At 45.0% G+C, this 576716-nt stretch overlaps 1 protein-coding gene and 1 long non-coding RNA gene across 2 annotated transcripts; one reads left to right on the top strand and one right to left on the bottom strand.

The window, feature by feature from the left end:
- Nucleotides 1-219721: 219721 nt before the first annotated feature.
- Nucleotides 219722-220244, bottom strand: LOC138581919 (uncharacterized). The gene is made up of 3 exons (XR_011304872.1): nucleotides 220185-220244; nucleotides 219970-220068; nucleotides 219722-219831 (listed from the first exon to the last, which is right to left on the bottom strand). It is a non-coding gene; the product is annotated as an uncharacterized lncRNA (long non-coding RNA).
- A 36208-nt stretch (nucleotides 220245-256452) lies between these two features.
- On the top strand, nucleotides 256453-517908 carry LOC138582970 (melanin-concentrating hormone receptor 1-like). Its single transcript, XM_069654796.1, has 2 exons — nucleotides 256453-257631; nucleotides 515655-517908. Exons 1-2 carry the CDS (start codon nucleotides 257520-257522, stop codon nucleotides 516686-516688), a joined length of 1146 nt encoding a protein of 381 aa, XP_069510897.1. The 5' UTR covers nucleotides 256453-257519; the 3' UTR covers nucleotides 516689-517908.
- Nucleotides 517909-576716: the final 58808 nt, after the last annotated feature.

The raw sequence follows: 576716 nt of genomic DNA, 5'->3' as shown, positions 1-576716 counted from the left end.
TCCCCTATGGCTAGAGTGACGCCGCTGTCGTTTTCTCTAGCTCATGTATCCACTTTCCGGCTCCCGACGTCAGCATTGGAAGCTTATTTTAAGATTCTCTCTGACCATGTGTGGCCATGGAATATATTGCGGTCTTGCTCCCCCCTTTTCTAACAGTGGGAATTGGAATGCGCAATCCTCCTTTTCCTTCTCTATCCCTCCTCGGTCTCTTGCCTGGGCGGCGTTCCCGCCTTGCCTTCTACCTGGCAATGCCATTAGCCTATCTGAATAGGCAGGTACCGACGCCCCCCTCCAACCGTGGGGTGTCTCTTCATGTCGGCTGGACTGTCCAGCGGACTTTGGTGTCCTATCTATGGACCTGCTTGCATCTGACCATCGTATCTCTCGGTTCCCTGGGTGCTGCTTTTCGCACTGCCTTCCTTCGTCATACGCCACTTCCTCCGCTTCGCCATCGGAGTCTGATTCTGAATACTCCCAGTTTACACAGCTTCTTGCATCAACTTCATTCTGCCCAACTTCTAGTCTATCTAGGGAACGTCCCCTACTCCCACTACTTTGGGTGACTTCCTCAGTGTCATATAGCTGAGTGCTCTCTAAGCGCTCATCTTCTCTTCCCTCTTGGGAGATTCGTTCCAGTCCCATCCCATCATATATTTTATCAATCGCTTCCCCGATGCTTCTGGTGCCGAAGTCATCATCAATAATTGTCCCGCTTGTACCTGGTACCGCATCGCTTGCAGGGAAGAACTCTTCTATGTCTTCCCAGTCTAAAACAGGATTGGGTTTTTTCACTTCGATTTGCAAATATTCTAAATCTCGCGCCTTTTGCCTGCGTTTACCTTCTGCTTCCTCATCTACTTCTCTTCACTTCTTCGCTTCCTTTCTAGCCTTATCAAGTTCCCTCATCCGTTCATCTCTACGTTCCTTTGTCCTTCTACTTTCCTCGTCTTCTCGCTTTTTTACCTTTCTTTCGTGCACTCTCTTCTCTTCCTCTAACCTAAGCATGTTCTGCCTGTACTTTTCATAGGCTGCATATTGCGTGCGACTGAGCGGTATACCTTGCTCTTCGCGATATAGTTGTTCTTGCCGCAACCTATCCTTCTTTCTTGCCCTTTCGTTTCTTATGTCCACTTCTTTTTCCCTTTCCTTTCTTTGCGCCTCATCAGACCGTTCACTCGGCCTTGCATCCATCTAACTTCAACAGTATCTGCCATCCCATCCATTCATCCTTTGTACATGTTAACTCATTGGTTCCTTTGCGCTTCTTTCCCTCTCTCTCTCTATCTAGAGGTGCACTCGTTTGTGCCTGGTCTTTCCTTTCCTCACCTCGCCTCTCTTTTCCCCATGGGACTGTGGAGGTTGAGTCAATTTCCTGTTCCTTCTCTTTCGTCTCATTACTGCTACACGCAAGTGACTCATATGCAGGGTTGCTATAACCTGTGGCTGCCTTAAGCTCTCTTATTGGGTAAAGACCCTCCGACTTACTTCCCTCAACAACTGGTTCCGGCGGGGCAGGTGGCGCGGTAGGCATCTCACCCCCCCTCCGTACATACATTTAATATCCAGTCTGCAGGGGGTTCTTCTTCTTTTGCTGGTTCAAACATTTTCCAAAGCTCGAGAACAGCAAGGCATTTTTTGAGCTTCTTCCCGCTATATGTGGCATGTAGGAAGGTGGTTGTGTGCTGTAAAACAGCCTTTGACAATGACCCATTCTGGGGCCACGCCATAAACATCTTATTTGCGGTGCCATTAACCCACTCCTGGCTATATTTCTTCTGTTTTGTTGCATGTTTTGGCAACTGCTTGCATAAGTGTGCAAACAGGGTAACTTCCTCCATTCTTAGTTTTGTCTCCAACAATATTCACATAGTTTTTAACTTTTTAATACTATGAGCGAGCACCACATACGCTAGCTCCAATCCAACTTTTCCGCCAAGCTGTACACCAGCAGTTTCGCTCAACACTTCTCAATTCAGTGGCGATTCCCTCTCAATTACGGAATCGCATAAAACCAAAATGCATTACAATTAATCAACAGTACAACAATTTCACATTTGACATATAAAGGACATAAGAGGACATATAGGACAGACGCTTGACAGACTAGACAGCCGCCAGCTGGTCATACGTATACCGGCCTTCTAATTGTTACCCCGTCATGGGATTTGAACTAACCCCTTTATGACGTCTTTAAACATCATCATAGCCTAAAGTCCCCCCTCTGTGGGCTCTGGGTTCAAGTTCCTTCTGACCACTCTTTAAAGCGCAGGAACAAGGCACATTTTACAGTTTTCTCTCGGGTGCCCCCCCGGTATTCCTTACAGTTTTTTTCTCGGGTGCCCCCCGGTATTCCTCACAGTTTTTTTCTCGGCTGCCCCCCCCCCCGGTATTCCTTACAGTTTGTTTCTCGGGTGCCCCCCCGGTATTCCTTATAGTTTTTTTCTCGGGTGCCCCCTGGTATTTTTCCCAATTACTTCAGGTGCCTGGGTTTTTACCCTCTATATCTCTACAGTCTTTTCTAATTTTAACTGTATTAATCTTCTCCACCACCCTCCATTACCTTTCCCTTTCTTACTCTAAGGCCTATAAAACATTTGCCAAGGTAACGAGTTTCGTTGTTTTCACTCACCGATCGCCTCTTTTCCTCTCTGGAACTTCAGGATCACCGCCCCTTCCTCAACCTGCTTTTATGGTTTTCGTCCGATCCGCTGCCCGTGGGAATGAGAAAGGTTATGCTTGGAAAGGCGGGTTCCTTCAGACCCACTGCAGAATTTTTGGGAATGATTACACCATCATTGTCCACGGGGAGCTTCTCAGCCTACTCAGCCGGAATAGCGAAAGGACTAGTGATGTAACCGAAGGCCCAGAGTTACTTCGTGCCGTCGGTCTAAAGGTGTCTTTTACTATATTAATCGATGATCTATAATCGATGGCCGAAACCATCCTCACACTACCAAGTGTTGATGAGAAGAGGAAATTATTGACGGGCCCATTGGTCAGTACTCACCCTCGAAAACTAGTAATACAAGATAGCTGCACCATGCGAGGACAGAGTGCAGGATTCACATTCGCAAGGTTCAATAATCAGGACTCAGTAAATTGGCAAAGGGAAGTCCATTTAATGATACCCTGACTTCCTCGAACATTAGTCAAACAGCCTCTTTTATGGGCAAAATCCGTCATCATTGACGTCTAATTCTACAAAAAATCATCATGCAATACAATTGGTTGGGAAAGGTAACTTAAGTATAGGTGCTATATCTGTATATGGAAATAACGCAAGTAGATTGGATAACTATTATCAGGTGGGCGTCTACACCCTTCCCTCTACAACACACGTGATTGACATCACTACAAGTATGACATCTCATTGGTTACAGTGTCTATAGGACCCTAGATTACATGGTCCCTTGTGATTGGGCAAGTTACACCCCTAAACATAAATCTCCATTTTAATTAGCAGCATGCAGAGTAGACACCCAGGTGCCTAGTGTCCCAAGATTCACCCTTCCTCTCTTCCATCGATCAGTGTTTTAGGGCTATGTGTCAATTAGTTGGCTGGGTATGGCCTCAGATCTGTAGTCTCTTATCAGGAAAAGTTATGGCACCCTCTGGTTCTGGATGACATCAGGCGGTGGTACATCTTCGTGCCTGTCTGGTCACGTGTTGGTTCACTGTGAATCTGCTTCAGTTTCCAACCTTTTGTGCATTTAATTCTGTGTGCGCGTGGCCACCTGCATGGGCCTCTCTTATCTTGACCTTCACGGGCGGGCTGTTATTCTCTGTAGTTGGAGTCTCGTGAGCTTTATGCTCACCTCCCCTTCTCTGGTTGACCTCCATCTCCCCGGCATAAGCCTCTCATTGTTGAGTTTCGATTCCGCTCTTTCTCTGGTCTTTGCTGGGTTTCTAAACTCGGCCTGTCAGGCCTTTGGCCGCATGGGTACATTTCTGCTTTCAGAAAATGGCGTCGCACGTGTACATTGTGCAGTATTGAGGTAGATATATGGTTGGCGCTTGCCGCTCTACTCTTCTACTAGGCATTGCAAGCAGTATTGATTTCTTAGCCTCATGCATTTCAAGCTTATTTACACACATTCAGCAGGGTGGTTGCTTCCATCTTGTCTTATGGCACCATTCTCTTACGTTTTAACAGTGTCTCTCCCCTGCATCCATTATCATTATCCTTGCAGTTACTAGTACTGGCATTCGTGCTTTCAGTATAGCCAAGTCTGTTTGTTCTCGGGGCTGCTCGGGCCCTTGGTTTCTTTTCATTGGCCTTCCAGTAAGGCTTTAGGGGTCTCCACGTGTACCGTGTGCAGGTATTCCTCATTTCGTACCAGTGGCTGTTATGGCTGTCTGAAAAGGTATCGTGCTGCCCAGGGTTGTCGCGTTATGGCTGCTTCAACCGGTATTGATCTCCTTACGTATAAGGGGCAGAGTCCCAGTGCGGCTCTCTGTTGGTTCAATTGCTCCTCATACGTCACGTACCACAGCGAGTACCTTACTGGCAACTCACAATGGGGGGCAGGGGTGCAGGTCATATCTGGGACCTCCTCTACACTCCTTTTCAGAAGGCACGGACAAAACAAGGACGACATCAGAGGTCTATTAAAAAATTGTATTTTAAATACACCAGAGCTCGAATTTGTGGTCTTTGGTCACATGGAAGGATGAAGTTGGACAAATATAACAGACCACACCTACGCATGCTTTCACACCCCTGAATTCTCCACAGCAAGGAACATTTCCAAGGACAAGTTCAAAGCCTTAATTTACAGCAGACCACTGAAGTGATGATAGATGATATGCTAATTGGTGGGAAGCTGTGGTTATGACCTGCTCACCAGCAACTGGAATTCTACCCTGCATGCTGCTAACGTAGGTGGAAAAGTACTGACGAATGTAAGAGTGCCAACCAATCATAGGGGGCTGCATGATTAAGAGCCCTATAATTTGTGTAACCAATGGGATGTTGTCTATTTAGTGATATTCACAGTGACTTGTTTGAGGGGAGGTCTTGGTTGCCCACCTGATGTTAAGAAGCCTATCATTTTCATAGACTAGTATGGAACGTATAACTAGATGTTCCCTTTAAGCCTATCACATTTGCCAGGTTTTAGTAGTTTGCCACGTGGGATGACGTTAGTAAATATGTAGGTTCATGTCATCCATAACAAGTTTGTGTTATATAATGTTTGTTTTTTCTGAAGCAAATTGAGAGATTGCTGTGCGACGTTGGATGATGTCCGTTGTAACTCCCTGTTTTGGATAATTGATATTAAAACAGTTAACCTTTTGGCCAACTACCTGAGTCGGTTTGATTATTGATGTTTGAGTAACTTCTCACTGTAAATGGCTGAAGCGACTCCTGCAGTTGAAAAGGTTAAAAAGGAAGAGCAAGAAATAAAGAGACGGGTTACAGATCAGAGTGATCACGCTTAAGAAGAGAAAATAATCTGACGGTTTCAAAAGTCTCTGATTGTACCCCACACGTGTAGTATGTGTGAAAGAACTGTATATAGCAGCAAAGGTACATCCTGACAAATTGAACAGGTGTTTGGAACTGAAAGGGGCATAAGCTTGGGAAATGGGACCCTGAGGCTGAACACAGTTGAACATTTATTGGTTTTGATGCTGAAGGAGATAATGCTCTGGGAAGGGAACCCCCGAGCAGCTCGAAGAGAAACTGTTTATATTTCTTTTGATTATGTTTTGAACTGGGAAGAGTTAAAGCTTGGGGGAGGGAATCCCAAGGAACTTGAGACACTGAAAGTGTTTGAGACTACTACAATAACTGTGGAGAAGGCCAAATGAACAGTCCTATTTGATTGAACTAATTTTTGTGAAACTGACCAACCCACACCCGGTGAGAAGACGACCTGAAACAAACCTTGGTTTCCTTTTTTTTGTTGAACAACTATATTTTTCTTTTAAAAGACTTCCTAACACATTTTCTGAACGAGTGCAAGCATAGGTTTAGACATAGACAAATTTTCACTTTGAACTTTCAGACTTCAACGGCCCTTAGAAACATTAGTTAAGTTAATCATCCCTTTAGTGTCAGGGCCACTCAGTCATTACATCAACCCAGGAACCTTAGTAAATAAAGGTTTTGAAACTAAAATCTTTGAGTCTGTGTCTGTCTTGACACTGCCTGTCTCACATAATATATATATATATATATATATATATATATATATATATATATATATATATATATATATATATATATATATATATATATATATCACACAGCCACGGTAGTGGCTATGTAGTTATGGTTAATTTGCTGTTTCCATAGGAATAGCACTTTTTGGGCGGCTTATAACTCTGCTGCACTTGGACAAATCCTCACCACTTCCCTGTTCGCTCCGTGGAGAAGATTGCAATTGGCTATTTCGTGGCGTGCTGGCCACGACCATGTTGCACTTTCACCGATTGGTTGTGGCACAGCGTGAAGTGCGTCTTAATCTTTCGATACGTCCGCCATGTTTACTTCATTTTCTGTTGAACGCAGACATCGCCGCTAACATACCTAAATGAAGAAGGCACCAATGCACTTGTTACACTTATGGAACACTGTTTCGAAAGGTGAGCGTTAATGAGACTTGGTAGTAGAAAGTGAAACATTGAAGTATTCTTGTTAGCACTGTTGTACGGTACAGTGTAACTTGCAACTCATTGTACGAAATGAACTTACTGCGTCCATTTTACAATACATAAACAACATTACTGCGGTCTGACTGGCGGGAATCTGAGGCAGCCATCTGCACTATTTCGTACACACAGCAGTTACGCACATGTACGGGAGTAGCGTTTCTTATGAATAGCCGCTGATATGTTGTTGCAAAATGAGAATTTATTTGCATTCGAAGAGAAGGCCACTTCATTTTCTGTTATAAATACGATCTCAGTACAGCCGCATATTTGTCGACAGCCATAAGGGTCAGTTGTTTTTTAACCTTTAGGTACAGGGAAAGAGCAGAAAGAATGCAGGGAGTAACAGTTAGAAAAACATATCATTTTATAAGGTTATGCTTCAAAAACATTTGCACCGACCATGAACTATTAGTTCCCGAAGAGGCACTATTGCAAATACACTACTGTCTGACTGCAGCCACCGCACTGGAGCCGGTCCACATTATGTAAGCGTATTTTTCCCACCTATATACCGAATTGACATTAAATGTTTACTTTGGGGGAAGAAAAAAATATTTTTTCCTAATGAATTACAAGGTTTATGTGCCGTTGAATTTTTTTTCCCCATTATGGACATTGCACATTGTCACCGTTTGTAGGGTGCCAGTACATTTGCCCAAATTAAATTAATATTTAGTAATAAAAGTATGTGTAGAGGTTGCATATTGATACACGTTTTATTTCCCCTTTTCCCCTCAGATACTTCCTTCCCTATTGTGATTGTCATGGATTACAGCTGCCAAGTGACAGCTTTTTTAACCGTCAAATGAAACTGTTCATTACCGGTTGTCTGTGCGTCATAATTCAGTGGGATGACCGTGTCGGAGCTCTATGTCCTTACGCTGCTGTCGCCATAAGAAGTAACATTCCATCCTTTCTGGTGGTGTAGATCACAGCGGTTGACGTCGTCTTGCACATCAATGTGGGAGGAAAACGAAAACTGTGGTGGCAACGCTTACTTTCTGTGTGTGAAAGAAACCAATGTGGCCATTACCATTTTCATTGTCGACCAAAGACAGAAACGTACTCTTGTATGAAAATGTGAATAGGGCAATCATTTCACACAGTTCATTGTGAAACACAACTACTTTACTAATTGCTTAGGGCGATGATTTCTCTCAGTTTATTGTGAAATAAAACTACTGTACTAATTCTTAAATGTTAGTGTTTTTTTGAACAAATTTACTCTCTGTTTTCACAATGTGGCATGCTACGTGGCAGGTCGTAATGTGTTCTTTTGTAGGTGCTACATCACGGCACGTACGTCAATATGGACGCATTTGTTTAAGCTGCCAAGGAACGTTATGGAGAAAGGTACTGCATACAACTTGCTTTGGCTACGGGAGGGTCAGGCCCATCTCATATGCTTTAGTGCCGTCAGGCCAATTTCTGTCACCGTCAGGCCAATTTCTTTCACCCATATGCCCTATTAACCAACATTAGTTCAGAATGATTAGTATCTTCTTAAAAGCGGGAAAATTAGGTAAGGTGCACTGAAAGTGTTTGCTGCACAGAAATGTTTGTAAAATAATACATGGTTGCACCCTCACAATACACATATCTTCACACCTTTCGACCTGTGCTACTTACGAAAATATGGGCCTCATTATAACTCAGGCGGTCCGGAAATAACGGTGGCGGTAAACCCGCCGCCACCGTTGTTTCCGGACTGCTTGATCCCGACTCCTGCAGGTGGGAGGTGATGTTTCGCCAGGTCTGACCTGGCGGGTTTAACACCGCCCGCCTACAGGCGGACGAGGAAACACCGGCAGCATTACGAGATGCTGCCGGTGTTTCCATGATCCCCATGGGATGGGAATGGGGATTAACACCATTCCGCCTCCGTGATTCCCGGAAAACCAGGGTTGTAATGCCCCGGTAATTCCAGGAATCACGGAGGCGGAATGGTAAGATGAGTCCGGCGGTAACCAGGTGGTTTTATGAAGCCCTATGCGTCGAAAGGTGAGTGATAATGGTGTTGCATTGTGAAGTGGGTATGTCCCTTTACAGTAGTATGCTTATGTGTTACTATTAGAACCCTGATAAATGTAGTACAACATTTTTGTTAAAGTACTGTTATGATGTATTTACACTACTAAAAGCCTATGGCATTCAGTTAAAAAAACTTTGTTAAAGGGACGTTATGGTTACGTTGCTCTCCCATAAACCTGTAAAATTCACTACAAAAAAAACTTTGTTGAGGGGATGTTATGGTTAAGTTACCCTACGAAAAACCTGTGCACTTCACTAAAAAAAATGTTTGCCCCCCCCATTATGGTTCAAATTAAAACCGAAAACCCCCTGAAATTCGCAAGTTATGGCAGACTGAGCCCCCATACTTGCCATCACCACTGTGCACTGCTAACACTAACACCCAGAACATGAAAGATGTCATCTCAAATGTAACTGATGGCATCACTGACGACATCACATGTTTAGCTCCTTTGTTTTCGTTCCCTGCCCTATATATATATATATATATATATATATATATATATATATATATATATATATATATATATATGTACATTCAGTAAAAAAACTTTGTTAAAGGGATGTTATACTTCACAGTGAAACCAAAAAACACTGGTCATTCCCCCATTATGATAAGCTCAGCAACCATAACTCGCAGCATCTACGTGCATTGCTAAAACTAACACCCAGGACATCAAAGATGACATCACAAATATCATTGATGACATCACTGATGACATCACATGTCTGCCTCACTTATTTTGGTGCATTGAAAAATCTAGGCCAGGTGGTTTTATTCATTGACAATCACAATATAAAAATTGAAAATCCCCTATTCCAACCGGGGGGAAAAATAAAAGCCTTTCATGATTTAGTGATCCATGATCTTCAAAAAGCAAGACTACAAAAAACTAAAATTAAATCTAATTTTTCATTAAAAGAAAGACAAATCCTAAAAGATCTAGAAAGTGTCAAAAGCATTGTCATAAAAGCCTCTGACAAAGGCACGAATGTGGTTATCCAAAACCGCACAGAGTACATTAAGGAAGCATACCGACAACTGTGGGATGTAAATTGCTATGAGCAACTGGAAAGCAATCCAACAGAGGAAATAAAACTGAAAGTGGATGCTTTTCTCAAGAAATGGTCCGATATGGATATTCTTAATGAAGACGACTGCAGGTTCCTTTTCAATAAATTCCCAAGTATACCTACCATATCCTTTCTCCCTAAATTCCACAAACATCTAACTCGCCCCCCAGGCCGACCCATCGTCACTTTGAATGGAGCTTCCCTCGAAAATATCTCTAAATATGTGGATCAGACCTTATTACCGCTTGTATTCACGCTACCATCATACCTGCGGGACACTAAAGATTTCCTCAGCAAGATCGAAGGTATATTGTGGGAGGAAGATTATATGTTTGCCACATTGGTTGTTGTTTCATTGTACACCTCTATTCAACACAATGATGGCAAAAAAGTGTGCAAGTATTTTCTTGACAGCAGGTGTCTTAACTATCTCGCACATGGAGAAATGATAATAGAAATGATAGAAATGTGTCTCACCAACAATGTCTTTCTATTTGACAACGTATTCTATAATCAACTTAGAGGGACTGCTATGGGCACAAGCTTTGCCCCACCTTATGCCAACTTGACTATGGGGTGGTGGGAGAAGTTCCATGTATGGACAGAAGGTAACCATCGGTACAGTGACCAAGTGGTTTTATGGCTTAGGTTTATCGATGACCTTTTTATCCTTTGTAAAGGTGAAGAAAAAGATTGGCTTGAGTTTGTAAGTATACTAAATGTGAACAATCTAAACCTACAATTTACTGAAACTCATAGTCGACAAGAAATAATTTTTCTGGGTGTCTTGGTGAAGACCAACCAACAAGAAACCATGACTGAACTATATCGGGAGCCAACAAACTCAAATATGCCACTGGTCGCCACAAGTAATGACCCGACATCTCTAAAGTGGAGTATTCCACACGGCGAATTTGTAAGAATAAGACGTAATTGCAGTACAATTGAAAGCTTTGATAAAGAATGCAAATTTACAGCGGTGAAATTCTTAAAACAAAGATGCCCGAAAGCAGTCTTAGAGAGAGCATACACTAAAGCCGTAACTTAAACTGAAGGACTTTACTCTCAACTAATAAATCAATAGAAGACAAAGAACAAGACGATGCAATAAGACTTATCCTTACATTTGGAACACATCCTAATGTCATAAGAAAGATACTACATCGACATTGGCATGTTTTGCAGTCTGATGAAGCTCTAGCACCGATTCTAAAGGCAAAAGTTAATATAACTTTCAGAAAATCCACATCCATTAAAGACTCGCTGGTTAGCAGTTTTCTGTTGCCCATAAATGAAAGTCAAAATACCACCACGTGTTTACACAAAAACACCAATGGGTTTTTCAAATGCTCGAAATGTAAGGCATGTAAATTTGCTCAGAACAAAACAAACTATATACATCCAATAACAAAGCATCTTGTAGAATTGGGTAGTCACATTACATGTAATACTGAATTTGTGGTTCATGCCCTTCTATGCTCTTGTAACCGCTAGCACATTGGCAGTAGCATCAGTAAATTGAAACTTAGAATTCTACAGCATATGAGAGCGATAAAAAACTGTGACCCTTCTTACCCAATGCAGTCCACTTTAAAGACATACATGAGAGCAAGTTGGACAGCTTGAGATTCTTTGGATTACATCATGTTCGAGCTAACCCTCGTGGGGGCAACAGAGAACTAGCACTATGCCAAATGGAGACTAGATTTATTTTGGACCTTGAATCGAAAAAAACCTAAAGGCCATAACCTTGATGAAGAGTTATACACATACCTAGGAACCTGAGAAAATGGTCTATTAAGAACTAATGATCCTTTTTAATTGTTCTTATTGCCTTGTGGAAATAATCTGGGTTACTAGTGTATATTATATTCAGTTAATCTTTTAACTGTCAATTTAAAATGACCAAAAAGTAAGTCTCATAAAATGAGTGCTATCTATGTCCGCTCAGTTGGCACATTTCCCTGTTCACTCCACGGACAGGACACCGATTGGCTAATCGGCTTGCGTCATGTCCGCGGATATAGGGCGTGTTCGCTGATTGGCTGGGTTGAAGCGCGAGGTGCATCGTATTGTCTTGATGCGTCTGCCATCTTGGATCCGCGCGGTGATGAACGGGGGAAAATACAACTTTGGGGAGTGTGTTGGTGTGTAAGAGTGCTTGGGGAGGGTGGGGGAGTAAGAGATGGGTCAAATGCTGTATTTGTTTAGGTGGCAGGCGCCCCTGATGTGTTCATCATGTCCGCAGCCACTGTGGCTGTCCGTGAACATAACAAATATACTTCTGGCTATTTTACTTTAGTATGATATTGGTTTTGGGTTGTTAGTACATTGTTGATTGTAATTAATATCCTGTATAAGTAGCCCATATAGCACAGTTAAAATGTTTGATTCTATCGGTGTGTTATGCTGTAGTGGTTGTGGCCAGGGCCGAGAGTCTTGGGTGCATGGCCGAAGGCCGTAGGCCGTAGAGTTTGGTAACAAGCACTGCAGTATAACATATCCATGGAAGTAAACAGTGGTGTATGTTAGATGTTTGCTTCAATGGATGTGTTACGGAGCAGAATTTGTGAGTTGAATTATTATATTGTTCTGGTTTGATTTTTTGTGATTGCATATATTTTTTTCATGACTTGGGGAACTGGAGCACATATTCTTTTTCAATTTCTGTGATAAAGGAAAAGATCATGTTAGTGTAGGTAGTTCATAATGAGTTATTGCACTGCATAATAGACATTTCTGCATTATTCCGACCCTGATGTTTATTAGTTTACAAGCCAGTGTACTGTACAATTTGCTCAGTTTCTGTGTTTGTTTAATAAATCATTGGGTCTGTGGGGAAAAAAATCCATGCTAGATTAAAAAACCTTTTTTTGTTATGGTACAATATATTTCTTTCTTTGTTTTCAGTGTTTATTGTTTCTTGCTAATGTTCTATCTGTTGGCTTGTTGAAGATTTTTTGGGGCAGTTAGATACCTGTTGGTGTATTCTAACTGTTTATTTCTTCTTATATTTTAGTGGTATTGATTTATCTGTTTGATTGTTGCAGAATCTTGGGGCTGTTAGATACCTGTTGGCGTATTCTAACTGGTTATAGTTTTTTATTTAATATTTTCAAGTTACTCATCTATCTGTTGGGTTGTTGCAGATTTTTGGGGCAGTTAGATACCTGTTGGCGTATTCTAACTGGTTTTTTTTCTTATATTTTAGTGGTATTGATTTATCTGTTTGGTTGTTGCAAAATCCTGGGGCTGTTAGATACCTGTTGGCGTATTCTAACTGTTAATTTCTTCCTATAATTTAGTGGTATTGATTGATCTGTTTGGTTGTTGCAGAATCTTGGGGCAGTTAGATACCTGTTGGCATATTCTAACTGTTTATAGTTTTCTAATTGAAGTTTCATTAATGTTTATGCACAGATTATTTATTTAATTTTGGTTTTAAGAATATTAAATAAGCGTTTATAAAATTTGCTGGTAATCTCTGCTTTAGAGTAATGATACTATCATGGAACTACATTCGAACCATACACAATTCTTTTTTATAAATGCAGTGTAGTGACCTGCATTGGTTGTGGCTCCTGTGTGGTAGATTATACCTATTGTTGTGAAGGTTTTCTTACCAAGTGATACTTGACCATGTGTGAATCCAGTCAGCGTGCAGCTGTTTTTGGTACCATCTGCATTGTAACATAAAAGCATTAGTATTACGTATTTACTATGTGTTTGTATTTGTAAGGTGGAGCGATAATCTGAATTGCAGGTAGTACATAATCTGCCATGGTTTGCATTTTGTACAAGTTGCTGAAATGGAATATATTCACAGTTAGGTACATACACAAAGCGTTAATTAGGGATTTGTTCCTGTGCCACATGGTTGCAGAGTGCATTTATGTTTCCACATGTATGAAATCTGCAAGATTTCATTTATAGGTATGTTTTTGTTTTCCAGTACCTGTAGTAAGTACATTAGAAATTTGTCTGGATCTTCTTGTGAGTTTATAGTAAATTTTACCATTCCAGCATAGTAGTCCAATTCTTGCCATGAACACTGTATTTTGTCAGGATTGCTGGTTGCATTTCTATGAAGGACTAACATTTGCAAACACAATTGGTCTGTATTGTGTAAGTAAATGTTGTCAATAATTGGTGGCAATTTGAATAGAATATTTATAGGATATTATTTGCTACGTTTTCCGTAGCAATTTACACCAGTTATCTTTGAACATTTGAATGGACCTGATAGTTCTGTGTCCAAGTCATTTCTTCGGAGTGTGTGCTGCTTCTTTGAAGAAGTACCTGAGTTACTTTGAGTAGTAGATTCTTCTTTAGTTGTAATAATTGATGAAGTATTAGCTTCTTTTACTCTCTTTGGAGGATTTGCAGTGAGATCCTGCTGTATTTCTGTTTGAAGTAGTTTTCTTTTACAACGTTTTGCTTTTTGTGGAACAGGATAGGTTTTTATATGGGGTGTACAGTGAACGTAGTCTATTGTATTCTAAAATGCAAGGAATATCAGCATTTACTTTACTTGCATCAAAGTTGATTAGAAATAGACTATCAATTGTGTGTAAGCATGATAGTGCTACGTAGTTCATGCCTTCTTTAAAGACTGTGTTCCCAATATCTATCAATGCTTTAGCTAGGGTAAGACCTTGTGATATGTGAATGGTGACGGCGTATGCCAGAGTTGGATAAAATTGTTCTCTGTGTACATACATGTCTTTGAAAAGAAGGAAATGAACTGTTGAGCGTCCTATCCTTTTAACTTCTGATAGTTTGTCAAAGAGAATATTGACAAACTGAATGTTGTTGTCACGTGGGTACGTTTGAAAGCCAATAACTGTACCAAGTGCTTCATTAACTAGTCCTTGCTCCACGTCAAGGTTACGTTTAAGCATCACTCTACAGTTTAAAGATAATTTTAATATTTTCTCCAAACCAGTTGTGTTGGAGACAGAGTTTTCTAAGGTATGTAGTCTTGTTGTGGCTTGTTGACACATGGGTAGTGTTATACCATGTACATCCAGTTTGTCTGTAGAGCAAATTTCAATTATTGGTTGCATTTCTTTTTTCAACATTGCTTCATTGAATTTTGAACAGCTTGCAAGAGTTGGCATCAAGGACATTCAATTGACATTTTTGTGTGCTAATTTTGCCATCAGTAGCACATGAGATATGGCCATACAGTGCATGGATGTGCCAGGTTTTTAATATTGATTGTGCTTCTTGAGCTAGTACACCAACTCTAATACTTTTTATAATGTTGGCATATGTGAGGTCTGCAGACTGACGCATATTTTCTGTTAATTCTCTGTATTGGAAATGTTGCCAAAGGTTGACATTTCCTATGCTGCCAATAGTTTTACGGCAGAATTTGTGCCCTAAGGTTTTAAAAATAGGTTCACCTTTCACTGGTGTCAATTGAAGAAGATCTCGGAAAACAATAATGTGTTTTCCTCCAAAGAGCTCTTCGTAGTTTGTTTTGAGTACTTCTTCTAATCTGAGGCAAATCAAAGCCAATATTAGGTTGGAGACAATGCTCACTTCATCTATTAGCAGCATTTTCATTTGTTTTAAAACTCTGCGTAGCTCCATTGCAGCTTCTGTAGAAAGTTTGTAATATTCTAATTTGTTTTGGTGTTCTACTGGAAGGAGTAGTAATCAGTGTAAAGTAATACCGCCTATGTTGTAGGCAGCTAAACCTGTGGGGGCAGTTACAACAGCTGACAGTTTGTTGTTTGTCAATTGTTGAAGGAACTTGCTGATGATTTTGATTAAGAATGTTTTTCCTGAACCAGCTTGACCACTGACGTATAGTAGTATAGGTTTGTAATTTTGGCAGGTACATTCTTTATTTTCATGTTGTACACCATGTGCAACTTCTTTTGTTACTTCTTGAAAAATGCTACGCTGCTCATTGTTCAGTTTTGATTTCAGTACAGTTAAGTCTTCTGTATCTTCTTCATAGTGAGACGTGGTGTTTTCTACTTCTGTCATAGCTAATTCTGCCGCATTTGCTATTAGTGGCTGTCCCAGTGGTTCTTGGCTTCCTATTACAGAAGGTTGACTACTGTTGGGAGTGTCCTTATCTAGTTGGGCCTGGCGTTCTTCTTCATGTTGCTGTTCATTGTGCAACATTGTTTTGTACTGTGTAAAGTTTACATCTGTTATAGTGCTTTCATTTGCTTTGAAAGCGTCTTCATAGGAGTCATAGATATCTAGTAACTCTTCTTCTTTTCTCCATGGTTTAAACAGTTGTAGCAGGGACATGTAATATAGTTCTTCATGTTGAGGAGTTTTTAATGACAATTTGATATGATCAATTAAGCTAGGTTTGGTAAGTTTCACTAAGCCTTCACAATTTGTCACTTTGTATCTACCTTTGTTTTCATCTGGTTTTATATTATTTTTGCACGTGAAGTTTTGGGCTCTGTGGTATAGACACATGGTTTCCAAAGTGGTACTCCTGTTTCGGTAGTATGTGTCCAGTAAATTGTTTTTCAAAATGTCTTGGCTGTTGGGATCATGTTTGGCTATTGTTTCAATGTCCTCATATGATTTCAGATCTCTTTTTCTAGATTTAGCAGGACCAGGATTTAGCCATACTATATATTCAGATTTCCCATACAAAGCAGTACCGGGTAAACAGTCTGCAGCTTCATAGCAGCCACATTCTCTATAAGAGAGCATTTTTATGCCTAAGCTGTACAATTTCTGATATAGTGTTTTGTCCGATGATAGGTCATCCCAGAGGTCTTGAAGCTCTGTTCTTTTCTGCTTTGGTTAGGTAGGCTGTAACATATCATGCAACTGCAGTGGAATTGTCTGCAATGTACTGAACACCTATGTTTGCATTCCATAAGAGGGCAATGATTGCATTGTAATCATTGATATATTTTGCTTCTTCTGTTTTTTTTATGTAATATGTGTTCTTAGGTGATTTACCTTTAACACTATGTCTAACTGAAGACATGAAGTTGTTTACTTGACCTGTTGCTGTAACTAGTCTAGGGAAACCAAAGCGGCATTTGGTGTAGTATTTCCCTTTGTTTTTGTATTTGCGATGACAATGTTTCCCACATTTGTTTCTTTGAAATTGTACACTTTTTTGCATGAAGATCACTATTTGTTGTTTGTGAAGAATTTTCACAACTGCTAAATTTTTCGATAAGCTGTAAAACAGTGGCATCACTGTCTTGACCAGATCTAGGAGCATCTTTAATCCATAAAAGCATGTGGATATGTGGTGCTCCTCTGGCTTGGTATTCTTTTCTTCAAAAGAAGTGTTGGACTACTTTGAGGGGAGGAACAGTTTTATTACAAATAAAGTGTAGCATAGCAATGAAGCGATGATGGAAATATCTTAAAACATTAACAGGATCTGGAGAGCAAAGTTCTCCAGGTGTTAGTATATCTATGTTTGTTTTGTTTTTGTTTGATATGCATAGGAAATCATGTAAATCTTCCCAATCATATTCTGTACAACTTAATGTAACAAACCAAGTGGGTGGGTCAAGGTTTCTTATCACACAACGTACATCTCTGTGAAGTCAGAACCAGTACTCTTAGTACCACGCATGTTTGCTAACAGATTTGTAATGCTTGATTGCAGAACCTCATCTTTTTCTTGCACTTTTGTAGTAATTGCATAGCTGATTTCAATGTGTGTGTAACTCCATAGCATAGAGTTGCTAGTTCACTTTCAAAGAGTAGATGGAATATGTATTCCACATTTTTTCTAAATCTGGGATCTTCAGAATACATTCATAACAAGCAGTATTCTGATGCTGTTATCTGAGTGGGTCTATCATCGCACCTTCCTCCTTTCCCAGTAGGAAAGAGTAGAGGAAAAGCACATGCTTCTATACTTTTTTCCCATATGCTGATTGGTGATCCTTCGGTTTGTCGCATTTGGTATGTTTCTAGTGCATCATCTATGGGGTCTTTAGATTGTATGGATGAATTGTATAATGGTCTAAAATATTGGATACTGTAGCAGGATCTAGAAGTTCAAATTGACCAGGTTCTGGTGACACTTGAATTATTTCAGTGGTTTCCCTCAAGTTTTCTTCAATATTAATTTCTTTGTAGTATTCATTATTGTCATTTAGATATTGCAAGTCTTGTCTAACGTTATGTAAGTCTACTAGTTGTTGGCAATTTTTTCTGTCTTTTGTAGGTATGCCATTTACTAAGACAATTAAAGATTGATCTATTGGATGTTGCACTCCCAGAGTGTGTACATTTTCTTTCAGATCTAATGGTAAATAAACAACTTTTCCACAAATGCCTTTCACTAATTCTTGCACTTTTTGTAGTAACTGCGTAGCTGACATATTTTGCAAATGGGTACCTGATTTCAATGTGTTTGCAACTCCGTAGCATAGAGTTGCTAGTTCACTTTCAAAGAGTAGGTGGAATATGTATTCCACATTTTTTCTAAATCTGGAATCTTCAGAATACATTCATAACAAGCGGTATTCTGATGCTGTTATCTGAGTGGGTCTATCATCATACCTTCCTCCTTTCCCAGTAGGAAAGAGTAGAGGAAAAGCACGTGCTTCTATACTTTTTTCCATATGCTGATTGGTGATCCTTCGGTTTGTCGCATTTGGGATGTTTCTAGTGCATCAGCTATGGTGTCTTTAGAGTGTAATGGATGAATTGTATCATGGTCTAAAATATTGGATACTGAAGCAGGATCTAGAAGTTCAAATTGACCAGTTTCTGGTGACTCTTGAATTACTTCAGTGGTTTCCCTCAGGTTTTCTTCAATATTAATTTCTTTGTAGCATTCATTATTGTCATTTAGATATTGCAAGGCTTGTCTAACTTGATGTAAGTCTACTAGTTGTTGGCAATTTTTTTTTGTCTTTTGTAGGTATGCCATTTACTAAGACGATTAAAGATTGATCTATTGGACGTTGCACTCCCAGAGTATGTACATTTTCTTTCAGATCTAATGGTAAATAAACTATTTTGCTACGAATGCCTTTCACTAATTCTGAGAGAGGTACTTTTGCTGTTTTTGGTTGAAGGCATATTATTGCTTTAAAATGGATGCACTGTTTGAATTACGATGCTCTATAAATTGAGTTGTTGCAAGGGTTTTGGTAGTGGGAATAATTCCTTGTTATTTGCGATAGCATGTGAAGGAGTTTGGTTGTTGTCAAGTTTTGCAGTGCAGTAACTGCAAAGTATTAAGGTGTGATTTATTTCGTATTTGTTTTCTGCTATAAGGGAGAGAGCTAATTCAAACCATTTGGAATCTTCATTGTCTTCTATTTTGTATATTATGTCTACAGTTTTTGTGCTACTTTTCTAAAAAGTTTTGTGGCAACACACAAACCCATGGATTGGTATTTCAGCAGATGTACTTTTAAATTTTAGTATTTCTTTTTTGTATGTGTGTAGTAGAAGGTTGCCATTTGTAGAATTGTTCCTAGACTGTTGTAAAGCTATTGCATTTTGTAAGGGGCTTTCACTTCCAAAATATTTTCTCTGGATATGCTCTATTTCCTCGAGTAGGTCTTTGGCTGTACCATGTAGAAGATTGTTATTTAAGTTGCCTAATGCTAAAGCTGGACTTTTGGCATAGTACAGTTTATGGACTAGATTTCTTATAGCTGAATGATGTGTTGATATCATTTTGATATGATGGAAGGTGTTTTTGCAATTAGGTCCTGGAATGCAGGCTAATGAATGTCCTTGTAGTGCTGTGTATTTGCGCACTGGGCAGGTATCCATATTTTGTAGTAGTTTCATTGTGAATTTGTCTTTGCCTTTTACATACTGATTGAGGAACTGGCGTAAAGATTTGAAAGATTTTTTTCAATGTTACAAACTGACATGCACGGCCATTTGTACACTGGATGTTTTGATTCAGTCGGATGGAGAGGTGATACTGAGTTTTCTGGGGATATTTTTGTAAGCAGTGTTTCTTGTTCCATTATGGTATAATTAAGGTTTTCATACCCTCGTCCACTGCTATGTATGGCAATTGTGTTTATTTGCTTTTGTTTGTATACTTCTTCATTGAAATATGGTTCTGTGCTCATGGTGTACTCCATTCACCTCCACAGATATTTAAGAAGTTATTTTTGTTGACATTCCGTTTATTGAGAAGTCTTTTTTGTAGTTTAGTAGTTAGTTCTGTTAGTGGTTTCATTCTGTTTAACACTAAAATAAATAACTTCCTTTTGAGAAGGATTGCACTGTCTATGAGAGCTTCTAAGATTAATTTTCTACGGTAGGTTTTAAGGGTTGTGCATGATTTCTCTCCTGTTTTATAAGATTCTGAAGGACTCTGTGGTGAAAAATTTTTTGTAAAACACTTTTTTTGGTATGGTTACTTGCCACTACATCAAGATTTATAGGAGCAGTGTTAGCAGTAGTGGTAGCTGAATTCTTGTTAATCACTTTCTGTTTCATTTCACATTTTGAAAGAGGGGGCAACGTTTTTGTACTGGAAGCTTGTTTTGTTTCGCTTAATGACTCTATTAGATCTTTTGTTTGAACTTTTTGTACAAATTACAAATTCTGCTAGAGACGGATGCTTATTTTGGACACTTTTATTTTCATTTGCTCTACTTCTGCATTGCTTTCTATGGACTTGCTTTTTGGTAGGCTTTCTTTTGGATCTGTTGGAAAAAAAGAAAGCATGGGTTGGGCTGTTCTGCAGTGTGTGTGTGCTGTGTGCATGAGTGTCTGAGTATGATGATAAGGATGTATGTGGAGGTGTGTGAGTGTGCAATGGACAGCTATAACTAGTTGGGAAGGCTATTCTTGTATTTGTGTGTTACTATACTCGGGTTCAGATGACAATACAAAGTAAGCTAGTGGTGAGGAGAAGCACTAATACTAAATCGAATGGTATAGAATTAAAACAGTTCTTTGTTCTGCAATACTAATATTCTAGGAGCTGATTTATGGAATTTGTGCACCAAAAAATGGGGATTTGTTTGCCCTTCTGCCTGCAAATCCCTGTTTAACAAATGGGGGTTTGTGGCCAGAATAGCGCACAAATCCCTGTTTTTTGGTGCACAAATTCCATGAATCAACCCCACAGTGTGTTTGAGTAACAGAACATTATGGTAGTATTGTACTTCCTTTTTCTGTTTGGAAGGAGCAGGTTTCTTCTGAGTTATTGTTTGTACTTCAGATGCTGCTGCTTTACAGGAGAGTGGTCTTCACTGAAATTGTAAAAGAAAGAAGTTAGTAATTTTGTGTGTTTATAGCACTGTTGTTAATTTAGACATTTATTTTTATGTTTTTGTAGTAGTATTGTTGTTTGATAACTGAACATAGTGTGTGCATGCAGTTTCCTTTGACTATGTACAGCCTTTATATTTTACCTACAATCTGTTAGTCGAACATGCTTTGCAAATGAGTATAATACTAAGCGCATGAAACTCACTTGGTTTCTTAAGGCTGTGTTATTGGATGTTAGGAGATAGAAGAAATAATCATATACTTATTTTGCTATTTTTATAGGGCAAATGACAGAAACTGTGTAGAAAAGCATAGAATGTATGCATTTGTGAAGGTGTGGGTAAAAAAGCAGAAGGATGTGATGTACAGGCAGTGGTGTTATTTCAGCTGGGAGATTTTTAATGATTTTTAATGATTTTTAATGATAGTGTCCATCTGTGTGAGTGTATAAAGATGCATGAACCTATCCTGGCTGTGTGTAATTTTATAATACACTACTATATGTTTTTCTACAATTATACTGTTATTTCTCCCATCTTTTAATATTAAATTATACTTTTTTATATAGCTGTGTGTGTAAAAAAAGAATTTAGATAGCAGACAGGTTTGGAAGTGACAGTTGATTATAGCAGATGGGAAAAATAACAGTAAGTTCATTTTATAGGTTATACAGGTTAAGTGGCAGTTACTCTGTTTATATGCATTTATAAGAGTTGTACATGTACTGTGGGTAAAATATGCATACCTGTAGTTTGTATTCATGCATGTGGATATGCATGCAGCTGCAAGTAGAAATCCTGGAGCCTTGTACAGTAGTTTTTGTAGTAGGTGCTTTCCAATGATGTGAGACTTGTACACAGGGTGCTCAACAGTACATTTGAAGTGCTGAACTATGATTATGGAGTTAGATGTAGAGGCCTTGGTTGTGATTGGTGGATGGCTGTGTGACTGCTTAGCTGTATCCAATGAGGGAATGGCACAGAAGGGCTGTCTAAGAGTTACGTGCTGCGCGGACACCGCGGCTGTCCGTGGACAAGGCGTGCTACATCCAGGGTTGACCAGCAAATCCAGCATGGAAAGGGGACTGTAGGGATTAGCCAATCAGGTGTTGAGGTTGTGGATTTGTGTTGAAAGAGGCTGTGTGTAGTGAAGATGGCAGGGTGGAGAAAGTCAGGGTTTTGGTGGTTGGAGATATGTTTGTGCATGCTTTACAGCAATATGCTCAATTCAGGAATGTGGCAAACAATTTTGATGTTAATGGAGTGGAGGTGGTGGGGAGCACTGTGCCTGATTGCAATGTACATGGATTTGTACAAGTCTGTGAAGATATGGGTAGGATGAACAGTCCCCATGTGGTAGTTTTGCACTGTGGTGCTTTGCATTTGGGCTATGTCAGTGCCCCTACTTTGTTGGCAGATTTGGAACACTTGGTTCAAGCAGTAATGAACGTCCTTCCAAATGCCAAAGTTATTCTTTCTGGTTTAATACCTAGGGCAATATGGGACAATAGTTATTTTTTTTGTCCTCAGCAAAACATTGCTAGGTGTACAATCAACCGAGGCATGTTTGCTTTCATGCTTAGAGCTGGTATGTTCTTCTGTAATAATGAGAATATTGATTCCAGTAATGCTGTTTATTTTAAAGAAGATGGCATTCCTTTATCTTTTATGGGAAATGCCATGCTGTTTTGGAACATAAGGGAGGCTTTGGAGAAGCTTATGTGAAGATTTTAGGAGTAACGTAAGAAAAGAAAATACAAAATTACAGGTTTCTGTCAAGCATCTGCAGAAAAAACAAAATAAATGACTCAGCCAACCTCAAAGGGGAAATGGGGCACACTATTTAAATTTAAATTCATCACGCTCAGATTTTCAATATGTCAGCGGACATGGCGGAAGTCCGCGGACACCGCATATTACATACAGTGATTTTGGGGTGGAAAGGCATGCAAATGAGAAAGAGTAGAGCAAGGGATTGGTCAATAAAGTTTACTGGGTGTGTTGTGTAAGGAGAGAGTTTGTCAGAAAGTCTTTTTCCTGATAGAAGAACAGATAGCTATGGCTGTGTGTTTCAGAAAACAGATAATCTGGATTTTGGTAGACTCATGGATACATTGGTTGGAGGTGCATGCAGAACGCTGTGGAGTAGCTGCACATCTTGGATTCCCTCCTGTGGAAGGGCACTGGCATGGAGTGCGTGGAATGAAGTGGCTGGACTTGATACCTGTCTGTGCTACTTTGGAGACACAGCATCATCCAGACATAATTATAATTCATTGTGGAGGGAACAGTTTAGGACATGTGTCTGGAATTTCTTTGCAATTTTCAATGAAAGAAGGACTTGGGAAGGTCATGGACATGTTTCCAAATTCCTAAGTAATTATTTACCGTATTGCGCAGAGACAAATGTGGATTCGTTCTTCTTCATTTGGTCCACAAATGGAGAAAGCGAAGCGCAATGTAAATAAGGCTGTTTGTGCCTTTTTAAGAGATGTTGGCATATCCTCTTTAAAACATTATGTTTCGTAGCACATACATTTTTCACAGAGATGGAGTCCATCTTACTTATGCTGGAAATCAGATTTTTCTGAGAAATGTACAAAATGCATTGTGACCTTTTTTTGGAATTACAGCAATCCATTTTGCAGTAGGTGTTGACCATTTTAAGTTTTTCAAACACAAAAAACACCACAAAAGGCTCTTTTCAGAGCCACCACTTCCTCCCATAGAAAAGTGCAATGGTTATGATAGGGCAGCACCCCCAAAAATTAAATGTCCGCGGACTTCTAAAAAATGCACAGGGCCCAGCACATTTTATTTGTCACTTCTATTTTTAAACTGAAAGGCGGCTCTGAAAAGAGCCTTTTTTTGGTTTTTGTTGTTTTATATGTTTTTTTTTAAACACGGCACACAAGGAAAGGAGGGGAAAGGAGGGTAAGGAAGGGACACCAACCACGGGGATAAGAAAGGGGAGGTGGAGAGAGGAAGATGTAGGGTGGGCCTTAATCAGCTAGTGGCAGATCTTCTCATGCTCCTTGACTGCAGTCTCAAAAGCACACCAAAGATTCTCCCCCCTGCAGAGTACTGTGTCGCAGTACATACACAATATTGTGACCCTCGAAAGGTAAGGGTCAACAGCATCATGAATGGCCTGTGAGGCAGCTGGAGGGATGCGCTGTCCCACAGGAGTGTCTCTTGTGGTGACAGGAGCAGAAACAGAGGATGTTGTAGAGGAACTCAACCTACTACATTTATCACAAGGTACAACCTTGCGAATAGCCCTACCGTGGAACGACTTTAGGTGTCGCTTCATTGATGTCGTTAAAAGCTGTACGAACCAGGCCTCCCACGACTCAGCACCATGTGGCACTGATTGCAGGTGACCTTATTCGAACATGCTTTTGGCAATCCAACAAGAGTGTGTAAGAGCCCTCCCCGTCTTACCACGTGCAATAAGAATAAATGAGACACAACCCAGACGGAGAATGAGGCTAAGAGGACAGGTTGCGAGAGTTCAAAATGTTTTATATAGAATTGGCATCCAGAGAACTCTGCTGTCCGAGAGCGCTCTGGCAAACATTTCATTTACACGACATTATAAAGTGAAAAATCACCATAGATGACGTAACTAACATAGGGTACTAAATCAGTGCAGGATTGAATAGAGATTATAGGAATATATGTTCTTGGAGGCACTGTCTCGTCCGGATTGGTTCCTCCTTTGGCGGGAGGGTGAAAATCACGTGGTCCGGCTGTCAGCGTCCAGGAGAGGTGAAGGTCAGGTCGCTGCGAAGCGAGGTGGTCACTAACTAAGCTAACATAATACATCTTAGTGAAGCATGCACTAAATAATAATCATTGCAAGTCCTTTGAGCAAATCATTATATACCTATAACCTTCATTCATGTATTCACATCATTACTCATTGGGACGTACATGGGGTATTAGGTTAAGGGTCTTGACCAATACGGTAACATTGATTGAAGCGAGGGTCTGGTCTCGTAAAGAATCTGAGGCAGGTTGGCGTTTGTTAGTAGTGGGGGACAATATACTGCGACTGAGGTCTAATGTTAGCTGGGGGCCCACTAGGTGGGCATCATGGTGAGGTTGTGCATCTGGTACATCAAGAGAATACCTTGCAGGGACACAGGGTTATGCTGGTAGTAATTTTCCAATAGCGAGGGTGAGGGGGCATGAACAGATTTGTGGAGATGAATGAGCTACAAGGCCTGGCTCAGGCCGGTTCACACGCGGGACAGTGATCTCAGAGGAAGAGTGAGATGTTACATTTGTTCTTTGTTGCAATTACCTCTGGCTCGAGCGTGGGAATGGAGCTGCAAAGTTTTCTAGACACAGTGAGAGAAAAGGTGGGGGCCATGCGCGTGGTGTGTGCGGTGCTGCAGAGGGGAGAGAAGCCTTTTCGTATTATTGCAGTGAGGCCTAGTTACCAAGATGGAGTCAAGGGGGCACAAAATGGATGCCACATGTCCTGCACAACAGCCCCATCTACGCAAATGGCAGCAGATGCTGGTATTACATAAGGGCGGCGGGGGCACTCCCCACCATCGAAGGCACATGGTCCAAGTTTGTACCAAGGAAAGGAGGGACAGGGGGGCCTACTGGCCCCTCACCCCCAAACAAGTGGTAAACAACCGCCACACCCAAGACTCACGGCGAGTGCTGGTAGTAGGGAGTTCCACTACCTCATCCTCTTCATCCATCTCCCCTACATCCTCATGCCTGTTCCCCTCTGTAGGCCCTTGGGGAGGTGGTGGTGGTGGAGGGAGTGGGGGTGGTGCTAAGGCAGAAGTAGCACCAACAGGAGCAGCAGCAGCCATGGATGCCATGAGGTTTCATGAAGCAAGAGCAGCAAAGGCAGCAAAAGCAGGTCAATCTGCAATAGTAGAAAGACAGAATGAGGATGAGCTCTAGGGTGTGACCTTGCAGGTGCACGCTCCGCAGACACCCGTCCTGTCCGCGGAAAGATTGAAAAAAAAAGGCTCAAAAAGTTCCCAAAAGTATGTAGATCGCCAGGGACATTGTGAACTTTTACTTTAAAATACTTTGGATTGTCCAGACAAGTACTTTTAAAATGTTCGGGCACCCAGACAGTGTCCACAAATCAGGACACACACTCAGCATGGGTGCGGTCACATGATGACGTCGTGGACACGTTCACGAATGGGACAGTTGTCCGCAGGACACCAAATGTGCAGGGATGGTTGTGCGCATGCGTGCGGGTGTTCTACGGACAGTGTTCCGGCCCTCAAACTAATTAAAAGTGCGACACACGTGCGACGAACAGTTGCGGACAGGCGCGATGTTCTTAGGACCTATGGGTGTGGTGCGTATGTGTGAAGATGTTCTACGGACAGAACGGACACACTCCCATTTTAATTTACGAACAGTACAAACAGGTATTGTGTCCTTAGGACACCTCCATTTTGGTTAATTATGGATATCCTGGACATTGAGTGTGTTCTAAGAACAGTTCCATCTTGATTGTGGACAGTACGGACAGGTATAGTGTCCTTACAACACCTCCATTTTTGTTAATTGCGGACATCCCGGACACCGAGTGTGTTCTAAGAACAGTTCCATCTTGATTGCGGACAGTACGGACAGGTATAGTGTCCTTGGGACACCTCCATTTTGGTTAATTGCGGACATTCCCACACGGAGTGTGTTCTAAGAACAGTTCCATTTTGCTTGCGGACAGTACGGACAGGTATAGTGTCCTTAGGACACCTCAATTATGGTTACTTACAGACTTCCGGACACCGAGTGTGTTCTAAGAACAGTTTCATCTTGATTGCGGACAGTACGGAAAGGTATAGTATCCTTAGGACACCTCTATTTTGGTTACTTGCGGACATTCCGACACCGAGTGTGTTCTAAGAACAGTTTCATCTTGATTGCGGACAGTACGGACACCCGCGCTGCCGCGGACACCCCAACAGCCTTTTCAAAAAAAGAAAGATACAGGGGACTGAATTAAAACACACATAATACTTTTTTTATTATATTCAAATATAACATTTATGAAAGAGGGGGGAAGCAGAAACTGACACAAATACAGGGGATTTAGGGGTTTGGAGAGGATGGATGGGAGGGGATGAAGGGATGGAAGTTTCATCATAACGTTTTTCTTGGTACTGAGGGTTTGGTGATAGTTGACTGGGACATGGAGAGGGGGAACAGGTACATGTGGGACAATGATATTTATTTTTTTCTTTTATGTGATCCTCCACAAAATGTTTCAAAAGAATGAAATTTTCCATAAGCATATCCATGTTTTGTCCCATGCGCTGCAGAGCATTTTCTAATGTCTCTTTTGCTATATTATTTTCACTGTTTGTATGGTCTGTTAAAAAAAATGTGTTAAGTACACGGAAAGTAATGATTATTAATTTGCTTATATATAGAAGTGTCTACCATTAGTATCATTGTCTTCACTCATTTCATCATGTGGGAAATGTTCTTCAAGCCATTCGAAAGTACTGGACATTTCTGTGTAAAAAGAAATGTATTATTTAGTGTACCTAATACAGAAAGTTTAGAAATATATAAGAAAAATGAAGTTTACTTACAGGTTTCTGGTAAGTTTTGTTGTTACTGTTGTCTAGGTCTGCTTTTGCTTCTTGCTGTGCAGTTTCTGTGAGGTAATTATGTTGGAGGCATATCTTTTTTGTTTTGGTATATTCCATTTTAGTACATATGCTATTTAAATGGACGGTTGATGTGTTACATATATAGGTTCCACTTCTTATTTATTATTACATATAATGTGTTCATGCTCTACTTTTTGAACTTGTTCAGTGTTTATATGACATGATAGAACAATCTAAAATACCTCCTGAGTTTTGGGTAGTGTTGATGTTGTCTGCGTCCGTCGGTGGACATACGCACAGTCCGTGGACATCAAAATCACTAGCAGGGGGTTCAGTATATTCTATGTTACATGTATATAAAGTAAGGGAATCCTAGTAAGCATCTATGAAATTCACATTATGTATATGTATATTCAGTAAAAAAAACTTTGATAAAGGGAGGTTATGGTTAAGTTGTGCTTTTAAAAACCTATGAAATTCAGTAAAAAAACTTTGTTAAAGGGACGTTATGGTTAAGTTGTGCTAATAAAAACCTCTGAAATTCAGTAAAAAAACTTTGTTAAAGGGACGTTATGGTTCCAAGTAAAACCGAAAGACCCCTAAAATTCACTAGTTATGGTAAGCTAAGCAACCGTAACTCGTGCCACCACTGTGCATTGCTAAGACTAACACCCAGGGCATCAAAGATGACATCACAAATGTCATTGATGACATCATTGATGACATCACATATGCATTTACTTTTCATGAAAAGCTGTACAAGGGATTCTTATTATAATGTTGACAAACAAGTGTCAAGGATCATTGGAATAGATGTCATGAGCTATGTAGTGCATTAAGCAATGCATTGATATAAAAGCCATTCTATTATGAAGTTCTTTATAGTATAATAAGCTACTCATGTATAAACATAAGCATTGTGTGCAGCATACATGATGGAGGTGCAATATTCATAATCTTCCCATGTTGAATAGTGAAATGATAAATGCTTTCTTATTAGTGTTTTGTGTACTGTGCAACATGTAATAAGTAGCTAATGAAACCCACTTACTATATAATTTCATTATTACATACAAAACACAAAGACACAACAACACATACAAATATGAGTATATACAGGGAAAATGAAGTATGGATAAAATCAGCAGTAGAACCAGAAAGTGTTCATAACCTACCTGATTATCTTTATGCACAGATTGTTTTGCTTCAAACCTACTACTTCCGTATGTATAACTATCACATGATGTGACTGCACCCTAAAGAAAGTAATGTGAATACAAATATGAGCATATCCAGAGAAAGTACAGTAATAAAAAAAACAGCAGAACAATAAGAAAGTGTTCATAACTTACTGATTGTCTTCATACACAGAAAGCATTGCTATCTTTCAAGTGTGTATTCTCTCTATATATATGTTTCATATGATGTGAGTGAACCCAAATGAATTACTGTAAGAACACATTTGAAGTATAAGTCTACAAATAAAGTACTTTTTGATTTTTTTGTTCCTAAGTATTACTGGCTAAGATATATCAATAACGGAAAAAGAGAGAGCGAGACATGTGATGTCATCAGTGATGTCATCAATGACATTTGTGATGTCATCTATGATGTCCTGGGTGTTAGTCTTAGCAATGCACAGTGGTGGCACAAGTTATGGTTGCTTAGCTTACCATAACTAGCGAATTTCAGAGGTTTTTCGGTTTTACTTGGAACCATAACGTCCCTTTAACAAAGTTTTTTTTACTGAATATATATATATATATGTGTGTGTGTGTGTGTGTGTGTATAAGCAACAAGTATTTCCAGCCAGTCTACCATGTCCACTAAATGTACAAATGGTAATTCAAAAAATGCCCAATCACTCAAGACCGTGCTTTATGTAAAAATATCTTTATTTGAATAAAAAAGTGCATCACACCAATTAGGTCAAAACAATGAGTTACCAATCTGGGCAGACCAGATGGCTTGCAAACTCATCCATCTGGGTGGCAAATGCCACGCACTCCACTCATCACTCAAGCTTCTTCAGGCAGGGTAAATCTCCATTTGTTTTTTCTTCTGCATGTTTTAAAAGAACAGGTCGAGTGGGAAGCTCCGCCTATTAAATCCTGTGTATCACGTGATAATGTGGCTGATCCAAAAATAATTTCCATCCCCAGCGTGTGCTGCTGATTTTTTTTTAAAGTATTTTATTGGCATTTATATAAGTACATAATAACCATCAAACGGTAACATAACAAACAAACAACAACTAATTAACTACCACAGTCTTCATGGCTCAACATATTGTTCTTAATTGTGGTGGGGGGGAGAGGGGCCGGTAGTCGGAGTACAGAAGGCCATGGGGGATGGGTTTCCGGGTTGTCCATTCTTGGGGGTAAACCTCAGGCAAGTCTCTGGCAGGGGTGAGAGCTCAGCAGGGTTTGTGATCCGAAGCGTATTGGATGTCGCGCAACAGGGCCTTCCATGATTCTAGGGTGCCATTGGAGTCATCATCGTTTGAGTGGATTCCATCCTGCCAGGCTCTGGTCTCTGCCTCTGTCCACTTTTCCAGGTCCTTAAGCCAACGTCCGTGCCTCGGGCCCCCTGGTGATTTCCATGCCATAGCTATGGACCTTTTTGCGAGGATGCAGGCTAGGTCCATTAGTTTGACCAGGTGTTTGTATTTGCTGAGTCTGGGATGGGCTCCCAGTAAGCATTCCTTTGGGTTCCACTCATATCTTGTGAGTCCCGCTTTGGTGTAAGTGCTTTCCACCATGGACCAGAATTTTGCCATTTTGGTGCAGGTCTAGAACATGTGGATCATGTCCGCTTTATCATTTCCGCACCAGGGGCAGTTCTGTGATGCTTGTTTGTTAAAGGTAGCAACTCTTAGTGGGGTCATGTATGTTCTGTACAGCACATTCAGTTGAACTTGTTCCCAGCGTGTGCTGCTGATAACAACAGACATAAGTATGTGTTGCAAAAAATATGGAAGCTTGATATGGTCACAGGGTTATAGTACAGTTTTTGGAAGTGATTGGTGGATGGATGTGTGACTGTTTGAAAGCAGGCATCGAGGGAGTGTTACAAATATAAAATTAAAAAGGGTAGAAGGGCTGCCCTGTGTGATGGTGTGCACATCAGGTCTTTTAATGAGCTATGTACTGGAAAGGGGAATCTGGAGTCCATGGATAGTTATAGAGGTCCATCGATTATTGTCCTTATTGTATTCTAGACAAAGGTATTTGGGATAGAAAATTGTTTCTGCCCTTTTATATTTTTCTCTAGTTTAAAATTGTCCATTAGCACCCTCGCGGGGGAGCTAGCCAATCAGGTGGCTAGGAGCGTGGGCCTGGACTGCCGATACAAGCCTGCGTTCCAAGCCGCCTGATGACCGGCTCTCCCCGCCATCAGCTTCCCCTCACCAACCGTCACATTTCTTTTCTTTTTCACTCCCCGCCCCCCCTACTTACCTTATTTCGGTGGTGGCGGTGTGCCGCCGCCACATTCACTCCTTCTCTTCACCTCCCACAGGCTGCCATGGAAAGGGAAGATGGGCTCAGCATGGAGCCCCGCTTCCCTTACCATGGTGGTCATCTTGGAAAAGGATTGTCCTTCCTACTGCGGGACCCCAAGTACGTTTCACTGTTGGAAGGAAAATCCTTTTTTTTGCACCCCGGATTACCGGTTTGGCAACATGGGATGTTGCAGGGGCTAGAACGCGGGATAATGGCCCAGAGACCTTGTTATCTTGGGCTGCCGGGCTGTTATCCCCCTGTTCCATCCTCTGGAATGGGGGATGAATGCCACATTATTTCCATTAGCATGACACAATATGCTAATGGAAATGTTGGAGAATCTTACTGAGTCTACTTTATTGAGAAATGTAAAGTAGATGGAGTATATAAGATTATTTCTTTTGGTTCTATGTGAAAGGTGGTTCCTGAAGGAACCTTTTTTTTCAGGAGATGTCAGAAAGTAAGGTGGGGAGGGAAATGAGGGCAGAGGCCCCGACCACTTATATGGAGGGGCAGGTGGACAGGGGAAGATGTTGCACGTCTGTTACATCTAAGGTAGGGGGCAGTGTTACTCATGCTCCTTGATTACAGCTTCAAAAGCACTTTGAAATTGCTCCACCCTTGCAGAGTGGTGTGTTGCAGTATATACAGAGTACTGTTGTCTTTGAACGATATGGATCAACAGCCTCTTTTATCGCTTGCATGGTAGCTGGTGGGATGTTGTGCCACAGAAGTAGGCTGTGTGGTTATAGTACTGATTGAGGAAGATGAGGTGTTGGAAGACAGCCTTTTACTTGCTAAGAAAGGAACAACCTGTCACCTGAAAATATGGTAAGTGATTTGAGACCGAATGATGAACACTTTTAGTTGACCAGTCTCTCAGAGTGTCTGTATCCATGAGATGTGTGATTTCTTTGTGGATGTCGTCTAAGGTTAGAGACGTTGTCACTCCTAATATTTTTTCTCCGGGAATGGTGGGCACTGGGTCTGGGTTGGTGGATTCCTCGTCTACCCCAATGCGAGATAGGGCGTCAGCCTTGCCATTTCCACAACCAGGTCGGTAAGTGATCACAAAGTCAAATTCGGCAAAATATTATGCCCATCAGAGTTGGTGGGATGATTGGGCCTTTGTCACCTTCAAATACTGTACATTGCGATGGTCAGTGATTACTGTAATTGTATGTCTTGCTCCCAGAAGGTAATGCCGCCAAGCTTTGAAGGCCGCCTTAATGGCCAGATGTTCCTTGTCTGTAATGGCGTAATTCAATTCAGGTGCCGTGAATTTTCGTGATCAGAAGGCCACTGGATGGAGTTGACCCATTTCAGGATCTTTTTGTGAGAGGACCGCTCCCATTGCTGAACTGGAAGCATCGCTCTCAACCACGTGCGGTAGGTCTGGACGTGGGTGTTTCAAGATCGGGGCTGAGATGAATTTTTGCTTCAACTCTTGAAAAGGCGTTCTCGGCTTCCTCTGACCATTGGAAACGTTTGTTCTTTCGTAGTAGAGAGGTAATGGGATGCACTAGCCGTGAGAAGCCTGGAATGAAACAGTGATAGAAGTTCGCAAAACCAAGCATACTTTGAACTCCTTTAATCGAGGTTGGGGAAGGCCAGTTGAGTATGGTGTCGACCTTCCGGGAATCCATGCGTACACCATGTGGGGTTTGGACAAACCCAAGGAATTCGACCTCCGTAACATGGAAGAAGCATTTTTCCAGTTTTGCGAACAGTTTATGTTGCCGAAGTTTATCCAAAACTGCACGGACGTGTTTCACATGTTCCAGTTCAGACGATGAATATACCAGGATGTCGTCTATGTATACTACGACACACACACCAATCAATTCACGCAGGACGTCATTCATGAAGTACTGGAACGCCACTGGGGCGTTGCAAAGACCAAAGGGCATCACCTGGTATTTGAATAATCCATATTTGGTGCGTAAGGCGGTCTTCCATTCGTCCCCTTTTTTTATTTGTACCAGATGATATGCCCCTCTAAGATCGAGCTTGGTATAGATTTGGGCATCTTTAACTTGGTCCAAAAGTTCAGGAATTAGCGGCAAGGGGTAACGGTTTTTAACTGTGACTTGGTTTAATGCGTGGTAATCGATGCAAGTCCTAAGATCTCCTTCCTTTTTAGGCACGAAGAACAAAGGCGAGGCTGCAGGGGACTTGGATGGGCGGATAAAGCCGTTAGCCAGGTATTGGTCCAAATACTTTTTAAAATGCAGATTTTCAGGCTCCGTAAGTGCGTAGATTCGGCCACATGGAATCTGAGCGCCAGGTATAAGGTCGATTTGACAATCGTACGATCTATGGGGGGGAAGGGTATTCGCTTGATCTTTCTGGAAAACGTCCTGATAGTCTTGGTATTCTGGAGGTAGCGGATTTGGCTGATTCGAAACAGTTGCTTCCTTAACCAAAGGTTCTTTTGTTTGGTTACAGGTACGAGCACATTCGACTGAGAAGGTCAGCCTCTTAGCACACCAGTCGATGCAAGGATTGTGAGATTCTAACCCTGGCATTCCCAGAATTATTTGAAATTGTGGAGCTTTGATTAGATCGAATACGATGTCTTCCCGATGTCCGTCTTGGCACAAAAGTGTAATTTCTGTTGTCGAGTGCATTACTGGCCCTGACGCGATCTCAGTTCCATCGACAGTGGTGACTAAATCTGTAGTTGCCTTTTCGCACAGAGGAAGATTCATCCTTGTAGCCAAATTGTGATCCATATAATTTCCAATGGCTCCGCTATCAATATATGCTCTGAATGCATGCATTTGAGAAGGCTGTTGGTGATTTATGAGGACCATTGGCAAGACGAGGTGCGAGGTCTGAGAGTCCTTCTTTTTGCTCGACAAGCGGACCTCTACACTTGTCGGGCAAGGAGGTTTTCTGACCCCGGATCCGTTTCCACTTTGCCAGCAACTCCGACTGCTTTCTTGGGTGGCTTTACAGGACAGTCTCGAAGAAAGTAGCCAGCAGAGCCACAGTACAAACATAGCTGTTGTTGTCTTCTTCTGTCTCTTTCTGCTTTGGTTAATGGCCCTCGCACCCCCCCCCCAATTTGCATGGGTTCGGCCACGTCGGAAGTCTTTGATGCATTCTCCTTTGGGCGCACAAACACCTGAGTGTCCATCCTAGCTCGATCCGCCTTACGGTTCTGTAGTCTATGATCAAGCTGAACCACCAGATCTATGTATTCCGCACAAGCACTAGGGGGGTTGACCACTTGGGCTAAAACATCCTTCAGCTCCCCTCTTAAACCCCGGTGAAACAGAGTTGTTCTCTTATCGTTTGGCCAATCGGTTTCTACTATCAGTCTATTAAAGGTTGCAATGTACGACAACAGATCCCGGTTGCCTTGGCGCAGTGACAAGAGTTCATTATCCAATGCCTGACCCTGAGAGTGGCGGGCAAACAACTTCTCCATGTTCCTTTGGAACCCCTGGAAGTCTCGCAAGATGGGATCGTCCCGATTCACTAGAGGAACCGACCAGTCCGCAGCACTGCCACTGAGGCAAAACAATACAAAGGCTACCCTTGATTGGTCATATGGAAAGGCCGCTGGCCTACATAGGAAATGAAGTCGGCATTGGTTCATAAAAACCGCATACCTTTTTGGGTCTCCTGCAAAGCGTTCTGGAGGTGCAAAAGGTACGGCCCCTGGAAGGACCACTTGAACTGGATTGCTGGGTGTAGTCGGAACCGTTGACCCCAATCCAGGCAATGGTGTTTGCCCCGCCTGGGATTGAAGCAATTGTTTAGCAAGCTCATCGGTACGGTCTTTAGCCACGATCAATTCCCTCCTTATAGCATTGGTCTCCTGCCAGGCCGAATGTACCTCAGCCCTGAGTTCCCCCAAAAGTTGGGCCAGTTGGTCAGTCTCTGAGGTTTCCATGATGCCCAGGTAGAGAATTTGTAGAAGTCTTCGCGTTCTGTCACACTCACCTGGTCTCCACGGGGGCGTAGCACGTAGTCGTATGACCGGGAACTGCACTGGTGTAGTTTTGATGGTATAGCGGTGTCCCCTCCCTTGTTATCTCCCCAGAAGGCGTAAGACTGTAATGTTGAAACAAGAAGTTAGCTATGAGTGGGTTGGATTGGCCCCACTACCTGCCACCTCCTGGTGCCCGACTCCTCTCCTGCTCACCTATGAGTTTGGTAAGGAAGGCGCTCCGTCCTGCTTGACCTTCAGCAGGGGCGCGGTAGGCTCAGTCTTTTTCTGGGCGCAGTTACTTCACTGTTACAGAGTGCTGTTGCTGCTTTTTCGGAATGCTTGGAAAATCAGGTGAGTCTCAATAACAGCTTGGTATAGATGCTCATATTGTCCCAAGGCTTTAAACGTGTTAGTCTTTCTTGCAGATGCAGTTTCGTGCATCGTCCGGGAGAAGATTCGGCCCTCCTCGGATGCTGAACTGGTTGCCTCCAGGTGAGTATAGGTGCGAATGAGTGGCGATGGATGACAGAGTAAATGTTTGTTTGTATGGTGCGCGACTAACCTGCTGTTTTCTGTTCCCTTTTGCAGGCGCAGCGCGGCCCCAAGATGAAGAATGGAAGAGCCGCTCCGAAGAAACCCAGAGGAGGCAGAATCCCAGGTGAGTATCGGGAATCCGCGTGGGAGTCCTTTTCCAACAAGGGCGGCGATCAGAGAACCAGCCGGGGATGAGACCGATGGCCGGGATTGCAGGTAAGGGCTTGTCGCTGTAGTAACTCCTGTTCTTCTCCTTATCTTGTTCCAGGCACCGATGGATGGATGGATGGAAAGCACCAACGGGTGTGGCTGAAGAAGCTCGAGGGCAGAGCAGACACGGTGAGCGTTACGCTGCAGATGTGCAGAATAACGCGAAGCGTGTTCTGTTTGCAGGGTGTGGCTTTTATAGCCTTGTAAGTAGTTCCAGGTAAAGTAGTCCCTTTACCACACCCTGTCTCTCAGGAAAAAAATTGTCCCTCTGCCACACCCTGGATTAAACAGAAGGCTCAGCCTCACAGGCAGATTAAGTAGTTCCATAAATTCAGCCCATTTCATGAGCCTGGCACCAACGGCACCAGGACTCTGGGGCACTTTTTTTGGGGCCTGCCAAGTACTTCTGGTTGGCGGGGACTGGGCCGGGCCCAACAGCTCCAGGGGTTTTGGAGCACGCACCATGACACAACCATTCTGAGAGCACTGCGGTTGTTGGATTTGGTGTGGTGGCACAAGGAGCTGGTCCCGTAGGAGTACTGACAGGTAGTCTGTGACTGAGTGCATTTCACTTTCGTAGCTTTAGCCTTTGGAACATTCTCAACAGTGGTAAAGAACTGCCACACCCATGATTCTCTCTGGGTGCTAGAGGTAGGCACTTACTCTACCTCATCTTCTTGGTCCTCTTCATTGTCTTTGGAAGTAGTGCACTTTTTTTGTTGTGCAGGTCCTCCAGCTGATGGTGGTGGTGGCTCTTGGGAAGGAGGGATGGCAATAGCGGATGCCATTTTTAAGATAAATAGCAGTTTTGCTAATATTCTTCCAAGTATGTGCTCTGTGCTAGATTGTTAATGGATAATGAGTAAGAATAGGTGTAGGAGCTGTGCAAGGGTAGATTTTGAGTTTGAAAGTTCCTAGATCAGCAGAAAATGCAGTTCCAAACCTTTCGCAAAGCATGGACCCGTTTGCGAAGTGCAGATGCATTCGCTGACATGTCATTGTGCCGTGCAGGAAGTCTGCGAAGACGCCAGACGTTTGCAAACGTTGATGAACATTAAAACAGTGGAAAAAGTTGCAAAAGTGTATGGAAGTGTTGAAAATGATGCTAGAAGGTGGGGAATGGCAGAGTTTTTAATTGGACACAAATGTTGCTACATTGGGGTAAGTATGATATTAGTAAGTTGTAGGAAAGTAGCGTGCACTGGTAAAAACCCAATAACCCATGAAATTCAGTGAAAAATATTTGTTAAAGGGACGTTATGGTTAAGTTGCACTAATAAAAACCTGGGAAATTCAGTGAAAAAACTTTGTTAAAGGGATGTTGTGGTTAATTTACACTAATAAAAACCTATGCAATTGAATGAAAAAACATTGTTAAAGGGATGTTATGGTAACAAGTAAAACCAAAAATCCCCAGAAATTCTCCAGTTATGGTAAGCTAAGCAACAATAACTCACGCCACCACTGTGCACTGCTAAGACTAACACCCAGGACATGAAAGATGACATCAAATATTAAATTAATTTTAATAAACAGTACGTACAAGGGGTTGAGTTTATAATGTTGGAAACAAGATGTTAGGGGTGATTGGGAGAGCTACCATGAACTGCTTAATGTATTAAAGAATGTTCTCATCTAAACAAATCATTATGTTCTAGTGTTGTTGTTAGTAGAGGAACGTAATCAGACATAGATATAGGCAATGGTTGCAGTATGCACAATAGATGTAAAATATGTTTAAGCTGGTAATTTGCGATAGTAAAATAATGAATGCTACCTTATGAGAGTTTTGAATAATGATCGACATGGAATAAATAGGTAACAAATAAAAATGTTCCACACACTTGTGTTAGTAGAAAAAATACATATAAAAATGTACAGTGCATACAAATTAGAGGCACATACAGGGAAACTAAAGTAAGGAAGAAAGAAACAACAGCACTACAACATGACAATAACATTATATTTAATTATCATGTAAACAAATTGTTTGTTTGAGACGTGTTTATTGCCCCATGTGTGCATTATAAGGTCAGATTAAACTGGGAGGAAAGCACTTTAAGAACATATAACAAGGTTAATGTGTAGATATATAGCACCTTTTACATGTTGGAAATTCTCATTGTCAGTAAAAACAAAAAACTAGCCTAATCATGTCAGTTAACAAAAACAAGTGGCCCAGATATGTGATGCCATCATTGATGTCATCAATGACATTTGTGATGTCATCTTTCATGTCCTGGGTGTTTGTCTTAGCAGTGCACAGTGGTGGCATGAGTTATGGTTGCTTAGTTTACCATAACTGGAACATTTCTGGGGTTTTTCGGTTTTACTAGTAACCATACTGTACCCTTAACAATGTTTTTCCATAGAATTTCATAGGTTTTTATTAGTGCAATTTCACCATAATGTCCCTTTAACAAAGTTATTTCACTATATATATATATATATATATATATATATATATATATATATATATATATATATATATATATACCAGGAGTGCACTGCGAGTGCTGTCTGCTGTCCTACTGGACCCCCTACTCGCTGCTCCATTCAACGTGCCAAATCAACATTTGTGTAATTTAGTCATTGCCTATGCTGATCTATGCCCACTGTGCCTTTGTGTAATTTAGTCATTGCCTATGCTGATCTATGCCCACTGTGCCTTTGTGCAACTCAGTCATTACCTATGCTGATCTATGCCTACTGTGCCTTGTGCAACTTAGTCATTACCTATGCTGATCTATGCCCACTGTGCCTTTGTGTAATTTAGTCATTGCCTATGCTGATCTATGCCCACTGTGCCCCTGTGCAACTTAGTCATTGCCAATGCTGTTCTATGCCCACTGTGCCTTTGTGTAATTCAGTTAATGCAGCTTACTGTGCTCATGCTATTTGAACCTCAGTCATTATAGCTCACTGAGCCTATGCTACCTCTGCCCATCTGAAGCTGCCTACCTAGCCCACTGTGTTTACTGGAATTTAGTTCCACATCATGAGTAGCACAGCTTGCAGCATGCTATTGTACTTACTTCTAATTATCTTTCCCCATAGAGAGGACAGTAGCTTCCCTACAGTGCTCATGAGACCCCTAAATAATTCTACCATGACCATCATCTCTACCGACACCAGTATGAAACACCCGGATCTGAGTCCCTCAACTGAGTTTCCTAGCAACCCATGTAGTCTACTCCATAGAAATTCCAGTCTTAGAGCTAGACTTTCGAAAATCCATGAACATCTGACTAGAACCATATCACCTACTAACAAAAGCCAGAAGGCTAATATCGTCCATCTCAATAATAGGAGATTTCCTCCTACCCATACTAAAATTGAACCGTCTCATCCGATAGCCCCCCCTCAAAGGGGGATTAATAAATGCCAGATTGCTGACAGCACATGCCACAGACATCTGCGATTCGATAGCGCTTGATAACTTGGACTTCATCGCTATTACAGAGTCTTGGCTGCACGACACAGCAGGACCACTACTCTCCTTAGCTATCCCAGAAGACTTTACCATACTCGGGCAAGACAGAACCAATATGCGTGGTGGCGATATTGCTATCATCGCTTAGACTAGCTTAGGTATGAGAATCTCACCGACAATAGCAGCCGATTCATGTGAATTGCTTACCATTAAACTACCACTAGCTAGCTCCCAAACATTGACAATCCACCTCATCTACAGACCACCTGGTCCCCTAGGGACTTTCGAGGAGGATCTCCATAACTTACTCTCCAACAACCTTAAAACCTCCTCCCAACTACTTGTCCTAGGGGACTTCAATTTGGGCTTCAGACAAAAATGCCACCATCATTGCCAATTCCCTCTCCAATCTAGGTATGACGCAAAAAACTCTAGAACCCACTCACAATAAAGGAAGAATCCCCGATTGGCTAGTAGACTACAACTGTACTGCCAATATCAAAGCTATTATCCCTCAACCTTGGACAGACCATTTCTTCCTGTCATTTGAATTATCTACCTCCAGACCACCTCCACCAGCTTCCATCATGGCCGCAACCTGCCTAACAAGAAATAAAAAGAGCATCACCAGAGATAAAGTGATCCCGGCCATTCTACCTACCCTCAACGGATTAGAGGATCATTTAGACCCAGAAACATTAGTCAATGAGTATAACAAAATTTTGTTAACCACCCTTGACAACATCGCACCTCTGAAACTCAGACAAAGTAAACCCAAATCTCACCTAAACAAATGGTTTACCCCTGAACTAAAGGATCTTCAACTACTTAAGAGGAGTTGCGAAACAGCATGGAGGCTTACCCCTTCAGTAGATCATAAAATGAAACTAACAGAAATCTCCTCCCAATATAAAAAAGAAATCCACTTGGCCAAACAGAACTCTTTCAATAAGCGTGTTTCAAGCATGAGGGAACTGTTCACCATCCTCAAGGAACTAGAGTCACCCATCGCCATTCCAGATATGTGCACCAAAGACAAAACTTGGTGCTCCGACATTCAGCAAGCCTTATCAAATAAAATGTCCTTACTCCAAACGAAAATAGCCAAAAAGAAAGCCTCCCTTACACAACCATCTAAGACCAACAACTCCATTATAGACCCTGCCCCAAAGCCTCAGGATGCAGCTATACGGTTCATGTTCTCCAAAACCTCTATTCTTGAGGTGGAGAAAGTCATCCTCTCTCTTAAGCCTTCAAACTGCCAGGGCGATTCCTGCCCTACCCAGCTTATAAAAGATGCTGCTAGGGATCTCTCCCCGTTTATCGCCAAACCAAACTTGTCAACTCCTCATTCACATCCGGCATGGTGCCCACCAATCTAAAACAATCCTGGGTACTACCACTGCTCAAAAAGCAAACGTTAGACCCACTTATACCCACAAACTACCGGCCCATTACGACAGTCCCGTTCTTGCTTAAAATCTTGGATAACATTGCCTATAATCAAATCCAAAGTTTTCTGGAACAACATAAACTCTTAGGAGAGCGCCAATCAGGATTCTGTCCCCAACACGGCACAGAGACCGCCCTCATTGACCTAAAGGCACAAACAGATGAACTAAGAGATGAAGGATGAATGGCTCTCCTCTTGCTGCTGGACCTCTCGGCGGCATTCGCCTCGTGGACCATGGGATACTTTGCAGCCACTTAGACTCTGCCAAAACATTTCTCTAGAGAGGCCATAACCTGGATTGAATCCTTTCTTAGTAACAGGACCATGAGGGTGTTCTCCCCATCGGCAGCGGCTGACCCAATTCCCATCTGGTGCGGAGTTCCTCAGGGCACGTGTGTCTCCCTGACTCTCTACAACATATTCACTAAGCCCCTTTTTGATGATCTGGACCATCTTGGTATCACCTACACTAACTATGCAGATGATACCCAGATTTTCCTCCCACTTTCCAGGGATTACAACAAGGATTTGGCCTTGTTGAATAGGGTGTATATCATCATCCAGGCATGGATGGCAACCCACGGTCTATGCCTGAACGATGACAAAACAAAGTTGATCATCCTAGGGACACATTCTAACATTAAAAAACTCAGCCAGTACTATATCTCATTTGAAATTGATGGGAATATCATCAAGGTTATCTAAAGACGTGAAGACACTTGGCTTCTATCTGGATGCCACCCTCTCTTTCGACAAGCAGGTGAAGTCATTAGCGTCGGCCACCGCCTACACTTGCAAGCACATTAGAGCAGGCAAGCTCTTTCTCTCTGACAACAACTGCCTTATCCTAGCGAGAGCATTAATCCTCTCGAGGCTCGACTACTGCAATGCCCTCTACATTGGAGCAAATAAATCCATCACCCACCAAATTCAAATTCTACAAAACAATGCCCTATGAGCCGCCCTCGGTGTGTCTAAAAGATCGCATATTTCAAAGATCAGGCGTCAAAATAATTGGCTGCCCACCCAAAACAAAATCCACTTAAAAGTAGCGTCCCTGGTTCACAAAGCCCTGAACAATGCCGCACCGAGCTATCTCTGTAACAAACTTACAAAAAGAAACCACACGCGCCCCGCCAGAACTTCAAATGCCAATAGCCTCATCATTCCAAGGTTCAGGCTATCTAAGGTGGGGGGTAGCAGCTTCCAGGTTCAAGTGGCCCAATTATGGAACTCACTGCCAAACCCTCTACGTGAGGAGCAGCCCTTTCCAAATTCAGAACTAACTACATTAATCTGCTGAGGTCTGCCAATGATTAGCCTATTGGCGCCCACTTATCCTCACACAACCCTAGCATATACACATCATTATCCTATTCTCCTTTGATCCTATGGACCTCCTCACTCTGCCCACCTGGCCGATGAGCCAACGCCCACCAAGTGCCTGTATATATACTGTCTTTATTGTATTTTGTATGTATTTTGTGTGTAAATTGCAATTGCGGCCTACCTGTGATATATTGTATTTTGTTTTTGTACACTGTATTCAAACCATGACCTTACCCTGTAACTTAAGCTTCGCATTTTCTGTACTGTTGCGCCCGGCTACCTTCGGGTCTGGTGCTCATTATAAGTGAAAAAAACAAACAAACAAACAAACAAACAAACAAACAAACAAACCTTTCATTCAAACTTCATTGGAAGAAGAAATCCACAGACTAACTCACTGGTTAATGGATTTGAAATACTAGAAAGACTCATAAGACTCATCATATTTGTTATTTAACTGCTCAGACATTCAAAATCTCCTATTTTGTTTTGTAGTTCAAGCCACGCCCACCTCATTCTCCGTGACCGTTGTGCATGCGCAACCGGAAGTGCACCGCGAGTGCTGCATGAGGTGCGCTGAGCACCTGCACCGTGCATTGCCTCCCTATTCTATTTTTACATTTTATTTTTTCAACTTGTATTCCTTGCATTCCATTGACGCTGAGAATCTCTGACCAGCTATAACGCTGTCACTTGCTGACAACTTCATTATCCAATTTCCAGTGTATACACTCAGTAACCCTCCGACACACCTATTCTAACTTGCGAGCGTAAACCTCCCGTTCAAACTCATCCATGACATGCACCTCGAGCTGGAAAAACTTCATTAAGCTTACACTCATGCCTGCTACCTCATTCCGAACATTCGTCTCATTCAGGCCATTCACACGTGCTTTGAAACTCTGCCACCCCCAGAGTGGCTGCATTGCTTGTTCTTTTCTTTCACTCGCTAGTTCTACAATTGGCACCTGATATGTAACCGGCCTATTGTGCAGCACTTGACCCAAAACTGCAAGTATATAACAAAATTGTGCCCTCATCCATTGCACGGCATCAATTCCTCTTGGCATCGAGGCACGCCATCAATTGATTTGAAATCCCTCAACTCTAGCTTGCTATTTACATGCCTTTGACAACGCATGTGACCTCCTTCTTTCTCCAAATCTATTTTGTTCTGCTGACTTCACAAGACACTATCTGCATTGTTTCCTCATGGCGGCTTACCGTCTGACATCTGCGACGCCAAAGCAAGCAGCCTCATTAATTGAAGAAAACGCACGCTCCCAACCCTTGTTGCCTGTCTCCTCACTTAATCCTCCTCCTACTCGTGTGCACAATCCGAAACGACTTCAGCCTGGAAGCACAAATATCTGGCAATTCTGCCTTTCAAACGTGAGCACAAAAATTACTTCAAAACCTGATTGAGACCCACATGAACGAAACTCTGTGCCAACCACAGCAATTCACAACTGTTCTATACTGCTATATAATGTGCTTGCAGGGTCTGTACCGCCGAATACAGATGTTTCAGACGAAACTATACAAGCCTGCCTAACTTCCGTCAGCACTGATCAAGAATTTGATGTATTCTCAATGCCTGTTGCCCTCCCCTTACCTGAGACCCGACAAGGCACAACAGCTACAATACACACTGTTGACTCTAGTGCCTTTCCACTTCTATACTCACAAATAGTCCAAAACAATATACCCCAAAAACTACCTCACATGCTTTCAATATCTCTTAAACCAAAGATTAATGTGATCGTCTCGCCTTCTTCACTTTATCCCCCCAGAATTTTGCCAGTTTCCCCACCTAGGCACCCTTCCTTGCTCCGTTGACATCCCTGAACAATTTCCATATACAAGATCTACAAGACTTTCTAATTAACCTAATCTCTGCCCTACTGAAGAAGTCCCTGAGACGATGTATCTGTCAACCTCCAAAAGTTCCTCCATTGCGTCCTTTGCCAAACCTACCCCACAACCATCCTTTGGCTTCCTGTATCCAACTTCACTAACAATTGATACAACATTGACAGCGCTTAACACCAGCATTATGTCACTTGCAAAGCTATGTGAAGCAATGGACTGCAAAATGAATACTCACAATCTTGCTACGCATTCCCTATTGTTAAAAATGGATTGGATTGCTGGCATATTGATGCGCCTATCAAATATAATGCAATCTGTCAAATCAGCAATGCATGGTTCCTCACTGTCTCCATATCATGTCCCCTCAGAACATCCTACCACCCAAACGGAGAGCAATCCTACCCCAGTAGCCACCTTGGTTGATTGCCACCCCTTCCCCAACCTCTTCCCTTATTCAAGTTAAGAACATATCTGACATGGAAAATCCAAACCTAGAAATCACAAATGAAAACGGAGATGAGGCTCCGATCTTCGAATTATTCCATCTGCATATGCGCAAAAGGAAAAAAAAATAACATAATCAATCAGCTCCTTCTCAACCACAAAAAAAACCTAAGTCACTCGAATGTGAATCCGAAAAATTCCAAACTTAAAGCAAAAAGATTCCTGGGTGGAATAAGCCTTCCCCCCTAAAAACTGTCAAGCGGATGCAATTATCAATATCGAACCAACCCTGCAAACCCTACATGAAGTGGAAGGCGCTGAAGGGGCTGCTCTCCGGTCGGGTGTTCCCTCGATGGACTTACAAGGTACTTTGCCTATTTCTAATGTTCGTCATGCGAATTCTATGATTGAAAATAATGATAACGATGATATTAAATTGATTGATGAATCACTCCTGAACTTGTCTGTATACCCAAGTTCTCCTTCTCCACAACTTGATATCATCCATCAGAGACTACACTACTCAAAATCACAATCATTTAACAATCGTCTTATTATCTGTGTCAATCTTGACGTGTATTATCCACATTTTCAAACTCTAGAACAGAAAAGAACACATATAGCCAGTGCACAGACCACATTGCCAAAGGTTCTCATACAACAACTCTTATTCAACCATAGCTTCCCCAAATGACGACAGAATGTGTGCAGCCTGATGTTAATAGCACTGTTCTACTAGACTCAGATAGATTAGCTTGATAGATTTCAATCTGATCTCTACCCACACAGAACAACCTTACTGACCATATTTCAATCAATTCCAGACCTTGAAGCTATCTGTTCTGAGGATATTAAATATATTAGCTTCATTGATTCTCCTAACATGGACATTGTAGACCTTGACGTGCCTTCAAACATTGTCAAAAACCTACTATGGCAAATGAGTGCAAAAGTGCAATCTTGTGAATTTCTAATGCAAGTACTGCCTTATTCCTCATCTGAAAAGACCAACTCAGATGTGGCTCCAGCACCCTCTCTTGCACACACAGGCTGCAAATGTACTTGCAATCAAAATCCCAATGAAAAACAAGAGTTAGTTAAGCCAATACCACCCCCTTCCGTTATTTCACAGTGGACATGGCTTTCTAAAGTCTAGACTTAAAAAATGTTAGATTCACACTAACCAGAATCTACGTTCATGTATGCTTGCAACATGGAATACCAGAGGTTTCTCTCACCTCCTCACCCCCAAAGCTAACTGTGTAAGACATTCTCGTCCGTCAAGAGACCTGGATCACTGAACAACCAGTTTGGCCCAATTTCCTAATTTCACATGTTCAGGCTAAAAAATCTTCCAAAGGACACCCAACAGTTGTCAATTAGTCGCAGTTAAAATAGCCTGCAATATCCACTTACAAGTGTGGGCAACCCGTTGCACTGGCATGCAACTTATTAAGCTCTCAACGATGAATCGATTCCATCCTCTGTATCCATCCACAGCATTGTATAACCTCTATTGGAATCCCTCAGCTATTAACGATTAACTATTTCTATTCCTTGCAAGCTGTCCCCAGCTACGCGTTGCTGTGGCTCAGTCTGGTTAAATGGAAAATAAAGAAAAGAGAAAGCACACGTTTCTAATATGTTTAATTTCACAATGCTCGTGGGTATACAATATTTTGTGTTGTTCCATTGTCTGTGCAGATATAGAGATTGTCTGGTTTACCGACTGTAGAACACACACATATAATTGTCCATCTGAGAAGAAATCCGTGTCTAGATCTAAACCGCACAATTCTAAAGATTGGCCTTGAGCTTTGTTGATGGTGATTGCAAACGCAAGTTGGCATGAGTTGAGCTGTTGCGATTTCTGCGCCGAACGACGTCATTTGGAAGCATGAGTTGTATTTCCTGATCTTAGATAGGAAATGCTTTGATTTGGCGGTATATCCGGCAAGCAAAGTTTTTAATGGCTCTGGCGGTTCTCCAAGTGGAGGCAGTTTAATCTTCCCAGCAGCGCAACACATTCCTTTTATTTCTTCAATAAATTTCAGAGCCTTGTAATAAGGACACACTTCAGTCATAGTGCCGATGAGAACATGCCGGCTCAAACTATAATCATCATCTGGGTTGTATTGGAATGCAGGGCGATTGTAATCGCGTTATTACTGAGCACTGAGTCGTGTTTGACTCTGATCTTCTGTTTCTCGTTGACGTCTTTAAGCCACTCTCAGCCTGTCTCGTTCATTCTGTTGAGAACAAAGCAGATAGTATAGCGTGTGTTGCTTTTACGTCCAACAGATGGCGCTGTTTTTCAGAAAAAGCATGTTTTTACCTGTCACAGGTGTGACATCTATGTATAGTAGGTATATAAAAACACGTGCCTATTCAAATGCAACGTTGTGTCAAAATTTCAAATCAACCGGTGAAGAACATTCAGAGATTTAAGATTTTGAACAAACAAACATTTACATTTTTATTTTATAGATAAAAGCAATGCTATATCTAATCTTACTTAATCCATCAGTCCAAACAACTATCATAGCAGGCGACTTAAAAACCAAATGTTTTAAAATAAACACAAAGAGCGTTCCAACCAGAGCTGATAAGTGGATGTCCCTCATGTCCATGCCTAATTTAATTATACTTAATGGCAATTTGACAGGAGATGTCCCAGCCGTTTCGACCCGGTAAAGGCGAACGGCCTATTCAATAATATATTATCTTTGTCTCCCTGAATGCCGTTAAACGAGAACAATCCTTTCAGATTATACCAAATGTAGCCAGTGATCATGATATATTACAATTAGAATGGGCTCCATACATATTACCCCAAAGGAGTTCATGAACATTCCAGGCAAACTTAGCCAAGGTAGAAATCGACTTTTGTGGACAATGCAAAAATTAAAAATGCTAAAAACCCAATTATCTGCTCACCTCATGAGACTTTATCCTCCCCTCCCGTATATACTGATTGCCTAAAATTGATTCTGATCAGTTCTAATGGAAGGCAGCCTGGTATTTAAACACAGCCAGAGATTTGATGAAGAAATCCAAACATTAAAAAGAAAATTACGCCATAACATGAGAAAACTTGCCACGCTCACTGACACACAACAAAGATGCAGGCTCAAAACTCTGTATAGAAATCAAATTAAACAAATTAATTCCAAGAAAAAAGCAAGATAATGTGGAATAAATGCTAGTAGCCATGACAAGCAAATCCACTGGACAAAGTTGGAAACTCTTAATTGCTCATGATAAGTGTGCTTCTGACTCCCTACATTTGAATGCCATAAGCAATGAGACTTGGACTGCACATTTTTGGTCCCTCCTAAACACAGGGTCCGTAAATCATACTCTTTGGCACTTACGCATACCGGATTGCAAACAGTTAATCTTTGATGAACTTGACCAAACTATCCTAATCAAAAACTTAAGTTCATCAAGAGCCCCTGGACCTGATACCTTATCTAATTCCATCCTTAAATCTCATCCAACTGAGTGGGCAAAAGTCCTGATGTTAATATTCTCTAATTATATTCGAACAGGGTTAATTCCCCGGTCGTGGACTAAATTAATAGTAATCCCAATATTTAAAAAAGGGGATCATAACACACTAACCAATTATAGACCATTTGAACTTTTAGATATACCAGGTAAAATATTTGACCAACTGGTTCTTAAAGATTGTTCATTCTGGATTAATACCCATGGCCTTTTAGATTCTCATCAGTCTGGTTTCATCAAAGGAATCGGGACCTTTTTAAATTTGACTATCCTTACTGCAATCAAGAAACAACCTATTTTAACCAAACAACCAGTTTTTTCACATTTATTGATTTTAAGCAGGCTTTTTATTCGGTGTCATGAGAGATTTTAAGGGAGAAACATTTTAATGCCAAATGTTCTCTATACATTTTATTCTTGATTCAACAATTTTACATCAATACCTCTATAAAAGTCAAGCTCACTGCTTTCAGATAAAATCCTAACAGACAGAGGTCGCAAACAAGGTTGCATATTGGCTTCCATTTTATTTAATTTTTATATGAATGATATAACCAGCGCCTTTCACACTGTCCTCTCATTCCCGCCAAAATTGGGCTCAACAGAAGTCTTCTGTCTCCTTTAAGCCAACGAACATTTGATCCTAGACAGGACCCCTATTGTTTTACAAAGGAAATTAGCCCCCTTGGGCGCATACGCATCAAATAACCATTTTACCATCAACACAGACAAATCAAATGAAATGGTTTTGTGCACTATATACATCAATAAAACAAACAAACAAACGAACAAACCATAATACGTCCCAAAACAAATACAGATTTAATTGGACCCTCTCCAAGTTCTGCCAAGCACAAGTTCATCAGTACAAATATCTAGGCATGAATGTAAACACACTTCAGAGCTTCCGTATGAACTAGAACTTAGAGCAAGGATGAAGCTACTAGCAGCCCAAGGGCAAGTAATTCAAAATGAATACAGAGAATTTTCATATATGCCAGCGAGATTATTCTATAGACAAAAAGTAGCGTTGCATGTGGAGCTCATACTAAACCACCACTTAATCGTCCTAATTGGAACTTACTAGAGAGGGTTTATTGGAAATAAATCGTATGTCTCCCCAATGGCAATGATCAGGTTTGAGATGGGGTTAACCTCTCTATCGGCAATTGTGGCATGGCAAATGCTATCTGTCTATAGAAAATGTCTCTGTACTGAGTGTGATCATCCCAGTCTCCTGCCGACTGTGAAAGCAATTCTCACCCTTCATAACAAACCATCTCTTCTAACATGGGAAGCTCAGTGCAAAAGTACAGTAGAAGAGGCTGACATTTCAATTAATGTATTACTTCTTACCCCAGATAAAGTGAAACTAAAGCTCTGGCGTTGGGAATGGCATGTAACATGGCAAACATGTACCTTATACTCAACGTTTAAAGCAGGAGCCTTTATAGCTAAACCATTAAATGCAGTACCTTGTATAAGTGAAAATATTTCCAGACCCTAATATGCACAAGCGATTCTAAGAATGAGAGTTAATTTATGGCCTACCAAAATCCAAGTAGCTAAATATAACACAACTTTAGCTTTAAACACAACCTGCAGATTGTGTGATCTAATACAACATGTAGAGTCTCTCCAGCACTTACTGACAGAATGCATAGCGTTGACAGATGTACGGTCCAAACAATTCTGTAAACATCTCAAAGATTTTAGAACAATGACCAAAGAAGACATGTGGTCATATATATTCAATTCCACAAAAGTGTCACTAAATATTACAACCATTGGATTTTTATTAGCTCTTAATTTAGAGTCTCAACCCATTACTTAATCGAGGTCCCATGCTTGTTCATTGATTTTAATATATGTATTCCTGGTCATTATCATTGGAATCTTGCGTTGTCCCTTTTTTTCCTTCTTTTACATCTCTTATAGCTAATATGTATTCAGTAATCTATAGTTGATTTTAAGTACCACTCGGAATGTTATCACTTATGAATGTAACCAATAACAATGTTGAATCCATTTTCTGCTTGTTTCTCAAGCCTTACAGTGATCTACTGCCGGTATGATTTCACAGACTAATTCTTTGCTGACTGAATGTTATCTTCACGTTTCCTTATTTTATCGATGGCAATTTTCGAATATAAGGCTGCCAGCATGACACCAATATATCTATTTACTGTATTTATCTTAGGGAATAATTATGTTATCGTGACACCAACCTATGTACTAATGCGCTTAAAGAATCCATGTAATGACAAATCCTGCTTACAATCATGTATATTAAAATAGTTGCATTATAACTAAAACAATCAATAGTTATATATATAGAACCAAGTTGATTTTACAGACACACTGCGCACACACACAAGATAAATTACAGTTGGTATGTGTTTATTTCCCAAGAAGGTAGCCTGACACGTGTTTCGAGCACTTGCTCTTCTACTGAGGCTGAGTAGTGGGAAGTCTTTAATAATATCACAATAGATGTGGTAAGCAACAAAAGATAGAAGGATCGTGGGCTCCACTTAAGATGCAGTTGCAAGGTCAATTGAAAGCGTAATCGCGTGAAACAGCGTCTCGACTGTAACAGTGAACAGTGGTTCTGTCTTATTGGTGGAGGACTTGGCAAGTCCCCACATCCACACTCACCCGCAGTGCTCCTCACACCACTCTTTATAATTCAGGTCCTTGCGCTGAATCTCGCTGTCCTTGTTTGCCAACCTCGTTTACATATATATATATATATATATTTCTCTGGCCTATCTTCCCTGAACCTCTATCAGTGTCTCCTCTGCACTCATGTATCCACTCCACCCGTGTCCTTTTGCGTCCCCACACCATACACCTCTCTCATGTCCCCAGCAAACTATTCTTCTGTCTGCACCTGTCTCGACTGCCAATATACAGTCTGTTTGTACCTTAACATTGTTATTCACGCTCTTTGAATACTTTACTTTTTGTTAGATGAACTTTAACTCTTTTTTTGAAAAGTAAAATAAAATAATATCAATACCAATGTCAATATACATACAGGCTAGGGGTACAATGGGATGGATAGTGTGTAGATAGAGGGATCCAGGAGGGGAAGCAGTGCAATGTAGAGAGAGGGAGAGGTATGGGAAACAGAGTGAATCAGAGCACATATTTACAGTGTGCAGGTAGAGAGAGAGAGATGCGGCCAGAAAGTGGTTCATGAGTATAGAGGCGTGCAGTATAACGAGAATGGGGTGCAGCAGAGAGTGAAAGGCTGCAGGAGAATAAAGAGGTGCAGAAAAGACATAGGGCCTCATCCCGGGTTTGCCATTAAATTGGTTTCAATTCTGACGAATTACCACCAAATCGGTACCATTACCACTACTTGGTCCCATGGGTTTACCACAGGACTACAAGTGTTGAATATCCGGCGTTTAGTCCCAATTCTGGAGTCTATAGGACTCCATGGGGTTTTTGCCAGGATTACTGCAAGCTGTAAATCTGCTTTGGTAATGCCACCAATTTTTGGCTTTAAAGCGTAGGATGTTCCTCCAGCATATTGCTGGAGGGAAATCCTTGACTTCAATGCCAAACTCGTGATTTATTGGAGCGATAAAAATAACAGCAATTCAGTTACCACCCTAGGAATTGGCAGTAATGGAATTACCATCACTTTTTTATCCCTCTGCCAAACTCCAAATGAAGCACATAGTGCCCACAGGCACACGCTGTAACAAACCCATTGAGGTGTTCTGGGACTGGCAGACCAGAAGAGGGGGCATAGAGTGAAGCGGTGAGGGACGTACACAGGAAGAGACAAAGAAGATAAAGAACAACAGTGAAAAATGTGACCCAGAGTAGTGCAGGTGAGAGATTGGTGGGCGCGATTTTGGGGGTTAGTAGGTTTGTGGGAGTAGGGAGAGAGAGAGGAGATGGGAACGAGAGCATGGTAGGGGGAGACTTGAGGGCTAAGTGGTGAAGCAAGGATGGGGTGCATGGGTAAAGAGGTTTGCAGAAGAAAAGGCTGGTACATCGAAGAGGCAGAGAGGAGATTACAAGTGTGACAGGTCCAAGGAGAAAGGAGAGCAGAGAAGAGGGGTGCAAATGAGGAAGGAGAGGGGAGCAAAGAGACCCACAGGAGGAGACGGGTGGAGGGGCAGCCACGCCAGGGAGCCAAAAACAAATCTAGTACCATTAACCTGGAACTCTTCAACTGCGGTCTTCAGCCTTTGGCACTCCAGATAATGTGTATTCGAACTCCTACCATCCCCAGCCAGCACAGTCAATGATGAGGGATCATGGTAGTCGTAGTCCAACAGATCTGGAAAGTTGCCAGCTGCAGTCACCTACCCTACAACCACTAATCTAAAACAGCCCCAGGTAACTGGTAATGGGCGAGTCTCTCTCCTATCAGTGGTCTATGAGTAGGCATTATGGGTTTACCAGTGGCACATACTGTCTACCTCCATGTACACATGTCCCTCTACATCTAGCCTGCAATTCCTGCATTACCTGACCCACATGTTATTGGTAGGTTCTAGGTTTGGCATCACTAGACACCTAGATCAAGAACATGACATCAATATATGTGATAAAGTACCTCCTACCGAACATTACACGGTTATTGCATGCCTCCGAAGTGTTCTGTGAGCACACAGAGGGACGGTGGAAGGCCAGGTTTCTTTATAAGATCAGGGTACTCTGAGGTACCCTGCAATAGTCTTACATATGTATGGCACATACATGGTAACTCCATCTGCTTTAATCCTTGGTCTCTTCATTGGACCAAGGCAAGGCTTATCCAAGCTGTTGATATGATGAATTCGTGGATAATCTGATGAGCTGGAAAGACACACCAGTATGCAATTTGTAGAGCATAGGTTTTTGTATGGTTGTGTTGTCTGTAAGGAAGGGAAATGGCGTCTGCTTCTCCTGGCCGCCCGTGCACGCTAGCGGAATGTTGATGCATGAGTATGACTGACAGCTCAGGAGAATGTTGCAGAGTGTTGTTTACCTGATTGTTCTGGATGTGTCAGGGCGTGCTGCAGTGGCTGGGGATGGCTAGTGGGTGGTCTCTTTAACTGAAGAGCAACTGGAACCCAGACGAACTGTACATATGTATGAGGATCTACCTGGCCTTTGATATATAGGGTTTTATGGCTGGCCTGTGTGTGTGTGTAACAGCAGTTTCATACGAAATGCAATACAGAAGCCCACCTTGTGGTTTGGAATAAATAGATTCCTGCTCTCCTGTGGTAAAGCCCAGCAGTACACCAAATAATGTACAACCTTACACGTCTCCACCTTTATCAAATATTGAATGAGGCGGCAGAAAAGAACGTCACAGAAATCGATCTGGAAACCTTGTCATGGTTTTAATTGGGTGTTTTCGTAGCAGTTGCAGCTCTGCCGACAACTGCCTCTCGCGGCGCGCAAGGCCACCACTCAAGAGCAGTGAGTTCATGCTTTTTGGAGGCCTGATCCTGTAACAAGAACATTATGTGCAGGCTGTAATACAGATATTGCTGCCTTCTATGTATTATTGCTTTTTACAGCCGAGGTGTGATGTCTTAACGCATTACTGGCCTCATAATGGCAGCACAAAGCGTGCAAACGGCCCCTTGAGCTGAATGCCAGCACACAATGTAGGGGATGATAACCTCTTCAGATTGCTGCCCCTGGAGCTGCTGCCGCCTCTCCAGGTTTCCATGAAGACTCAATATTATTAGCTGGAAAGGAGATAGATTTACTGAAGGATGTTTAATTAAAGGCATGGCATGCGTTGGGTACAGGAGAAGACTCATTGATCTGTATGCTGCTGTGTAAAGTGCATATTGGTGTGTTTACTGTTACAGTACACTTTCCATGTCTATTCTGCATATTGGCTCCTGAAAGATTTCTTGCATTACTGGGAGAAAGAGCATCCATTTTGGCAGGGGTTGGGTGATGGTGTGGTCATGTGTTCTACGGAAGGAGTTAACTGTGCCATACTGTCTCCTGCATCGTATCTTATGATAGTTATCTTATTCGTTTTTCTAGCACAAATCTAGTTTTGGGAAGGAACTGAGCACTTTACAAGTCATGGAGGAAGTACACATCACGGGAAGCTGAGATACAAGGGGAGGGGAGCCCTCAACAGGGGACGGGGAGGGCGGGCAATTTAACAGCAAGGGGCATACAAGCAACCAGGGGATTAAACAGGGGGAAGCAGATCGTCCAGTGTCAGGCTAGGTGGAGGGTCTGAGGACCCAAGGACCTACGTGCTCGAACCAGTCGGGGTGGGCGGGAAGCAGTAAATGCCCATGCCGCATAGGGAAAGCAGATTGGGTCACATAAGGCCACCCAGCCCAGACTGCATGAGTAGGGTGTCCTGGGACCAAGCAGTGCAGCCGTAGGCACGGACGACCCACCCCAGGGCCAGTTGGGGTGGGCCCAGAATATTTATGCTAGCAAGCCTTGTGGAAGGGATGCCATGGGAGCTGGAGGAGTGGTTGGATTGGCAAAAAAAAAAATAATCCTGGGCCACGTGCTTGCAGCAGTGTTAGGAAAGATTCCCATTTATGTGTAATTGATTCCCATTTATGTGTAATTTTCCCTCAATTTGTGTACCCCCCCCAACTTTTTGCTGATGTCTGAACACCCTAGTATGACTTTACCAGAGGAGCACAGCCTTCCGCTGCACTCCCCTGGGCTTTTCGCTCACTTTTTATGGGGAAACTGACATGCTCTTAAAGACAGTCAGTGCTGGGAGAATGTGTTTCCCTTAATCTTTTCCAATGTTGCAACTTTTCTGCAATATTTAACAAGTGTACAATGTACCTTACAGTACACTTGGGTCTAGTCATTCCAAAGGCCCTAGATACTCTCAAAGGATTTTTTAGAAGTGCCTTGGACAGGGCTGGTGGCAGATTATCATTTTGCAGATTTGTATACCTTTCTTGCCAGGTAAACCGCGATTACCGCATTTGGCAAGGTTAGATGGCCTGGATCCAAAATGGCCACGCCACAAGGTTCTTTTTCCTGTCCTTTGGCCATCTTGCCCCTTCACCTTCCCCAGGTCGAGCTGACCTGGGTCAGTCCTTATTTGGACATGCATTTTCTTGTGAAGTGCCAAGCTTTCGCAGGCTTCTGCATGCCTTGTGTGTGTGCCTCCAGAATGTGGGCTGGAACATCTGGTTCCAATAAGCATCCTGGGTGCCAGAGAGTCTGGAGTGCTATGAATGCCTGGGACCACTGTGGTCCTTGATTGGTCCACATGTGGTATGCCTGTATGTGAGCAGATCTCCCATTGGGTCCTCTTCGTTTTGGCATGAAGGAGATTCTGGATAAGAGAAGGCCCCAAACACCCATACCATGTTGATCTCTGGAGTTCTCACTGAACGAAGGATAGGATCCAAGTATCCTGAAACTAAGCTGCATTAGCTACCTTGATTGGTCTAGCTTGTCCAGAAGGTTACCCAGTTCCAAGAAACTAGGCTGGCCTTCTGAACCTCTGCCTACCAGGTCAGACTTCAGAAATCGATCTTAACAGGTAGCTCACATGAAGAGGGCAAGTAAGTAATTAGTATTTGCAGAGGATGTGGCAAGAGAGGTTGCGATCATGGGTACTGGTGCAGTTATTTTGTCCTGATTGTGGCTGCTTTTGACAGCATAACTTTTTGTCAGAGGGCAGACGCAACCCCTTGAGTTTCTTTGAGGTTGGCAAGTTTGCTCAAGTATTTGGCTACCAGGATCTTACTCTGGGTGACATGTTACCAGTGCAGACGCTTACCCACAAGACCACAATGACTTGTTTTGTATTGGTATTTTGTTTTCCAGGGAATATTCCACTACAGATTTATGGGTTTAAAAGGTGGACACCTTTTATCATTTGCACGCATATTAATTGGAACATTTCCTAACTTGATTGATTGATTGATTGATTGATATTTTATTTCTATCGTGCTTGTACACAAGTGTTTCAGAGTCCGACAAGGCAAGGGAGGGGAACAGGGGAGAACAAAACAGCGATCTTACTAGGTCCAGTGACATTGAGAACGCGCAAGTGCATGGGAGAGGGGGGAGGGGAAAAGTGCATGGAATGGGGGAGGGGTAGAAAGTGCGAAGCAGAGGAGAAACAGATAAATAACAATAAATAATAAAGGCAACAAAAAGTGGTAATGCAGCCAGCAATTTGCAAGTGCTAAGTTTAAGGCAGCAGACAGGGTAGGTCCGATAAGTGCAGGAAGAAAAAGGGGGGCTGTATGAGTACAGATACAGACCCCAGTGCAAGGGGTGGCCCGGAGGCAGTGCGGGAGGGTGACAGGGTGAGCTGGTACCTGGGCCCAAAAGACAGAGGGTGGCCATGTGCACAGTGCCAAGAGAGAACAGATCAGCAGGGGAGAGGGGGAGCGAAGGCAGAAGGAAAGAGGAAGGTCTTGAGGTGCTTCCTGAACCAGAGATGGTTCTCCTCAAGTTTTAGAGTGGCAGGGAGGCTGTTCCAGAGGGAGGCCCCAGCCGAAGACAGGTATCTACCCCCACTCGTTTCTTAGAAAAACGACTGACCCTGTGTGAGGCGGAGGTAGAGGAGCGAAGAGCTCGAGAGGGGAGGTATTTGCAGAGGGATAGCTGAAGGTATTTTGGACCCAGGCCCCAGAAAGCCTTGTGGACAATGCAGAGGGTTTTGAATTTAATCCTTGCATCCACTGGGAACCAGTGAAGAGATTTCATAGCTGGAGAGATACGATCCCAGGGTTTAAGGCCAAGGACAAGTCTTGCAGTCCCGTTCTGGATTAGTTGCAGAGGGCGGACAGTAAAGGCAGGTAGATTTAGAAAGAGGCTGTTACAATAGTCCAAGCTAGAGAGAACCAAAGCTTGAGATACCACGAGCTTCTGGGGGAAGGAGAGGAAAGGCAGAGTACCTCTGAGGAGGTGCAGTCGGAAATTTGACTTTTTAGAGACCTCAGAGATGTGGGCGGAGAAGGAAAGGGTGGAGTCTAAGATGACCCGAGGTTCTTAGCCTCGCAGGTGGGGGTAGGAAAAGGGCCAAGGGAGGCCAGCCAGACAGTGAGGGGAAAGGATGGTGAAGGTGTGCTGATGAGGCGGATCTTCGTCTTGCTGGCAGTCAGACAAAGATCATTGGCGGCACACCAATCTTGAATGGCAGTTAGGCAATCAGAGATGAGAGAGGGAGAGGAGGTGGCAGAGGGCAGCCTGAAAATGAGTTGAGTGTCGTCAGCGTAGCACTGGAAATTTGAGCAGAAAATGGCAATGCAGTGGACGAGAGTTGCCAGGTATTAGTTGAAAAGCCAGGACGAGAGGTTAGACCCCTGGGGAACACCACAGGCAGAGAGGAAGATAGATGAAAGGAAGGACCCAAGTTGGACCTGGGAGGGTCGATCTGAGAGGAAAGAGGTCAGCCATGCCAGAGCCTGATCAGTGATACCCAGGTTTTCACAGAGACGGTTGAGCAGGATGGCATGGTTGACCGTGTCGAAGGCAGAAGAGAGATCGAGGAGGATAAGGACAGAGGGAATGTTAGAGTCAAGGTTGGTGAGCAGATCTTCACGGATGTTTAGAAGAGCAGTTTCCGTGCTTCTGGCAGCTCGGAAGCCAGACTGGTGGTCATGGGGACAGCCAATCGAATTGGAATGAAGGTTAAGCTGAGAGATGGCCAACTTTTCCAGGAGTTTGCCAAGAAAGGGAGTAATGGAAATTGGGCAATAGTTCGCTGGACAAGAAGGATCACCTGTGGGTTTCTTGAGAAGAGGATGCACAACGGAGTGCTTCAGAGGGGAGGGGAAGGATTCAGAGGCAAAGGAGTGGTTGCAAAAATCAGCAAGGGCCGGAGCGAGGGTGTCATTGTGGTCCTTGGTTATTTTTCTGGGGTACATTACTTTTCTTAAAAGTCCAATTCTATTTTGCCTTGTGCAAGTTCTTCTAAGGGGAGGGTCAATTGAACTAATGTGTATATTTCACTTTAAGATATATGTTCACTTATTGTGTGTATATTCATTTCTTTCACTCGCTAGTTCTACAATTGGCACCTGATATGTAACCGGCCTATTGTGCAGCACTTGACCCAAAACTGCAAGTATATAACAAAATTGTGCCCTCATCCATTGCACGGCATCAATTCCTCTTGGCATCGAGGCACGCCATCAATTGATTTGAAATCCCTCAACTCTAGCTTGCTATTTACATGCCTTTGACAACGCATGTGACCTCCTTCTTTCTCCAAATCTATTTTGTTCTGCTGACTTCACAAGACACTATCTGCATTGTTTCCTCATGGCGGCTTACCGTCTGACATCTGCGACGCCAAAGCAAGCAGCCTCATTAATTGAAGAAAACGCACGCTCCCAACCCTTGTTGCCTGTCTCCTCACTTAATCCTCCTCCTACTCGTGTGCACAATCCGAAACGACTTCAGCCTGGAAGCACAAATATCTGGCAATTCTGCCTTTCAAACGTGAGCACAAAAATTACTTCAAAACCTGATTGAGACCCACATGAACGAAACTCTGTGCCAACCACAGCAATTCACAACTGTTCTATACTGCTATATAATGTGCTTGCAGGGTCTGTACCGCCGAATACAGATGTTTCAGACGAAACTATACAAGCCTGCCTAACTTCCGTCAGCACTGATCAAGAATTTGATGTATTCTCAATGCCTGTTGCCCTCCCCTTACCTGAGACCCGACAAGGCACAACAGCTACAATACACACTGTTGACTCTAGTGCCTTTCCACTTCTATACTCACAAATAGTCCAAAACAATATACCCCAAAAACTACCTCACATGCTTTCAATATCTCTTAAACCAAAGATTAATGTGATCGTCTCGCCTTCTTCACTTTATCCCCCCAGAATTTTGCCAGTTTCCCCACCTAGGCACCCTTCCTTGCTCCGTTGACATCCCTGAACAATTTCCATATACAAGATCTACAAGACTTTCTAATTAACCTAATCTCTGCCCTACTGAAGAAGTCCCTGAGACGATGTATCTGTCAACCTCCAAAAGTTCCTCCATTGCGTCCTTTGCCAAACCTACCCCACAACCATCCTTTGGCTTCCTGTATCCAACTTCACTAACAATTGATACAACATTGACAGCGCTTAACACCAGCATTATGTCACTTGCAAAGCTATGTGAAGCAATGGACTGCAAAATGAATACTCACAATCTTGCTACGCATTCCCTATTGTTAAAAATGGATTGGATTGCTGGCATATTGATGCGCCTATCAAATATAATGCAATCTGTCAAATCAGCAATGCATGGTTCCTCACTGTCTCCATATCATGTCCCCTCAGAACATCCTACCACCCAAACGGAGAGCAATCCTACCCCAGTAGCCACCTTGGTTGATTGCCACCCCTTCCCCAACCTCTTCCCTTATTCAAGTTAAGAACATATCTGACATGGAAAATCCAAACCTAGAAATCACAAATGAAAACGGAGATGAGGCTCCGATCTTCGAATTATTCCATCTGCATATGCGCAAAAGGAAAAAAAAATAACATAATCAATCAGCTCCTTCTCAACCACAAAAAAAACCTAAGTCACTCGAATGTGAATCCGAAAAATTCCAAACTTAAAGCAAAAAGATTCCTGGGTGGAATAAGCCTTCCCCCCTAAAAACTGTCAAGCGGATGCAATTATCAATATCGAACCAACCCTGCAAACCCTACATGAAGTGGAAGGCGCTGAAGGGGCTGCTCTCCGGTCGGGTGTTCCCTCGATGGACTTACAAGGTACTTTGCCTATTTCTAATGTTCGTCATGCGAATTCTATGATTGAAAATAATGATAACGATGATATTAAATTGATTGATGAATCACTCCTGAACTTGTCTGTATACCCAAGTTCTCCTTCTCCACAACTTGATATCATCCATCAGAGACTACACTACTCAAAATCACAATCATTTAACAATCGTCTTATTATCTGTGTCAATCTTGACGTGTATTATCCACATTTTCAAACTCTAGAACAGAAAAGAACACATATAGCCAGTGCACAGACCACATTGCCAAAGGTTCTCATACAACAACTCTTATTCAACCATAGCTTCCCCAAATGACGACAGAATGTGTGCAGCCTGATGTTAATAGCACTGTTCTACTAGACTCAGATAGATTAGCTTGATAGATTTCAATCTGATCTCTACCCACACAGAACAACCTTACTGACCATATTTCAATCAATTCCAGACCTTGAAGCTATCTGTTCTGAGGATATTAAATATATTAGCTTCATTGATTCTCCTAACATGGACATTGTAGACCTTGACGTGCCTTCAAACATTGTCAAAAACCTACTATGGCAAATGAGTGCAAAAGTGCAATCTTGTGAATTTCTAATGCAAGTACTGCCTTATTCCTCATCTGAAAAGACCAACTCAGATGTGGCTCCAGCACCCTCTCTTGCACACACAGGCTGCAAATGTACTTGCAATCAAAATCCCAATGAAAAACAAGAGTTAGTTAAGCCAATACCACCCCCTTCCGTTATTTCACAGTGGACATGGCTTTCTAAAGTCTAGACTTAAAAAATGTTAGATTCACACTAACCAGAATCTACGTTCATGTATGCTTGCAACATGGAATACCAGAGGTTTCTCTCACCTCCTCACCCCCAAAGCTAACTGTGTAAGACATTCTCGTCCGTCAAGAGACCTGGATCACTGAACAACCAGTTTGGCCCAATTTCCTAATTTCACATGTTCAGGCTAAAAAATCTTCCAAAGGACACCCAACAGTTGTCAATTAGTCGCAGTTAAAATAGCCTGCAATATCCACTTACAAGTGTGGGCAACCCGTTGCACTGGCATGCAACTTATTAAGCTCTCAACGATGAATCGATTCCATCCTCTGTATCCATCCACAGCATTGTATAACCTCTATTGGAATCCCTCAGCTATTAACGATTAACTATTTCTATTCCTTGCAAGCTGTCCCCAGCTACGCGTTGCTGTGGCTCAGTCTGGTTAAATGGAAAATAAAGAAAAGAGAAAGCACACGTTTCTAATATGTTTAATTTCACAATGCTCGTGGGTATACAATATTTTGTGTTGTTCCATTGTCTGTGCAGATATAGAGATTGTCTGGTTTACCGACTGTAGAACACACACATATAATTGTCCATCTGAGAAGAAATCCGTGTCTAGATCTAAACCGCACAATTCTAAAGATTGGCCTTGAGCTTTGTTGATGGTGATTGCAAACGCAAGTTGGCATGAGTTGAGCTGTTGCGATTTCTGCGCCGAACGACGTCATTTGGAAGCATGAGTTGTATTTCCTGATCTTAGATAGGAAATGCTTTGATTTGGCGGTATATCCGGCAAGCAAAGTTTTTAATGGCTCTGGCGGTTCTCCAAGTGGAGGCAGTTTAATCTTCCCAGCAGCGCAACACATTCCTTTTATTTCTTCAATAAATTTCAGAGCCTTGTAATAAGGACACACTTCAGTCATAGTGCCGATGAGAACATGCCGGCTCAAACTATAATCATCATCTGGGTTGTATTGGAATGCAGGGCGATTGTAATCGCGTTATTACTGAGCACTGAGTCGTGTTTGACTCTGATCTTCTGTTTCTCGTTGACGTCTTTAAGCCACTCTCAGCCTGTCTCGTTCATTCTGTTGAGAACAAAGCAGATAGTATAGCGTGTGTTGCTTTTACGTCCAACAGATGGCGCTGTTTTTCAGAAAAAGCATGTTTTTACCTGTCACAGGTGTGACATCTATGTATAGTAGGTATATAAAAACACGTGCCTATTCAAATGCAACGTTGTGTCAAAATTTCAAATCAACCGGTGAAGAACATTCAGAGATTTAAGATTTTGAACAAACAAACATTTACATTTTTATTTTATAGATAAAAGCAATGCTATATCTAATCTTACTTAATCCATCAGTCCAAACAACTATCATAGCAGGCGACTTAAAAACCAAATGTTTTAAAATAAACACAAAGAGCGTTCCAACCAGAGCTGATAAGTGGATGTCCCTCATGTCCATGCCTAATTTAATTATACTTAATGGCAATTTGACAGGAGATGTCCCAGCCGTTTCGACCCGGTAAAGGCGAACGGCCTATTCAATAATATATTATCTTTGTCTCCCTGAATGCCGTTAAACGAGAACAATCCTTTCAGATTATACCAAATGTAGCCAGTGATCATGATATATTACAATTAGAATGGGCTCCATACATATTACCCCAAAGGAGTTCATGAACATTCCAGGCAAACTTAGCCAAGGTAGAAATCGACTTTTGTGGACAATGCAAAAATTAAAAATGCTAAAAACCCAATTATCTGCTCACCTCATGAGACTTTATCCTCCCCTCCCGTATATACTGATTGCCTAAAATTGATTCTGATCAGTTCTAATGGAAGGCAGCCTGGTATTTAAACACAGCCAGAGATTTGATGAAGAAATCCAAACATTAAAAAGAAAATTACGCCATAACATGAGAAAACTTGCCACGCTCACTGACACACAACAAAGATGCAGGCTCAAAACTCTGTATAGAAATCAAATTAAACAAATTAATTCCAAGAAAAAAGCAAGATAATGTGGAATAAATGCTAGTAGCCATGACAAGCAAATCCACTGGACAAAGTTGGAAACTCTTAATTGCTCATGATAAGTGTGCTTCTGACTCCCTACATTTGAATGCCATAAGCAATGAGACTTGGACTGCACATTTTTGGTCCCTCCTAAACACAGGGTCCGTAAATCATACTCTTTGGCACTTACGCATACCGGATTGCAAACAGTTAATCTTTGATGAACTTGACCAAACTATCCTAATCAAAAACTTAAGTTCATCAAGAGCCCCTGGACCTGATACCTTATCTAATTCCATCCTTAAATCTCATCCAACTGAGTGGGCAAAAGTCCTGATGTTAATATTCTCTAATTATATTCGAACAGGGTTAATTCCCCGGTCGTGGACTAAATTAATAGTAATCCCAATATTTAAAAAAGGGAATCATAACACACTAACCAATTATAGACCATTTGAACTTTTAGATATACCAGGTAAAATATTTGACCAACTGGTTCTTAAAGATTGTTCATTCTGGATTAATACCCATGGCCTTTTAGATTCTCATCAGTCTGGTTTCATCAAAGGAATCGGGACCTTTTTAAATTTGACTATCCTTACTGCAATCAAGAAACAACCTATTTTAACCAAACAACCAGTTTTTTCACATTTATTGATTTTAAGCAGGCTTTTTATTCGGTGTCATGAGAGATTTTAAGGGAGAAACATTTTAATGCCAAATGTTCTCTATACATTTTATTCTTGATTCAACAATTTTACATCAATACCTCTATAAAAGTCAAGCTCACTGCTTTCAGATAAAATCCTAACAGACAGAGGTCGCAAACAAGGTTGCATATTGGCTTCCATTTTATTTAATTTTTATATGAATGATATAACCAGCGCCTTTCACACTGTCCTCTCATTCCCGCCAAAATTGGGCTCAACAGAAGTCTTCTGTCTCCTTTAAGCCAACGAACATTTGATCCTAGACAGGACCCCTATTGTTTTACAAAGGAAATTAGCCCCCTTGGGCGCATACGCATCAAATAACCATTTTACCATCAACACAGACAAATCAAATGAAATGGTTTTGTGCACTATATACATCAATAAAACAAACAAACAAACGAACAAACCATAATACGTCCCAAAACAAATACAGATTTAATTGGACCCTCTCCAAGTTCTGCCAAGCACAAGTTCATCAGTACAAATATCTAGGCATGAATGTAAACACACTTCAGAGCTTCCGTATGAACTAGAACTTAGAGCAAGGATGAAGCTACTAGCAGCCCAAGGGCAAGTAATTCAAAATGAATACAGAGAATTTTCATATATGCCAGCGAGATTATTCTATAGACAAAAAGTAGCGTTGCATGTGGAGCTCATACTAAACCACCACTTAATCGTCCTAATTGGAACTTACTAGAGAGGGTTTATTGGAAATAAATCGTATGTCTCCCCAATGGCAATGATCAGGTTTGAGATGGGGTTAACCTCTCTATCGGCAATTGTGGCATGGCAAATGCTATCTGTCTATAGAAAATGTCTCTGTACTGAGTGTGATCATCCCAGTCTCCTGCCGACTGTGAAAGCAATTCTCACCCTTCATAACAAACCATCTCTTCTAACATGGGAAGCTCAGTGCAAAAGTACAGTAGAAGAGGCTGACATTTCAATTAATGTATTACTTCTTACCCCAGATAAAGTGAAACTAAAGCTCTGGCGTTGGGAATGGCATGTAACATGGCAAACATGTACCTTATACTCAACGTTTAAAGCAGGAGCCTTTATAGCTAAACCATTAAATGCAGTACCTTGTATAAGTGAAAATATTTCCAGACCCTAATATGCACAAGCGATTCTAAGAATGAGAGTTAATTTATGGCCTACCAAAATCCAAGTAGCTAAATATAACACAACTTTAGCTTTAAACACAACCTGCAGATTGTGTGATCTAATACAACATGTAGAGTCTCTCCAGCACTTACTGACAGAATGCATAGCGTTGACAGATGTACGGTCCAAACAATTCTGTAAACATCTCAAAGATTTTAGAACAATGACCAAAGAAGACATGTGGTCATATATATTCAATTCCACAAAAGTGTCACTAAATATTACAACCATTGGATTTTTATTAGCTCTTAATTTAGAGTCTCAACCCATTACTTAATCGAGGTCCCATGCTTGTTCATTGATTTTAATATATGTATTCCTGGTCATTATCATTGGAATCTTGCGTTGTCCCTTTTTTTCCTTCTTTTACATCTCTTATAGCTAATATGTATTCAGTAATCTATAGTTGATTTTAAGTACCACTCGGAATGTTATCACTTATGAATGTAACCAATAACAATGTTGAATCCATTTTCTGCTTGTTTCTCAAGCCTTACAGTGATCTACTGCCGGTATGATTTCACAGACTAATTCTTTGCTGACTGAATGTTATCTTCACGTTTCCTTATTTTATCGATGGCAATTTTCGAATATAAGGCTGCCAGCATGACACCAATATATCTATTTACTGTATTTATCTTAGGGAATAATTATGTTATCGTGACACCAACCTATGTACTAATGCGCTTAAAGAATCCATGTAATGACAAATCCTGCTTACAATCATGTATATTAAAATAGTTGCATTATAACTAAAACAATCAATAGTTATATATATAGAACCAAGTTGATTTTACAGACACACTGCGCACACACACAAGATAAATTACAGTTGGTATGTGTTTATTTCCCAAGAAGGTAGCCTGACACGTGTTTCGAGCACTTGCTCTTCTACTGAGGCTGAGTAGTGGGAAGTCTTTAATAATATCACAATAGATGTGGTAAGCAACAAAAGATAGAAGGATCGTGGGCTCCACTTAAGATGCAGTTGCAAGGTCAATTGAAAGCGTAATCGCGTGAAACAGCGTCTCGACTGTAACAGTGAACAGTGGTTCTGTCTTATTGGTGGAGGACTTGGCAAGTCCCCACATCCACACTCACCCGCAGTGCTCCTCACACCACTCTTTATAATTCAGGTCCTTGCGCTGAATCTCGCTGTCCTTGTTTGCCAACCTCGTTTACATATATATATATATATATATTTCTCTGGCCTATCTTCCCTGAACCTCTATCAGTGTCTCCTCTGCACTCATGTATCCACTCCACCCGTGTCCTTTTGCGTCCCCACACCATACACCTCTCTCATGTCCCCAGCAAACTATTCTTCTGTCTGCACCTGTCTCGACTGCCAATATACAGTCTGTTTGTACCTTAACATTGTTATTCACGCTCTTTGAATACTTTACTTTTTGTTAGATGAACTTTAACTCTTTTTTTGAAAAGTAAAATAAAATAATATCAATACCAATGTCAATATACATACAGGCTAGGGGTACAATGGGATGGATAGTGTGTAGATAGAGGGATCCAGGAGGGGAAGCAGTGCAATGTAGAGAGAGGGAGAGGTATGGGAAACAGAGTGAATCAGAGCACATATTTACAGTGTGCAGGTAGAGAGAGAGAGATGCGGCCAGAAAGTGGTTCATGAGTATAGAGGCGTGCAGTATAACGAGAATGGGGTGCAGCAGAGAGTGAAAGGCTGCAGGAGAATAAAGAGGTGCAGAAAAGACATAGGGCCTCATCCCGGGTTTGCCATTAAATTGGTTTCAATTCTGACGAATTACCACCAAATCGGTACCATTACCACTACTTGGTCCCATGGGTTTACCACAGGACTACAAGTGTTGAATATCCGGCGTTTAGTCCCAATTCTGGAGTCTATAGGACTCCATGGGGTTTTTGCCAGGATTACTGCAAGCTGTAAATCTGCTTTGGTAATGCCACCAATTTTTGGCTTTAAAGCGTAGGATGTTCCTCCAGCATATTGCTGGAGGGAAATCCTTGACTTCAATGCCAAACTCGTGATTTATTGGAGCGATAAAAATAACAGCAATTCAGTTACCACCCTAGGAATTGGCAGTAATGGAATTACCATCACTTTTTTATCCCTCTGCCAAACTCCAAATGAAGCACATAGTGCCCACAGGCACACGCTGTAACAAACCCATTGAGGTGTTCTGGGACTGGCAGACCAGAAGAGGGGGCATAGAGTGAAGCGGTGAGGGACGTACACAGGAAGAGACAAAGAAGATAAAGAACAACAGTGAAAAATGTGACCCAGAGTAGTGCAGGTGAGAGATTGGTGGGCGCGATTTTGGGGGTTAGTAGGTTTGTGGGAGTAGGGAGAGAGAGAGGAGATGGGAACGAGAGCATGGTAGGGGGAGACTTGAGGGCTAAGTGGTGAAGCAAGGATGGGGTGCATGGGTAAAGAGGTTTGCAGAAGAAAAGGCTGGTACATCGAAGAGGCAGAGAGGAGATTACAAGTGTGACAGGTCCAAGGAGAAAGGAGAGCAGAGAAGAGGGGTGCAAATGAGGAAGGAGAGGGGAGCAAAGAGACCCACAGGAGGAGACGGGTGGAGGGGCAGCCACGCCAGGGAGCCAAAAACAAATCTAGTACCATTAACCTGGAACTCTTCAACTGCGGTCTTCAGCCTTTGGCACTCCAGATAATGTGTATTCGAACTCCTACCATCCCCAGCCAGCACAGTCAATGATGAGGGATCATGGTAGTCGTAGTCCAACAGATCTGGAAAGTTGCCAGCTGCAGTCACCTACCCTACAACCACTAATCTAAAACAGCCCCAGGTAACTGGTAATGGGCGAGTCTCTCTCCTATCAGTGGTCTATGAGTAGGCATTATGGGTTTACCAGTGGCACATACTGTCTACCTCCATGTACACATGTCCCTCTACATCTAGCCTGCAATTCCTGCATTACCTGACCCACATGTTATTGGTAGGTTCTAGGTTTGGCATCACTAGACACCTAGATCAAGAACATGACATCAATATATGTGATAAAGTACCTCCTACCGAACATTACACGGTTATTGCATGCCTCCGAAGTGTTCTGTGAGCACACAGAGGGACGGTGGAAGGCCAGGTTTCTTTATAAGATCAGGGTACTCTGAGGTACCCTGCAATAGTCTTACATATGTATGGCACATACATGGTAACTCCATCTGCTTTAATCCTTGGTCTCTTCATTGGACCAAGGCAAGGCTTATCCAAGCTGTTGATATGATGAATTCGTGGATAATCTGATGAGCTGGAAAGACACACCAGTATGCAATTTGTAGAGCATAGGTTTTTGTATGGTTGTGTTGTCTGTAAGGAAGGGAAATGGCGTCTGCTTCTCCTGGCCGCCCGTGCACGCTAGCGGAATGTTGATGCATGAGTATGACTGACAGCTCAGGAGAATGTTGCAGAGTGTTGTTTACCTGATTGTTCTGGATGTGTCAGGGCGTGCTGCAGTGGCTGGGGATGGCTAGTGGGTGGTCTCTTTAACTGAAGAGCAACTGGAACCCAGACGAACTGTACATATGTATGAGGATCTACCTGGCCTTTGATATATAGGGTTTTATGGCTGGCCTGTGTGTGTGTGTAACAGCAGTTTCATACGAAATGCAATACAGAAGCCCACCTTGTGGTTTGGAATAAATAGATTCCTGCTCTCCTGTGGTAAAGCCCAGCAGTACACCAAATAATGTACAACCTTACACGTCTCCACCTTTATCAAATATTGAATGAGGCGGCAGAAAAGAACGTCACAGAAATCGATCTGGAAACCTTGTCATGGTTTTAATTGGGTGTTTTCGTAGCAGTTGCAGCTCTGCCGACAACTGCCTCTCGCGGCGCGCAAGGCCACCACTCAAGAGCAGTGAGTTCATGCTTTTTGGAGGCCTGATCCTGTAACAAGAACATTATGTGCAGGCTGTAATACAGATATTGCTGCCTTCTATGTATTATTGCTTTTTACAGCCGAGGTGTGATGTCTTAACGCATTACTGGCCTCATAATGGCAGCACAAAGCGTGCAAACGGCCCCTTGAGCTGAATGCCAGCACACAATGTAGGGGATGATAACCTCTTCAGATTGCTGCCCCTGGAGCTGCTGCCGCCTCTCCAGGTTTCCATGAAGACTCAATATTATTAGCTGTAAAGGAGATAGATTTACTGAAGGATGTTTAATTAAAGGCATGGCATGCGTTGGGTACAGGAGAAGACTCATTGATCTGTATGCTGCTGTGTAAAGTGCATATTGGTGTGTTTACTGTTACAGTACACTTTCCATGTCTATTCTGCATATTGGCTCCTGAAAGATTTCTTGCATTACTGGGAGAAAGAGCATCCATTTTGGCAGGGGTTGGGTGATGGTGTGGTCATGTGTTCTACGGAAGGAGTTAACTGTGCCATACTGTCTCCTGCATCGTATCTTATGATAGTTATCTTATTCGTTTTTCTAGCACAAATCTAGTTTTGGGAAGGAACTGAGCACTTTACAAGTCATGGAGGAAGTACACATCACGGGAAGCTGAGATACAAGGGGAGGGGAGCCCTCAACAGGGGACGGGGAGGGCGGGCAATTTAACAGCAAGGGGCATACAAGCAACCAGGGGATTAAACAGGGGGAAGCAGATCGTCCAGTGTCAGGCTAGGTGGAGGGTCTGAGGACCCAAGGACCTACGTGCTCGAACCAGTCGGGGTGGGCGGGAAGCAGTAAATGCCCATGCCGCATAGGGAAAGCAGATTGGGTCACATAAGGCCACCCAGCCCAGACTGCATGAGTAGGGTGTCCTGGGACCAAGCAGTGCAGCCGTAGGCACGGACGACCCACCCCAGGGCCAGTTGGGGTGGGCCCAGAATATTTATGCTAGCAAGCCTTGTGGAAGGGATGCCATGGGAGCTGGAGGAGTGGTTGGATTGGCAAAAAAAAAAATAATCCTGGGCCACGTGCTTGCAGCAGTGTTAGGAAAGATTCCCATTTATGTGTAATTGATTCCCATTTATGTGTAATTTTCCCTCAATTTGTGTACCCCCCCCAACTTTTTGCTGATGTCTGAACACCCTAGTATGACTTTACCAGAGGAGCACAGCCTTCCGCTGCACTCCCCTGGGCTTTTCGCTCACTTTTTATGGGGAAACTGACATGCTCTTAAAGACAGTCAGTGCTGGGAGAATGTGTTTCCCTTAATCTTTTCCAATGTTGCAACTTTTCTGCAATATTTAACAAGTGTACAATGTACCTTACAGTACACTTGGGTCTAGTCATTCCAAAGGCCCTAGATACTCTCAAAGGATTTTTTAGAAGTGCCTTGGACAGGGCTGGTGGCAGATTATCATTTTGCAGATTTGTATACCTTTCTTGCCAGGTAAACCGCGATTACCGCATTTGGCAAGGTTAGATGGCCTGGATCCAAAATGGCCACGCCACAAGGTTCTTTTTCCTGTCCTTTGGCCATCTTGCCCCTTCACCTTCCCCAGGTCGAGCTGACCTGGGTCAGTCCTTATTTGGACATGCATTTTCTTGTGAAGTGCCAAGCTTTCGCAGGCTTCTGCATGCCTTGTGTGTGTGCCTCCAGAATGTGGGCTGGAACATCTGGTTCCAATAAGCATCCTGGGTGCCAGAGAGTCTGGAGTGCTATGAATGCCTGGGACCACTGTGGTCCTTGATTGGTCCACATGTGGTATGCCTGTATGTGAGCAGATCTCCCATTGGGTCCTCTTCGTTTTGGCATGAAGGAGATTCTGGATAAGAGAAGGCCCCAAACACCCATACCATGTTGATCTCTGGAGTTCTCACTGAACGAAGGATAGGATCCAAGTATCCTGAAACTAAGCTGCATTAGCTACCTTGATTGGTCTAGCTTGTCCAGAAGGTTACCCAGTTCCAAGAAACTAGGCTGGCCTTCTGAACCTCTGCCTACCAGGTCAGACTTCAGAAATCGATCTTAACAGGTAGCTCACATGAAGAGGGCAAGTAAGTAATTAGTATTTGCAGAGGATGTGGCAAGAGAGGTTGCGATCATGGGTACTGGTGCAGTTATTTTGTCCTGATTGTGGCTGCTTTTGACAGCATAACTTTTTGTCAGAGGGCAGACGCAACCCCTTGAGTTTCTTTGAGGTTGGCAAGTTTGCTCAAGTATTTGGCTACCAGGATCTTACTCTGGGTGACATGTTACCAGTGCAGACGCTTACCCACAAGACCACAATGACTTGTTTTGTATTGGTATTTTGTTTTCCAGGGAATATTCCACTACAGATTTATGGGTTTAAAAGGTGGACACCTTTTATCATTTGCACGCATATTAATTGGAACATTTCCTAACTTGATTGATTGATTGATTGATTGATTGATATTTTATTTCTATCGCGCTTGTACACAAGTGTTTCAGAGTCCGACAAGGCAAGGGAGGGGAACAGGGGAGAACAAAACAGCGATCTTACTAGGTCCAGTGACATTGAGAACGCGCAAGTGCATGGGAGAGGGGGGAGGGGAAAAGTGCATGGAATGGGGGAGGGGTAGAAAGTGCGAAGCAGAGGAGAAACAGATAAATAACAATAAATAATAAAGGCAACAAAAAGTGGTAATGCAGCCAGCAATTTGCAAGTGCTAAGTTTAAGGCAGCAGACAGGGTAGGTCCGATAAGTGCAGGAAGAAAAAGGGGGGCTGTATGAGTACAGATACAGACCCCAGTGCAAGGGGTGGCCCGGAGGCAGTGCGGGAGGGTGACAGGATGAGCTGGTACCTGGGCCCAAAAGACAGAGGGTGGCCATGTGCACAGTGCCAAGAGAGAACAGATCAGCAGGGGAGAGGGGGAGCGAAGGCAGAAGGAAAGAGGAAGGTCTTGAGGTGCTTCCTGAACCAGAGATGGTTCTCCTCAAGTTTTAGAGTGGCAGGGAGGCTGTTCCAGAGGGAGGCCCCAGCCGAAGACAGGTATCTACCCCCACTCGTTTCTTAGAAAAACGACTGACCCTGTGTGAGGCGGAGGTAGAGGAGCGAAGAGCTCGAGAGGGGAGGTATTTGCAGAGGGATAGCTGAAGGTATTTTGGACCCAGGCCCCAGAAAGCCTTGTGGACAATGCAGAGGGTTTTGAATTTAATCCTTGCATCCACTGGGAACCAGTGAAGAGATTTCATAGCTGGAGAGATACGATCCCAGGGTTTAAGGCCAAGGACAAGTCTTGCAGTCCCGTTCTGGATTAGTTGCAGAGGGCGGACAGTAAAGGCAGGTAGATTTAGAAAGAGGCTGTTACAATAGTCCAAGCTAGAGAGAACCAAAGCTTGAGATACCACGAGCTTCTGGGGGAAGGAGAGGAAAGGCAGAGTACCTCTGAGGAGGTGCAGTCGGAAATTTGACTTTTTAGAGACCTCAGAGATGTGGGCGGAGAAGGAAAGGGTGGAGTCTAAGATGACCCGAGGTTCTTAGCCTCGCAGGTGGGGGTAGGAAAAGGGCCAAGGGAGGCCAGCCAGACAGTGAGGGGAAAGGATGGTGAAGGTGTGCTGATGAGGCGGATCTTCGTCTTGCTGGCAGTCAGACAAAGATCATTGGCGGCACACCAATCTTGAATGGCAGTTAGGCAATCAGAGATGAGAGAGGGAGAGGAGGTGGCAGAGGGCAGCCTGAAAATGAGTTGAGTGTCGTCAGCGTAGCACTGGAAATTTGAGCAGAAAATGGCAATGCAGTGGACGAGAGTTGCCAGGTATTAGTTGAAAAGCCAGGACGAGAGGTTAGACCCCTGGGGAACACCACAGGCAGAGAGGAAGATAGATGAAAGGAAGGACCCAAGTTGGACCTGGGAGGGTCGATCTGAGAGGAAAGAGGTCAGCCATGCCAGAGCCTGATCAGTGATACCCAGGTTTTCACAGAGACGGTTGAGCAGGATGGCATGGTTGACCGTGTCGAAGGCAGAAGAGAGATCGAGGAGGATAAGGACAGAGGGAATGTTAGAGTCAAGGTTGGTGAGCAGATCTTCACGGATGTTTAGAAGAGCAGTTTCCGTGCTTCTGGCAGCTCGGAAGCCAGACTGGTGGTCATGGGGACAGCCAATCGAATTGGAATGAAGGTTAAGCTGAGAGATGGCCAACTTTTCCAGGAGTTTGCCAAGAAAGGGAGTAATGGAAATTGGGCAATAGTTCGCTGGACAAGAAGGATCACCTGTGGGTTTCTTGAGAAGAGGATGCACAACGGAGTGCTTCAGAGGGGAGGGGAAGGATTCAGAGGCAAAGGAGTGGTTGCAAAAATCAGCAAGGGCCGGAGCGAGGGTGTCATTGTGGTCCTTGGTTATTTTTCTGGGGTACATTACTTTTCTTAAAAGTCCAATTCTATTTTGCCTTGTGCAAGTTCTTCTAAGGGGAGGGTCAATTGAACTAATGTGTATATTTCACTTTAAGATATATGTTCACTTATTGTGTGTATATTCATTTCTTTCACTCGCTAGTTCTACAATTGGCACCTGATATGTAACCGGCCTATTGTGCAGCACTTGACCCAAAACTGCAAGTATATAACAAAATTGTGCCCTCATCCATTGCACGGCATCAATTCCTCTTGGCATCGAGGCACGCCATCAATTGATTTGAAATCCCTCAACTCTAGCTTGCTATTTACATGCCTTTGACAACGCATGTGACCTCCTTCTTTCTCCAAATCTATTTTGTTCTGCTGACTTCACAAGACACTATCTGCATTGTTTCCTCATGGCGGCTTACCGTCTGACATCTGCGACGCCAAAGCAAGCAGCCTCATTAATTGAAGAAAACGCACGCTCCCAACCCTTGTTGCCTGTCTCCTCACTTAATCCTCCTCCTACTCGTGTGCACAATCCGAAACGACTTCAGCCTGGAAGCACAAATATCTGGCAATTCTGCCTTTCAAACGTGAGCACAAAAATTACTTCAAAACCTGATTGAGACCCACATGAACGAAACTCTGTGCCAACCACAGCAATTCACAACTGTTCTATACTGCTATATAATGTGCTTGCAGGGTCTGTACCGCCGAATACAGATGTTTCAGACGAAACTATACAAGCCTGCCTAACTTCCGTCAGCACTGATCAAGAATTTGATGTATTCTCAATGCCTGTTGCCCTCCCCTTACCTGAGACCCGACAAGGCACAACAGCTACAATACACACTGTTGACTCTAGTGCCTTTCCACTTCTATACTCACAAATAGTCCAAAACAATATACCCCAAAAACTACCTCACATGCTTTCAATATCTCTTAAACCAAAGATTAATGTGATCGTCTCGCCTTCTTCACTTTATCCCCCCAGAATTTTGCCAGTTTCCCCACCTAGGCACCCTTCCTTGCTCCGTTGACATCCCTGAACAATTTCCATATACAAGATCTACAAGACTTTCAAATTAACCTAATCTCTGCCCTACTGAAGAAGTCCCTGAGACGATGTATCTGTCAACCTCCAAAAGTTCCTCCATTGCGTCCTTTGCCAAACCTACCCCACAACCATCCTTTGGCTTCCTGTATCCAACTTCACTAACAATTGATACAACATTGACAGCGCTTAACACCAGCATTATGTCACTTGCAAAGCTATGTGAAGCAATGGACTGCAAAATGAATACTCACAATCTTGCTACGCATTCCCTATTGTTAAAAATGGATTGGATTGCTGGCATATTGATGCGCCTATCAAATATAATGCAATCTGTCAAATCAGCAATGCATGGTTCCTCACTGTCTCCATATCATGTCCCCTCAGAACATCCTACCACCCAAACGGAGAGCAATCCTACCCCAGTAGCCACCTTGGTTGATTGCCACCCCTTCCCCAACCTCTTCCCTTATTCAAGTTAAGAACATATCTGACATGGAAAATCCAAACCTAGAAATCACAAATGAAAACGGAGATGAGGCTCCGATCTTCGAATTATTCCATCTGCATATGCGCAAAAGGAAAAAAAAATAACATAATCAATCAGCTCCTTCTCAACCACAAAAAAAACCTAAGTCACTCGAATGTGAATCCGAAAAATTCCAAACTTAAAGCAAAAAGATTCCTGGGTGGAATAAGCCTTCCCCCCTAAAAACTGTCAAGCGGATGCAATTATCAATATCGAACCAACCCTGCAAACCCTACATGAAGTGGAAGGCGCTGAAGGGGCTGCTCTCCGGTCGGGTGTTCCCTCGATGGACTTACAAGGTACTTTGCCTATTTCTAATGTTCGTCATGCGAATTCTATGATTGAAAATAATGATAACGATGATATTAAATTGATTGATGAATCACTCCTGAACTTGTCTGTATACCCAAGTTCTCCTTCTCCACAACTTGATATCATCCATCAGAGACTACACTACTCAAAATCACAATCATTTAACAATCGTCTTATTATCTGTGTCAATCTTGACGTGTATTATCCACATTTTCAAACTCTAGAACAGAAAAGAACACATATAGCCAGTGCACAGACCACATTGCCAAAGGTTCTCATACAACAACTCTTATTCAACCATAGCTTCCCCAAATGACGACAGAATGTGTGCAGCCTGATGTTAATAGCACTGTTCTACTAGACTCAGATAGATTAGCTTGATAGATTTCAATCTGATCTCTACCCACACAGAACAACCTTACTGACCATATTTCAATCAATTCCAGACCTTGAAGCTATCTGTTCTGAGGATATTAAATATATTAGCTTCATTGATTCTCCTAACATGGACATTGTAGACCTTGACGTGCCTTCAAACATTGTCAAAAACCTACTATGGCAAATGAGTGCAAAAGTGCAATCTTGTGAATTTCTAATGCAAGTACTGCCTTATTCCTCATCTGAAAAGACCAACTCAGATGTGGCTCCAGCACCCTCTCTTGCACACACAGGCTGCAAATGTACTTGCAATCAAAATCCCAATGAAAAACAAGAGTTAGTTAAGCCAATACCACCCCCTTCCGTTATTTCACAGTGGACATGGCTTTCTAAAGTCTAGACTTAAAAAATGTTAGATTCACACTAACCAGAATCTACGTTCATGTATGCTTGCAACATGGAATACCAGAGGTTTCTCTCACCTCCTCACCCCCAAAGCTAACTGTGTAAGACATTCTCGTCCGTCAAGAGACCTGGATCACTGAACAACCAGTTTGGCCCAATTTCCTAATTTCACATGTTCAGGCTAAAAAATCTTCCAAAGGACACCCAACAGTTGTCAATTAGTCGCAGTTAAAATAGCCTGCAATATCCACTTACAAGTGTGGGCAACCCGTTGCACTGGCATGCAACTTATTAAGCTCTCAACGATGAATCGATTCCATCCTCTGTATCCATCCACAGCATTGTATAACCTCTATTGGAATCCCTCAGCTATTAACGATTAACTATTTCTATTCCTTGCAAGCTGTCCCCAGCTACGCGTTGCTGTGGCTCAGTCTGGTTAAATGGAAAATAAAGAAAAGAGAAAGCACACGTTTCTAATATGTTTAATTTCACAATGCTCGTGGGTATACAATATTTTGTGTTGTTCCATTGTCTGTGCAGATATAGAGATTGTCTGGTTTACCGACTGTAGAACACACACATATAATTGTCCATCTGAGAAGAAATCCGTGTCTAGATCTAAACCGCACAATTCTAAAGATTGGCCTTGAGCTTTGTTGATGGTGATTGCAAACGCAAGTTGGCATGAGTTGAGCTGTTGCGATTTCTGCGCCGAACGACGTCATTTGGAAGCATGAGTTGTATTTCCTGATCTTAGATAGGAAATGCTTTGATTTGGCGGTATATCCGGCAAGCAAAGTTTTTAATGGCTCTGGCGGTTCTCCAAGTGGAGGCAGTTTAATCTTCCCAGCAGCGCAACACATTCCTTTTATTTCTTCAATAAATTTCAGAGCCTTGTAATAAGGACACACTTCAGTCATAGTGCCGATGAGAACATGCCGGCTCAAACTATAATCATCATCTGGGTTGTATTGGAATGCAGGGCGATTGTAATCGCGTTATTACTGAGCACTGAGTCGTGTTTGACTCTGATCTTCTGTTTCTCGTTGACGTCTTTAAGCCACTCTCAGCCTGTCTCGTTCATTCTGTTGAGAACAAAGCAGATAGTATAGCGTGTGTTGCTTTTACGTCCAACAGATGGCGCTGTTTTTCAGAAAAAGCATGTTTTTACCTGTCACAGGTGTGACATCTATGTATAGTAGGTATATAAAAACACGTGCCTATTCAAATGCAACGTTGTGTCAAAATTTCAAATCAACCGGTGAAGAACATTCAGAGATTTAAGATTTTGAACAAACAAACATTTACATTTTTATTTTATAGATAAAAGCAATGCTATATCTAATCTTACTTAATCCATCAGTCCAAACAACTATCATAGCAGGCGACTTAAAAACCAAATGTTTTAAAATAAACACAAAGAGCGTTCCAACCAGAGCTGATAAGTGGATGTCCCTCATGTCCATGCCTAATTTAATTATACTTAATGGCAATTTGACAGGAGATGTCCCAGCCGTTTCGACCCGGTAAAGGCGAACGGCCTATTCAATAATATATTATCTTTGTCTCCCTGAATGCCGTTAAACGAGAACAATCCTTTCAGATTATACCAAATGTAGCCAGTGATCATGATATATTACAATTAGAATGGGCTCCATACATATTACCCCAAAGGAGTTCATGAACATTCCAGGCAAACTTAGCCAAGGTAGAAATCGACTTTTGTGGACAATGCAAAAATTAAAAATGCTAAAAACCCAATTATCTGCTCACCTCATGAGACTTTATCCTCCCCTCCCGTATATACTGATTGCCTAAAATTGATTCTGATCAGTTCTAATGGAAGGCAGCCTGGTATTTAAACACAGCCAGAGATTTGATGAAGAAATCCAAACATTAAAAAGAAAATTACGCCATAACATGAGAAAACTTGCCACGCTCACTGACACACAACAAAGATGCAGGCTCAAAACTCTGTATAGAAATCAAATTAAACAAATTAATTCCAAGAAAAAAGCAAGATAATGTGGAATAAATGCTAGTAGCCATGACAAGCAAATCCACTGGACAAAGTTGGAAACTCTTAATTGCTCATGATAAGTGTGCTTCTGACTCCCTACATTTGAATGCCATAAGCAATGAGACTTGGACTGCACATTTTTGGTCCCTCCTAAACACAGGGTCCGTAAATCATACTCTTTGGCACTTACGCATACCGGATTGCAAACAGTTAATCTTTGATGAACTTGACCAAACTATCCTAATCAAAAACTTAAGTTCATCAAGAGCCCCTGGACCTGATACCTTATCTAATTCCATCCTTAAATCTCATCCAACTGAGTGGGCAAAAGTCCTGATGTTAATATTCTCTAATTATATTCGAACAGGGTTAATTCCCCGGTCGTGGACTAAATTAATAGTAATCCCAATATTTAAAAAAGGGAATCATAACACACTAACCAATTATAGACCATTTGAACTTTTAGATATACCAGGTAAAATATTTGACCAACTGGTTCTTAAAGATTGTTCATTCTGGATTAATACCCATGGCCTTTTAGATTCTCATCAGTCTGGTTTCATCAAAGGAATCGGGACCTTTTTAAATTTGACTATCCTTACTGCAATCAAGAAACAACCTATTTTAACCAAACAACCAGTTTTTTCACATTTATTGATTTTAAGCAGGCTTTTTATTCGGTGTCATGAGAGATTTTAAGGGAGAAACATTTTAATGCCAAATGTTCTCTATACATTTTATTCTTGATTCAACAATTTTACATCAATACCTCTATAAAAGTCAAGCTCACTGCTTTCAGATAAAATCCTAACAGACAGAGGTCGCAAACAAGGTTGCATATTGGCTTCCATTTTATTTAATTTTTATATGAATGATATAACCAGCGCCTTTCACACTGTCCTCTCATTCCCGCCAAAATTGGGCTCAACAGAAGTCTTCTGTCTCCTTTAAGCCAACGAACATTTGATCCTAGACAGGACCCCTATTGTTTTACAAAGGAAATTAGCCCCCTTGGGCGCATACGCATCAAATAACCATTTTACCATCAACACAGACAAATCAAATGAAATGGTTTTGTGCACTATATACATCAATAAAACAAACAAACAAACGAACAAACCATAATACGTCCCAAAACAAATACAGATTTAATTGGACCCTCTCCAAGTTCTGCCAAGCACAAGTTCATCAGTACAAATATCTAGGCATGAATGTAAACACACTTCAGAGCTTCCGTATGAACTAGAACTTAGAGCAAGGATGAAGCTACTAGCAGCCCAAGGGCAAGTAATTCAAAATGAATACAGAGAATTTTCATATATGCCAGCGAGATTATTCTATAGACAAAAAGTAGCGTTGCATGTGGAGCTCATACTAAACCACCACTTAATCGTCCTAATTGGAACTTACTAGAGAGGGTTTATTGGAAATAAATCGTATGTCTCCCCAATGGCAATGATCAGGTTTGAGATGGGGTTAACCTCTCTATCGGCAATTGTGGCATGGCAAATGCTATCTGTCTATAGAAAATGTCTCTGTACTGAGTGTGATCATCCCAGTCTCCTGCCGACTGTGAAAGCAATTCTCACCCTTCATAACAAACCATCTCTTCTAACATGGGAAGCTCAGTGCAAAAGTACAGTAGAAGAGGCTGACATTTCAATTAATGTATTACTTCTTACCCCAGATAAAGTGAAACTAAAGCTCTGGCGTTGGGAATGGCATGTAACATGGCAAACATGTACCTTATACTCAACGTTTAAAGCAGGAGCCTTTATAGCTAAACCATTAAATGCAGTACCTTGTATAAGTGAAAATATTTCCAGACCCTAATATGCACAAGCGATTCTAAGAATGAGAGTTAATTTATGGCCTACCAAAATCCAAGTAGCTAAATATAACACAACTTTAGCTTTAAACACAACCTGCAGATTGTGTGATCTAATACAACATGTAGAGTCTCTCCAGCACTTACTGACAGAATGCATAGCGTTGACAGATGTACGGTCCAAACAATTCTGTAAACATCTCAAAGATTTTAGAACAATGACCAAAGAAGACATGTGGTCATATATATTCAATTCCACAAAAGTGTCACTAAATATTACAACCATTGGATTTTTATTAGCTCTTAATTTAGAGTCTCAACCCATTACTTAATCGAGGTCCCATGCTTGTTCATTGATTTTAATATATGTATTCCTGGTCATTATCATTGGAATCTTGCGTTGTCCCTTTTTTTCCTTCTTTTACATCTCTTATAGCTAATATGTATTCAGTAATCTATAGTTGATTTTAAGTACCACTCGGAATGTTATCACTTATGAATGTAACCAATAACAATGTTGAATCCATTTTCTGCTTGTTTCTCAAGCCTTACAGTGATCTACTGCCGGTATGATTTCACAGACTAATTCTTTGCTGACTGAATGTTATCTTCACGTTTCCTTATTTTATCGATGGCAATTTTCGAATATAAGGCTGCCAGCATGACACCAATATATCTATTTACTGTATTTATCTTAGGGAATAATTATGTTATCGTGACACCAACCTATGTACTAATGCGCTTAAAGAATCCATGTAATGACAAATCCTGCTTACAATCATGTATATTAAAATAGTTGCATTATAACTAAAACAATCAATAGTTATATATATAGAACCAAGTTGATTTTACAGACACACTGCGCACACACACAAGATAAATTACAGTTGGTATGTGTTTATTTCCCAAGAAGGTAGCCTGACACGTGTTTCGAGCACTTGCTCTTCTACTGAGGCTGAGTAGTGGGAAGTCTTTAATAATATCACAATAGATGTGGTAAGCAACAAAAGATAGAAGGATCGTGGGCTCCACTTAAGATGCAGTTGCAAGGTCAATTGAAAGCGTAATCGCGTGAAACAGCGTCTCGACTGTAACAGTGAACAGTGGTTCTGTCTTATTGGTGGAGGACTTGGCAAGTCCCCACATCCACACTCACCCGCAGTGCTCCTCACACCACTCTTTATAATTCAGGTCCTTGCGCTGAATCTCGCTGTCCTTGTTTGCCAACCTCGTTTACATATATATATATATATATATTTCTCTGGCCTATCTTCCCTGAACCTCTATCAGTGTCTCCTCTGCACTCATGTATCCACTCCACCCGTGTCCTTTTGCGTCCCCACACCATACACCTCTCTCATGTCCCCAGCAAACTATTCTTCTGTCTGCACCTGTCTCGACTGCCAATATACAGTCTGTTTGTACCTTAACATTGTTATTCACGCTCTTTGAATACTTTACTTTTTGTTAGATGAACTTTAACTCTTTTTTTGAAAAGTAAAATAAAATAATATCAATACCAATGTCAATATACATACAGGCTAGGGGTACAATGGGATGGATAGTGTGTAGATAGAGGGATCCAGGAGGGGAAGCAGTGCAATGTAGAGAGAGGGAGAGGTATGGGAAACAGAGTGAATCAGAGCACATATTTACAGTGTGCAGGTAGAGAGAGAGAGATGCGGCCAGAAAGTGGTTCATGAGTATAGAGGCGTGCAGTATAACGAGAATGGGGTGCAGCAGAGAGTGAAAGGCTGCAGGAGAATAAAGAGGTGCAGAAAAGACATAGGGCCTCATCCCGGGTTTGCCATTAAATTGGTTTCAATTCTGACGAATTACCACCAAATCGGTACCATTACCACTACTTGGTCCCATGGGTTTACCACAGGACTACAAGTGTTGAATATCCGGCGTTTAGTCCCAATTCTGGAGTCTATAGGACTCCATGGGGTTTTTGCCAGGATTACTGCAAGCTGTAAATCTGCTTTGGTAATGCCACCAATTTTTGGCTTTAAAGCGTAGGATGTTCCTCCAGCATATTGCTGGAGGGAAATCCTTGACTTCAATGCCAAACTCGTGATTTATTGGAGCGATAAAAATAACAGCAATTCAGTTACCACCCTAGGAATTGGCAGTAATGGAATTACCATCACTTTTTTATCCCTCTGCCAAACTCCAAATGAAGCACATAGTGCCCACAGGCACACGCTGTAACAAACCCATTGAGGTGTTCTGGGACTGGCAGACCAGAAGAGGGGGCATAGAGTGAAGCGGTGAGGGACGTACACAGGAAGAGACAAAGAAGATAAAGAACAACAGTGAAAAATGTGACCCAGAGTAGTGCAGGTGAGAGATTGGTGGGCGCGATTTTGGGGGTTAGTAGGTTTGTGGGAGTAGGGAGAGAGAGAGGAGATGGGAACGAGAGCATGGTAGGGGGAGACTTGAGGGCTAAGTGGTGAAGCAAGGATGGGGTGCATGGGTAAAGAGGTTTGCAGAAGAAAAGGCTGGTACATCGAAGAGGCAGAGAGGAGATTACAAGTGTGACAGGTCCAAGGAGAAAGGAGAGCAGAGAAGAGGGGTGCAAATGAGGAAGGAGAGGGGAGCAAAGAGACCCACAGGAGGAGACGGGTGGAGGGGCAGCCACGCCAGGGAGCCAAAAACAAATCTAGTACCATTAACCTGGAACTCTTCAACTGCGGTCTTCAGCCTTTGACACTCCAGATAATGTGTATTCGAACTCCTACCATCCCCAGCCAGCACAGTCAATGATGAGGGATCATGGTAGTCGTAGTCCAACAGATCTGGAAAGTTGCCAGCTGCAGTCACCTACCCTACAACCACTAATCTAAAACAGCCCCAGGTAACTGGTAATGGGCGAGTCTCTCTCCTATCAGTGGTCTATGAGTAGGCATTATGGGTTTACCAGTGGCACATACTGTCTACCTCCATGTACACATGTCCCTCTACATCTAGCCTGCAATTCCTGCATTACCTGACCCACATGTTATTGGTAGGTTCTAGGTTTGGCATCACTAGACACCTAGATCAAGAACATGACATCAATATATGTGATAAAGTACCTCCTACCGAACATTACACGGTTATTGCATGCCTCCGAAGTGTTCTGTGAGCACACAGAGGGACGGTGGAAGGCCAGGTTTCTTTATAAGATCAGGGTACTCTGAGGTACCCTGCAATAGTCTTACATATGTATGGCACATACATGGTAACTCCATCTGCTTTAATCCTTGGTCTCTTCATTGGACCAAGGCAAGGCTTATCCAAGCTGTTGATATGATGAATTCGTGGATAATCTGATGAGCTGGAAAGACACACCAGTATGCAATTTGTAGAGCATAGGTTTTTGTATGGTTGTGTTGTCTGTAAGGAAGGGAAATGGCGTCTGCTTCTCCTGGCCGCCCGTGCACGCTAGCGGAATGTTGATGCATGAGTATGACTGACAGCTCAGGAGAATGTTGCAGAGTGTTGTTTACCTGATTGTTCTGGATGTGTCAGGGCGTGCTGCAGTGGCTGGGGATGGCTAGTGGGTGGTCTCTTTAACTGAAGAGCAACTGGAACCCAGACGAACTGTACATATGTATGAGGATCTACCTGGCCTTTGATATATAGGGTTTTATGGCTGGCCTGTGTGTGTGTGTAACAGCAGTTTCATACGAAATGCAATACAGAAGCCCACCTTGTGGTTTGGAATAAATAGATTCCTGCTCTCCTGTGGTAAAGCCCAGCAGTACACCAAATAATGTACAACCTTACACGTCTCCACCTTTATCAAATATTGAATGAGGCGGCAGAAAAGAACGTCACAGAAATCGATCTGGAAACCTTGTCATGGTTTTAATTGGGTGTTTTCGTAGCAGTTGCAGCTCTGCCGACAACTGCCTCTCGCGGCGCGCAAGGCCACCACTCAAGAGCAGTGAGTTCATGCTTTTTGGAGGCCTGATCCTGTAACAAGAACATTATGTGCAGGCTGTAATACAGATATTGCTGCCTTCTATGTATTATTGCTTTTTACAGCCGAGGTGTGATGTCTTAACGCATTACTGGCCTCATAATGGCAGCACAAAGCGTGCAAACGGCCCCTTGAGCTGAATGCCAGCACACAATGTAGGGGATGATAACCTCTTCAGATTGCTGCCCCTGGAGCTGCTGCCGCCTCTCCAGGTTTCCATGAAGACTCAATATTATTAGCTGTAAAGGAGATAGATTTACTGAAGGATGTTTAATTAAAGGCATGGCATGCGTTGGGTACAGGAGAAGACTCATTGATCTGTATGCTGCTGTGTAAAGTGCATATTGGTGTGTTTACTGTTACAGTACACTTTCCATGTCTATTCTGCATATTGGCTCCTGAAAGATTTCTTGCATTACTGGGAGAAAGAGCATCCATTTTGGCAGGGGTTGGGTGATGGTGTGGTCATGTGTTCTACGGAAGGAGTTAACTGTGCCATACTGTCTCCTGCATCGTATCTTATGATAGTTATCTTATTCGTTTTTCTAGCACAAATCTAGTTTTGGGAAGGAACTGAGCACTTTACAAGTCATGGAGGAAGTACACATCACGGGAAGCTGAGATACAAGGGGAGGGGAGCCCTCAACAGGGGACGGGGAGGGCGGGCAATTTAACAGCAAGGGGCATACAAGCAACCAGGGGATTAAACAGGGGGAAGCAGATCGTCCAGTGTCAGGCTAGGTGGAGGGTCTGAGGACCCAAGGACCTACGTGCTCGAACCAGTCGGGGTGGGCGGGAAGCAGTAAATGCCCATGCCGCATAGGGAAAGCAGATTGGGTCACATAAGGCCACCCAGCCCAGACTGCATGAGTAGGGTGTCCTGGGACCAAGCAGTGCAGCCGTAGGCACGGACGACCCACCCCAGGGCCAGTTGGGGTGGGCCCAGAATATTTATGCTAGCAAGCCTTGTGGAAGGGATGCCATGGGAGCTGGAGGAGTGGTTGGATTGGCAAAAAAAAAAATAATCCTGGGCCACGTGCTTGCAGCAGTGTTAGGAAAGATTCCCATTTATGTGTAATTGATTCCCATTTATGTGTAATTTTCCCTCAATTTGTGTACCCCCCCCAACTTTTTGCTGATGTCTGAACACCCTAGTATGACTTTACCAGAGGAGCACAGCCTTCCGCTGCACTCCCCTGGGCTTTTCGCTCACTTTTTATGGGGAAACTGACATGCTCTTAAAGACAGTCAGTGCTGGGAGAATGTGTTTCCCTTAATCTTTTCCAATGTTGCAACTTTTCTGCAATATTTAACAAGTGTACAATGTACCTTACAGTACACTTGGGTCTAGTCATTCCAAAGGCCCTAGATACTCTCAAAGGATTTTTTAGAAGTGCCTTGGACAGGGCTGGTGGCAGATTATCATTTTGCAGATTTGTATACCTTTCTTGCCAGGTAAACCGCGATTACCGCATTTGGCAAGGTTAGATGGCCTGGATCCAAAATGGCCACGCCACAAGGTTCTTTTTCCTGTCCTTTGGCCATCTTGCCCCTTCACCTTCCCCAGGTCGAGCTGACCTGGGTCAGTCCTTATTTGGACATGCATTTTCTTGTGAAGTGCCAAGCTTTCGCAGGCTTCTGCATGCCTTGTGTGTGTGCCTCCAGAATGTGGGCTGGAACATCTGGTTCCAATAAGCATCCTGGGTGCCAGAGAGTCTGGAGTGCTATGAATGCCTGGGACCACTGTGGTCCTTGATTGGTCCACATGTGGTATGCCTGTATGTGAGCAGATCTCCCATTGGGTCCTCTTCGTTTTGGCATGAAGGAGATTCTGGATAAGAGAAGGCCCCAAACACCCATACCATGTTGATCTCTGGAGTTCTCACTGAACGAAGGATAGGATCCAAGTATCCTGAAACTAAGCTGCATTAGCTACCTTGATTGGTCTAGCTTGTCCAGAAGGTTACCCAGTTCCAAGAAACTAGGCTGGCCTTCTGAACCTCTGCCTACCAGGTCAGACTTCAGAAATCGATCTTAACAGGTAGCTCACATGAAGAGGGCAAGTAAGTAATTAGTATTTGCAGAGGATGTGGCAAGAGAGGTTGCGATCATGGGTACTGGTGCAGTTATTTTGTCCTGATTGTGGCTGCTTTTGACAGCATAACTTTTTGTCAGAGGGCAGACGCAACCCCTTGAGTTTCTTTGAGGTTGGCAAGTTTGCTCAAGTATTTGGCTACCAGGATCTTACTCTGGGTGACATGTTACCAGTGCAGACGCTTACCCACAAGACCACAATGACTTGTTTTGTATTGGTATTTTGTTTTCCAGGGAATATTCCACTACAGATTTATGGGTTTAAAAGGTGGACACCTTTTATCATTTGCACGCATATTAATTGGAACATTTCCTAACTTGATTGATTGATTGATTGATTGATTGATTGATATTTTATTTCTATCGCGCTTGTACACAAGTGTTTCAGAGTCCGACAAGGCAAGGGAGGGGAACAGGGGAGAACAAAACAGCGATCTTACTAGGTCCAGTGACATTGAGAACGCGCAAGTGCATGGGAGAGGGGGGAGGGGAAAAGTGCATGGAATGGGGGAGGGGTAGAAAGTGCGAAGCAGAGGAGAAACAGATAAATAACAATAAATAATAAAGGCAACAAAAAGTGGTAATGCAGCCAGCAATTTGCAAGTGCTAAGTTTAAGGCAGCAGACAGGGTAGGTCCGATAAGTGCAGGAAGAAAAAGGGGGGCTGTATGAGTACAGATACAGACCCCAGTGCAAGGGGTGGCCCGGAGGCAGTGCGGGAGGGTGACAGGATGAGCTGGTACCTGGGCCCAAAAGACAGAGGGTGGCCATGTGCACAGTGCCAAGAGAGAACAGATCAGCAGGGGAGAGGGGGAGCGAAGGCAGAAGGAAAGAGGAAGGTCTTGAGGTGCTTCCTGAACCAGAGATGGTTCTCCTCAAGTTTTAGAGTGGCAGGGAGGCTGTTCCAGAGGGAGGCCCCAGCCGAAGACAGGTATCTACCCCCACTCGTTTCTTAGAAAAACGACTGACCCTGTGTGAGGCGGAGGTAGAGGAGCGAAGAGCTCGAGAGGGGAGGTATTTGCAGAGGGATAGCTGAAGGTATTTTGGACCCAGGCCCCAGAAAGCCTTGTGGACAATGCAGAGGGTTTTGAATTTAATCCTTGCATCCACTGGGAACCAGTGAAGAGATTTCATAGCTGGAGAGATACGATCCCAGGGTTTAAGGCCAAGGACAAGTCTTGCAGTCCCGTTCTGGATTAGTTGCAGAGGGCGGACAGTAAAGGCAGGTAGATTTAGAAAGAGGCTGTTACAATAGTCCAAGCTAGAGAGAACCAAAGCTTGAGATACCACGAGCTTCTGGGGGAAGGAGAGGAAAGGCAGAGTACCTCTGAGGAGGTGCAGTCGGAAATTTGACTTTTTAGAGACCTCAGAGATGTGGGCGGAGAAGGAAAGGGTGGAGTCTAAGATGACCCGAGGTTCTTAGCCTCGCAGGTGGGGGTAGGAAAAGGGCCAAGGGAGGCCAGCCAGACAGTGAGGGGAAAGGATGGTGAAGGTGTGCTGATGAGGCGGATCTTCGTCTTGCTGGCAGTCAGACAAAGATCATTGGCGGCACACCAATCTTGAATGGCAGTTAGGCAATCAGAGATGAGAGAGGGAGAGGAGGTGGCAGAGGGCAGCCTGAAAATGAGTTGAGTGTCGTCAGCGTAGCACTGGAAATTTGAGCAGAAAATGGCAATGCAGTGGACGAGAGTTGCCAGGTATTAGTTGAAAAGCCAGGACGAGAGGTTAGACCCCTGGGGAACACCACAGGCAGAGAGGAAGATAGATGAAAGGAAGGACCCAAGTTGGACCTGGGAGGGTCGATCTGAGAGGAAAGAGGTCAGCCATGCCAGAGCCTGATCAGTGATACCCAGGTTTTCACAGAGACGGTTGAGCAGGATGGCATGGTTGACCGTGTCGAAGGCAGAAGAGAGATCGAGGAGGATAAGGACAGAGGGAATGTTAGAGTCAAGGTTGGTGAGCAGATCTTCACGGATGTTTAGAAGAGCAGTTTCCGTGCTTCTGGCAGCTCGGAAGCCAGACTGGTGGTCATGGGGACAGCCAATCGAATTGGAATGAAGGTTAAGCTGAGAGATGGCCAACTTTTCCAGGAGTTTGCCAAGAAAGGGAGTAATGGAAATTGGGCAATAGTTCGCTGGACAAGAAGGATCACCTGTGGGTTTCTTGAGAAGAGGATGCACAACGGAGTGCTTCAGAGGGGAGGGGAAGGATTCAGAGGCAAAGGAGTGGTTGCAAAAATCAGCAAGGGCCGGAGCGAGGGTGTCATTGTGGTCCTTGGTTATTTTTCTGGGGTACATTACTTTTCTTAAAAGTCCAATTCTATTTTGCCTTGTGCAAGTTCTTCTAAGGGGAGGGTCAATTGAACTAATGTGTATATTTCACTTTAAGATATATGTTCACTTATTGTGTGTATATTCATGGGCGGCAGCTTTTGATTTTCGCTATGGGGCAAATTTACCTGGGCATACGTCAGTCTTGCAGCTCGTCATTTGTTTCCCTTTTCTGGGCTGTTTAAATGCAGTTAGTTGGGATCATGCGATGTATCACAAAAGCCACCAAGAGACCAGCCATAAAACAAGAGCCTTGTAGCACGCTGCTTAACTAAAGTGTGTGATCCTTGCAAATAATGTAATCTCACGGTGCATTGCCTAAAGAAATTGCGAGATCTCAAAGCCTGCCATCTTTTATACATAACAATGCCACTGTCAAAACATGACAAAATCAGTCTGTGATTGATGAACGTCTTTGAGCAATGGTTGCATTAGGGTGGATCTGAAGGTTAACCTCTTAAACCTCGGTATATGTTATTCTTGCAGTCGGTCATGAGAGATATTACCCTACTTATGCACACAATGAACAATAAAAGAATATTTTTGTGTTTACACTGGAAAATACAGTTATCCGTGATTGTTTAAAGTGGGCTGTGAGGAATTTGACCATCCGCACAGGGAGCGTGCACTCGCCTGGGATTTTTTTTTTTTTAAAGAAATGGGATGATGGGAGATCAACCTCGGAAAATGTGTGGGGCTAATCTGCACACATTTCTCTATGCTCACTGCACGACAAACCCATAGACCTGTGTACTCTGGGCGGGGACACACCCTACAGGCGCAGTCTTCTCTGTCACATTTAGCTGGAACATGACAGCCAGGAGTACATGAAAGCATCTCAGGAAGGGGCAAGGCAACACCTTCCTCCTGACATGGCCAGCCTAATTAAAAATCAAAGGTCCATGGACCGCCCTGCCCATTGTAGCTCTATATGGTGGCAGCGCATACTGATAAGAGTTAATTTAAAGCAGGCCTGCAAAGAGGCCTGGCCACAGAACTAACAAAGGGCAGGAAACCCCAACACCGGTTTTGATGCGCAATATGTCAGTTTGAAGCTAGTTCCCACTCCTCTGTATGAAGGGATGTGAATGTCATGTCTGGGACAACTGTTTACTGTAGGCAACCCCTTCCGAGGGACAGAAAGTCTGTTTTCACCACAAACTTCAAGGGAGACCTGTGCTTTGATTAGAGAGCTCAATTAACCAGAGACATACTTTGGCCCACAACAGACAGGAAGATGGGTGGGACTTAGTAGTACATGTTGTCAGCCCTTAGCTTTCCTTTTGCAAGGCACTCTGGTTAGGACCTCACACATAACAGAAGATTGTTGGTGGGGACCCAGGATTGGTTCATTAAGGTAAGCTTAGCCTGCAACGATCACTGGGACTCATTTGGCTTTAAAAGAGGCTTGAGCCTGTCTTTTGGCAGATCATCCGACAACTTCGAAAGGAGTAAGAAGAAGGACTCATTTAGATCCCGGCTGAAGGTACAGTCTGCCTTACCGCTTCCACCAGTTAAGGAAGGCCAGGATTTCCAAAGCAAGATCCCTCCCCTAGACATCTGCCAGGGAACAGAGGGAGATACCAAACACAAAGTGCCCGTCCAGCAGCTCCAGAACTGGTACCCAGCCAGAACACAGTGTACCATGCAAGGTTCTGCCAGCAGGCTCCCTAGGTGGGAAGTGCCAGAGAGTCTCTGACAAAGGACAAGGCTGTTGCCTGCAAACACTCTCCTCAGTTTTGGGGCATCTGCCTTAAAGGTCGACCCATGCCCAGTGAAGAAGCTATGAGGAGTCCCACAACAAGCATCAACCAGTGTCCATCTTTTAAGGATATTTTTGCGAGGCAGTCGAGCCCTTGAACTGCGACTGGCTGCACCACTGACTGTTGTTATGCTGCGGTCACTAAAGCCACCTGAAATGCCTTCACCAGTGTTCCAGATCCGCCAACCAGCACAGCAACAACGATTCTTGACCCTGAGCTGCAGTGTATGCCAGCCTGCAACCGTCCGTCGAGCCTCGCTTGCCCAACTGCCTGTGGCCTGATACCTGCAGCTGTCTCCCATCTTGAACTCGTTCGCAGGAGCTGCAAAGCATCCTGGAACCAACTTCTTGCTGTCGAGTATCAAGATCATCTCAAGCACCAGGGACATTGTGGTTCTGTCCCCCTGGTTCTACTTTGAAGGCCGCTTGTGACATTTATGACCCCTTGCTACCTTGGTGCTGAAACCAAATAACCTTGAACAGTTAAGACTGATTGCTTTACCGACTACCGTAATGTCAGTATCCAGAGTGCATCCCTTTCCTTCGTTAAACTGTCTGTCCCCTGTGTTCCTTTACAGGGTGGGTTGTATTTTGTATTGTGCTAGAACTGTCTGATGTAATAATAATAAAGTAGATATTTTTATACAACCTTGACTGGACAGTGCCTTTTATCATTGAGTAAGAATTGTATTTTTGCTATGTTGCAACTAACCAACGATCCAGAACCTTGTGGAGATAAGCCTGCCTTCCACGTTACCAGAATTGGACAAGAAAGCTTATCATTTATATGTGTTTCCAATCTGTTTGGATCTCTTCAGGTGTGAGGCTGATTGATGGTTTAGAAACCATTATTTATCCCTGAACCACTGGTGCCCTGAAAATTGATTCGTCACTAGGGCACACGGGAACACAGACAGAATCCCATGGCTCGTGCTCTCATAGTGTTCTAAAATATACAGTGGGCATGGCCGATGGTCAGTGGTACAGAAGAAATTCTATAGAATAACTAAACCTTGAAATTCAATGAAAACCTTTAAATAATTATCAGTTAAGGTAAGAAACGTATTGCATCAAACCCCCTGAAATTCAACACATTGGGGAACTCAGCACAGGCTTAACTCAGTGGGTTCAATTTGCAAAGCCCAAGAGGACATATTTATTAAAAGGCCATGGCAAGTGGTCTGGTAGTGTTCTAAAATATAGTGTCGGCTGTGTCCATTGGCCATGGCCAAAGGCCATGGCGAGTGACCAAGTAGTGAGTTAAAAAATACAGTGTGCACGGCTGGAGGCCGTGCCTACTGGCCATGGCCTTAGTGGTCTGGTAGTGGACAGTGGGCATGGCTGAAGGCTATGACCAGTGGTGCAGAAATGATCAATAGAATAACAAAGCTTTCAATGAAAAAACCTTAGTTAATGATCAGTTAATGTAAGAAACCTATTGCAACAAAACCCCTGAAAATCAAGATGTTGGAGAGCTCAGGACAGGCTTAACTCAGCGCATTCCCATTGCAAAGCCCAAGAGGACATATTTATTAGAGGAGAAGGAATTCACAATGCCAAAGAAAATGGCATTATGGGGGATATAGTATTATAGGGGAGATCAACAGGAATGTGCAGAGTTAAGCCGGTACTGAGTTCCCCAATGCATAGAATTTAAGGGGTTTTGTTGCGATGCGTTTCTTACCTTAACTGATCATTAACTAAAGATTTTTCATTGAATAAATAGATATATAAATCACGCAGACTAAATGGCGTAATGCTGATCCGCACTCCCGGAGTGGAATTCTGCTTCAGGGTTCCAAACTTGATATGCATACCACAGATTGCACTGCAGTCCAAATCGGTTAAAATTTAAAATTCACATGGAAACTTCCAACCCTCGCCCAGCCTGACGAAAGTCCTCCACAGATGATTCATTTCGCTACAGCTTGTAGCTTGGTCACATGATCTTGCTAACATCTTGGGCACACCTTTATTCCCTTTCCCCCGCCAACCGTTGTCATTCCATCGTAATCGAGATGGAAGTAGAGAGAGGACTGGATTTGTTTTGCGACAGTCCTGCCAGATGTTATAATATCGCCATTACGGAATATATTCCGCAGCAGTTCGACCTATTTATCTACATATATGCTCCATCGTGCAATAATGTTGGTGACCCTGTTTGCTGCCAGTCTCATGTTTTTATACCTAATGAGTTGGCTACTGCTTCGGTGCTCTAGTGCCATTGAGGTGTCAGATGTGTTATAACAGGTACCATACCATCATTAAGTTCATGTCATTTATCAATGTATGTCGAAACCTCTAACAATGGCTTACCATATTATATTGTTTAATCTGTATGTGCAGATGTCATAAAGTGTGTAATGTAGATTCTTATTACGGGCAGTTTCTCTGCCTCGTCTCATGATTTCCTTAAAGTGTGTAGTGCAATTCCATACGTAGGATGGGGATAAAAATGGTATAGTATATTATAAATCCATATATCTAATGAGCCGTGTCAGTATGGTGATGACTAATCTGGTACCTCAATACTGAAGTGCAAAGTGCACTCTGTCGAGTGACAGATCTCATATGTGGGCCGCTAGAATGAACAGGCTCAATCCAACCATAGTTCTTCATGTATGTTTAGTATAAAGTGCATGGTACATCCCATAGTAATCCTATGGTACTCATATTCATAAGTGAGCCTCTAGAATGAACAGGCTCAATACAACCATTGATCTTCATGTAAGCTTAGCATAAAGTGCACAGTGCATCCCATATTCATTATACGCTACTCTATCTAAAATGCCTTTGCATTTTCATATAATGTGTGGCAGTGTGCCTATCTCAAAGGTACAAACACATGGTAGATGATTTTGGGAAGAGCAAACAACAAGGGGGTGTACGGATTAATCAGGGTGTCTAATGATGCTTCTAAAAGGCTCTCCACCATCCAAAAATTGGTGGGAGTGATTAAAATGTTACAAGAACAATAATATTAAACAACAATATGAGGCAATTAGCAATCGATTCTCAAAAGATTATGCAAAAGTGTCACCAGTACAGTACTTATTTCATTAATCATTCACCCAGGAATGTATAAAGTTCCTCATCAATGTTGTGTCCTAACGGGGTCTTACACTCAAAGTCAATAATGTATCGTGTTTCCCGTTGCCTCAACAGTTTTTCTCTGTTTCCTCCCCTTAGTCCAATGTTAATTTGTTGTAACCCCATAAATGAAAAGTCACATAGCTTCCCTTCATGTTTCTCCTAAAAATGTTTAGCTGTCGGGTATGCAAAATCATGATTTTTAATTAGTCTGATATGCTGTTGGATACATATTTTCAGCTTGCACTTGGTGCTTCCAATGTACCATTTCTTGCATGTGCACTTAAGTGCGTACACAATGTACTCCGATTCACAGGTCATTTATTCCGTGATGGTAATATGTTTTTTGAGTACTGGATATAGATAGGTAGAGAACTCATCCGCAAATTTGCATATCTTGCATTTTGTGCATTTGTAGAAACCCTTTTTCCTGCGGTTTAACCACATGGATTGATGGGGAGTTATTTCAGGTGCCATGAAGCTGCTGACTAACCTGCCTTTGATAGAATGACATTTCTGAAATGAGAAATTAGGGTAGCTATCCAATGATTGTTTCAGATGTATGTCCACCACCAATGTGGTCCAGTGCTTCCGAATGATGGTTTTGATAGCCTTCACTTATTGTCCATATGTTAGTATAAGGCGAGTTGCTTCTTCTTTATCTGTACTCTGTGTTTTATCTGTACGATCCAGTAACAGCTGCGATCTATCACACTGACGTGCTTTCAAATACGCTTGTTGGATGATTTGTTTGGGGTAGCACTGTTTCTTAAAACCCCATGCTGTCATTTTGCTCTCCTTGTCATAGCTACCCACTTCGGAGCAATTCCTCCGTAAGCAGATAAACTCGCCATAAGGGATACTCCAAATCAGATTTTGGCTATGTGCACTTTTTGCATGTAATGGAGCGTTGACTCCATTGGGTTTCCAAAACAATTTCGTTTGAATTTTCCCATCTTCTATAAGGACTGTCACATCCAGGAAGACCACCTCTTTGGGACTGTGTGTCTCAGTGAATTGTAAGTTGTAACTATTGATGTTCAAATGTTTCACAAAGTCCATCCATTCTCCAGGAGTGCCCTTCCAAATGATAAAAGGGTTGTCAATATGGCGATGCCACATGACCACATTGCTTGTGAACTTTTCATGTTCTTCTTTCCAGGCCTCATACCTTTCCCAGTACCCCATAATGAGGTTTGCGTAGGGCGGGGCAAACGTCGTGCCATCGCAGTTCCCTGTTTTTGTCTGTAGTATTTTTGATTAAATAAAAATACAATATTCGTCAAACACAGATGGATCATGGCCATGATCATTTCTGAATGTCGAGTGTAATTTAGTGACCTGGTGGTCAAAAAGTATGCACAGGCCTTCATTCCATGTTCATGTGTGATTGATGTATGTAGGGAGACGACGTCCATCATTGCTAAAAGGAAATCCGGGTCACACGGTTGATTTTCAGCAAGAAATCCTTCGTGTCCCTCAAGTACGAAGGTAATGTCAAAACAAAGGGGAAAAGAGATTCATCAATATATTTTGACATATTCTCTAACAATGACCCTGTAAGTGTGACAATGGGTCTACCCTGGGGCTTAAAGGCACATTTATGGATTTTGGGAAGGAAGTATATCGTCAGTGTGGTGGAGTGAGATTTATAGAGGAACCTCACATCTTGGTCTTCCAACATCCCTTTGTCTGACCATTCACTGAGAAAGTTCTGGACTTTCAATTCCAAATTTCCCATCGGACTTTTGGTTAACTTCTCATAACAGGTTCTATCATTTAGTTGCCTGTTGGCCTTATGTATATACTGATCTCTGTCCATAAGTACGATATTCCGGCCTTTATCCGATGCCTTGATGATGCAGTTGGGCAAGAGGTTCAATTCCTTGAGAGCTTTGGAGTATTCCTTCCCTATGTTTGGTTTGAATTTTCTCACCTCTCTGAGTCTTATTTTCTTGAGATCTTCTATAACCAGTCTTTGGAATCTCTCTATGGAGCTTCCTGTGATGATAGGTGGGTTGAATTTTGATTTATTTCTGAGTTTACTCGTTTTATACCATTCCATATTGATCTCCAGTTCTTCCAGATCGATCTCAATCTCATCAGAGGTGGCTTCTCCACCCTCTTGAAGGAACATGAGAGTGGATAGAGTGTCCAGATCTCATTTGGCCATTTCTGTTCATCGTTCCTTGAATTATTTTTTGTTTTTCTTTTGGGGGATTCATTGCAATAAAAATGTCTTTAATCTGATTTTACAAATATATTGGTCAAGATCTATCCTTGTTTGAGAATAGTCAAATTCTGGTTCTGGACAGAAATTGAGTCCTAAGCTGAGTACTTTACGTTGTGAATCTGATAGAACATGTTTGGATAGATTAACAATTGACATTTTCACACTCGCTTCTATGGTCATCTCATTTACTTCCCAGAGCGCAGTGATCTCCCTGAGGTATTCTTTGTCGACATGTTTGCCCCTTTGCCCCCTCTTCGTTTTTGTTTTCCTCCTTGTCCTGATCCCTGTGTTTTGCCTGTCTGCTTGCTCGTCCTCCCATCGTGACAGAGCAAGCGCATCCCTTCTAAAAAATGTAACCGGACTGGGGGTTCCTCACTTTTTTTTCGGTGACATCAGATTCCAAGGCTGTAGATTCTTCATTAGAGGTTTCAACTGTATTGCCGGTGGTGGGCATTTTATTGACTTTAGTCTGAATCCTCACTTGATCAAAGCGTCTGGTGAACGTGTGCACTCTACCATTCTCATAGTCCTCTTTATCCCGTAGAAATTTACGCAGTTTTCTTTGTTGTATTTCTTCTTCAAAGGTTATGAGATTTTTGGCAACGTTTGTTTTTAGTTTCACACCATCTTCACTTAGTTTCACTTTCTCCAATTTGTTTTCAATTTCAGCAATTTTAGTTAGAATCTTTTTTCTGTAGTTTCCTGCATACTTCACCAGTATTTCAAATAGGTTTTTTGAACAATAATTAGTAGCTGCACCCCACTCCTCTAACATTTCCGGATCTTGTTCATCAAAGGAGGGTGTGGTCAGTATTCTTAACCCTCTCGGAATCCTTTTAACATCTATATAGTTTTGGAGTGAATGTTCCTCCCACCATTTACTGATTTCTTTTTTGGAAAGTTTTTCATGTTCCTTTAGTTAGCTTCTACGGAAGGTAAAGTTCTGCTCTTTGCTGTACCCGTTGTGATTCTCAATGTTTCATTAAACAGACTGGATGCTAATTCCCTTCTTGTGGCCTCCTTTGTGGCTAGGGCATGCAACGTCATGGGAGGAAGTTGATCTGCTGGTTAATTACCCAGCTACTGACCCAACTAAATAAAAATATATGGCTGGGTATACTGGAGCAAATTGGTTATGCAACGGTATATATATATACGCATATACGCATACACGCACCTGCACACAAACTTCTTATATATTCTACAAAAACATTCTTAAGGGATGTTATAATTAAGTTATACAAAATAATAGATTTTGAATACACTCACAAAATATACTAAAAAATAATACACTTAAAAATGCACTAAAAACAACATACTCAGAGCAATATTCTCAAAATAATAAACTCTGAATAATAAATGCGGAATAATAGACTCAGAATAATACACTAAGAATAATACTCTTGTAGCAGTATGGACACAATCCATATTGAACAAGAGATGGCACAATGGCCACATATAACAAACACTAACAACATGAAAGTCCATACCATATGCACCAAATGCATATATGCCTAATGTCAATAGACTGTTTAGCCCAATACGCCAAAAAAAACACACATGACCAATACACACCCACAACATGACCTTCAGAATCATGTTCAGAATGAAAGGATAAAACACTAACATAAAAAACAGCACATTAGTGGGGAAAAACAGAGTTAACATCACTACTGTGGCAAAATCACGCTCCAGGCTCGTTATCCCTTGGACTTGGAAATCCTGAGCGGCCGGGAAAACAGCACCAAGAGAGGGACGAGCCAATACGCCATGGTCACCTCATCCTCCTCAGTGTTGTTGAATTGGTGACGCTGGCCCCCACTTGCCAACTGGGCAACGTGACAGAAATAATAGCTACTGTGAGGATCATGGCAGTCAGTGCGGAAAGTGTTTCAGTTGCTTGGGAGCTAGAGACATATTGGAAGGGAAACCGATAGTACTGCAGCCCTTGATACAGTTGATAGAAGAGCAACATATCAGCCAGGTTCAAACATGCTTTATGTGATAGGAGAGTAAACCTAACTGCCTTAGAAAAGGGCCTATATATATGATATGAGAATATCGACCGGGAACCTCAATGTGAATGAATGTTTCTCAAGAGCATTCCGGTATGCAAGGGTCAGAGCCAAATGAAAGACAAATGTGCCACAGGCAGTGAGAACACAGTATGAGTGTGCAGCCAGGAAAGGAAGCTCACAAGAGCACAGGAAATCCAAGCTGCCAGGTCCGGGGACACCAATGATGGCACCACCTGACACCCACGGTTGAGCAGGCTTTTAAAGCCTCTAGCCACAGCGAGGCAGGGTGCGGGACAAATACCGTAAGAAACAATGGACAGCACCTGCAGACAAAGGAAACCACTAGATACACACGATTGGGGAACCATTAATGAGCGAGATCTATCGTGAAGCAAAGCCTTAATAGGAACACAAACCCATGAGTTAGGTTGCTCTTTGACAGAATCCCTCCGGATCTTTACCAAAAGAGGCATACGCTGCTTGACTTGATGCATGTTAGGACTGTGCTTCAGAGGAAGGGTGGTGTTGTAGGGAGTAGAGAGAGAATCCGGAGAGCAGATCCTGTGTTGGCCCAGCCATGAAAGCCACTTAGTAACAGGGAGATAGGGAAGGAACTGAAGTAAGGCCAGGTTGAAGGGAGAAGCTATAGGACGAAGCCTACTGAGAACAGGCACAATTCAGAGTAAAGCACATTCTCTGGGGGCGTTTGTGAGACCACCAGCCCAAATGCTGAAGTCTGAACGACCTTTGAGAACCCAGTAGGGTGAGAGGGGAATCCTACCAATGTGTTTCATTGCACTACCCACCTTTAACAAGGGTGCCTTTGAGTCTGAGCATGTCAGCAAAGAGGTGTTTTATAGCACCTATCAAACAAAAGCCACTTAACTCTATGTCCTCATATACATAGTCACACTTAAGAGCAGCCTGCTGAAATATGGCTTAGTGTATCAAGGTGGGTTTGTCTGTTGTTCCTGTCATTCATCATTCCTCCATCCATGAATCCTACTGACACATTTCTGTACAACACATTTCTGTACCAATGTCCTGCTTTCCTGTTTTCGCTGTTTTTAGATTATTATTATATTACTATACGACTTGTAAGCAACTTTCAATCCTGCAAAAATCAAGCCCTTCATCCCAGAAAATAACTTCAGATCTTCTTCCAAGAATGTGTCCTCTGCCTGATGGTGGTAGTGCCCTTATGAAATGGAAGGCCTAATGGGGACTATCCTGCCACCCCTTAGATGTGTCCGACAAGCTGCAGCATGACTCCACAAATGGCTCAGCAAATTTCACCACATCACCTCAACCCTCATCAAACTGCACTGGCTCCCACTGCATTTTCATATCTTGTAGCATCATCTACGAAGCTGTTACCCTGAAGTCTCCAAGTCCTATCACTCAGAAACTCATCATCTCCTGAGGCCTATGATCCACCAGAAGGACATGCACAGACTTGAACTCCGTTGGTTCAGGAAGGAAAAAACAAGAAAACATACATTTTCTGTCTACGCCCCCAAATCGGGAACATCCCCTTGTCAACATTAGCCTCATCCCCTTGCGTCTACATTTCAGAAAGCATCTCAAAACCCCCTCTTCAAAATATTTCTCTTCCCTTTGACCGAAGTCCACACATCCTCCTCTCTCCTCCTACTATTAGACTGGATAATCTGCTACCCCACGTATCCTCCCCTGGTTGCTTGTAGAGCCCTTGCTGCTAAAGTGCCCAACATAACCCTCCCCGTTGTCAGCCCCCCGATCCTTTGGATCTCTGCTTCTTTCACCGGTTCCATCCTCCTTTGACTTGTAAAGCAATCTGTTACTTCCTGAAGCTAGGTCCAAGCTGAATACATACTTTAATCAAATAAATTCATAAAGCATAGCGTTAACCCCCTACGTGATCTCTTGGCATGAAGCTTGTGTGCAACCTGATGGCGAACAATTAGTCCTTAAAGAGCCAGGGCTTGAGAGCCTTGTGGAAGGCCAGGTGATCCTGGATGATATGATATGATATGATATGATATGATATGATATGATATGGCATTTGTAACGCGTCTATACACAAGTGTTTCAAGGCGCGAAAATAATTTCATGAGGGAGGCGGCTCCAATGTTGAGGGGTGACGACTGAGAATTTCCATACTATCGTGCAGCTTCTGATGAAGCAGGGAATGGAGACAATAAGATTAGAAGAGGAGTCAAGGGTCCTGGGTAAGGAGTATTGCCAGAGCTTTTCATAAATAAGTAGTTGATAGAAGTCTTGGTGAGCCATACATGATTTAAAAATATGCACTTGGTAACAGAGAGGCAGTGTAAGGATGAGATGGTGGGAAGAATGTGATCTGTCTTCTTAAGGACCAGGAGAAGACAGGCGGCTGCATTCTGGATGTGATGAAGCCTCTGGGTAAGGGAACAGGGAGACCACGGTAAACACTGTTTTCATAATGAAGTCTAGAGGAGATGAGGGCATTAAAGATGGACAACTTGTGTAGGAAGTGGAAGAAATGGAGGATGTTCCTCTCTTTGAGGAAAGAGTGGAGCCCCGGAGAACTCTGCATGAGAAGGGTTACAGTTTTGGATTGAAAATGGGGGCGAGTAGTGGTAAGGGTCTTTTTCAGAGGAAGGATTTGATTGATGAGAGAGTGGAACCCTGGATTTCTGTAGAGTCTGGGTAGAAAAATATGGTCAACAGTGTTGAAAGTTGCAGGTAAGCCGAGCAGAATGAGGGCGCTGACACAATTACAATTCACAATGCGATGCTTGGTGTCCATTACAGAGGTCATCCTGGACTCTGGTCTTTGGTGGTGAAAAATATCAGCTTTCTTATCATTGAGGAGGATCTTGTTTTCAAGGAAGGAATGGAGCTGGGGGGAGGAAGGGGGGTTGGTAATTTGGTGGTACTTCTTTGGAGAGGAAAGGCAAGAGAGGTTTTTTCAAGGAGTGGAGTGACAATGACCTGTTTAAAGAAGGGTGTTTAACCCCATTAGCAGGGGAAGAGTTTGGGAAAAATAGAGTAGCCAATTTAAAATGGGAGCGAGGGGCAGGAGTCGAGGGGTGAGCCAGAAATGATAGCAGAGGAAAGATGGTTTTGGAGTATGACTACGGAAATGACAATTAAAGGAAAGAGTATGGAGGACTGAGCTACAGATGAAGGGCATGTGGATGGGAAGGAGAGCAATGAGAAACCGCTTTTTGTTATTTATTTATTTATTTATTTTTTATTTGTATAGTGCACTTAACCAGGAGATATGATATAAATAATTTATAACGTGCCTGTACATAAGTGTTTCTAGTCACGACAAGACAAGGGAGGGAAGACATGGGGAGGACAAAACAAACAATCATACTAGCCCTTGTGTCATTCAGATTGTGAAAGTGCGATATGCAAAGTGCAGGGGGGTGGGGGAGGGGAAAGTGCCAGGGGGAGGGAAGTGGGAAGTGCAATCAGGGCAGCATTGCTCTGAATAAGTTCAGCCAGGGCAGAGCGGCTCTGTGGAAGTGCGAGTAGGCAGGGGACAATAGGGTTCTAAATACAGCCCCAAAGTGTGCGGTAGGCCCAGAGGCAGTGCAGGGGCTTCTGGATGTGGAGGAGCCTGTTACCCAGTGAGTCTCTGAGGGTAGCCAGACAACGAGGCAGCACAGCAGACAGGTAGGTCATCAGTGGAGAGAGAGAGAGAAAACAGAAGCGATAGGGAACGTCTTGAGTTGCATCCGGAACTTCAGGTGGTCCTGCTCAAGTTTGAGAGGGACAGGGATACCATTCCGAGGGAGGCACCTGCAGAGGAGAGAGATCTACCTCCATTCTGCCTGGAGAAATGTCTGACCCTCAGAGAGTTGGCGGTGGCTGAGCGAAGGGCTCTAGAAGGAAGGTGTTTAGGAAGGGAGAGTTGGATGTAGCACGGCCCCGGCCCCAGAAAGCTTTGTGGACGATGCACAGGGTCTTAACCTTGATCCTTGTACACCCCTGGAGACCCCCGGAGCCATTGGAGAGATTTCCGGGCTTGAGAGACATGGCACCAGGGCTTGAGGGTTGAGGCCAAAGACAAGTCTTGCAGTCCTGTTCTGGATTAGTTGCAGAGGGCGGAGAGTAGAGGAAGCAAATCAAGAATGAAGCTGTTGCAGTAGTCCAGCCTTGAGAGGACCAGGGCACTGGAGACAGTGAGCTTCTGGGGGAAAGTTGAAAAGGAAGAATACCTCTGAGGGGGTGTAGCTGGAAGTGGGCCTTATTGTCAAAATCTGTGATTAGAGGAGAGAATGAGAGCGTGGAGTCAAAGAGGACACCAATGTTTTTTACCACACAGGAAGGCGAAGGAAGAGGGTCCAAGGAGGATGGCCAGAGTGAGACAGAGAAAGCGGGAGCACAGGTCCCAATGAGAAGTATCTCAGTCTTATTGGCATTAAGGCAGACATAGTTGGAAGTGTACTACTCCTGAATCGCGGATAGACAGTCAGGAATGGGCGAGAGAGGAGAAGAGGCTGAGGGGAGCCTGAAGGAGAGCTAGGTGTCATCCGCATAACACTGAAAGTTAGAGGAGAAGGTATAGAGACGGTGGCCTAAAGGGGCCAATTAGACATTGAAGATCCAGGGTGAGAGGTTAGAGCCCTGAGGAACACATGTGGAGAGAGAGGTTGTGGAGAGAAAGGACCCCAATTGGTCCTGGGAGGGTTGGTCCAGGAGGATGGAAGACTGCCAAGCCAGTGCCTGATCTGTGATGCCCAGGTTCTCACAGAGATGATAGATCAGGATGGCGTCACTGACTGTGTCAAAAGCAGAGGAGTGATCAAGGAGGATGAGGACAAAAGGAAGGCTAGAATCGAGATTAGTGAGCAGATCTTTACAGGCGTTCAGGACAGCAGTTTCTGTGCCTCTGGCTGCTCGAAGCCAGACTGATGGTCATGGAGACAACCAACAGATTCAGTGTGAAGAGTATGCTGGGAAATGGACAGCTTTTCCAGGAGTTTGCCCAGGAAAGGAGTGATAGAGATCAGAGGCATTGAGGCGCTGGTTACAGGCATTTCAACAACAGGTGAAACAGTTAACAACAATGTCTTAGGTGAGTCTGTCTCACAGTGAAATGATCTTAGGCAGTCACCGCGTGAGTGAAAAGGAGAGTCTTGAGATGCTTGCGGCAGTCCCAATATGAATGTTCAGCTCTTAGCGACACTGGTAAAGCATTCCAGTTCTTAGTGACAATGACCAGAAAACTCGATCCCCAAGAACTCTGACGTCCAAATCTTGGGGTGATGAGACGGTGAGTGTTAGACTTATGGGTGGGTCTTGCGGCTGCTCTTTCCTAAAATTCTACAAAAGATATTGTGGTGTGGAGTTTGAAAGACATTTGCGCGTAATTGCTAGTGTTTTGAAAAGAATGTGCTCGCGAATAACTTGCCAGTGCGCGTTTGTGTTAGCGGCGAAGATATGCTCGCATTTTGAGATGTTCAGAGCTGTCCTGAGTGCATTGTTCTGTATCACCTGCAACTTGCTAATGTTTCGAGTGCAAGTGCCTGCAAACAGGTCATCAACAGTAATCCAGTTTAGAGCCAATGAGTGCCTGAGCAATGGTGAGACGACTGTCAGTGGAAAGAAAGGGCCTGCAAGCATTAATTAGTTTGATGGTGTACGCTGCAAAAACTAATTAAAAGTCAATTGAAATAGAGGACAATTTGTTAATGAAAGAGGAGAAATGTTTCTCACAAAGTGAGGAAGTCCGAAGGAAAGAGAGGAGGAGGAAGGTGAGGAGAGCTGGAACGACATTTTAGAAGTGTTAGTGGGGCTACATACAATGTATTATTATTAATAGGATCTCATGTGGATGCGGTGTGCACAATCAGCATAAGGCTGTAAGAATGAGGCTAGGAGCATTCAAGGGGTGAGAGTTTATGTTATTTATTTATTGGGCATTTGTATGGCGCCTATACACAAGTTCTTGGGCTTTAGGGATGTCATCAGAAAATTACGCCCTTTGTATGGGTGTATGGTCATCATGGAGAGGCACCATGGTCAAACTCAGAAGGGGTTAAGTGAGTAGCAGCCGGACACTGCAGAGTGGCTGGGGGTCAGGGGGCTCTAAACATATAGGAAAGGGCCCTGGGAAGAGGAAGGGATTTTCTTCAAAGGTCGGGAAGGTGTAGCACAGTGGTGGACAGGCAATAATGAGTCAGAGGCGAGACAAGACAGACCTACAAAATCAGGGGGAGGGGTTGCCATAATTTATAAAGACATCCACCATATCAGACCCACACCCCACACTTGGGAAGGGAATGCAGACATACTATCGGCCAAACTACCCCTCTCTCACAACAACACCATTAACATTCATGTCATCTACCGGCCCCCAGGACTCCCAGCCAATTTTCAAGGGCAAATCACGCATATTCTCAGCGAAAACCTAAAAAAATCCACCAAAACCTTACTCCTAGGTGATCTTAATCTAGGCTATAATGACCCAAAGGACAAAACAGCAACCTCCTTCCTCAAGGACCTCTCCAACCTAGACTTCATACAAAAAATCGTGTCACCCACCCACACCAAAGGCAGAACTCTTGATTGGCTGGCCGACCATAACTGCAGCTCCTCTATCACATCAAATACATTCCTCCCTTGGACAGATCACAGCTGCATACAATTCTCTATCCCTACGATACCTACCAAAAAAACTCCAGTACATAAATCCGCCACCTTAGCCAGAAGCTCCAAAAAATTAACTGCAGACAATCTACGCCCCCTTCTCAAAACCCCATGCCTCGCCCCTCCTTTCCCACAAGATCCTAACATCCTAGCTGGCATACTCAAGGATACGCTCACCAATGCTATAAATTCCATTGCTCCTCTAGAAGAGAAAAAAGAAGAAAAATCTTTCCATTCAAACGCATGGTTCACAGAGGACCTCCAAGCTCTGCGTAACAAAAAGCGCCAAGCACTTAAAAACTGGCAGGCCAACCCATGCGACACCACCAAAGACTTATTCAAAGACACCGCAAAAAAATACAAAACCGCCATCTTCAATGCCAAATCTGAATCATACAACCGTCGAATATTAGACTCAAAGTGCCACTCAAGAGAACTCTTCTCTATCTTTAAAGAGCTCACAGTGCCTCCCACTTCCTCTGACGAGATCATTAAGGATGAAGGCTGGTGCAACAGTATCCAAGCCGCCATGCTCAACAAAATAGACCTCTTACAAAACAAAATCCGTGACCACTACAATACCTTGCCGAAACAGAGTCGGCACTTAGATTCCCAATCGCCTAGCAAAACCACTAACATCCCCAAATTTGCCTTTAAAGAAGTTTCAGAACTAGAAGTCCTGGACATACTGAAACATTTGAAACCATCGACTTGCAAAGCCGATACATGCCCCCCTAAGTTAATCAAGGACTGCGCTGAACCACTTGCCCCAATCATTACCGCATTCATTAATGCCTCATTCAAGACTTGTTCTGTCCCAGACAGTCTTAAAGAAGCTTGGGTGCGCCCACTTCTAAAAAAGCCCACTCTCGACCCCACGGTGCCTAACAACTACAGACCTATAACAACAGTCCCCTTCCTTCTCAAGATTCTAGATAAAGTGGCACACAGCCAAATCCAACTATACCTCGAATCTAACTCCATCCTAGGTACCAGGCAGTCAGGCTTCCGCAAAGGTCATGGAACAGAGACTGCTCTGCTGGACCTTAAAAACCAAATAACCAAGATATTGGACTTAGGTAAACCCGCCCTTTTACTTCTCCTCGACCTCTCTGCGGCATTCGACCTAGTGGACCACAAGACCCTCACCTCACACCTCTCCCACTCCGCACATTTCTCTGACCAAGCCACCTCCTGGATAACATCATTTCTTGAAGGGAGGGCCATGAAAGTCTTTTCAAACACTTCTAGCGCAACACCATCCATAATACACTGCGGTGTCCCTCAAGGCTCTTGTACAGCACCTACGCTTTACAATTTATTCACTAAGCCCCTATTCGAGAAACTTGATGCACTTGGGATTGCCTACACCAATTACGCTGACGACACCCAAGTGCTCCTCCCTCTAACAGGCTCATACCACAAAGACGCCCTAGCTCTAAAACTCATATACGCCACCATTCAAGCCTGGATGGCCACTAACGGCCTATGTCTTAACGGGGATAAGACTGAAATCCTTATCCTCGGCCAAAAATCCACACTGGCCAGGCTAGATAGTTGCTATGCCAATTTCAACATCGACAACTGCACTATCCCAGTCCTATCTTCTGTGAAAACGCTAGGGGTCTACATTGGATCAACCCTGTCCATGGACAAACAAGTTAGTGCCATTGTCTCCGCATCTGCACTAAGCACTAAACTCATCAACGCCATCAAACCATTCCTCTCCAAAGAAAACTGCCTTTCAATAGCAAGAGCTACCATAGGCGCTAAACTTGACTATTGCAAGGCACTCTTAGCCGGCACCTCTGAAAAAAACCTAAACAAACTTCAGGTCACCCAAAATAAAGCTCTAAGAGCAGCCTTAAACATCTCCAAAAGGGACCACATCACACTGGCAAGACAATCAGTTCACTGGCTCCCTGTCAAAGAACGCATCACCTTCAAGGTACTGACTACTACCCACAAATGTATCCACCACACTGCACCATCATATCTCTCAGACACCATTCTCAGACCGACCTCATCCAGACCTACCAGACTGTGCTACACTAACCAACTCACTGTACCACGCATCAACAAGATTACAGCAGGAGGGCAGGGTTTCCCCTACATAGCACCAAAACTTTGGAACAATCTCCGCCACGCTCTAAGAGCAGAAGGCTCCCTCACAGCGTTTAGAAAAAAACTCAAAACCTCTCTCTTTAACTAAATTTCCTCTACCTACAGCCAATCAGGCACACATTGCTAAATATTGCTACTGCCCAAACTTGTATGCCTGTATGCCTCTATGCTGTAACTAAGACGCGCTTTTCCTGTAACCAGCGCTATTCTGTAACCAGCGCCACGATGCCTCAGGGCTGATTCTGTGCGCTTAACAAATACGAATAAATAAATAAATAAATAAGAGGGCCAAGTACAATTTAGCGACCCATGATTCAGCTGCCCCAGGGCACAGTATTGTGGCTCCAACCCACCTTTCACATTTTATAGATAGACTCGCAATTCCGGACAAGTGGAGGAGCGGCTCCTACTACAACATAACATAAAAATGCATTTCCAGAGAAATTAAACGGGTTCTAAACCCTCCACCCAATAGCTTCAACAATATAATGCGTACTGGGTAGAATTGAATTGATAGTTTATTTCTATCGCGTTCATACACAAGTGTTTCAGGGTGCGGCAAGGCAAGGGAAGGGAACAGGGGAGAACAAAACAACGATCTTACTAGGCCCAGTGACATTGAGAACACGCAAGTGCATGGAGGAGGAGAAAAAAAATAGAAGGGGGGGAGAAGTGGAAAGTGCAGAGAAGAAGAACAAAATAAATAATACTAAATAAATAAATAATAAAAGCAACAAAAGTGGTAGTGCAGCCGGCAAGTGTCAAGTGCTGAGTTTAAGGCAGCAGACAGGGTAGGTCTGATAAGTGCAGGAAGAAAAAAGGAGGGGGGGACTGTATGGGTACAGATACAGACCCCAGTGCAAGGGGTGGCCCCGAGGCAGTGCGGGAGGGTGGCAGGGTGAGCAGGTACCTGGATCCGGAGGACAGAGGGTGGCCAGGTGCACACTGCCAAGAGAGAACAGATCAGCAGGGGAGAGTGGGAGCGTAGGCTGAAGCAAAACGGAAGGTCTTGTGTTGCTTCCGGAACCGGAGATGGTCCTCCACATTGACATTACTTTCGTTATTTAATCCGTGAAAGGATGCAACATAGCTTTCAGCTATTTTATTGTATCTTGGAGGTCTAGATTTAAAGGAACCTCCCCACCCATCATTTGATTTGATCACAGATTTACTACAGCTTTCAATTTGGCAGCAAAACACGTGTAGGTGGCAATATGTCAAACAGAATGACTTTTACCGCGTGCAGTAAACATGCAGTAATTGGAAGGGTTCGCATGAACCAGAGTCTAGCAGACGCTTCCGGTATTCCCGATTTTAGAGTCCCATAGGAGTCCCTTCGGGAAATGTTATGTTACCGCACGAAACCAGAGCGATCTTCCCGAGTATCAGAACAGAAAACATATCTGGTCGTGCACTAAAAGTGGCCATAATCCCACCGTCAGCCAATTAATGGGGCCCACAGTAATTCAACCTGGCACCTTACAGGAAGTCTTTATGGAAAGATGTTGTCAAAACAAATATGGCGTTCTCTGGCAGGAGGAGAATGCCTGCGCGCAAAATATTTAGAAGGGAATTATTCAGTGAACTATGTGGATGAACATGTATCTATGTTCATCACCGTGCAGTATCACATATAAGGAAGGGAAAACTTCCACTGATATACCATAGTCAAGCAGGGTCTATGTGATCATTCTGGGATGAACACCCATTAAGCTTCGACCTTTGTGCAATGGAAGTTCTCCCACTCCCTGGCCCCCCTGCCCACCTCCCCTGCCATCCCTCTCTGGGGACATTCCCAGAACCTCTGTCACACCCACCTAGCCCTAGGTCCCTGCTGTCCTTATCCAGCGGGACTGCACCAGAGGTCCTGCCACTCCCACTCGCCCAGCTCCCCTTTTCTGGAGCTAATCCTGGAGAGGGGAGAATATCAGCCGGAACAAGGTGGCCTATAGGGAATCCCCGGGCCTGCCCAGGTGAGTGGTGATTGCGTATTGACCCTCCTGCTCCTTCTTAATCTGGTGGCCTACTATTATACTTAGAGCCCACCCAGGCCCTGTGCAGCGTTGTTGTTTCTGTTCCTTTCTTCCTTCTCCTCCACTCCCCTTCCTCCTCCCTCCTCCCAGCCCGCACTCCACCAGTGATTGGTTGTGCCTGCCTCCTTACCTGGCCTAGTCGTCGGCTTTCGCTGGTATGCGGCTCTTTTCCCTGGGCCTGCCCAGGTGAGTGGTGATTGTGTTTTGAACCTCCTGGTCCTTCTTAATCTGGTGGCCTAATATACTTTGAGCACCCCCAGGCCCCATGTGTGCAGTGTTGTTGTTTCCGTTCCCTCCTTCCTTCTCCTTCCACTCCCCTCCCTCCCCCGCATTTCAGCCAGCCCTCCACCCATCATTGGCTGGATCACTGCTCCAAACTGACCTCCCTGGGCAGACCCCTGCCCGGCAGCCCCTGCGGGTAAAGGCCTCTAGGCAAAGGGCGGCTCCCACTGTAGCGGCTCCAGCTAGTTTCTGCAGGTGTCAGTAGGGGAAGCCAGCGGCCAGCCGTCAACCAGCAACGACTAAGTAAGGTAGGAGTGGCCCGGTTTAGGAATGATATGATATGATATGTTATGGCATTTGTAACGCGCCTATACACAAGTGTTTAAGGCACGACGAGGCAGGGAGGGGGGAACAAAGGGAAGACAGACACCGATCCTACTAGGCCAGGTGTCATTCAGATCGCACAAGTGCATGGGAGTGGGAAGGGCAAAGTGCAAGGGGAAAGGGAGGGGGGAAAGTGCAGTGCAGGGTAGTGGAACAACAGATAAATAATAGAGCCAGACTGGTGGCAAGTGCAAGGTAAGTGCAGACAAGTGCTGGTAAAAGGGGGCTGTAGGGATACAGAGACAGTCCCACAGTGCAGGGGTTGCCAGGGAGGAAGTGCAAGTGGAGAGTGGCCCAGTTGCAGGTTGAGTGCAGTTTCGGTCAAGAATTTAGCAGGGTAGAGGGGGGGAGAAGGCAGAAGCAAAGAGGAAGGTTTTGAGGTGCTTCCAGAACCGGAGATGGTTCTGCTCCAGTTTCAGGGAGGTAGGAAGGCTGTTCCAGAGGGAGGCCCCTGCCGCGGAGAGAGATCTACCCCCAACTCGTTTCTTGGAGAAGCGGCTGACCCTGAGGGAGTTGGAGATGGATGACCGAAGAGCTCGAGAAGGAAGATATTTAGGAAGAGAGAGTTGAAGGTATTTAGGCCCCAGGCCCCAGAAGGCCTTGTGGACAATGCAGAGGGTTTTGAACTTAATCCTCGCAGCCATTGAGAGCCAGTGTAGAGATTTCAGTCCTGGAGAGATACGATCCATGGGCTTGAGGCCAAGGACAAATCTCGCAGTCCTGTTCTGGATAGGTTGCATAGGGCGGAGAGTAGAGACAGGCAGATTTAGATAGAGGCTGTTACAGTAGTCCAGCTTTGAGAGAACCAGGGTTCGGGAGACAGTGAGTTTCTGGGGGAAGGAGAGGAAAGGAAGAATACCTCTGAGGAGGTGCAGCTGGTAGTGTGACTTCTTAGAGATGTCAGATATGTGAGGAGAGAAGGAGAGTGTGGAATCGAAGATGACCCCGAAGTTTTTGCCTAACAGGTAGGAGCAGGAGGAGGGCCAAGAGAGGCCGGCCAGAGAGTTGCAGGGAAGGAGGGAGTGGGTGTGCCGATGAGTAGAATCTCAGTCTTACTGGCATTAAGGCAGAGGTAATTGGCGGCACACTATTCTTGGATAGCAGACAGACAGTCAGAGATGAGGGAAGGAAGGGAGGAGGCCGATGGAAGGCTGAAAATGAGCTGGGTATCATCCGCATAGCACTGAAAGTTGGGGCAGAGAGCGGCGATGCGGTAGGCAAGGAGTGACAGATATTGGTTGAAGTTGCAGGGAAGGAGAGAAATAGAGCCTTCACTCTACCCTGTGGAATCTAGGCCTTTTCCCGACTATACAGGACTCTCAGATTTAGGTGTGTTTTTCCTCCGTTCTTTAAATTGCATTGCGAAAGTATTTAAATTTGCACTGTGGAACCTAGATCTTTTTTCCCACTATACAGGAATCTCAGACTTATGTGTGTTTATCTCCATTCTTTAAATTACATTGTGAAGTAGTGCCGTTCTTTGGTATTGCCTCCTAGCAAAGCATTCATCTAGTGAACTTTCTACCATTATCTAAGCTCCTGTCGTCCTGTCCAAATGTCTACTATTGTCTTATCTCTCTCTGTCTGGTATGATTCGCCCCTCCTGGTGTCCTTCCCTAGTGTTCTACCTGCTCCCACCTCTCCCACACCCTTCCTCTTCTCTCCTCTCCCAACCTACTATATGTTGCTTTCTATTTCTCCTATCTTTTCATACTGCTTCTCTCTCGACTATGCTGCTCTCCTCACTAAATCTGGTAGGAAGAAGTCTCCAACCCAGGCCTCCCTATCGCTGAAACCTATAACAGTGCTTCCTCCAGGAAAACCCTCAACGACATCCTCTTTGTCGTTCCCTCGCCAGACCTATGGACTCTAAATATGGTCTCTGTGCTCTCTCCTTTCTCTTCTTCTCCATTAATGGTGGAATCTGGCCTCCTTCCACTCCTCTAAGGTCATCATTAATGTTTAACTGAATGGCACCATCTTGGTCTAAGGCCCTCAGGCCAACCATCTCCTCTTTGATAGACGCTTCCCGTGCCTCATCTATTTCCTTTCTTCTCCGGCTGTACCTTCTCTCCCTTCTTCTGATTCCTATCGTCCCCCTGCTCTCTCTTCCTTGGCTACCTTGCCCTCTTCTCCCCCCCCCTCGGGCTTCTTCTATACCTCCACAGGGTGTACCTCTAATTTGTACCCCCCCGGAAGTCTTTCAAGGATGGCAAACTTCTCCATATTGCCACTCTAACACTCCTCTGACATCTGCCGCCTCCTGGAGGAACTTGACCTTAATGTCCTCTGTCTCACCGAGACATGGTTCACGGCCAGCTCTGTCACAAGCTTTGACACTCTGCTTCCGGGTGGCTACAAGATCCTCTCTGAACTGTTCCGGAGGTGGTGTAGCCCTGACATTCCCTGAGTGGATTCCTGCCTCTGTCATTCCTACGCAGGCCTAATCATCTTTCAAATGCCTCGTCTGTAGGCTCTCTCTCTCTCCTGGCTATTCCCGTACTGTGGTCACCATCTATCGGCCACCTGGTCAGATCTCCTCCTTCCTCTCTGAGTGGGCGGGCTTTTCCTTTTCCCTCCTGGTCTCGACCACTCAACTCCTCCTACTTGGAGACTTTAACATCCACCTGGTTGCTTCCTGTCCTCCCTCTGAACTGTTTTGTGTTCTCTGCGACTCTCTCTCGCTCTCTATTCCCCCCTCTGGCCCTACTCACTCTGCAGGGCACACTCTGGATGTTCTGATCCCTTAACCTTCCCCTTTCAATCCCTCTCACCACTCCTCTCTCCTGGAGTGATTACTTTTTACTTTCCTCCCAGCTCACCCTCTCTAACCCTCAGGCCAAGCTAACTCCAGCACTGCCACCTACCTTCTTGAAGTGTGTGTCAGCTGAGGCTTTTGCCACCAATTTCTCACTCCCCTCTACCCTGGCTGACTCACACCCTGACACAGCCCTTTCGATGCTCCACTCTGCTATATGTGATACTCTTGCTGTTCTTGCCCCTGTCATGAGGATCCGCTTGAAGCCCAAAGCCAAGTGCAACTCTTGGTTCGACCCTTAAACGCAAGTGCAGGGTGGCTGAGAGGAAATGGCGTGCATCCGGTACGTCCTCTGACAAACTGGCCTGCCGCCTGCTCCAAAGGCAATACCGGCTCTCTGTCTGCAACAAGAAGAGAGCGCACATCCAAGACTGCATCTCTGCGGTATCTAAAAACTAGGACGAACTCTTTAAAATCTGCAAGGAGCTGGACAATCCTGCTGCCGTCTCTACCTCTCCTGTCCCCTACAAGGCCCGTTGCACAGCCCTGGCTTCTCATTTCATCTCTAAAGCTCAGGACATCCTGTCCCCTCTCTCTTCCTCTCTCCCTCCTCCCTCTACTCCCTGCTCTTCCTCTGGCCCTTCTTCTGCCACCGCTCCTTCCTCCTTCTCTGCCTTTCCCCTGTTCTCCACAGACGAGGTTGCTAGACAAGTCCGATCTATGAAAGTCTCATCAAAACAGGTTCACCCCTGTTCCTCCAAAACCATCAAGGACCTCATTGACACCCTGGCTCCTGCTCTGGCTGACTTCTGCAACCACTCATTCACCACTGGAGTCTTCCCTTCCCCCCAGAAGCACTCCATTGTGCACTCTCTTCTAAAGGAACCCTCTGCCGATCCTTCCTGACTGGCTAACTCCATCACTCCTTTCCTGGGCAAACTCCTAGAAGAGCTGGCCGTCTCCCAGCTTAATCTTCACACTGAATCTGTTGGTTGTTTCCATGACCATCATTCTAGCTTCAGAGCTGCCAGAAGCACGGAAACTGCTCTCCTGAACATCCATGACGATCTGCTCTCAAACCTTGAATCCAGCACCCCCTGTGTGTCTCATCTTACTTGATCTCTCTTCTTCCTTCAACACTGTCAACCATGACATTCTGCTTAACTGTCTCTTTGATAACCTGGGTATCACCGATCAGGCCCTGGATTTGCTGATTTATATCCTCGCCGATCGACCCTCCCAGGTCCAACTTGGGTCCTTGCTCTCCTCTATCTCTATCCCTACCTGTGTTTTCTCTAGGGGTCTAACCTCTCTCCCTGGCTGTTCAACCAATAACTGGCACTTCTTCCCCACTGCATTGCCACTCTCTACCCCAACTTTCAGTGCGGATGACACTCAACTCATTTTCAGGCTCCCGCCACCTCTTCTCCTTCTCTCATCTCTCACTGTCTGTCTGCTATCCAGGATTGGTGTGCCACCAATGATCTCTGCATTAATGCCAGTAGGACAGAGATTCTCCTCATAGGCACACCTGCTCCCTCCTTTCCTGTTACTCTTTGGCCGGCCTCTCGTGGCCCTCTTCCTGACTCCACATTCTCAATCTCTCCTCATATCTCTGACATCTCTAAGAAGTCACACTACCAGCTGTACCTCCTCAGAGGTATTCTTCCTTTCCTCACCTTCCCCCAGAAGCTCACTGTCTCCACAGCTCTGGTTCTCTCTAGGCTGGACTACTGCAATAGCCTCTTTCTAAATCTGCCTGCCTCTACTCTCCGCCCTCTGCAACTCATCCAAAACAGGATTCCGAGACTTGCCCTTGGCCTCAAGCCCAAGGATCGTATCCCTCCAGGACTGAAATCTCTGCACTGGCTCCCAGTGGCGGCGAGGATTAAGTTCAAAACCCTCTGAATTGTCCACACTGCCTTCTGGGGCCTCAATACCTTCAACTCTCTCTTCCTAAATATCTTCCTTCTCAAGCTCTTCACTCATCCGCCTCCAACTCCCTCGGGGTCAGTCGCTTCTCCAAGCAGCGAGTTGGTGGTAGATCCCTTTCATCTGCTGGGGCCTCCCTCTGGAACAGCCTCCCTGCCTCTCCGAAACTTGAGGAAAACAATCTCCGGTTCCAGAAGTACCTCAAGACCTTCCTCTTTGCTTCTGCTTTCCCTCCTCCTCTCCCCTGCTGAACTCCTGGCAGAAACTGAAACTGCACTGGTCACCTGGTTACCCTCTGAACTTGGGCCCAGGTCCCCTCCCTGCCAGTTGCAGTCCCCTCTGACAGCCCTTGCACTCGGGGACTGTTTCTGTATCCATATAGCCTCTATCAGCACTTGACACCTTGATGTCTGCCCTTACCCCTGCACTTGCCACCAGCTGGCTGTACTTTTTATTTATCGTCTTTATTTATTTTACTGTTATCCTATGTACTGCACTGCCCCGCCACCTTTTCCCCCCTGCACGTTTCCCCTTGCCCCCTCCCATGCACTTGGCCGATCTCAATGTCACCTGGGCTAGTAAAATCGTTGTCTCTTTCTTCCCTCTGTCCCCCCTCCCTTGCCTTGTTGTGCCTTGAAACACTTGTGTATAGGCGAGTTATAAATGCCATATCATATCATATCTTATCATATCATGCCGCCATCTCCCCTAACCCTCTGCAACACCAGTTCCCTTCACTTGCATGTATGAGAGCCGGCGCCACACGGTCCACTTTAAATCTTTTTAAAAGAAATTGATTGAGAAGGGAGCAGGGGACACCACGGCATCCCCCGTCTACATTACAGTGAAGAAGAGTGCAGGGTACACCCTTTCAGCCCCCGCTGCCTATGTTCACTGTAATGGTTTGTATGGCATATTTGTTTGAATTCTTTTTTTTCGTGCAGCCTAAAATCAGTGAAATATGCCATACGATTTTTTTTTCTTCTGTCTTTTTTGGTGTTTCTGCCTTTTCCACTACTTTCCCTGCTCCTCCCACACCTGCGGCTGACTTACACTCTGACACAGCCTTCTCTGACCTACATCTTTCTATATCCAACACTCTGGACGTCCTTACCCCTGTCAGGAGAATCCATCTGAAGCCTACCTCCAAGTGCAACTTTTGGTTTGACTGCGACCCCCTTCCCTGAAAGAGAAGTGTAGGGTGGCTATGGGGAAGTGGAGGGCATCTGGTGCATCCTCTGACAAACTGGCCTGTCGCCGTCTCCAAAGGCAATACAGACTCTCTGTCCTGTCCAAGAAGAGAGCCCAAATCCACACCCACGTTTCTGCGGCCTCTAACAACACAGCCAAACTACTTAGAATCTGCAAGGAGCTGGCCAATCCTTCTGCATTCTCCACCTTCTCACTTCACCACTAAAACTCTCCTCTTCCTCTCCCTCTACCTCCTGGTGGCCCACCACCGTCTGGCCGCCTCTACCTCTCCTCCTCTCTTTTCCTCTTTCTCTCCGATTACACCTGACGAGGTTTATAGATAAGTCTGATCTATGAAAGTGTTGTCCAAATAGGCGCTCCCCTGCTCCTCCAGAACCATCAAGGACCACATTGATACCCTCGCTCCAGCCTGGGCTGATTCCTGAATACACTCTTTTGCCACTGGAACCTTCCCCTCACTCCTCAAGCACTCCCTTGTGCACCCCTCCTTAAAAATCCTTCTGCCAATCCTACCTGTCCAGCAAACTATCGCCAATCTCTATGACTCTTTTTCTGGGCAAACTGCTGTAAAAGCTGGCTATCTCTCATACTCTTCACACTGAATCTGTTGGTTGTCTGGCTTCAGTGCAGCCTGAGGCACGGAAACTGCTCTCCTGGACACCAATGAATATCTGCTCACTAATCTCGATTCAAGGCTTCCTTCTGTCCTCATCCTCCTTGACCTTTCATCTGCTTTTGACATTTTCTATCACGCCATCCTGATCAATAGACTCTGTGAGAACCTGAGCATCACGGATCAGGCCCTGTAGTGGTTGTCCTCCTTCCTCGTGGACCGATCCTCCCAGGTCAACTTGGGTCTTTTCGCTCCACCATCTCTGTCTCCACATGTGGAGTTCCCCAGGGCTCTAACATCTCACCCTTGCATTTCAATGTCTACTTGGCCCTTTGGCCCACTTTATCTCTACCTTCTCCTCTAACTTTAGACTGTACAATCAGCTCTCCTTCAGGCTCCCCTCAGCCTCCTCTCCTCTTTTGCTCATTCCTTTTTTTTTATATAACAATTTTTTATTTTTTGTTAACATAAAGAAGACATACATCCCCGTCCAACGGGGTAACCAATACTTCCCTTTCCCGCCCAATCGTAATTCCACACCTTGCATCACATATACAGGAGTTCAGCGTAACTGGACATTTAACCACATTAGTATTAGGCAAACTGGTTCCCTTTCGAGTTTTTGGGTTTTAGCCCTGTTGGACCATACAACTCACTGTTCAATGTGCGTCTTCCCATTTTTGCCATATTTTCTGAGCTTTCTCAGGGCATCCCCGGGCTGTATATACTCTTTTTCCATTGCAATACAAATGTCCACATCTGTGATCCATTGCTCATAAGTTGGTGCTGTTGCAGAGCCCCAAAGTTGCGCTATATTTCTTTTGAGTATTGCAGAGGTGGTAGATAAAAACGCTTTTTCATAACATGTTAGCTCGGTGTCCTCTTCTATCCCCAGCAGTAATAGTTTGGGACTCATGCAAATTCTTTTGCCCATTACCCTTGACAGTTCACTGCAGCACTGCTGCCAGTATTGTTGGATGGGGGTACATTCCCACATTATGTGATAAAAGGAGCCCTCCTCCCTTTCACATCTCAAGCAGAGCGGGTCAGTGGTTTTCCCCCACTTGAATAGTGTTACCCTTGGGTAATAAATTCTATGCAGTATCTTCAGTTGTATTAGTCTGAACCTGGAGGAGATAGCCACCTCTCTGGGGAACATTAATGCAGTCACCCAGTCCCCTGGAAGTATAGCGCCCACATCCCTTTCCCATTTGGCCTGCAAGCCTGACAGTTTCTTCGTGGCAAAAGAGGTTATAGCACCATATAAGGTGGATGTGACTTTATGTTTAACCATTTCTGGGAATAGGTTGCGTTCCAACGGGGAGTAGTCTGGCATGTCTATCAGATTGGGGAGATGAGCCTGTAGTGCGTGTTTAAGTTGCATATAGTGGCATTGTTCATTAGGAGGAAGTGTAAAAGTGGTAGCTAAATCTTCGAACGGTATTATTTCGCTTTCACTCACTACGTCCCCAATTTTTGTGATGCCTAGTTGGGACCAGGAGTACCACTTAGAGAGTTTGTTCACTTCCGGGAGATGTTTGTTATTCCACAGTGGTTGTGCTGGGGTTAGCTTCCCAGCCTAAGTATTTGTGAGCATCTGACCATATCAGGGTTATATGTGTCTGCATGGATGGGGTTGCAGCCCGGTCTTTCTGGCAGTATAGGTACTTTATGATGTGACTTTCTTGTGGGTTGGAATCTGGCATTCTATTGTACGGAAGTGTGGTGTCTCCATGTAGTTTATCATTTATTACTGCTATTTGACTGGCCCAGTAATAGGTCTGTAGCCGGGGGAGTCCGATTCCCCCTTCCCATATGGATCTTTGTAAAGTCGTGAGTGCCAGGCGTGGGTGTCCCCCCTTCCATAGTAATTTCCTGACGTTTGATCTATTCTATGAAATTCGCTGGGTGCTATGGGTAGTGGGGCATTTTGTAATATATAAAGAAAGCGCGGGAGAGCCATCATTTTGAAAAGTGCAGCGCGTCCTAATAGTGTAAGTGGTAAGGACATCCAATGTCGGACATCTTCTTTGAACCTCAACGTTATAGGGAGTAAGTTCTTAGACACATAGGCCCTCATTACAACTCAGGCGTTAAGGGTTAACGCCACCGTTAACCCTTAACGCCTGATTCCCACCTTAACGCCTGCTTTTTGCAGGCGTTAAGTTCCATGGTGCTAAGGCACCTTGGTGCTAATTACGGCACCGTAATTTACGGTGCCGTAATTAGCGCCTTCCCCACTCCCATTATGCCCTATGGGGCAAAAATGGGAATGGGGAAGGGAAAATGGGAAATGGGGATTTACCGCCCCACTCACCTTGTAATGGGGCGGTAAATCCGCCATCCACCATGGTGTAAACATAGTTTACACCATGGTGGTAAAGTTGGTGCACTTAGCACCTCAGTTGTAATGAGGGCCATAGTCTGTCAATTTATGTGTAATTTATATGCATAAGTATCTAAATTGTTCCTTTTCAATGTGGTATGGGCATTCATCTGGTACTGCGTTGTCTATCTGCCTCACGGGTAACAGTATGGATTTAGACCAGTTGACTCGAAGGCCGCTGAACATGCCATATCTTTTTAACAATTGCGTCACGATAGGGCAAGAGTCCCGTGGGTTCTGTAGATATATCAGGAGGCCGTCTGCATATAAGGACACTTTGTCCTCCCATTCTTCTGTCCATCTGAATCCACTCCATGTTTGTGTGGATCTTAGTAGAATTGCTAAAGGTTCAATCGCTAGTGCGAATATCAGAACTGATAGGGGGCAGCCCTGTCTTGTGCCCTTACCCAGCTGGAAAGGACTTGAAACATGCCCATTTACTTTGGTTACAGCTTCGGGAAGGTAATATAGCAGCTTAACCCAGCTCATGAGGTACGGTCCTATACCCATTTGTTGCATAATTGCCCATATTGCTTCCCAATATACAGAATCAAAAGCTTTTTCAAAGTCTATGACCAGCAAGGCTATGGGGCCCTGCAGCCCGGGTAGTTTTTCCAGTGTGTATAACTTGCTGTAGTCGGTTGGCCAGTACCTTGGCGAGTATCTTGGCTTCGCAGTTTATTAGGGAGATGGGTCTGTAGGAGCTGCACCTGTCAGGTGGTTTATCTGCTTTTGGCAAGACTATTATTGTGGCCTACCTAAGGTCTGGGGGGAGGCAACCCTGTGAACGTGAATGTTGTAACAGGCGTAGTAGGTGTGGGGAGATTACATTTCCGCAAATTTTCTTCCATATTTCGACTGGGAAGCCGTTTGGGCCTGGGGTTTTCCCTGATTGGAGCTCTGACATCGCCTGAGTTATATCTTCCTCAGTGATTTCTTGTTCCAATATAGGTCGAGTTGTTGCACGCTTAGGGTAGGGAGAGTGATTTCGTCCAGTATGTCAGTCGATATTGGAGAGGATGGCGCACTGTACAGTTTTGTATAGTACTCTGCAAACCCTTCCGCTATGTCTTGGTCTGTTACCAGTGGAGCTGGTCCTTCCGTTGTCAGCATCCTGACTTGGGTAAGGCCCAGCTCCCTACGTTCTAGCCATGCTAGTATTTTCCCAGCTTTGTCCCCTGTCTCGTATATCTTCGCTCGCATCGCTCCGTGTGCTTGTTTAGCGTTGTCTAAAGTTATGTGTTGCAGCTGTTTTTGTGCTAACTGTAGTGTACGGTGCGTTGCGGGTTGGTCATCGGTTATATGCTCAATCTCTGCGTTCTGCACCTTTGTTTCGGCTTCGCGTATTGCTTCTAGATGTTTTTTTTTATGGGCTGATGTCCAGGCTATGATCTCACCCCTTAGTACTGTCTTTAGTGCCTCCCATAGCGTTATCGGACTGTCTACAGAGTCAGTATTCATATCAAAGTACGATTCGGTGACCTTTTGGATATGTTCTACCAGCTCTGGGAATCCTAGGTAGTAGCTATTCAATCTCCAGCTGGGTGGGGGGATTGATCTGTTGGTCTTAATCGTTATTGTGAGTGGGGAGTGATCCGATATGCCTCTGGGGATTAGGTGTGTTTCACATGCTTCATGTAAATTGCTTAGTGGTAGAAAGAAATAATCAAGCCTGGACAGTGAGGCATGTGCTCCAGAATGATACGAGTATTCCCTTGTGTTGGGATGTAATGATCTCCATACGTCTTGCAGCCCCAGAGCATTAGTGAATGTAGCGAGTTTAGTGCGTGTTTACGTTTTCCTAGACCTCACATGCATGTCTACACTCATCACTTCATTGAAGTATCATCCAATTAGTGTAAGATCGGCAGAGTTAGTAGCAAGTAGGGGCGTCATGTCATTGGTCAGGGGGGTTAGTAAATTGGGTGGTGCATATACAGCGGTCATGGATATGGTGCGTTCCCAGAGGGTACCTGTTGTGTGTACGAATCTGCCTCCCGTGTCCTCTATAACAGTATTGAGTATATATGGGAGTCTTTTGTATACTAGGATTAATACCCCTCTTGACCCCATTGTGAAACCGGCATGTAATGCCAGTCTGTAATTTGAACATTTAAATAATGTGCACTTTGTACCAGCGAGATGTGTTTCCATTAGGAAAGCTACGTCTGGGGAGTTCCGGTTCAGTGCCTGCAGGACTAGTCGTCTCTTGATGCTATTACCAAGCCCGTTTACATTCCACGTCAGCACCCGGATGGTTCTATTTTTATTCATATTGGAAGTCCCTGCCGTTTGAGCTGTTTGACCATGGTGATGCTGCGTTGGGTATCTAGAGATGCTGCGTGATACATCGGCTTGTACAGGGACCGGTTATGGACACACGTAAGGTGGCTTTCTGTCGGGACATATGTACTCCTGTGTTTTGCGTGGCTTGTTAGCAAGGAAGAGACTACCATGCGTGTGTTGGAATTGGTGCAGTGCCTAACATTACAACTGTGAAATCGTGAAAAATCATAAAAACATTCCCTTCCCTCCCCCTCCCCATACTCCACCCCAACTCGAAGTACCTGTCGCCCGAACATCGCTGATCCTCAAAACCGTAGGGGGTCAGCTCCCACGTACACTACTATTAGGAACAAGTAAAGAGAAAAAAAGAAAAAGAAAACAGTCTCCGGGGTGGGGGAGACGACTTGACTTAGAGCTCCGACTCTTTCGCCGTTAATTCGGGTCGTTCCAGTTGAGTCGACTCGCGTGGCCATCTGCCAAGGCTCCAGGTTAATGTGATCTTGCGCCATCTCATCCCTCGGCTGTCCTTTGAACCGGGTTCATGTCTTGATCCTCACCTTTCATCATGGTGTGCCGCCGGATCTGGGGCATTCGGCCCGCGAACCTCTGGATTTCTCCCAGAGGCGGTCGCTCCGGTCTGGCCTGGGGTCCCCTTTCGCGTCTCTTTGGCCTCGCAATCCAGTCGCCTTCAATGTTTGTTTCCGCCCATTTCCAGGCCTCTTGTGGATCAGTAAAGTGGACCGTAGATCCTTTATGGTATATCTTCAGTTGGGCCAGGAACAGCAGCCCCGTACTTCACTTTCATGAGGGCCAGTTGCTTCTTCAGTGGCTCGAATGACTGTCTTGCTCGCTGTACCTCCCTGGTGTAATCGGGAAAGAATGCTATTCGGGAACCATTATGGGTAATTGTTTCTTTCGAGCGGGACATTTGGAGCAGTGCATCCCTGTCTCGATAATTAAGCAATTTAGCAATTATCGTGCGTGGTGGTGCGCCAGGGGGTGGTTTACCCGAGGGCATCCTGTGCGCTCTTTCCACTGAAAAGAACTTGGAGAAGAAGTGAGGTGCATAAATGTCAGTCAACCATTGTTCGAGGAATATTTCCATACATTGTCCCTCCTCGCCCTCCGGCAGTCCGAGAATCCGTACGTTGTTCCGGTGCAATCTGCTCTCTCCTTCATCAACCTGGGACTCCAGTGTCTTAAGGTGGTTCAGGGCTTGCGACAGTTGTTGGTTGATGCCCCTAATGTTGTCCTCTGCTCCCGAGATTCGTTGTTCCGCCTCTCCCGTGCGGGAGGTAAGCTTCTGGAGGTCATGTCGTAGGAAGGAGACATCCGTTGCTATGCTGTCCATTTTAATTTCCATGGATGAGCGTGAGCTGGCTATCGCTTATATCTCGTAGTGATAGGTTTTCTTTGCCCCCGGGGGAATTTGGGCGCAGCGTTTGAACTGCCGCCATCGGGGTGTTGGCGGTCGCGAATTGGTCCATGCTACTTTGTGTAGTGGTTTTCCGTTGCTGCTTATCCTTACCCATTGCTGTGTCAGGCCAGTTGCTATCTGCTCCCTTAGCTGTTGCCCAGTTGTGCCAGAGCCAACGCTCTGTTCTCGTGTGTGGTGCGCTTCACCAGCTCTGCTACTTCGGGGAGGGGGGATGATTTTTGTGCTTTTCGCCTGTGCCGAGAGGGCCCTTTCCCTCTCTCCTAGGCAGTCTGTTGGGTGCTTACGGTTCCACTGGCCCCAATTAGATAGCGTTGCTTCTCCCTGGTCTACTTGTGTGGCTTTGCCTTGGGCGTTTACCAGTTTCCCGCCTGTGCCGTGGATCCCAGGCAGCGGGGTTATTGTGGTCTAGGGACCTCCCCACCATGCCCTGGGGGTCTTGCTTCCTGTTGCTGTGGGTCACTGGCCTTGAGACTTGTTTCACGACACTGTGTTACCCTCACATCTGTATACAATAGTCGCCAGTTTAGGCGCAGGCGGGTTGTCGGTGGATAGGCGTCCGCCGTTATCCTGGGTACAAACCGCCTCCGGGGGGGGAAGGCTCCCACCCCAGAGTTCGTTGCTCCCCCACTCCGCACCACCTCCAGTACTGGCCACTTCAAGTGAAGGCCTTGGCAACAGGATCCAGTCCTCAACCGCTCTGTGGGGGGATTGCATTTGCAGCATTATCTCCCTTTCCCGCCTGTCCACTCGGGCCGGTGCTGTGCAGTGCGTCGGCGCTCTTGTCACTAAACGTGCCCCAATTACGGCGGGAGAGGTGGTGCCGGACGGGCTCCGGGCAGGTCAGGCCACTGGGCAGCCGGGTGAACCGGGATTGGTCTTATACAGGCCCAGAAATGGGGTCCGGGTTCCAATATAGGGGTGCAGCCCCCCTCTTCAAGCGTCCCCCAGGCGGGCGAGCCCGCAGATGTTGCCGGCGCAGCCCTCCTTACCTGCTTTCCATGTCGGCTTCCAACCTCTTCCCTCGGTAGACTGCGTCCGTGTTCCAAGTGACGCCGAACAGGGCACCGGCGGGGCTGCAGGTCTTCCCGCGTAGGGGCCGCTCCTCCACCCACACCAGCGGGCCCAGTGCTGATTCCCCACGTGGATGGCCATTCGAGGCTCACATTTGTCCCGTGTGGCGCTGTGTTCTGCAGCGCACCACCTCTTCGTCCGTTGGCTCGTTCGAAGATGCCTGGTCCAGGGAGCCTAGGTGAGCATGCGCACTGCTCGTATGTAACCGTATCGGGGCACAACCTTTTGGCTGCTGTTTCCTTTTCAGGCAAGGCTCAGGCGCAGCGGGCCGTATTTTATTGTATTCCCTGCAAGGGGCCGTGTCACAAAGCCGGCAGAGTCTCCGCTGTTTACGGCACTAGCTGCTGTCAGCCATCTTGAATCCCTCGAGCGGGAGCTCGCCGAGTTGTAGCAAACGCCGTACCTCAGTCGATTTACAGAGCTGCGTAGGGAGATTCGGTTTGCCGCTTCTCCATATGTTATAGAGTCGGACGGTGCCCACCATTCCACTCTCCGACCCGAAAAGACCAGGATATTATCAGGATAGAGCCGCCGCTCTGCGGGAGCTGCCGGAGCTCACGTCTTCATCGTTCGCGCTGTCTCTTTTGCTCATTCCTGTAGTGTACCTACAACAATCTCTGCCTTAATGCCAGTAAAACAGAGATCCTTCTCACTGGGACCCCTGCTCCCACTTTCCCTCTCTCACTCTGGCCACCCGCCTTGGGTCCTCTTCCTTCGCCTGCATGTCAGGCAAAAAACATTGTGGTCATCTTTGACCCCACTCTCTCCTTCGCTCCTCACATCACAGACCTTGCCAAGAGGTCTCACTACCAGCTGCACCTCCTCAGAGGTATTCTTCCCTTTCACACTTTCCCCAGAAGCTCACTGTCTCCAGAGCCCTGGTTCTCTCTAGGCTGCACTACTGCAACAGCCTCTTTCTCATTCTGCCTTCCTCTACTCTCCGCCCTCTGCAAGTAATCTAAAACAGGACTGTGAGACATGTCCTTGGCTTCTAGCTCCGGGACTATATCTCTCCAGCCCTGAAATCTCTCCACTGGCTCCCGGTGGCTGCAATGATCAAGTTCAAGACCCTATGCATCGTCCACAAGGCTTTCTGGGGCTGAGGCACGCACTACATCCGACTCTCTCTTCCAAAATACCTTGCTTCTCGGGCCCTTCGCTCAGCTACCTCAAACTCTCTGAGGGTCAGATGATTCTCCAGGCAGAGAGTGGGGGGTAGATATCTCTCCTCTGCAGATGCCTCCCTCTGGAATGGTCTCCCTGCACCTCTCAGATTTGATCCAGACCACCTGAAGTTCCGGAAGCAGCTCGAGACCTTCCTCTTCTACTCTGCTATCTCTCTTTCTCTCCCCTGCTGACCTACCTGCTGCTATAGCGTTTGGTTGCTTGGCTACCCTGAGAGACTTACTGGATACCAGGCTCCTCCATAATCAGCCTCTCCTGCAGTGCCTCCAGGCATTCCGCACACTTAGGGGCTGTAACTGTTGCCCAACAGTCCCCTGCCTCCTTGCACTATCCTGAGCCACACAGCCCTGGCTGCACTTACTTAGAGCAATGGTGACCTGATTGCACTTCTCCTTTCCCTCTCCCTGGCACTTCCCCCTCCTCCCTTTCCCGGCATCTTACGTTGTCACACTTACATGATCTGAATGACACAAGGCCTAGTAAAATCGTTTGTCTTGTCCTCCCTCTGTCTTCCCTCCCTTGTCTTGTCACGCCTAGAAACACTTGTGTACAGGTGCATTATAAATGACATATCATATCATACCATAAGAAAGGGGTGCTCACGTGATTGGTCCCCTAGTGGCCAGGAGAGACCCTTGATCAGGTGTGGGAGGTGTCTTTTCTTGCAGGCCTGGCTGATTGGGCACAGTGGGTATCCTGGGGAGGGACTTCCGACCGTCTCCCACAGCTACTGGCGGATACTAAATCAGGGAGCAGCTGCATTGTGGTTGGTTTCTAGCAGAGTCCCTCGGTAGCGCACTCACATGGTATTGATACCTTTGTTGATGTGGTTTGCTTCCCCACACCTCCCGAGCTCAGGAAAGGAATCCTCACGCACAAACACTGTTGTTGCCAGCACAGTTTATTAGTGTTAGTGCACCCACAAGATATCACTGATGTTTTGGTAGAGGGCACAGGAGTCAGAAGCGTGATGGAGAACAGAGGGGTAAGGATATTCTGTGTGTCCACGTATCACGGGGCTGAACAGGAATACAGAGTGGGGCAGCAGAGTCTAGATCAGCAGCATGCTTCACTACAGCCGGGGGTAGGAGGGTTGGCCAATGAAGACCTAGAGCCTTGTTGTAGTCACCTTCTTTGACTGTAAGAAGCACCTCCCTCCCCCAGCATCTCAGGCAGAAAGGCTTCCCAGGCTGGAAAGCAGAGGCAGGGAGAGGCAGGAAGTTGAGAGGACCCTATCATATCTTCTGATCAGGGGTCGTAAACTATCTAAAGAAATAGCTTGGTGGAGAAAGGATACACGGGATTGTTCTCCAAAGGCGGGAGGTGAAATGAACAAACAGGTCCCTTCCCCTTCGGAGGTCAGCAGACAAGGAGCTTGGTGAATAAAGAACAACAGGCATTCTACTCCAAGGGCGAGTGAACAATGAACAAACAGGTCCCTTCCCCTTCTGGGGAGGGGAGAAGGCCATCCTGGCAGCTGTTCGGGAGCAATAAACAGTGACCCAAGGGTCTTGAATTTGGCCAGGTGGGGTGCAGGGGTGATGTAAGGTTACACATGGCCACTGTGAGAGGCCATCTTGGAAAATGCCAGGGCTGCCTGTGTTAGTGGTGACAGCAGTGACCATAGTGGTACAGGGGCAGTTATTGGCAGTTCCAATAGCAGATTATGGGAGAGGCAGACCAAGGCAGGTCAAAGTTATTGTATGTACTTGTCTTCTGGGGTGCACAGAGGAAGCTTTGGGCAGCCCGGTCAAGCCATAGCACAAGGGGCAGTGTGGGTGTGGGCTGGCATGGGGACAGGAGAGCCGGGAATACATGGCACATAAGTGCTCATAGTGTAATATCACAGTACACAGTTACATGTTTATAGGGACACAGCAAACCAGTGGCACAGGATTACTGTTTAGTGCCTTACAGTGAGTGGTACAGTGTGCGGGTTTAGGGAGGCATGCATGATACAGTAGTGCAGCATTGTCTGGCACACAGTTCGTAGTTGGTGTTCCTGTGGTGTGGTGCCGAAAAGCATGGAACCATGGTGACATTTGCGCAGTGCAGTTGTGATTTCTGCCCATTACAGTTTGTTGTGGCGCTTGCACAGTGCTGCAGTCCCAGTTTGTGCAGTGCTGGAGGGGGCAGGTCAGTGATTCCAACAGGTGTAGGAGTGTGAATTCCATGACCACACAGGTCAGGAGGTTACTTGGAGTGAAAAGATAAGATCTAGCTTGTGGCATTTGGGGTAAGTGGGACTGGAGATTTTTTTTGTTTAAGCAGAGTGCTTCCATATTTTGGTTGAAGGAGTGGGCTGGGGGCAGGGGATTGTTTAGTGGAGTCAATCCAAATGTTAAAGTCTCTTGAGGATGAGTAGTTTAGAGTAGGAGACAAGACGTTGGGCAATGCTGTCGACACATATATCATTGCTGGATGCATGGGAGCATGGGGGGCAGTTAACAAGATGCAAATGGTGAAAGAATGAGAAGGGAAGCAGTGAATGAGTAGTCATTTTGAGAGGACAGGGAGTGAAATTCGATGGTCATGGCAGAGAGAAAGACCCAGTTAATGAAGGCGACCCAACACATCTGCTTATGATTGGTGTATGCTTGTTATTTTCTGGGCAGTTTCATTGCAGGTTTGGCCTATCTCTAACACATACTCTGGGGCTGCTCTTACCATAGTCCAGTCTCGAGGTATTAGAGGTTGCCTTATTGATATGATATGATATGATATGATATGGTATTTGTAACGCGCCTATACACAGGTGTTTCAAGGCGCGACGAGGCAGGGAGGGGAGGAACAAGGGGAGACAAAACAAACGATCCTACTAGGCCAGGTGTCAATCAGATCGCGCAAGTGCAGGGGTGGGGGAGGGGGGAAAAGTGCAAGGGGAAGGGGAGGGGGGGAAGTGCAGTAAAGGTAAGTGGCGTAAGTAATAAATAAAAAAGGGCCAGCTAGTGGCAAGTGCAAGGTAAGTGCAGAACAAGTGCTGGGGAAGGGGGGGGTTGTAGGGATACAGAGACAGTCCCGTAGTGCAGAGGGGTTCCAGGGGATCAGTGACTGGGACCAGGACCGAAGGCAGTTTAGAGTGGTCCAGTTGCAGGATCAGTGCAGTTTAGTGAAGAGTTAATTAGCTGTTCAGCAGGGGAAAGGGAGAGAGAAAGCAGAAGCAAAGAGGAAGGTTTTGAGGTGCTTCCGGAACCGGAGGTGGTTCTCCTCAAGTTTCAGGGAGGCAGGAAGGCTGTTCCAGAGGGAGGCCCCTGCCGCGGAGAGAGATCTACCCCCAGCTCGTTGCTTCGAGAAGCGGCTGACCATGAGGGAGTTGGAGGCGGATGAGCGAAGGGCTCGGGGAGGAAGATATTTGGGAAGAGAGAGTTGAAGGTATTTAGGACCCAGGCCCCAGAAGGCCTTGTGGACAATGCAGAGGGTTTTGAACTTTATCCTCGCAGCCACTGGGAGCCAGTGTAGAGATTTCAGTCCTGGAGCGGCGATGCGGTGGGCAAGGAGAGCCAGATACTGGTTGAACAGCCAGGGAGAGAGATTAGATCCCTGGGGGACACCACAGGTGGAGAAAAAGATGTCGGAGAGGAAGGACCCCAATTGGACCTGGGAGGGTCGATTAGAAAGGAAAGAGGTCAGCCACGCCAGAGCCTGACCAGTGATACCCAGGTTTTCCCGGAGACGGGTGAGCAGGATGGCATGGTTGACAGTGTCAAAGGCAGAGGAGAGATCGAGCAGAATGAGAACACATGGAGTGTTGGAATCGAGGTTCAGGAGCAGGTCTTCACGGATGTTCAGAAGAGCAGTTTCCGTGCTTCTGGCAGCTCTGAAGCCAGATTGATGGTCATGAAGACTACCAACAGATTCAGCATGGAGGTTAAGCTGGGAGATGGCCAGTTTCTCCAGGAGCTTGCCCAGGAAGGGAGTGATGGAGATAGGGCGATAGTTAGGAGGAAGCAGGAGGGGTCGGAAGAGGGTTTCTTGAGAAGAGGGTGCACAAGGGAGTGCTTGAGGGGGGAAGGGAAGACTCCAGAGGCGAAGGAGTGGTTGCAAAAGTCAGCCAGGGCAGGAGCCAGGGAGTCGATGTGGTCCTTGATAGTTTTGGAGGAACAGGGGTGAACCTGTTTAGACGAGACTTTCATTGATCGGACTTGTCTGGAAACCTCGTCAGCAGAGAAGGGTGGAAAGGCAGAGAAAGAGGGAGGAGGGTTGACCGCAGAAGGGCCAGAGGAAGAGCCGGGTAGGGAGGGAGGGAGGTGAGAGGAGGAGAGCGAGGACAGGATGTCCTGAGTTTTAGAGATGAAGTGAGAGACCAGTGCAGTGCAGAGGGCCTGGGAGGGGACAGGAGAGGTAGAGACTGCAACAGGGTTGGCCAGCTCCTTGCAGATTTTAAAGAGTTCGGCGGAGTTGTTTGATGCCGCAGAGATGCGGGCTTGGATAAGGGCTCTCTTCTTGGTGAGAACGGAGAGCCGGTACTGCCTTTGAAGCAGGCGGCAGGCCAGTTTGTCAGAGGATGAACATGAAGCACGCCATTTCCTCTCAGCAACCCTGCACTTGCGTTTTAGGGTGACGAGATCCGAGTCATACCAGGAGTTACATTTGGCTTTGGGCTTCAGGCGGATTCTCATGACGGGGGCAAGGATATCAAGAGTAGCAGATATAGCAGAGTGGAGCATGGAGAGGGCTGTGTCAGGGTGGGAGTCAGCCGAAGGGGCAGGGGGGGGAGAGAAGGTAGCAGCAAAAGCCTCAACTGACACACGCTTCATGGGTCGGATGACCGAGAAGGTGGGTGGCAGTGAAGAGGGTGGCTTTGCCTGAGGGGTAGGGAGGGTGAGGTGGGAGGATAGGAGAAAGTGATCGCTCCAGGAGAGAGGAGTGGAGAGAGGGACGGAGAGGGGAAGGTCAGAAGAGATCAGAGCATCAAGAGTGTGCCCAGCAGAGTGAGTAGGCCCAGACGGGAGAATAGAGAGTGAGAGAGAGTCGCAGAGGTCACGAAAGAGACAAGTGGGGGGACTGGAGGCATCAAGGTGGATCTTGAAGTCGCCAAGAAGGAGGAGTTGAGTGGTTGAGGACAGGAGTGAGGAGGAGAGGTCAGCCCACTCAGAGAGGAAGGAGGAAATTTGACCAGGTGGCCGATAGATAGTAGCCACGGTAAGGGAATGGCTAGGAGAGAGAGAGAGTCGGCAGACAAGACATTCAAAAGAGGAGTAGGTCTGAGTGGGAGTGACAGTGGCAGGAATCCACTCAGGGAAGATAAGGGCAACACCACCCCCTGCACGGTTAGGCCTGGGCATGGAGAGGATCTTGTAACCGTCAGGTAGGAGTGTGTCAAAGCTGGTGGCAGAGCAGGCTGTGAACCAAGTCTCAGTGAGACAGAGGACGTCGAGGTCCAGTTCCTCAAGAAGGTGACAGATATCGGAGGAGTGCTTGATGGCAGAGCAAGTGTTTAGAGTGGCAATGTGGAGAAGGCTGCCATCCTTGAAGAACTTCCGGGGAGGGGTACAGATCAGAGGTACCCCCTGCGGAGGTATTGAGGAAGGAGGTGAAGAAGGAGCACAAGAGGAGGCAGGGAGGGAGGGTAGAGGCAAGGTAGCCAAGGATAGAGGAGGGGGGACAGCAGGAGAGGGGAGGAAGTTGATGAGGTGTGGGAAGCGTCTATCGAAGAGGTGAAGGTTGGCCTGGGGGCCTTGGACCAAGATGGTCCCATTAGCGTAGACATTAATGATGGCCTTAGAGGAGCGGAAGGGGGCCAATAGGACATCCCAACGGGTGCCACCATTAATGGGAGAGGAGGAGAAAGGAGAGAGAACAGAGACCATATGAAGGGTCCATAGGTTGGGCGAAGGCACGAAAAAGAGGATGTCAGTGAGAGTTTCCTTAGAGCAGGCATTAGTGTAGGTGTCAGCGATAGGGAGGCCTGGGTTGGAGACCAGGATGTCCTTTTTAAACTTTTTCCTACCAGATTTAGTGAGGAGAGCAGGATAGTCGATGGAGAAGCAGTTAGAGAAGATAGGTGAGACAGAGAGCACCATGGAGTAGGAGGGAGGGGGGGGAGACAGACGAAATGAGAGCACGCAGACAGGAAGTGAGCGGCAAGCACACGTTACCACAATTAGAGCAAACAAACAGTAAAGCGTATTAGGTACCGGGCCACCTAAATTTGAGAATCCTGCGAGGGGAGAAAAAGCACCCTAGTATGCCACAGTTCAGAGCAAACAGTAAAGCGTATTAGGTACCGGGCCACCTAAATTTGAGAATCCTGCGAGGGGAGAAAAAGCACCCTAGTATGCCACAGTTCAGAGCAAACAGTAAAGCGTATTAGGTACCGGGCCACCTAAATTTGAGAATCCTGCGAGGGGAGAAAAAGCACCCTAGTATGCCACAGTTCAGAGCAGACAGTAAAGCGTATTAGGTACCGGGCCACCTAAGTTTGAGAATCCTGCGAGGGGAGAAAAAGCACCCTAGTATCCTGCGAGGGGAGAAAAAGCACCCTAGTATCCCTCAGTTTCTTACTTCCCTTTACATGTTAGTTCTTGTATGTGTCCTACATTTGCTGCCGCTGCAACTCACTGTGTTCCAACTGTACAATGTGTTCCAAATATCTGTGAATGGCGGAGAGCAGGAGCAAGGAGTAAGGACAAAGTGCCTCTATGGTGATTATGATACTCTTAGTATAACCATTTCCTCATGAGCAATTGCTGCTAGTAAAGGCCATGCTTCCTTCATAGTCTTAAACATCATACAAGAGAGAGGACAGGAGCTAAGTACGCCAGGGATATAAGTGGGCATGGCCTGGCACAAAGACGCAATACACCCGTAAGAGCAGTTTCCCTTCCGGCCTATGACAATGAAGGTTTTAAAAAGTTTTATGAAGGAGGGAGATCAAGGACTAAGGGTATTAGATGTTCCATGAAGATAATTGTAGCATTCTGTATATGTCATATTTGGAATGTAGGGTATAGAATGTAAAAGAAGGGCAGTTGAGTTAGAAGTTAGCAGATGGAAGGTGTGTGATCTGATGGGTCATTTAGTTTAGTTAGTTTATTTTGTTTATTTATTTGGCACTCTTAACCCAGAGGTATCTAGGCACACATTTTCAGGTTACAATTGAAGTGTAGTTCGTTTGGAGTACATGTTTAGCAATGGCATACAGAGGGCGCATGAAGGTAACAGTACAGTTAATGATATACATACAGGATAGAGGAGTAGGTACATGAAAGGCGGTAGATTAATAGTGCATAGCATCACAGTCAGCTACATACAGAGGGCGCATGAAGGTAACAGTACAGTTAATGATTTACATACAGGATAGGGGAGTAGGTACATGAAAGGCGGTAGATTAATAGTGCATAGCATCACTGTCAGTTACATACAGAGGGTGCATGATGATAACAGTACAGTTAATGATATACATACAGGATAGGGGAGTAGGTACATGAAAGGCGGTAGATTAATAGTGCATAGCATCACTGTCAGTTGCATACACAGGGTGCATGATGATAACAGTACAGTTAATGATATACATACAGGATAGGGGAGTAGGTACATGAAAGGCGGTAGATTAATAGTGCATAGCATCACTGTCAGTTGCATACACAGGGTGCATGAGGATAACAGTACAGTTAATGATATACATACAGGATAGGGGAGTAGGTACATGAAAGGCGGTAGATTAATAGTGCATAGCATCACTGTCAGTTGCATACACAGGGTGCATGATGATAACAGTACAGTTAATGATATACATACAGGATATGGGAGTAAGTACATGAAAGGCGGTAGATTAATAGTACATGGCATCACTGTCAGTTACATACAGAGGGTGTATGATGAAACCTCTGCGTGTCAATAATCTGGTGCTGGAATCATCCTAGTTCTAGAGAGACTAACCAAACTTTCAGTTTTTTTCGGAAGGCCCAGTACGCAGGCTCAGTTCTGAGTTCTGTAGGCAGGGCATTTCAGCGATTAGCAGCGAGGACAGGAAAACTCTTACCCCCCGTTTTTTCAAGTTTGTACCTGTGAATCATGATCTCGTTGACCTGGGAGGTTCTAGTTGGTCTGCTGTATTGGTTCATGGTGAACTTGCAATTTAGGTATAAGGGGGATTTATTTGATGTTTCGGAACATGCCGAGTCAACATTACTTCACTGGCGACGAACAGAAAACACCCAGCAGCCCCACTGAGTAGCTGGTGTTCAGGTCCTATGTGCAATTCCTCGTCTGCATATCATTGGCAAAAGCCACCACCTCGACGTGACAGGACATGACTGTGGAAGCATCCTCAAAGCAAGTAAGGAAGCGCTAGTGCCGGATGAGTAGCATGTTTAAACACAGAACATGTTTAACTTTGAATGCACGGTTGCTGGACTTTGTGCTTGCCGCGCTCCATGTCCGAGCTGTACGCTTTCTTCCACCGATGTCGCACTAGAGAAAAGGACCCACACCATGTAGGCCGCGCAGCCTGCGATCTCTGTGCCAAAGCAGCATCCCTTACATGCCTACCGGCAGGAAAAAAAATAATGAAAGGAGCTCCTGATCCCTGGCTGCCTAACAATAAAAGGACAGTTCCATAAGCAGAAAGCATATGAGAAAGTCATGTCTCTGTGCAGGTTGCACCAGCTCCAAGTTTTTACTGCTGTGTAAAAAAAAAACGAGAAAAGGGGATGAATAGTGACAAAAAAAAAAGTCAAAGACAGAGAGTAAAGATTCTGCCTTCACGTTAAAGAGATAAAATGCAGGGCTTACCACCTCTGAACTATTTCCCAGAGCTGCAAGGGGAGCCACAAATTCCATGGAAAAGGTGGAAAAAGAGATTTGATCATAAGGCGCAGGCTGTGCACGGTCCAAACTATTTAAGTGAAAGGAAGAAATGTCTCCTAATACACCACCCCGGAAACTATGGGCCAAACCAATTTGAAAACCTACCAGGTTTGTCGGAGGGGTAGTGTGGCAATATAAAAGAACATGAGAAGTGCATCAGAATGTTGGAGAAACAGTACAAGAAAAAAATAAGCATCATTCTAGAAAGGTACCATTTTGGCAAGAGGAAGAAAGAAGTAAATGGATTGGTGGAATAATATGCAATGGCTCTCGGGGGCTTAGCTTCCTGATGTGAATACAGAAACAATCAGGAAGAAAGATTACTTGATCAGTTCATGTTGGAATGTCATGATAGCAAAGTGGGAGAGGCGTTGTGGTCAAAAAGCAATCCCCTGTTAGAAGAAGTGATTAGGGTTGTGAGGGAAGTAGAGCACAGGCAGAAGTGTGTTAAAGAGTTAGAAAAGAGGTCTGATTTAGAGGTGAAGAAAGTAGAGACAGCTACCCTGCTGGAGGTTTCAGCTGTACAAGGGATGAAGTTGGAAAAAAGAAGTCATTCATAGAGAAACAGCAATCACACAAGGACAAGGCGAAAGGAGGTGAGCGGAGGAAATGTTGCAGATGTGATCGCTACTTCCATTTTGCTAACAGTGAGAAGTGTCCAGGACTGAAGGCGATGTGCAAAAAGTGTAATAAGAAGGGACATTTCACGAATTGCTGTAAAAGCAAAGCAGATAAGGAGGAAAGCTCACTCATAATTTTCCCTGTCACCAAGATGTCATCCTGAAAATATACCACCCCATCCATGCCTTTCAACATTTGGTGCATCACTCTCTGAAAAAATGCTCTGCTAACATCAGTCCAAATGGCAGTGTGTCAGATTGCCATTTCATTTAGTTTCTGCAGCAGCAGTATTTCAACGCATCATGTATCAATTGTTCCACGATGAGAAAGGTATTCTGTGTTTCCAATACGATGTGGGAAACTTATGGGAAAAATGTGGAGAACATAATAGCAGATTGAATAGAGTATTAAACATATTGAAATCTGCTGACTTTACGTAAGGAAAAGTGTACATTTCACAGAGAAAATATACAATATTTAGGACATGAGATTTAAAGAGAGGGAGTCAGACCTAAGAAAAATTTGATAAACGGTAGTGCTAGTTTTCCGAGTCACAGCAGTAAGGAGCAAGAAGTTATTTTTTGGGAATGGCAGAGTATTACACAAAATGTGTTCAGAGTTTTTCCAGTAAAACACATAACATGAGAAAGTTGATAAAGAAAGGAGAGTGTTTTCACTGGGTTTCACAATGTGAGGTGGAGTTCCAAGAAGTGAAGATAGAATTAATTAATCACACAGGCCCCGCCCCCTCTCTCAGGAAGGCTCTTGTGGACATGTCTTCTGGCTCCTCTGCTGACTCCTGGAGAAACCTCGGATCTCTAATAGAGTCCTGCCAGGCAAGTAACTTTCAAGAGTAACTTTCGGAAGTGGAAGCTGAGGTGGAAGCAGTCTGGTGCAGTCCCCCTGTGCTGAGCAGTCTGTTGTCCATTGCTACTGGAGGAGGAGCCCACCCTTGAAAAACCACCACGCACCCAGAGCGGACGCAGAGTTGGAAGCTGAGGTGGAAGCAGTCTGGTGCAGTCCGGGGCTGCAGGGGGGCGGCCTGCCCGTTTGTCTGTATCCAAAAATGGAGGACACAGGACGAAGCATGCGGAGCAAACAATCTGGTCGTGAGGACTTTGGGTTGGACAAGAGAAGCCCGCTGAAGCAGTTACCCCGACTGCACCAACTACGACTGGTCTCGCTGTCACCTATAAACATACAGGTGGAGACAGGTATGCAACAGAACATTTTTCTTTTTCCAAAATCGGCTCTTCACAACACAGGCCTTTTTGCTTCCCCACCACTCTTGGATGAAACATCCGAAACAATTAATACATTTCAAAATTCCACGATCGAAAACGAGGAGGAAAGGGAGAATATGGACAACGCTCATGAGTTAGTCTCTCCCTCCTCCCCTGCCTCCCCCTCCTTCCTCCTTGTTGGCAAAAACATAAACACCATCTTAAACACCCCCAAACACCCACAAACACCCCCTCAACCCTCCCGCCCAACCCTGGAGTTCCCCCTACCTGGTGGTGGGTCTGGAGAGGGGACGAGGGGCGCGGGAGTCGGGGGGTCGGCGTGCTCCTAGTTGGAGCGGGAGGAAGCCCTCTGGTGCTCCCCGGCATGGACGAGCAGCCGTCTTCACCCTCTCTGCGGGAGCCGCTGCCGGAGCTGCGGTTTTCGTCGGGAGGGGGTGTGGAGGGAAAGAGGAGCCCCGACCAAACAGTGGGCGATGCGGAACCGCTCGACGAGGCGGGAGGGGCGGAGCTCCAGGGTCCGTCGTCGCCGGGAGTCGGGGGGGCGTGGCCCAAGAGATGCTCTCGCCAGACCAGCCCGTGGAGGGGGCGGCACAGACCCCAGGCACGGCAACATCTAAGAGAGTTGCAAGCGTCGCGTGGTTAAAGTGAACCCGAATAACTTGTCGAACGTTATTATCCAGATTCAACACCAAATGACAGGACCAGACCTAATTAGTCCAAGTGAAGAACCCAGAAAAGAAAATCAATTATTGCCATTCAAGTCAGGGGTCATTCAAGTACTAAAGTTCACTGATGGAAAGGGAACAAACATAGACAAAGAAGATGGATTAGTAGATCGCAATGGAGATGTAATTGAAGAAGCAGAACAAAGCAACAACTCTCCTCTATCAGAGGATAAACCAATGACTTTAAACCCTAAAGGAAAACACATTAGGGAAAATTCTGCAAGAAAAGGCAGCACAAAAAGAACAGCTAAATTGACGTACAAAACGTCCTTTTTTGAATCCTCTAAGCTAAGCAATAGGAGAGCAACCTGCAAAACCACTCTGAGAGGGAGAGCAAAGACTGCAGCTTCAAATTCAACGACAAGAATTTTCCAAAACACGCTAGGGAAGGATCTAACGATGCTGGAGGAAGTGTCTGAGGCGGAATTACTAGACAGGACCAGCATGTCTACAAATGAAACCCCACTTAGGGGGGAGTGTGTTTGGCCAGGAACTAAAACGTACCCTTCCGGTCCACTTCTAAAAACAGGAATTCGGTACTTCAAAGACCCCGAATTACAACTGGAAGGAAACCAACACTCTAAATGGTCAATAACCAAGGAATCACACGAGGATTCAATGAAGCCCCGGACTGACAGTTCGGGGACGAGCAAAAATCACACGACAAACGGACGTGTTCTGGCCCTGAGTGAAACTATTAAGGCAAATATAGGCAAGAGCTTTGAATCAACCCCTAGACAAGAAGCATTCCATACAACGACATCTGATAAAGATTTCCCTTCAAGAGAAACAAACTCGAGGCCCAGCCCGAAGGAAACGCCAAGGACTGGCGTGGACCGAAGGAAGGAACCATCGGGAGTCCCATGGGACGTGATCAGTGATGCTGAGAAACACACAAAGAACACAGAACAGGTGTCGAACACCTTGCACAATACCCATCTACAATCCCCATCGAGGAATAGGGGATCTTCAACCATGGACTCGAACAATGATAAAGAAACCTCCACAAAACAAGTTGACATCTTGACAGTAATGTTGGCAATAACTATTGCTTTGACACCATACTGCAAATTGTACGAATCCATCCATGAGGCATTAAAGGACCAGACAACTTTGGTGGCAATGCTCTATACAAAAATGACATTTATTGAAGGGTATATCACAGCATTAGAAATGAGAAATGGGAGAACTATGCCATCTAATAAACCACAGGGTGATGCCACAGGAAACTCGGACAATCTAGCCGTGGTAGTGGAGAATGAGACGATATTAGGGAAAGTCACGCTGGCTGGACAAACGAAGACACCTACAAAAGTAGCCTCAGACACAATCGTGATAGAAGACGTGCAGCGACTGAGGGAACAACAGAATGAAGTAGTCAAATCAAAACCCTTAGAGGAAGTTAAGGAAACCTTGGAAAAAGCACAGCCAACAAAAACACGCAAAGAAGAGAGGCTCACCACCCCGCCTATATCCAAGAAGCATCCATCAAATGGCTGTGTAACTACGTTTGCAGAAAACGATTCATTCACTATAGAGGAGATTGTGGAGGAACCGGAAACAGAGCCACAAAGTAAATCTCAGAGATCAAATAATCCCGGACCCAGGGATCAAAAAGAACTCGACAATCGAGGGATGACCACGAAACTATACCCGCTCTTTGCAAAGGGAAGAAGACCACCGAACAAGAGAGGGGAAAACGCAACAACTGAGGACCTCCAACCCTCTAAGGTAGTAGCAGGAAAGGACCAACGAGAAAACCAGAAAACAAAAGTCAGGGAAAACAAAGAACTAAAAAACAGAGTAGTGGTATTCCAGGATACGGAACCTTCAAATACAGAAGAAACAAGCTTGGCCGACAACCCAGCCAAGAACTATCAGATCATAGATGAGTCTGCAGAAAGTATCGATTTACTGGATTTGTCGGTATACTCGGTTGAAAACTCGGAAATAGAATCCCTATCAGAGAGGCAAAAAACTAGTGCTCCAAGAAAGGACTGCGGAATTGAAGCAAATGAAGATGCCCAATACTTGAGCCCTTTCCTTACTTTGGCAGAAAGACGGGAAAAAGTAGCTAAGGCATTCGGCGGAAAACAACTTTCGAATCGATATCCTCTGGAATCGGCGAACTCAGAGAAAGACCACAAAAGGAGGACTAGGACAGCCGTAGCAATAAATCCAAAGTCTATAGCCCCACACACTAAGGGAGAAACGAACTCCCGTATAGAGGAGAAGTCGCGATCTGCAACTCATAACAACAAAGAGGAAAAGAGCAGATTCACATTGGATCAAATCAAGGAGCGCAATACAAAGGCTGATAGAAAACAAGCTCGAGTCAAAGAACAAGACACCCACACCCCGTACAGTAAAAAGCTAGGCAGCGAAAGAACTTTTAAACTGGAACGGGTAGGGGAGAACAGAGATAACTGGATCCTGAATCGGAAAAACATCATGGCCCTATTGAATTGCATTCCAAAACTAAGGCAGATCAACACTGATGACATCAAGATCGTGGAGTTCAGTACCACGGGTAAAAGAGATTGTGTTTATTTACATATTCCCTCCCCGGTAATCAGACAAATGCTGACTTCAGAACAAGAAAGCTTTCAAATGTTGGGCTATGACTTATCGGACTGTCGAACAACTGGTGCGAAACTACAACAGTCACAAAACGCAAATCTGAGATTAAGTCAAAAGGATTCATTTAACAATCAGGACGAGACCACTTTTGGTTCAACCAAAGAGCGGACACATAGAAAGGAAGGAACAAAGATAGAGAAGCAGACAAGCATCCTAGACAGATATGATCAAAGAGTAAAATCAAACAACATGAATGAACACATAAGTACTGATCATGATGCTGTGAACAACGATAGATACCCAAAAGGTCCCCTATGGAAGATAAAAATCACATTCGTTCAAGAAGTTAGTGAAACGGTCAACGATGAACCAGCAGCAAGTACTAACCCTGGAGACGGAGAAGATCTGAATCTCAAGACGGCTGCCGCTAAAGCATCAGGAAAAAGATGGTAGCCATGCAAGACACGGAAGGATATCAAGGCAGGACCCGGGACCGACATCGGGAGGCCTTTGGAAGAGGATAACATCGTCATGGCATGTTGGAATACTCGGGGATTTAGTCACCTCCTGACAGAGAGTGACGTCAACTTGGGAGAGTTTGACGTCATCTGCCTGCAGGAGACGTGGCTAACTAAGAAGCCATTTTTGGAGGGGTATGAAACCTGTCTAGCCCCCGCAGACTGTTCAAACAAAGGACGCCCCTCTTCAGGACTGCTGACCGCCATTAGATCTGGATCGGTACTACATTACGTCGAATCGCTGATCTCAAACAGCCATTTCCAGGGGTCCCTTTTGAACTGGTCCAATCAGCTGTCAGAAAACAGTAAAAACACTGCAAAGGACGAAGTAATAATTGTGTTGAACACATATTGGAATCCCGCAGTGATTAAAAACGAGGACTACCTGGAAATGGCAGACAACATTCTGGAAAGAATACACCTTGAATGGACACCGAAATTTGTCATTTTATGTGGAGACCTTAACGCGATCTGCCCAAAACCCAACTCGAAATACGGGACTGGTAAGAAGGTGCCATTGAACATGGTACGTGAGCATCTCTGGATTAAGGCAATGACTGCCTGGGGTCTGCAGAGCTTACAAACATCAGTGCACAGAGACAATCCGAGAATACCGACATGGGAGAGAGATAAGTCTGCAGCAAACTTAGACCACATCTTTGTTTCCGATGAGCTACTTAAAATTATAACAGAGTACAAGGTTGTGAGAACGGCCAATAGTGATCACAACCTACTAAAGGTAAAATGGGCGTGCACAAGAAGAATAAAATCAACCATGGAAGCAAAAATTGAGACCGACAGTAGCGGTACAAAATTAAGACTGTCGGCTAGTGCAGTAACAGACTCATACAAAAATACCAGCAGAGTAAACAACCGAGCAAACACGGAAAATAATATTGATTATCAACCTTTGCTAAAAGTATATGATGTCAAAAGAAAGTTCCGGCCAAACGATAAATCAAAAATCCACCAACACGAATTTAACAAAAGAATTGTGGAAGAACGGAAAAAAATGAGGAAACTAAAGCAACAAGTTAAGAAATCACCTACTGCTGAATTAGTTAATGAAATGAAAATAGCAACAAGGACCTATAAAAACTGGCTAAGACAACACAGAGAAAGCATGAACCAAGCCGATGCAGCAGGTATGCTGAAGACAATATGCAGTAGGAAAACTAGAGATTTCTGGACCCTAATCAGGAATACGTCAGACCTACAAAAAGATCTGATAAATAATTATGTGGGAGAAGAAGCATGGTCAACCCACTTCACAAAAGTATTCCGGAAAGAGGGCTATGTCGATCTTCCCAACAACGAACATGGATTTTTGCGTTATAACCAAGAACTGCCAAATTCAACTTGGGAAAATGCATGGGATTGGGAGGACATAAGAAGAAAACTTGTCCGACTGAACAACTCAAGAGCCCCTGGGCCCGACGGTATCACTAACGCAGACCTGAAGGAACATGCTGAAGAATGGTCAAACTTTATATATGAGGTACTTAAAAAATGCAACAAAACAAGATCGATACCCGTGTCATGGACTACACCAACAATTGTCCCAATTTATAAGTCGGGGCCAAGAGACCAACCTAAGAACTACCGACCGATTGCATTGTTAGACGTTGTTGGGAAGGTGTTCGGCTCACTGTTGTTAGAAAACTTTCAAAAATGGTCTAGAGAATCAGGACACGAGGACCCCCTACAATCAGGGTTCGTGAAAGATGGGGAACGGCACCAAACATTCTCCTACTAACCACCCTAAAAAGCAAGACACAAGAAGGAGACCAAAAGATCTACCTTGCTTTTATTGACCTGGTCCAGGCTTTTGACCAGGTCAATCGTGAAATACTTTGGGGAAAACTAACAGCGAGAAATTGTCCGGAAAACATCTTGGGGCCCATTAGAGCATTGCACCAGAACACCTCTATAAGAGTGCGTTTAAACCAAGGAGGGATGCTAACTGAGTTAATTCCCACAGCAAGAGGAGTAAAGCAAGGATGCCCTCTTGCACCAACACTGTTCAACTCCTATCTCTGGGATATTGAAGAAAGCGGCCAGGAGATACGGTCCTTTCCACCTACAGTAGGGAAGGTGAAGATCCCAAGATTACTCTACGTGGACAACCTTATTTTAATGGACTACACCCCGATTGGTCTCCAGCACCAACTAAACGCTTTGGCACTATATATAGAGAAGAACAACTTGGAGATCAACAGGGCCAAAACCAAAATTATGATCATGGAGAAACAAACTACCCGCACAGAGAATTTTAGCTGGACCCTAGAAGGTGAGAAAATAGAACACGTGGTGCAATTTAAATATCTGGGGGTAATCCTCAGCAACAACAAACAAGAGCACCCAATGCAACTGCACCTATTAGAGAAGGCAAAAAAATTGGCATGTCAAGCAAAAATAATTGACAGAAGATTTGGCCGATTTACAGCAATTCCACTTATTCAATTTTACAAAGGGAAGGTGGTCCCGTCCTTGATCTACGGTGCAGACGCACTACTGGCGGATCCCTCAGACTTTTGGAAACGACTAGAAGGTTTGTTTTGGAAACATACTTTGAACCTACCGCAATCCACACCGGCAAAGACCATACGCCAGGAACTTTGTCTGCAATCATTGGAATCGATGGTTGCTAGAAACTCGTTAATGCTATACAGGAAATCACTGACTAGCACCTGCTCAAATGTAATGTCTATTATTCACACAGAAATTGAAGCACAGAAAAGCAAAATTCTGATGTGTTGGATGAAAGAACACGAAAAAAAACTGGTGGAAATAAATAGCTCTGAGGAAGAACTTATCTCAAATCCGAATAAAGTAAAACGAAAACTGCAGGAACATGACTGGATACAGACAACATCCGTGGACCAAAGAAGTAAACTGATAAGCCACTTGCCACCAATAACGAGAGGCTTAAATGACCTACCGAACTACTTAAAAAAATTTCCAAGTAAAACTCTACGTGAAACTTTTCCAAGAGTGCGAATGAACCTCTTGCCAACAAACAAGATCAATGCGATCAGGAAATTAACATCTGACAACAGTTGCCGATTCTGTAAAAACAAGATGCAACCAGAGACGCTGCGCCACTTCCTCTTAGTGTGTGGCGCTTTAACAAGGCTGAGAATGGCACACTTGGGCCATTTATTCAAGGAGTCAAGAACGTGCAACGAGGAGGAATGGTGGAACCGCTTAATCGAGGGAGATGACATCAGTTACGTAATAGCGGTTTCCCAGTTCTTCATGAATTTGAAACTCTAAAAACACAAGGTGGAATCATCCGGGGGATGTGACCTGAAAAAGATCCGTCTATAGACTACTTGAAACCACTGATGTCATTCGCCAGATGAAGCGATGAGACAATTGGAGTTGAGAATTGTACTATATTCTCTTTTTCTTTTCTTGTAAAAATCTTTTGTAAATTATAACAAGTAAAAAAAAAAAAAAAAAAAATTAAGACCCTGGCCTTAAATAACTTTGATGCTACCAAGAGAAACTTAGTTACCACAGATGCCAGTAACCATGGGTTAGGAGCTGTATTGTCACAGCTGGATGATAATGGAAAGGAATTCACCATAGCTTTTGCTTCTAGAGTTCTCAAGGAAGTGGAGCATTATTATCCCAACATAGAAAAAGATTTGTAAGCGGTAAAGTGGGGAGTTGACAAGTTCAGGCCATTTGTGTGGCGAACAAGATTTGTGATCGGTCAGATCACAAACCACTCAAAGAGATATTAATGATGAAATGATTGGATAAAGTGTCTTTCAGGATAAGGAAGTGGGTTACTGCTCTGCAGAAACATACGTGGGATGCAGGGTATGTACCCGGTATCAGAAATAGAGCAGCTGACTGTCTGTCGCGCATGACTCGGTTAATTCATGAATGGAGTAAGGAGGATGAACAAGTGTTGAGTTTCTGTCAGGGTGTAGTGTCAAAGGAGTGACATTATCAGACACCATATCACTAGGATTGAAAGAAAGTTTGGAGAGTGGAATGAGTGGTATGGACCTTACGAGGGAAGTTATATCTGAAGGGTTCAAGAAGGTAGATCTCTCTGCACACTCCCTGAGCAAAAGAGCATGGGGGCTAGCTTTTGTTTTACTGCTCGTACGCTCTGGAACTCACTGCCGCCGGCCATCTGGAATAAACCCTCTTACTCTGCCTTTAAAAAACAGGTAAAAACAATACTCTTCGACAAATATGATGAAACGCTGATGCTACCACTCTATCACTCTCTAGAAGCTGATAACTTCTATCTCTGACTATTGGACCACACGCTGTGATACCGCAGGGTCAGTGCATTTCAAAAATGTTATAAGTAAATAAACTGTGTGTGATAACCTTCGCATGGGCGATGGATTAGTATTGAGAGGTGATATGAGTGTGATAAGATTATCCTGCCGAGGGTCTGAGGTGTAAGAATTTGGAGGTGGTACATAAAGGGCATCAATGGATGTCTAAGACAAAGCAATTGGTCGGAGAGGACTATTGGTGGACAGGGATGGATGTGCATGTGGAGAGGAAGATCAGAGAATGTAAAATGTGTGAGAATTCAGGCATAGCATGTGTGAGTAGAACTAATGCTATGACGTTGATGATCATTCCCACCATACTGTTGGAACTTGTTGGGTTAGATATCGTGGGCTCAGTGAGAAGTCAAGGGACTGGGGGGTATATTGTCTAGGTGGGTGGAGACAGCATGGATGCAGAATGTGTGCACCAAAGACATAATTGAGTTTTTAGAAGCAATTTTTAAGAGGGAAGTATATCCCTCCTTGATACTGACAGATAATGGAGTGCAGTTGGTTTCTGAATAGATGGGAACATTTCTAAAAACCAATGGTATAGAGCACTGCACTAGTTACTTATATCATCCTGAAACAAATGGTATTGTCGAGAGGTTCAATCATGTAATTAAAGACAGCATACGTGGAGCGAGATATCGGAAGGGAGAGATTGAAAGAAGTCTGTTGAGGAAATGGTAGTGGCACATAGGTTTACACCTCATTCCACCACTGGAGTATCAACCTTTGAGATGCTTAAGGGGAGGAGACTTAAGGCTAGGTTGTGTCCACCGTAGTTTGGTAGAGCTGGTATGAGTAGATTAACATGGAATGGAGGCAGTACGTGAAAGAATCAGATAAAAGACATGAAGGTAACAAAGTCAGGTGTGACTCATGTAAGGCTACGCTAGAAAACAAGTTTAAGGAAGGAAGAGTTAGTGCATGTTAAACTACCTAATAAGGAAGCTGGAGAGATTTGGTCCAAACCTGTTAGGGTGATTAAAAGGCTACATGGAGCAGTTATAACACCTGATGGGAGAGTCTCGGTAGAATGGGCAATGGTCAGGAGGGAATGGTGAAACCTCAAGGAGTGCACAAGAAATGTCCAGAGGTAGGAGACAGACTAAAGAGGAAATGTAGCTAACTACGTTATCTGAGTATGTAAAGTGAGCAAGTGGAGAAAACATGTATTGTGAGGTAAACTGTACATCGTTTTCACTTTTGAGGCTATAGTGTCCACGTTTCAAATTGAATCCTTTTGATGTGTGTAACGTAAATCTTTAGTGAAAAGAAAGTGTAGTTTTCAAAAGACATAATTGAGAAGTGTAAGTTTTCTGTATAAGGAAGGGAGGTGTGGAGCATTCTGTATATGTCATATATGGCATGTAGAATATAGCATGGAAAGGAAGAGCAGTTGAGTAAGACGTTATGAGGCAATAATGGTTGTAAGGTGCCATTCCCGAATTTCTGTTGCATTTGGCATATGATAGCATTGCTTGGACAAGTGGGCTATATCAGGCTTATGAGTCAATTACAGGGAAAACATGGTACTGCTGGAGAATTTGGGGGTGAATTTGCCATGTTAATGGAGAAGCAGGAAATGTGAGTCTTTATCTTACCTACAACAGACATACCTAGCATGTGGAATTATAATCTACCAAATACTGCAATAAAACGGACTCTGATTGCTTTATTCTGTTTTTTTATTTATTTGTTCTGTCATTTTATTGATTCTATGCTTATTGTGTTTTTGCTTTACATTAGGGATTTATGGCAAAGCCCCATCTTTATGTCTAGAGGATGGGACTGGAGATGCCATGGGGAGCAGGACCACCACTCGCTACATGATCCAGGATCCCCAGGGCTTCCCAGTTTATCCTTACCCTCCTGTGCCAATCTCTCCCAGTCACACCAAAAAAAACCTTACCCAGAGATTTCGATATGCCATCATGCTTCTCTCAAAGAATCTACGTCTTCCCTGACGCTGGGAGTGCCCTAATATGTCACCAGAGAATATAGTTATACTGTATATGGCAAAGATGAACGTTTGAATGCGTTTCCAGACAAAGGGTATTCATGGAGATCCAAGTTCTCAAATATCAAGTTGGTTTCATCAGAGATGCTCAGGAGTGCCGACCAAGCTTCCGCTTGTCTGTAAACCCGGAAAGCCGGCGTTTGTGAGTCATCAGACCAACAAAGAAAATTGTCACCTAGAAATAGCCATAGCTAAGGAGCTCCGCAATCTGAAGCATTGTGGCAGCAATGGCAAACAAGCAGAAACAGAAACAAAGATAGCCCTTCTGCTTCAATTAAGCACGGTCCACAGCGCAGCCTACAGGCCACCCACCATTGAAAGTCTGCAAGGGAAATTGTAGTTCCCTGGGGACTAGTGCAAATGAACACCCACTGCTCAGTCCAAGCCAGCTGGAACCACTTTCAGTTGCCTGCACCAGGTCCCTTGGGAATAAGAATTGTGGGAACCAGAGATGTTTGGGGTTTAAAAACACAAAATGTGAAAAACTCTCAATCAAGAACAACCTAAAATGTAATGATCTTGTTCTATGGCCTGAGGGACTGTGGCTGACTTGGGGGAGATGCAATCACGTTTTAATCCATTTGCAAATCAGTCTGCTCTCACCTTCAAGGGCAGTTCAGCACCTTTGCAGTGCTGTACTGCCCTAGAGCGTGATATGTAAACACCAGACTGATATGTCAATAATAGTCTCCTTTGTGAAAGGTACTGAGAGCAAAAAAACGTGATTGATTCTCTCTAGAGAGGGCCAAAGTCCATAGTACAGGTCTTATAGGTTGTGTGTGTTCTCGTTTCAGATTGAATGTGTATTACCTGGGTGTTCACCACAGGGACGTCATTTCACCAAAATTCCAAGGTAGTGGAACTGACATCACATGACTCGGCCTCTCATTTGACCCCGCCCCTAAGTGACATCATGGGAAGGGATGGCACGCAATCTTTCACCCCTTGACAAAACAGGAAGTGACATCACATAGCATTGTTTCAGTACACTAAGAAAAATATGGTTACAATATTACTGTCATATGATATACATTTCATACAAGAATGGATCACCATACATCGCATTAATATCAGTGTGCATGGTCCCATTTCACCAAATTACTGTGGCTGTAAGCAGATGTCCGAGGCCAAATGATGCCATGCAATTGGAAGAAAATACATGTGGCTGTTGCATGAAATGCACGAAGGTGTGTCAACAAATTCAACCCTTAGAAACTGAGCCAGAACTAAGAAACTCGACAGTCATCCCTTGTCGGATATATACAAAAAAACCATAGCATCTGCTTAGGATTCACCAACTGAGTACCTTGCAGTAGCCGGCGTATGCATGAAAGTGATCTTAGCCCTATGCCCCTGCTTGAAGACTGTGATACGGGGGCATGGGTGATGTGGGTATAAACACTGTTAAGGAATGAAAGACAACCTTTACAAGTGGTTCTTGCAGTCTATACATACACATGCACACATCTGAGCAGCAAGAGCGTGAACCAACGGAGATATCTCACAGACCTCAGCTTCTGCTCTTGCAGTCTTGTTTTGTGTGTGTGGAAAGGTGTGTGTGTGCTCACTGAACGCACTCGCTGTCCCACATCGCCTAGAAGACCAGCAAACTGAAACAAACAGCGCTTGGAAAAGGCATTCCCTTGTTCTAAAATGACCAAATTTGCAAATAAGTTCTATTAAAATTACATTGCTATTTCTGAAATTGTAAATACACGCTGATGAAGTGGGGAGTGGTGGAGGGGCGTGATGGAAATTGTGGTTGCCTAACAATCCAGCACACACACCAAGAACAAAGCAATAGGAAGCGCATTGTATTTCAGCATCAGTTGTGATAGCACTCCAACCCAGCAGCAATATGCATTTTGCTAGCACTGTCTGCATACACGCAGAGACAAACAGAAGTGCATGCTTCGTGGAGTGCACTGCCTGGCTGATTCACCGACCCCTGGATGCTGTGCCCCTCACTCTGCCCCCCCCTTCCCTGAGGAATCACAGGATACTTCAGCACAGCAGCCCCCGCCCCATAGCATTGCCAGCAAGCCATGGTCCTGTTTACTCGCTCTGTCTGTGCATGCAAATGTGCACTCAATTGCTTTCTTTTGAGGGCGGTCGGTTTCATTGGGTCAGGATCAGGTGTTGCCACTCTGTGCACTTCTGTGCACTACTGCAAGCAATTTGCTATTTTCCATCTCTGTATGATTCTTTTTGATAGCATATTGTTAGATGTAGTGGAGACATGTATGAAACATGTAGTGCTTTATTAAACCTTTTGCATGAATAAAGTGACTGTGTAGCTGGTTGTTTGCGAGGGCCTGAGCAACACATTTGTTTGTGTTAAATATGTATGAGAGAGTGCGGTGCCCCACCATTTATAATGTCTGTCACCACCCGCAAAGACAGACCATTGCTGGGCCAAGCGCCTGCCGGTCCAATGCAAGCCCTGTTATATATGTATGGCGCCCTTACAAATGAAACTCGGGAATGCGTGGCTGTTTGCATACTCGATTGGCCATTAATCACATAAACTGATTTCACAAATGCAAATATTCATTTCTTCTCAGTTACTGGAAAATGAAGAAAGTGCAATTCTAGGAGCGTCCATTTTTAAAAAAATGATACCACATTCATCCAACCATACTGTTACATATAGAACACAATAAGTGCTTCCAGAATGGAATCCCAACAACTGGAGAAACACAAAAATATGCAGCTATACTCACATATTTATTACAGTAGTGTAGACCCTACACACGAGCACTAGTGTATCAACACGGGAAAAGCAGTCCAATATAAAGCAATCCTGTCCCACTAATATGACTGTCAATCATATATGCCATGCTCCATGGAGAAAGATGTATATACGACTAGATGTGCATGTGAAATCAACAAATACTCACTCCTAGCAGCAGTTACGTAATTACCACACTAGTAAAAACGTGTGCGCGGGAGTGGCTTCAATCATGGAATTACAAACTGCAACAAAGCAAACCAACAAACTCCCCGTAGCTCCGTTACTGGGTATACAAACTCAGCGGAATGTATCTTGGAGCACAAACAGTGGCCCTCATTACGACCCTGGCGGAATGGGGAATTACCGCCCCATTCCGAGGTTGGCGGGGTGGTAATTCCCCATGCTGCCATGGCCCTTCCCCATTCCCATTTTTGCCCCATAGGAATGGGGAAGGCGCTAAGTATGGTGCCGCAAATTGCGGCACCGTACTTAGCACCAAGGTCCCTTTGCGGGTTGGTTTTTAACGCCTGCAAAAAGCAGGTGTTAAAATCTCCAACCCGCAAACGGACCTCGTAATCAGGCATTAAGGGGTTAACGGCGCCGCCACCTTTTACGGTGCCGTTAACCCCTTAAAGCCAGGGTTGTAATGAGGGCCAGTGTCAGTTACTTACTCTATATGAAACACCAGCTCGGGACCTCTCCAACAAGTATGGAAGTCTCCCCTGGGGGGTACTCTCGGGTCGGCTTTACAGTCCAGTGTGTATGTGTGTATATATATATATATATATATATATATATATATATATATATATATATATATATATATATATATATATATATATAATGGCCACGGTAGTGGCCATGTAGTTATGGTTAAGTTGGTGTTTCCGTAGGAAGAGCACTTTTTGGGCGGCTTAAAACTTCGCTCTCCCTGGATGAATCCTCACTAAATTTTGGAAATAAAGTATTTGGGTCACTCTGAATATTTTTGCAAAGTTTGGTGAGGATTCGTCCAGGGGGGGCAAAGTTATAGGGGGGTCCCAAAACTTATTTTTTTCCCATAGACTGAATGGGAAACAATTTTTGCTCGAGTCTACAGCCCAAACCGCTGGACGGATTTTCACCAAATTTGGACCAGGAGCAGCGGCTTGGTCCCGAAAGCGTGCTTTTGCAAATTTGGTGAAAATCCGTCCAGTAGTTTTTTGAAAATGACCAAAAAGTAGGTAAAAAAAAAATAGTGATATCTGTGTTTGGTCCGCGGACACACTTCCCTGTTCGCTCCGCGGACAGTGTCCTGATTGGCCAATCGGCTTGCGTGATGTCCGCGGACATGCAACGTGTTCGCTGATTGGACGGCGTGGAGCGTGAAGCACGTCAGATTTTTGGTAGCGCCTGCCATCTTGGATTCGCGGACGTCCGCCGACAGCGCAGTGAAACTTTGTTCAAAATGTGTATTTAGTAGAGTGTGTTGGTGTGTAGGAGTGTTTGGGGTGGGTGGGAGTGTATGAGATAGGGTGAAAGTTGTGTTTTTTTATGTGTTAGACGTTCTTTTTGTGTTCGATTTGTCTGCGGACATCACGGGTGTCCTGAAATGTTCGCAAATAAACAAAATGAGGTGTCCTGAGGACGCTGTCCGTATTGTTCGTTGTCAAGTTGAATGTGTTCTAAGAACAATCGCGGTGTCCTGAAATGTTCGCAAATACACAAAATGGGGGTGTTCTGAAGACGTTGTCGAACACTCGCTGTGTCCTGAAATGTTTGCAAATATGAATGGGGGGTTGTGGCTGGCAAGTTGAATGTGTTCTAAGAACACTCGCGGTGTCCTGAAATGTTCGCAAATAAACAAAATGGGGGTGTCCTGTGGACGCTGTCCGTATTGTTCTCTGTCAAGTTGAATGTGTTCTAAGAACACTCGCAGTGTCCTGAAATGTTCGCAAATAAACAAGATGGTGGTGTTCTGAAGACGCTTCTAAGAACACTTGCGGTGTCCGGGGAATGTTCGTAGGGGGTGTCCTGAGGACGATGTCCGTATTGTTCTCTGTCAAGTTGAATGTGTTCTAAGAACACTCGCGGTTTCCTGAAATGTTCGCAAATACACAAAATGGGGGTGTTCTGAAGACGTTGTCGAACACTCGCTGTGTCCTGAAACGTTCGCAAATATGAATGGGGGTTGTGGCTGGCAAGTTGAATGTGTTCTAAGAACACTCGCGGTGTCCTGAAATGTTCGCAAATAAACAAATTGGGGGTGTTCTGAAGATGTTTCTAAGAACACTCGCGGTGTCCGGGGAATGTTCGTAGGGGGTGTCCTGAGGACGCTGTCCGTATTGTTCCCTGTCAAGTTGAATGTGTTCTAAGAACACTCGCGGTGTCCTGAAATGTTCGCAAATACACAAAATGGGGGTGTTCTGAAGACGTTGTCGAACACTCGCTGTGTCCTGAAATGTTCGCAAATATGAATGGGGGGTTGTGGCTGGCAAGTTGAATGTGTTCTAAGAACTCTCGCGGTGTCCTGAAATGTTCGCAAATAAACAAAATGGGGGTGTCCTGAGGACGCTGTCCGTATTGTTCTCTGTCAAGTTGAATGTGTTCTAAGAACACTCGCTGTGTCCTGAAATGTTCGCAAATATGAATGGGGGTTGTGGCTGGCAAGTTGAATGTGTTCTAAGAACTCTCGCGGTGTCCTGAAATGTTCGCAAATAAACAAAATGGGGGTGTCCTGAGGACGCTGTCCGTATTGTTCTCTGTCAAGTTGAATGTGTTCTAAGAACACTCGCGGTGTCCTGAAATGTTTGCAAATAAACAAGATGGTGGTGTTCTGAAGACGGTTCTAAGAACACTCGCGGTGTCCTGAAATGTTCGCAAATAAACAAAATGGGGGTGTCCTGAGGATGCTGTCCGTATTGTTCTCTGTCAAGTTGAATGTGTTCTAAGAACACCCGCGGTGTCCTGAAATGTTCGCAAATAAACAAAATGTGGGTGTTCTGAAGACGTTTCTAAGAACACTCGCGGTGTCCTGGAATGTTCGTAGGAGGTGTCCTGAAGGCGTAGTCCATATTGTTCGCTGGCAAGTTGAATGTGTTCTAAGAACACTTGCGGTGTCCTGAAATGTTCGCAAATAAACAAAATGGGGGTGTCCTGAGGACGCTATCCATATTGTTCTTTGTCAAGTTGAATGTGTTCTAAGAACTCTCGCGTTGTTCTGAAATGTTCGTAGGGGGTGTCCTGAAGATGCTGTTCGTATTGTTCGATGGCAAGTTGAATGTTTTCTTAGAACACTCATGGTGTCCTGAAATGTTCGCAAATAAACGAAATGGGGGTGTTCTGAGGACACTGTCCGTATTGTTCGTTGTCGAGTTGAAAGTGTTCTAAGAACTATCGCGTTGTTCTGAAATTTTCGTACGGGGTGTCCTGAAAACGCTGTCCGTATTGTTCGCTGGCAAGTTGAAAGTGTTCTAAGAACACTCATAATGTCCGCGGACATTAAAAGTTTCCATAGACCATAGTTGAAATGTTTGACTCTATGGATGTGATATGCTGCAGTGGTTGTTGCCAGGGCATAGAGTCTTGGGTGCATGGCCATTTGGCCATAAGCCATTTGGCCATGCACCCAAGACTCTATGCCCTGGCAACAACCACCGCAGCATATCACATTCATATTTGCTTATAACTTTGGGTGAAAAACAAATGTATAAGGAACAAAGGTATTAGATTCTATGGATGTGATATGCTGCTATGGTTCTCCTTATTATTGTATACTTACTGTTTGGTCTAGTAACCGGAGTAAATGCATTTCTTGTTAATTTCTGTAATAAAAGAAAATAGCATGTTAGTATTAGCATTTTGTAATAACTTATTACATTGTACAATCAACATTCTTTTTTTTTTTGGACCCTCATATTTAGTAGATTACAAATCAGAGTACTGTGCAATTTGCTCAGTTTCTGTATTTGTTGCTAAAATCATTGGGTATGTGGGAGAAAAAAAAATCCATGTTGGATTAAAAAAAAACTTTTTCTGTTATGCTACAGTTTATTTGTTTGTTTGTTTTCAGTGTTCACTTCTTGTTTCTGGCTAATGCTTTATACTTTGGCTTGTTGCATTTTTTTTGGAGCAGTAACATATTATTTATTTGTTTGGATATTATAAAATTTTGGAGCAGTTAGATACCAATTGGCGTATTCTAACTGTCTATTTTTTTTATATATTTTAGTGGTATTGATTTATCTATTTGGATATTGTTAAATTTTAGGACAGTTAGATACCAATTGGCGTATTCCAACTGTGTATTTTTTGGTCTAGTTTAGTAGTATTCATTTATCTGATTAGTTGTAGAATCTTTGAGCAGTTAGATAGCTTTTGGAGTATTCTAACAGTTTATATTTTTTTAACACAAGTTTACTCAGTGTTTAAATACAGTTTAGTTATCAAATTCTGGTTTTAAGAACATCAAATAAGCGTTTGTAAGATTTGCTGGTAATCTCTGCTTTAGAGTAATGGTACTATCATTACATTCAAACCATCCACATTTCTTTTTTATATATGCAGTGTAGAGCGCTGAATTGGTTGTGGCTCCTGCCTGGTAGAATGTACCTATTGTTGTGAAGGTTTTCTTACCAAGTGATATTTGACCATGTGTGAATCCATTCAGCTTGCAGTTGTTTTTCGTACCATCTGCATTGTAACGTAGAAGCATTAGTATTATGTATTTACTATGTGTTTGTATTACTAACGTGGAGCGATTATCTGAATTGCAGGTAGAGCATAATCTACCATGGTTTGCATTTTGTACAAGTCGCTGAAATGGAATGGATTCACAATTTGGTATTGATATATATATATGAAGCGTTCATTGGGGATTTCTTCTTCCGTCACATTGTTGCAGAGAGTGCATGTATGTTTCCACATGTATGAAATCTGAAAGATTTCATTTATAGGTATGTTTTTGTTTTCCAGTACTTGTAGTAAGTACATTAGAAATTCTTGTGGATCTTCCTGTGAGTTTATAGTGAATTTCACCATTCCAGCACTGTAGTCCAATTGTTGTCTTATTCCATAAACACTATACGTGTTGTCGGGATTATTTGTTGCATTTCTGTGAAGTACTAACATTTGCAAACACAATGGGTCTGTACTGTGTAAGTAAATGTCAACAATTGGTGGTAATTGAAATAGAATATTCATTGCTACATTTGCGTAGCAACTTACACCAACTATATTTGAGAATTTAAATGGTCCAGGTAGCTCTGTATCTAACTGCTTTTTTTGGAGTTTGTCTTCCTTCTTTAAAGAAGTACCTGGTTTACTGTCCCTAATTGATTATTTTTTGCTTGTGGTACTTGATGAAGTATTAGTTTCTTTTACTCTCTTTGGAGGATTTGCAGTGACATCCTGTTGCATTTCTGTTTGATTTATTTTTCTTTTATAATGTTTTACTTTTTGTGGAACAGAATATGTGTTTGGGTGGGGGGTGTATAGTGAGCGAAGTCTATTGTATTCTAAAATGCAAGGAATATCAGCGTTTATTTTACTTGCATCAAAGTTGATTAGCAATAGACCGTCAAGTGTAGACGTAGCTCATGCCTTCTTTAAAGACTGTGTTACCAATATCTATCATTGCTTTGTCTAGAGTAAGACCTTGTGATTTATGAATCATGACTGCGTATGCAAGAGTTAGAGAAAATTGTTCTCTGCGGACATACATATCTTTGAAGAGAAGGAATCTAGCTGTTGAGCGTCCTATCCTTTTTACTTCTGAAAGTTTGTCAAAGAGTATATTGACAAACTGAATTTTGTTGTTGCGTGGGTATGTTTGAAAGCCAACAACTGTAGCCAGTGCTCCATTAACTAGTCCTTGGTTCACGTCAAGGTTACGTTTAAGCATTACTCTGTAATTTAAGGATAATTTTAATATCTTTTCTAAGCCTGCTGTGTTTGAGATTGATTTTTCTAAACTATTTAGTCTTGTTGTGGCTTGGTCACACATGGGTAGTGTCATACCATGTACATCTAGTTTGTCTGTGGCGCTAATTTCCATGATTGGTTGCATTTCTTTACTTAGCATGATTTCATTGAATTTGAAACAGCTTGCAAGAGTTGGCATTAAGGCCATACAATTGACATTTTTGTGGGCTAATTGTTCCATAACATCTGTTGCACATGCATTATCGCAATAAAGTGCATTAATGTGCCGGGTTTTCAATATTACTTCTGCTTCTTTAGAAAGTATACCAACTCTGATACTTTTTAAAATGTTGGCATAAGTGAGATCTGCAGATTGCCACATGTTTTCTGTTAATTCTCTGTATTGGAAATGTTGCCAAAGGTTGACATTTCCAAAGCTGCCAACAGTTTTACGGCAGAGTTTGTGTCCTAATGTTTTAAAAATAGGCTCACCTTTTACTGGTGTTAATTGAAGCAGATCTCCAAAAACAATAATGTGTTTTCCTGCAAAGAGCTCTTCATAGTCTGTTTTGAGTACTTCTTGTAATCTGAGGTGAATCAAAGCTAACATCAGGTTGGAGACCATGCTCACTTCATCTATTAGTAGCATTTTCATTTGTTTCAATACTCTGCGTAATTCCATTGCAGCTTCTACGGAAAGTTTGTAATATTCTAATTTGTTCTGGTGTTCTACTGGTAATAGTAGTAATCGGTGTAATGTAACACCACCTATGTTGTAGGCAGCTAAACCTGTGGGGGCAGTGACAACAGCTGACAGTTTGTTGTTTGTCAATTGTTGAAGGAACTTACTAATGATTTTGATTAGGAATGTTTTGCCAGAACCAGCTTGACCACTGACGTACAGTAGTATAGGTTTATAATTATGACAGGAACATTCTTTATTTTCATGTATTACACCATGTGCAATTTGTTTTGTTACTTCTTGAAAAATGCTACTTTGTTCATTGTTTAGATTTGATTGTAGTATAGTTAAGTCTTCTTTATCTTCATACTGACACATGGTGTTTTCTACTTCTATCATAGCTAATTCTGCCTCATTTATTATTAGTGGTTCTCCCAGTGGTTCTTGGCTTCCTGTTACAGAAGGGTGACTACTGTCAGGAGTGTCCTTATCTAGTTGGTCTTGGAGTTCTTCTTCGTGTTGCTGTTCATTGTGCAACATTGTTTTGTACTGTGTAAAGTTTATATCAGTTATAGTGCTTTCATTTGCTTTGAAAGCATCCTCATATGAGTAATAGTTATCTAGTATTTGTTCTTCTTTTCTCCATGGTTTGAAGAGTTGTAGCAGGGACATGTAATATACTTCTTTATGTTGAAGAGTCTTTAATGACAATTTGATATGATTAATTAAATTTGGTTTAGAGAGTTTAACTAAGCTGCCTTCACAGTTTGTCACTCTATATTTACCTTATTTTCATCAGGTTTCATATTATTTTTTTATGTGTAGTTTTGGGCTATGTGGTATAGACACATGTTTTCCAAAGTATTACTTCTGTTTGGGTAGTATGTGTCCAATAAATTGTTTTTTAAAATGTCTTGGCTGTTGGGATCATGTTTGGCTATTGTTTCTATATCTTCATATGATTTTAGAACTCTTTTTCGAGATTTAGCTGGACAAAGACTTAGCCATACTATATTTTCAAATTTACCATACAATGCAGTACCAGTTCAACGATCAGCTGCTTCATATGATCCACATTCTCTATGGATGAGCATTTTTATGCCCAAGCTGTATAATTTCTGAGACACTGTTTTATCTGATGACAGGTCATTCCAGAGGTCTTGGAGCTCTGTCTTTTCTGCTTTAGTTATGTATGCTGTGATATATCGTGCAACTGCAGTAGAATTGTCTGCAATATACTGCACATCTATGTTTGCATTCCATAAGTGGGAAATGATTGCATTATAATCATTGATATATTTTTCTTCTTCTGTTAGACATAGTGTGACTTACCTTCAACACTATGGGCCTCATTACGACCCTGGCGGAAATCGAAAAACGATGGCGGAAATGCAATACCGCCATCGAATAGCGCTCGGTGCGATTATGACCCGTCACCGCAAAGTACGATGCCATTAGCGACACCGTAGTGAACGCCAACGCTAACTGCACCAAGTACGCGCACGCGCGCCATGCCAAACCGTAATTACCACCATGGCGCAACGGTACGCGAATTCTGACCCTAGCGGACATGCACCTAACGCCATCAAGCACGGCGGAAAGTACCATTCCGCCATGGTGAGAAGTACGGCATCGCGAACCAACCGTAAACGGCCCCACTGAGTGCCTGTACACTGCTCCCTGGCCACATTGTACAACTCCCCGTAGGTGCAATGAAGTCACACAATGCAACCAGTGAAATGTACTAGTCATCCATGCCTGCCAACGAACAAATGAATCTCAAGAGGGGCCAATGGGAGCTGCAGGGCACAGATGGCACGAATACAGAAGCCATACAAATGGACATGACCTCAGTCTCCCACCAAGAAACGCACGCAAACACAGGCACCTGTGACCAGCAATATTCCGATAATCACATCATTCCACCAATCCAACTGGCTGACCGGCATCTGTTACACAAAAGCTAATCCCCCGCCCCTGAGCATGACATCATCAAAACAGTCATATTGGCAGCCCTTATCCCAGACCTCACTGGGCTTCGTAGTCAAACGCGCCCAGCACAGTACCACGCAACTATACTCCGAAGCTGGAACCCAATGCAGATCTCCTCACAATACATCGCTCCCCAAATAGGAATATGCCACATCACTTGCAAAGAAGAACGCTACACGGTTCATATCAGAATAGAAATTTAATGCACAACAAATTCACCAAGCCCATACAGCCATTAGGCCATGAACTCCAAAACACATTTCACCATTGTGGGCTGCATCTGCAATAAATGACCAGCTACTTCTTGTGTGACGCCCTGTTCCTTCATGGTACACAGGGGCTACATTCTCGTACGAAAAGGCAACATGGAAGCGCCTAGAACCGCAGGGCCGTCCCAATAGGGAGGCACTAGTCCAGCTGAAAGGCCGAAATGTTGCTCCTAGCCACTAGTACTGCGTAAGGGCATGTGGCCCATTGGCGATCGTCCCATAAGATCTTAATGCTGCTCCACTGATTAACACGAAGCTGCAGGTGTCGGGAGTAAAATCCATCTGCAGGAGTGGCATACAGATGGCAGTGGCAAAAGGGGAGGAGATACCTGTCAACCAAATGAAATGAAAAAGAATAGTATGGCCATCAGAACTACATTTGAATTACTCACTTCAATGATCACACCAAATCCACAGCCATATGCATGCTAGCCCACTCCAAAGGATCATCACCACCCAAAAACCACTTGCGAATCATAACTATCTATATCGAGGTGAAAACACCATCACAAACGAGTGTACCTGTGCATGCGTCTGTTAAAACAGAATCCATCAGATGGGATTGGTAACGTGCATAGACACAAGTGTCTGAAGGCGCGTCGAGACAGGGAGGGCTCAACAAGGCCAGATAGACGATGGTCCCACTATGGCAGCCCTGCATCACATAGCGCAGGGGAGGCGGATAGATACCAAGAAGCCCTGTACATGGCAAACTCTGTATCAAATCATCTGTCCATGCATCCATACATCATTCCCTCATCCCGTAATGAAAACGCCTGTTTCCATACTCACATAACATGTGAAATTTCCATTGAGTCTGTGCGTTATGCAGCCTGCAAAATCCACTGTGCCCCAGCCCGTAATTCCAGTGTTGTGAAGTAACATGTATTTGGGAACGTCCGGCCTCATCGCCCACTTCGCTATTGCGCATCCCAAACTATTCATATCAATCATTGCATCCTCGCCATGGCCCCTGTCCCAAGGACATTGAACAATAGAACGTTATATTTGCAGTCAGACCTGTGGGCATCTCCTCGCCGCTAGCTGAAAACCGAAAGCGCCGCCCTTCGAATTCCTCATTTGCAACATCACGTCGAAAAGGCATCTGTGGCCGCTTGAAATCACAAATTAATCCATCTAGTGCGGCTGTGTGTGAAAATGGCAACTGCCTTCACTCACAAATGGGACGCCCCGGCCGTCGGTGAACCTCGGTACAGTGTTGCATGAGGGTCCACCGTTACTCGAGTACTACGTTCCACTGAACCTTCACAAGTCTGTTCGCGACTGCAAAGATAGTATGTGAAACAATGGGACCATAGCCGAATGAACATATCAACCAATGTTACACTGCCATCGGGTACAAATACATGATTGTAATAGCAAGATGCCATTCGTCGAATTGCAGCGTTGTGTGTGGGACGTGCTCGCCCAAAGGGGAGAGCAGCTTGCACAGGTGGAATGAATCACCACAGGTGGAGGCCATACAGCCTGAAAACACATAAATTGCACACCCAGTCTCCTCCCACAACCACACCCACTCCGAAATGCTACCGGCAGGACTAGCTATGTTGGCCCTGGGGGACCTGATAGCACTGCAAGTACTCCAACTTCAAGAAGAAGACGAACACCAACTACAACCGGCCGCACGGAGGAGACGCAGGAGGAGGAGGAGGGCAAGGCAGGGCCAGCAAGGGCTGCCAGCACAGCCACTACCACCACGCAGGCAGCCCGCAATCCCACGCCTCCGAGCACATCCGTTCAACCTCACTGATGAGCAGATCCACACCCTCTACCGTTTGGACCGGGACACCATAACCGCCATTGTGGACATGACACAGGCTGACCTTGTCAGCATGATAGATAGCCCAACCGCCATCCCACCCCTACTGAAGGTGGTGTCTGTACTCCACTTCCTGGCCACAGGCACCTACCAGCACACAGTCGGACAGTTGCATGGCATATCACAGCCACTGTTCTCACGGACACTATTGCAAGTGCTCGATGCCCTCCTGCAGCACGCAGACGACTACATCTCTCTACCACCCTCGGAGCAGGAAATTACCAACACAAAAGTGGGATTCCATGCACTTGCCGGCATACCGGGTTGCATTGGTGCCATCGACTGCACCCATGTGGAATTGGTCGTCCCACATGCCATGGAGGCCCAGTACCGCAACCGAAAACAATTTCATTCTCTGAATGTACAAATGGTGTGTGACTCCAACAGGATCATTACACATTGTTGTGCCCGATTCCCTGGATCAACCCATGATTCTATGGTCTTGAGGAACTCTACAATACCACGCTACATGGAGCGACACGCAGGGAACAGATCCTGGCTACTCGGTGAGTCTCATTTAATGCATGATGATGTGGGGTATGTGATGCGGCAATGACCTGGCAGGAAGGGGGGGGGTGCGTACGTAGCAATGGCATTCCTCAAAATTCCTTTATTGTCCACATACAGGTGATGCCGGGTATCCACTGAAGAGATGGCTCCTCACACCAGTCCGGAACCCACGGGACCAGCATGAGGAGGACTACAACCATGCCCACTCACGTACCCGTGTAGTCATAGAACAGGCATTCGGCCTACTGAAGACTCGTTTCCGATGCCTCAGCAGGTCTGGCGGGGCACTCCTGTACCGCCATGTGAAGGTTGCAAAGATGGTGATGGCATGTGTCATGCTACACAACATGTGCGTACGTAGAAATGTGCCCATGCCCCCTGACGCAGAACTGCAAGCACCTGAAGATGGTCATGATGAGGGTGGGGATGTGGCAGCACCTCAAGGAGTCTGCGAGGCACAGGAGGGCCGTGACATTCGTCAGCATCTCATAGATGCATGCTTCTAGCACTCACGCCTGGTGGCTGATACATGGACACGGGACTCGTGGCACTGTGTGTGTCTGGAACATGCACAATATGGACTGTACGCCTATAATGGCCTTGTACACAAAGATCAATGTCCACACATCTCATTGGATGATCGTGCATTGTTTATGGCATATGTGATATCATGTTAAACACCCTATCGACCCGCCACCCAAGTGAGCCCAACACACCCCCTCCACCCTCCTACCTCCCCCCGAACACCAGTGTCCAAAGATGCTCATTGTCAGTGGGCAGTCGCTATTGCAAGCCCCCTCTGCGGGTATCAGGGGCACCCCTGCCTGTGGAGCGCAGGTTCCTCCCAGATCTACGTTGGGGGCTGCCCTGGACGGAACTTGCAACGGATGATGTCTCTGCCTGCTCACGTCCATGCATGTCCCTAAGGGTTTGTGAGAGCTCAGTGAGCACACGGCGCACTGCGGCAAGTTCGGCACATACGTCTTTGGACGTCGCATGCAGTTCCCCCCTCAGGCTCTCGGTGCTTCTCTCCATTTGTACTCTCAGGCTCTCGGTGCTACTCTCCATTTGTGCCCTTAGTGTCTCTGTACTTCTCTCCATTTCTGCCCTAAGTGTCTCAGTTGATGTTTCTATGTCTGCCTTAGTGCCCCCACATTCATCGGCATGGTCCTTGAGGAGCGTGGCCAGTTGCTGCTGTTGCACGATTAACTGGTCGAGGGACTGTTGCCTCTGCTGGGCCATGGCCATTTGCGGTGGTGTCACAGAGTGGCTGTTCACCTCATGTTGCCTTGCCACAGGGCTTGTGGGGGATGGCCAGTCGTCGTCTTGTGGGTGCCCCTGCGTGGTATCCTCATGGTGTACGGGATGGAACAGACAGGGGGATTGGGACAGGTCATGGATGGATCTGACTTCGACATCCCCGTTTTCTGTGTCGGAGCATGCTGCCATTAATGCAGTGTCACCTATGGTGCTGCTGCCACCAGAAGCAGTGCCTACTGTGGCATCCATTGGGGGGACCTGTGGTGGTGGTGTTGTGGGCATGCTGGCTGCTGGGGTGCCTGTTGATGTTCCCTCCTCTGTGCTGCCACCTGATTTGTGCTGCTGCCGTGTCTTGATGCGTGCAGCTGAGGTGGAGGGTCTTTGGCCGTTGGTCTTGGCCCTCTTTGCAGGTGTGCTGGTAGGGGTGTCCTGGAGCTCGTCGTTTGGATCGGACCCTGTGGTGGAGTAAAGGAGGGCGAGCGTTATTAATGTGTCTGTGGGAATTGGAATGGCAATGTATCACATGCATTGGGGTGGTACCTGAGGGTGATTTGGGTCGGGGCCTTGGAGGTGGTTTCATTTGTGTGTGGAGTGAGGGTGCAGTTGTTTGGCAGCCTGCAGTTAGGGTGTGCCTGCTGCACGTGTAGAGGGTGTTTTTAGGATTTTTAATTATTTATGTATTTGATGTGAGTTTTAAAGTGTGCTATCAGGCCTATGTATGTGGACGTTCTCCTGGACATGTGTTACTGTTGCACTATGTGGGCACGTGGTACTTCACATGATTGGACATTGTGGTTTTGGCATTGTTTTATTTGGGACACCTACCTGATTCTTCGGATGTCTGCACTCCTTTCTCCATCCCTCCGACTCCCTCTATGCTCTCCATTCCAATGGTGGAGGCACAGATTTCTTCCCAGGGGGTCAACTTGATGGGTGATTCCGATCCTCCCCCGGTGGCTGTGGCAATGTTGCGGTTGGCAGAAAGTATGCTACGGACGCGTATCCGCAGGTCGTCCCATCGCTTTCTGCATTGCTGTGGGTTGCGGGGTGCGGTCCCCACCGCACTTACCCGCTGTGCCACCAGGGCCCATATGGCCTTCTTGTTCGCAAGTGCCGTCCTGGTCATTTGCGTGGAGAAGACGGCGGCAGCATTCTCCTGGAGGGTCTCTGTGAGCACGGTGAGTTCCTCACGGGAGAAGTGGACCTGCCGCTTGCGGTCGCACGCTTTCTTCGCTACTTTTCCCATTTTTCTTGGTTCCACTAGGGTGGATGACGGGTTGGGATGTGTCTCAGGGTAGTATTTTTAATGGTTGTGTGGAATTTGTGGTTTTATAGGTGTACGGCGTGATGTTTCCCGTTCCGGGACCATGCTTTTACTTCCGTTTCCGTATATTTACGGTCACCGTACTTTCCGGTTGGCGCTCACTGCGGTGTCCGCTGAGATGGGTGGCGGTATTGCACCTAGGGCGCCGTACGGCGGCGGTGTGGGCCGTTTTGGGGTCATTTCCGCCATCGCGGACTTTGCACTTCCGCCATGGCGTGGTGCTCGTGCCCGATGGGTCGGAATGAGCCGCACTTTGCTCCATCGTGCAATGGCGGTAATGCTATTTACGCTATGGCGGTCCGGTCGGTTGATTTCCGCCAGGGTCGTAATGAGGGCCAATGTCTAACTGAAGACATGAGGTTGTTCACTTGACCTGTATTTGTAACTGGTGTAGGGAAACCAAATCGGCATTTGGTGTAGTATTTCCCTTTGTTTTTGTATTTGCGACGACAATTTTTTTCCACATTTGTGTCTTTGAAATTGTAAAATCTGTGCATGAAGATCACTATTTGTGGCTTCTGATGGAATTTCACAAGTGACATATTTTCAATAAACTGTAAAACAGTGGCATCACTGTCTTGACCAAATTTAGGAGCATCTTTAATCCATAAAAGCATGTGGATATGTGGTGCTCCTCTGGCTTGGTATTCTTTTCTCCAAAAGAAGTGTTGCACTTCTCCAAGGGGAGGAACAGTTTTATTACAAATAAAATGTAGCATAGCAATGAAGCGATGGTGAACATATCTTGAAACATTAACAGGATCCAAAGAACAAAGTTCTCCAGGTGTTAGTATATCTATGTTTGTTTTGTTTTTATTTGATATGCGTAGGAAATCATGCATATTCTGCACAACTTAATGTAACAAACCAAGTGGGTGGGCCAAGGTTTCTGATCATACAACGTACATCTCCATGACGTTGAAACCAGTACTCTTTAGTACCACGCATATTTGCTAATAGATTTGTAATATTTGATTGTAAAACCTCATCCTTTTGTTGCACTTTTTCTAATAATTGTGTAGCTGTCATATTTTGAAAGTGTGATCCTGATTTTAATATGTGTGGAACTCCGTAACATAAAGTTGCTTGTTCACTTTCAAAGAGTAGGTGGAATATGTATTCCACATTTTGTCTAAATCTGGGATCTTCAGAATACATCCGTAATGAGCGGTATTCTGAAGCTGATATTTGAATAGGTCTATCATCATAACTCCCTCCTTTGCCAGTAGGAAAGAGTAGAGGAAAAGCACGTGCTTCTATACTTTTTTCCCATATGCTGATTGGCGATCCTTTTGTATGACGCATTTAGTAAGTTTCCAGTACATCTTCTACGGTGTCATTAGAGTGCAAAGGATGAATTGTATAATGTTCTAAAGTATTTGATATTGTAGCAGGATATAGTAGCTCAAATTGACCAGCTTCTTGTGTTTCTTGAATTATTTCAGTTGTATCTTTCAAGTTTTCTTCAATAATAATTTCTTTGTAATATTCATTATTCTCTTTAAGATATTGCAGGGCTTCTCTAACTTTATGTAAATCTACCAGTTGTTGCCAATTTTTTTTGTCTTTTGTAGGTACTCCATTTACCAAGATAATTAAAGATTGCTGCATTGGACGTTGTACTCCTAGAGTGTGCACATTTTCTTTTAGATCTAATGGTAAATACACTACTTTTCCACGAATACCTTTTACTAATTCAGAGGGTGGTAATTTTGCAGTTTTTGGTTGAAGGCGTATTATTGCTTGAAATGGGTGCACTGTTTGAATTATGATGCTCTCATATAAATTAAGTTGTTGAAGGGGTTTTGGTAGTGGATATAATTCCAAGTTATTTATGATAGCACGTGAAGGAGTTTGGTTGTTGTCAAGTTTTGTAGTGCAGTAACTGCAAAGTATTGTGGGGCCAGTTATTTCGTATTTGTTTTCTGCTATAAGGTAGAGAGCTAATTCAAACCATTTAGAATCTTCATTGTCTTCTATTTTGTATGATAGGTCTACAGTTTTTGTGTTACTTTTATAAAAAGTTCTGTGGCAACATACACACATGTGGTTTGGTACTTCAGCTGAAGTACTTTCAAATTTTAGTATTTCTTTTTTGTATGTGTGTAGTGAAAGGTTGCCATGTGCAGATTTGTTTCGAAGTTGGTTTACAGCTAATTCATCTTGTAAGTGGGTTTCACTTCCAAAATATTTTTTCTGGATATAGTGAATTTCTTCAAGTAGGTCTTTGGCTGTACCATGTAGAAGGATGTTATTTAACTTTGCTAGTGCTAAAGCAGGACTTTTAGCATAGTACAGCATATAGACTAGATTTCTTATAGTTGAATGATGTGTTGATATCCTTTTGATATCATGGAAGGAGGTTTTACAAGTAGGTCCTGCAATGCAGGCCAATGAATGTCCTTGTAGTCCTGTGTACTTGCGCACGGGACAGATATCCATATTTTGCAGTAATTTAGTTTTGATTTTGTCTTTGCTTTTTACATATTTATTGAGGAATTGGCGTAAAGATTTGAAACATTGTTTGGGAATGTTACACATTGACGTGCATGGCCATTTGTACACTAGACGTTCTGATTCAGTTGAATGGAGGGGTAATTCTAAGCTTTCAGGGCATATTTTTGTAAGGAGTACTTCTTGTTCCATTATGGTATTATTCACTTTCTTTTTCATAACCTCGACCACTGCTATGTATGGCAATTGTATTTGTTTGCTTTTGTTTGTACGCTTCTTCATTAAAATATGGTTCTGTGCTCGTAGTGTGATTCCATTCACCTCCGCAGATACTTAAGAAGTTCTTTCTGTAGTTTCGCTTATTGAGAAGTCTTTTTGTAATTTAGTTATTAGTTTTGTTAGTGGTTTCATTTTGTTTAACAGTAAAATAAATAACTTTCTTTTGAGAAGGATTGCACTGTCCATTAACGCTTCTAAGATTAATTTCCTACGATAGGTTTTAAGGGTTGAACCTGATTTCTCTCCTGTTTTTATAAGATTTTGAAGGACTTTGTGACGGTACATTTTGGCTAAAATACTTTTCTTGGTATGCTTACTTTGCACTATATTAAAATTTAAAGAAGTAGTTTTATCTGTAGTGATAGCTGATTTTCTGTTAATTGTTTTTTGGTTTGTTTTACATTTTGATAAAGGAGGCAAAGTGTTTGTACTTGAAACTTCTTGTGTTTCACTAAATGACTGTATTAGCTGTTTTGTTTCAACTTATTTAACAAATTCTGCTAGAGATGGATGCTTATGTTGGACACTTTTATTTTCATTTGCTCTACTTTTGCGTTGCTTTCTACAGACTTCACTTTTGGTAGGCATTCTTTAGGGTCTGTTGAAAAAAATAAAGAAGGTATGGGTTGGGGTGTTCTGCAATGTATGTGTGCTGTGTGCATGAGTGTTTGAGTAAGATGATAAAGATGTATGTAATGGTGTGTGATTGTGCATTGGGAACTACAACTAGTAGGGATAGGTATTTTTGAATTTATGTGTTACTAAACTGGGGTTCAGATGACAAAAAAAAAGTAAGCTAGTGGTGTGGAAAAGTACAAATAGTAAATCTAATGTATACAATTAAAACAGTTGTTTGTTCTATAATATGAACATTGTAGCGGTTCAGTTGGGTAATTTGTGTGTCCAAAAATAGGAATTTGTGGGCCATTCTGGCTGTAAATCGCTGTTTAAGACATGGAGATTTTTGTACAAAATGGTACACAATCTCTATTTTTAGGCACAGAAATAGCTTGTATTAACTTTATAGTATGTTTGAGTAATAATACAAATATTATGGTGATATTCTACTTATTTTTTTTCTTAAATTAACAAGTAACTTCTTAGTTCTTCTTTGTTCTTCGAATTCGGCTGCTTCTTTTCAGGAGACTGGTCTTCACTGCAATTGTAAATGCTTCAAATTAGTAACTTTGTTTGTATATAGCGCTGTTTTTAATTTAGATATTGATTTTTTTAATTGAAATCCTCAGTGCCTTCTTTAAAACCATTAAACTAATTTATTTACATAAGATACATTGCATCAGTTCAGTACATATGATATGTTCTTAATGAACAAATTGTATTGAATGACTGACTGTAGCAAAAAAATATCTTTACTATGTCTTGTGAAATTTATAATATACCAGTGAATACCACTATTTCTGTAACTAAGCTGTTCTAGGTAATAGCGCCTCAATGTCATATCTAAATTAAAGTAATTAAGTAAATAAATAAATAAAAACAAAAAAATATGAAATTGTATAAGTATTTTTCTTTAAGATTTAAACATAGATTGTGCTTGCATGCAATTTTGTTTGAATATATGTAGTCTATATATTTCATTTAAAAAATGTTAGTTTAACATGATTTGAGTGTGTGTGTATAAAGAAAGTAAATAGTATAAAGGTTTATAAGTGATAGTTGATTTTAGGAAATTGAAAAAAATACAGTAAATTCATCTTACAGATTACACAAGCTAAAAGTCTGTTTGAAAATGTGTTCATCTACTGTACAGAAAATATGCATACCTGAAGTTTGTGTTCATGCCTATGGATATGCATGGAGCTGCAAGTAGAAATCTTGGAGACTTGTACAGTATTTTTGGTAGATGGTGCTTGCCAATGATATGACACTTGTACTCAGAGAGATTTACAGTACATTTGCAGTGCTGATCTATGGTGATGCAGTTAGATGTAGAGGTATTGAATGTGATTGGTGCATGGTCATGTGACTTCTTAGCTACATCCAATGAGGGAATGGCAGAGAGAGTGAAGTGGAAATGGTAGGAGGGCTGTTCATGTTACGATATGTCCGCGGACATGGCGGTAGTTCGCGGACATTGGGAGTTACATCCGGGATTTTTGGGTTTAGAAGTCATGCAAATGAGAATGAGTACTGAAAGGGATTGGTCAGGAAAGTTTAGTGGGTGTGTTGTGCCAGAAGAGAGTTTCTCATATACTGTTTATGCTGAGAGAACAACAGATAGCTATGTCTGTGTATTTTAGGAAAAAGATTGTATGGATTTTGGGAGATTCATGGATATATTGGTTGAAGGTGCATGCAGAAAGCTGTGGAGTAGCTGTAGATCTTGGATTGCCACATGTGGAAGTACACTGGCATGGAGTACGTGGAATGAAGTGGTTGGACTTGCTACCTCTCTGTGCTACTTTGGAGACAGAGCAACATCCAGACATAATTGTAATTCATTGTGGAGGGAACAGTTTAGGACATGTGACTGGAATTTTTTTGCAATTTGCTATGAAAGAAGGACTTGGGAAGGTTATGGACATGTTTCCTAATTCTCAAGTGATATTTTCACGTATTGTGCAGAGACAAATGTGGCTTCGTTCTTCTTCATTTGGTCCACAAATGGAAAAAGCAAGGTGCAATGTTAATAAAGCTGTTTGTGCCTTTCTAAAAGATTTTGGCATGTCTTCTTTTCACAATGAAAATATTCTGTTTCGTAGTACAAACATTTTTTGCAAAGATGGAGTCCATCTTACTTATGGTGGCAATCAGATTTTTCTGAGAAATGTACAAAATGCATTGCGACCTTTTTTGGAATTACAACATCCATTTTGAAGTAGGTGTTAAGTATTTATAATTTTTGACTTACAAACACCTCCAAAAGGCTCTTTTCAGAGCCACCACTTCCTCCCAGAGAAAATTGCAATGTTTGTGATAGGGTAGCAACCCAATTTTTTAAATGTTCGCGAACTGTCCACGGACTTCTAAAAAATACAAAGGGCCCTGCTTCATTTATTTTCACTTCTATTTTTTAACTGTGAAAGGCGGCTCTGAAAAGAGCCTTATTTTTATTTTTAATTTTGATATTTTGTATTATTTTTGTTTTTTTATACACGACACACTAGGAGAGGAGGGGAAAGGAAGGTAAAGGGGGGGACACCAACCACAGGGATAAGAAAGGGCGAGCTGAGAGAGGAAGATGTAGAGTGGGTTTTATTTGGGTAGTGAGCAGATCTTCTCGTGCTCTGAGACGATAGTCTCAAAAGCACTACGAAGACGCTCCCCCCTGCAGAGTACTGTGTCACAGTACATACATAAAACTGTGACCCTCGAAAGGTAAGGGTCATCAGCATTCTGTATGGCCTGTGAGGCAGCTTGAGGAAGACGCTGTCCTACAGAGGTGGTCCTTGTGGTGACAGGATCAGAAACAGAGGATGAAGTAGAGGAAATCAACCTTCTACGTTCTTCGCAAGGTACAACCCTGCAAATAGTCCCAGAGTGAAATGACCTCAGGTGTCGCTTCATAGTAGTGGTCCCAAACCTGTACTTACTGTGCTTCCCGCGACTGAGTATCATTTTGCACTCCTTGCAGGTAACACGGTTTGCACGAGCCTTAGGAACATTCCCATGAATGGTAAATAACCGCCACAACCAAGACTCACGCCTAGTGCGGGTAGTAGGGATTTCCTCTACCTCATTCTCATCATCCTCTTCTTCCTCCTCTGCATCCTCACTTCTGTTCCCCTCTTCAGGCCCTTGGGGAGGTGGTGGTGGTGGAGGGGGCGGGGGTGGTGCTGAAGCAGGTGCAGCACCAGGTGGCAGTTCAGCAGCCAGGGATGCCATCTCGATGATGGTGTAATCTGCAGGTGGCAGCAAAAATCACTCTGACAGACAGATCGAACACAAAAAAAAGTTCTAAAAGTTTCAAAAGGTATGTAGAAACTCAGGATTACTATGTGGGACTTATGCCATGGTGAGCTTTTATTGAAAAATATTATGGATTAATTGAAAATGCACTTTTAATTTGTTCGGGGACACGAACAGTGTCCGCATTCAGAACACGCGATCAGCGTGGGCGCGGTCATATGATCCATTCGCGAACAAGTCCGCGTAGGAAGCGCATGTCCGCAGGACACCAAACGCACAGAGATTGGCTAGCGCATGTGCGTTGATGTTCTACGAACACTGTTCGGGTCCTGAACTAATTAAAATTGCGTCACATGTGAAACGAACATTTCAGGACACTGCGTGTGTTCTTAGAACAGTTTAAACTTGCTAACGAACAGTAAGGACAGATATAGTGTTCTTCAGGACACGTCCAATTTCGTTTATGTACAAACATTTCAGGACACCAATTGTGTTCTTAGAACAGTTTCAACTTGCTAGCGAACAGTACGGACAGGTATAGTGTTCTTTAAGACACCTCCATTTTCGTTTAATTACGAACATTTCAGGACACTGCGTGTGTTCTTAGAACAGTTTGAACTTGCTAGCGAACACTACGATCAGGTATAGTGTTCTTCAGGACACCTCCATTTTCGTTTACGTACGAACATTTCAGGACACCGCGTGTGTTCTTAGAATAGTTTCATCTTGCTAGCGAACAGTACGAACAGGTATAGTGTTCTTCAGGACACCTCCATTTTCGTTTATTTACGAACATTTCAGAACACCTGCACTGTCCGCCGACACCTACATTGTTTTTTAAATAAATAAAATGAAACTATTTACAACACAATATAAAAAATTTACTTTATTTAACATATATTAATAATTTATGACAAGGAAGGTGAGGCAGAAACAGAAACAAAAACAGGAGAATTAGGGGTTATTCGGTGAAGAAGGGATGGAAGTCTCATCAAAACGTTTTGGGTTATGGAGAGGGTTTGGGGATAATTGACTGGGATATGGTGAGGAGGGACAAGTACATGTGGGGCAGTGGTACAAGGTTTTTGGTTTAAAATGATCTTCCACAAAAGTTTTCAAATTATTAAAATTAAAAAATTCATTTTTTCTTCTATACTGTGAAAAGTGTTATCCATAACAGGTTTTTCTGAAGTATTTTCTATTTTGGTAAGCTCTGTACAAAAAAAAATATATATGTTAAATGTATACAACATAATAATAATTAAATGGTTTATATTATAAAGTGTTGGCCATTAGTTTCACTATCTTGTGACATTTCTTCATGTGGGAAATGCTCCTCTAGCCATTTCAGAGTACTAGACATTTCTGTGAGAGAAAAAAAAAAGATAATATATTTTTTTATCTAATACAGAAAGTTTATAAATATATGAATAAAATTAAGTACACTTACTATTTCAGGTAAGATATGTCCTATGTACTCAGTGGGTCTGCTCTTGTTCTCAGTTCTGTCGTGTTTGTGAGGTAATTATGTTGGAAGCCAATTTATCTTCTTGTGGTATATTCCATTTTAGAAAATAGTGCATTTAAATGAATGGTTAGTGTGTTGTATATATGGGTACATTTCTTATGTATTAGTACATATAATGTGTTTGTGTGCTCCTTTTTGAATTTGTTAAATGTTCCTATGTTATGATATAACAATCAAACATACCCCCCCAGAGTTTTTAGGTAGTGGTACTGTTCTTCGAACATGTCCGCGAACATTAAATGAGTTCGCGGACATCAAGTACAGTAGAAGAGATTCAGTCAGTTCCATATGACATGTATATAAAGTCACAGTCATTATTGTTAAGTTGCACTACTAAAAACCTATGAAATTCAGTGAAAAAACTTTGTTAAATGGACGTTATGGTTAAGTTGCACTACTAAAAACCTAAGAAATTCAGTGAAAAAACTTTGTTAAAGGGACGTTATGGTTAAGCTGCGCTGTTAAAAACCTATGAAATTCAGTGAAAAAACTTTGTTAAAGGGACTTTATGGTTAAGTTGCACTACTAAAAACCTAAGAAATTCAGTGAAAAAACTTTGTTAAAGGGATGTTATGGTTAAGTTGCGCTGTTAAAAACCTATGAAATTCAGTGAAAAAACTTCGTTAAAGGGACGTTATGGTTAAGTTGCGCTGCTAAAAACCAATGAAATTCAGTGTAAAAACTTTGTTAAAGGGACGTTATGGTTCCAAGTAAAACCGAAAAACCCTTGAAATTCGCCAGTTATGGTAAGCTAAGCAACCATAACTCGCGCCACCACCGTGCACTGCTAAGACTAACACCCAGGACATCAAAGATGACATCACAAATGTCATTGATGACATCACTGATGACATCACATGTGTATGTACTTTTCATGAAATATGTGTACAAGGGTATCTTATTATAATGTTGCGAAACAAGTGTCAAGGATCATTGCAATAAATATCATACCCTAATTAGTGCATTGAACGATGCATTGATATAAATAGCATTCTATTATGGGGTTCTATCTAGTATACTAAGCAACTCATACAGAAACATAACATTGTGTGCAGTGTACAAGATGAAGGTATAATATTCGTAATGTTAATATGTTGAATAATGATATGATAATTGTTTTCTTAATAGATTTTAGTGTACTGTGAAATATGTAATAAGTAGCTAATAAAACACATGTATTACATAATTGCATTACTATAGACAAAACACAAAGACACAAGAACACATACCAATATGGGTATATACAGGGAAAGTGAAGTTAGCAAAAAAGCACAAGTAGTAGCAGAAACAATTCATAATTTAACTGATTATTTTCATGCAAATAAATGATTGCTCTGTTTCAAAGCTGCTATTTACCCTAGGTATATGTATCACTTGATGTGATTGGACCCTAAGGAAAGTAGTGTGAGTACAATGTATACAAATATGACCATATACAGGGAAAGTACAGCCACAAAAAAAAAACAGAACTATCAGAAAGTGCTCATAAGTCTATTGATTATCTTTATGCACAAAAAGGATTGCTGTCTTTCAAGCTTGTGTCTTCCCGTATGTAAATATGTTTCATATGATGTGACTGGACTCTAAGGGAATTACTGTAAGAACCTACTTGAAGGATACGTCTACAAATAAAATAACATTTTTATTTTCTGATTGTTACTGAAGAAATCCATGTGGCCTAGATATGTCAGCAAAAGAAAAAAGAGTGAGCCAGACATGTGATGTCATCAGTGGTTTCATGGTGGGACCCCCGAAACATGGGGGCTGCGGACGCCCACTACGCCAGTGCTGGGTGAAAGCACAGACTTGTGGTTTAAGAGTTCTGTAACTTCCTACCACTTAAGAGTTACAGAACTCTTGAAAGCACAAGTCCCAGTTGCACCCACCGCCCAGGAGGCAGCCATTAAGCTTCAGTTTTTTTTTCTTCCATTTCCATTAAAAAAAAAATGTTTTCATTGCCAGGGGTCACAAGGGAGACAGCAGGGGTTGCAACTGAGACACCAAGGGATTGCAGCTGTGACCCCTAGCAACCCCCAAATGATGTCCCTGGGTGTTCACCCTGTGTGCATTTGGATAATCCATATGTGGACCCCCTGCTTTTAGTTGCACCTCACTGATTGTACCCACCAGTCGGAAAGACGTGGCTGGAGTTGCTGGTGGTGCTCCTGTTCAGAGGAGGTTGCCTAGCATTTCGGTGGTGGACTGCCCTGGTGGGTGAAACCAGACTGATATGCAAATGGATATTTTCGGCGCTGTGAAAGGTACTAAGAGCTCAAATGTACTCTCACAAGTGGGCAACAATAGATTAGAAGAAACAGGCTATTATAGCTTTTGTTCATTCTGGGAGTTTCACAATTTTTATGTTTGAACATTTTAGGCGAGTCAGTCGGAGGGAGGTTATGAGTAGTGCACTTTGGAGTGGTGGCAAGGAGGTTGGAGAAAATTATAGATGAGAGAGTTCAGGAGGAGGAATGGAGAGGAGCAGAGAAGGAGGAGGGTGGGAGGGAATATGGCAAAGAAGGAGAAAAGGATAAGAATGGAGGAGGAAAGAGGTGGAGGAGCATGGAGGGGAAGGAGAATAGGCTGCCAGCGCAGAGTAACAAAGGCAGGGTGGAGCACAGGTGCTAAAAGCAGTGGAATGGACATTCAGAAGATCAAGATGGAGAAAGATAAAACTGGGGAGGTTGAAGAGAGGAGATCAGCAAGAGAGGAGGTGTCAGAATTGTCTCCTCTGTAACAGGGATGGATTCTATCCTCCTCAGGAACACTCCTGTGCCCAAGGTCTCTCTCACATGTTGTGGAAAACTAGGAAAGTCTCAGTTCAACCAGTTTCAGAATGGTTGCCTCACCATCTTTCATCTTGCGGACTCTAAATTGACTGGACTTCTTCATCTTCTTCTTGGTCTAATCTAGATGCAGACTTCCCATGGAACCGTACCCGTAGCTCACTCCATCATCTTTTCTTGTCAGCAAGCAGACTAGGGGGACATTGCTGGAAGGGATAGCTATAAAGGGGTCTCTGTGGTCTGGTTTTTCCTTTCCCACCTGTCTAAACTCACCATAAATCCCTGAGCCCACCTCATACTTCCTACCTCCATTTGGTCCATTTTAGAGCAAGCGGGGACCAAACAGATCTTGTCTGATCTAAACAGGTATGTTCTTGCTCTTCTGATGGTCTCTTTACTGACTGTCTGATGTTCAAGTCTTGGCTTTTCTTTTCTCCTTCAACATTATTTCCCCAATCTCCTATAAACGTTGTTCAAAACTTCTGGTACCTGAGCCTCATGGCACCGCGTTATGGTCCGACCCTGCCACCTCAGTGTTGCTACCCAGTTCTACCTCCTCCTTCGCCTTCCTGTTTGGTTTCATTAGTTCCTGCTACATCCTCTGTGGTCTTCCACTCTCCTGGCTTGATGTTCATTCCTCCTCATTCCACTTTTCTTTTGCTGAAGTTGGCATCTCCTGCCCCACCTCTTTAGTTCTGGACACCTCCTCTGTTTCTTCTTCACCCTGAAATGTTATTTCCCCCTCCGGTCTGTTCTCCACATTTGATGTTACCACCTCCTCCTTCAGCACAATCTCCACTGCCTCATTGCTCTCTCCCTCCTTTGTTATCACCTCCTTCAACTGCTTAACTCCCACCACATCCCTCTGTTGGCTATCCTTCAATATGTTCCTCTCCTCCTTGCCTGTCTTTGCAATCACCACCTCTTGTTGTTCTCCACCGATGCCACTTCTCTACTCTCCTCCATCTTGCTAGTCTCCACTTCTTCCACTGCTCTCCAGTATTTGCTCTTATAACTGCATTCAACTGCTTAACTCCCCAGACCTCCCTCTGTTCACTATCCTCCTCTAATGTTACCATCTTCTGTGTGGGTGTGATTGGCTATCCCCTCCATGTGTACCTGGGTGAGCTTTTGGTTCAAGGGCATGGGATCCTCTGCCATCATGGATCTCACTTTCTCTTTCCAGACTGCCTTGTGTGTTGCTGGGGTTGGGCTGCATTCTGTTGGTTTCTAGGAGATGTTATACTGGTAGCACAAAGATTAGGGAAGCTTCCGAGACACTCCATTTTACTGGCCATGTGAGAAATTAGGTATATTGTATACTTGATGGGAGTGACTTTCGCTGGGGGGCATTATTGCTACAGGTTTCTTTCTCATGCTAAGGTTTCATCTTTTGGGAAGTCACAAACCCTCAGCACCATATCCGTAGTGTTGCAGAGCTCAGTTCGGGTACCGCAAGCCCTGAGGAAATTGTTCTTTGGGGTATTGAACGAATTTGTAATCCCCTCCAGACACAACTATATGGAAAACGTTTTACTTAAAGTGAAAACTTCCTCTTTGTGAAGGCATCATGAAGCAAGACACAGACAACAGATTCAAAGTTCAAACAAAAGATTTTTATTGACTCAAATGTCAGGATGGTCTAAGTCCTAACTTGCCCTATACTAAGGTGGGATTCCCTTACCTAAAACAACTAAGTTCAACTTAAAAGTCTGTCTGTATCCAAAACCTATACTTGCCCTCACAACTAAAGCTAAACAATGTGTAGGGATGTCAACAACCAAAGAAAAAGTGTTCAAACTAAAGTTCTGAGCTTCTTCTAGCTCGTATTGCTCTTAGCTCGCTTCCCCAGGTTCGAGGCCGTTCCAACAAAATGGCCTCAGGTATCCCTTCCCCAAGTTCAATAGAGTTCCACAGAATGGTTTTGGAGTTCCCTTCCCCATGTTCAACACAGTTTCACAAAATGATCTCGGAGGTCACTTTCCCAAGTTCAACATAGTTCTCGGGTTTCAAATTCAGTCACATTCACTTGTTTAGTTTGCCTTCTCATTTTGTCACTTGACCAATATTAGGCTGACCAGACTCAACCTCTGGACTTCTCTTGGTTTACTCCAGGTAGTGGTCACTCGGTCTAGGCGCAGTTGTCAGACCACACGGTCCATCCAGCACAGGTCGCGCAACTGATAGCCTTGGCACTTTACACCAGTTCTTTCTAATAGGACTTCCTTGACATCACAGGGTTCCTTTCTGTGCCTATGTCATAGGTACCAATGTGCTTCTAGTTTACTTTAGCGGCTTCTTGCCTTTGCCAACATGTGATTCTCACACATCTTCCTTTGTGGTATTTCTCCTGGTTACCACTAAGCTTCAACACTATCCAATAGTGTTTTGCTTTTTACTTGTTTCATTTTGTTCACAAATGCTGTCTATTTAAATTCACTTTGTTTGCATATGCACATCACTTTCTGTCTCATTTGAGTGATATTCTCATATCTTTTTCTTTTATTCAGCATTCAAATCTCATTACGTTCTTGACAACTTGTTGGTATTCAGTACTTCATATTGGGTCTCCAGGGCCCTTTGCCATATCATTCAAAACTTCTTTCACGCTTAACAACTTGTTCGGTATTCAATAGTTCAGATTGGGTCCCAGCCCCTATTTTCCATAGACTTTTGCTTGACCGGCATCTTCTGTTACACACACCATGCCCCTGGAGAGCCCCAGCCTGAGTGATGCTTCCCTGTCACTCACTGCTGTGTGGCGGCTCTTCCGGGTGCTCTGGTTTCACTCTCGGGTTCACACTGGCTCTGCACTCTCTAGTGCAGAGCTCTGGCAAGCAGCGCTCGCTCCCTCCAGACCTTCCGGCAGTATTTGGCAGTTTCTCTGTGTTCCCCACTCCCAACAGGGAACACACAACAGTGGGCTCTGCTCATATCCAGACCCTCTCGCGGTACGCTCCTGCCTCAGTGTCTTTCTGGCTTCTCTGCGCTCAGCGTCCTTTTCACTGGCCCATCCTCTGCCTGCTCCAACTCGGCTTGCTGCACTCTCCTGCCCAGCTGGTTCCCTGCTCTGCTGTTTTCTTCCTCTTTTATACACCTGCAACCAGGTTGCAGGTGAGAGATCTTATTTCTCATTGCCTGACCATAGTTATTGTGACATGCCGGTCTTACACAACAGTCCTCAGGCACCCTCCTCGTCACAGTACCAGAGTGGTGTTAACATGTTAGTGTGCACTAATCCTAGTCACCTCTTCCTCATCCCAGTACTAAGATGGTCTGAATGGGGGAAAATGAGGAAAGATGATTTGCAACAGCCTATAAAGGCAGGGGGAGGGTATGTTTGGTTCTCACCAGAAAAGTGGGGTGCCATGTCGCGCCTGTGGATATCCTCTCCCCAAATCCCCAAGCACCCTCCACCCAGGTGATCCTCCCTCACATCTCCACTCCCAGGGTCAGGATGCAAAAGCAATGGCCTTTCCCAGGAATCCAAGGGGAGTAAGTGTGAGGATACCCTCAGGTTTCTCACATCTTTCTGTATGATGAATTTGGGTCTGTTCAGGAGGGATTTTGGGCTCTGTCAGTTAGAGAGTGAGTGCCTCTGAATGGCTTTGTAACGGCCCTCAATGGATTTGGGAAGTGTAGGGCTATACGACTTCGCTGCCTTATTGATCCAGAGGTTTGGTGTTGGTCTGGAATCATAGAACTGGTCTGAGGTTCGACACTGTGATTGCCCCCTGCCATGTGACAGCGACCAGGGTGAGGAGATGGAGGAATCCTCCCCATAACACCCCAGGGCCCAACATCAACTAGCTCAGGGTGATACCGAGCCCCTTGAGTCCTCATTGTGCCAGTTTGTAGAAACAGGCAGGGGCTACGTCAGACTACTGAGGATTGTTTTTCCATAGGGGTGAGTTCCACATGTGGCAGGGTGGAATGGTGAAATTGGTATTTCAATTTTCTAAATAATCATTCGTCGGATATTGGGTTTCCATAGGAACAGGGTGATGAGTGTGTGGTGTTGATGGCTGGGAGAGTGGCATGAGGTTATAAGGTCAGATTTGGCAGATTATGATTTTATGGTTCCCTAGGTGGGAATTGTCCATAGGATGTGATATGATATTAGGTTTCCCTACACCTTAGATCTGCTAGTTATCTGTGAGGGTTTAAGTGTGTATGACCTTTTATTGACTGATTAAGATGTATGTATGTATGTAATTGACATTTATAGAGCGCATCTCCCCAAAAGAGCCATGCAAGAAAAGATCATTTTGGTGCAGGTGGAATAACAGTAAAGAACCAGAAAGCCAACATTCTCTAAACATTTAGTCGAAAAGATATGTTTTCAGTTTTTTCCTGAATTCCAATAGGGACTCAATTTTCCAGAGATCAAAGGGTAGACCATTCCAGTCCCTTGGCCCTGCACAGGAGAAACATCTGTCGCCCCATGTCACAGAACTTGAGGAAGGAACCAGCCAATAACTGTTGTCGTGATGACCGAAGACAGCGTTCCAGGTGAAAAACCGAGATTATTGACACAAAGTCCCTTGGATGCACTTAAAAATCAAACAAATGGTCTCAAACAACACCCTCTGTTGTATGCGCAATCAATGAAGGTTCCTCCGAAACTGAGAAATGTGTGAGCGAAGTGGTAGCGAGAAAATCAGCCTAACGGCTGAATTCTGCGCAACCTGGAGACGCTGGATTTGCTTCTTTGGGATTCCCATTAAAAGAGCATTACAATAGTCGAGCCTGGAATTAACCAGGGCACCGACAACCAAAGGACGATCTTTAAGTGAAATCAATGGTAGCAAGGGTTTTACCAGTCTTAGGCCCTGATTCACAGAGCGTTATTTACAATGGGGTTTTGCCATTATAAACGCTGCTGTGAATTAGGGCCTAAATTGGTAATCTACTGATTTTACTTTGTCGTTGACTTGCAGATTGCAGCTTAGGTTTTCCTGCCAAATACATCCGAGGTTCTTTACTTTTGTAGCAAATGATGTAGAAACCTCAAATAGCTCTGGACAGAGCAAATACATTAAAGATTTAGCCAGTTTTTTCTTAGGATCAAACAAAATGACCTCTATTTTTTTTGGGTTGAGCTGGAGCTTGTTGGCCAGCATCCAGCTCTTAATTTTGTTACACATGCAAGCATTCTTTGTGTAGCTTCCATAGGTTCATTTAGCCACACATAAATCTGCGTGTCATTGGCATAGGAATGATAGAGTAATCGAATTTCCGAGGAAAAGTCCAGCAGAGGGCGAATGTAAATGTTAAAAAGCAGCAGCGACAATGACGACCCCTGGGGTACTCCATATTTAACTGATACAAAATCAGAAATAAAAGTACCCAATTTGACTTGCTGAGGTTGGTTATTTAGAAAGGAGATAAACCACTGTAATGATGCATTAGAGCCCTGGGCCACTGCAGAGAGTCTTGAGATAAGAATCTCAAATCTACTGTATCAAAGGCAGCCGAGAGGTCCAGCATGACTAGCATGTGATATGATTTGGTTTCCTATGGATGAATTAGCCATGGGGGAGTTGGTTTTGCAAGATTTCCTAACACCAATATATTTATTTCGGTACTTTAGGGAAGGGTCTTGCCATTTTGCTGTCACTCTTATAGTTTTTCTAGGTTTGATGTATGGCATGTTTGTGTGCTAGGTGTGCATGGAGGTGCCCTTAAGTCATTCATTGTTTTGTAGCAGTTAGTGCTTTTGGGGCTTACTCCAACCCCTCACTGAGTATTGTCAGTTCGGATGAGTGGTATGTCCAAGTACTTATAGCTGTCTGTCTATCAAAGGTCCAGGAGTGAGGCCTGCTTTGAATGCGAGAAGCCCAGGCCTATGAAATAGGCTTGTCGTGAATCCTGATGTCAAGGTCTACGAGACTGCCCTGCAATGAATGCTGGAAGCCTAGGTCTATCAGGGAGGCCTGGTGTGAATCATGTATCCCCAGGCCTAGCAGAATAGCCTTCCATGAATGCTGTAACCCAAGGCCTTTGAGACAGCCATGCTTTCAATCCTGAAACCCAGGGCCTAGGAGAGTGGCCATCTGTGAATCCTGTAACCCAAGGCCTTTGAGAGAGCCATGCAGGCTCGGACTGGCCTATAGGGCCATATCCCAATATACCAAAATTGCAAAATGCTGGTGTGGGCCCATTTTTTGGGTTAAAGTGGGCCAATTTTATGGCCAATGCGGGCCAGTTTGATGAGTTACTTCACTATTTGGCTAATAGTTTTGACCAGTGTTGGTGAATACATATTCTTTAAAATGCACAATTGGCATCACATTTTAGCAAAAATAAACCCCTTGGGTGCTATTCAAACAGTGTTACAAACGGAATGAAAAGGCATTTGCAACTGGGCCACTTTTTCATGCATACCCCTGACAATTTTCATGGTCCACTCCGACCCTGGAGCCACGCTTTCAATCCTGAAATCCAGGGCCTAGGAGAGTAGCCTTCTGTGAATCCTGTAACCAAAGGCCTTTGAGACAGCCATGCTTTCAATCCTGAAATACAGGGCCTAGGAGAGTGGCCTTCTGTGAATCCTTTAACTTAAGGCCTTTGAGACCGCCATGCTTTCAATCCTGAAATCCAGGGCCTAGGAGAGTGGCCTTCTGTGAATTCTGAAACCCAAGTCCTTTGAGACAGCCATGCTTTCAATCCTGAAATCCAGGGCCTAGGAGAGTGGCCTTCTGTGAATCCTATAACTCAAGGACTTTGAGACAGCCATGCTTTCAATCCTGAAATCCAGTGCCTAGAGAGTGGCCTTCTGTGAATCCTGTAACCCAAGGCCTTTGAGACAGCCATGCTTTTAATCCTGCAGTCCTCGGCCTAGTAGAGTGGCCTTGGGTGAATCCTGAAACCCAAAGCCTTTGAGACAGCCATGCTTTCAATCCTGAAATCCAGGGCCTAGGAGAGTGGCCTTCTGTGAATCCTGTAACCCAAGTCCTTTGAGAGAGGCCTACCGTGAATCCTAATACCTACAACCAAGCTTTGGGAAGAGACCTGCTATGAAACCTGAAATCCATTCCCAAGAGGAACCTGTGGCAAATCTGGACCAAGACAGTTTTTGTAATTTAATACGGATGGACTTTAAGAATCAGATTTAAGAACAGTTTGCTTTGGCTAATCCTTTGAGATTTTATTAGCTTAAGGCAGCGAGGCTACGGACTCAAGACATGGTTTGAAGACTTTCTGTTGGCCACAGTGAACATTTCCATATAGCGTAGGCTGTCTCAGGAGGGATAGAGACATTGAAAGATTAGTCATATCTTTTAGTTAAGGGAGTTACGGAGTCAGAATGTAGTCCAGGCAGTAATGCTTTCCAGTATCAGAGTGACTTTTCTTTCCCTCACAGTTCAGCTTTCTTAGTTGCCCATGTCTATGAGAGTTATCGGTTACTGTGTGTATACACTGAGTTGATCTCATATCTATCTCCTGCGGTAAGTAATTCATAGTTGCTAGAACATGCCAGATAGGATCCGGGAAGCACCAAAACAAATTTTGGTGATGTCCATAATCCTAACATTCTAAGAGTTCTGTCTTTGTTTTGTTCTGTGAAAATGTAGGTCCTCAATGTTGTAGTTTTCCACTTCCATTCAAAGATTCCTTGAAGCTAGCCACAAGGTTGCAGTACCCAGTGTACCTCGACAGTGTCGATGGTGGTACGGATTGCAGTTGCAAGGAAACCCTGAGGATGCTACACCACAGAGGAACCATGCAGAGTGAGATGACTCCTTTGCCGGTACCAATGGGTCTTCTTGACCAGCAGCAGTGGTGACTCCTTGTCTTGCAGGTTCAGCACCATTTGCTGGATGTCTTTTGTGGAAATGGGCAGGTGTGTTGTCAGTCCTATAAATATGGAGCTGGCAATGTTTATGTTGGTCTTCGGATTGTAGCTGTGGACCTCTCAGCACAGGTTCCTATTGTGGATGTGATATGATCATGACCTAAAGTGCCCGGCTGGCAAATGTCACAGATGGCCAGTAACCAATCCAGTTGCTTCACAGTAGGTTCCTTCTTCCGTGCATGGTCACTTCTTTGGTTTGTATGCAGACACAGAAATGGTTCAGTGGGTACTTAGGTTGTGTCGCAGGCTGTCCCTGATGGGGAGGAACTGGGCATTTCAGCAATGCCCTACTTTAGCACAAGGCTATTTTGAGGTTCTCCAGTGAATTTCAAAATATTGGTGCAGAGCCACCAGCACTCATGGTGGATTTAGGTTTGGGGATGTGGCAACGATCCAATCAAATCTAAATGAGTAATTCCTTCATCTTTTAAGGCATTGAACTCTTGGGACCAAGGGCATTTCATTCTAACCATGCAGATAAACACGACAGCTTCCTGGCATGGACTAGTACATGTATGGGACCAGAGAAGCCAGGCTAATGAAAATAACTCCTTATGTGGTTTTCACGCATTTTTCATAACTGTTGAGGCTAGATGGATTTTAGTGGGGTGGTCGGTAGACATCTCCCCAGGTATAACTGTATCCTCAGACTTAGTAGAACTGTCCCCAATCACGCAGCCCATACACAGCTTGTGGGCTGAGGGTATACTTGCATGCAGAAACTTAGGGGCACTTTGGTAAACTACTTCCCACATAAGACATGGGCTTCTGGGCACACACTTCATAATAGTCACCTTGAAGGTCTCTGAAGCTCAGAGCATCCAGGTGGAGGGTCCGAAATGGGAACATTACGAGGGGCCAATTGCAAATATGCCAGTGACACTGGGCTACTTACAGTCTAGACATTGCAGTTCAACAGGAAGCCGTACCCCTGTAGTGTGCACCCCTATCATCTTCATGTGGGGCCAGGGGGAGAGATGGAATCATGGGTAGCAGGAGAAGCATTGGGGTCCTGTCTGTGAGTGTGGGCTTCTTGGTCTCTCAATACGTTTATTGTATGGTCATTAGGGAAGAGTGCCATCTTTAAGGCCTTTGTGAAGTTGAGGTTATCTTGCCTGCTTCTAGTGGGTTTGGAATTCCAGAGTGCTGCCTCCTGAAACGAGAAGCATGTGCAGCCCACATGCTGTTCCTTTAGGATGGAATCTTAAGTCTGTTGACCTATTCCGATCTTAATTGGTGCTTTCAATATTTGAAAATCTTGCAGGGATCGCGGTCCCTTCCTGGGCAACGATTGTATGTGTAATAGAGACAGTGTGATTTTTTTATTTCGATATATTTAAACCAGACTCACCTAATCGTATTTAGGCGCTAATGGAACAGCAAATAGCCATAAAGAAACAGGAATACTGAAAATGCAGAATAGACAACAGAGTCCACAAAATTCAGATAACTCCCCGACTCAAAGATGGATTCATTTGAACAAATGGGTTTTCACTGCTTTTCTGAATTGACCCAACGATTTCACTGCCCGAATTTCCAAAGGTAGTCTTTTCCATCTTTTGGGTCCGTGTACTGCAGATCTCTGATGGCTCCTAGAGACACAGGAAGATGGTGGGATTGTCATTAGCAATTTATCCTCTGACCTGAGCCAACGGGTCGGGAGGTATCTCTGGATTTTATCTGCCAGATATGTCGGGCCACATTGTTTAAACTTTTAAATATAAGGCAGAGAACTTTAAAATCGATTCTGTCCCTCACAGATAACCAATGCAGGGAGCGATGAAATCCTGCAATAGTGTAATGCAATCTTGATTCATCCAGGTGCTCAATGGCCAGCCAGTGCAATGTCTTAACTGCGCGAGTGGGCGGAGCCTACAATGATTCCTTACGGGAATTCAGGCTGAACATAGATGCCCTGAGCACTTAAGTGGTTGAGGCTGGTGAGATGTGATCTCTAGGAGTTTGACACCAACATTTTGGGACCAATGAAACCAAATTAGACAGGCCAGAACACTTCAATATAGTCAGTTGGCAAAGACCAGGTAGAAGAAGACTACTGATCTGATTGTGTACAGTCAGTGACCAATTAGAAAATTCCATTGAGAAGCCAGAAATTCCACCCCCCTATTGAAAAGATTATTGGCAAAGGGAATACATGTGGAAGTCATGGAAGTCAGGTTGGAGCATAAAAAAGTGAAAAACGGGTGGCAAAAGGAGCGCGGTTTTTGAAAAACATAGAGGGGCGCTAAACAGGAGGGGTATGGGGTAAAACTCCCCATTTCTTTTTTAAAAAGGTCAAATTAATTCTCAAAAAAGAATAAAGGAGATGGAGGGCAAATACAGCCTATTCTCATTAAAGGGTCATTTTAATGTATGACCTAAAAGCAAAATGATGGCCAATAGCCTTTGAGGGGAGGATGGGTAGGACGTGATGTGACACGCGTAGTTACAAGCAGCTTGATTGGCTTACTTTCTTTATGTGCTGCTTATGGTTAAGATGGCTGCCTCTATAGTAAGGTGATTTTTATTATCTTGACAGGGGTGCAGGAGGGGCTTGCTCAGGTGCAGTCATCGCTGTGCTAATATTCAGGAAAGCTGAAAGCTGTACACTAGGATCGTGTTTTTATTTGCCTGGACTTGTACTGTTGCATTTTTAATGAGTAAAGAAAAACTACAAGTCCTATTATGTAAAGAATATAAAGCACGACTGCATGAGCTACTCACTCAAGACAAGGGACAACTCAAAAGCGCTGCCTTACTTTGTTATCTGTGAGCGCGCTTCTGAATGGTAGGAGGTGGCTTGCACAAACAGGCCTGGGATTCTTAGGCTGAGGCTGAGCAAAGAGGTCCTGGACAGCCATAGCGGCTACAACCAAGTCAAGGGGCGGGGAAACAGGGCCACTGCCCTATGCTGTTGGTGGAAGGGGCTCTAGTGCAGGTGGAATATATATTCATGCAATCCTTTTCAAGAGGACTTGGGACAATAATGCTATGGTGATATTTAACCCCTTTCAAGCAGTAGTTACTTTTTAGCTCCAAGTTATTTTGCTTGTGCAAAAGGTAATTGTGGGGAAGGAGCTGACACCAATGTGGCCATCTGCTTGGCCTCCCGTCACATTTCCATCCTCAAATGCTTGACTACAGTAGGGTGACCAGACGTTCAGGATTTGCCAAGACTGTCCTAGTTTTTGGTGCTATGTCCCCGTTTCTCAAGATGATGTTTCCATTGGAAATTCCAGTGTTCCCAGCTTTTGGTAGTCAGTGTTTATAGCTGACAGGCATGGATGCACAATCTGACACAGAAGAAATTCTGCATTTTACAATTTAAGATAGTGTTAGTTTGTGATAAATTAATTATAATATGTGTTTATTTGAACAGTAACACTTAAACTGCCTTCTCCTCTAACCTCTACTGAAGGATAGTGCCTTGACAGCTACTTTCAAGAGTTAGCCCTACTTTTATGTTAGTTGCCCTGTCCCGGTTTTTTACTTTTTAAACGTGGTCGCCCTAGAATACAGTGCAACGCACAGTGGCAGCTCATTCATAACGGAAGATGGATTGGTGCCTCACCCCCCATTTGTGGAGGAAGCAAGAGGGACAGAGGTCAAGTAGGAGGGCAAGCGCAGGAGCATCTGCTGAAACAATCACCTGCCACGATGAGTGGAGCACTCTGGTACTCTGCAGATCCTGTGCAGCACTGGCAACTGATCTGTGTCTGCAGGAACAGATCAGTCACACATGGTCAATGCAGCTCCTCTGGTCACACAGGGGCATTTTCAGGCTGCTGTCCCTGAAGTTACACCGCAGTGATTTGCAGGCCAGTCCATAGAAAGCCTTGGTGGAAGCACAGCTTCACAGCCCCGAACATGTGCAGTAGAAGGTTTGTCAGGAGCTATGACTCTGGGACACTCCCCTCAGGCCTCCCATAGTGTGTGGAATTCCACCATCCACACGGTGGGTGTGCACTCGCCAGGTTTAAAAAACATAAGTGTATTTAAATGGAATGATGGTAGACCAGCCTCAGGAAAATGTGTGGGGCTAATCCACACATGTTTCCCTATTTTCACACCATGAAAGACTCATAGACCTGTGCACTCTGGGTGGACACAGCGTACAGGGACAGTCCACCCTGTCATATTTAGTTGGGATGTGACAGCCAGGAGTACACTATGTAATTTCCAGAAAGGGGGAGGACCAACCTTCCCCCTGCCATGGCCAGCCTAATTAACTAACAAAGGCTTCATGGATCTGCCCTGCTCTTTTGTAGGGCACTGCAGCTGGTGGAAGTGGTTTGCATACCAAATAGAGGGTACTTCAAACAGGCCCACATGGCGCCTGGCTGCAGAGGTTATTAAAGGAGACAAGAAACCCCCAACAACCTTTCATATGTAACTGTGTTAACCTGAAGTCAGCTCCCACCCTCAATATCATTGACAGTGAGCTGTCTTCTCTGGTACTGCACATTTACAGTAGGCCACCCCGGTAGCGGGGACCCCATTCATAAGGTATGAGAATGTGTTTTGCAGGAGCCACAGAGACTGGTCTTGCTGAAACTTCAAGGAAGACCCGCTGCTTTAATCAGGAACCACAGAGAGATCCGTTAACCAAAGAGACTCTTTGATCGACAACAGACAGGAAGATGGGTGGGACTTAGTATCACAAGTATCACCCCTTTATCTTTCATGTTGCAAAGCACTCTGGTTATGACCTCACGCACACAGGGGATTCTTGGTGGGGACCCCGGGATTGGTTCATTAAGGTAGGCTGAGCATACACCAATCACTGTGGCCCATTTGACTTTAAATGAGGGCTGGGCCCCTCTTTTGGCAGTTCATCTGAAGACTTTGCAAGGAGTAGCAAGAAGAACTCATCATTGGACCCTGGCTGAAGGTACAGTCTGCCTTACATCTTCCACCAGTGAAGGAAGGCCAGGACCTCCAAAGAGGTAAGCATGATCCCTCCCCTAAACATCTCTGAGGGAACAGAGGGAGATACTGAATCCAGAGAACCCGCTAGCCACTCCAGAATCAGTACACAGCCAGCACACAGTGTGCCCTGCTAGGCTCTGCAGCAAGCTTCCTTGGTATGAAGTGCCAGAAAGGTCTCTAAACCTGAAACCAAGGACAAGGCAGCTGCCTGCAACACTCTTCTCAACATTGGGCCTGCTGCCTTAAAGAACGAGACAACCCTATTGAAGAATCTGGGAAAAGTTCCTCAACGAGAATCAACCAACGTCCACCTTAAAGGACATTTTCACACCAGCCGAGTTCCTTGATCAGCAACCGACTGCAATGCTGACCGTGGTCAAGCCGCAGTCACTTAAAGACATCCGAGACGTCTTGACCAGTGCTTCAGAACCGCTGATTAGCACTGAAACAACAATGCCTGACCCTGAGCCATTGTGTAGGCCAGCCTGCAGCTGCTCTTCCAGCTTCTCTTGCCGAACTGTCTTGCCACCTGATACACGCAGCTGACTTCCGTCTCAAACTCTGTCACAGAAGCCTGCAAAGTACCCTGAAGCTGACCCAACCTTGTCGAGACCCAAGAACATCTACAGCACAAGGTACATTGTGGTTCTGTTGCCCTGGTCCTTCCCAGAAGGCCCCTAGAGACATATTAAGACCCATTGCTCCCTCTGTGCTGAAGCCAAGAAACATTAAACTGCTGTGGTCATTAACCATACCAACTACCCTCCTGTTAATATCCAGAGTGCATCCCTTTTCCTTTTTTGAAACTGTCTGTCCTCTACATTCCTTTACAGGGTGGGTTATATTTCGTAGTGTTGATAGAACTGTCTGATGTGATATAAATAAAGTAGATATTTTTGATACAACCTTAACTGAACAGTCCCTTTTATCATTGGGTAAAAATAGTTTTTCGCTGTGTTGCAACTAAGCAATGGTCCACAACCTTTTGTAGATAAGCCTACCGTTCCGTCCACGTTACCAAAATTGGATAAGGAGGTTTATAATTTGTATGTTATTCCAATCTGTTTGAAGCCCTTCTGGTGTACTAGAGGTGTGGGGCTGATTGATGGTTTAGAAACCGATATTCATCCCTGGACCACTGGTGCCTGGGAAGTTGATTCGTCACACATGGCAAACGGAGAAGGCAGGATTCAGGGAGACACGTGATTGTTCTCCATGAATTCTGCTCTCCTCTCTGTGCCTCCTCTTTTCTCTGATTGCCAACACAGTAAGCCAGAAGCTCAGGCTAAAAAGCTACAGGCAGAGAAAAGGGAAGAAGCGCCCAGCGCAGAAGGGCCCAGCAAAATGGCCTGGCTGCACAGATCGCAGACGGTTGCATGGGTCCCCTGCTTCACTGTAAGTACGCCACATCACTGTGATCCCACTCTCCACAGATGCTACGTGGGGTTCAAACCCTTACATAAGTGAATACCACAGTAGATATTGCTGCATGTCTTTTGCCACCACACATGCATAACTCTGGCTGCCTCAGGCCTGCATGCTTCAGCACAACGGTGCCCGCAGCACTCACCTCCGACTGCTTTCTACAAACTCTTATGAATGCCTGCTTCACTACCTGCTCCTATGTACACATGCCATCCCAACCTGCCTAACGGAATGAACACCAATGCATGTTGCATTTCATTGCCACATTATGTTTCCTAATATTTTGCATCTAGCATACCCTGACATACTGTGATCTTGTTAACATACTGTTCTTAACATACCGTGATGTTGCTGGCATACTGTTCTTAACACTCATTACCATGCTGCATTACTGGTAGCATACTGTCCCAAACCTACCATGCCATCTTATGTCACTGACTGGCAACATACTGCATTCAGTCCAATGCACTTTTCTGTGTTATTGAGAACACATTGCGTTTAGCAAACCCAGCCATTTGGATTTATTGTCTGTACTCTGCATTTAGCCTACTGTGCCTTTTTGTGGTATTGACAGTATCCCATCCAACTTGTAGTATTGGCAACATTTTGCATTTAGCCCACTGTGCTCTTTGTGTTATTGAGAGCTCATTGCGTATAGCACACCCAGCCATTTGGATTGTCAGTACTCTGCATTTAACCTACTGTGCCTTTTTGTGGTATTGATAGTATCCCACCCAGTCTTGTATTATTGGCAGCATTTTCCATCCAGGTTACGGTGCTTTTATGTGTTATTGAAAGCATACTGCGCCTAGCACACCCAGCCATTTTGACCTATTGTTAGCACTCTGCATTCAGCCTACTGTGCCTTCTTGTGCTATTGATAGTACATTGCATATAGTACCCTGCTTTACTGCACCCACAGTATAGAACTGCGCACCCAGCCCATTGCCTGTTTAACAGTGTATCAATTTATCTATGCCAATCCTATGCCCGCCCCACCAAACTTCACACTGCATATCAAGCCTATGACTGCCCAACCTAACCGTGTACACACTTCTATCCAGTCTCATTCTACACTGAACTTAGCTATGTTAAGTTGGGTACTTATTACCATGTTCCCATACTGCTTTGTCCCAGACAGCACACCTTGCACAGGCAATCACCTATTGAAATTCAGAAATGGTCTCTCAAGACTAGCATGCCCTAGACACCATCTTATACCTTGCCCGACACCCTTCCTTCCACCCACGTCATCCTTTCCAACTAGACCACACTATACCCACAACCTTAGCTTGACTACCAGGTTCCCCACTAGAGAGCCTGAATCTTTGAATCATACAGTAGACCACCCGTTAACCCCCAAGATCTCAGCAGACATCAAAACCAACTCCATTGTTGGCATCGAAAGGACACTGCGCCTAACTTCATGCACTAAACTACTCCATGTGCACCACACCCCCTCCTCCAGGACACTTAAAACATCTAACCCCAATGACCCCTGGCAAAATAAAAAACACAGGCCACTCACCTCATTGACCACTAACAGAACTACTAATGCCCCTCAACCTCTGACACCCAAGACTGCTACTGCATCCGAACTAAAGCCACCTTCTAGCTTCAAAGTGCCCTCATCAACGCCCAGTCTCTCGGAGCTCATGCTATTGAAATTCACAACCTAATCACTCAACAAAATTTGGACCTACTGATAATCACAGAATCTTGGCTTCACCAAGCCTTGGGACCTCTACTAGCCTTGGCCATACCGCAGGACTATAGCATTTTTAGAACTGATAGAAATCATACCACAGGAGCTGGTGAAGCCATCATAGTGAGGAGTAACCTACAACTCAGATCAAGTCCCATTGAAGACATCTCAGGTTACGAACTTCTGCTAGTCAAACTCGCCATGAATGAGAAAACCACGATTAATATTGTAGTGATATATAGAACTCCCAGCTCGAATAGTCACCTTGGAACAGATATCTCACTACTTCTTTCATCTCTCATCAAACCCAAGACTAAATGCATTATCCTTGGAGATCTGAATCTAGGGTTCAATGATGACCAAGATCACAAAGCTGCAATCCTACACTCAGCACTCAAGGACATGAACTTTACCCAGCTAGTGAATGCTCTCACACATGTCAAGGGCAGAATGGATATTGTCACTTAACACCAATCTAACCATAGATTCTATCACCCCCCTTGGCTGGACGGACCATTTCTGCATAAAGTTCACCCTCATGAGGGATGAACCCCGTCCTCCCAAGACTAAATCAATGGACACCTTCGAAGCCAAAAGTCCCTGTAAGCTTACGGTAGAGAAATTCACCCCCACCCTTAACAAATTTCTCGAAACTAACATAGTCACCAGCAATGACCCAAGTATCATTGCCGACTACTACCATAAATGAATCACACTTACTATTGCGCACCTATCTCAACCAAAACCATTTTTGGTTTGATGAAGAAGTAGTGTCCCTGAGAAGAATAAAACGCTCCTTTGAACATGCCCTTAGTAAACACCCCACCCTTGACTCTGCTAAAGCCATCAATGACGCTAACAAAATCTATAAAACAGCCATCATCTCCCACAAAGCTAACGCATGCAACACATGTATCAGCAATGCCTCATCAGATTCTAAAGAACTCTTTGCTATTATTAGAGAATTAGAAAATCCCATTCCAATCACGACCCCTGCTAATTCCAACAAGGAATGGTGCACCACCATTCAAGACGCACTCTCTGCTAAAATTGCTCTGCTACAAAACAAAGTTTCTACCAAAAGACGGTTACTAGCAGATAAAAACGTCTCTATCACCAACCCCCTTCCACCCCCGCTGAAAATACTAACTCCCTATTCCACTTCGCCCTGGTTACCCAAGAATTGGTGCTCGACACGATTTCCAAATTAAAAGCCTCCAACTGTAAAGGAGATAGCGTCCCAGCTAAACTAGTGAAAGAGTGTGCACTCACCCTCGCCCCCACCATTACCAACTTTGTCAATTCTTTCTTCAACACAAACTCAGTCCGAGCCAGCATTAAAGAAGCTTGGGTCACCCCACTGCTAAAAAAAACAACACTGGACCCCACAGTACCCACCAATTATCGACAAGTAACAACTGTCCCTTTTTTACTTAAACTCATAGACAAAATAGCATACACACAAATCCGATCACATCGCGAACAGAACCAACTCCTAGGATCTAGACAATCAGGCTTCAGGCCCAATCACAGCACGGAAACAGCTCTCCTAGATCTCAAAATCCACATGGATACTATCAGAGATTCAGGGAAACTGTATTCTCCTGCTGTTAAACCTATCAACAGCATTTGACCTTGTGGATCACGATAAACTTTGCACATCACTAGCCAATGATTTCAACTTCTCTAATGATGCCACTATGTGGGTGAAATCCTTTCTTGCTGAACGTACCTCTAGAGTGGCTATAGGTAAGGAAGCTGCTGATCTCATACCAGTACCCCAGGGCTCATGCTTATCCCCAACACTCTATAATGCCTACACAAAGCTCCTTTTCTCTGCTCTAGATGATATGGGTGTCATCTACACCAACTTTGCAGATGACACTCAGATCCTCATACCCATTTCAGGGGACTACGACCAGGACACTTTAACCATTAACAAAATATACTCCATCGTCCAAAACTGGATGGCGCTAAACAGCCTCTGTCTCAACGATGAGAAGACAGAAGTTCTCATCGTGGGTTCACCAACTAAAATAGCGTCCCTTCATTCGGATTATACCTCTATCAACATTGACGACACCCTGATCCCTGTTCTCAAACAAGTTAAAACATTAGGCATATACCTAGACGCTAACCTCACGGTGACTAAACATATCAGTACACTCTCATTTTCCACGGTTTACACATCCAAACTTATAGCACTAAGTTGACAATTCCTGACCCGACCAACTGTCTCACCTTGGCTAGAGCCTTGGTATTATCCAAGTTGGACTATTGCAATGCCTTGCTACTAGGGATTTCCAACACTAACATCAGCAAACTGCAACTTATGCAAAATAAAGCCTTAAGGGCAGCATTAGGGATAAAAAAAAGTGTGATCACATCGTTAAGATCAGGAAGGATGCCCATTGGCTAACCATGAAAGCTAGAATTATCTTTAAAACTCTCTGCATCACGCATAAATGTCTTGCCAAAAAAATCCCCAATCCATTTTAACGACGCCCTACAGAAAAAAGAAAACGTTAGAACACTGAGATCTTTTGATAGTCGATATTTAGTGACAACACGCTACAATAATACCAGAGCAGGGAGCAGTAGCTTTCATGTCTTAGCCCCCAAACATTGGAACTCCCACCCAATCAACATCAAAAAGGAGACCTCCTTAACCAGCTTTAAAAAGCAGCTGAAAACATGGTTGTTCAACCAATACTAGTACATTGCTGAATCTATTCTATTTCAACATATATCTGCTTAACCTGTAATTATTGTTTATTAGTTCTTGTATAATTTTCTGATTGTAAACAATTTCTGTACGCTCTTTTTTCTCGAATGTAAATAATATCTGTAAATAAGCTTTTCTTCTCTCAAATGTATGACCAATCACCAAGATGCCTGTAACCACGCCATGATACCCAGGGGTGGGCGTGTAACAAATGTAAAAATAAAATAAATAATAAAATAAAGGGGCCTGCTACCAAGTAAATTGAGCAAAGAAACTGTGTGCGTGGGCGGGTCTTTGAGTGACTGTACCTGTGTGTGCACTTGTTGAGTCTGCATGCATTACATAAGATGTTTTTTGTAGGTATGTAACTTTCAGGGACTCACTCCCCAACACATACAATGTAATGGTGGAGTGGGTACTCTGGGGGCAATGTGAGGCAAATCAGAAGGCGATGTGAAATGGCATTCGTAGTTCTGTGTTTATATCATGTAGCATGCAGCAGGTCTGAGGCAAAGTGACATGGTAGCGGCCAGGTTAGGTTTAATGTGAGTTATATGAGGAACATGAGGTTGTAATGTGAAGCTGAAGTTCTGAATAAATGTCAGAGGGCATGAAGCACTTCCATTACATTGTGGTGTGGCATAGGGCAAGACAGTGGGCGAGGTGTAGTGGAATGTGCAACAATTCTGGGACAATGTGATGCAGTGTGGGCAGTTCTGCACCAATGTGCATAGAACGGGGCCATTCTGAAGGCAATCTGATTCACATGGGGCAAAATTGGGTGTTTAAAGTGGGATGGGCGGCTCTGGCACAACGTGATCTGCCAATGGAAAGTTCTGGGGAGGTTAGAGTAACGTGGGGGTAAATCAAGCTGGGAAAGGTGAAGTGGAATGGGCAGTAGTACTGGGCAATATTAGTGACAGCGGGCAAAGCAGTGGGTGACGTCAAATGGCAGCTCAGGTGCAACGTGGCACGGTATGGGGTATTCCTGGGGCAATGTGAGTAACAGGGAAACTTAAATTGCATTTTGAAGTGGCAAGTGCAATTCTGGGGCATTTAAATGAGGATTGGTGAAGTTTTGGGGACAATGTTGGCCACATGCTGATAATCTGGTGGCCAATTTGAATGTACATGGATAGTTCAAGGCAATGTCAGTGGCATAACACAGATCAGTGTGCAATCTGAAGTAGCATTGGCAGTTCTAAGGGCAATGTCAAGCGGCATTAGCAGTTCCTATGGTGCTCCATAGGGTAATTCAAGGGGAATAAAAGGTGGCATGGCTAGCTCTGGAGCAAAATGTGTGAAATGTGGTAAATCTGCGAATAGCGAAAACCAGTAGTGATGTAAAGAGGCATAGACAGTTCTGAGAGCAATGGGACATATTTGTGGTCACAGCTGTGGGGAATTGCGGGAACAATGGGAAAATCTGGGCACAATGTAAAGTGGCACAGACATTTCTGTGGACAATGTGATGTGGCATTGGGCAGTTTTGGGGCAATACGACTGATATCGAGAAAAAGAAGGCTAATGCAAAGTGGCCTGGGCAATTCTATGGGCAATGCGACATAACATTGAGGTAGTTCTGGGGAAAAGGACACTGACATTGGGCAAACCAGGGCACAATCTAAAGTGGCATAGACAATTCCGTGGGCAATGTGATGTAGCTTGAGGCAGTCATGAGAGCAATATGAGTAACTTTCTCCAAATCATCAGCGGAGTGAAGTAGCGTGGGCGGTGCTTGGCCTATGATGGCACGGGGCAGTTCTGGGCAATGTAATTGATGTCAAGAAAAAGGAGGTAATAAAAAAAAACGCATGGGCAGTTTTATGGGCAATATGACTTGGCATTGGGGAAGTTCTTGAGAAAATGAGACTGACATGGGCTAAATAACATACACTGTGAAGTGGCATGTGAAGTTCTTTGGGCATTTCTGGGAGTAATGGAAGTGACATTTTATCAACTCATGGACAATGTGAAGTGTCAGGAAAATGGCCGTGGCAACATGGTGTGATGAGGCTGTTCAAGAGAAAGATGGGGGACACACGTCAAATATGGAGCAATGTGACATCACATTGGGCTGTCCCAGGGGAAATATAGATGTCAGCTTAACAATGTGCTTATTTTGGGCAACACTGGCATGGTAATGTTGGAGCAGATATCACTCTTTTCTGTTGCCAATGTAGGAACCAGCACAAGGGTGTTCTTCTGATGTGCAAAAATGTCCTGGCATCTTTCCGAGAGGTATTATAATTTTCCGATGGCAATGTAGAAGCGAGCAGAAGAATGTTTTTTACTGTCGCGTCTGGATGTAGAAGCAAGCAGGAGAATGTTTTTACGGTCGCGACTCTGGCATGCAGTGTCATTTCTTTAAGGGGACAACATAGAAACTAGCATGATCATTTATTTTGCTGGGGTTACACTGCAATGCCAATTTATAAACCAGAATCATGATTTTCTAGGGGCAACGCAAAGGTTTTGTTATGTTGATTTATACAGGAAGTAACCGCAAGTAAACTGTTTACTGGCCGGACCCGCTTTGACTTGCATGGATTTTGGACTTCGATTTGAAAAACAAAGAAACAGAGACCATCCCGTGTGCGAGTGAATCTACACGGCGCTCCAGCAGGAGGAAGTCTTTTCAGGCTGCACTCAATCTGCCTGATTTACAACTCCACTGTGATTGGAGCTTCTAAAGGAGACTCCCTCCTGGTCCCACCCCCCTTCTGTTACTTAACCCGAGTGAACAGCGCACTGCGCGCGCACCCACTGCGCGCGCACTGCTCAAGCGCAGTGAACTGTGCTTGAGCAGCTTTTGTGTCCAAAACTATATCTATACAAAGAGGTTTTTGTGAGAGCTTGTCACTATGCAACAGACCAAAATGGTCAAACTGTATTCACTTCGGACTAATATGCCGAATATTGAACCGCTTGCTGAACAAATCTATGACTTTCATACTACCCCTAAGCGGAATTCATTTGGGCTGCCAAGTCGTGGATCAACAAAGAGTCGATCTATGTCATATACGAGTGATATAAGAAAATTTTATGTTGACAGTACATCAGGTCAGGCTGATGTTAGTAACAAAGAGAGTACAGCGACCAATGTCAACTCAACGGAGGGTATACTTGAGAAAAGGGTGAGTCCAAAAACAATACCACATGTCAATCCTATAACTATAGATCTGTGCAAAGACATGATGCTACACGCAACTCCCACAGCTGCAAAATTGTGCACAGGCAATGATAATGATGTAGTAGTGCCCGTTATTCTGATAGATGCAGATATCTGCAAAAGTAATAATACAACAACGCAGGTCCCTCCTGTATCAATAGATTTATGTACTCCATCTGACTCATTGCTAGCAGCATTCTCTGAACGAAGCCTGCTAGGCGACTTAGCCCTCCCTATAAACAACAAAGTAGTGACCGAAATTCAATTTCATGCTGAGATAGACCAACCATGTAACAATGTGGCTATTAAAGACACGACTGCCATTGATGTCAATGGAAAAAATGCACAAATAACGCAAGTTGAATTAGAATCTGCTAACACTGAGCCGCCAGAGAATCTATCTGGTGATGATGAAAATGTAGATCACTTGTCCCAGTCCCCCGTTCTTTTTCCGGAATGTACTAATGACTCCTCTATTTTGTCAATTTCCTTTACCCAACATTCTCCCAAACGATGTGGACGTAATAAATCTGCACCACAACCACCACAAGCAGCTATTACTTTGGCACCAACAAAATTAACTCTACAAGCTATGAACACTGCTTTGTTTTCTCTAGCTAAACTTTATGAAACACTGGATGCCAGATTACTGGACCAAAACTTTTTACTTAGAGAAATTTTGGAAAAGAAAAGTGACAAATGCCAGCATACTGAAAGTGTAATTCTGAAAAGCCCGGACCCATATAAAATGCACTCTATGTTGTCTGGCATAGTGGAACAGATGTTTTTTAATATGAATGATAGTAAAAAAGCACATCATAGAGTAACGGTAAATACTTCAGCTGAGGATATAGAAAAGGTCAATTGTAGAACTAATAGTAGTGACATGATCAATAACATACCGAACAGTGACCTAAACCAACATGAAACCAAAGATAACTCCATGGTGATGAGTGAAAAAAAGAAAAACATCGGATGTGTTAATCATGATGTGACCATAATAGAAACTCTTGAGCACCAAAATAAAAAAGACACTGATTCAACTGTTACAGGAGTTGAAACGGTTGCGACATCCAAAACATTTTCTATTGAGTCGCCTTTGGAGACTGGAACATATAATATATGCAGTGTGACAAAAAAAAGGGAAAAAACAACTGTCCAACATGCAATCTGAGTCAAAAAAATCCAAAAATCAGAAATTGACTAAAATGCAGAGGAATACGAACACGCAACAATTTATTAAAGCCCTAAGTACTCCTGATAAAAGAACACAAGGGAAAAGGGCAGAAATTGTGAGGAAATACATCGCTATTAGTAAAAGCAAAACCAATTTACCGCCTATACAACTGGCTCCAAAAGTAACTAAAAATATAGTGGCCAACGATGTGAGCTACGAGCCGCTTGATGAGTTGGTAAATGAGGTTTCCAAACAAGAGTGTCTGGAAAATGCACTAAAGACTTTTCCTCCCTCTCAAATACTAAAAGTAAATGAGCAAATCAGTGAAAATGAAGAAAATTGCCAAAAAATCACATTTAGAACACTAGAAGAAAGGCGAGAAGAAATTATGAAATCTATGGGCATATTTGCCTCAAGAGAGATTCACAATGCTGATGACAGGTACTCAAAAAGGAAGGAAAATGATAACAATTTGATGGGAGAAGACAGGATAAGAAACTATGAAGTATCTGAACAGCTAAAGCAATTGCCGTTGAAGAAACAGCAAGAAAATAGAACACCCTTCAGGAATAGTCACAAGAAATGCAATGACACGACCCATGTAAGTCTCATCCTGAAATGTCGTGGTGGTGAATTTGGCCTATATGACCTAAATCGATCCTCCGTATTAAACATCTTGCGCAGTGTTCAGGCACTACAGCAAATAAAGTCCAAAGATTTTGAACAGATAGAATTTGTCGATGATCACGACAGATCTGTAGTAAAAATCTGGATGACATCTGCTATTGTAAAGTATACTATTTGGCAAGCACGTAGTGAAGTATATCCTTTAGGCTTCTTGCTTGAAAATCCTATGGCAGAAAAAAAAATGAATAGTACTTTACCATCTAATGTTGCCAACATTTATCCCTTACTTCACAATAGCGCCAATACAAACAACATAAAACCCAAGGTACACCCTGCTGGAACCCTCATTGAACCTATGACGATTCAATTTTCTACAATAGGCGCAAATAAGATGAAAACTATCACAACTTACCCTCAGAACAAAATGTATAGTAAACGCTAGCTTCCAACATTGAGAAATTAAACAACTTTTAAACTGGCATCCTGGAATACTAGGGGCCACCTGCACCTTGCAAATTCCTCAGAATCTGTATTGAGTGCTTATGACATAGTCCTGTTACAAGAGACTTGGCTTACCTTTCCCCCCGTATGGGAAAATTATTACATTATCTTTGAACCTGCTATTAAGTCGGCCAGAGGCCGCCCCAAGGCTGGACTTCTTACTGCTGTTAAATCAACCAATGGACTTTTTGCTGAATCATGGGCCTCCTTTAATAGCTATATGCAATTGGTTCGTATTTCAGCAGAAAGCTATATCATAGCGTGTATAAACATCTACTGGAATCACTTAGACATCGCAGAAAAAAGATTTTTCAAGGATTTGATACAGTGTTTAGATAAAATTGATAAAGACCCCTTGATCAACTTTACAGTCATTGCAGGTGACCTGAATATGGACTGTATGAATGACAGGGGAGGGAAGAAGAGAGAAATTAAAGAAAAGTGGACTCATTTGATGCATGAGAGAGGCTTTGTTATGGTAAATGGTGCGGACCAGGGTGGTATTCCAGCTAGAATTACTTGGCAACAGGGTTCTTTAACCTCCACCATTGATTATGTGTACACCAATAGCGAATTCTTCTCTATCATATCTTCTTTTGAGATATCTAAACAAATAAAAAGTGATCATAGTCTTCTCTGTATGACATGGCCCAGAGTGAGCAAACTGGCCATGAGATCTAGACCAAATCATATAACCAACATAGAAGTTTCCACCAAAGGTCACAAGTTCAAATGGACTCCTGAAAATTTGAACAAACTACTCGTGGCAATATCATATCCAAATGATATTCTGAAACCCAATTTACAATTTATGAATGGAGATTATGTTAGCACCCTTCAGCTATTTAAAAAACCATATGGCGTGTGTAGCAAGACTCAGAAACAGCATTGTCATTCCTATGATGAAGAAATTAGTTTAAGGAAATCTGAACTCAGGAGGGATATTCGACACATCACCCTATTAAACAACAGTGATAAGATCCTCATCATTTCCAAATATAAAAATCGCTATAGGAACTGGATAAAGCAACGAAGAGCTGCAATGATGCTAAAAGATGCTCAAACCATGCTTCATTCCATCACCTCTAAGAACTCTGCTTTAGTTTGGGGCCTAATTAAAACTGTGTACACCACTAATCAATCTATAAGACAAGTAAATGCAGTATCGGAAGAAATTTGGGTCCAATACTATAACTCTCTGTATGCTGAAACCCACTACCCTGATACAGTAAACGAGCAGAGATATGGTGAAATACAGGACATTGTATATGATAATCTGGACATAGAAATTTACATTAAAAAATTAAGCAAATCTAAAGCGCCTGGTCCAGATGGCCTATCCAATGCAATGCTAAAATCTAACCCGGAGACATGGGCCATGATCCTAGGAGTGATATTCAAACAAGTAATAGCTAGCAAAAGAATACCTGCATCATGGCGAAAATCCATTATTGTCCCCATTCATAAAAAAGGAGATAGATTGAACCCAAAAAACTACAGACCTATTGCGCTCTTAGATGCGCCTGGGAACATTTTTGCTCGTCTGGTGTTGCGAGATTTCAATAAATGGACCAGAGAAGCGGATCTTAATGACCCCTACCAAACAGTTTTTATTGTGGGTGTAGGGACATCAGTAAACTTGTGTACGCTTGAAGCCATAAGACAGCACGAAATACAAGCAAATCAACCTCTTTATATGGCTTTTGTAGATTTTGAAACTGCTTTCGACTCTGTATCAAGAACCCTTTTGAATAACAAACTAAAAAAAAATGCATGCCCAAGGCATTTATTACATTGGATCATGCAGTTTCACACGGGGACCTCTATCCAAATCCGTCTGTCGATGGATGGTACATTATCTAGATCAATTGAAACATATAGGGGTCTGAAGCAAGGTTGTTTGCTGGCATCAACCTTATTTAATTACTTCATTTCAGATGTAGTAAAGACATTTCGCACAATTCAGTCTGATGCTCCACGCCTTGGAATGTATCCCATACCGTGGATGTTCTATGCAGACGATTTAGTCCTTCTAGCTAAAACTACAAACAAGCTGCAAAAGCTATTGGACCAATTAGAAACATTTGTATATGAAAATGAACTGATAATTAATGTTTCGAAAACAAAAATTCTCAAGATTGTGCCCAATAAGAAAACCAGGGTATCTCGTCTATCACTATCTATAGGCATGAATAAATTGGGAAATGTCACACAATATAAGTACTTGGGATTAAATATAAACGACTCTAGAGCAGATGCTCCGTACATTGATGAGCTGAAAATTAAAATTGGCACGTCTGTCTCACAGGCTTCTATTATAAATCACAGATTTTGTACCTTTTCTCTGAAACCGATAATTACCTTTTATTGTCAAAGAGTAGTTGCAATTGTACTCTATGGTGCAGAAACCAAAATCTGGAGAGACGAGATGTTCTGGCAAAAATTGGAAGGCCATTTTTGGAAAAAGGTTCTACATACACCCATGGCTGCTCAGATGTGTCTATTGAGATATGAATTGGGTATTTCATCATTAAACAGCATGTATATGTGGAAATTATGTAGCTTGTATAGGAAATGCATTATGGCAAAACAAGATAATTCTTTAATGCAGATCCTGTCTAGCTACATAAAAACTAGTAACCACAAAGCAATGAGTGCATGGCGGCAACAGGTTGACATTTTTTTGCTGAAAACTGAGGTTTCAGTAGACCTGCTAGTTACGAACCCTGAACAAGCGAAGGAAAAAATCATCATATGGGATTGGATAAAGACATATGAGGATTGTCAAAAGACCAAGCATGCTGTCCTCCATAGAATCATTCAAAAAAAAATTCGAACTAGTGAAAGCTATCTGCTAAAATTCCCTGGTGCCGAGGCAAGAAATGCATTCTTGAGATTTAGAATGAACTGGTGGTACACCAGGAGCAATTTAGCCAAGTGGAATGCCATTGATAAATCTGAAAGCTATTGCAGATTTTGTAAGAAACCTGGAAATGCAGAGACTATGTATCATCTGATAGCAGAATGCCAGGCATTATTATCCATGAGAATTGATTATTTCAAAAAATACTTTGAGACATGCACATTTCTTACAGTTGAAGACTTTTGGCATCGAATTTATAACACACAGATAACCACGATAAGATTAGCGGTTGTGAATTTTCTCATAGCTTTAAACCTAAGGGAAATGTTGCCAATACCGTGGCAGACTATTGTCTGAATTACGTACAGCCTAACATATCGTTTTTGTTTTATCTGTTTTTATATGTTTTAATTTTAAATATTTTAGACTTAATTTAGTGGTCGTTATACAAAGGAAGTGAAATTTTAGTTGTGTTATACTTTGATGACCTACTATGAGGGCATGTCGATTTGTGTTGATTATTTTGTGCGGCCCAACTTATGTAATGAATTAACTCCTAATTGTTATACAACTTTGAAATTTTCTTTTTCTGTAAATTTATAAATGTAAATATATATTGAAAAGTTGATTCATCAACTAAACCAATAAAAAAAAAAAAAAAAAAGATTTATACAGTGCACCACTGACATTTTAATGGTCTCTGGGCGCTCTTGTGGCTTTGTAAGAAAAGGGTGTGGGGTTGGCTAGGGAGGGATAGTGGGAGAGGGTATAGGGTGTGCTCTTCTGTTGATGCTTGTAGAACCAGGATAAACTGGCATCCGGGCATATGGGGTTTTTCAGGAGTGCTTTGTTGTGTGCACTGGGCTTGCTGTGTCCGAAAAGGGAGGCGTCCCGTGTCTAAGTTGTTTGTTATGTGCAAGTGTTTTGTTTTGTAGCATGATTAGTGAAGAGTGTGTGGTTTGTGGGTTTTTGGTGTGCTGTTTCACTAGCCCTTTGGGCGTGTGTAGTACGTGAGAGGTATGATTGTGTGAGAAAGAGGAGGGTGTGGTTAGTTGGTTTTTGGTGGGCTCTGGGTGTGAAGTCATTTAATTATTAGTTCTTCGTTCTGCATTGTCTCCCATTTGCTGTGGTCCCATAGTATGGTTTGTGGAGGTGTGCGTCTATGTTTGCGGAGGTGAATTGAATAGTCAGGTTTTTAGTAGTTTCCTGAAAGTTAGATGGTCTTCCGTCGTTCTTATTTCCTTCGGTATTAATTTAATTTGTAATGCGCTTATAAATCAAGTAAATTGTGTTTCAAAGCACCCACAGGGCAACAGGGAGGGGACATGGGAATGAAAAACAATACAACAATGAAAGATAGAGGTGGTCCTACGAGGCATTGTGAGCATTCAGAACATGCAAGTGCAGAGAGAAGAGAGGAGGGATGAGGGAGTGGGGAGGTAAGTGCTAGGTGTCTCAAGAGCTAGGGAGTGAGCAGCTTTAAGTGCTTAGGTGGAGTGGCCAGCCACCAATAAATAAGTGGGAGGCCTGCGGTGACATAAGCCATTGGGTGCTAAGGCAAAGTACTGGGGGGTGGAGGCTGTAGGTGATTGGGTGTGGGAGCCCAGGACCCGGGAGTACACATAAGGGCCCTGGTCACCAATCTCAGCAACTATGGGATTTAACAGAGGAGGGAGGAAGGGAAGGAGGAGGTGAAAAGGAAAGTGTTGAGGAGCTTCTAGAATATGAGGAGATCCGGCTCAAGTCAAAGAGGAAGGGGGAGGCTATTCGGGGAGGCTATAAGGGGGAGGTGTGTCGCGCCTCGAAACACTTGTGTATAGGCACGTTATAAATGGCATATCATATCATATCATATCATATCATATCATTCCATAGGAGGGAGCTTGCTGAGGAGAGAGATTGGCCACTAGCTTGCTATTTAGCAAAGCGCTTAACACACAGAGAGTTGGGGCCGGTGAAACGTAAAGATCTGCAGAGAGAATATTTAGTGAGAGCAAGTTGTAGATAGTGTGGTTCCCGGCCCCAGACAGCCTTGTGGATGATGGAGAGGGATTTTAATTTGATCCTTGTAGCAGCGGGGATCCAGTGGAGAGTTTTATGGGCTGGAGAGATGCAGTCCCTGTGCTTGAGGCCAAGGATAAGACTTGCATCCCTATTGTGGATTAGCTGGCTGGGTCGTAGAGAAGAAAAGGGTAGATTAAAGAAAAAGCTATTGCGCTAGTCAGGCCTAGAGAGAACCAGAGCTCTAGAGACATTGGGCTTCATTACAAATGAGGTGGTAAAGGTCCCAGTGCTGTTAACCCCGTACTGCCTCATTACGAAGTTCACTCGTGGGACCCGCTCTGGACGCCTGATGAGACCAGACGTCCTTTGCGGGTCCCGCGAGGGGACCAGCCTGATAACAACGGGCCCGTCATTAACGGGCCTGTTGTTAGCATGCTCCCCATTCCCATTGAGCCCTATGGGGGCTCAAATGTAAATGGGGATGGTCCGGGTCTGGGTTCCAAAGTCAGAATGGCACGTTATTTCCCCATTCAGGGAACACGGACCCGGACCTGAGTTTGGAGGCAGCCATGCCCTTTTTAACACACAGAGAGTTGGTGCCGGAGAAACGTAAAGATCTGGAGAGAGAGTATTTAGTGAGAGCAAGTTGTAGATAGTGTGGTTAAGGGCATGGCTGCCTCCAAACTTGTAATGAGGCCCATTGAGTTTCTGGGGGAAAGTGAATAAAAGAAGAATTCCTTTGAGGAGGTGGAGTTGAAGGTAAGACTTCTTGGCAAGGTCCTGAATGTGAGGGATGAAGGAAAGACAGGATTCAAAGATAACTCCAAGGTTTTTGACTTCATTAGAGGGAGAAGGGGAAGCCCATTGAAGATGGCCAGAGGGAGGGGCAGAAAGAGGGAGCAGGAGTCCCAATAAGAAGGATCTCAGTCAACTTTGCCGTGGTTGAGGCAGAGATCATTGGAAGTACACCAGAACTGGATGGCAGATAGGCAGTCAGATAGGCAGTCAGGAATGATGGAGGAAGTAAGAAAGGAATCAGAGGGAAGTTTGAAGAAGAGTTGTGTGTCATCTGCATAACACTGGAAGTTTGGAGAGAAGGTGGAAATGGACTGTGCAAGCGGAGCAAGGTAATTGTTAAAGAGCCTGGGAGAAAGGTTGGAGCCCTGGGGATGCTGCAGGTGGAGCTAGAGGTGGGAATGGAGAAGGAGCACATAATATTAACCTAGGAGGGACGCCAGTGAGGTAGGAGCTTAGCCAGTACAGTTCCCGCTCCAAGATACCTAGGCTATCGTGGAGTCATTTTATGAGGATAGAGATTCGAGCAGTTCCTCATAGGTGTTCAGAAGAGCAGTTTCCATGCCTCTGGATGCTCGGAAGACAGATTGATGGTCGTGGAGGCAACTAACAAGTTCAGTGTGCTGGATCAGTTGGGGGAGGATCAGCTTCTCCAGGAGTTTCCCAAGGAAGGGGTTGAAGGATATGGGATGGTAGTTGGCTGGACAAGACTGGTCTGCAGAAGGTTTTTCTCGAAGGGCCGCACAAGGGAGTGCTTGAGGGAGGAGGGGAAAGATCAAGTAGCAAAGGAGTGGTTGCATAAATCAGCGAGTGCAGGGGAAAGGGAGGCAATATTGTCCTTAATGGTTCTGGAGGAGCAGGGGGAAACCTGTTTGGAGGAGACCTTCATGGAGCGGGCAACTCTTGTAACCTCATCAGGGGTGATAGAAGAGAAGGAGGAGAGAAAGGCAGAGGGAGGATTGGAGCCCATAGGAGTCAGGGGGTGGGTGACGGGGAGGGGGAGAGTGACGCAATGGTGCTCAGGATGTCCTGAATTTCTGCAGTGAAGTGTGTGGCCAGTGTGTTACAGAGGGTCTGGGAGAGAAGAGATGAGGAGGAGACTGCAGAGGGGTAGGCTAGTTCCCAGCAGATTTTACAAAGTTCAGTTATGGTTTTGGATGCACTAGAAACGCAGACCTGGATGTGGGCCCTTTTCTTTCTGTATTGGCTTTGGAGTAGGCGACAGGCCATTTTGTCAGAAGGTGAGCCTGAGGTCTGCCGCTTCTGTGCCGCAGCTCTGCACTTGCATTTCTTTTTTTTTTCTTTTTTTTTAAATTTGTTTTGGCTCAAATGTGCCTTTACAAAAGATCCGATAAAATCAAACAAATTACAAAATTTCTTTGCAAGTGGACACATTTTTATCTAAATAAAAAGGGAGAAAGGGAAAAAGGCAGAGAGAAACGTTTTTTTCTCCCTTTTGCCAACCCTGCCACTTTTCAAGGCGTTCGTGCTTTTTGGTTTTATGTTTTCACATGTCGGATATATACTTAATGTTGTAGTGGACTATTTTCCTGGGCTATACAGGTTAAATGATTATTTCACAATTTGTTAACACCTGGATGGCTGCTGATGTCAATGCGGCGTTGGTGCCAGAAATAAGTCTGTCCCACAAAAAGTATGATACAATGTCCTCCTCTCAGAGTACAAAGTTCCTGAATAGTCTTAACCGGTGTGTCCATGAGCCTTCACAGTCCATAAGTAAATGCTTTAATGTTTGTTTGGCAGGGTTTATGCAAATCGAACACAGTTTTTTTGCCTTATCCCCTTGGTTTCGCTTTTCTAAAACTGCCCCGCAGTGCCCAAATTTAATCTCATTCTGAGGACGTTTGAACGCAGCTTTCTATTTGGAAATTTCATTAGATAGCACGAAAGACACCCAAGTTCCCTTTCCCCCCTCAAGAACATATTTTGAGCTGGATCTGATCTAACCTTCTCTATGGTTTCAATCTAGTCTGAGAGTTCCAGTGGCACTTGCACTTGCATTTCAGGGCGGCAAGTTCAGAGTCATACCAAGTGTTACGCTTAGAGGAAAGTTTCAGGCGGATGCTCATGACTGGGGCAATAATGTCTAGGGTATTGGTAATGACAAGATGGAGGTTGCTGAGAGCGGAGTCAGAGGTAGAGTCTGTCGTGGGGAGACAGGGAGGTGAAGGTAGATGCAAAGGCAGCAATTGACACTTGTTTCATCGGACAGATGTTCATAAATGAGGTTGGTATTGCTGAGAGACGATCCAGGTAAGAGGAGAGAAGAGAGTGGTCTGACCAGGAGAGTAGGGTGGTCAGTGGGGGGGGCAGAGTGAAAGATCAGTGTGGATGAAGGCATCAAGAGTGTGTCCAGCTGTGTTTGTAGGACCAGAAGGGAAAATGGAAAGGGAGAGAGGTGCAGAGATCATGTAAGAGAGTGGAAGCCATGATTGAGGAGTCAAGGTGGATGTTGAAATCGTCCATGAGAAGGAGTTTAGTGATGGTAGTGAGGAGAGAGGAGGGGAAATCAGCCCATTCAGAGAGGAACAGGGTGGCAGAGCTAAATGGTCTATAGATGGTGGCAATGGTAAGTGAGGAGGTGGGGGAGATGACCAACTTGCACACCAGGCTCTCGGAGGATGAGTAAGTCTGGGTGGGTATGAGGTAAGAAGGGACCCACTCAATGAAGATAAGAGCAACCCCACCGCCTCCACGGTTAGGGCGAGGCTTGGAGATGATTTTATAGCCATCAGGGAGAAGGGATTCAAAATCAGTGACTGAGCTGGCCTTGAACCACGTCTCAGTGAGAGCAAGGACATTGAGGTCAAGGTCTTCAAGAAGGAGGCAGATGTCAGCAGAGTGTTTGATGGCAGAACGAGCATTAAGTGTGGCTAGATGCGAGAGATCTCCACCTTTGAAGGTTTTTTTAGGAGGATGCAGGGGCGTGGTACACCAGTCCGAGTGGGAGGGGACGGAGAGAGAGGAAGAAGGAGTGATAGGAGTGGGGAGGAAGTTAATGAGGGATGACAGGTACCGGTCAAAGTAGAGTAGGTTGGTTTGAGGATCCTGAACCAAGTTAGTGCCAGTGTGATAGACATTAATGAAACACCTGGATGAAGCGAAGCCCACCAACAGGACTTACCATTTAGTGCCACCATTAATGGGTGAGGATGTAAGAGGAGAGAGACTAGAGATAAAGAGTCCAAAAATCTGGAGAGAGGACAGAGAAGAGGATATCAGTAAAGATCTGTTTGGAAGTTGCGCTGCCAAAGGTGTCTGTGATAGGTAGGCCAGGGTTAGTGGTCAGGATATTTTTTTAAACTTTTTTCTTCAAGACTTTGTGAGAGTGGGAGAGTTGGTGATAGTATAGCAGTTAGAATATAAAGGGGAAATGGTGAATGCCATATGGGTGGCAGGGAGTTAAAGATGGGCAATAGAGGAGAGAGACTGCACAGCACAATCACAAACTCACCAGGCAGCCTAGTAGCCAAGGGAAAGCAAGAAACAGATGCACTGAAGTAGCAGTCAAAGCACATAAAACATATGGACACAGAAATTCGATTTTTGATGCAAGGCACTCTAAATACATAATATGAAATTGGCAGCACAGATGGATGGTTTACCTAAATTCTATTTTCGATGCAAGGCACTCTAAACACATAAAACAAAATTGGCAGTACAGGTGCAGGATGCATTTGAAGAAAACGTTTGGGTAGGCATGACACACACACCAGGCTTCGAAGTTTCAAAAGGAAAAATGTGATGTAGTAATGAATAAGTGAGATTAAGTATGACAAGGAAATCAGAGTGGTGTAGGCACACCTTGGTTCAGCAGTTGTTAGGGATTAGTGGAGAGGCAGTTCCGATGCTTAGTCATCACTAACTGGTATATTGTTTTTCTCTTTTTTTGTTTTTCTAGGCGCATTGAGTTACAGGGGCCCAGCTTCGTGTGGTAATGGGCTAATCACTTGTGGGCTGCTCCATGCTTAGCAGGGGGTAAATAAGGATGGGGGCCTCTGAGCCCTCCTGGCCCAGATAGGCTCAGACAGTGGCCTTAGTGGTGGGCCTTTGTCAGGGGCCAGCTAAGCCTGCCAGCTCCCAGATTGGCCTAAAGCAAAATGAGATGGCCAATCAGCGTTAAGGCCAGGTGGGCTGGGGAGGGAAGCCATCGGCAGAAATGGTGACCGCCATGATGGAACATACTAGTGGTCTTAGTGATTTCACCGCCTCACTAGGCTGCGCAGGACAAAAGGAGAGTTTGAGTGCACATGAGCGGCAAAAAATCTGGTGCCCACATGCAATGTAGGGAAATTATGCAGTAATTCTTTGATGTTGTCCCGTAGCGTACCATTTTCTTCAGAAAGCCCTACTGGGCTTACCTTTGTGTCCGATTCTGCTGGGCCAGTGGTTGAAGCCTCGTGGTCCACAGAGACTGCAGCACATGTTTTCTGTGTGCCATAGCTGCATGTTCCAGAAAAAGTGAAGAGCGCAACAACAAAGGCCAAGTGGTGGGCCTTTGTCCGGGGCCGGGTTATGTATTGAGTTCCATAGTTTGGCTATCAGATAGGAAAAGGTGGTTTTTTTTTTTGGGCTGTTTTTGCTTGATCATAGGTTTGTACCTGGTTGGTACCAGGAAAGTTAAGCTTGGAGGAATTTGGCTCCTTATCTGTACAGTGATTTGTGGGCAATGCAGAGAGCTTTGAAATTAATGCATTTCTTTATTGGTAGTGAGTGCAAGCTTCCAAGGGCCGGTTTGATGTGGTGATGATTGTGAGGGTTCCGGTTTGATGTGGTGATAATTGTGAGGGTTCTGTGTGAGAAGCTGAGGTAAGGGAGGATCCCTATTATTAGTAAAAAGAGGTAGAACATTCATTTTGCTATTGGGTTGACTTGTGGTTCTAGAGAGAGGCCGTTGTCCATGAGGATTCCCAGGTTTTTTATCACTGCTGATGTCTCTGGTTTGGTTCCAATGAACGGTGGCCAGCTCAGGCATGCCTACGTTGTATTGATCATAGGCCCGCCCTCCCACCATACCAAACTGGACACAGCCTACCTTTCTTTCACAATTGATGACTGCAACATTGTTGTCTACACAGCTGGTGTCTAGCTTGGCTCTACCATCTACATGAGCAGTCATGTAAATTCATGCAGAAGGTAGAGTCAAGCTAGACACCTAATGTTTCTACAGCTGTTCAGACAGCAATGGTGCAGTCATCAATCGTGAAAGAACAGTAGTTTGGTGAGGTGGGAGGGCGGGCCTATGATCAACATCTCGGTCTTATCATCATTGAGATAATGCTGGTGCATGGTCATCCAGGTTTGGATAATGTCATATGTTTTGAAGATCTGGCGGAAGTCATGATCAGTTGCTTGAGAGGGTGATACGGATCTGAGTATCATCAGCATAAATTGTGAATGAGATACCAGGAGAAACATGGTGGTCAAAGAGAGGTTTGTATAAATATTATACAAGGTGGTGGAGACACAGGAGCCTTGTGGGATGCCACAAGAAACTTCTGTAGGGTGAAGGGCTGCATATCCTGTGTAAACTGGGCAGTCCTTTCAGCAAGGAATGAAGCAATCCACTTAGTGGCAGCAGGGAAGAAATTGGCGGCAGTAGTATAGTGGCGGCAAAGGGTCTCGTGGTTGACCAAGACTAAGGCTGTTTACAGATCTAGCAGTAGTAGGAGTGCGAGGTTGCTTCCATCTCATATATCGTGCCATGGGCGTAAACCTGATTGGCACGGACCTAGGATCTTGTGCAGCACCAAGTGAGCTTATATTTGAATGTGAACTGCATGGTTCAGGATTTTCAACAAAAAGGGGACTGTGGTGATAGGTCTGTAGTTAGTGGGAATGTTAGAGTCAAGGGAAGGTTTCTTTATGAGAGATGAAATCCATGCTTCCTTGAGGGTGGGTGGAATGAAACTGATGGCAAATGAGGAGTTAATAAAATGTGGTGATAATAGGGATGAGAGCTGAGGTGCAATCCTTGATAAGGGGGCAGGGCAGGTGTCACCCTGGCAACGGGAGGGTTTCAGGGTGGCTATGATGAAGGAGACTTTGGTTTCTGTGACTGATGTGAAGCTAAAGGTAGTGATTGAGGTAGGTGGTGGAATAGAGGGAGTGGGTTTGAGCAGGTTGGATTTGGAAAGGATGTACGTTCTTTTGGACTCCATTTTGTAATGGAGTATGTCAATGTTGTTTGTGAGGACATCTCGGTTACTTTGGCACCAGTCTTTTGCAAAATTGGTCATGGGAGTAATTGGAGATTCCAGTTCACGTAAAATGGAGACGAGTTCATGTGAGGTGGATTGAGCCTTGGAGATCCTGTCTGAGAGGGGGGAGGCTCTTGCTAGGAGAATGGCTTGTTTGTTTTCCTTTGACAGTTGAAGGAAGTTGGATTTGTTATCCGGAGTGGGGGTTTGATCCATATGGTTTTGAGGGAGCGTTTGTTGGCTCTCATGGATTGGAGATCGGGTGAGAACCAGGAAATGATGTGGGGGGATGGTTTGTCTTTCACTATTTGTTTGAAATGGAAGGGTTCTAGTAGGGTGCTGATCGAGTTTGTTGTAAATTCATTTTCTCTTTTTAAACCAGATTTGAAAGTCTCCCAGTACAACTATGTTGTTATGTTTTTTGTAGAGACTGGCTATGGTATTAGTGAGATTTGTGGCAACATTTGGGTTGTAAGAGGGTGGTCTGGGGATCATCAAGAACAGTAGGTTGGATTGGTCCTTGAGATTGATGTTGATTATCAGTGATTCGCAATCTTCTATGTTGGTTGAGGGGAGAGGTGTGGAGCTGATATCGTTTTTGTGCGCTAGTGTGATTCCTCCTCCTCTTCGTTTTTCTCTGTTTTAATGCATTAGTTTGTAGTTGTCAGGTAGGGCTTCATGGGCGATTACTCTGTAGTTGTTGGACAGACATGTTTCTGTGACAAAGAGTGTATCTCTGCCGCCCCCCTTAAGAAGTCGTATATTTCTGTATTGTGCTTTGCCATAGATCGTATATTGAGTAGGCTGCAGTGTAGTGGCTTGTTCTTTGTTAAGTATGGATTCTCTCATCTCGGATGGGGTGGTGATAGTTGTTTTTTGGGTTCTCTCTTGGGTGAGTGTGTTATTTGCTGGGCGTGCAGTTGGAGCATCTATATCTTTGTTGAGGGGTTCCATTATGTTGCACAATTAGTTTCTTTGTTCTGAATTTTAGTAACGGGATGCTTGGTTGTCCGTGTGGTCCCTTTTTCAATCTCTGGTTATGTAAGCAGTGTGAATGGTTAGGGATTCTAGCTTGGCTCTAGTTCTTGTGGGCATCTTTCCGGAAGTATATTAACGCTGCTGGGTTTTGTGTGTTCTGGTGGTAGGTTTGGTATTCTGGTTGGATCCACTCTAGGATTCATTGGGTCCTTAGTTGTGTGTTGTTTGTTTTCTGGGGTAGAGGGATTGTAGGTTAAGAGGTAGCGTAAGATTTGTGATGTTTTTGTTCTTGTCTTAGCCCATATCTTTAGTTCGTTTAGGGGTGGTTGATGGTGATTTAGAGGTGTTGCCAAATCTGATAGGTAATTCCTGTTGTTCGACAGGGTGTGGTTTCATTCCTATGTCTTCGCTCCTAGTTCTGAAACCTCCCTGTGGAACTCGTCTTGTGGTTGGGTTGTTGCTTTGGTTGGGGCCTCTGTATTTCTTTGCGGGTGGGGTTTGGCAGAGGAAATTCTGATAGTTAGAGTTCAGACACAAGAGGCTGTGAAAGAGATATAGGAAGAGGGAATAAAGAGACTGAGAAGGCAAAAACAGGAAGGGCTGGAGGGAGACACAGAAGGAGAGATCAAGTGACAGAGACATCGATGGAGCGAGCTAGAGGTAGGGCAGAAGGAAAAAGCAAAGGCCACTCTGAGAAGCGGAACTCAAGAGTGGCAAAACAATAAATAGTACCAACGTTCTCATTGTCAGAATAGCAAATTGGAACACACAAAGCAAAAATATGTAGTTGTGGCAAAATACAACAGTGGGGAGTTTCCGAGTGGCAAATCTACCTTTGGGTTATTCTTAGGAGATAAATGCATGTGTAGCAAAATATGCAACAGATTCACAGTAGCAGGCCTACAATTGGAACACTCTGAGAGGCAGAACAGCAGGTTGACAAAGTTATAAGCAGTGGTGAGATTCAGAGTGGCAGAACCACAACCTGGAACACCCTGGGAGGCACTCTGTAGTGATGGCAAACACAGCAGGGGGGACATTCACAGTGACAGACATACTTTTTGGAATATTGTGGGTTTGGCAAAATGTAAACAGCGTGGTCTTCAAAGTAGCAAGTAAAATGACAAATACTAGTGAAGAAAAATGCAAGTTTGGCAAGTGCAAACAGTTGTGAGCTTCAAGGTAATACTCTTAATTGGGAGCCCTAATCAAGCAAAATGCGAGTGTGGCAAAACCTAAACAGTGGCAGACTTCAAGATAGCAATCTAGATTGAGAAACATAGTGAGGCAAATGCAGGTGTGGCTAATACAAACAGTGACGAGCTTCACAGTAGTAATCTAAATTAGGAGTCCTAGTCAGGCAAAATGCAGATGTGGCAAGGTATTTAAAGCAATGGTCTAAAATTGAGAAACCTAGTCAGGTGAAAAGGTAGTGTGGCAAAATACAAAAGGTGGCGAGATTTAGTGTTGCAGTCTAAGTTGGGAGGCCTAGTCAGCTGAAATGATAGTTAGAGAAGGAAGCCTTTGCCTGTGCCCTTCGCATGCTTCCTGGGCAAGGCTGCCCTGGGAGCAGTGCTTATGTAATGGTGAGTGGGATGGCTTAAGGAAAAAGGCCAGAAACAATCAAAGGACTAGCCCACTAAGACCGTGCACTTTGGGAGCAATCACGCTAAAAAACGGATTGGAAATTACAGTAAAAACACAGATATCCCCCTCCAAAAAGGCACCAAACAGATCCTAAACGCCGTACCAAGTGGTTGTTGTGCAGTATGGCTACAGATTAACTACATTCTACATCTGAGTCTACATTCTCCCTAGAGAATTGTGACGCTATATTCAAAATATCCATCTAGTGTTGGCTTGGTAGAACACATTACTATGTCAGTGGGAAAGATTGTTTTAGTGTTGAAATACTTGCATGTGCTTCTTGAGGCTGGCATGACATTTTCTAGGGAGGAATGTAGTTACATGCATGACAATATGATAAATTGGGTCAATACTGACATGGCATTGCTGATACTGTCATCAGCATTTCTGGGGAAAATATAGATGACAACATGCTAATGTAGTTCACTAAGGCAGCATGGCCAGTGCCTTTTTGTGCCTGGGATCACCATTTAAAGGGGTTTTGTAGATGCCAGCATGAATATATTTTATTGTGGCAACAAAAGCAAGCATTTCATTTTTGGAACTGACATGACATTGTGGAGGAAAGTCTGGAATCGAAAATGTGATGTACTCCCCTGCCTACTGCTGCATTATAATATTGCAAAGTTTAAACACTCTGGCCTGTGAGAGGTGAGGCTTTAGGCTTTATTGCACATGTCCTTGCAATGAAGACTCTTCGCCTAATGTGTAGCTATGCTTGCTTCAACATCTCTTGCTTCTGACTCGTTTCACTTCTGGAATATTTAAGCATGTTTAAGATCCCGCTTTCTTAGGAAAAGCAGCTGTAGAAGACAAAGTCATCATTCTGTAAGCATGCTCGTCTGACTTTGACTGTGTGTGAATATTTGAGGAGTATTTATAGCTCCACTAAAAGTATCACTTTATGCCCGCCTTCTTGTATAGAGGGCCTTTGTTCCCTGCATGTAATATTATTTCAGTATGATTCCTTGCCCTGTCTGGAACTCCCCTTCCATTGAAATGCATGTTTTCCTTTGGGTACTAGACAAAGGTGCATGCAGGGATGGAGTTCTCAATTGCATCGAAGTCTCATTTTGCCATTGGTTTGTTTTTGTTCTGTTGCTTGCCTTTTACTAATAAATTGCACCAATCCACCAGAATAGTCAGTGGTAATTTTTCCATGAAAGGTTTGGTGCTGTGACTCGAATTCCGGCTGTTCTGTGGCGAATTACAAGGGTCGCCGAGTGCACCACCCAGAGATCCCTTTGGGCCCAGAAGAGGAAATTTTGTCGGAGGGGAGTACTGGCTAGCGTGCCTGGGGACTCGCAGAAGTTTTGTTTTTTTAAACTTTATGTATTGTGCTTGACATGACCATAGAAGAGCGAGCACTAAGTACTAATCAGCAGTTACAGTTATGACATGAACAATTGGTATGCGGTATCGACAATCTGCTCAAGGGGCCCCTGCACAAGCAACCATATAAAACACATTTGTAACACTGCATTTAGCGTCATAGTTCAGGTGGAAACATTAACAGGGGAAGAAGGTGCAGTTGAACTGCCATCAACATTATTCGAGACGCAGGAGACTTAGCAGCAAAACAGGGATCAGATATTTCCAAGTTTGGACATTGGAGGTTGCTGGATCACCCATGCCTCCTCACTATCGGAGGCCCAGGTCACAGCGGAGAGCCACTGTGAGTGCGTAGGTGCTCGGGGGCGAAGCCAACATAACAGAATACAGCATGCTGCAAGGAGCATGCATAGCCCCGCCAACTTTTTGTAATCCCGACCAAGACCGGGAAATTCATGAAAGAGACATTTCAATGGGGATGGGGAGACTTTGTGGTCCAGGATAGCAGAAAGCGTGGAGCAGATTTCTTCCCAGAAATGGGCAAAGCAGGGCAGGATCAGATCATATGAATATAAGTTGCATCCTCTGATCCACACCTGGGGAACTTGGGGGAATGATCCGGTGACATACGGTGTAACCTAAATGGAGTGTAATGGAATCTGTGTAAAATTTTGAATTTGAGTTTGAAGCAGGAATTAAATGATACATTCTGAGTGCGAGCACACATATGCTTCCAGCGTTGATCAGTCATATCGATTTCCAGGTCTCCCGCCCAAGAGTGTTTAAGCTTATCAAATGGAGGAGGGGTTCTGGACTGCAATAAGGTGTACAATCTGGAAACCTTCCCTCTGGTGGCTGTAGCATTCAGGATTTCAGCTAGGATAGGATCATCAGGGGGGCATATTGGGAAAAGCTTGGATAACTTCTCTTAAGGAATAAGGCGGAGGCCTGAGTACTGGAGCCAGATGGACGACGTTCGTTGTAGGGCTTCTGGCAGGTCCACCCATTCCAGGAAGCTACCTTGATCGAAGACATCCCGAATTGTCTCAAATCCCACATCCGCCCAGTGCCGTGCTACGGTCGGGGGAATCGAGGGGGCTCCCGAGAGGAAATTCCAGAGAGGTAGACAGCCATGAAAGGGACGAGAACCACTGGACAGCGTCCACATCCTAGATAGAGCAAGGAACGTGGTGCCTACCGGATCCAAAGGGCTACATTTGAGGTTAGGGGGAGAAAGGACTAAAGATTGAATATCTTGTCCTTCAACAGCACTCCGCTCGAGCCTTATATGTGGGGGGGATTTGTGAAAGTGAACCAGTGTGATGCAGATTGCACCTGAGCGACCAGCCAATATTTTTCGAAGTTGGGAGCTCCGAAGCCGCCGCCGTCCATAGGAGCAGCCAGTTTGTTAAATTAGAGGCGGACTGCACCGGAGTGCCATAAGAATGTATTGATCATGCGGTTTAGAGATTAGAAACATTCTCTGCCGGGCCACAGGGGGGGGTTAATGAAGCAATAAAGAAGTTGGGGAAGTACAACCATTTTTAAGATACCAATCTTACCAGCGAGGGAGATTGGAAGTTTGGCCCAGCCCAGACATTTCTTGGTGATTGTGGTTAAATATTTCTGATAATTAGCCTCAGACACCAAGTCGGGTTGGCAGGCGACCACTGCCCCGAGGTATGTGAGTACAGATTGTGAATGTACCTGCCGTATCCTGTCTGCTAAAGGTTCAATAGCTATGGCACAAATCAAGAGGGAAAAGGGGCAGCCCTGTCTCGTGTCTCTGGCTATATGAAAGGGGGGCGAGCATCTGTCCTCAGTTCGGACCCTGGCTACCGGATCTGAATATAACAGCTTGACCCAGGAGAGAAAACGGTGCCCAAAGTTGCATTTCTCAAGCACCCGCCAAAGGTAGTTCCATGAGACAGAGTCAAAAGCCTTCGGCATGTCAAGCGACGTTGCAACTGCCTGAGTGTTGGGGTCGATTCAGCTAATAATATTAAACGGGCGACGCAGGTTGAGAGATGTGGATCTGCCTGGGATAAATCCTGACTGGTCTGGGTGAATAATGTGGAGCATATAAGGGGTCAATCGTAGGGCAAGAATCTTAGCATGAATCTTAACATCGCAGTTGATGAGGGAGAGAGGCCAGAAATGGCCCGCATTGAGTAGGGGGTTTGAGTAGAACAGTTATGATGGCTTTGCGGAGGGAGAGGGGAAGTGTACCCACCTTGCAGGAATCTTCCCACAGTGCCAGGAGTTGGGGACCAGTCGGGATTTATATTGTTTATAAAATTCAATCGGGAGGCCATCGGACCCAGGGGCTTTACCTGAGGCTAGGGAGTCAATGGCATTTGATATTTCTTTGGCTGTAATTGGTATGTCAAGACGAGTGCTAGTTTCTGCGGAGAGAATAGAAAGGGGCAGGATGTCCAAGTATGCGTCGACCTCTGACCCAGGAACGGTGTCAGTGTTTGTATATAAAGATTCGTAGAAAGAGTGGAACTCAGCGTCAACATCCTGTGGATGAAGAGCCAAGGAGCTGTCAGGCTTTTCTATGGTTGGGGTATGCGGAGAACACGTCTCCTGGCGGAGGTGTCTGGCTAACACTCGTCCTGGCCGCTCACCCTATCCATATCGCCGAGCAAGAGCGGGATTATCAATTAATTATCTTTCACGTTCAGCATGAGCACGAAATGTGTCTAATTCCATACCGATATTGGAAAGGGTATCTGAAGACTGAAACTGGACGTATAGTGCCTCAAGGGAGGAGAGTGCTGTTTCGCTCTTCGATATATCCCTACGAATCACTTTGAGGATCCCTGATACCTTGGAAATGGCTATGCCCCTAATGTAGGCTTTGAACGATTCCCGTAGAATAGCTTGTGCGCGGACCGAGCCGGTATTCAGTGCAAAATAGTCATCAATGGCAGATTCTAGGTCTGCATTGAAGGCTATATCCAATAGAGATTGCGGCTTCATTTTCCACAAACGGGTTTTATCATGGTCAGTGTCCCATCTAATGGAAATAGTTACTGGGGAATGGTCGGAGTGTGTGCTGGGGAGGATTGACATCTGAGTGATGTTCCTAATGAGTATGTCAGACGTAAGCCATCTCTCTATCCTGGAATGTGAATCTAGCACTGAAGAGTAGAAGGAATACAGTCGGGAATCGGGATGCACTATTCTCCATGTGTCTGAGACCGCCAACTGTGACAGAGCATCCAGAATCACTTTGACAGCTCTGGAAAGTTGTCGGGGTCTGGTGCTAGACCTGTCCCAGTCGACGTCAAGGATTGTGTTGAAATCCCCTCCCCAGAGGATCGGTACAAGGAGGAATCCGGCAAGTAGATTAGCAAGTTGCGGGATCGTCAATGTTGGGCCTGTAGACATTGAGTAGTACAACCTCTTTATTGTGTAGTCTGCCGTAGAGGAAAACATAACAACCCAACGGGTCTATGTGGGACACGATGTGCTGAAACCTAACACCCTTATAAATCAAGATGATGACACGCCTGTTTTGAGTGGAGTAATCTGTGTAGTATCTTTGGGGGCCCCATATTTTAGCGAATCTTATGCAGCCCTCAGATCGAGCATGTGTTTCTTGTAGAAAAAGGATTTTAACCACATGTCGCTCAACATATAATTGTATATTCTGCATCTTTCTGCAATTACCGAGTCCCCTCACATTCCAACTCATGCAGACCAGGTTATGATCAGCCATCAGAATAAGTAAGAATCAAGGGCAGTACTAGATGTTGGAGCAGTAGTCGGGGGACCAAGCCCAGGAAACCATAGATTTGTCTATTATCAGGGTACATCCTCCATAGTATAATCTCATACTCCTCTCCCACTTTGCATGTCAAGCATTTTTTTCATAACTCCCCACCCCATCCACTGCCCCCCACAGCCCTCTCCCAATCAGAGGAGTGAAAACCCAACATCCATCTGACAAAAACAAAAACAGTGGCATCATCGCCTGGGGGCTTGTGCGCCGAATGAGCGGCGTCACTTACTAGCTGGGGACATGTTAAGGATTGACGTAGTACTAATGCAAGTAGTGATCAAGACTGGTGGGTAAAGTACAACAAAAAGATTAAACTATGAATGGGTAAAAAGACACATTCGATATAAAAAATTAGAACGTGGAACTCTCAAAAGGAAAAATTCCAGGGGCTTCACGGACCGGGATGTACCAGGATAGGTATGTTCAGCCGGGGAAATGTTCATCTATAAATCTGGAAACCTCTTCTGGGATAGTGAAGAAAAAAACTTGATTTGAGTGTTCGACCCGGAGCTTGGCCATGTACAGCATAGCGTATTTGACCCCCAGTTCTCGCAATCTTCTCTTGGCTGCCAGAAAGTTTTTGCGTTCCTGCTGAACGGAGACTGAGGAATCAGGATATAAATGGACCCTGGCGGATCCCAGAAAGAGTTCCCCCTTGGCCCTCGCAGCTCTGAGTAATGTATCTCAATCACAGTAGTTCAGAACCCTTGCTATGATGGAACGCGGGGCACACCTGGTTTAGGTTTTGCGGTAAAGGCGCGATGGGCTCGCTCTATAGCGAATTGTGGGGACAGTTTCGGAGAGTCAAGCAGTTGGTAGGTGTGTTCAATATAGTCCTCCATGGCGCCTTCTAATCTATCATCAGGGATCCCGATGATGCAGAGGTTGTTGTGCCTTGAGCGTGATTGGAGATCCTCATTCTTCTTGGCAACCTCCGACACCTGTCTGGACAATGTGGTGACTTCCGTTTGAAGGGCCGCTATGTCATCCTCTGAGGTGCTCACCCTGGACTTGACCTCCATGACCCAGCCATCAGTTTTCTCCATGTGGGCTTGATCAATGAGATGGTCCCATTTATGTCATCGAGCTTAGAATGGAGGGTGGTAAACCCTTACCATCATGAATTCCATCATCTCCATCATCTTCTGGGACTCCGTGGGGTCAGGAGGAACAGATGTGGTGGGCTCAGGTTCCAAACTGGGATTATTTGACTTAGATTAGTTTTCGTAAACATATTGATGGAGCTTTGCTTTTGCCGGCCAATTTGGTCATGGTTCCAGGTGGGTCCCCGGTCAATGAACGATCCGTGATGGGGGAGCCGGGGTAATCCCACAAAGCATGTTTCAGACTCAGGTTATAGGACTGTCCATGAGTACGTGGTCCGGGGAGAGCAGACAGAGGGTCCCGAGGGTCTTGGCGGAGTACTGATCCACAGGTTGGTCTTGGAGAGTGGGCCTGGGTCTGGATTTGCAGTATGGATCAGGCCCCTGGCAGGAAGTCAAGGGGTACGACAGACTAGAACGTGGCTCCTATGTATGGGTCCAGAAAAATGAGGCCCCATCGGGGGGGGGCAGGTGCTGCGGGACACAGCACATGTAGGTGTAGTCAGGGACAGAGCTAGTGTGACCGTAGTCCCCTGAAGTGGTAGAGATGAGGCAATCTGGCTTATATGTAGTCGTCAGAGCTCTAAAGTAAAGGTAGTGTGTTCCACTCAGAAGCAGGTCTGGATGGGGTTTGCAGCCTCCTATACCCAGATTCAAAGGAGAGATGATGGCGTGGCATCCAACCTAGCCGGGGGGCTCCAGGTAGCAAAGCTTAAGATATGCAGGTGTAGCCCCATTCCAGAGCCCCACCCCAAAACGGGAGTAGGGTGTACATGGAAAAAGCCACAAGATTTAGACCAAACCATAAGATATCCTATGCAGATTTCAGGTATGTATCCACCACTGAGGAACTAGGGCCAGCCAGCAGGCAGCATTGTTGATAATAGCAGAGCTGGCATTGTTGATAAGTTAATTTGGGCTCTACTGAGTCTGAATGTACTGTGTCCTCCCACGTATCATAGGAATAATGAAGATCCCCTGCTCCAAGGGTGCTGGGCAGCCGTTAGGTGTTGGAAACATGCCACGTTACGTTCCTGTGGAAAGCACAGGTTATATGGAACAGTTGCAATTTGGGGGGAAGAGTGGAGGTCTAGCAGTAATGGTGCTGCAGATAGAAGCAAGAAAGTACTGCTGCGTGAACATGCCAGTAGTTGTAGGAAGAAGGGGGTTGAGGTCCACAAGGAGCACAGAGTAGCCGGCAGTGGAGAGGCGCTTCAAGTGTTAGGTCGGTGGCCTAAGGAGGCTCCCAGCCGCTGTCAGCAACGATTGAAATAGGACTCACCTCGTGTCCAGGAAGCCGGAATCCTCCGTGTGTGGGCCCGGCGGGGCTTCCTCACTCCTCGCAGGCACAAGCGGGAGCGGGCTCTTCGCTCTCGTCGGGGGAGAGAGGGCGGCCTCTGGGGACCCACCCGCTGAATTGTAGGAGGGGGGACGGTATCCCCGGGGTCACCAAGCCGACCAGGAAGCCCAGGCTCCAGCCTAGGTCGAGACCACATGGGGCCGCCGTGTGGGCAGTGGGCAGGGAAGGGGGTGGCAGCCACATAGGATGGTGTGTCCAAGGCAGAGCGCTTGCTGCCCGCTGGAGCGGGTGCCGGATGTCTTCCTATCACGCAGTGGGCGATTGAAGGGCTGCAGCTGGTCACCCCTCCCCCACAGTAGGCCTCGCAGCCTCAGTGACTCTGAGTGTAGGAGGCAGACCCCGTTGGATGCAATAGGTGGATCGGGGCAGTGTTGCCTCCCGGACACCTAGCAATGTCGATATCTGCAGAACGGGATCAAATCTCGGTCCGATATGCAGGTGGCAGATGGAGGAGGTTTAATAGAAGGAGCCATCAGTCTTTCTTTCTGCAAAATATCATCGTACTGCAGTAGATATAAGGAAGGATGTGGTCGCCCAGCACGGAGCTCCTAATCAGGCGGCCATACTCCGTCAAGCACAACAGGGCCCCCCAGACTCGTGGAAGGTTAACAGAGACTATGTGGAAGAAGCGCCGACCAAGAATTGTGGGTTGGTGAACACAGGTAATGTCATTAATGTATTGTCATGTCTTGTATGGTTTTGTTTGCAACGGGTTGGGGTAAATGTTTTTCTCTGGTTAAAGAAATCTGAAATTCGAAAATGATTGTGATAATCCAAGGATATAGGATGGAAGGTACACTGGGCCTCATTGCAAGGTTGGTGGTATCTTGCGGGTAAATCTGCCGGGATACCACCAAAACGGTAATACTGTTACTAGCATTTGGAATCACTGTAATTACCTGCATATTCCAAATGCCAGCAACAGTGATACTTCCCAATTTCATGGAGAATTGCTGGCATTACTGGCACCGGTAATACTGGTTCCAGCAATACCAGCATTTCCTGGAGGTGAGGTGCCAGAATTACCAGCAGCTCAGAGCGCCAGGTATTTCCAGGCACCCCACTTGTAGTTTGGTGGTGCAGGAAAAGTGGCGGTAATAGAATTACCGCCACTTTTTCCTGCATCGCCAAACTTGTGTAATAAGGCCCACTGCCTACAGAACGGTTTATCTGAATAAGAAAAAAAGTAAAAGCGGTTGGCCACTGCAGTTCAGAATAAAAAGTAAAAGCAGCGCATCCATGTTCCCAACTGACTTAATAGGACATGCAATCACTGTGCCCGTCAGAGTAGTGTAGTATGGATCAGGGAACACAATGGATGTGTTTTGTATGAGAGTGAAGAAAATATTTTGAATGAGACCCATATGATTGGCCTGTCTCAACCCGTACCTTTACACTTGAAACCCTAAACGGTTAACGCAGTTGGGACCCTGCTTTATATTTCACACTCTCCTCTATCCTAGTACGGGAAATGTAACAGGCTTTGTTACTACCGATTATGTGTCTAGTTTTTGATCTAGGGAAGAGGTGCACTCAATTCTTACAATGATTCAAATATTTGGGTAAATAATATATACAAACTCTGTTGGCCTTTCAAGGGGAAGACAATTTAGGTGCTGCCTACTGAGATCTTGGCTACAAGATCGAAAATTATTGAAAAAGAAACGGGCCTCTGTGGGCATCGGAGGGCAAACAACAGGGCATACTTTAAACAATATAATTGTTGATGAATTCGTATCTACATATAAATTGTTCAAATTCCAAAATTGGAAAAAACATCAAAGACATTTATTTGACTTTTTTATACGAAAATCACGTTAAATACATCAGGAAAATAAGTCACAATATGTCATACATCTAATTGTCTTAAGGTAGTATCAATTACAAGCATAAGAGCTTTTTAGGCATAGAAAACAAACTTTAAAACATGTGGTCACAATAATTTCTCTTCTCTTTAACAATTGAATTAGTTGGTTCTTCTGGAAATCAGATATCACAATAGGCTCAGGTCCTAACAGTTTTTGAGGAGAGCAATGCTCTCGGGCAAAAACACTGCCTATATGTTGTACTATGCGTTTCGGGACTAATGTTCCCTTCTTCAGGTATGGATATCTGGGGCAGTGGTTGAGTTTCTACAAATAAGGATGGATATGTGTAAGAAATCATCTTTTCCATATTTTATCAAAATGTAACTATAACATACTTCATAATGGCCTCAAGGTGTAACCATAATCAATTCTGTCCTGCGTGTTTTTTCGGCAGTCCAAATGTCGTGTCTGCTGGTTAAAAGTACATGAGTGTTTCGTAGTAAAATGTCTAAAATGCTCTCGTGTGAGATCAGTCGCTAAATCAGCGCTGGGTCGCACATCGAGGCGTCAGCTAACTCATATAGCTTATTATTTTCACGTTCAGAAATTATTAACTCACCTATCCTGTAGCATCCTTGTTTTAATGGATGGATTTGAAAGCCCTCTTTGACTTGTGAGCATCCAATTTGTTTGATATTTGGCTTTTTCTGGCAGCATTCAAGTGTGTCTGTGGACAAAAACATGAATAATGGTATTCTGTATCATCTGTATCATCTTAAGAATTCTTACTCTGCAATCTCTCACTATGGAGAATGCAGCAAATGTTGAAAACATAATTTATGGATAGTTTGTTGACCGTACTCACCAATGTCTGGTGGTTGTTATGGACGCCGCATCAGGCGGCTTGCAGATTACAAATGCTACTTAATGGCATCTGACAGTGTACGATCGGAGACAGTAATGCCTGAAAATCAAGTCGTTCATATGTCAGTTCAATATACTATTTGACAGTATGCATATGTACGTTTGTTGTTGCTCACAATCAATCTATTTACTCTTTGTTTAATGGTTTTAACTTACCTGCAATGACAGAGTTCCTCACAGACTCCGGCGTGCAGGGGCTCTCTCTCCTCCCTTTCCAGCACGGCTGTCATTACTAAGCAACGCGGCTGTCTGGGTCTAACTTAATATGGCTGACTCAACTGATGAATCAGGGCACCATCTTGGACTATGTTTATCAGCATTGAAACACACTGAGTTGTCCCATATGGGGTCTATAATTGTAATTATGGATGACATTAGTTATTGATCATTTAACACCGATGGCATCCTTATAATATTAATATAATATTAATTCTGTTTCCTATATTAGTATTTAGTATCGGGAAATCAAAATGTTAATGTTAACATGCCGCAGTTTTATGGATATCAAATATCGATAATCACCAAGATGATTCGACAAGTAGTCGACTTTAAATAATTAAATTATTCAGTCATAAGCAAATCAACTGATGGGTGTCTAGGCAATGCTTGTAATTATTAAGTCTCTGCAATGCCAGGAGGCAGTATGACTCTTACCTTCCCAAGTCTCTGAAACAAGCTGAAATATTGTTCTGCATTGTGGGTAGCATAACATGTGTAGGGTGTGAACCAGCAGTCATCTGAATCTGTCCAACAACTGCAGGTGCCACTGACATTTCTGTATAGGAAGGAACAGAGGTCAGGTTGTGATAACTGAGCCTCTAGGTAGATGTGGCAGAGCGGTCAGCTAGGAGCCGTACCCACTCTGCCAGCCACAAGACAAGATAGCGTCCTGAGGCAGATGAAGTTAGGAAAGGTCCTGGATCTGTAATAGGTCATACCTTTTCTTACCCCTGTGAGAATGGATTCAAGTCAGTCCAGAAAAGTGGTAATTCCTCTTAAAGGAAGTCCGGCACACTACATCTTTACTCACTACTTGCCCAAAGCATGTACGTACCTGGATAAATGGCACGAATCTACAGAGAATGAGTCACCTATACATTTTTCCCAGGAAGGCACATTTAACTTAGATAAGATAACAAATGTATGTAAGGCGTTAGAAAGGGAAGGTGCATGTGGACACCAACATCAATGGAACAGCTATCTAGATTGTTATGCTGAAGCTACTAAGAGACATACTGAGTTCAAGACACAGGCACTGAAAGACACTCAATAAAATCCCTGAAAACCTGAGAACTCTGACCTGCAGGTACTGCCCCATAAAGCTGGGTACAAACATTTATATCCTGTAATTCAAGGCGAGCCCACACTAAAGGAAAGTCCTGAAAATATTTTGGACAATTCCAACGGTGCTAATTTAAATGATGCACCCAACCATCAACGGGCTAACCCACACTATACCCAACTGCCAACCTATCATCAGCCCACCCCAATAAACTCCATGGTTGGCCCGTTCACCCCTAAAATATAAGCCCAGATTTCCAAACTTTTTTCACTCATCTACATTTGAATGGTTCCCAGGTTTTACAGCTAATACCTCAGAATTGGCACCAGACTTAGCACCAGATTCCAGACAGTGAGGGACACACATCGGTCTAATCTGCTGCCTAATATCACTAATAACAATGGACCTAGGAAAGTATCATCCAAAATCATAACCAACAAGAATAAGCTACCCAAACAGAATACACAAAACATCTCAATTAACACAGTCTGTACACATACTATTAAGGGTGCGCTAATAAACGCCAGATCGCTAGTTGTGCACACAACGGACGTCGCTGATCTTATCACGGCCGACAACCTAGATTTCCTGGCTATTACAGAGTCATGGCTGCATGCGGCAGCAGTACCATCACTCCTGCTTGCTGTACCAGACAACTATTCTATTGTAAGAGCTGACAGAGCTGATGCCAGAGGTGGCGGCATCACCATCATAGCTAACTCCAAACTTGATCTCAGATTAGCCATGTTGCTCAAACTCTCATCCTGCGAATTACTGACAGCTAAAATACTGATTGACAACTCCCATACTATTACCATCCAATTAGAATATAGACCCACTGGGCCCATTGGCACCTATGAGTAAAATCTGCTGATGCTAATGAAGTCTCAAATGTTACTATTAGGTGATTTCAATCTTGGACTGAATGGCCCAAATGACCAACAAGCACTATCAATTGCTAATACTATCAAAGAACAAGGCTTCAACCTACAGGCCTCCCAAACTACCCATAGCAAAGGCATAACCCTTGACTGGGTTGCCGACATTAACTGTGACACTAAAATTACATCCATCACACCCCAATCTTGGACAAACAATCATCAAGTGTCTTTCATACTCTCAATAAATACCCAAAAAATTAAACAAAATCCAATAGCACCACCTTGTCATACCGGGAATAAAGGTAGCATCACAGTGGACGCTATCCTGCCACTTGTGATCCCCATACTGAACTCCCTTGAGGTAATCAAAGACCACTACAAGTTAACTGAGACATACAATTCTTCCATGACTAAAGCTCTCGATACCATCGCTCCTATCAAACTGCACAAAAGTGAACCAAAAGCTCACTTGAACTCGTGGTTCACCCCAGAATTAAAAAACCTATGTGCCGAAAAAAGAAAATTAGAATCTATAGGGAAGCACCTCCCCTCTACAGAGAACAAAACTAATCTAATTAACCTATCAGCGAAATACATGGAAGAAATAATCCGCTCAAAACGTGACTCTTATAATCACAGAATAAATCAAGCTAGCTCCAGCACTAAAGAGTTATTAGTCATCCTCAAAGAGATGGAGACGCCTGTCACCCCTACTGATCCATGTGTAAGGACGAACTCTGGTGTACCAACATTGAGAATGCTCTCACTAATAAAATTGCCACTTTACAAGCTAAAATCGAGGAAAAACGCCTAAACCTTCAAAAGGCAGACACGCGCCACAATAAGCCAAAGCCTACTACCAAACCTCCCCAAGTAGACTTTACATTTTCCAAAGTCTCTGCTCTACAGGTAAAAAAATCATGGCCTCCCTGAAACCTTCAAACTGCCAAGCACAAATAATTAAAGATGCTGCTAGAGACCTGGCCCCATTCATCTCGAAATTAATCAACGCATCATTACAACTGGTATAGTACCTAACAATCTAAAGGAATTGTGAGTTTTACCCCTCCTTAAAAAGCGAACCCTAGATCCCACCAACCCCACAAACTAGAGGCCAATTACCACAGTCCCTTTTTTACTAAATATACTGGACAGGGTAGTCTACCTACAAATCCAGGACTATCATGAGACTAACCATCTCTTAGGAACACGAGAATCTGGATTTAGACACCTACATGGAACCGAAACCGCATTAATTGACCTTAAAGTGCAGATAGACAAACTTAAGGACAAAGGGAAAATGGCCCTCCTACTACTCTTAGACCTATCGGCAGCCTTTGACTTGGTTGACCATAAAGTATTATGCAATCATCTTGCCTCAGCAGCCCATTTCTCCCAGAACGCCACTACCTGGATACAATTTTTCATCAACAACAGGACAATGTGGGTCTTCTCTCCATCAGCAGCTGCTGATACTATTCCCATTACATGCAGAGTCCCTCAAGGATTCTGTGTATCACACACTATGTACAACATTTTCACAAAGCCTTTATTCGATGATTTGGACCATCTGGGTGTCACCTATACTAACTATGCAGATGACATTCAGATCCTCCTTCCATTGACGGGTGTTTATGATGATGATGTATTATTAGTGAACACAATGTATATAATCATTCAGGCATGGATGGCCACTCATGGCCTATGCCTGAACGACGATAGGACTGAGCTTCTGATTGTGGGCTCGACAGCCAACCTGAAGAAATTAAACACATACTATGCCTCCTTCAATATCGATGGAAACAAAATGACTGTAGCCAAAGAGTTAAAAGTCTAGGTTTCTACCTCAACGCTTCATTAAACCTGCACAAAAAAGTGAATGCCACAGCCTAGGCAACTGCCTATACAGGAAAATTGATCAGGGCCTGTAAACCGCTGCTCTCCAAGGAAAGTTGTATTACCCTTGCCAGAGCACTTATACTGTCCAGGCTGGACTATTGCAACGGAATTTACCTGGGAGCAAGCAAATATGTTACCAATAAACTACAAACCTTGCAAAATAACGCCCTGAGATCTGCTCTAAGTATCTCATGAAGAGCTCACATATCAGAAATGAGAAGACAGCACAAATGGCTGTCAATCAATGATAAGATACAACTTAAAACCATGTCTCTCACACACAAATCTCTGAACCATGAAGCTCCTTCGTACTTTAACAGAAAGGTTTAACCTCAGACCCTCAACTAGAGTCACCAGATCCTCCAACACCCTTAGCTTGCTAGTACCTGGATGCAAACTACAAAAATCAGGGGGGAGCAGCTTCCCAGTCATGGCTGCTCAGTTTTTGGAACTCACTCCCCCCACTCCTTAAAAACCACAAACTCATTTGAAATCTTCAAAATGAAGTCTCTTAAATGGCTTGTTGAGAAACGCTAACTTTAGGCTGTTACCGCATCTTGAATCCTTTAGTTGACATGCTCCGTATACTGCATTGTACTTATCTTTCACCTGTATGATATATGTATGTGTAATCTGACTTCCGTAATATATGTAATTTTGTACGATTTCTGTAACATACCAAAATGTGCACGACATCTGTAATACGTGTAATCCTGCATGCCATGTATGCCATGACCCTGTACTCTTGTAACGCTTGCAAATGCCTAATGCGCCCAGATACCTCCGGATTAAGGTGTGCTGTAGAAATAATAAAACAAACAAACAATACCAGTAATGGTGCATTCCTGATCAGACAGCTCCCTGGAGGAGGCAATACTTTATTTGCTGTACCTGCCCCATGGAGCGCTACTGATTGGTTCAGTATCATTCAGAGATTCCGAAAGATGAGAAGATCCCTTTATGTTCCAAGAGAAGCTTCAGGCTTTTATAGACTGTTATCACCCGATGTGTATAGACTTGAATCAATTGTTGGGAGCAGTGTTGCCCACAGATACATTTACCTTGCTGAAAGTGCATGCCAACGGGCCAGCTGAAAAACCCACAACTGCCAGGGACCTGAAAACCTGACTGATAGGTTGGAACAAACTATCACTGAAATTTGCCCTCGAAAGACTGATTGGTCTAAAATGAATGCATGCAAGCAATACAAGGGTGAGAATCCTGCATAATATCTTGAACATTTGAAACAATGCTTTGAACAATACTCTGGGATCATTTACACAGCCATTGTAGTGGCTAAAGCTGCACTGGCTCAGTTTAACATGGGTTTGCAACCCAAGGTATTGAAGGTAATTAAGGCAGTGCTAATAGGTTGTGGAGGAAAAGGTTTGATACCGTTTTTATCAACTGCACAACACTTCCATGAAGGTCAAAAGACAGAAAGAAACGAATGAAGCCAAATTAAGCCAAATGTTGCTGATACAGGGTTAACAACCTTCCCAGGGAATGGAAGGGTTTTGTCCCACCACAGGAGGGCGAGGGCAAGGACGGGAAGAGAGAAAGGAGCACTCCAATCATATGAACTAGGGAAACCTATTGAAAGATATTACACAAAAACGTACAGCGATCTGTGCAACTACTGCCAAGAGTTTGGACACTGGGAAGGTGAGTATCCACATCGGCCTCAGTTTGACAGTCAAGGCGGGCAGCCAACCATGCATGCCAAGTGGAATAACTAGGCCCCAGGCTCCATCACCACCTCTTCAGACCAATGATTAGGATTACCAAGTGTCTACAAACATGTTGCACCACTAATATCGATTGATCCTACAGCTCTGCTTGTTGATTGTGTTATTGCTGGTCAAAAGAGCAAATGTTTGGTTGATACTGGAGCATCACATTGCACATTAAAAGCTTCTGAGTTTTCATATATTATGCATTCTGATGAAATTATTAATGCTGTAGGTATACATGGTATGCCAATGCCTAATCTTGTGTCTACTCTGTGTATGGTCATGATAGGTCCAATTTCTGACCAACATGCATTCTCGCTAAGTCCCTGTTCACGTGTACATTTTTTTGGGATTAGGTTTATTGTGTAAGCTAAATTGCTCTATTTACTGTTCCCCTGATGGTGTATGTCTTGACATCACAGCTCACAGAGCACACAAGGTTCTGCCAGTTTTACAGGAAATTATCCATTTCAACTCTGGGGACCGGGTCAATACTCCCTGCTCATGACAAGAACTGCTGGAGCGAGTCCCAGTAAAATTATGGTCAACGCATGCAAATGACGCTGGATATATGGTTAATGCTGAGTCAGTCAAAATTACTCTAAATCCTGCCAAGCCACTGACATATGTAACTCAGTATCTGATTCTCCGACAGACTGAAGAAGGCATTCGGCCTGAAATTGAATCATTTCTCAAACAAGGTATTACTGTACTAACTGGTAGCCCCTGCAATACTCCAATTTTGCTCGCAAAGTAGCCTGGTAAAGAGATTTAAAAAATTTTCAGGACCTCCATGCAGTTAACGCAGCCGTGCTACCGGGTTTTCCTGTTTTACCTTACCCAGCTACCATCCTGTGGTGCATTCCCGGCTCCGACAAGTACTTTACTGTTATAGATCTTTGTTCAGCATTTTTCTTCATACCTATACATCCTGACAGCCAGTATCTGTTTACATTTAACCATAAATCCAAGCAATATATGTTCACTCATCTACCAATGGGATACGTAGAAGGCCCTTCCCTGTTCTCACAAATTTTAAAGACATATCTTGACTCAGTTTGGTTCCCAGGAAGATTGGCGCTGACGCGGTATGTAGACAATCTGCTCTTGTCCTCCCCCTCCCTAGAAGCATGTGAGGAATAATCTCTCATTCTGTTGAAAGGGTCACAAAGCATCTAAAGACAAGTTACAGTTGTGTCTGCCCTGTGTGCAGTACCTGGGTGCTCAAATTTCAGCTGCAAAAAGACAGCTGTTCCAAGATTGGATTACAGTGATCCAGAACGTCCCCAAGCCCCAGACTAGAAAGCAGATGAGAGGGTTCCTAGGAATGGTCAGTTACTGCCAGTGGTGAGTCCCTGGATATGTATCCATAGATAAGCCCCTTCAGAACCTCATGCATGATTCAACCCCTGAGCCTTTGCCATGGCCTCAGAAAGCCGAGGATGCCTTTGTCACCAATAAGCAAGCACTTGAAAAGGCTCCGGCTTTTGGCTTGCTGGATTATAGTAAAACCTTTGTGCTGTTCTGCGATGAGTACAATGGGTTTGGTCTGGGTGTGTTGACTCAGTTACACGTGACAAGCACCAACGCGCATCCTCCCACAAAGTGGCTTTTCAACCAGTACCCACAGGACTTCCAGCTTGTCTGTGAGCTGTCGCTGTTGCCACACTGTTGATGGAAAAGATTTACTCACTAGTACATGGTCATCCTGTTATGACTGCAGTTTCCATGCAGTGTTGGCATTACTGCTTAAACAAAGACACACCATGTGTCTAATTCACATCTCACCCGTTATGAAAAAACTGCTACTTTTGTACGCTAATGTAACTTAGAATCGATGTTCAGCCTTGAATCCTGCTTCTTTATTGTCAACTGTCAGGTTGCTGTAGAGATGCTTAAGTCTCCCAGTGTTGATTTATCAGATGTGCCCGGGTCAAATCCCAACCTGATCCTCTTCATGGAAGGCTCTTGCAACCATGTCGCAGAAACTGTGGAATTGGTCTCTGGATATTCTGTATGTACCTAGATACTGTCTTAGAAGCATATTGATTACCTATGGCAAAATCAGCACAGGTTACTTAACTCATGGCTCTCACCCGTGCCTGTGTCTTGGCCAAGGATAGATCGGTTATGATCTATACTGACTCTAGGTACGGCCATGGGGTGGTCCATGACTTCGGAGTTCTTTGGAACCAGAGTGGGTATTTAAAATCCACAGGCACCCAAATATTGAATGGAAAAAAATGTGTCAGTCTAAATGAATGCATTGTTACTTCCCGCAGCTGTAGCTATCGTTAAATGTAAAGGACATGATCCGTTTCTGTCATTTACAGCCCAAGGAAATACACTAGCTCAGTGCAGCTCATTCAGTGGTCTTAAGTGGGCCCCTGGCTCCTAATAATTACTTGTTTGTGTTGCAGTGCCACGGTCCCCGATCGCTTCCTTTTCCGGTCTGGCAATCTTCCAAGATCAAGCCTCTGAAGCCGAAAAGGTGATCTGGACCCTATGGTACTGTAAATTGGGAGTAGATTCCCTGTGGCATTCCACAGACGAGTGCCTGGTTGCACCCAAGGTACTGTCATGGCCACAGGCCCCAGAACACAAAAACCACACCATCTAGTGATGTGGGCAATGGGTCACTTGACTCACTTATGTCCCTTTGGGACCTATAAACACAGGGGCCCTGGCTGGACTCAGGCGCCAGGCTCATATAGAGATGTGAGCAGGAACACTTTATTTCAGTGCAGGAGTGATTTTACTTTATTTCAGTGCAGGAGTGCTTTTACAAGAACTGTCCAGGAGCTGAAAGCCTTTATTCCAGAGAACATCCTTGTGTGCTGACTCATCGGGTGTGGCTCCCTAGGCCTGGTCTTCATGTGCTGACTCGTCGGGTGTGACAGAGTGTGGCATGCAGGCTAAACCTGGTGGGCGACCCTTCATAAGCTCAGCTATCTAAGCTGCCCCATCCTTAAGGACGGTGCTTTGCGTTACTGTGCACTCTCTTGCAACATTACGCTTACCGCCGATTGGACCAGTTTACTTACCTTTGAAACCAGGCGTTCTCCTGCATACTCACCTCCAGGAAACCGGTGATTCATCGCTTCATCTGCAGACTCATCTCCTGACATCCAGTGATCTTGATCCCGACGCAGCAGCACTGCACTCCGCATCCACGAACTCAGACCCTGTGAAGAAGAAGAAAGACAAGGTTAGAACATCTGTCCTTGGGCCGCGCCGCATTTGAACCCTGCACACCCCGTAGTTAATAACTTACCAGCTACTGTACCACTGCAGCTTCGTTCTTCATTCCCTCCGGCTGTCGCCTCGAGCTCCGCAGCTTCTGCCGGGCCAGCAACATCACCGGCAAGGGAAGAAAGCAAAAGAGCAAACATCAAAAGTGGAACGGACAGCAAGACAAGACAACAAACTTTACAATACAACAAAAACAGATGAGGAAAGAAAAAGGCAAACAGGAACACTTACCTGAAGTATAGTGGCTTAGTCGCAGCAGGACTGGACTACCACGTGAAGAAGAGTATTGAGCAATAGGGGGTTCCTCTTTTTTGTATGGGGACTGTGGTATTGGAGGAGTCAATATAAAAACAATAGCAGGGTATACCACTAGCTACCCACCTCTACCACACACCAGTACTGGGCAAAACCTACTCACAAAGAATGGTACAAATCATTAAATTCAACAGAAGGGCGTCATATCAAAACAGACATATTTTAATATTTATACATCGGGCAATGTGCTCACATAAAACATATAAAACACTACTATATGCAGATGTAGCTTGAAGAGCGACACAATAACACCATGGGAATTCACCCACAGGGAGAGCTGTTTTTAAGTGAACTGTAAAGATTATTCATTTGAAGTAACTTGATGTTAGCAATAGTGACTTCAACTGGGTAACAATATTTATCCCACATGAATTAGAGCAGTATCAAATACAGATATTCATCCAACATGGATTAAGACAGCGTCTACACATAAATGTGTTTCTGGGACAGGGAACGACACTTCCGTGGTCTAACTTTGGTTAGTGTAGTTCCGAGACCCGTCTTCAGGATGCAGAAAAATAGTGGCAGTGTTCAACTATGGTGCCTGGAGCCTGAGCATCACAGTTAGAACCTACAAAGCAGATAAAAATGAATTTGATTTAAAAAGAGGCCTATGGAGAAACACAACATGCTGTATGCGTTATGCTGGAAGAGAGTAGGGATACCACTGACCTGGTAAACAATTTATTTTTAGGTGTGGCGGCCAACTTATTTAAACTTTTAGGTTAACCGTTATGTAAATTCGGCATCTAGAAAAGTCCATGATTCTAAAAATAGAATAAAGTGGATACAGCCATCAGGCATGTCCTTATCCGTGAAAACAATCATATAATTTGTATTGCTAGTAGGGAAAGGTTTATTAGTTACCATATTCAATTTGGTGATTTCTTGTATTGAATCGCGTTCCTTTAACAGGAAGATGCAGACAGCATTAACCATAATGCATCATATATCCTGTAGGGGCACAATAACAAGACACGGGACAACCATTAGTCACCCGTGTAATTTTTACAATTGTACAAATATGTGCACCACGGTAGAAGCCACTTATTTGCTAGTCGCGTACCATGATGTAAGGCAGGGAATGATTTAACTTGTGTAGCCACACAGAGTTCAACACAGGGCAAAGAGGCTATCAGCCCATGTTGTAAACGCTCGCCCCGCTGTGATCCATGGATCTGTAATTCCTTTACAGTAGCCTGCGTGATAAAATAACAGGCATTGCCCCTTTAGTTTTAGTGGTATTAATTGTAATCAGCTTTAAAAGAAAAAGATATTTCTGTCACCGGGAGGCGCTTACCTTTCTGTGCCTCCTCGGCGTCTATGAATCCAGCGTAGCATATGGAAATAGACAAGGGACTATTTGTTTACGTGTGGCTTCCTAATAAAGAGCCCGCTTTCCTGTGATTGGGCATTCGTAATGCTCAACACAGTGCCTAATGGTGTTTGCTGCAGAGCGAGACGCCATCATACAATGGTTAGGAAATCCCCAGCGACTTGTCGATTCCTATGACACCAGTGATTCCAAGTGATCACTCGGTCTGCTAATGCATGCCGAAGCCGGTAATGCTGCCCAATTTGTTAGGAAATATTGGTCATATTGATCGAGTATTAGATACTAAAGCAACATATGTTAAAAAACATATGTTAAAAAACATACATGTTAAAAAGGGGTACAAGAAAGCTTGAAAATAATTCCGCTCAATTGATCATCTCTGAATGTCAAAATAATTATATGCAGAGAGTGCCCTACCCCAATGCCTCAAAATCCATGCGCTGCCCAATCTCCCACAATAGTGCATGGGAGGTTGGGGGTGGTTTACACATTGCAGTCCATAACAATTGAATAACTGATCGATGTCACTTCTCGACACATCAGTGGGCAAATAGATTCCATTCCACGGCTATGTTTAGGCCGACTTGAGCTGTTTTGAGGTTGTATATCCACTTTTGCTCAAGTTTTTTAAGGGACAAATCCCTGTCTCCGCCCCGTGGATGCACCTTAGTTGTTTGTATAACAAACCAGAAAATATCTTCGCTTGTGTGCTTGGCTTCTTTAAAGTGGACCACAAGAGGTTTATCTGGTATTTCATTTCTGATTGCCGATCGATGCTCTCCAATTCGCTGTTTAACGGGTCTTATAGTTTTACCCACATATAGGAGCCCACAAGGACATTTTATTCCATAGACTACCCATTTCGTCAGGCAATTCAGAAAAGGACTTCTATTTCCAGATGCGACCATTCAAATCAATTTGTTTGATGTTGTTGGTCAGATGGCATACCGAACATTGTCCACACTTGAAGTGACCAAGTACAGGTGGTAAATCCCATAATGGCGGTTGAGTAGGTCTAACTGGTTTGTTCACAGGATAGGTATGGACCAATTTATCTCAGAGGTTGGGCATCCTCTTAAATGCAAACCTAGGGCTGTTGGGCCTGAAGTCGTCAGTTTGGACGATCTTCCAATTTTTTAGTATTATCCTTCTCAGGTCATTGCTCAGTGGTGAAAAAGAAGAGATGGATGTTATTTTCTCTTCGTATGGTCTTTTTCGTTGGATCAAAGTCATGTCCCGGTTAGTGTTCCGAGCACGTTTCATTGATCTTTTTATGATCCTTGCTGGATATTGCCATTTTAGCAGTTTCGTGCTCAATTCACTGCTGTTTTTTTTTAAATCATTAATCTCGCTGCAGTTGCGACGAATCCTAAGCAATGAATTGCTGGTCATTCATTTTGTAATAATGACCCTCATATGCACGTGGCTTCGGATACCTTTAGTTTGAGCTCTTAGCTGGAGCTCTTGATTATGTAATATGCACTAACAAATTCTTTGCTCAGTTTCTCATTTGTGTTGGAACTTTTGTATAGTGACATTTATTTTGCTGCAAATTCACAAAGACTATAAAACTGAGAGCTCTGATTTGGTGAGCTTTTATTATGTGTGCCCACACACAACACGCACCCTGATGAACTGAACTTTGTCCTCTAGCCACAAACGTTTTTATGCTGGTGTTACTATCTGATTCTTGATCATGGATATTGGAGAATTGTCCTGTATGGGTATATTTCTGTTATTATCGTTATTGTCAGTATACTGATATATTATCATTTCACTGTGACTCCTGCTTTTCGCACAACCTGTCATGAAAACGATGGTCCCTCTGCACATCCCTGGGTTCACTGTGAAAACACTTACCTGCACCTCCCCTGGCAGTATGTCTGTATTTTTAATCTTACTGAATGATGGGTGATGTCTGCTTGGATCTCAAGTTGGTCACCCAGTCCCAAGGCCCAAGGCCCTGTAGGGATACTCATGCCCACTTGGGTTTTACCAGTCCTCCAAATTTCCCCACCCCAGATGAAGCACGCACCAAGCCAGCAGCACTCCACCTTTCCTCCGCGGCAAGTGATCTTGTATTCTGCACCAATCCAGGTACTCTGTTTATGGGAACCAGGAAATGTCATTATTACTTGAACAGCAATTCTAGTGTAGTGATCAATAAGGTCATATTTGTCTTCAACCCTAGTTTTTAATTTTCCCAGTCCGAGTATGTAACATACTGTGGAATTTATTTCATTTGCTGGGCCAAAGCTTCCCTGGCTGCCCATTAATTGGGGAGGGAGTTGTTATATGGGATATGTTCTGCCGGCACTTTGTCATACTCCCACCATTCCCACTCAGCCCCACCCCAGGAGAAGTACTGCCTGTGAAAACTGTTCAGCCTTGAATCCTGCTTCTTTTTTGTCAACTCTGCAGGATGGGGAACCGCATTACTGTCAGGTTGTTGTAGAGACGCTTAAGTCCCCCAGTGTTGATTTATCAGATCTGCCTCTGTCGAATCCCAACCTGATCCTCTTCATGGTTGGCTCTTGCAACCATGTCGCAGAAACTGTAGAATTGGTCTCTGGATATTCTGTATGTATCAAGATACCGTCTTAGAAGCATATTGATTAACTATGGTGGCAAACTCAGCACAAGTTGCTGAACTCGTGGCTCTCACCCGCGCCGTGTCTTGGCCCAGGATAGATTAGCTATGATCTATACTGTCTCTAGGTATGCCGATGGGGTGGTCCATGACTTTGGAGTTCTTTGGAACCAGAGTGGGTATTTAAAATCCACGGGCACCCAAATATTGAATGGAAAATATGTGTCAGCCTTATTGAATGCATTGTTACTTCCCGCAGCTGAAGCTATTGTTAAATGTAAAGGACATGATCCGTCTCTGTCATTTACAGCCCAAGGAAATACACTAGCTCAGTGCAGCTCGTTCAGCGGTCTTAAATGGGCCCCTGACTCCTAATGATTTCTTGTTTGTGTTGCAGTGCCACGGTCCCCAATCGCTTCCTTTTCCACTCTGGCAATCTTCCAAGATCAAGCCTCTGAATCCGAAAAGGTGACCTGGACCCAATGGTATTGTAAATTGGGAGTAGATTCCCTGTGGAATTCCACAGACGGGTGCCTGGTTGCACCCAAGGTACTCCTCTCTTACCTGGTCCATGATGCTCAAGGCTTAGCTCATTAAGGTAGAAATGCTATGATTACCCTATTAAATCGATATTGGATTGCCTTTGGGTTTGCCTATGTTCCTCAAGGTTATTGTAAGAATTGTGTTAATGTTGAGAGAGCGGTACCCACAAGGCTGTCTGCACGTCCTGCACTGAAAGGTCCCTTCCTGCACATACAGACAGTCTTCATGCAGCTCCCTACTTGCATGGACTTTAATTATTGTTTAATGATAGTGGGTGTGTTATCTGGTGGGTAGAGGCATACCCATGTAGAAAGGCAGATGTTGTCACAGTGGTGGAATAGTTGTTGGCAGAGTTCATACGCCGATTTGGATTTCCCCTCAGTATAGATAGCGACCGAGGCACCCATTTTACTGGTCAAGTCATTAAAGAAGTGTGCAAAGCTTTAGGAATGGAATTAGCCAATTTGATTGAAAAAAAACAATCAAATGGTATATTTGACAGATTTTGGCCAGTACCATTCAATCCATTTTATAAAATACTGAACATGAAGAGAAGGAGTTGCGGGGGTGTTCCCCACTCCCCAATGTTCTGTATTTTTGGGCTTCAGGGTGCGGAAGTGACTGCTGCTTCCTCAATATTGGAGGCGGGGGACAGAAAAAAAAGATAAAGTGTCACTTTGCGTCAGATCCCGCCATGTTAGAGGGACGGAACAGATGCCGCAGGGAACAGGAGAGATGTTAGACTGAGAAAGGTAAGTAGTGGGGGTTGTTGGTGTACTGCCAGATTGGAGGGACATGGGTTTGGTTTGTTTAACTGTGGTAAAAAAGTATTTGCAGCGAAAATGGCTACGGTCAATTCTGATGCAAATATTTCTACCACGGCCAAACAACCCAAATCTTGAGGAATAGCTCAACAGTTTCAGTGAGTTTATCACCTGCAGTCCGGGGTGCATGTAGAACACTATAAAAGAGATCTTAAGTTGAGACTGTCTGAAGTGTGTAAAGAGGCAGGTGTGAAATGGCCCCAAGTCTTGCCCGTTGCCCCGTTTTCCATGTGCAGTAATCCCCAGTGTAAACACAAACTGTCTGCCCACGAAATCCTCACTGGTCATCCGATGAGAATGTTTCAAAGAAGGTAGCAGGCGCTCCTCTCCAGAAAGAACATGGCATGATAACCTGTTCTGAGATGAGAGTTTGCAGCACACGCTTTTTGCTCACTGTACCTTTCACAGATGGGAAATATCCATTTGCATATCAGTCTTTGTCCCGCCCACATGGGCAGTCCAGCACCAAAATGCTATGGCAATTCCTCTCTGAACAAGAGTACCAAAAGCAACCCCGTACACGTGTTTCAGCCTTGTTGGGCCTCATCAGTGAGGTGAAGCTTTGTCTCTCTGAGCACAGTGAGCATGGAGTCCACGTCTGGTTGCCCCCAGGTAACTCAGGGTGACCAACCCCAAGTTCCTTGCAAACATTTCAAATAAGGTAGCAGGCGCTCCTGTCCAGAAAGAACATGGCATGATAACATGTTCTGAGATAAGAGTTTGCAGCACACGCTTTTTGCTCACTGTACCTTTCACAGACGGGAAATATCCATTTGCATATCAGTCTTTGTCCAACCCACATGGGCAGTCCAGCACCGAAATGTTATGGCAATTCCTCTCTGAACAAGAGTACGTAACGCAACCCCATACACGTGTTTCAGACTTGTTGGGCCTCATCAGTGAGGTGAAGCTTTGTCTCTCTGAGCACAGTGAACAGGGAGTCCACGTCTGGTTACCCCCAGGTAACTCAGGGTGACCAACCCCAAGTTCCTTGCAAACATTTCAAAGAACCGATGGAATGGGTGGATAGCCCAGGGGCAACATGCTCGCCTTCGAAGCAAGACGACGCGGAACACCACAGGTTTGATACCAGGTCCGCACTTAGAATCCTCTGGGTATTAAGCGCGTTATAAATAAGCTATCATATCAATGGAACTGTACCGCATGCAGTTCCCCACATCCAAGGTTTGCCTTTAGATAATGATACATTACTCCAATACTGTCGCATGTTGATTATAACTTTTGGAACTCTCCATGCTCAGGTCTGTGAAGCCCTGCCTGAACCAGCTACTGATCCCTGTCATCCTGTACAGCCAGCAGACTGGATACTGGCGAAGGTCCATCACTGGAAATCTGCACTGCAGCCCAGGTAGCGCAGCCTCTTACAGGTCCTTCTAACTATGAACACTGCAGTCAAATGTGCTTGGACCTCAGCCTGGATTCATGCAGCACATTGCTGCAAGATCACCACAGCAGCCGATGAGACTACCTCCTCTTTGAACGATCTTCCTCGGTTTGGCTTCATTTCCACCATGACCGCTGACTCCTCCACCAATGGCACTACCTGTTGTTTGCCAATGTCAGACTCTTCCAGTGCTGCTAGAATGGAATGGCCAGATGAGGGAATGGCCCTTGATTACCAAGTATGCTCACATGCTGAACAAGGACCCAGAGCTTCTGAACCTCCTCCACACAGTGAGGTCCCTGCAGGAGCTATTGCTAAGCCTTCTGCGTTAGGAGGTCAGCGCACTGGAGGAACGTACCCTTATTCAGGCATCACTCTTGGCATGCCACCTTCCGCGCCTGACCCCTGTGGATCCTACAAGGCAGCCTTCAAAATGTATTATTTGCAATCCCATGGGAGAGATCCTGAGAATCAATAGTTTTGAGTAAAGTGGCAACTAGCCAGGTCACTCACCCCTGGATTTGTCCTCTCAGTGACGATGAATCCCCCTGAGGTGGTGGTGCACTGGCAAAGAGTAGAAACCACCACTGTTGATTCACCGATACATGCAGGTTATGGCCCCTGCTGGTATCACCTGCTGGTCATTCATTTTGTAATAATGACCCTCATATGCACATGGCTTTGGATACCTTTAGTTTGATCTCTTACCTGGAACTCTTGATTATGTAATATACACTAACGAATTCTTCGCTCAGTTTCTCATTTGTGTTGGAACTTGTATAGTGACATTTATTTAGCTGCAACTTCACAGAGACTATAAAACTGAGAGCTCTGATTTGGTGAGCTTTTATTATTTGTTCCCATGCACATCACGCACCCTGATGAACTGAACTGAACTTTGTCCTCTAGCCACAAACGTTTTTGTGCTGGTGTTACTATCTGATTCTTGAACATGGATATTGGAGAATTGTCCTGGATTTACACTATGTCTGGATATATTTCTGTTACTATCATTATTGTCAGTATACTGATATATTATCATTTCACTGTGACTGCTGCTTTTTACACAACCTGTCATGAAAACGATGGTCACTCTGCACATCCTTGGGTTCACTGTGAAAACACTTACCTGCACTTCTCCTGGCAGTATGCCTGTATTTTTAATCTTACTGACTGCTGTGTGATGTCTGCTTGGATTTCAAGTTGGTCACCCTGTCCCAAGGCCCAGGGCCCTGTAGGGATACTCATGCCCACTTGGGTTTTTCCAGTCCTCCAAATTTCCCTACCCCAGATGAAGTACGCACCAAGCCAGCAGCACTCCACCTTTCCTCCCCGGCAAGTGGTCGTGTATTCTGCACCAATCCAGGTACTCTGTTTATGGGAACCAGCAAATGTCATTATTACTTGTCCAGCAATTCTAGTGTAATGACCAATAAGGTCATATTTGTCTTCAACTCTAGTTTATCATTTTCCCAGTCTGGATATGCCACATACTCTGGAATGTATTTCATTTGTGGGGCCAAAGCTTATCCCTGGCTGCCCATTAATTGGGGAGGGAGTTCTTATATGGGGTATGTCCTGCCTGCAGTGTGTCATACTCCCACGATTCCCACTCAGCCCCACCCCAGGAAAAGTACTGCCTGTGAAAACTGTTGCTTAGATAGGATATCTCATACCAGCCCTTGTGATCAAGATAAACAGACAGTGTCTGACCCAATTTTTACAGTAAGTAGAGGATATCACAAATGCTATTGCATCCTCCTTGACTTTATTAGCTCGAGAGCAAGTAGCCATCCAAACCATGGTGCTTCATCACCGTGTGGCTTTCACACCCAGTTACTCAAGTAATATTACTGACATCATGTTAAGATGATTTCTAAACTCTGACCTGGTGGGCAGGGGTTTAGGAGGCCACCCTAGTTTAGTGGAACAGGGGCACCATCTGGACAAACCAGACTAATCTATGGTGAAGGCAGCGGTCAAGACTAAATCTCAGGAAGGGTGAGAGTGATCGGAAGGCCACAATGAGCACACACAGAATATTCTTAGACAAGTGTATATATTATTTCAAAAAAATACATTTATTATAGGCCTTATAACTAAACACGAATAAACCACAGTAATAATATACAGTTACCACCCACACTTTACACTATTTATCATATATACAAATGTGTTTCACCTAATGCGGATAAAGGGGAGAACACAACCACAACCTGCAACAGAAGGGGTAAGTTAACACAAATATAGCATTAGACAGTTCTTCAGGTTTGATCCCTAACTTTAGCAGTCCATCCCTACGAAGTAGGGAACCTTGTGCTCAGACGTACAGCAGTGCGTTAACAAAGCACAGTTGTGGGTAAAAGCAAAAGCAGGTAATTTTCAGGGAGCTGTAGCAGTTCAGGAACGTGGTTGAGGTCATGAAGAAGTGTCCAATCATTCGAGGAGGGTCTACCCTTGCTGGTAGAGTTACTTTCGAGTTTCGAGAATAGCTAGGGAGCGCAGACTAGCCCAGCTAAGGTGAGTATCTTTTCAGGGATTCTCGTGTGTAGAGAACAATGGCTGTGCCAGAGGGCCACCAGTAAGTGAAGCCAGTACTCACCAACCCTCGACACAGTCCGGGCCAAACTTTGCCAGTCTAGTCCAGGCTGCTTGTAGGTTTAACCTCTACAGTTGCACGTCACTACAGCTCTCAGCGGCTGTGGAACGGGACGATTGTTCGTGGTGGGACAGAACCCTTTTCTCAGCTCTCGGTGAAGGAAAGAGGACAGTTCCAGTGCAGCATGTCTCAGGGCTCAGGGGGACAGGGAGGCAGGACTCCTACAACAATGTCACCACGGAAGGGTGACACAGGGACTGCAAATGCTCGTGGCATGGTACACTCTCATAAATCGCGACCCAGAGGAGCTAGGACAATGAGTTGTGGCGGGAGAGGGCCCAGGACCACACGTTAGCAATGTCCCAAGTCTCGAGTGTCAACTCGGGACAGCAGTGCTCCTATACGATGCACCGGGTGTGAGGTGGTCAGTTTGCTGGATGGCCCAGTAACACTTCTGAAGAGGCTCTAATGGAGGGTAAGCAAGAGGTGCCGAGAGTAGTTGGTCCCACTACTCCAAAGGGTCGAGGTGCCCTTACAGGCCTTCTGTGATCGATACAAAAGCAGGGGTCCGATAGGACAACAGCAGGGTCAGGGTGCCAAACCTTCCAGCACGTCTTCAGCGGTTACACGGGTCTGCTCTTTCATTACAGGATACTTGGCTCCTTCTGTAGTTCGGTGTGAACTTCAGGTGATTGACCTGGAATGGATGCAGAGCCCCTTCTCTTATCCAAGATTCGTTTCGCTCTCAAATCTGGGATAGCCAATGGAAGATCTGTTCTCTTGCATTCACGGGAGGCGTCGGAAAAACATGGCCCACAGTGGTTCCAGTCATTCAGGCATACCAGACACACTGGCACCAGTAGTGTGTATTGGGACCAGACAATTCCAACCCTCTTCCTGGGCACTAGCACACGTGACATGCAGGAGCCTGCGAAAGTTGCGGTTTTTGCGGGAGGCTGCATGCCCAAATAAGGAATACCCGGGTCTCTCGACATAGGGGAAGGCAAAGGGACAAAATGGCCAAAGGACAGAACAAAAGACTTTGTGGCATGGCCATTTTCGGCACTGGCCACAGTCTTGAGCCTGACGCGGTAATCACTTTTTGGTTCATTAAAAAGAAGTAAAAATATTTTTAAAGTAAACTGCTGCCACCACAGCAGTTCTTCCTAGGCACACTTGTACAATCACCAAAAAATCCTTAGAGGGTGGCTATGGCCATAAAACAAAAGGACTCCGATGCGCGGTACTGTAAGGTACTTGCACATAGATAAAAAGTTACCAATAAATTGCAACATAGTCAAAGACTAAGGGAAACATAGTTTCCCAGTACTGACATCCTGAAGGACATGCCAGTTTCCCCATAACAGATGAGCAAACGCCCAGAGTAGTGCTCCACTGGAAAAGGTCAGGTTAGGTAAGCCAAACAAAGTCAAACGTTTTGGGGGGTCCATAAATGGTGGGAAAATTGCACTTAAGGGAAATCTTTCCTAACACATCATCACCCACATTTGCCACACTGTAAGCCTATTTTACACCAGTCTGGGGGCTCCCTGGAGATTTGATTCCTGTAATGTGGGTCTTTTGTGACCCCTGGGTGTGTCTATTGGTCAGGCCTTACACATAACGCTGGGCATCATTCTAAGACTGACCTTTCTATTGATGGTATTTATGTGGATCTATTATCGAGCATGTGCCACCTGCTCTGAAGTTTCTCATACTGCCGAAGTGCTTTACTGTCATGTGTGGGGGCAGACCCCTAATTGCCTCATCCCATACCGGGTCCACCACCTGAGTAACGAGTGCCGGCTTTGTACATAAAGAACATTTTATTGTACAAATATCCGGGGAGAAGTTAGATGGTGATGTAGGACCAAACTAACCCAAGTCTCAACAAACTACGGTAATTCACAGAATTTCGCGCACAAGTGGCGCACGCGGCTGGCGCACAGTGTGCGCGTGCGAATGTCTGCGCCAGTCGCGTGCACTAAAATCCATTTCCGCGCAGAGTATTCATGGATTTTAGCCTCCCAAACCAGCCATGGTGCAGAGTGGCGCAGCAACCCTGCAGCAGCGCCAGTTACACCCCCAAGAACGCCCCTAGAGCAAGGAAAAGCCATCAAAATCCCAATCCAGCGCAAAGGGCTGCGCTAACCCTGGACCAGTTTACAGGGCTGCCAAACAGCAAACACCAAGCGGGGAACGGGTATTACTGGGGTTCGCGTGAAGTTTCACACGTGATAGGCCCTGTGCGAGTGGGGTACGTGGATAACTGGGTTTCGCGTGAAGTCCCACACGCGATTTGAGCAGGGTACGTGTATTTCAGGGGTGCGTGGGAAGTTTCACACGCGATTGGCCCTGTGCGAGTGGGGTACGTGGATAACTGGGTGCGTGGGAAGTCTCACGCGATTTGAGCAGGGTACGTGTATTTCGGGGGTGCGTGGGAAGTTTCACACGTGATTGGCCCTGTGCGAGTGGGGTATGTGTATTCCTGGGGTGCGCGGGAAGTTTCACACGCGACTTGAGCAGGGTACGTGTATTTCGGGGGTGCGTGGGAAGTTTCACACGTGATTGGCCCTGTGCGAGTGGGGTACGTGGATAAATGGGGTGCACGGGAAGTCTCGCATGCAATTTGAGCAGGGTACGTGTATTTCGGGGGTGCGCGGGAAGTTTCACACGCGATTGGCCCTGTGCGAGGGAGGTACATGGATAACTGGGGTGCGTGGGAAGTCTCACACGTGATTTGAGCAGGGTACGTGTATTTCGGGGGTGCGCGGGAAGTTTCACACACGATTGGCCCTGTGCGAGTGGGGTACGTGTATTCCTGGGGTGCACGGGAAGTTTCATACGCGACTTGAGCAGGGTACGTGTATTTCGCAGGTGCGCGGGAAGTTTCACACGCGATTGTCCCTGTGCGAGTGGGGTACGTGGATAACTGGGGTGCGCGGGAAGTCTCACACGCGATTTGAGCAGGGTAAGTGTATTTCGGGGGTACGCGGGAAGTTTCACACGCGATTGGACCTGTGCGAGTGGGGTACGTGTATCCCTGGGGTGCGCGGGAAGTTTCATACGCAATTTTGCTGTCAGAGTGGTGTACTGAATTTCGGGGTGCGCGGGGACTCCTACACGTGAATTGGCAGTGTGGGTCCTCCCAGGTGTTAATGCAGACACAATTCTGTTCAGCTATTGACTATACTGGCTGAGAAAGGATATAAGGTTGAGAAGGAAAAGATACAATATTGTCAACAAGAAGTTGGCCAGTTGATCTCACATGAGGGAAAAAGAGTGACCCCAGAAAGGGCTGAAGCCATACTGAACACGGCTCAGCCACACACGACAAAACAGATCCAGAGCTTTTTAGGCCTGTGCAACTATGTCAGGGCATGGGTCTTCGACTATAGCTCTTACACCAAGCCTTTACTTCAGGCCCTAAAGAAGGTCCAAGTGACGAAAGAAAAGATTGAATGATCTGAGACCATGGAGGAATGATTTGTTGAACTTAAAAAAGCTATTTGCACAGCACCAGTTTTAGGAATTCCCAATTATGCAGAGGAATTTTACCTGTTTTCACACACGAATGGCAGCGTTATGATGGCAGTGCTCACACAGAGAACCACATTGGGGTACAAGCCCCTGGCATATTACAGTGGGAATTTGGACCCAGTGATGAAAGGCCATTTCCTGTGTTAACAAAGTTTAGCTGCTGCAGCTTTCGCCATAGAGAAGGCTACAACCATTGTAATGGGATGCTCAATGACATTGTGCGTCGAGCACTCACTATTTGCTATCCTAGAGAAACCTAAGGGTACATTGACATCTCAGAGAGCTTCTGCTTATGAAGTGATCATATTGAATCCTTCGATTAAAGTATTCCGATGTAAGATAGTGAACCCAGGTATGTTTATAGCAGAGCCAGTCACTGAAGGAGAACCGATCCATGACTGTGCAAACTATGAAGAATTCTATGATGAGATCCCCAGAGTGAAAGAAAATGCTTTGGCAGAAGGATAAAGTCTCTTTATTGACGGTTCTTCAAGAATCGATCAAAATGATGGGCAAAGTTATACAGGTGTCGCGGTAATGAAACACACCGCAAATGGAGAATTTCGAGTACTCCTTAGTGCACGAATACCATCTCACTATTCAGCACAGGCTGCAGAATTATTGGCGTTGATACTCGCCATTGAGAATCACGCAGACCAGGAAGTAATGGTGTACAGTGACTCCGCCTATGTGACGTCAACAGTGCACGCAGACTTAGCGTGCTGGAAAAGAAGGGGCTACCTCCGAGCGGACGGTACGCCAGTGCAGCACGCAGCCTTATTAGACAGGCTGATCAAGGCACTACAGCTCCCAGTGGGCATAGCGGTTGTGAAATGCGCCGCCCACACAAAAGGGACAGATTTTATCTCACGCGGAAATCAGGCAGCAGACACGGAAGCCAAACAGGTGGCATCCAAAAGTGAGACGATTATGGAAGTAGAAGTCACCCATACCAATGACAGAATGATGGTTGCACGAACTACACCTGAAAACTATAACAATCTAGGGCAAACACAGTTGATGGAATTTCAAGGGGAGGCACCACAGGAAGAGAAAAATCTTTGGAAACGGCGAGGGTTTTCTTTAAACCCCTCTGACAGTTTGTGGCGACAAGACAGCACTGGTAAACCGGTGATGCCTATAACCCTGTTAAAATTAGTGCTGGAGCAGTTACATTACCCAGCACACAAGACAGAATCTTCCAGCAACGCCCGCTGAAGACTGGTTCATACCGAATTTAACCGAGCATGTTGCATTTTTTATAGTGAACTGTATAATATGCCAACAATTCACAGCTGGGCACACATTAAAAGTAATGAGAGGAGTCATCTCCAGGCCAAATGGGCCTTTTCAGCACTTGCACGTCGATTACGGCGACATGATTCAAGTATGTAACGGGTACAGATACTTAATTGTTGTGGTTTGTCCATTCTCTAGATGGATAGAGGCAGCTCCATGTACACACCCAGACTCTACCTGTGCAGCCAAATTTTTAGTGAGAGAAGTGTTCCCAAGGTGGGGGTGTGTGAAGTCATGAGATCAGATAATGGACCTCACTTTGTAAATGAGACATTCAAACAGATTAGCTTGCTGCTTGGTTTAAAGCCCAAGCTCTCATTGGTGTATCATCTGCAAGGTAACAGGATCTGTGAGAAGCTCAATGGCTTATTAAAGAAAAGGATAGCCAAGTTGAAGCTTTTTCTAAGAAAGGGATGGTAGCACTGCCTTCCTTTGGCACTGTATGCACTCAGGAACCAACTCAGTTCTGATGATCATCTTACGCCACACAGGATAGCCACAGGGAGAAGAATGCGTACTCCCCTGACACCCCGAGATAGAGCTAGGTGTGATGCCCAGTCCACAGGAGAAATCTTAGGGTCTGAAATGCAAAATTACCTGAATTACATGACATCTTGCCTTACTGTGATTTCAGACCAGCTGCAGCAACGACGGAAAGGGTGCAGGGCAGCACAGAACACAGAAGGAGATACTACTACAGACACAGCTCAAGGACTTTGTGTACCATCCGTTTTCCCTGGAGATACCATCTTGTAAGGAACCATACGATGAAAAGGTGGGACGAGCCAAGATTTAACGGTCCTTTTACAGTGGAGGACTGCACTCCTTCCGCAGTGAAACTACAAGGCAGGGGAGCTTGGATTTTCCTGGGCAATATCAAACCCTACATCGGAGAAGGCCCACTGACTGCACCCCAACGTGAGGAGGCTATGAGTGATGGGGAAGAACCACAGCACGTGCAGACGAGATCCATGACGAAGAAAAAGGACGCATGACCACCCAGACAAAGACTAGGAACTTTTTGCAAATTGTGGCTTAAAATTGGACACTTCCTCTGGGCAAAAAAGGGGATAAAGACATAAACAAAGGGCTCTCTGTGCATCCTAGTTGCAGGGTGAAGAAGAGAATTGCACATATAAGCCACAACATAGTCTGTTGAACTTGAACTTTAAATAGAGGCGCAATACAACTGTGACGAGGAAAGAACATGCCAAATTTCGATCGAGGACACATAAATTGGAAGACTCATTTCACACCGAGACCATATTCGGAATCGCTTATGGTGTCCTGCAGTAGCAGCATCACCCAGGATGTGGTGACATACTTCGATCTAGTGCTAAGATCATACCCATCATTGGTGGGGAGAATCACTTTCTTCAAGATCCCGAAAATGAAAAGGCAATAAGAAGACTGATTACTGTAATTGCCGAACAATTTCTTCTACTTCCTGAGTACAGCGAGGAGAAGCCAAATGTCCCAAGCAGAGAAGGAAGTAAATAAGCTTGTCAATACATTATTCTTTCGAATAATCGAAGACTCTCCCAATCTTGTCGGAAGAACGACAGACACACTCACGTTTCTCCGAGACACAGCAATTACAGAACATCTAAGCCAACTCCTAAATAAAATGGTGATCTTAGTTGCACTCCACGCAAACGGACAGTGCAGACATTGTCTACATTGAAGTGAAAGCATACAGTCATGAACGCCAGCAAAACAGGACAGATGTCCCTGTCTCCAGAAGACAGTAGATTGGCACACAATGTTCTCTTTTGTTTAGTCACTGATTTCCAGAGCTAGTGGGGAGACCGATCGATGTTGGCATCTCACGTTCATCAGAAACCCAGCCAATATTGCACAAATGGGCATGCTGTTACATGGAATAGTACTACAAGTGGAACTCTCTAACCATCAGCAGAACTATCTGATGAGATTCTAAAGGTTTTTCTGCCGGGAGACAGATCGAGAGAGCATTGCCAGAGATTTCCCCTCTTATTGTGTATTGACAAAGACAACATGTCTTCAGGACTAAAGCAGATCAGGGGCACGGACTGGGAGCTGACATACTTGAACATGCACAGTAAAGAGATTTGCTGGATTAGCACTTAATTTTGACACTTCCCATATTTTAGTAAAGGAGCTGTATCCTGAGATAATAGACAATTCAGTAGTAACAAGAGGGGGAATAATTGTGTTACACATGAAACTCACAACAAAGAATCCGAAAAGACAATATTGTTCAAAGGAGTATCGTAAGAATTAACATTTTGGCAAATGATCGAGATGGGAATCCAGAGCAGCAACCTCGCCCTCCCGCAGGAGGAACGACGTCCCTATTCCACTGGAAGTAAATACTGCCGCCTGACATATATGGGCATAATGTATTTGTGTATTATATTCATCATTGTTTTACTGTCATTAACGATCAGAACTGCATTTTTCATTGGTGCACAAAGCGTTCCAATTCCAGTGCACCCACCTTATGATGTACGCATGAAGCCTACAAAGGCACCCAGACCTTACATAGACATTCTCATCCTTAGAAGATCTGATGGTGGGATGAATGAACTTGAAATGGATGTGATTAGCAATAACACACACAAACTTGTGGTAACAAATGAAAAGGAAAGCCGGAGACAGGGTCTGCAAAGCATGAATGTGACAAGATTACAAACAACTACACACATGCAAACACGAAATGCACATGCACCAGGCCTCGGGTCAATGACTGCAGAACCACAATCCAAGGCATAGGAGAAGAAAAGACTGCCTATTATGAGAAATCCCACTACAAGCAAAGTGAAAAGACGAATGAAAGAAGTTGAACCCCTGAAGAGACAAGAGGAGTTAGAAAATCGACCAGCAGAGACAGCCTGGACAAACCCATATGTTCCAGTGAAAGGGGCATAATGTATTTGTGTATTATATTCATCATTGTTTTACTGTCATTAATGACCAGAACTGCATTTTTCATTGGTGCACAAAGCGTTCCAATTCCAGTGCACCCACCTAATGATGTACGCATGAAGCCTACAAAGGCACCCAGACCTTACATAGTCATTCCCGTCCCTAGAAGATCTGATGGTGGGATGAATGAACATGAAATGGATGTGATTAGCAATAACACACACAAACTTGTGGTAACAAATGAAAAGGAAAGCCGGAGACAGGGTCGGCAAAGCATGAATGTGACAAGATTACAGACAACTACACACATGCAAACACGAAATGCACATACACCAGGCCTCGTGTCAATGACTGCAGAACCACAATCCAAGGCATAGGAGGAAAAAAGACTGCCTATTATGAGAAATCCCACTACAATCAAAGTGAAAAGACAAATGAAAGAAGTTGAACCCCTGAAGAGACAAGAGGAGTTAGAAAATCGACCAGCAGAGCCAGCATGGACAAACCCATATGTTCCAGTGAAAGGGACAAGTACAAGTTCTACAATACAGCCATATACTGAACCAATGCCAGCGTGGATATGGGCACTTCTAACCAAAAGGAGGCAAAAGATATACGAGGACAAGGAAAGAGCTTCCAGACTTTCCTCAACTCAAATGGCGCAGATGAGAAGGCCTGCACCATGGACCGGGATACCTGAGAATCCTCCAGCAAGAAAGAGCCATACAGATGCATTCACGGATGTAGTAATAGCAAAATACATGAAAACCTTGAGAACTAAGAGAAGCATGCATGGAGATGACAGTAAACTAAACGATTACCTGGACAGCACAGCAAATTTAGGAAACAACATTTGGTACCAGCACATGAAAGAAGTTGGAAGACGAAGTTCAGAAGGGGAATGCTTTGTTTGCGCACTTGTACCGTACAGCATGGGAAAGTCCAAGATCTTCATAGCTGTAGAAATTGATGTTCAGACAGCACACTGTCTTTCACACGTAGCCATGTGCAAAACAAGAGACCAGTTCATGGGTAGTGATGCTTCACTGAAATGGGCAACTGAAGCAACCGATCCAAATGAAGATGATTATGTCCAGGACATAAAGACAAGAAACAATGGAAAGACGAAACATATTGTGATCAGATATGAGAAGCCTGAAGTTAAAGGAGAAGAAATCAGAAGAGAAGCAAACCAGAAGCTAAACCTTCAAGGAAAATCTCCAGAAGAATCTCGGAGATGAAGAACAGAGGCCAAATGCAGATTTGGGGAACAGTGCTTTCACCAGATGGATGGGAGAAAGGAGTAGTGATATACAGATCATGGATGGTCTTCGGTCACTACGAGCCTACCATCAACATAGTGCGAAATGGATGCAAGCCATTATGGCCAAAGCTTGCAAAACTGCTGACATGGGTCAAAGACAGAGGAGGACCCTTGCAGATTGTGCCACTGGAAAACCCAAAATTCTGCTTCAGGAATAATGGCACAAGAAAGATAGGAGGGAACCAGAACTGTGGACGAGTTTTTGAAGCTCCAGGAATGGTGCACAGAACTTCAGTAATTATGGATCATTATTGGGCATGTGGATCAGACTGCCGAAAAGCGGGGAGGTATATGCACAATAGTGAACGTCCACGTTCCAGCATTAGGGATCCCGAAAAGTGACCGGAACATTTACAGTTTCCCGAAAGCAGATGCTCACCTGAGGAAAAGGAGATCTATGGAACTGCTAACTCAGATGAAGAGAGAGAATTACTTCTCTGCCAAATCAGAAGAAGCCTTTCATGCAATCCCATATGAACATAGGCTGTTTAGCCCTACTTCATCAGTGTTCACAACGATTTTCATGCCAAGATTTCAAGTTGGAGCAAATACTAAATGGTTGCAGATAACCAGATGGGAGTTACTGCAGACCATTAACACGACAATAAAAGGATTCAATGACATCAAGGAACAGTTAAGAGCCATCCGACTTATGACTCTCCAGAACAGATATGTGTTTGACATGATCACAGCTATGGATGGAGGAGTTTGTGCAAAAATTGGAGAATCATGTTGCACATGTATACCTTCTCACGATGAGGAAAATGGAACATTAACAGAAGCCATAGGTATGCTGACAAAACTGCAGAACCAGATGATTGATGAAACTGACGAAGTGGATGATGACAGCTGGTTTGGATCACTATTCTCATGGGTCCCGCAATGGATGGCAGATGCATTCAAGTTCATGGGAGCCCTGCTAGTAATGATATTACTAGGCTTCTGTGTGATTAAGATAATAATTTCCCAATGCCAGGAAACTGCGGAGAAAGCCATAGGGACGAAGATCATGATTGACGTCAAGCCAGGATGGAAGCCCAAAGACCTGACTGATGAGGAAATAAGAGACTTTGTGAAGGCTAGCATTCAGGCACCAGAGGGAACAAAGTTTCTCTACCCCAGGAAGCATCAAAACTATGTGGGAAGATCGGTTTACTGTAGCCCAAATGGACAATTTCAACTAATGACATGGAATAAAGACGAACATGTAAGGACTGAAGGAAGTCTGAAAGGAGTAATAAAGATATGGACTCCAAAGAGACACTTCTTCAATCCATCATGTATAGATCCAGAAGATGAAGAAGGAATGAACCCAGGCAATGGAGTGAAGATGAATATAGAAGAACCAAGTAAGATGAATCCAAAGACGAAAGTGAAAGTTGTCGATGAATTGCCCATAGGGGGGAGTGTAGAGGAGGTCCCAAATAAAGCCTGTACTCCAATTGTCCATTTTGAAGTACCAGGCACGTTCACACCGAGATATGTGACGTAGGATGAGCAAATAAACCAGCAGAGTGCCACAGTAGGGCTCTGCCCCGTGCCTATCAGAAGAACAGCACCTAGTGAAGTACCAATACCAAGAAAACCATGGACAGTAAGGTATCCATTGAGGAAACCCTACCAACAAATGAGACAAAATGAAGATTGCCTAAGTACAGTCCCGGAAGAAACCAAAAAGGTCTTAATGGAAGACGAATGGTGACATCACAAGTACCCGGACTGACTTACAGATAGAGGAAATGACGACCAGAGAATGACACAAAGAGACGAAACGCCATGAAAAAGTATATCGTGAACCTAAAGTGAAAGAAAAATGTCGAAATGCAAAGAAGTTTAAGCTGTAAGCAAGATGAAGATAGTGACCAGTTTACACCTCTAAATATGCTTGGAACCACAAGAAAGCTAAGAAAACAGTGTGGCTTGCTATGCTTAGTAGAAGAATAGTGTGGCAAGCGCCATTATACATAATTTACCTCAAAATAAAGCACAGTATTATAAGTGTATTTCTACGTTGCACAAGAAACAGAATCAGCCCAGGTTACTAAAGGCCAAACGAGAACATATTCATATTTAGCAAAACGAGAAGAGATGGCTGAATCGAAACTCGGCAGAGGTGACTTGTGCCAGGAAAGCCAAGGTCATACGAATAAAAGAAGCGAACAGTAGCTACATCTAATTGAAACTAAGCACAGAACATCCTGCCTCTTAAAGGTTGAGATAAGAAGATGTAGGCAGGTGGCGGGCTAAATAAGAATCAAATACACACATTGGCCCTCATTACGACCCTGGCGGATTTTTTCCGCCATCGACGGACTTTCCGGCCATGGCGCAAAGTCCCTTTACGCCATGGCGGATGGCGGACTTACCGCCCCATTCCGAGGTCGGCGGGGCGGTAAGTCCCCATTGACCCATTTACCCTTCCCCATTCCCATTTCGGCCCCATAGGGCTCAATGGGAGTGGGGAAGGAGTTAATTACGCCACCGTAAAATACGGTGGCGTAATTAACACCAAGGTCCCAGAGCGCCATGGATTTTTCCGCCCGCAAAAAGCGGGCGGAAAAATGACCATGGCGCTCCAGGAACTCGTAGTTGGCGGTAAGGGGTCCGCGCAGCTAACGCTGGCGCAGACCCCTTAGCGCCAGGGTCGTAATGAGGCCCATTGAGAGAAAAAAGACAAATTCACGGTGTGGGAATTACGTGATCAGCCAAGCAAGAAGAAGCAAGGATTCACACTTATGCTTGGTACCAGACCAAAAGGAGATATCAGAACTTTTACAGACAGAAGATGCAGTCTCGAGGCCAACCACAGTGAACTAATTGAAACAAGGACACTAAAGTGATGATTGATTGTAACCTTAATCGGAGGAAGGCCGGGTAACTAAGGGGCACCCCGCACCTGGTCAACCAACCATTCTGCATGCTGCTAAGCAAAGTGGAAAAGTATGCATGGGGTTGGTGCCAACCCAATCACAGTGGACTAAATAATCTAGGGTCTTATAGTTAGTAGAACCAATGAGACGTCATACTTTTAGTGACATCTACAGTAGTCATTTATGAAGGAAGGGCTTAGATGCCCACCCGACAGAGTTTACCCAATCGCCTTACTCCGTTACCATATACAGATATAGTACCTATAGTAAAGTTACCTTTTCCTAACCAATAGAATTGCATGTTAACTTTTGAGTGTTACACGTCAGTGATGATGAGTTTTGAGTATAAATGTTACAACTTGTATGAAGTTCGTTGGAGTTTTAAGCGAGAAGGACGATCGCATCACTGGTGATATCCATGACACCCGGTTTTCTGTACTTGTCTTTAAACGGACTCCCTTTGCCAAACCATTTAGTTGTCCTTATTGATTGGTGTTGGAGTAATGAATCTGCACCCCCATTCATCTCAAGGGTGCAGCTATCTCGTCTTAAAGTACTTCTGAGCAAGCCTCGGCTCTATGGGCCGGCCGGGGATCTTGGAGTACAGTTGCTCTTAGTGCTGTCCGCTCACCAATTCAGAGAAGTATCATTGCTATGATTCATCTTAATGTTTTGGCTTTAAGGGCATGCATGAATTGTCTTTTAAACTCTAAATTTTGTACATGTGGTAGTGGTTCTGAGGAAGATCTAATCCACTTTTTATTCTCTTGCCCAAAATTGCAGGATTTAAAGCACCTATGGCTGAAAAAACATTTCAAGCTAAAAATAATAGACATGTTGTAGCGGCTATGAATTTTATTTTGTCATGCACAGCTGCACATTTCACAAATTACCTATTTAAATATGTTGTTGAAGCTTTTAAACGTTTTATGGGAGTATTCTAATTGCTTTTTTATAAATATGCTGATTTTATGTGATATTGTATTTATTGTTAGTGGTGAAATACAGAATAAAGTATTGCTTGCTTGCTACATCAGTTGACATTGTTTCTACATTTTTGCAACAGTTAAAACACTCCCAGCTACTTCATTACAACCCACCCCCCTTCCAATTCCTACGTTTTCATTGGCCAGTTGTATCTTAATTGTCATCTTCAAATCATATGTAGAACACACCTCTTCTTAGGATTCATCCGTGGTAGGTCATGACATCAACACATGGTTAAGCATTGGTATTGAAACATAATTAATTAGTAGCAATAACTGGCATAAGCTCTTTAGCCTTAACTTTTAATTTGCACATGGTTCGCGTAAATGTTTCAAGCGATATGAGGAAGGCTAGGTGAAGAATTTCTCTTCGAGTTAGGGAAACTATTTCATTCCCCAGGTCACTGTTCCATTGAAACTTTCCAATCTACAAAACTGCCACTTTATCGCAGAATTGAAACTTCTCGGTAACCTTGGGCATTGACTTACCCTGCACTTTACTGCTCAACAAAAACAAATAACAAAATCCCTTCTGTCACGCTCTCAGGCATCAGAAGATTACATCTATGATACTTATCAGACCATAAACCTCAAGGCTAGTTTCTACAGCTATGACCACCAAGATTGAGAAGTTACTAATTCACCCATCCCCTGGCTTCTAAAACCTCACAGAACCAATTTCAAAGTTCACTTTGCAAAACATCCCCCGACTACCATTTTTTTATTCATTTGTGAAAAGCCCACTATATCGAAAATTCATGAATTCCCCACGTATTTGTATTAATGTGCATGTATATTTTTACATTTGGTGGATTTAACATTTTATCTTTCTGCACGTGTGCAAGTTTATATGTATAAATTCTAAACAAACAGTAACACTAAAGTGACATATCCCATGCATAATTAACTACACTTTGATGCATATGAAATTGCAACATTGCGCCAGTTCACTGTCACCCCATGTCATCAATATGGTGCATGAAACATGAACCCCTCGTAATTATGGGGACCCTTCCTGACCACCCCAACAAATGCTATGAAAGAAATAATATGTTATGAAATGCCTGGATGTGATGTTTGTTCCCCCAAAGATGTATTTAATGTAACTGGAGTGAAGGTCTCATAGGAGGGGATTGTGGGGGAAAGTCTGAAATCGAAAATGTTATGTACTCCTGTGCATACTGCTTGAGTGGGTACTGCAAACTGCCATGTTTAAACAACTGCCTGTGCAGATGAGACTTTAGGCTTTTCTGCACATGTCCTCGCAATGAAGACTCTTCAAACGTGTGTGAACCTTTGAGGAGTATATTCAGCTCCACTAAATGTATTACTTCATGCTGTCCTTCCTGATAACGTCTTACATCTAAGAATACAGCTTGTATCAAAGACTTGGATAGAGGGGCTTTGTTCCTGGCTTGTAATATTGTTTCTGTATGATTCCTTGCCCTGTCTGCACCTCCCCTTCCATTGAAATTCATATGTTCCTTTGGGTATAAGAAAACGGTGCACGGGGAGGCTGGGGCTTCTCACTTGTGTTTAAGTCTCATAATGTCATTGGTTTATTTTTGTTCAGTTGCTTGCTTTTTACTAATAATTGCTCACCAATCCACCGGAATAGTCAGTGGTAATTGTTTCTCAGATAAGGCCAACAACTGAGACTTTTTGGGCTCTGGGGAAGTTCTACATATGCCTCACAATCCACACAGTCTCTCCAACAATAACATGACACCTACATTTGAATTTGAGCAGTGTACCGATCCTGAAAAATACAAGATAATCTCAGATCTGAAACCTATGTCTTGTATGGGAGAAATCTGTCCTGCCAATATCCTTAAAGGATTGCTGGATGTTCTGGTTCCATGGATTACCAGATTAGTTAACCTCTCATTCATGGAAGGCTTGGTCCCACATTCACTGAAGGAGGCCTGGATCACTCCACTCCTGAAAAAGAGTAACGTTGATCCAGCTGTGGCAAACAAAACGTGGCCCATAACAAATGGGCCATTTCTGCTTACAATCCTGGAAAGAGCGGCATACTTACAACTTCAGGAATTCAAAGAGAACAATAACATCTTGGGCTCCTGACAATCGGGTTTCAGAGCCCGGCATTGAACTGAAACTGCTATGCTGGATCTCAAGTCCAACCTGACAAGCATAATGGACAAAGGTCCTCCATCCGTCTTGATGCTGTTGGATCTCTCAGCTGCCTTTGATCTGGTCAGACACACTCTTTTGGTGGACAGATTAAAGGACCTGGCATGTTGTTCCAACGCTGCCGCTCAATAGATCACCTCCTTCCTGGGAACCCGTAACGCCAGAGTGGCAGCAGAAGGTGCTAAAACTATACCAAATATTATGACCTGCAGAGTCCCACAGGGATCTTGTATCACCCCTACTCTGTTTAACATTTATATTAAGCCATTGCTCAGTCTCTTGCACCACATGGCTGTTCAATACACCACCTTCGCAGATGACTCCCAGGTTGTCATTGAGTTGTCTGGCAATTACATACAGGACTCTGAAACCCTCAATGTAGTCTATAACGCTACCCAAGTATGGATGGCCTCAAATTATCTGGCACTCAAAAGGTATAAAACTGAACTCCTTTTTGTGGCCGCAGAACCTCGAGTAAAGAAACTGAACTCTGACTATGAAAGCGTTATCATCGCTGGCAGCAGGATCACGGTAGCTAACTGTGTAAATACACTGGGTGTAATTTGGACGCGTAAGTATCTATGAGATCCCAAGTTACTTGCACGCTATCAACCTGTGGCTATGTCATTAAGCTATTAATCCACGTAAGGCCTTACAATTCCACCAGCAGCAGATCACTTCTGGCCGCTGCTTTAGTTACCACCAGGCTAGATTATTGTAACAGTGTGGTGGTTGGAACTTGCAAGCTAACATTCAACCCCGCCAAATCACCCAAAATTCAGCTTGTGGTTGCAAAGCCCCTAATTCTGATTATGTTTTATGCTGCGGTAATTTTGAATGTTTGTTATTATCTTCAGTTCTCCCGGAATGCGGCAAATATGGTGACAATCTGATATGTATTATTCCGGCGTCTGGGTGCGAATTAAGGAAGAAAGGCCTGTTTTCTGATGCTTTGCTTCTTGCGTCTATTAGATTCTCTGGTTTCGGGGCTATAGAGGTCTCCAGAGATGGTAGCTTTATCATCCAGGTGGGAAGGAACCTGCCATTAAATGGCAAACCCCTTCAACAATGTTTACAACATGTGTCATATCTACTGCTCTCTGATGTGTGGTCGCCATGTTCCCCAGTCTGGCCTCGCACACTGTCAGGAAACACGCAGGTGGACGGCGTGCGTCTGCTTTTTGGAGAGGTCGAACACCAACCAAGATGTGTTGAAGGATTTTTTTCCCACCTTGTTTTGGGGCGGTGAGGCAAGATACTTAACTACAAGACCACACAAATCGCATATCACAGTGCAGTTAAATGTCTCATCTTGACAACTTGCTACATAGGACATGTTTTGTTGCAGTTTTTTTTTAGAGTTTTAGATCTAAAAGGTGGGCACATTTTAGACTTAGCCAACAATTAAATATTAAATTCTGGTCTCCTGGCAAATGCTTATTTGTGCTGTGCACTTTCTTCAACTGTGAAAGACAAGCTGAATTAAATGTGCATGTTTCACTTAAGAATATGTTCACTTCATGTGACGTCACTTCCCCATCCTTGCTTCAGAGACCCCACTTTCGTTTCAAGCCCTGCACTGTGCAGGGGGCTGCTTCGTGTTGTGGTGCAGACATTCATTTTTTGTGTACATCCCGGGCGTTGCTATTGGGCGGGCAATTGTTTGATGCACACACATGGTTTTCTGGGCGAAATATTCCTGAGTACTGCTGGTGACGTGGCGATATGATGGATCTAAATATTTGGAGTGGGCTCGCATAGAACTGCCTGTAAACCCTGCGACTTTCATCAAATTATTTATTCCCCAAAAAATCCCGCTGTAAAATGCACAATTTCAACTATTTTTTCCCAAAAAATGGTCGACGGGACTTGCTCGTTGTTTCTTCAAATTCCGTTGCATGGGTTTGGCTTGCTCTCGTCAGGTCAAATATTTGTGAGGCACTGCTGTACAAACGCACCAGCTGCCCTGCCCTCATGGTTTACCCGCAATGAACAGCGGGAAATGGTCACCCTCCCGTCGCCCCCACACCCTCCCACAACGCGCCGCCCACACCTCGGAGTGAAGCATCCGCCTAAACGTATTCACACGTTCACACGTGCTCAGTCTCACCGGGGTGGGGGCGCACGGGATGGTCTCAGTCGCTCAGGGTGGCGCATTTTCTTGCATGGATAGAATGCTGCACTATCCAACTATTCAATGGCACACATCTTCAGCCTAAATGCACGTGTGCCCGCCATTGCTTGATAACCTGCTTAAGTGGTGAGCCTGGTTGCAATAGCACAGCTTTTGGCAGGTGGGGGACTTGAGGCCGAATGTGATAAGGAATGTGCCCAGGACCACAACATTTAATCAAGCAGAGAAGCCGGGATTGCTCGAGACTATAGGCGAAACAGCCTGCAGTTTAATATTGGGGTGCACACACACCGCCCCAGGATTGCTTTACCCTTGCACGGATGACATTGTCTGATGATGCTTCTGCAGAAAGGACAATACGTTTCCAACCCAAACCTCCCCCCTCAAACCCCTACCCCAGTACTCATCAACCCATTAACTTGAGGGACCACCGCTAACCAAATTGATGTCATCACTCCCTCGTCTCTATGGCAACCACGCGTGATGTCACGGCCGAGGGAAGGGGTGGGGGAGCGGCGGGTTGTTAGAATTTCTCAGCCGCTGTCCTGGTGCTGACTATTGGGAATCTGATGATGGCGCAGGACTGTGCGTCGACCAATCAGCGCCGGACCGTGGCGCGCAGGCTGCGCCAATAGGGGGAGAAGGAGGGTACACTGGAGCTCCCGAGCCAACTTTATACCGTGCGCTGGGCATCGGTGCCCGCCGCCAGGAGGCGCAACTCTCGCCTCTCCGGCGCGTGAGCGGGAAGAGGCGCACCGTCCCGCCGCAGGAAAGGCAGGTGCGTAGACGTTTCATACCCACAGCATCTACACGTCCGCGGAAGTACTCCAAGTGCAGGGACACTTGCTCCTCCGGGATCCCACGGGCCCGCCTGCTGACGATATTCAATTGAATGCAACCTGGACCTGCCCACCAGCAGGATGCCGGCCAACTTCAGGTGGAGACGGGCCAACTATGAGTGAACTCAAACCTTAAGGAGTTGATGAGCTGAAGCGAACTTTGAGAAAGCGATGAAGCCGAGCCATGAGCCAGGCGATGGGCCAATTAGGAAGACAGGGGAGTTGAAAGCAATGGGAAGCTAGATCCAGATATGAGCTGGGCTGAAATGCGAGCCACGGGGAACTGGAGCGCTAAATAATGAGCCGAAGTGACTGGCGAGGCTAGCATGAACAGTAATGAGCTCTCTGTGAACGGCCGATTGCAATGAACCTCGTGCAATCTATGAGACGGAAACGAAGTTCATGCAAATAACACATCAGTGCAAACAGCAGGCAAAGCGCGAGCCACCGCGGAGTTAAGGAAAAAGGCCCGCCCAAGCAAACTTTACACGAACGATGAGCTGAAGCAACCCTTGTGCTACATGAAACGATGAGCCAGACTGAATGAAAGTCACGGCGCATGATGCGCCCAGCCGAGCCTTGATGGAATGAATGGTGACCTGCGACGGAGCCCGAATCCTGCTCCAGGAAGGTCCACGCAGCAGAGAAGCCGATGCCAGCATCGCGGGGGGTAGATGACCTGCCCTCTCTTGTATACCACCCTGGCTTTCATGCCCCCTAGACGTGGCCCTGCCAGCCTGAAGGAGTAGATCTGCATTCAGGAGATTGCAGGGAAACCAATGGCTGCTTCCCAAACCACGCTGGACCCCGGGATCATGGGGAGCCCAGAAAACGGCACCCTGGGCCCCTTTCAGAGAAACTCCTCTGCCTTTGTCCCCAGGAACGCCTCGGGTGAGTTTGGACCCTATCCTGCCACCCGTCACCACCTGCATGGAAGGAGACGCTGCTCCGATCTCCATACTGGCTTATTTTGCACTTTTATTCTGTAATCACGCATGATTAATCTATCCAGAGGCCCACGGGCCAATATTACATGTTTGCTTAGCTCTGTAGCGCCGCATGCCTCTCTATAGCGCTTCATGCCTAGAAGCTGCTCCCGTCGTGCCGTTGTGTGAATAAATGTAAGCGTGGATACAATGTCAACGCTTGTACTTCACGAAATATGCGCCCTAAAGACTCCCCTCCACACATGCCACCCGGAGTGGGCTGTGCGTCTGCATGTAGCGCCTCTACGCCACTGTGAACCCCGTTCCCGGGATCTGTGGGTGTCGGCCTTTATGCTATTCCGAATTATAAAGCCCAGCTGTTGTTCTTTTGGGGGTCTCTTGGTGCTTTAGGACCTTCATGAGAAAGGGTTGGCATGGGTAGTAGGAACAGAGGGGCCAGTGCCAGCCTGACCTGCTGTTGTGTTGATGCAAATGGGCTCTGTGTGTGGGGGTTCAGCTTCGAGGTGTTTCATCGCCTCGTTGGAACCTGGAACATCGACATTTGTAGCCTAATGTTGTACACATGTAGTGTGTCTGTTCCAGGCTTGTTATGACATGCTTGAGTGTAAATGTTGTGTGGGGTGCTGTGCTCGCTGGAATCTACTTCAAGCATGGGCTTGTTTGGAAATGTGCATGAGTTCACGCACGTCCGTCGGGTCTGTGCTTTGTGGTACTTCTTGTCATTTCGTTTGGGGTATTGTGTAAGCAACTCGTGAGATGTGTTGTGTGTTATTGTGGGAGACTGAAACGGGCTGCAGGTTGGGTACCTGCCATCAGATGGACTATTAACGGGGGTAGTATTAATGGGGCACATAATGGCACAGGGTGCAGTCGCGCGGCGTAGCAGTATCTCACTCCTGACTTAGTAACTTTGCCGGAGTCTTCTTTTATCCATGCTAGTTTCGTGCGTGAGTGTGAGAAACCTGAGGCGTTTCGCCCATGCTATTCCTGGGGATCCCTGACTCAGGTGGCCAGGGGAGGGCCATCGCTCTTGGATCCCAACCCTGGGGGTGTAAGTGACGGAAGATCACCTGGGAAGGGGGTCCGTGGGGCCTGCGGGAGGAGCAACCTTGGGAGAGACACGGTATCCTTTTTTTCTGCATACACCTTTACCCGACAACCCCTTTGTCTTTTGGGGATATTGTCATCAGGGTCCCATCCTATTCCAACCTTTTCCCTTACGGAATACGGAAAAAAAAAGACGGTAGTGTTGTATAGTGCTGGGTGTGAATGCAGGTGCTTGGTGATGTAAGAGAGAATGTTGGTGTGTCAGAGAGAATGTTGTGGTGTGAGTGAAGGAATGCTTGCAGTGGAAGGTTCCTGAGAGAGTCAGTTTGAGAGCTCCTGCCTGGGTGATGGGAGCCAGTGGTTCAGACTCTGTCATCTTATAGCAACCTAATGTAACAGGAATAAAGTTAACTGATGGAACCTACCCGATGTGTCCAAGGATCATACTTTATTACACAGGCGACAAGCTGGTCTCGGTTTAGAGTTGAGTATGGGTACGTTCAGTATCTTTAGAGAAAGTTCAGGTTAAAAGTTGTTTTTAGCTGTTTTGGTGAATGTGTGCTAGCTTAACCCGATTGAGGAATTGTAGGTATAGAGCTGGTACACAGCTATGGACTTTTAGGACATTGCCAAATATTAAAATGTCAGTGTGTGAGTGTTTCAAGAGTTGGCAGTGTTCGCCATTGAAAAGTGTTTGAGTGAGGTATGCATGTTGTGGCGTGGGACTCCACCTGTGTGAGGGGTGGTTACTGGTTTGTGGCGACACCGCACCAACATATATTGTGTGTGTATGGTATGAAGTGGGACCTCTCCTCCGGTGTGAGGCATGGTCACTGGTACATTGGGACATGGGAGAGTTTAATAGATGTGAGGCATGGGTGAGATGCTGCTGGGTGAAGAAGGGGGACGCCTTCCTATTCATGTGAGAGAGGTGATGTATGTGAGCAGAGTATGGGCAGAAAGGGGGGACACCTTCCACCAAGTGTGAGTGGCTGATGTGTGGAGACACAGCCAGAGCAGTCAGAGAGGGACGCCCCACCTTATCTTTGAGTTGCACCTCTTACTAAAAAGGTGCCCTGTGTGAGTGTTCCCTGTATGTTTCCTCTTGTGGACCTGTATAAGTGAAGGTTGTTTTTGTTCTGTGAGAATGGGAGATCTGTTTATCTGATGATGTGCCTTCTGTGATGTGCTCGGTTGTGATGTGTGATTTGGAAGAAGGGAGATGTGTTGTACAGTGCAGGGTGTGAATGCAGGTGCTTGGTGATGCAAGAGAGAATGTTGGTGTGTCAGAGAGAATCTTGTGGTGTGAGTGAAGGAATGCTTGGAGTATAATGTTCCAGAGAGAGTCCGTTAGTGAGCTCCTGCCTGGGGGATGGGAGCCAGTGGTTCAGACTCTGTCATCTTATAGCAACCTAATGTAACAGGAATAAAGTTAACTGATGGAACCTACCCGATGTGTCCAAGGATCATACTTTATTACAGGTACCATCCGAGGAAACCAAGACCATTCTAAAACCACAATGCAAATTTTACCTCTCCTTCCATGAAACCCATTTCTCAGCAAACCCCCTTTTCTCACAAAAATCGACCCTATTTTTCTTTCCCTTTCAAAGGACACTACAACTCCCATAATCCAATTCTTCTACAGAATACCAAAAGACTGAGACGAGGAAGAGAGGGACTAAGAGTATGAAGATTACAAAAGGAAAACACACTAAGACACAGAGATCAGTGTCACGCTTCATCCCTGGAAGCGTTGGCATCAGTGGAGACTGGGAGGTATTGTTCGCTCTAACCGGTGGCAGCGGTCTAGTTTACCCTTAAAATGGCCACTGCGAGGATATAGGCGTTACTTCCGCATACGCTTCGCGTTGCATCCGTCTAGGACCCTTGCTGCTTGTGCGTTTTCTGCATACTAGCGTCTTGCTCCGGCTTTACCTGTGTTGCCTTTTTGCTTGCTCTCTCTTCGTTCCACTTTTCGTCTACTTCTGATTGTGTTCTTTCTGATCTGTTTCTGTCTGTTTCCTACTAGTTTCTATGTTGTGTTCCATACACTTTTGATTTGATTGTTTACTGACTCTGCGGTACTCTCTGTTTCTGTCTTAAGCCTTATCTGACTCTTACTTACTCTTTGCTTCCTTCCGATATCCAACCGTCTCTATTAATCCTTTTCTGTTTGTTATCACGGTGCCTTTCTCCACTCTTAATCTTCCTATATTTCTCTTACCTGGTTTAATCTTTCTTACGTTTTCTATGCTTTCTGTCATCTCCTCTGCGGTGGTTAGGGATCACGTACATTAGCGCTTCCTCATCTTACCTAATTGTCCTGTCTTTCGGTTTTTCCCTTCGTTGGGGAGACCCTCTTCAAGCACACCTTCGTGCTCCCGGTCATATTTCCCAGGTATCAGTTTTTTGACCTTCCCGTGTCTAACTTCCTGTTTCCAGTCTATTGCCGGACCTCCTATCTACTGCAGGATTCTGTAAGGGAGTTTCTGGTACCGCTGTGCCCGCTTCTGTTAAGAAACAGGAGGACATTCCCCTTGCCACTCAGTGCCAGTGGTGGTACCTTTTGGTTGAATCACAGCCGCAGTTGGAAGGAAGCCTAACCTACCATTTCAATTACCAAATGGATTTTACATCAAGATATCATTTCTTCCGACAAACCAGAACTGTCATCACACCCAGGGTATTTTCTGCCACATCAGGGTTTTCCGTGGACATATTTGGGAGCTTGCTCCTTGGGGTCCACCCTGATTCTGTTTTCCTGCAGGTCACGGTGGGCTCCAAGGGAGCTCGCCCTTATTTGCATGAGAAAAAGGAAAGAAAACTAAAAGGAACCGAAAGAAGAAGGCATCTGACAACTCTATAGAAGACTCAGGTGAGGAGAGGGAACGGGGAGGTAACACAGACTTTGACAATCAGACTCTTCGATGCTGGCAGCAGGTTGTGCTGTTAACGAGGACAGGCAAGGTCAGTCAGACCCAACCCTGACCAAACACCTTCAGACAATTAACATCTCAGAGGTGCATAAAATGAGCCTGCAGAGGAAGAGAAGGGAGTTGCTCTTGGGTAGCCACAAGGGAGGCTGCAAGGCTGAGTCCAGCATAGGATCCCTACCTAAGTACCAAGCACTCAGAGAGCAAGCTGGTGACCTTGGATGGTGCCTGCATGCCAGAGCAGAGAGAGCTGGTCATAGTGGGACATGTAAAGGCCAGTGCCCATTCCTCTGGGCATTGATAAACAGAGGAAGACGTGTATTCTGAGAAAAGTAGTGCACTGCCTCCCAGGTGAACGACAGAGTTGGGGAGGAAAGACCCACAAAGAAGTATCCGCTTCCCTCCTTGGTGAACAAAGGAGTTGGGGAAGAAAGACGGGCAGGTGGTGAGATCCTGACCTCAGCCCAAGAAAGCACCAGACCGTGGCTGTCAGCGCTGTGTCACCTGGGTGCGTCTAACAGAGAAATTAACCCTATGCGTGGCTGAAGCATAATCCATAAATCCAAGTGCATTATGGGACTGGTAGTTTTTCCAGCAAAAGATTAAAACCCTGAAAATAAGTAGCAGAGTGGTCCAACTGAATTGAGAGTGCCTTTCTGAAAGTCTATGCAAACTGAATAGGTCAAAGTGGTCATGTCGAGTTTCATGTCATATCCTCGCACATTCGAAAGTCTTTGACAGGGAAACCAAAGCAAGGAAGACGTCTTGAGCCCGGCTGAGGGTAGTCTACCGTGAACATTTACGATTATGTTGTAGAACTACTCAGACCAAGAGACACTGGGGCAAATACCATAAGGGAGAGCTGAAGTGAAAGTCGAAATGGTCCTTCAGAGGTTTATGGAAAAGCCTTGCACATTCAAAAGTATTCGACATCAGTGAAAGGTCCTAGCCCGAATGAGGAGACATGGAAACTGAAATAAGTTAGTGGAAGGGAAACCCTAATAAATGTGAGTAAAGCTTGGGGAAGGGAGCCCCTGAAAGTGCTGCGATTACGAGGTCTGATCCCCCGTGAGCGAGATTTATTTTAAATCAGTTACTTTTTTTGAGAGGTCTGAGCCTGATTGAGGGAGACCTATGTGCACTGTTGATGCCTTGAGAGGTTTGAACCTGACATAGGGAAACCTACGTGAATTTTGTTGAACCATGAAATAACTTTTTGGTGAACTTAAGGGACTTTAACATGGAAGGTCAAGCGGGCCTCGACCCACGTTTTGAACTGCTTTTTTTGATAACCTGAGCCAGAGTGTGTCATCCTGTCTACGGGGGCCGCCTTACTCCGTGCTGTCCAACGTGGGGACGAGTGCTGACTCGGCCATCTTGATCCTTTGTTATAACACTGACTTCCTTTGCCTACATGTTTCCCCTTTACACACTTTTTGTATAAGAGATAGGGCAGGCATTAGGTTTTTTTTTAGTATAGGCCATCTTGATTTGACATAGACTGACTAGGACTGTTTCTTTCCTTATTCCAGTGGTTGAGATTACTCCCATTCTAGCATTAGGGCAAGTTAGGTTTTTTTCAAACCCCTTGAAAACTGTTCAATAAACACCCTTGAACTTGCTCTTTGTGTTGCATTCGTACTTTTGATACCATGCCTCTCTTACAAGTGACACAAGAAACTTTGCTTGGTTTTTCAATTGATGCTCCATTCACGCAGTAACACGAGAAACTTTGTGCAGGCCTTTTTTCGATCAATACTGGTTTTGTGTAGGGACACGAGAAACTTTGGGCAGGTCTTTTTTTTCAATACGTGGCAGTTTTGTGTGGCGCACGAGAAACATTGCATGCTTTTTAACAATCTGGGCTAGTTTCACGGAGCAGTGAGAGAAAAGTTGCACATTTTTAAAAAATCGTGCTACCTTCACACAGCGGCATGCATCGCACAGTTTTTTTGTCCGATTTGTGGTAAGTTTACACAGTGGCACGAGAAACTTTATTCACTCTTTTTTAATTTGCACTAGGTGCGAGCATCAGCATGAAGAGTTCGTGCAGGTTTTTGCTCGATTCGTAATTGGTTCACGCAGCAGCACGAGAAATGTCATGACGCTCTTTGCGATTCATTATAGGTTCGCGCAGTGGCACAAGAAACTTTGCATGGCTCGTTTTGGGTTGCGGGACAGCATGAGAAAATTTGCACTGCTCTTTTCGATATGCAGTGATTGCGGAACAATGGATTTTGGTGAAATGGATTGCAATCTTTCAGATTTTGCTTCCACGGCTGGCAGAACAGAATTTTACAATTGCGCCAGCCCTAGTGATTTCCTGTTTGGAGTGAGTTAACAAACACTGCGACCATGTTGGTAAAAGTGAAGCCTCTGTGTTGCTTTCTGATGTAGCGTTGAACAGTTAGCAGTATGTCACTGCTCGCTCTTAGGCCTCCTCTTGGGTGACAGGTGGTATTTTTCTTTGTATGAATTCGGTTCTGTGGCATTAAAGGGCATGGTAGGTGATATGAAGAGCTTTTACTTGTATTGTTGTGCTGATTGGCAGCGAGTGGAGTGTCCCAAGTGGCGGCATGATGTGGTCCCATCTGTTGCTGCTTTGTTCTCCAGATCTCTACAGTTCCTTCAGCATGTGTCCTAGGACACCAAGATATATGCCGTTATAGTGCTTTTCAGCCTTCTTAGAAAAGCTATCTGACCGTGAGTGCCCTGTGTGGGAAGGTGAAAGTCTGACCGAGTTCAGGTGAAGGAAACGTTCCTTTGCCAAGTAATTCGTCTGAGTTTCTGGTGGTGGTTCTATGTCCATCAAGGTTCCCAGACTCTTCATCACTCTGGATGTTTCTGGACAAGTACCCATCTCTGTGAGCCAAGGGGAGGGTGCCAGTTTTGTCATCATATTGTCATCATATTGGGATATCTGTTTGTTTGGATAGAGTTTCAGGTTGTCCCTGGTCCTCCACAAGTTCACTGAAGTGATGTGTGATGAGTGGTTAGAGTTTCTGCTGTTGTTGCTTGACAGTTTGAAGATGATGTTGTTGGTGTAATTGTACCATACAAGGACATGACCCTGGGTGAGTCGCATAAGTGGTGCCATGTAGATGTGAAACAAGAGAGGTGATAGGGCATTTGATGTTGCGTGAATGAGATCTGAAAGGTTGTGAACAGGTGGTTTCTGTTCTAGCCTGTTGACGAATGACATCCATATTATCATCCGGGTTCTGAAGTGGGGACTTAGAAGGAAAGGTTTACCTCAGGGTATCAGCCTGACCTTATAGCACATTGATCTGCCATCCGCTGCCCCCATGTTTCTACCTGTGCTCCTTCCACCTTCACCACTCCAAGCATCGCTGAAAATGCTTTGCTTCTTGCATCCTCTGAAACCCCATCACAGCCTGCCATTCTGACCCTTCCACCGACCACAGGCCCTAATTGGGCCTCATGCCAAGCCTTGCCTCCTCTCAGCCACTCCCCTGTCTGTCATTGAAAGGGAAAAGGAACTAGAAGTAGTTCCTGGCTCCTTTTATTCCACAGCGGCCATTTTCTTTTGTTGTTTTTATAAACTTGTGGAATGCTCGCTACGCCATTTCACAACTTCAAAAATGCTATTGGCAACCTTAAAATACGCAGAATGCTAATAGCCATAACCCCTGGGTGGGGGGCATTATCACAGGAAGAAATGCCCCACCTATGATATGATCTGATAGGTCATTTATAACGCGCTTAATACCCAGAGGTTTCTAAGCGCGGACCCGGGGATGGAAGCACTCATGTCGTCTTGCTTCCAAGGCGAGCACGTTGCCCCTGAGCTACCTACTGAGTTATAGCTAAGATGTTTACAAGCCCTGCTAGTCTTTTGTTCAACGAGGCATGGGAAAGTAGCACGAGCTGTAGAGATTTCCAGAGAATGCGTGGTGCGTGTATATTTGGATCTACACTTGATCTACAGCTCGTCCCATGTAAATAGGAGCGCTGATGCAGGAAGGGGCCCACCCGGCTGGCTGCTCTCTATTGACTTGTAGATGCATGCGATGCGTTCAGAATATGCAAACAAAGGAATGCATATTCCAAACGCAGCGTGTGAGATGCTCTGAAGCCCCACATTCTTTGTGTTGACAGCCTTTCAAGTGGGGCAATTTATAAGTGATGGCTCATTTAACAAGACATTGTTTTCATACAGTATGCGCTTAACATTTCAGTGTTAAGAACTGAACATGGGGCATTGTTATTCAGAAGGCCAGAACAAGTATGTTAGCTGACCAAACCTATGCATTTTGAAAAGAGAATTCACGTGCCGCACAGAAAAAGTTTTAAACTATTGTCTTTATTTTCATGTCTCTTTATCTCACACACGAACATTTTTGTTTTTGTATATGACTTTTTATTTACATATGGCACATCCCTGGGGTGGTTAACTGTAATTTTTTGCTTAAGTATTGTAGTGGCTACTTTGGGACATGGACTACATGCATCTGCTCAGCATCAAAGGTCTTTTCATTTTTTTAATAAGCCAACCACTGCCTATAGTACACCCCAGATGGCACCTCAATGTGACTTGGCACCATGATTAGGAAAGCAGGGTTCCTTTTGTTTCACCTTGCACACAGTATTCCTTTTGCAAATCAATGCAGTGATGTGTGTAGCGATGATTTGTGCATTGCACAAGTCACCACCCGGTTGGTTAATGGCATCTATGTGGCGCTCCTGTATGTAACAGCACACATGCCTGGAACGTTTTGTGTATGTGGCTCTGGCAAGTATGCCATACTGTGCCCACACTTAAACACATAAAGCAATCAAACAAGTTGCCTCAAATTGTACATCCACCAGGCAAAAATGCCCTTTCTACACTGACACACCATGACTTTCACTAGCTGCAGGCCAGAACTAATAAAAGATACTAATACCAGCTCTGTTAGATAAAGCATAGGCCTGCTCTTTTGTGCAGAAATAATGCCTGAGGCCTGCGTAGTCATGAAGAGGTAGTGGCCGAGGAACTGTGGACCCTTTCCCCTTGTATTAAAAGCTGGTTTTGTTTAAAACGCTTCATTAGCTTAACACTGTCAGGCTAAAGTTTGTAAGAGGTACAATCCTTTCTGTGTATCCTTTCTGCGCATTATTTATCGAGTGTCTCTTGTAGGGTATCCTTTCCTGTCTATAGATATAATTCCCTGAAGATGTTTCTGTATTATTAGTTGCACATGCTCAGACTGAGACCCAGGCCTTCTTCATCTAAAATTCTCAGAAACAAGAAGCAAAAGAGCCTGTATACCCCATTTCAGTGGCTGATGTTCCAGAAATGTTATACTCATATCCAAAAACGTAAGCTGCTTGAATACATATGTATGGTTACAAACATTTTAATGTTAGGGTGAGTGTTGTGAACCATGATGTAAGCACCAAGCCATGCATCTGTTATGAATTTAGGGATTCACAAATACAATCCTTTTATCACAGACTTGTTTATCAAATATAAATTTCTCTGATCGCTGTTATATTCCTGAAATGCTCTGTGATTTAATGCAAAGCATACAGGAACCCTCATTTGTGCTATTTGTCCCCTTTCTCACTCTCGTAGAGGTATTTGGAAAGAGTGCAATAAGAGTGTACCAGACTGTCCATCTTGGAATGATAACCTTCTATCAGAAAATAATTCATACAGTTAGTCTAGTATTGCCCCTTGTGAAATACAAGTGAGGTGGTACGTACAGGACACCTGCAACGCAGGGCCAGTTGTCAGTTGCCCCTCAGACACTGGCAGGCTAATCACACCGCAGTGTGCCAGTACGAACAGTTTGAAACTTAATTCAGGCAAGGCCTTCCCTAAGAGAAGATGACAGAAAAACCATTTACTTGAGCTGCAGTAGCTGTGTTTTCACATTAGATTTCTTTTGTAAAGTACTTGAATTACAATGTAATGAAGCCAGCTTCATTTATATAGCAATAATTTATTGATATTGAGGAGTTTTGTCGCACAAAACAGAGTTGTAGCTTGGGAGTTGAGGGCACATTCTCTTGTTTCGCCCTGGGCACCAAGTTGGCTAGAAACTGCACTGGGGACTGCTGTGGAATCCTGTTCTTGGATACTGGTTCACGCTTTCGGGCTGCTAGTGTCACATCTATACTTCTCTGAATTATCTTTATGTGGTTTCTGAAGGGACTGCTGAGGTTGTAAGATAGCTCATGCAGTGGTGTTGTGTTGTTGTCGCAGACGGTTGGGTTTGTCATTTCATTGATGATTTTGAACATCTCTTTCTGTGGGTGTGCCGCCAATCTGATGCAGTGTGGTTTCTAGGATAGCTGCTTCATAGTGTGGCATCATTCAGTGGGGGGCTGCTTTGCCTATCTTGTTTAAGTTTTCCACCATGTTACTGCTGATTATCTTCAATGTTAGCAGTTCGAGTATGTTCCATCTGCTAGTGTGATTTTTGTTAGAGGGTAGAGGCTGTTTCGGGGACCGGTTTGCCCAAGGCTTCAGTGATCCATTAGTGAAGGATCCATGCTTCTTTCTTCAGTTGTAGGTGGTTTTGGGGTGCTTGGTTTTGCTTAGTGCCATTCAGTGTGTTCTTAGTTTCCTAAGGTTGAGCGTATGCTTCCTGTTGATTGGTGCGTTTTTTTCTTGTGAATTGTGACGTGTGCATTGGAGTCCAGATCATGGAAGGGGTGGCGAGAGTGATCGCTTAATGGTAAGGGAAGAGGGGGGGGTGTATTAGTCACGCCCTCCTTTCAGAAGATCACATTTAGGGTGTGGTTTGCATTATGTGTTGCTCCTTTAACCAATTGTTATGGTGGAGGCTCCCATGTCGGAGCAGTCTCATTGGTGAATCAGTCTGTCTTTTGGACCAGATATTGAAGTTCCAAGGTGCTGTAAGATGCTTTGCTTGGCCACGAGATTGATCCGTCTGTGAAACCTTTAACAAATATGGGGGTGTAAGAAGGTGCTCAGTTTATTAGGAAATACGATAGACTTATTTGATGCGGCCAAGGAGAGATTCACAGTCCAGGATCATCGTTGAGGGTGCTTGTGTGGTGTTGCAGTGCTCTTTGTGTATGACAGCAATTCCTCTGCCTCATTTTCCTTCCTGGTTGGCCTGGATGAGCTTTCTGTTTATATTTAGATTTTTTCGGGTATTTATAATGCGCCTGTACACAATGTGTTTTGAGGCACAACAAAACAAGAGGGTGGGGGAACAGGGAGGACACAACAAAAACGATCCTACTAGGCCTTGTGACATTCTGGCAGTGCAAGTGCAGTAAGAGAAGTGCAGGGGAGAGGGGAGGGCGGTGGAGTGCCAGTCAAGGTGGAAGGGCCCATGAGAAACCCGAGTGCCAGGGGAGGGGCCAGGTGGACAGAGCCAGGGGAAAGCAGAGAGTGCAGGGGAAGGAAGGTCTGCGAGCTAAGTTTGAGGTAAGGAGTTGGAAGGGCTGCAAAGGTGCAGGTCCAGTAAGGCTAATGCAAGGGAAGGGTCCCGAAGGGCAAGTGCAGGTTGAGGGGGGTTCCGGGGAGACCAAGTGCAGGAGTAGACTGAATTAGGGGTTGCCTAGTGCCCTGTAAGACTCTGAAGGAACCATGCAGTCAAGAGGCAGATGGGGACATTAGCATGGGAGGGGGCGAGGTACATGGGAGGGGGGAGGGAAGGAAGTAGAGAAAAGGAAGGTCTTGAGGGGAGCCTGCGGCCACCCTGGCGGCCATATTCTGCAGCCTCTGCAACCTCTGGATCAGGCCCTTCCACTGGGCTAGATAGAGAGCATTGCAGTCGTCGATGCAGCTCGTGATCAGGGACGCCACTACCTGAGGGCAGAAATTTGCCAGCAGAAAAATAAGTATCTTCCGGAGTACCCTCAGGGGGTAGAAGCCCATCTTACAGACCACACTCACCTCGGGATAAGTCTCGCTGTCCTGTTCTGGATTGGGTAAAGCGGGCGAAGGGAGGAGCTAGGCAGATTGAGGAAGAGGTTGTTACAGTAGGCCGACCTGGAGAGGACCAGAGCTCTGGAGACATTAAGTTTCTGGTGGAAAGTTAGAAAAGGGAGGATGTCTCTGACAAGATGCAGCTGAGATGGGCCTTCTTGGCAAGATCTGTGATATGAGGAGAGAAGGAGAGAGGGTAGTCGAAGATAACCCCAAGGTTTTTTGCCTCGCAAGAAAGTGAGGAGAGGGGGCCCATGGAGGGTGGCCAAAGTGTGGGAGGGAAAGAGGGAGCAGGGGTCCCAATTAGAAGGATCTGTCTTACTGGCATTAAGGCAGAGATCGTTAGCAGTGCACCATGCCTGAATAGCAGATAGGCAGTCAGGAATGTGAGAGGAAGAGGAGGAGGCAGAGGAGGGAAGCTTGAAGGAGAGCTGCAGGCCATCAACATAACACTGGAAGTTAGGAGAGAAGGTGGAGATCAAATGGGCTAGAGGGGCCAGGTAGATGTTGAAAAGCTGAGGCAAGAGAATAGAGCCCCGAGAGATGGTGCAGAGAAAAGGGCCCAGTTGGACCTGGGAAGGTCAGCCTGAGAGGAAGGAGGTCTAGCCAGCGGCATCACAGAGCCGATTTATCAGGGTGGCATGATTGACCATATCAATGGCAGAGGAAAGGTCAAGAAGGATGAGAATGGAAGGAGAGCTGGAATCATGATTAGAGAGCATATCCTCACAGGTGTTCAGGAGAGCAGTTGCCCTGCCTCTGTCAGCTCGGAAGCCAGACTGGTCGTTGTGGAGTCAGCCAACAGATTCAGTGTGGTGGATAAGCTGGGAGATGGCCTTCTTCTCCAAGAAGTTGTCCAGGAAGGGGGTAATGGATACAGGGTGGTAGTTTGCCAGACAGGAATGATCGTAGAAGGATTTTTGAGTAGAGGGTGTACAGGGGAGTGCTTGAGGAGTGTTGGGAAGGATCCAATGGCAAAGTAGTGATTGCAGAAATGGACCAAGGCTGGAGCAAGGGAGACAATGTTGTCCTTGATGTTCTGGAGGAGCAGAGGAGCACCTGTTTGGATGAGACTTTCATAGAGCTGACTTGTCTAGAAACCTCATCAGATGTTATGGGAGAAAAAGAGTAGAGTAGGAGGTGATGGGGCCAAGAGAGGCCTGAGAGCGGGTGAGGGAGAAGGGTAAGGAGTAGAGGAGAGTGAGGACAAGATGTCCTGAGTTTTAGAGATGAGGTGAGAGGCCAGAGAAGTGCAGAAGGCCATGGAAGGCAGATGAGAAGTGGAGACTGCAGCAAGGTTGGTGAGTTCCTTACAAATTTGGAAAAGTTCAGCTGTGTTGTTGGTGGTTGCAGAGCTGCCGGATTGGATATAGGTACTCTTCTTCGAGCAGATGGAGAGTCTGTATTGCCTTTCAAGCAGGCGGCAGGCCAGTTTGTCAGAGAATGAGCTCAAAGCCTCCCACTTCCACTCAACTGCTCTGCACTTGAGTTTCAGACTGCCAGGTAGGAGTCAAACCAGGTGTTGCGCTTGGAGGCAGGTTTCATGGGGATCCTAATGACCGGGGCAAGGATGTCCGGAGTATTGGGGAGTTGAAGGTTAGTAAGGGCTGTGTCAGAGTGAGAGTCAGTGGCAGGAGTAGGAGGGGGAGTGAAGGTGGCAGCAAAAATGGCAACTGGCACTCGCTTCAAAGGTCAAATGACGGAGAAGTAGGCTGGCAGTGCGGGTGGGGGCTTAGTCGGAGGTCCAGGTGAGAAGACAGGAGAGCATGATCAGACCAGGAGAGAGGAGTAATGAGAAGGTTGGAGATGGGTATGCCTTAAGAGATGAGAGCATCCAAGGTGTATCCAGCTGAGTGCGTCAGACTGGAGGAATGAATAGAGAGGGAATGAGAGTCACAGAATTTGCAGAAGAGCCTAGAGGCCGCATCAGGGGAGTCGGGGTGAATATTGAAGTCTCTGAGGAGGAGGAGGAGTGTCATGACCACTGTGAGGGGGCACAAGTTGTGCCACAAGCAGGCTCCCACCAGAACCATGGGGCCTTAAAACCACTGCAAAAGGGCTTCTGGAGCTTCCACCATATGAGCCTTTAGCAGCAGGCTCATATGTAGGAAGGAAGGGATGTTTTAACTAGGTCCCATTTATGTACATGGCCCTTTAAATCCAACATGGAAGCACCCACACTGTCTAGTTCTAAGAACCAAGCCATGCAGTCTAGTGTTTTGGGTGTGGCAGGCCTGGAACTACTTTCCCTGGTACTAATTTACCTGGGCTATATAAACCACACCCTGACTGCAGAACACGCTTCGAGTTATTCTGCAACCCGCAGCGTGACGCTCACTGTGTCCAGCTCCTGGTCTTCAGCATCTTTCTGTAATCCTGTAAGAACAAGAACGAGATTATTCTGTTTTACCTGAGAAAACACCATCCAGCACTCAGCATCTCAACTGGGCTGTGATCTGTGGAAACCGAGAGAAGAAGAAACATCACTCACCTGTGAGTACTAGCTTAAGGACTTCCGGCGAACCGCTACCACAGCTGCTGTTCGAACATTGCGACGTGCAATAACGAGAAAGGGAAAAACAATATTAGAACGCACACTTCCCAAACATCGAATTCCAAGAGTCTTACCTGAATTCCATCGCGCTACGCCACGCTTCCATCCGGAGCACCACAGCAACATCTGCAAAGGACAAGAGACATATTCAGGTTCGCTTTCAATATTAAACAACCCCACAGCGCTGTACTTACCTTAATGGATTCTGGGGGCGGGTTTTTCATCACGCTCTCATCCACTTGCAGCATCACAGCGGCCTGTGAGGAGAAGAAGAAAACACAGGTTAGCTTTAAAAGACAATAAAGGTGCTGCGCTTCGTGCCTTCTCTTACCTAGAAAACGTGCCTCTCCATCTGGCACGCCAGCATCAAGACCTTCGCACCTGAAGAGAAGGAGATAAAGACGGATTCCCGCCATAAACAGAACAAAGACTTACAATTAACAAACCTACCTGCCTACCAGTAGATTCAGGGTCACAGCAGGCCTGGGCCCAAGGAAAGTGAACTGCACCAGTGAAGCAACTCGGGCAGCTCGCCGACAAATGTCAACCGCCCCTGCACAAGAAATGCAGGATGGATAGCTCACCCTAAAAATAACTAAGATTCATTATTCAGCACTGGGCAACTACGCATCCAGGGTTCCAGATCTCAGAGCCTTCCATAAGCCGCCGGGGATATCAGATGAGCATAAAAAGGAGCGTGGAGGAGGAGGCCAGGAGAGAAGGTGAGGTCAACCCAATCTGAGAGGAAGTGAGGGACCTGGCCAGGGGGCCTGTAGATGGTGGCCAGAGTCAGAGAGAGGCCAGCAGAGGCACCAAGCCTGTAGACAAGGCATTCGAAAGAGGAGTAGGCCTGAGTGGGTATGATAGTAGCAGGAACTCCCTCATGGAAGATCAGGGCAACTGCACCCCGGGTCGGTTATGCTTCGACTTGGAGAGGATGTTGTACCCCTCAGGAAAGAGAGTGTCAAAACTTGTGATAGAGCTGGCAATGAAAACCAACACAGGTAAGTACACTTGCACACCAATTTGAATGTAATTTAGTTAGGTTTAAACAGAATGGTAATCTTTAGTAAATAATTCGAGGTGCGGGGGAGAAAGACGCAGCCTTGGTACCTAGGCTGGCTATATACAAAAAACAAAGAAGAAATCCAATGTGGATAGCCACGTCCCCTGCACACTTTCTAGACGGCCAAGATAGGCCTTTTGAACATTTTTTGTAAATTTTTTGAAATACAATATTGATAACTTTCAATCAATTCTGTAGAAAATGTCCATAAATGATTCAGTTGAAACGTTCTGTTTTATAAAAAAACAATTTTTGCTTTTTATTTGTCTTTTGGTGAGCCCAACGCGTTTTGAGTATAAAAAACTCTTCATCAGGGGCGTCATTTTTCAACTAATTAAAGTCTACAAAAGAAAATACATACATACTTCAACTAGTTTGAACTTAAAGCACTTTTTACACAATTTTGAAAAACATCATATCAAACTTTTAGATCAATTTTAAAAAATACATTGTTTACAAGGCAGTCAGCCTAGTCTATAGGGCAACATCCCATTTTTCAGTAATCATTTTAAATCCATCTCCCACAGGGCTACAAGCTATAGGATTTTGTCAAAAACCAACAATTAAGGTTGATATGCAAATGTCCTAAGTCTAGTATGGGCGTATAGTTTCTTATTAAATTTCGAATGTGGGGTAATGTGCCTTATGTATCCATAGTTGTGGTACACAGATTTGGAGAACGTGGTATAATATCTTAAGCAACTGTGAGTATACGGAGGAAGTGATGAGAGAAACAGGCTAGGAGAGGTGGGTCAAATAGTAGCATTCGGAATGTGAAAAAATGGGCAACCATCTTACCCAGGAACATATATTAGGCTCATGGAATGATCCAATATTAGCAGAGCTGATCCAGGTGTCAAGCGGACACTATTTAGTGCATCTCATGGAAAGAAGACTTTGGTGAAGCCTTGATGGATATGGATATCTAAATGGGATAATGGTATAACCAAGCGGTTATTAAATTAGCTGAGCGAAATCATAAGTGCAAACGAGAGGGTCCAGCCTCTAACTCAAAAGGAACTTACAAGTTCAGTATCCATCTGCGTCCAGGAGTAGTCCGAGTACGATCGGGAACCGCACCAGAGTGATGTATTCACTCGGCATCATTGTTTATACACTGAAAAGAGGCTGTGAGGTCATTGCGCGCAAGTGCGTGCAACGTCACGAAAAGCGTGACGTCACCCGCGCACGCGCGTCAAGACGTAAACAAACCAAGTAAATACATTTTAGGGGACCGGGTTGGATTTGAGCCATAAAAGAATTATGAGTGATAAGGATGGTCATGAAGTTGAACAGTATTTGTAAAGACTAGGTGATGTAAATCACGATCAGAAGGTATGTATAAAAGAAAGAGTTAGGCACATAACGAACAATTAAAAACAATGTTATTAGTCCCATAGATTATTGGGTGTGCTTTCTGGTGTTCGTCTAAATGGCAAAAAAATTTGTCTGGCAAGGGAATTATCAGAATGCAGACAGTTTAGATAAATCTAGAGAATGTCATTTACATTTCAATTTGAAAACAGAATATGTACACAAATCTCGAGATGCCAACAGTATAGATAACCTCGGTATACAGACTAGTACATGTAGGAATAATTTATGTTTAGAAAATGAGGTAGCATATAATACACAATATCAGTCACAAATTTCACAATATTAGGCCCAAATTACAATTGTTGTGAGTTTACATGACATGGGTAAACTGTACATTTATATTTTATTCAAAAACCGGGTACAGATGATCCCTTGTCTAGACAAACAGTTTCTAAAAGTGAATAAAGTTTTAAGGAGTGTCAGGCCAAATCTTGAATTTTGATATTCGAGCTCCTATCATGGAATGAGATGTTTGGGCTCAAAGTATTACAGGGGTAATTTACAAAAAAGGTCCTAAATAGTAATCTTCATTGATTCCAAGTGGAGTCATGGAATCAAGTTTGTTTATCCAAAAAAGTTCTCTTTGGGCCAGAAGTTTTGGAAGGTCCCCACCTCTACTTAGGGGTCATAGGACTTCGAGTACCACAAATCTCATCTGTGATACATTGTGTTTTTCGCCTCGGAAGTGACTGTACACGGAGGATTTGCAATTTTTCGTCCTCACACAAGATTTGTGCTCTGTCCACCTGTCCTTAACCTTTCTGTTTGTTTTGCCTGCGTAGTACATACCACATGGGCAGCGGATTGCATAGATTACGTTCTTTGTAACACATGTAGCAAAGTTCCTTAGCATTATTTTTTTGCCATTGTGTGGGTGTCTAATGTTGTCACCTTTGATCACGTTGTTACAATGTTGGCAATGTAGACAGGCGAAAGTGCCTGTTTTCTGTTTGCTGAGGGTCATCTGAGTTGTCTGTTTGGGTTTCTCTGCTTTTATCAAATGGTCTCTCAAGTTTCTGCCTCTTTTATAGGCCATCATAGGTGGGTCCGGGAACAATTCAGATACTGTACTGTCGGATTTGATAAGGTCCCAATTTTTGTGTATTATTCTTTTGATCTGGAAGCTTTGACACAAGTATCTTAGTGTGTGGATTAGTCCTTTGTCTTTTCTTTTTGGGTTTCCTTCCAATAGTGTATTTCTGGCTTGAGTTTCCGTGCGTGCTATGGCACTATCAACAACCTCTGGAGGAAAACCTCTATCCAAGAATCTTTTTTTCATTGTGCTGTATTCATTATGCAGCGTGTCTGCCTCTGACGTAATTCTCTTTACTCTTAGTAACTGGCTGTACAGTAGGTTGTCTTTCAGATGTTTCGGATGATGGCTTGTGTGGTGAAGACAACTGTTCACGTCCGTAGGTTTTCTGTATATCTTGGTTTTCACAGAGGAGCCTGTAATTTCCACCGTGACATCTAGAAAATTCACATGTGGCTTGCCGATTTCGATGGTAAATCCGATTTTTGGGTTACAGCTGTTAAGGAAATTCCAAAAGTTTAGCAATTCTGTTTCGGTGCCACTCCATATCCCGGTTTTTGTATAAAATATAAATGTACAGTTTGCTCATGTCATGTAAACTCACAACAATTGTAATTTGGGACTAATATTGTGAAATTTGTGACTGATATTGTGTATTATATGCTACCTCATTTTCTAAACATAAATTATTCCTACATGTACTAGTCTGTATACCTAGGATATCTATACTGTTGGCATCTCGAGATTTGTGTACATATTCTGTTTTCAAATTGAAATGTAAATGACATTCTATAGATTTATCTAAACTGTCTGCATTCTGATAATTCCCTTGCCAGACAATTTTTTTTGCCATTTAGACGAACACCAGAAAGCACACCCAATAATCTATGGGACTAATAACATTGTTTTTAATTGTTCGTTAGGTGCCTAACTTTCTTTTATACATACCTTCTGATCGTGATTTACATCACCTAGTCTTTACAAATACTGTTCAACTTCATGACCATCCTTATCACTCATAATTCTTTTATGGCTCAAATCCAACCCGGTCCCCTAAAACGTATTTACTTGGTTTGTTTACGTCTTGGCGTGCGTGCGCGGGTGACGTCACACTTTTCGTGACGTTGCACGCACTTGCGCGCGATGACCTCACAGCCTCTTTTCAGTGTATAAACAGGGATGCCGAGTGAATACATCACTCTGGTGCGGTTCCCGATCGTACTCGGACTACTCCTGGACGCAGATGGATACTGAACTTGTAAGTTCCTTTTGAGTTAGAGGCTGGACCCTCTCGTTTGCACTTATTATTCCGCTCAGCTAATTTAATAACCGCTTGGTTATACCATTATCCCATTTAGATATCCACATCCATCAAGGCTTCACCAAAGTCTTCTTTCCATGAGATGCACTACATAGTGTCCGCTTGACACCTGGATCAGCCCTGCTAATATTGGATCATTCCATGAGCCTAATATATGTTCCTGGGTAAGATGACTGCCCATTTTTTCACATTCCGAATGCTACTATTTGACCCACCTCTCCTAGCCTGTTTCTCTCATCACTTCCTCCATATACTCACAGTTGCTTAAGATATTATACCACGTTCTCCAATTCTGTGTACCACAACTATGGATACATAAGGCACATTACCCCACATTCGAAATTTAATAAGAAACTATACGCCCATACTAGACTTAGGTCATTTGCATATCAACCTTAATTGTTGGTTTTTGACGAAATTCTATAGCTTGTAGCCCTGTGGGAGATGGATTTAAAATGAGTACTGAAAAATGGGATGTTGCCCTATAGACTAGGCTGACTGCCTTGTAAACAATTTATTTGTTACAATTGATCTAAAAGTTTGATATGATGTTTTTCAAAATTGTGTAAAAACTGCTTTAAGTTCAAACTAATTGAAGTATATATGTATTTTCTTTTGTAGACTTTAATTTGTTGAAAAATGACGCCCCTGATGAAGAGTTTTTTATAACCGAAACGCGTTGGGCTCACCAAAAGACAAATAAAAAGCAAAAATTGTTTTTTATAAAACAGAAAGTTTCAACTGATTCATTTATGGACATTTTCTACAGAATTGATTGAAAGTTATCAATATTGTATTTCAAAAAATGTACAAAAAATGTTCAAAAGGCCTATCTTGGCCGTCTAGAAAGTGTGCAGGGGACGTGGCTATCAACATTGGATTTCTTCTTTGTTTTTAGAGCTGGCAATGAACCATGTCTTGTGAGAGCTAGGACGTCTAGGTTGAGGTCTTCAAGGAGGTGGCAGATGTCAGAAGTGTTTGACGGCAGAGCAAGAGTTGAGGATGGCTGAATTGATCAGGATGCCACCTTTGAAGCTCTTCCAAGGAGCAATAAAGGAGTGTGATACACCCATCGGAGGTGGCACAGGGGCCATATGGGTGGCAGAAAGAGGAGGGAAAGGGGAGGAAGTAGATGAGAGACAAAAGACACCTATCAACAAGGAGGAGGTTGGGCTGAGAGCCCTGGACCATAACAGTGCCATTTAAGTAGACATTAATGATGACCCTAGAAGACAGGAAGGATGCCAAGAGTACCTCCCAACGGGTGCCACCATTAATGGGAGAGGAAGAGAAAGGGACGAGCACAAAGACCATAAGGGGAATCCAAAGGTACCGAGAAGGAACGGCAAAGATGATGTCAGTGAAAGTCTGCCTGAAAGAAGTGTTGACATTGGTGTCAGAGATGGACAGGCCTGGAATGGAGACCAGGAATTTCTTGAACTTTTTCCTTTCCCACGTCATCAGAGGGATAGGATAGGTGATAGAATGGAAATTAGAGAAGATAGCGGAGATTGAGAGCACCATTGAGGGAGAGTGGAGAGAGAAGGAAGGGGGAAGAGGGGGGAGAAGGAGGATCTGCAGATCACAACACCAACTAGAACCACACAGCAATGCAACAATCTAGAGTCAAGTGTCCAGGAAGGGAAAAGGGCATAGGTGACATCATATAACAGAAAGCAAAACACCTAGAAGCGAATTATCAGGACAGAGGGAAAAACCTAGATAGAGAGATGGAGGGAAAATACATCATTTTTAAACACAGCAGCAAATGCAAGAAACACAAATTTGACTTTCCTAGAAAGGGGGAACAGCCTAATTTATAAACGCAGCAGCAAATTCAAGAACGTGCAGATTCGACTTTCCTAGAAAGAGGGAACAGCCTAATTTATAAACGCAGCAGCAAATGCAAGAACACACAGGTTTGAGTTTCCTAGAAAGGGGGAACAGCCTAATTTATAAACTCAGCAACAAATACAAGAACGCACAGATTCGACTTTCCTAGAAAGAGGGAACAGCCTAACTTATAAATGCAGCAGCAAATGCAAGAACACACAGGTTCGAGTTTCCTAGAAAGAGGGAACAGCCTAATTTATGAACGCAGCAGCAAATGCAAGAACACAGAGGTTCGAGTTTCCTAGACTTTCCTGTTGAGTGGGATGGCTTTATGCACTACCACCACATAGCCGTCAGATGGCCACGTCTCCATTATGAATAGTAGGTCAATGTCGCTTTTGAGTAAAGAGGCTTTGGTATCCATCTCACCAGCCTGTGTATTGAAACCTATCTGAGCAAAAATGCTTCAGTGGCAATCGCTCAAGAACACCTGATCACACACATCCTCCTTTTCTACTTCCCATGTTTACTCCCTTGCTCACGTTCATACGTTCTCCTTCCAGCACAATCGTTTCTGCCTTCCCCTTGCTTGTTCACTTAATCACATGCACGCTTACACATCACTCATACACCTAGACTTAATGGCTTGTGTTTATGTGAAACACTGAAGGGCAGTGGCTGGAAGGTTATAAACAATCCATAACCATTGGTGGTTGCTCTGGGCAACCCCCCAGACCATCATTTTTCAGACTGCCAAGTCATTATGGAAGAGGAAAGACCATATGCAAATCAAATTTGGTGCCACCTTAAAAGAGGCCGTCCAGCGCACAGCAGCCTCGGACCCACATCTGTGCATACCCGTCCCACTCACTCAAGGTGACGAATGCAATACTGATGTTTGATGACTCAGTCATGACTTGAAGGTTATTAATGAATACTAAGTACTGCCATTTGCTCTGGGCAGCCCACCAGCCCATAGCCTTTTAGCCTGCCACGCCATTCCAGAAGGGGAAAGACCCAATGAAAATCAGACTTGACATCACTCCAAAAGGAGTGGTTCAGCCTGAATTGCTAGGTCATAAATCTTCTGCATGCGGCCAGAGGCAACCCCAGACATGTTTCAACCTCATGGTTTTTATATACCATCAGCTTTTACAATTGTAAATGTTCAGTGGCACTGCAATTAGCCTGTGTTTCTATTACTCACGTTGACAGGACTCATTTGTATTGCTGTTGGAAGGATGTATCACCATAGCAGGATTGGATTCTGTGCGCTGCAGTTTCTGAACATATCTCAGCAGAAAGAGCTTAACTCGCTGAGCTATCTGACAAGAAACACACACAAAATTGCTCACATAGACTTGTTTCTTTGCTCACTCACTCATTGTCACACTCATGGAGATGCACACTCATCCAGTGCTTTAAGTGGAATGCTAAATTTGGAGAGATGTTTTAACAGAGGAGTGTGGCTTAAATGTTGGGTGTGGCCTAAATAGTGGACATGGCCCAAAGAGGGCGCCACCTGACCCAAAAAATACACCATGGAACCTTGCAAACATGTCTTTTTGGTCACTCAGCAGGGTCTCATGCGATATTGCCTGCATCCGGTCTGCATATTGTAAATTCATTTCTCTGGGGTTTAATGCTATCATAGTTTTATAACTAGCACTTTTTGTGTAGGTTCTTTGTTTTGTTACACAGCAATTCTTACTAGCAACAGTGTTTATATACATACATATCCAGATCTGAGAAAGGAAAGAAAGGAAAGGCCGAGTTGGCCTTCCGAGGATTGAGTGCTATGATATGGCTCCTTAACACAGATCCTCTCAACAAGTAATACACTTGCTGAGCTATCCTAACTATGGTATCACACCAGAACATTATGCACTTCAAGGTCGATCATTGCATTTGATGAGTATATTCCCCAGAGAAAGAAAACATGCTACACATGTTTTGCTGTAGTGAATGCACAAACAGGCTGTACTACCGTGAACACAGGATGCATTATTGGACCAAGGGACCAGTTCAGACCATAGTTGTGACAACAGACAGGGCAGACAGGTAAAATCGCCGGGACACGCTCCTGCCACAGTACCAAACTAAGCAGTGAGGGATGCAGGGGGGTGGGGGGGGGTAGGGGCACTGCCAGCAGGGAAGCCGATTACCATAACCTTCAAACCAGCAGCTGCACTGAAGGTGGCAGTGCAGTGCTCATACTGTGCAATCATACTCCTTTGTCGTAGCCAGCTAGCACCTGTTGTAAAGCACACGTAGATAGGCCAGTATGCGGTGATGGGATTTTGCATATCATTGCCAGGGTGGGATCGGCAGGCCGGGTGCTCCCCCGCCCAGCGCGGCGCAGGACAGTTTTCCATCCTGAAGGCCTTGCTCAGCCCTTCCTTAAATAGCATAAGTGATTACAGATCTGGCAGCGCCAGTCAGTATACATGCACAGTTTTTTTTTTATTTTTAATCACTGGGGCTGATTATGGACAACAGGAACCCCGGCAGCCCTCCGGCTCAGGTCAGGAACAGTTTTTGCAGACTACGACCATAACCACTCACTCATCCACACGTGTCTTCTTTCAATCACGTCATTGTTGTGTACGTGGTACACGAAGCGCGCATGCGCGGCCCAGTGGGCCGGCGCATGTGCGCTAGTTAATAAAGGCGGTGTCCGGGCAGTTCGCGCCAGAGCACCGGAACGAGCAGACGTCTCCGGCGTGTGTTCTTGCGCGCCGCCTACGCGCGCTGGTGTCCCGACCCTGGGAGGCCCGCGCACCACCACAGGGCTTCCCCAGGGCACAACACTGGCGACGAGGAGGTACGGACTGCTTCCATGCTCCGACAGCCTCGGAGAGACGGAAAGTCTTCCGTATTACGGACCCGCGGAGCGCCGGCGGCCATTTTGATTTCACTCGCTCCCCTCTTCACACGTGGCGGCAGTGGTTGCGGCCCGAAAGGGTGCTCGTGCGCCACCCACCAGCTGTGTTTGAAGGATACAGACAATTTTTGGAAAGCCCACAGTCCTGCAGGCGCAGGGCTGTGGCATTTAAGAAGAAAGAAGTGGGTTTCTACACCCCAATACTACCACGAGACCAGGACAGGCCGCCCTTCTCTCAAGAAAGACAACTGTGAGTATGTGACGCAGAAATGGGTGAAGAGACTGACGATGAGGGTGCCTCTGCCCCAATCCCCCGCAGATCTCGCAGCTCCCTAGCCCCCATGCCTGAATTCGATACTACTGGCCCCCCTTCCAAGCTGGGCCCAAAGTGGCTATTGTGGGTCAAGAGGCTAGATATGTTCTTCAGGGCCTCTGGGGTGAACGATGATGACACCAAAATTGCGACTATGATCTACTCGGCAGGCGCAGAAGTCCACAAGATCTACGACTCCCTCGTCATCCCCGTGGTCACGTATGACGCAGTCAAGCAGGCACTCAAAGACCATTTTCTCCCCATGGCTAACGTGGATTTTGATAGATTTGTCATGGGTGCTGAAAGACAACTGGACGACGAGCCCCTAGACAAATTTTGTGCCCGCCTGAGACACCTGGCGACCTCCTGCAGATGGGTTGATGAGGAAGAAATGGTCCGCAGCCAACTACTGCAGGGGTGCAGCTCCGGCAAACTTCGAAGGCAGGTACTGAGAGAACCTGGCCTGACCCTCCAGCAAATTTTGGACCTGGGAAGAGCACACGAGCTGGCGGAAGCCAGGGGTGCGAAAATGGACACTGCCACGCAACCGAAGATTGATGAGGAGGCATTTGCTGTGGGACGGTCAGCAGCGGGTAGGTCAAGGTGGGCGTCGAGAAGGCCTGATACCCCGCCCACGCCAGGCTACGCCTCATCGTGCTCTTACTGTGGGTATGACCTCCCCCACAGCGGTGATTGCCCGGCAAAGTCGAGAACATGCGGCCGGTGTGGCACACCGGGGCACTATGCCAGGATGTGCCGGGCTGCCTCCCCTGTTGCGGCAGGAAGAGGACCGGAGAGAGTTGGACGAGGAGGCGCTCACAGAGTGAGAGGCATCTCTTCGATCGATCAGGGCTTGCAGGACCTGGACATCGCGGAAGAAGAAGAGGAGGAGGAAGAGGTTTTCTTCATCTCCAGCATCGTAAAAGGTCCTGGCACGAGGCGCCAACCCCCATGCACTGTCAACATCGATGACGTCCCCACCCCCATTCTCATTGACACTGGGGCTTCGGTCTGCGTGCTAGCCACCAAACATTATGAGGCCCTGCCAGGCCCACCAGAGCTGTCAGCGTCCACGGCGCGAATATATGCATTCGGTGGGGAAACACCCCTACCCATCCAAGGTGTGTTCGTTGCCCCGGTTTCTCATGGACAAAACACCATCAAAGCAAGGTTCTTCGTCACCAGCGTCAGCCCACATTCCCTGTTGAGCTGTGCAGCGTCAGAGGCACTCGACATTGTCCACTTCACGTTTGGGGTATACCACGCCGATCTGAAAAGCATGCTACACAGGTTTGGAACTCTCTTCAAGGGCATTGGTAAACTGAATGCAGAGCCCATTCGCCTACACATCGACAAGTCCGTTAGGCCGACAGCCCTCAAACATCGCCGGATTCCTTTTCACTTAAGAGCCCAAGTGGAGGAGGAGTTGCAACAGCTGGTCGACCGGGACATCATTGAAAGAGTGGAAGGCCCCACCCCTTGGATTTCGCCCATCGTAGTAGCCCCAAAGCCGAAACAGCCGGGGGCAGTACGCATCTGCGTGGACATGAGGCTCCCAAACGCCGCCATCAAAAGGGAGCGTCACCTCACACCCACTCTAGACGACATCGTCGGAGAACTCCAAGGTGCCAAAGTCTTCTCCAAACTGGACCTCAGGTCTGGGTACCACCAGTTAGAGCTACACCCCGAGTCGAGGTACATTACGACATTCACTACCCACGAGGAGTTGTACCAGTACAAGAGACTAAACTTTGGAATCTCGTCCGCGGCAGAGGTCTTCCAGAATGCCATCAGAGGGGCCCTGTCCGGACTGAAAGGTGTCATTAACATGTCTGACGACATCTTAGTCTTCGCCAGGTCGAAAATTGAACACCTTAAACGGCTAGAGAACACTTTTGAGAGACTACAGGCGGTGGGCCTGACCCTGCACCAAGAAAAGTGCAAATTCCTCAAAGACCGGCTGGAATTCTTTGGGTTCACCTTCCATGCGGGGGGCATATCCCCGGACCCTGGAAAAGTGAAAGACATAAGGGATGCGCCTCCACCCACATCACCGGCGGAGGTTCGGAGCTTCTTGGGGATGGTCAACTACTGCAGCCGTTTCATCAAAGACCTAGCCTCTCTGTCGGAACCACTGAGGGCACTTACGAGGAATGACGTGGCTTGGCAGTGGACTGAGATTGAACAACGATCCTTCAAAGCCATCAAAGAAGCCCTGTCAGAGCAGGAGACAATGGCCTATTTCAACCCCAGCCGGGAATCGGAGATTGTGGTCGATGCCAGCCCGGTGGGACTGGGGGCAGTCCTCATGCAGGCAGATGAACTAGGGGTCATGAGGCCCATAGCATATGCCAGCAAAGCCCTCACCGACATGGAAAGGCGGTACTCCCAGATAGAAAGGGAAGCCCTCGCCATCCTGTGGGGGTGCAAGCACTTTAGAATTTACATCCTCGGCAAACCCGTCGTCGTGATCACGGACCATAAACCCCTGATTCCTATCCTGTCAGGAACGTCATCCAAGCCACCTCCCCGCATCGAAAGATGGATGCTATCCCTCATTGAATACGGCGTCAAGCTAGTATACCGCCCAGGCACCCATAACCCAGCCGACTACCTTTCTCGTCACCCAGGCATGAGGGACACCCAGAGTCCCGTAGAGGTAATAGACACTGGGGACGCCGTGCATCTCGTCATTGAATCAGCCCTGCCAGTAGCCTTGTCGAGAGAGGACATTGCAGACGACTCGAACTCCGACGAGGCGTTCCTAAGAGTGAAAAGGGCGGTGGCCACAGGAGAGTGGCGGGACATCCTTCTAAACAATGCCAGGAGGAACCCAGAGGTACAAAGGGACCTACAACTGCTGTGGAAAGTTCGACACGAGCTCTCGGTGTCCACGGACGGCCTGTTGCTGCGAGGGAACCAGATCGTGATCCCCAGGTCGTTGGTCATGAGAGTCCTCCAGTTGGCCCACACAGGGCACCAAGGCATGGCCAAGATGAAGTCACGCCTCAGGCTGAAGGTCTGGTTCCCTGATCTGGAGCACAGAGTAGCCGAGTTTGTGAGGACCTGCATTCCCTGCCAGGCCACGAGTCCGGTGGACAGGGGCCCACCCATTCAGGCCATGGAACGGAGCGACGTGCCATGGGGAACGGTACACGCAGATTTCGGCTCGACCGGAAGAGGCCTATATTTCCTGGTGGTCACAGACGGTATCCGGAAGTGGAACTCGTGGAATCCACCGCCAGCGATCACACCATCCTGGTGATGGACAAAATCTTCGCCACCCATGGGTTCCCATTTGAGATCTGTTCAGATAATGGAGCGCCGTTCCAAGGACAGCGGTTTGCCAGATACTGCGCGGGACGAGGCATCAAGCACCGGAAGGTGACCCCGCTATGGCCAAGGGCCAATGGAGAGGTTGAGCGCTTCATGCGGACACTAAACAACATTTTTCGTATTTCTGTCAATGGAGGGGAGGACCTGCGACACAACCTAATCGATTTTCTCCGTGAGTACCGGTCCACCCACATCGATCCACCGGAATCGCACCCGCCGAGGCGCTGTTCAGGCGAATACCCAGAGGGCTGATACCCGAAGCGGGAGACCGACGCCCAGGAGTGATCGACAGCGCACGGGTGACAGCAGACAGAGCAGCGAGAAACGAGAGCGAAACAACAAGGCGGAGGCTGCCGAGAAAAGAGATAGCAGTAGGAGACACCGTCCTAGTCCGGAACAGGAAACCGGAAGAAAAACTCTCGATGACTTACGAAACCCAACCAATGGGAGTAACTCATGTCAAAGGTTCAATGGTCACAGCTGCGAACGCGCGAGGAACGGTAACCAGAAACGTGTCCTTCTTCAAGCGCATAGGACCAGTGGCAGCGGAGGATGAAACCAATCCTGCCCAAGGACAAGCAGCAGAGGCGCCGCAGGAAGGCGGTGAACCGCCCGAGGACCCTGGGGGACCAGAGAACCTCGAGAGAGGCTCGCCCAAGTACCCGCGCAGGGAAGGACGCCGTCCGCCGCAAAGGTTCCAAGATTTCATCATGGACTCGGCAGCCTGAGTAACGAAGTCTGTTAAGTACAGTTTGATTTGAGCCACGTTGGCTCCCCTGTTTAATGTGTTTGTTGTTTGGGGGGAAAAGGAGGGATGTTGTGTACGTGGTACACGAAGCGCACATGCGCGGCCCAGCGGGCCGGCGCATGCGCGCTAGTTAATAAAGGCGGTGCCCGGGCAGTTCGCGCCGGAGCACCGGAACGAGCAGACGTCTCCGGCGTGTGTTCTTGCGCGCCGCCTACGCGCGCTGGTGTCCCGACCCTGGGAGGCCCGCGCACCACCACAGGGCTTCCCCCGGGGCACAACAGTCATCACTCATTTGCACACTCGCTTGTTCGCAGGCCCGCTCACTGACACAAGCCTTCACATATTGCTCATAAAAGCTTATTATCATAACAAGCCAGCGACTTGAAAGCCCATTGGCGCTTGCCGCTCTATTCTGCCAGCATATTAATTTCCCGCAACTACATTTCCAGCCCTGGAAAAGTAGTGGGCGGCAGAGCTATCGGAATTTTTGCCTGGCATATGCTATAATAAGTCTATTTAAGATGCCAAAACATGTCACTACTCTAAAACGCCGTCACAGACGTGCAAGTTTATTCCGTACGTGTGCGCAGATGTTTCTGATTCCAACCAATAGATGGCAGTGCTGCTGCAGATTGCCAGAAATGGCGGATCTGTTATATGAACGGGCGTCCTGCCGGGCCCAGAGACGCACACGTCTTTTCAAGGTTCATGTAATGAGAATGAAATGGGTTTCTCTTTTTGAAACTGGCCACAGAAAGGCGGTAACCTGTACAGGCGACCTGCGATACCCAGCAGAACCTGGGGGCAGAAGCAAAATACATTCTGTAACGGGGCACTGAGGTGGTGGCCGTGAAAGTACTGTGTGGCACGCATCCTCGTCCCTGAAAAGGCAGAAAAGGGTGCTTTTTTGCAGTGTAAAACACGTAGGTTTGCCTCCTTGAAATCCTGATAAAGGGCCTTTTTCAATCTGTTGCATATTTCTTTTAAGTCTTATCTTTTATGACTGAGCTGGGGCAGACACTACTATAAAATGGAGCATGCTAATAACCCCTTTCCCTGACAAGTCAAGGCTCACTGGGAAGGGGACATTGGCATTCAAACGCAATTCATTCTGTGTATTCTCCACAGTACATGCCTACAACACATATGCCTGATTTTTTTCCTACCTATTCTGCTTTTTTTTTCTCCAGTGTGAAACGATTCTGATTTATAAAAGCCTTTTTCAATGGTAAAATCACATTGAAAAACGTTTTGTAAATCAGGCCAAAGTAGGGCTGTACAAAGAGGTGTCTTGTTGTCTTGTACAGGTAAGAGAAGTTTAAGCATCAGGGTGTTGTAATTGTTTTACTGACTCCTTGAGTTTGGGAATCAGTGGTGTTTTAAATGAATGTTGAAAACAGGGAAACGGGTGTTTAAAAAAAAAAAAAAGGAGACAAGCATTGATAGCACTTGAGAGTCCACCACGGGTCCCAAGGGCAGTAAGGCAAGGCAGCAGAACAAGGATGGTTCTGCAAATGGGGCAGGGTAGGAAACGGGATATTTAGCCCCAGAGGCCGGGGATGGGCCAAGGGTAGCTGCATGCCACCCAGAACCTGAGAAATAAGGGAAGTTTAGCGTCTGGGGGGTGGGGGGTAGGGAGCTGGGGATGCACAAACAGTTGTGCTATAGCCATGGATGTGATTGAGGGGTTATCTCTGAGGTCTCCCTTGCTCCTTGCTACCCCTGTAGTCTCCCTTTCTACCCATAAAAAAAAGTTTAAAAAAAAAAGAAAGTTTAAATTGAGGCTCTTGGGCTGTGGCCAGCAGCATGCGGCTCTTTGTTTCTGGAGTGCCTGGTTTTCTGATAGCTGGTAAGCTGGTAAGATAGCTGCGAGTTGATCGCTGGCTGCTGCAATGTGTGTGAAATCTTCAGGTTGCAGGTTCGACTCCCAGCAAGGTCAACTCAGCCTTTCATCCTGCTGAGGTTGATAAATGAGTACCAACACAGGTTGAGTGATATTGTATGTATATTTGTTCTATATGAAGTGCTTAAGCATATGTGCTATATAATAACACATCATTATTGTTTGGACTTTAACGTCTGCTTGCATTCACAATGATTTGGTAATATGGGCCTATACGCACTGATATTAACGATACATATGGTGATCCATTCTTGTATTAAATGTATATCAATTTACAGTGATATCGTAACCATATTTTTCATAGTGTACTTAGAAACAATGCTGTGTGATGGCACTTCCTGTTTTGTCGATGGGTGAAAGGTTGTGTTCCGCGGTTATTCAACAGAGGAAGTTACATCAGCAGAAATACGCACGGCTACACAAGATAGAGAAGAATTACTCAAACCCAAAATCAACAAACAGGATATCTCTCCCCCACTGGTGTTTGTATCGAAATATTCACGCCAAAGCAATCGGATTAAGTCAATCATAAAGAAAAATTGGAACACTGTTACATGTGATAAAAGGGTAGAACACCTATTTAAAGAAACCCCCACATTTGCCTACCAGAGAAGTTCTAATTTGAAAGACAGATTAGTCCACACGAGACCCCCACAAAAGAAGAGAAGCACGGACCGCATAGGTACATTTCCATGCCTCAACTGCAGCAACTGTGGATATATCATGAAAGGACAAACCATAAATCATCCATATACTGGAGAAAAAATCAAATTGAAATGCTATGCCACATGTGACACGGCAGGAATCATATATGGAATTAAATGCCCTTGTGGTTTATACTACGTCGGACAAACACAGCGCACAGCAAAGATCAGGTGGAACGAACACAGATCTTGTATCAGGAACAAGACTGCAAGCTCTGCAGTAGCAAGACACTGGCAGAGTAAACAACACAATCTGGCACAGATTAAATTTGTAGTCCTGGAAAGAGTCCAAAGAAGAGAAAGATACGAGGATCTACAAAAAAGAATTGATCAACGAGAAACGTTTTGGATAGACAGACTAAGTTCCCTTACACCGAAGGGAATCAATGAAGAGATCAATTATATGTGTTTTCTCTAAAAAAGCCAGATTCACGGTTGGTTCAAGAATAAGTCTTTGAATTCTTCGTGGATGAAGAAGCGCAATGGACTTAGATCCAGATACAACTGGGGACACATTGAAAACGTGTGATTGAACTTGGTGTTGTTTTCTGGTGTTTTTGCACTTACATGTATTAATTGCACATCATGCAACAGTTTAAAATATTTAGGAGTGTATGAATGGGTATGGATCGCATGATCCACTCCACACAACCAGTATCTATCCTTATTTTGACACCTACATTTGTTGACATTCATAGAACATATACACAGATATAGAACGAAGTCACGTGTATAGTTTCCACTAATTGCCTAGGCTTTATCCACACCTCTCTTTCACTCGAGTTAATTCCATCATCAGTAACACAGAGCATACACACACCTTGGGGTCATGGCAACAGTCCCGCCCCCCTGCGCTCCCGTAGGGCGGTGGGTCCCGAGGCGTACGTGCGACAGCAACTTTGCTGCTGCTCGACGCCCCGCCCAGGTTCCCATGACTACCCTTAAAAGCATTTTTTGGCCGCGCGCAGTTCACTTTCGCTCTCACAGGGAGCGCGATCGGTCCCGCGCGCGAATCATACGAGTGCAGGTAAGAGTCCATTTAACTTTTCAGGTTGAAATAGCTTCTCAATTGGATATAGCTAGAATAATAGTAATATATATTCCCCTCTGGCAATTAACAGGAACACTGGAGACGTTCTACGAACGCATTCACAGGAGAGGACAACTCACAATTAGCAGGTACAGGACACAAAATACAAAGAGGAAAAACAACTATGAATGGTTAGCGATATAATGTATGTTGACATATTTTTCATATTTATTTTTCTCTTACATGTACAACATCCATTTGGATCTATTTGGGGTATGTGCCTTGCTTTATTTTGAATTATCTATTATATTTATGTGTATTCTGATGAATAATTGATGTTAACACGGTGCAGATTCTACACTCACTTCAGTACAGCCCTGAAGATGGTCTCAGACCGAAATGCATTGGCATATGTACTATTGTTAATAATTGACCTATCGATTTTGAGTTGCCTCGCAATATCTGAACTAATCAAGAAAGATATAAAACCAGGAAATGTGAATTAAACATTTCTCTTGGAAAAACTTTGTACCATTTGGAAATATATTTTGTCTGACATTTGAATTATTTTACGCAAGAGCTATATATGATTGAGCAACCTTATTTAAGGTCAACTGAGAGCACCAGTCTTAAGTACGGTATTTTTACCTTACTTTTTCTTGGAATTCGTTTAGTGTGATCCGGATGCCACAGGATCAATCATAGACTGGCAGCTCCAGGTTAAAATATTACACAATTTTCCTAAATGAACTTTATCTATATTAAAGGACCTAACTACTGTGGTGCCCACCTTCACATTGTATTTCTGTGTTCCATCACTTCCCATGATGTTACTTTGGGGTGGAGCCAAATTACATCAATTCATGTAATGTCATCAGAGGTCAAGGGTCATGTGATGTCACTTCCGCTACCCCAGGCATTTTAGTGAAATGACGTCTGTGGCTCTAGCACCTTGAAGCGTTTGTTTGTGTTGGATGGAGTTACAATAATGATCTCAAGCCAAATAATCACACAGACTCATATGGCAAAGTAATACTTTATTGTCAATTTAATAAAACAGGGAGATCTCAAAGACATTGTACTGATGCATGCACACTCGCATAGCAACTTGCTTACATAGAGGTCTTATACCCCAATATGCGTCATCTATGACATCAATTACGTGGCAAAATACAAAATCTATCAAGGGAAGGGATTGATTAAGGGAACATATCTACTTATAGAACATATAAGGATTAGTGCAACGTTGGCTACTCCTTATCTGTAGGGCACGCCTTCAACCACCTTTGAAATACGTATCATACTGATTATAGCGGACAAAACATTGGATTGGTCTATGCTACATTGCATGTTAGGTTGTGACTAAACACCTCTGATTGGTTGGCACACTATCCCAACCTTGGACTTTTATCTCTTTAGCAGCACGTACGTGAAACAAAACCTAGATGTTTGAATCCAAACTACTCCCTATTTTCCCAATTAATCTATCATCTCTCATCAGGAGGTCATTAGCCAAAGTCTTCCGTTTGTAGTTGACCTTGTTACCTGCTCACTGTCCTGGAACATTCAAGGGAGTGTGAGCGCACCAGTGTCTTAGCTTAAGGCTCTAATGAATAGCCTTTGTTTTGGACTTCTGAGTCACGTGTGAAGAGAGCACGAGTTTGTCCATTTCAGCCTTCTATTTACTGCTTTTTGATTTAATTATGCAGGGTGCTGTTGCTCCTCTTGGCCTCTAGAGACTTTCTCACTCTATCTCACATGAACTTTGTATATTTTTAATTGACCAGCAGTTTGGCTCTGACAGATGTTTTCTTCTTCTTCCATCTATGAAGAATGTTCCCCATTCAGAGCTTATCCACATACTCCCTTTGTGCTCTATGCTTATCATTTCAAAAATAGCATCCTTAACTCTGGGCCAACCCTTGACTCATCATCGGGTCTGAACACAGAGCTGTTTTTTCATGTCTCCTCATTCTACAGCCTCGCCCTATTTCTGAGGTAGCGTGGTTAAGTTCAACGTGAGGCAACGTCCATTTTCCTCCTATGGCTGTCCTTGCCATGTTATATATTCCTCTATAGCAAGCTTCTATACATTCTCTTTCTACCTTGCGTTACTGCGTATTTACAGTTATTAGTCATTAAGTTACTTCATCTTCTTCAGATACATGATTACTTTAGTTTTAGGTACATGTTACTCTTATTGCTTCAGATACATCCTTACTTCTAAGTATTTTCATATTGTTTCAGCATAGGTTCATATATCTTCTTCATGGCATCAATTTGTCCTCGTCAGATTTCACTTTAACGTCCGTCCGTAATATTCATTGATGCATTCTGATATCTTGGCAAGTGACATCCTTCCATGTAGCATTCTTCCGTGCGACATTCTTCCACACTTTCAGTGCGAGGGTACATTCTGTATGGCTGTCTGAGTGCATAATGTCTCTTATACACTCAATGTGGTATGGGAAAAATGCAGGGGGTCCCTTTTATTGCTCTTCTCTGACTGTTCCAATATGATGGCGGTGATGGGGTGAGAACTGGTGACATAGCATCTACATGCTCATCTACATAACCCCCTCTGGTCGAATATTTGACCACATTCTCTTCTTCCAATGTCTTTATCTCCTCTTCATCATTTATCAACACCTTCTCTACATCCTGCTTCTTCTTTGGGATCCAAATCTCTGTCACCCCCATCAGGTGATCTTCATTCTTTATGTGTTCATCCACACTCAAGGTCATGTGGCAGCATTCTCTAGATGGTAAACAGAATATCCAACGTTCTGCATATCTTTTCCGAACCCTGGGGTAATGGAATTTGCTTCCTGGAAGTGCAAGGGTACTTTTCTTTATATTGTCATGGATACTGACTTCATTTTGTATCTGCTCACCCATTCCAGCATTAATGTCAATCATTATCTTCATCCCAATAGCTTTCTTGGCTGTCCTAAAATGATCCTAATAATACCAGTACAAGCATTTCTCTGAGTATTTTGAAAGCATTGGCCAGCCAGGTTGGAATCCATGATAACCAGAAATGAAAACCAGTCATCTCCTGCTGTCTCATCAGCTTCATCTTCCATCTTCGTATGCAGAGTCATTAGCATAGTTATTGCTTCTCTCAGGGTTCCATTTTCTCCTTCATGGGATGGTATGAATGTACAGCAAGAAGGCCTGACCTTGGCGGCGGACAGACCTCCTTCCATTGCTATAATTAGGCCCAAGACATACCTGTTCTGGAGAGTCATCACCCTAATGGCTCTCAATTCTTCTCTGATTGCATTGAATAGTTTTATTGTTGCATTAATCATCTGTAACAGCTCCCATATGGGGATCTGCAACCACTTGGCATTTACTGCAGTCAGGAGTCCTGGCATGAATATAAATGTATTTGTCAATGCTGTCTTACTGAACAATTTATGTTCATCTGGAATGTCTTCATAGGCCTTTATTGATTTTGACGAAAAGTAGTTCTCCCCTTTCAGGCAGTAAAGAATAAGCAACCTCTTACTTCATTTTTGGAAATTCATCGATATTGAGATCACTTTGACGAATCACTAATGCTGGAACCTGTACCATTACAATAGAGCATATTCCTCCCTAATTTGTAGGCAGCTGCATGTAAACTCTGAATCCACAGGCCCAATATCAGTCCATCAGTACGGCAGTTCCTCCATTCATTTCTGGGACCTTGATTGTCTGTCCAAATCCTTTGTTCTCTCCAACTAAAACCAAGCCTCCATTCTTGAAGCAAGTTGTTACATTCTTCAATGGTATTATGGACACTGGTTGTGCTTCGTTGTCGACCCATGTTAGTAACTTAAAATACTTGACCCATGATTCTAGGCATCTGCCATTCACTATTTGCAATGTGCCTACTGGTTCCTTCTTCAATAATTGTGCAGGGCAAGATAATAGTCCTTCTTTGCATCCGGTACTGGTGGCAACACACCCTTACACCAATAGCTGAGGTCTCTCAAAGCATTCTGGCTCTCTGATCTCTCAGTCATATCTGAGCAATCCATCCTCTTCATCTCAACAATTTCTATTTGCTCTCGAATTTGGAATGTATAAATATATTTTTTGCTTGTCCAAACCATCCCACGTTCCTTTCGTTTTGTCTTCACATAAGTATCTACATATGGGAATGTTCCTCTTGATCGCCATCGTAAAGTTGCTCATTTTCCTTTGAATTGCCCTCTAGTTGTACATGCTGCTAGATGACTGAGACAAATTTCATTGTGTGCAGGCATCTCTTTGGCAATAAGTGCCGTTGCTGTGTTCTTGGCATATTGTATTAAAGGACCGACATAGCAGCTTTCAACTGACGTTCTCTCTCCCACCGCCTTCATGTGCTGATACCATAGGTTATTTTTTAAATGAGCCGAATTATCAAGATATGTATTTAGATCTTCATGGTTCTCCTCAACATCTCTTTTAAATCGAAATAGACCCTTGGTTATATTGTAAAACAGGCTGTCTGTACCTTTAGTGGGGACAATAATAGATGTTTCATTGACACCCTTCATATTTGTACCACCTTTTGTAACACGTCGTAATGCAATAATAAGGAGAAAAACACAAATCATAATATCAACTGATATCATTATCAATATTCCATGAAAACCTATCCACTTTCTGGAATGCAATGAGTCTCTGAAATTTTGAAGCCTCTTCATTTTGTATTTACTTTACTATACAAATGTGTTATCTCCGTTTAAATCACTTTTTGATCAGAAACTGGAGTATTATTGGAATTATCATTCTCCAAACAATACTGTTATTCTCGGGGTCTTCCAAAAATGTGATCATTTGTATTCCCCTTTGTATTAGGGCTGGATAAATCTGCAATATATAAGAAAAAATAACAGACAAGAGTATGTATATACTATTGCTATAATAGGTATCATAAACAATGGTCAATACTTTTCTTTCTTCTTCAAATTCCAGACTTTTCTCACATTATTCCTTGAAACCTGTCTAAAAAGCATTCCAATGTAGCCGCTAGTCTATTTTCTCCTTGTCAAATTTTGAAAAAGGCTGGTCTGACCCTAATCTATGGTGCTTCAGTGCATTTCATTTTCCTTATTCTCATTTTCATTCCTTAGTCGAGTCTGCATGTGTGGAACTTCTTCTCTTGCTTCGTTTGGATGGGTCTGTACTTTTTGTACTTCACTGCAGGTAGTTGCAGGAGGGGTTGATGTTTCACCATTATAAAGTTTGATGTCATGTAGGTGTAGCCACTTTCTTCTGCCCTTCAGTTTGACAGCAGTGGGGATTGCTTCTTATACCTCATGTGACCCCTCAAAGTGTGGCTTACCCCAGGTGCGTATACATTTGCACGCTAGCACCTGGTTGCCTGGATATAAACTTGGAGGTTTCAGCAAATCTTCTGTTTCATTAAGTTGATTGTCTTTGTCACTTCTTTTTGACCCCTCCCTTCTGTTCTTGATCTGTTGAGACATGAAAGAAACACTTGCAATTATTGTTGTTAGCTAATCATGCATCTCATCCCCTAATGCCTTTGCTACACTGTGGGCATCAGTTCTTTCCCTAGTTGGAGGGGTTAGTGGAGTTCTCACACAGTGTCCAGTATCCAACTCATGACGAGTTAGATGGTGATCTGAACCAGGCTGATTTCTCATAGCAAATAAGGCAAGGGGCAGACAATGTAGCAATCCCTTTTTCAGAATGATTTTCAACTTGGCTATTTGCTCCTTTACCAATCTGTTTAATCCCTCACATATACCATTCACCTGTGGGTGATAAGCAGAAGAAAATGTATGTTTTATACCTAACAGAAGTACCATCTGTTCAAAGAGTTAATTTACAAAATGCAGTTCATTGTCATACCACAAAACCTTGCACACCCTCCACCTGAGGAACACCTCATGCACAAGGAACTTGGCAGTACACAGGGCATCAAGGTGTGCGAATGGACCTGCCTCAATCCATCTAGAAAAAGAACATGCTACTGTGCTCTAGCACCTTGAAGTGTCCTTGTGCTACATGGAATTACCAATAAAACATCTCAGACCAAATAACCAGACAGACTCAATGAAGATGGTAAAATACTGCTTTTATCTCAATGAAGGAAAGCAGGATTAATCGCATTCATCAAATCAATGTATGCAGGATCACAAAGTTTTCTTGATTATACAATGCTAGATGTGTCATCTATGATGTCATCCCATGTGGCATATTACATAAACCCATCGAGGGGGTAGGATTGGGTTAGGGGAACATGTCTACATATGTAAAAGTGTGCAGTAATCCTCAACAATAACTTGTGCCGCATTCTGTGCTTGTAGTCGTACATAGTTTATTCATGCACAAATGTTGTGTTGAAACTCCTATTCAGGAAGCCCCTTGATGATTACATGTATTTTGGCACTCTGAGTGCCTTTTTCAAATCAGGGCATTAGTATCACACATAAAAGGAAATATATAGATAACAACGTCCAGTTTCAATATGCAATTGAATAATCACAGATAGACAGAGATGAGGAGTGGTAAAGGGGAGGGGTGTCGAAGGTGAAACAAAAACAATATGCACAAAACATAACAGTGACAAAACAGAAAATGAAAAACAAGCATTAGAGCATAGTTCTATAATTCCTAAGTTCCATAACTTGTGTATTACAACCATTATACAAATTAAGTATCATAGTCATATATATTAGCAGCCATTTGCATACATCCTAGAAGTTAGGGGTATAATTTGTGTGCATCTTCCAGTGTTTTCAATTAGGCTCAATGTGCTACCACACTAAATCTCTATGATCCTTTTTGAGTACTAAAAACCTCTTATGCAGAGAACCATGCCTATAATGTAAATAAAAGGAAAAGTAGTTTTGTATTTTACCATGAATATATATGCTTGGAGATCCCTTGTAGTTATGATGGTCAAAATTACGATTATATGATTATAAAATATATCTGGTTGACTACATGACACTATTAACACTCCAATCTAATTAAACGTTTTTTCACTTCAGCATGTGCGAGGGAGTAGGTATATTTAAAAATCTGTTCACGTGGTGCCAGCATTGTACTATTCCAATGTACACTATTCCAAATACAAGCTAATGTTCTATCATAGCTGCAGAGTGCAGCTGATTAAGCCACACGTTTGCTGCAATAGTTCTCGTAAATGTTGTAAATGGCAAGATTACGAAAGAGACACACATAACAGAAATGTTGAGATTAGTGTTTGCCCAAAACAATACAGATATAGTCATCCACGTAGCAAAATGCTACAAGTTGCGGGCCCATATTCAGAGGTCTGCTCACCTATTCTGTTCCGTTGTCTCTGCGTGGCATCAGCTCTGCAAGAGACATTGAAAATGACACATCTCACCGTGTCTCTTGTTATAGTTTCCTATGGTTACATTTACAAGGCCTTCTTCCCTTTCTATCCTGTATCCAGAGCAGCCACCATGTTTTGGACATGTTTTGACATATATTATATTATATGATGCCCTTGGAGCCTTTTTATTAATGAGATACCTATGTAGTAGGTGCATATACATTTATTTTTAAGTTTAAAGTTCACAGACATCAAATCATGTGTAATAAAGGGTAACTGATCCTACCTTATAATTAGGAGTGACCATTAAAGACAAAATATTAATTAAAGTAAGACCATGCGTTGTCTCGCGTGTATTAACCTAGCCATCATGAATGTGGTTGCTGTACCTTCAACTTTTTCTTTTGTTAAATGGCTAAGACGTGTTGTGCTTGTGATTAAATAGCTGCTTACTGTATTGATGCCCCAATTCCGGTAATTACTAGTCAGATAAGGGAGCCAGAGGCTATCCCTGTCACTGGTAAGACCATGCTAGATTCAAGGTTAGTAGGTCATTTTAGCTAAGGAGCATATTGTTCTCACTCACATTCCTGATGTTGCAAAGACAGCTGCTGTCATCACTATACCAGATCATTCTCAGTGTTCTACCCAAATCAAACGATAGAAACAAAAACATTTCTTTGTCTTTGTTTAGGCCCTGTTCAACACTCTTGAATTTACATATTAATCTTGCCTCTGTTTGCCACAATACAGTCTCTTGGTGTCCACCTCTTCTGCCAAGCGTGACTTTTTTTAATCCAATAAATTTGATATCTTCTTTTCGGTCCATCTAGTGTTTTTGCTGCCAATGATTGGCAAGTGGCAGGATGGGGTGTTGGCTGCCGATTTCAAATAAGTGTTTTAATCTCGGTTGCAGTGCCATATTTGTCTTGGAAAAAATTGGAATTAGCATAAGCATATTAGCACATTGAGCAAGTCCCAATACAACGTTTATGCATGAATAAACTACGTACCACTACAAGCACTGAATGTTGCACAAGTTATTGTTGAGGATTACTGATGCTTTTACTAATTGGAGCTGGGGTCTTAACCTTCATTTCCTTACCCTTGCGACACCACCCTTAAGTTAAAGGGCAACTTCCATAACTAGGTCACACGGCTTAAGAAGTTGATGAAATAATCCCACGCTAAATCAAACATGTCTACATATGTAATGCATGAGTTACAGTCTCTCATAGGCGGCCCCTTGTCTGCACGATACACCCTGAGCTACTCCAACATACGTAGTACGTACACTGATTACAGCAGAGAATATGGCAGCGGAATGGTAATTTGCAACATTGTATGTAGAAGTGCATGGCAGGCTTTTCTAATTGGTTGGCAACCCAAATTGAATCTTGGACATTCGGCTCGCTAGTAGCACGTACATAGAAACGAAACCCAGGTGCTTTGAGATACGTCACTTTTCCCCTTGTTTTCCCAATTAATCTAGCCTCTCTCATCGGTAGGCCTCATGCAGTGTGCTCTGTTTGAAGATTGACCTTGCCAGACTGCACTGTCCTGGAACATTCAAAGGAATGTAGGCAAACCATTATCTTAGTTTCAAACCTAATGAATAGCCCTTGTTTGCGAGCTCATCGTCACGTGTTAAGAGATCATGCCTTTGTCCATTTTGACAGTGTATTTAATACTATTTGATTCAATTATACTAGGTGTAGTTGCTCCTCTTGACCTTTAAAGACTTGCTCACTCTATTCCATATAAACCGTATACGCGTTTAATTGTCCAATACTTGGAATCAGTAAATGTTCTTGTTCCTCCTAATCTTGAGAAATCTGTCCTACGCACATGATCTACTCATTGGACTCCCTTCGTACTTTGCCTTCATCTCTCAAAATAACATCCTTGGTCCCAGGCCAATGTACTCCTTAATTTTGCAAGGGGAAAACAGCCTCTTCATTGTCTTTTCACTTCATGATCCTGGGTTCGTAATTTGACATGGCTGGTTTGATTGACATACGTCGTCATCCATCTTCTTCTAATGGTCGCCCTAAACAGTGAATATATACCTCTATAAGGAAGCTTGTATATGTTTTTTCTACCTTGCGTTACAGCTTATTTATGGTTATTGACCAGTTAGTCACTTCATTCTTCTTTTTGTTCATGATTAGTGTATCATTGGGTACATGTTTCTCTTAGTGCTTTAGTTACATTGTTTTTCTTAAGTATTTTGATATCGTTTTAGCATAGGTTCTTATATCTTCTTTACAACATTCTTTTGCTGGTGTCAGACTTTGTTTTAATATACATCCATTCTGTTCATGGCTGCATTTCGACAGCTCTGCAATGGGCATCCTTCTTACATTCCTCCATAATATCAGCTTGCGGGTACACTCGAAATGAAATGGTTGCTTGAATGCATACCGTCTCTCATATACTCGATGTGGTACAGGAATATTGCAAGGATTCATACATGGGTTCCCAATTGTGGATCTTTGTCTGTCATTCCAATGGGATGGTTCTAAGGGGGCAGAGACCAGGGAGACGGTACCCACCTGCTCCTCCACATTCACCCCCACTGTTCAAGTTCTCAGCCAAACTCTTTGCCTCCTCTCCTGCAATTCCTGCTTCATCTTCTACTATCATTTCATCATATTTTCTTTTCTTTACGGCCCATATATTTTTCACCCCCTTCAGGTGGCCAGCATTTTGTATATGTTCATCCACACTCTAGGTCATCAGACCACATTCTCCTGCTGATGCACAGAATATCCATCGTTCCACAAATTTCTTCTGATCCTTAGATAATAGAACTTAGTCCCTGGAGGTTCAATGATACTTTTCTTTTAGTTCACATGAATACTGGCTTCACTTTGCACTTGTTCACTAGTTACAGTATCAATGTCAATCATTATCTTCATCTCAGTAGCTTTCCTGGCTGTCTTTTTACATTGTCCCACGATGATCCGTATGAGACAGAATCCTAGCAATATGAACACTAGTATTGCTCCAAGCCTTTTAAAAGCACTTGCTAGCAAAGCTGGAATCCATGAGAACAAAAATGTAAACCAATCAGCTGGAAGGTACCCTGGAGGACAGATTTGATCAGAAGACACCGGCGGATTCCTCATCCTACCCCCGTCACTGAACGGGCACTGGCTTTCGTCACCATTTTTGTGGTCAGGTCTGTTACTCATCATGAGCAGGTATAAACATACAGCAAGAAGCCCCGACCTTCGCGCACACGTCTCCCTCCATTGCTGTAATTAAGTCCAAGACATATCTGTTCTGGAGGGCGATAAGCCTCATTTCCCTACATTCTTCTCTGATTGCATTAAATACTTTTATTGTTGTATTAATGATCAGCAGTAGCTCCCACCTGGTAATCTGGAGCCACTTGGTGTTAACCGTAATTTCTATTCCTGGCATTAATATAGATGTAAAGATCACTTCCATTCTGCTGAATAATTTGTGCTCATCTGAATGTCATAATAGGCTTCTACTGATTCTGCTATAATTCTGTTTTTTGCCGTCTTCGATGTAGAGATCTTCTCTTCTTCAGGTGTGCATCCATCTTCAGGAATTCTGTAATCTGTAGGTCACTCTGTAGGACTACCAAGGCTGGTATACTGACCAGTACCAATGAAAACATTACTCCCCATTTTGGTGGTAGTTTTCTTTATATATGCTCTCCGTACACAGGCCCAATAATGATCCACCAGGACTGTAGATCCTTCATTCATGCCTTCTGCATCAAACAGTTGAGCATAATTGTGATTTTCTCAAACTTTCACTGTGCCATTATTTCTGAAACACAGAGATGCATTCTTCAAGGGGAGTATCTTCAATGGTCCTCCCTCGTCACCGACCCAAGTCAACAGCCTAACAATTCTAGGCCATTGGTCTTTGCATTCTTTTTCTTCATTTATCACAACCTTGTCCCATTGTCCTGTCATAGCTCTTGCTTTGCACACAACCACTCCTTCAGCCCACCAATCAGGAGTGAGTACTGTTCCTTTAATTTGTAATTGTCCTCTCCCCCAACATATCCATATTGCTTCTTCATTCTTGCCTTGGCAATTTAGAATAATATTTTCTCTGATCTTGATTCCTGCTCCATTTACTCCAGGTTGTTCATATTTTAGTATCAGATGCACCGTATCCTTTCTCGTGGCTTTGTTACTTACACATAATCGTCTTCTCTTTAGGATATTTTCTTGGTCATCCATACTAGAATGCTTTCGGCCCTGAAATTGTCCCCTGGTTCGGAAAAGTGCAAGTTGTGTCAAACAGTGTGCTTTTTTTACTGATACTTCTGTAGCTATGAATATTTTAGATGTTCCGAAAGTATAAGGTATTAGGGAAGAGACATAGCAATTTTTATCTGACGACTCCTTCCCACTTCTTTCATATCCTGAAACCATAGGTTCTTTTTAAATGAACAGAATTCTCAAGGTACATGTCAATACCTTCATGGTTTTCTTTTAAAGCGAAATATCCTTCTAGTTATATTATATAACAGTTTATTCATGGGGACCATAGTAGATGTTTCATTCTCCCCTCCATACATTTTTTAGAACAGTTCGCAATGCCATAATAAGAAGGAGAAAAGCACAAATTATAACACCAGTTGACACTTTCATCAATATACTGTAAAAACCAATTTATCTTCTAGGTGACAATACTACTCTAAAACGTTGGAATCTCTCCATTATATGAATATGCAAATGTGTTACCTCTTTTTAAATTAATTCTATATCGGAAATTGGAGTATTGTTTCAATCCAATTGTTCTTAGGGTTCTCCAGGAATGCAACAATGTTTATTCCTCTTCGAATCAAAGTTGGATATGTTTGAGAAATGCAGGAAAAAAAAGAACTAAGAATGTATATACCACTGTAAAATGGGTATCATAAACGAAGATCATAAAATTGTTGTCTTATTTTTTTTTCAAAGCTTAAACTCTTTTCTCATTGTCTCTTTAAGCTTATCTAGGGAAAGTGTTTCAAGATCATTGTAAACTGACCAGTTCATAAGATAACCCTAATCTAAAAATGTTTCGCTTTCTTTATCTGTGCTCTTAGTCATATATCGCGTTGTCATCCATTGCTACTCTTCTCTTGCTTCACTAGGGGTACTTGCTTCACTCGGGGTATATGCAGGAGAGTTCAATGCTTCACGTTTATAGGGCTTGATGTCATGCTGATGGATCCAAGACCGCTGGCTTTTGAGTTTCGCGGCAGTCGGGCTTATTTCCTCCACCTCGTAAGGTCTATTAAATCAAGGGGTACTCCAGCCACGCACCCATTTCCTTACTAGCACCTGGTGCCATGTGTAGAATACTGGAGGTATTGATCAGTCTTCCAAACTTCTAGGCACATTGTCTGTTTTGTTAACTTTTGACCCCTCCAGTTAATTCTTGATCTTTTGAGAAATAAAAGAAGTACATTGTTTTCAAATAATCATGCATCTCATCAGCTAATGCCTTCACTACACTGTGGGCATCTGTATTTGCCCTTGTTAGGGGGGTTGAGAGGAGTTCTCACATGGTGCCCAGTCACCAACTCATGGGGCATGCAATTGTGTAATGCATGCAATGCAAGGGGTAGGCAATGCAGCCATCACCTTTGTGATGTCATTTTAAGCTTTGCTATTCTCTCCTTCAAAAGGCCATTTAATTTCTCACATATTCCATTGGCTTGTGAGTGATAGGCCGAAGAAAACCTATTTTTGATGCCTAAGAGTGAGACTATATTTTCAAAGAGTTCATTCATAAAGTTCGGTCCATTATCGGATTGCAAAACCTTGCACACCCCCATCTTGAAAATACTTTGCAGACTAGAAACCTTGCAGCGCATGCAGCATGAGGATGTGTGCACAGATCTGCTTGGATCCATCTAGAAAAGGGACATACTACAACTAACACATACTACAACTAACATGTATCATTAACTATTATATGTTTGCAACACATCCACATACTCTAAATGCAGATGTTGGAAGGGGCCATTAGGTCTAGGGATTGTTCCTCTCACGGTTTGTAAGGTTTGTCCTGTAGTACATTTCTGGCACACAATACAATTAACTCTGCCACATGTTCACTGAGGTGCTTTACGTACCAGTGTTCTGCTATTGTAGCAGCTAGAGTCTCTTGCATCACATATGCTGGGGAATGGAGCTGCTCCAATGCTACTCTCAACAATGCTAGAGGCATAACTGTCTTTCCTGTGCTACCCTGCCTCCATTTGGCTTCAGTGGGGGGTAAAGAACACCCCTGCTTTTTCCATAGCTCCTTTTCTTCTTGCGATGCTTGTCCTTGTACTTCAATTAATTGTACGAAATGCATCACCCCGCCGCTTACTTTGTATCTTTTGTCTCATTTTGAAATGTGGTTGAATAATATGCGGCACGTTTGGCATCTCAGTCTGTGGATTCATTCCCGTGAGGGATTAGGTCTGTTCTTTTAGAATGCACTGTACACTTCACAATGGCTATGGTTTCTGGAAAGCTTAAGGCTTCAATGAGCTTGTCCAATAGAACCGCATGTTGCACTGGAGTGCCGTCTGTGTGGAGCAAAACCCCTCATTTTCCAATGTTAAAGGCATGTGTGCACGGTTGACGTCACATAGGCAGAGTTACAGTACACTATCACTTCCTCAAAACCTCATAGTGCATCAATAAGCACCACTAATTCTGCAGCCTGTGCTGAATAGGTGGAGGGCAGTCTTGTTCTAATCAGTACTTCAAATGTACCCTCTCGGTCAGCTTTACTACTGCTGATCCCGTATGTCTCACTCCTGTTTTCTGGTTTATTCTAGATGACCCATCAATGAAAACCACTCCCCCCTTACCCCCTTTCCTAGAGTATTCTCTCTAACATGGGGAATATCATTATAGCATTCAGTATATATATCACAGTCATGCACATCATCATCTTCTCCCGCTGGTTCAGCAATGAATGTTGATGGATTTCCTGTGCTACACCTAACATTTTACTTTACATTAATATATTTATAAGGCACACCAAGGGACCATGAGGCTTACGGGTGCCAACAAACATACAAAGTAGAGACAAAACAACAAAATGCATAAAGCATACTTAGGCATCAGGAAAGAATCATCACTGGATCAAGCAGGTGGTCTATCGAAACAGGAATGTCTTGAGATTTTTTCGAAACACAGCAGTGGACCGTATTTCCCTCAAGTCTGGTCGGATGGTGGTGCAGGCTCTTGGGGAGGCCTGTGAAAAGTCACAGTTCTTAACTACTGTCAGTTGACAAGAAGGAATTTTGAGGTGGTTCGTGTTATTAGATCTAAGACACCTAGTGCTGGATTTGTTAATCAATACTTCACTCACGTCTGAAGGACTTGGGCCCATCACACTTATGAGTGATCAGTAGAAGTTGAAATTCAATTCTTGCCTCCACTGGCAACTAATTTAGATTGTGTCTTGCCTCCGACACACATTCTTGAGCCCTAAAACAACTCTGACCACACTATTTTGCAAGGTTTGTAATCTGGAGCCTTCTGATTTGGATCTACCAACCAGTAACCAGCTAGAGTAGTCAATTTCTGACCCTATATTAGCTCTTGCTATGGTTCCACAGTTTAATTGAGAGATGTAGGGGCAGAGCTGCACCAGCAGTTTGATATAATAAATGGTGGAGGAAACTAAGTCGCTCACATGCGCCTTGATAGTCAAATGTTGATCAAGATAGACCCCTAAAGTTTTTACTTTTACTTTGGTTTTGTTATCACAACCTGCCACTCGAAACCGACAATAGTTGGTTCCCAATTTGCAGATTCTACCTTTCGTGCCGATCACCATTAGTTCAGTTTGTTCCTTGTTCAAGGCTATGCCATTAGTTATCATCCAGCTTTGTATGAGGTCCTAGATCTTGTGAATTGTGTTTTCATCCACTCGATGGTCGCCCGATAGTGGGATGACACATTGAGTGTCATCCATGTAATTCATCAAGCCGACCCCATGTTCTTCCAACAAATCAAAGAAAGGAACAGTGAAAATGTTATATTAGGCCAGCGATATGCAGGCCTCCAGGGGCACACTGCATGTCAATAGTGTAGGTTATGCTTGTTACTCAAAAAGGAGCCTGTCCACAGGGCAGCGTTCTTTGAGAAACCCACCACTTCCTTTAACCTGGCCACCATCAACTCATGGTCCATCAAGTCATAGGCCGTAGACAGGTCCAGAAGCATAAGCAGTGCGGCCTGCCTCTTGCCCATAATGTGTAACAGCCTGGACTTCAGATCAAGCATGGCCATTTCTGTCCCGTAGCCTTGCCTGAAACCGGACTGCCATTTATTAAGGATCCCCTGGGCATTCAGATGGGCTGCAATTTGCGTATAAGCAACTCAGTCCAACATTTTTAATAAGAATGATGTATTAGTTATGGGCCGATAGTTAAATCACATTATTTGTATTTGTATCTTATTTATTTGTATTGCGCACCTGGCCCAAGGGCATATGGGCGCATTTGTTCAGGAAGGGTAACAAAGGAGCTACATAGAATGACCACGAATTTACAGTAATGTCAAGATAAATCCATGGAGAGCAAATTTACACATTTTTCAGAGAGGCAATATATCTGAACTTGGGAAACATATTTACAAAAAGGCACAATTGGTACAGTGAGGTGGTACAGTGACGTGGTGTATTAACATGTGATAGAATGAGGAGATAGTGGAGGTGCAGCAGATTACATATTAGATGTAGATTGGTCCTGCTCGATGAGCCAGGATTTGACTCTGCTCTTAAATGTCAGGTAAGATGGTTCAGCTCTCAATGTAGAGATTAATGCGTTCCAAAGATTATCGGCGAGCACAGGGAAGCTGGAGCTTAAATCTAGGTATCACCAGTGTGTGGTATTCTGCAGATCTTAAAGGTCTGTTAGGAGTGCGGTTAGTGAAGCGGTTAGCAAGACAGATAGATGCCGGGTTGGTTTGAGATTTGTGAGTGAGCGCCATAGTTTTGAGTGATATTCTACAGGCAATAGGGAGCCAGTGTAGACTGCGTCGCATGTCAGACATGAGTGATTTCCTAGGGATGTTAAGGGCCGCCCTTATAGCATTGTTCTGGGTGACTTGTAGCTTGTTGAGGTTTCTTTGGCTGAAACCTAGACATAAGGCATTACAGTAATCAATTTTTGTCATAACAAGGGTTCTGGCGAAGATGATGCAGTTAGAGGCGGTTACGAACGGTCTACATGCTGTTATCAGCTTGCAGGTGTAGGCTGAAGCAGATACAGCAGCATTTGTTTGTCTTGTGAGTGAAATTGTGGAATCAAGGTAGACCCCTAATGTTTTTGTATTCTTGGAGACAATGGGCCTCATTACGAGGTTGGAGGTAGCCATGGCGCTATTAGCGCCATGGATGCCTCCAAAGCCTCCGACTCCGGCCTGGTGAATGGAGCAATTACCGGTCCATTCCAAGGTCGGCGGGACCGGTAATTCCCCATTCACCAGAGCCATTCCCCATTCCCATTTGAGCCCCCATATGGCTCAATGGGAATGGGGAAGACGCAAATAACGGTACCGCAAATTGCGGTACTGTTATTAGCTCTGGAGTCCCTTTGCGGGTCCCGTCCTCAACGCCTGGTAAGACCAGGTGTTAAGGGAGGACCCGCAAAGGGAACTCGTAGTAGGGCGATAAGGGATTACCGGCACCGATGCCCTTACCAGTGCCAGTAATCCCTTACTGCCCACCTCGTAATCAGGCCCATTAATAGTATTCCTGTCAATGGTAAAGGATTTGAAAGGAGGGTCCAGTTTGCTTAGTCTAATGTGAGAACCTAGGATGAGTATATTGGTTTTCTCATCATTTAAACACAATCCATGATGTGTCATCCAAGCCTGGATGACTGAGTAAACATCATGAAGTGCTTTGGAGTCAATTGCATGGCTGCCCGTGATAGGGATGAGTATCTGGGTGTCATCTGCATAATTGGTATAGGTGACAGTCGAGAATATCAAAAAGGGGCTTTGTAAATACATTGTAAAGTGTTGGAGAGACACACGAACCTTGTGGGACACCACATAAGACTGGAGATGGTTCGGCAGAAGCAGTCGTGAAAAGACACGCATAGTTCTGTTTGCTAAAAATGAGCTAATCCAGGAAGTGGCTCCATCTGAGAAGTAGGCAGCAGTTTTGAGATGATGACACAAAATTTGGTGATTGACCAAATTGAAAGCTGCCGATAGGTCAAGCAATAGAAGTAGGGCCAGTTTGTCTTTATCTTTTAAACCCTCAATTTGTGTTTTTAAGTCAAGGGCGGTTTCTGTTCCGTGTCTAGGATGGAAGCCCAATTGCCGGAGGCTGAGAGGTTTGTTCGATTCAAGGTAAGCCTGAATTTGTAAATAGGCTGCCCTGTCCAAAATGTTTAGGAGGAAGGGTACCATGGTAATAGGTCTATCATTGGCCGGGTTACTAGGATCGTGGGTAGGTTTTTTAATTAAGGGGATAATCCAGGTATCCTTGAGGTTGTCAGGTACAATCCCAGATTTAGAGGAGGCGTTTATGAAGGTAGTGATAAAGGGGGCAAGTTTGTGGGCCGCATCTTTAATGATAGGTGCTGGGCAAGAGTCACCTTGACAATTGGAGGTTTTGAGCTTTTTAATGATGTTCTCTACTTCCCATGTGGAGAGTGGTGAGAAACTGTATGGTTTAGCAGGATGAGGTGAGGTTGTGCTATTGAATGCTAAGCTAAATGCAGGATCTGGGGTGATACTGCATTTTTTAAAGTTGATTTTTGTTTGTAGAGGTGCAACTTTGTCAAGGAGATCTTTCTGGATGCTAGTGCACCAGGAGGAATGTTTGTTGCAATGGTCTAATGGAGCTATGGGTGACTAAAGTTCTTTAAGAATCTTAAAGTGCACTTCGGTATTAGATTTGGCCAGCAAGATACGATTGTTGTAAGCATCTTTTTTGGCGAGGAAGATAGCTGATTTGTATATTGATGAGGCAATGATCACAGAGCTTTTATTGGCGTCAGATGGAATACTTTTCCAGTGCGCCCCTGCGTTTCTTTTAGCTAACAGCTTTGCGAAGATCTCGAAGCTGAGGTATAAACCACAAGTTTGTGTGAGGGCTTGGTTTTGGTTTGCGCAATTTTAATGTTGCAACAGTGTTTAAGGCTTTTAGGATAGCACGGTTATAAGTGTCGACAAGGGCTGTAGGGTCAGAGTTGGATGATGAGATCTTGTTAAGAAGGGGGGTGATTAAAGGAAGCAATTTCTCCTTAGTTATGTCCTTCTTGTTATGAGTGGGGATGGCGGGAGCTATGTTTGTTTTGTTGATAGACGGTGAGGCTTTAATGGTGAAGATTATTTTGTGGTGATCCGACCATAGACCTGGTGTTACTGACGATAGGTTAATTGTACAGTTCAAGTCTGTTAACCAGTCGAGGTTTCTACCCTTGATATGAGTAGGTTCCTGGATGTGGTGGGTGAAGCCCAGATCAGTTAGAGGGTTGGCTAAGTCGAGGGCGGAGGTGTCATTTGGGTCATGGATACCTAGGTTGAAATCACCAAGTCACATAATTTGTGAGTTTGGCTTTGTGTTGGTAGCAAGCATCGTAGATATGTCTTCCGCGAAGGAGGAGATAGATACTGGAGGCCTATAAGTGAGGTGCGTAGTAGCCGTATGGTTAGGTGCGATAGCTAGTTATAGCAATTCAGCAGAGGGGATTTGTGAATAAGGATTGGTATTCCTATTGCATCTAATAATGGCATAATTGTCTGGAATGACCAAAGATAGTGTGGCACCAGATGCAGCATGAAGCCAAGTACCTGTGATAGCAAGGAAGTCCAAGTCTTCTGTTGTGATAAGGTCCAATGTCCAGTGCTTGAGCTGGGAGTGACCTGGCATTGATTAGGGCAACTTTAATTGGTATGGTTTTGGAGCTGGTAATTGAATTGTAAAGACTAATTGGGAGAATGTTCTGGGCAGGAGTTGTGGTGTTGGTAGTGATGGTCGCATTAGTAGGAGGGTTCTGGTCAGATATAGGTTTGCTATTAGTGCATGTGTGTGAGTGGTGGACTTTGTGGCAAAATCTAGAGCCTAGTCTCTGATTTCTGATGGGTGTGGCACAGGGTTGGTTAGGCGTTTGTTTGGATGCAAAATGTTGTAACCAGAGGGCTGGTGAGTTCAGGTAGGGATGGAAGTCTGGCTTGGTTGTTGTGGTAATGAACACTAGGTTGTGCAAATACAACCTGGGTGTGGATGATCATAGTAGTAGTTGGTGACAGGAGGATGTGAGGTTGGTGGACAGACACGAGCTATAAACGTTCTGTTGTGTTAGTTGAAGCTGAGCAAAGTAGCTTGTAAACAGGCTGTCTAAGGTAGTGTTAGGAATAAACCAGGTGGCGAGTGGTATGTACAATAGTGGGGTAAGCGTAAGGTAGGAACAAGTATATTTGCGCATTGTGATGTGTAGTATGGTCGTGTAGGTGCTCTGAAGAAAAGGTGAGCAGAGAGGTAGGGCAATAAAACAGGTTGATGATCCACAAGGAGGTAATCAGGTAGGTTGAAATGGTCTAGTTCTGGGGCTACAGAAGTCAGCTAGGCGCTAAGACATATGGCCTATATAAGGCTGGTGTAGGAGGAGTAAGGACTATGTTTGCCTACTGATAAACTATATCTAAAATGTTAGCCGAGGTACATAGTGTGAATCTTAGTACATTTAGCTCAAAATACGAAGAAAGTTGTGCTGACCAGTAATAAGCATACCGTGAGCATATAATTAGGTAATAACATGGCAGAGGTTGTGATTGCTAAGTCAATATGCAAATGGTCAGGCATTAATTGGTAAATGAGGTAGTAGAAGTACGTAAAAAGGGCTATCAAGGAGGATGCAAGACTAATATGCAGTGAGAAAAAGTCTAAGTGCAAACATACTGTACTACATACTGTAATAGTAACTGGCAATGTGAAGAGACGCTGATCTAATGGTCAGTAAGATATGCTACGAATACAATTACATAAGATAGTTTTGCACATGGTAGTATAGAAATACATGGCAATGCATTCAGCAGTTATTTTGAAATAGTGCATAAGGAATATGATAATAATGACGCTGCAGTACGTACCGGTTGAATATTAATGGGAGCGCAGTGGAACAAATTACATAAAAATTCAGCAGTTAAAGTTCACATGGTATGGAACGGTTTTAGGGAGAAATGGTAGAACAGAGTTACTAGACTGTGATGCGGCCAGTAGTAGACGGTACGCTCATGGGCAAGTGGCTAAGTAAACCGATACATTAGAGTACAGCATGTGTAGCATAGCAGTCTGCATGATACGTGTAAAGAAGGGCTTTGCAAATTCCGACGAGGTGTAAGGGTGTTACATCAGGGTGAGTGCAGGTATCCAATAGTCTCAAGAAGAAATTATGGGGCTCAGACCTGTGTTTTTTTTAAAAGAGGAGTGATCCACACATTCTTGAGAATGGTTGCCACAGAATTTGTTTAAATGATGCATTTACAAACTTGCAAAGTGTACTTAACAGCATGGGGGTACATGCCTTTACAATTTTGATTGTAGGGTTTGAGATAATTACCTCATACCCCCAATGCACTTTGAGTAGTCAATGTACTTTTGGGTTTTTCTAGAACTGCAAACAATGCATGCTCTACAAATAGAGTTACAGATCACCCCATAATTATACTTGGAGTTTTTTCTATGGCAAATGCTGTAGCTGACAAAGACTGTTCGCAGGGATAGTATCCTTTCATAACTGGATCTATAATCACACTGTAATAAGCTAATGGTTTATGACCATGTCCTAATGTCATTTTCTGTGTAAGGACTGTTGTCATGACTTCTCCATTTGAATGGGAAAATAAGTACAATTCTTCACTATAATTTGGAGTCCCTGATACAGGAGCTGTACTAATCATATTTTTAATTAATTAAATCTTTCAGTCATGTCTTCTGTCCACACTAATTTAGTTTTAGCCACCTGTGTTTCTTTGGGCGCTTTTAAAATTGGTTGAATATACTGTAGTCAAAGACCAAAGTCCTGCAATAATTGCAGAGACCTAAACATTGTGCATTTATCTCACCATATTTAGCTGTACAGTTCTCATAATGGCTTCTGCTCTTTTAGGTGTCACTTTTCTTCCTTCATGAGAAATTAATTGACCTATGTATAACACTTCTTCTTGACAATATTGTAATTTTGCTTTGTCTACTTTATACCCTTTCTCTGCGAGTATCGTCATAAGTTTGACAGAATCTTACATATTTCTTCTGTCTCACTACACCTTAAAATGCCATCCACATATTGAATTATGGTGCTTTCGAGTTGAACATTTCCCAGGTCCACCTGAAGGACTCTATTAAAAGGTGACTCACAGTACCCCTGCGCCAAATGAGTATGTTTCAGGCTAATCATTCTATATGGGAACAAAGTAAAATCCTGTGAGTCTTCATGTAGGGGAATTGAGAAAAATGCATTTTTCCAATCGATAACAGTAAAATACCTGGCTTTTGACAGAATATTGACCAATATTTTCGCAAGGTTTGGAACTAAAGGAAACTCTGCTTCGACTATATTGTTTAGGGGCGAAGATCCTGTATACATTTCCATGACCCCTCTTTGTTTATTTGACAGGGTACACAGCCATGTTACATGTAGAATCTGATTGTATTCGAATGCCTTGTTCCATTAGGACGGATATAGTTTTGAATATCCCTTCACCTGCTTCTCTGGACATCGGGTATTGTTTTGCACATGGCAAAATAGCTCCTGGCTTCAGCTTAATTTTCACTACTCCCACTCCTTTCAATAGGCCCACGTCTTATTGACTTGTAGTGTATTAAATGCTTGCCAGTTTTTCCAAATCTTTCTGAAATAATAGCAGTTTCTTTTTTACCAATGCCATTCTCTATGGTGCATTTATGTTCTCAACTCTAATCCAATAAGTGAGACCTATAAAGAATACTAACTCATCATCTGAATAGTCATTCTTAAACAGTTCTTCATCTGTCAAGTCTGTCAGCTATATCCTTCATTGAGGGCTACCACATTCTCCATCCCCTTCCCACATCATCTGTTCCATTAAGCATCACCCTTTCTTCTCTTACCACTGCTGCTTCTAATTCCAAAGGAATAACTTTGCCTTCCTCATCATCCAAAGGAATATTTGGCCTGAACAAAAATGTTTCGGGTACCCTTAATAATTTACATGCCAATCTAGGTAACCATGATAATGAAACAGTCACTCAATATAAAAAAAACCTCCTCATCCAGAGGGACTCCCCATAAGACTTTCTTTCCTGTAAAGGCTAATATAAATTCCCTCACATTCATATACTGTATCCCCAGGGTTAAAACCACTATGCCTTCATCGGTAAAAGATATCATCATATTAAGCTTTGCCATTAAATCATGTCCTAGTATGTTTACCAGTGTCTGTATAGAGTATAACAATGGCATTGATGTGTCATGTTCCCCTATAGAAATGGGTAATTCATCTGTAAATGGAACTACATTTGTGGCCTCAGAAAACCCCTGAGCATTCATGGTAATGCCTGACATTGGACATTTTCCCTCACGGACACATGAACGAGTCATTCCAATGTCCACAAAAAATGAAAGCATCTTGCCTCCTATCGTCACCTTGACCCTTGGTGCCTCTTGGGGTTCTGGTGTTACAGTTAGTACTGAACACATCAGGTTGTTGTTACCAGGATATATCCCTCATGCAGGGTAAAGGACAACAAGACACGTCTGGTACTTTCAACATTTATATTTGAACTAACTTCCTCTGTCTCTCAGCGGGCTCCTCCTCTTCCTCCTCCCACCTCACATTTCTCTTAACTCTTTGTGTCCTTTTCGTCCTCCCTCCTAACAGTCGTCTTGTGGGATGTCCTATTGTGGGTATACATTCATCCCCATGTCTGTGAAAGGGTTCCCTCCCACCACAATAACACTCCCTAATTTGGGTTTTACTTCTTGTGTAGCTCTCATGTCCATTTGCCATTGTGATGCACCTGTCTGTTTCATTGGGGTGTATTTTACTTGTTAAGTGGGTGCCAGTTGCATTTGCATAGGTGCTTGTTGTTGCTAAACCTGTAATGACTGTGCCTGCAATGGTGCTTCTTGGAATTGCGGGGGTTGTGGCAATTGTGTCTGTACTGGTACTTGCTGAAACTGCTGTGGTTGTGGCCATATGCCTGATTTTGCGTGTGATCTTGGGCATAATATCCTTGTGAATCTGTACTATATTGTGGAGCATATCCCTTCCGCCCTCTTGGAGATTGCCATTTCTGTTGTTGCATGCCTCCTCTGCTTCTACATGCACTAGCCACGTACCCTATTTTTTCACAATTCCAACATATTAGTGGTTCTCCACCATTATATACTCCCCTTCCGTGAGGGTTTTAAAATCCTCTGCATCTTCCTGCTCGAGGCCCATTCCCTCCGCCTCTTGGCATATAATTATACCCATTCTGGTCTCAGGCATTGGCTATATTGTTTTGCTATGGTAGCTTTACTACTTGGGCCATGCTTCCCTCAATACTTGTCAACACCTCTTCCTCTATGGTGAACTTTGATCATTTCTTTTGCACCTATTACGTGTCATCTTACTTTCTACCCTCAGATTCGTTCTTGTCTTTTTCTTTTAACATTCTGCAATAATGCACGACTGCCAATTGTATCTCTGGAATATCAAAACACACTTTCATAGGTAATGGCCTAAGAGCATCAACTTCTGCCTGATGCTCACAGTTTTATATCACAAAACAGGTAGAGGATATTAGAGATTTTATCAGTTACTTCTATATCTATAGTAGTCTACAGCTCACTACAGTTCCCTCCCAGAAAGGCTAAAGGCCCTTGATAGTAGTAACTCTCCCTAGTTGGCGATGATGTGCCGCCTATCTAGGAAATTCTAGCCTATTCTGGTTTTCACCCTCCTCATTTATTCTCTATATGTGTTTACCAATGAGTTTCGTAGATTCCTTCTTTTTTTGATAGTGAACTCGGAGACAGCGTAGTGTCCATTTCCAACATTCAAAATTGGCCCGAGTTTCTTCTTGTTTTATCCTTTTTACCACCGGTGATTGACGGAATAATGCTGTGATTCGACTCTGTTCCTGTGATCTTTTCTCATGTTGGATTAATGTAATTTCCCTAGTTTCGGGCTCTCTTTCTTGCTTGTCGTATATCTTTCTCGGGATAATTCCTTTCTCTTAGTCTCTGTGATAACTTTTTGGCCTGGCCATTCTATTCCCTTCTTGTTGTACAGTTCTGCCTATACCTCAGGAACTTCCCAAAAGGTAAGTTCTCTTTTAAGCCCCTAGGTTGGAAGCTATTTAATTCCAAGAGCAAAGTCCTGTCTGTTGTTTTTGGGTAAACTGTGGGTTTAAAATGTGCAGCATTTCTCATGATTTTGAGATCTAGAAAGTCTACATCTTTTTGGCTATACTCGTGTTTATATTTCAAGAAAGGAGTTTGTTAATTTATCAATGTAATGAAATGCCCTGGAGTTTCCTCATTTCCCTCAAAAATCAGTAGCACATCATCTATGTAGCATGTCCATCTGCTGATGTTTTGCTGATGTTTTGCAGAAATTGATTGGTCTCACAGTAGATGAAAATCCGCTATATATATATTAGCTAAACTCGGGGCAAATGTAGCGCCCATGGCTTTGCCGGATGTTTGTTCATAGTATTTATCCTCTATGATGAAATAATTCTTTGTAAGGGCTATTTCTGCCAGTTGCATAATAAATGTAACTGGAACTTCAGATCTAGGTGTTTTTTACGATAGCACTCTCTCTATTACCCTCGGCCTTTCTTCTTGGGAAATGTTTGAATACAGAGATTCTATATCTAATGTGTCGATCAAGACCTCATTTGTTGGCAGAACCATTTTATCCAAAAGCCTTAACACTGCTGTAGTATCTTTTATATACAACTTCATTTTAATGACTTCATCCTTTATGAAGAAGTCTGCAAATTGAGACAATGGGGCCGGAACAGATCCAATTCCAGACACTATTGGTGGTCCTGGTGGTGGGGAAATTCCCTCATGAATTTTAGGCAGGGCGTAAAATGCTGGACATTTTGGAAAACGTGGGCATACAAAATCTGCTCCTTTCTTACTAATGTATCCTTCATTCAATCCCTCTTCAATTATTGGATTGATTAGATTCCTTAGGTTATTAGTAGTATCACTCCCAAGTCTTCTATAAGTAACTCTATCATCAATTAGTGTGTTGATCATTCTCGGATAATATCTTTGTCCATTATGACCATTGCCTCTCCCTTATCCGCTGGTTTTATTGTGATCTCCGTATTGCTTTGTAACTCACCAAGTGCCTACTTTTCAACTTTAGTCAGGTTGTAAAAAGGTGTACTATGTTCACCCTCTATTTCTTCCACTTTCTTAAGAATTGCTTTTTCAAAGGTTACTGATTTTGCCTGATATACTTCCTGGTGGTGGGTAGAAAGTTGACTTATTGTGTACATTCGTGATATCTCCTTGGCCCTCATAAAGGGTCTTGTCAAAAAATAGTTTCAAACATATCTTTCTCATAAGTTATGTGATTTCAATTCTCGTTTGAAATGAGTCATGTTGTACGGTTGTGACAAAAGAGAGTCCCTTCTGTAGAACCTTACAGTGCATCTTGGAGAGCTCCATTTTGGATACATTTTGGATAAATTCAGAACGTATGATTTCTCATTCGCTATTTGTCTTGGGTCGGTTAATAATTTGGTGCATTCTGTTGGTACTACCCCCGGCCTCTGTTGCAAGTGATTCTCAGTGATTGTTCTTTCCATCATCCTCTGTTTTTGCCTCATCCTCTGTGTCATTGAAAACCCTGATTACTTCCAGATCAGCCTTAGTCTTGGTCATCAAAATGTACCCCTCTCCTGCTTGTGCTGCTGGCTAGATTCAAGGATGTGCCCGCTCTTGCATTGTCTGAGCTCCCACTTGAGAAGCTCCAATTATCTGGTCTGTGTTTTCTGTTCTGATGTCCTCTATATGGGATGCTGTTCTGCGACTGATAATTCTCTTCATAATACGCATCTACCACATAAGGGTACTTCTTCTCATGGGTAAAGGTCCCCATATACTTTTTTAGCTTAGTTATTTTTTTAATTCAAATTGATTGGTTTGAATTCCTTCATTGTTGCATCCAGATCTTCTAGGCTCTTTTTGTAATTTCAAGAATCATCTTCGATGCAAGTGAATCTTGTTTTTGTACTATTTTTTTCATTATTTTCTCTGTTACTGCTTTTGCTGTATTTATAATTAGTACTAACCAGTCACATGTGCATTTGTTCGCAATGTAGCTCCAATCTTTTCTAAATTGGAGTTGATCTAGAAATATTCTCGGTTCTATTTTTATTGTTAACCCCTTTGGAGCAATGTGAGATCTTAAGTATTCCGTCATCATTGCTCATTGTAGCTCTGTGCAGATCGTTTTTTTCTGCAGAACTTCTAGTTCATTCCATTCATCCCCTGTTGTCTGCGGGCTCACCTGAGGATCTATTCCGAGAATCGAGGGATTCGCTAGGTTTCCCTCTACCATTTCTTCTGTGTATGCCAGGAAATTAGCATCCGTCATTGTCATATGCCGTCCACTATGTATCTAATGTGTGATTCTTTGGTATTCTATATGTACAGTAAGGGTGGGTTCCCTGTATATTTTTGTTTTATAGTGTTTTATTAATACACTGGCCCGAGGTGGGCTACCACCACTCAAATGAATATCAAAACACACTGTCAAGGACAAGGGCTTAAGAGCAGCAACTTTTGCCTGATGTTCACTGTTTTATATCACAAAACAGGTAGAGGTTATTAGAGATTGTGTTAGTTACTTCTATATGTATAGTGTCCTACAGCTCACTACATTTACCTCTCAGAAGTCTAAATGCCCCTTGATGGTAGTAACACTCCCTAGTTTTCGATGATAGTTGGCAAAAGGCCCAGCTGTAAGATCGGAGCCAATGGTAGGAACCAAACCATAGGGTGTTAGCTGTGTAATTGGTGGAGCACAATCTCCATCCCTCGACGAAGAGGCCGACCGCACAGGGGTGTCAGAATTGGCCATGCAATCTTGCATTGGCGGAGTGGTTAAGGAATGCGTTTAGCATATTTTATCCACTTTCACAATGTGATAGTTCCCCACACAGTTATCCAAGGGGTTCATCCAATTACAAAAAACATCAAATATTTGGCACAGTTTTAACTGTTTAATTATATTGGCCAATCCATTCTGTTCATTGCTGTATTTTGACAGCTCGGATATGGGCATCCTTCCTGGTAGCATTCCTCCACTATGTCAGCTTGTGGATACACTCTAAATGTTTGCCTGAGTGCTTACCATCTCTCATATACTCGACGTGGTAGAGGAATATTGCAAGGATCCATACATGGGTTCCCAATTGTGGCGCTTTGTCTATCATTCTAATGGGCAGAGGCGTAGCCAGGATTGTCTAACAAGTGGGGCTGAGGCTAAGGTAGTTGGGCCCACTGCAGTGACATTCACATTTGTAAATGCCCACACAGCAATGCTGAGTGGGCATTTATAGATTTTGGGTGGGCCTTGCCCACTCAGGATCTACCCTGTTTATGCCTTTGCCAGTGGGATGTGCTAAGGGGGCGGAGACTAGGGAGAAGCTGTCCACCTGCTCCTCCACACTACGACCATCATATATCTGTAGATGTTGCATATCTTTACCATATCTACATAATCTATATGTAGATGCAAAACAGGACCATTGGGTCTGGGGATTGCTCCTCTCACTGTTTGTAAAGTGTGCCCTGAGGTGCATTTATGGCACACTATATAATTCACAATTAACTGTGCCACATGTTCCAATAGATTGGGTGAGAACCATCTTCTACAATTGTTTCAGCTAGACTCACTTGAATCGTGTGTGCGGGGTAGTGAAGTTGCTCCAGCACTACTCTCAATAGTACTAGAGGCATAACTGGCTTTGCAGTGCTATCCTGTCTCCAAATTGCTTCAGTGGGGGATAAAGAATACCCCTGCTTTTTCCCTAAATCCTGTTCTTCTTGTGGAGCACGACCTTGTATTTCAATGAACTGATCAATAGACAGCATGTTAAAGCCCTCCTTTGCTAACATGCATAGTCTACATCTGCAGCTTCGTTTCCACAGAACCATCAATAAAAACAATCAATAAAATGTCCCCCCTCCGAAGGGTGTTTTCTCTAACACGGGGAATATCATTATAACGGTCAGTATACGTCGTGCAATCATGTACATAGTCATCCTCTCCTACTGGTTATGCTATAAACATTGCTGGATTTACTGTTTCACAGCTAACAGTTTTTATTGTGGGGTTGGAAATAGTCACCTCGTACCCCAATGCTCTTTGTGTGGTCAATGTACTTTTGGGCTTCTCTAAGATTACAAGCAATGCATGCTCTACAAATAACGTTATTGGGCACCGGATTGTTTTTTCAATTGCAAATACAGCAGCAGCTAAATATTGCACACAGGGATAGTGTCCCTTCATTACTGGATCTAAAATTCGACTGTAGTATGCCAATGGATTATGTCCATGTCCTAATGTTGTCTTCTGTGGAAGAACTGCTGTCATGACTTCTCCATTTGAATGGGAAAATAAATACAATTCCTCTTTGTAATCTGGGATCCCCAACACAGGGGCTGTACTGATTGCCTTTTTTAATTATGATATTATAGGTTATTTATAAAGTGCTTAATACCCAGAGGTTTCTAAGCCAGACTTGGGGGGTCAAACCTGTGTTGCTCTGTGTCATCTTGCTTCCAAGGTCGGGCACGTTGCCACTGAGCTATCCACCCAAGACTACAAACCCTTCAGTCATCTCATCTATGCATGTTATTGTGCTCTTATATACCTGTGCTTCTTTGAGTCCCTTTAAAAGTGGTTGAATGTACATACTGTAATCAAAAATCCAGGTCCTGCAATAATTGCATCAGTCTACAAACTGTTGCATTTCCCTAACCTCCTATATACAAAACGTCTTCTTGATAATGTTGTAATTTATCCTTGTCTATCTTATATCCTTTCACTGAGAGTATGGTCATGAGTTTAACTGAGTCTTCTTTACATCTTTTTTCTGTCTCACTACACACCAGAATTTCAACCATGTACTGAATTATTGCATTTTCAAGTTGGACATTAGCTAAGTCCATTGGGGACCCTATTAAAGATTGTAGGGGACTCACAGTACCCCTGGTGCAAATGAGTATGTTTCAGGAGCTTATTTCTATATGAAAAGGAAGACAAATCTTGTGAGTCTTCATGAAGGGGAATGGAAAAGAATGCATTCTTCAAATAGATATCTGTGAAATATTTGACAGTGGATGGAATGTTAAACAGTATCGTCGCAGGATCTGGAAATAAAGGAAACTCGGCTTCAACTATATTGTTTAGAGGGCGATGGTCCTGAATAATTCTCCACGTTCCCCCCTCGTGGGGTACCCATTTTTGCTACATGATGAATCTGATGTCAGCAATATGTCTTGCTTCATTAAAAAGGAAATGGTCTCAAATATACCTTCATCCGCCTCCCTGGACATGAGGTGTTGCTTTGCTCATGGTAAAAGAACTCCTACTTTTATTTTTATTTTATCTGCACCTATCACTTTTAATAGCCACACATTATATGAGCTTGAAGTCAATAAAATTTCTGGCACTTTCTCTAAGTCTCTCTGCACCTTGAAACACTTGTGTATAGGCGTGTTATAAATGCAATATCGTATTGTATCTTCCTAAAAGAATTGCAGTCTTCTTTTTACCAATGCCATTCTCTGCAGTATTTCTATATTCTTTACTTTATCCAATCAGTGATACTTATAAGAATAACACAAGTTCATCGTCAGAGTAGTCATCTCTAAACAGTTCTTTGTCTGTCAAATCTGTCAACCTATATCCTTCACTGGGGACTGTCCTCCATCCTCTTCCTTCAACAACTGTCTCATGAAGCATCACCCTTTCTTCTCTAACCACTGCTGCTTCTAATTATAAGGGAATGATCTGCCCTTCCTCATCGTCCCACATTCATATAGTATATCCCTGGAGTAGAGAACACTATTCCTTCATCAGTGAAAGATATCATCATGTTAAGGTTTGTCATTAAGTCACGTCCCAATATATTGACTGGCGTCTGCCTTCAGTATAGTGATGGCATTGACATATCATGGACTTCTATAGAGATTGCTAACTTGTCTGTAAAAGGAACTAAACTCATCACCCCAGAGAATCTTTGAGCATTCATAGCAGTACCTGACATTGGATATTTTCCCTCATGGAAATAAGAAGGAGTGCCTCCTGTGTCTACCAGAAATGAAAATGTCTTGCCGCCTATTGTCACCTTGACCCTTGGTTCCTCGTGGGGGTTTGGTGTCACTGATAATACTGAACACATCAAGTCACTCTGTGGGATGGCCTATTGTGGATATAAATTCAGCCCCGTAGCTGTGAAAGGATTTCCTCCTATCGAAGTCACACTCCTCAATAAGGGTGTGGGTGCCTCTTGGGCTCCTGAGGTCATGTTCCATTGTGGCACCATAGCCGGCTCTGTCTGTGCTTTTTGTGGTGGCATGGTTACCTGCAGTGGTTGCCCTGGCAGCAATTGCATTTGCAGCATTACTGGCTGCATTTGTTGGGATTGTGGCACATTTGTCTAAGCATACATGTGAACTTGGGCATAATATTCCTGTGGTTGTGTATTATATTGTGGAGCATAACCCATCCCCCTTCTTGGAGCTTGCCAATTCTGTTTCATGTCTCCTCTGCTTCTGCATGTCTTAGCTATGTGTCCCATGCTTCCATAATTCCAACATTGTTGTGGCTGTCCACCATTAAATCTTCCCCTAGAGTTTTGAAATCCACCATCTTATTCCACTAGGCCCATTCCCTCTTCCTCTTGGCCAAAAATGTTACCCACTCTGGTCTGTGAGATATCCTGTGTTATTCTGCTGCCCTGATTGTACCTCCTGTGTCACCCCACCTTCATTACTTGTCAGTACCTCTCCCTCAATGTCTATGTTTTGTAACTTCTTCAAAACTAACTCTGCTTCCTCCAGCTTTCTGTTCTCAATGTTCTTCTCTTTTTTCTTCTGCATTAATCAGCAATGATGCATTCTTGTCAATTGTATTTCTGGCCATGGCTTCTCTTCCATTCCCACCTGTTTTTTTTCAATTGCTGTTACACTGGCTCGGGCAGACCCTGACACAAAATGTAGTAAAATAATGCTATTGTTTTATCCGATGGTTCATGAGTCTCATGCTGCCATCTATCCAAAATATCTTGAATATAAGCAACAGCATCTTCATTCTCTGCCATTTTCCCAGTCATAATCGCACCCATGACTGATGTATCGGGGTATTGCACTATGAGCGCTTGCCTTTCATCTGCTCTGCAATTATTAAATGGCGCTCCATCGTGTGTTTTTTTTTCTTTCTCAGTCACACCTGCATATCCTGCTCGCTTCCAAATGTCATCATCTCTCTCCCCTAGGATAGCTGCTAGCAGCCCTTTTACGTCCCCTATAGCTAACGTCATTCCTGATGTCATTCGTTCTAACTCATAAATCAATTTTCCTACACCAGAAGTTAAACTCAGCAATTTACACTTTAAATTGTCTTTATCCATCTGCAGCCATAGAATATATTGGGGTGCACCCCCCCCTTTCTCCACTAATTGGAATTGTGATAATCCTGGTCCATAATCATATTTATCTACACTCCTTGTCTTCAAGGCAGAGCTAGCCTCACTGATTTGTTTGCTTCCTGGTAATGATCTTAACCTGCGGCCATATGGCAGTGATATATCCCCTGCACTACGCAATCATGCTGGTATTCACTCAGCATATTGTGTCGATTCTGATGTCCTCTCTTTAGAGTCCTCTAAATCTGACCATTTAACCTCTTTTTCTGCACTTGATTCTTATGAAAATCTGCATGCGCCCTCTCTTTGAGCACCATCATTCTCCCTTTCTCCATTTGACATAATTATGTCCCAACTCGTGTGACTGTTGGCCTCGCATCATCAAGATCTAATTTGTTTAAAGACAATGTTCCGTACTAGTCTGTTATGCCATCATCTAATCTACCTTCAGTTCCCTTCAATAGGGATCCTTCGATGTTCTCTTTGGTTTTGTACCTATCTTTGTCCCTCATTTGCCTGCATAAATTCCCAAGTCTCTTCTCTATCTCTTCTGCATCCTGCCCACCAGTGCATGACGATTTTGACATCCCTTGCAGCGCCCTATTGGGCTGTTGTGACCCTCTCTCTTCCTCAAGTCATTCTTATGTGTCAATCAGCACTATGCTCCTATGACATAAATATTCTATTTCATTGTCTTTTACTCTCCTACTCTTGTTAATTTCTTCTTCTCTTCTCCTCATCTCCCTCAATTCATCTTCCTCTCGCCTTGGTTGCAACCTACATACTTTTATCCTTTGGGCTTCTATCTCTTCTCATTACTTCTCCTCCAATCTCTCCCTTTCTTTTCTCGCCTCATATTTTCTTTGCCCTTTCCTTTGCTTGCATTCTTTATCCCTCTCTTCTTTGTATGCTCTTTCTTCTCTTTCTTTACCCGCTCTTCTCTCGCCTATCTTTCTCGAACCCCACGAATGCCCTTATCGTCTAGCTTAAGCAATAGTTGCCCTCCCATCCATTCATTCTGTTCTATTGTTATTCCCTTAGATATATCCTTTGTTTCATTCTGTCACCCTGTTTCTTCCTCTATCGCCATTTGCCTGTCTTGTCTGTTCTTTTCCCCCAAGCTCTTAATTTTATCGCGTGCTGATATATCTTTGCCTTCTATGCTCTTACTCACTTCTGCGTTATCCTCGCTGTTATAAGTGGGGGGCGCATACGTTGCATTAACTTACCCCACCTCTGCTTTTAATTCATTTATAGGGTAAAATCCCTTCTCCTCTGTGTCTACACTCTTCTCTTCAGGAGGAGAAAGGGGAGCCGAAAATATTTTATCCTCCCCTTTATGTTGATTGGGCATCCACTCCCTATAGGCTGGAACTTCTTTCTCACTCTGATACATTTTCAAAGCTCTAAAATGGCCATCCTTTTCTTCAACTTTTCCCCCTTATATGTGGCATGCAAATATGTCATCATATGCCGCAATACATCTTTCGACAGCGAACCCTCCCAAGGCCACGGGATACGTGTCTTTTTGGTTGTGCCTCAAACACATTCCGAATGGTGTTGCCTTATCTTGGCTCTGTATCTCGGCAATGCCCAACACAAATGTAAAAGAGGTGTCCCCCCATGATGACCGATTGGTTTTGAACATCAATACCTGTTGTTTTATTTGATTCTTTAGTTTGTCAAATATACAATGCCGGTCAATCGGCACAGGCACCACCAATCACTGTTTATGATCCTAATCAGGATATATTTTAACTGATCACTTTTTTATTTTAGAAATATATGTGACGATATTCTGATTCCTCTTTCGTTTACACTTTCTTTCAAATTGTATTATATCGTTATTTTATTATTAGTTCAAGAGTCTCTTCTTTATGTATTACTCTCCTTTGATCTTTCCCTTCCTGATTGACGTCAGTCCAAGTTTTTTCACCAATCTTTTTATTTTACTAACCTTCTATATTTATTAGTCTAGACACAACAAAAGATTTATATTAACACTTTTATAACCCCACACATGCACTTTTTATATTTTACTGTATATGCCTTCCTTTAATATCTTAGTAAATGTATCCCTTCTATGTTTCTCTCCATTTTGGAGTTTTAATCGCACTCTTCTGAGGGCCTTGACTCTGGAATTCTTAACAACATTTACTTTGGTGCATGCCCTTCTTTCCCCTTGGTACCAGGAATTGAGGTATCTATTTTTCTTTAAAATCTCTCCCAAAAAATCCTTTGGATCTTGCCTAGGTCGACTAGACCGCAACCATCTACACTGCTACCAAAGATGTTCTAACACTTGGAAGCGTCTGTTTGTGCTAGAAGGTATTACAATAATGATCTCAAACCAAATAATCAGACAGACTCAAAAATATGGTAAAGTACTACTTTATTGTCCATTTAATAAAGTAGGGAGATCGTACAGACATCGGACTGATGCATGCACACTTGCATAGCAGCTTGATTACATAGAGGTTTTATATCCCAATATGCATCATCTATGACATCATTCTCTGTGGCAAAATACAAAACCTATCAAGGGAAGGGATTGGTTAAATGAACATATCTATTTATAGAAAATATAAGTATTAGTGCATCATTGGCTACTCCTTATCTTTAGGGCACACCTTGATCTGCCTCTAAATATGCATAGTACTGATTATAACAGATAAAACAACAGTGAATTGGTATATGCTACATTCCATGTTAAGTTGTCCCTCAACTCTTCTGATTGCTTGGCATACTATCCCAACCTTGGACTTTTGGCTCTTTAGCAGCACATACGTGAAACAAAACTTAGGTGTTTGAATCCTGTCAAACTACTCACTATTTTCCCAATTAATCCATCATCTCTGATTGGTAGGCCATAAGCCAAAGCCTTCCATTTATAGTTAACCTTGTTGCCTGCTCACTGTCCTGGAACGTTCGAGGGAGTGTGAGCACACCAATATCTTAGCTTAAGGCTCTAATGAATAGCCCTTGGTTTGGCCTTCTGAGTCAAGTGTCAAGAGAGCAAGAACCTGTCAATTTCAGCATTCTATTTACTGCTATTTGATTTAATTATGCAGGGGCTGTTGCTCTTCTTGGCCTCTAAAGAATTGCTCACTCTATCTCACATGAACTTTGTATATTTTTAATTGACCAGCAGTTTGGCTCTGACAGATGTTTTCTTCTTCTTCCACCTATGAAGAATGTCCCACATTCAGAGCTTACCAATGTACTCCCTTTTGTGCTCTCTGCTTATACTTTAAAAATAGCATCCTTAGATCTGGGCCAACCTTGACTCACCGTCGGGTCTGAACAAAGAGCTGTTTTTCTGCGTCTCCTGATTCTACAGCCTTGGGCTGTCTCTGAGGTAGTTTGCCAAAGTTCAACGTGAGCCAGCATACATTTTCCTAATATGGCCGTTCTTGCCATGTTATATATTCCTCTATAGCAAGCTTCTATGTGTTCTCTTTCTAACTTGCATTACTGCGTATCTACAGTTACTGGTTAGTAAGTTACTTCATCTTCTTCAGGTCCATGGTTACTTTAGCTTAAAGTACATGTTACTCTTAGTGCTTCAGTTACATCGTTATTTCTAAGTATTTTCATATCGTTTCAGCATCGGTTCATATATCTTATTTATGGCATCACTTTGTCATTGTCAGAATTCACTTCAACGTCCGTCCAAAATATTCAATGATGCATTGTGACATCTTGGCAAACGGCATCCTTCCATGTACCACTCTTCCGTGCGACATCCTTCCACACTTTCAGTGCGCTGGTACATTCGGTATGGCTGTCTGAGTGCATAATGTCTCTCATACACTCGATGCAGTATGGGACAACGCAGGGGGTCCCATTTATTGTTCTTCTCCGACTGCTCCAATATGACGGCGGTGAGTGGGGCGGGAACTCGTGAGATAGCGTCTACCTGCTTCTCTACACAGTGGGCATACACGGAAATACTCAAAAATACTGAAATTAAAAGACTGAATGGCATATTTGACCTAATTTAGGCTGTATGAAAAGATTGTACTACCATAAATGTGATCCAATATGCCATTTGAACCCATTATAGGAAACAAGGGAAACAGGGGGAGCAGGGGTGTCCCCCACTCCCCTTGTTCACTATAATGGGAATTGGGGTTGTGGTGGTGTCCTCTGCATTGATCAATACAAGCATGTTTGAAAAAAGAAGGAAAAGACCTTGCGGCGCTGGTTGCCAAGCAGGTAAGTGCAGAGAATTGGTGTTGCAGGGAGTCAGGCGAGTCGGCGGCAGCACCTAAGGAGGTGTGCCACAAATAGGTAAGTGGGCGGGTGGGGGGTGTATTCCTAGTGTACGAGTTGTTCAACCATAATGGTCAAGTTAGCGGTCTTTTCGGCCGTGAACCTTTCCTTTGCGGGCAAACAACCGAAATCCGGCATACACCATGAGGAATTCAAGGGGCATTCAGCACCAGGGTGTCTGCAAATGGAGCAAGAGGAGGGTCATGGGGAGGGGGCATTCAGCACACGGAGGGTAGAGGGATTAGCGCAGGGTATTCATCCACTGTGGGTCAGGAAGAATAGGAGGAGGCATATGGGGAAGGGTAATTCAGCGCAGGGTATGGGGGATTAGCGCAGGGTATGCATCACCGTCAGGAGCATCATGAAGCACATGGGTGTGGAAGAGGCATTCAGCACAGGGGTTTTTCACCTCACAGCACCTGGGAACAGTGCTCCCCTTGTAGATTCCTGCTGCCGGATTTCCCTTCCTCCCCTCCCCCGGCTGTTAGCTCGCCACACCCTCGGTTCTACGCTTCCCTCACAGTATAATTCACCCTATGATTGTAAAGCACTCCCGTTGCTTCTGAAGATAGGTCTGTGCTAAAGAAATACCCTCAAAATAATAATAAATCTAAGATTTCGAAGTGGGAATATTTTACTCCTTATTTCTTTGAAAGTTGGAGTAAAATGGTGTTTTAGGGAGTCCCATTCCTAATGGAAGAGTTTTATAAGCAAGTCAAATATGTTGTGATTCTAAAGCAGAAATGTTTTTGTAGTACATATTTCTTTGACTCCAGTTATTCGGGCACATTAAGAGATACCTGTTTACCGCTTCAGATCAGGTAGTTATAACACTAGTTTCTTGCCGAGGTGCTATGGGTACTCCTAGTCCAAACATATGCACGGAGCTGCGTGGATGAATGAATGCAGGGGACCGGCTTTTATGTGTCTGTTTCCTATTTTTTGTTGGGAGTATTTTTATTCCCTATTTTTCTTTCTGGAGAGTGTTTGCCTATTTTTAGGGAGTAAACGCGCATGACACAAACCCTCTCTGTAGGGCTTCCTGGGAGTGATTATAGAGCCCTCAAGGGGGCATTGACTGTCTGTGGAGGGGCAGGCAAATGCGACAGCTAGTACCCGCTGGCTGCAGGGGTGGACTGGGAACCAAAAGAGGCCCTGGAAATCATTTGTAAAGTGGACCCCCATTACACATTTTCAGAAAGCCCTATCCTATGGGAAAATATGTAAATAAAAGAGGTTACCGCACAAAGAGGCCCTGGGTGCAGAGGCCTACCGAAAAATCGGTTCTATGTCTGTTTCTGCTTTTTGAAAGCCACACATAAAAAAGATCAATTTATTGTGGTCGATTTTTTTCCGGCCCTCAAAAAGCTGAAAAAGCACAAAGCTAAGATATTTTGGCCCTCATTACGACCCTGGCGGAGGACCATGGTGCAATTTGCACCATGGTCCATGGCGCAAAGCTGCCAACTCCGCCATGGGGGTTGGCGGACTTACCGCCCCATTCCGACCTTGGCGGGGCGGTAAGTCCCCAATCCCCATTTACCCTTCCCCATTCCCATTTTTGCCCCATAGGGTATAATGGGAGTGGGGAAGGTGTTAATTACGCCACCGTAAATTACGGTGGCGTAATTAACAACGAGTCCCGTAGCGCCATGGATTTTTCCGCCTGCAAAAAGCAGGCGTGAAAATCACCATGGCGCTACGGGAACTCGTAGTCTGGCGGAAAGGTACGCCATGCTTTACGCCGGCGTAAACCCTTTTCCGCCAGGGTCCTAATGAGGGCCTTTGTGTTTAATTAGGGGGGTTCACCCCCTGGGCTCCTTCCCTCCCTACTACCCCGCTCCACCACCACCCACCACATTCTCACACAGTTTAATTTCACCCACATCCTTCCCGTTCTAATACATTTGTTTTCTCACACACACAGAGGCTTACCGGACACTCCCGCGACTCCTCTTCTGGCTCTGCCGCGCCTGTCAGGCCCTGCGCACACTTGTGTGCGTCACAGGTGCTGACAGTTCGATCTTTCGAAATCAATTTTTTTTAATCGCTTTTTTTTTAAACGATAATATCCCTTATTACCGGGAAATCTCTTAATGCCGAGAGTGGAGTTGGTAAGGAATAGCTTCTGAATGGGAAATGGCGTAATGGAAAGAGGAGGTTCAAGGAACTGGGGGCAAAGGTTAAGAAACACGGGCAGTTAAGCAGCTAAGAGATGGGGTGCTAGAGGGCAGGGGGCAAGAGCTCGGCATGATCAGCACTTAAGAGGTGTGACATGAACAGGAACTTTCCATTCCTGGCAGGGGTCAGAAAACACAGGCATTCATCACCTGGGGCAGTAACGAGTAGCATTCAGCGCTACGGGTGGGGGGAAAAGGGGCATCAGCACATGGGGCGGGAACAGGAGATAGTGATAACCTAAGCAGAGGCTTGGGCAAATAGAACCTAGTTGGGGGCCAGAAAAATGGGGCATTCAGAACCTTCCAGAGTTGGTAGGAGGTGGGGCTAGCAAACGCGGCTGTGTTTGTCACGGCGTGGGAGGTGCAGAAACATTCAGCAGATATGGCATGACTAGGGTGGCCACACTGGCCACGCGTCCCGTGTTTGCGTGACTGCAGGCTTTTCATGCAGTGTGTCTCGCATTCCGCACGCAGCCTGCCCAGGACGGAGTTCACGCTTTTTTCCTGTGATAGTTCAATGCGAAAGAAGCACAGTCGCTCCCCGAAAAGCCTTGTTTAATGTCAGCAGAGCATTACAAGAAGAAGCGCGAATAGAGGTGGACGGTACAGACTCAGCAGGGCCTGTGGAAGGACTATTGTCCCATGAGAGGTGCGAGCAGCGGGTAATAATACATGTGGATGAGCAGAACACTGCGTGCTGTGTGAAGTAATGACTCGGGAAGATGGCCTCGTGCTTTGTTGCATTTTCTTTCTCTGTGAATACAACCGAATGAGATGTCATTAGGTTCATATACCGTTGCAGGCTCATGCTGTATTCTTTCATTCGGGATGGGGAAAATAAAGCTATAATTATATTATTTTTGCTTAGCATTTTTCAATAGCAACTAATACAATGTCCGGTTGTTTTTTTATGTGATTTGTTTTGTTTACAAGGCATTGCTGTAAAAACAAAAATTATTTAAACTCTTGAAACCTCAACCGTAACAAATACTTCTAACTATAGCTGGGAAGGCATGCGGCCAAGTGCTTCAATTGCAGACTTGGCCCAAATGCTGGTGTCACTGATTAAGCAACAATGTACGTTTCTGGGCAAACCATTTAATCTCATTGTATCCCTACAACTGGTTCAGTTTACAGCTTTTGCTATTAAAAAATACTCTCCTGTGGTTTACTAAACCAGAGTTATATACTAATAACTGTGACCATGAAAATATTGTACAACAAAAATGTATTTATCTCTTGGCTTAGAGTGGGATCTTCTTTTAATGTTACCACCAATGATGTCTTAGTGTATGAAGGGCTGATGACACTCGTTGCATTGTTATGATATGATATGATATGGTATTTGTAACGCGCCTATACACAAGTGTTTCAAGGCGCGACGAGGCAGGGAGGGAGGGAAACAAGGGGAAGACAGACAAACGATCCTACTAGGCCAGGTGTCATTCAGATCGCGCAAGTGCAGAGGTAAGGGGAAAAGGAGAAAGTGCAGGGGGAGGAGGTGGGGGGGAAAGTGCAGTACAAGGTAAGTAGCGTAAAAAACAAAATAATAATAAATAAAAAGGGCCAGCTGGTGGCAAGTGCGAGGTAAGTGCAGAGCAAGTGCTGGGAAGGGGGCTGTAGGGATACAGTGACAGTCCCACAGTGCAGGGGGAGCCAGGGAGGCAGTGCAGGTGGAGAGTGGCTGGGCCCTGGACCGAGGTCGCTGAGAGTGGCCCAGATGCAGGTTTAGTGCAGAATTCAGTGGGGAGTTAAGCAGGTTTAGCAGGGGAGAGGGAGAGAGAAGGCAGAAGCGAAGAGGAAGGTTTTGAGGTGCTTCCGGAACCGGAGATGGTTCTCCTCAAGTTTCAGGGAGGCAGGAAGGCTGTTCCAGAGGGAGGCCCCTGCCGCGGAGAGAGATCTGCCCCCAGCTCGTTGCTTCGAGAAGCGGCTGACCATGAGGGAGTTGGAGACGGATGAGCGAAGGGCTCGTGAAGGAAGATATTTAGGAAGAGAGAGTTGAAGGTATTTAGGCCCCAGGCCCCAGAAGGCCTTGTGGACAATGCAGAGGGTTTTGAACTTAATCCTCGCAGCCACTGGGAGCCAATGAAGAGATTTCAGTCCTGGAGAGATACGGTCCCTGGGCTTGAGGCCAAGGACAAGTCTCGCAGTTCTGTTCTGGATAAGTTGCAGAGGGTGGAGAGTGGAGGCAGGCAGATTAAGATAGAGGCTGTTACAGTAGTCCAGCCTTGAGAGAACCAGGGCTCGGGAGACAGTGAGCTTCTGGGGGAAGGAGAGGAAGGGAAGAATACCTCTGAGGAGGTTCGCAGTTCTGTTCTGGATAAGTTGCAGAGGGCGGAGAGTGGAGGCAGGCAGATTAAGTCTTATTTTCTTTGATGTCAATTTTGATGATGTTAATACAAAGGCATGTATTTATATATTTATTCACATTTACAGAGTGCGCAGCGTGGCGCTGTTACAAGCAGAACAACTTAATTAAATAGTACAATGAATGTTTACAGTTGGAAAACAACATTGAGCAGGAGAGGGAAGGGGGAGGAGGAGGTGATATAGGGAAGATTGTATTCCGTTGAAAAGTGATGTTGTTAGCATTTTCCGGAAGGCTCTGAGGGAGGTCTCGGCTCTGAGAGCAGGGGACAGGGCATTCCAAGGTTTAGGTGCTAAGTATGGGAATCCAATCCTGCCTGCTTTGGCCCTGTTAATGTGCGGGATGTGTAATTGGTTAGAGTAGCAGGTTCTTGGAGGGCGTGTGGAGGTGGTTCTAGCAATGGTCTTTGATAGGTATGACGGAGCTGAGAAAGACAGGCATTTGTGCGTAAGAGTAAGGATTTTGAAAGTTATACGATCTCTAATGGGGAGTCAGTGTGCTGCCTGCCTGGCTTGTGTGATGTGGTCTCCTTTGGGAATGCTCAGTGCTGCTCTAAGAGCATTATTTTGTGTGATTTTGAGCCTTTTTATATTTTTTGCTGACGTTCCTGCTAGGAGGGCATTGCAATAGTCTAGTTAGCCCCAACGGTGGCTCTAGCTATTGACAGACATTTTGGTTTGGACAGGTAGGGTTTAAGCACATTTATAAGTGTGGTGGTGTGAGCGGAGGCTGAGGTGATGGCGCTAACCTGCCTATTCATAGATAAGCTGGAATCTAAGTAGACCCCTAAAGTCTTGACGAGGAGGAGACAGGGATGATGGTGCTATCTATGCTGAAATTACTGTATTGCTGGCCAAGTCTGGCCAAGGTCGTTTTAGATCCGAGAATGATAATCTCAGTCGCTAAGACAAAGGCCATTAGCCGCCATCAAGGCCTGGATGGTAGCGTAGATTTGATGCAGAGCTTTGGCGTCTTGGTCATAGGAGCCGGAGAGTGGTAGTATCGTCTGCATAATTAGTGTATGCTATACCAAGTGCATCTAGTTTATCGAAAAGCAGCTTGGTGAACAGATTGTAGAGTGTGGGGGCTATACATGAGCCCTGGGGGATTCCACAATGAATGGGAGTGGGAGCTGCGCTAGCCTCGTTATAGAACACCTTCATAGCTCTGCCTTCCAGGAACAATGTAATCCAGGATGAGCATTCTTTAGAGAACTTGACGGCCTGGGTAAGATGTGATGTGAGGATCTTGTGATCCACCAGATCGAAGGCAGCTGAGAGATCCAAGAGTCATAGGAGTGCTGGCTTGCCTTTGTCCAGGATTTGAGTGATTTGGTTTTTAAGGTCTACCAATGCGGTTTCTGTGCCGTGCCCTTTACGGAAACCGGATTGTCTATTCCCTAGGATAGAGTTAGATTCAAGAAAGTGTTGAATCTGGTTGTGGGCTGCTTTATCCAGGATTTTTAAAAGGAAAGGGACAGTGGTTATGGGCCGGTAGATATTGGGCAGAGTAGGTTTTTTTAGGAGGGGGCGTACCCAAGCTTCTTTGAGGAAAGCCGGGACGAAGTGGTCAGTATATTTGCAGCATATGAGTGGTCTGAAAGTCTTTTGTCACACCAGACCTTGGAAATCCTAGGACATACCCTGGAGAGAAATCTGGCAGGTTTTGCTCTGTATGCATGATAGTCCTACAGCATTGTTATTTTGTTTCGCTGTGTATGTTTCAAAATGTATTTTGCCAATATTGTTGTCATAAAGGTGGATGGGCAAGAGGGCATGAATGATGCCGTATGGACCGTGTGTGCCACAAAATGCTTCTGATGCGCCACCATGTCTAAACTGTTCTGCAAAGCCATTGTATAAAGTTGGCCACACTAGCCAGGACAAGCCCAGCGGGTTTGCATCTTCTTGTCTGGGGTAACTGCCATTGAGCAGTTGGCGCCTGCCAAGAAGCGAGCAACGAGGGCGTGGCGGTCAGGGAGGGTGGGATGGAGGGTACGTTCACCGGCTGAAGATTTTCAGGGGCCCATTTCAAGATGATGGTTGGGGGCCCCCTTTGCCTAGAGCGGAAAATAGTCTTAGGCACCATGGCTTGCATACATCATAACAGAGACAAATACACCCAGAGACAAAGAAATACAGCCGTTGATTATCACAAAACAGCAAACCAGCAGGGAGGATAGCTCAGAGGCAACGTAATCGCCTTGGAAGCAAGACGACACAGAGCAACAAAGGTTTGATCCCCAGTCGCTCTTAGAAACCTCTGGGTATTAAGCGCGTTATAAATAACCAATCATATCATATCAAACACTAAATGCCCACTGATAATCCCCTCGTTGTCTTTTAACACTGGTTCCCCAACAACAGCATCTGCTGAAAAAGGATGAATAGCTTTTTGGTGGACAGCTCCCTGCTGGTTGACCGTCTAGTGATAATCCAGCCGAGCAGGGTGTGTGCAGCCAACTACCCACTTCCATTGCTGCCTGATGCTGGGCCCGTTGTTTTCCGAGGCTAGCTAGTGTGCTGCTCCCTCGCTCGGCACTTCCATCCAGCCGAGCAGGGTGTGTGCAGCCAACTACCCACTTCCATTGCTGCCTGATACGATGCGGTTGTTTTTGTTGTCCATTATATGTAATTTAGATTTACTGTGTAGTAATCCCTCCGTGTCTCCCCTGTCCCTGCCTCCCTCCTCCCGCTCCAGTTCCACCTTCCCACCCGCCTCCCTACCCGCCCACCCCCCCTGATTGGCCTCCCCTCCCCTTTTCTCTGTGCTTCCCTGGGCAGCCTCTGCCCGGCAGCCCCACGGCAAATGGCCCCAGGCCAAGGGTGGCTCCTACTGGTGGCTCCCCTGTTGGTGTCTGCAAAGGTGTCGGCGGCGGATGCAGGCGCCAGCCACCTCCTTTCTGACTTCCTGCTCACCCCTCCCTCCACTCACTTGCGGCTACTCCTCTGTAGTTCTACCTGCATTAACCACCTGTCTTAGTACCGCATTGTGATACCTAGGCCTTTTCTCCCTTTTTTTTTAGGATTTTCAAATTTAGGTGGCTTTTTCCACTGGTTTAAAATTTGATTGTAGCTGCTCCACTAAAATGCATTGTTTCAATTTGCTTGTAGCTGTCCACTAAATTGCATTGTGATACCTAGGCCTTTTCTCCCTCTTTTAGGTTTTTCAAACTTAGGTGGCTTTTTTCCACTGGTTTTAAATTTGCTTGTAGCAGCGCTAAATTGATTGTAACGGTACCACCTACATGATTACACTGTGAAACCTAGGCCTTCTCCATTTTAGGATTCTCAAATCTAGATTTGTCTTTCCTTCCTATCTTGGTACGCCTGGTGCCTTTCCTACGCTCGCCCCCCTAGTGCCGTCGTCTTGTTCCCACTCTCTCCTGCGCACTTGCCTCTCTCTGTCTTGTCTGTCTACCCCTCTGACCTCCCTCCTACCCTATGGTGCTCTCTGTCTCCCCTATCTTTTCAAACTGTTTCTCTATTGACTATCCTGCTCTCCTCACTAAGTCTGGTAGGAAAAAGTTTAAAAAGGACATCCTGGTCTCCAACCCAGGCCTCCCTATCGCTGACACCTACATCAGTGCCTCCTCCAAAGAAACTCTCACCGACATCCTCTTTGTCGTTCCTTCACCTGATCTATGGACCCCCCATATGGTCTCTGTGCTCTCTCCTTTCTCCTCCTCTCCCATTAATGGTGGCACCCGTTGGGACGCCCTCCTGGCCTCCTTCCTATCCTCTAAGGTCATCATTAATGTCTACTCTAATGGGACCGTCTTGGTCCAAGGCCTTCAGGCCAACCTTCATCTCTTTGATAGACGCTTTCCACGCCTTATCAACTTCCTTTCTTCTCCTGCTGTCCCCTCACCCCTTTCCTCGGCTACCTTGCCTTCTTCCTCCCTCTCTGCCCCCTCTCGGGCGCTCTCTACACTTCCGCAGGGCGTACCTCTGATCTGTACCCCTCCCCAGAAGTCTTTCAAGGGGGGCAACCTTCTCCACATTGCCACTCTGAACTCCCGCTCCGCTGTCAAACATTCCTCTGACATCTGCCGCCTTCTTGAAGAACTTGACCTAGATATCCTCAGCCTCACTGAGACATGGTTTACGGCCAGCTCTGTCACCAGCTTTGACACACTCCTACCCGATGGCTACAAGATCCTCTCTGCGCCCAGGCCCAACCGCTCTGGTGGTGGCTTAGCCCTTATCTTCCCTGAGTGGATTCCTGCCTCTGTCATTCCTACGCAGGCCTACTCCTCTTTTGAATGCCTCGTCTGCAGGCTCTCTCTCTCACCAAGCCATTCCCTTACTGTGGCTACTATCTATCGGCCACCTGGTCGGATCTCTTCTTCCTCTCTGGGTGCGCTGACCTCTCCTCCTCACTCCTGGCCTCAACCACTCAACTACTCCTTGGAGACTTCAACATCCACCTGGATGCCTCCTGTCCCCCCTCTGAACTCTTTCATGACCTCGGCGACTCTCTCTCACTGACCATTCTCCCCTCTGGCCCGGCTCATTCTGCAGGGCACACTCTCGATGTTCTGATCTCTTCAGACCTTCCCCTCTCTATCCCTCTCTCCACTCCTCTCTCCTGGAGTGATCACTTTCTCCTCTCCTCCAACCTTACCTTCCATACCCCTCAGGCAAATCCATCTTCATCACTGCCACCCTCCTTCTCGGTCATTCGACCCATGAAGCGCGTGTCAGTTGAGGCTTTCGCCACCACCTTCTCACCTCTCCCCCTCCCTTCGGCTGACTCCCATCCTGACACAGCCCTCTCCACTCTCCACTCTGCTATATCTGATACTCTTGATATCCTTGCCCCTGTCATGAGAATCCGCCTGAAGCCCAAAGCCAAATGTAACTGCTGGTATGACTCGTCACCCTAAAACGCAAGTGTAGGGTGGCTGAGAGGAAATGGCGTGCTTCATGTTCATCCTCTGACAAACTGGCCTGCCAAAGGCAATACCGGCTATCCGTTCTCACCAAGAAGAGAGCCCTTATCCAACCCCGCATCTCTGCGGCAATTCGGCTGAACTCTTTAAAATCTGCAAGGAACTGGCCAACCCTGCTGCAGTCTCTACCTCGCCTGTCCCCTCCCAGACCCTCTGCACGGCACTGGCCTCTCACTTCATTTAAAAAACTTAGGACATCCTGTCCTCTCTCTCCTCCTATCACCTCCCTCCCTCTATTCCCTGTTCTTCCTCTACTCCTTCTGCAGCCACTCCTCCCTCCTTCTCTGCCTTTCCCCTTTTTTCTGCTGACGAGGTTTCCAGACAAGTCCGATCTATGAAAGTCTCGTCAAAACAGGTTCACCCCTGTTCCTCCAAAACTATCAAGGACCACATCGACTCCCTGGCTCCTGCCCTGGCCGACTTCTGCAATCACTCCTTCACCTCTGGAGTCTTCCCCTCCCCCCTTAAGCACTCCCTTGTGCACCCTCTTCTTAAGAAACCCTCTTCTGTCCCTTCCTGCCCGGCTAACTATCGCCCAATCTCCATCACTCCCTTCCTGGGCAAGCTCCTGGAGAAACTGGCCATCTCCCAGCTTAATCTCTATGCTGAATCTATTGGTAGTCTTCATGACCATCAGTCTGGCTTCAGAGCTGCCAGAAGCACGGAAACTGCTCTCCTGAACATCCGTGAAGACTTGCTCTCCAACCTTGACTCCAACACTCAGTGTGTTCTCATTTTGCTCGATCTCTCTTCTGCCTTTGATACTGTCAACCATGCCATCCTGCTCAACCGTCTCTGTGATAACCTTGGTATCACTGGTCAGACCCTGGCGTGGCTGATCTCTTTCCTCTCCAATCGACCCTCCCAGGTCTAACTGGGGTCCTTCCTCTCTGACATCTTTTTCTCTACCTGTGGTGTCCCCCAGGGATCTAACCTCTCTCCCTGGCTGTTCAACCAGTATCTGGCACTCCTTGCCCACCGCATCACCGCTCTCTGCCCCAACTTTCAGTGCTATGTGGATGATACCCAGCTCATTTTCAGGCTACCCTCAGCCTCCTCCTCTCCTTCCCTCATCTCTGACTGTCTGTCTGCTATCCAGGAATGGTGTGCCGCCAATGACCTCTGCCTTACTGCCAGCAAGACTGAGATTCTACTCATCGGCACACCCACTCCCTCCTTCCCTGCAGCTCTCTGGCCTGCCTCTCTTGGCCCTCTTCCTGCTCCTACCTGCAAGGCATAAAACCTTGGGGTCATCTTCGACTCCACACTCTCCTTCTCTCCTCACATTTCTGATGTCTCTAAGAAGTCACACTACCAGCTGCACCTCCTCAGAGGTATTCTTCCTTTCCTCTCCTTCCCCCAGAAGCTCACTGTCTCCAGAGCCATGGTTCTCTCTAAGCTGGACTACTGTAACAGCCTCCATCTAAATCTTCCTGCCTCTACTCTCCGCCCTCTGCAACTCATCCAGAACAGGACTGCGAGACTTGTCCTTGGCCTCAGGCCCAGGGACCGTAACTCTCCAGGACTGAAATCTCTGCACTGGCTCCCAGTGGCTGCGAGGATTAAGTTCAAAACCCTCTGCATTGTACACAAGGCCTTGTAGGGCCTGGGGCCAAAATACCTTCAACTCTCTCTTCCTAGATATCTTCCTTCTCAAGCTCTTCGCTCATCCGCCTCCAACTCCCTCAGTGTCAGCCGCTTCTCCAAGCAACGAGTTGGAGGTAGATCTCTCTCCGCGGCAGGGGCCTCCCTCTGGAACAGCCTTCCTGCCTCCCTGAAACTTGAGGAGAACCATCTACGGTTCCGGAAGCACCTCAAAACCTTCCTCTTTGCTTCTGCTTTCTCTCCCCCTCTCCCCTGCTAAATTCCTGACTGAAATTGCACTGTATCTGCAACTGGGCCACTCTCACCGATCTCGGTCCCTGGGCCTGCCACTCTCCCCTTGCACTGCCTCCCTGGCAACCCCTGCACTGCAGGACTGTCTCTGTATCCCTAGAGCCCCCCTTCCCAGCACTTGTCTGCCCTTACCTTGCACTTGCCACCAGCTGGCCCTTTCCCTTCCCCTCTACCCATGCACTTGCGTGATCTGAATGACACCTGGCCTAGTAGGATCGTTGTCTGTCTTCCCTTTGTTCCCCCTCCCTGCCTCATCGCGCCTTGAAACCCTTGTGTATAGGCGCGTTACAAATACCATATCATATCATATCAATGGGCGGATATTAACCCCACTGGTTTATTTTTTTGGTTGAAATGTACTTCCAAGTGACGGTCTGAAAGGCTCTAGAAAATTAAGCTTGTAAGGCGAGTTCTGCAAAGTGCACATTTAAAGCCCTAGAATGAAAATAATATAGAAAGGTATTATAAGACTGACTGGCAACACATGAGCCGTTGCTGGGGGGCCCCGCTGACGCTCGATGCCCCTTTCAATTGAAAAGGGTGAAAAGGCCCTACGCCCTCCCTGGGCCAGATAGGAACCTCAGACATTCCAGAATGGGAGTGTTCAACATCTGGACAAGGTAATGCATGGCGTATTCTGTATATGGAGAAGAATGGGTAGCCAGGGTGGACAGGACCAGGACATACTAAGCAACGAGAACTGGTAGGAAAAGTGGTGTTTAGAATCGTGTAGCCTTGGGGAGAGAGATGTGGCCATTCAGGGATTCCGGGGGGGGGGGGGGGCACTCAGATGCTGCGGGGGCAGGGACGATGGCATTTGTGAGCATGTTGTAGTTTTGCACGTGGCGCATTGCCCCTGTTCGTGGGTGGGCAGGGCGGCATTCAGCAGTATGGGGGCTGGTATGGTGGATTCGCACCGCTGGATTTCATCACTTGCGGAGGAACAGGGAAAGCAGTCATTTTGATCACCCCCTCCAGATCAATCAATAGTTTCTACTTATTGACTTCTCTCGATGCATGAAAGCAAGTAATGGCCGTAGGGAGAGGGGGAGGGAGGGGGTGCACAGCCGTAGTGTCAGCTGGCGAGGCATTGCTGCTCGCCTAATATCCGCGCGCAATCCGCCGATCCCTTCATTAGAGCTCATTTGCGCGGCACAAGGAGTGTCCTTAAGGGACATCGCCCCTTCAATTATGGTTAAGAGCCTCCGAGTGCTCTTCTCGCAGAGGGCAGCTTTCCGTGTCAGCTATTCTCAGGGGGTGCCATACATTGGCATAACGCGGCCCGACAGCCAAAGTGCTCGCTTCTTATAGCCACAGCGCTCGCTTCTTACAGCTGGCTATTATTTGTTTCTCAGTGACCTGAAATCCACCTTTTGGCCCACTTGAGCATTCTTCTTAGTAGCCTGATAAAATGTATTTAATTGTCTTTTTCTAACGCGCCTAATAACGGCACAGATCCCGTATTCAAACCTCTGTAGCTCTGGGTAGTCTTGCTTCCAAGACCAGCGCATTGCACCTGTGCTATCCTCCGTTAACTGGGGGGGGTGAGGGGGGACGGGGGTCACCTTTCTTGCGTGACTTCACTGATGGCATCTTTGTATTGTTCTTGTCATTTGTATAGCGCCTTTTACCATTATTATAGTCTCAATGCTCTGTTAGTGGGAACGCCCTTGGAGAAGCAAAGTCCAGGGTGTTGGAGGTCATGGAGTGCAATTGGGATGCTTGTGTGTCATTAAGTCTCGTGAAGGCCTTAACAAGGCAAATGTGTGAAGGAAGTATAAGCATGGGAAAAAAAGAGATACAGCTTAAGGTCTCACTCCATGCCATCCCACTTTATTGCAACACCTTGGTGTTCCCTTTCTTACCCTGAGGTGGCGCTGTCGTCTTTGGGAAAAGGCCTAGACTAGACCAGGCCCCGGTGGCGGCGGCATATATAAGGGTCCGATCAGGAGTTTGCGGGAAATCTGTTCAGCCACAGAAAGGAGAGGCAAGGTGTTGCCCTCTGCTGATGCTACATGGAAGAGGTTTAAGCGAATCCATGATGTTGGCTCGAGTTAATGTGGTTCAATCCCCACTCTCAGACCCCACCCTCACCACTCCTTCTCTCCCCCTTTCTACACACCTAACCCCAACACACCATCTATCTTTTTGTGGCAAAGAAGAGGTAAAATAAATTGCGGTAAAATGGGATTTGCTCAGTCTGGTATTCGACCGAATCAGATAATTTTGGTTTAATCACTATAGTAAGAATGTATTTCCAACAGCATCAACAGTTACGCTAAATATATGTTCTGTTTGTCAGTGGTCCTTGTCAAGGATTTTAAAGCCATCTTGGGAGAGTTTGTAGCGATTGAAAGTCTTGGGTATTTTCATCGAAAAATTTTCCAACAAACTTTTTCCATCGAAACGTATCCAATGACAAAATGTGCATCAAATGCATATTTGTATGGGGTAAGGGGTTCATTTTGTTTGGGGTGGGCTGTTAAGGGTAAAAGGCAGGGGGTTGGAGGGGACCCCCCCAAAAAATGCATTCGATGCACATTTTTTCGTTGCATACATTTTGATGCATTTTAATTTTGATGGAAAGTTTTCGCTAGACATGTAACCAGAGTCTTGGATGGGCTGACAGGACCTTGACACATGGAAGACCACTGGCTTTCTACATTTGACTGGCTCCGAAATAGAACTCGTGTAAAATAACTCTAATTGCACCACTGATTCTGGGACTGAACCCCTCTACTTCTCTCTGGTCTGCCAATGACCCCCATCCGCAAGATTGGAAGACTTTGCAATCGCCCCATATTTTAGGGCTGGGCTGGTATAATTATGTAAACAAACTCTGGTTCTAGAATATGTGGAGAAAGTGCTGAACAGAGCAAGAAAAATATATTGTTTCTCCAACAAATATTTTTCCAGGAGATGTAATGACTGGCTACAAACACATCTGCCTCACATGTGGATCAGATGCTGGGAAGACCCCACCATAGGACTCTGGCTATAAAACGGGTATCCTTTGACCATCCAGGGGTCAATGTGATCCGCCTCCGCCTCGCTTTTAGATAAACCCCAAACCCTTCTTTTTTTTTTTACAATTTTTAAGCCTTTATTTATGAGACAGTCATGCATCGAGCGATCCACAATACAACATTACAACGGATGTACAGAGCATATGTATGCATTTCACACAGTAAGTACGCATGAAATAGCGGCGGTTTCGACATTCCCATTACTGGCAGTATCAGAGCTAGAGTCTGCTAAATACAATCTGAGCGGAGTCCACATATGCTTGGGGCGACATGCAGGGGCTACAGATGAAACAAACCCCTCACAAACATTCGTTGACATAGACTAATTCACGCAACCACTCCTCACACCTGGGTGCTGGCTTAGATTTCCAACGGTTTTAAAATGCATCTCTTGTCTAACGCGCATGAAACATTGAAGAAGCACCTCGTAGTGACCAAAGCTTTCCCAATGTCCCCGAGTAGGTATTTAAGGGGGGCAAGGGATGGTGGAATAGCCAACATATCATCAAATGCACCTGCTGCATTGCCCCAGAATTCCAGGATCGGGGGACACGCACAATGCATATGAAAGGAGTCGGCTTGTATGCCCCCACACTTCAGGCACAACCAGTATTGTCTGGGGATAATTTGGCCAGTCTAGCAGGAGTGTAATGTAAAATGGTTTAGCACCTTGAACTGTATTAACTGCAGACCAGCATTCAGGGATGCGGCCTGCGTCTGTTGGCAACATTTACTCCATTTCTCCTCACCTAGTGGAAGGCCCAAATCACTTTCCCAGACCTACCTGATGGTGTTGCGAGAAGGAAGGTGGGACTGGACTAACTTCTAAAGCCTGGACAACCCACACCGCGTGCCTTTCGTTTATACAATGGCGCTGATACAACTGTGCGTCTCAGGTTCGACTGGAAAAGAGGGCCATTTTTTGCGAAATGAGGTGTGCATCCGGTAGTATTGAAGCACCCAGCGGGGGCCACCCCCCAATTTACTAGAAAAATCAACAAGGGACCCAAAACACCTCTCTGGCAACATGTCGCCTATGTTCAAATGACTGGAGTTGTCGCAGGATCTTCTAATCTCCTCGTCATATTTGGGGGAAATACCAGGGTAATTCTACAGGGGCACCTCCCATTATAGGGAACCTCCACACCCAACTTCTTAAATATCCTAGACCAAGCATTAACTGTGGTTCTGACAGGATCCAAGGTACAGGAATTGACATACCTCTCGCTAAATATAACTGACCAAGTATAAGTAGGGGAAGCCCCATATCTCTCCAATGATAGGTGAACAACACCATTTTCGTGCGAATACCAGTAATCAACAAAGTGGGCTTGGGAGGCCAAATAGAAAAGTTCAAAATCAGGTGCCACCAAGTCCCCATACTCTTATGACTCCGTTTCTGCCAACTAATCCTAGCCACCCCCGAGCCCCAAACAAATGCAGAGGCCAATGTCCTCAGCCTAGTGAAAAAGGCCCGACCGGGCCACATGGGGACGTTTCCAAAGAAGTATAGTAATTTCGGGAGCACCGCCATCTTCAAAAAAGCTATCCGTCCATATAATAAAATCGGCAGTTTTGCCCAAAGCGTGATCTTGGTGGTCAGTTGCTGTAAATAGGTCTCAAAGTTATTGACATATAGGGATTTCTGACTCCCGGACACCATAATTCCCAGATATCTAAAACGTAAGGGAGACCATGGGAAGCCACCTAAACGTGACTTAGAATTGTTTATTCTATATCCAGAGTATCTGGAGAACTCATGCATATCTCGCATAATTGGGTCTAAGTTCTGCTCCGGGTCCCGGACATAAAGTAATGTGTATCATCCCCGTAAAGAAAGATTATCTGGGGTGGACCGTTTATCCTAATACTTCTGTGCCCATGTACCTTCCTGATTAAGGCAGCTAGCGGTTCAATAGTAAGCACAAATAGCAGGGGAGGAAGGGGGCACCTCTGTCTGGTACCCCTACCAAGAGGAAATAGCGCTGACAGTGTTTGAGTAGTATGAACCCTGGCAACCGGGTCAGAATATTATGAATGAATGCATTGCAAAAAATAAGGACCAACACCAAAGCGGTGGAGTATGCAGAACAAGTAACGCCATGAGACCGAATCAAAGGCCTTTTCGGCATCTAAAGCAACCCCGATTGCTCTAGCCTGGGGATTCACTTGAGCCATTACACAGAACAATCGACGTAGTTTTAGGGCAGTGGAGCTATTGGGTATAAAACCCAACTGGTCTGGGTGCACCAGTTGGGGCAAAAAGGGAGCAACCGCGTAGCAAGAATTTTCACAAATATATTGGCATCTGTGTTAATTAAGGATAACGGTCTATAAGACGCCACATTTTGGGGTGGCCTATGGGGCTTGAGCAGAACTGTGATGATGGCTTCCCACATGGACTGTGTGAGCGCACACCCAGTGAGGGATTCCTCCCAAATCCACAAGAATCTAGGTGCCAATTCCTGCCAGAACTCCTTGTATAGTTCTATCCCCATCCCATCTGATCCCAGAGCCCTCCCAGCAGCCAGCGACTTCATTGCCCCTTCAATCTCCTCAATTTCAGCCAAGTAATGGGAAATATCGTCTTGTGTGACCTCATCACAATTAGAGTACGGCATGGAGTAAAAACTGGAGAACGTTTCATTAATATCTTTCTCACTCACCATCATACAGTTGCCAGGGCCATGAATACTGTTAATAGGATGCTGGAAGATCTCTGCCTTAACAAGCCTAGCTAACAGTCTGCCGGCCTTATCTCCCTCACCGTACCTCCTTGCTCTAGTAGGAATAGCCATGTGTAGGACCTCCTGATCCGCTAGTGTATGAAACCTACCTAACATCTTTTGCAGAGTAGAATCCCCCCATGACCTACTGTAGTCATTCTGAATTTCCCTGATCCAGACCTCGACCTGACATAGTCCCCACCTAATACTCCTGAGGGACCCAGAGGATTTGGACATAACCTCTTATCCAGACTTTAAATGTCTCCCACAGTGTTGAGTGGGAACAGACTTCTCATTAATACAAACAAATTCAGCAATATCAATATGCAAGGATTTAGCCACATTGGAGTCTCTCAGAAAAGACAAAGCCATACTCCAGCAAGGATTTTGATTAGGATATTCAACAAGTGTGAGTTCGGGGAGCACAGGATAACCTATCTAGTTCTGTGTCAAGGATGGTGTTAAAATCGCACCCCCAGATCACCCAAGTCTCATAGCTAGGGGCCAGCATATGCAAAATATGATGATAAACTCAGGGTCATCCACATTAGGCCCAAATGTATTAACGAATATAGTTGAGTGCCAAGCCATTTCACCCCACACTATTATACAGCGCCCCTAAGGGTCTATGCTACTTTTTCGAAAACCTGGAATCCCAATGATGGATGCATTAGAGTAAGGACACCCCGCAAGTGTTAGGAATAGCCTGTGTAAAATATTTGGGGAACCCAGTTCCGAGCAAAGGATTCGTTCACCCTCCCAAGAGCATGCATCTCCTGCAGCATCAGGATCCTGGGCCCATGCCTCGCGACATGTGAAATGACCTGTCTGGCCTTAACTGGGTTATTTAGCCCAGGGACATTCCAAGTCAGTAGCTTGTTCTGAAGGTCACTCCCAACGGGTCTATTAACTGCTATACTTGGTACAATCTATTGATGTATGAAGTGCCCTCATGCCTGACCCAAATGTAGTCGCTCTCAACATGGCCATGGCATATGTCAACTTTAAAACCCACAGTCACCCTGCACCCTCTCCTACCTGCATCATCCACCCCAACTTGACGGTGTTAACCCCAAATCACTAGTAAAAACCAGCAGAAGGTGCAGTGCGAACAACAACCCGCACCATGCACTGTGCTGAATCAAAACTCATGGCAACCAACAGGGTAGTATGTTTTCCGACACAGCAAGAAATTCAGACACCAGATGTCGGTTCAACCAATTATGCTGACTCAGCATTACAACTAGCATCAGTACCACCATGGTTGACTGGAACAAGAATGGACTGTTCAATGTATGAGGTAGCCTCCTCCGTGGATCCGAAGAAGTGTGCCCTTCCAGCATGTTGAATGCGCAGCTTGGCGGGAAACATCATTGCATATTGGATCTGTCTATCTCGTAGAAGGTGCTTCACATGGTCAAAATATCTCCTTGCCTCTTGAACCCCAGAGGAGAAATCTGGACAAATATGAACTTTCGCACAGTCATATTGAAGTGAACCTTTCCCACGAGCCAGAGGAAGCACCAGGTCATGGTAATTCAGAAGGCGGGCTATAATTGTACGGGGAGGCGCCCCAGACTTCAGGAGTGGGCCAGCAACCGGTGCCCTCTCTCAACCAGGAACTGCACCAAGAATTGTGTCTCACAAAAAATGGACCACAAAACTTCCTCCACAAATGTCTCCATAGGGCCATTAACTGCACTCTCGGTAATGCCCTGTATGTTATTCCAGCAGGAACGAGATTCAAGATCTTAACATTTCACGTGCATGCCATGAGCTCCTTTTTAAAAGCCTTTAGATCATGCCCATTCATTCCCACCGTATCTTCAATATCGCTCACCCAAGTCTCCACCTCCGTGATTCGACCACTTTCTTTGTCAAGTTTTGTGCGGAGTGTTGACGAGCTTAGAATTAACAGAGGCAAACCTGGGCCGCATCATTGACATTTAGGGGTCTATACTGGCAGCAGGTGAGGATCCATCATTGTCCACAGGGCAGGGGATATCAATCGGGGCAGGCTCTCTCAGCGGAATGCTAATGTAGGAGTCCATGGGGACTTTTTTGTTTCTTCTGTTTACGTGAGTCATCGCAGCCAGGATTAGCAGGATAGAATAAACCCTGACCGCAAGCAGTCCCCGCTGCATGTAAATGGAAGGAGACCTCTATATGGGTGACAGAATGTGCTTGCGGCCCACGGCGGGCTTAGTAACCAGTGGATGAGCCTTATATGCACAAAGTCAATAATTGCGGGAAAGATGTCTCCAACGGGGGCAGCAATATCGCTGGCTAACCTAGGAGAGAGCCCGCCCTAGGAAGAGTAGCCTCTATCTCGCACCACAATGGCCGTATCTCGATCAGCTCAGGGACACTCACCACATTAGAAGACTGCCCCCAGCAGAACTGCCAAAAAAGGAGCCCATGTGGGGCTCAAACAAGCCGTCAGGAATCAGCTTACTCTGCGCTCAAAGAGGGGGAATGGAGCACAGATGTGGCCACATTTCGCTGTATGCCTCAGCTGCCGGACCCCACCAAGCGTGGTCATAGGACTTCAGGAGGGACAGCCATAGCAGGGCAAAGACCCACGCAGCTAGTCCCATCCAGATCTCGGTCCCTCAAATGTGCTCGGCAGCGCAGGGAGACTCACTGATCCTCCCTTATGAGACCCACCAGCACCAACCAGCTCTTCGCTTCTCACAGTCGGGCGCGGCACAGTAGCCACAGAGTCCTTTGCGGCCTCACGTGCCACCGTCAATAACTACACATCGTGGGAACAAATATTTACGAATTTCACCTAGCTGGTTGCCGCCACCACTGGCAGTCTGGAAGTGCCTTTACTTCAGGTTGCTGTGCCAAAAAAAGCAGGATTTTGCCAAAACAGGATGTTGTCGAATGCAGAGCTAAATGTTAGGCAGCCTTTCTAGTTGCTGCTCAGCAGCGCCTTCCGCAAACGCTTCTTTCCTGGATACCTGACGTACCCACTCCATCATCGGGGATGAATGTTGCATTTTGTGTAAGTCATAAATTTAGCGCTTGTCTCGGGCATGGGGTCAGCCTGTGCTTTGTCCAATGGAGACCCAGGTACTGACCTGCTTATGACGGTTGACATATGCATCTTTCATTGCCAAAGGCTTCAAAATTCTTTCTAAAAAATGTAAAAACGTCTTGATAATTTGTACATTTACATTTTTTTCATTTAATTTCCTTTAGCAATTTATGTTCACAACTACTTTTTGTGTCATTGAATGCACGGCATAAAATAAGCAGTGTTGCATAGCAATTTGCAATGCAATTTTGTATGTTTGTTAATTAAATTGACACTTGTGTAGCTATTTAAGTTACTCTGTTTAATGAAAGCACAGCATGTCCTACATTCCTCTCTTGCCCTCTGGGCTCTATCCACCCTTTTTTCACTGCAAGTTGAAAAGGGCTTATGAGGAGCGATTGTAACAGTTATCATTTGCTCCACTCTTAACTGCTAAAGGCCTGTGTGATAGTACTAGGCATGATTTCTTTTTCTTTTTCAAATAATCCAAACCAGAAGTAATCAGGGTGTTACTTTTATTAAGCTAACTATACCCTGTCTGGTAAAGACCAGTATATGTTAACATAATTTTTTTTAAAGACAGTCATCATGCAATTCCATTCCTAAAAAATAAGTTGTTACATAATGCATATTTTCAGTATTGCTACTGTAAAACACTGCAATGGCTCCATGCTTTACAGTAAAGTTTAGTTTAGTGTATCTAAATCTAGTGTCAACTATATTCTATTTTGTTGGGGAAGATACATCATATTGACAAATTAACACTTTTGTAAATGTGCATGATCACACAGCCACATGCTTTTGATGGCAAATCTAGTTCTGTGACCTGCTGGTTGCACACATCTGTGCAACTGGTGCTCCATCCATGACAATATCCAACTACAATATTCCACCTAGTTTAACCAGTTTTCTGCGTACTATGCCATCCACTCTGCTTAGTCTCTTCTTTCCTCTTACATAATGACTACACAAAGCTAACTAGATGTTTATGTAAAGTAGGGATCAATAGTTCCATCCACTCTATACATCTACTGCAGTACCCTAACACTGTAGTTAGCCTTCAGAGCTTGCTTTGCTTTATGATTATGATGCTTTATATATTAGCTCATGCAGGAGAGGGCTGGCCAAACTGGTTTCAGAGCCTTTTTATCATATTTATTTTGGCCATTCATGCAGCTAATCTTTTATGTTTTACAGACACTTATTCAGGGCTCGCAAAGTATTTTTGGTCACTCGTCTAGTCGAGTAGGTTTTATGAAGGGCAAGTACCATTTGCAGGAGATGTTTGAAACTTATATTTAACATTTACTTTGTTTGCAGTAAATGTCAAACGTTTCACTGTGCATGGATGGCATCTGGGTGGCAGCAGTATGCCAAACATAAAGTGGGTTTGTGGTGACATGCACCATTTTACAGAAAGCACATTCCAATTTGGTGTCATCCATTGCCATGGGTCAAGTGCATTTCTTTTAGATCAAGTAGGTAAACTGAGCTAATTGACCTGCAAGTCTAGTAGAATTTTAAAGAATTTGCAAGGTCTGACTCATCTCACTAATCTTACTTCACCGGTATGCATTGTTTCTCATTTTATGTCTTGGTACAAATAACTTCTGGTGACATTAAAAATATTAGTAGAACGTTGCTAATTAAACGGGTTTGTTCGCTAATCAAGAAAATTTAAATTAGCAAACTCTGCTAATCAATTTTTGAAAACCAACACAAATGCTGCATTGTGTTATTTTCTCAATCATAACTGATCCCATGTGTCTTGAAACCATAACATATATGCTGTCACACAAATCAGTCTGGTGTGCGCATGTTCCGGGCAAAGCTCTTCATATGGTACGAAATTTGCTATTCGTGTACAATAATTCGTAACATATGATAAATTCCTTCTTTAATAAAAATGATTGAAAATACTACAGTTGTCTACAGGATGGTTGTGCGCACCACAACTCATTCTCTTTCAACCATGCAGACACCTAGGTATGGCCGGACGTGTGTCTCACTTAACTAGAACAGAAATACTCTGTATGTGTAAATACAGTCAATGATGCCATCAAGGCAAATGTAGACTGCACTTCACAAGTTCCAATACATGCAGGTCTGACTCAGTCCTTCATTGTTCTAAGGACGATAGCTTCAGTGCCATGAAATCGTGTAACAATAACCCCTATTATCACAGCATTTAGAAGCAGGAAGTGCTTTCCAGTCAACAATATATTAAAATGGGATATTATTATTGGTATTATTGCAAAGTTGTGCTAAGCACATTCATTAGTCCGTTTGTCTGTGTCACCATTTGTTCATTTATTGAAGTTATTTCTCTGGTTCGAGTACTTTAAGACTGGGAATGGCGATTTTAGTAAAGCTAAAGTCAATATGGGCCTCATTACAGGTTTGGAGGTAGCCATGCTTGCAATACTGGCAGGCTACCTCCAAACCTGCGAATCATCTGGCACCCGCGAATGGCCAATTACCGCGGTATTCCGGCCGCCAGACCCGGTAATTGCCCTTTCGCAGGTACCGGAATCGGATGATCCCGATGGGGCTCAATAGGAATGGGGATGCCTGTGGCACCAGCACCAATCATTCCGGTGCCTGTGCTACAGGCATGCTGTGCTTGCGGGTGCCTTTCATTCCGCCAGGTCAGACCTGGCGGAATGAAAGGCACCCGACCACGAGCACAACTCAGAGTTTGCCGGTCCGGAAACAAGATTACTGGTACCGTTGTATCCGGACCGGCAAACTCGTAATGAGGCAACTTGTTTCTTTAAAAACTAAAGGAAGTATGCAAATATAGCAGCAAACAACCACTTGAACAAATCTGTAGTATGCCCTGGAAAGTGTCAACGTTACATGCAGCATTTACTTAAAAACATAAGTGTTAGGGATGGAGTGGACATGGGAGGACGAAAGGGGAGGGCCAAGCAAGCCTCTAGATGCCAGATAACAATGTTGATGCCATGTCCCCCCACTGTATTACTGATGTATAATGCACACGTTTACTTAAAGTTAGAATTTCAAAAAGCCTAAGCGTTAATTTCCAAAATGCACAGTTCACCTTATTCTCAAAAGTGGCCTGCACATTTCACAGGGGCCGGACAACAGCCCAAAAGATGCACTGGCAAGCTTCCTTGCATTCATTAATGGGGGAACGCACTCCGGATACTAATGTATCAATGTCTTGTAGCAACCATGTGGGAGCATAGTCTTGGGTGGATAGCTCAGGGGCAAAGTGCTCGCCTTGGAAGCAAGATGACACAGAGCAACACAGGTTTGATCCCCGGGTCCGTGCTCAGAAATCTCTGGGTATTAAGCACATTATAAATAACCTATTTTACTTAGGGCACTAAAAGGCATGTCACTGTAAAATGCTACAAAACTGAGAAAGCATTTCTATCCCTGTGTGAGGGATAGAAATACAATTGTGACAGCAGCAGTTTATACTGGAGGTGGTGAGAGAAAGTGAGCATTTCTTGGTTCTGAATACTTAACCCCTTAAGTGACGAGTATGCGTGTCCTTTTTTGCATAGACTTGCATAAGAGCCTGCTGGTCGACATCTTATTTTTACCTTTATCCTCGCAAAAATCCAGATGGAACTTGGAGTGTATGTGGACATGTGCACGTGAAGGCGGCTTGTGCGTAGTCTTTGGACTCTGAGGTTTATCAAACCTAGCCCAGGCCTTGTGTGCCCAGGCTGACAACCTGGACTTTCAGCGAGCAAAGCCTCGCTGCTCTCTGACTGGCAACATTTTAGTAAGGAATAAATCAGGTGCTTGAGATTGGCCCCCAGAACACAGGAGCTAGTTTTACAATAGTATTACTGGGGCCCACTTCATATTGAATGAACAGTTCTTAAAAATAACACTTAAAAATGGCCATGTGTGGGACAGAGCAGGCACTTTTTTCCAGGTTATTTCATTTTTAATGTATGACATTACAGATTTCTATATTTTTTTTAATGGTTGATGTCTTTGGATAACCCAAGGTCTCGGAATGAATAGGTTTTACACTTTGCCCAAGGTCACAAGGCTGCTCTAGATTGCAATGCCCTCATCACCCAGTGTGGTTTGTTTCTCTCATTGATTATGGCGATGCAGATTTAGAAACATTGGGCCTCATTACGAGTTTGGAGGTAGCCATGCTGTTTTTAGCGGCATGGCTACCCCCAAACTCGGGTCCCACAAAAGGGGATTTACCGGGCCATTCCGACCATGGAGGGCCTGGTAATTCCCTTTCGCGGGACCCGGACCCGGTACGTCCCCATTTTTTGCGGTCCCGCTCTGCACGTCTGATCTGGCCAGGCGTACAGAGCGGGACCTGCTGCAGAACTCGTAATGTGGTGGCCCGGAATGAACGGTGCCGGTCCCTTACCGGCACCGTTCATTCCGTGGCCGCCACAGTCGGAATGAGGCCCATTGTGTGTGGGCGGCAACATATTGCAAGGGTTAGCAATACGAACTGATTGCTTTCTTTTCAGAACATTAACATCTCCCATTTTAATTCCTGTTCTGTCCAACGTATTGGATCACTCGTTTGGCCACTTGCATGAAAGAGTTGTTTTCTTTAGTTCAATGGAAACTACCAGCATATCAATTATGTAGCTTGCCTTTCTTGCTTTCTGTATTGTACTATAGAGAACAACGCACATCCACATTTTCGACTTATATTGCAGGAATGCCTTGTAATCTTTTCTTTTTTAAATGTTTTTATTTTCATTGGTGTCTTGTATAGAGGCATTGGGTCGCCCGGGTGCTTCAGGGTGCCAAAGTCACCTGGTCGTATCCAGGGTTTAAGAGCATGTACAGACCATGGTATTTAATAAGGGTAGTAAAATACTTTGAAGGCATAAGAAAGTTTGTGCCAGAATTGCTACGGAAGCATGGGGGGGGGGTTGGAGCGAAGAAGGGAGGGAAGCGTTGGAATGAGAGTAAGTGCGGTTTACTGAAGAGGTGACAGTGCTAAGGTGCGGTTTACTGAAGTGGTGACAGTGCTAAGGTGCGGTTTACTGAAGAGGTGACAGTGCTAAGGTGTGGTTTACTGAAGTGGTGACAGTGCTAAGGTGCGGTTTACTGAAGAGGTGACAGTGCTAAGGTGCGGTTTACTGAAGAGGTGACAGTGCTAAGGTGCGGTTTACTGAAGTGGTGACAGTGCTAAGGTGCGGTTTACTGAAGAGGTGACAGTGCTAAGGTGCGGTTTACTGAAGAGGTGACAGTGCTAAGGGGTCTGAATAGTTTTGATGGGTAACAAGTTGAGTGTTTTTAGAGCTGGAGTGATATCATCAGAAGGCGCGAGTACATATCTTGCAGTTTTATTTTGGATTATTTGGAGCAATTGCATGTTTTCTGCGCACAGAAGACCCCGATAGAGAGAATTGATGTATTCTGTTTGGGAGTCAGATCGTTATTCCGTTGTGTGTCCTTTTACTTTTGGGATTGAATCCCGTTTTGCGTAAGGGTGCTTCTGTAAAGATGGATCCTATGTTGACGGATTGGTTTATCACATGAATTGTGTACTTTACAAATCAACACTATAACACAGAGCACTATTTTAACTCTTAAAAGCCTAACATCCTCAAAGAAATGTGCATTACTGTGTAACCAAAGTGAGCAAGATAAATGATTAAGTGTCTATATATGAGCCTGGACTCTACCTGGCTTCACCACTTATCAAAGTGTGTGATCCGAGGCAAATTATTGAATGTCACCATGCCATAGCTGCTGCTGGATTTGTGTATGCCCTATTCAAACATTAACCCATGGTTTAATAGGCTATATGCATATTAATAAAATATAATAACAGTGACAATGTTTATATTGCACAACAAAGTCGGTGTCTCTTGTCTCGCCAATGGCAATACCACTAAAAAACCCTGGTTGACTTATGGCTGGAAAATTAAATAAATTATATATCACAATGTTTAGTGCTGCAGTCATTAAAGTTGCATGCATACTTCTGAATAAATATATATTCACTACTCTGTTGACAGGGTCTGCCCTTACGGTTCAGTGGCCCTAGAGCTGACAGTTCGTCATTCTGTGCCCTCATTTGCATGGTTATAGATAGGTAGAAGGCAGGGCATTCATATCTATCGATGGGACTTAATGTTCAAGTGTCTTCAGAAGCAGCCCCTCTGTGCAGGCGGGGAGGGTAACTTCTGGTTTAAGTGACACGGAACACAGTGCACCCAGTGCTTTATTTGCACAAGGGACTGTGCTGCATGCTTCTGAGCAATGGTCCACCCCTCTGCTTTGTATTTTTTTCTTTGGTAATGCGAGGCCCCTTGGGTTCCGCAAAAACATTGGTTGCAATAAAGAGAGGCCAGCGGGGCGTAGGAAGTCTGGGACTTTCGCCTCTCATTACTGCACATTATTGCACACACACTGGCTAACAGGAGAGGAAAGGTCTCCTGTCAGCCAGCAGGCTACAGAGAAGAGGAGAACCATCTGGTCCTGTGTGGCGGTGGTGGCTGGTGTGCTAATGGTGTGAGCAGGTAAGTGAAGTATGATGTATGTGTATGTAATGTATTACAAAACCATTATATTAAAACAAGACAGTCACAAGGGGGCTTGTGTATGTTTGTATGTTTGTTTTATGTTTGTGTATGTTTGTATGTTTGTTTTATGTATGAGTACATGCAAGGATTTGTCTGAATGCTGTGTGAATGTGTGGGCGAATGAAAGAGTGTATGTTAAAGGAATTTGTGTGAATGAGAATGAGTGTGCCAGAGTGTGTAAAGGGGTTCTTTACTGTGCATCAAGGGTAATGCAAACATGAAAAGTGTTATTACGTGGCAAATCTGTCCTACATTGGTGACACCAATCTGCATATCATTTCTTACTGTGGCATGGCATTTTTTACTGTGCATCAAGGATAAATCAAACATGATAACTGTTATTACATGGATAAACTGGCCTACAGTGGTGACACAAGTCTGCATATACTTTTATGCTCTGGCATGGCCGTTTTTACTGGGCATCAAGGGTGAAGCAAACAAGACAGGTGTTATTATATGGAAGGACTGGCCTACATTGGAACAGCTATTCTGGATACACTTTCTTGCTGTTGAATGGCATATTTTAGTGTCTGGCAAAGCCAACAGGAATATGTTCTTATATGGTAATACTGGCATATATTGGTGCAGCCTGCATGGACACGTATGAGCACACCAGCATGAAAATGCCTTTATACTGGCATATATTGTGGCAAAGGCATCATGGAAATGTGTTTAAAAAAATGCTCCTGTGCCGTGTTAGTGACTTGCATCTATTGGATTGTGTATGTGTTACCATACATACACTGATTGTGTATGTGGACTTTTACACATTTTTTCACAGAAAGTGAGCTGTAAAAGGCACTATTTTAACCCATTATGTTAAAAAAAAGTTATTGAGGGTAGAAAGCCGGAGTCCCCCTTGGTTGTTTCAGGCTCCCTCACTATGCTTGCCAGCTCCCGTGATTTTGTGGAAAACATTTATACCCACCCAATTTAAAAATTCACTTGCAGCCACTGACTATAATTGGATGGAAGTAGACGGGTTGCCCAAGGGCAATAAGGACGGTGGCCCAGTCCCTAAATGTTAGTGTTTGCAGGGGATCGGCTGTATTGTGCATGGGAAGGTGGGGTCTTTTGCAGCACGCGCCTTAAACGGAATCGTCCCTAAGAGCCAGAATAATAGGAATGCAAGTGACTACTGTGCACGTGGAGGGATGCAAGCAGGAATCACATGTGATAAACCCACCAGATCATTCCACGAGCACCCATGTGTGTGCATGCAGCACAGTGTCCAAATGATAACAGAGCAGTGTGCACATTGCGATCGGTTCCTATCGCGCAATATTTAATCTTGAAATACACTATAAAGCTTTGCCAGTGGCGATAGACCCTCGGGCTCTGTGATCTATCTGCTCTGAGCACATAGATCACTGAGCCCGAGGCGCCTTTCACCCTTTGTGAACCCACGGGCTCCGTGATCTAATCTGCATATTAGATCACTGAGCCCGCGGGGGTCAGTGACCCGGGGAGGGCAAACAAAGGGACAGTAACTTCCTCTGATGACCCTGATGAGGGGTCATCAGAGAAAGTTACACTGAATGACAGAAGTGCAAGCCAGCCTCAGCATCACTGTGGCTGGCTGGCACTTCTGTCAGCTTGCCTGACACAATGACGGGCGCATCTCCCATCAGATAATGCGTCCCGCCAATGTTGTGTGGGACTGGGTGGCCCCGGCAGGCCCCGGCCCACTTAAATCACTGCTGGTACCCATAACCTTTTATTTTAAGCAATTTACGGATGTCCTTTGCTGTGATTGCAGATCTTGAAACGTCACTTCCCGGGATGCCCTGGAGAGTCACTCTATGTTGCCACTTACTGTGATGCCATTTTCAGTGATGCCACTTATGGAGGGGAGACTGCATATGCAAATTAGGAAGCCCAAGACAGGGCTAGGCACGCCCCCTGCCCCCCTTCCTCTACTCCATCATGAACGGGGCTTTGTGGCCCACCCACATCTCTCCTCCTCTTCCTCTTCAAACACAGCATGCGGTAGCCCGTTTCTACTGCAGTGTGTATTGGCCACTCTCTAGCAGCGCCTGGCAGCACATAGTCAGAATGGGAACCACACATCTGTGCCAACTCTATTACACCCGAGTCGAACGTGTGCAATTGCATTTTAGCCGATTTTTGGCGGAATCAATCTCCGCATACTATTAACACTTGGCGGGCCGCGGAGCCTGTTTTCTGAGGATATTTTCACAGAGAATCTTAGGCCCAAGCAAACAACGGCTAGCATGGCGGAGCCAGGGCGCGATGGTTTGGGGACTAGAGACCCCGTAGCTCCAACGCGGAGGGAGTCAGTAAGGCCGTGTCTGGGACTATCCCTTCCCCCACCAGCCTATTTGATACCACACACTGTGACGGGGACACTTACATAGTTAAATAACTGTACAGGTACACAATAAAGGCGACCTCGCGTGGCTTTTATTTGCGAAGGGCTGCGGCTGCAACAGCTCATCCGTATTAGAGTCAAACATGGGGGGAGGACCCCCTACAAAAAGACAACCTGCTTCCATCTGCCACCAAGATGGCGGCCACTTGTTACAAAATCCACCAATTTGCCTCAGGAAGTCCTGCACTGGATGCCCTCATGGGTAATGAACAAAACATACACTACCTCTACCAATGTGTTTCCTGGTCAATGTCATTGGAGTACCCCTGAGAAATCCTGCGTGGATGACATGAAATGAAGACCTTTATTCAGGGACGTCATTTCACCAAAACGCCAGGGATGGCGGAAGTGACATCACACGACCCTTGACCCCCTGATATGACATCACAGGAAGTGATGTCATTTGACCCCACCCCAAAGTGATGTCGTGGAAAGCGATGGAACACGACCTTGCGCCGATTGACACAACAGGAAGTGGCATCACATAGCATTGTACACTACAAAAAATATGGTTACGATATCACTATAATGTGATGTACATTTCATACCTGAATGGATCGCCATATGTATCGCTAAGATCAGTGTGTATAGGCCCATATTACGAAATTACTGTGATTGCAACCAGACGTCCATGACCAAATGATAATGATGTGTTATTATATAGCACTTAAGCTTAAGCGCTTTACATAGAAGAAATATACACCCAATATCACCCAACCTGTGTTGTTACCCATTTATCGACCTCAGAAGGATGAAAGGCTGAGTTGAGGCGTTTGAAAACAGACTAAATCAGTGACTCACCCCCTGAAGTGTGCCTGAAATAAACCTTTAATGAGTCTAGCAATTATTGTATAGAATTCCAGAAAGACACATTATTTGGTATTCCTATTCTTTCTTATTTAGGGTCCCAGCTCAAAGTGTTAGACTTGTGGCCCTCATGTTCTTATTTTTCTTCTTTTTTTAAGGGGCCCGAACAAGAAAGCCAGCCACTCCAGAATTAAAGAGCCACCTGGTGCTGGCCACAGCCCAGGAGCTTGCATTGCACAAAAAAATAAAAATTTGGTGACCCCCAAATGACGTCCCTGCCTTTATTGTAATATGACGGACCGGGAGATTCTAAGGTGCAGCGTATGATCTAAACTAGGAGTCTGTATTGTGAAGTCAGTGGTTGGGTATAGGGAGTAACTGATAAACCACGTGATAGTGGAATGCGTAATTGTGTATCTGGTGAGGGCGGGATACCCTAGGCCAGTGGTCTTCAAACTGTGGGGCTGGCCCTTCTAGGGGGGCCCAAAGGATGGCTGAGGACCAGGGGTGCAAAACTCTTCAGAAAGGGAGTAATGTACACAGATATGGCATCTGGCAGGGCCTGGCAACACTATTTTTACTCAGGTGGGGGCTCTATAACTGGGGCATTGCTGGGGGGGCTAAGGGGGCTATAGCCCCTGATCTTTTGTTTGTAGCCCCGGATAGAATCTCAGGAGCTACAGCCAAAAGGCTAGCTAGCCCCCAGTCCCAACAGTTCCAACATCAGTTTAGCCCCGGGTCTTTTCCAGACCTAGCAACTCCCCTGCTCAATAACAATATTTTTACTAAAAGGGGGGAGGCAGCGCAACATAAAAACGTTTAATTACCACTGCCCTGGGCTTTTGCATACAGCACGTCAATTCAGAACCTCTCAACCCATCTAGTATATAATTCCCTTCCACATACATGTGCACTAAGTTCTTAGGGAACTTAGGACGAGAGGGAGCCAGATGGCCAGAATCAGAACTAGAACCTCTAGAATTACTCACCTGCAACAGTAGTATCCTTAACTCAACCTGCATAAAATGATGCAGGTCATTCTGTTGCTGAAAAGGGGATCTGCTTCTTAGACCCCCTTTCATAAATGCTCCATGGCAAAATTATAGTGAACACACCTGCCTTTGCTGAAACAGCCTACAGGTTCCCCAGCTCTGTAATGGCGCAGGGCAGGTTGAGTTGTCACATGTGCATCCATGACAGCTGCTAAAGCTCCTGCAGGCATCAGTGGCTTTTTACTCGTGGGCACCGCTGATCTAAATCATAATAATTGCATGCCTCAGTCAGTCTGGCAGCAAGGAATTATTTAAACATAAGCCATACCTATTTTGGCATGGTTATTGCTAAGAGCACACACCTGTACATCCCCAGCAATATGATGTCAGCTTTGTGAGTAGGGAGAGCTATGAAAGGACTGTTGGTAATTGGCATTTGTTCTGACTGTCTATACTGTAGCCATGTGGAACAATAACCATGATGCAGGAAGAGCAACACCTTCCCTCAGGAGGTCTCCTGGCAAACAATGCTCAGAGCACCACTCACACAACAAAAGCCGCTCTAACACCAGAGTGCTGACCACTGTAGTTCTTTTTAAGTCAGCAGACATGGAAAGTGGAGAAGTTAAAGTAGCAGGAGAGCAGGGTGGTCTGAGAGAGGGGTTGCACCATCTTAGTTTCTGTATGGGAACGCACGCTCTTCCTGTTCCCCATTTCCTGCAGGCTAGGCACTCTGAGTGTGATGTCATAAGGCAAAGGACCAGGGCCGGTCTTTGCGTCAGGCAGTGCAGGCGGCTGCCTGACGCGTCAGCCTCTAGTGGGCGCTGCACCTCGGGGGGCGCTACACTAGCAGTCTGAGAGTCTGTCCAGTATCTCATAAAGGGGGGTGCCTGGCCCCCGGAACACCAGTGTACTAATTAAAACACTACATTATTCCCCTGCCTTGGAAGTACATTCCTGTAACATGCAGATTAGGCTAGTGCAAACAGTCCAATCCGTGCAGCGCTTTGCTCAAGGGCTTCCCCTTTTCAAAATACAGGGCATTTTGGGACCACCTATGCACTGAACCATTGCACTAATAAAATTTGTCGCATTAAAACCCAGAATGTCCAGGCCAATCACTGGTGTACGTCTCTGAAAACATGAAATATTATCGGTTTTGCCAACAAAATGGCATGTTTAGAAAATATTGTTACTATAGAGGTGTGAGGGTAGAGAACATGACCTTTTACCCGCAATAGCATTTGGGGATCACAATTAACATTTGCATGAAGTAGGAAAGCAGACCTGTGTCGTTCTCAGAGGAAGGAGTTTCGATTCATGGTGCAGCTCAACAGAAAACTCTTCTGCAAGCAGAGCCGCGCGGCAGTAAAAAGGAGCTGTCTTGATGAAAGCCCAACGTGTAGGGCAGGATATAAACAAAGTTTACTAAGCCGCCTATGCTTATCATGCATTGCAGGGCATGGAAACTGCACAGAGTGATGCTGGCGGCAGGGAGCGGGTGGTTTGATATTGGGTTCAATGGAGCGAATGGCCTGATCCCTGGGGCGAAGGGCCCTTACAAGGCAAAGCGCTAACCACTGGGGCGCTGAGGCAGCAATTATTATTCTCTTGTCTGGGCCAGCGCGCAAGATGGATGGCTGCACAAGTTCGTGAAAAAATAATTATACAGTTTGTGGTCACTTGTGTACGTTTTTATTCATTTATATTTTACTGTGACAGACCCACTCTGACTGAGCGCCTGCAATCATACATAGGATATGAGTCTCTGCATTCCAAATTCGTGCTCGTGCTGCACCTGCAAAGCCAGACACCGCACCATGTTCTTTTTTCATAATGGTAGCACTAAGCAGCCTGAGGCAGCAAACAGCAACATTTGTTCATTTCACTTCCCCGGGTGGCGCCAGGTCACAGGTGCCCTCCTTCAACATGGTGCTCCACTGACACAGGGGGTTGATTGATTCGGCTGGCAGTCTGCCCTGGCTGTGACCCTGTATCAGTTGGCACTGAAATTGCCATAGGAATCGGGATCAAGGCCCTGCCAGGCAGGATGTAGGCAGATGCCCAGCTAGGACGAGCCCAGAGCCAAGAAGCCACCATTGTGCCGGCTGTCACTGCCAAGATTGGCCTAACGATGTTAACGTTATAATTGGTAAGTAAGACATTTTACAATGGGGTTATTGGTAGGCCTGTGCTTTCTTTCTTAATCGAGCTATCCACGGCGCAAATTGGCACATTGGCAGCTTGTGGGTCAGGCTACTATTTGCACCATGCTCATGTACTTGTTATGTTAATGTTGTTAATGTTAAAGGCTATTTGTACCGCGCACTATCACCACCGTAGTGGTCCCCTGGCGCTCTGGTGGTTCCGAAAGAGCAGGGGGGGTAGAGTTAGTGGGAGGAAGCAGGAAAAGTGCAAGAGAGCAGTGATGTGCTGTTGGCGGCCCCAGCCCGGTGGGTCCGTTGGTTGGGCCTGGGGTGTTTGCAGCCGTTAGTCGTCATGTACTGTTGTGCGAGTCTATGTGTGTTTTTAGTTTTGTTGTTGCAATGTAGTGAAGTTTGTGCGGTTTGTTGTGCTGTACGTTTTGGGTTGTGTTTGGTTTGGGGCTTTTAGAGGTTTATGCAGAGGGTGAAATTGTTAGTGGAGTTGGCTAGTTGGCATCTCTATCCTGAATTGAGGCTCTGGGCTTGCATAGTTTCCCCTGATGCGCCACTGTCCTGATCTGGGCCCGTCTGGCATTCAAGGTCCCTTTATCATCTGGCTCCCACCTCTATCAGGCTCTCTCATAGCCCCACCTGTCCTCCCTTCATACTCCTGTGGCCAGTGCACCTGCCAATGTCAACAACTCAGGTAGTGTGGTAATTGCCAATATCTCGACAATTCCACAACACTGTGGTACCTTGTGGTAACTAAGGGGTGGGTGAAGCTGTTGAGTGGGGTAGGCTGGGGTAGTTGACTCGGTCTCCATGAGTGTCGCCTGTGTTGCAGTCTATCCGGAGTCGCCCGTCCAGGTTCAGTGGGGGCTTCCCTGTCAGTTCTGGGGCTGTCCGTGTCCTTTCCAGTTTAGTCATACTTTTTCTCTGTTTCGGTATTCAGTTTGAGTCTGTGGTGTTGAAGAGCCAGATTATTAGTGATTTCCTGAATTTTAGGTGATCTTCTGTGTTTCTTATTTTTTTTGGGATGTTGTTCCAGGTTTCTGAGGCTAAGTGGTAGAAGGAGGTGCCTCCAAGTTTTTTCTTAAGGTATGGTTTAAGTTCTAGGCGGATTTTGTTGCTTGATCGGAGGGGTCTCGTTGGTTTGTAGATTGTTATTGTCTTTTGTAGGAATTCTGCTACTTGTTCGCTGATTGCCCTGTGCGTTATGCACATTGTTTTGAAGGTGATGCAATGTTTTACTGGGAGCCAGTGTAGTGTTTTTAGGGCAGGAGTGATGTGGTCTCTTCTGGATAGTTTGAGGAGTAGTCTTGCTGCTGCATTTTGGATCCGTTGTAGTTTCTTCAGGAGGTATTCTGGTATTCCGAGGTAGAGGCTGTTTGCATAGTCGATTCTTGACATGATGAGGGCGACGATAGTGAGTGTTTTGTGCGTGAAGGAGAGGAAAGGTATAATTCTTCTTGCCGTGTGGAGGAGGAAAAAGCATTTCTTCACTGTTGCATTTATTTGTGGTTCTAGGGTTGAATTTTTTACTACCTTAGATTGTGTTGGTGCATTTCCCATTTCCGTAGGCCACGGGATGGTGGTTTCGTTCTCTTGGTCTTTGGATATGATCATGATTTATTTCTTTCCTGGGTTGATTTTCAGGTTGTTAGCATTCATCCAGTTGAAGACTCCTTTTAGACAGTCAATTAGGTTTGAATGATCAGCCTCGATGTCTTTAATTTTGTAGATGATTTGAGTATCGTCTGCATAGTTGTAGCATGTGATGTTGTATTTTTTGAAGATTCTGATGACCGGAGTCTGGTAGATGTTGAAATATAGTGGAGATAGTGAGGATCCTTGTGGCACTCCACAGTCGTTAACTCGTGGAGTGGATTTGAATGGTTTGATCCATACAGTTTCTGCTCTGTCTGGTAGGAATGATTTGGTCAAGAGCAGTGCTGTGTCTGTTATGCCTATTTCTTCTAGTCTTTTGGTCAGGGTGTCGTGTCTAACTGTGTCAAAGGCTGCGGAGAGGTCGAGCAGAATAAGGGCTGAGGTAGTGTTTGAGTCTGCGTTAGTTTTGAGGTCATCCCAGATGGATAGTAGTGCTGTTTCCATTCCTCTTGCTGGTCTGAAACCGACTTGAGCTTGGTCTAGCAGGTGGTGTTTTTCTACGTGTTCTTGGGTTGGTTTATATACGTAGGTTTCTAGGAGTTTTGCTGGGTAGGGGATGTTAGAGATCGGCCTGTATTTGGAGAGGTATTCTACGTCGCCACTTGTGTTTTTCAGGAGTGGCTTGATATATGCCGATTTGAAGATCCTCGGTACAGTCCCTGTTGCTAGTGATAGGTTTAGAAGTTTTGTGTAGTGTTCTGCTGGCGTTCCTTGTGCGAGGATTGATTTGTAGATGTCTGAGGGACAGGGGTCCATGAGTGATCCAGCTTTCTTGCTTTGTTTTACCAGCATTGCGAATGCCTCTGCTGATATTTCAGGAAAGTTTTGCAGTTCGTGCTGTGGTTCCGTGTTTGTTTCATTAGGTTGTATGTTGTGGTTGTTGGTCTCTTTTGTATGGTTTGTCGGATGTCATGGATTTTTTTCTTGAAGTGGTCTGCCAGGTCATTGCATAGTTTCTCTGAGGGGTTTGGGGTGTTATCACAGCCTGGTGGGTTTCCCATTTCTTTAATGATGCTGAACATTTCTTTTTGTGTGTTGGTGGCATTGGTGATTCTGTCATCGTAATGTCTTCTCTTCACCTTTTGAATTTCCTTCTTGTATCTGTGGAATTGTTTCCGGAACAGTGTTTTTTTGTCTGGGTTGTATTCTTTCCTCCATTCCAGTTCCATCTTTTTGTTTTCCTTTTTTATGGCGTTCAGTAATGGGGTGAATCATTTTGCCATTGCTCTTTTGTTTGATGGAGTGAAGGGTTTTTTCTGGGGCTACCTTGTCTATTGTATCGGCAATTCATTTGTTTAGTATCTCCGCTTTCCCGTCTAGGTCAGCTAGTTCTAGTTCTGTAGTGAGGGTTTGGTTAATTCCAGTTGTTTGAATAGGTTGCTTTCTTTGACGTGTTTCCAGTTTCTTTTTGTGGTGGTTGTGAGTTTCGGGGTTTGGATGCAGACTTGAGTAGGCAGAGTGATCACGAATGTGACGATGAGGTGGTTGCTCCATAGTATTTGTATTGGTGGTGCCGTGGTGATGAGTTTTTCCTTGGCGAATATTGCGTCTCGGGTGTGTCCTGCTGAGTGTGCTGCCTCTTTGACTAGTTATCGTAGTTTCATTGTGGTGAGTTGTTCAATCAGTGGGTTTTGGGAATTGGCATGACTGTCTTCAAACCAGATGTTGGAGTCCCCCAGCATGATTAGGTGTTCGTGGTTGATGGCTAAGTTAGTGATGGCTTCTATGAAGTTGTCGACGAAGGTTGCATCATATGTTAGCAGTCTGTACACCAGGATGAATGTGATGTTGGTTTTTAGGCTCGTTGTTAGGTGTATTACCAGGGTTTCGCAATTGAGGATGTTGAGTGGTTCGTCTGTTTTTATTTTCAGGTGTTCTTTGAAAGCTATTGCAATGCCTCCCCCTTTTTTGTTTTTCCTGTTTGTTTGCAGGCATTTGAAGTTGGTTGGAAGGCAGCTTTGGAGTGTGATTGTGTAGTTGTCGTCGAGCCATGTTTCCGTGATGAACAGGATGTCAATGTCGTTGTTGTCGAGTAGGTCGAAGATCTCTGTTGAGTGTTTTGACATAGATGTTGCATTTATTAGATTGCAGGTTTGGAGGTGTTGTTTGGTTTGGACTTTCTTGATGAGGTTGTCTTCTGAACGGTGTTGAGGTTTCCTTCCTGGCTGATCTCTTGTTGGGTTGTGGGTTTTGGGTGTCAGTGTCAGCGTCTTCGAAGAGTTCTTCTAGGTTCTGTCTTGGTTTTTTTTTGTTTTCATCGGGTTCGTCTTCCAGGAGTTGTGGTTGTTGATTGGAAGTTCCTCTTGCTTTTGGTGGTGTAGGATGTTATCGCATCGGTCGTGTGTTTGTTGTTTTTTGTGTTGTTCATCCTTCTTCTACTTGCTTGTGTTAGGTTGTTTGCTGTTGCTGCTTCTAGCGTTGGGTTGGATTGTTGTGGTGGCCAATTGTCAGCGAGGTATGGAGTTAGGTAGAGGGATTTGTCTCTTCTATCAGTGTTGGTTCGATTTGTGTTCCTGTCTGTGGAGGAGCATTCTATAGTTGTCGTTCTTAGTTGCTGTTCCGGAGTGTTTGTTCTTTCTTCTCTTTGTCTTTTCCTTGGAATGGGTGATTTGCGCAGAATTATCAGATTGAGAGTTGTTTTAGTCTTTGTTTGGTGATGTCCAGTTGGTCCAGCTTTGGTCTGGTTGTCTTGTGGTGTAGTAGAGTGGAGTCTGTCCGCTACTAGTTTGGGCTCTGTCTGTAGGTGGTATTCCGGCTGAAGTTGCCGACTCGTTCAGTCACTGTCTTGAGAGGGGTACGGGAGGTTGTTAAGGGTTATATAGTTGGGTGTTGTCGGTGGCTCTCTTTAGTGTCAGTCTCCCTGAGCGCGGTTCACTGCGGTGAACTAGCCATGTGGGTTTGGGAAGTGGTATCTACTAATTGAAGAGTGGCTTGGAGGGCGCAACTGAAACCTGCGCCTTGTGATGCGTGAGCCCCTAATCAAAGTGTCTCTCCACAGTAATTCACTGGTGGGTTCTGTCTCACCTAAGAGTGAGTTGGTCAGCGAAATTTGAGAGGCCTGTATAGTGGGAGAGAGGCCTATCAATGCAATCTAATATCACGCGGTGCAATTTGGGCACAGAGGCCCTGCTAAACTGGAGACCTGCACCGTGGGAGAGAGACCTGTCAATGCAATCTGGATGTCACCCAATGGAATTTGGGCACAGGGTCCCTGCTAAACCTGAGAGATCTGTATAGTGGGAGAGAGGCCTATCAATGCAGTCTAAATATCACACAGTGCAATTTGGGGCCCTACTAAATTTGAGAGACCTGTATAAGGGGAGAAAGGCCTATCAATGTAGAATAAATATCACACAATGCAATTTGGGCACAGAGGCCCTGCTAAATTTGAGAGACCTGTATAGTGGGAGAGAGGCCTATCAATGCAATCTAAATATCAGACAATGCAACTTGGGCACAGAGGCCCTGCTAAATTTGAGAGACCTGCACCGTGGGAGAAAGGACTGTCAGTGCAATCTGGATATCATCCAATGCAATTTGGGTGCAGAGTCCCCGCTAAACCTGAGAGATCTGTATAGTGGGATAGAGGCCTATCAATGCAATCTAAATATCACACCATGCAATTTGGGCACAGAGGCCCTGCTAAATTTGAGAGACCTGTATAGTGCGAGAGAGGCCCATCAATGCAGCCTAAATATCACACAATGCAATTTGGGCACAGAGGCCCTGCTAAATTCTAGAGACCTGTATAGTGGGAGAGAGGCCTATGAATGCAGTCTAAATATCACACAATGCAGTTTGGGCACAGGGGCCCTGCTAAATTTGAGAGACCTATATAGTGGGAAAGAGGCCTATCAATGCAATCTAAAAAATCACCCAATGCAATTTGGGCACAGAGTCCCCGTTAAACTTGCGAGATCTGTATAGTAGGAGAGAGGCCTATCAATGCAATCTAAATATCACACAATGCAACCTGGGCACAGGGGCTCTGCTAAATTTGAGAGACCTCTAAAGTGGAATAAAGGCCTATCAATGCAATCTAAACATCACACCATGCAATTTGGTCACAGGGGCCCTGTTAAACCTGAGAGACCTGTATAGTGGGAGAAAGGCCTATCAATGCAATCTAAATATCACACAATGCAACCTGGGCACAGGGGCCCTGCTAAATTTGCAAGATTTGTATAGTGGGAGAAAGGCCTATCAGTGCAATTTAAATATCACACAAAGCAATTTGGGCACAGGGGCCCTGCTAAATTTGAGAGACATGTAAAGTGGTAGAGAGGCCTATCAATGCAATCTAAATATCACACCATGCAATTTGGTCACAGGGGCCCTGCTAAATTTGAGAGACCTGTATAGTGGGAGAGAGGCCTATCAATGCAATCTAAATATTACACAATGCAATGTGGGCCCAGAGGCCCTGCTAAATGTGAGAGACCTGTATAGTGGTCTACAGCTAGCCGGTCTGTTGGTTATCGTATTACACAGTTTGATCTGTCTCTCTTGAGAGTGTGGGAGGGAGAGGGGCAGTGGGGAATAGTCACACTGTTCAATATTGATTTAGTCAAGAGGTCAGGTTTCAAGGGTAGAGCTGTCGCTCTCCCCCAATCCAAGCCACTCCTACCTTACTGGTCCTTGTAGTTGCTGGTTGACGGCTGGCCATTGGCTTCCCCTGCTGATACCTCCTGGAGCTGCCTTTGTTGGAGCCGACCTTGGCCTTGGGGCCCCTAGCCGCAGAGGGCTGCTGGGCAGAGGGCCGCCGGGCAGAGGGCTGCCCTGGGAGGACCAGTGATGGCCGCCGGCCAGAGGGCTGCCCTGGGAGGACCAGTGATGAAGGCCGATAGGGCCAATGAGAGCGGGGATGGGCGGGTCGGGAGGCGGGAGGGGAGAGAGACCAGAAGCAGACGCTTCAGGGGTCCTGGGGGCCTAGTTTGTTCCAGAAAACACCAAGTCCTCAGGGGTGGGCAAGGCTCACCTCACGCCGCTTCCTCGCTGTGGATGGAGGAGCCGGTGTGTGCTGGGTCGCTAGATCCGTGCAGCCAGGGCTCGAGGCCCAATGTGAGCGGGGATGGGTGGTTCGGGAGGCGGGAGGCGGGAGGGGAGAGAGACCTGAAAGCGGGTGAGGGGTGGGAGAGGGATGCTTCGAGGGGCCTGGGGGCCTAGTTTGGGCCAGAAAACACCAAGTGCTCAGGGGTGGGCAAGGCTCAACTCACGCCGGCTTCCTCGCTGTGGATGGAGGAGCCAGTGTGTGCTGGGTCGCTAGACCCTTGCAGCCATGGCTCGAGGCCCAATGAGAGCGGGGATAGGTGGGTCGGGAGGTGGGAGGGGAGAGAGACCAGGAAGCGGGTGCGGTGTGCGAGAGGGACGCTTCGGGTGGCTTGGGGGCTTAGTTTGGGCCAGAAAACCCCAAGTGCTCAGGGGTGGGCAAGGCTCACCTCACGCTGACTTCTTCGCTGTGGATGGAGGAGCCGGTGTGTGCTGGGTCGCTAGACCCTTGCAGCCTGGGCTCGAGGCCCAATGAGAGAGGGGATGGGCGGGTCGGGAGGCAGCAGGGGATAGAGACCAGGAAGTGGGTGTGGGGTGGGAGAGAGATGCTTCGGGGGGCCCGGGAGCCTAGTTTGGGCCAGAAAACACCAAGTGCTCAGGGGTGGGCAAGGCTCACCTCACGCCGGCTTCCTCACTGTGGATGGAGGAGCCGATGTGTGCTGGGTTGCTAGACCCTTGCAGCCAGGGCTCGAGGCCCAGTGAGAGCGGGGATGGGCGGGTCGGGAGGCGGGAGGGGAGAGAGACCAGGAAGCGAGTGCGGGGTATGTGAGGGATGCTTCGGGGGGGGGGGGGCCTGGGGCCTAGTTTGGGCCAGAAAACACCAAGTGCTCAGGGGTGGGCAAGGTATGGTTTAAGTTCCAGGCAGATTTCGTTGCTTGATCGGAGGGGTCTCGTTGGTTTGTAGATTGTTATTGTCTTTTGTAGGAATTCTACTCCTTGTCCGCTGATTGCCCTGTGCGTTATGCACATTGTTTTGAAGGTGATGCAATGTTTTACTTGGAGCCAGTGTAGTGTTTTTAGGGCAGGAGTGATGTGGTCTCTTCTGGATAGTTTGAGGAGTAGTCTTGCTGCTGCATTTTGGATCCGTTGTAGTTTCTTCAGGAGGTATTCTGGTATTCCGAGGTAGAGGCTGTTTGCATAGTCGATTCTTGACATGATGAGGGCGACGATAGTGAGTGTTTTGTGCGTGAAGGAGAGGAAAGGTATAATTCTTCTTGCCGTGTGGAGGAGGAAAAAGCATTTCTTCACTGTTGCATTTATTTGTGGTTCTAGGGTTGGATTTTTTACTACCTTAGATTGTGTTGGTGCATTTCCCATTTCCGTAGGCCACGGGATGGTGGTTTCGTTCTCTTGGTCTTTGGATATGATCATGATTTATGTCTTTCCTGGGTTGATTTTCAGGTTGTTAGCATTCATCCAGTTGAAGACTTCTTTTAGACAGTCAATTAGGTTTGAATGATCAGCCTCGATGTCTTTAATTTTATAGATGATTTGAGTATCGTCTGCATAGTTGTAGCATGTGATGTTGTATTTTTTGAAGATTCTGATGACCAGAGTCTGGTATATGTTGAAATATAGTGGAGATAGTGAGGATCCTTGTGGCACTCCACAGTCGTTAACTTGTGGAGTGGATTTGAATGGTTTGATGCATACAGTTTCTGCTCTGTCTGGTAGGAATGATTTGGTCAAGAGTAGTGCTGTGTCTGTTATGCCTATTTCTTCTAGTCTTTTGGTCAGGGTGTCGTGTCTAACTGTGTCAAAGGCTGCGGAGAGGTCGAGCAGAATAAGGGCTGAGGTAGTGTTTGAGTCTGCGTTAGTTTTGAGGTCATCCCAGATGGATAGTAGTGCTGTTTCCATTCCTCTTGCTGGTCTGAAACCGACTTGAGCTTGGTCTAGCAGGTGGTGTTTTTCTACGTGTTCTTGGGTTGGTTTATATACGTAGGTTTCTAGGAGTTTTGCTGGGTAGGGGATGTTAGAGATCGGCCTGTATTTGGAGAGGTATTCTACGTCGCCACTTGTGTTTTTCAGGAGTGGCTTGATATATGCCGATTTGAAGATCCTCGGTACAGTCCCTGTTGCTAGTGATAGGTTTAGAAGGTTTCTGTAGTGTTCTGCTGGCGTTCCTTGTGCGAGCATTGATTTGTAGATGTCTGAGGGACAGGGGTCCATGGGTGATCCAGCTTTCTTGCTTTGTTTTACCAGCATTGCGAATGCCTCTACTGATATTTCAGGAAAGTTTTGCAGTTCGTGCTGTGGTTCCGTGTTTGTTTTGTTAGGTTGTATGTTGTGGTTGGTTGGTCTCTTTTGTATGGTTTGTCGGATGTCATGGATTTTTTTCTTGAAGTCGTCTGCCAGGTCATTGCATAGTTTTTCTGAGGGGTTTGGGGTGTTATCACAGCCTGGTGGGTTTCACATTTCTTTAATGATGCTGAACATTTCTTTTTGTGTGTTGGTGGCATTGGTGATTCTGTCATCGTAATGTCTTCTCTTCGCCTTTTGAATTTCCTTCTTGTATCTGTGGAATTGTTTCTGGAACAGTGTTTTTTGTCTGGGTTGTATTCTTTCCTCCATTCCAGTTCCATCTTTTTGTTTTCCTTTTTTATGGCGTTCAGTAATGGGGTGAATCATTTTGCCATTGCTCTTTTGTTTGATGGAGTGAAGGGTTTTTCTGGGGCGATCTTGTCTATTGTATCGGCAATCCATTTGTGTAGTATCTCCGCTTTCCCATCTAGGTCAGCTAGTTCTAGTTCTGTAGTGAGGGTTTGGTTAATTCCAGTTGTTTGAATAGGTTGCTTTCTTTGACGTGTTTCCAGTTTCTTTTTGTGGTGGTTGTGAGTTTCGGGGTTTGGATGCAGACTTGAGTAGGCAGAGTGATCACGAATGTGATGATGAGGTGGTTGCTCCATAGTATTTTTATTGGTGGTGCCGTGGCGATGAGTTTTTCCTTGGCGAATATTGCGTCTCGGGTGTGTCCTGCTGAGTGTGCTGCCCCTTTGACTAGTTATCGTAGTTTCATTGTGGTGAGTTGTTCAATCAGTGGGTTTTGGGAATTGGCGTGACTGTCTTCAAACCAGATGTTGAAGTCCCCCAGGATGATTAGGTGTTTGTGGTTGATGGCTAAGTTAGTGATGGCTTCTATGAAGTTGTCGACGAAGGTTGCATCATATGTCGGCAGTCTGTACACCAGGATGAATGTGATGTTGGTTTTTAGGCTCGTTGTTAGGTGTATTACCAGGGTTTTGCAATTGAGGATGTTGAGTGGTTCGTCTGTTTTTATTTTCAGGTGTTCTTTGAAAGCTATTGCAATGCCTCCCCCTTTTTTGTTTTTCCTGTTTGTTTGCAGGCATTTGAAGTTGGTTGGAAGGCAGCTTTGGAGTGTGATTTTGTAGTTGTCGTCCAGCCATGTTTCCGTGATGAACAGGATATCAATGTCGTTGTTGTCGAGTAGGTCGAAGATGTCTGTTGAGTGTTTTGACATAGATGTTGCATTTATTAGATTGCAGGTTTGGAGGTGTTGTTTGGTTTGGACTTTCTTGTTGAGGTAGTCTTCTGAACGGTGTTGAGGTTTCCTTCCTGGTCGATCTCTTGTTGGGTTGTGGGTTTTGGGTGCCAGCGTCAGCGTCTTCGAAGAGTTCCTCTAGGTTCTGTCTTGGTTTTTTTTTGTTTTCATCGGGTTTGTCTTCCAGGAGTTGTGGTTGTTGATTGGAAGTTCCTCTTGCTTTTGGTGATGTAGGATGTTATCGCATCGGTCGTGTGTTTGTTGTTTTTTGTGTTGTTCATCCTTCTTCTACTTGCTTGTGTTAGGTTGTTTGCTGTTGCTGCTTCTAGCGTTGGGTTGGATTGTTGTGGTGGCCAATTGTCAGCGAGGTATGGAGTTAGGTAGAGGGATTTGTCTCTTCTATCAGTGTTGGTTCGATTTGTTTTCCTGTCTGTGGGGGAGCATTCTATAGTTGTCGTTCTTAGTTGCTGTTCCGGAGTGTTTGTTCTTTCTTCTCTTTGTCTTTTCCTTGGAATGGGTGATTTGCGCAGCATTATCAGATTGAGATTTGTTTTAGTCTTTGTTTGGTGATGTCCAGTTGGTCCAGCTTTGGTCTGGTTGTCTTGTGGTGTAGTAGTAGGAGTGGAGGCTGTCCGCTACTAGTTTGGGCTCTGTCTGTAGGTGGTATTCTGGCTGAAGTTGCCGACTCGTTCAGTCACTGTCTTGAGAGGGGTACGGGAGGTTGTTAAGGGTTATATAGTTGGGTGTTGTCGGTGGCTCTCTTTAGTGTCAGTCTCCCTGAGCGCGGTTCACTGCGGTGAACTAGCCATGTGGGTTTGGGAAGTGGTATCTATTAATTGAAGAGTGGCTTGGAGGGCGCAACTGAAACCTGTGCCTTGTGATGCGTGAGCCCCTAATCAAAGTGTCACTCCACAGTAATTCACTGGTGGGTTCTGTCTCACCTAAGAGTGAGTTGGTCAGAGAAATTTGAGAGGCCTGTATAGTGGGAGAGAGGCCTATCAATGCAATCTAATATCACGCGGTGCAGTTTGGGCACAGAGGCCCTGCTAAACTGGAGACTTGCACCGTGGGAGAGAGACCTGTCAATGCAATCTGGATATCATCCAATGCAATTTGGGTGCAGAGTCCCCGCTAAACTTGAGAGATCTGTATAGTGGGATAGAGGCCTATCAATGCAATCTAAATATCACACCATGCAATTTGGGCACAGAGGCCCTGCTAAATTTGAGAGACCTGTATAGTGGGAGAGAGGCCCATCAATGCAGCCTAAATATCACACAATGCAATTTGGGCACAGAGGCCCTGCTAAATTTTAGAGACCTGTATAGTGGGAGAGAGGCCTATGAATGCAGTCTACATATCACACAATGCAGTTTGGGCACAGGGGCCCTGCTAAATTTGAGAGACCTGTATAGTGGGAAAGAGGCCTATCAATGCAATCAAAAAAATCACCCAATGCAATTTGGGCACAGAGTCCCCGTTAAACTTGCGAGATCTGTATAGTAGGAGAGAGGGCTATCAATGCAATCTAAATATCACACAATGCAACCTGGGCACAGGGGCCCTGCTAAATTTGAGAGACCTCTAAAGTGGAAGAAAGGCCTATCAATGCAATCTAAACATCACACCATGCAATTTGGTCACAGGGGCCCTGTTAAACCTGAGAGACCTGTATAGTGCGAGAAAGGCCTATCAATGCAGTCTAAATATCTCACAATGCAATTTGGGCATAGGGGCCCTGCTAAATCTGAAAGACCCGTATAGTGGGAGAGAAGCCTATCAATGCAATCTAAATATCACACAACGCAACCTGGGCACAGGGGCCCTGCTAAATTTGCAAGATTTGTATAGTGGGAGAAAGGCCTATCAGTGCAATTTAAATATCACACAAAGCAATTTGGGCACAGGGGCCCTGCTAAATTTGAGAGACATGTAATGTGGGAGAGAGGCCTATCAATGCAATCTAAATATCACACCATGCAATTTGGTCATAGGGGCCCTGCTAAATTTGAGAGACCTGTATAGTGGTCTACAGCTAGCCGGTCTGTTGGTTATCGTATTACACAGTTTGATCTGTCTCTCTTGAGAGTGTGGGAGGGAGAGGGGCAGTGGGGAATAGTCACACTGTTCAATATTGATTTAGTCAAGAGGTCAGGTTTCAAGGGTAGAGCTGTCGTTCTCCCCCAATCCAAGCCACTCCTACCTTACTGGTCCTTGTAGTTGCTGGTTGACGGCTGGCCATTGGCTTCCCCTGCTGATACCTCCTGGAGCTGCCTTTGTTGGAGCCGACCTTGGCCTTGGGGCCCCTAGCCGCAGAGGGCTGCCGGGCAGAGGGCCGCCGGGCAGAGGGCTGCCCTGGGAGGACCAGTGATGGCCGCCGGCCAGAGGGCTGCCCTGGGAGGACAGTGATGAAGGCCGATAGGGCCAATGAGAGCGGGGATGGGCGGTCGGGAGGCGGGAGGGGAGAGACACCAGGAGCAGGCGCTTCAGGGGTCCTGGGGGCCTAGTTTGTTCCAGAAAACACCAAGTGCTCAGGGGTGGGCAAGGCTCACCTCACGCCGCTTCTTCGCTGTGGATGGAGGAGCCGGTGTGTGCTGGGTCGCTAGATCCACGCAGCCAGGGCTCGAGGCCCAATGTGAGCGGGGATGGGTGGTTCGGGAGGCGGGAGGCGGGAGGGGAGAGAGACCTGAAAGCGGGTGTGGGGTGGGAGAGGGATGCTTCGGGGTGCCTGGGGGCCTAGTTTGGGCCAGAAAACACCAAGTGCTCAGGGGTGGGCAAGGCTCACCTCCCGCCGGCTTCCTCGCTGTGGATGGAGAAGCCAGTGTGTGCTGGGTCGCTAGACCCTTGCAGCCAGGGCTCGAGGCCCAATGAGAGCGGGGATAGGTGGGTCGGGAGGTGGGAGGAGAGAGAGACCAGGAAGCGGGTGCGGTGTGCGAGAGGGACGCTTCGGGGAGCTTGGGGGCCTAGTTTGGGCCAGGAAACACCAAGTGCTCAGGGGTGGGCAAGGCTCACCTCACGCCGGCTTCTTCGCTGTGGATGGAGGAGCCGGTGTGTGCTGGGTCGCTAGACCCTTGCAGCCAGGGCTCGAGGCACAATGAGAGAGGGGATGGGCGGGTCGGGAGGCAGGAGGGGATAGAGACCAGGAAGTGGGTGTGGGGTGGGAGAGGGATGTTTCGGGGGGCCCGTGAGCCTAGTTTGGGCCAGAAAACACCAAGCGCTCAGGGGTGGGCAAGGCTCACCTCACGCCGGCTTCCTCACTGTGGATGGAGGAGCCGGTGTGTGCTGGGTTGCTAGACCCTTGCAGCCAGGGCTCGAGGCCCAATGAGAGCGGGGATGGGCGGGTCGGGAGGCGGGAGGGGAGAGAGACCAGGAAGTGGGTGCGGGGTGTGTGAGTGATGCTTCGGGGGGGATGGGGGCCTAGTTTGGGCCAGGAAACACCAAGTGCTCAGGGGTGGGCAAGGCTCACCTCACGCCGGCTTCCTCGCTGTGGATGGAGGAGCCAGTGTGTGCTGGGTCGCTAGACCGTTGCAGCCAGGGCTCGAGGCCCAATGAGAGCGGGGATAGGTGGGTCGGGAGGTGGGAGGGGAGAGAGACCAGGAAGCGGGTGCGGTGTGCGAGAGGGACGCTTCGGGTGGCCTGGGGGCCTAGTTTGGGCCAGAAAACCCCAAGTCCTCAGGGGTCGGCAAGGCTCACCTAACGCCGACTTCTTTGCTGTGGATGGAGGAGCCGGTGTGTGCTGGGTCGCTAGACCCTTGCAGCCAGGGCTCGAGGCCCAATGAGAGAGGGGATGGGCGGGTCGGTTGGCAGGAGGAGATAGAGACCAGGAAGTGGGTGTGGGGTGGGAGAGGGATGCTTCGGGGGGCCCGGGAGCCTAGTTTGGGCCAGAAAACACTAAGTGCTCAGGGGTGGGCAAGGCTCACCTCACGCCGGGTTCCTCACTGTGGATGGAGGAGCCGGTGTGTGCTGGGTTGCTAGACCCTTGCAGCCAGGGCTCGAGGCCCAATGAGAGCGGGGATGGGCGGGTCGGGAGGCGGGAGGGGAGAGAGACCAGGAAGCGGGTGCGGGGTGTGTGAGGGATGCTTCTGGGGGGGCCTGGGGCCTAGTTTGGGCCAGAAAACACCAAGTGCTCAGGGGTGGGCAAGGCTCACCTCACGCCACTTCCTCGCTGTGGATGGAGGAGCCGGTGTGTGCTGGGTCGCTAGATCCTTGCAGCCAGGGCGCGAGGCCCAATGAGAGAGGGGATGGGTGGGTCGGGAGGCAGGAGGCGGGAGGGGAGAGAGACCTGAAAGCGGGTGCGGGGTGGGAGAGGGATGCTTCGGGGGGGGATGGGGGCCTAGTTTGGGCCAGGAAACACCAAGTGCTCATCGGTGGGCAAGGCTCACCTCACGCCGGCTTCCTCACTGTGGATGGAGGAGCCAGTGTGTGCTGGGTCGCTAGACCCTTGCAGCCAGGGCTCGAGGTCCAATGAGAGCGGGGATAGGTGGGTCGGGAGGCGGGAGGGGAGAGAGACCAGAAAGCGGGTGCGGTGTGGGAGAGGGATGTTTCGGGGGGTTTGGGGGCCTAGTTTGGACCAGAAAACACCAAGTGCTCAGGGGTGGGCAAGGCTCACCTCACGCCGCCTTCCTTGCTGTGGATCGAGGAGCCGGTGTGTGCTGGGTCGCTAGACCCTTGCAGCCAGGGCTCGAGGCCCAATGAGAGCAGGGATGGGTGGGTCAGGAGGCGGGAGGGGAGAGAGACCAGGAAGCCGGTGCGGGGTGGGAGAGGTATCTTTATCCATTTTTGGATGGATATCCAATCGTTGGATGGATACCTTTATCCATTTTTGTTTTAGTTGCAGGGCCCAATTTGCTATCTCTACCTCATTTTCAAAAACTGTGCCTTGGTTTATTTACATGTTTTTTCATTGCTTTGCTATTATTGACATTATTTTGTCATGTATATCGTGCCTTGCCTTATTTGCAGGTTTTTTCATGACGTTGCCATTATTTTGTCATGTATATCTAGTATTATAATGGTTCTTTTAAAAAACAAATTCTTTTATAACACGGTTCTGGTTTTGGGTTCGAAGCTATGCTTTATTTTGCTTATAAGACATACAGGTTGCCCCTGAGCTATCCGGCCTTTTGTAAATCAACCTACACCAGACTCGTATTAATGACTACAGTTAAGAAGCTGCAGCTAAGTTTCCTAATCCGATTGAATTAATGATTCTCTTCAGTGCTGTTTATCTTGTCTCGGTAAACAAAATGTGTGGCACAGTTGCTTTACAAGTTCTTTTAATGCTAAGCAATGGAACTTTAGATTCCGCACTGTCAATGTTTACTCACCTACAGAGTAATTGAAAGATAGACAATGAGACAGATAAGTAGAATAATGGGTGAGTCGGGCGGGGTGGATGGGTGGTCAGAGAGGTTAGTTCGATGGATGATGGAATAGACGTTTGGCAATATGGATGGTTAGAAAAGTATGAGAAACGGGCACACAGACAAATAGACCTACAGGACAAAGATATGCAGAGATAGATAGAGAGAGAGAGAAAGATAAATGTGGAGCTAGACATCTCTATTGAATATTTCCTTTAATTATTTGACCGTCGATTACACATCATCATTTGTTAGTATTAATTTTGAAGATCTTGCATGGTAAATGCCGGCCATGTGCCTTCATTTGAAAATAGAAAACTATTGTTTTCATGAAGTGTATTATTTATATGATAAAATGCTGCCCATTATTACCCCTTCCCATTCCAGATGCCTCTCCACATGCATAGGCACACAGTGCCTACTACCTACTCCCACCTTTCATGAATAGACTCCTCACTCTGGAGTTGTTGCTTTGAAGAATACACAGAGTTTAGAGGGCATGCGCCTTTCGGTGTTGGAAAGTGTTAAGTGATGGAGCATAGAGTGCTCGCTGGAGTTGTGCCGTCCAACATCACTGTCTTCTGTGGTGAGTACAGTGGCAGCAGGGGACTCCAGGCGTTCCAAGCTGCGCAATGGGAGCCTAAAGAGGGTGGTGGGTGGCTCAACACTCCTGGGGCATACTTCACTGCTCGTTCAAGGCATCGTAAGCAGGGAAGCACATTATACACCAACTCCCTGCTGGGGGTTTGTAGATAAGGCTGAAACGATAGAATGGCATCACCCTGGAGCTGTGTATCAACAGCAGCTTTTGAAAAATAGTGCCTTGAATAGCAGCTGATACACAATAGCGGCAATTCGATCAAAATAACTTATTGAAAGCAGGCAGCAATGTGGCATCTTCATAAATGGGGCCAGTTGAGTGTGCCACCCAATGCCAGCCTTTTTAGGGCGGCGAGGAATGGACAAGGGGTTACTACATGTGTTTCATGTTTACTGCAGAACATGTGCTCACTTTGCACTCAGACACACCAGGACTGGAGTTCGGATCAGGAGCTTATCTTGTACTGCAATTGCAATATTTTTGTTCTATTTTAAACTATTTTGCCCATATTATTATTGAATACGATATTTGTTTTAACTAATTTTAGTGTAAACCGCACATGAGGGGGTTGGGGAGATATAGCTACCCCCATATCTATGTGAAACCACAGTGGTCTTGAGTAGGGGCGCAGGAGTGACTGGGTCTCGAGCTCACAGTGGAAAAGTGAAACCCAAAGGGTTGTAGTACAGGGGTGCAAGGAGAAATTACAGCACACCGAAAATCGGTAGTTTGTGGCATCCTTAATTTTGTAGTGGGTCGGGGACAGCACTCTGGTTTAAGACCAGCTCTGCAAAGGACTCTTGTTACAACAGCCTGAATCGGGCCCCATAGAGCAGGCTTGTTTTATAACAATCCCCTATGACATTTTGCCTTTATAAGGAGAGGAAATCATCTCCTTTGATTCATCTTTGGACTCCTACAAGGACAAGAATGCTCCTCATTTGGAAGTACTGGCGAATTCAAAGTCCTCTGCCATGGAGGTGAAGGTAGAAGGCATCAAAGGCAGAGGAGATCTCTGTCCCCTAACCATGACTCCTGTTAGGCCAAGGCCTCATTGTTGACTGCACCAGAACCAGAACCCTGTTCACTGTAGGTGATGGATCCCTCGTTGGTACCAGCCATGCTGTTGGGGGTGGGAGTGCAGTTCAGAAGTACTCACCTTGTCCCTGGAAACCCTGCACTGGGTCTCTCAGACACCAACGACCAAAAGAAACAGCCCCTGACTCTCCCTGCCGGTTAGGACACCCTCAGCATCACCCAAGCTGCTGCAAGGGAACTGCTGGAGTCGTCACTGACCTCAATGCTCAACTGCCTCTGCATCTCTGAGTTCGCTCAAAACAACAAAGCTCTGCTATTTCCACACCCAAGACTCGCCAAGTCTTCTAGCATCCCCAACTTGACACCACCGCCTGGTCACCAGCTCCAAGCCAATGCTGCTGCAATGGCCCATGCCGTGGTTTGCCAGTCAAGCCTGCCCACCGCCGAAGGCAAGTCTCTGCTTCTCTGTTCCTGAGGTCACGAGTCTTCCAGTATCGCCGGCCCGGCACCGCTCGACATAGTCAACGTCTTTGACCTTCCAGCGGACAGCGCTACTAAACAGCACTGCATTGTTGGGACCTGTCGCAGCTGCTCCAGGACTCAGCCCATGCCTGGTGGCAAATCACTCATACTTCAGGTTTGACGCCTAAAAGCCTAGGTCAGTGCTGATGAGTCCCAAAGACAAGAACGAAGGTACTGTGATGAGCCCTGTCCCTGCTCAACCTTCTGGGGGTGATAGTGACTATTAAGCCCCATTTCTGTACCTTGTTTGTCAAAAGACATATTGTTGAACAGTGCCATTATTGCTAATTATTGCCCAAACACCTCTGCTCATCTACCCAGAGTGCCCCTTGTATTTCCCGTGCTTATTTTACAGGGTTGGGTTTTCATAGAGTTTTCTGATTCATTGTTTGCATTTTATTGTTTGATTGAAAGTCTTTATTTTTATAGGACCTTAATTAGATATTATTTTATTTTTGAATCATTGTACTTAAGTTATTTGGGGTGCTACTGTCATCAGATCCCACCCCACTTGAAGATAGCCTGCCCTTGGCTTGCACTACCCCACAAGGCTTAGGAGCTGTACCTTTCCAGCTGTAACTGTTTCACCTTTATGATTGGTATCACTGGTTGCTCAGTAGTAGTGTGTGGCTGTCTAGGCCGCTTAGCCACTAATCATCCCTGTACTTCTGCAGTATTCATTATGTCACAGTTTGTTCATTTCGTTTGGTCTTTCATTTAACGCTAACATGAAGCCTTCAGCCTGCTTCCGGGTGCTTTGGGACCCTGCCAAATGCTGTTAAGCAAGACAAATGGAAGAGTCTAAGTGGGCATCAGTGTATCCCAGGGTCTGTGCTGGGCCATGTTCTTTAGGTAGGGTAACTTGGTGACCCTCAGGAGTAGGTAGGCATACATGCTGTGTGTTTGTCATATACTTGAAGAGATGCAGCACTCTATCAGCAGGAATGATAGAGCCAGAAGGATAGAGATGATGCACTCCCTGCACAGATTGTAACATACCCTATTGAGGATGGAAGTTAAGATTCCAGATGCATTGTAGCCTACAAGATGAATGTTTAGGGCACATGAACTCTAACACCCGGAGCTCTCAGGGCAAATGTGAAGCCTTATTTTGGGAATGGCTCCATGTGTGTGGAATTCTGTTGATCGGTCCCTCATACCAAGAGTGTGGAGCCTATGCCAGCATGGAATGTGTTTTTGGGGCACGTTAGTGAAAAAGATTGGGGCATGATCACAATGGTTGCTGTCTAAATTCATTGTGTGGCCTGCAGCCCTTACATTTGAGTGCAAGGCCTATAGTCCACCATGCAAGGTGCATGCAATGCATTCCAGCGTAACTAGGCTTCTGGGGTCCATGCTGGTCCACGCATGGCTTTCTGGCATGCAGGGACATTGCAGTATGAAGGCAGCAGTTGGGAACATCTGGAGCTCATGTGCATAGGAGCACCGTTGTTGCCCGACAGCGTGCAGAAGCATTGCATAACCTGATGCACCACAGAAATGCAGTTGCCTGGGAATGCTGGAATGGGTTTACTAGTGCACAGGGCCTATGAATGTGGGCCTCTTCTGTTGTGTGGCTTTGTTCTAGATCTAGCACATGGAAATAGTGTAATGCAGGTGGTTCTGTGCACAGTGGCATGGACATTGTTGAAGTTAGAACCACATATATTTTAGGTGGACTCTGACACTTAAGCCAAGGCATGAGATATCTGGGCTGGACAGTTTTTCGCTGCAGCAGAATGCACTCCCGAATGATTACTGAATAGCACATTGGTAAACTGTTTACATGTGTAATATGACAAAGAAGAGGAAACTGTGTACAAATGCAAACATTTACACCCCACCATTTTCTTCTGTGTTTAATTCAATGGAGTCATCACAGATTCCCCGGCGGTGGCCTCCTCCCATGTGGCCAGTGGAAAGCAGCCGCTACCTGATCCTGACCCTGGCGGCGGCTATATGAGGGAGGATCGCATGCGAAGAGACATGGTCTCATTGGATGAGACATATTATCCCCCATTTCCCTATGAGAAAGAACCCTTGTTACCCAAAACCCCAATGGCCTATTGGCATGCATCTATACCCAACTTTAGGGAAAATAGAGAAACCTTTTCCCAAAACCCCTTTGGCCAAATGCCCATCCTGGTCAAAAAGATAAACGCTCCAAGACAACCTTTCCCAGTTCTAATTATCCTCCATATAGAACTGACTCGTCATTTGAAACCATTGAAAGTGATTTCTCAAGTAACCTGCATGAGTTAACAACAAGGAACAACATCTCCCACAGTTACCCACATACTGGGACGAGGACAAGGAAGCGGACAATGCAGAGCAGAAGGAACCTCAAGCTCAATGAGCGTTCTAGTTGTTTTCAAAAAGCACCTGTGCGCAGTACATTTAAAGATAGCAAAACTGCAAGAGGCTGCTGCTGTTTGGGAGAAGTCATTGCACCTCTCTGCGAAGCTTGTGGAACTGGAAAGCACAAACAGGTATGGCGGAGCCAAGGACCTTGCTAACAGGGAAGCAAAGGAACGCTGTCCAAGCAGGACGTGCTGCAGACACACCAGGAGCTAAGTAAAGGTTCCTGGGCGTTGGGCAACCAGAGAAAGCAGCGTTTCAGCTCCCGGGACCCGAAGCAAGACGAACGTGCTGAAGCGGATCCTCAAGAGAAACCGGAAAAAACGTGAAAGCAGTCCAGAGTGGTAAGTAGGCGGCAACGCCTTGACGCGGAAGTGCAAAAGGGACCAACGACACCACACAGAGCCGGTGAGTCAGCCCAAGCAAAGTGGGGACACAAGGGCATTACAGCGACCATGCCAACTAAAACTATAAATATTAATGTTGCAGAAACAGAGACATTAGAGAGGCTGATTTCTAACCAAGGAGGCATATTGAAAATAAGGACCCCATCCATACATGAATGCATGGAGTGCAAAAATGGGGGAAACTCAGAGCGAATGTCGAATCAACCAGATGTACAATACTCAAGAAGAAGATATATGCAATTGTGGAAGTAAAAGAGGAACTGTAACCTGTGAATATAAGAAGTCCTGGCAGGCGAGTAAACCAGGCAGTTACAATGCATGAGAAGTCCTGGCAGGGGAGTACACCAGGCAGCTGCAAATATACAGGAAGTCCCAAGAGAGGATATAAAACTGTGTCTGCTGAACAAAGAGGAACCTTTGAAAGAGGGAACTACAAGACTAAGTAGCTTTGAAACTAACACGATTGTTGTGGGCTAAGGAAGACACAAAAAAGCTTGGTACTCATGGTGCATTTGTGTGTTGAAGAATTAATTTCAGTGAGACAAAATCCAAGAGAAGGGAATCCCCCTGGAAACAAGACCTTGTTTTGACTTTGGAAAACTTTGTATTGTAGAATCACTGATGTTGAGAAGGAACCCAAGGAAAGAGAATCACCCTCTGCAACCAATGTTCTTTCACCTTGGAGAACTTTTTTGTTGGAGCTGTTCCATCTTTCCTTTGTGACGTCTTTTTGCAATCACCAGGTTAGAGACATTTCCCAATTCACCTTATAGTTTTGATTTTTAGTGTAAGGGTCAGGATAGAACGTTTGGACAAATGGACAGTTTTGATTTTGACATCCTGACCAAGACAGATCCTTAGTTTTTCGTTTTAAGTCGGGAAATTCCTCTTAGAGAACGGTCTGAGAGGCCCTTTCCCAACCTTTTTGTGTTAATAAACGTCTTTAACCAAATACATTGTAACCCTGTGTCTGACTCTTATTTCTGACCCCTCACAATTCCCTGATGTGGAGAACCAGTGATTGATGGGAGCATTGGAAGGCCTTATTTATTTGTCTCTTGGTACATCTAAGCGGTTAAAGAGTTTCAGAGGATCAGAAGCAGTTGACATTGACTACTTCTTTAGGTGTTTGGAATGTTTACATCTTACCTTAGTTTGAGGGTGGGAAATCTGTCCAAGAGAGATGAGGAGTTGCAAGCAAAAGCGATGTGGAGATAGTGTGTTTTAAACACATGTGATTTTGAATTTGTACACATTCTTTTCTAGGATCCAAAACACAAAACAACACACAAAAAACAGAATAATGTCTTGTGCCCATTCCAGGGCAGTTTACTGGACAAAGTGAGGAGAACATTAGAGTGTAGTTGACAGTGGGAAAGTGAAATCTGAGTGATTATGGCTGGCAACAAATCCAGATTTCCAGAAAGCTTTAACGATTTTACTTAGTTTAGTGCTAGTGCTCCGTTATAATTTAATCTGAAAACATTTTACCACAGAAAATTTGATCCACGAACAATATTGACATTGAACTGACATATGAAGAAATTGTAACAGACACGTACATTGATTTAAATGCATGTCTTTTGAAACATATGGGTGTAAACCACATTTTAAAGAGGGAGGTTCTTGACATTAAGTATTTGGAAGACCTATAATTTCGAATAAAAAGAAGCTCTTTTTTAAATGCAAAAGTTAGAGGTCATAACACCATCATCCAGTCACCTCAGGGCTATTCTGTCAGGAACTATAGCATCACACAGAGGATTATTCCAGTCATAGGGCATCTCCACTATAGCATTTCTCGCATATTTCATTCAACCTTCACTGGATTCCCAATGTGTCACAGTGCAGTGAGTTTCTCATGTATCATTCCTAAACACAAGCGTCACACAGCCACTGAGTTCACCAGTTGGCAGAACAAAGGTGAGCTTTTAAGGTATAAAATCCCACAGGCTCTTCCCAGGATGTTTCATCTTGTTGGTATCCACACAGTGACCGTCTGTCACTGGCCAATTGCAGAGTTTCACGTAGCAGGGTCCTTTCCTTTCAGTTTAGGCTGTTCAGAAATATCACAAAATCAATGAAAAGCAATTAAAAAACCAGAGTGGTCTTTAATAAGAGTTCTCTGAAAACAAGGTCTCTGCAACCAAATGATGTGGCTTCTCTTCAATGAAACATATAACAAAATGCATATATGTTTGTTTAAGTAGTGCCACTAACATGCCATTTAACAGCCCAATAGAAGGATGTATACTCTTCGAACTGAAGAAAGGTCTATATGTCAGAGCTACAGCATGAAATGGCACATGCAAGTCTTCACTGAAAAAGAATGCAATGACAGTAATAGATTAAAAAAAAACACAGGAACCTTATTAAATATATTGGAGAAAGCAGGTGTACATGTATGCATCCTTGAACCAGATTCCACCAAGAAAATCACCAGAAATACCCCTGACGCAACGCTTTCAGGTCCATCTCAAAGTTTTGAGAATTAAAGCAAAATGCAGAGGTGACCAATGTCATTGTAATTGTCCCCCCATGCACTTGGAGAATAACCTTACCTATGACCTGTGATGCAGTTCCTCATGGCCAACTAGACACACCTCTACTGTATGCACCTCTCCTAGGTGTCACTCTGGTCCCCTCCTTCCCACCAACCTCGAACTCCCTTGGAGCCCCTGGGCCACTTGTGCACTGTGGAAATCATTAAACATAAGCTGCCTCGAACATGTCGCTTCATATTTCCCCTAATCCATGATCACAATAAGCAGGCTTAAGATTAGCTTGTCAATGCTCTAAAGTTCCTTTAATGCCTTCCATTTCTTTAATGTAAAGTTCTAATGGGCATTACTTCTGAAGCTGATGTTATTTACATCTTGGAGGGATCATTGGCGAGAGTTCCTGGTTAGGATCTTGATCAAACTGTATATGTAGAGTGACTAATTAGTAACAAAGTAACTAACTAGCAAAACGATTTATTTGAACAAGTGCAGCTTGAAAAGACTGTTTGCAAACATATGCTATTTTAAAATCCATCAGGTTTAGCCTTCAGATGTGTGCGGCAGTAGAAGATGGAAATACTTACACCCAAACACTGTTGGTTATTTAAAGATATCTTCTGTGCCAGAGTAGCTCTTACCCACAGCACATATGTTATGTTGTTAGTTTCATGTAATGCGCCACTAACCACCATATTTTACCAAAAAGCACTGAGGCTTGTCCGAAGGGTGGCGTATTGTGCCCCCGCTGGGACAGACTTTCAGAATACTGACAACATCTCACAATTAATACTCATGTGCTACCTTTCGGTGACTCCTCAGTTTAACATGATGCAACAATGAAACAAACTAAAAGGTCTTCACTATGAAGTGCACACATTAATTAATGAATATATGCATTCATCTAGCATTAGGCGTGCATGAAGTTTCATCCAACTCATCATGCTTCCACAAGGACTAATGAGGTTATTTTTAAAAGAATTGGAAGAGTCGATTGTTGCAGGCCAATGACCTTGGAAAGTCTGGTAGGGCTGCAATGGAGTAATTCACATGTAAAGCATTCATGATGTAGACTCTGGTGTTTCCTTAAAGGAATGCTGTTTAGTCAGGTAGGATTTCAATGTCATGAGCTCTGTACCTATGAAAAAACTCATAACATATATCAACAGTAGGAGGTCTGTCGGTACTGGGGGTACTAATATGGAGGAGGCTGTGCAACCTATGTTGACAAGGTGAAATGTGCATTTCACAAAGAAATGCAAATAAAAAATGCATCCACGGCACGTTTTTTATTTTCATTATTTTGTGTGAATTTGGTACTGTTTATTTAAGATTACAAATGATGATTACTGCACAATGAGCTAATTTTTGTTTCTTTATTAAAGACACAGCCACATGCAAGCCATTAGTCATTACGACACTTGGTTTTCTTTGAGCATCTTTGGTGGGAAAGGTTCTGAACTTCTGGCCTATTCCATTAACTTCATAATTTGTTTGCTTTTAACATGTGCTGGTAGGAAAAGATCTGACCTGTCGAAACACAATGCTCACAGCAACATTTTAGCAGCATGAATTGTCATAAGGTTAAACCAAATCTGCCACTCTGATGTCTTTAATGTTTGGCAGTACCTGAATCACCCAAATACCGTGAAAATGGGACTGATTCGGGGTTTGAGCACATTATTCACCCAAGCTTAGCTCTTATCTATGTATTGCCCAATATCTTTGAATGAGTCCAAACGTGTATCAGAGGAGTCCATTTTTCTCATTGGATAGCTAGTCCGGGGCTGCCTGATGGAAATTCACTAGAAATCATCTTCAGCTGAAAGCAGCATGGAGGTGCTAGTCCTTTTTTGGCTCTCCAGTTTGTTGTTCAAATTGTTTGATGCAAGACAATGTCCACTGAATGTACTTCTTGCATTCAGATCCTTTTAGTGAATTCTCTGTTACAGCTGTATCTGTTAATTTGCAGGTTGTTGGCCATATGCAGCCCTCTCTGGCAAATAGGTGGAGTCTGAGAAAGCATTTGAACCAGAGAATAAGCACCCCTTGGCTCAATTATAAAAAGAGCCAACATGACACAGGTCCTAACTGAGTCAAAGATGAGCATTGCAAGTTGTTGCCATCTCTTAGCCTAGGATACTGCAGGTGTGAGACCTCCCAAGGGCCAAAGCCTCATTGACCCCTCATCTTTCAAAGGATTCATCACCCAAGCATTGTACTCTGTGAGGTCCAATCGGTTATTAGTCTATGCGAATGTCGCATGGGAGCAGACATGGCAGAGGTGTATGGGAAGGACTCTGCACCCTATGCAGACCTGCCAGAGCTGCCAGAAGCATAGAAACTGCTCACCTGAACACCCATGAAGACTTGCTCTCCAATCTCGACTCTAATCTCCCTTCTGTCCTCATTCTCCTTGATCTATCCTCTGATTTTGACATGGTAAACTATGCCATCCTGTTCATTCGTCTCCGGGACAACCTTGGTATTACTGATCAGGCCCCGGCCTGGTTGACCTCCTTTCTCACCTACCGACCCTCTCAGGTCCAACTGGGGTCTTTCCTCTATTCTATCCCTCTCTCTACTTGTGGTGTTCCCCAGGGGTCTAACCTTTCTCCATGGCTCTTCAACCACTACCTGGCACCTCTTGCCCACCGCATTGCTACTTTCTGCTCCAATTTTCAATGTTATGTGGATGACACTCAGCTCTCTTTCAGGCTCCCCTCAGCCACCTCTGCTTCTTCTCTCATACTAGACTGTCTGAGCGTAATTCAGGAATGGTGAGCTGCCAATGATCTCTGCCGTAATGCCAGTAAGACTGAGATCCTCCTCATTGGGACACCCGCTCCATCCTTTCCCCTCTCTCTCTCTCTCTCTCTGTCAGCCCACTCTGGGCCCTCTTCCTGCTCCTTCCTGTGAGGCTAAGAACCTTGGTGTCATCTTTTACTCCACCCGCTCTACCTCTCCTCACATCTCTGACGTCTCTAAGAAGTCTGACTATCAGCTGCACCTCCTCAGAGGTATTCTTCCTTTTCTCACTTTCCCCCAGAGGATCACTGTCTCCAGAGCTCTGGTCCTCCCTAGGCTGGACTATTGCAACAGCCTCTTTCTAAATCTTCCTGCCTCTACTCTTTGACCTTTACAACTTATCCAGAATGGGACTGCGGGACTTGTCCTTGGCTTCAAGCTCAGGGATTGTATCTCTCCAGCTCTGAAATCTCTTCACTGGCTCCCTGTGACTGCAAGGATATACTTCAAGACCCTCTGCATTGTCCACAAGGGTTTCTGGGGCCTGTGTACCGCTCTACCTCCAACCTACTCTCCCAAAACATCTTCCTTCTCGAGATCTCTGCTCATCCACCTCCAACTCTCTGAGGGTCAGACGCTTCTCCAAGCAGAGAGTTGGGGGCAGATCTATCTCCTCGGCTGGGGCCTCCCTCTGGAACAGCCTCCCTCAAACTTGAACAGAACCACCTCTGCAACTCAAGACCTTCCTTTTTGCTTCTGCTTTCTCTCTTCCTCTCCCATGCTGATGCACCTGACTGATCCATGCACTCTGAAATCGGGCCCAGGCTCCTGCATGTACAGTTGCCCTCGCACAGCCTCCAGGCTCCCCAGCACTTAAGGGTCTGTATCTGCAACCCTACAGTCCCTTCTCTCTGCACTTATGAGCCACCCGCTGGCTGCACTTGTGAGTTAAATGCACTTCCCCCTTCGCCTCCCCCAGGCACTTCTCCCCTTCCGTCTTCCCCTGCACTTACGCGATCTGAATGACACAAGGCCTAGTAAGATCATTATTTTGTCCTCCCGCGTTTCCCTCTTCTTCTCTTGTCGCGCCTAGAAACACTTGTGTACAGGTACGTTATAAATGTCACATCATATCATATCACCCGACACCTTTTTTTAATAACCAGGATCCCTAATTCGTAGACAGCCAAAATCCTTGCAAGCATCGGACCTTAGTCTCACCCAGAAAAGCATGGTCGAAGCCCCTCCTCCAGAGCCACTGTTACCAGACAGCCCAATAGAATTGAGATGCTCGTGCTGCTGGGGAAGGATGCAGTGTTTGTTGGAGCTTTTGTAATTCCACTTGTGATGTTTTGGTGGTCCTGAGAGAGGTCGAACTATGCTAACCTGGAGGTGTCACCATCCTCACGACTGCGAAAGTGTGAAGCGAAAATCCAATTGCAAACAGTACTCGAGTGGGCTCTCAAGGAGCGTCAGAAAATCCCCATAATACTCTGGAGTGATTATGCAGGACATGCCCCTGACACACTCATTTTTTTATTTTAATGATTTTTATTGTTAAAATATTGATTTTGATACAGATATCAACAGGTTACAGACTTTGAATAAAACAAGAACCACAGAGAAATGACATAGTAAGTGATTTTGATCCTTTGTAATATTATTTCTATAAGGCTAAGTAATTTGTTAAATTCACTTGCGAATATAATATGAACTATAATAGATATAAACCGCATTAATATAACATGTAGTTTAGAATTGATTATATCACAGGTCTGCAACGAGTGATTTATATGTAGTGAGAATAGAGATTTGGGGGGAGACGTACAGGGAGACAGACTAGAGACATATAAGGATAAGGAGGGAAGAGGATAGGGGGGGAATGGGTATATTGGATTATTTCATCAAAATAATATAATCATTTCAAACATTATCAAGTTCTAGCATTTTTGAATATGTATGGAAATATGAATAATGATGCTAATATAAGGGTGTAGATTTATGTACCATGAGCAGTTGCATTAAAACAGTTAAGATACCTGGTGAAAAAATACCATTTAGCATTATATTTAGGAATTGTGTTGTGATTATTGGCCATGCACATCTCTAGTTTATGAGTGTTACAAATAGTGTTCCACCAGATTTTGGTGGAAAGTAAACTAGAGTCTTTCCAGTTAGCCGTAATACATTTTAAAGCTATACAGATGAATAAGTCATAAAGTCTTGCAGAGTCAGATGGGAAATAAGTTGTAATGGCTATACTTCCTAAAAATATGTTAACAAAGGAAAAGGGCACATCAACACAGAAGATACATTTAAGAAGCTTCCAGATTTCCTGCCAAAATTTAACAGTAAATGAACATTCAAAAAACATATGCATATACGTGGCGGGAGATATGCCACATGACCAACATTTAGCATTATAATTCGGATTAGACTTAGCCAATTTGGCTGGAGTAATAAATGCTCTGTGTATGAAGAAATAATAGTGTTGTGATATATTTGCTGATACCGATATTTGTTTGATTTTAGCAAACAGACGATGCCATATTTCATCTTCAAACATGAAGCCCAAATCAAGTTCCCATTTCAGACGTATAGGGCAAATCTTAAAATTTGAGGTGAGCATATTGTAAATTTTAGAGGCTCGAACTTCACCACCTGTGGTAAGGTGCATTAGTCTAAGGGCATCAGGAGTAAGAATTTCATTGGAAAATTGGGCAAGTGCATCAAGGCAGGAATTAATTAAGTTGTTGTAAAATTGAAAGTCTTTCTTAGTAATGTTAAAAATGGTGGAGAATTGCTGAAAGGAAAGGACATACGTGTCATCTATAATCTGTTGGACGAATCTGATACCCTTTTGAATCCATGTTTTGCGGTTAAGGATCTTGTTATTAATTACTATGTTCTTATTATGCCATAATAGTGGGGAAAGATGCTTACTAGGAGTTATAGTGTGAGGAAAAAGAAAGGTTTGTAGAGCAGATATTGAAGCTTTAATAGGGTCTGAAATCTTTTTAGTTGAATGTTTGAAAATGTATATGTAGTCCGTGATTTCGTGTGGTAAAACTACTTGTTTTTCTAATGTACACCAGGTTGGGATATCAGCGGATATAGGATCAATGAACCATTGACGAGATTGTTTTATAAGAAATGCATGATGATATGATTTAAAGTCAGGGAATCTTACTCCCCCCATATCATAGGGGGCTTTCAGTTTCGTCAGGGCAATTCTCTTACTTTTTCCTTTTCCCCATAGAAAATTAAGTAGTATAGAGTAAATGGATTTGAAAAAGGAAAGGGATAATGGGACGGAGAGAAGTTGCAGATAGTATAGTATTATGGGAGTAAGCATCATCTTGATAGTATCTAAGCGACCCCACCAGGAGAGGTATAATGGAGACCATTTGGATGTTAGATCCTTGAGGGTGCCCAGTAGTGTTTCAGTGTTGAGTTTGATCGTATTTGGGATAGTTGGGGCAAAACGAAGACCTAAGTATTTGACTGAGCTATTGCACCATTTGAGGCCAAAAGTGACGATATCATGTTTAAGGCAGTATGGATTTAAGGGCATAATTTCTGATTTCTGTGTATTTAATTTATATCCTGATACTTAACCGAATTGTGATAAAATACTCAAGAGGTTGGGAATGTGAAGTTTGGGGTTTTTAATTAATATAAGAATATCATCCGCATATGCAGCTATTTTATTTATTGAAGCACCGACTTGAATTCCTGGGATGTTTGTGGTAGATCTTATTGATTCTAGAAGTGGTTCAAGAGAGAGGATATATAGTAATGGTGAGAAGGGGCAACCTTGACGCGTTCCTCTTAGTAAGTGAAAGGAGGAGGAAGTTTGACCATTTAAGTAAATAGCCGAATTGGGGGCAGAGTAAAGCAGTTTGACCAGTGAAATACATTTTTCACCACAACCATGCCACCGTAGAGTTTGAAACATAAAATTCCAGTCGACACGATCGAAAGCTTTTTCCGCATCTAATGCAATGGCCGCATAGCCTTGTGTGTCTTTTTTGTCATTGGCAGCAAGGTTGATGGCGTTTAATAGGAGTCTTGCATTAGAGGATATATTACGTCCTTTTACATATCCTGTTTGGTCTGGTTTAACTAGACTTGGGAGTGAGGATTCGATTCTATTGGCAAGTATTTTGGCAAAAATTTTGCTTTCAATATTGATAAGGGAAATGGGTCGATAGTTACTAGGAAGAGTAGGGTCCTTGTTAGGTTTTGGAAAAATGATAAGCAAAGCTTCAGAAAATGATCCCGAGGAACATTTTTGTGAGATAAAATATGAAAAAAGGTTTTTGAGCTTAGGTGTTAAGGATTGAGAGAATGTGTTATAGAATTCAGTAGATAGTCCATCAGGGCCTGGTGCTTTTCCTTTTCCGAGGCCATGGATGGCTTTGGTAATCTCAATAGACGTGATGTCTTTTTCTAGATGTGATAGATCAATGTCAGGGTAGGTGGTTCTACTGATGTTGTTCAAAAAGGAATCAATGTTTTCTCTGGGAATAGCGCATTCTGGAGTATATAGTTCCGTATAAAATCTTCTAAAGCATTCCAATATTTCATCAGGCCTATGATGCATCTTGCCCAGCTTATCTTGAATGTGAGAGACTTGAACTTTTTCTTTTTTGGTTTTTAGATAAGAGGCTAACATTTGACCTTCTTTATTAGAAGTTTGATAGATCTTAGTTTTATACTTAAGAATGGTTCCTGCCGCCAACTCAGTAATTTCTTTATTGATTTCAAAGCGTATCTTAATGACTTGTCGTAGATTGGCTGAGTTAGTGTCAGTATAATAATGTTGTTCTGCAATAGTGAGTTTAGAGTAAAGATCATCGAGATGTTTTTTCCTAATTTTTTTATTCTTGCCTGATAGGGCCATTATGTGACCACGAAGGGCCGCTTTGAAAGCATCCCAATTATTGACAGTGGAGGTATCTTGATCTTGGTTTTTGTTAAAGTATTGTTGAATGAAAGCGTTGATGGATTGAATAGATTTAGGATCATTTAAAAGAAAATTGTTAAGTTTCCATCTGGGAGAACCCTTTTTCATATCTGTAAGGGAGAAGGAAGTAATGACAGGAGCGTGGTCTGAAATAATGATATTGGCAATCTTTGAGTCTATAATGGATCCCGAAAGAGTTTTTGTAGCAAAAATATAATCAATACGTGACAATGTGTTGTGTGGGGGAGAATGGTAGGTATAATCCAAATGTGAAGGATGAGATATCCTCCATGAATCAATTAGTCCTGTCTCTCCTAGACAATTTATAAAGGATTTGTGAGTTTTGTTGGGTTTGAATATGCAACTGGATTTTCGATCCAAAAAGGGGTCAAGAACCTGATTGACATCGCCACACATTATCAGGTTGACGAAATCATTTTTCAAAATCATTTGTTTGATATTAATCCAAAAGGAGGGATCTGGTAGTGTAGGTCCGTAAATGTTGAGAATTGATAATTGTGTCGTGTCAATTTGCAGTTTCACCCAAACCCATCTACCATTTGTATCTGCATCTTGGGCAAGGATTTTGTAGGGTTGTTTTTTGCTAATAAGTATCGCGACACCATTTTTCTTGGATAAAGCTGGGCTAGCAACAACTTCCTTCACCCAAAGAGACTTGAGTTTCATTGATTCTTTGAGGGATAAGTGTGTCTCTTGTAGACAAGCTATCGTTGGTTTAAATTTATTTAAGTGAGATAGTACTTTACATCTTTTCATTGGATTCTTGCAACCCTTAATATTCCATGTTATGCATTTTAATATCATCTAGCTGGCGGAAATTTGATATTCATACATCTTATAGCTATCGTACAAAAATACACATATACCATTGTCATTCGATTGAAATAATGTATACACCAATATTTGTGCTGAAGGAAGGAACATTGAGGGTCAGGGAAGGGAGATAGGGGTTTGATCACATCTTGACCGGTAGTATACCATGACGAATGAATGAATTTGGGGATCAAACAGGACATGGGATAAGGAGTTGAGGGGATATATATATGGGGGATAGGAAACGCCTACCGAGTCGCTAACTAGGAAAAAGCGACTACCTGTGGAAGATGGACCCAAAAGAGCGCCCACCCCACATAGTTAATATCAATGTAAATTCAAAGCATTAGGTAATTAGATACTTATGTATGTAAAAGTCAAGTGATGGAGATCCAGTTTCAAGTAGTAGATGAATTAGAGGCCGCCGCTGGAGAAGAGGTGTCCATGCTCTCATTTTTGATGGATTGTATGAAGAGCCTTAAGTCAGCGGGATCATCATAGACTGCAGAGCGTCCTTCGTATGTAACTTTAAAGGAGCAAGGGTGGAACAGGCCATATCGGACATTAAGTTGTTTAAGAGCAGGCCGGAACGCCCTGACACACTCATTAAGGCTCAGATTGCCCCCCTTCTGGCGGTAAGAATCGCTCAATCCACTATGTTGCGTTGATCAATTTTCACTCCCAAGAAGGAAGCCGCTTCAATAGGGTCATACAGGAGCGACAGCAGATTGGGGTACGACGCTGCCACGCACCTAAACATCTCACAAAGCTCCAGTGTTGTCACATGGTAGAATTCACACTATGGCCCTCATTAGGACCCTGGCGGATTTTTTCCGCCGTCGGCGGACTTTTCCGCCATGGCGCAAAGTCCCTTTACGCCATGGCGGATGGCGGACTTACCGCCCCATTCCGAGGTCGGCGGGGCGGTAAGTCCCCATTGACCCATTTACCCTTCCCCATTCCCATTTCGGCCCCATAGGGCTCAATGGGAGTGGGGAAGGCGTTAATTACGCCACCGTAAATTACGGTGGCGTAATTAACACCAAGGTCCCATAGCGCCATGGATTTTTACGCCCGCAAAAAGCGGGCGGAAAAATGACCATGGCGCTATGGGAACTCGTAGTTGGCGGTAAGGGGTCGGCGCAGCTAACGCTGGCGCAAACCCCTTACCGCCACGGTCCTAATGAGGGCCTATATGTTCTACTGTGGAGAGACTGTGATATGGCAGGACAGTAACACGTGTAAAATGTTACGTTTTTTAGGTCTGGTAGGATATATAGCTTTACTTCCAACCTAGGCACAAGGCATTTTCGAAAACAAAAAGAAATTAAATGCACATCAGGGGCCAGATGGCAATTTTTGCTCTGGTGCTTTTAATAGCCAAACTGCACTTGTCGAGGTGCAATGGTTTTTTTAATGTGTCCCAGTGTTTTTAAAAATAGGGCAAACTTTGCCCTAGTGCTACTACCGTGCAAATCTTGCACTTGCACAGGTGCAAAGATTCTGTAATGCAAAGAAGGGCAAAAAGGCAATACCATGATGCCATGGTTTGGCGCACCAGTTGCCGCCAGTGCTTCAGTTGACTGCACCATTTCATTGGTGTGTCAGTGTACCTCCTTCTGGTGAGGCAAAGGCGTCTGTATGGTGAGAGGCACATGGAGGTGGCCAGCCTTTGGCCTCCCTAATATCTTGCTTCTCACCCTTGTCTTCCCTGTGCAAACTTGCGCAGATCCTACTTTAAAGCCTTGCCTGCATGAGGGGCTAACTCCCTCAGTGACAAGTTAAAGTACTCCACACTTAGGCAAGTGAATTACTGAGAATGAAGTCAGGAAGTGGGTCTCTGCAGAGAGTAAGGTACAGCAGGAATGATGGGATTTGTAGATTCCTAAATTTCAAATGGGAACGAAACAAAATACAAGTCCCAGAATCCAAAGGGAAAACAGGACTGTATGATCTTCTCGTGCATGGCCATGAGTATCTTGAGCACTCTGAGCACAGGGTGGCATCTGGAGAGAGTGTGGTAGAGCACGTTCCTGTCAAATGCAGTTCTGTGGGGTTTATACACTAAATAAAGCTGAGTGCATTCTGGGAGATGCAATCCTCTGGTCCCTTTGCCTGGAGGGGGGAAGAGTGCATTTGGAAACAAAGTCCTATTCGACCGTCTGTAGTGAATGAGTTTGAATACATTTAGGAAAAAGTAGTCCTGTGTGGGATTCTGGAATAGTGAGGAAGAATGCACTTTGGGTGATGTAGTTCTGTAGCTTTCACATCTGTGCTGATACCAAGCGCATCCTGAGAACAGTACTCTTGTGGAGGTCTTGGTACTTAGTGAGAAAGGATGTATTGTGGGAGATGTAGGTGTGTGGGTGTATCTATATTGATTGAGGCAGAGTTCGTTCTAGCACATGTGGTACTGTGCAGACATCAGAGATAACTGAGCAAGAGCCTAATCTGGCTCGTATAGCACTGGGGGCTCTGCAGTGAGAGAGGTAGGGTGTATCCTGTGACTTGTGACCTCATGGAGCTTCTGCACTGAATGAGGCAGAATGCATTCTGGGACATGTTACACATTGGTTCTCTATAATGAAAGAGACAGAGTGCATTCTGGGACATGTTGTGCTGTGAGTGCACCTGTTCCTAGAGAGATTCAGTGCATTTCAGCATATGGAATCCTGTGGGAGTCTCTTTACTGAGTGAGGCAGAGTGCTCTCTTGGTCCTGTAATTCTGTGGCAGCCATAGCTGGGCTGTGTGAGACAGAGTGCATTCTGGGACTTATGCTTTTGTGAAGGACCTTGAGTGTCACAGATCACTGGGCATGTGAGAGCATTTATATTGCATAAGGCAGAGTCTATTTTCTAGGTCATTTAGCGGGTGCAGGGGAGGCGCAGAGAAGGTATCTTCACTGAGAGAGAGAAGTGCCTTTTGGAGCCTGCATTGTTGAGAGTGACCTCCATTTTGAGTTGGGCGGTTGGGTATAGCAGTCCATTTGAGAGTTTGGCAGAGGGTGTCTTGAAACCTGTTGTCTTGTAGAGAGGTCCTTCATACTAAGGCAGTGTGTGTTCCGTGTATGTCGCCTTTTGTGGCTGTCTACCATTAGTAAAGCAGAGAGGATTTTGGAGTCAGTCGTTTTTGGGTGCGAGTGGGCTCTGCACAGAGTCAGAAAGTGTGCATTTTTGCAAATGTATAGTTGTCGGGGCAATTATACTGCATGAGGCAGAGTGCAATCTAGGGCATGTAGTCCTCTAGGGGTCTTTAATGAGTAAGTGAACGTACATCCTTTTGCATGTGGCCCTGTGTGTTCTGAGCAGAGGGTATCCTGTAACATGCAGTCTTTTGGATGCTTCTGTGAAGTGTCCTGCAGGCAACTTTAGGCAACAGAAAATCCTGAGGTGACACTGCCACGGGTGGAGGAACAACTAGATGAGCTGGTCTCCAAGAAGGCATCCCGTGTGCTTCACCGTGCCTCAATGGAAAGTATCACTTTTGGTCCATAGAGCATTTACCAGTCGTCTTGCCTGCCTCTTATCGCGGATCATCTTGCAGATCATTTACCACATGACTTGTCTGCCTCTTATCGGGGATCATCTTGCAGATCATTTACCACATGCCTTGTCTGCCTCTTATTGCGGATCCTTTTACAGATCATTTACCAGACACCTTGTCTGCCTCTTACCCCAGATCCACTTCTGAATCATTTACCACACACTTTGCCTTGCTCTTAGCCCAGATCCTCCTGCAGATCATTTAGCATATGCCTTATCTAACTCATCGCAGATCTTCTTCTGATCATTTACCACATGCCTTGCCTTCCTCTTACTCCAGATCCTCTTCCAGATCATTTAGCACACGCCTCGTCTGCCTCTTAACCCAGATCCTCTTCTGATCATTTACAACACGCCTTGCCTGCCTCTTAACCCAGATCCTCTTCTGATCATTTACCACACGCCTTGCCTGCCTCTTACTCCAGATCCTCTTCCAGATCATTTACCACACGCCTTGTCTGCCTCTTAACCCAGATCCTCTTCTGATCATTTACCACACGCCTTGTCTGCCTCTTAGCACGGATCATCTTGCGGATCATTTACCACATGACTTGTCTGCCTCTTATTGTGGATCCTTTTACAGATCATTTACCAGACACCTTGTCTGCCTCTTACCCCAGATCCACTTCTGAATCATTTACCACACACTTTGCCTTGCTCTTAGCCCAGATCCTCCTGCAGATCATTTAGCATATGCCTTATCTGCCTCATCGCAGATCTTCTTCTGATCATTTACCACATGCCTTGCCTTCCTCTTACTCCAGATCCTCTTCCAGATCATTTAGCACACGCCTTGTCTGCCTCTTAACCCAGATCCTCTTCTGATCATTTACCACACGCCTTGCCTGCCTCTTAACCCAGATCCTCTTCTGATCATTTACCACACGCCTTGCCTGCCTCTTACTCCAGATCCTCTTCCAGATCATTTACCACATGCCTTGTCTGCCTCTTAACCCAGATCCTCTTCTGATCATTTACCACACGCCTTGTCTGCCTCTTAGCACGGATCATCTTGAGGATCATTTACCACATGACTTGTCTGCCTCTTATTGTGGATCCTTTTACAGATCATTTACCAGACACCTTGTCTGGCTCTTACCCCAGATCCACTTCTGAATCATTTACCACACACTTTGCCTTGCTCTTAGCCCAGATCCTCCTGCAGATCATTTAGCATATGCCTTATCTGCCTCATCGCAGATCTTCTTCTGATCATTTACCACATGCCTTGCCTTCCTCTTACTCCAGATCCTCTTCCAGATCATTTAGCACACGCCTTGTCTGCCTCTTAACCCAGATCTTCTTCTGATCATTTACCACACGCCTTGCCTGCCTCTTAACCCAGATCCTCTTCTGATCATTTACCACACGCCTTGCCTGCCTCTTACTCCAGATCCTCTTCCAGATCATTTACCACACGCCTTGTCTGCCTCTTAACCCAGATCCTCTTCTGATCATTTACCACATGCCTTGTCTGCCTCTTAACCCAGATCCACTTCTGATCATTTACCACACACCTTGTCTGCCTCTTAACCCAGATCCTCTTCTGATCATTTACCACACGCCTTGTCTGCCTCTTAACCCAGATCCTGTTCTGATCATTTACCACACGCCTTGTCTGCCTCTTAATCCAGATCCTCTTCTGATCATTTACCACACACCTTGTCTGCCTCTTAACCCAGATCCTCTTCTGATCATTTACCACACGCCTTGCCTGCCTCTTAACCCAGATCCTCTTCTGATCATTTACCACACGCCTTGCCTGCCTCTTACTCCAGATCCTCTTCCAGATCATTTACCACACCCTTGCCTTCCTCGTACCCCAGATCCTCTTGTGGATCATTTACCACACGCCTTGTCTGCCTCTTACCCCAGATCCTCTTGTGGATCATTTACCACACGCCTTGCCTGCCTCTTACTCCAGATCCTCTTCCATATCCTCTTCAAGATCATTTACCACACCCTTGCCTTCCTCGTACCCCAGATCCTCATCTGGACCATTTACCACATGCCTTGCCTGCCTCTTAACCCAGATCCTCTTGCTGATCATTTACCACACGCCTTACCTGACTCTTATTGCTGATCCTCTTGCGATCATTTACCACACACCTTGCCTGCCTCTTACCCCAGATCCTCTTCTGGATCTTTTACCACACACTTATTACCCCTGATCCTCTTCCAGATCCTTTACCACACGCCTTGCCTGCCTCTTACCCCAGATCCTCTTGCAGATCATTTACCACTCGCCTTGCCTGTCCCTTACCCCACATCCATGTGCTCACTGCTACCAGGCAGCATGGGCGGAGCAAAGACTGCCTGCCAATATGAGGAAACCGTATTGCTTTTTCAGATGCGCAAAAACAGGCAAAGGCCAACCTCTCTGTGCATGGGTGGATGTGGCGGTGGCCACAGGCCAGGCACCAGCCACACCACCTGCAATAGTCGTCATGCGGCCACCCTCGCTGCACCATTTAATGTTGCCAAGCTTTTCTATGGCGCACAATCACCACCGTCGTGGTCTCAGAGGTAACTACTCAATGAGCACAAGCTGAGCAAGGAGTAGACTGCCACAGGCCCGACACCTGCCGCGCCATCCACATACCAACATGTGCCTCGCGGCAGCTGCCGGCCTGCATCTAAAATACAAAATGATCAGAGAACAGAGATTGAACAGGCTGCAGCCAGGCACCAAGGGCTCCGTGCACCAGGCATTGGGAGAACTGCTGTGGGAAGAGGGAAGTGCAAGAGGACTCCCCAGGTTGATGCTTAGAGCAGCTGCCACACCTGTTGCTGTATCTATGTGGCATGAAGGATATGGAGTTATGTTACTGGCTCGCAGGGGCTGCATAGGTTGAATGCTCACTCCCAGGACTAGCAAGCGCAGATAATACCAACCACTTTGAGAGGAAATCTGCTTAATAATCACGTTTCTACATTACGGACGTGCAGGTGTATAGTGCTGCTTTTAAGGAGCAATGCTGTAAATCACCTTTTGCTTGCATTGCTCTGTGGATTGCTTGCTATGGGAACTGTGGGTTCCTGCTTTGCTGGGTGCTGTGTCTGCCGTCTTTTGACCAGTCATTCTAGAGGTCAAATGCCCATTCCTCTATTTCCCTCCTGCCATGCATTGAAAGCTTTCTCTCTGGGCTTTCTTCACCTTCCAATTCGGGTTTGGGTTTGGCACCTATAAAACTGGAAATGGAGTTGACTCAGTGCTGCTGAGCCTAGATGCCGCTGATCAGCCCACTATCCGTTTTTACGTATGTTTGATGGGATTAGAGAAAAACAGGGCCATGGTTGAGAAGAATCCAGAGCTTGGGTATTGGGACATCTCCCTACCTGGAGTTAAAATGCACACGGTGCTTGGGTCTGGACGTCAACATGTTAGGTGCAGATGGCATTCAGTTATTTTCTCGCCTTGAGATGAGCCTGGCCCTTAGAAATGTCAGTCTCAACTTTTTTGGCTGGGGGGGGGGGGCGTGTGATGAATTGTCATCTGGCAAGGGTGTGGAAGTCCTGGCTTTTAAAATTCCTATTCTGTAATAAAATGATGCAGGTCATTCCAACTCTGAAAGGAAAATCTGTTAATCAGATTCCCCTGTAATAAGCTTCATGCCAATGAAACAGAGTGTAGTTGTGACCTATCCGATTCGCCGCACCTGCTCTACCAGCAGCCCAGTGTAGGTTCCGAGGTCGCATGTGCCCTCCTGACAGCTACAGTGAAATTTAAGTCTCTGTAGCGCAGGTGCTGCTTTCCAAATATGCACACCTCTTCCTGAAAACCTACAAGTATGGGTCTACCTCCTGTTGGCAGAATCATCTTCAAACATAAGCCATACCTGAGTTAGCATATGTTGGATGGTATTCTCCTTATTATTAGAGCCGAATGCTATTTGATTTCTCACGTGTGTCATCCCTGTGGGCACAGTTCAGCTGTGCGATAATTATGTTTATTCCTTCCAGACAATTCCGCCCCCGTCCACTGACAAGACTGTAGCCTTGGGGAGATTGCTTCACTTTGTTTCTTTGCAAAGGCAGGTAACACCCTCCCCGAGGACAGCCCATCCACAGGACGCTGGCCTGGGATCCGGAATCAAAGGGTACACGCATTCACAGAGAGCCAGGCCTCACACCAGGGGGCTGCATTTCTAAACACCTTTGTTTCTACTGAGAAGGAAATGGACAGAGTTAGTATCGTCAGGGTAAAAGCTGTACAGTTTGGGTAAAGTCTGCCTTCTTATTTCTCTATGCCCCTCATTCACTGTCCTGTCCTCTCTACTTCCGGTAGCACAAAGCACTTCGGGTTTGGCATCATAAGGGTAGGAGCCCCACATTTCAAGAACAGGGATTGGATTCCTAAAGAAGGATAGCTTTACACCAATCACATGGGTACTTTTGCTTATAAAAGAAGGGGTTTTCCACCACTTTTGTTGAGTCATCTTGGGATTCATCTTGAAGCATCATTGGATCATCACTTGAGAAGAAATCACGGGACCCTGCAGAGAGAGCAGTCCTTTCCAAAGTCCTCCAGATGTGAAGTTAAGGCAGGTGTTCCGAAGCAGAGACCAGCTCTGTCCACTAACCATCCCCAGGACCACTGGGGGTGATCTGCTGCTGGAACGGGTCCTGCCTCTCTGCCAGCCACAGTAGTACTGAGGACAGGACTCCTGCAGTTGTGTGCCAGTCTTCCCCATGTTTGGAAGCCAGATAACAAGGAGCCATCCTGTCCCTGCGCTCCTGGAGTGGAGCTCACAGCAACCAAAGAAGTGACCTACTGCTGGAGCAAAACCTCACCATGTTGGAGGATCTCTGCAGTTGTGTGCCAGCCTCCTCTTTGTTTGGGAGCACATGAAAAGGACTCATCTTGTACCTGATTCCCTGGAGTGGGACTCATAGCACCCTGAGAGCCAAGACAGCCGGGTCCTGGTGTTTTTTCCCATTGAACTGCTTGGAGTGTGCTTCAAGAACTGTCGAACACATTTGAACCATAAGAACCCTCGAATGCAGCCTTTTGCCCTCTCCTGATCTTTGCAGAAGTCTGCTTCAGCGCTGCCCAAACACCAAAAACTGCAACAACGGTACTATTGACTGCTAACTGCCCCTATGGTCAATATTCAGGTCCTATAGACTGCTTAGGTTACTTTGAACCCTTTTTTTCAAAAGTGCATATCATTTTTCAAGAACATTGTTGCTTTTGCTTGCCTTTCATCCCTGATTCATTACCCAGAGTGCTGCATCTACTATTCCTGCTTATTCTGCGTTCTCTCCTTAGGGGTGTGTTTTGTGTAGTGTTAATTATTATTGTACATGGTGTGTTTAATTAAAGTGTCAATATTTTTATAGAATCTTGATTGAACATTCCTTTATTTTGGACTGTTATACTTCACTGTTTGGGTTGCTACTGAGCATTCACACCCCTCTTAAGAGTATAGCCTTCGGTCGGCATACACTACCACAAAAGGCAAAGGAGGTATATCTCTTAACTGTGCCTGTTTTACCTTTATAATTAAGTTGGCACTTGGTTTGTAGAAGTGTGGGTGGGCATTTAAGCCTCTACTCCTCCTTCTATTCCTGTAGTGCAGAAGTCAATTCGTCACACATTGACCCCCCTTAATATCAAACATTTCACTCAAGTCTCTGCTGGTGTCTTTCAAAGCAGTCTTTTGAGAGTTCATGTTTTAATAAGTGCTGTAAACGCAGTACTAGTGTAATAAAATGTCTTAACAATGTCTGCCTTTAGCCATTTGATTAATAAGCAATATGCGTGTCCTTCACTGAAACCCTGTAAAGACATGCATTAGCAAAGCCAACAGTTTGGGCTTGTGTGATAGGCATTTTCCAGGCACTGCTATCAAATGTAGCACCCGTGTGGTGCACCAGGAAGCAGAACCCGTGGTGCTCCATTTGCGACCCAGGCAGCAATATGATTAGGTATTTAATTTCACTGTGTGTGCTCTGCTCCTGTGAAGCATTTATTTAGCCTAATTTGTGGTTTTATGTGAAATTTCCAGCCGCCTTGCGGCTTGCTGAGCCCCCTTCCTCCACCACCAGCCCCCTTCCTTCTCTCCCTCTCCCCTGACTGCCACCCAGCCCGCCCTGTGATGTGAATGGCCCATTGCACCGGTATCACACAACTTACCAGGGCAGCCCATTGCAGCCCCCTGGGCTAAGGACCCAGAGGCACAGGGCAGCTCCTGCAGAAGCAGCTCCAGATTGTGTTTGCCAGTGGAGCCTTCAGCGCAGCCGTCAATCAGCAGCGACTGATGAGGTAAGCGAGGTCCATGTCGGGGTACAGCCATTAGTGCTCCCTATTAACTTGTCCCAACACTATTATTACCTAAAAGATTTTAGTCTGCTGCACATAGCCCGTGGTTGCATGGCAGTCATATCTGGTATTCAGGCCAATGGTGTTAGTCAGCCACATTGGGGCTTTTTTCACACTGTACTGACCAGGTGTCCCACTTGCCAGGTATCCCAAATCTAGGTGTTACCGTTTTCACAGTTGTGTCCTCAATTCACTGCGTTGCCAAGTATCCCAAATCTAGGTTTTACTGTTTGATGTTGTGTCCTCAATCTGGGCTTTTTCTCCCACTTGCCAACATTTGAAAGTGCATTTTTGCACTTACCAGGAATCTCGAATCTAGGTATTTTGAATTTGCTGTTGTGTTTGAAATGTAGGCGTTTTTCCCTCTTTCCAGGAGACTCAAATCTGGGTGTTTAGCATTTGCTGTGGTATTTGAAACTTGGGAATTTTCCCCCCATCCAGGAACCTTGAATCTAGGTGTTTTGCATTTGCCGTTGTGTTTGAAACGTAGGTGTTTTTTCCTCTATCCAGGAGTCTCGAATCTGGGCGTTTTGCATTTGCTGTTCTGTCTGCAGTCTGGATGTTTTTTCCATCTATCCGGGAATCCCGACTCTGGCTGTCTTGCCTTTGCTGTTGTGTTTGAAATGTAGGCGGTTTCTCACTATCCAGGAATCTAGACATCCTCCTCCCCACCCAGCACAGTGTTCCCAGCTCTGGGTGCTTAAACGCCTCTGCTGGGTCCAGCTCGAGCCTCTCTCTAGCATTACAGCTGTGCTTTGAGTGAAACAAGTGGAGAACTAGGTCTCCGCATAGTAAGGGACCACAACCGTAGGTGGTCCGCCACCCCCAAAATACTCTGAATCTAGGGTAAGCTAGGGATAGCTAGCAGGAAGGAGAAAGGTAGCGACAAACTGCCTGCAGTCTAATAAACCAAGAAACATAGAGCTCATATGGACATCCCAAAGGATAAGGCCACCAAAGACACGTACCCATGAAGGAGCACCCACTCCTGCCTTAAAATCCCCACCCAACCCAATATACTAGAAATCAGACCGTATGACCCCCCCACCCGATCGTGCCCCCACGTCCATAATCACAGACCGCTAAAACCACAAAGAAGCCAAAGGACAGCTAGAACCCCAACAAAACTCAGGAAACTCTTGCCGGTGGGCAAGAGCCCCTGAGACCCAAACACAATAACGCAAACTCATTAAACTAGAAGACTTCAAAGGACCACAATATGCCATGAAACAGAACGGGATCTTGCGAAAGAAAAATAGGGGAAAGAATAAATCAAATTGAACCACACCATGGCACCACGCCAACAAACACAGGCGCAGAAACTGAACAAGCACTCATAAGCATGACAGAAAATAACTCTAAAGGAAGGCAACCATGTTTATACCTAACACCATACCTCACGATGGACCACCCACCAGAAAAATAGACGACCGCCAATGATGATAGACAATCCCGCAAGATACCAGAACCTTACAGGAAAAGAGCAGAAACTTTCAGAAGGAAGAAGAGGTAAAACAACACCCTCACTCCACATATCACCAAAACTCTAGGGCACCAACAGCAACGAGATACAGATGAGGAACCAGAAGAAGTCAGGAACCCAATACAAAACCTAGCTGATCTACTCAATGAAGGAACAGACCCTACTGAACACACCTTACATCCTGAGAATAACAAGGAAACTTCCCGACAAGACCACTATAAGATGAAAAAAAGAACAAAACAAAACACTGTTAAAAAAATACACTACAATCTAATCAACGCAAGATCAATGTCCAAACATGCCACAGAGATCTACGATCTACTCTATGACGGTGGAACAGACATCCTATTCATCACAAAAACCTGGTTAGATGACAACTACAAAGTCACACTACACAGCTGTCTACCCGACAACTTCAAATGCACACAGATAAATAGAAAAAGAAGCCATCACGAACCTGATCATCAAACACGATTACCTGATAATCCTTGGAGACTACAACATATGGTTTTGAAGTAGAGAGCGCAAACTCTGGAAAATCACTAATGAAGCAGCTCGTAAACAACAAAACTACGGCAGATGGTTGGAGCAACAAACACAGCAGGACACACTCTCACCAACAAAAAACTGATCTCAAATGCGCCACCAATAGGAATAGTATGGAGGAACCACCTCATTATACCATTTGTGATCCAACTACCAGCTAAAGCACCCAAACAGCCCCAAAATCTCCACCCCCGATTTGGAAAAGAAACTGGAATACCATCAGAAGCAGTAACTTAGAAGCACAACTGGAATCCTCAAAACCATCAACCGCAACCCTGGACGGAACTGACTGAGATGAAAAAGCAGACCTAATCCGGAAATGGATCGAAGAACCAATAAACAGAATCTCAATGGATAAACCGTTCATCCTTTCACAAAAGAAAGCAGTGGCAAGATGGCTTAGACCCCACCTCAATACAATGGAGAAAAAAAAGAAAAACGTAAGCAAGAATGGAGGAAAAACTACGACCAGGCAAAAAGAATAAACTATCAAAAACAAATCTGAGCATGCAAAAAGGAAACTCTCAAAGTCAAAAAGAAATACTATGACAAAAACCACCAACACCCATAAAGAACTATTCAACATCATAAATGAGATGAGAAATCCACCTGGATGCAATAATACACCAGTATCTTCAGAAAAACTATGCGATGATCTTGCAGATCACTTTAAAAATAAATTCACTGATAGACATATGATCATACAAAGCAGACTAGTCAACCAGATCATGCACCATGCCCCACCTACACTGGAACCACACAATAAGCTGCAAAGCTTCACCCAAATATCAGGAATAAAATTCCTCAAGCTGGTAAAACAAAGCAACAAAGCAGGCTCCTCAATGGACCCCTGCCCGCCAGGCATCTATAAATCAATCCTTACACAGGGCAAACCATTGGAATGCCACATAAACCTCTTCAACCAATCACTCTAAATGGAGAGAGTACCGCAGGCTTGCAAATCTGCATACATCAAACCACTCCTGAAGGATACAACAGGCGATGTGGAAGACCTCTCTAGCTACAGACCGATATCGAACATTCCCTATCCGGCAAAACTACCAGAGACTTATGTCTACGAACAAACACTGGTACAAGTAGAAAACCACCAACTATTGTACCAGGCACAAGTCAGCTTCAACCCACGAGAGGGACAGAGACGGCACTTCTCTCTATCTGGGATGATCTAAAGCCCAATACAGATTCCAACACAAACTAGGCACTGATACTGCTTGACCTCTCTGCAGCATTCGACACAGTCAGCCACAACATCTTCATCAAGAGGCTGGAAGAAATAGGGATCATCCATACAGGGCTGCTCTGGATTAAATCTTTCCTATCCGAAAGAACAGAAACAGTTTGGATAAAACGATTCAAATCCATGCTGCAGGACACCACCTGCGGAGTACCACAAGCATCCTCCCTATCACCACTCCTCTTCAACATCTACATGACTCCACTAATCAACAACATCAAAAGACGTGACTTCACCTGCCCCGTCTACGCTGATGACACCCAAATCATCTACAAAATCGAAGATGGAAAAGAGGAGAACAGAACACTAAAAGACTGTCTCAAAGAACTCTACGAATGGATGAATACGAACAGCCTCAAAGTCAACTTTGGCATGAAGGAAATCATGATTATATCCAAAAAACAAGGAAGCAACTAATACATCCCATGGCCCACAGAACTATGATCTGCGCCCACGCCATCCAAAACTGTCAACAATCTAGGAAACCTAATGGACAATGAAATAACCCTAGAACCACAAGTAAACGTAAAAATCAAGAAATGTTTCTTCCACCTGCACATGATCATAAAAATTCTACCATTCCTCTCCTTCACGCACAAAACACGGATCATCATCTCCCTCATCTTGTCCAGGATAGACAACACCAACAGCCTATACCTCGGAATTACGGATTATCTACTGAAGAAACTGCAGTGTATACCGAACGCAGAGGCCAGACTTCTCCTCATACTCTCACAAAGGGACCACATCACTCCAGCATTAAAGATGCTATATTGGCTGCCAGTCAAAAAACGAATTACATTTGAAACAATATGCATAACAGACAGGGAAATCCATGGCCAAGGAGCAGAATTCATACAAAAGAAAATCACCATTTACCAGCTGACCAGAACACTCAGATCCAGCAACGACATTCGCCTGTAACCTAAACTATACATGAGGAAAAAGGAAAAAAAAACAGTGGATCAGCATTCTCTTGCCTAGCCGCTAAACCTCAGAACTCCCTCCCAAGAGAAATACGAACCATGAAGGACCATCTAAAATTCAGAAAACTCCTAAAAACCTGGCTCTTCAACTCAGAACTGGGTGAAAACGAATGAGCAACACCCAGACCCAATGGAATGAACACACAAATGGCAGGAGAGGGGACTAGTCCAGACCATGACAAAGTGCAGGGAAGTAGAGAGAAATTCGAATGGGAGGGAGACCCAGGTAAACCAATTCCCAGCGAGGGCCCTACCGGAAACAGCGGGGAGATACAGGACCGATCTAAGTTGAACCACAGAGGGCATCAGAATTAAAGGGGAAAGAGTGGTGACTGAACAAACCACAGGGCCCAGGTAGCTCAGGGGCACTGGGAAGAGGTACCCGCCCTCAAGGGGCCCGAGGAAGGCAACGGTGGCTGCTCACCAGGACGTGCCAGGGGACAAAGCGATGTAGACATCCATTAGTCTGAACAGGGTGAGGTGGAGGAGGTATCACCACTAAATAGCCGTACAAACAACCCACAATTATGCACAGAAAATAGGAGTGAGGCCCCTAGAACACCACAATTAACGACACTGGCAGGGATATGAGCCACAGATGGCCAAAACTGAGGGGGTCCGATAAAGTATCACCACTAACCCCACTAAAAGACTCATCCTTCTGCTTATACATCTCAAACTCTAAACTAAACACACCCATACCTCTACATCACAACACACTGCATGCACTTCACTGCACTGCAACAACGACACAAACCACACATAGCCTTGCACAACAGCACATGACAACTACCAACCGAAAATTCATACCTACTCTCAGCGAATGGTGCAAACTGAACTGAAACTTCCAACAGCACATCACAGCTCTCTTGCGCTTTTCCCCCACTCATGCCTACTAACAAACCCCCCCCACACCTAACCCTGCTAACAACCCACAATTCTGCACAGAATATAGGAGTAAGAGCCCTAGCACGCCACAATGCACAGCACTGGCATGGATATGGGCCACAAGGTGACCAAAACTGAGGGTGAACGATAAAGTATCATCACTAACCAACCCCCAAAAAAAGCTCATCCCTCTGCTTACAATCTCAAACTCTAAACTAAACGCAACCATACCTGTACAGCACAACACGCCGGACACACTTTACTGCACCACAACAAAACAAACCACACATAGCCTCGCATAGCAGCACATGACATCTGCCAACCAAAAATGTATACCTAGGCTCAGTGAACAATGTAAACTGAACTGAAGCTGCCAACAGCACATGACAGCTCTCTTATGCTTTTTTCCTGCTTAGTCCTGCTAACGTACTCCTCCCTCCCGCCCACCGAACCCTCTTGCTTATCAGATCAACCAGGGCGCCAGGGCGCCACTCAGATGGTGATAGTGCGCGGTATAAATATCCTTTAACCTAACATAGCATATGCCCGGGTAGTGCACCATTTTCAAGCGGTTACCATTAATGACCAGTTAGCACCATTACAGCAATGCTGGCAAATACCTGTCCCATATCTACACAAAAGCCGAACTGTTGGCATTGCCAATGCTTGCTTTTCATGCTTACCTGTGCCTATCACACATGTTACCATCATGGGCTAGTGGCGTTCTGCAAACCTCCAGAACCGGACTGTAGCAGTCTTTTAAAACATGAAAAGTCAATTAAAGGGTTTATGTTATGTTAAAGGTACTTATATAGCGCACAGTCACCAACGGAATTGGTCCCCAGGCGCTCTGGTGGATCTGCAAACAAGAAGAAGGGCAGTTAGGGTTAGTCGGGTGGAGCGGTAGTAGGGGGAGAGGGAGAGGTGGTGTGCTATTGGCGGCCTCTGCTCGGTATACACCGAGTGCTGGGCTTTGGTTCAAGTATCGGATCGGGCGAGACTTGTGTGCTGTAGGTGCTGTTTACGTGTTGTTGATGCCGTTGATGCGGTGTGGTAAAGTGCGGTGCTAAGTGCAAAACACTTGGTCATAAATGGGCCCTTGGAGCTGTTTGGGGCTTACTTACCTCTGCGGTAACATACCCAGAATGAGCAGCCTGCAGCCACACACAGCCCTTTGCGCTACCCTTAGGGTGTACAACATTGAGAGCCTTGAAACTGGGGTCACATAATGAGAGCTGTTGCTGCAGCGGTGTAGAAGCAGGGACAATCCTGCTCGTTGTGCTAAATACAGAGGTTGGAATGGCAGAGAAAGCCAATGACCTATTTGCATCATGGGAGGCATCAGACCCCCTCCCCCCCACACACCCACCCCTCACCCATCACTTATTCATCAAGTCGCCCGCAGTTAATCACTTGTGTCCCTTCGCAGTGAATGAAACCCGTCTCGCGGCCCTGAGTGTCAGGCGGACCAGAGGAAACCAAGTCCCCGAGCAGCCTGGGGGTCGGCGCTGCGCATCATTTATTTAACACCGGAATTGATGAAAAGGTGCTATATGCTCCAGGTGACGCGGCCTATAGGGCAGGGAGGGGGCGGGTGCTGGTGGCCACCTGTCACTCCCAGGCGCTCTCTTGGGCAAAGAACATGGAAGGTGGGGGATTCGCGCCCCGCACCGGCTAACACACATGCACATTTATAAATCCAGACACATGTTCTCTCCAGTCCCCCTTAACCCATTCTCATGTTTATTCGCGCCGCCTCAACCTTCCACACCGTGAGCTCTTGGGGTTTCTCGGTTTCTCGACACCGTGCTCATGAACACAACAATGCGTTCTAAATCTTTAATATATTTAAATTGCTAAGTAATTGCACTGATTCGTGGCTATTAACAGTGACTCATGCGCCATTATCCGTCTCTCTCAAGCCATTACCCGTGCCGGTCTCTTCTGCCATTAGCAGTGCCGGTGTCTTCTGCCATTAGCAGTGCCTGTCTCTTCTGCCATGATCAGTGACACTCACTTATGCCATTAGAAGTGTCTCTCACTTCTGCCAGCAGAAGTGAGTGACTCTCACGTCTGCCATTAGCAGTGCCTGTCTCTTCTGCCATGATCTGTGACACTCACTTCTGCTATTAGCAGGGCCTCTCACTTATGCCATTAGAAGTGTCTCTCACTTCTGCCAGCAGAAATGAGTGACTCTCACGTCTGCCATTAGCAGTGCCTGTCTCTTCTGCCATTACCAGTGACACTCACTTCCATTGGCAGAGCCTGTCTCTTCTGCCATTAGACTTGCCTGTCTCTTCAACCATGATCAGTGACACTCACTTCTGCTATTAGCAGTGCCTCTCACTTATGCAATAGAAGTGTCTCTCACTTCTGCCAGGAGAAGTGACACTCATTTCTGCTATTAGCCGTGCCAGTCTCTTCAGCCATGATCAGTGACACTCACTTCTGCTATTAGCAGTGCCTCTCACTTATGCATTAGACGTGTCTCTCACTTCTGCCAGTAGAAGTGACACTCATTTCTGCTATTAGCAGAGCCTGTCTCTTCTGGCATTAGCAGTGCCTGTCTCTTCTGCCATGATCAGTGACACTCACTTCTGCTATTGGCAGTGCCTCTCACTTATGCCATTAGACAGGTCTCTTACTCTGCCAGCAGAAGTGAGTGACTCTCACGTCTGCTAGTAGCAGTGCCTGTGTCTTCTGCCATTAGCAGTGCCTGTCTCTTCAGCCATTATCAGTGATACTCATTTCTGCTATTAGCAGAGCCTGTCTCGTCTGCCATTAGCCGTGCCTGTCTCTTTTGCCATGATCAGCGACACTCACTTTTGCTATTAGCTGTGCCTGTCTCTTCTACCATGATCTGTGACACTCACTTCTGCTATTAGCAGTGACTCTCACGTCTGCCATGTGTGTTCTGCCATTACCAGTGCCTGTCTCTTCTGACATGAACAGTGACACTCACTTCTGCTATTAGCCGTGCCAGTCTCTTCAGCCATGATCAGTGACACTCACTTCTGCTATTAGCAGTGCCTCTCACTTATGCCGTTAGAAGTGTCTCTCACTTCTGCCAGCAGAAGTGGCACTCATTTTGCCTATTAGCAGAGCCTGTCTCTTCTGCCATTAGCAGTGCCTGTCTCTTCTGCCATGATCACTGACACTCACTTCTGCTATTAGCAGTGCCTCTCACTTATGCCATTAGAAGGGTCTCTCACTGCTGCCAGCACAAGTGACTCTCACATCTGCCAGTAGCAGTGCCTGTCTTCTGCCATTAGCAGTGCCTGTCTCTTCTGCCATTATCAGTGATACTCACTTCTGCTATTAGCAGAGCCTGTCTCGTCTGCCATTAGCCGTGCCTGTCTCTTTTGCCATGATCAGCGACACTCACTTTTGCTATTAGCTGTGCCTGTCTCTTCTACCATGATCTGTGACACTCACTTCTGCTATTAGCAGTGACTCTCACGTCTGCCATTAGCAGTGCCTGTGTGTTCTGCCATTACCAGTGCCTGTCTCTTCTGACATGATCAGTGACACTCACTGCTGCTATTACCCGTGCCAGTCTCTTCAGCCATGATCAGTGACACTCACTTCTGCTATTAGCAGTGCCTCTCACTTATGCCGTTAGAAGTGTCTCTCACTTCTGCCAGCAGAAGTGGCACTCATTTCGCCTATTAGCAGAGCCTGTCTCTTCTGCCATTAGCAGTGCCTGTCTCTTCTGCCATGATCAGTGACACTTACTTCTGCTATTAGCAGTGCCTCTCACTTATGCCATTAGAAGGGTCTCTCTCTGCTGCCAGCAGAAGTGACTCTCACGTCTGCCAGTAGCAGTGCCTGTCTTCTGCCATTAGCAGTGCCTGTCTCTTCTGCCATTATCAGTGATACTCACTTCTGCTATTAGCAGAGCCTGTCTCGTCTGCCATTAGCCGTGCCTGTCTCTTTTGCCATAATCAGCGACACTCACTTTTGCTATTAGCTGTGCCTGTCTCTTCTACCATGATCAGTGACACTCTCTTCTGCTATTATCAGTGCCTCTCACTTATGCCATTAGAAGTGTCTCACTTCTGCCAGCAGAAGTGAGCGACTCTCACGTCTGCCTTTAGCAATGCCTGTGTCTTCTGCCATTAGCAGTGCCTGTCTCTTCTGCCATGATCTGTGACACTCACTTCTGCTATTAGCAGGGCCTCTCACTTATGCCATTAGAAGTGTCTCTCACTTCTGCCAGCAGAAATGAGTGACTCTCACGTCTGCCATTAGCAGTGCCTGTCTCTTCTGCCATTACCAGTGACACTCACTTCCATTGGCAGAGCCTGTCTCTTCTGCCATTAGACTTGCCTGTCTCTTCAACCATGATCAGTGACACTCACTTCTGCTATTAGCAGTGCCTCTCACTTATGCAATAGAAGTGTCTCTCACTTCTGCCAGGAGAAGTGACACTCATTTCTGCTATTAGCCGTGCCAGTCTCTTCAGCCATGATCAGTGACACTCACTTCTGCTATTAGCAGTGCCTCTCACTTATGCATTAGACGTGTCTCTCACTTCTGCCAGCAGAAGTGACACTCATTTCTGCTATTAGCAGAGCCTGTCTCTTCTGGCATTAGCAGTGCCTGTCTCTTCTGTCATGATCAGTGACACTCACTTCTGCTATTGGCAGTGCCTCTCACTTATGCCATTAGACAGGTCTCTCACTCTGCCAGCAGAAGTGAGTGACTCTCACGTCTGCTAGTAGCAGTGCCCGTGTCTTCTGCCATTAGCAGTGCCTGTCACTTCTGCCATTATCAGTGATACTCATTTCTGCTATTAGCAGAGCCTGTCTCGTCTGCCATTAGCCGTGCCTGTCTCTTTTGCCATGATCAGCGACACTCACTTTTGCTATTAGCTGTGCCTGTCTCTTCTACCATGATCTGTGACACTCACTTCTGCTATTAGCAGTGACTCTCACGTCTGCCATGTGTTTCCGCCATTACCAGTGCCTGTCTCTTCTGACATGAACAGTGACACTCACTTCTGCTATTAGCCGTGCCAGTCTCTTCAGCCATGATCAGTGACACTCACTTCTGCTATTAGCAGTGCCTCTCACTTATGCCGTTAGAAGTGTCTCTCACTTCTGCCAGCAGAAGTGGCACTCATTTCGCCTATTAGCAGAGCCTGTCTCTTCTGCCATTAGCAGTGCCTGTCTCTTCTGCCATGATCACTGACATTCACTTCTGCTATTAGCAGTGCCTCTCACTTATGCCATTAGAAGGGTCTCTCACTGCTGCCAGCACAAGTGACTCTCACATCTGCCAGTAGCAGTGCCTGTCTTCTGCCATTAGCAGTGCCTGTCTCTTCTGCCATTATCAGTGATACTCACTTCTGCTATTAGCAGAGCCTGTCTCGTCTGCCATTAGCCGTGCCTGTCTCTTTTGCCATGATCAGCGACACTCACTTTTGCTATTAGCTGTGCCTGTCTCTTCTACCATGATCAGTGACACTCTCTTCTGCTATTAGCAGTGCCTCTCACTTATGCCATTAGAAGTGTCTCACTTCTGCCAGCAGAAGTGAGCGACTCTCAAGTCTGCCATTAGCAGTGCCTGTGTCTTCTGCCATTAGCAGTGCCTGTCTCTTCTGGCATGATCAGTGACACTCACTTCTGCTATTAGCAGAGCCTGTCTTTTCTACCATTAGCAGTGCCTGTCTCTTCGCCATGATCAGTGACACTCACGTCTGTTATTAGCAGTGCCTCTCACTTATGCCATTAGAAGTGTCACTCACTTCTGACAGCAGAAGTGACACTCATTTGTGCTATTAGCAGAGCCTGTCTCTTCTGCCATGAACAGTGACACTCACTTCTGCTATTAGCAGTGCTTCTCACTTATGCCATTAGCAGTGCCTCTCACTTATGCCATTAGAAGGGTCTCTCACTTCTGCCAGCAGAAGTGACTCTCACGTCTGCCAGTAGGAGTGCCTGTGTCTTCTGCCATTAGAAGTGCCTGTCTCTTCTGCCATTATCAGTGATACTCACTTCTGCTATTAGCAGAGCCTGTCTCGTCTGCCATTAGCTGTGCCTGTCTCTTTTGCCATGATCAGCGACACTCACTTTTGCTATTAGCTCTGCCTGTCTCTTTTACCATGATCAGTGACACTCACTTCTGCTATTAGCAGTGCCTCTCACTTATGCCATTAGAAGTGTCTCTCACTTCTGCCAGCAGAAGTGAGTGACTCTCACGTCAGCCATTAGCAGTGCCTGTGTCTTCTGCCATTAGCAGTGCCCGTCTCTTCGGACATGATCAGTGACACTCACTTCTGCTATTAGCAGAGCCTGTCTCTTATGCCATTAGCCGTGCCTGTTTCTTCTGCCATGATCAGCGACACTCACTTCTGCTATTAGCGGTGGCTCTTGCTTCTGCCATCATCGGCGACTCTCACTTATGCCATTAGAAGTGCCTTTCCAATCAGTCGTTAGAAGTGCCATTCACTGCTGGCATTAGAATTGACTCTGACTTCTGCTATTAGCAGCGCCTCTCGCTTCTGCAATTGTGTTATTTTGTGTTATTGAGATCTATATGGCACACCGCTGCCATTTCCATGGTCTCCAGGTGCTCAGGGGGATCTAAAGAGGATGGAGAGTTGGGGAGGATTAGTGGGACGGATAGCACAAGAGGGCTTTTTGCTGTGATTTTGGCAGCTGCAGTTCAGAAAACTCAGTCACTGTGTTTTGGGTTTACTTCAAGGTGTTATGGTTAGGTGTTGCTCTGGTGTGTGGGTCTATATGGGATCGTACTGTGTGTCTGTGGTGCAGCGCTGGAGATTTAGGCTCTCTTTCACAGAGCTTTTTCCAATGGGGTTGTGCCATTATAAAACGCTTCTATGAATTAGGCCCTTAGCGTGTTGGTTTGAGTGAGATTACAGAGGGGGTGCCAGTAGCTGTATGATTTCCAGTTTGTGCAGTGGTAGGGGTATGTGTGTCTTGTATTTGGCGGTTGAGGGGTGAGTTTGTAGGAAAGTTTAAGGTTTTTAGTAGGGTTAGTGAAGAGTGAGATCCATGCGTTCTTGTAATTTGCATTGTTTTGATTAGGCTGAATTCCTTATTTTGCCGTTTGTCGACATTATGCTTTACTTTCGTTGGGCCATTCCATTTCTTTTTGGTTCGATTTGGTTTTATAGTCGTTTGTGGTGCCTTTCCTTTTTTCACTTGTTTTCTTTCTCGATAGTGGTTCCTGTTTAGGGCGGTGAGGTAAAGAGCTAGGTGTTTTGTAGATTTCTGAATTCTAGGTGTTCTTCTTTTGTTTGTAATTTCTTGGGGGTGGGGGGTTGAGTTCCAAAGTTTTGCTGGGATGCAATAGAATTCTGATCCACCATATTTCAGTTTCGAATATTGCTTTATTGATTATGTCATTTCTGGATCAGAGTTTTGATCTCCAGATGGCGATTTTTTCCTCCATGAATTCTGTTCTTTGGATGTGTATTGCTTTGTGTTAGATGCAAAGGGTTTTTTGACGTAAATTCATTTTTCGACTGGTAGCCAGTATAGTGTTCTCTATGCTGGTGTGATCTGCTCACTCTTCTTAAGAGGAGTAGTCTTGCCTCTGTGTTCTGTATTTCGTTGAAGTTTTTTCGTGGGGTAATCTGGCATTTTAAGGTAGATGCTGTTGGCATAGTCTATTCTTGAAATGACAAGGGATGCAATGTCGGGTGCAGTGGCGGCTGGTTCATTATGGGCGATCGGGCGGAGCACTGCTGAATATCTGTGCTGAATGTCAGGACTCATGCAGGGTGGCAGCAAAGAGCATTTATTTGTACGTGCTCTTCTTGGCTGCAATAGTTTCAATACATGGCAGGAACACATTTAAACAGCGCATGTGTGAGTGAGTGGCATTTCTCTGTCGCCAAATAAGGAAATGCGCAGATATGAAGCAGAGGGTGAGGACAGGAGCTTCCAACATTGAAAAGACATCTTGTCAGGGCGTTGACTTGAGTGCACCCGCGACGTGCAGCAGGTAAGAGCGGACGTGATGGCGTCAGTGTCATTCTTCATCTGGGAGCCAGGTCAGGTCCCAGTGCTTGCAGTGTACAAAGCTGGGGCCAGGGAGCGGCAGCCTGTGTGATTGTTCTAATAGTGGCTGCTCGTCTCCAGCCACAGGTATTAACAGTGTTTATAATCCCGGGAAGAGGGAGGTAACCACGAAGTAAAGTGTTTAAATGGATAGATTCCTGAATACACCAGCGGAGTAGTTATCACAGAAGAGAAGACGTTAAACCAATCCTACTTATGATTTAAAAGTGCTCACCCCCAGTCACCTGCATCCCATTCACATTCTGAAGACTTATACTAACAAACGGCAGGCGATTAATGACGATGTAGACATGCTTTGTTACTGTCCAACCTTTCCTACTGCAGGGAAGATGCAATCATGTAGAACGTACATTAAAAAAAAAATGACTAAAGTGTCAAAGCACATCCAATGTTCATGTAAGCGTTTCGGAGCTACAACATTTGCCCGAGCAGCTTCCCCGAACCCATCAGCATGAGTTTTGATGCACATGCAAGGCTCTTAAAAAGCAAAGCAAAATTCATAAACTCTAACCCCGTCAGTACCCCAAGACAATACATGAAGACAGCACCTGCAGGGTATTTTGTTACCTAAGTCAATTGCACTAATTTCACAGCTTCATAAGGATGAAAGGCTGAGTCAGTCCTGTTTGTATGTAAGCCCATGCCCTTCATCAGTGAAATCCCTGCAGCAGATACTGAACCCACTGAGCAATCTCACCAGCCCAAGGGGTTGAGTTCTCATAACCAAGCATCCAAATCAATGCTGAAGCGCAGACTATAAAACCATTTTATATGAGATCACTGTGCCACCGTGTTGCCATTAATCAGATGCACAACAGAGCAGTCAGCCTATTCTCTCCGCCTAATTCATCAACCATCTATTAAAGGCTATGAAACCAACCTTGATATTATCGGCAATGCTTAAGGGTCCCTGCTTTGGGATGCCAAGCAAGCTGGCATATAGCAGGGTGAGCACTATTTTGGTTTGGTTTGAGCACTTCTGATAATTATATCCTTTTATATGAGAGTCCTTATTTCACCCAAGAATGCCCTCACTGCCTGTATCACTTTTATCAATATGTGCTTTGCAGAGTGTGCTTCCTCTCACCGCCTGATAGGATGTGTATTTCTGTAAACTTTGCTGGGTTCTAACTCACTCTCACCCCTGTTAATCTTTGTACGGGCAGGCCCGCTACCCAAGAGTGTTACCAAGCTTAGGGCCACACTGTGGAAAGCAGGAAATGCGACAGATGTGTCTGCAGGTCAGGAGTATATGGGTGCACTGTTGAAGCTGTGGGCGGGCCCCAGTGGAAATGCCTGGTGTTGTTAGAAGTTAAGATGGGCGCACATAGGCCGCTCTTTGTTGGGACACAGCTCTGGAGTAGGTAGGAGATGTTCAGATCACGGGCCTCATCACGAGTTGGGCGGTAGCCCTTAAATGCGGCAGTAACGTAATTACTGCCGCATTTAAGGGTCCGCCCAATCATGAGTCTGGCAACATTTACCCCCAGCTAAAAGCTGGGGGTAAATGTGCCAGAAAAATGCCAATTTCTGGGCACTATTAGCGTACGCTAATTGCGCCAAATATGCCCCATTAGGTCCAATGGATCCAGTGAGGAATGGGGAATACCCATTACCACCCAACCCTTGATCCGGCGCTAATAGCGCCGGATCGGGTGGCAGTAACACTATTAGCCTGGGCGGTATTCCGGTGGTAATACTGCCGGGGTACCGCCCGACTCATGGTGAGGGCCCATGACTGAGGTCAATTGGCAAAGCTGTTTGAGGGTCTCGGAGCTGGGGCGGTGGGCGTGGGGTTGGCACAGAATGTATGTGTATGGTCAGAGCTGTTTCTTAGTTCTGACACAGAAATAGTGGCAGCTGCTAGCGGTTACTATTGCTGTGTCATTATGAAGTCTTTCTTTGGGTATATGGAATGAAGTAAAAGGGGACTGCTTAGGGCAGAGGTACTTTTGCAGAGCTGAATAACGCCTGAATAACATGCATTGACAGAGTTGCATTTACATTTCATATTTGAGTTGGCCATGGCTGAGGCACACGGGCATAGCTGTGCCAGCTTCAGCCTCACCTCTCAGCCCCTGAATAACAGCGAGGTGGGCCTTTGAATTAAGATTGCTGAGCACTGCGTGAACTATGCGTAGGTTTCAGTACTGGAGGTGCATCGTGTCAGCATTCAATGTATGGGTCTCGAATGGGATCAACAGAAATCAGACTGGCCAGGAGTATGTTGCCCTGGCATAGCTTTGTATAGCATACTATTTTGGAATACGAGTGGGTACTGATGCCTTTTCGAACAGTTATCTGCTTGTCTTAGAGCTTCAATAGTAGGGGTCCTTCAGAATGAAATTGCACTGGCAGAATGAAATATGGGCCCCAGTACTGAAATAAAAGAGGTAGTTGCTAGACAGGGGTGATGTGCATTGTTAGAGCACTGTGTGAGCCAGAAAGACGGGTGTGCTGTGCTTCGGTGTTTGCGTACACATTAGGAGCTCCACGCTCCTCCCAGTACTGGAATAGCCTGGGATTCTAGCATGCACTATTGACCGGGATTGGCAGAGCATTGTGTGTGCATCAGAACAGGGAATAGTCAGAGGTGAAAAAGGACAGGGTTGAGTTACAGTGGCAGACCTTTGTTTGGGAACCAGTTAGATGTGGGTCAGGACACAAGTGCATTGGAAGAGCTGTCTTCTGGTCCTGTTGGCTGAGACATTATGGTTACTTAGGATCAGGAGTGAGGGGATAACAACGGTTCCTAGTGATTGCATCGACAGTCAAAGCATCGACAAACCATACCATTGACATCAAAGAATCTAAAAAAAAACATCGAATGCATTTGGTTTAAAACACATTTTTACTAAACTAAACCCTTTACCATTGAAAAAAATGCATTAGATGTTTTGTTTTCATGTTTTTTTTCAATGGTATGGTTTGTCGATGCTTTGTTTTAGATGCAATGACCGGATACCGATGACAACAGGTGGGTGTGGTATGTGGCATAACTGCCTGCGAGTCATGGGCATGGCGCTGCACAATCAGTTTGTGCATAGAGGTCGGAATGAAAGCACGCTACACCACTGTCGGAAGCCGTATGCACTGATATGCCATTGCACCTCCATCGTCCACCAATGCACCTCGGCCACTAGTCAGAAGTCATGTTGATATACTCAGACAATCTTTAGCTGCTCGTCCAAGTGCAAATGTGATGACGAACATAGACAGAATGGGGGGGGGGCTGAGCACAGGCCAAGCACAGGACAGGCTGGCATGAGGAGATTAGGGCAAATAACCTGCAGATTGAAGAGCGGGCATGGGGCACACAGAACTTGCAAAGAGCTTTGCGTTCTTGGACAGAGTATTGGCAATATGCACAGTGAGCGAGAAGCTGGGCACATACTAGTTTCAGAAGATTTTTAAACCTATTGCCTTCAGCAAGTCTGTTTGGAAAATGGTGCCATAAAATACACGGCAGCCCCATTTATTTGTGTAAAGCTCTTTTAGTGAGCCCCCACCCTCTATTTTCCTTTGGAACGGGCTGTGATCAGTGGAAATGCGGCTAGTTGTACGCCCCACCTTTTTAAAAGGCCACCCACCGCCACTGGTCGGGTGTTCTGTGTGTAAAGGTGAGGAATGGTAGTATTCGTTTGATTGTGCATAGGTGGAAGAAGCGTTTCTTTATGACTGTGTTGATTTGTGGTTTCAATGGGTATCGCACCAAAAGATCGCAAATAACAAGCTGAATGCGCATCTAGTGCGCATTCGGCTCAGTAAAAAAAAACATAGCCCATAATACCGAACAAGGATAGCGGGGGTTGCGTGGGTGTCCGCCGCTCCTCTAGTTTGGCATTATGGGCTGCATGGGTTGCGGGGGTGCCCCCTGCGTGAGACAAAGAGGCACATTCGGAAAAGCTCGAGATACAAAATGCGAGCAAGTCGGCTCTGCCATTTTGTAACTCCAGCTTGTACAATACCATCTTTCAACGTAGATCCGTTTCAATGTTAGGTTGTTGTCCAATAACATTTCGAGATGTGTAACTTCTTTTGAAGGTTCCGGTCAAGTTCCCATTTTGTTCGGCCATGATATGGGATTTTGGTCAGTAGGATTGTTGGGCGTGATCGTGATCTTGTTTCGTTGGAATTGAGTTTAAGGCTGTTGGTTCTCATCCATTTGTGTGTTAGTTTGAGGCAGTTGGTGAGAGTTTGGTCTTGTACTCCAGTAGTGCTGAGTTTAGAGATGTTCTGTGTGTCACCTGCAGGTGAGTCCATGTCTTTTGATTAGGCTGATGAGTGGGGTCATGCAGTTGTTGAATAGTAGCAGCGAGATGGGTGAGCCTTGTGGGACCCCATAGGGTGGTGTGTGTGGTGCTGACTTGCGGGGGCTCAGACAGGGTGTTACCATTCTTTCCGTTAGGAGGGAGTTTACCCATAGCAAGGCTCTCACTTCTCCCCTTAGTAGCGTCTCTTGCTTCTTCCGTTAGCAGTGCTCTCACTTTTTCCATTAGAAATGCAACTCACTTCTGGCTTTAGAAGTGCCTTTCATTTCTGCCACTAGCAGTGTCCTTCACTTGTGCCCTTAACAGTGTCTTCACTTCTGGTGTTAGACGTGCCCCTCCCTTCTGGCATTAGCAGAGCCTCTCACTTCTGCCATTAAAAGTGACTCTCACGTGTGCCAGTAGAAGTGCCTCTCACATCTGCCATTAGCAGTGCCTCCTCCTCCTGCCATTAGCCGTGCCTCCTCCTCCTGCCATTAGCCGTGCCTCCTACTCCTGCCAGCAGAAGTGACTCTCACATTTTCCTTTAGAAGTGCTCTCACTTCTGCCACTGGAAGCGCCACTCACTTCTGGCCTTGGAGGTGCCTCTCACTTTTGAGAGCAGTGGCATGGCTCGCTCAGTAATACTGAGGAGGAGTTGGAGTGGAGCTCAGAGATTTCCCCAGCAAGCTGGGCGTTGTACCCAATGCAGCGAGGTGGGGTGGCGGGGGAGGCGGGTACCTTATTATCCGCTTTAAGCTGAAAGAGTGGCTAGATGTTCGTACAGCTGCCGCGCCTTCACATCGTTCATTGTATTGCCCTACATGATCACATCCTCCTACCCGGAATTCTGCACGGTACTCTCCAGGCCGCTCACCCACATCTACAAACACTATAGCAGCATGTATTTCACTTAATCTATGGCACTAATATTATACATAGTGCAACACTCTAGTCGTCTCTTTGTGTAGTGCACACATAAAGGAATCCCTTCTAGGCGATACCAATGGGTTCAGTGGAGGGAAAGAAGGTACAGCAATGTCAAGTGATAGATAGTTTGATCAAGTGTGGAAGTCAGGATTTGAATTCAGCTTTCCTGCATCCACAGTTTGTAATCTATCCAGAAGACTACCCCCCATCAGTGTACTTTTCTATATGTGTAGTTCTAGTACCATGTGTTGGACCAATAGGACCCAAATCGCCAAAACATATGGTAAGGCAACCTGACAATATATAAGAAATTCTTATAGAAATCTGGTAAGTGAAAAACGAATGAATAACTCTGAAGGGGTACAACCAAGAATGTGTATGTGAAAAATGAGCATCAGGCAAACTATCAAAGTATGTGGATTAAAAATGCACCTGTGTTGTTCTCTGCGGTACAGTTTCAAATTCTTTTTTAAATTTAAATGTGTATGGCTAACATATCTAGCCTTTTGCATTATCTTATGAAAATAAAAATCAGAAAACACAATTTCATAATTTCAAACATAAGCGGAAAACATCATATACATATATTAATTTACATTTCAATAAATAGAATTGCACAACGCTCGGTTAGATCACAGTAAAAAAAAGAAAACTATAACATCTCTTGTTATACCACATCATCACTATTATCCGCTCTCGTACATGAAGTGCAGCAGCCGCTGTGACCAAAGACTCTACCGAATAGACAGTAGAGCAGAAATGTCAAAAGTGCTGTACAAAATTAAACTATTACAAAAGAATACAAATAGATCAAACACAAAGGGCAGTTTAATTTAAGATGAATTGAGGAGATGAGCTTTAAGAGACGAGCGAAAACTAGATAGGGTGGGATAAGATTGTGCATGAAATGGCAGAGCATTCCAGAGTTTAGGGGTTGCAAGTGCAAACAATGAAAGCAAGATTGCACACAAGGTGCTGGAGGGCTAGGAACAGTCAAAATAAAGGAACAAGAAGAGCACAGTGTCAGAGGAGGAAGAAAGACTGATACCAGAGTGGAGAGATTTGGGTGGAGGAAGATCATGGGCACATTTGAAAACCAATGCAGAGAAAACAAAACTGAAGATGGGCTGGTCAGGAAGCCAAGGAAGCGCGTCTAGAGAAGGGGGAGTACGAGAAAGGTGAGTATGTGAGTATGCAGAACTGAAGATTTTTGATATGATTTGATACGTTATTTATAACGTGCTAAATACCCAGAGGTTTCTAAGCGTGGACCAGGGGATCGAAACTGTGTTGCTCCATTTCGTTGCTTCCAAGGCAAGCACGTTGCCCCTGAGCTATCCTCCCGAAGACAGAATGAAGGGTAGCCAAGGCACAAACAGGCAACCCAAAAATATGGGGAGACAGTAATCAGAGCAGGAAAAGAGCATAGCAGCTCGGAAAGTAAGCAATGGCTATATGTTGCTAATATTACAGCTCTGATGGTGACAGGGCCGAGCGAGAGTGGAGATATTTGAGGAATAGAATGGGAAGGATCGAAGATAACACTTACATTACGAACAGAAGGAGACAGAGGAAGAGAATTAGGATGGAAAGAACTGGAGGATAGAGGAGAACAATCATAAGTAGAAGAGGCAGGAAAGCAGAAACCCCAGAGTTTAATAGAAAGAAAGCAATGTGAAATAGAAGAATTTAATGAGTCAGACAATGAGGAGATTGAGAGAAAGACCTGAGAACCATCAGCCTAGAAATTAAAGGAGAAACTGAAAGAGGAATAGTGTGCAAAAAAAGTAGTAATGGGGGCAAGGACGGAGCCTTGTGGGACACCATAGTGAAGTGGTAGAAAAGGAGATTTTCCAACCCATGATACGGCATTTCAATGGTCAGAAAGATAAGCGGAAAAACAGGGCAGAGCAACCTCAGAATTACCAAAAGAAGAACAAGAAGAACAGGGAATAGTTGCACCATATCAAAATCAGCAGACAGGTCAAGAGAAATTGCTACAAAAGCAGCAGACAAGTCAAGAGAAATTACTACAAAAGCAGCAGACAGGTCAAGAGAAATTACTAGAACAGGGAATAGTTCCACCATATCAAAAGCAGCAGACAGGTCAAGAGAAATTACTACAAAAGCAGAAGACAGGTGAAGAGAAATTACTAGAACAGGGAATAGTTCCACCATATCAAAAGCAGCAGACAGGTGAAGAGAAATTACTACAAAAGCAGCAGACAGGTCAAGAGAAATTACTAGAACAGGGAATAGTTCCACCATATCAAAAGCAGCAGACAGGTCAAGAGAAATTACCACAAAGCAGAAGACAGGTGAAGAGAAATTACTAGAACAGGGAATAGTTCCACCATATCAAAAGCAGCAGACAGGTCAAGAGAAATTGCTACAAAAGCAGCAGACAGGTCAAGAGATATTACTAGAACAGGGAATAGTTCCACCATATCAAAAGCAGCAGACAGGTCAAGAGAAATTACTACAAAAGCAGAAGACAGGTTAAGAGAAATTACTAGAACAGGGAATAGTTCCACCATATCAAAAGCAGCAGACAGGTCAAGAGAAATTACTACAAAAGCAGCAGACAGGGCAAGAGAAATTACTACAAAAGCAGAAGACAGGTGAAGAGAAATCACTAGAACAGGGAATAGTTCCACCATATCAAAAGCAGCAGACAGGTCAAGAGAAATTACTACAAAAGCAGAAGACAGGTGAAGAGAAATTACTAGAACAGGGAATAGTTCCACCATATCAAAAGCAGCAGACAGGTCAAGAGAAATTATTACAAAAGCAGAAGACAGGTGAAGAGAAATTACTAGAACAGAGAATAGTTCCACCATATCAAAAGCAGCAGACAGGTCAAGAGAAATTACTACAAAAGCAGCAGACAGGTCAAGAGAAATTACTACAAAAGCAGAAGACCGGTGAAGAGAAATTACTAGAACATGGAATAGTTCCACCATATCAAAAGCAGCAAACAGGTCAAGAGAAATTACTACAAAAGCAGAAGACAGGTGAAGAGAAATTACTAGAACAGGAAATAGTTCCACCATATCAAAAGCAGCAGATAGGTCAAGAGAAATTACTACAAAAGCAGCAGACAGGTCAAGAGAAATTACTAGAACAGGGAATAGTTCCACCATATCAAAAGCATCAGACAGGTCAAGAGAAATTACTACAAAAGCAGAAGACAGGTCAAGAGAAATTACTAGAACAGGGAATAGTTCCACCATATCAAAAGCAGCAGACAGGTCAAGAGAAATTATTACAAAAGCAGAAGACAGGTGAAGAGAAATTACTAGAACAGAGAATAGTTCCACCATATCAAAAGCAGCAGACAGGTCAAGAGAAATTACTACAAAAGCAGCAGACAGGTCAAGAGAAATTACTACAAAAGCAGAAGACAGGTGAAGAGAAATTACTAGAACAGGGAATAGTTCCACCATATCAAAAGCAGCAGACAGGTCAAGAGAAATTACTACAAAGCAGCAGACAGGTCAAGGTAAATGACTTGAACAGAGAATAGTTCCACCAGATCAAAAGCAGCAGACAGGTCAAGAGAAATTACTACAAAAGCAGCAGACAGGTCAAGAGAAATTGCTAGAACAGAGAATAGTTCCATCATATCAAAAGCAGCAGACAGGTCAAGAGAAATTACTACAAAAGCAGCAGACAGGTCAAGATAAATGACTTGAACAGAGAATAGTTCCACCAGATCAAAAGCAGCAGACAGGTCAAGAGAAATTACTACAAAAGCAGCAGACAGGTCAAGATAAATGACTTGAACAGAGAATAGTTCCACCATATCAAAAGCAGCAGACAGGTCAAGAGAAATTACTATAACAGAGAATGGTTCCACCATATCAAAAGCAGCAGACTGGTCAAGAGAAATTACTACAAAAGCAGCAGACAGGTCAAGAGAAATTACTAGAAAAGCAGCAGACAGGTCAAGAAACATTACTAGCTGCATTTGTTATGCGTGACTGAGCAGTGCTGGTAGAGTATGCAGGACACATTCCAGATCGAAGAGAAGGAAGAAGTGAGAATCTCAAGCTAAGAAGAAAGATCAGACTAGAGGGTACATATCCAAAACTTTTGCTATAAAAGAAAGACGAGAAATGGGACAATAGTCAGAGGGAAGAGAGGGGTCAAGGGAAGGTTTTAAGAGGATAGTTAAAATGGTAGAATGCTTGAACTCGAAAGACGGAAAAATAAAGAGAACAATTGAAAAGAGAGGTTGAGTATGGAAGAAAGAAAGGGTCGACCAGAGAAATAAGCGGAGAAGGGAGGGGATTCAGAGGAGCAGTCGTAGTGAAAGTATAGAAAAACAAGAGAATTATGAGGAAACAATGGAGGAGCGAGAAGAAGAAGAGATCGGGAAAAAATAATAAAGATTATCAATTTTAGGAGTAAACTCAGAGGCAAAGGCAGAGGCAGAGAGGATGGAGTTCAGAGAAGGATCTGGGGAACGAGGACAGAGTAGAGTGTTAAGAAGGGAGAAGAGATCACACGGAAGCAAGCGATTGATAGTAGAGCCGTTTTGCATGGCATGGAAGAGGTCAGGGTCATAAGAAGCATGAACAGTGCACAGGGCAACGCACGATGAAGAAGAGGATGTGTTCCAACAGCAATCTAGTCGACTGAGAGGCCGGCACATAGTTTATAAATAAGAGGTAAATCCAAGTGGGAGGAGGTTTACGGGACGGAATAGAGATTATGAAAGGCAGAAAACAATGCAGAATAGAAGAGGACGAGCATCATGGGGAGGAAGAGAGGAAGAGAAGACTAGACATAGGAAAAAAGGAAGATGCATTAATGAAGATCACATTACAGAAAGAAACGTTCAGAGTCAGGAGAGAGCATACCGTGGGAAATATATAAGAGAAAGGAAGAAAATGATTATCAGGAAGAAGGAAAGCGAAAGCTGCAACAGAAGGATCAGTTCAATGAGTAGAAAAGATCAAATCAAGGGCTGGGCCCGAGCGATGGGAAGGGATAGTGGGTAATTGAGGCAAATGAAAAGTATCAATGATAGAAAGAAAAGAACACACTTCTGTTAAAGTCAATGAATTCCAGGGATGCATCAGGAGTGACTATTCGAGAAGCTGACAAACATGGTGAAAAACAACATGCTCCCATGTATTATTTTGTGATCGCTTGTTAAGCTGTGTTCAGATATGCGCAAGTGCATACGGCTTACCATGCAAGGCAATAATGGAAACAGAGCTCAGTGGGTTGAGGGCCTGCTGCATCAATGCATTTAAACAAGGATGGCATGTCAAACATCTATGCCACACAGAGGATACCATACAGAAGGCGGAGGCAGCCCCTAGGTAGGGTACCCTTACAAGATGCAATGGTAATGTGGATGGAATTGCCCAGGTGATGAAGGGGTAATGTAAAGGAACACACACAAAGGACAACGAATAGTCTGCATACAATACATATTATAAACATTTAGAGCCCAGAGCTAGTATTTACACTGCCATGCAGTGCTTAACCTGTGGGGGTGTTTGCCAGGGCTCGGCCCTGGCCCTTATTTCTGAGCGCCCGCCCTTATTCTCTCAGACTCATTTTGATTATGAAGTGATGATATCCAGAGCGTCCATCAACCCCAAAGAGCAGGTGCAAGCTGTAGTGTAATCCAGAATGTGTCGTCAATGTGGGGAGAAGCTGTGGCTGGTGGCAGAAATGGTGGAGAACTGCACACCCTCAGTGTCACAAGCGTGCTAGAAAATACTTGAGCCCTGGCATTTCTTTTCTTACAAATGAAGCACTTCTGGCATGGTATATATGTGCACAATCCTGAAATACACTGCTATTAAATCCAGTCTGGGCAGTCAGTTGAGAAGGCATGGGTGTCTCTTCACTTGCTAACAAGTGAGCCTGGTCTTGCAATAGCTTTCATGACCCGGGCGGGGAGCGCATTCCAGTGTAGTGGGGCGAGTAGTGAGAGGCTGCGGAAGCATGAGCACATAGGATGGGGGCTGACATGTGTTTCAGAGCGGAGGAGCAAAGCATCCTAGGAAGAGAGTACTGAAGATACAGCCAGCAAGGTAATAGGGTGCAAGATCATGGATAGGTTTTAGGACATTGAGGAGGAACTTAGTGGTAGCCATTTTGCATGGGGAGCCCTCCAGCATAGAGACGGCAGGTTGAAGAGGGTCTGGGTAGCAAAGTTGCAAACTTTGTTGAGGAGAGCAATGGAGTAAAGTGGAAAATCAAGGGGTAGGCTCACAGAGGAGCCCAGTTTGTTAAGCACCAGGGTAGAGATGCAAGTTTTTGTGGTGGGGTGATTGAGGTCTGGGTAGATTTTCACTATATTTAAGAGGATGAACATAGCTGTGGTTGCAATGGTGGTGGGTTTTAAGGTTGCTATCAAAAAGGACCCCAAGATTGATGGTTATGGATGGAGGGAGGAGGTCCGGGGGAAGGAGATGTGTTAAGGGAGGAAGGGGTTCATGGTGGAGGCTGGGAGAAAGATAACCTCAGTTTTGGAAGAGTTCAAAATGAGAGAGTTCACTCAAGCAGGATATGATGAAGGTGAAGAGGAATGGCCCCCAGACCGAACTTTGAAGGGTGCCCGGAGTAATGGAGTAAGGGGAGTAGTAGAAAGGGTTAGAGTCCCAGGAGATGGGGAAGGAGCAGTCAACCAGATAGGAGGCCACCCAGACGAATACAGTGCCCTTGAAGCCAAGGGAGGAGAGAGTCTGGAGGAGGAGCGATGATCCACCGTTTTATAGGATATGGAGACATTGTACCTCATTACACAGTAGGCGGTAGCTATTAGCGCCATGGCTACCCCCTTACCACATTCCAGGTCTGTGTTCCTGGAATAGGGACTTACCGGGTCATTCCGACCTTGGAGGACCCGGTAAGTCCCCATTGCGGGAACCATTCCCCATTCCCATTTGAGCCCCCATAGGGCCGCTATTAGCGGGCCCGTTATTAGCTCTGAAGTCCCTCAAAAGTCCCTAAAACCAGGCGTTAGGGATGGGACCTGCTAAGGGACCTCGTAGTAGGGCGGTAAGGGATTACCGGCACTGTTGCCTTACCGGTGCCGGTAATCCCTTACCGCCTACCGTGTAATGAGGCCCATTGAGTAGAACGTGGATGGAAGCGGAGTGGCAGTGACCAGCAGTGGTTACAAAGTGGAGAGACAGTTAATTGCAAACTCAGTGGAGTGTCATTATCTCTGAGACACAGGCTTCAATCCTGATAGGGCCAACCGGGTGCTTCCTTCTTCTGAGGTCAATAAAACATGTATCATTAGGACAAGTGATCATGAAAACTATTAGGGAAGCGGAGTCAATAAAAACGAGAGGACCCTACACAAGAGATTATATTGTGGCGCTATATTTCTGAGAAAGGCTTATTTACCACACACTGTTATCTGCTAGATCCAATCCGCCGTGCTCATGGGGAAAAAAAAGAAGCTACTGCTAGTGTAATAACTTACAGAAAAACCTTCGGGCTGTAATGATGAGTTTTCCATAAGTGGTATAAGTTGCATTGGTGCGCCGCATAATAGTAGCATCCAATCAGCGTAACTATTGCGCAAGAACACCCTGAGGCCTGGTAGCTGGTCATGCATCACACTGGGGAGCCCGAGGGCATACCTTCCATCAATGCTTTAAGTGCTGCAAAGTGGCACCTCCATCTGTCCCTAGCTTGCCAGCCATCTGCCATTTGCACTCTGGGTCTTGTAGTTTTTCTTTTACAATGGGTTTCAGCATACAGAACAACAAATGCAAAGTGCTACTGGTTATAAAACAAAGGCATGTGTTGTAATGGGCATCTGTGTCTGGATGCAGACTGGTGATGTCACATGGAACCTGGAGCGTTGGTGTGACTGGGTTCTATGGGCCTCATTACGAGTTTGGAGGTAGCCATGGTGCTATTTGCGCCATGGCTGCCTCCAACCTCGGGTCTGGGTTCCTTGAATGAGGAATTACCGGTTCATTCCAACCTTGAAGGACCCGGTAATTCCTCATTCAAAAAACCCATCCCCATTTCCATTGAGCCCCTATAGGGCTCAATGGGGATGGGGAGGGAGCGAATAACAGGCCTGTTAATAACAGGCCTGTTATTAGATCCCTGGTCCCTTTGCGGGACCCCTAAACGATGTCTGGTCTGACCAGACGTTCTATGTGGGTCCCGCAAGGGAACCTCGTAATAGGGTGGAATGGGTTTAACGGCGCCAGCACCATTACCAGCGCCGTTAAACCCATTCCGCCCGCCTCGTAATGAGGACCTATGGGTTCCTACAGTGACAGTTGGAGTTGCTGTGCTGGCTCGGGTGGATGTCCCAGTACTCCTATCATCTGACTTACCTGTGCTCACAGTCAGGAATAAACTTACCTGTAGCGTACCTCCTGACTCCAGCGTGCTGTGTGAGCCTGAGAACCCCATTACTTCAGCCTGCCACTTGTCGACTACTTTACAACCTTGCCCATGCCTTTTCCATTCCTTCGCATTCTTTTATCGTGTGTTGAATTAGAAGTACCAGAATGCAAAGGAATATATATACCTTTATAAGTCATCTGGGCGGGGGAGAATGCTCCCACGCGTTAAAGGGAAACTTAGGTTGCCTCTAGTATTTGTACGCCAAGGTGCAGAACCTGGTTAAAATGATGGTGTGCGCAGAAGTTAATTATTGGATTACATTTGTAAGACACTATTCAAGAAAATTGCTCCAGAGGGGCTAATAATCGAAAGCAAAAGATCGAACCCCGCGCAGGTCAGGCATGCGTGATGCAGTCTGTGCTGCTTGCTGCTTTGCATTCTGGGACTCATAGCGCTGTTTTTTCATTACAAATGTGGGGCTGCAAATGACAGAATGCAAGAAAAGTAGGTATGACTGGATGCGCCATTCACACGTGACATTGGGACCACTTGACATGGCTGTTCGCTCTCCTGTGGCTTGGTTGTATTATCAGTAAAGATGGCCTGTTTTTTCAGTTTGAAACATGCATCAAACTTGCTGTCACGCAATATGCCAATGACATATTTAGTATCGCAAAACAAACTAAAGTATATATGTTCTTGCTTGCCAAACAGGCGGGCAGCTTTGTGAATACAAATATTAAATTGGCCTTGTCGTTCACAAATGATCTAATAGGCTGCTGCGAACTGGTGCAGGAACATTCCTATAAAATGCACACTGCACCCCAGACTTCACCACCTGAACATTAGCACTTAACATGGGGACTTGATATTTTCCATATGGAAGAGCGCGAAGATGAACTTCCCCGGATCCATGTCCCGTCAATTGCTGTCTGCTGGGTACCCCTGAAACTAACTGCATTGCAGAGCAGCACGGGGAGCCTAGCTGAACCGCACTTATAAGGAAGGTGTTTTGTTGGGGCGTTGCCACCTGCAGGAATATGGGTTGGGTTTGGTTTGTAGGAGCTGAGCAAGGAGCTGGGTGGCTTACTTTTGTGCAGATCGGAAGGAACTGTTCTCTGTGTGCAGAGAAAGCGTTGTTGTGCTTTTGGCATGTACACTTTTGGGACATGAACTGTATGTGTGGCTTCAGGATGGATATGCAACTTGTGGATTTTGTCCATGGGCTTCATTCCGAGGTCGGCGGTGGGGGAAGTCAGGTGGCAGGTTTGGTAACTCCCCATTCCTGTGGAGTCCCATAAGACTCCATGTGCGTGGGGTGACGGAAGCACCGGCACTTTTACTAACATTGCCGGTGCTTCAGTGAAATGTCTGCCTGCAGGGGCCGTTGCGCCCGGCAGGTCTGACCCTGCCGGGCACAATGGCCACTGCAGGCAGACTTGTAGCATGGGTGTCCGGAAACTAGGGTGCCGGTAAGCGTACTGGCACACTTGTTTCCAGACTGCCACACTTGGAATGAGGCCCACTGTCTGTTATCGTATGTTTCAGCATTATGGTTGTGTGGGGTGGTCTGCGGGTTAGTGTCTTTGCTTCAGGCATTGTTGTATGGTGGCCTACATCAATCTTTGCATATCGTGTCTGTGACGAATGAACTTCCATGATACCAGTGGTCCAGGGGTCAATATCGGTTTCTAAACCATCAATCAGCCCCACATCTTTAATACACCAGAAGGGATCTGAACAGATTGGAATAACAAGCAAATTATAAACCTCCTTGTCCAATGTTGGTAACGTAGATGGAACGGCAGGCTTATCTCCGAAAGGTTGTGAATCATTGGTAAGTTGCAACAGAGCCAAATACAAATATTACCCAATAATGAAAGGAGTGCCCATTCAAGGTTGTATTAAAACTATCTACTTTATTAATCACAACACAGTCTAACTAAACTCCGAAATACAACCCAGTCTAGTAAAGGAATGCAGAGGACAGACAGTTTCAAAGAAGGAAAAGGGATGCACTCTGGATACTGACAGGAGGGTAGTCAGTAAGGTATTAATCGCAATAATTCAAGAATACTTGGTTTCAACACAAAGGGTGCAATGGGTTTTAAAATGTCTCTGGGGGCCTTCTGGGAAGGACCTTGGGGACAGAACCATAATGTATCTTGCACAGTAGATGTTCTTGGTGCTCGACAGGGTCGAGTCGGCTTCAAGGTGCTTTTCAGGCTTCGGTGACAGAGTTGAAGACAGGAGTCGCTGCAGGTATCAGGCAGCACAATGGTTCACAGAGCAAAACTAGATGAATGGTTGCAGGCTGGACTAGAGGGCAGCTTTGGGTCAGTATTTGTTGTCTCAGTGCTGATCGACGGTTCTGAAGCACTTCTGGAGACATCTCGGATGTCTTTGAGTGACGGCGGCTTGACAACGGTCAGCATTGCTGTCGGTTGTGGATCGAGGAACTCGACTGGCTCGAAAATGTCCTTTAAGGTGGGCGTCAGCAGAGGCTCATTGCAGCACTTCGCCCAGCTTCTTCAATGGGCTTGTGTCGTCCTTTAAGGCGGACGACCCAATGATGAGAAGTGTGATGCAGGAAGCTGCCTTGTCCTGGGTTGTAGTTTCAGAGACCTTCTGCCAGTTCCTATCCAGGAAGCTTGCTGCAGAGCCTAGCAGGGCATGCTGTGTGCTGGCTGCGTACTGGTTCTGGAGTGGCCGGAGAGTTCTGTATCTCCCTCTGTTCCCTGGAAGAGGTTTAGGGGAGGGATCTTGCTTCCCTCTTTGGATAGCCTGGCCTTCCTTCACTGGCGGAAGATGTAAAGCACCGTGTACCTTCGGCCAGGGTCTAAGGTTGAGTTCTCCTTTCTTACTTCTTGTGAAGTCTTCAGATGATCTGCTTAAAGAGGGGCTCCAGCCCTCTTTTAAAGCCAAGTGGGCCACAGTGATTGGTGTAGGCAAAGCCCACCACTGTGAACAAATCCTGGGGTCCCTACCAACGGTTTTCTATATGCGTGAGGTCATAACGAGAGTGCTTTGCAACAGGAAAAGGTGAAGGAGTGAAAACAGGAAGCAGGGGTGTCCCAGAACCAACAGGGCAGAAACCTTCTCTCAACAGAAAGAGCTCTGGGCTCACTCACTTATAATACATATCCCACCCATCTTCCTGTCTATTATTGATCATAGAGTCTCTCTTGTTAATGGATCTCTCTGTGGTTCGTGATTGAAGCAGCAGGTCTCCCTTGAAGCTGCGGTGAGACCATAGACTCAGGCTCCTGGAAACCACATTCTCATACCTTAAGAACGGGGTCCCTCTAGCGGGGTGGCCTACTGTAAACAACAGGCCCAGACATGACAGTTCACTGTCACTGATACTGAGGGCAGAGCAGCCTTCAGGTCTACACAGTTACATATTTATTTATTTATTGGTTATTTATAAAGCACCTATACATCACATGGTGTTTCTAGGTGCAACAAGACAAAAAAGGGGGGTGAGGACAGGGAAGAAAACAACAATAATGGTCCTACTAGGCCATGTGACATTCAGATCATGCAAGTGCAGGGGGAAGTGGAGTGGAGGAACGAGGGTGAGTGCCGTTCGGGGCGGAATGGAAACTGCTAGGGTGGGGGAAGCGCAGGGAAGAGTGGTGGCATACAAGTGGAGGAGGGGAGCAGGAGGGGAAGAAGAGTGCCCCTGGGGCTAGGCAAGTGCTAAGGGGAGGCAGCGTGGGCAAGTGCCAGGGAATGCAGGGAATGCAGGGAGTACAGGGAGTGAGGAGCACACGCTGAGTTCAAGGATGGGGGTGGACCAGGCTCAGTAGGGATGCACACCCTGCCAGGCCAGTCAGGGGAAGGGGGGCCAGGAGGGCAATTGCAGGTTGGGGGGGGGTCAGGGAGACTGGGGTAAACTGGGTGAGGAGGGCCTGGTGCCCTCTATGACTCAGAAGGGATCAAGCAGCCAGTCAATGCGGCAGAGGGGGGCATTAGCAGGGGAGGGGGAGAGAGAAGGAAGATGGGAAAAGGAGGGTTTTGAGAAGCTTCCGGAACTTAAGGAGATCTGGCTCAAGCCTGAGAGGGGCATTGAGGACATACCAGGGGGAGGCTCCTGTCGAAGAGAGAGCTCTAACCCCCATTTTCTGCTTGGAAAAGCATCTGATCTGCAGTGAGTTGGAGCTAGAGGACTGAAGGGCTCTAGCGGGGAGGTATTTGAGGAGAGAGTTGGATGTAGCTGGGTCCCAGGCCCCACAAAGCCTTGTGGATGATGCACAGGGTCTTGAACTTGATCCTCGCAGCCACCGGGAAACAGTGGAGAGAGTTTAGGGCTGGAGAGATGCAGTCCCTGAGCTTGAGGCCGAGGATAAGCCTTGCAGTCCTATTCTGGATTAGTTGAAGGGCTCGGAGGAAGGATAAAGGTTAGATTGAGGAAGACGTTGCAGTAGTCCAGCTTAGATAGGACCAGAGCTCTTGAGACATTTGGCCTCATCACGAGTTGTGAGGTAACCCGGCGGTATTACCGCTGGAGTTAACGCCCACGCTAATAGCATTACCGCCAACCGGTCTGGCACTATTAGCTCCGGATCAAGGGTTTGGCGGTAACTGTAATTCCCCATTGGGTCCAATGGACCCAATGGGGAATTTTCAGCACAATTAGCGCACGCTAATAGCGCAGCGCTAATTGTGCCCAAAAATTGCAATTTTTCTGGCTCATTTACCCCCAGCTTGGAGCTGGGGGTGAATGCTGCCAGACTCGTGATTGGGTGGACCCTTAAATGCAGCAGTAATAGCGTTACTGCCACATTTAAGGGCTACCACCCAACTCATGATGGCCCTGATTGAGTTTCTGGGAGAAGGTGAGAAAAGGGAGAATGCCTCTGTGGAGGTTCAGCTGAAAGTGGGCCTTCTAGGCAAGGTCCGCGATGTGAGGAGAGAAGAAGAGAGGAGTCGAAGATGATGCCAAGGTTTTTAGCCTCACGAGAGGCTGTGGGGAGGGGACCCATGGAGGGCAGCCAGTGAGTAGGAGGGAAGGAGGTAGCAAGGTTCCCAAGGAGAAGGATCCCAGTCTTACTGGGATTAAGGCAGAGATCGTTAGCAGCACACCATGCCTGAATAGTGGTCAGACCGTCAGGAATGAGAGAGGAAGAAGTGGAGGAAGTGGAGGGAAACTTGAAGGAGAGCTGCATGTTGTCTGCATAACACTGGAAGTGAGGAGAGAAGGTGGATATCAGGTAGGCCAAAGGGCAAGGTAGATGTTGAAGAGCCACAGCAAGAGGATAGAGCCCTGAAGGGCACCGCTGGTGGAGAGTGTGGTGACAGCGGAAACGCTCCAGTTGAACCTGAAGGGGTCAGCCAGATAGCAAGATGTTCAACCAGTCCAGTGCCAGGTCAGTGATGTCAAGGCTATCGCATGGCCGATTTATCAGGATGATATTATTGACTGTATCAAAGCCAGAGGAAAGATCGAGAAGGATGACAACAGGAGAGTTGGCATCGAGATTTGAGAGCAAATCATCACGGGTGTTCACGAGAGCAGTTTCTGTGCCTCTGGCTGCTCTGAAGCCAGACTGGTGGTCGTGGAGACAACAAACAGATTCAGGTGTGGTGTATCAGTTGGGAGATGACCAACTTCTCCAAGAGTTTGCCCAGGAAGGGGTAAATGGAGATAGGGCAGTAGTTGGCCAAGCCGGAAGGGTCAGCAGAAGGGTTTCTAATGAGAGGGTGCACAAGGGAGTGCTTGAGGGGGAGTAGGAAGGAGCCGGTGGCAAAGGAGTGATAGCAGAAATCAGCCAAAGCTGGAGCAAGGGAGACAATATTGTCCTTGATGGTTATGGAGGAGCAGGGGAACACCTGTTTGGGGGAGACTTTCATAGAGAGAGGACTTGTTTAGTGACCTCATCCGGCGCAATGGGCGAGAAGGAGGAGAATAGGAGGGAAGGGGAGAGGGGGCCAAGGGGGGACTAAGAGCAGGTGAGGGATTGAGTAGAGGAGTAGGGGAGAGTGAGGACAGGATGTCCTGAGTTTTGGTTGTGAAGTGGGAGCCCAGTGCAGTGCAGAGGGCCTGCGATGGCAGAGGAGAAGCAGAGACTGCAGTAGGATTGGAGAGTTCCTTGCAGATTTTGAACAGTTCAGCCATGTTGTTGGAGACCCCAGAGATGCAGACTTGGATATGGACCTGCATCTTCAAGCGGATAGTCGGTATTGCCTTTGGAGCAGGCGGCAGGCCAGTCTGTCAGTGGATGTGCTTGAAGACAGCCCCTCCCGTTCAGCAACTCTGTACTTGTGTTTCAGAGAGGCTAGGTCAGAATCATACCAGGTGTTGCGCTTGGGGGCAGGCTTCATGTGGATCCTCATGACAGGAGCAAGGATATCCAGGGTGTTGGAGATAGAGAGGTGAAGGTTAGCAAGGGCTGTGTCAGTTTGAGGGTCAGTGGCTGGAGTGGGAGGGGGAATGAAAGTGGTGGCAAAAGCAGCAACTGGCTCTTGCTTCATCGGTCAAATGACGGAGAAGGAGACTGGTAGTGAGGGCAGAGGATTAGCCAGGTTACCCGAGATATCCAGATGAGAGGACAGGAGAGCATGGTCGGACCAGGAGAGAGGTGTAATGAGAGGGTTGAAGATCTCCTGAAATGAGAGCATCCCAGGTGTGTCCGGCTGAGTGGGTAGGACTAGAGGTTGGGGTTGTTGGGATTCCTGTCTCCTTTATTCACCTCTGCAGCCAGGCACCATGAGGGAATTTTTGAGGTACCCTCTATTTGTATGTTAATCGCTGCCACCAGCTCCAGGGCCTAACAAAAGAGTAGGACGGATCCATGGCGCCTTTGTCAGTTAATCACGCTGACTATGGCAGGAGGAAGGTTGATCCTCCCCCTTCCTGGGTATGGCATTGCACACTCCTAGCTGTCAAAGTATAAATAATTCTGGCAGGGGTGGACAGCGCAATTGGCTGTGTCCTAGCCATAGTACACAGGTCTATGCTTTTGTCATGGTGTGAGCATAGGAAAATGTGTGTGATTAGCCCCACACATTTTCTTGGGGTTGGTCTACCATCATTCCTTTTAATAACACATTTCAAAAAATTCCAGGCGAGGGCATGGCCACCATGTGGATGGTCGAATTCCCAACAGGGTCTCTGATTTGTGGTCATTGTATTTGATTTAGTCTGTTAACTGGTACTGTGAGATGTGGTTGGAGAACATTCTGAAATTGTCATAAATTATTTGTGTGGATGTAATCACTCCTTTCATTTTCAAGAATGATGAATAGAAACTAAGATCAATTACAATTGATGTATGCAATTCCATTATAATGTTCACCCTTATATATTTTTTTCTTCACTTTGATTAAATTAATTAAAACTGGGACTTTTATTCAACATTTATTTGAATTTAAAAATGTTCTTGCACTGTTTGATTATTAATTCAAAGGTGAATTATACCCGAAGCGCCTGCTACTCAGCTCGTGCAAATGATTTCTGTAGGACATTTTTCTGTAATGGTGAGATGTGATGTCAGCTATGCTGGGAGACTGGAAAATGTTAGCAGGGTGCAGTTTAGGTACTGAAGATCAATCACTAGAACAAAGTCACCGGTGACATAAACCCAGGAGCCAGATTTCAGTGAATGGCAGCACATCACATGACATGGCATGGTCCAGATGCACAACACTTCTCAAGAGCGGCGCAGTGGGAGCGACATGAACCAGAGGCCAAGTCACAGTGGTTATAAGAGAAGCATGCAGGCAGCAGTAGTGACCGGGAACATTCACCCATTGCCTTCTTAGGAACACAGTAGTGGGCGCTAGAGTGCTCTTATGCTCGTAGCCATTTGCACTGTCTCCCACTTGTCCCAGGAGCAATGACTCCCATCTAACGTTACTAGCGACTCCCGTGTGATGCTAGCACCATGCATGCTGCCAGTCACACGAGCATTGGATTTCCCCTGTGCCATTGGCAGGGACTCTCTCTTTTATGCTGGTAGTGACCATCCCCTCTCCTCCTACCCATGCTTCCGGGGCACCCCTTCTTTTTCTCTTCCACTTACTTCTGTCTCGGCCCTTCCTATCTATTCACCTGATCCCTCAGCTTTCTTTCTCACTTATTCCTCTTCTCCCCTCCTACATTCTTTCATAGAGACCTTCGGTCTTTTGACACTTCTTAATTTATGTCTTCAGCAATATCATTGCTTCCTTCTCTGGCTATCCTTTCATCTTTCTCATTTGACTCCCACTCCACTCTGCTTTCAACGTCGATTCTTGACACTCTCGACTCTCTTTATCCTTCCTCCTCTTTCTCCCCTTCATGTTAGCCATCCCAACCCTGGCTTACCCCTGCTCCTCATTCCTTGCGCCGCTCCCTACGTCGCGCTGAATGCTGCTGGTAAACATCTCTATCCCCTTCTGATCTTCTTACCCTTTCTTCCCTCCAGTCTGACCGTGATGCAGCCCTTCTTTTGGATAAACAACTCTTTTACACTCATCTTTCGGATTCTCTTTGTGCCTATCCTCGCCACTTATTCCAGACCCTCAATCATATTCTTCCTCCCACTACCCCTGATCCCTCCCTCTCCTCATCCCTCTCAACATCTGATCTTGCCTCTTTTCTTCTAGAATGACTCCTCTTTGCTCATCTATTGTCTCCTCTTCTTGCCCCCCTTCTTCTTGTCTTTTCACCAGTCCCCTTCCCTCCTCTTCATTGTCCTCCTGTCCTTCTATCTCTGCCTCTGACATCTCCTGTTTTCTTTCCAAAGCTCACCCTACAACCGCTCCTTCAGAGACTCTCCCTTCTTCTCTTAGTCCCAAGGACTACCCCTGCCTCTCTCTTCTATCTTTCCTTCGTCATTCAAACACACTTCTATTCTTCCTATCCTCAAGAATTCTTTGCCTCCCTTCTAAGTATAGCCCGATCTCGCTCCGACCGTTCCTTTCTAAACCTCTTGAACGTATCGCCTATTCTCCAGTATCTTCTTATGGAAACTCATCTTCTCTTTTTCCTTTCTATCAATCCAGATTTTGCCTCTACATTCTACCGACAGGGCTCTTCTCTCTGTACGTGACTCTCTTCTATCGGCTTGCCATTCTTGGCAATCATCTCTTCTGGTCTTACTCGATCTGTCTGTCACATTCGACACTGGATCACGCCCTCTTTCTGGTCTAGGTTTCGGTGGCTCTGTTCTGAACTGGTTTCAATCTTATCTTACCAATCACACTTACTCTATGTCCTGGGCTGGATTTAATACTTCTATTCTTCCTCTTCAGTGTGGGGTACCCCAGGGTTCAGTCTTCATACCCTGCTCTTCTCTCTTTACATAATTCCACTTGCTTCTCTTATTTCTTCTTTTGGCCTCTCCCATCACCTCTAAGCTGATGATACAAATTTGTTTATGTCCTTCTCCACATTTTCTTCCTCTTTGCACTCAACTCTTACTTCTTTACTTCTTGCAATTCAGTATTGGATGTCGGTCCACTTTCTTCATCTAATTCCTTCGAAGTCTGAAGTTCTTTCCTTCCCTGCCATGACTGTACCTCCTCCTCTGCCTCCCCCTTTATTTTGTTTCTTCCTTCTTCTAAGGGCCTCTCATGGGGGGCTGCAGGATGGGCAAACTGCCCTGGGCCTCGTACCTGGGAAGGGCAGACTGCCCTGGGCCTCGTGCCTGGAAGGGGCCTCGTGGCACCATCCTAAGTAGAAGGCAGCACAGTCCACGTATATTCTTTATTCACATGGGGACTGAGCTCTCTCCTCTCAGCCTCTGTAATGAATTTGCTGTTTGTTGCGGTGCCGTTGCGTTAAGCAACAAACAGCGAAATAATGGGAGACAGCAGGGCTCAGAATAGAGCTCCACCGCCTCTTATTATTGAGCTGACAGTGTAAACACACTGTATGACAAGAGAGGACTCCTCTCCTGTCAGGCACCGTTTCTATGTGTCGGAGTAAATGGCGGGCCATCTGGTCCTCCCATGGCTGTTTGGGAGCTTTTGAAAGGTGCATGGAGGTAAGGTAAGTGTTTTTTTATTTTTAATTAAATGTGCATATATGTGTATGTCCATTAAATGTGCATGTATATGTGTATGAATATGCACATGTATGATGGTGTTTATTTTTGTGTCAATGCTGTGTTTGGTTTTATGTATGCGTGCATGCAAGGAGTTGTGTGACGGGTGGATGAATACATGGGAGAAAGTGCTGCATGTAGGTGTGTGTGCCAGTCCTCACGCCTACATTTTCTATGGCCCATATGGGTGGGGGCATGACATTCATTTTAGATTGGGCTATTAGGTGGCACTTTAGAGCCACCATTAAACCAAAACTATTGCATTGGAGTACAGACAGTGATGGAAATGTACTTTCTTTTAACTGGGGCAGCTCATTGGAAGGCTGTGGTTGCAGGGAGGGTAGGATTTGAAGCAGGCCTGGCTGAAGATGTGGGAGTCCTCATTTAAACATGATGTTTGGGGGCTCCCTGCTTAGAGTGAAAACAGTCTGAGGCACCCCTGAGGTGCAGACATTACAAAAGAGACAATGACCAGTTTAATAGCCGTCGATTATCACAAGACGGCCAGCCAGCAGGGATCTTTAACAAGTGCCCACTGAAGAGCTGTAAACCCTTCTTTGACAGCAAGTGGCTGACGTGGAGCAATCAGTGTTAAGAGGCCATGACGTGCTAACACTTCTGTAAATCACATGGGAAGTGACCGACGGAAGGGATCCAGGAAACGCAGCTCATTTTAAGTCCCAGAATGAAAATAGAAAAAGGAATATATTGCTGTGTTACACGACTGCTGATTGGCAATATGGGGGCAGCTGCTGGGGCCTTCTGTTGAAGCCCCTTTCATTTGAAAAGGGTGAAAGGCCCTGATGCCGTCCCTGGTTAAGAGGGTGTAGGGCAGGTATTTTAGTCATCCCATAAATATTTGCCTCTTAGCCCCGTTAACATGAATACCTGGAAAATAGACTAATTTCTTATGATGTTGTCAGCAAAGAACAAACTCGGCACCCCGTAAAAAACATCAATATTTACAGTACAGTGCAACATTGACAAGGAATCTCACAGGGCTCCTGCTCTGACCCTCAAGTGGTCTTGTGGCAAAGCTTCTCACTTCTAAACCTAGCGACCACAGTTCAAATCCCTGCCTCATAGTTTAAAACACGAATGCACCACAGCATTCTAAAATAAATGTATGGTGCACATAGATTTCCCAGGATTGTGGAAGCGGATCTGTGATCCTGGGAGACATTTATTTCCCGGATCCCAGATCTGGCAAGATCAGGCCCAATGACAGCACTGAGTACAGATGGCATATGAGGCAGTACACCAAAGTTGTAGGTGTTGTTTGGTTATTTGCCCACCCATTGAATGCCCATGGCCATGCTAATCCCTAATTGATGGACTAACAGGCTCCATGATGTCATTCAGGCACGGCTCCAGGACTATTCATCTGGGTGGACCAGGTGTGTGATAAGGGGGGCCCACATTCCATTGGGTTTGGGTCTAGGAGCACCCTAAAGAAAGTGCTGGCGTCAATCCAGATTTCAAAGATCCGTGATCCTGCAAACATTTCTTCCCAGATCTGGAAAAATACATTTGCACCCCTCTATAAAAAAAACAGTACAGAGCAAAAGGAGATGCAAGGAAAATAGTGTTGCAAAATCAATTTACCTATCTTCCCTTCCCATCTGCTCTTCCCCTGCTATTATGGCCTATCCTCTCCTCCTTTCACCCCCAGTCACCTTCCTTCAGCTCCCCTAATCACCATTCCCATTTACCTCTACTCGTACCTACTCCGACCAGCCCCCAGCATGTCTTTCTTAGCCTGGCTGGGGAACATCAATGCTGATGCATCCTCCACCTCCTCTGAAAGGGCTGAGCAGTGAGGCCCCAGTCTTTGTACCATCTCAGATGATGGTGTTCGCCCAACAATGCCGTCCTGAACACTGTGGCTACTCCCAAGAGGCCCCAGAGGAGGTGCTTGTGTTCCCTCCATCATATGTGAAAGACAAACCCCACCCCACCCAGAATACTGAAGTAAGGAATAGGAGAGATTATGTTTCTTAGAAAATTACGTTGCATTTTTGCAGCACATTTTAATTGAGTTGAGGATGTGAGGGAGTGCTAGCATGTAGGAGAGAATGCTAGGGCTGGGAGAGCTGCATGAGGAGGTAGGCTGTGCAGGCTGAGGGGTTTCTGGCCTCCTGGTATTGCCCCTGTACATCATTGTTTGGTACATACTGGTTATAATATGTAATTGTCCATGATAACTTTTTGATTGATGTGCTTACTTTGATTTGCTATTGAATAACACAATGTTGTTCTATAAATGCAGCCTGATATTTTTAAAGAAAGGTGTGTATGTGTGTTCTTGGCGGGTTCCAATGCGTGTGCTGCCCATCTATTAAACTATTAGTGGGGCATTTGGAATAGCTTATAATGCACAATGAATCACTTCTAGGGGCACCTAATTTTAGCAGGTCCCCCTCCTCTGGCTGACTCTCACCCAGACACTACCCTGTCCCTTCTCTACTCTTCTATCTCTGACACTCTTGATGCTCTTGCCCCTGTCATGAGGATCTGTTTGAAGCCCAAAGCCAAGTGCAACTCCTGGTATGACTCCGACCTAGCTACACTTAAACGAAAGTGTAGGGCGGCTGAGAGGAAATGGAGGGCTTCTTGTTCATCTCTGACAAACTGAACTGTCGCCTGCTACAAAGGCCTGCTACAAAGGCAATACCGACTCTCTGTCTGGACTAAGAAGAGAGCCCACATTCAAGCCCGTGTCTCTGCGGCATCTAACAAATCAGCCGAACTCTTTAAAATTTGCAAGGAGCTGGACAATCCTGCTGCAGTCTCTACCCCTCCTCTTGCCTCCCAGGCTCTCTGCAATGCCCTTGCCTCGCACTTTATCGCAAAAACCCAGGACATCCTGTCCACCCTCTCCTCCCTTGCCCCTCCTATGCCCCCTCAGTCTGTGCTTGCAGACCCCTTTCCGATTTCCTCCCCTGACAAGGTCGCTAGACAAGTTCGATCTATGAAAACCTCGTCAAAACAGGTTCATCCCTGTTCCTCTAAAACCATCAAGGACCACATTGACACCCTTGCTCCGGCCCTTGCCGATTTTGCAACCACTCCTTTGCCTCAGGATCCTTCCCCTCCAATCTGAGGCACTCCCTTGTGCATCCTCTTCTCAAGAAACCCACAGCGGATCCTTCCTGTCCGGCTAACTATCGCCCAATTTCCATTACCCCCTTTCTGGGCAAACTCCTGGAAAAGCTGGCCATCTCTCAACTTAACCTTCATTCAGATTCTGTTGGCTGTCTTCATGACCACCAGTCTGGCTTCAGAGCGGCCAGAAGCACGGAAGCTGCTCTCCTAAATATCCGTGAAGATCTGCTTTCCAACCTGGACTCTAACATTCCGTCTGTCCTCATCCTTCTTGATCTCTCTTCTGCCTTCGACACGATCAACCACACCATCCTGCTCAACCGGCTCCGTGATAACCTGGGTATCACTGATCAAGCTCTGGCCTGGCTGACCTCTTTTCTCTCTGATCGACCCTCCCAGGTCCAACTCGGGTCCTTCCTATCATCTATCTTCCTCTCTACTTGCGGAGTTCCCCAGGGTTCTAACCTCTCACCCTGGCTTTTCAACCGATACCTGGCAACTCTTGCCCACTGCAATGTCATATTTTGCTCAAATTTGCAGTGCTACGCTGACGACACTCAACTCATTTTCCGGCTGCCCTCATCCACCTCCTCCACATCTCTCATCTCTGACTGCCTAACCGCCATTCAAGATTGGTGTGCCACCAATGATCTTTGTCTGAATGCCAGCAAGACTGAGATCCTCCTCATCGGCACACCATCGCCATCCTTTTCCCTCACTCTCTGGCCTGCCTCCCTTGGCCCGTCGCCTACCCCTACCTGCGAGGCTAAGAAAATCAGGGTCATCTTTGACTCTACACTTTCCTTCTCTGCCCTTTTTCCTACTGCACCTACTCAGAGGTACTTTGCCTTTCCTCTCCTTCCCTCAGAAACTCACTGTCTCTCAAGCTCTGGTTCTCTCTAGGTTGGACTATTGTAACAGCCTCTTTCTATATCTACCTGCCTGTACTCTCCGCCCTCTGCAACTTATCCAGAACAGGACTGAGAGACTTGTCCTTGGCCTCAAGCCCTGGGATCGTATCTCTCCAGCTCTGAAATTTCTCCATTGACTCCCAGTGGATGCAAGGATTAACTACAAAACCCTCTGCATTGTCCACAAGGCTTTCGGGGGCCTGGGTCCAAAATATCTTCAGCTATCCCTCCGCAAATACCTCCCCCCTCGAGCTCTTCGCTCCTCTACCTCTAACTCCCTCCGTGTTAATCGTTTTTCAAAGAAACGAGCTGGGGGTAGATCTCTATCTTCGGCTAAGGCCTCCCTCTGGAACAGCCTCCCTGCCACTCTAAAACTTGAGGAGAACCATCTCCGGTTCCGTAAACACCTAAACACCTTCCTCTTTGTTTCTGCCTTCTCTCCCCCTTTCCCCTGCTGACCCGCTCACTCTTGGCACTGTGCACCTGACCATCCTCTTTCCTCTGGGTCTAGGTACCTGCTCACCCTGCCACCCTCCTGCACTGCCTCCCGGCCACCCTTGCACTGTATGGACTGTATCTGTACCCATACAGCCCCCCACCTCATTTTCTTCTTTTCTGCACTTATCAGACTTACCCAGTCTGTCACCATAAACAGTGCACTTACCACATGCTGGCTGCACTATCACTGTTTATTGCCTCCTTTCTATTATTTATTTATTATTTATTTATCTACTCTCCTCTGCTCTTCACTTTCCACTCTCCCCCTTCCATGCACTTTTCCCCTTTTCCCCATCCCATGCACCTGCGTGTTCTCAATGTCACTGGGCCTAGTAAGATCATTGTTGTTTTTGTGTTCGCCCTTGTTTCCCCTTCCTTGCCTAGTCACGCTCTGAAACACCTGTGTACGAGCACAATACAAATAAAATATCTTATCATATCATAGTGAAATTAAATGATTTGTACAGGATCACACACTTTGGTTGAGTGGTAAAACCAGAATTTGAGCCTAGCCTGAAATTTAAATACTTGACCATGGATCGTCCAAGCTCAACTTGGCACAAATAAGTGTTGAAGTTTGGTTTTGAATACCAACAATAATACTTAATTTTATACGTAGTACTTTAAAAATGCACAAGTCAAATGATAAATCAACTTGACAATGTATTCATCATTGTAGAAATGTGTTGATGAAAAGAGTAAGAGGGGCATTTTGTTTTGAATCCTAAATTGCACAGGAAGGGACCACTCCTTTTTGCACTTTTTGAAAAAGAGCCAATTCATTAATTGTAATTGTTTCAACCAAGTACTGGAAAAGTAAAGTGTTAAAAACAGGTGAAATCGCCTTTGCTCTTTACCTTTCCACTACGTGTACATTTCCATTACGTGTCTGGGAAAGTGTAAATCACTTCCACAATGAATGATTGTGGGAGCCAACCACAATGGATTTCTTTGGAATCTGCCTGCTTTTACCAGGTGTAAATGTCAGACGGATCCCAGAGGACTCCATTGGTTTTCTGCCAACATAAAAATACATGCTGATGGAATACCAATCTGATTTGGCAGGGGGACCTCTAGTCTCCAACTTCACATGCCAAATCATACAAAATCCTGCAGGTCATAAAAATGCATTTATCACCACTTCTTGCACTCTGCTTCGCTTGGAAAATGACCTCCTATGATAGTAGCTTTGTTTTCCCCATCCTGAATGGAAGCATATAGGCTCCAGCATAGACATTAATACAAATTAACAAAAAATCTCATACAGACACAAAGTGAAATGAAATGCATGACAAGATCATTGTTTCACACTGCTTGTTCTGTATTCTAATCACCCAACAATCACACTTAAATACCTTGTTAAAGCCCTATATATTTTAAAGAAAAAAAGTGCCACAGCAATGGTCACTATCTGTTACCTTTTCTCATCTCTAACTACTTTCTGTTAATCACTTCCTGTTGTAAGTAAGTTGCCTCTGAGACACGTTAAAAAGATACAACCTCAGTGGGAGGACCTGTGCAGCCCTGGCTGTTTGTATTTGGGGGAGAGAGGCAGAGCAGGGGGGCATTTGTCCAAACCGTTTATACTTTGCATGCAACATTATAGGACATGCTCTTCTGTCGTAGTTGCTCTTTAAGGGATTCCGGCACTGCCTAAACACCCAGCACCCAGGATTTACATTATACCTTCCGAACAAGACCCACAAAGCACATGATATATTCTGTTGGAATGCAACTTTGTTAAGTTACTCAAACCGTATGAGCTTATCAAGTCGGTACTTAGTTTGAATCATGAAACATTCTGGCAGACTAGCCTAGGCTCCCACACAGACAAATATACATTCTATTTAGGATCGGAGGTCCCACTGTTAAGTATGCATGAGAAGATCTGAAACTGGTCCATACTTGCCAACCAAACCTTATCATTTTTAGTTAGGGCCTTGTTGGACTAACTCAGTGAGGTGCAGCTTGATGGCGTAGCAAGCAAGGCACTCACATCTGGGCATATACATGTTCACTTCGGGAGACAAACTGAAACCAACATGCATTGACAAAGCAAACAGCTTTGGCTTTTGATTAGGCATGGATAGGCATTTGCCAGGCACTGCCATAAGGGTACCACCTGGTCATAAAATGGGAACAGCTGGAAAACGGTGCGAGTACCTGGGCATATGATGGCATTGCCTGACACATGTCTAATACCTATACACAAGCAAACACTGTTGGCTTTGCGATTGCTTGTTTAAGACAGTACTTCCGGCAGAGGCACTGACAAAGATATTGCTTATAAAATCAACTGGCTTAAGACACACATTAAGATTTTTTTTTTATCATACCAGAAGCTCATTTACAGTGGCAATTAAGTAATTAAACACTAAAAAAAATGCTTAGATATAACAGTGGCAGGCCTTATATAGCAACACGTTTGGTGTTACTTTGTGATAGAGCTTGCTCAAAGAGTTCCAGAAAGGTTACGTTTTGGTGGCGAGAGGCAGGTAGTTCACGGTAATGCCATGGGCTCTAACATAGCCATGGCTAGTCATTGGGTGGGTAAATGACCAAATACACCCATAGGATGTGTGTTTCTCCTTTCATTTCATCTCCATCCTATCTGTGTTCCACTGCATGAGTTCTGTCTTGACCCTAATAGGAAAAAGTGTGAATCATTTAAAACCACTGGCATTGCACTGGCCAGCCTTCTTTACCATATTTTGCAAATCAGCCTTGGCCCATTCACCAATGCGAGAAGCCCTTCCCAAACTGCTAGGCCACAAGGCCTAAAAATGCATGTGGTTGCTGTGTTCCATTGCAGAGGGGCCATGGCCTAGCAATTGAGATTGGACTGCACCTTTTGGTGGCAGCACCAAGAGTCATTTGCTAAAGGCTTGTCCCCTTCTGTAATGTCACAGACATACTACAGAATGATGGCATGGAATGTTGCGCAGAGCAACGGTAGTGGTAATGTTTAATTCAAAGCCTTACATCTATCACTGTTTATTTTACTACACTGCAGAATTACATTTGTGCTACTATCAAACTTATCTTTTTACTTATACTCAAGTACTTAATGCAGCAGAATAAATACTTTGAATGTAATTTGTAAGGTCCCCCAGTTGGATGATGCACCTTATGTCATTTATTGCTTGATATAGTTAACCATTTTATTAAGCATGAGGCGAACAACCGCTATATTCCCACAAAAGACAAACATGCTTTAAATTACAGAAGGCAAAACTGTGATTTTAGGTTTGAGAAAATTGTTGTAGGCAGCCAGCTACTTATAGGTGTGAATGGCCCTCCATCTCCCTGGTCATTTCATGGCTGTGGGGCATACATTTCTATTTATGTTTCTATATATTTCTAGAGCGCCAATGCCCATAGGCATCCAGGCGCTACATCATTATCTAGGGCATGAAAAGAAATCCTGACCGACCTCCTGCAGTTCAGCCTCTCAGAATGATATCTCTGAGGTTGCTGCTGTAGAGTGAAATCCACCCCCGGACGCATATTCCCTCAGGTCCCAGGGCGGCCTTGGCGGGGCCGCCCCCACCCCCTGCTAGAGCCGGGCCTTATGTCATTCATGTTTGGCTTCTTGTCACATTTGGGCATGCAATAAATGCAATAAATGCAGCCGAATGCCTTCCAAAGAATATCAGTATCTGGTTTGATGCATTGGCTCCGCTGCCTGCCTGGCCCACTGCGTTTTACTACTTTGGCACTAATTCTCCTCTGGGGCCATCATAGCTGGGCGGGTTGCAGAGGCACTGGAGCCTGTTTGCTGCTTTCATTGTGCCTAGGGTGACCAGACGTCCGGGTTTTCCCGGGACAGTCCGGGGAAATCACCTTCCGTCCCGGGGTCCCGGAAGTTTTTTCATTTTTGAAACCCCGTCCGGCAGTAATTATTTTTCACAACACTATCTGAATTTTTAACTTGGGGGTTTGGCTCGAACCCCCAACCTCTCAGGTACCAGTCAGAACACTTACTGACTGTGCCACAGAGACTGGCTTTGAAATTTTTGTACAGCAAGCCATGTAATAATCATTAGAGCTAACGCTCGTTTTGAATTAACATGCCACGATTTACAGACAAAACTGCACAAATGAGGTTATATACACTTTATAGAAAGGAGACGTGCTGGAAATATGGTTGAGGGGGTGGTTGTGGGGGCGTGTTGGGGGAGGGGCGGTAATTGGTGGGCTGCAATTGGGTAGTCCCTCTTTTATGTTGTTGGCTGTCCCGGTTTTTTGTTTTGAAAATCTGGTCACCTTAATTGTGCCCCTCTCTCCTCTGCACTCTGCTCCCAGTGATTCACAGATTACCCGGACGCTGATGATGTGATTGGTGCTTATCAGCTTGCAGCTTGAATTTTACCTGGACGCCAGGTGTTTGCATGTTTGCCTGGCCTCGCTGCTGTCTACCCATCTTGGGCTGTGTGGGGCTCCACCTCCTCAGACTGACTGCCTCATCCAGTGTTTGCGCTGCAGGCGAAAACAAAGATTTGTTGCCCTATAAGAGCATGTGTGTGGCCCCCTGCTTTGTGCCGCTAAACTCCCCAGCGAGTTCCAGTGTTCCCAATGCTTTTTCATGACTTCTTTCTGCTTGCTTTACTCTATGATGTAGACACAGTGCTTGCATAAGGGTATCTGTACATAAGGTGGAAATGCGAGGAGGTGGCTCTGCAGATTGAGACCTGTGCTTAGGCTACATGGCACAGCTCCTTTTTGAATCCTTGCGCAGACAATTGGGCTCCTTTCTTTTGTTCAGAAGGGAATAGTATTTGCTTTTGAAAATCTGTTGTATCAATGTGAGAAATTGAAATCTCAACTGCTTTTTAGTTAGCATGGTATAGTGTAGTTAGTAGTAAGTTACTGTGCATGTAGCAATGTGAATAGGTATATCACAAAAAGAGTGTGCCCCTATCCGTTTTTCAAAGTTGAAGAAAAAATGACTGGGTTGTGCTGCTCCACTTAATTGTGGATACACTATCTTATTCCTTCCTTGTCCTAACTTCTTGTTTGGGGCAATTGGGGGACAGAGAAACTTAGGGGAACCACTCACAATTCTTTTGAATGTCAAGCCTTGATCATATACAGAATAAAGTGCTCAAAACCAACATACAAATATATTTACCAATGTGAATGGCATTGGTGGTGCATAATAGAAAAGCACGCATGTGACCATGCGGGAATGGTTGATCCCGGGTCTTGGCAGGGGGGTCTCCAAGCAGGCCTTTGACATGGGCTCCTGGTCACCTTCAGCCGGGCCTGTCTGTATAACACCTGCTATGCCTCCGGAGAAGACTATCCTGTAGGCACCACAGGGCTTTGGCGGGGATGGGATGTGGTGACCACTCTCGCTCCCGGTATCTCTCCCATTTGAAGAAAGGCCTATTTGCTCCAGCCGGTTCGAGTATCCTATGGTTAAAGGTTCGTGCCCTAAACCCCTGTTAATGCTGTTCACAATTCTCTAGTAAGGGCATGGTCTTCCACTGCAGACAGGGGCATCGGACCTGGAGAACTTACGTGTGCCATTGCATGCCTTTTCTGCCCTTTCACTTGACCCCAGATAGGTAGGCACAAGCTGGGGGCTGTTGTTCCACAGATTATGAAAGATGTCCCTCATCCAAGGTCTTATACCTTCCGGTGCCATGAAGCAGGCATGAAAAAGAAAGAATATTTTAAAAGAGCTCCTCACTTGGAGGTTGGACACTCCATGAATCAATTACTGGGAGGAGGAAGAGTAGGACTAGGAGTAATGAAGATCATTGACAAGCAATCAAGACATGCCTATACAATGTATAGGTTATGTCTTATACTCACAATTAGAACACAGATTACTAGTGTCAATGATATCCTTTAGCAATGTTATGTGCAATGATTAATGCTAAAATGTGAGTTTTGCTGCTTATGACCAGAACTATAGCATCACCTGTATAGCATGGTACATTCTCTGTTTTAATAAGCATTTCCATTTGAATCTAAGGTGGGTGTTTCCCCAGCCTGGTAACTGTGGGAGTCAGGTCTGGGTTGTGACTGCCTCGGGCCTTCCATGATAAAGTAGGCAATGTCCCTTTGATGTACATGATCTGTCCACAGCAAGTAGGAGTTCCTGTCACTAATCCCTGCTAAGCAGAGGTCTTAGCAGCTCCAACATTTGTCTCCTGTATTGAGGCAATGCATATGTCTCCCATGACCCGCCCCAGTCATTACCAGTAACCTTTCCGACTCAAACCCACAGAAAGGAGACAAAGGTACAACAAAGAGCTTTCTCTGATTGAATGGATAAATCCAAGAACCCTTCGTGAAGGCACACTCTTCTTTCCCTTTCATAGGTATACACCTTTTGGGTCTTTTGTGTAGTGCCTGTGAGGTGGTGTCTGCGGACTAGCCATTGCTGGGACTGTAGAGCTTGGTTTGTTGGTGGAGCCAGACTAAGGAGATCCCTGGGAAGAAAGGCTACAACAATCAAGAAGGAATGGCTGCAACAAACAACGTTTTGTACTTTTTCTAAGACCCGCCAAAACATGAGCCATCCGTAATCCTATAAATGGTCGCAATCTGACCTATAATCTTTCCACTGGCTCCCGGTTGCTGCAAGGATCAAATTTAAAACCCTCTGCATCATCCACAAGGCTGTTTGGGGCCTGGGACCACGCTATCTGCAACTTGCTCTCACCAAATAATCTCCTTCTAGATCCCTCCGAACCTCTGGCTTGAACTCTCTGCTTGTCAAGGACTTCTCTAAGCAGAGAGCGTGCGGCCGTTCACTCTCTTCAACTGGCTCCCTCCTCTGGAACAGCCCCCCTTTTCTCTCAGTCTTGAGCCGGATCTCATCAAGTTTCGCAAACACCTCAAGACTTTCCTCTTTTCCTCCTTATTACCCCTCTCCCTCCTGTACTAAACCCCAGAGTTGCTGTTGATTGGTGGCATCGGCCCTTATGTGTCCTTCTGGGTCCTGGCCTTCTCTCCGATCACCCACAGCACTTACCTTCAGGCACCAGTTGGCCTGCTGCCTCACAAGTCTGCACTATTGATGGACTGGTGACCCCTCGTCCATTTTATGGTCACTGCCTGGCACATACTTGTTGCCTTCGCAACCGACTCTTGCACTTCCTGTTGCCTTGCAACTATCCCCCTGGCACTTCACCCCTCTGTGGATCTCTTGCACTTACCCTCTGCCCCTTTCCTTTCTCTCTCCTGCACTTGCACAATCCATATCTTCACAAGGCCTAGTAGGACCGCTTTTCTGTATTTTGCATCTCCCGTTGTCTTGCCGTTTCCCTTGTTCCCTTCCCTTTGGGTGCTTTGAAGCACAATTGTCTTAATGTATAAGCGCCTTACAATTGCCCAATAAATAAATAAATATTGAAATAAAATGCATGGTGTTCTATGCTTTGCCATGAAGCTTTGTCTTCTAAATGTCCTGGCCTGGGATTTACTTAACCAGATGTGTTTGTCTTAGAGGATCACCTGGGATTTCCTTGTAGAGATCATATCCAATATGCTGCCCTTATTCCAAATGTTACAGGCATACAGTATAAATGAGGGTGAGTTGTGTTTTAGCCCTTTGCTCTTCAGCATGAGGATAGGTGGGTTTGGTGGGCCCACGGTAAGATCGGAAGAGCAGGTCTGGACTGTATCATTACCTACTTCGGTCCTGTAGAGCTTCTACATTCCTTCCTGTTCATTATTTTGTCCACAGTGTTGAGAGGACACTGCCTATATGCTAGCATCAAAAAGTGAATGGTGCCTCAGCGGTTGTCCTCCCAAATCACTTTTATAAGGTAGACGTTTTGGCTAGGAAGGTTGATAGAGTTTGGATTGGGGAGAGTACTGCTTCTTGGCAGGTTGCATTGCTGAACGCCCTGCCAAGGGGGGCAGCTCTAACAATCCAGGTGAATCCTCAGCTGTCAATCCACAGACCATTGAGGGGTCTTCCCAAAGGACTTCAGTGGTCTCAGAGCAAACTTTGCATTTTCCAACCTAGGAGCCAGCCTGACTGCAGTCCACTCTCCTGGAAACTGTGGAGATATCATTGAAACTGGACACCATGGCCTGATCTGAAATGCTTCCTTTGGTTACAGATGTCTGGATCACTGAGCACATTTTCTAAATACTTTCATGCAGTCCTTGAAAGAGGACTCTGAAGCTCTGCACCGTCTACCATCTACTTAGTAGATCCAGAAGGAACACATCCCTGCCTTGACAATCGTTTGTGGTAAAGCTGTGATTTTGCTTTAGGCCTACCGGTCCTGAACTGCCTGGGTCTTTATGTTGGTTCTGGGCTAAACCTCCAGACCTTAGACTTTATCTGGTTAACAGAAACTATATTTTGAAAAGTCCAGGCTAGGTGTACTTTTGCCACATATGTTTTTTTATAGGCTGTCTGGGCCAGGGGGTGGTTGTTTAGGACTTTCATAATTTGAAGCGTTAAACTTTAATTTACTTAGGGGCATGATACCTACTGCACTTAACTTAAGCTTTTGCAAGGAATGAACATTCTGAAAGCATCTATACATTTCATTTAGGTGTTTATACTTTGTTAGTGTGTAGGTTTAATTCAACTTTACTTTCCCTCCTGAATTGGAAAGATTGAATAGTGCTTGTGTCTTGTTGCTGTGCACATGAAGTCTCCGCTGTACAGTGAACAGTAACTCGCCCGTAGCATTGGTGCGATCATTCTCCAATCAAGGGCAGTGATCCGTGTTTGTAATATCATTCCACAGCTCGAAATTAAGATTGTATACGCACAAGCTAAAAGCAGCTCCTGGGTAGAGTGATGAATCCCAGCGTATTGCCACTGCTCCCATGGCAGAAGCCCCTTCCCATGAGGCCAGGGAGGAGAGGCCGCTACCCGATAATCCCCCTGGTGGTTGTACTCAGCGGGTGGATGTCATGGGGAGGAGCCCTCCATGGAACCAGTAACGATTATGTTGGAAGAATGTGGTATACACCCCCTCCATTTCTGTCACCTCTTTCCTCTCACCCCACTCAGGCCTCTGTGGTCCCCCACATGTCTATGTATCTCTGTAGGGTAGAAGACTCTGTCCATACAGATCATACTGGGATGAGGAAGAGTGAGGCTTTCCCAGACGAAGTGCATACAACCACTGAGTCGAGGAAGAACAGGCAGGGAGGCAAAAGTCCATGGTTCCATGTGTTAAAATCACGGCAAAAATGGCTGTGAACACAAAATATTGTGGCAAAAATGCTGTGGTTTTGATGCCGCAATCCATGTAAAGGATGCGGGGGACACCCCCGCAACCCTCTGACTCATTATACCATTTAAGGGGCGCGCGGGACACCCCGCAACCCCTGCTCCCCATAAATGGTGTAATGGGGTACACCTTTAATTGGTCAAACCACAGCATTTTTGCTGCAATTTTTTCACTGCATACCAAGTCCACCATGGAACCAACATATGCGGTACAGTCAAATAGAGTCAGCCACAGTGATAAAAAGGGAAGAAGGACTTTGTACCCTGGAGGAACTGAGAGCCGGCTGGATGCTAGCCGCGACAATCACACGATGTGTTCACTGTTTTCCAGGCTGCAGTCATACAGCACAGGCCGAGAAGCACACGCAGAGAGGAACCAGACCTGGGAAGGCTGCGAGGACAAGCAGAGACCACTGGAAGTCGTGCAGAAGCCTGCGGCAGTAAACCAACCAACATGCCCACACTGTGTCAGACTCGCACGTTTGCACCCTTACTGTATCCAGCATGCAGAAGTGACCAGGAGCTACCAATAGGGAACGAGGAGCAAGTGCATAACATGCTGCAAATCCAATTTCCGCTTAAGAAGCAAACACAACATTTTGTACATTATTTACGACCCCTTATCATATACATGTTGTATAGATGTATAGATATGTGTATTTATAAATTGTCCCAAACACACAGAGTTAAATTCACATAGGTGTATTTGTTTGGCATGGGTTGGCCTGGATATTCAAAAGTAGCTACTGGTATCTGATGCTATCAAGGCTCTTGTTGGCTACAAGCAGGAGCTAAAAAGCTAAAAAGCTCCCAGATTCGCTCAATGTCAAACCGTGTCATTCTTTTGGAATGACTGACCATGGATTTTACCAGTAGTGGGACTTGCTTATGCTGTCATAGCAGTGAGTCTCACTTACATAAAGGTCGGTGTCTGTGGCTCGATCTTGTGATTGGATTATGCATCATTAGCAATGACTATTGTACTACCAGCAGTGACCCTCACGTGTGCGATTCCCACTTAGTCCAATAATAATAATCAGACTGTTATATAGTGCAGCATGCATGTTTCTCTCGCTTCTAAGTGCTGTAGTAATAGTTGTTAATTTGATCCAGTGTAATGTTACTAAACATATCAAATTAATCTAGATGAAGAGCTGAGTAGGATTCAAACCTGCGACTACAGATTGGTCTCAGATATCTGAGGATGGCTCTTAACTCACTGAGCTATCTTACTGGCTGTGACTTGGCAATGACTGTCTGCTGTGCATTTCGCATCAACACTTTCTTTTATACCATGAGTAGTGCCTAGCTCTTGTGTTTTTTGCCTTAATAATTGGTGTTCTTCTGTAGCGCTCAATGCCAAATTACTCCCACTTTTAAGGGCTACAATTCCAGGTGTGTGTGTGACCTCGTTCAATGCTAGTCTTTATATTGGTCTTGAAAGGATGAAGGGCTGAGAAGGTCCTACCGCGGGATTCAAACTTGCAAAGTGCAGGGGGGCCCATGAGCGATGAATGTAATTACCCCCTGATAGCTACTCAGGTCTGAAAGATGAGTTGTGTATGTTTTTTTACCAGAGAGATGGAAGCAGTGATGGGAGTATAGACACTAAATCAATCTTTTTTTTATTTATAAATGAACATTTTATACAGATCAGCTACCGCGTGTATTTTCGTCCAATCCACATGGCATGTTATAATAGCCCAGCACTTTTGATTTTTTTTTGTATTAACAATGTATAGTAAAATAAAAAATTAACAACTTTATTTAAGTAAGTTTACACAAAAAAAAACATAGCTGACGCTTATCCAGCTTGCAGTTACAGTAAGGTTCTTGCTGCGTCATAGTCTTCCCACTGCTCCCTCCCCTTTCCTCGCCCCTCCCCCTCCTCATCAGCACAAACAGGCTTTTGATTTAGCAGCGTTCCCGCAGGAAAAGTCCGGGCTTGTAAACCTGTGGTGGAAAGTCCAGGCCATATTCCAGAATAGGGGACCATATTTCAGCAAAGCAATGCAGCCCTTTGTCCTTGGCTGCCGTGACCTTTCCTGCAACTAGAATACCCCAAACTTTTACCCAACACTGGGGAATGAGAGGGCCCTCCGGCGTCTTCCAAGCCCGGGCGAGGGTAATCCTCAATGCTAATAATAGGGGAGTAATCAGCTTGGCCTTCCTTCCCGATTTCGTATATATATCTGGAATTGGGACCCCCAATAACATTACCTCCGGTTCTAACTTCCACCGCTGCGACCACCTCAATTTATAGTAAATGTACAGGAAAAGGACACAATCAGAGAACCACGATTGGAATACAAAGCGAGATATGAAAGGGGAAGGAAAAAAAAAAAAACTTCACCCACCTCCCAACCTCCCCCACCCCTGCACATACCCAGACCCCTCAAAAGAGTAACACAGTTAGAACCAAAATCCTGCATATCAATTAACCTAGATCCAAATTCCAAAATCTCCCCCAGATCTCTTCAAAAACCTTGTTTTTCTTTTTCTGTGTTACTATAACCCGCTCAATGAGGGACAAAGCGCACATCTCCTGAAGCTAAACCGACGTTTTCCGGATAGGTGGGGGACTTGCATTCCCGTAGGATGAGCTTCTTTGCTGCCAGCGATGCCCTAAAAAGCAAGCATTTTTGCAGATAAGGGAAATCCTCCAGCAAGGTCTCTCCACCCAAAATCAATGTGTCTAAGTCATATTCCTGATCCAAACTTAACACCCTATTCAACACATCTGCAATGTCATATCACAAGTTTCGCACCTCCCACAATCCCAGAACATATGCTCCAAAGTGCCAGATGTATGCTTACATCCTCAGCACACACCCGAGCCAATCATTCCACGCTTCTTCATCCTTTCCGGGGTCCAATAAACCCGGTTCAGCAGTTTGATCTGTCTCACCCCTTTTCTCAGGCTAAAAGATTTGTTGGTAATGCTCCCACAAATAGAGGCCCATCTCTCCTCTGTCATTTCCGAATCAAGGACATTCAACCAAGCCTCCAGCAACCTGGCATTCCCCCTATAGTTTTTTGCTGAGGAGCATGTAAACCAAAGAGGCCGTATGCTTCCCCACCTGTACAATGGCCTCCTTCACCAAAGAGTTGTTTACCAGCCTGACTCAATGGCCCTGTCCTATAGCGCTCACAGACCTAACTTCCCTGTTTGGAACTGGTTATGTGTGAAGGATTCCCCGGGACTATCCGGCCCCTCGTAAGGCAAACAGGAGGTTGTGTAGTCCCATGGAAAACCCTCATGGGGTAAAAAAAAAAACTGTGTAGTAGCTGCAGCCAGCGGGAAGCGCTGACAGGCCCAGACCAGGGGTAAGGACAGCAACATATGCAGGAAACGATCCTCCAATGAATACAGCTTGGAAGCAGACCGTCGGCAACAGTGAAATCTAACTCTGGCATGGGAATCGAAGCAGCTGACAGGACGAACAATGAAGAATCAGGAAACACAAAGAGTCAAGTCAGATAGGGAGAGAGGCAACGAACAGGGGAAAGAGCGTCCTGCTACCAGAGTAGCAACACAATGGGTTTACCGCTGCCGGCTGCTGATATGTTCTCAATCTGAACTGTGATTGCTGCCGAACGCACAGTACTCTTGGATGAGCACTGGAGCACTGTGCTTGGTCTGAGGCAGCGGGTTGATCCTGCTGCCATTTTGGTGGTACAAAACAGCAACGGACTACCCTTTGCTTCTGTCTTTGCCACAATGACCAGGTCAAATTCTGGTTCCTGACAGGTCCCAAAGCAGACCTTAGGGACCTTTACTCCCCATGCGTGCAGTTCTGGAGACCACAGATCTCCCTGAGTTACCTAAACGAATGCAATCTCTCATCTTCAAACAAATCTCCAAACCATCCAATTCTTTCCACATACCAAGTGGGCAAGCACAGAGTTTTTTTATGAAGCCTAATGGACAGATTAAGCCACAAAGAGGCGTCCTTCCTGGAGTAAGTACCAACAAGTTCTCAAACATTCCATAGGTGCATCCATGCACATGCTTTGCTATGCCTAGTCGTCAGCATTGCGGCCGGTTCTAATGGGCCACATGTACTGGCCTAGGCCTGGTTCAAACATCTGAGTCATTCTCCAAGCAGGGCAGCATACTTCACGCAGAGAATGTCAGGTGACATCATGAAAAATCAGGCACACCCAAACTGCGCCGCTCAAAGGGGAGCTGCAATTTCCATAACTTCATCCTTGGCTCCTTGTGATCCCACAAACATTATTTTACTCACCTATTTTTTTCATGGAGGGCAACCATGGCAAAAATGTAATTAATACGTGGGGAAGCCATCATCTTCAATGAATTCACTTTACCCCATAGCGAGAGTTTCACTGACCCCCATCTCATCAAGTCTACTGATAGACTATCGACTGCAGAATCCAACTTTTCCTTTATCACTGGAATCCAAAAGACGTCAATTCAGATTTCTGACATGTCCCGGAACAAGGCATTGCCTCAGATTTGAGCCAATTTACTTTGTAACTAGAGAAGGACCCAAACCTCTCAATTTGTTGTATAAGTGCTGGCACTAAGGTCGAAATATCTTGCAAAACCAGCAGAATGTCATCAAGCATATACAACCACCATTTCTGGAATGCTGCATGGAACTGAACACCCTCTATTCAGTCGTCTTCCCTGAGATAAATCTCAAGTAGTTCCAGTGCTAGAACAAAAACCAGAGGGCACCGAGGACAGCCTTGGCGGGTACACCTGCCCGATTCCAAATTCCTCAAGCAAACTCCATTAGACATTACTGCCGCTGTCAGGGCAGAATATAGCAAGCTGACCAACCTTCAGAACTCAGGCCCAAAATGGTGGCATGACAAACTGAGTCAGGGAGCACCCCTTTATTTCTGCTCAATCTAAACACATCTCCTAGGAGGCCAAATACACTGGGCCTCATTACGACCCTGGAGCTCCCGTAATGAAGGGTGCCGGTACAGGACCGGCGCCCTTCATTACGGGGGCGCCTATTACGAGGTTCTACCAGACGTCTGTTCCGGGTCCCGTGAGGGGAAGAGGGAGCTAATAACAGGCCGTTAGTAAGGTGCCTGTTATTACCTCCCTCCCCATTCCCATTGAGCCCTATGTGGGCTCAATGGGAATGGGGAATGGTTCCTTCAAGGAGGAATTACCGAGTCCTCCAATGTTGGAATGACCCGGTCATTCCTCATTGAAGGAACCCGGTATTGGAGCCCGGTATGGAGGCAGCCATGGCACTAATAGCACCATGGCTACCTCCATACTCGTAATGAGGCCCACTGTCTGGCATGATCCTATACAACTCTGCTGGGAGTTCATCTGGTCCTGGACACTTCCCCAAATTAAGACTGAACGCTTCTTTTTAATTTCATCAAGCCCAAACTCTGTGTCCATGTCTTCCCCTGACAATTTCGGGACCTGCAAGCTATCCCGAAATCATAGGGCCTCATGCTGCACATCTGTAAGGTCCTCAGAATATACCTTCTCAAAATAATTCTTAAACTCTTCAATGATCAATGTAGGGTCATATGTCAACAGCTCCTCCCCCTCCCCAAGCGTTTCCTAATAGCACATATAGCCTGGATCTCTTTCATAGTCCTCAACTGGTGAGCAAGCAGACGACTGCATTTCTCACCATTCTCAGAGTATGCACATCTCATCTTAAATAGAGTTTGCTCTGCCCTTTCATTCATGCGCTTGGGAAAATCATACTTATGCCTTACAAGTTCCCTTCTCTTACCCTCATCTGGCTTAGCCATCAAATCCTGCTCTAAATTTTTGATCAAAACTCCCAAAGACTCCATCTCTGAAGACTGAGTTTTCCTCTTTTTGCCAGACAAGCTCATCACCACCCCTCGCATCACACATTGAAATGTCTCCGAAACCAGGTCTTGTTGACATTAATACAACTTTCAGCTTCCTGCACCACAAGTCTGCCACCCCCTCAAGCTCCAATAGCGATGTGTTCATTTTCCATGTACGATAACAATTACTCCTAAACTCCAAAACGAACTTTAATTTGGCTGGAAATGTATCAATCGAGGATAAAGTTCAAAACCCTCTGCATTGTCCACAAGGCCTTCTGGGGCCTGGGGCCTAAATACCTTCAACTCTCTCTTCCTAAATATCTTCCTTCCCGAGCCCTTCGCTCATCCGTCTCCAACTCGCTCAGGGTCAGCCGCTTCTCGAAGCAACGAGCTGGGGGTAGATCTCTCTCCGCGGCAGGGGCCTCCCTCTGGAACAGCCTTCCTGCCTCCCTGAAACTTGAGGAGAACCATCTACGGTTCCGAAAGCACCTCAAAACCTTCCTTTTTGCTTCTGCTTTTTCTCTCCCTCTCCCCTGCTAATTCTTTGCTGAATCTGCACCGAATCTGCAACTGGGCCACTCTCGCCGACCTCAGTCCTGGGCCCAGCCACTCTGCACTTGCACTGCCTCGCTGGCAACCCCTGCACTGCGGGACTGTCTCTGTATCCCTACAGCCCCCGTTCCCAGCACTTGTCTGCACTTACCTTGCACTTGCCACCAGCTGGCCCTATTCATTTTATTATATATACTTACCTTGTACTGCACTTGCCCCCTCCCCTCCTCTTGCGCTTTCTCCCTTCCCCTGCACTTGCGCGATCTGAATGACACCTGGCCTAGTAGGATCGTTGTCTTTCTTCCCCCGTTTCCCCCTCCCTGCCTCGTCGCGCCTTGAAACACTTGAAACGCTTGTGTATAGGCGCGTTACAAATGCCATATCATATCATATCAATGCCCTCAATGTCAGCCAAAATGAAATTCCGAGTAACATGCCCGGCTGTCAAAATATTGTTGCCCCATGAATAAAATTTGCGTGCCCCAGAGTAAAAATGGTACTCCTAACAGGATACTCCAAAGCCCAAACATCCAATAAATTGAACTCCGCTATCAAAGACTTTAAAGCCTCCCTATTCCCTTTCCTCTCAACATAGTGCCGACCACTGAAGAAAGTTCCAAGACCTCATCAAAGTCTCCACCCAAAAACATGTCCTGAGCACCCAGATCCTGTAAGTGTTGGCCGACCTTCCTGAGGAACTCCAGATTCCCACATATGGGGGCATAAACATTAGACACTGGAAAGGCTGACCCCTGCAAGTTCAACACGACAGACACAAATCTCCCATCCAAATCCTTATGTGTGGAATCGACAATACATGGTAAATTGTTCCTCAACAAGATCATCACCTCTTTTAAGCAGGAGGAATAGGACGAAGAGAAACCCTGCCCCACCCAAACCCTACACATTATTTGGGCCTTACTGTTAGTCAGATGTGTTTCCTGTAATAGAGCAAAGGTGCCTCAGGTCAGGTAATACTTTCTTCGTTTCTATCAGATTATTCCCACCATTCACATAAGTGCCAGGCTATTATTGAAGTCTATGTAAAAAGGACGAGTATACTCGTCATTGGCACTTAAAAGGTTAACAGAGTAAGCACGCCATGCTATTGTTTGGGGAGCAGTGAGCACATGATCACTGTGGTGGGCTCCCACATGCGCAGCATTACATCACTTTGACTAGCCACGCGCTCCCTCCCGCAGCCTTCAATGACAATCAATCAGACAGGCTGAAAATTGCACGTGTTTCTGTCCCAGATGATATTCCTGATGAGAGATGAGCTTCAGTCATTAACTAAAAAGACAACTCAATGCAAAACAATCAGCGTGGCAACCTGATCATGATGTTCCTGCTGACAGTCACACAGTGAGAAATGCATCTGTCGCGATCTCATAAAACAGGCCCATTTCAATGTTAGTGTGTATTATTAACAGTGCTAACACCAGTCCAAGTTGCAAAACTACAATCTCTCAGGCTGACAGCACCCTAAAATGATCCTGGTTATAAGCGTGTCCTCGTGGTGCGCTCCACACTGAAACTACCGTGGGGTTCACATTATTAATGGATATTGGGACCAGGCACACGTGTGTCATGCTAACTCCTGTCTCACAGGAGGTGTTACTATGGAGCAGTTTCTTGAGAATGATTGCTCTTAAATAACTGTGTCCTGAGGAAGGCGAGTAGGATATGTTGCGCAGGGCTGAAACATGCTGTAAATTTGCAATATTGTTAATCCATAAAAAGGCTCAGTGATGGGTGTTCAAAACATGCAGCCTACATAATTCCTGTTTTAGGAGCACTGTAATTTCCTCACTACCAATCTAATAATGGATATTTCACAGGTTGTAAAGGCTATGCATGTGAAGTAATCCTAAATCCTGCTGGTAATGTGAATTGACTGTTCAGTCATAACTTATTGATTGAACTGGTGTCAATAACATTGTTTTGCTGAGCAACATACACAACCTATCAGTGAACATCGTCATCCACACCTAATCAGACCAGTAAGTAGTAGTTAACTATGCCTGCTTAAATATAAAAGATTTTAACTAAGTCCCTTAGAATGAAATTCCAGGATAGAAGAATGGTACCTACCCCCATTCACAGACACTCCTCCCCTCGGCCTTCTCCACATTACATGACAAGGCTTTCTCTGTGACTCTCCCTCGTGCCATTAACAATCGCAATTGTGCAAGCAGTGGTGAGTGGGATAGGCCGAGCTAACGTGCATTCTCCACAGGGGCTCGCCAGACAGGCATGAGTGCGCCCAGCATGATCTGCACCTGCAGCGCCTTGCACTTGGCTCTGGCTGTGTCTACAGCTCGGGCGCTACCCTACAGGATGAGCTCCTGACCTGTTTGGGCAGGCGATGGTAACTGAGATGTGCTGTCTGCTGCAAGGGCCCCCTGGCCTGTGGCGAGTTCTCAGGCTTTCAAGGTATTGGGGCCAGATTACAGAAACTTTGCTTCCATAATACAGAATGGTATTAGCATTAGGGCAAACTTTGCCCAGGTGCGAACATTCATCAAAAATGTATCTTTTTTTTCACTAGGGCAAAACTGCACTTTTCATGGTGCAGTGGTTTTCTAATATATTCCAGTGTTTTTAGAAATAGGGCAAACGTTGCCCTAGTGCTTATATCATGAAAGCGTGCACTTGCACCAGTGCAGGGTTTCTGTAATCTGGCCCATGACGGTGGGCGTAGATGTGAGATGGGGTGATGAGACATACCAGATCACTGTATTGCCAAACATCAGATGCAGCCCCTGTTTGGTAATCACTGAGTGCCGTGGACCTCCATATTGGGACAGGGTGTGGGGGTGTAGTGTGAAACAGGTGTAGGAGACACCGACATTCCCGGGGTGCAAGTCGCAGCCAGGGGTGGTGGAATTCCACACAAGCTTTTTTCAGAGATGCTCTTAACTTATGAAAACCATTTCAGTGTTTTGGGGAATGTCATTTCCTATTAGCCAGTCTAGGATCCCGGATTTTGGGGAATGTCATTTCCTATTAGCCAGTCTAGGATCCCGGATTTTGGGGAATGTCATTTCCTAATAGCCAGTCTAGGATCCCGGATTTTGGGGAATGTCATTTCCTATTAGCCAGTCTAGGATCCCGGATTTTTGGGAATGTCATTTCCTATTAGCCAGTCTAGGATCCTGGATTTTTGGGAATGTCATTTCCTATTAGCCAGTCTAGGATCCCGGATTTTGGGGAATGTCATTCTAGGGTCCCGGATTGCATGGGAAAGGCTTATGCATATGCACTTTGTCGCTCTTAGACGGGGGCGAGAGGAAGGGTCGTATTAGCTTGCTATTCTTGTCCAACCAAAGTTCTCGAATTTGCATCAACTGATAAACAGGTTTCTACCTTTCTGGAGTAGTTTGAATGTGGATGGGACCATCATCAGAAGCCAGGGGAGTGCCTGTCCCTTTACCCTTTTCCACATCATTTTGCCATTAACCACCACCTTAATTGGCCCACCATGGACCCCTATTGCCAGTCTCAGCAGAGAAGCCAACTAAGGATTACACAGGCCTGGAGTCCGGCCTCCTCTGGGACTCACTGGGGCAAGGTCGAGGCACGCACAGTGCCTCACTAAGAGGGTCATTCTAGAGATATGCATTGGTTTTATCTATTGAACACGCCTATTCCCTGCCCACCCTCCTGGATCTTACACTCCTCATCTTTCCGGCCATTATGCAGTACTTGTTAATCTATGTACAATATTGTATTGTAGCTGTCATTGATACAGCGCCTTTTACCATTATTCTAGTCTCAATGCATATTCATCATTGAGATGTTTTATGCACCAAAAACAAAATCCCCAACAATACAACTGTTAGAATCTCGCATTTCAGCCCGCCACACTCCCATGTACTCTCTCCATGGCACCAAACGCACCTGACAACAAGATGCAATTTACCACAAGGTGCGCAATCTGCAAGAACACTCACCCGAGGAATGCACAAACTCTCAGTGTGCGCTAGGTACCTGTATATAACACACATTCACACTCACAAAACGAGACATGACTCAGTCTTCTCTAATATATTCACCTGTAGGAGTGCAAGGACTGGGTGGTGAGATGTACAATACTTTCAACAAAAAATACAGACCATAGGGCAAACAACTGAGCTGTGTGGTAAGCCAGCGATGTGTACATACCCACCCACACACACGCACACACTTCTAATTATAAAGGCTCTGATTAAAATCAGAGAGTCTTCTACCTGTCCGGGAGTGTGTGTACCGAGTGTGAGTGTAACTTGAGTCACTCACTTGATCGACTATCTGACTGTTGTTTCTATGGTGGTGCGGCACTGGACAGTGACACAAAGTGCAGGACGTTTTCTTGTGCAATTGCCACGGCAGGGCTGCAGACTCCGCCTACGTCTGTGTCTGAGCTCCTGGAAACGAATAGCATTGAAGGCTGCGGGAAACATTTCAAAAGAAAAGACTCGACCTCCCTGACCCCGGCGGCCGCCCAGTCCCTCTCTATGAAGCGCAGCGCCAGGGGCGTTGCTAGGGGGGGCTAAGGAGGCTATAGCCCCTGATCTTTTGGTTGTAGCCCCGGATAGAATCTCAGGAGCTACAGCCAAAAGTCTAGCTAGCCCCCAGTCCCAACAGTTCCGACATCAGCTTAGCCCCGGGTCTTTTCCAGATCTAGCAACTCCCCTGCGCAGCGCTGCATTTCCCCAGACCAGATTGGACATATCTCGGACTGGACCATCTTAAGGGTTTGGTGGGTGCAGGGCCCAGCAAACTTGTGCCCCAAACCATAGACCTGATGGGATTTATGTTTAGATTTTTATAGAGCGCACACTAGTCGCAAGTGCATGTGAGTGCTTTACAATAATATACATATACGATCAACAGTTACACTAAGAAGGCAGAAATACAATTAATTATACAAAGCTAATAAAAAACAGATAAGAACAATAGACCAGAGATATGTATACACATACTATTAGACAGTGGACTTCCCGAGCCATGACGTCAGGGCTTTCCACAATCTCACGTATTCGGACCAGGTGGCAGTGCGTTCCAGTAAGACACAGCAGCAACTGAGGAAGACTGCGGAGAGCTTTGGACCCTCCAGCAATGCTCCACTTACCAGCTAGATAAACAAGAGTCTGAAGATAGTTTTCTAAACTGTGCATAATATTTTTTTTAAACTTTGTATTGATTTTATAATACAGACAAACAACAGAGAAGCTTACACAACAGGTAACTAAATAGAAATACACTAGAAATGTATTAGCAACAGTTGATCATTTGCCCTGTAAGGGAAGAGAAGAAAATAATAGGAGTGGGGGGGAGGCAAACATATAGCTCATTAAAAGTGTCGCAAATATATGAATATTTGTCTTGCTTCTTCGTAATCTGAAAGGACACGTTCTCGCTCCTGGAGAGAATCGACAAACCATGCAACCAGTCAACAGTAGGTTTGAGATCACTCTTCCAAAAACACAAAAAAGCATGCCAACGGGCAAGTTGATGCCAACCAAGAACAAGCCCAACACACAGACCATGGGTATACGGGGGAGAGAAAAACCCAACACAAGATCAACACGCTGAAGGACTCCCCACCAAAAGAACCACACTTTTTGACAAAGCCGAAACATATGCCGAATGGTGCCCACCTCCCTCATGCAATTCCAACAAGTGTCATCTTGACTAAGCTTGCAACGCTTCATTTTCCATGGAGAGCAGTAAATACAGTGGGAGACTTTCTGCTGGATGTACCTCAGTTCCAGACCAATCTTGTACCTGCAGGGGCCGCACATCTACGACTCCATTCACTGTCGGAAATCATAGTAACATAAAGATACTCCTGATTCCAATGGCAATCAGTGAAGGAACTGTGACATGGGGGCGATGTGGTCAAACCTCAGAGCCCAGTAACCAAGCGGACGACTGTATGAAACGCAGCCTTCAAAAGGGCCAAAGATATTTTCAGAATACCAATTAAAATATTAATAATCAATCCATGATAAAAACCAGTGATTGAACTAAAATGCGGAGATGCTCAGGTGAAATATCTTTTTTCACTGATCTGAAAGAAAATAACTGGAAATGAGCACAATTTACTAACATACTCGCTTACATACCCGGCCTTGCCCGGGATTTCATTTTCTCATAGGTACTATTTGTTAGAAATACCTCAAGGTAAGCTTTATGCTTTTCGGAGAGGCACCATAAGAAAGGTGAAAAGAAAAATGTACTACATTGTCTTCTGATTATTTAATATTTAAAAAAAATAAATCTTATAAAGACTACACAACACAATTCTTTGTTCTTCTTATGAACTCATTCTGAAACACATGTGAGAAAAACATGGAGGTTCCTGAGCAGCAGGATGGGTGCATGATGCCGGCGGTGCCAACAACTATGGACCTATAGTTTCATGTTACCAAAGTACCTGCTCATTCTAAGTCTTGTTTATAAACAGCATTTTTTTTTGCCAGTTGGAGCAAAGATATACAACTGATTCGGGAACCCACTTTAGAACACGCGACATATAACTGCCCGTGGGAGAAACAACAATGCGAAACTTCTGTAATACTACCTGCCTTCCCTTCGCCTCTCAGGTCAATTTGCCTCCTATATGCCTTTGCCTCCCATACGCCAATGCTCTGCCAAACCACAAACCCACAAACCAACTATGTTTGACTTTTATATGTATAGATTTATGTCGGCTTGAATGTCAATTTAGATTTCCAGGCAAAACCAAAATATTTAGGAGAAGAAGAATATTCTGAAAAGGTTTATAGACAGTGCTGCTTGATTTGAGGAAATAGAACATAAATTACAATTTGTTTTAGTTAGTGTTAGTTTTAAAAAGTGGAATGACATCCATTTCTGATTCTATGCTAAACAGTTGCTTGATATCTGATATCTGCATGTCTTTTTCTGAGGAAATTCTAAAGTAACACTGAGTATTATCAGCATACTGATATATATTAACTCCATACTTAGTGGTTACATACCCTAACAGCTCCATATCTAGATTAAAGTGCAGAGAGTAGAGGATTAGCCTTTGCAGGACTCCATATGGGTCTTGAAAAGATTCCGATTGCAAGCACCCCATCACCACAATTGGCTTTCTATTCATAAAAAATGAATGGAAACCAGTCTAGTGTGTGAGGTGTCAGAAATGAGAGCTGGACACAAAGTTGTAAGCTTTTCATTATCAGACATCTTTAGTAAAACAAAAAGGATTGGATGAAGGCCTCTCTGTCCCTATTTTAAGGAGAGTTTCCATACCTAGGAAACTAAAACTAAAGACCAGTCTGTGTCAAGTCGTCGAACTTATAAAATGTCCGTGTGTCCAAAACATATTAAACTGGCCCTCACATTAGAAATGATCAACTGAGGGTGAAAGGAAATGCCTCTGACTAATGTTTGGCAAAAAGTGTTCATAATTAAAGCAAATAGATAAATCCAACAGGCACGGTCCTTTCCAAGGAGAAATCCTTGGATCCAGAGGGTGCTTCCCTTCCCCTGGTTGTCTCAGGTAGGGTGTCAAAAGGGTCTCTTGCAAACAGCAGTTTCTTAAGGATGGCAAAAGGGTCTCTTTCAAACAATAGTTATTTTGGTTTTTTATGCTCAGTTCAGAAAGTTCTTGTGCAAACAATATGTTCCAGAACGTTCAGCTCTTTCTGGGTTTCTTTGTGCTAAGTTCACTGAAAGGATCTTATTCAGATGAGAAATTACATATAAGGCTTTCTTTAACCTCTTCTATATCTTGGCGGATTACCGGATGTGCTCCTCCATCAGGAATCCTCCCGTGAGCTCTTCAGGTCTTCTGGTATACCTCTTGCCAGATATTTTGGTCTGAACATGAAAAGGCCTTTGGTCAACTTTACAACTTCAAGTGCCTGAGACAGTCATCCATCAAGCTCATTTCCATGTGCTTCCCAGAGTCTCTGGTATGCTTCTCTACCATGCTTTTTTCTACAACTTTAATGGACCTGCTGGTATACTCCCCTGCTAGGAATCCTTTAGTATGTTCTTCTGATCCCCTGGTATACTCACCTGCTAGGTATCTTATCACAATGTCTTATACTTCCACATACTTTGAGTGGATTGCCTGGTATACTTCCCTGCCAGGAATCCCTTTCTGGGGTCTTGCAGATCCCTTTGTATACTTCTCTGCAATGTATCACTCCCCCTGCCCCACAAATGCTCACTGCCTGATGTTCTCCTTTCACCAGGACCTCTCTTCTGTGTTTCTACTTTTATTTGCTTGAGGTATTACTTGTTCCAACTTTCCCCACATTGACATCTCATACATGGGGATTTGTTCACATTCTGTTGCTGTATTTATTTATTTAGTATTTATTTGCTTAGGGTAACACTTGCTCCAACTTTGCCCATATTGACATCTCATACATGGGGACTTGTTCAAGTTCTGTCTTTATGCATTTTGGTATTCAAATGTTCTTATTTGGTTTATTGATTTACATGCCTGTCGGTATGCCCCGGCGTCCCCAATGACTCTGGGCAGACTCACTGATATATTGCAGAGTTCCTGACCTATGGCACGTCACTGTGTTGAGGTTCCCTCTCTTGGACGGCCCCCTTCGCAATGCAGACCTTCTGCCAGCTCTCATTGCAGCTCCGTGTGCGTCCACTGGCTTCTCTCTGCAACCAGGACCGAAGACTGCTGCTTTTCGGCACAACCATATCTCTGGTAGCTCTGCTGCTGCTGCTAGTCCTCCGACGGTCCTCCAACGGTGCCTGCTGCATCTCTCCTGGCCTTGCACCACGCCGTAAGTAACTCTCGTTTCGCGAACTGCTTAATGGAAATGCCTACTCTCTTGATCTCCTCCAACACAGTCCTTTTCCATGCCGCTTCCTTCTCTGGAATGGTATTTTTTCTAGAGTGATTTGCAGGAAGGGGTTTCTGAGTTTGACATTGAGAGGGATTTGACAACAAGATATCAAAAACACAACCTTCCCCCATTAGCCGTCTCCTCCCATGTTCCCATGTGAAACTCCCTCATAATACCACCCCAAGGGTCAAGATCAGGCCGCAGCTGCCATCCCTGGCCACATAGGAGGAGCTCCTTGTCGAGGAAACAGTGATGACTCCACATGATTCATCACAAGTCCCAGACCTCTGATCCCCATGCAACAAGATAAAACTTGATTCAAGCTCTCATGACCAATTGTGGGATGGGATGTAAGGATCTGTGTTTTTGAACTTCCCAACCCCCCCCGACCCCCCCTTCCGAGTCACAGCCCCTAGATGTATAGGTTTCTGTGGTAACAATCCAAATACGCATGGTAACTCCCTTGAAGTCTTATGCCTCCATTCAGCCATGCTGGATTCTCAATAATAAACACTTCAAGGGCAACATTAGCAGCCCACGCTGAAGCTATTTGTGTTTAAATAAAAAAGAAAAGGTCAGGCGCGCACTCTAGTTCCCAGTCTTTTTAATCCTTGAACTAGTAATAACAGGGTTTGATCCCAGCAATGTTAAAAAATAACAGGGTTAAATCCCAACTGCCACAAAATGTTCAGAAAATATAGCAGGGTTAAATCCCAACTGCCAGTTCAAATGCACAGTAGTTCTGCTCCTCCAAGTACTTTCGAGTCTCCAACTCTCTTCAGGGAGGCTGTGTTTATATTCAGCTGTTGCCAATTGCTTTTTTTAATTACAGTCTCAAGGAATTCTGGTCTTTGTAGTGATGGCACAATGTTTTGTTCAGGAGACCAGGAACTAACTCCCCTCCGAACACACACATCTTACCCAAAATTGGGGGGGGGGGGAACCATGATTATGGCTCTTCAAAGTGAGGGCATGACAACCCCTGGTGCTGCTGCCTCCATGACCCGGGCTTCCTGCAACATTAAGTAAAAAAGAAAAGGGCAGGCGCGCGCTCTAGTTCCCAGTCTTTTTAATCCTTAAACTAGTAATAACAGGGTTTGATCCGAGCAATCTTCAAAAATAACAGTGTTAAATCCCAACTGCCACAAAATGTTAAATATACCAGGGTTAAATCCCAACTGCCAGTTCAAATGCACAGTAGTTCTGCTCCTTCAAGTACTTTCGAATCTCCAACTCTCTTCAGGGAGGCTGTGTTTATATTCAGCTGTTGCCAATTGCTTTTTTAATTACAGTAATTACAGTCTCAAGGAATTCTGGTCTTTGTAGTGATGGCACAATGTTTTGTTCAGGAGACCGGGAACTAACTCCCCTCCGAACACACACATTTTACCCAAAATTGGGAGAGGGGGAATGGCACTTCAAAGTGAGGGCATGACAACCCCGGTGCTGATGCTTCCAGGACCCGGGCTTCCTGCAACATTCAGTAAAAAAGAAAAGGTCAGGCGCGCACTCTAGTTCCCAGTCTTTTTAATCCTTAAACTAGTAATAACAGGGTTTGATCCCAGCAATGTTAAAAAATAACAGGGTTAAATCCCAACTGCCACAAAATGTTCAGAAAATATACCATGGTTAAATCCCAACTGCCAGTTCAAATGCACAGTAGTTCTGGTCCCCCAAGTACTTTCGAGTCTCCAACTCTCTTCAGGGAAGGTGTGTTTATATTCAGCTGTTGCCAATTGCTTTTTTAACTACAGTCTCAAGGAATTCTGGTCTTTGTAGTGATGGCACAATGTTTTGTTCAGGAGACCAGGAATTAACTCCCCTCTGAACACACACATTTTACCCAAAATTGGTGGAGGGGGAAAAAGCATGATTATGGCTTTTCAAAGTGAGGGCATGACAACCCCCGGTGCTGCTGCCTCCAGGACCCGGGCTTCCTGCAACATTAAGTAAAAAAGAAAAGGTCAGGCGCGCACTCTAGTTCCCAGTCTTTTTAATCCTTAAACTAGTAATAATAGGGTTTCATCCCAGCAATGTTAAAAAATAACAGGGTTAAATCCCAACTGCCACAAAATGTTCAGAACATATACCAGGGTTAAGTCACAACTGCCAGTTCAAATGCACAGTAGTTCTGCTCCTCCAAGTACTTTCAAGTCTCCAACTCTCTTCAGGGCGGCTGTGTTTATATTCAGCTGTTGCCAATTGCTTTTTTAATTACAGTCTCAAGGAATTCTGGTCTTTGTAGTGATTGCTCAATGTTTTGTTCAGGAGACCAGGAACTAACTCCCCTCTGAACACACACATCTTACCCAAAATTGGGGGAGGGGCAAAAACCATGATTTTGTGTTTAAGCATAGGTGCAGGACACAATTCATCAGTAGCAGCCATGAGAAAGATAGACAGGCCATAGTATAAAGTCGGGGACACAGATCAGTAGCCCTATGAAAATGTTACTGCGCCACTTACCCAGCATAGATTTAGAAGTCAGATTGGCAGCTTCACAGGATGACCTTGTGCTCAGGGGTGGATAAAGGAGGCATATTGGAAGCAACAAAGAAGTTATGCATGCCATAGTATAGATAGAAAATATGCATCAGAGGTTATCAGGAAGGTGCACATATCCATCCATAGGCTGAGATTAGAAGAGGGTCCTGCAGGCGTACAGAGGGGAGAACCCAGGACCTCCGTCCCATCCATAGTCTTGCATATTAGTCTACTTTGCAAACCCAAAGACCCCTGAAGTATCCCAAGCCGTTTGAAAGGAGTGATGTTGAAAGAACAGAATCTGCCAGTTGAGGATCCACGAACAACCTGATAACACTAAAAGGTATCCAAGGTTCACACAAGACAAGTGTGCGAGTCCCACTTGTGGTGGGCACCACAACTCTGTCCCCTGTGGAGACAGTGGGGCCTGCAGTGGCATCATGAAGTTTGGGGGCCGTGGAGGATGGGTGACCCCACTCTGCAGATCGGCCTTATGTTTTGTTGTAACACAGAGCCATGACATGCTCTGCAGCTGAAACGGCCACACATGGAGGCATTTTAGTTTGGCCGAGTCCCTGCTAATCATGGAGGGAAGGGAGAGGCTGGAGCAGAAGGAAAGAAAAAGAAGAGGTGGTTGAGTAGAACTAACTGGAAAGAGAAATGGGAGGAGTTTGATGAGAAACAGCTAAGGTGAAAAGAAGGGAAGAATGTGGACAGACGAAAGAAAGGAGTCTGAAAACACAAAACCCACAGAGAGAGAAAGGAAGGAAGGAGGAAATGGAGTGCATAGAGGAAGGAGAGGAGATGGAATAGGAACATTCAGAGGGAGAGTAGAAGAGAAGGAAGAGGAACACCAACAGAGTGAAAGAAAAGGAGGTGGAGGAACAGTCTAAGAGGGAAAGGAGAGGAGGAGGAGGAGAAAAGTACTGGGAGGAAGAAGAGAAGTGTAGAACTCGTCACAACCTGTGCCAGAAAGATGCTGCTACATGGGAAATAAGGGTCGAGTGGATGTGACCTATGGTCCAGCACCACATTTAGCTAGAATGCTTTCAAGACCACACCAGTGGGGACAGCTTACAGGGCCCTGTTGTCCTTCTCTTCGAGCAGTTTCTGATGGCTGATCCCTGGTCGGATGATGCAAGGTACAGGGTGATGGTACCTGGCCTGATGCTTGACCCCCATCGGATGACCTAAAGTGCCGGATGGTGGTACCTGGTAACAGAAACCTTGACACATGATCATGATGACCAGTGCACCAGCCAAGAAAGATACAGAGGCAAGAAAGAAGTGGGAGGAGAATAAAATCCAAGAGACTGAGTGGTTTCACTTGCCCAGAGATGGGACCACGAGTCAAGGGATGGAGGAAAGGACTTATAAGCATGGTTCTAATGGAAGTGAAAGGCCTGGTGCTTTTACACCACCAGTTTGTTAACCAACCCTGAGCCCTTTCATAATAAAAATAATTTGGCTGGACAATTTCATTGGCAATGAGTTGTTTGTTGATCCTACCATCCATCATAATGGTCACTAACTGTTAGGAAAGCTCCTCAGCCATGAGTCCTTCCAGGATGTTTCCCCACCAGAGCACCCACTGCACCTTGACCCTCACCATTACATCAGGACCCTCCCCCCTCCCATAACTTACATTGCATGTCGTGATGACCCTCGTGGTAGACAAACGCTTCTCCCAAATGCCGCGGTCACAGGATCCCTCTGGCAGACCCAGAGACGCAGAACCAGAAGTGATGAATCAACTTCTGATTCATTTCTACAACCCGCAAGAAGACGCTCGTCCTGGCGTCTTTCCAACAGCAAAAACACCAGGAGGTGTGTTGCAGATCCACGTTCTACCTCTACCAGCAAAGTATGTTAGGGAATTTTATGAAGGCCTTAGGCCTTCATAGTTAGGGATTTAGGCCATAGAAAACCATGCATATTATGCTAACAGAAACATGAATGTTTATTCTGGACATTAAAATAATCAAGGGAAGAGGGAACACTAAGAAGTGCACTAAGACAGCATAGTCGTCTCAACCATTGGATTACTATTACCGCTGTCCACGTATCTCTGCCGCAATCCTTATTGCCGCGGTCTGCCTCAACAAAGGTAAGACTCCTTCCTACCTCATTCCCCCCATGTTATGTTTCCCCTTGTATCTAGAATTCATCATACTTGTTTTCTCACTGGCCTGGTTCCATTCCTTGATCCTGTCTCCACCCTGTATGGTACAGAAGGTTGCCTTCCAAGACATGTCTGCCCAACCCCAAAACTAATCCAGGCAGGCATACCAGGGTTTGTCAGTGATCCATGCTTCCCTAAATTAGCAGAGATCATTTCTGATCTTGTTGGCTTGTTCCCCCTCTTCCAGTGATGACCTTCAGATGGAACCCACCCAAATCAGGTACTAGCAGATTGCAAAGACCATTTAGGTTCTCACTGGTCAGGATGGAACAAGCCATCATAGATATTGCCTCTGCTATCAAATTGTTACAGACAGAATTAGCCGCATAGGGCAGACAGAGTGACAATAGTTACTAAGGTTATGGAGCTTCAGAATACCATCATTGATCTTCAATCTCAACTTCAGTCTCAAGTTCAATTAGTACTACCCCCGAGAAAAGAAAGTGGTGAAAGAACATCTGATTCTGAGAGACTGGGGTTTTGAACCACTCGTCCAACCACTTTTTCCAGTTTTCATATGGGACAGGCCAAGTCAATAGAGACCGTAGGGGGATAGATCCAGAGTTAAAAGAACCGCATTTAGGGGCACACATCCCTTCTCTGCCAATGCCTGTAAAATATACTGGTTAACCGAGTGATTTTTCTAAGTTCATGACACAATGTCTATTGCAATTCATGAACCGACCCCAGTTGTATATCACTGGCACCACACATGTAGTGTTCATTCTCATGAATCTGGATGGACATGCACTAACATGGGCATATCTACTGATCAATAATCGTGACCCCATCTTGGATGATTATGATGAATTTCTACTGGCTTTCCATCAGATGTTTGAAAGGTGGATCTGTGACAGATCCGCTCAGAATGAGTTATTAGATATTAAACAAGGTCCCAGAGACCTCATAGCATAGATTGCCCAGTTCAAATACCTTATCTCTGAAACAGCATGGGCTGAAGATGTTCAGACTACTATATGTTACAGAGGTCTTAAAGAAGATATCAAAGATGCTGTAGCACAGGTATTACCCACTACTGTAACTTTACCAGAACTAATAGAGTTGACCCTAAGCATTGAACAAAGACAGGGAGAAAGACGAGGGGAGAGAAAGTGCTTTGAATTATGTAGACCTTTGGGTCACCCTTATGTTTATGTGTTTATGTTTATTTACTTGATATAGCGCACCAATGTGCCCAAAGGCTTACGGGCACTTACAGAACGAACAATATAAATACAAACTAGAAAGGTAAGAACACAAATAATACATTCAGTATGAGAAATTCAAAATTAATTCAGAAAATTTCAACAAACTCAAAAGGGTATAAAAGGTCCGTAACTTAAGTGGTGGGTAAGGAAAAACAGAAAGGTGTACCCTAAACGTTCATCAGAGGATTAGATTACAACTCGAGGGCCCTCTGGGTAAATATTTACAACAGCTGAGAAATGCAGGTAGGGTACTGTCCCCACAACCCACTAAGACACAATCACTGTTAGGTTGAGAGCACCAGTCACTCTGGTCCATTCTGCGCAGGATTTTTAAATCGGAGAGTCTAACCACACCATGTCCAGTTCTCTGCCGCAACCAGGCAAGAACCTCATTGCGCAAAACCTTCTTTAGTCTCTTTTACTTCTATTTTGCGAATGTTGGTTATAACGACATTTCTTTGGTCCATGATGAAATCGTGCATATTTATGTCCTTTATTGTTGGCATTTGTGACTTTTTTAGGCGAATGTTCCATATGGGTAGAGACTCGCAATTAGCTTTCATCGTTGAGGGAGGATTGGCCGTTTCTTGTTTTTTCAGATTTCTGGTCAGAGGGCACTCGAAGAAGCATTGTATCCTGTGTATGGGGCAATGAGGAGAGCGCTGTATCCTGTATTAGGCTCTTGGGGGGAAAATTAGGGGTTGTTATTTTCTTCCTGCTGTCTAAAATAAGCTTGATGGAATTAGGTGGCCTCTCGCTACAAACATCAGTTTGTACGACTTGATCTCTAATCTCCTTACGAATACGGACTTGACAGGCATTGTTAACCTTTAATATCTGAGCGGGGGCTGGAAGACTAAACAGCTGAACTGTTTGTGCCGCAGTATTCCCTTTAGGCGGTCGCATGTCCGCCACCCAGTCATTCAGGGCGTCAGCCAGAAGACCAAGGTCAAGGTCATCCTTCTATGGATACTAATCCAGGAACCAAAACTCCTGAACCTAGGCAAGTGAGGGGTATCAGAGGCTCTATAAGTTAAGAGGAAAGAGAGCATTGACGACTAAACAATCTCTGTTTGTATTGTAGACCCTGAGGACACCCCGTGCAAGAAGGTCCCAAAGAGTGGGAACCGTCTTGGGTACTCTGTAAAAAGGGGTGGGCTGACAGACCCAAAAATAAAACAGACACACATAGATACATCTTCCATGTTATTACCCATGCCTGCAGTTAACCGTTTTTTTTTGTAGGTATCACCCTTCAAGGTTAGGGGCTTAATCCGGCTTAATCCTATTAGTGCCCGAGAATTGATTGATTGTGGAGCCACAGGCAATTTTGTCGATACCAAGTTTGCCGTTAAACATCAATTTACCCTCTGTGATAAACCATGTAAGGAAAACATTAATTCCATAGATGGACCTCAACTCACGTCAGATCCCATAACACAACAAACAAGTGTTTTCCATATGACATTTCGGATGTTTCATGGAAAACATATAACATTTGACATTATTGATGCCCCCTACTTCCAGATTGCGCTAGGTATTCCTTGGTTAGCCCTTCACAATCCTTATATTGATTGGTCCCATGGGATTGTTCATTTTAAATCCGATTAATCTTCCAACTCATGCCACCTAGAATCCTCATGAATTCATTCGTACCCACCAGGTGTCCTTCCGAGAGAGCCCTGCAGAAAGGAATTGCAGCTACGTTGGGAGAATAACTTGAGGAATATTGGGAATATGAGACGTTTTTGATTCTAAAGAGGAAGAAACATGGCCTTCCCATCGATCTTATGACTGTCAAATTGAACTAATTCCAGATGCGATAATTCCGTATGGAAAAATCTTTGCGTTATCAGCAAAAGACACCCAAGTCCTTAAAGAATATGTTAAAGATAACCTAGATAAAGGGTTCATAAGGCATTCATCATCGCCAGTTCGGGTGCCCATCTTTTTAATTCCAAAAATGGACTGTCCAGAACTACATCCTTGTGTGGACTATATACATATGAACAACATCGCAGTAAGAACTGGAAGCCTCTACCCTTAATTCAATCACTGATAGATCAATTTCAAGGGGCTAAAATATTCAACCAAGCTTGATCTCAGAGGAGTTTATAATCTGGTGAGAGTTCATCCAGGAGATGAATGGAACCCCGCATTCAGAACAAAAGAGGGGGCATTATGAATAGTGTGTTATGCCCTTCGGGATTATGCAATGCACCAGCTGCTTTTCAACATTTCTTAAATGAGTTGTTTCATCCATTACTAGATCTCTACGTCATTGTCTAGTTAGACGTTATACTGGTGTACTTCGACTCCTTGGCTCTATATGTTCTACATGTATGTGAAGTTTTAATATGCAAAAACGTAGCCCGATACGGCAAACTATCAAAATGCTCCTTCCCTCAGGCTACATTTCTATGTTCTATCCCCAGATGGTGCACATATGGATCCCAGAAAGGTACAATCAGTTCTGGAATGGCCTATGCCTAAGAATGCCAGGGAACGCAACAGATTCCTCAGTTTCTCCAACTATTACTGACGGTTTATTTCTCATTTTCCAGGTGATCCATTCCTTGACAGTACTATTGAAAATGATGCTCCTTACAAATGGAATTCTTCAGCGGAGACAGAATTCCTTTACCACAGCCCTGATCCTTTAATTGCCTAATCCTTATGTACCGTTTACAGTAGAAACAGGTACATCGAATGTAACAATAGTAGCCGTGTTAACTCAAAGACCTGCACCAGGCAAACCTATGCACCCAGTGCCCTTCTATTCTAGGCAATTAAATGGTGCAGAAATGAACTACACCATCTTTGACAAGGATCTCCTTGTTATTCGAGATGCCTTTAAAGAATGGAGGAACTAGCATGAGTGGCTCCCTTCCCCATTACAGTCCTGACAGAACATAGGAATCTAGGATTCCTGAAGACGACCAAAAGTACCAACCAAAGACAGTCCAGATGGGTTTATTTCTTTAGTAGATTTGATTTTATGTTCATGTTTAAACCTGGTTCACTGGCTACTAAAGCAGATGCATTGTCTCCAAGGTACAATCCTGACAAAATATCTGAAGAAGAAGGATTGCCCTTTGTCTTGCCTGAAAGAATCATTATGTCCTTGTCCCCTTCAGCCAATGCCTTCTTAAATGATGTCTGTGAGTAATATACCCTAGAGATGATCCTTACGTATCTAAAGATGACACAAACATTTTAAATTGATGGTTGATGGTATCAAGATAAGGCTTTATGGGTTCCACAAGACAAACAACAAAGACAGGTAATGGAGTGGTGCCATGACCACCCATGAGCATGCCACAATGGCCAAAGAAAAACCATTGACTTGGTAAAAAGACATGCTTGGTGGATGAACGAATCTCGGGACATAAAAACGTATTGTGATAGATGTGATGTGTGTATACGAGTCAAAAGCCTCCGACAATCTCTAACTGGACTATTCATACCTTTGTCCGTACAGTCCTATCCATGGCACAATGTCAGTATGTATTTTGTTACCGATGTACCTTTAACAACAGATGGGTTTAACAGTGTTCTCACTGTGGTGGATTCCTTTACCAAAATGGGTCATTTTGAACCAGTGAAAGGAATACCCTCTGCAGCCGGCTTGGGCCAAATAATCCTGGCAATGGTAGTGTAGTTACGGTTTACCTGAGAGCATAGTGTCTTATAGAGGACCACAATTTATATCCAGTTTTGGAAGATTGTCCAGCAAAATCTCGAAATCAAAGCACATCTGTCAACAGCATATCATCCCCAAAGTGACAGGCAAACGGAAAGAGCGCATCAACATTTTGAACAATATTTCCAGTGTTACTGGACACAAAGAGAAACCGATTGGATCATGTTTATATCATTAGCCGAGTTTGCATACAATAACAGCATACACACAGCCACAGTCCCCTCTCCATTCTTCAGGAAACACAGGTCAGCTTCCCAAGATGATGCCGATCACGCCTGTATCCAATACACAGGTCCCTACAGTGGATGAATGGCTACACAGGAACAAGACAACAGGAACAAGACAATATTATGAAACACCTTCAAGTCAGTAAGAAAAATGTCAAAAGGTTTGCTGATGTGCATCTGAGAAAAGAACCCCTCTACCAACCTAGAGGTCAAGTCTTGCTATGTACAAAAAATCTGACTCTTCTTCAAACGACTAAAAAATGTACACCTAAGTACATCGGACCGTATATCAACGACTAATTGGTTAATCCTGCAACTATGAAATTGAGACTCCCTTGTAACATGCATGTTCATCTTGTGTTCCACGTTTCCTTTCTTCAGCATGCAACCCTACTTCCAACAAAACTTGAACGAGAACTGTGAACCAAGATGTCATGGCAGACCCATAGGAAGAATATATAGTTTCCAGAGTGTTGGATTCTAGGTTGCATCACATAGTCCTACAATAGCTACTAAAATGGGAAGGTTCTAGACCCGAAGGCCGGACCTGGGAGCCAGTGTCTAATATACAAGCACTACAACTACTCTGGTCTTTTCATAAGGAATTTCCAAACAAACCAGGGCCACAGACGGGGGCTGGAAAGGGGTGTACCGTTAGGCAAGCTCCTCAGCCACAGGTCTTTCCAGGATGTTCCCTCAGAGCACCCACTACGTCCCTCCCATCACCATCACATCAGAGCCCTCTCACTTCAAGTACTTACCATGCATGCCGTGAGGGCCCTCTCCGGACACAAATGGCTTATTCCAAATGCCACAGTCACAGGTTCCATCGTGATTGGCATCTGGTGTGGCACCTGCCTTCAAGATGGCAGCCTGCCAGACATAGTTAGGCAGACCTAGAGACGCAGAACCGGAAGTGATGAAACAACTTCCGGTTAATTTCTACAAAACACAAAAAGATGCTCATCCTAGCATGTTTGCGACACCTGTAGGTGTGCTGCAGATCCATGTTATACTGTTACCAGTAAAGTAAGTTTATAATATAGTTAGGGCATTTTATGAAGGCTTTAGGCTTTCATAGTTAGGGATTTCGGTCATAGTAAACCATGTATATTATGTTTACAGAACATGATTGCTTATTCTGGGTATCATAATAATCAAGGTAAGAGGGAACAATAAGAAGTGCAGTTGCAACTTCTTCATGTTAGACGACAGGGTAGTGTCCTCTACCATTGGATTACTATTACCCTGTTATACATGTATCTCTGCTGCAATTTTTTTTTAAAACATTTTTTATTAACATTTTCAAACCAACAAGTTACAAAGCACACACAAAAGAAACGCTCAACACATACAAGCATTTACATTCCTCAACTAATCCTAATTCTACCCCAACATCCCCCAACCCCGCATATGCCACTCATCACAAAGAATCTCCTAATTGCGCTGCAGTTCCTCTTCCGTCGAAGCCAGTGTGGCCTCCTCGTCAATATTACATGCGAATAAAGTCACAGTGAGCACAATCCATCATTGGATGCCCATCCCAGGGTCAGTATCCTGGCTCCCTGATGCCATTTCCCACCCCCATGTCTGCTTCCACCCACCTCTCCAAATCTTTCCACCATCTAGATGCACTAGGTTCGTTGGCGTCTTTACACTTCATGGCTATGCTACGTTTGGCCGTATTGTACATTAAGTCCTTTAATTTATTCAACGATTGATCGTTTGCACTTCTCTTGAATCTACCCAACATGCAAGCCTCTTGGGTCTGAATATCTAGTTCTATCCCCCTTGAGTCGCCTTAGGTGCCACCCCCTTCCAAAACCCCTTCAGTACTGGGCATCCCCAGAACATATGTACGAGTCTGGGGTTCCCTTCTCTGCATCTGGAACAATTCTGTATGCCTGCACCTTTAAATGTTGCAATGACAGCTGGTGTAAGGTAGGCCCTCTGTGTAACGTATAACTGTATTAATTGTAGTCTGGCATTCCTAGAGACCTTCTTATGATATCCCATAACTCCCTTCCATTCTCAGTCTTACATAGGCCTGCCCAGTTCTCTCTCCCACCTCTCCTTACACTACAATTCCGATCGCAAGGCCCTTCCTATCAATACCTCGTAGATCCTTAAGGTGCCATGTCCGCCCTCTGCCACTGTGATTAGCATCTCTGTTTCTTCACTCTCTATGGTCTCTTCCCTACTCTTTGGCCGCCTGTCTTTCACTACCTTTAACACCATATTGTGCAACAGAAACAGGCCCTTGTGTATCCCCTTGGCCTCCTGCAACTCCCCAAAGGACATCAGCCCTTTTTTCGTTCCATAAGTCTCCAAATGTAGCTATCCCACATTCTTCCCATCTTGCCCTCACCATCGTCTTACTACCTTGCGTACCCTCTAAAATTGCCGCTGTGGGAGTCTGCGGAGAGAGCGGGTCTACCAGTCCCATATCTCTGCAGGTTCTCTTCTACACCTCAATGCACCGTTCCACCAGGTAAGAGCAATCTCCCAGTTCCTTAGCAGGGATTCAAAAGGAGCCCTTAGATACCTTTTTTTAACTGCCGGCTGCAGTAACATAGTTTCTGTCGTGGGATCATCGGCCATCCATTGCATCACATGTTGGAGTTGGCTCGTCAAGATGTACAGCTCGAAGTTTGGGATCCTCAGAGCCCCTTGATCATACAGCCTCTGTAGTGCCGCCAGTGCTACTCTGTTCCTCCCCTCCTGCCACAGGAAGCCCTTACAAATTTTCTCCAAGTCTCGGAAGAACCGCCTTGGTATACTGTACGGGACATTCGCAAAGCAATGCATGCGTCTCGGCAGTGCCACAATTTTTAGCAACGCAGCCCTGCCCATCACTGAAAGAGGCAGCTTACTCCAGAACTCCATAGACTTCACCAACCCGTTCTTGGCCTGCACTGTGTTGGAAACTTTGTGCTCCCGTTTGGGGTCGTGATATATATTCACTCCCAAGTATCTGAAGGAGTTCCTGCTCCAAGGTAGGGGCAGGGAAGGCTGCTCTTCCTCGGCCACATGAGCCATCGCAGCCAATGCAAATAGACATGACTTGCCCCTGTTTATTGTGATTCCTGTCAGTAAACTGGAATTCTCCAGTACCTCTAGAATGTATGGCAGATTTGCCACTGGATCTCTAAGATACAGCAACATATCGTCCTCATACATGGACACTATGTGCTTGACCCCATCCACGTCTATACCTGCATCTTGATATTCTTGCCACAAATATGCCGCCATCAGTTCCGCCGCTTTGATATATAGTATTGGAGACAACAGTCAGCCCTGTCTTGTGCCTCAGTATAACTGCCATTTGTCTGAGTATGTACTCCCAGTACGGACCCTGGACATTGGTTTGGTGTAGATCAATTGTACCCATCTCATGTACTGCGGCCCAATCCCCATCCTCGGATTGCAACCAGTTCCAAAGTACTGAGTCGAATGCTTTGGTTGCGTCCAATGCCTCTACTGCACATTCCTTTGTGTAGTCTTTCGAGCTATACATCACATGGTGTAGCCTCCTGAGGTTCTCTGCAATATTCCGTCCAGGTACATACCCGGTGTGATCAGGGTTGATCAAGGCGTGTATTACCTTGCGGAGTCTATTTGCCAAGATTGACATAAGGCTCTTGCTATCCTAGTTTAACAATGACAGCGGTCTATAGGAACTGCAGTCTGTCCTTATTTTATTTGTTTTTAGCAGCAGGATTATCAGGGCCTCCATCATACTTTCCAGCAATATCTTCTCAGTGTATGCTTTGTTGTAAACCTTAGGCGTAGCGGTGCCAACGTGCCTACATAGGCCTTGCTAAATTTGCCAGGGAGCCCATCCGTACCTGGGGCCTTTCTCGTAGGCAATGCACTAATGGTGGCAGCAACCCCTTCCGGGATAATAAGTGCCTCCAGTGTCTCTGCCTGTTCTGCGTCTAAGCATGGTAGGGTGATAAGATCTGGGGTATCCTGTAGGTCCCTGTCCTCACTCTCCTGGGGATCTGCGTATAATGCCTGATAATACTCTACAAAAACCCTGTTAAAGCTGGCTTGTGTGTTCACCTTTGCATGTGCTCTAATTTGGATGGAGCATATAGGGGGCCCAGTGTCTCAGGTATAATCATGGTTAGCATTCTTCCCGGCTTGTCACCCGGTGAGTGGCTCTTTTCCAAGTATTTCACGTAATTGAGCTTTCCCAATCTATCCCATTGTACTAAGCATGCCTTCCTCCCTAGTACAATGTGATAGGTTGGGATCTCCAACCTATCCCATTGTACTAGGCATTGTACTAGTTCAATCGCTTCCTCTGCATGGTCCTTCTCTGTTTTGGCTTCTCTCTCCAATTCTGCTAATTTCTCTTCCATCCTTTTTAGATCATTAGTGATGACTTTCTGCACTCCACCCGACTTAGCTATCATTTTGCCCCTGATAACCACCTTGTACGCTTCCCACACAGTAGGTACTTTTTGGACACTCTCCTTGTTTACTGCAGTATATTCCTCTGTCCTTTTCCAGATGTGTATGTGTATGAATCGCCCCTCAACCTCATGTAGGTATGAGCGGTCTCGGCGCAAAGACTTGCCAGTTTGCTATTAGTGGGGAGTGGTCTGAGAGGACTCTTGCCAAGTGTTCGACTTCTGAGAATATATTTGCATGCTCCTTGCTGACGAATACATAATCAATTCTTGTATACACTCTATGTGGGGGTGAAAAGTGAGATTACTCCCTGATCCTGCCGTGTTTCTCCCTCCACAAATACAGCAGCTGGAAATGCTGCAGTAGAGAATTCAACACCTTTGCTGGTGGGGACGGCCTTTTGTGTTCATCATCCGATCTGTCCACGATAGGGTCTAAAGTGCAATTAAAATCTCCACCCCATATCAATTGCCCATCCCTATGGGGTGTCATCCTGGCATACAATGACTTGAAGAACACTGTGGCATCATGATTTGGCGCATACGTGTTTACAATACATACCTCCCGGTTTTCCAACATGCCATGTAATATTGCCATACTGCCCTCGTTATCTGTCTTCGTGGACAGTACCCTAAATGGGATAGCTGGGTCCACCCAAACGAAGACCCCTCTTGCATGGGTTGAGTACATGGAACCCACCAACACACCTCCCCACGCCCTTGCCAGGTTGCCCTGTTTAGGGGCGTCCAAGTGAGTTTCCTGCAGTAGCGCTATCCCCACTCTGTTCCTCTTGATGTACATGCCCACTCTTTTGCGTTTTACATAATCATTTAACCCCTGACATTCCATGTCATAATTCTGACCGTGTCAGCCATCAGTTACCATGTCAATGGAGTCAATGAGGCCTCCAACCCATGGCCAGCCTCAGTGGAAATTCCATGCAGCATTTTGCCCTATGCGCCAGGATCTCTATGTCGACCTCCCCCCTAATCCTGCAACCCAACTTCAAACCAAACCCAACAATGACCTATCCAGCTATGCTAGGCATGCTAGTACTACCCCGTTTCTGCTCCATTTCACCCGGCCTCTAGACCAGTCACTTTGTGCCCTATGGGTGGGCTCTATACAGAAGCCCAAAAACAACTTCTGAGGGGGGTAGTGGGTCTGGGCTCCGAGTTCCCTCTACCGGGTTTCAGTGTTCCACTTTTACACTCCTAATCTCTTCAATACGCATCACATTGCTTCCATACTCCTCTTCACTTCTAAATATAATATAGCCCAAACACTTCTCTCATAGGTTCCACCCATCTCTGGGTCTTAGGTTCACTTATAACAGGCCACTTGGCGATTTAGTCTTCTCATCTAGGCTCTCTGGCTGTGTTCCATCTCATCTGCCATCTGGACACTGTCCATCCACTCCTGTGCTGTCATCGGCGTCTCAAAGAAAAGGGCCTTTCCATTATATAACACTTTTAATCATGCTGGGTATGTTAACATGTACTTTAGGCCCTCCTCCCTGTGACTGGCCTTAGTAGCTATATATTGGGCTCTATTATTTTGGACTTGAAAGGTGTAGTCCGGGTATATTGATATGTTCGCTGATGCTCTGCATTGTGCCTCTGGAGCTTGAGAAGGCCAGGATCTTTCTGCAGTCTTTATAAATCAGCACCTTAGCAATCATGCGCCTGGTTGGAGTGCATATGTGAAGCGACATTACACCCACTTAAACCATGAGTGAGGCATTTTTGAAGAGCATACCATGAGACGTAAATCACACTTAAGGAATGAACATTTTTAAACATTTAGTGACTGGTAATGTTAAGATATTAGACACTATGAGAGTAAATGAGTTGGCCAAGATCACACACTATAGTAAAATGGTAATGCTAGGATTGTAGCCAAGACTGTACTTTTGACACTTGATCACATTCTCTTCAAGTCATACAGCCAGGAGATTTGATTTGTGAATGCATCTTTTTTAAGAACTTAATTCATATCCTGTTTTGCAGAACTATAAACAAATCACATAATAAAAACCAACATTGCAATAATGTATAAATCCATATAAAAACACTTTGTGCATGATTGTAGCTTTGATTTCTCCATCATAAATAGATTTCTTAAAGTACCTGAATCCTAATTGTGAGACTAAAGAAATCTCAGCTGAGTTATACTTCGGAATTTCGAAGATTTACATACACAAAGCAAAATAAACTGTGCAAAGAGGTCACCTGCTTGTATTCATGGTTTGAAGCTGTCTAGCAGTTTTTTTTATTCATTTTGAACATTTGTAAAGTACGAAGTCCTGAACATGAGCTCTGCAGAGATTTGTGACATTTAGGCGTGTCTACCCTGTCTTCTACTCTATCTATCTATCTATCTATCTATCTATCTATCTATCTATCTATCTATCTATCTATCTATCTATCTATCTATCTATATCTAAATATGTATTTGGGAAAGTGTGTTTGTATGTTCGGGGTTGGATCCATCCCCATAACGATTTTGGCTTAAGGTCGGCATACCATGCTGGGGTGTACTAGCGATAGTGAAATGTGACCAACCCCACCCATTCGCCCTGCACAGGAGTGGGGCAGGTTCTGACCCTGTGCTATCAGTATACGCGATTTCTGGAGATTGACGACTTTGAGAATTTTCAAGAATAGGAAGTTACGACACAATAAAACATACCCCAAGGCTATAGCAGACCCCCACGTGCATACCCAGGTAACGCCGGGTAGTACCGCTAGTAGTATTAAAAAAAGGATGGTCAGGAGATGGGCTTAACAGTGCAACCATAATGTCAGCAGGCAAAACTTTTCCACCAAGGCAGCACAGCACTATAGAGTACACTGGACAAAATCATCTGTTTAAGATGACCATATCATCCTGTGACAAGGCCGGGATATAGGCCTTGAAACATTGGCTGCGCCATCTAGAATATGCCTGACAAATTGCATCTCACTACAAATGCATTATGCTCTTTATTTGGGGAGGCTGTCCAGGTTTATCAGGATCACCCCGATCATCTGGCCTTCTAGGGCATTCCAGATTGTTTACTAAAGTGATTTATGGGGGCCCAGCACCCCACACAGCAATTCTCCCCCAAATGCCTCTACCAACCTCTATTCTAGCGCACCCTGCCTGTCTGCCCACCCAACACCTGCCACAGTAGAGTGTAGTAAAATATCCCACCGGACATGTGTTCAGTCGATTGTGGCCAGATGGCGGATTCTTACTTTTTTTTGCTCCTAGTTTGGAGGGATGAGCTGTAGACCAGCACCATACAGATGTCATCTTACTATTTATAACAAGGGCTTTCTGGGGTAGGTATACTGGGCCCTTTACAATTATAGGGGTACAGTAAAGAAGTGGCAGTAACAAAATTAAGATTCCATCCACTTCACTTCTAAGCAATTGAGGATTGACCATGGGCAGAATGACTGCTTGCAGTGAATGCTCCAGATCCCCAATGGAGTCTTACTGGACTCCACTCATGGGAACTAACGCCGGCATCCCACCACTAGTAATCTGGTGGATTTACTACCATACCTGTAAGGAGACTTGTTGTTTTATAGCACAGTAGGTGTTACCATCATCAAAGTGTATATATACAAGCCCATCTACCGCAGAGAGAGGATACTTGGTACTGTGATCTGTCATGGGATTATACATTTCTGCAACAAATGCTCAACACACTGAGCTGTCTTTTTAACCAATGTGGGGCTCGAACTGATCAATTATGTATTTCAAAGTAGGTTATTGCACAAGATCAGTATCTTCCGCAAAGAAAGGTACAGTGTGAACACTACACACGTTGTGCTTTAGCAAACACACAAACTGTATGTAAAGCAGTGAACACGGAATGCACTACAGAAGGAATTTCTCAGATCGAAACATAGTTGGCAACTGACCCTTCCCATGGCAGTGACATAATTTCATCAAAATGCCAGAAGTAGCGCAAGTGACATCAAACAACACTTGACTTCTGATGACATCACAGGAAGTGATGTCAATTGACCCCAACACCAAGTGACATCACTGTAAATTATGTCACATGACCTTTCACCCCTTGATAAAATAGGAAGTGGCATCACATAGTATTGTTCCTCAGTAGAATATGGTTAGGATGTCACTGTAATATGATATACATTTCATACAAGAATGGATCACCATATGCAGCATTAATATCAGTGTGTATAGGCCCATAATCCCAAATTACTGTTAACATAAGAAGACCTCCAACACAACAATCTGGAGTATTGTACATCACTCGGCTAAACGGTAAACAGATAAAGCACCTGCTACCCCTGGCAGCCCCCAAATGACATCCCTGTCCCACGGTGAGCCCCTGTTAGTTCAGGATTGTTGAATGGGTCAGCAAAAAGTATTGTAACCCTCCACTATGAACTGTGAGGGGGGTTTGCCTCTTCCCTGCCCCTTCTCTTCTGCTTCCCATGTCTCTAGTGGGGGGTGAGTTTTAGGACATATGAGGCGGTCCAAGTCGGGAAGATGCAGGGGGGCAGTTTTTGCGTCAGGCACGTTGCCTGGAGTACCTACCAGCTGCCAGTTTCTTAATTTAGTGCTGTAATTATTTGTTTTTATTAGGGACAGTACGGCCGCTGAATCCCACTGTGAGCAATCGTCAGCATTATTGAACCACCGTCATGGCTGCAGATGGCCTAAGTGGCAGCCTACACCACGCACGACGCACATTTAAATGTATGCTGTGTAGTGGCGCATAGAGAAACTAGCATTAGAGTCAAGGGAAACCCCGTCTCCATTGTCCAGGCTCAACGGGCCCCTTCTGCTGTAAAGCAGCAGACCACCACCCCCTCGCTACCAGCACTTCTGCTGCGAGCTTCTATTTTTAGCTTTGGTTATTACGTGCAATTTAAGCACCACCTATAGACAGTGATGGAAGTGGAAAAAGGAACTAGTGGTACTCTGGCTGCATCCGAAAAGGAGGGAGTGAGATGGCGGGACAAATGGCGGGGGTGAAGGGCGGCAGCAGGGGGATTGGGGAGGGGCAGGTCAGGGCTTTGGTTTGCAATGTTCAATTGCTCTTTTTGCATAGTGGCCAGGCCCAGAATAATAAACTAATGGTACTAGATTCATCACCAACAGGAATATCAAAACAGTACATGAATAGAAATCTTTGGCCCAACTGTGCATGCAAATTAAACAAGATACCATTTGACCTACCTCTCTTCAGAACATGTTTATTAGTGTCATCCGTGAAGGACCATTTACACTAAAACACACAATTACAAATAGAGTTTAAAGATATTTTGAGTGGCAATAAAATGTGAACTGTGTAGGGCTCTATACATTGTCATGAATAGTGCAGGAAGTTACTACATCTATGACAGGTGACCGTGTAATGTTCATTTTTAATTACTGTATATTTTCTCTTACTGAATACCTTTAATTGTAACAGTAAATGTTCAAAAGAGAAATTCAGTACTTTGAGCAAGCCCCATACCCGTACCTTAAACACAATAAACTCTGTAATTGTCATTAACCATCTGGCTGCAGTCCCTTCAATTGAATCAAACATTGGCAAAAACAACAGGTTTGCCTTTTGTGTGGGCTTTGGAAAGGCATTTGCCAGGCACTGTCATAGTGGTATGACCTGAACACACACAAAGGAAGTAGCTGACATCAAATTATTTCAAAGCAGGGACACAAAAGTGGAATCTTCATCTAGCACAAACAGGTGGTGGGGGGCGGGTGCCTGCATACTTTCAAGTGTTAATTCAGGTACACAGGCCATGATTAGAAGTATATCCCAACGGTATTACTGGCAAACGGCACTTACCGTCCCCAGCACCCGATATCCCGGTGTTACCGGGATATTACGGGCGGCAGAGTGCTGATAAATTCCCATTACATAGGACTCCATGAGATGGGATTTACTGAATCACTGGCACCGTTAGGAGTGAGGAGTAATGCATTAGAAAACCTACTAACATGAATACATGCAAAAGGCAACCCGACTTTGTAGAACATGAGACAGTCTGTCTTGTACACGTCACTTCCCCCAACCATTTCATGACCCAACACACTGGGGGAGTCTGCAAAAGAGAACCAAACAAGGTCCCATTCAAAGTCACGATCACACCCTAAGGTTCAATTATCGCAATTCCAATTAAAAACAAATCCAAACAAAATATTCAACTAACCTTGATTCTTTGTTTTGTTCTTATAAAAACATGTTTTCGCTCCAACAAGAAACAAGGTTCCATCTAAACAACCAATGTGGGACTGCATCAGTATCAGACTTCAGGCATGGCCCCAGAAGAGGGGCCTCTGAATAACATCACAGCATAATTGAATGAGGAGCCCGCCATACCTGCAGTTCAAGAAGATAGTGGGCCTCATTACGACCCAGGTGTTAAATGGTTAATGGCGCCGTAAAAGGTTGCAGCGTCGTTAACCCCTTAACGCCTTACTACGAGGTCCCTTTGCGGCTCCCGACCTTAACGGCTGGTCTGTACCAGCCGTTAAAGTAGGGACCTGCAAAGGGACCTTGAAGGTAATTACAGTACCACAATTTGCTGTAAAAATGGGAATGGGGAAGGGCCAATGGTAAATGAGGAATTACCGCCCAGCCAACCTTGGAATGGGGTGGTAATTCCCAATTTCACCATGGCGGATTCGGCAAGTTACCAGCGTTAACCATGGCGCTAATAGCGCCATGGTTAACGCCAGGGTCGTAATGAGGCCCAGTGTGTTAATTTCACCTTCCAAACGGGAGTCAAAGGGGACCCGTGTGAGCATGACCTGGCCATAGGATGCAACAACTGGTCCATGGTGTGATTATATAGGCATGTGAGTGTCTGGCATATGCCTATTGTATACTTGGAGGAATCTGAGGCAAAAATCCCAAGGAATCGGGCGTGTAATCCTTCTCATGTGGCCAGGGAAAGGCAGACACTACATGACCTTGACCCTGGGGGTGGTGTGCTGTGGCAGGGTCACATGGAAGGAGTCTCAGGCCAGGGTGAATAGGAGTATCCTTGAAATAATTTCCAGAATGATCCCACTGTATTAATGGCTTATTTTCAAGTTGAAGATGTTCCTGTTAATGTAGCTAAGAACATTATGGACGTCAAGTACTGTGATGAAGAAGAGGGGCACAGAGGCACTAGACCAGCATGAGCGATCTAGTTGGTCTAATGACCCACATCTGAGGACTGTCGGGTACAGGTCAAGAGAATGCTGTGAACAGGCCCCGTAGCCCTATCTTTCTCTTCGTCTCTGAATGAGCCAGCCTCACCTCCTCCTGCTTGACCTCTTCTTCCAAACTCCTCCTCCTCTGTGACTTTAATATCCACCTTGACTCTCCTGAATCAGCCACTTCAATGTTCTGTGTCCTCTGCGACTCACTCTCTCTTACTAATCTTCCTTCCAGTACGACCCACTCAGCTGGAGAAACTCTGGATGCCTTAATCTCTGGAGACATCCCTATCTCTAACCCGGTCACCGCCCCCCTCTTCTGGTCCGACCACTCTCTCCTCACCTCCCACTTGGGGCCCCTCGGCCTTCTGTCCAAGCTGCCTCCCCCACTGCCATCCTCCTTTGCTGTCATTAAACCGATGAAGGGAGTATCAGTAGATGCTTTTGCTTCCACTTTCATCCCCCCTCCCAACTCTCCTTCTGACTCTCCATCTGACTCTGTCCTTGCTAACCTTCACCCTTCCATCTCTAATACCGTTGTCATCCTTGCCCCTGTCATGAGGATCCGCCTGAAGCCTGCCTCCAAGCGCAACGGCTGGTATGACTCTGATGTAGCTTCTATGAACCGTAAGTACAGAGTTGCTGAACGGAAGTGGCAGACCTCGGGTTCATCCTCTGACAAACTAGCCTGTTGCCTGCTCCAAAGGCAACATTGTTTTTCTATGCGCTCCAATAAGTGGGCCAATATACAAGCCTGCATCTCTGGAGCCACCAACAACACGGCTGAACTTCTCAAAATCTGAAAGGAACTTGCCAATCCAACTGCAGTCTCCACCTCTCTCCTTCTTTTCCAGGCTCTCTGCACATCTTTGGCCTCCCATTCTACATTTAAAACTCAGGATAACCTATCCTCAATCTCCACCACCCCCATTTCCACTCCTGCTCCTGCTCTCCTGCCTCCCTAGGCTCACCACCCTCCACCCCCGCAATTTCCTCCATTCTGTCCATTGCACCTGATGAGGTCTCTAAAGGTGTCTGATCTATGAAGGTCTCATCCAAACAGGTGTTCCCCTGCTTTGTAGAACCATTAAGGACAACACCTCCTTTCTCGCCTGGCTCGTGACGATTTCTGTAACCACTCCTTCACCACTGGCTCTTTCCCTCTATCCTTCAAGCACTCTTTTGTGCACCCTCTCCTAGAAAAGCCATCTGCTGACCTCTCCTGCCCAGCTAACGATAGCCCTATCTCCATCACCCCCTTCCTGGGTAAAAGCTAGGAGAAGTTGGTCCTCCACCAACAGATCCTTCATACTGAACTTGTCAGTTGCCTCCATCACAATCAATCTGGATTCCGGGCTCCAGAGGCATGGACACTGATCCCCTGAGCACCCTTGAAGACATGCTTGAAAAGCTTGACTCTAACTCTCCTGCTGTTCTCAGTCTTCTCAATCTCACCTCTGCCTTCAACACGGTCAACCATTCTATCCCCTAAAACGGTTCCATTATACCCTCGGCATCACTGAACGGGCACACTGGATTGGCTGACCTCCTTCCTCACTAACCACCCTTTGCAGTTGCAACTGGGCCCTTTCTCCTCCACCACCTCACTCTCTATCTGCGGCATCCCCTAGGGCTCTATCCTTTCACTGTGACTCTTCAACATATATCTTGCCCCTCTTCCTCACTTGATCTCCTCCTTCTCTCCTCATTTCCAGTGTCATGCCGATGACACACAACTTTCCTTCAAACCTCCCTCTACACTCTCCTCTTCCTCCTCTCCCATCCCCGATTGTCTGATCACTATTCAGGCATGGTGTGCTTATCCTTGGCCTCAAGCCCAGGGACCATATTTCTTCAGCCATAAAATCTCTCCATTGGCTCCTGGTGGCTGCGAGGATCACATTCAAGACCCTCTGCATCATCCACAAGGCTTTCTGGGGGCTGGGACCATGCTGTCTCCAACTTTCTCTCCCTAAATACTTCCCTGCTAGAGCCCTCCGCTCCTCTAACTCCAACTCACTGCTTGTCAAACACTTCTCCAAGCAGAGAGTGAGCGGCAGGTCTCTGTCTTATTTGGAACAGCCTCCCTGCCCCCCTCAGACTTCAGCCGGACCTCCTTAAATTCTGGAAACCTCTCAAAACTATGATCTTTGCTACCTATTTCCCTCTTTCCCTTCCCTGCTAATCACCTCACTGCCGCTGAGGCTGGCAGCCTGGTCCTTCATGAACCTCACAGGTTACCAGGCCCTCTACCCAGTCGACACCAGCATTCCCTCCCCCTCTTCAGCACTGCCTCTCTGCCTCTGCCATCCCCCTGCCTGGCGGCTGTGCATCCCACCCTTGGGATTCACTGGCCCTAGCACTTAGCCAGTGGCCTCCTCCCCCGGTTCCCCTTGGCACTTTCCTCCTGGGCTCGCACCGGCACTTACCCTGACTTTGCTCCCTTCCCCTCCCTATTGCCTGCACTTCTCTTCACTGCACATGCACGTCCGAATGACACAAGGCCTAGATTGTTTATTTACTGTTTTTGCCATTGTTTTTTACTCCCTTTGTTCCCTCTCCACTTGTCTTGTGGTGCCTTGAAGCACCATTTTGCTGTATAGGCGCCTAAAGAATGCTCAATAAAAAAATAAACTGCTACGGCGACTGGCCTGGAATAATGCTATGGAGAGTTCCTGTGAAGTTACCCATGAGCATCGCTCAAGAGATGTAGAAAGGGCTCCAGCCGTGACATTTCGATGACTTTGCAGTTAAAATGATTATGAGATGTAGGATGTTGCTATGGTTGGGCTTTATTCATTATTAAGAGGGGGTGTAGTGTTCAAAAGATTAGCGAGACCCATGTCCTGTTAATGCTTGTGTACGTACTAACCCCTATGCTCACCCAGACCAATATGTCGTCGGTAACGTCATTTTGTTCATAAAAGCAGGCCTGCGCGCATGCGGAGACACAGCAAAGCAAGATACCGAGCAGGTGTTTGTTCACCTCTGCACTGCGCATCTAAGATTTAATGCTAGACACTCCAGTGAAAGCTTCCCCGGGTGCAGGGCCATCTTAAGCACTTTTGGGGCTCTGGGCACAGACATCTTTGGGGGCCCCCTCCACCAAACCAAAGGAATTAAGGGATCAAGAATACTGGTCACTCCCGCCAACCGTCAAGCTCACAATTTATAGGTTGGCATGCTGTTTCGCAGCATAATAAGCATGTTTACTCCCTTTAATTCCCATGACCCTCTTCATTCTTGCACTAATCAGGATGATAAACAAGTAGCATTTGAAGACCAACATTAGCAGTCTACGAAGAGTTTACTGTTCTAGCCCATACAGGATCATGTTTATCAATAGCATCCAGGAAGGTATGCAGCCTGTAATATCAATGCAGGACCATATGTAAAAGATACATGTAACCCATGCTAGACAGAGAACTCACATTAGCTGCCTCACAGAATGCAAAAGTACTCATGCATGGATAGGGGAGACCAATTGGAAGAAAAAGAAAGCTACACATACCGTAGCATGGATAGTGGATGAAGATTAGAAGCTACCAGGAAGGTGTCTTTATCCAGACAGATTGAGCTTAGAAGTGGGATATAGTTTTCAAATAGTGTTGCCATTAGATATCAAAGGAACAAATGCCTGTGGTGTGCAATATAAATATGCTCACTATTAAAGTGGAAGCAACCCTATAGCCAGTGAACCCATGAATACGTATTTTATGAAGATCATACCATGAGAAGGAAATCACTCTGAAGGGCTGACAATTTTGAAAGGTTTAGGGAGTGGCAATATTGAGAGATTAGGCAATACAAGATTAAATGAGATGACCAGGATCACACATTGGTTTAGGGGTGAAGGGTTGAAGCTGGGATTTGTGCCAACTCTGCAATTTCTGTATTTGATCACTTTCTTTTCCAGTTCTTCCCATGAACTAAAACAATCTCATTTTACAAAAACAGACTTGGAAAGTAATTTTTAAACAAAATATTATAGAAGGGTGCTATACAAAATGGGAATGGTTATAGCTTCATTCTCTCCATCATCAAGGGAATTATATAAGTACCAGCATACCAATCGATGTGATTTAACAAATTTAGTCTGGGTTTGTCTTTTGTATTTTAAAGCTTTAAATATTTCCAAAACAATGGCTTGTGAAATGTTCATTTATAAACGTACACAAAACCTTCAACTTTTATCAAAAAGCAAACAGTTTTTTGTGTCAAACAAGCAGACCTTAAAAAATGCTTGCCTGGGGCCTGCAACATATGGTCCGGTCTCTTCTGTCTACCAACCCTTTCACCCAAATGGCCTACATAAGAAGAAAGATCAAGTAATGAGCTTAGCGATACCAGCAGGATGCAAGAAGGCAAACCTCACATAAGACATTACAGTGATGTAAAATATATTAGATGATTTGACCAGGGTCTCTGTATCGACTGCCGGCAAATCCAGGATACACGCATGAACGCTTTCGTTCCATAGTCTTGAATTTGGATATTTATTCACCTCTTGGACTAACAGTTTATGCCATCGTTGGAGACGATTGCCTAGGTTTTACAACACCCCATCCGAAAAACCCAATTTCTAGACCTTCACTATACGGATGATATGTTAGTTTTTATAGCAACCCCTATCTGGTGCAGGTACATTGCTGATGATAGCAGATGTTGTTCTGCAAAATCAAGTGCATATGCAGGCAGGTTTATAAACTTCAGACATAGGAAAGGCTCAGCCAGCCTTGCTGGGACGTGATATTCTAATTTTGCATATAAAGACATATCTCTGCAATGGGTGCTTCACACACTGAGCTAACTTCTGAACCATTGTGGCACTCAGTTTATCAATATGCATTCCACCATTGCATATTACACATGATCAACGTAATTCCCACAGGAAGGAAAGAATTCTACAGAGTTATGCCATTAGGAACACACAAACTATATGCCACAGTGAACACAGAAAGCAATATATGATGAATTAATTGATCAAAGCAGAATTCACTTGTCAAAACAGAAAGGCAATGGGTTTAGACCCTCAGCAGCACCCCATAATATATCCTGCTATTTATTACTGGTGAACAATGGAATCTTACTTCTTCAGATCAGTCAGCTTTGTGGGGCTCCCTCGAAGGGAGGGGGCCCTAGGCAAGTGCCCCTTTAGCCCTCCCATAAAAACGTCTCTGTCCGGGTGCACCCTACACACGCAGAGCAAGCGCTCAGTGCAGGCAACATGCACTGCAGAAAGACAACCTATCTGTGTTGCTAGAAATGCATATCGCTGCACTGGAGTGTCCACTGCACTCACTGCTTGAAGTGCAAAAAAGGTGCATCCGAGAATGGGGGAGGGGGAACGTGGGAAGTGTAAGACTAGCAGTGGGGGCTGAAGGGGCACAGCGGGGTAGGGCGGGGCTTGCCCTTTGTTTTGTTGCATTGGGACTTGAGTAGACAAAGTCTGTATTAATTGGCAAATGACTCTAGATCCATCACTGATCGAAATATCCACCCAATATATGAATAAATAGAAATCTTTGATACAAAACATGCAAATACAACACAATACTTGACTCACATAACTCTACAGAGCATGTTTATTAGTGCTATCTTTGAGTCATCCTTTACATCAAAACACAATTACAAACATACCTTAAATATATTGTGTTTGGCATTCAATTAGAAATGCATAAAGCTCCACGCAAAGTCAGCAGGTCAAAATGACATGTTTCTGAACGCATAGCATTGAATTCAATTCAGCGCTAACAGGTGAATATTAACATTCACTTTATATTTATACTGTTTCCATTTCACTTAATAAATGATTTCCTTTATAACAGTAATTGAGCAAAACAGAAATGTAATCCTTTGGGCAACCCCATACTCCTACCTTAAACTCAGTACACTTTGCAGATTCCAGCTATCATCTGGCTGCAGTCACTTCCATTGAATAAAAAGGGCCAACGTAAAACTAAGGTCATAGCAAAGCCCAGGAGTTGAGTAGTGTGTACCTCATGACATGGAGACATCTGGCAACCCTACCGCCTTGTGAGATGTTCCTCTGCTCCATCCCACCTTTGATCCTCAGCTCCCTGGGGAGACCCTCTCCTCTTGTCTGCTGCCCCTCTGGTCCGTAGCTGCTTTGGTCCATTTCCCCTCTGGTCCTTGGTTGTTCTAGTACGTCTCCCATCTAGTCCATAGATCCTCTGGTGAGTCCTCTACTCTGGTCCTTGGCCCCCTTTTGAGTTGCTCCTCTTTAATTTATTGAGCACGGACCTAGCTTCGGGAAGCAACGGAGCACTTTACAATCATGGGGGAGGAACACAGTGCAGGAAGCAGAGAAAAAAGGAGCTGGAGCTAACAGTGAAGGGTGGGCAATTAGTAGCATGGGGGAACACATTGGGAATCAGATAACTGAGTCTCAGGTAGGGTGGGGAGTGCAGGGTATGTGGACCTAGGTGTTAAGGAGGAGCCATTCCTTGAAGAGGAAGGTCTTGAACTCTTTCCTGGGCTATAGAAGTGATGGGGCAAGACTGATGTTAATGGGGAGGAGGTTCCAGAGGCTTTTAGCATAGACAGAGAAGCCATGTCTTCTGTTTTTTTCCTTCCCGCACTGTCGTAATTCAAGGACCAAGGCTTAGAGAGAGGATCTGAAGTTGTTTTCTGGGATGAAAGTTGGTACCAGTCCGTTTTGTGTCTTCCTTGCTACATGCTGTTTGAATGTGAGGTGTCTGTCGATGGTGAAACTAAGGGACTTGGCACAGAGGGCCAGCTGGGGTGTGAATCCATCAAGGTTCATAGCAGAGAGCTATGTGTGGATGATATGACATGATATGATATGGCATTTATAACGGGCCTATACACAAGTGTTTCAAGGCACGACGAGGCAAGGGAGTGGGAACAGGGGGAAGACAGAGACAACGATCCTACTAGGCCAAGTGTCATTCAGCTCGCGCAAGTGCATGAGAAGGGGAAAAAGGGAAAGTGCAGGGGATAAGGGGGAGGGATTAGTTCAGTGCATGGTATATTAGAATAAATAACAGTAAGCAAAAGTATGGCCAGCTGGTAGCAAGTGCAGTACATGGGATAATAGAATAAGTAACAATAACTAAAAGTACGGCCAACTGGTGTCATGTGCAGACATCCGGTGTCAAGTGCTGGTAGTGGGACTGTAGAAATACAGAAACAGTCCCCAAGTGCGGGGGTTGCCAGGAAGGTAGTGCAAGTGTGCGACTGGTGGGGTAGGGGACCTGGGCCCAAGATCAGAGGTGGCCAGGTAACCAGTGCAGTTTCAGCCAGGAATTCAGCAGGGGAGAGGAGGAGCAAAAGCAGAAGCGAAGAGAAAGGTTTTGAGGTGCTTCCGGAACCGAAGATGATTCTCCTCAAGTTTCAGTGAGGCAGGGAGGCTGTTCCAAAGGGAGGCCCCAGCCAAAAAAAGAGATCTACCACCAACTTGTTGCTTGGAGAAGTGACTGACCCTGAGGGAGTTGGAGGTGGATGAGCGAAGAGCTCGAGAAGGAAGATATTTAGGAAGAGAGAGTTAAAGGTATTGAGGCCCCAGGCCCCAGAAGACCTTGTGGACAATGCAAGGGGGTTTTGAACTTAATCCTCACAGCCACTGGGAGCCAGTGCAGAGATTTCAGTCCTGGATAGATACGATCCCTGGGCTTGAGGCCAAGGACAAGTCTAGCAATCCTGTTCTGGATGAGTTGCAGAGATTTAGAAAGAAGCTGTTGCAGTAGTCCAGCCTAGAAAGAACCAGAGCTCTGGAGATAGTGATCTTCTTGGGGAAGGAGAGGAAAGGAAGAATACCTCTGAGGAGGTGCAGCTGGTAGTGTGACTTCTTAGAGACATCAGTGATGTGGGGAGAAAAGAGGAGTGTGAAGTCGAAGAAGACCCCGAGGTTTGTAGCCTCTCAGGTGGGAGCTGGAAGAGGACCAAGAGAGACCGGCCAGAGAGTGACAGGAAAGGAGGGAGTGGGTGTGCCGGTGAGGAGAATCTCAGTCTTACTGGCATTAAGGCAGAGAACATTGGCGGCACACCACTCCTGGATGGCGGACAGACAGTCAGAGATGGGAGAGGGAGAAGAGGTGGCTGAGGGTAGCCTGAAAATGAGCTTAGTGTCATCCTCATAGCACTGGAAGTTGGGGGAGAGTGCGGCAATGCAGTGGGCAAGAAGTGCCAGGTATTGGTTGAACAGCCAGGGAGAGAGGTTAGACCCCTGGGGAACACCACAGGTAGATATAGAGATAGAGGAGAGGTAGGACCCAAGTTGAACCTGGGAGGGTCGATCAGAGAGGAAAGATTTCAGGGTGTTCAGTGTTGTTTGTCAGCAGTAGGAATTCAGTCTTGGAGGGTTTGAGCTTCAGGTAAGCACTGGACATCCAGGACAGGATCAAGGTGATGCAGGTCATGAGCCTGTGGATGTCTTCGATGGAGGATGTCTGTCTTGAGGTTAATCTGCATGCCATCTGCATATTGGTGGATATGGATATTGTGTGGAAAGACAAGGGTTTTGGGTGCTTCCAGATAAAGATTGAAGATCACAGGGGACAGGATGGATCCTTGCGGGACTCCGCAGGTGATCGGTAGAGGTGCTGATATGGAACAATCCATTTGTACAAACTGTTGGTGTTTCACAAGGTAGGATTTGAACCAGCTGAGGATGATCTTGCTGATCCCCGTGCAACAATGTAGATTGTCGGTGGTGTCTGGTGGTCTGCTGCGTCAAATGCTGCTAGGAGGGCAAGGAGAACTAAGAGGCAAGGATGGCCATCATTGAGGATTTTAAGGGCATCGTCGATCACCTTGATGGTAGCCATTTTTGTGCTGCATCTGGGTCGGAAGCGATTTTGGTAGGACTGAAGGAGGTTATTGGATTCCTTCCCTTGTCCATCGCTTTTATGTTATGTGGCCTCCATGAGCGCAAAAACAAATCAATGCAAAATGCATACTTTTTCTATGAGGTGTTTCTGCCTACAGTACACCTTGAAAGCGCCAAATAACCACAGTTGGATGGTGTGTCCATGAAATCAAATTCGGCAATAATTGGAGAAATATGGAAACAATAAAACTTCTACATTTTTCTAGCGCCCACCCTAGCCGACAGTACATCTTGACACATAACTCTTCCACCAAAACAGCACAGGCTATACAGTAATACACCACCTGAATACACGTGTCAGCACTACATTTCCCTAAATGCCATACTAATCAACCACAGATGCACTGACACCACTTTCGACACTCTTTAAGCACCATTCTGCCAGACACCACAGTAAACCATTCAATTACTTTAGCAACCTGGAGCACATGTTAACCACTTCTTCGGACAGCTCACAAAATATCTAAAATGTACACCCCACAGAGAGCCATATCTTTTCAAAACTGCATACGTCAACATTATAAACAAGCAACTTTGCCCTGCTCTACCTGCTATTTACTAATTGTGTCCTCTGCCTCACCTCTTGCAGATGCTGAAGCTCCAAAAAACCTTAAAAATGGCAGAAGGATGCTATACAAGACTCGACAACCCTGCATGACTGGGGCCCTTGGGCCAGTATTCTGGATGGCTCAGCAACTTCAGAGACTGAGAGAAACACGGGAGAAAAGTAATGTTGGTCCTATTGCAGCCACTCCTCTACACTCACTCAAATCTCTATGGCTGACGAGGCTATATATCTGCCTATCAAAGCAAGTGAAATGTGACTGAGGGAGGGGCTGTGCAACCATAGTGCCATTCTAGATGACGGCCTCAGGCGCCACTAACAGAGGGCATGAAGGGGCACCATTCTGTCACTAACATCATTAAATCTACCTTTCTGTAACAGATCTTTTTTATGAATAGTGTGATCTTAATCATTTCTAAGAATGCAATGTTTGCAGTGAGATCACAGTGAGATTACAATATTTGCTCAGGATCACACAATCTGGTAAAACAACGAAGCAAGGATTCTAACTTTAGGCACTTGACAACATACCTTCTAATCTTTATTTGGCACACATATTTACGTTTTGGATTTCACAGCCTACTATCTTATATACAGAAACAGCATATTAAAGCAACCAGACAACATGTACATCCTTATAAAAGCAAATTAAGGCAAAATAACATCACTGAAGCTTTATTTTGCACATCCTGAACGGAAAAATAGGAGTTCCAGAATGCAAAAATAATGTGAGCCTGAACATTTTTAATTTTAACACCACTGAAGTGCCAACATTTTCAGACACACACTAAAACAAGTATGTAACAAAGTCCCCTGCCTATAGGGATTCGTTGTCACAAAGGTCCAACTCATGGTATGCTCAAATAACACGCTTGCCTTAGAAACAGGATAATGCGGCGTGTTATGGATTGTGTTTGACGCCCAGGTCAGTCCAACTCAGCCCTTTACTGCCCCAATCCCCAATGTGATGCATTGGGTACACATTGTGGGTAATAATGATGGCCATACGCGACATCAGTTACAAAGCGCTGCGAAGTCTGGTGATAGTGGTGCTATATAAAACACCAAAGAAAATGTTCAGAACTGTTGACTATGAGCACATAACAAAACTGTTTTGCATGTCAAGGAAGTAGACATCATTGATATGAACTAACCTTTAGGTCAGTGAGGTGGGTGGACTTCCAGTTGGGAGTGGTCCATCAGGCACAAGAAAGGCTCGGCTGAAAAGAGAGAACATGGGTGTGCCAGGTTAAGCTGGTGACTGCAGAGCCCTGGAGCTGGGTACTGGAAGGTGCTTGATCATCCGAGTCGGGGACGATTTGGCTTTGCTGGAATCTTCGAACTAATGCACTGGACAAAGTAATTAAATACTGGTACACGGCATAGCAACACGCCCCCCTCACCTGCAAAACAAACCCCCAAAACAAATGTGGTTGCTATTTAAGTGAACGTTCAGTGCAGTGCATCTTTCAACTTCTTCCTGCACTTTCAATTTAAAACGAAATCATTCCGGAATGCTTTCTATAAAAAATATATATATATATATAGGAACAGTAAAAGTTAATCAAATTAAGAAAAAAGTACAGGAGCAGCGCTCCCACCCGCTTCGGCCACGACCAATGAGGCCACTTGCCAGAGTCTGGCAGCTGCAGGACGTGCTCCGGCACACTAGGGGGGGCCGGCGGGCGGCGCGACCAGGTGGCACGCAGCGGGAGAGGGGCCATTGACTGAACACTCCCCATAAAACTACACCGGCACGTGCTGAGGCGCGAGGATGGCATGCTGATGATGATAGCCATTGTCCATCTTTTTATTAAATCTTCCAGCCGTAATATCTGCTGTCTTGCGAGGGACTTTGCCCTTAATCTATCCTAGCCTTCAGCATGTTATTAATGCCAAGATGTATAGCCGATCTTCTCTTTCTGCCGCCTCTCCCCTTTCGTGCCCTGCCTATCAAACCATCTGTGTTGGTCAATACCAGAGCAGAGCTTGCAGGTGCCTTTGTGGGTGCTGTTTGGTGAGGTCTCGGATCCGCCGCAGGGCATCACTTTGTGTTGACAGCCCTACTTGTGTGTTGCAAGCGGGATCAAAGAGTTCACCCAAGTTGTGCATACATTAATTGTGCTGATGGTTAAGGGGGTTACATGTGATTTTAACAAACTAAAAAATGAAGAATGCATTTTTAACGAATTTAAAACATTGAACAAATATCGATTTCTTTTGTTTCTATTTTGGGGTACGGGGTTCCCCAAACCTCTTGTTTCCCCTTGTTTAAAACCCCCTCCCCACTAGATTTAACCCTCACCCCACCCCACATATATACATTTTTTAAACATTTGTTATTTTTTAATTGGTTTTTGATGCGTAAACATGTCTTTCTTTGTTTTCAATTCTTTAAAATCTCTGCACACCGGTTAAGGGGTGTCGAACTACGGGCCCCGACGGCCACAAACATGTCTGAATTTCCCTCCTCAATGAACAAATGTGCGTTTTGTTTGCTGATATGAGAAATACATACACATTCATACATACAACCAGGCGAACGCATTCGATTTTGGCAGCTAATGACCTAAGTTAGGAAGCTGCAAGCCAAGCTTTGCATGCAAGACAATGTCCCAACGCCTCAAGCATTTCCGACCCGGGGGAGGGGGGTCATAGTTATACCTCTCCCATCATAATGGCGAGCTTGAGGTGGGATTGCTGAAACAGCTGCAAAAGTGGACAATTTCAGATTCAGTTTGGATATTGTGCCAATCTGTATTAATAAGTAGAGGAAAGGAAAACTGAAATTGACAAGTGAATTGGTGGCCTGGAGAACACGGTGGGGATTGTGGAGAACTGTCCTAATATCGGGGAAAGACGAGGAAACACTGCACCAGGCGAATGAGGACCTAAGGCACAAATTGTGCTGCAGCAACATTGGAAGTCTTGGTGCCAGGATACAAGAGGACACGGGGCCTCATTACACGGTAGGTGGTAGACATGGGGTTGTGTTCCCGGAATTGGAACACCCTGGAGGTCCCAGGAGGACCCAGTAAGTCCCCATTCCGGGAACCATTCCCCATTCCCATTTGAGCCCCCATAGGGCTCAATGGGAATGGGGAAGGAGCTAATAACGGTACCGCAATTTGCGGTACAGTTATTAGCTCTGAAGTCCCTTAGCGGGTTACTCCCCTAACGCCTGGTAAAACCAGGCGTTAGAGGAGGGACCCGCTAAGGGACCTCGTAGTAGGGCGGTAAGGGATTACTGGCACCGGTGCCTTTACCGGAGCCGGTAATCCCTTAACGCCTACCGTGTAATGAGGCCCACGGACAACAGACCTTTGTGGGGTATTTAACAAAGGGCTCAAATCGAGGGTACACGCAGGTGGCCTGTGCCTCCCACTTTTTTCAGAGGGAAGATACAATTCCCCTTTATTATTATTATTATGATATTTATTGAGCACAGACCTAGCTTCGAGAAGCAACGGTGCACTTTACAGAGGTATACAACAATATAGATACATAACAGAGTGCTTTACACAGTTATCCAACAGTACAGATGCATAACGGAGTGCTTTTCAGAGATAACAACAGAACAGATATACAGTAGGGGTAGGATACAGAGGGGCACAAAAGAGGGGTATAGCTGTAGTGGGTGGCGGGGAGGAAAGGGGTGGCCAGCATCTAGCGAGTCAGAGGGCGCAAGGGGCGTTGCGATGGCCTAGGTGTTGTAGGGGAGAGACTCCTTGAAGAGGTGAGTCTTGAGTTCTTTTCTGAATTGTAGGATTGTGGGGGCGAGTCTGATGCTGACGCTGAGGAGGTTCCATTGTCTTTGGGCATAGGCAGAGAAGACTTGTTTTCTGGTCCTTTCCTTTTTGCAGCAGCAAATTTCAAGTCTGCAAGAGTCCTGGCTTCGGTGGTGCACTGTCTGGCGGAGATGCAGAGTTTCTCTGCAAGGTAGCTGGGTGACTTGGGGGCGACTGCCTCATAGATGATGCTGCAAGACTTGAAGGTGATTCGTGCATGCAGTGGGAGCCAGTGAAGGTCGATAAGGGCTGGTCTGAGTTTTCTTAGCTATGTGTGTCTTGAAGTAGAGGTGTTCGTCGATGTGGAACCCGAGAGACTGGGTTCCACATGGGTATTTCCCCAGGGTATATTAGATGCTTGTGTAAAACAAGACACTTTGACTGTCGAAATTCTGGTTTTAAGCGCGACCTGAGGATTCAAATTGCGTCACCAAGTTCACATGTGGGGCACCTCACCACTACACCACGAAACCTGGTGAAAAACAACGAACAACTAAAGGTAAAATGTCAAATTTCGGGACTGCACTCCCCATGGAAAACTTTGGCATTAATTCTTGGGATTTAAAACATACACACTTTTCAACATTTTCAAACCCAGTTGGAAGAAAATATCCCCTCTTGGTTTTTTGTGTATGTTGATTTTGTGAAAAACAAATGCCCATTTGTCCCGTGCAATTTGTATAGTTAGGTATTGTAAAGACAATTGAATACACCTTGATATGCTAATTTCTGGTGATGTCACATACCTTCACGTATGATAATGAGTCCCCCCACTTTTTATTTTAGGACTGGACCCCTGGATCCCTGTTATAGACCTTGCCTGGAGACAAGGCCCATAGCCCAAACTCTTGCAAGAGATACCCTGCATGATAAACACAATACTTCACCAACTGGGCTATATTTACAGTTGAGCCAATCACAATTCATACATAACCACTTAAGAGAGTTCTTGCAAAGATGTCAGGAGGTTGCTTCTAACCTATAAATCCTTCATGAATGATTATATTGTTTAATGGCAGCCAACATGTAAATAAATCCTAAACTAGATGAAGTACTTTTACATTCTCTTCAAAATTCCACACTACCTCCAAATAAAATGCCAATTCTCTGCCAGGACAAACAGGACCAACTCAGTCATTAAGTACTCTCCATGTTGCAATCAATGTGTTAATTCACATGATCTTCTTTACAGAGTCAGGACTGTAAGTGTGTTATATACGTATTGCCTCTGCTGCATTTCTACCTTTTGTCTTTCATCCCTTTCCTCTCCCACCCGCCCTTCCCACTTTTCTTGATTTTCCTTTAATTTCTATGTAAATGAGTTCTGAAGGTATCCATTATTTGGTGTTGGAGCTGGGAGGACGGCAATACGAGCTCCTTCACAATTAAATCCTTCTACATCTTCAGTGGTCTCCTCCTCACTCAATACAACAATTTGACGAGCAGTGCCTCCAGCCTCTGTCCTTGGCAGGACCCCCTTCCCCACCTGACTACCCCAGGCATTGACCTCACCAGTGGCTGACCAGCTGCCGCGCTGGCTGCGTGCATCTGTCATTTCTCATCCTCTCACCTTGTGAGCGCTTCTCCCCAGCATGGCCCCACAACTCCCCTCTGACTGAGCCATCTTGCGCGTCCCTGTTCTACTTCACCAAACTGTGCACCGCTCTATATGCTGCCATCTGCAGCCATGCACAATATGCTGCGTCACCCTAGCAGTTGAAATGCCACATAAACACGCAACTACCAGCCAATTCCTGGCACTCTCCCAACGTAACATGCTTGGCCACCAGCTAATTCCTCTAGCCCCTCCCAAGGCGACATGCACGCCAGCCAACCAAATCCTTGATTCTCCCCAAGCAACCTGCTGCATTGCAGAATACCCGTAAGCCCTCTTAAGCTGCACCATGCAAGTGTGGAATCAGAAAAATACAATATTAAGGCTTTTACACCATGCAAAGAGAAATACACCAACACAGGCTCGTAAAGATTCCCAGAATATTTATTGCAATACTGTACGGTTTACAAAGCAAAGTGCACAAATAGCTATTTGGCCGTCAGTACATCACAGAGACTACCAGCAGGATCAATGTGAGCAGTGAACAGGAATTGCTAGCTGGACATCAGCGTATTTATACAATTTCTTCATAACGATGTCCAGCCTCCTACAAGTTAATCATGTACTGGGCTAGGGGCGCGCCAGGTTCATTCCTAATTTACATATCTCGTGCATGCGGTTTACCTTTTAATACATTTACTAACAAGCACTATTATTCTCTGGGTTTAACTTTGCACTCTTTACACATTGCTTTAATGCAGGTCAAACAGATGTTTCACATGACATGTTTTAACAGTGTTATTTTCTTATATACTTGTAGGTTAACATCACTGATTCAAGTAATCCCCTGATCCCGAGGTCAACAAAGGACAAGGTCTACATGACCCTAACATGTAGCCTGCAGGCAGGTTGGACATTAACTCTCCTACAAAGGTTGAAGAGGTTAAGTTAGAACAAGAGAACACAGGTCGGCCATTTTAGGCCACAGGGTGACTTTGCACGAATAACTAAAATGGTGGCTTTGACCTAAAATGGAGACTCGATTTAACTTAAGGTTACGACCTTGCAATGCAGATTTTCTCACAGAGCAAGTGGGCATAGGCCAACATATACAATGAGGACGAAACAATACTATATCAGTTTTAACACAAGGACAATGAAGATTGCCCAGGCTTACAGCGCAGGCAGTCTTGATTCTATTAAAGACACAGAGGTGAGCATTATGCTGTCCTTCTTTATTAGCTACTCTCAAGCAGCCCTTCAAAACCTTTAAACTTGTATATATTGTTTTTAAACTGTAAATAACAAGGAAAAGCCAGAAGAGAAAACTACAATCCCCCATAGTCCTTCTCTCCTCTGTAGTCCTGATTGCTCTGCCCCTGCCCAATCAGGATAGACTCCTACACCCTGAGCCTTATCCAGCTGGTATCGGTCCAGAATATCACCACGATTGTGGCGACATTACTGATACCGCACCTTTGAGCAGAACACAAATCTCTACCCCATTACTCTGACTAAAGGGTAATGGAGGTCAGGGGTTGCAGGGTTGTCCCCCACTTCCATTAGATGAAGGACAGAGGACAAGAACGTTTATTAAAAAAAGCAAAAATAAAAATTACAAAAGGAACCTGCGGTGCCATGTATGACCAATGTAAGTGGGAGGAACTGACACTGCAGGGGCTGAGATGAGTCAGAGGCCCACACAGAAGTGTGCAGCCGAAAAGGTAAGTAGGGAGGGGAGGGTGAGGCGGGTTGAAGCTGTGGGCCAGTGTGATCTATGTGATCACTGCTCCGCGCCATAATGGAAGTCGACTTTTTAAAAGTCGACATTATGGGCGGCGCAGTGAGCTCATAGATCCATCCTGCCTGGGTCCCTTCCTCTTCTTTTAGATGCCTTAAAACTGACACCTCCACTGCACCAACAGTCCAAGAACAAACAATGTCTTCCTTGGGAACCCCCTAGGAGTACCTCTCTAAACGCTCTCCTCTGCGGAATCCTGTGGAGCCATCAACTCTGCCACCAACTCCAACTGGCCATCCTCTACTCGGTCAACCATTCTTCTGCTCCTCACCTGCACAGAAACAGAATCGACCATTGGGGATGAGAATACGCTGAACAATCATATATACATAGACATACAGTGCTTTATACAATGCATATTCTAAGGGAGGGATAATGCTCGCCTCTGTGTCTTTAATAGAATCAAGACTCCCTATGCTGTAAGCTTGGGTAATCTTCATTCTATGTCAAGACCAGAGGCGAGCATTATACCATTACCTCTTGAACTGAATGAGCTCAGAAGATTGATACGTCGATCCCCGCTAGGGCTATCACCTCCTGTACCCATCTCGCTATGGTGGCTGAAGCTACGGCATGAAGAGGCCTCCTACACGTAATTAAGAGCTGAGAGGTGCTTTGTGGCTTGAACTCTGCCGTGGCACTCTCGTACTGCCTGATGCACTGGGCTAGGCATAGCTTAGCACTGCGGATAAAATAAGGGTAAGAAATCACGGTGGAATTAGTCTTGGTATGCTGCGCTATATTAAACACGACCCCTTCAGAATATATTTCTATCCACCTCCAGCGCTCTTATGTCTGACACACGTCTACAAGACACTAAGCATAGCAGTGTGGCCAGTTTTCCCGACAGCTGTCGCATTGACAGAAACTCGTTACTTTCCCAGTGGTTAAATAACTAAAGAACTGCACAATGACGAATATTAAGGTGTGGGGACTTGCTAACCTTCACGCCTTTAATCAGCCTTATGACCGCTGGGTGCTCTCCGACTGGCGAGCCATCTATCAATGTGTGTCTCGCCGATATGGCAGATCGGTACACCCCCACTGTCCTAAATGCTCTCCCTTGGCTGGGTAAGCCTGCTAGGAAATTAATCACCTCTACTAAAGGGGCTGAAACAGGATGAAAACTCTGCTGCATGCACCATCTCGCCCAGGTGTGCCATGCAGCACTATTGCTCCTGGCAGTGAATGGAGCCCAAGAAACAATGATGACTAGGCAGCCTTTTCGCAAAGCCCTGGCATTTGCCACCGGTGCCTGAAACCCTGCATGCCATCAATACAAGGATCTGTTCCTGTATTAGGGGGTGTAGTGCTCCTGTCGGATCTGTCAGCAGGTCCGCCTGAGGGGGGATTCCTCTGCAGAAAATCTGTGGAAATTTCCATCAGAACTAGAAATCATGCTTGCGACTTCCATTCTGGAATCACTATCTCTTCCCCTGCTCTGTCTCTGCAAATATTTGCCAGCACCGTAGCCAGCATCGTAAAGGGTGGAAACACGTACTGAACACCTCCTGTCCACTGGTGAAGGAACGCGTCTGTCCCTAGCGCCGCAGGATACAGCCTCCAGCTGAACTATTGCAGTAGCTGTGTGTTCAGTCTGGAGGCAAAGAGGTCCGTAGTGAACAGGCCCCAGTTGTCCTCCGACTTCTTGAAAACTGCTCTCTGTAACTTCCAATCGCTGGAATCCCATAAATACCTGGAATCCCAGTCTGCTATCATGTTCTGTGCTCCCGATAGATACTCCACCATGATCGAGATCCTCCCGTCTAGACAGAAATGCAAGAAATCCTTCACTAGTTCTACTAGCATTCTGACATAGTTCCTCCCAGCTTGTTTATATTTCGGACTGTGGACACGATGACCATACGCAGTGGAATGCAGAATTGTGCTCTGTACTTGATGAACGCCTTCACAGCAAATGAGCCCGTAGTGCAGTGGCCTGGGAAAAATAGCCTGGATGGATGCTGCCAGCAGCCCACTACTCTGGCCAGACTTCGAGAGAGTCACACAGCTCCTGTGCAAGACATTTTCAAGTGTTTGGCAAAAGGTGTACAGCCTGTAGCAAAAACAATCATATGCTAACAGACTAGAAGAGGGCTGTGCTTAAACGGCCTGTTTGCTCTACTTAAACAGCAGCGCGACTACAACGGAAATGAGCTTTGGGATGACCTACACAATGCAATACTCGTGGTACAAGACGAAGAAAAACAAGAGAGACCACAAAGGTGTACTGTACTCGTCAGAATCACTCTAGTAGAGATTTGCCTACTGGCATACTCAGGGATGGGCACTTTGATACCTCGCAACCTCTTTGATGAGAAGTTCAGAATGGAAGCCACCAACATGGAGATAACGTCCCTTTAACAAAGATTTTTTCAGTGAATTTCATAGGTTTTTATTAGAGCAACTTAATCAAAATGTCCCTTTAACCAACTTTTTTTTACTGAGCTTCAACGGTTTTTATAAGTAAATATGCTTCATGATGTTACAGCATTGTACATAAGTTATTAATCATTCCTCTTTTTACATATGTGAAAGGACTATAAACCTCTGTTAACAAACATTTTTGGTAGCGCATGCTAATGTGTGTCGTTTTCAGAAGTGTATGCTGATGCTGAGCGTCACCAAGTTCACATGTGGGGCACCTCACCACTACACCACGAAACCTGGTGAAAAACAACGAACAACTAAAGGTAAAATGTCAAATTTCGGGACTGCACTCCCCATGGAAAACTTTGGCATTAATTCTTGGGATTTAAAACATACACACTTTTCAACATTTTCAAACCCAGTTGGAAGAAAATATCCCCTCTTGGTTTTTTGTGTATGTTGATTTTGTGAAAAACAAATGCCCATTTGTCCCGTGCAATTTGTATAGTTAGGTATTGTAAAGACAATTGAATACACCTTGATATGCTAATTTCTGGTGATGTCACATACCTTCACGTATGATAATGAGTCCCCCCACTTTTTATTTTAGGACTGGACCCCTGTATCCCTGTTATAGACCTTGCCTGGAGACAAGGCCCATATCCCAAACTCTTGCAAGAGATACCCTGCATGATAAACACAATACTTCACCAACTGGGCTATATTTACAGTTGAGCCAATCACAATTCATACATAACCACTTAAGAGAGTTCTTGCAAAGATGTCAGGAGGTTGCTTCTAACCTATAAATCCTTCATGAATGATTATATTGTTTAATGGCAGCCAACATGTAAATAAATCCTAAACTAGATGAAGTACTTTTACATTCTCTTCAAAATTCCACACTACCTCCAAATAAAATGCCAATTCTCTGCCAGGACAAACAGGACCAACTCAGTCATTAAGTACTCTCCATGTTGCAATCAATGTGTTAATTCACATGATCTTCTTTACAGGGTCAGAACTGTAAGTGTGTTATATACGTATTGCTACCTTTTGTCTTTCATCCCTTTCCTCTCCCACCCGCCCTTCCCACTTTTCTTGATTTTCCTTTAATTTCTATGTAAATGAGTTCTGAAGGTATCCATTACTGGGTGTTGGAGCTAGGAGGACGGCAATACGAGCTCCTTCACAATTAAATCCTTCTACATCTTCAGTGATCTCCTCCTCACTCAATACAACAATTTGACGAGCAGTGCCTCCAGCCTCTGTCCTTGGCAGGACCCCCTTCCCCACATGACTACCCCAGGCATTGACCTCACCAGTGGCTGACCAGCTGCCGCGCTGGCTGCGTGCATCTGTCATTTCTCATCCTCTCACCTTGTGAGCGCTTCTCCCCAGCATGGCCCCACAACTCCCCTCTGACTGAGCCATCTTGCGCGTCCCTGTTCTACTTCACCAAACTGTGCACCGCTCTATATGCTGCCATCTGCAGCCATGCACAATATGCTGCGTCACCCTAGCAGTTGAAATGCCACATAAACACGCAACTACCAGCCAATTCCTGGCACTCTCCCAACGTAACATGCTTGGCCACCAGCTAATTCCTCTAGCCCCTCCCAAGGCGACATGCACGCCAGCCAACCAAATCCTTGATTCTCCCCAAGCAACCTGCTGCATTGCAGAATACCCGTAAGCCCTCTTAAACTGCACCATGCAAGTGTGGAATCAGAAAAATACAATATTAAGGCTTTTACACCATGCAAAGAGAAATACACCAACACAGGCTCGTAAAGATTCCCAGAATATTTATTGCAATACTGTACAGTTTACAAAGCAAAGTGCACAAATAGCTATTTGGCCGTCAGTACATCACAGAGACTACCAGCAGGATCAATGTGAGCAGTGAACAGGAATTGCTAGCTGGACATCAGCGTATTTATACAATTTCTTCATAACGATGTCCAGCCTCCTACAAGTTAATCATGTACTGGGCTAGGGGCGCGCCAGGTTCATTCCTAATTTACATATCTCGTGCATGCGGTTTACCTTTTAATACATTTACTAACAAGCACTATTATTCTCTGGGTTTAACTTTGCACTCTTTACACATTGCTTTAATGCAGGTCAAACAGATGTTTCACATGACATGTTTTAACAGTGTTATTTTCTTATATACTTGTAGGTTAACATCACTGATTCAAGTAATCCCCTGATCCCGAGGTCAACAAAGGACAAGGTCTACATGACCCTAACATGTAGCCTGCAGGCAGGTTGGACATTAACTCTCCTACAAAGGTTGAAGAGGTTAAGTTAGAACAAGAGAACACAGGTCGGCCATTTTAGGCCACAGGGTGACTTTGCACGAATAACTAAAATGGTGGCTTTGACCTAAAATGGAGACTCGATTTAACTTAAGGTTACGACCTTGCAATGCAGATTTTCTCACAGAGCAAGTGGGCATAGGCCAACATATACAATGAGGACGAAACAATACTATATCAGTTTTAACACAAGGACAATGAAGATTGCCCAGGCTTACAGCGCAGGCAGTCTTGATTCTATTAAAGACACAGAGGTGAGCATTATGCTGTCCTTCTTTATTAGCTACTCTCAAGCAGCCCTTCAAAACCTTTAAACTTGTATATATTGTTTTTAAACTGTAAATAACAAGGAAAAGCCAGAAGAGAAAACTACAATCCCCCATAGTCCTTCTCTCCTCTGTAGTCCTGATTGCTCTGCCCCTGCCCAATCAGGATAGACTCCTACACCCTGAGCCTTATCCAGCTGGTATCGGTCCAGAATATCACCACGATTGTGGCGACATTACTGATACCGCACCTTTGAGCAGAACACAAATCTCTACCCCATTACTCTGACTAAAGGGTAATGGAGGTCAGGGGTTGCAGGGTTGTCCCCCACTTCCATTAGATGAAGGACAGAGGACAAGAACATTTATTAAAAAAAGCGAAAATAAAAATTACAAAAGGAACCTGCGGTGCCATGTATGACCAATGTAAGTGGGAGGAACTGACACTGCAGGGGCTGAGATGAGTCAGAGGCCCACACAGAAGTGTGCAGCCGAAAAGGTAAGTAGGGAGGTTGAGGGTGAGGCGGGTTGAAGCTGTGGGCCAGTGTGATCTATGTGATCACTGCTCCGCGCCATAATGGAAGTCGACTTTTTAAAAGTCGACATTATGGGCGGCGCAGTGAGCTCATAGATCCATCCTGCCTGGGTCCCTTCCTCTTCTTTTAGATGCCTTAAAACTGACACCTCCACTGCACCAACAGTCCAAGAACAAACAATGTCTTCCTTGGGAACCCCCTAGGAGTACCTCTCTAAACGCTCTCCTCTGCGGAATCCTGTGGAGCCATCAACTCTGCCACCAACTCCAACTGGCCATCCTCTACTCGGTCAACCATTCTTCTGCTCCTCACCTGCACAGAAACAGAATCGACCATTGGGGATGAGAATACGCTGAACAATCATATATACATAGACATACAGTGCTTTATACAATGCATATTCTAAGGGAGGGATAATGCTCGCCTCTGTGTCTTTAATAGAATCAAGACTCCCTATGCTGTAAGCTTGGGTAATCTTCATTCTATGTCAAGACCAGAGCCGAGCATTATACCATTACCTCTTGAACTGAATGAGCTCAGAAGATTGATACGTCGATCCCCGCTAGGGCTATCACCTCCTGTACCCATCTCGCTATGGTGGCTGAAGCTACGGCATGAAGAGGCCTCCTACACGTAATTAAGAGCTGAGAGGTGCTTTGTGGCTTGAACTCTGCCGTGGCACTCTCGTACTGCCTGATGCACTGGGCTAGGCATAGCTTAGCACTGCGGATAAAATAAGGGTAAGAAATCACGGTGGAATTAGTCTTGGTATGCTGCGCTATATTAAACACGACCCCTTCAGAATATATTTCTATCCACCTCCAGCGCTCTTATGTCTGACACACGTCTACAAGACACTAAGCATAGCAGTGTGGCCAGTTTTCCCGACAGCTGTCGCATTGACAGAAACTCGTTACTTTCCCAGTGGTTAAATAACTAAAGAACTGCACAATGACGAATATTAAGGTGTGGGGACTTGCTAACCTTCACCCCTTTAATCAGCCTTATAACCGCTGGGTGCTCTCCGACTGGCGAGCCATCTATCAATGTGTGTCTCGCCGATATGGCAGATCGGTACACCCCCACTGTCCTAAATGCTCTCCCTTGGCTGGGTAAGCCTGCTAGGAAATTAATCACCTCTACTAAAGGGGCTGAAACAGGATGAAAACTCTGCTGCATGCACCATCTCGCCCAGGTGTGCCATGCAGCACTATTGCTCCTGGCAGTGAATGGAGCCCAAGAAACAATGATGACTAGGCAGCCTTTTCGCAAAGCCCTGGCATTTGCCACCGGTGCCTGAAACCCTGCATGCCATCAATACAAGGCTCTGTTCCTGTATTAGGGGGTGTAGTGCTCCTGTCGGATCTGTCAGCAGGTCCGCCTGAGGGGGGATTCCTCTGCAGAAAATCTGTGGAAATGTCCATCAGAACTAGAAATCATGCTTGCGACTTCCATTCTGGAATCACTATCTCTTCCCCTGCTCTGTCTCTGCAAATATTTGCCAGCACCGTAGCCAGCATCGTAAAGGGTGGAAACACGTACTGAACACCTCCTGTCCACTGGTGAAGGAACGCGTCTGTCCCTAGCGCCGCAGGATACAGCCTCCAGCTGAACTATTGCAGTAGCTGTGTGTTCAGTCTGGAGGCAAAGAGGTCCGTAGTGAACAGGCCCCAGTTGTCCTCCGACTTCTTGAAAACTGCTCTCTGTAACTTCCAATCGCTGGAATCCCATAAATACCTGGAATCCCAGTCTGCTATCATGTTCTGTGCTCCCGATAGATACTCCACCATGATCGAGATCCTCCCGTCTAGACAGAAATGCAAGAAATCCTTCACTAGTTCTACTAGCATTCTGACATAGTTCCTCCCAGCTTGTTTATATTTCGGACTGTGGACACGATGACCATACGCAGTGGAATGCAGAATTGTGCTCTGTACTTGATGAACGCCTTCACAGCAAATGAGCCCGTAGTGCAGTGGCCTGGGAAAAATAGCCTGGATGGATGCTGCCAGCAGCCCACTACTCTGGCCAGACTTCGAGAGAGTCACACAGCTCCTGTGCAAGACATTTTCAAGTGTTTGGCAAAAGGTGTACAGCCTGTAGCAAAAACAATCATATGCTAACAGACTAGAAGAGGGCTGTGCTTAAACGGCCTGTTTGCTCTACTTAAACAGCAGCGCGACTACAACGGAAATGAGCTTTGGGATGACCTACACAATGCAATACTCGTGGTACAAGACGAAGAAAAACAAGAGAGACCACAAAGGTGTACTGTACTCGTCAGAATCACTCTAGTAGAGATTTGCCTACTGGCATACTCAGGGATGGGCACTTTGATACCTCGCAACCTCTTTGATGAGAAGTTCAGAATGGAAGCCACCAACATGGAGATAACGTCCCTTTAACAAAGATTTTTTCAGTGAATTTCATAGGTTTTTATTAGAGCAACTTAATCAAAATGTCCTTTTAACCAACTTTTTTTTACTGAGCTTCAACGGTTTTTATAAGTAAATATGCTTCATGATGTTACAGCATTGTACATAAGTTATTAATCATTCCTCTTTTTACATATGTGAAAGGACTATAAACCTCTGTTAACAAACATTTTTGGTAGCGCATGCTAATGTGTGTCGTTTTCAGAAGTGTATGCTGATGCTGAGCATTCAAGCCATGGTTCAATTGCCTAGGGCATGAGGCTCAACCATGACCCCTGCCCCACCAAACCACCACTATTATCCACTGACTCTACCTTGCATCCTGGTTTAGTGTCCACTATACCCCATAATATGACCAATGCCCAGTGCTCATGTCTTGCAGCCATGGCCATTGTTCACAATCCATGGGGCATGGGCTTCACCATGCTGCAGGACCCATTAAGCAAATCAGAGTAGACGTTTGTCCCTGGTGAGTGCCAGGCCCACTGCCCAGGCACCAAATTTATATCACTATTTTGTGTACATACATTTTGACACTTTAAAAAAAAACACAGGACAGATTTACAAAAGCATGCTTTTGGGTCCTTGCTGATGCCCCTTGCCCGAGTTTGCTGCAAACATATCCAGCACTTCGTGCTGTACTTGCCAGCAGTATTATTTTCCCATTCAAGCCTATCCTGATTTCGAAAACGTTACCCGTGGCCACAAGCTATGCCTCAGGCAGCAACGTTATATCACAATTTTTTGTACCTACATTTTGACACTTTAAAAAAAAAACACAGGACAGATTTACAAAAGCATGCTTTCGGGTCCTTGCCAATGCTCCTCGTACAAGTTTGCTGCAAATCCGTCCACCACGTGTAGCCGCAAGCAGATTTTCTTTCCCCATTCCAGCCTATTCCGATTTTTTGAAAATGTTGGAACCCCCTTACAAATGTAGCAATTTCTTGACTAAATTCCTTAAAAATGTGTACAAACATTCAAAGATGGGTATATAATTTTTTTGCCAACCTTCGTGCAGATTCGTCAAACGGCACCAAATTTATAAGCAGTCTAAAAATGTTGGGACCCGCCACTCTCTAATTTTGTCCCCTTTTGATGAAATAGCACCAAACATTGCAGCAACATTATGAGTTGGCTCTTTATTGTTATTGCGCAATTCTTTGAATGGTGCCACAGTTATGAGCCATCTAAATACCTGCTCTTCACTTCACCAGAAACCTCTCCTATCATATCATATCATATTATGACCCAGTAGTGCAGGCATATGCATAGATGTCCTCGAATATTTCTAAAGTAGTGAACATCACAGCAGTGTCCCCGAACATCTGAGATTTTTGCGGACTTCGGAGTTGACAAAACACAAGATTTTTGGCTGTTTCTGGACATATCTCATCTCATCCTCATCACGCCTCACGTCCCCAGAGATTGTTTCATATGTTTGACAAGTGTTTTTTAATATGTTTTACAGCGATGTTCGGGACTACAGGAGCAGTTCGCGAAACCAATATGGCATCCATATAAAATGTTTTGATTCACTTCACATTTCTTTATTGGCCAATCAGAGACCACATATGATGTCCGCATACGTTATGCAGCCTCCTGATTGGTCTAAAGGTGTCTGCAGACACCGAACCATGAAGTGAGTCCACGGACCGGACAGAGATATCACCAACTTGTTTGGCCTAGATTTGGGGTATTTAAAAAAAAATCTACTGGATGGATTAACTCAAAATTTACAAAAGCATGCTTTCGGGACCAGGCTGCTGCTCCTCACACTAGTTTGGTGCAAATATGTCCAGCCATTTGGGCTGTAACCACAAGCAACTTGGTTTTCCATTCATGTCTATCCAGATTTCAAAGGTTTTGGGACCCAACTTATAACTTCCCCCCATTTGATGAAATTGCACGAAACTTCGCAAAATAGTTCTGTGGTGGCTGTGTTCTTTTTTACAAAGTTTTGTGAGAATTCGTCAAACTGCACCAAAGATATAAGCCACCCAAAAACTGCTCTTCCTATGGCTTGAGCAACTTAACCATAACAACAGGGTCACTATTGCAAACCGTATAATGGTCTAAACTGTGAGATGGGGACACCTCCCATGTAGATGAAGAGCAGAGCCCCCCAACAGAGGGAGTGCCAGATCTGGATTTTGACAGGCCCATAGGAAGCAGGGTGAAAGAGAGAGGGGGGAGGGGCTGACTTACAGCTCTGATGGTGCAGGGAGTGAAGCATGATCACCTAAACCCAAGGAATGAAGACAGCCCCCTGTGTTCTTATGTGCAACGGATAGAAGTGTTATAAATTTATTGCCTCTGGTGTATTGCTTCTCCTTGTCTTTCCTCCCCCATGCCCACGCCTACCATTCCCTCCTTCCTTGGCGTTCCATCATTTTGATGTTAATGAGTTCTGAAGTTATTTGTTACTGGGTGTTGGAGCGGAGAGGCCTGAGATGACAGCAGTCTGGGCTCCCTGCCAAATAAATCCTCCTGCACCCTCTCTTCTCTCCTCCTCGCTCAATACAAGTGCTCTATATATCAGTGTTCAATTTATGAGCGCGTGCACCACACTATTATGCATGCTGGGCTTGCCTCTGCCAGCTCCACTACTCTACTGCACAAGCTCAGATCCAAAGGAAACAGTGAGGGTTGATGTTGGCATTGTCCTCTTTTATGCATATTTTGCAAACAGGCCCTGCCGCTTCCATTCCACGTGGCCGGAAGTAGAGCCCTATCCCGACCCCCTGAGTCCGAGCATGCAGGTCTTTTCAGTGCACCCGTCTGCATTTGGCCACCCAGTGCCCGTGTGTGGGGTGATTAGTGTACCTGCTCAATCGCCATCCTCGTCTTCCTCACAGTGAGAGGTCTGCTATGCTTCCATAAATGACGGCGGGCCAGCATACGAGGTTGGAACGCTAGCACAAGCACCGTCTGTCCGGTGCTGTTTTCGGGTACAAATACATGGAATGCCACGGAGAACATCTCTGAGCCATAGAATAAAACAATCTCTTCTGGGATTCCTCAGTGTAGGACCCTCTGTTGCACTTTTCTTCTTCCTGCTCGCCAACCGTCTTCCACCTGGCCAGCCAGAGAGGCTGAGCACAGGACAGATTGAGCAATGCATCAACGATATTTCAAATGGAGGTGCCAGGGAATCTGTGATTCTCCCATAAACAGCTCAGTAAGTGCATTGTTCGATGGCCCCAGCTAACGGCAACCCCAACAACCAGCCGATGCTCGCCTATCCAACTATTGTGATCAGGTTTTAGTACTGTTGATGACTCATAAATGGCGGTCTCTGCAACGGTCTTTGCACCCTGAGGCTCTCCTTATGTTTTGGACTACAACTCCCATGATCTCTCACCATTGAGTATGCTGACTAGGGCTGATGCAAGCTGTAGTCCAAAATATCTGAAAGCCAAAGGTTGCGGATGCCTGAAGGAATATGTGATTGTATGCAAAACCTCTTGTTACAGTTGTAGAACAAATTTCTCAAAACATTTTACTGACAAAGAAAGAAAGGTTAGAGGCTGAATTGAGAATGTATCAATGACGATTGTGCCACTGACAGTGACTCTTGTACCTTTTTCTCGTTCTAGGCACAGACAAACACACTTCCTACACCAACGTCATCATGCCGAGCTTGTTTGGCATCATCTGCTTCCTGGGCATCGTGGGTAACTGTGTCGTCCTTTACACCATCGTGAAGAAGCGGAAACTGCGCAGCAAGCACACAGTGCCTGACATTTTCATCTTCAACCTGTCCATCGTGGACCTCCTCTTCCTTCTCGGCATGCCTTTCCTCATCCACCAGCTGCTGGGCAACGGTGCCTGGCACTTCGGGGGCACCCTCTGCACCCTCATTACGGCCATGGACTCCAACAGCCAGATCACCAGCACCAACATCCTGACAGTCATGACGCTAGACCGATATCTGGCCACGGTTTACCCGCTCAAGTCCACACACGTGCGCACGCCCTGCATCGCGGCCAGCGTTATCGGCCTAGTCTGGCTGCTCTCTTTCCTCACCATCATCCCGGTCTGGCTCTACGCTGGACTGATGTCCCTTGATGATGGCACTACCCGCTGCGCCATACTGCTGCCAAATCCCGAGACAGACATATACTGGTTCACCTTGTATCAGTTCCTGCTGGCCTTTGCCCTGCCCCTCATCATCATCTGTGTTGTGTACCTCAAGATCCTCCAGCACATGGCCACCACAGTGGCTCCCCTGCCCCAGCGCAGCCTGCAAATGCGCACCCGGAAGGTGACCCGTATGGCTGTGGCTATCTGCTCAGCCTTCTTCCTCTGCTGGGCCCCCTACTACATCCTGCAGCTCGTGCACCTGGCCGTGGCTGAACCCTCGGTGGCCTTTTTCTATGCCTACAATGTAGCCATCAGCCTCGGGTATGCCAACAGCTGCATCAACCCTTTCCTGTATATCGCCTTGAGCGAGACTTTCAAACGGCAGTTCCTGGTGGCCATCCGCCCGGCTAAAGAGCAGTTCCGGGTAAACAACAGCGCCAATGAAGCGAGTGTGTCACTTAAGCTCAGTTCTGACTCAACCCAGCAGAGCCCTTTCTCTGAGGAGCTTTCTAATGCTACATTGCCCGTGACAGTCGCTGTGCACTAGGGGTGTCTCTCTAGAAGACCAGCACTTGGACCCCCTTGAGTCTATGGGGTTTGCCCACCTTTGCGAATGGTCTCAAAGGGACCTCGGGAGGGCCCTGGCTGAGGTTTGTGAGTTACTGGGGACAAAGAGGGGAATGCAGGTGGCATCTCTAACAGACCTGAACTACAGTGCTGGCCAGACAGGTTTGGTAGCATGAGCGGCATGCAGGCCAGGACCTCTGAAATGCTGGTAGTTGAGACAGAGCCAGACACTGATCAGGCTAATGCTTTGCATATGTGTGTCTGGGCACCAACCCTATCGGCCATTATGTCTGAGAAATGTCTGGATTTCGCTATAGATGACAGCGTGGGAACATCCAGAGAGAGAGAGAGTTGGTGGGAGGAGCAGGGGGAGGGGGTTTATTTGCACATTGGGCCAGACATTAAACATTAAATGAAACCCCGTGTAGTCTGGATGCACAATGCATATCGATCTGCCGACTCTGAGGATCTTACAACAAACACGCCTTCTTGTGTTGACTCTGTAATGATCAAGTTTCCAGCTTCCGAGTGTCACACTGTAAAGGAGCCTGATCTCAATGCCCCTCCTGGGACGTGCCAAGCTACAAACCACTCTGGCAGCTTTGCATGCGCTCACAGCCAAGTGAAAAGTCATGTATAGTTTTTAAAATGCGCCAGTGTGGAGTTTGGTGGGGTGGTGTGGTGAGCAGCTGGCCTTCTGATCATCCACCTAAATGCAGGAAGAGTTACCAAGCCAATAACCCTAGAATCCTGAGGGTCCATCATTGGGTAAAAAAAAAGAACGATAACACTAGTGCCCATTTTTATAACACACACTTCAAATAATGTGAATGGCGGTTTTATAGCACACACCATGAATTGATTTGTCTCTGTCACCCCCCTCTCTCTCCTTTCTAATGTTTTAGGGACTTGCAGTTCATATGTCCTCCAAATGTTGCTGTGGCTGCACGTCTCCCTGGGAGGCCCTGCCGCCTCCTCCTATGTGTCATTACCTCTGTGGTTAGTTTTCTGCAACGTGATCAGGATCAGAACTAATGTTAGTGCTGCGTTCCCATGTTATGGGTTGTGAAGTGTTTTCTTGCTTATTTATTTATTTATTTAACGAGCATCTGTAAGGCGCTTAGCACCGTTCCTCCTGTTGTTTTGTGCATGCGGCTACTTGTCCGATAATATGTTTTCCTTTATAAATAAACTGTTTAAAGCATGCCCCTCCCCCCTGCCACCAGTTTTCGTCTGTTCATGAGCAGAATGAAAGAAGCCTTCACACTCCGATTCTTTTGGGACCTGCGGAAGCCTGAGCTGCTGGACGATGTGTCCTGCTCTGTGGGACATGTTGAAGACCCTCCTGCCAGAATCTGGAAACCATGATAAGCGCTCCTAAGCCTGTGATGTGGGCAGCCTTCACTTTCTATTAGAGAGGTAACACTGAGTTTACTTACTCAGGAAACAGCTGCTTATTGAACAGATCGCAAGATAGGAGGTAAAACAGCCTCTCTGGTCATCTCATCCTTCAACTCCTTTCTTCCAACTGATTCTTTGCAAACTCAAGAATCCTGCATTCTAGAGTTCCATCACCCGGCAGGATTCTAGCTTCTGCAACTCCATCTCCTCCCTCTCCTAGGACCCACAGCCAGATAGGGCACACCTCCCCCTTCCATTCAGACACACTCATCTTCTGCTATTCTCTGACAGTGCACTAAACCGCTCTTCCTTTGTTCCAGACCCTTCCCTCCTCTCTGTGACCACTAGAGTGCCATGCCCATGCAGGATTCTAGCCTCTGCAACTCCATCTCCTACCTCTCCCAAGACCCACAGGCAGATATGACACACCTCCCCCCTTCCATTCAGAACCACTCCTCTTCTGCTATTCTCAGACAGTGCAACTAACCACTCTTCCTTTGTTCCAGGCTCTTCCCTCCTCTATGACCACTAGAGTTCCATCACCATGCAACATCCTAGCTTCTGCAACTCCATCTCCTACCTCTCCCATGACCCACAGCCAGATATGACACTCCCCTCGCCTCTTGGGCTGCACATCTCTTCCCCTTTTGTGATGGACCCTGGTATCTTGTGTCATGGTTCATTATTTAGCTCTTGCACAGAGCTCTCCAATGGACTCTGGCAGAAATCATTACCTAGTAAGAGGCTGGAGGTACAGCAATTTCAACATTGGAGTGTTGTTGGCGTGCCCATCCTGCCCCCACTCTCCCTACATCCCCTTTCTTTTGCAGTTGGCATGCTTCTCTTCACCTTCATGAAGCTACAACACCTCCGTTAGGGAATTGTGCACCCACAGTCTTAGGGCATTTCAGGGACTCCACACTCCACCTTTTATCTTCCTTGATCATCTCATCGACCTCCTTATGAACCCCGTGAAGGGTTTCAGCATCATTCTGAAACGAACTTAAAGTAATTGTAATTGTATTGGGTTATTTATAACACGCTTAATACCCAGATGTTTCTAAGTGCCAGAACCGGGGATCGAACATGGGTTGCTGCCAGTGAGCTACACCCCCCAAGACTTAGTGATGCCTCAACTCCAGGTGAGTTGGGTTAGGTATGGAGGTTAGAATTTGGGGCGGTGGGAGGGTAGCAAGAGTGAGGTTTGAAATGATTCGCAATCTGTCAACCAACATACTAAGGAAGGTGAAATGAGCGTGTGGGGTTTCCATATCTCGGGCAGCTTTCCTGGAACCAAATTGCTCATGCCTCACAAAACGCTTAGCACTTCTCTTGATAATGAGTGGAGTCCCTAGTCCACCCCTGCCCCATATCTGCCGAATCCCTGATCATTATCGCCCACAGAGTTCAATGCCTCTAAGAGAGAGAGAGAGAGAGAGAGAGACAGAGAGAGAGAGAGAGAGAGAGAGGAAGAGAGAGAGAGAGAGACAGAGAGAGAGAGAGAGAGAGAGAGAGAGAGAGGTGTGCAGGGTGGAGACCAGGTTGTTTTGAAGTCTTAGGCCTTTTCATGCTTTGCTATGACTTTTAAGGCCCTGTTATGCCTTTCATGTGTGGTTGTGCCTATTAGCCTATTATGGCTTGATGTGCATGGAAGGGTTTTCTATATGTGCTGTGATTGTTTACGCCCTCTCTATCCTGCTCATCATTCTACTTTCTTCCTTATGCGATAGTGCTCCCAGGTTCCCCACTGATTTTGCTCCCATGTTTCCCACTGCAGGTCTGCTTGTAGGAATGGCGCTGTGATTCTGCACTTTGGGACTTGCTCCCATTGTAATTACTGTGGTTTCACCCCTGGGAGTCGCACCCAATGCTCCGACGCCATTTGCATAGCCTTATGGTGCTCTGGCAGATCTTGAAGAGAGGGGAGCTGGGTTTGGTTAATGGAGAAAGAAGGACACTTTAAGATAGATTTGCTGTTGTCTTGATGCTTGCAGGTCGGATGTACCCAGGTACTGTATGTGAGTCAGTTGCTAGGGTGATCCTGATATGATATGATAAGATATAATATGTTATTTATACAGTGCTTATTACCCAGAGGTTTCTGTGCGGGGACCCGGGGATCGAACCTGTGGTGCTCCGTGTCGTCTTGCTTCCAAGGCGAGCACGTTGCCCATGAGCTTTGCTCCCGAGACAAAAGGAGAGCACTTGAGGTACCTGTGTCAATGGGGGATCCTGGTTTGCCCACACTATGAGGATGCCTTAGTCTGGACTGTGTTATAAGAGTTGGTTGAAGAGGAGTAACATTCTGATGTTTGTTGGGGAACGGTGTTCAATTGCCATGCTTGGATGACTACGTTGGTATGCATATTCTGCTTTGTGACATAGAGTTTGAGGGTGGTACTGCGGGACGCAGTCAGTGGAGACCTACACAGGCATTTGGGGCATCCATCCTGTGTGGCATGTCAAAGTCATGGCAGTGGTCCACCTCTAATAGGGTAATCGTGAGAAGTCCTGCAGCACCATGCAATGGGCTGGTGGTCCTATCAGTGAACGGCATGCAGCACTCTGTCCTAGGTCGCATTAGGGGAAGGCTTACAGGAGGAGGCAGATGTGAGTGCCATGCCAATGGTGGAGTCAAATTGCTCCAGGGAAAACCCCTGTAGGGAAACCTAGGCACAAAGTGCAATGGCAGATGGGAGCGAGCAAAATCATGGTCGAACATCTAATCGTAATCATATCATAGTGCTGCAATCCTAAAGTGGGCCTCCTTGAAGCAATCTTGAATTGTCCCTCTTTCTCCACTAACCAAGTCCATCTCGCCTCTCTTCAAGACCCACCAGAGCACCATGAGGCTATGCAAAAGCAACAGAGCATGGGTGTAAAACAACGCAAAACATAACATAAAAAAACCTTCACTCTGACTGGAACATTTGCATCCCCTTATCTGGGAACCAGCACCTCAGTCAGATAGCAACCTGGGTTTCTCTTCCATCATGGATCAAACTTTTGAACCAATGGCATCCTGTGACCCAGATCTCCTCTGTGGTAAAAATCCTTCCTTGTTCTAACTCCTGGCAGGGGAGTCGGAGACATTCAGGAATTGTCTGACCCGAACACGGGTCAACACCAGCAGGGACTGTAACACCAGTGCATGTCGATTATGGAAGCCATGGTCTGCTTTCTATGCCCTGTGTAGGCCGCACACATAAAACGCTGTTCCGCATGTACAGCCAAGGAGGACGTTTAGGTGAATATTGAGTGGGAGTCGTCGAATCAGGAGGAGGCAGGCTGAGGAAAGATAAGGTGTTCGTGGGGGTTGCTTAGAGGGGAGGATGGTGCTGAAGGTGCTGTGGAGGTTGACTCAATGGGTTATTGGTGTGGGAAAGTGCTCTTTGGAGAACGGGATACAGCTTGCGGCAAGAAGAGTGAAGTGGCTGGAGGTTTCGGGAGGGGCGGAGACGGGTATGGGGAATAGAATGAACCATTAAGAGACATAGAGGAAAAGGGAACAGGCATAGGAGTTGTTTGGACGAGGAATGACATGAAGGGAGTGATTTCCAGTAAAGAACATAGCAGACAATAGAAATGGCAGTGGTGGAGAAGATCTGCTTGTGAGATCCAGGTTCCATGAAAGGGGCCACAGAAAGCAAGATCAGCAGTTGGAGTTTGCGGGTGAGGGTATGCAGGTCGCGGGCATTCCGGCAAGACTCATAGATCCTCTTCATAGCTACTCAAATATAATGGGGTTACCTGCTTCTTCTTCTTTTCAGCTGATGCCTTGTGTCGCAATAGTGTTAACTGCTTGTGGATTCGGAAGTTGACATGTACATTTATAGTTTGTTTATGCTCTTAATTTTCCATTTCACAGCTGGGAACTTCCATCAAAGTCAGGAATGTTTTACCATAACAATGTAAACATTCAATTTCTTCGAGACAGGCTTGACATGATTCTCGCGCTCAGTGCACTGTCCTCCAACCATTAGCTTACCCGTCTCAGTCTATTCTGATAGTCGCAGTCTACAGCGAATCAATGGCCACTCCCAATCACTTACAGGCTTCAATTGCTTATATATTGGTACTCTTAGCACTCGGGAACAACTGAAAGAGGGTTATATGTGATTTTACCGACCCAAAGTGGTACAAATCATCGCGACCATAATACACCTCAAAGCCCCCTGTTTTGTTACCCTTATAACGCCACCCCAACACCATCCCGACCCATTGTAACCCCTTACCCCACTACCCATATATATTTAATTAATATTTTCGGTTGTTTTCGGTATTATGTGCTTCAGTGAAATGTGCCACTCTGTTTTGTTTGCGGTAGAATGTCTGGCCACCCTGAAAGAGCAGTGTCAGAAAGATGTGGCAGTCCTCCTTCGCCGCCTTCTACTCTAGAGCTTTATTTGCAGAATATGTGACTCTGGGCGTCCTCGTTATTGCGAGTAGCCATTCATATTGGTCATGGAGACGGTCACGCTTTCTCACAAAGCTTGATGGGGTTTGTCGCACAAACTACTTCTGGTTCGCTCAGGCTCATGCAAGAGCAGGGGTGCACATATACATGTGCGTTCCCCGACATGAGTCTTACTGACTATATTGCACCGCCAATCCGAATAAAGGGCCCGCCCCGTGCAAGAGCGGGAGATCCACTAACAGACAGCAAAGTCAATACACATGTACTGGCCATCGTTTGCCGTGCTGTGCCAATTCTGTGCCAGCCAATCGTTTCTTTGCACAAGAATCGAACAATTAGCAGCGAAGATGACTGGCCCTTGTAATGCATACTATCCCAGCGCTACCGCTGCTTTCAAAAAGAATACAACAACGATGAAAATGGCTGGCCTGTAAAACACATGCCGTTCTCCTGCATAACATGTATCGTACACGCGGGCAGCATGCTGCAAGTCCAGGCCACAGACCACTCCTGTTCCCCACAGCCAATGGGCCTCATTACGGGTTTGGCGGTTGCCGTGCCCTTATTATTAAGGGCACGGCGACCGCCAAACTCGCTACCGGCCCCGGCACCCGCGAATGGGCCATTACCGGCCCCTTACGAGATGAATAGATTAATAACGGTGCTGGTGCAATCAGGAGTTCTGCTCGCGGGTGCCGGTCTGCATGCCTGGTCAGACCAGGCGTGCAGGACGGCACCGGCAAGCAGAACTTGTAATGTGGCGGAGACGTAACAACGGCGCCGGTAGCACTACTGGCGCCGTTGTTGCCTTTCCGCCACATTCATAATGAGGCCCAATGACTGCTACATGTCTTTCAATCACCAGCCATGGTCCTGCACCTGGTTGCAGTGAGGCTTTTCCCAGATTCCTGATGCTGGCCACCCATCACCTGCGTGCTTCCACAAGGCGTCGACTGTGCTGCTGCCGCCACAGCCCCTGAATGAGATCAAATGCCTCTGGACTGACTCCTCTACTACCTTTTCACATGGCCACTAATGTGTAATCTGAAGCCTCAAGATGTGTGCTATGCCTAGGCCGACTGCATAACGGTGCCAAGGCCATGCGACACATAGAGAGGTTATGCACTCCACCTTACTGCACCTTCTTGGTAGTGGCATGCATGAACTTATTTCATAATTCAGCTTTCAATTTCGGTCTCAAAACAAGCAAGACTTAAAAAAACTACAAACAGTACAGCACAAAATTAAAACATTAAAAAAAATTGCTAAAAATAGCTTCTCTCTGGGCTAATTTGATAATACATGGACAAGAATAGCTTGCATGCATCTAAACTTAGAACCAATCTGGTGGAGGCACTTAATAGCAAACATAAATGACATTTATCCGGTCAGCTATTATTATCACACAGCTTGTGACTCCAAATATTCCCATAAAACCAATCAACTCAGCATAACCTTACATCTTGTTAGTGCTATATCTGCAATCTTATATGTTGTTATATCTACTATTCAGGTGTGTAATACTCTCCATTCCCAGGGCTCAAGTCGAGGGTACATGCGGGGGGACGGAGTCCCCCCACTTTTTTCAGAGGGTGGACTCAGTCCCCCCTCAGCTAAAATGAGAAACATGGAATGTCCTCTTTGAATTTATGCATTAAAGCCGACCACGAGGACCGAACCACAGTCATCAGGTTTGTAGGCTGGACACTTCACCACTGCACTATGTAACATATGAAAATTAACAGACAACTAAAGGCAAAATGTGTCATTTCGGTACTGCAAGTCCCAGGGAAAACTTTTGTTTTGGTTCTTGGAGGTTAAAACATGCACATCTTTTAACGTTTTCAAAAAACACGATTAGAAGAAAATATAATCTCTTGGTTTTGTTTTTGTGTTGCTTTTATGAAAGGCAAATGCCATGTGTCCTGTGCAATTTGGGTGGTTATGCAAAGCCAATTTAATGAAATGTGCATATTTCCCATTGATGTGCTAATTTCTGGCGATGTCACATTCCCTTGCATTTGTTGATGAGTCCCCCCACTGTAATTTTTAGGACTTGAGCCCTGTCCATACCTAGCCACCTCTCCCTAGCCAGCATGCTAGTTGCCATAGCCTCTCCATAACCGCACTGTCAGTGCCTTCCTTAGATTCTATTTCTAAGCTTTCGGAGTGGAGCAAGAGACCTGTTCTGAAGTTCACTGTGACATCAACTCAAGTGACATCCTCCCCTCCCCTCATCCGCCTCATATCATCTGAACACACCATAAAGACCTTTAGTGCCTGTTTATACTGGGACCACCCTTTTTCTATGTCATTAGGAACTTTGTTACGCTATTGGGTTATCATTTCCACTTTATATGTATTATGGCCCTTAGACGACCATGTTGTTGTTGTTGTTGTTGTTATGTGTATGCTTGACTGCCCGGCAGCTACACGCTCGCGCAATTTAGCGCATTTGGTGAACTATGTGTGGGTATTTCTCTACAGGATTTTCTTTAGGGAGTACTGCGAACAAGATCAGAAATGGATTTATTCATCTATTATGTCACTTCAATTTCCTTAGTCCATGATAGAACTTCACCCCAATAATGTGGAATAAATCTACATCCCGACCACATATGCCGTATCCCCTGCTTTCTGTATTCCCTCCAGCAGGTGCCATCTGTAAAGAGCCTTGTTGGTCCAGCAGCTAGTAATTGCCAACAATGCAGTCTCTTAATGCCCCATAATTGAACTTGACATGGTAATGAAGAGCTATAAGACTTTTCACGCATACGAAGCCAGAGCTGATCTGATATAGGCAAATCCAAATCCCCTTCCCACTGTTGTTTACAGGCAGGAAACCCTGGACTCTTAACCTGCACGACAGATCTATGTATATAGCCAATATCAATCCTTCATTTGCACAGTGCACCAATCTTTTCAAAGGGTTTCAAGTCCCTTGCCCTGCAGGGTTTCCATTTGTCTTGGGATAGTATATCCTTCAAATTTAAATATAAAAAGATAGACAACCTGCCTATATTAAGCTCTCCCTCTAAGGTCAATGGGCCTCATTACGAGTATGGAGGTAGCCATGGTGCTATTAGCGCCATGGCTACCCCTATACCGCATACCGGGTCCGGGTTCCCTGAATTGGGACTTACCGGGTCATTCCAACCTTGGAGGACCCGGTATTTCCCCATTCAGGGAAGCCATCCTCATTCCCATTCGAGCCCCCATAGGGCTCTATGCGAATGGGGAGGGAGCTAATAACGGACCCGTTAATAACGGGCCTGTTATTACCTCCATGGTCCCTTCAGCGGGAGCCGCTAAAGGACCTCGGAATGCGGCATTAAGGGGTTAATGGCACCAAAATCCTTACTGGCACTGTTAACCCCTTACCGCCGCACTCGGTATGAGGCCCAATATATTAATACATTTCCCCTCCTTTCATAATGGTCCCACCGGTTTTAAACCATTTCTGGAATCTATCTGCCTTTCTAATATCTGCTAAAATAGTGGGGCTCGCAGAGATAGTTCAAAGGCTGTGACCATTATGTCCACATAACCTGTCACACGCTGGATGGCATTTTCTGTGATGAGAAAATGATCCCAGTCTGCTTTCCAGTCCATTGTCCCTTGGGTAGAACATTCTATTCACAATCTTAACCAAGGTAACGCCACTTGTTGTTCCATCCATAGGACCCTCGATCAGACCCTGGAAAGAAGTTCAAATTAACACTTTATTAGAAAGACTTCAAGCAAACAAAACAATCATTACACTGGAAATACCAACAAATACACCAGAGGAGCAACTACACAATCTCCATAACTGGAATCACTCTGCCCGGCTCAACATAGTGCCCAAAAAATGTTTAGAAACTCATAGAAGAAGAAACTTGCTAAATGGTAGAGTGGAGGGAACGTTATTTTCAATCAGACAAATTTGCCTACCATCAACAGCTACATTTTCACAGAGCAGAAATCAGCAACGGCAAGAAACTCTACTCCCGATGGAAAAATTGGTACAATACAGCCAAAAAGAAATGTTGAAGCTCATTCAAGAAATCAATGGTGTGGCAGCCCACAACACAATTCCAATTCCGAATCAAGATTTTGCTAACACATTGCAATGCAAGTCAGCAAAAAGATCCTACAAATCCAAGAACACCTGAATAGTGAAGGACTGGCACCTTCCTACAGTACCAATAGGATAACAACCTCAGGGACCAACTACCCCGCCCATGCTATGTACATCCCGCCTCTTCTCCCTACAGGACCTGCTTACTACTGTCAATTCCTGCAACCCAGCAGGATCCCCGAAGATCAGTGCGCCCATCTAATTTAAGTAAAAATATCATGAAGCTTTCAGAAAACACTCCTATATTCTTATCCTTCCTTATTTACTCAATCACTACTAGGAGTGTCCATCCACTTTTGAAGTCAGCCCACGTCTGGCCATTCCTTAAAAAACATAGAGTGGACCCAATAGACCATGCAAGCTATTGGTCAATCGCAAGCACTGTGTTCATCTGTATTAAAAACAAGTCACAAAAGTACACAGGGCACATCACAGCATGGCTTCAGACCAAAAAGGGGTACAGAATCAGCACTGCTATGTTATGTTATTCGGATTTATAAGGCGCCAAAGCCTGCCGGTATCCAAGCGCCGAAAGACAGAAGAAGGTGCAGATACTAAGACAATCCTAGCTAAACAGAATGGTCTTTAACTGTTTGCGAAAAAGAAGATGATCATCAATTTTACGTAACCTGCTTGGCAGGATATTCCAGGCTTGGGCGCCCTGAACATGAAACACCCGCCCCAGTCCATGGGCCCTTTGGGTATGTGGTATTACCAATAGGGAGCCATCCTTTGATCTTAAGCATCTATTTGGTTGGTAGATATTAATCCTCTCCTTCAAATATGCAGGGGCATTGCCAAAGATACATTTGTGACATGTAGTAAGCAATTTGAATTGAATACGGGCAGCCACCGGGAGCCAATGGAGTCTCCTTCTGGCCGTGCTGGTAGGTTCAGAATTATTCATCTGAAAGATGATTCGTACCGCTGCATTTTGTATTTTCCGCAGCTGCTGAATATTTGCCTTACTCCTCCTAGTAGGGCGTTACAATAGTCAACACTTGGCAGAATCACTGCTCTTACTAGTTTTATGCGATTTTCCACCGATATTAACGGGGCTACTTGTCTCCATACCTTAAGATGGTAGTTAGTATTGGTGGAGATGGCAGTGACATGTGCCTCACTGTCAAGACTTTCCTCCATATGGGTGCCCAAGGTCTTAACTTTCTGTACAATCTTAATTAGATTGCCTTCAATAGAAAAGCAGTTATATTTTTGGTTCAATTTTGATTGTGCATATTTAGAACCAAAGAGCATCAACTCCGTTTTAGCGGCATTTAAACAGAGCCAGTTCGTTGACATCCATTGTTTGATCACATGGTATGCTGCAGTCAATGTTTGTTGATCTACTTCATAGTCCCCTGTTATATTTAGTACCAACTGGAAGTCATCTGCATAATTGCAGAAAAAGATCCCCCGGGCTTCCAGCTCAACACATAATTATTATTATTATTATAATGGTAGAATGTACATTTTGAACAATAAAGGTGAAAGGCAAGCCCCTTGGGGAACACCACAAGTTATAGTCTGTGGCTCAGAAAACCGATCACCCCAATAAACACAAGACTGGCGGCCCTCCAAAAAGGATTTAAGCCAAATGATGACGTTGCTGGATAGACCTCCGACAGTCGCCATCCTTTTGAGCAAGATTTTATGATCCAGCAGATCGAAGGCTGCTGAGAGATCTAATAACATCCGCAGCTCCGACTTGCTGTGCTCTAATTTACCAAGCACGTGTGTTTGTAAATCCAAGAGCGTGGACTCAGTTCCATGAAAGCTCCTGAAGCCTGATTGCTTCACAGGTAACTTACCAGTGTTAAATACATAGGATTGGAGCTGTGTGGTAGCTGTCTTGTCAATTAATTTTAGAAAGAACAAGGTGTTTGTGATTGGTCTCAGATTGGCTGCATCCAGCGTGTCCAAGCCAGGTTTTTTTAACAGAGGGGAAACTGCCACATTTTTTAGAGATTGAGGGATGGAGCCAGTGCGAAAAGATGAACTGACGAACCGACTAAGGAACGGAGCAAACAATTCTCAGTGTTCCAATATGTATTTGGAAGGTAACATTTCCCCTGGGCAATTAGTGGGGTGCATGTTTTTTAATATCTCCCGGTCTTCGACTGAATTGGGTTCAGTGAAGTTAAAAGAGCCTGGAGAATTGATTAGGTTGTCTTTTTTTAAAGGTTTCGATATAGGCGGAATCAGTGCTTCCTGTTCAATTGTCTTCTGGGCTTTTAACAGTTTATCTGCGAAAGCCTTCTGAACTCGATTACAATCTTCAGTAGAAGGTTTGATATCAGGATTACAGACCATCGGTTTCTCCCAAGTACTAAAGAGACGGAAGAGTTCCTTTGTCTTGTCTCCAGCCAGGTTTATTTGATCGTCGTAGTGTGATTTCTTAGTCTCTATGATCATCGCCTTATACTGCTTTTCAATGAGTTTCCATGCTAACAGATTCTCATTGGATTTATCTTTGTACCAGGCATGCTCCACCTGTCTCTTACTAGTTTTAAGTTCGGCTAGTGCAGGAGTAAACCACTTATGGCGGTTGGGCAAGTCTTTAACTTTTTTGTCTTTTAAGGGGGCATACTTATCTAGCATCTCTAACATAACCTTATTATAAACTACTGTGAGTCTCTCGCGGTTATCCTGTGTTCCTGTTTTATCCATGAGTGAATCCACATAAATCTTTAGAACATCTGTGCACTGAGCTCATTATGGGACACACTAAAGAACTATTTACTGTAAGGGTTGTCGAAGAAGGATGCTGACACAAAGGTGGTTAGTTAAGACTTTTATTTGTAGAAAAAGAAACCCTCACTATCCCTATCTTCTGAGAGGGGTTTCCCTGCTGAATACTAAATATGGGCTGTCAAAATGTCCATCAAAACCAACTCCACCATCCTGCATCAAAACTTACTTCTATCTTATAGTACAACTAAAAAATAAGTCAACAGAAAACTTCCTTCTCCAGCAGAATGACTCCCTTCCCTTGGTAGTTGGTAAATGTTCTTTGGTAAAAAAAAGGATGGCAGGGGCAATGGCTCCCTTGCCTCGGCTTGGGATTCCAACAAACCTTTATAACAGTCAATTTTCGGTACAAGAATAATGCCTCTCTTCTCCTGGTATTGGTTCACTGCGTCTGATAACATTCACACAAAAGGCAGGGGGAACAACTCCCTTCCAGACGTCTCTTGTTCAAAAGGACTCTCAATTTCTGCAACTTTCAGAACCAGGAGAATGACTCCGTTCTCCCGGTAGTTGTTTGCTCACTCCAGTCTAGTCTGTACCAAATCCAGGGGGAATGACTTCTCTGACCTGGCGTCTCTGGATCCAATAGTGCTTTCAGTTTCCTAAACTTCACAGCCAGGAGAATGACTCCCTTCTCATGGTATTGGCAAAGTACCAAGTCCTTCTCAGGGTCTCAGTGGACTTTTCCTTGTCACTGCGACAAGGATGCTGTCCTCGTATACTTAATATGCGTCTGACATTTTCCTCTGATGCTTGGTTCACTTGGCTTGGGTCGCAGACCCTTCTCTGGTGGTCAGTGGTGGTCAGTGGACCTGTTGTTTCCACTCCGACAAGGATGTTCTCCTCAGAGGATCACTATTCTTGTATTCGGGTCCCACACCCTTCTCTGGTGGTCAGTGAGTTTATTGATGCTTAATGCGCCCTTCCCAATAGTTTGACTGTTACAACTGGATCAGCAAAGAGCTTCTCGAGCCTGCCTCTTTTCCACCCCAGTGTCCCCTCCTGGTTTTTCGTACCTTCCGTTACCATTGTTGGGATTGCATTCAGGTCCACTCTAGTTGAACCCATGGAGATCACCCTCAGCACCTTGCCGGCGGCCTCCACTCTCCTTCTCCGGTCAGTCGACAGGGTTCAAAACACTCCCGCTCACACTTGCTGCCTATCCCAGCTGGGCTTGACGAAGTCTTCAGTTCTTTGTGAAGGCATCATGAAGTAAGACACAGACAACAGCAGGGGTGGACTGGGAACAAAAAGTGTCCTTGAAATGTTTTTCAAAGTGGTCCCATATTGCACAATGCAAGCAAGCCCACAACCAAAGCTGAGCTTGGGGGATTCTTCGGTAAGAAAGATTTGGAAAACATGTGTATATGGAAGTTAATTTGTAAGCATATTGTCCCCCTATGCGTGGATTTAAACATTACAAAAACACATACAACATATGTTCAGAGTGAGGAACAACATATTCAAAGCTTTATGACAAATTCTTCACTTCAAATGGATGAGTGGGGTGAGGAGAGATGGAGGAACAGGGTGAAGGTGCATCAGAGAGAGAATGTAGGAGGATCAGAAAACCAGGGTACCCACACAAAGAAGGCCCAGGCTGCAGAAGCCCGCTGGGATATCTCCAGAGTTCCCTCTAGACCAGTCCACCCCTGGACAACAGATTAACTTTTTCTAAAATAAAGGATTTATTTCTTATTTGTCAGGATGGAGTAAGGCTTGCCCTCTGCAAAGGTGGGAATTCCCTACCTAAAGAAACTAAGGATAGTCTGTGTCATTAAGTTCAACTCAAACGTCCGTCTGTATCTAAAACCTAACTTGCCCTCACAACTAAATATATACAATGTGTAGGGATGTCAGCTACCAAAGAAACAGTGTTCAAAATGAAGTTCTGAGCTTCGTCCAGCTCTTTAGCTTGCGTTTCAGTCCCTTTCCCAAGTTAAAAATAGTTCAGCAAAAAGGCCTCAGGGTTCCCTTCCCCAAGTTCAACATTGTTTCAAAAGTCCTCTGGGTTCCCTTCCCCAAGTTCAACACAGTTTTAAAAAGACCTTGGGGTTCCCATCCCCAAGTTCAACTCAGTTCAAAAGGTCTAGGCATTCCCTTTCCCTAAAAGGCAGCTCTTTTAGCTTTGCAACAAGTCAGTTCTCTTGGCTTTCACTAAGTATTCCAAAACAACTTTGCAACCTTTCAGGTGTAAGTCCTTTTCCTGGATGGAATTAGTGGGACATGCCTGACAATGGTAGTGGTATTTCACAGTCATCTTCTTCGTCTCAGTGCCAAAGTGGTGTGCACAAATGGAAGTGTGCATTACTCCTAGTTGCCTCTTCTTCGTCCCAGTCTTAAAAGCATATGAACTTGGGACAGTGTATGTGTGTGAGAAAGAGCGGCAGACTGATGATAACCTACAATGGCAGGGGGGGGCTGAGTGCACTCTGACATGTTGCTGTATTAACAAGAGAAGGTGGATGTAGGTCTGACTGATCTCTATCTTGTCCTTTTATGCTGATGACATATCCAAGGGTCATTTTTAGTGGAAGAAAAAGATTTGGTTTGACAGTACCCTACAAAGATTTCTGGTATGGAAGGTTCATCAATAAAAGGAAATGGGAAATACCGTAGCTCTTCTTTGTCCTGGTACTTTTTGTGGTTGTTTCTCCTAATCTACAGAAATACATGGGCCTACTCTCAAGAAAGTTGTTGGACATGGAGATGGAGAAATGGTTAGGGAAGGTTGGAATTGGAATACTAGGCAGGAGACGACATACCTTACCGCCCTTGAAGGTGTTTACACTTGAATCCTATATGACACAGTATTTTCCACTACCAGCCCATATCTCGGCAATAGATGTCAGATTGGAGAATTGTACCATGGCCTCCCGAACGTTACCCTCCATCGCCTCATCACAAGAATAGACTGAGTTGTTACTTAGGTCTAATGAGGCACCCTCCTCACCACTATTCATAGCCCCATCATCAAACATCAGCTCATTCCCCTTTATGTCCCCCTTAACTGGGCATTTTTCGATAACCTTTCCTGGATCTTGAAGCCTGGACCCTCCCTTCTTTTTGCCGACAAGTCTTTTCTGCAGTTACAATATTAGGAGTCTGTAAATTCAGATGATTTACAAAGTTCTGCGAGCCCCTATTTTTAGGTTTATTGGCATCTTGCAATGTTTTGCTTTCTTTACCGCCGGCCCCTTGACAGGCTTAGTTTTTAAAATAATTTCAGGGGACTTAGGTTCAATATGGCCGCTACTCAAGGTGTTATGTACCACCAAGCCTTCCTCACCCATGCGAGAGAGGCTGATGGCCGAAAGTCTTCTTTTGAGCTCTCCACTTGAGCTTCTCCCCCCTCAATCAAGTGGTCATCCTCCTGAGGTTTAGGATCACTACTCAGGGTAGTCTCACCGCACTTCATGCAAGACATCTGATGACATTGAGGCCTGGTAGATGCTATAATAAATCCCTCGAGAAAGATAACCTTCCCTGAGAGGTCTTTCAGCACCTCTCTCACCTCATGCAGTTCAAAGTTTAAGGAATGATATCCCCTATCCATAGTGTCTAGCAACCTGGACAACATTGGAAACAACAACTCATCCAACATTGTAGTCTCAGGTACGGGTCTAAAGAGCTTCTCCTTCTCCCCCGGTGGCGAGCAAAAAGGTTGAGAGGGATCATCCCCGCCACCTTCTCCACTTCCCCAGCACAACTGGCACAGCGCTCTCCTCAGAAGAAAAATCAACCATTCTCCCCTGTATCCAATCTGAACAGCAGTCATTTATCATGGGGAACAAGCGACAGCCAGACACCCTATTTGATGAATTTCTGGCACCATTTCTGTGAAAATGTGTTAGTACACTGGGGATTCTGGAATTACCCATTGGTTTGATTTAAAATCCAACAAGAGTCTAACTCATTTCCCCAATTCATGAGAAACAGCAGGTGCCAACATAGACACATCCGAGAACAAGGCCACACCTGGATCTACGTCACCCGGCACATGCCCTGGAAGTTCTCCTCCAGCCTTGAAAAAGCCTCGTCCAGTTTTCCAGTAAATTTCACCATAATGTCCCCGACTCCTCCTGTTGGTCGTGTGTAAAACCCTTTGGAGAATCGGAGGGAGTTCCCTTGATTTGTCCAGTCCCTAAGGCCACTGCACCAGGCAACAACCTCCCATCCAGGGATGCCCCAGGAGAATTGAATTTTGGTGGCACCCAACCCTTTATATCAATGCTGAGCCTGGAGTAGGGACAGGGATTTCCATGTCTGCAAGATTTCCATCAATGGGGTGGAGACCCTTTAAGCTTGTCGAGGTCGAGGCTCCCTCATTAACTGAGAAGTGAGAGGAGCGAGGCTCTTTACTGGCATCACCCACCCCACCCATACTTCTTAATGTTGCCACCATCCCCACCAAATTAAGAGAGCAAGAGAACCAAATCATCAGCTTGTTTATTGCAGAGGGCTGAAAGGTCTTGAAACCTGTAATTTAGGGGGCTTGTGGCCTGCTCAGTAAGAGGGCACAGGGGCCACACACAGGAACACCCACAGTCTAGTAACACAAGGAAGATCCACTTTAATGTCAACCAGGTACGATGCAATCGGTTGCTACGGCTACCGTCAACCACTGAGAATGTTTCAGCAGGCAAGGAGGAAAGTCATAACACCCGGCAAGGAGGTGTCTTTGAATGTAGGAAACGCCCATATGCACATGCGGCTAGTACCATTTAGGAATGCAGGCAATGGTAGGCTATGGGGTACCAGTAAAATTGTGGTGCACCCACACTCCTTCACACACTCCTGTGCAGCGCCATGCGTTCAGTTTAAAGATAAACTTACATGTGCATCAGGGCATACAACACGTTCTCTGGTCCAGGAGTGCCGGAACAGAAAGATTGTCTCGCCCAAGCACGCCAGCACTGACTGCACTGACTGCAATCGGATCTGCATGATTTTTCCGTCACGGAAAAGTCAGTGACGGAAAAGTTTCCATGGGAAATATACGCACCACCAAAGGTTCGTACATTTCCCATGCGAACAAACACTGCCAATCACTACATACCTACACACCCTCTCACACCCTCAACACACCCACAACACACACCCCACCCACACCCTCAACACACTGCCACTCACACCCCCAACATAAACAAACCCTACTTACCTTTTATTCACGCTGTGTCCCTGCAGCGCCAGTTCCCTTCCACTTTCGTGATCGGGAAACGGTGCTGCAGGGTTCTTTTATTTTTCTTTTTTTTTCTTTTTTTTTCACGGGCAGCTGCAGGGGTTTCCCCCACAACCACCGCTCTCTATACTGTACTTTTTTTTTCTCAGGTGTGCTGCGGGGCTGTCCCGCGCAACACCCCACTAACTATACCACAGTATAGTGAGCTGGGTGTTGCGGGGGACACCCCAAAAGCCCCCATTGTTTTTTACTTACCTACAATGCATGCCACCAAAGTTTCAAACTTTTGGTGTTCGGACCTTTGGTGGTATGCATTTTCAAGCTTTTTGTACAGTTGGACCTTATTTTTCGGTCCGATCGTACAATTCCCTGCAGTCACCTCACTCTTTAACAACGCTCCGCTTGTGAAATGGGTTTTTAAACCCCCGCCTCCTTCTTTTGTAACAAAGGAAATGGAGAAAACACGGGGGACTGCACTGACTGCAGTCAATACACTCTCCACCTCGCTCCCTGCACCTCCCTAGCCTCATAGGAAAGGGCTCCCCCATAGGGAGAATTGATGATACCTTGCGAATCGTCATGGCGCGTGTAAGTTGTGAGAGTGTACTCATTCTTTTGGACATCTGCACAGCTTTTTGCTACCATTGTCCTGAGATTTTTTCTAGAAGACAATGCAATATAAGGAGCAGCCCTACACTTGAGCACCTCCTTCTTTGTAGACAGAACCAAAAATACCATTATGGCCCCCTAAAGATCCCAATTACACAGTGAATGTGAAGTACCCGAAAGATCCACACTGTCGCCTCTTCTTTTCAACACTAACATGACACACCTACTGGACCTCATCAGTTTTCCTGGCCTCACTTGCTAAAACTACAAAGACAACACAGAAAGTATCCACAATTTCAAGAGCAATCTTTCAACAAACTCAGGAAACCTAAAAACATATCTGCACAAATGGTCACATGGATGATGCCAAACAAGCTAAAGCTCCTACCCAAAGAGAAGTCATGCTTTGCAGTGCTACTCTCCCTGACTCCACCTCAATCCTATGGCCCAACAAGATGTTCACACACACAATGTCATCCTCCATGGTAAAAAACCCCGGAACGACAATGAACAGTTGCCTCAGGCTCGAAGCGCACATGAGAGCCATTGTCATACAACTCTGCACTCTACAATTCATCATACCTTAACTATTCCTTATCCACAGGACAATGGCCATGACATCGCTAGTCTTAACTAGAGTGGATTAGGCAAACAGTCTATATCTCGAACGTCTGGAATATCGCCTGGAAAAAACTACAAAGAGTACAAGATGCATCAGACAAATTATCCCTCAGGATGAAAAATGTCAAATACATCACTGCTTCACTGGCTCCACGTCAAGGAAACGATTATTACCACTGCACCGTCCTTCCCCACTATATCACTAACACCGGTCAACCACCCACTTTGTTTTATAGAGTCACATGAAGCGAGTCCAAAATTATTGGCAGAATGGCGCTGCATAGGACCAATTGCCTTACTGTACCTGCCAACCAGCTCCTTGTTCCACCATATATTCCAAAGTGTTCCTAAAAGTGGAAGTTCTATTGCTGATTTGGAGATTGAAAATCTAGGGACTCACAACCATTCAGCTACCGTGACTTGCTGAAATATCTTATTTTCCAGGGTTACCCATAGCTTTGTTCGTGAGAGCCCCAAATGATCATGTAATACTCAGAACTGCACTGGAAGGTAGTATGGCCTTATATTCAGATATTTCAGTCCTACTAATTCCTTTGGTTTGATCAACTTAATACTAGAAATTCTAGGCTTTCTATCATTCTAAAGGGACCTTTACAATGTTATTATGGCATCAACCTTGTCGGGCGGCGGACATGCCCGGTAACGGCCCACCAGCCCGAGGTTAGGCAGGGCTGTGGGCCGTTACTGCCATTTCCTCCCCCCTTCTAAGGGGATAGCTATTCGCACCCCCGGATTCATCCAGGTTCTGGATGGTTTAATTGTAATTCTTTTATAGGAGATGGGCGGCGCGTGTATTGCGCGAGACCAATCTCCTGTAAAAAAATAAAAACAAGATGGCCACCCCATATGAAATGGGACTTAGACCCTTTTCCATCTCTATTGCTGGTGCCGCAGGCGGAAGGAGCACCGAGACTGGAGCACAACGCTCGGGTCCAGCAGGTAAGTGGGGAAGAAGGGAGGGGAATGGGGAAACGGTATGGTTTGTTTTTAGGGGCTGATGGAGGGTGGGGACGTGGGGAGGCAACAGGGAGAGGCAGGCACAGTCAAGATTCTGCCACCCAGGGCAGGGCCTCCAGGGGCTGGAAACAGCTCTAGTACACAGTGTGTTCCCGTCGCTGTTCCAGCCACCTGATTGTCTGAGCGCTCTTCACATGGTGCAAATTTAATTTCACAAAGAAACTGTTTTGTAAGCAAAACCGACAACATTGAAAACAAAAAAAGCAGCCTGGGTAGCACGTTAATTGTCACATTATTAAGGTGCTCCATTCAGGAGAGATGTAGCAGTCGCCACCTATTACATTCTGTTTTATGTCTAGCCAGGGAGGGAAGTTAAGCTGGTAAAATGAAGTCAAATCATTGCCAATCCATACCTTTAAGCACTTGATTTTATCTTTGTATAATTTAAATGGGAATCTCTGAAGTTTCTCCACTGCTGCCCTAGCCTTTTCTCCTATAAGCAATAATAATGATTTATTTATGTACTCTGTACCCTGCTGAATGACCGTAGTCTTGTAAGAACTTCAGAAGCTTTGCAGTAACATGAAGTAGCAGACGAATCTGCAAAAAATAATCATTAAGTATTGCTAACCCCGACCATTATTCCTTTAAAATGGTCCTCTGAGCTAATTAACCCAAGGGCTCAATGATAAGAGCAAAGATGAGGGGAGAAAAGGGGCAACCCTGTTTTGTATCCCTGTTGAACACCATTTATGTAAAACTATCCGACGCGATGATCTCCCTTTGGTCCTGATCAACATATCACATCCAAATATGGCCAAATCCATAGGTCTTTACAACCCCAAAGAAACATTCCTAGCTGACTCAGTCAAAAGCCTTTCCAACTTTCAAAGAAAGTAAAGCTGGGTTAGATGGGTTGCCTTTAGCTTAATGAATTATGTTTACTATCTTTCTGATATTACGTGCTCAATCTCTGCCTTGGACAAACCCCACTTGATCACAATGTTTTGGACAAGCTAGAATCATATCCAATGTTAAGGTTCCTAAGGAGCCTATGTCAAAACAGTCTTCTGGTGTGAGAAGAGACCAATTTGCAATATATGTGTACATGTTAAACTACTGGCCATACTAACGCATCCCTCACAAGTGCGTACAACCTGATACTATTAGAACATCTGAAAAAACCTGCTTTTATTAATGTATTCAAAGTGAGGCTACTCAAATCCGGTCTGTCAATTATAAATGATCGAGATATATCAAGAGTATCTGTGATGGCCCATCCCTCATTGGGGTGTACATTCTTATACCCTATGCATACTGCAGTATAGCTATACCTGTACCGATTCGTGGCGCGAAGCCCCAAATATCTATCTAATGGGATTATTCAGTCTGTCGACCTTCCATAACCATGATTGTTCGAAAGAGTACATATTGACTATAGTCATGATGCAAACAGGTCTATGTAGCATACTATTGGAGATGCTCCTAATTCAAGCATGCAGAGATTTCTAAATGTGGTCCAATCCCAATGTTCATATAAATGTCCGCTGAACAAGACCCCTGATAAAGAGATGAATTCTCGAAACGCGTTGGATCATTTAATTAAAATTATTCTATTGACAACAAATATTGATTGAAGTGTAGAAGGTTTGAAATTTCATGGGACTGACACCCATGACGTAAAGTGATATCTGGAGCATTCATGTTATTGTACTGAAACTCTCTATTTGAAAATCACTTGTCAAAGATATAAACTAAAAGTGTGGCTATTTTAGCCTTTGAAAGTGTGCAAGGGGCAGGAGTTCCCTACTTTTGGGAACCTAGCATTTTTTCAACATATTGTGTAAACTCAGATCTACAACGAGGGATACTTTAAATAGTTAGCAATTGTACAGGAGGGCGGAGCGACCTCTGGCGGGTCCATGGGATCAGAGCTCACCCTCAAGTACTTTAAGACGAGACAGCTGCACCTTGAGGAGGATGGGGTGCAGGATTCTCTTACTCCAACACAAATCAATAGGGACAACTCAGTAGTTTGGCAAAGGGAAGTCTGTTTAATGACAAGTACGCAAAACGGGGAAACAAATGGAAATCAACAGTGATGGGATCGCCTGTCTCGCTTCAACTTCCAAATTCTTCATTCAGACAGCAATAGTTATAGTACATTCTCGTCATCACTGACGTGTTACACTCCAAAATTGTCATGCAATTCTATTGTTTGGGAAAGGTAACTTGAGTATAGGTACTATATCTGTATATGGTAACAGAGCGTGAGGATTGGATAACTCTTATCGGGTGGGCGTCTACGCGCTTCCCTCTACATCACTCGTGATAGACATCACTACAAGTACGACGTCTCATTGGTTCTACTAGCTATAGGACCCTAGATTATTTGGTCCATTGTGATTGGGTAAATTACACCCCTAGACATAAATCTCCACTTTAATTAGCAGCATGCAGAATGGACACCCAAATGCTGCCTGCCCCAAGATTCACCCTGCTTCCCTTCCATCAATCAGTACTTTAGGGCTATATGTCAATTAGTTGGCTTAGGATGGCCTCGAAACTGTAGCTTCTTATCAGGAAAAGTTATGGCATCCTCAGGTTCTGGGTGACGTCAGACGTTGGTACCTCTTTGCGCTTGGCTTGTCACGTGTCTGTACACTGCGAAGCAGCTTCATTTTCCATCTATTTGCGTATTTGATTCTTTGTTCGGCCTCGCCACCTGCCTGGGGCTCCTTATCTCGACCTTCACTGGTTGGCTGCTATGCTCTTAAGTTTCATTTCTTCGAAGTTGCTGCTCTCCTCCCTTCCTGGAGTTGACCTTGAATTCCTAGCTGTGAGCTGCTTCTTGCTAAGTTTCGATTCCGCTCTCTCGTCCGACTTTGTGCTGGTACATGAATCCTGGCCTGTTAGGCACTACCATCCTGGGCTTAATTCTGCTTTCGTAAAATGGAGTCACAATGGTATAATGTGCTTCTTGAGGTAGACATATAGTTTTATATAGTTGGCGCTTGCCGCTCTAGTCTTCTACTAAGCATTGCAAACCGTACTGTTTTCTTAGCTTCTTGCGTTACAAGCCTATTTACAGGCGTTAACCGGTTGCATGTTTTCATCTTGCTCTATGGTTATGTTTCTTTATATTTTCACATCGTCCCTTCTTCTATGTCTGTGATATCTTTATCCATAGTGTTTTAGACTTAGAGTGTTATCTTTTGGTTGTTGTTCGTTCATCTGTACGTCTGTCTGGGCCCTCGTGACGTCACCATTCGCTTTCCATTAAGGCCTTTTGGATTTCTTCAGGGACAGTTTCTAGGTACTCTTCATTTCGTGTCAGCTGTTGGTATGGTTGTCTCAATGGGTACCTTGCAGCCCGGGGTTGTCTGGTTATTGGCACTTCACTAGGTATACAGGTCCTTCGGATGGGTGCTGGACAGAGCCCCACCGTGGCCCTCTGTTGGTTCATTTGCTCCTTATACATCACGTATCTTGGTGAGTATGCTTTTGGTATCTCGAACTGGATGGCTGGAGTGCAGGCCATATTTGGGACATCCTCTAAACAATCACGACCTAGAAGATTTCCACGCCTCAGCCCTGGATAGAAGGCTACAAAGCCTCATGAGTAAAATGATGCATAAAGTTGGCAAATCACAGGCAATCAGCCAGCCCAAAGCCTATGCAGCTGCCAAGCTATCAAACCTGTTCCAAAAGAAGACAGTTCCAACATCAAGCAGGGGATGTTCTACTTCCACTGGGGCAGAACATCCACAACCAGAATGCCAAGCATGAGGCTGCACATGTAGACACTGAAACAAGATTAACCATTTTTCAAAAGTCTGCAGAGCAAAACCAGTGTTGTTCAGTCTATCCGTCAAGAGAGCCACTCGAGCAATGAGGGTGATGCATTGGGTCACATCCAACACTCCAGCGACAAGAAAGTCTTGTTTGTGTACAACAGCCATCACAATTCTTACGGAGGAAAAGCGAAACATGCTAGGGTCACAGTGATGGTCTACGGATCTCTGCTGTCATTGACCCGTGTAGCTCAAGGTACTAAACATTTCCAAATGTTCAATAATCACCACATCAAACGAGTATTCATCCCAATGATCACGCCTGGCTCAAATAGCATAGCAGAAAGAGTTTTTGTGCTGACCTGCAAAGCTGTGGAAGCTGTGGACATAATCTACTTAATCTTCAAGCTGCATTTGTTGGACCTGGAAAGCCTTCTGGATGAATACAAATCATACTGCTTAAGCATTGGGTGCTTGAGACATAAAGGCGTCAGACTTCATATTGACATTTCCATCCAACCTGTCTGCTTGCACCAGAAGGTCAAAGACGTGCTTGATGGGCTGGAAGTGGCTCGAATTATTGAAAAGGTCTCCAGTTCTCCCTATGGGTCTCTTCAATCATACATGCACTTAAGGCCAACCAACCCCAACAGGTACGCACCTGTGTCGGCATGAGACTTCCCAACAAAGCTATCTAGAGGAAACATCACGTCATCTACATAATGGCTGACATGATGGCATACCTGACCTGTTAGAAATTGCTTTATAAGCTGACTCTCAAACTGAGATACCAACAACTCAAAATGGAGACAAGGCCCAGAGCCACCACTCCCCATGTCAGCATGGGTGGTGCCAGGCAGGGGCTTGGGAGGGCTAAAGCCCCCCCACTTTGACAGCAGGTATCACTCTGCTATGACGGCCAGCCTGGGCTTAGACCACAAGAACCTGTGACATTTCTCACCTCAACGATCTGTTCATTTACTTACTTTTAAGTAAGCAAATACTTAAGCAAATACACCACTCTCCGAGGTGAGGAATCAGTCATTGAAGTGAACCTAGAGGCAGAGAAAAAAAGCCTGCCCAGAGGATATCAGTAGACCCCCCCCACAAACACACCCCATAAAGGCTTAACTGCAGCTCAAAATGTACATGGCCCATGCTTTCAATAATGAGCATTATCTAAATAAATGTGCTTGAGTGCATGTGGGGATTGTATGTATGCATGCATGCATGTATGAATGTATGCGTGCATGGAAGTGAGGGAGTGTTTAAGTGGGTGTGTGTATGCTAGGAGGGGTCTGCAGGTGCACACATGAATAAATGCAGTGCGATTGGTCTTTGTGGGTGTGATTGCACATGTTACTTAGAGCGCAGTGGAAATGTTCTGGGTGCTCCTGTGAATTGGCAGATCAGCTGTGTGGGTGCGTGAATGGTGGTTGAATGTGTATGAATGTGTTTATATCTGTGTGTGTATCTGTGTGTGTATTATATGTGTATGCATGCTGGGGCCTGGCGAGGGGCACTGGAGTATACATTTTTTTTTTACAAGAGCATGTCATGTTTTACTGCCGTTTCTGGGGAAAGGAAAACCAACTTGAGTGTTATTATGTGATGGTGGGGTTGGAGTGTATTGGTGGGGGGTACTACAGTGAGGCTGGGCTAGCTGGGTCTTACTGTGGCATGGAATGTTGCACTCACATTAAGGCCAAAGGCAACATGATGAGTGTTCTTACATGGAGAGGGCAGGTTTCCTTATTTTGACTTTTTTTCTTTTTTCTTTTTACTGGTTGGCAACATAAAAATTGTTACATGGGGGAATATAACATGATGAGTGCAATGTAAGGGTTTGTATATGGGGGTATTGTGTAATGATAATATTTGCTTTATACAGCGCTTTCACTAAGAGCTGTACAGAGAACATATTTACATAAAATGTACCACCCAACTGAAGCTAGCAGTCATTTATCAAGCTTTGAAGTATAAAAGGCTGAGTTAACCTTGCAGGGATTTGAACCTGGGAACCACTCGGATTGCAAGAGTGAGTGCTCAGCCTGCTGAGCTATCTTACCGGCTCGCCATGTTTTCTTACTGTGGCATTGCAGTTTATTACTGGTGTTAAGGCCAAAGGCAACATAAGTGTTCTTATATTGGGTTGGGGGCATTCGTGCAGCCTGCAAGGCAATGCATTTGTTATATGGGGAGAGAGGGATTTTTGTGTTAGTTCCCTTCTTAGTGTGGTCCCTACTATGTTGTCTCCAGGCCCCACTCGTTACACAATCCTTGATATTCCTCTGGGGAGTCTGGGTGAAAGATGCATCTACTGGGCCAAAGGATGGCGCAATGTCTACTCAGCCGCCTGGGCTTGGGGAGCAGGGGAAGTGGGGTGTATCAAAAGCGCAATAGGTTTAATGTCTCGTCTCACTAACAGTATTCAAAACTGCCATCCAGCCGCCCACCCCCCAAAAGTTGAGGCTGGGTCCGCCCCTGCATGTCAAGCACATATGCTATAAGAAGCTGAGGTTCGACATTTAATCCGCATCCCACGTTTCCTAAAATGCATCCCGAAGTGCACCGCTGGTCCACAGGGCATTCTAGTCCGCTCAGCCAAAGGCCACGGGTGGTATTCCGAGACGAACATCAAAAAATGAGGTCTCACACTCCAACGCAAATTTGTGAAATGTTTGAACTGCCAGATGAATTCTTTGGCAAAGTCTTTGACCGTGATGGAGTTAAACCGGACACAAAAAAGGTTGACACCAACTTGACATCAAATCAGTCCCATGCCTTCAATTAGTATTTGACTGTTGCAGGTTTCATGGCTTAGAAAACAACTGTGGGCAATTATATCTAAGGCTTGCCGCCATCATAGAACCTCTCAAGGAACAAACCGGAATGAGCAGAGCAACAGCGACACCTTCTTGTGTGATAAGAGCGTGGCATACTTCAAAATGGTTAAAGAAACAGAACGCTTTGTTGATGCCAGCCTCTGTGACCTGGGAGCAGTACTCAGAAATAGACAAGGACAAGCACCATCATGCTGTAACCTATGCCAGCCAAAGCATCACCCCTAACAGAGATAAAATAAAGAAGCTATTGCTGTGCTCAACTTTTGCACCCGCTGACACCTTTTAATGGTCATCACAGACCAGAAGCATTGCTCCACATCCTGCGGGGGTCATTGCTGAGCCCACCACCCTTGAATTGAGAAAAGGCTACTACAACAATATAATTTGAACCTTGATTTTGTGCCACAATACATACAACACAGCTGGATTCCTGTCTTAACACCCTTTACATGCCACAGCCCAAGAGACACGTGAAGGACTGCATAAAGCAGAACACATATATTTATATATATTTTTTTTATAGTGTATTTGGTTAGTAAAAACCTTAAACACTTAACATGATAAACACAATATGAAATACTTTAAAATACAATCATTTGACTTTCAATATAAAGATAAACTACATACATTTTTAATAGGACATATATCATAGATACAATCTATAAAATCAACTTATTCTGATACAGACTAGTACCTAAAACATTCCAATTTTAAAAAATGTGACTATATAGATTTTACCTACATAATTATTTATACTCTTTAAATTGTTATTAAAATTATCATTCTTTCCCATGTTAAACCACTAAATAAGATCTCCCTCCAAAGGTCAGTCTACTGCTATTCAACGCTGTTAATTTTATTATAACCTCACAGCCATCGTTGGATTTTTGATATTCTTTTCTCTATCTAAGGTTACAGGTGGTAGTTTTATCCCACTCTTAAATAATCCCTTTTTATATGTAAAAGGCAGCTCCAATATACACCAGTGCATCTACCATGAAAATAGAGGACCAAAACTGATCTGATTCGATCATTCTATTGTCCGATACCAGATCCTTACGGCTTGCATCATACCATCTCCTCAGTTTGTAACATGTAGTAAGCAGATGTCTTATTGTCTCTACATCCACCTTAAATAGTCTACATAATCTTTTTTCTCTAGGTATTTTCTTCCAAGATCGAACGTATCCTAAGCAAGGTAGCATGCTGAACCTAAGAAGCATAATAAATCTACTACATTGCCTATTTTTGACTTTTTACAGATAACTGCAAGGCATATTGGCAGGCATCCCTTGAAGACAGTAGGACATAAATCTGCTCTTTTCCCCCAAACTATCAACATGATTACTAAAGTCCCATTGTATTGCTTTCTTTCTTAATTTACAATAACAGGGCTTTAAGTTATTACTTTCCAAAGGCAACTTAATGATTTCCTTCCCCAAAATGTTAAGCAGACTATCGTAATTGTTTGTATCAATTGTAATTTTAGCAAAAAACTTGCAACACCTAATGTTCCAGAGTGTAAGCCATGAAGTGAGTCCCAATTCCCGCCGTATGGCTTCTATTGAAGTTGAGTTAGCCAGTCTTAGTGCAGGTCTCCAAAGTCTGCCCTCCATTTTGCCTAAGTTTCTAATATATTTGGCTGCCACCATCTCTAATGCATACATGGTACAAGGCATGATACATGACTTATAGATTTCAAGTAGTCCTTCAATGGAGTACCCTCCCTTCTCAGATATAAAAGATCTCATAATATTTAATTTTCTTGTAATCATTTTTCCAATGATATCCACATGATGATCAATGGGAGGTAGGTTTTTGACTGTGATACATAGGTAAGGGTATAGTTCCACTACTTCGATATCTCGGGTTTCAATTTGCCATCTATATTTCGCCATTTTCCTATTTCCACCCTTATTTCCAAATATTAGCATCTTGGTTTTATTCACATTAATGCTTAAATTATTTTCTGTTTCATAAACATGGAGTCCATTTAATAACATCTGTTATCCAATCAGGGATTTATCTAACAGAATCGTATCATCTGCATATGATAGTCAACAGATGGAAGAGTTTCCAATCTTAGCGGGAGATTTATTAATATCATCAAATCTTTCCCTCATGTCAGATACATACAGGTTATACAAGGTGTTAGAGGTTGCACATCCCTGTTTAAGGCCCAAGTTAGTGTCAATAGGTAATGTTTTTTCCTTTCCTTTATTCAAATACATCACCACTGTGGTTTCTTTATACATTTCCTTTAGGAAATATATGGCAAATTTTCCATCTCTCTAATTTGCCCTATAGTCTTCCCCTATCAACACAGTCGAAAGCCCTACTAAAATCAACAAAACAAGCATATCATTTTATTTTTCTCCTCATAGCTTCAGCCACCAAGGCATTTAACGTCAATATATTGTTAATAGTACAATGTCCTGCTCTGAACCCTGTCTGCATCGCAGGTATACGTTTATTATCTCTACTCCATCTATTAATAAGTTGCAATAGGAGGGTACAACAAATTTTGCAGCTGGAGTCGGACATCACCAGTAATCTGTAGTTTTCCGGACTGGCTCTTCCACCTTTTGTATACACAGGATGAAAATAGCTTTCCTCCAGCTATCGGGTATCTTCCCTGTTTTCCAGATGTTTGTATAAAGATCAAATAATAAGGTGGCCCATTTTTTCCGGATTTCGCTTTAACACAACATTAGCCAGTTGATCTGGCCCCGGGCCTCTCGAAGATTTCATACTTTTAATAGTCATATGTACATCCGTCCACCCAAACGGAAAGATCAATTCATTACATGACCATTTTATCTTATTAAGTGGTGTCACCTTGTGTAACGCTCACCTGATTCCCGTAGAGGTTCCGGTCTTGACTGGGCGTATACCGTATCTTCAAAGGTGATGTGTAACACACGGCTGGCTCTTTGGGCTGGACCTCTGTGCACTGTATGTCTGACTCGAAGGGTAAGATGTCTGCAGATAGAAAATATGGGATTAAGGAACTGGGTTATTGAATGTCTCTCTCTTCTTCCCTTTCTCTTCTCCTGTAGAACCCCAAAGGTTAACGCTCTCACCTTAGGTAAGTGAACGCCGTGCTCTCCATCTGCCTCGGGGCAGGGTGCTGTAACCAGTTTCTTCACTGGATAAGGGGAGCAGGCTTCTTGACTTCAGAGGACTGCTGTCCGTCGTTTACTGCACGAACGGTAAGTTTCGAGTAATTCTAATGTCTTTAAAGTCTTTAGTAATGATGTTTCTTGTTTTGCAGGGTTCCGGCGATGGCGGATGACGGGCTGAAGTGAGTTGAAGATGGAGCCTGTGTGATGAATAGAAGCGCTTGGAAGCATGTAAGTAAGCGCTTGTTGCCTGCTTCACGATGCGCTCTAACTGTCTTTTTATTTTGCAGGTACAAGTTCGGAGCGGCTGCAGGGTGCCGGAATACCCACTGGGTTAGATGTGGAAAGGAGTAATGGCACGTGAGTATTAAAGTTCCCCAATGTCTTTAAACGCACCTTGTTTTGTCTTTCAGATGCGGGATGCAGCGCCGAAGGCCTCCGGAGCGTGCGAAGAGTTGGTAAGCTTTTGTCTTTCAGATGCCGGAATGCAGTGTGAAGACCTCCGGAGCGCACGAAGAGTAGGTAAGCCTTTGTCTTTCAGATGCCGGAATGCAGCGCGAGGCGTTGGTGACAGCCGATGGACCAGGTAAGTGAAGAGCTGTCACTGAAGACCGTAATGCTAACCTGTTCTTTCTTGTCTTTATAGGTGTTGCTGAAGACTGGATTCAGGATGGTAAGCCTTTTTCCTTAGGCCCAGGATCAGATGCAGAAGACACGATGAGCGTTCGGATGCAGAGGATGCAGAATAACGCAAAGCAAGATTCATCCATCGGGTGTGGTTTAAATAGCCTCCTGTAGTGCTTAGGTGTCTCCTTCCACAGCCACGCCTAGGTAAGAAAAGAGTTCCTGCTTTCCAGAAGAGTTCCAGTGTTCTGAATCTAGGGAGTGGCTCCTGCCCCACCCAACAGGAAAAGTAGTTCCAAACAGAAGAGGATCAGAGGCTCAACTGGCAGGCAAGTAAGCAGCATGGTCTGCTGCAGGTAAGTCCACCCAAGCATTATGAGCCCGGCGCTTCCAGCGCTGGGACTGGGCATATTTATGAGCCTGGTGCCACTGGCGCCAGGACTGGGTCCAAAAGGTCCCAATTGGGACTGGTTGGCACTTGGAACCTGGGTTATGGATCTGCTTCCAAGGGAGTTGGGAAAACCCTGACCTTTTGGAAGCAGAGATCATGACAGTACCCTCCTCAAGGCCCCTCCCAAACCGGGCTTCTCCGGGGGTTTTGGCTTGTCAGGAAATGGTCGGTGAAATCTTTTGATTAGGCGAGGAGCGTGGACATATTCAGCAGGTTCCCAGGATCTCTCTTGGGGGCCGTAGCCTTTCCAGTCAATTAGGTAAAATAGTTTAGATTTGGAGATCTTGGAGTCCAGAATGCTTTTGACTTCAAACTCGAGTTCTCCATCAACTAGGATAGGTTTTGGAGATTTAGTTAGTCGGGTTTGAGGTTGCACGGGTTTTAATAGAGAGACGTGGAAGACCGGATATATCTTCATGTGCGGGGGCAAGTCCAACTTGACCGCTACTGGGTTTACTATGGTAGTGATGGAATAGGGACCAAAGTATCTTGGGTTGAATGTGCGTGGCCCTTTTAGAGGTAGATGTTTGGTGGATAACCAGACTTGATCCCCTACTTGATATTGAGGGGCTTCCTTCCGATGTTGATCTGCTCCTTTCTTGTATTGTTCTTTAGCCCTTTGAAGGTGAGAAACAGCTTCCTTAAAGGCTTGGGTGATTGTAGAATGCAGGTAGTCTACTGCTGGTGTTTCAAGATCTTGGAGGGGATCCAACTCCGAGGTTCGAGGGTGACTGCCGTACAAAAGAAAAAACGGGGTTTTCCCAGTTCCCGAATGGACAGAGTTATTGTAGGCATATTCGGCTATCCAAAGGATGTCTTTCCAAGTTTTTTCAGTTTGTTGCAGCATGCAGCGTAAATACTGTTCCAGAGTTTGATTGGTCCTCTCAGTTTGTCCGTCGGTCTGAGGGTGGTGACTGGTCGATAGTCTCACATCAATTTGAGCCGACCGACAGCAACTTCACCAAAAATGAGAAATAAATTGACTACCTCGATCCGAAATTAGAACCGAAGGAAAACCGTGCAGTCGGACGATGTTTTCGAGAAATTCTCGGGCCAGAGTTGCTGCTGTTGGCAAGCCTTTGAGCGGAATGAAATGCGCCATCTTGGAGAATAAGTCCACGATTACTAGAATCGTATTGTATCCGGAGCATGGAGGTAGATCGGTGATGAAGTCCATAGAAAGCGTATGCCAAGGGCGAGGTGGGATGTCAATAGGGCGTAAGAGGCCTGCTGGTCTTTCCTTTTGACTCTTGTTTTGGGCGCATACTCCACAGGACATTATAAAGTCTCTGATATCTTTTTTCCAAGACGGCCACCAGAAGTAGCGCTTGATCTTTTATGAGGTCTTGGCCATACCGGGATGTCCTTCCATTAAAGAATCGTGATAACAAGAGATTACTTTTTTCTGTAAATCTGTGCTGGGTAGGTATAATCGTTCTTGGAAATACAATAAGTTGTCCTTTACTGCAAAGTCCTTTCCCTGCAGATGCCAATTCTGTATGTCTGCTGGAGTTACAAGTTGCCTGGCTTTATCCTTAACTTCCTCTATGGATTCTGTGGCGATTACACCCAGAATTCTTTGTTCGGGAATGATTGATACAGGTTTAGGGTTGATCAAGTGTTCTTCCACTCCCATCCGAGAAAGGGCATCAGCTTTACCGTTCTTTGTACCAGGTCGATAGGTAATTATGAAGTCAAACTCGGCAAAGAATAATGCCCAACGGAGTTGTCTAGAGGATTGGGCTTTTGCGGTTTTCAAATATGGCAGGTTTCGGTGATCCGTAATCACAGTAACGGTGTGTCGGGTCCCCAGCAGATAATGCCGCCAAGCCTTAAAGGCAGACTTGATAGCCAGAAGTTCCTTGTCAGTAATCGTGTAATTGATTTCAGGAGGCGAGAATTTGCGGGACCAAAATGCCACGGGATGCAACTGATTCGTTACCGGGTCCTTTTGTGATAGAGTTGCCCCCATGGCAAGGCTTGAAGCATCAGTTTCCACGATGTAGGGGAGTTCGGGGCGAGGGTGTTTTAAGATTGGTGCAGAGATAAATTTAGTCTTCAAATCCTGGAAAGCTTGTTCCGCCTCGGTAGACCATTCAAAACGTTTGTTTTTCTTTAACAAGGCAGTGATGGGCTGGACTATTCGAGAGAATTCGGGGATAAACCTGCGGTAAAAGTTAGCGAAGCCAAACATGCTTTGCACACCTTTTACGGAGGATGGTGATGGCCATTTGAGAACTGCATCGACCTTCTTTGAATCCATACGCACTCCGCCAGGTGATAATATGAATCCCAAGAATTCAACTTCAGTCACGTTGAAAACACTTTTTTCCAACTTAGCGAAAAGTTTGTGTTGACGCAATCTTTCGAGGACCATTTTCACGTGTTTCTGATGTTCAGATTCCGATGAAGAATAAACGAGGATGTCGTCAATGTAAACAACAACACACACATCTATGAGCTCTCTGAGGACATCGTTCATAAAATATTGAAAGGCGGCCGGGGCATTGCAAAGTCCGAAGGGCATGACCTGATATTCAAATAGCCCATACTTGGTGCGGAAGGCCGTCTTCCATTCATCGCCCTCTTTTACTCGTACCAAGTGGTAAGCTCCTCTAAGATCCAGCTTTGTATATATGCATACTTTTCTGACTTGGTCCAGGAGTTCAGGGATCAAAGGTAACGGATATCTATTCTTAACGGTGATCTGGTTCAGGGAGCGATAATCTATACAAGTTCTAAGGTCTCCATCCTTTTTTGGAACGAAGAACAAAGCTGAAGAAGCAGGGGACTTGGAAGGACGAATAAACCCATTTGCCAGGTATTGATCCAGGTATTGTCGAAGGTGAAGGTTCTCAGGCTCGGTGAGGGCATAAATTCTACTACAAGGAGGATTAGATCCAGGTATCAGGTCTATCTGGCAGTCATAAGACCTATGAGGAGGTAGAGAGTTAGCCTGATCCTTCCGGAAAACATCTTGGTATTCTAGGTATTCGGGAGGTAACTGGGGAGTCTCTGAAGAAATTGCTGCCAGTGCAACACCAGGTGGAGGGTGACAAGTAGAGACACATTCTGGAAACTGGACCGTTCTTGCTCGCCAATCGATCAGAGGATTGTGTTTCTCTAACCAAGGAATTCCTAGAATAATCTGAAACTGAGGGGCCTTGATCACATCGAACACGATCTTCTCATGGTGTCCATCTTGACTTACTAGCGTCACCTCTTGAGTGGTATGCGTTACTGGCCCGGAGGCTATCTCCGTACCATCCACCGTAGTAATGACGTCCTTTACAGCCTTGGGACAAAGAGTTAGATTCATCCTCAAAACCAATTCATGATCCACATAATTGCCGATGGCACCGCTGTCGACGTAAGCTTCAATTGCATGTAATCGATCCGGATTATCAGGGCTAATGAGGACCATAGGTATCACGAAATGCGAGGTCACGGAACTGGTTTTCACGCTCGGCAAGAGGACCTCTATTCTTGTCGGGCGAGGTCGTTTCCCTGCTCAGAGTTTGTAACTTTGGTAACTGCAGCTCCTACTGCCTTCTTGGCAGGTTTCACCGGACAGTCTCGAAGAAAGTGCCCTGAGTTTCCGCAATAGAGGCATAATTGCAACTGTTTTCTCCTTTCCCGCTCCTTTTGTGTTAGAGGACCTTTCAGACCCCCTATTTGCATGGGTTCCCCGGAGTCTACTCCTTTGGAAGGAGTTGGCGGTTTGGAAAATACTCGAGCATCAAACTTGGAACGATCGGCCTTCCTGTTCTGCAGTCTGTGATCTATTTGAACGACTAAGTCTATACAGTCCGAACAATCTTGTGAGGGATTCACTACTTGGGCTAACTGTCATGATCTCTGCTTCCAAAAGGTCAGGGTTTTCCCAACTCCCTTGGAAGCAGATCCATAACCCAGGTTCCGAGTGCCAACCAGTCCCAATTGGGACCTTTTGGACCCAGTCCTGGCGCCAGTGGCACCAGGCTCATAAATATGCCCAGTCCCAGCGCTGGAAGCACCGGGCTCATAATGCTTGGGTGGACTTACCTGCAGCAGACCATGATGCTTACTTGCCTGCCAGTTGAGCCTCTGATCCTCTTCTGTTTGGAACTACTTTTCCTGTTGGGTGGGGCAGGAGCCACTCCCTAGATTCAGAACACTGGAACTCTTCTGGAAAGCAGGAACTCTTTTCTTACCTAGGCGTGGCTGTGGAAGGAGACACCTAAGCACTACAGGAGGCTATTTAAACCACACCCAATGGATGAATCTTGCTTTGCGTTATTCTGCATCCTCTGCAGCAGAACGCTCATCGTGTCTTCTGCATCTGATCCTGGGCCTAAGGAAAAAGGCTTACCATCCAGGATCCAGTCTTCAGCAACACCTATAAAGACAAGAAAGAACAGGTTAGCATTACGGTCTTCAGTGACAGCTCTTCACTTACCTGGTCCATCGGCTGTCACCAACGCCTCGCGCTGCATTCCGGCATCTGAAAGACAAAAGCTTACCAACTCTTCGCACGCTCCGGAGGCCTTCGGCGCTGCATCCCGCATCTGAAAGACAAAATAAGGTGCGTTTAAAGACATTGGGGAACTTTAATACTCACGTGCCATTACTCCTTTCCACATCTAACCCAGTGGGTATTCCGGCACCCTGCAGCCGCTCCGAACTTGTACCTGCAAAATAAAAAGACAGTTAGAGCGCATCGTGAAGCAGGCAACAAGCGCTTATTTACGTGCTTCCAGGCGCTTCTATTCATCACACGGGCTCCATCTTCAACTCACTTCAGCCCGTCATCCGCCATCGCCGGAACCCTGCAAAACAAGAAACATCATTACTAAAGACTTTAAAGACATTAGAATTACTCGAAACTTACCGTTCGTGCAGTAAACGACGGACAGCAGTCCTCTGAAGTCAAGAGGCCTGCTCCCCTTATCCAGTGAAGAAACTGGTTACAGCACCCTGCCCCGAGGCAGATGGAGAGCACGGCGTTCACTTACCTAAGGTGAGAGCGTTAACCTTTGGGGTTCTACAGGAGAAGAGAAAGGGAAGAAGAGAGAGACATTCAATAACCCAGTTCCTTAATCCCATATTTTCTATCTGCAGACATCTTACCCTTCGAGTCAGACATACAGTGCACAGAGGTCCAGCCCAAAGAGCCAGCCGTGTGTTACACATCACCTTTGAAGATACGGTATACGCCCAGTCAAGACCGGCGCCTCTACGGGAATCAGGTGAGCGTTACAGAACGCAAAGCCTACCACAAAACTCCCGTCCAGGCGCTATGGAAACCTCGGATACCGACCAGCTAGCCCAGTTACTTGGGAAACTAAGGGCAGAAGTGCATGCAGCCCGTCAGGAAACGAACGCTCTAAGAAGGGAACTGATTATTTCCAAGGAGCGAACAGATGATCTCGCTAGACAATTGCTACAGTCACAAGCCGGACAGACCCCGTTACCCGCATCTGGGGGAAATCTTCCTTCTACATCCTCTATGAATCCAGTGCAGATCAACCTACCTGGGAATGTACCTCTGGCTCCGCCCGAACGATTTTCTGGTGACCCAAAGAGGTTTGCAGTATTTATCAATCAGTGCCGGTTGCATTTCTTATGCCGGCCAGCAGCCTTTCCAACTGATCAAGCTAAAGTAGCTTACGTGCTTTCGTACCTTAGTGGCAATGCGGCAGACTGGTCGATCCCTCTAGTAAATCAAGATGATCCGGTCCTCCATGATTTTCAAGCTTTTCAGCTCAGTATGGAAAAACTGTTCGCAAGACATTCACAGGGGCAGGCCTTGGACAATGAGCTTCTTTCGTTGCGACAAGGTAATCAAGACCTTTTGGCTTATATTGCGTCTTTCAACAGACTGATAGTGGAAACTCAATGGCCTGAGGACAAAAGGATTACGCTGTTTTATAGAGGTCTACGTGGAGAGCTCAAAGATGTGGTAGCCCAAGTAGTGAATTCCCCACAAGATTGTTCGGACTATATAGACTTAGTCGTTCAAATAGATCACAGACTGCAGAACAGGAAGGCCGATCGTTCCAAGTTTGATGCTCGAGCATTTTCCAAACCGCCAACTCCTTCCAAAGGAGTAGACTCCGGGGAACCCATGCAAATAGGGAGTCTGAAAGGTCCTCTAACACAAAAGGAGCGGGAAAGGAGAAAACAGTCGCAATTATGCCTCTATTGCGGAAACTCAGGGCACTTTCTTCGAGACTGTCCGGTGAAACCTGCCAAGAAGGCAGTAGGAGCTGCAGTTACCAAAGTTACAAACTCTGAGCAGGGAAACAACCTCGCCCGACAAGAATAGAGGTCCTCTTGCCGAGGGTGAAAACCAGTTCCGTGACCTCGCATTTCGTGATACCTATGGTCCTCATTAGCCCTGATAATCCGGATCGATTACATGCAATTGAAGCTTACGTCGACAGCGGTGCCATCGGCAATTATGTGGATCATGAAATGGTTTTGAGGATGAATCTAACTCTTTGTCCCAAGGCTGTAAAGGACGTCATTACTACGGTGGATGGTACGGAGATAGCCTCCGGGCCAGTAACGCATACCACTCAAGAGGTGACGCTAGTAAGTCAAGATGGACACCATGAGAAGATCGTGTTCGATGTGATCAAGGCCCCTCAGTTTCAGATTATTCTAGGAATACCTTGGTTAGAGAAACACAATCCTCTGATCGATTGGCGAGCAAGAACGGTCCAATTTCCAGAATGTGTCGCTACTTGTCACCCTCCACCTGGTGTTGCACTGGCAGCAATTTCTTCAGAGACTCCCCAGTTACCTCCCGAATACCTAGAATACCAAGATGTTTTCCGGAAGGATCAGGCTAACTCTCTACCTCCTCATAGGTCTTATGACTGCCACATAGACCTGATACCTGGATCTACTCCTCCTTGTAGTAGAATTTATGCCCTCACCGAGCCTGAGAACCTTCACCTTCGACAATACCTGGATCAATACCTGGCAAATGGGTTTATTCGTCCTTCCAAGTCCCCTGCTTCTTCAGCTTTGTTCTTCGTTCCAAAAAAGGAAGGAGATCTTAGAACTTGTATAGATTATCGCTCCCTGAACCAGATCACCGTTAAGAATAGATATCCGTTACCTTTGATCCCTGAACTCCTGGACCAAGTCAGAAAAGCATGCATATATACAAAGCTGGATCTTAGAGGAGCTTACCACTTGGTACGAGTAAAAGAGGGCGATGAATGGAAGACGGCCTTCCGCACCAAGTATGGGCTATTTGAATATCAGGTCATGCCCTTCGGACTTTGTAATGCCCCGGCCGCCTTTCAATATTTTATGAACGATGTCCTCAGAGAGCTCATAGATGTGTGTGTTGTTGTTTAGATTGACGACATCCTTGTTTATTCTTCATCGGAATCTGAACATCGGAAACATGTGAAAATGGTCCTCAAAAGATTGCGTCAACACAAACTTTTCGCTAAGTTGGAAAAATGTGTTTTCAACGTGACTGAAGTTGAATTCTTGGGATTCATATTATCACCTGGCGGAGTGCGTAAGGATTCAAAGAAGGTCGATGCAGCCCAAGTAGTGAATCCCCCACAAGATTGTTCGGACTGTATAGACTTAGTCGTTCAAATAGATCACAGACTGCAGAACAGGAAGGCCGATCGTTCCAAGTTTGATGCTCGAGCATTTTCCAAACCGCCAACTCCTTCCAAAGGAGTAGACTCCGGGGAACCCATGCAAATAGGGGGTCTGAAAGGTCCTCTAACACAAAAGGAGCGGGAAAGGAGAAAACAGTTGCAATTATGCCTCTATTGCGGAAACTCAGGGCACTTTCTTCGAGACTGTCCGGTGAAACCTGCCAAGAAGGCAGTAGGAGCTGCAGTTACCAAAGTTACAAACTCTGAGCAGGGAAACGACCTCGCCCAACAAGAATAGAGGTCCTCTTGCCGAGCGTGAAAACCAGTTCCGTGACCTCGCATTTCGTGATACCTATGGTCCACATTAGCCCTGATAATCCGGATCGATTACATGCAATTGAAGCTTACGTCGACAGCGGTGCCATCGGCAATTATGTGGATCATGAAATGGTTTTGAGGATGAATCTAACTCTTTGTCCCGAGGCTGTAAAGGACGTCATTACTACGGTGGATGGTACGGAGATAGCCTTCGGGCCAGTAACGCATACCACTCAAGAGGTGACGCTAGTAAGTCAAGATGGACACCATGAGAAGATCGTGTTCGATGTGATCAAGGCCCCTCAGTTTCACATTATTCTAGGAATACCTTGGTTAGAGAAACACAATCCTCTGATCGATTGGCGAGCAAGAACGGTCCAGTTTCCAGAATGTGTCTCTACTTGTCACCCTCCACCTGGTGTTGCACTGGCAGCAATTTCTTCAGAGACTCCCCAGTTACCTCCCGAATACCTAGAATACCAAGATGTTTTCCGGAAGGATCAGGCTAACTCTCTACCTCCTCATAGGTCTTATGAGTGCCAGATAGACCTGATACCTGGATCTACTCCTCCTTGTAGTAGAATTTATGCCCTCACCGAGCCTGAGAACCTTCACCTTCGACAATACCTGGATCAATACCTGGCAAATGGGTTTATTCGTCCTTCCAAGTCCCCTGCTTCTTCAGCTTTGTTCTTCATTCCAAAAAAGGAAGGAGACCTCAGAACTTGTATAGATTATCGCTCCCTGAACCAGATCACCGTTAAGAATAGATATCCGTTACCTTTGATCCCTGAACTCCTGGACCAAGTCAGAAAAGCATGCATATATACAAAGCTGGATCTTAGAGGAGCTTACCACTTGGTACGAGTAAAAGAGGGCGATGAATGGAAGACGGCCTTCCGCACCAAGTATGGGCTATTTGAATATCAGGTCATGCCCTTCGGACTTTGCAATGCCCCGGCCGCCTTTCAATATTTTATGAACGATGTCCTCAGAGAGCTCATAGATGTGTGTGTTGTTGTTTAGATTGACGACATCCTTGTTTATTCTTCATCGGAAACATGTGAAAATGGTCCTCAAAAGATTGCCTCAACACAAACTTTTCGCTAAGTTGGAAAAATGTGTTTTCAACGTGACTGAAGTTGAATTCTTGGGATTCATATTATCACCTGGCGGGGTGCGTAAGGATTCAAAGAAGGTCGATGCAGTTCTCAAATGGCCATCACCATCCTCCGTAAAAGGTGTGCAAAGCATGTTAGGCTTCGCTAACTTTTACCGCAGGTTTATCCCCGAATTCTCTCGAATAGTCCAGCCCATCACTCCCTTGTTAAAGAAAAACAAACGTTTTGAATGGTCTACCGAGGCGGAACAAGCTTTCCAGGATTTGAAGACTAAATTTATCTCTGCACCAATCTTAAAACACCCTCGCCCCGAACTCCCCTACATCGTGGAAACTGATGCTTCAAGCCTTGCCATGGGGGCAGTTCTATCACAAAAGGACACGGTAACCAATCAGTTGCATCCCGTGGCATTTTGGTCCCGCAAATTCTCGCCTCCTGAAATCAATTACACGATTACTGACAAGGAACTTCTGGCTATCAAGTCTGCCTTTAAGGCTTGGCGGCATTATCTGCTGGGGGCCCGACACACCGTTACTGTGATTACGGATCACCGAAACCTGCAATATTTGAAAACCGCGAAAGCCCAATCCTCTAGACAACTCCGTTGGGCATTATTCTTTGCCGAGTTTGACTTTATAATTACCTATCGACCTGGTACAAAGAACGGTAAAGCTGATGCCCTTTCTCGGATGGGAGTGGAAGAACACTTGATCAACCCTAAACCTGTACCAATCATTCCCGAACAAAGAATTCTGGGTGTAATCGCCACAGAATCCATAGAGGAAGTTAAGGATAAAGCCAGGCAACTTGTAACTCCAGCAGACATACAGAATTGGCATCTGCAGGGAAAGGACTTTGCAGTAAAGGACAACTTATTGTATTTCCAAGAACGATTATACCTACCCAGCACAGATTTACAGAAAAAAGTAATCTCTTGTTATCACGATTCTTTAATGGAAGGACATCCCGGTATGGCCAAGACCTCAGAAAAGATCAAGCGCTACTTCTGGTGGCCGTCTTGGAAAAAAGATATCAGAGACTTTATAATGTCCTGTGGAGTATGCGCCCAAAACAAGAGCCAAAAGGAAAGACCAGCAGGCCTCTTACGCCCTATTGACATCCCACCTCGCCCTTGGCATACGCTTTCTATGGACTTCATCACCGATCTACCTCCATGCTCCGGATACAATACGATTCTAGTAATCGTGGACTTATTCTCCAAGATGGCGCATTTCATTCCGCTCAAAGGCTTGCCAACAGCAGCAACTCTGGCCCGAGAATTTCTCGAAAACATCGTCCGACTGCACGGTTTTCCTTCGGTTCTAATTTCGGATCGAGGTAGTCAATTTATTTCTCATTTTTGGCGAAGTTGCTGTCGGTCGGCTCAAATTGATGAGAGAATATCGACCAGTCACCACCCTCAGACCGACGGACAAACCGAGAGGACCAATCAAACTCTGGAACAGTATTTACGCTGCATGCTGCAACAAACTGAAAAAACTTGGAAAGACATCCTTTGGATAGCCGAATATGCCTACAATAACTCTGTCCATTCGGGAACTGGGAAAACCCCGTTTTTTCTTTTGTACGGCAGTCACCCTCGAACCTCGGAGTTGGATCCCCTCCAAGATCTTGAAACACCAGCAGTAGACTTCCTGCATTCTACAATCACCCAAGCCTTTAAGGAAGCCGTTTCTCACCTTCAAAGGGCTAAAGAACAATTCTAGAAAGGAGCAGATCAACATCGGAAGGAAGCCCCTCAATATCAAGTAGGGGATCAAGTCTGGTTATCCACCAAATATCTACCTCTAAAAGGGCCACGCACATTCAACCCAAGATACCTTGGTCCCTATTCCATCACTACCATAGTAAACCCAGTAGCGGTCAAGTTGGACTTGCCCCCGCACATGAAGATACATCCGGTCTTCCACGTCTCTCTATTAAAACCTGTGCAACCTCAAACCCGACTAACTAAATCTCCAAAACCTATCCTAGTTGATGGAGAACTCGAGTTTGAAGTCAAAAGCATTCTGGACTCCAAGATCTCCAAATCTAAACTATTTTACCTAATTGACTGGAAAGGCTACGGCCCCCAAGAGAGATCCTGGGAACCTGCTGAATATGTCCACGCTCCTCGCCTAATCAAAAGATTTCACCGAACATTTCCTGACAAGCCAAAACCCCCGGAGAAGCCCGGTTTGGGAGGGGCCTTGAGGGGGGGTACTGTCATGATCTCTGCTTCCAAAAGGTCAGGGTTTTCCCAACTCCCTTGGAAGCAGATCCATAACCCAGGTTCCGAGTGCCAACCAGTCCCAATTGGGACCTTTTGGACCCAGTCCTGGCGCCAGTGGCACCAGGCTCATAAATATGCCCAGTCCCAGCGCTGGAAGCGCCAGGCTCATAATGCTTGGGTGGACTTACCTGCAGCAGACCATGCTGCTTACTTGCCTGCCAGTTGAGCCTCTGATCCTCTTCTGTTTGGAACTACTTTTCCTGTTGGGTGGGGCAGGAGCCACTCCCTAGATTCAGAACACTGGAACTCTTCTGGAAAGCAGGAACTCTTTTCTTACCTAGGCGTGGCTGTGGAAGGAGACACCTAAGCACTACAGGAGGCTATTTAAACCACACCCGATGGATGAATCTTGCTTTGCGTTATTCTGCATCCTCTGCAGCAGAACGCTCATCGTGTCTTCTGCATCTGATCCTGGGCCTAAGGAAAAAGGCTTACCATCCTGAATCCAGTCTTCAGCAACACCTATAAAGACAAGAAAGAACAGGTTAGCATTACGGTCTTCAGTGACAGCTCTTCACTTACCTGGTCCATCGGCTGTCACCAACGCCTCGCGCTGCATTCCGGCATCTGAAAGACAAAAGCTTACCAACTCTTCGCACGCTCCGGAGGCCTTCGGCGCTGCATCCCGCATCTGAAAGACAAAACAAGGTGCGTTTAAAGACATTGGGGAACTTTAATACTCACGTGCCATTACTCCTTTCCACATCTAACCCAGTGGGTATTCCGGCACCCTGCAGCCGCTCCGAACTTGTACCTGCAAAATAAAAAGACAGTTAGAGCGCATCGTGAAGCAGGCAACAAGCGCTTACTTACGTGCTTCCAGGCGCTTCTATTCATCACACGGGCTCCATCTTCAACTCACTTCAGCCCGTCATCCGCCATCGCCGGAACCCTGCAAAACAAGAAACATCATTACTAAAGACTTTAAAGACATTAGAATTACTCGAAACTTACCGTTCGTGCAGTAAACGACGGACAGCAGTCCTCTGAAGTCAAGAGGCCTGCTCCCCTTATCCAGTGAAGAAACTGGTTACAGCACCCTGTCCCGAGGCAGATGGAGAGCACGGCGTTCACTTACCTAAGGTGAGAGCGTTAACCTTTGGGGTTCTACAGGAGAAGAGAAAGGGAAGAAGAGAGAGACATTCAATAACCCAGTTCCTTAATCCCATATTTTCTATCTGCAGACATCTTACCCTTCGAGTCAGACATACAGTGCACAGAGGTCCAGCCCAAAGAGCCAGCCGTGTGTTACACATCACCTTTGAAGATACGGTATACGCCCAGTCAAGACCGGCGCCTCTACGGGAATCAGGTGAGCGTTACACTAACACATCTTTGAGCTCTCCACGTAGACCTCTATAAAACAGCGTAATCCTTTTGTCCTCAGGCCATTGAGTTTCCACTATCAGTCTGTTGAAAGACGCAATATAAGCCAAAAGGTCTTGATTACCTTGTCGCAACGAAAGAAGCTCATTGTCCAAGGCCTGCCCCTGTGAATGTCTTGCGAACAGTTTTTCCATACTGAGCTGAAAAGCTTGAAAATCATTAGGACCGGATCATCTTGATTTACTAGAGGGATCGACCAGTCTGCCGCATTGCCACTAAGGTACGAAAGCACGAAAGCTACTTTAGCTTGATCAGTTGGAAAGGCTGCTGGCCGGCATAAGAAATGCAACCGGCACTGATTGATAAATACTGCAAACCTCTTTGGGTCACCAGAAAATCGTTCGGGCGGAGCCAGAGGTACATTCCCAGGTAGGTTGATCTGCACTGGATTCATAGAGGATGTAGAAGGAAGATTTCCCCCAGATGCGGGTAACGGGGTCTGTCCGGCTTGTGACTGTAGCAATTGTCTAGCGAGATCATCTGTTCACTCCTTGGAAATAATCAGTTCCCTTCTTAGAGCGTTCGTTTCCTGACGGGCTGCATGCACTTCTGCCCTTAGTTCCCCAAGTAACTGGGCTAGCTGGTCGGTATCCGAGGTTTCCATAGTGCCTGGACGGGAGTTTTGTGGTAGGCTTTGCGTTCTGTAACGCTCACCTGATTCCCGTAGAGGCGCCGGTCTTGACTGGGCGTATACCGTATCTTCAAAGGTGATGTGTAACACACGGCTGGCTCTTTGGGCTGGACCTCTGTGCACTGTATGTCTGACTCGAAGGGTAAGATGTCTGCAGATAGAAAATATGGGATTAAGGAACTGGGTTATTGAATGTCTCTCTCTTCTTCCCTTTCTCTTCTCCTGTAGAACCCCAAAGGTTAACGCTCTCACCTTAGGTAAGTGAACGCCGTGCTCTCCATCTGCCTCGGGGCAGGGTGCTGTAACCAGTTTCTTCACTGGATAAGGGGAGCAGGCCTCTTGACTTCAGAGGACTGCTGTCCGTCGTTTACTGCACGAACGGTAAGTTTCGAGTAATTCTAATGTCTTTAAAGTCTTTAGTAATGATGTTTCTTGTTTTGCAGGGTTCCGGCGATGGCGGATGACGGGCTGAAGTGAGTTGAAGATGGAGCCCGTGTGATGAATAGAAGCGCCTGGAAGCACGTAAATAAGCGCTTGTTGCCTGCTTCACGATGCGCTCTAACTGTCTTTTTATTTTGCAGGTACAAGTTCGGAGCGGCTGCAGGGTGCCGGAATACCCACTGGGTTAGATGTGGAAAGGAGTAATGGCACGTGAGTATTAAAGTTCCCCAATGTCTTTAAACGCACCTTGTTTTGTCTTTCAGATGCGGGATGCAGCGCCGAAGGCCTCCGGAGCGTGCGAAGAGTTGGTAAGCTTTTGTCTTTCAGATGCCGGAATGCAGCGCGAGGCGTTGGTGACAGCCGATGGACCAGGTAAGTGAAGAGCTGTCACTGAAGACCGTAATGCTAACCTGTTCTTTCTTGTCTTTATAGGTGTTGCTGAAGACTGGATTCAGGATGGTAAGCCTTTTTCCTTAGGCCCAGGATCAGATGCAGAAGACACGATGAGCGTTCTGCTGCAGAGGATGCAGAATAACGCAAAGCAAGATTCATCCATCGGGTGTGGTTTAAATAGCCTCCTGTAGTGCTTAGGTGTCTCCTTCCACAGCCACGCCTAGGTAAGAAAAGAGTTCCTGCTTTCCAGAAGAGTTCCAGTGTTCTGAATCTAGGGAGTGGCTCCTGCCCCACCCAACAGGAAAAGTAGTTCCAAACAGAAGAGGATCAGAGGCTCAACTGGCAGGCAAGTAAGCAGCATGGTCTGCTGCAGGTAAGTCCACCCAAGCATTATGAGCCCGGCGCTTCCAGCGCTGGGACTGGGCATATTTATGAGCCTGGTGCCACTGGCGCCAGGACTGGGTCCAAAAGGTCCCAATTGGGACTGGTTGGCACTTGGAACCTGGGTTATGGATCTGCTTCCAAGGGAGTTGGGAAACCCCTGACCTTTTGGAAGCAGAGATCATGACACCTTGTTGCCTTTGAAATATAGGGATGTTCTAAAGTCTTTCCAGATCTCAATAGGAATGATATTTACATCATTGTTATCTTCTTCGGTTATATGTTGAGGACATAGATACCAGAATGTTTTGGCAGCATGTGTTCTACATAACCTGAACACTAATTTCCAATTAGCATTGTGGAGGTTATATTTATACGCCTTCAGCCAGTTTTTAAATGTCATCCGTATCCTAGTTATATTATGGATAAGATCCTTCTCATTCATATAAGGATATTTCCTTACAAGCTTGATATCCCCTCTTACCTCCTTCATTTCACTTGCTATTTGACAGTCATATGGACTGTTATGCTTTTCCCCCGTTTTTTTATTAATAGTAATTCTACTTTCTGTCATCTGGATCATGCCTAGAAGATTACCAATCACCAGGGGTCTGTTGAAAAATAGATCTTGTCTATTAATAGGTAAGATATTAAATAGATTATCGAACTTCATTCGATTATTTTCAGTCCAGCCAATCCTATTTCTATTTGTATTATGTTGAATATTCAATTCCGGATAATAATAAATAATAATAAATCATTTATCATTTATATAGCGCTACGAACCCTCAGGTATCTGAGCGCTGCTTATTACCCACGGTGTGTGGTGCTCATTTATCGACCTCGGAAGGATGAAAGGCTGAGTTTGGCCCTGCCGGGATTCAAACCTGCGTCAGCAGGCTCTGCACAGATGTCAAACCGAGCAAGCAATACCTTTTCTTCATATACAAACCAACCAGTTTACATTTAAGGTTAGATTGGTCACTATAGGGGGATGGCACATGTTCAAACTCTCCAATTAACTCCCCCAACCCCCCATTCACAAACATATAATCCAATCTGCAGGAGAGCCTTCCATTAGTCCATGTAGGGCACACATTTTCCTGGTGGGTATGTTGTAAAAATTGCCAAAAGTCCCAACTACGCATCATATTCATCCACATCATTCCCGTGGAGGCATGTGTTAGGAGACTTTTACCCGCACCTGTAGATTTATCTACAGTAGGTCGGGGAACTTCAAAATCCCCGCACAGTGACTCCCATTCTTCAATTTTTGACATTGCCACATCACAAAGTGAGTTAAAGTCCCCCACTATCATTACATCCACTTTCGTTGCTTCAATATGCCAACCCTCCAGAGTTGCCTCAACTACCCTCAAAGCTTCCGTCAAATGTACTCCCGCTGGTCTAGAAAACAGATTTATCAACAGGAGATCATTCTTGGTGCCAATGTCACCAATTACAACACACATAACAGAGTCTGATTTACCATATTTATCTTAGGGTCTAGCTCTCAAAGTATTTTTCACACCAACACATAGGCCCCCTGATGATCTACCTCTTAGGCCAATGTTAGCTGGGTTAGTTATTATATTATATACATCCAATGAAATAGTACATTGAACCCAGGTTTCCTGAATCGCAAAAATGTCACAACTTTTTAGAATTGTTATACTTTCATTCTGCAATATCAATCGGAAACCTCTACTATTCCAGGAAAGGATAATTCTACTATTGGATTCTACCTAATTTTAGCCATCTATCAGATAATTTTCATCAGGGATCCATTTATCTATTTTATTATCTTTCAAGGAACCATCACTTCTCCTATCAGGTTCTTTGTATTTTGTGTTTGTATTTTATTTAATTGTAAAGCACACCAGGCCCAAGGGCATCTGGGCACATCATTTAGGTTACAGGCAACAAAAAATACAGGGTACATAAAGCAGAGTACATCATAAAAGAGAATACATCAGGGAGGGGGATACAGGCAGTGAGCAAAAGGGTAAGTTAGGATAATATACAGTTACTATACATATTAACAATCAGAACGGGCAACTAGCAGGTTGGCGCCAGTGTAGTAGGTCAAAGAAGACAATGGGCACTGATAATCAAAGCTGGTCTTGAACAGACAGCCAGGCTTTGGCTTTGCTCTTGAAGGCCAGGAAGGACAGTGGATTGGGTAAGGAGTTCCATAATTTCGCATCCATGACTGGGAAGTGGCTCCCACCTGTTCTCTGGAGGTTGAAGCGGGGGATGGAGAGGCAGTTGGTTTGAGCACTTCTGAGAGGTCTAGTAGAGGTGTGTAAAGAGAATCTACTAGCCAGATAACTAGGTGCTTGGTTCGTGATGCTTTTGTGTGTTAGCGAGAGCGCTTTAAGTGAGATTCTTTGGGAAACTGATAACCAGCGGAGGCTCCGTCTGGCGTCTGAGATGTGGAGGTTCCTGGGGATGTTTAGTGCCGCTCTGATGGCATTGTTTTGTATAATCTGTAATTTGTAAGTCTTGGTAAGGATCATTCAACATACTGCCATTACCAACACTATTACAGATAATTAAATCATAGTCAGTACACCACAGCTCCATTATATGGCCCCTCATTAGTTCGACAATGACATCCGTTCCGAACCAAACTATCGACCAGTTCTCCCAGCTGCCAGCCTTAGAAGAATCACTCTGTCGATATCCGAACTCTTAATACACTGTAGCTTGCTAAATCTGTTTAGGCGATTAAGCTGCCAACCACGATTTAAGAAGGTGCTAGTATCTTTCAGAGATTTTTCTATTATCTTGATGCTATTACCACTCCTAATGGCTTTGTTAATCAGTGCCCCCTAATGTACCTCTCCCTCCTTAGCTTTGACACACACGTTCCCACTCATTGCTAACCTTTCCATTTCTTTTCTATAGGTCTCTTTCTCTCTGGAGTTAAGATTCACCCTATCACAATTGTAATTTATGTCCAGATATCTAATTCCTGTTTCTTTCCCAATCAGTTGTTCCATGTTCTCTACAGCATCAACAGCCTGACTTTCCTCAATCTCGATGTTATTAATTACACCTATATTGCTTTCTTTCCTTGTACTTTTTTCCCTGTTGCTACTTACTTTTACCGTTCCATTTAGCCATTCTTTCAATCCCCCATCTAGTACTTTACTGGTTCGTTATCCAGATTGAAGTTCATATCTATTGGCTCCTTCGATGCATTCTATATTATCTACCACCGTTTTAGCCAGAGCTACCTTATTCTTTTTCACTACTTTCCGTTTCTTAGTTTTACCAGTTCTTCTTCTACCTACATTTTTATAATTCCTTTTGCGACGGGTCCTTCATTTCTGTCCCTGAGAGAGCTCAATTTCTTCTTCCCTCTCCAGGTCTATTATTCCTCCATTATCTGGGTTGGTTAACTTAACCTTTTAGGTTTGTTATTCTTCCTCTACTTCCATATCGGCTACCTGAACTTTATTAACCAAATTGCATAATTCGGTGTCTCGTCAAAGTTTCGACAACATAGTTTCGAAATACAATAATTTCGAAACAAAATTAAATGTTTTTTTTTTTGGTTCGTATAGTAAAAAAAACATGCATTTGAAAAAAAGAATTTCGATCCTTTTGTGTCGAAACATTTGTATTTTGACACTATGACTGTCGAACAATTGACTATAAACCGCATAATTCACTTAAATCATCACTGAAAACTTCTTGTGAGTTATCATTTACATCCTGTATGCCCTTAGCCTTTGTACTTTCTACCTACTGGCTAATCAACTTGACACTTTCATACATTATAGACACTAGATTTTTGAGCAAAAGTCGTTCGTTCATTAGTTGAGTGCAGATGCCCAATAAAATATCCACAGTCGCAGTCAACACATCCATCTTTCCCTTTATACAGAGGGTACTATCTATTTCTGATGGCCCATATGACCAAGACTCATTTTCACATCATCATACATAGTATCCTCTTGTGTTAATCTGTCCAAATCCGGTGTTGCGGATAAATTAATTCCTATAATGTTATTCATTTCCCCAGTATTCTCAATACTATTCCATAGTATAGGAATAGTTAGTTCTTTTGCCAATCCCATTGCATGATGTTGGAAATCGTGTTGCATGTTGGACAATTGCACTCCCTCTGTAGTTTGAAGGTCAACTCTCGATGGGACCCCCATAGAATGTCTCCTGAAATCCTTACATAGATTGAGTAGGGAGTTATTATTCACAATAAAGTAAGTTTCAGAGTGAGGGGCAGTTTCCTCTATGGTGTTACTTGCCCCAGTTTTCTTGGTGGTGAGAAAGTCTGAGATCTTGGATTTTTCTAATCCCAGTATTTTTTGTAAATTACCTTATTGCTAACAGCTACGCCAGGGACTATTGCATTCCTTTCCTTGCTTGGTGTGGATCCTTTATTACCTTTGACATTTTTTCCTTATTCCCTTTCTGGGATCTGAGTTTGGGAGCCGTATTCTAAAAACGTACCTGTTATTCAATCACCTAAGATTCATTTCCCAGACTCGAGGGCAGTATGAGCAACAAAAGGTACAAAATTGGACACTTGTAGTGATACAGTTCAGCGCTAAGTACCCTATCCCACCCTACCCTTTGCTATCAATTTAGTACCTCGTAATATTATGCACCCGTTGTAAAGTTCCGATGTTATTTCCTTTCAAAAGACAAAACCAGAAAATGATATGCTCAAATTTGCAAATAATGGCTGAGTGTCCCCCACCAGTCACCTCTGCCACCGAAGCTACAGAACAGCAGAACAGCGACTTGAAGCAGCAACTTCAAAAGCGTGCGCGCAAAGCGCACGCTTTCCCAATATATTGCCTGCTGGGTAATCAGTGGGCGTGGATAATTACGAGACAGCGCAATAGCTCTAAAAAGGAGGGAGAACAATATTAAAATACTGCTAACTGTATCAGTTCATAAGTTCATGAGTTAATAGTACTGTCCTCCGGATAGCGTACCCAGTTTAGGTGTTTATGGGTGTTTAAGTTCTGTAGAAAACGTCGCAAGCAAAACGAACAGCTCCTCCAGCAGGTCAGCAGAACAGCGACTTGAGGCAGCAACTTCAGCGAACACATATAGTGGAATTAGTAACCCCCAAAGATGTACAATCGCTGCAACTAGTCTGTGGAACTGAAAAAGACAAGTGCCTCCATGATGGAAAAACCTCGTCAAGAACGTGCACACAAGGTGACTGCATTGACATTTCTGCCATCATGAAGATAAGAAGAGAACTTGCCAAGTCGAGGGAAAGCCTCCTTGTACAACAAACACGCATCATTCTCCTGGAATATGTTATGGAACCAATGATTCTACTCAGACACGAAGGTCATCAAGACATCGTCAAGACAAAGGCCAAGCTATGAGAATATTGTGGTTCCCCAAAATCGTCACTGAGGTCGGCACACTGGTATCTACAATGTGTGATCAACCAAGCACCAGGAAGTGGCAATCTACTGCAGCCAACCAGCTTGGAAGACTGAGGGACCATGAAACCATGGGGCAAAGTAAATATCGACTTCTACTCCCTACCAAACAGCCGATAGCTGTTGACCATTGTCGCTGAATTCTTGCGTTATCTAGAAGTCCAAATGACACGCTGATTCACGGGATTCAGCAAGAACTGAAAACCGATAATAGAACCCTTTTTTGGGACATTAATTCCACCAATGGCCATCGAGAGACCAACCAACCGTGAACATGAAATCTAGCGACTCCTACGCAGCTACTGAAACACCTCACACTCCTCCAAAGGGTGCCTCGTCATCACAAACTTTCCAAAACACTCCTCATGGGCAGTGGGTGCCCACTGACAGTAAAATAGATCAGGTGGAAGTGAAACGCTGGCTATATAATGAACACATGAGCGCAGAAAGACCCGTGAAAGAACCCTATGTCGCGGTTGAGGACAGTGTACTTGTCAAAAATAGGCAGGCTCGAAGGAAGTCGAGATTACCGTTTGAAGCAACCCCACACAGTGCCACCCACAGAGAAGGAACCCTAGTTACAGTCATTAGCAGCTAGGACTCTGTCACAAGGAAATGCAACTACCACACCTTTCAAACGTTTAGCCACAGCATATTTTACAGCGGACTCCAGGACTTTTTGTCGGAAACGTGCTTCCCAGTGTTGTGGAGCATAGGCAGGGGGGGGGCTGGCATGCACTGCACTGCATGGTAATGAAGAATTACACAGTGTTGTTGGTGGGACAGGTCCCGCTCCGCTCTGTTCTAAAGAGCGCTAAGCCGAGCCTCTTTAATGCAATGTCACAGCATGCCATCATGTGATATAACACTCCTCCCAATTTTATAACAGCAAACCTTTTACTCAACACATGTCAAAACAGAACATATGTATTGGAAACACAGAAACCATACGCTGAACTCAAAGCTTTCCTAGGATTGGGGTAGTTTGTCTTGGGCTCAGGCTTCCTTTCGTGTCCTAGTTCAGGTGCCCAGGTCATAATCCCTTAGGCATAATGGGTGCCCTCTCAGATCATTGGTTGGGTTACCTTGGGCTCAGTGCTTGGTAGATCTCCGACCTGATGACCACTTCCTCTGGGGGATTGTTCCATTGCTCCTTCATGGTGTGGCTCTCTCGGGTTGTCATCTTCGGTGTTGCTCACATTTGGAAAGGGGTTGAGCTGTCCTCTCTCAGTCCATTCCAGTCAGTCTGTAGCCAGGGTTGACCTGAGAGTCTTCGGAAGAACCTAGAATTTCTTGTTACCAGCCCATGATCCTCCGCAGCCGTTACCTGCGACCATTGTATTCAGAGCACCTTGAGTGGCGACGGTTCGTGAGTGAGGGAGCTCTTTCCTGCTGGATGGCAAGTCCTCCCCAACACAGTGTACCCGATTGCCAGGTCATGCTATCTCAGCCCTCAGCATGTATTCTCCTTGTGGATGGCCGTCTCCCTCCGGGCACGTATGTTCTCTGTGTTGATGGACCCTGGAGTTCCCCATCCAGTTCGGGAGGAACGTGTGTGGGCACCTCTGGAACAGGGCATCAGCGGGGGCCAATCCTGTAGAACAGTGTGGGGTAGTTCTATATTCAAGCAGGAATTGGAATAGTGCTCTTCGTTTAAAAGCCCCCTGACCATGGAAAAGTTTTATTGAGGGTGCGCATGAAACTCTCTGCTTTTCCGTTTGCATGCGACCACACACGTGTGATCTTCCTGTGCACAATTCCTCTTTCCGTCAAGAAATCTTTCGGGGCTGGCGCTTTGGAATGGTGACCCATTGACTGAGCACATGGTTTTAGGGAATCCATGGGTTGCAAATATTTTCTCCATTATACGTATTACATCTTGGAGGGATAGGGATGGCACAAATTCTACTTCAGGGTAGCAAGGCCATTCGTCAATAATAACCAGGAAGTGGGAATCTGTGTGGATCCAAAGTCCATGTGGATGCTTTCCCACGGTTCTTCGTTTCTGGGCATATACTGGATGGAAGATTCTTTCCTTTTGGGGCAGCAGCCTGGCACCACCAACAGGCTCAGGTGAACTCATCCACCTTTGATTCTAGTGCATGAAACCAGACTTTGAGCCATGGTTTGCCAGGGCAATCACTCTTTCAGTCAACTCAGTGGGGATCACCATGTGAGGCCCTCTCAGGAGAAAGCAGTCATCCGTGAATGTTAGCTCACTCTGCAATGCTGCAGGGTTACCTTTAATTCTTGAGTTCTGGTCCCTAGATCTTCAAGTGCTGTTTTCCAATGGCCTGATTCCATTGCTTCTCATAGAATTAGGAAGCACCCATCATGTTTTGATGTGGCCTGGAGCTCTGCAATGTCCATGGACTTTGGAACCATGCTTTCTGTGACTAGTCTGACATGGTCTTCCGCTTCGGCGACCTCCTCGTTGGGGCTCTGTTCATCACTTGTTGGTGCCGGCACAGGTAATCTGTGGCATTGCTCTGCCCGGGCCTGTACATGAGGTTGACATCATATTCGCAGAGCGCCTGTAACCACTTTTCAGTACATAGTGGTGGCTTAGCTGATCTGCCTGTCATGATGGGTGACAGGGGCTTATGGTCTGTGGTCTTTGATGGGTTTTCTGTAAATATACACATGGAGCACAATTGCCACAGCATGGCCAGTGCCTCACGCTCAATCTGCGAATACCTTTGCTCCAGAGACAGAGCTCTGCTGACGTATGCCACTGTGCATGGGGTAGCATATTTGTTTGTTTGTGTGTGGATGGCACCAAGGCTGAAGGGGCTCGCATTGACGATGATCTCAGAGTCTTTCCGTGGGTCAAAGAAGGCTAGGATGCACTCATCTGACAGTGCCTTCTTGATGCCATCAAATGAGTTCTGGCCCAGGGCTGTCCACCTTCACATTTGTGGATTGCTTTGTGAGGTTCTGCAGGGGCTCCGAGAGTGTGTCTAGGTTTTTGATGAAATGACCACAGTAGGTGACCATCCCTAAGACGCTCCTGACTTCTGAGACAGATTCTGGAGCTTTGGCCTCCTGGATATCTCTGACTTTTGCCAGATTGGCAGACAGCCCTCCTTCTTGAAAGATGAAACGAAGAACTCAATTTTTCTTTTGAGAAACTCACACTTCTTGTGATGGTGGGTTAACCCCAGTGCTTGAATTCTTGGCAGCACTTTCTCCAGGCGTTCTAGGTGTTCTCCTTCTGATTTTGCATGTATCAATATGTCGTAACTCACATTTAGAGTTCCAGTCAATCCCACCAGAGCCCCGCATGTAGCGTTTTGAAACACCTTGGTCGCCGAAGAGATGCCAAAATTCAATCTCTTGTATCTCTAGAGGCCAACATGTGTGGTCAAAGTTGTTATGTACTGACGGTGCTGGTAAAGAAGAAGTTGGTGATATCCTGAACGGAGGTCGAGTTTAGAGGAGATGGTTCCACCCTTCAGTTTAGCTATAATATCGTCCAGTGTGGGGGTCAAATGCCTCTCCCTCCTTATTGCTATGTTCAGTAACTGCATATCGACGCATATGTGGATGCTGTCAGGCTGTTTGGGCTTATGGGCAATGGCGATTGGAAGCACCCAGGGGGTGGGCCCTTCTACACGCTCAATAATATCACGGTCCACTAAAGTTTGTATCTCCTTCTCTACTTTGTCACAAAGGTGCAAGGACACCTTTCTGTGTTTCAACATCACCGACTGGATCATGTCATTGATGTCGAACCTGTCATCTGCCATATGCCTGTGAATACGCCTCGTAATTTCTGTAGTATGATATGATATGATATGATAGGTTATTTATAATGCGCTTAATACCCAGAGGTTTCTAGGCGCGGACCCAGGGATCGAACCTGTGGTGCTCCGTATCGTCTTGCTTCCAAGGCGAGCACGTTGCCTACTGAGCTATCCTCCCGAGCATCTACATGTCTTCTATGAACACTCCATGTACGAATTGAATGAGTTTGAGGGGTTCAGCCGCAACGCAGCCATGTAGGGTCTGGTCACGTAGAATCGGGCGCGTATGGTAATAGCACTATGCTGGACAGTGGCTATGAAAACGCCTTCTAGGGGCAGCGAGGTCGTGCTTCCAAAAGTGAGTATGCGCACCTTGGTCATTTGGAGTGGCGGAAGTCCTGGTAGCTTCTGTTATTGTATGTCTGCCATGACACTGACAGAGGCCCTGGTATAGAGAAGTACAGGGACTGGGGTATTTAGAATAGTCACAGAGCACTTAGATTGGCGCTTCCGCCTGCCACTGACTGTGAGCACGGCCGATATGAAAAATACATCTTGGTCTTCGGCATCTTGACCGTCTCCTGGTAGCACCATTAAAGACGTGGTGTTGGCATTCTGGACCGTCGGATCTTGTTGGGCACCTCATGGATGCTCTCTGCCCCTCAACACGCTGGCTGGGGCTGATGCGCTGCACACTCTAGCGAAATGATTTTGGACTCTGCACTTTGTGCAGGTGTAGCTTTTGGCAGAGCAGTCTTTCTCATGGGGGAGGTCGTATCCACATTGTGGGCACATGGCTGGGGCAGAGGAGTTCTGGTGTTTTCTTTGTCACCAGTTGCTCCTCATTCCTTGGCTTTTTGGGGGCTGTTTTCACACTGAGCACAGCTCTTCTAGTTTCAATGACATTAGCGCAGACTCCATTTTTGAATTCTTTAGATCCGCCAGCTCGTGGGACTGTCCCAATTCAAGGAATCTAGGTAGTGCTATTCGTGACTCCCAGAGAATTTGCCTCTGCAGTTTAATGGAATGACATCCAATGATGATTTGGAGCCTCACCTCCTCCTTCTCCCAAATGTATGTTATGACCAACTGCCTCAGGCAACTGTGGTTTTTGTCTAGGCTCTCCTCGCTCGTCTTTATGGCTGAGCGCATGATACATTATTAGTAATTGATATTAAGGCAGGTCTCTCGGGATCAGGCCCGGCAGGTGAGCGCAGTGGCGCTAACTGACCATAAAAATGGTGTTGGCAGGGAGACACTGGTAACGAGGGGCCTGGGGAGACGGCTCAAGGCAGTGGTACGGATGGGTCCAGGCAGTGGAATAGGTGCATTGCGGGGTGACGGGAGAATGGCAGTATTGTGGGTTTGTGGGTGTATGTGTAAATTATGATGTTTATTAAAGAAGCGGAATATTGAGCCAGCAAGGGAAGAAACAACAGGAACGGGACAGCATGGGACAAATGCACTGGGTGAGGGGGGTCCACCGGCTGGGATCCCACAAGGGCAATGATACCCTGCAGTGGGGGGGTGAGGACAAGGGAACAACCCATGGACAATGAACAACAGCCAGAATAACCCTTGGGGAATGGGCAACTGGCAAGGGACGGGGTACGGCTGGGGGGCCCCCAGGGCAGGGAAATTCTGGCAGGGGAACCGGATGGCAAGCAGAGGGAGAGATGACAAGGGGAACACAACAGCAACCTTGGCCAGCACCACTAGGGGCACCCTGGTCTCTGGCGGTTGCCCTATAAGGGGTGGGGTGTCCAACGGCACTGCACACCTAGACGGGGGCATACAAAAAGGGGCGGCAAGTACAGCCCCATCAGGAGGAGAAATGGGGGAACAGGAGGGGGTTCAGACAGCTGGGTAGACCCTTGGAAACCCGATTACAACAGCGACTGGGGCAATGCCAGGTGCTGGGGGGTGGCGCCAGGTGGGGCGTGCAATACTGACGATACAGCGGGACAAAAGTGGCACCAACAGCATCAGGGTTGCCCTCGGGGGCAGGCGGCTGAGATGGCCCCCGCTCCAGGTCACGCTCTTACACCAGGTATGCTTACATGGCACGTGTCACTGGACACAAAGGAGACAATTAAGAAGTACAAATGCATTGATATTTTCTCATTGCTGGATTACTGAAGAGTGGAAGAGTGGAAGGACGCTAAGGGCGAAGGCAAAGATAGGACATTCTTTGTCGAGAAGTCTCCAATCAACTGGGCCAGTAGTTTTGCTATATTGTCGGCAATACTGTTGGAGAAATATTCTGAGTTATACCAGAAGTTATGGTTCTATTATCATTTGCTGTCATCGATGTACCAAGACTGTTCTTTTCGACATGGTTGGTTTATGATGAGAGATTTAGAAGCACCAACGTAGGGAGCTCGCAAATGGATTTATGGGCAAGCTGCACGGTAGTTTGTGCAATACGTCCAGCAGACATTTCGGGACAGGGAGACAGATGCAGCCCTTTCTGAGCAGCACAGGGCCAGGGGATAGAAAAGGAGCCTGTTGGGCCCTTAATAAAACTACCTGTCCTAGACCAGCATGCAAATTTAAACACGTTTGTTCATTTTGTGGGATGCTCGGACATGGGAAGACCAAGTGGACAAAGAGAAACAAACAGCAGAAGTAAAGGGCTAGCGCTAGGTGAGCCACCGGCAAAATTACCTTCCCAGTGGGGGTGGACACATTAAGGAGTTGGGCCAACAGTTACCCTAAACACAACGAGGCACAACTACTAGGAGAGGGTTTCTCACAAGGTTTCAGGATTCTGGTGCAGCAATGTACAGTGCCACCGGTGACAAAGGGTGGGTGGGCACAGAAAAGCCAACCAGGATTGGTAATGGACAGGGTAGATTAAGAACAGACGTTGGGCAGGATGGCAGGACCTTTCGCGTCCCCACCCCTGCCAAAGTTTGTTGGTTCACCAGTGGAGATAATCCCCAAGAAAGAGCCTTGAAAATTCAGACCAATCCACAATTTGTCATTTCCCAGGGGTGCGTTGGTGTATGATGCAATTGATGAGGAGCTCTGTTCCATCGGCTATGCATCATTTGATGGGGCATTGGCCGTGTTACAAAAATTGGGGAGAGGGGCCTTATTAGCAAAATGTGACATCAAATCGGCATTCCGATAATTGCCTGTGCACCCAGATGATTACCATCTACTGGGTTTCCAAGTTGGAGGGGATTTTACTTTGACAAGTGCATGCCAATGGGGTGCTCAGTGTCATGTTCCTACTTCGAGGCATTCAGCTCATTTCTGGAATGGGCAACAAAAAGGCAATACCTGGACGACGTCCCGCATGGGGACGACTGATCCCCATGGGGATCAGATCAGTGCAGTGGGGGACTATAGGCATTTCAAAGAGTGGTGGAGGAACTGGTGGTAGCACTCGCAGAGAAAAAAATGGAAGGGCCCACAACATCGCTATGCTTCCTGGGCATCGAAATAGACTCAGAAAAAGGGGTGTGCTGCTTGCCCAAGGACAACTTCAGAGAGGCATTGGCAACTTGCTTGCGAGCATAAAAAGTGACCTTGGGCCAGTTACAGAGCTTGGTGGGACAGTTGAACTTTGTCCTGTGAATTAGCCCCACAGGCATACCATTCTCCAGGGCAATTGCAGGGGGGGGCATATCAGGGTTGACAAAAACGCACCATCACACAAGGCTTTCCAGAGAATTAAAGGATGACTTGGTAATCTGGGACACATTCCTGAAAAATATTCAACAGGGTGCTGGTGTGGCCAGCGGAGACAGAAAGCAGTGATAAATTGGGCCTATATAGCGATGCAGCCGGTAGTGTGGGCTTTCGGGCCATTTTGGGAGGTAAATGGTGCAGATAGCGGTGGCCTGACAGTTGGGGGATCAGTGGACTGACCAGGAACATTACATTTTTTGAACTATTTCCAATTGTAGTGGTGGTAGTGGTTTGGGAGGGAGGAACTGAAAGCCAGAGATGTGTGGTTTTGCTCAGACAGAATGTCTGGTGTGCTCCATTAACAGTCAGAAGGCGGCATGTCCTGTGGTTTTAAGATTATTAAAGATACTGGTATTGTCGTGTTTAAAGAACAATGTGTGCTTTCAGGCAAACCATGTGCCAGATATATACAATAACGCAGCTGACCCCTTGTCCCATTTTAAATTAGAGGAGCTCCAGCTGTGTCTGCCCACAGCAGCCCCGGCGATGATGCCATTTCCAGAGAAACTATGGGGGCTTGGTGCCCAGAGTTGGCTCTTCTGATTGAGGGATCTGTATCACAAAAGACATATTTGAAATGTTTCACTGAACTGAGGGAGTTTTGTCACAATCAGGGTTTGATGGACTTATTCCACACAGAGAGTGTGAGGCAATTCCTGGGAGACATCCCAGGGTTGGGAGTGTCAGTAGGGGTGGCCAGAACAAAGTTGGCTGCCATCAGGTTTTTTGCAGGACTAAAAGATAGAGCACCCACTTCCTCAGCTTTTACAGTAAAAAAGGCCCTAATTGGGTGGAGAAGGATGGAGGCCTCGCAGGGCGACAGCAGACATCTTCTGGATCCCGAGAAACTGGCTGCAATCTTCGGGCACCTGGGGGATGTCTGCAGAGATGCATGGGAAGTAGCTTTGTTCAGGGCAGCATATGTTATGGCTTTCTTCGGAGCACTCTGGATAGGTGATTTGTAAGGGGCCTCTAGAACAGACAAGAGGGGTGGGTTGGCTGGGGAGGACCGGATACATCTATGGCTGACAAAATCCAAAACTGATCAGGAGGGAAAAGGGGTTGGGGGTCTCACTAAAAAGGCAGTACTGTGTGGAAATCTTCCCGGTAAGGCTTCTGGGAGCATTCCTACCCCTAAGAGGGGAAGAAAGGGGTCCCTTGTTCCAACATAGGAATGGATCGTGCCTCTCTAGATTTCAATTCAGGAAAGTCTTTGAAAGAGCTGTGATGGGGTCAGGGATTGGGTGATAGGTTTTGCTCCCCGGTCCTTCAGGATTGGGGCGGCCACCACTGCGGCCAGGTTTGGGTGCAAGGAAAGCGATATCAAGGAAATTAGGGGGTGGAAGTCCAGGGCTTACAAAGGATACCTCAGGCCTCACTTGGCTTGTTGACTGATTCCAGGGAGAGAGGGAAAGATGGGGAGGGGGAGATTAGTGCCCAGGATGGTGTGATTATGTGAAGGTCTGAGGAGGCAAGGGCTTCCAATCGCAGTGATATTTCAGTCATGTCTAACATACCCTCTTGTGTCTACCTAAATAGGGCGGATGGTGAAGCCAGTGGTGTGGGTCGCGGAGCACACATTCTTAAGGAGAATGGAGCGGAAAGTAGCAGAGCGGCTGGAGTTGTTGTCAGGCC

Source organism: Ambystoma mexicanum, chromosome 3q (genome assembly GCF_040938575.1).
Source record: "Ambystoma mexicanum isolate Mex_15411 chromosome 3q, UKY_AmexF1_1, whole genome shotgun sequence".
Taxonomy (NCBI): Eukaryota; Metazoa; Chordata; class Amphibia; order Caudata; family Ambystomatidae; genus Ambystoma; species Ambystoma mexicanum.
This window is presented reverse-complemented; position numbering and strand designations above follow the sequence as displayed.

What these genes read in the sequence shown, in the direction of transcription:
- LOC138582970 (XM_069654796.1), top strand. Translation starts at nt 257,520, where the DNA reads ATGGCTGCTTCCCAAACCACGCTGGACCCCGGGATCATGGGGAGCCCA. An exon ending in TGTCCCCAGGAACGCCTCGG is followed by an intron (nt 257,632 to 515,654) that starts GTGAGTTTGGAC and finishes TTCTCGTTCTAG; the next exon opens with GCACAGACAAACACACTTCC.